Here is a 410,300-nt window from a genome sequence, read left to right on the forward strand (position 1 = left end):
GGACATTCCGTATTTGTGTGTACAGTACTGTGGTCTGTGTACGTAGGGCAGGGGTCTGCAACCATCACTATCCAAAGATCCAGTCATGACCCCTCATTTCAAACTAAATTAATCAGGAGGCACAACAGCTATCTGACTCCTAAAATTGAGACAGCAGAGCATATACGGTTTCATATATAGTTATACTAGATATAAAATAACAAAGTGTATAAGAACAATACCTAACATATGTCCATAATTGTGTTCCTGGGTTGGGATTGCTTGATCACTGTCTCTGTCTGTATGTGAGTGTGTGTGTATGTGTGTGTGTGTGTGTGTGTGTGTGTGTGTGTGTGTGTGTGTGTGTGTGTGTGTGTGTGTGTGTGTGTGTGTGTGTGTGTGTGTGTGTGTGTGTGTGTGTGTGTGTGTGTGTGTGTGTGTGTGTGTGTGTGTTGTGCTGTAGAGTGTCCATTAATCCTCAGATGTACTCGGAGCCACTACATTAGGGTGGAAAAGACACATGTGGCTCCAGAGCCACAGGCTGCAGACCCCTGAGTTAGGATGATTGACGATAGTATGTGTATTGTGCTTACGAACCTTGGGCGCTGTACAGACTGTGGTAGATGCCATTGTTTTCTGTCCCGTTCTATCTGATGTTACATGTTGCTCCAGTGTATATACCCACGATACATCCATGATATCCCCTTGCACTACGGGGTTGGGACTATTGGTATTGAGGTAGGACTCTACTCCCTGTTCTGGACATATGGTAAACATATATGTGTACACATATATCCCCATATCTATGTAAATATATATATACACATATACATATCCACATACATATATGGACATATACATATCCACATACATATATGGAGATTTATATGTACATATATATGTATATATATATATATATATATATATATATATATATATATATATATATATATATATATATATACACATATAAACTCTCAAACATATACATATACACAGCAGTGACTTCAGCAAGTAGCTAAGCATCTGATGTCATTCAAAGGGGATCCAGTATCTGTCTGCCTGGGATGACATGATGTACAAACCACAATGCTTTGCCAGAGATGGTCTACACCTGTTGCTCCTGGGATTCAGGTTACTGGCTACAGCTCTTGGCACCCCCATAGTGCCTTATCTAGGCAAGGTTCAAAGGACAAAACCACCACTGTAACAAATACAAGCATGCAAAACTGACGGCAATGCGACTCAGTGCTAGAAGTCTAAACCTAAAAAGGCACTCTCTTGAGGCACACCTACAAATGGGGAACATCGATATCTGTGCAGTAACTGGGACCTGGTTCAACGCTCCAGAGAGCACACTTGTAATACCTGGCTACAACCCTTATTACACATTTTGGGCAACAAACCAAGACCACAACACTACAGGTGGAGGAGTGTGCATATTCACCAAGGTTATTTGCACCTCCAGCCTAGTTTCCAACACGATGCATCTGAGAATCTCCAATGCAACTATCACTAGGTAAGACTGCTATCCAAATTGTAGCTTGCTACAGATCCCCCTCCATGGCCCAAGATTCTCACTACACCATTATAAACATACTGGACAATATTAAGATACAACCAATCACCATAATACTGGGTGATTCCAACTACTCTGCCATTAACTGGGAAAACAACTCATGTACCAACACCCTTTACCAATGGTTCCTGGAACTCATACATTCCAACCCCCTGGATCAACTAATCCATTGTCCAACCAGGGTCTCCAATATCCTAGATCTGGTCATTACCAACATGGGAGTAAGATGCTCCACACCAGTGGTCAATCCCTCATAGATCAGGTCTGACCATAGGGTAATCACAGTTGACATCCATATCCCACCCCCACCCGCCAGTAAGGAAGCCTCCATAAACACCCTCTCCAAAGCCAATGCCATGCTACTCAAATCAGAAGTGACAAACCTCATGACACCCATGGAGATGGGAGCTGAAAGTGCAACTGATGAATCCTACACTAAAGCACTGTATGGGCACATCCACCCGTGCATGAATTGTGCCATCCCAGATAGAACTGAGACACTGTCCTCCAAAAAAGGAAGCTGATTAACACACATTACATTCCTTTTAAAACCTTTTTGGTGCCATTCTGATCTACATTTAAAGTGCCAATGCATATCTTTAAACTATACATAAATTAAAAACAATGAATACTTGATTATACCTTAAAAATGACTTAATATCCTAATACTGTAATAGATGAAGAAACGGTATTAATAAAAATGCTAAATACATATGACATGAACAATAATATAATTCATAATTCATTTCATATTTGTATATCATAACCTAAGACAATATAAATAAATAACATGATGGTACATTACATCAAGCTAACAAAAGAAAGGGTTTAATAGAAATAAAATCAATTATACCCGGTTCCCTTGTAGAATCAGTCAGCACCTGCCAAATGCTTTCTTTCTTTCTTTTTTGCTTAATAATGCCTTAAAATTATCTCCTCTATTAGAAGTAAAAACTTGATCAATTATGGCAAAACTGAAACTATGTTGTTCTCCTTTCTTCTCTATATGTCTCTATAGAGCATTTTTAGTATCATGCACCCTGATTCTATAAATATGATCATAAATTATTTTCTTAAATGGTCTCTCAGTTTTGCCAATATAATAGGCAGGACATGATGTACAACTAGCTAGATAAATGATATTCTTGCTATTACAATTCCCCCTTCTAAATTATATATAAGTCCTATTTAAATTTTGTAATTTTATTCCTTCTCTCTCATTAATCAAATAGCACTGATTAGGGTGCATGATACTAAAAATCTAAGTCCAATCTCTGCTTCAGACAAGTGACAATAGGAGTACCTCAGGGTCAGTCCTGGGACAGCTCTTGTTTGGCATCTACTTCCCTGAAGTACAGGCCAACACTATGGAACTCTGGCTAACAAAGTTCATAGATGACTACAAACTGGGAGCCATTATTGCATCCCCAAATGATGTGGATATTCTACAACATGGCTTTACAGAAACAAATGCTTGGTGCCAGAGCCATGGGCTCAAGCTTAATGCCAAGTAATGTATGGTTATCCCCTTTGGAAATACCATGTACCCATGAATTACCACATAGGTGGCAGTACACTAAACACAGAAAGTGTGCTGACAGACATAGGGACAGGTGGACAGTGGTCTCATCTTCATTAACCACATTGCCACAACAGTAAGGAAATCCTTCTATGTGGCACACCTCATCATTGAGGGCTTTACATCCAGAAAAAAGAAGGTAATTGTCCCACTGTACTCATCCCTCATTACACCCAGTATAGAGTACAACGGCCCGTTTGGTATGTACCTTGCAAGACAGCTGCGACAGCTGGGAAGGCAGTGGAAATACCTCACTATAAGAATTACAGGCCTAAAGCAGATGGCCTATGCTGACCATCTAGAAATCCTCCAGCTATAATCTGTGGCATATCGTCTACACAGAGGCTAACTCTGTGTAACATACAAGGCTATATCAAACCCTGAGAAATGACATCTGTAATAAGTGTATGTACTGCCATGTACAGTACATGCATTTGTGTGCTGTCATTAGAGTAGCAAAGGGTATTGGGTGTCATGTCTGGGACACACAAGTATATGAGACCTGCACAGCACTGTTATCTGTGTGAATATGTTACATGCAGAGGTAGCAACCTAGGATACATGCTGTCACACTGGCATGTAGTGTGACATGGCATTACTACTGTCGACAGTGCTGTCCCAGGAAAGGGTAGAGTACTAACATTACTACTGACAACAAGCACACCTGCGGGCATAGCTGCACTCTGAGGGCTCACTGTCATGTTCCTGGTGTGTAGGCTGTGTCACCGTATATATCTCCTACTGAATAATAATCAGACATGTGGAATGTAACTGTAGAGTACTGTCTGTACAGCACATGTTAGTGAGGGCTTACAACATGTAGTAATGGCATACATATTGTTGTCAAACATCCATTTGTTTACACATTCATCCTACTGCATAGCTACTCACCAAACTGGTGTCTGTCAGTCCCTCTACAGATGTGCAGATGGCAGGTATCCAGCTGGGATACATACAGACAACCTATGCTTGATTGACACTGACATGTCTGGCCAGCTGTGTACTACCTGTCACATATAGTAGACAACACCCTGTATGGATCACATGCCACGGGTACCTACACTACACTACCACAGTCAACTGAACATACTTGGGTACAGGTCTCCATCACAGACACTAACCATGTGTTGTAATACATGTTGCATACATGTCAATTGGATCAAATCAGGGGCCATGTGCAGAAGGCACCCAGAGGATTGGCTGATGCATGTCACTCTCACCCTGCCAGTCACTAACATGGTGTCTGTCAATAGATTGCCTGCTGGCATATGGCAGGTGGCATGATACCAATGCACAGACACCCCCTACACATCCAATCCCTCCATGGACAATAGCCAGGTACACAGCTATGACCACCTGCAGCAATGCACCACAGTATTGACATGTGTACATGTGCATTACAGAGGATAGCATTGTTTGTGTGTTAGTACACCTGTAGTTTGGAATTCCATGACAGCCTTCACAACCACCTCCACTCCCATTGCCATAGTCAGATGTGGCCGCTGTTGTATTGGACATGACATGTACCCTGTTACACTCCTCTCCCTAACAGGTACATGTGCCTTGCAATACCAGCATAACAGTGTTGTACAAATGGGTCGATAGGCACGGAAAACCCATTGAGGTCTGCCAAGTGTGTGTATGTGTGCATGTCTGCATATCTGTGGGGTATACCATTCCAAGGCCACATACTCCTATTACACTACACATTGCCATACAGTAGTACAGTTAGTATTGTCACTGCCCATAGGTGAGTCATCGCAATGCAGCACCCTACTATGCCTGTGGCATGTGCATTAGATGCATATCCCTGTGGTAATATTGTTGTGATATACAATGGGTTGTATTGCTGTCGTGGGCGATGTGTGATAGTGGGTATGTCAGAGTATCATGATGGGTTCCAGTGTGTACAATATCCATTGGGTGATGTGGGTGCTGTCTACACTGTTATTACACCATGGTACACCCAGTATATGTCCAATGTACCACTTTCTGGTGAACACTGTCACCATCAACCATACAGGTAACTGATAACAGAATACAGCCTGGTAACGCATGTGTTGTGTGCAGCCTACCTGTAACACATTGGACACATGGACTAGTTAGTTAGCAACAATCATCCCAGGTCTCTAAGATGTGTGTCTGCCTGTTATGTGTCTATCAATGTGTATATGATGCTATGACACACTATGTAATCTCCATATACAAACATTAAATCCCCCATTACCATATTGCACGTCTGTGGATTTTCTGCATGTAACATGTCACCTGGTACACACCTCACCCTAAACGAGTTCAGTAGCACTACTTACCTAGGTAGGGCTCTAGTCACAGTGTTGCTAAGTAAGGATGTGTGTATGTGGATGGGTTGACATAAGGGTGCAAATTTTACATGGTCCAGCAGGTCACCTGTCAATATGGCACAGGCAATAACTGTTATACAAACCTGTGACATGTGTGCAAGTGTACACCGGATATGGCCATGGTGTCACCACAGTGCCATAACCCTTGTGTAATATGACTGCAGACCATCCTCCTGCTGACACATGTACACCTGCAACACAAATGGATAACATTATGGAGATCACAATCAATCAGTGTTACTAACAGGTGAAATGCATCATAGCTGCATGGCTACATTGCCTGACATGTATGCATTACACATTACCCCTGACAACATCTTACATTACAGTACATTGCAGCACTCTATTACAGCCACTGTGTGCATCAGAACCATATCAGCCTGTCCCTGCATCGATGTTATGGATGACAGGGATGTGGCACAGGTATCATCATATGCACAGGGTGTGTTGCTGGTTTGCCAGAAGCCGAGGGTGGTCCATACATTTGTCACAATGTTTGTGTGGGTGAGAGGTTTAGTTCTTTGATTGGGGCGTAGTGATGTGGTGTGTGTCGGTATGGGGTTGCCTAGGTGTGGTTACATAGTGTGTGAGTAGGCATGCACACAGTTCGCCATGTGGCTGCCCTTTACAGGTGTTGTTGGACAGCTGCAGACCATATCTGGCAGGGTGTGCAGTTCACCACCTCCGGCCATGGACATGCTCACTGTGCCTGCCAGGGGCATGTGCAGGCACAGACCTTGAGGTGCTACTCTCCCCTGATGATGACAGATGTCTGCTGGAAACATGTCCCACCTGGGACTGGCCAGGGCCACGTGCATGAGGCCTGGTGTGGTGTAGACAGCACCCCCAGTGGTGTGCTATGACTGGTACTGCAACTAAAGGAGCAGCTTGGCATCCTAGCGTGTCCACGTTGACTGCCAGCTGCTGGTGTTTCTGGCCTACATCCATGCGGCCATCACACCACTCCCACCACATGTTCAAGAACAAACATACCACAGTCGAGGAGGCCCACCATCTCACCCCACCATCTATCCATGACCTTGGTCTGTTCACGGAGGGCAGCAGCAAGTTCACAGATGTTGTCACTTACAGATGAGAAAGCAGATCTCTGCAGCCTCAGGCCCTGTCTGGTGTACATTTCCATACGTGTCTGTGCCTCCATGACAGCCTGAAACATGCTCCTGGTGGTACCAGTTGTGGCATCTCTGCCAGGGGCATGATGACCAGTGGCCCTCCCATGAGCACCACTGTACATCTGCTGACGTGGTGCCCTGCCGGACATCTGGCTATGCTGACTGTGACCCGACACAGTTGGCAGGGACACCACACTTTCCTGGTCACCGGCACCAACCGCCAACTGTCCCTCTGCTATGGCCACTTGTGATGGGGTTTGTATGGGCACTGTAACTGTGTGTGGGCTTGGGGTGGCTAGGAGGGTGATGACCAATGATGGTGCAGTGTCGGACTCTGACAACTCCACCTGTGCCTCAACAGTATCATCATCATCATCATCATCGGTGTCTGTACAGACACCAACCTCAGACTGCATGCAGGAGGGACCCTGACCCACCTCGCCACCTGTGAGGGAAACAAGCACACACTAAAAGACCTATACAGCATTGCATAACAGTGCACACATTTACACACACACACACACACACGCACACACACGCACACACACACACTCACACACGTACACCCACACACACTGACAGTCCACCTGACTACCTCCCTGTCCCTGGATTTATAGACATCTCACATTCAGTTACATATATTCCCCATCCTGCATGACAATTGCTAACATACACTCATTAATACTACTCATTAACATATAATTCCTCTCCATGCCAACATGTGTGATCACAACACATGACCTGTTACTCCATCACCTCCCTGACTTGAGTGGAGTAGGCTGTACATGGCCTCACTGCTGTCATCCAGTGTTATCCTGTGTATGTCCAGTCATGGTGTACATGGCCCCTATATGGTTGAGGCTGCTACATTCACTACATATGTCACACACCGGAGTCTCATACTATAGGCTTGCTCAGTCCATGCCACATTTGCTGCACAATCAACCTATGATGTGGACAATAGCAATATCTGGATACACTCACTGGTGTGCTCTGGTAATTCCCCATTGCATTAGTAGTGCTGCATACATGGGTAGCCAGTTATCTATCTGCTGCTGGCAATATGATTTATACATGGCGTGTACTTTCCCTCCCAATGCATGTTCCATGCTACAAACCTTGTTATGCTATCAGCTGTCCTGTGTTCACATATCAGACGGGTCTATATTAGATCATCGAAATGGCAGAATTTCGAATGATCTAATATCGAACCCAATATCGCAAATGCTGAAAACAGCGAAGCTGCACAAAACCAAATTCTTTCCTAGGGAAAGAATTCAATTGGCCATTGATGCGGCTTCACTGTTTTCAGCGATGCTGTGGAAAGTTACGGGCTGGGTTAAGGTAAGTGTGTGATTGTGCGGCCGTTCGGGTTAGGGTGCGGGTAGGGAGAGTTAGGGCTAGGGCATGGGTCAGATAAGTGTGCGATTGTGACAGAATTTGGGGTTAGAGATGGTTTAAGTGAGTTAGGGTTAGTGCATGGGTGAGGTGAGTGTGCAATAGTGAGAATTTGGGGTTAGGGGCGGGTTAAGTGAGTTAGGGTTAGGGCGTGGGTGAGGTGAGTGTGCAATAGTGAGAATTTGGGGTTGGGGCGGGTCAAGTGAGTTAGGGTTAGGGCACGGGTGAGGTGAGTGTCTAATAGTGACGGACCTTAGGGTTAGGGTCTGGGTTAAGGTAAGTGGATAGATAGTAGTGTAGTGTAGGGTTAGATGTAACTTTTAAATGTATGTGTGTGGATTGCTGCTTTTTAGTGTGCTTGTGGTGTATGTGTGTTTCTCGGAACAGAGAAATTTTTCCCTGGGTACAAATTTGCTGTTTTGAGGTTTCGATATTGTTAGGGTTCGGGTTTTGCAGTTTGACGTTACGGCATTGATAATGAGCCGTTTTGATGATCTGATATAGACCCATATCAGACAGGTTGTCCTGATGTGTCATTTGTCACTCTGTGTACATGTACACGACAATCCCAAGGAGAAGTACTGCCATGTGATCAACCCCACAATCACCTGTGCATACATGGACACCCACAGAAACAGACACACATGTACACACACATCTGACATGCATCGACCACACTCCACTCCACCAGATTGCATTTACAGACACAATCAACACCCCCCCCCCCCACACACACATACTTACATTTGAGGTTGCACAACTTTTGTACGCACAGTCCTCCCATTACCCTTCTGTCAGCATGCATTACATATGGTACTCAACAGCATGCATTTCAACTATAGTGACTTCATGCTAATGCCAGCATACATGTGTGTGATGCACGGGCTGTGTTGAAAGGTGATAGCCCTTCCCCTTGATAACAATGCACCCATGTACAAAGTGTTACTGTGGACCTGTTCTGCACCCTGCCTTGTACTGTGCACCATACCTCACATGTGTACAAACCATTGCTGCATGTGTAGTACTGTCAGTTATGTCAGCTCCAATGCTCACAGCTCCTATGTGTTAGAGAACTCATACCTGAGATGATATGTGAACAGATGTCATTTGTGAATGCCTGATGTCTGCTTTACAAATCACAACATCAGTGGTGCATTTATGACCAATACAAGACTATTACACTGACAACCACCAGACCTTACCGTGGCGGTGGGGTATGCCCTACACATGTCCCACAACTATGCATGGTTGCAAGGTCTACTTATGTGCACATCCCTTGGAGTTCACACACGGCTGTCACAATTGTTGTGGAGTCAGGGTTATGTCTGCCATAGTTACCTAACCTAATTGTGTGCAGGTACAGCCATTCTTAGCATACGCAGGAGTCCTGCTGAAGTGCACTGCTGTGTCATGATGACACACCCTCCCCACTTCCAGCCTTTTTGCAGATGCTTGACAACTATGGCCTACACATGTGTCAGTTTGCAGTGTCCCAAGAATGGAACACTACGTGCAACAGCCTACTACCAGCTAATTATGTGGGCCACAGTGCTATGTTATGACATAGTGTCGATCTGTAATGGTTGCTATTGTAATACAGGTATATTTACAGTTGTAGCACCATATGAGGGTGTTGTTTCACACATGTCCCTACTGTAAGCCATGTGTCCTGCCATATTTCTCATCCCTGTGGACACATTTCACAATGAAAGGATGTTAGTTATATAGCATGTGTCTGATGTACCCTTCTGATACCCCATTGTGGTTCCCACTGTGATGCAGTGCATTTCACAGCAACGAAATGTTAGCATGTATAGCATGCAGTATGGGTAGGTGTGTTAAATGTGTGCATGGAATATCCCATAGCTTTTACATGCCCGGTGTATTGTCAAGCATGAACATGAACCATACTCACTGGCTACAGGCTGCTGCCTTGGTGGTATCCTGGAGGGACCTACATAAGACTGTGAGACAGTTGATGTCAGTGACCACAGCTGTGGCATTCATAAAGGGTGAGTGCAGCATTACGGTACATCAACAGTAGAAGTCCACAATACTACAGCTTATGCACAGCTGTTTATTACTACTACACAGCAGCAGACTATGTATATGACATCTCAGATATGCATAATCTACCAATACAGATGTGTATGCATACACAAGAGTAGTCTACTGATGTGTCCTGGGGCCTTACCTGCATGCTCATCAGCCGGTGTGTCGGTGGCACCCACCTCCACAAAGCTCCCTGCCAGCTGTTGGTTCTGCAGGTGGGCAGGTGCCACAAGGCTGCTGAGAACCTCCTCCACAAGGGTGAGGGGTGGATGGACAGCATGCCCCCCCCGTTGTAAGGTTGGCCCCCCATACAGCAACTGCACACTGACATACATGGCGAAGCAGATCAGAGCAATGATGCCGGACCTGCTCATAAGTGCAGCTCTGTAGGCCAACATCATTGACCCTGTGGACTAGATCGTTCCACAGCGTGGTCCTCTCCTGCTGATCACGTGCCGTCCAGCCGAAAAGTAGTGGGTAGTGCTGTATCATGTGTTCCACAATTACATCCGTTTCTGCGGCACTGAATGGTGTCAGTCTGATGTGAGTCATCTTCCCTGGAAGACATAAAGATGGAAACAGGTCTGAGCAACTCATACAGCAGGGTTACCGTAGTTCTTAATACACATCTCTGTCTCACCCCACCATATCAGCTACAACACACCGTTCACACAATGCAATTGGTATGTCAATAGCTTACCTACCATTGGGACATATGTCATATTGTACCATGCTTTGTGCTATGTGTTTGTACCATGCTTTGTCCTATGTGTTTGTAGTCATGTTCCCTGTGGGGACACTCTCTTTGTTGGCCTGTTACAGACTATTTCACCTGCATGCCATTGTCAGTGCCACTATATATATATATATATATATATATATATATATATATATATATGCACATATATGTGTAGATATATATTGTGGGTTGTTTATATACCTATATCTATATGAGTATCTGTATATCTGTAGACATACACGATTTAATTATATATCACACATATATCTATCTATATGTGGGGTACATACAGACATCTGGTCCACATTCTGTAAGTCTCTTTCATTTACAGCTGCATTGTTCTGCCTTGCTGCAACACAGACAGGTGTCACATGCGAACACAGACTAACATTAGGGTGGTATATATGGTGAGAGATTGCTGGTAAGCCAATTATACACCTATGGCATTTGTGCATGCTACATTACACATTAACATGACTGTCCTGCAAGTGGTGTGCTCTGACACCCATGTGTCTATCATGACAGCAGTACTTCCACCACCAGCTATTGCCCAGACTAACATACCAAACACAGATATTATGGCTTACATCTTTGTCATTCATTGCTGATCTGCACAGTTGGCAGGTATGTCCCACTGCATACAGGGACAGACAGTATTGCCCAGAGCAGTTGTTCAGCAGAACATCATTACAGGAACAACTACAGATGGCACATAGAAATCATTCCACATCATATATCCTATAATTTTATACGACATACTACATTCAATTAAATACATATATGTTTTACATACCTGTAAATTTTTTTTCTGACAGCTGTGATAGCTTTCTGTTGTTAAAAGTTTTTTTTTTGTTGCCTGTGTGTGTGCCTCTCTCTCTCTGTCGCTCTCTCTCCACTAGAGTGATTGAGCTAGTTTGAATGGATTGCAGCATGGTTTTTGTAGGTGATGCACATGATCAGGTGATGGGCTCTGCACCAATCAGTGTGCAACAGTTGCTAAATGCATGCAGCCTGCTGTGTAGTACTTCAGATAACCACTGTCTTGGCAACCTAGTACTCTAAAATACTGACTCATGTGGGCGTTGTCCCTTAACCTTTCCAGTATGGAGGACATCCTTCCTGTATGTGGGCAGCAGTGCTACAGACAGCAGGTTGCAATACCTCTTACAGCAGGACTTGCAGACACAGGCCAACTACACATTTGTATAAGGTTCCAGACCTTCAGACAGAGTGAGTAGTGTTGTTATGTGCATTATATATTGCTGGTCTTGCAGTGTTTGTGTGTACATAGTAGTTTAGGATGGAATGCAGTCTGTCTGCATAGCTCTCAACTGTGGGCCTATCCACATAATGGCCAGTGCATTGCCTGTTTGGTTTTGTCTGTGCACCACACAGGTCTTGTCCTAAATATATCAATGGCAGTTTGTCTGTTGAATGCTATCAGTGAATGGCTACATCCATTTGTGTTTCTGATGTCTTATTCCTACATAAGGGTATGCTGCAACAAATCCTGTAACATCAGCAATTTCCAGGGGGTGTAACAGCAATATTGCAAATATGGCCCTGTGTTCCTGCCTCTGTCTTCCACATATATGGCATTCTTTGTCCTGCTGTGATACAGTTAGGGGTTGTTAAGTAAATGCCTATAATTATTTACTGCTAGCATTCCTGCTATCATCCCAGTCATATAGTGGACTCCCGCAAAATATGTTGGTCAGGGTCCATACATGTGACAGATACATTGACATTACCACAACTAATACATTTCCCCCTAGGGCTTGACTACAGGGTGTAATTGGAGGCTGCTGAACTACATCTGTAATTGTTGATTGTTACTTATCTTGAAGGCAAATCCTTTGTCTACTGTTGTACTAATTGCAGGCCTTGGCCTGGACAGCATAGTATGTTATATATCCACATTTCTTGCATCTACTGTTTTGTGTGGGCCTTGCATTCATCACTGATTACATATTTCAGACTTTATGTGCTGTAAGTAATGGCATACATTATTGTATAGTACACAAATAAAGGTTTTCTGTGTATGCATACCTGTGTGTGGTGTCATGTCCTTTGAATTGTGAGTGGGTATATGTTTAATGTAAGCATTCTCATTTGTGGGAATGGTTGCCACACTACAGATTTCACAGGTGTCAGTTACAGGACTTGTGGCTGAGGGATATACTTTGCACCCAGTACTTCCGCACTACTTCTACATATGTATGGCTACTAATACCTTTTGTCTGTGTATATGTGTATGTACCTATATATATCTCATATATATATATATATATATATATATATATATATATACATACCTGAACATATTTGTCAATGTATAGATGTGTGTGCATATCTTCACCATTGTAATGTGTACTCTTTCTACATTGTACATTTCCTATGGTAGAATGACTTTTATGAATGATATGTTACAGATATTGCCCTGACATTTTTCAGGTGAATTGGATTACTGTTAAAGCATTGTAGCTGTGTTGCGGGGGGTCCTGAAGCCAAGAACTGCATGTGCTCGATATTGGATTGCACAGCATATCCATTAGGGTTGTGGAGGGGGGTAACATAGCATTACTTACCAGGTATCCCTCATTTGAGCCCCCACCCCCATTAACAGTGCTTATGGTCTGTTATGTTGTAGTGAGTGGTTCAGGATTTTGTTCCCATGTGGTAATGCTATACACATTTCTATCTGTATATATATATACATATATATATATATATATATATATATATATATATATATACATGATTATATCTGTAAAATCCCTATACATACATATATATATATACATATATATATATATATATATATATATATATATATATATATATGAACATATTTATCTGTCTATATACAATTGATGTTATATGATTATTTGTGAGTTATATATATATATATATATATATATATATATATATATATACACATATAGCTATCTGTCTACATTTACAGATATATATCTGTCCATATGTCCATGCATGTTCGGCTCATAATTTTGGCCTGTACTTCATTCTCTTGGCAATTGACATGGATGATCTCAGGCTTGAAGTCAGTAAGTAGTGTCGACGCTTTTGTGTTTCAGACTTCATCTCCTTCAAAATATGTGTTTTAATACATGTAACTGTTTAACTAGAAACATTTTAAATGTATAAGAGCAGTATTTGACTTATATCCCTATTTGTACCCACATTCTGGCACACTTTGTCCAGAATTCTTGCATTAAGAGGTTGTGTGGTATGATATTACTACATTTCCTGTACTGTTGAATGATTGTACTGGATGATATGTTTGTGAAAACATGAGGGTTATGTATATCTGCCATGGCTTAGTGGTAAATCATTTTGTGTATGGTGTGCAGGGTCCTGGGTTTGAGCCTTGCAGAGGCTGTTTATTTTGTTGCTGGGCAGAACATGGGCCATTGGATACAGAGTGATTAAGGCACTTTAAAGCAGTTGTAAGCGGGTTTGCGTGGGTTTCCATGGAGCGAAGCCCTGCTAACTTCCGGTTACAGTTTCTTATATTCAGTTAGCTTCTAAATTGCTTAACCTGTGTAGGCATTGCCTTCCCCCATGCAAATAGGCTTAAACCCACTTACTGCTGCTTAAAAGTGCTTACTCCCGCTTACCCCCGCGCTAATTTCTTTAAAAGAAAAGCAAAAGGGGTTGATAGGAAAGTGGTGAAAAAGGGGCACAAAGAGGGAAAGACAGTAGGGAAAATAGCCAGGGATGGGCAGGAAGGGTGTAGGGAATGTCCATAGCTGCCTATTTCTTCTACAGCAACAGCTGTGCATATACACTGACTTTGGAGGTAGATGTGGACACTCAGACTCCTGGGATGGGGTGAGGACAACAATAATAAGTTGGGATGCCAATTAGACCGTATTACATGTGTCCAGTGGACATGTGTGCGAAATGGAAAGCTATGTATGGGGCAAGATTTTTTTGTGGGAACAGATTGCCCTTTTTTATTTATTTATTTATTTATTTATTGCAGGTGAGAGTGGGAGGTTGGGGAGGGGTAGTGGGTATATTTGGGGAGGGAGATTGGGTAGGTTAACAGACAAGATGCATACAAAGGCAGTGTATGACACATGTGGGGGCTAAACACCTTGGACAAGGAGGGGGGTTTGGAAGTTGTAAGCCCATGAGCCCCCAAATGGAAACAGTGGGACTGAGGTCCTCACCCATGGGCAGTCACCACTGCATCTTCACAGCCCCAAAGGTGGCTGTGCTAGGGGTTGGGCAGGAGGGGCAGGCTCACTCTCTAATTGCACCACACGGCCCTCATGCTGGCATAGCCAATCTCAAAACACCTTGTCGAGCTTCCTATGCACCACAGCCCGGACCTGACAGCGGGTGACAGGTACCTCTCTGCCCCCACTTCCAGAGAGGGCTGAGCCCCATCCCCTGCAGTGGTTCCACCCAAAGGTGGTGCAGAGCCAACGGAGGAGGAGGTCCTAGGCTGGGCCCCAGATGTGCTGGTGCCCAGTGCCATGGCCAGCTGAGGTGGGACAGATGGGTCTGCTGGGACCGGCCATCTCATATGAGCTATGGTGTTGCAGTTTTAAGAATGATATGGGTTATTAATAGTCAACAGTATTCAGGTTTAGTTATAACAGCATGCATAGGTATTCCTATTAACCCAAGACACCGGACTTACAACAGTTGCAGAGGGAGCAGAGTACATGCATATATGGGACAACAGTGGCCATTACAACAGCATGCAAGTTTCATTGATGGCAACAGGCTACCAGTATGGGGGTATTTTAACATGGCACATGCATAGAACCATATGTGAATATTTGTAAACCAATAGGACATATGTCCCAACACATTGGAGTGTACATGTACCCATTGAGGTGTGTGATTGGGTTATTGTTGCACATATGGTGGGGATGAGAGAGAGAGGTCAATTAAATAATATATCCCTGTTTTCACAACTTTCTTAGTCACTGCAGTGATCTGTCCCTTACATGTATTATTACACTACCCAATGGCCTTACTTTGTACAATGGTATGTTTGTAGATTAGTATATACGTGGACTGTGTCTTACATATGGTCTACACCTCTTACCTGGTATAGCTGTGGAGAAAATCATTGTTAACACTACCTGACAATTTCTATACATACTTCCAGATTCCATGCTTGTAGACAAGTATATACATGAACTGTGATGTACCTACAGTCTACACCTCTTACCTGGTATAGCTGTGGAGAAATTCTTTGTTAACACTACCTGGCAAATTCTACACATACTCCCAGAGTCCATGTTGATGTTATACACATACCTAACAATCTGTTATTGCACACTCTGGTCAAGGCTTGACAGGATGCAGGTGTTAATGTGACATATTTTGGAGATTGCCATCATACACTTTGGGTGAGATGCTATGACAGGTTTGTTTTCATATACATTCTTTGACTATGTACAGGTCTGACTATCAGTTATATGTCAGTAAAAGCTGCATACATTTTTTGAATCATCACACTGATTTGTCAGGGGAACAGGTTACTGGGCAGCAGATTAGGGCCATTTACCTGGACATGCTGGACAGATCATAACAGTTGGGGGGTATGACTATGCATACAGCTTACTACCTGGACATTCTGCCATAGTCAGTACAGCTGATGGTTATGATTATGCTTACAGCTTACTATCTGAACATTCAAGCAAATTCTGTACAGTTGTTGGGTCTACTTATGCATACAGCTTTCTATCTGAGCATTCTCACAAGCTCTGTACAGTTGTGGGGTATGGTTATGCATGCAACTTACTACCACTTCCATGATTCAAACGCCTCCTGTGTGTAGTAAAAATATTACAGTTGACATCACAGTACACTGTACTATCAGGGAATTGTTATGAAGCATTCCAATATTTTCTGTCTAAGTCTCCCTCAGTTGTACAATATGAGTGACTTCTTGGGACTTCCAACATTGTTATACTGAACCTCCTATAGATTTTATCTGCATTCAACATGTGGGTAACACTACATATTACAACAGTACTATTTATAGACTGCAGCACTACAACAACATATGAAAGCAGAATGTACACAAACACTCCAGGGGTTATACTTTTATTCACAAGATATTACACCTTTATTTCCACACAAACTGTATGACAGTCTTCCTGCCATATTGCCTAGTTTATTCAGTACATCCCATACATAATACATTTTTATACTGGTACAACACTTTCTAGAACTGTTATATTTATTTGTTAGATAGTACATGCAAGATTATTACTAACCTGCCTCTCGATGCAGTCTTTGCAGCCTAGCAGCATGGGCTTGGTGGTTCGCAGCCCGCTCATCTGCAGCTGTCAGAGAAATACAGTGATATTTAGCCATTACCTATCCATAGTATATACAAGCTAGGAAATCATTATCTACATTAGTAAAATGAGTACTTAGTGCTGGGGCATCAGCCATCTGCCTTGAATTTTGGATCCAATGCTCCAAGAGATCATCCCTCCACTGCTTCAGGTCAGCATGGTGATGCCTGAACTGCTCACCAGTCGGGGGGATACCAGTGGCACTGGTGAGGTCGTGGGCGAGATTATCCCAGGCCTCCACTTTATACTGGGAACCCTGGTACTGGTCCTGCAGTAGTCTTTCCTCATGGTGTTTTACCAGGAGCCATACCATGAATCTGGACTTCTAGGTGCCCCAGCGCTGTGCTCTAAATCGAGTGCCTTCCCCTACTCCAGCCATTCTGCCTACAGAAGGGAGCTGCAACCAGTTATCGGAAGTATTTGCACCTGTGGAGTTTAAATATGCCCAATTTCCCACACTTTTCCGGGAATGGATGGTTTTGAAAAGGCTAAGCTATGGGCACACCTGCTTACCTAATGCTGGCATTGCTTAAAGGGGTATACCACTGGGGCAGGTTGAGTTAACCAGCCTACACATTGCTTACACCAAGTAAGCTGAGCTGTGCAATACTTAGCATTGCTTCATATTTAGTTTGTATTATATTTTCCTTTCACCATTCATTTATTATTACTTACATGTTATAGATGTGTCTGGTATCCATGATGTATGTGTACATACACTGTATGGGGTCCTGGGGACTTAAACACTTTATTATAATAACACCTCACACCTGTCCTTCCTGCAGTACTCCAGTTCACATATTTATGTTATGTTGCAGGTTATACAACATCAAACTGTACATAGATTCCTTTCACATGTTCAGTTTTATTTTCCTATGGTGAGGATTTGTTTGTTGAAACCTAAGTCTTATGTATTGCTATGATGGCTTAGTGGTTAACTACTGTGACTGTAGTGTACAGGGTCCTGGGTTTGCGGCTTGCAGAGCCTGTTTATTTTGTTGCTGGGCAGAACACGGGCCGTTGGATACAGAGTGATTAAGGTGCTTTAAAGCAGTTGTAAGCAGGTTTGCGTGGGTTTGCGTGGAGGTAAGCACTGCTAACCTCCAATTAATGATGTTTACAGAGAGTTAGCTTCAATATTGCTTAACCCGTGTACACATTGCTTACTCCTGCGCAAATGGGCTTAAACCAGCTGTCAAAGGAAAAAACTTCAAAGACCAATTACGTAAGGTTCAGATAAGGCACATTTAATAACTTGCTGCAAGGAGACAAAAACATGCAAATACAGGATTTTGCCTAACTACTAACAGGAAGTATGCTATTCTTATACTGTTATACAAGACATTGCCTTCTATGGTTGACGTAATCAAACACAACTTTCAGTATTGTTCTACAGCAGATGTTACTCAGATTTTCTGCTGACATGACTGGATTTATGAAAAATATTTTGAGAAAAACAACCTGGCGTTGGTGGGCTCTAACCCGTTACAAGCTTCTATTGTGTAGTTCTAATACATGTGTTACATTTCAAGGTACTTTTCTAGCTTAGGCACAAGCAAATGCTGATTGCAGTTCATATTTTCAAGCAGTCTTTGTTCTGATTATCTATAGCTTCTGCAGCTGTGTATTTTCTCACAGCACAAGCGGAACTCCTTGTCTAAGTCTCATAACCTTAATACAAGTGATACATCTATTCATTATTTTCCTGACACATGCAGAAATTATCTGCTTCCCTGTAAATTTCCAGAGCATAAGCAAAGATTATAGCTGCGCATATTTCATGACAATGCAAGGTTAGAAAGCTTCTGCAATTAGTACAGATTTTATGCACTGTGAAATAGAATAAATGTGTTAACCCTTTTCAAGCCTTAAATGCACTAAGCATATTACTAATACATAGACTAATACATATTTTTCTGACATCCCCCCTTAATACTTTTATTCTACTTTCAAAATAAGCATAAACAGTTTTTTCTTCTCCTAACCTCTTCCCACTTAGGATTTTCAGTTAAGAGAGTCATTCAATTTAAACTTATGAAACCATTTTCAATCTTTTAACAGTTCTTCAAACTCAGTACTTTGATATAAGGTTTCAGAAACTGACATGTCTATAAAGTCTTTAATCAGTCTTTTCATGCAGGGGATGCCACAGCAAACACATACTCCCAGTAGGATCATTCCTACACAAATGGCAATCAGGATGTTTATTAGGATAGTACCCCACCCCCCAAACCATTTCTGGAAAAAGTCCATCAGCGGGTTTGGTCCTGGTTTGGTCAAGGCCGACACTTGCTGAATTACCTCAAGGTGATTGTCTATCTCGTGTTTATGGTCAGGAATATACGAACAGCACTCCTCCTGGATTAAAGTGCAAGTACCGACTCTTGTCGCTAGGGTGAAGTCGAGAGACATGCGGTTTTGAAGCACTACAGTTCTCATGGCATTCAGTTCATCAGTCACCAATTCGAGAGCGGAAAAAGTTGCATTACTCATTACTTCAAGAAGTTTAGACAGTTTTCTCATCTCCCAGATCGATTTCACTGCTCCATATGCTGGTAATATGCCTGCCCACGATATAACACTATCACTCAAGTCCATGTGTGTTAGTCCATTGCCTATAGAATGATGTTTTTTTCCAACGCGCATCGATTTGCCCCACTGGATTTACAGGTTTCTTGACTTCTTGGACATTCCAAATTTTTCCTTGAGGTAAAACTGCAGTGTGTCGTATGGCCGGAACCAGGTAGCCCAAAAAACAACTGCCGGACCAATTCTCAGGTAACCACTTGTATGCCTTTCTGCCACATACAAAATAACAGTCCTCTACTTTAGTAGTAACTTTGCTATGAATATACACTCACCCTGCATGAAACATTTTTCTATCAATTATAGACAGTTGTTTATACAGAACAGAATTATGTTTTACTTCATCAATTGTTTTGTGCATCAATTCAAGAAATTAATCATAGTTTGTATTACAATAAGAACCTGCATTGTTAGATTTAGTGTAACATTTATAAGGAACAGTCACATTGCAATTGCTCCAACCCACCTGAACAGTATCATTTTTATAAAAACACACGGTTTCCTTTTGTGGAATAGACAAGTGCAATGCTATTTTACCTTGTGATGTAATGGTTGAGGTATCATAAATCAAGTTTTCCCAGTTCTCATTGACCCCTAGGGGGACTGCAGTCATTAATAACCCCCCGTATGCTGTCGGCAAAGCTGTGCAAATCCAGGATTTCGAAACATTGAAAGTCTCAGCATACACATATTTAATTGCCTGGTAAGTGTTGAAGTTTGGGTGCCAGTCTATGAGTAACGCTTCACGTTTATTCAGTTCAAGTTTGTGTGGCTGAAAAAGGAATGGCCACAACAAAAAGATTATTGTCACTAGTACAGTTAACAGGATGATTATGCAATACTTCTGAGGAAATGGTTGTTCTGCATTCCTGTTTGTTCTGGATTCTATCATTTTTGCTCTTGACATGTGACAAGATTTTTGTCCAGTTCAAAGTTCTTAACTAGTTTGCAGTGCGTCAGGTGGATCCACGAGGCACGCTCTGTGATCTTGACTGCAGTGGGTGTCGACAGAAGCACTTGATATGGACCTTCCCACTTTGGTGATGTCCAATTCTTCTTTTTTTATTGTCTTCACCTAGATCCAGGTTCCTGGAGCCACTGCCACTTCTGATGGTCTGGTTTGTTCTTTATCTGAAACAGACTTTGACTGCAACATATGTTTAGAATTCAACAAATTTCTCATATACTCTGCTAGTGCACAGTCGGCTTCCTGGTCTGCAGGCATGAGAGGTTTCCACTGAGGTATATAATAAGCCCTTCCAAATTGTTTTTCAAAAGGAGTCAATCCTTTTGCATTCAGAACAGTTCTCATGCTCAACAGTGCCAGGGGCAGATAGTACACCAAATTTCTCTTTGTTTCTGCTATTAACTTTCTTAGCTTACTCTTTAAAATCCCATTATGCCTCTCAACTAACCCTGCAGATTGCGGATGATATGCACAATGATTTTTTAAAGAAATATTAAAATGTTTACTTAACTGCTTTATGGTTTGGTTTACAAAGTGTGTACCGTTGTCACTGTAGATCCTTTCCGGAATGCCAAATCTAGGGATGATTTATTTAATTAGAATTTTTGCAACTGTAGCCGCATCTGGATTTTTGGTCGGAAAGGCTTCCACCCATCTGGAAAACATATCTACAATGACAAGACAATACTTCTTATTTTCACATTTGTTCAATTCTATGAAATCCATACAGATAGTATGAAACAGATACGGTGGTGTAGGGAAACTCCCTTGCTTGGGCTTTAATGCCCCTTGTGCATGATGTTTGTTACAAACGTGGCACATTAAACAAAATTTTTTAGAGTAGTTTACGAATACATATGTCGTGAACACTCGGATCACCAGCTGTACCATCCCCCCTAATGAGACATGGCATTGCCCATGGCTCAACAAAGCTGCATATCTAAATAAGTTAGATGGTAATATCGGTTTCCCTTCTTCAGAGATGTACAGCCCCTTTTCGAGAATTGCTCCTCGTCTTACCCATCTTTGTTTTTAAGCCTGCGTAGTAAGTATCTGCATTGTCTTTAACATTTCTAAGTCTAAAATCTGAGAGGGTTGTAATTCCTCATTCAAAAGAAATACTTCTGAAGCTGCCCGTTTTGCAGCTGTATCAGCTCTCGCATTACCTTTTGAAATCCTATCCTGTTGCTTGGTATGAGCTGTGCAGTTACAAATAGCTACTTTCTGAGGTAACTGAATAGATTCTAAAAGATATAAAATAAACTGTGCATGATTGATTGGTTTTCCAGTAGATGTTATCATTCCTCGATTTTTCCACTGTTGCGCAAAAACATGTACAGTAGAAAAAGCGTACTGGCTGTCAGTAAAAATGTTCACACATTTACCCTTTGCTAAGGTACATGCCCGTGTCAAGGCAATCAATTCTGCTGCCTGTGCAGATAAACTGTGTGGTAAAGGTTTCACTTCTATAATCTCAGTATCAAAAACTACTGCATATCCTACTAGGTTCTGTCCTGCAGGACCCCTTTTGCACGAGCCATCCACGTAGTATGTCACCTCGGCATCATTCAAGGGGACATCCGTGAGATCTTTTCTAGGCAGTGTCTTTTGCTCAATCACCTGCAGGCAGCTGTGTGGTGTGCCATCTGCAGGGGTTGGGAGCAAGGTAGAAGGGTTCAAAGTCGTGCATCATTCAATTGTCATATGAGGTTGGCTCAACAATATAGTCATACAGGAAAGATGCCAAGCAGGGGAAAGATATGCTACCTTTTCTGGCAGTAAAATAATCACAACTGCATGAGGCACTCTCAATGTGAGAGGGTGGAACAAAACTACTGAGGCCGAAGCCTGTATTGCCATTGCAGCTGCAACTACTGCTTGTACACAGTGTGGTAAAGACCGTGCCACTGGGTCTAGTTGTGATGAATAATAAGCAATAGTGCATTGCTTGTCCCCATGCTGCTGTGTTAACACTGATGTCATATAACCTTGCTTACAATCTACAGTTTGGAAAAAAACGTTTATGATAGTTTGGTAATCCTAAAACTAATGAGGACGCTATTAACTGTTTCAGTTTGCGGAAAGCAGATTCTGCCTCTGGTGTCCATTGTAACAAATCCTGTGCTGCCATAGGCTTTTTATATATCAGGTTAGTCAGCCTTGCAGATTCCAAGGCATAGTTTGGAATCCAGCTCCAGCAAAAAATTAGTCGTACCCAGGAAGGACATCATTTCCTTCTTGGTAGTGGGTTTTGGTGCTTGCAAAATCGCTACTTTTCTGTCCTCATCTAATGTCCCACCCTCTTTGGATATTACATATCCTAGGTATTTAACTTGTTTTTTCCAAAGCTGCAGTTTATTTTTGTTTACTTTATGTCCTTCAGTGGCTAAAAATTGTAATAGCGCTATGGTATCTTCTTTGCAATCCTGCTGGGTGGGGGCCGCCAGCAGGATATCATCAACATAAAGTAAAATCTGACTGCCTCTTGGTGGGGTAAATCCTGCCAAGTTGCTTGCCATTTCTTGTGAGAATATTGTCGGACTTTCACAATATCCCTGTGGTAGTCGCGTATATGTATACCTTTTCCCCTGAAATGTGAATGCAAACCAATATTGGCTGTCAGGGTGTATCGGTATCGAAAAGAACGCATTGCTGATATCTACCACAGAAAAATACTTCTGTTGAGGTTTTAAATCATTCAACAGGGTGTGTGGGTCTGGCACTGTAGGTGACCTTGGTATTACTGTGTCATTTACAGCTTGTAAATCTTGGACCATACGCCATTCTCCATTCGCTTTCTTAACAGGAAATAAGGGTGGGTTATATGGTGAATCAGGAGATTCCACCAGTACCCCTTCCTTAAGTAAAGCTGCTATAATAGGTTTGATTCCTACCTCTGCATCTTTTCTTAAGGGATACTGTCTTTTCTGTGGTCTAAATGCTGACTTTGGCATGATAGTAACTGGTCCCGCTGTACGAATAAGTCCTACATCTGACTTTCCTGTTGACCAAAGGGTTTCTGGTATATTCTGTAAGGCATTCTCTTCCTCCTTTAATAGGAGTGCTAATCAGCTGTCCTTGCTAGACTGCAAGTGCACGGCTGGGGGGGGTCTGAGTTATCCAATTCAACTTCTGCATTTGTATTCCCTGTTTTGACAGTTCTAACTCTGTCTGCTTTTCCTATCTCGTGACTTTTTCTCCTAAGTCTACCCATTTTACATTCTTGTCCTTAGTTAAGCTAACATGTGGTAATCGATTAGATTTATAGAGTGCAAAGAACTCCTGGGGCAATGAACAGCTGGCTACACTGTTCCCTTCCATGTCTCAGTACAGATTACGTAATGTCAATCTGTTTGCACGCTTTCTAAACAATTCTTGCTCATATTCCTTATCAGGACCTGGTGTGTTACAATAATACAGTGTACAGTGCAACAAATGTTGTTTATCAATGTCAAGGGAGGGGAACTTGCTGATGGCTACGTTCATCAACTCTTCGGTCACTGCCCCTGGACCAGTCGTAACCAAGTCCTGGCTGTACCAATAGAAAATGTCACCCTCTGATTGCACTGCAAAGGTATCAATTTGTCACTGTGCTTTCATACCCTGCATAGTCGAAACTACTGCTATACCAAATAGCTGCATAAGGTCTCTGCCCAAGAGGTTTACTGGGCATTTTGCGGAAACAACAATTTTGCTTTTCTGGGTCAATCCTGAAACAGGATCAGTTATTGCAATATTATAGGAGAGGGGCTCCCAATACAGCTGTCCATCAGCTGCTTTCACTAGTATGTAATCAGGTGACTCTGAATTCTCTGGCAGTTTGGAGGGATGTATCAGGGTCCGTGATGCCCCTGAGTCACACAAGAATTTGACCTCCCTCCCTTCTACCAGGAGTGTAACTTCTGGTTTTGTGTCTGCTATATAGAGCTCTAAGCTCAATAAAGCTAAATCCAATATTTCATTTTCTTCACTATCCGTAACTTCCTGCACTTCCTCTATTTCTTCTGTCACATCCTCTACTCCTTCTATCACATTCTCATTTGTCCTTTCTCTGCTATCCCTTTCTAGTGATTCTTGACTATCATATAGTCAGTCCTCACCCTCCTTGTCTTCCGTGGTTGCTTTCTTTTTTTTTCTTGCAATCCCTTGCCAAGTGTCCTTTTTTATCACATTTAAAACATTCACTCCTTTTCTTTCGCCCTTCAAAGTCCTCTGATCACCGATCAGATTGCTTGTTTCCCTGGGCATTTCTCTTGCCCTTTTTCCCCGGACTGTACTACATAGACTTCTGCTCCATCTTCTATATAAAATACTTGGGCTTTCTTTTTCTTTTTGCTATTAAAATGCCTTTTGGCATGCCTAGCATATTCAAGTAATGGCTGTAACCTGCTTGTATGATGATCTACCATGTGCTTTGTAATAAAACTGCTTATGGGTGCAATGCTGCCTTTCAAAAATGCATTCTTTAACTGCTGCTCATATGGGGAATCTTGTGTCTGATCTTCAGGAACCTGCATTCCACAATGGTTATTAAAACATTCTAACAGTCTGGCATAATATCTGTCAATAGTTTCACCTTCTTGTTGGATGCATTGATTAATGCATGTCCAGTCTGTCCTAGGCTTCCATTTCTCAGAGATGCGGTCTGTAAGACCTTTTACTCTGTTGTCTAGTTCTGCGCTGCTATGTGGGAGGGGTCTGTGTGCAGCGTCACGGGGATTCCAGTTGCCACTAATCATGTGCCAATCTGGTCCCACAATTTGTCTGACTACTTTTTCTACCTCTTCTCCGTTTAAATTATAACTTAGCCTCATTCCTTGTAAATCTTCTAAGAACTTTCTAAAATTAACTTTTGGATGGGGAATTCCCTCAGTGGCTTTCCGGATGTCTTCCGGAGTCCAGGGTCTATACACTAGAATAGTTGGGTCCTGACCTTTTTGCCCTGCCTGAGGATTAGGTACTTCTATAAGTGGGCATATTTCTTCTTCACTCATAGATCATGAATTCCTAACCATTTGATATAACTCAATGCCTTCATTTGAGTTACCTGCCCGTGTTCGAGACCTGGTCTCGATGGAATCTCTAATAAATGGTTTTGCTTTTGTAGTGTCACTATTTACAGTGTCAGCAGGATATCGCGGGGGTGGACTAACTTGTTCACTTGCTTCATATTCTGGTAAGGGGGGGGCGGAGTGGCCAATGCTATTACTAAGTTATTGTCCTCCTTATCTAAAAACATTGCTTTTGAATTATTGTTCTTTTGTTCCCTGTGGTTTACTTCCTCGATCCATCTGTGTGCCTGAGGAATTCCTAATTGGCGCTGCTTTTTTACCCGACCTTTGGAATTGGTTTTAAGTTGTTTGACAAGTTTGATAAGCGAGGATTTTTCTAATTTACCGTCAAATTCATACTTATTAACCCACTTTGAGTAGTATTTAATATTATCAGCACGCTGTGACTGCATGTATTTTGCGTCTTCGGTTAACAGCGGATTTTGGGGTCTTTTTGTGCAATTATTACCCATTTTGTTCAACCCTTTTTAATCGTTATGTAACTCCTTATTTTTAACGTGGTACCACGGATTTTGTTATAGTCTCTTCAGAGTGACTGCCTACCTACTCTGTTTCCCTGATCTATGACAAGACAGTAATCTTTTGTGTCCCTGACTTGTAAAAATACAGTCCTGACAAAAATAATACAAATCTAGTCTCTGATCTAAAACAGAAAAAAGGTAGATTCACCTTACCTGAGCCTTCGTGATTGATCACCTGGTTCGTGAAAAACCTATCCTTCAGTCGCAGATCAGAAAGTGGCTGGCCTCTTTTGTACGACGATTCAGTCGGAGGGCTTTTCAGATAAGAAGAACCGATGTGGTTTCTTCCTCATACGGTTTCAAGCCACCTGGCCTGTCTGATACAAGGCGAAGTGAGGGTTTCCGGTCCGAAGGTCCAATCTGTCAAAGGAAAAAACTTCAAAGACCAATACACATAAGGTTCAGATAAGGCACATTTAATAACTTGCTGCAAGGAGACAAAAACATGCAAATACAGAATTTTGCCTAACTACTAACAAGAAGTATGCTATTCATATACTGTTCTACAAGACATTGCCTTCTATGGTTGACGTAATCAAACACAACTTTCAGTATTGTTCTACAGCAGATGTTACTCAGATTTTCTGCTGACATGACTGGATTTATGAAAAATATTTTGAGAAAAATAACCTGGCCTTGGTGGGCTCTAACCCGTTACAAGCTTCTATTGTGTAGTTCTAATACATGTCTTACATTTCAAGGTACTTTTCTAGCATAGGCACAAGCAAATGCTGATTGCAGTTCATATTTTCAAGCAGTCTTTGTTCTGATTATTTATAGCTTCTGCAGCTGTGTATTTTCTCACAGCACAAGCAGAACTCCTTGTCTAAGTCTCATAACCTTAATACAAGTGATACATCTATTCATTATTTTCCTGACACAAGCAGAAATTATCTGCTTCCCTGTAAATTTCCAAAGCATAAGCAAAGATTATAGCTGCGCATATTTCATGACAATACAAGGTTAGAAAGCTTCTGCAATTAGTACAGATTTTATGCAGTGTGAAATAGAATAAATGTGTTAACCCTTTTCAAGCCTTAAATGCACTAAGCATATTACTAATACATACACTAATACATACACTAATACATATTTTTCGGACACCGGCTTACTAGTGCTTAAATATGCTTCCTACTGCTTATTGATGCTTAAACTTGCTTACTAGTGCTTTATTCATTATTACACTGACACCTCACATGTGCATTTACTGCAGTATTCCAGTTCATAAAAATATGTTATTTAGTGGGTTATGCAACATAAGTATTAGTCATAATGTGCTTTGCCATGGAAAATGGAATGTACTGCAGTGGGACTCGAACCGGGAATGCCTGCTCGTAAGGCGAATGCTCTGCCCACTACACTATTGCTATGCTGCTTCATTTGCATATATCTTCCTTGTTATCCTCTTCAGCCTTTTAAGCAGCTTTAACCGTAGCTAAGCGATGTGCACAACCGCGCACCTACGGTTAGCTTTAATCAGAGTTTCTTCATTTTATTTATATGTACTGTTGCTGCTGTACACATGGGGGGCTGTTGGTAGGGATATGTGGACACCTATGACCAGTCTCACTCATTCCTTTCTCCTTTCTTCCATTCTACATTGCAGGGGTGTGTTTATTCTGAGAGCTCTGCTCTCAGACACGCCCCCTGCACTCTTACGCACTCCGTGTAAGCCTAGGAGCTTGGGCAGCGCACCTTATTAAGATGCATGGCACACTGCAGTCACCCTTCCATGCAGGACTAAGCTAGTCTTTAGTCCTGCATGGAAGTTTCATAAATCCAGGGGTAAGTGTACACTGTTCTGAGTAAACAGACAACACAGGCATAATGCACACCTTCTTCCTCCTAATTGTATGTTTCCTACTGATATTCTTGCAGCTTTAAATTTTGACAGGAATTCATAAAGGTTACCACAAAGTTTAGAGTACATGTACACTTAATGTAATATTTCTGAGTGACTAGAAAGCACAAAAATATAATAAAAGTTTTATTGAATACATATCGTGTACACTTAGTATAGGCTTTATTGAATCAGGCCCCTTGTGTTGAAGTATTTCCTGATATTTCTGATTCAGCTTTTTTAACTCCATATTTGCAGCTTTGTCATTGGGCTTTAAGTTTAACTTTAATTTGTCTATATTATATTGCACAGCCATTAAATCCTTGTCCCATTCTTTCCTTTTACATATATACCAGTTTTTAACCTTACCAAATAAATAGGCTTTTAGGGTGTCCCATAATATAGCATCTGTCACCTCACCATTGTTATTAAATTCCATAAATTGATTAATTTCTCTCAAAAAACAATCATTATAGCCTTTTATTTTAATTATATATTCAGGTAACCTTTGACAATGAATTAAGATGTTTGAGCTAAATGTTACAGTGAATGTAATGGCATTATGGTCAGACAAATGGCATGAGACTATTAATACATCTTCTGGTTTTGAATAAAGCTCATTTGATACAAAAACTTTATCAATATTGGTTTGTGTTCCATATCTGAAGGAATAGTGTATATACTTTAAAAAGCTTTGTAGTTTTGGGTCTATAATATTCCTTACATTCATTAAACCTGTATAGTGATTTAATGTTTTGCTGTAGAAGATTGTCTGACTCTTTTATCATTAGTGGTATCTTTATTTTATGAAATACAATTACAGTCTCTGGCTGTCACCTCATTTCCTTTTGAATATAATGTCATGATGTCTAAATACTTCTTGGCTATTTTAGATCCTATTCCAGAAATCCAGTAAGTATTTATGCAAGTGTAATGCTTTTATCTATTTCTATTACCACCAATCTCAGCATACCATTCTTATCAGAATAAGTGTCAACTATTTTAGGTAAACCTAGTGTTTTCTTCCAAAGGATAAGAATACCTCTTCTTTTCGAACTAAAATCAGAATTTACTAGAATCAAGTAGTCCTTTATTTGCACCCTGCCTAAATCTTCAGTCAAAAGATGTGTTTCTTGCAAGAAGACAATATCTGCTTTATGTGATGTTAAATGCTTATTTAAACAGTTTCTTTTTAAAGGGTTATTCAACCTATTAACATGTAGTGAAAGACATTTATATCTTGACATCTTTGAGAACAAATGGTTTAACAAAACTAATTCTACAGCTATGTCAAGACTCTCAATGGCGACACTCAGATCTGCTCTGAGCTACAATCCACAATGGCACTATATATACAGAACCAACTGATATTGCCAACATCCTGTCAGATATGTTCACTGCAAATTTCACCCCCTGCACCCCCCAAAGGGCCCATCACTATAACGGAAGAATGCAAAGCCCCTGTAATCACGGCTGCACAAGTAAAGACCACACTCTCCAAAGCCAAGAACACAGCATCCATGAGACCTGACAACATCCCAGGCTGCGTTCTGCATGAACTACAGAATGAACTGGCACCCCACCTAAATAACATGTTCAATCATAGCCTCACTTCAGGCTTTGTGCCTACTGAATGGAGCACAGTGACGGTTATCCCACTCCACAAAGGGGGCACCACCACGGACCCCAGGAACTACCATCCCATTAGCCTGATGAGCCTGGACTGCAAAGCCATGGAACGTATTATCTTGGAGCTTATAAACAAGGACATAGGTAACCTCCAAACTCTGGACCGATCTCAGTTTGGGTTTGTAAAAGGTAGGTCATGTCTCCTAAACCTGATTGACTTCTTTGAAGCAGTCACCAGAGCCGTGGACGAGGGTAAGATGCTGCACACAGCCTATCTTGCCCTCACTAAGGCTTTTGACACCATCCCCCACTCTGTAATTATAGATAAACTCACCAGACTGGGCATAAATCCCTATGTCACAAGATGGGTGACCAACTGGCTCACTGACAGAACCCACACAGTGAAAGTAGCCAACTCCAAATCCAACTTCAGACCAGTGACTAGTAAAGTACCACAGGGCTCAGTCCTGGGTCCTCTCCTGTTTGGCATCTACTTCTCAGAAGTCCAGGCTAATACAGCAGGTCTTTGGCTAATGAAGTTTGCAGATGACTGCAAACTAGGTGCCATAATAGAATTGTCTAATGATGTGAACATTCTACAAAGGGGCCTCACTGAGACTGATGCTTGGTGTCAAAGTCATGGCCTCAAGCTCAATGCCAAGAAGTGGATTGCCATCCCCTTTGGGGAAAAACACTATACCCATGAACTACCACATAGGTGGTAGCCTACTAAACACCGAAAGTGTGATAAGAGACCTTGGGACACAGGCGGACAGTAGTCTCTCCTTTGATAATCACATTGCCCCAGTAGTCAGGAAATCCTTCTACGTGGCACACCTCATCACAAAGGGGTTCACCTCCAGAAAAAAAGAGGTCATTGTTCCTCTCTACTCATCCCTCATCAGACCCATTATAGAGTACAATGCCCCATTTGTCATGTACCTTGCAAGACATCTATAACAACTAGAAAGGCCACAGAAATACCTCACTAAGAGGATTACCAGCCTCAAACAGATGCCATATGCAGACCATCTCAAAAAAACTCCAACTCTACTCAGTCGCTTATCACCTACTCAGAACAAACATACAAAGCCATGTCAAACCCAGATCTGTTGGACATGCTACACTTAAAGAAACCCCAATCCCTCTGAGCCACACGCTCCAGGCACCTAAACCTTACCATCATAATAAACAGAACATGCTGGAGGGATAGATTCCTGTTCCAGAGACTTTCCATGCTCTGGAACAGACTACCCATTTATATCAAGAAAAGCTCCTCATTAGCCCTCTTTAAGAAAAATCTCGACAATTGGACAGGAAACAGGAACTTCACCCCAGGGATAACTTCTGCGGCTCTGCTAGATGGGTGCAGGAAAATAACTTTCTTGGGTAGCGAAAGCCAGGGAACATTTTTGCCTGGGCTTATATAGGCCCCAGGGCCGATAGCCTAGTACCTGCCTATGAACCTATGAACCTATAATGAACAATGGTTTAGTACAATGAGTATAGATCTACCATATGTACAATTTGTTATGGGAAAACATTCTAAAACTAGTATTAACAATCTAAGTTGAAAACATGCTTATCCTCTAACGTGGACTATAAAATTCCTGGTTTGATGAAAATTTCATACAAACCAGACACTAAAAATCCCATAGCTCTACCCAATCACAAATCTTTGCTACTGCTTATGTAGATATAATAAAACAACAAGAATCAAATAAAATAAACTCTAACTATATAATCTGTGCTTCTAACAGACATAACAGAAAACTAAACAATTAGCTTAAGCTTATAAAATTACTTATAATGGTTGTTTTATTTCTTTGTAAGCATGTTAATATTACTTACTTACTAATATGTTATTCATTACTTTTTTAAAGCACAATTCTCATAATTCTAGGACTTTTAAATATCCCATCTACAAAATAACTAATAACTATATACATAGTGTACTATACTGAGTATTATAATTTATTGCTGAACTGTTATTTAGGGTATGTGGGATAACATTTTATTTTAGCAATCATGTATATAGTGTATAAAAGCTAGCTGTTCATGTCAATATTATCAAGCATACCAATATAAAGTATCTAAAATATGTGTCATCTTCATTACTGACAATGTTAGCCGGATATACCAGAATTAGACATTTGGTGAGATAAACTTAATTTAATTACCTGTGCTTACACTTTATCAGTTATAAGCAACTACATGACATATGTATGTTGTCAATAGCTTAAAATGTTATTTATTTTTATGCAAGCTATACTACCAAGGGATTTCAGGTTTATGCGTTCACTTTCCCTTCAGCTCCACACGATTATACAGAACTTTTAGTTATGTACTCACCATAACTTCAGATGTTTGGGATCCATCTCGCCTACATTCTGACTGATGGGTTCGGAGCCGATCCCTCGGCTCCGACTCGGCACGCTTATGCCAAAGAGCGAAGTCTCTTATTGGCTGAGCTTATTATATCCCAGGATGCACCACTACCAGTCCCCCAGATCTAGTTTGTCCGCATACATGCACACATGCATACCCTGCTTATATAACATCGTCAGATGAAACAAGATAAAACAGTAGAACTCAAAACCGTTCAATCTCTTCTGATCTCCAAGGCAGGGGAAGGAGGGTGGGTATTAGGAATGTGGCGAGATGGATCCCAAACATCTGAAGTTATGGTGAGTACATAACTAAAAGATGTTATGTGATCCTATCTCGCCTACATTCTGACTGATGGGACAGCGTCCTAGCACCTGAATCCTGGGTGGCTCACTGGAAAACACTCCTGAGTACCGTGGAACCAAATGATGCTCGTCCTTTAGATGCCACATCCAATTTGTAGTGGGAAATGAAAGTGTGCGGATTGGACCAAGTAGCGCAGCACAGATTTCGATATAGCGAGCTTGGAATGAAAAGCTATAGAAGTAGCCATAGCTCTGGTAGAATGAGCTTTGATAGATGTTGTAAGTTGCTTATTCCAAGAAGAATAAGCCTGAGTTATGCAATCTCTGATCCATTTTGAGATAGTAGCTTTTGTGATGGTTTGGCCCCGTTTATTATCTGAGAAGGACACAAACAACTGGTCTGACTTATGAAGTTGCTGAGTCCTGTCTAAATAGAAGCGTAATTGCCTGTGAACATCCAATTTATGAAGAGTGTATTCTGCTTCATTGGAGAATTTTGGGAAGAAAACTGGTAGCTCTAGAGATTGTTGTAGGCAGAAACTAGAACAGATCTTTGGGACAAAGGATGGATTAGGCCTAAGTGATACTCTATCCTTGTGGAAAATCAAGTGCGGTGGCTTAATAGACAGGGCTTGAAGCTCTGAAACTCTTCTTGCAGAAGTAATTGCAACTAAGAAGGCAGTTTTCCAAGACAGATATTTTAACTCGCATGTAGCAGCCGGTTCGAAGGGGAGATGTTAATGCGCCAAGCACCAAATCAAGATCCCACAGAGGTGCAGGATGAAAAACTGGGGTCTTAATAGGCTCGCACCTTTAATGAAAGTTTTGCATAGTCTGCAGCTCATCAAAGGAGGATCCATGGATTCGTGGAATTTAGAGATAGCCGCTAGTTGGACTTTAATAGTTGAGACAGAAGCTCCTGATTAAACAGGGATGTTAAGAATTTCAAGACCTCTGGGACAGGAGCAGTGATAGGGTCTAAGCCCTTGAGTTGAGCCCAGATAGCAAACCTCTTCCACTTACTAAGGTACAATTTGTTAGTGGTGGGTTTGTGGGCCGAAGATAAAATGTGAACAACTTCCGGGTCTAGTTTGTGCCTTCTAACTAAAGTCGGAAGTGGAGGAGCCAAGCTGTCAAATTCAAAGATTGAAGGGACTGATGCCGATGTCCCGACTGATGGATTAACAAGTCCGAATTAGGTCTAAAGTCCACGGATCGTCCACTGCATGCTTCTTCAGGTAGGGAAACCATACCTGACGAGGCCAGTATGGGGCAATCAGTATCATTGAAGACCCCAGTTGAGAAGCTTTTTGAATAACTCTGGGAAGAAGCGGAATTGGAGGAAAGGCATAAAGTAGCCCTGTTGGCCAAGGTTGTGCTAGAGCATCCATGGCTGGTACTCCCTGATGTGGGATCAAGGAGAAGAACCTTTGGCACTTGGTGTTCAGTGGAGTTGCAAATAGGTCGCAGCACGGCGTCCCCATCTCCTGAAAACCTGAGCTGCTACTGTGTGGTTTAGAGACCACTCGTGAGGAGAGAGAATTGTCCTGCTCAATTTGTCTGCCAATATATTTGACTTTCCCGGGATGTGGGTCGCTACCAAGAAGCGGTTGGTAGCTACAGCCCATTCCCACACTCTCATGGCCTCTCTGCAAAGGGGGTATGATCTGGTCCCTCCTTGTTTGTTCAGATACCAAACCACCGACATGTTGTCTGTGTGGATGGCGATGATGCCCTGAGGAAGAAACTTGTGTAAGGCTTGTAGGGATAGAAGTACAGCCCTCATTTCCAACACGTTGATGTGGAGAAGAGCTTCGTCTGGAAGCCAGGAGCCCTGAACTAGCCTGCCCAGACAATGCCCCCCCCCCCACCCTATCTGGGAGGCATCTGTCGTCAGGGTAACCACTGGAGAGGGGAGAACAAAGGGTTTTCCTTGATCCAAATTGGATGTCTGAAGCCACCAGCGAAGGTCCCTTTTGCATATTTCCGTAATCATGATGTGATGATTGAGGGACAGATCCTGACAGGACCATTGAGTTGACAAGAGCCACTGCCGAATCCTCATGTGTAATCTTGCCAGAGGAACTAAAAGAACCGTGGCAGACATTGAGCCTAAAACTTGAAGAACCATCCTGGCTGGAGCTTTGGATCTCGAGATCAGAGCTTGAACTTGGCCCTGTAAAGTTTGGATCCTTTCGGCAGGAAGAAAGACGCGCATCAATCTTGAGTCTATCTCTGCTCCTATAAACTTTATGCGTTGAGAGGGCAGCAAGACAGACTTTGACCAATTGAATGTAATCCCCAGGGAAATACCCAGGGAGATGGTGGCTTTGAGGTTGTCCATCAGTAGATGCCTGGTGGTGGCAGTCAGGAGCCAGTCGTCGAGATAGGGAAACACTTGGAATCCAAGACTTCTCAGGTGAGCCGTCACTACTGCCAAACACTTGGTGAACACCCTGCGGGCTGTGGTGAGACCAAAGGGCAGAGCGCAAAATTGGTAATGACTGACTCCCAGGCTGAAGCGCAGATACCTCCTGGACGCCTGATGCATCGGTATGTGATAATAGGCGTCCTTGAGGTCTATGGAGCACATCCAAACATCCTTCTCCAACAATGGGAGAATGGATTGTAACGTGACCATTCGGAATTTGGATTTCGTGACGGATTGGTTCAGTCTGCTGAGATCTAATATTGGTCTCAGGTCCCCTGTCTTTTTTGGCACTAAAGAACCTGGAGTAATTTCCTGATCCGATCTGGTCTGTGGGGACCGGTTGGATGACTCCTTTTTCTAGCAGCTTTAAAGCTTCTGCGGCTGCCATTTCCCTTTGACTGGGTGGAGGGTCCGGGATTCTTTTGGACGGTGGGGGAGTATGTGAATGGGATGGTGTAACCTCCGGCAATGATCCGAAGCACCCATCTGTCCTGAGTGATTGACTCCCAGGCTTTTAGGTGCTTGGCAAAACGACACCCAACTGGCTCCGGAGCAGCACAGCCGGGCAATCCCTCATGACGTGTGGGAGGCTGAAGAGCCACGAAAGGACTCGCGGTCTCCAGAATTGCGGGGCCCTCTGCCGCCTCTGGGACGGCGTCTCCCTGAAAAATTTCCCCGTCCTCTGCCTCTGGAAGGGAATCTTCCTGCTGTTGGGAGAAAAACTTGCGAGATTTGGAACCACATTTTCCCACCTCCTTTAGCCTTGGGGTAAGGCCGAAGGGAGTGGAATAACGGGCACCTACGGCAGATAAAGTTTTTCCCTCTTGCTCACAGCGGGTAAGGGTGTCTTTAACCTTGGGTCCAAACAATGAGGACCCATCAAAGGGAGCGTCGGACATGGAAGACTTGAGGGCCTCCGCAACTGACACAAGCGGAGCCAGGCTTGTCTCCGTAGAGCCACGCCTGTGCCTGCCGCTCTACCCGCCCCTTCGGCCGCATAGGAAATGAGCCTCATGGACGAGTTAGAAATTGACGTAAGGATAGCCAACTGAGAGCTAACCGACTGGGCTAGCTGCTCAGGTAGGTTACCCGCGAGGGAATCTGACAACTCCTTGACCAGATCCCTCTGAAGCCTGGTAAAATGTGCCAAATAATTCAGAGACCTTAAAGTAAAGGCCGCTGAAGTCAGGGTGCGCTTCCCGTACCTGTCCATACTCCTAGACTCCTTATTAGGAGGATGGACAGACGTTGAAGCCTCTGCCACGTCCTGTTGTGTAGCAGATGCCACCACCATGGCATCTACAGCCACGCCTTTAGTGAGGAACTCCTTCTCGGGGGGAGCAGACAAGAATTTATTTGGACGAGAAGGGACTGGTTCCACGGTATCTGGATATTCCACGCCCTTGACAAACCAAATCCAGAAGTTCGTCAAAGGGCGGAGACACCCAGGAGGCGGAGGGCTGAGCCCCAAAGGCCTTGAGGAGCACTGACTCGTCAGCAGAGGGGGGTTTGGATATCCAGCCGCCTCGTTGTTTGAGGATCTCTAAGATGTCTGCAAATGAGACATCATCCGAGGACGACTTGGGACCCCTCTGCATCATCCAGATCAGTGTCTGATGTAATAGACTCGGGAGTCCACGTGCTTCCTCTTGCACGATCTCTTCCTTGGGGGTTCCTCCGAAGACAACTCGAAGAACCCTCAGGAGGAGGGAACCCCACTGGGGGTAACCTCAGGCCCCGGGCTCCGCTGACTACGGACAGGGAACTGCCAAAGACCCAGTCTCCATGCCCAGGAAGGTGCCGGTAAAGCCGGAGAGATGGCGAAGAGGACTTGGCCAAGGCACTCCTCATGGCTCTGAAAGCCGGACCCCAGAATCCTGGGAGTGTCCGGTCCCGAGCCGTGATAGCCGACGGAAGTCCCGCAGCCAAGCACCGAGGGGAGGCTCGGAACCGAAGCATAGGTCCCGAAACATCACCCCGGGTCCAGCCGAAGAAGTCCGTACCAAACTCGGACCCGAGGCCGGGTTGGAGTAAGGGTCGGAGCCGACCCTGAGATCTCCACCGGCTCCAACAGCACCTGCTCCGACGGAGCCAAGCAGTCGGAGGAGGAATGGCAATGGGTGGACCAAGGTCATCGGCTCCGAAGCCAACTGGGTCGGAACCGAAACAAATTTTTGGAAGACTGGAGACTGGAACAGTCTTTGGAGCACCCTGTCTATATCAGAATCTGACATCCTCGAAGACCGAGAGGAAACAGAACGGGTTCGAGACGGCCTCTCCAACGGCCCCAAAGGGCTAGGGGACTGGCTCCGAGGCGACTCGATGAGTATCGGCGCCGAGGGAATACACATACCAGATTCCATCGGTGCCGAGGTGGGCTTCGGCGCTGAGGAGGAAGTGTCTGAGCGGGCAACCTTTGTCGGCTCCGAGAGCAGTGGAGCCGACGAAGGTGACCCGCCTCGATGCCCCAGCCATCGGCTCGAAGCCAGAGGAGTCGATACTGGTGGCATCGAGGCAGACCGTTCGACCTCGGCTCCAAGTCCTTGGAGCCGAAGGAGAGGCCTGCCTATGTTTCTTAGCGGTCGGATCCGACGGACTGGTCGGAACCGGCGCCTTTTCTTTGGCCGGAGAAGGAGAGGATGCCAAAGCTTCTTCGAAGAAGGTTTAATTAATCCCTTAAGAATTAATTTATTTTTCCTCTCCTGGAGGACCCTTGAGGAAAAAGCGTGACATACGCTACATGATTCCTGTAAATGTTTTGCCCCTAAGCAATACACACAGAGCGAGTGATCGTCCGTGATGGACATTTTGAAACTACATTTTACACATTTTTTAAAGCCCGAAGGCCTAGGATTCTGAGACATTATGGGGGGAATTTCAGTAATCTGACTGGAAGAAATACAATTACTGCCCCTAAGTATAGGCTTACAGTTATCACTGCAAATGACAGGGGACTTTGAAACCCTGTAAGAACAAACAGCTACCAAAACTTTAAAGCCTTTTACTATATATAAAATATAGAGGTTGAATAACCGGAAGGCCCTAGATGAAAGGGGCCTACCAAACACAACCCAGTCACACAACAAAATTTCACAAGAAATTCAAACCAACCACACAACAATGTAAGAATAGCTGTTAAAACAGCTTTTTTTGAAAGAAAACAGCAAAACTGACAGAAAAGTTAGTCAAAAAATAACTACTCAGCTCAGCCAGCTCGAGACCACGTCTTCGCAGGTTAGCGGCAAACGAGATCTGGGGGACTGGTAGTGGTGCATCCTGGGATATAATAAGCTCAGCCAATAAGAGACTTCGCTCTTTGGCATAAGCGTGCCGAGTCGGAGCCGAGGGATCGGCTCCGAACCCATCAGTCAGAATGTAGGCGAGATAGGATCACATAACATCTGTACATTTCTCTCCACAGAGCTACATGACCACATACATATATGTATGTAAACCTTGCTTTCTCCATATAGTTACAATCAAGTATGAGTATACAAGCATAAACATACACACCCACATCTAGTAGTCATCCTGACATAATATAGGATATGCTTCTGAGGTGTCTGTTATAAAGCTGGAATGTTGTTTACTTTTACTAAAAAAACAAAACCTGTTAAATTTATGTTATTTTTCATTCAAACAGTGTAATAACAGCTTATACTTTGTTTAATATCCTAAAAAAAAGAAGACATGCAGCTGTTTATTTTTAAAAAGTTTTTAAACTCAGAAAAGTTGCTGTTTAAAATGGGGATAGGGAAGCTTTATGTATTCAAATGCTTTAAACTTCTTTCTTTTTTATTCCTTTTTTAAACTAAAGTAAATAAAACTTTATGTAACTTAAAATGAATTCTAACCTTATTAATGAAGCTTTCACATAATCCCTTTAGAGCAACATTATATGGTTTATAAAGGTTGCTTTTGAGTAACCCACCTTCAGTGATCATTTCCTTTGCATATCATGTTTGTTCCCCCATCTTGCAATTCCTATCACGTTTCCTTAGAACAGAAGCTTCTTTTGTTTCACTGAAGTAGTAATATTGAGTATAAAAATTAAAAAGCACAGTTTAACTTGTAAAATCATTTCTAAAAATCATGTTTTAACTGGCAAAATAATTTCTAAACTGGGTGGTGCAGTGGTGCAGCAGTTAACTTTGTCGCCTCACAACAAGAGGGTCTCTGGTTTGATTCTTGGCTGGGTTGCCTTCTGTGCAGAGTCTGTATGTCCTCCCTGCCTTTGCATGGGTTTGCTCTAGGTGCTCCAGTTTCCTACCTCTGCTGAAAATAGGCTCTGTCCTAGTTGGACTTTCCTGGTCAACAGATGTTAAATAAAATAAATAAACTTGATGATTAATGTAAAGAAGTCTTCAAAAGCTTCTAATAATGTCTGTTTTAATGTCCATTCAAAAGTTCCATTAATTTCCTGTTTCTGGAAGGGTTAGAGGTCATGTAGCACTTCCTTTCTCACGAGCTGTTCAAAATGAAGCCAGGCTGCTGTGGAGACTCAAATAAGCTCATGCCAGTAAGAAAAATACTTCTGAAACACTTTTAGACTTTCAGGCAGGAAAATGGGGTAAAAGAAAGATGACAGAAGTTAAAAGGGAGTGCGAGCGCACTGGGGTAGTCCCAATCTTTTGATGAAATCTATTTAGAAATGCTTCAAAAACAAGTTATTATAAAACCATGAATTGTACAATGACATGTAGTATTTTCATTTGTCCCAGAGTTTTTGTTATTTTTTTGTCTTTTACTGTCCATTCATTTCTTGTAGCATGTATTTTCAGAGATGAGGTCCACTCCATTTCTTCAGTGGGATTAAGTAAGTTGTTTTTCTCTACAAAAGAAACAGCATCTTCCAGAGTTTCAAATGTTTTTTTTTTCTTCTGGCAAAAAAAGTCTTAATTTTGCTGGGTAAACTAGATTTTTTTTCAGATTTATTTAGACTTTTCAGAAAGGGAATAAATGTTCTCCTTTTCCAGACAAGTAAATAAAAACGTCATTGTCAAATCTGATAAGGTTATCACCTATTTTGATGGGTGATGCAGACCAGGCAGTTTTAGAACTAAGTCCTTGTCCTGACTGAAAATGAATTTCACTATTATAGATCTTCGATTTGAAGTTTTCACGTTTGAAATTGTTGTTGATAGAGACCTGTGTGCCCTCTCTATACCATATGATAGGCATCAGGGAGGTTTCAAGTTTTTGGAGTCCAAGTACTTAAAAAGTTTACCATATTTTCTCCCTGTTGCTTCTCAGGCACTCCATAAATCTGATATTGTTTCTTCTTGCCCTGTTTTCAAGATAATCTATCTTCTCCAGGAACTTGTTGTTTTGTTTTAAAATGAAATCAGTGTTACCTTCTCCTTCAGTCAGTATACCATCTAAATCAGTGAGTGAGTCGTCCATGGCAGATATCTGAACTTTCTGCTGTTTAACTACTTCATTTATTAATTCTAACTGCTTTCTACAATTTTCTTTGTGTCTGCCTTAGAGTCTAGTTTATGCAATTTTAACAATGAGTCCTAAATTAATAATAGATTGTAGCTCCTTCGTCACAGTGACTTTTTGAAGTGTTGCCTTAGAGTGACTCATTTTCATTTCACATTTTCAAGCTGAAATTTTGACAGAATTTTTTTTTAAAAAGAGCAGATTTTTTTTCACCAAACAGTGCCACATAGTTTCCAGTTCTTTATTTAACCTTTTTAGAAGGTTGTTCTGGTGAAATTAAAAATTAAATCATGTCAAAAATATATAGGAGAAGCAGAGCAGAATTCTAATGCTGTTAGGATGAAGTTTCCATACCTCCTCCAACTCTCAGTGGGATTGTTGGATACCATCACTCTGGAACAGAAGTTTAACAGGTTTAAAAACAGAAGTGAAAAATAATACAAACTATAACCAGAATAATCATGTTGTATCCAGCTTACAATCTGACGACTAACATATAGAAAGTAAACTGGTATAAAAATAAAACAAATACAATATACTTTTATAAAAATTAAATTCAGATTAAGCATTAATGGTTGACTAGCAAAAAAAATGACATGAAACATGGGTGTTATGAATAAAATAGAGAAAGTCGTCATTAGAGTTTTACAAATGAATGCAATATGCAGGCCTTTGCTATAGTTTGCTTTATGTCCATTCATACACTCAAGCAAATATCAGTTATAAATCAGAGTTTCCTTTAAAAAAATGATATGCAAGTAACAAAATCCATGAATAAGAACAGTGTGACCACTAGATAAACTACAGCTTATTACTTTTGCTTCTGCTGGTGTAGGCGCCTAGAGTTGTAATCCTAAATAAAAACTAAACTTACGTAAACACCGTACTTCTGTTGTTGAAACAAAATCAGCCCTGCTGTAACAAATACAATACATAAAAAGATAAAACATGTTAACTCAAAATAATTGGTGTAGCTTCCAGTAATACTAAATAGATAACTAGAGAGGAAACAGTCTTGCTGATGTTGGTGTGTCACACAAATGGATGCTATCATACTGCTTATTAAGGCCCTTTTGGGGAGGAGGTGAACAACAGAAGCAACTAAGTAAGGTAAACAGCTCTGTTTATGGTCCCTGGCAGAGATGCAATAACTAACAAGATCTGATCAAGTTATCCCTTGAAATCAAGCAGATTTGTCTACTGAGCCTTCTTTGATTAACAATGAATTGAGAAACATATAAATGTGAAATTAAAGTATGCAATATTTGGGACACAAAACAGCTGAATGAATTTCAGAGGTACGTACTTGGAAATCAGTCTGCAGACCATTTCAAACCTAGCCAAAATATCCTATTCAAAAGTTCTCTCTAGCCTCAAGGAAAGCAAGACAAGATAGTCAGTATGTCATTAAGGCCCACAGCTATTCTTCACTATTACATTCAGTCTTATCATTCCTCGCAGACAATGGTTTTCATTACTGTAAATCGAGCAGAAATCATAAACTGAAATAAATACAAAATCTGAATGTTTAATAGTTAACGCAGCTTGCCTCTGAAGGCTTTGGGGATCACAAGTGCCTGCAGGGAACATTGAGAAAGAAGAGTACAAAAGTGGGCCTGCCAGAGACCCTCCACATAAGCATATTTAGAAAACTGCATGTGAATCGGTAAGTACTAAAAAGAAAGAAAAGAAAATCAAGCAAGTCAGCAGCTGGCCTCCTAAAATGAATAGTGGGGTCAAGTCCCATCTATGGTGATATGACATGTCTGACAGTCAGTGAAGACTAAAGCTCAGACCTGTTAATGAGCTGCTTCTTGAGCCGGGGGTACAGGTTTTGAATAATTTGACCTTCATTTGCATACTGTGTGGCCTTGAGCAAGTCACATAGTCAGAGAGTGCTCTGGGGCCATTGTGAACATGTGCTATGCTCCTTAATCACCCCCTAGACTGCACACCTAGTAACTACCTAGAATCCTAGGAAGCATGCACAGTACTATAATTCATTTGCAACTATTGAAAAATTAATGCTCAAACTTTGTTTGAGCCAAACAGCACACTATGACCTTGAATTTGTCACATCAGTAATCAGATAAAGAAAGACACAGTTAGAGCGTACAGCCACAGCTTCAAGTGTTCCGGATTATATATGAATGGTTTCCCTAGTTTCAGTTCCTTGACTCATGGTGCATGTGTTTTACTCAGGAAAGTATGCGCAGAATTTAAAAACGTAAGCAACATAACTCTAAAATATTAAATCAAAACCAGGCCTTAGACCAACATAGTACTGTTGGGTGTTGTGGAGTTTTACTTCTGTGTGACTGGGTCTTGTCATTCTGTTAGTCTCATATGTTGGTAAGGTCATGACTTCTTGCACTTTCACTGACAGCACTAACTACATACAAAGCACTTACAGGCAAAAAAGTGTCACTTTCACCTTGGAGCAGAGATCCCAGTGTAGTTACTCAACTTAATATTTATACTGAGGAGCACTCTAATATTTGTAGTGAGGACCCTCCAGTCTATATCACTGTGTATTCCACAATATTTGTATTGAAGCTTTAAGAGCAATAAATGTATCAGTATCCAACCCTTCCTGCAAATCTGGTTTATTTTGCTAAAGTCTCAAAATCAGGATTGCAGGAGTGAGGGAAGGGATGTTGAATGCATATCACCAGCTGAAGAAAAGTTGCTTAAAAAACATACGAAGCTCACTTATAAAAATTATGTTTAAGAATCTCACTGTTCGGATTTGTTTTGCTGCTTTTTAACTTTCTAAAGAAGTCTGAACAGGAAGCAGTGTTGATTTGGTGACTTTGTTGTACAAGCAATATCAGTAATCTAAGACCCCATGCTCTACTATAACCAAATAAAGTGCAATTAATGACCATATTATACTGGGTTCCATTCTGCAGCACTTGATGAGTTCTAACCCCATGCCTCACTGCACAATGACTTGGGTCTGTAGTTATGTCATCATGTCCAGTGTTGGTAGACCTGCAGAAGAGCAGAGGGATGTTGAGAGGCTAGCAAGGATGGACACATGAAACAAACAAATCATTATATAAAGGGACCAGTCAGAATGTCACGGCATCCTAGTTTTTTTGTTATGAAGAAATTCAATATTTACTGGCAAATACTGGAGAGCTGTGAGGTATATTCCTCACCCCTACATCATTGCAGTATTTCTGCATTTAAAGAATATCATCTTGTTTTAACTTGAAATATATATTATATTGCTAAATGTCCCTCATCTACCTGTTTTTGCTGATCTTATTCTTACTACATCCCTTCCAGACAGGTGACACAAATCCTGCATCACACTGATTCCTAGAAGGATACCACACAAACACTCTGCACAAAACTCTTGTTATACACTTACAATATGCTACATACTTACAACAATGGTGGTTGCATTATAAGCCATGTGCACCTTCCTAGGAAATACTTAACTATTTCCAATAAATTTAAATTATTTTCCTTAAATAAGATGATATACATGAAAGCCCTTGCCCAAAGTCATTTTTTACAAACCAGAAACACCTGTCCCTAGGTTAAAAAATATATTTATAGTACAAATAATAAATAAGCATACTGGAAGCCTGGTTTAATCAGCATATTCTCAAAATTTCCCCTATTTCTGAGCCCTGGCTTAAATGAGGATCCTGAATTTCTCTTGTTTTTTTAGCTAATTACATAGCTTTCTCAAACCTCAAACCCGGGAGCAGAAAGAGTCATGGAATATTAACTATAGTTTAAAAAAAGTCAGTAATCCCTTCCCTACTTTATTTGCTAAAAGTGAACTTTTAACCAACTCTGACCTCAGCTGGACAGTCATTCAGTTATTACTGCGGGTATACAAAACTGCATGCATCCACTGTTGGTATACGTCCAGCAGCCAGTGTGCCTATTCCTCAGATTACTCTATAAAAATCTGTTAATTACTAACATCAGCAGTAATTTCACATCAAAATCTACTCTCCAAGGCAAGTTAACTATGTTTCTTACCTCTTTTAATCTATATTAAATAATTAAAATATAATTTTCCCTAGGGTATGTTACCTGGTTATCTCTGTTCCAAAGTGTGTACTCAGTGTGTATAATGTTCTCTCTATGAACTGTAACTTGTGAATTCTTTAACTATTGACAATGCTCTTTCTTCAGTTTGCTATCTCTGTCCAAATATTTGCACTCTGGAAAGTTTGCACCACATAAACTGAAGTTGTGATGTTTTACTTAGTTAAAATGTTGTTCTTCTATATTAGGTTTTGTAATAATTTTGTTATTTAACTGTAACCATATTATATCAGTGTGGAGCTTTTCTCCTCAGGAAAATGGGATATTATAGCAATAACCCACGCCTGGGTGTGGGTAATGCTAAATTTACCCACGGTTGGCGTGGTTTGGTCCCGAGGCGGCCCGAGGACCAAACAAAGCCAACCGTGGTAAATTTAGCATTACCCACACCCAGAAGTGGTTATTGCTATTATATGACATTATTTAAGAAAAGAAACTGTTACTTTTCTTAAATAATGGCATAGTATAATGCCTGTTTACTGCCCTTCCGCAGATGTCTGGCATCGCGGCAGTTCTGATGTACTGGCGCCTGCGCAGTACATCAGAGTTGAGCAAAGCAACGGAGAAAGCAAGATCTCCGTTGCTTTTTAGTCTCGCTATGTTAAATGAGTTTAACATAGCGAGACAGTTTTAAAATAAGCAACGGACATCTCCGTTGCTTATTTTAAACTGTCTCGCTATGTTAAACTCATTTAACATAGCGAGACTAAAAAGCAACGGAGATCTTGCTTTCTCCGTTGCTTTAAACTGCCTCGCTATGTTAAATGGGTTTAACATAGAGACAGTTTAAAATAAGCAACGGAGATATCCGTTGCTTATTTTAAACTGTCTCGCCATGTTAAACCCATTTAACATAGCGAGACAGTGTTTAAAACGAAGTTATACTAATGGAAAAAAGTCCGGGCGACCGGACCTTTTTCCATTAGTATAACTCGATTTACAACGGGCACGCTGGCCAATCAGCGTGCACGTTTTGGGGGGATCATGGTATAATATTCTAGTTGGACTTTCCCGGTAAACAAATGTGAAACACAAATAAATAAAGATTGTACAGGAATAAATCTAGCAAAAAAATATTCTTCAGTAATAGATGCCCTTATCACCAATATACCTAATAAACTTTCATGGCTACACATTTTATCTAATTATCTTAGCAGTTAGTGCCTAGTTATCGCTTACTGGGCACTGATCTGGGCTTTGAAAGCAGTTAAGCAGGCACCTAAACAAAGAGTTACACATTCATTCCCTAATAACATTGAAAATCTATTTTAAAAAGAGTTTCAGATAACTGACTGGTCAGATATCATGTACAGATCCTACCACTGCTTTAGTTTCCTTCCATAACATTCTCTTAAGTATCTAACAGACATTTCTTACTTCTAATAAAAGTCAATAGTTGCCATGTGCTCTGGATTACTTAGGACATTAAGAAGAAATAAGCTAAGTACCACCATAAGCCTATCTGCTGATATGATTAACTCTATCAGAATGAAGATATCTTCACCTCCCACTGAGCCAGGTACTTTCTGCACAATGAATAATATCAACAGTCACAGTCTACCTTTACATACCAGTACTGTTGGCCAACAGGGTGCTGGCAGAAATTGGGCTACTGTTGGCCAAAGGAGGAGAAGAGGCGGAAGGCATGCCCGAAGGCAGGTAAAGGCTAGGACTGTGATAGTGAGGGTCGGAACTTTAAATGTTGGCAGTATGACTGGTATAGGGAGGGAGCTAGCTGATATGATGAACCGAAGGATGGTTGGTATATTGTGTGTGCAAGAGACCAGATGGAAGGGGAGCAAGGCTAGGTGTATCAGAGGCGGTTTCAAATTGTTTTATCATGGTGTGGATGGGAGGAGAAATGGCGTAGGCATTATCCTGAAGGAACAGTATGCTAAGAGTGTTTTGGAGGTGAAAAGAGTGTCGGATAGAGTGATGTTTATGAAGCTGGAAATTGATGGTGTAATGAAGAATGTTGTTAGTGCATATGCTCCACAAGTTGGGTGTGCGATGGATGAGAAAGAAAAATTTTGGAGTGAGTTGGATGATGGTGATGACTGTACCTAAGGGTGAGAGACTGGTGATTGGAGCAGATTTCAATGGGCATGTTGGTGAAGGGAGCAGAGGGGATGAGGAAGTGATGGGTAGGTATGGTGTTAAGCAAAGGAATGCAGAAGGTCAGATGGTAGTGGATTTTGCGAAAAGGATGGACAATGCTGTGATGAATATGTATTTTAACAAGAGGGAGGAGCATAGGGTGACATACAAGAGTGGAGGAAGATGCACACAGGTGGATTATATCTTATGTGGAAGGGCCAATCTGAAGGAGATTGGAGACTGTAAAGTGGTGGCAGGGGAAAGTGTAGTTAGGCAGCATAGGACGGTGGTTTGTAGGATGACATTGGTCATCAAGAAGAGGAGGATGAGTGTGAGGGCAGCACCAAGGATCAAATGGTGGAAATTGAAAAAGGGTAATTGTGAGGTGATGTTCAGGGAAGAGTTAAGACAGGCACTGGGTGGCAGTGAAGAGTTACCGAATAGCTGGGTAACTACAGCAGAGTTAGTAAGAGAGATGGCTAGAAAGGTGCTTAGTTTGACATCTGGAAAGAGGAAGGAGGACAAGGAGACCTGGTGGTGGAATGAGGAAGTACAGAAGAGTATACAGAGAAAGAGGTTGGTGAAGAAGAAATGGGATTGTCAAAGAGATGAAGAAAGTAGACAAGAGTATAAGGAGATGAGGTGCATGGCAAAGAGAGAGGTGGTGAAGGCTAAGGATAAGGTGTATGAAGAGTTGTATAAAAGGTTGGACACTAAGGAGGGAGAAAAGGACCTGTACCGATTGGCAAGACAGAGGGACCGAGCTAGTAAAGATGTGCAGCAGGTAAAGGATAATGAGGGAAATGTACTCACAAGCGAGGAGAGTGTGTTGAGCAGATGGAAAGAGTACTTTGAGGGGTTGATGAATGAAGAGAATGAGAGGGAGAGAAGGTTGGATGATGTGCGGATAGTGAATCATGAAGTGCAGTGGATTAGCAAGGAGAAAGTAAGGATAGCTATGAAGAGGATGAAGAACGGAAAGGCTGTTGGTCCAGATGACATACCTGTGGAAGCATGGAGGTGTTTAGGTGAAATGGCAGTGGAATTTTTAACTAGATTGTTTAATGAAATCTTGGAAAGTGAGAGGATGCCTGAGGAATGGAGAAAAAGTGTTTTGGTACCGATTTTTAAGAATAAGGGTGATGTGCAGAGCTGTAGTAACTACAGAGGGATTAAACTGATCAGTCACAGCATGAAGTTATGGGAAAGAGTAGTGGAAGCTAGGTTAAGAAGGGAGGTGATGATTAGTGATCAGCAGTATGGTTTCATGCCAGGAAAGAGCACTACAGATGCAATGTTTGCTCTGAGAGTGTTGATGGAGAAGTACAGAGAATGTCAGAAGGAGTTGCATTGTGTCCTTGTGGATTTAGAGAAAGCATATGACGGGGTGCCTAGAGATGAGTTTTGGTATTTGTATGAGGAAGTCGGGAGTGTTAGAGAAGTATGTAAGAGTGGTACAGGATATGTACGAGGGTAGTGTGACAGCGGTGAGGTCTGCGGTTGGAGTGACGGATGCATTTAAGGTGGAGGTGGGATTACATCAAGGATCAGCTCTGAGCCCTTTCTTATTTGCAATGGTAATGGACAGGTTGACAGACGAGATCAGACAGGAGTCCCTGTGGACTATGATGTTTGCAGATGACATTGTGATCTGTAGTGAGAGTAGGGAACAGGTGGAGAAGACCCTGGAGAGGAGGAGATATGCTCTAGAGAGAAGAGGAATGAAGGTCAGCAGGACTAAGACAGAATATATGTGTGTGAATGAGAGGGAGGACAGAGGAATGGTGAGGATGCAGAGAGTACAGGTGAGGAAGGTAAATGAGTTTAAGTACTTGGGATCAACAGTTCAGAGTAATGGTGAGTGTGGAAGAGAAGTTGAGTGAAAGGGAAGGTCTACAAGAGGGTAGTGAGACCAGCTATGTTATACGGGTTGGAGACAGTGGCATTGACAAAAAGGCAGGGGTCAGAGCTTGACATGGCAGAGCTGAAGATGTTAAGATTTGCACTGGGTGTGACGAGGATGGACAGGATTAGGAATAAGTATATTCGAGGGTCATCCCAGGTTGGAAGGTTTGGAGACAAAGCCAGAGAGGCAAGATTACGTTGGTTTGGACATGTGCTGAGGAGTGATGCAGAGTATATTGGGAAAAAGATGCTAAGGATGAAGCTGCCAGGTAACAGGAAAAGATGAAGGCCTAAGATAAGGTTTATGGATGTGGTGAGAGAGGACATCCAGGCGGTTGGTGTGACAGAGCAAGGTGCAGAGGACAGGAAGAAATGGAAACAGTTGATCTGCTGTGGCGACCCCTGACGGGAGCAGCCAAAAGAAGAAGAAGAAGAAGTCTACCTTTACATAAATTCCTTGATTACCCTCCCCTTTCATTTTAGAAATCTATAATCCCCCCAACATTTAAAACACAACTTAAATTAGTAGACTACAAATATAACCCTTACTTCCAGTATTTGCATGCTAAAATCCTGAGCATTGCTGCTAGTGCATTCTCTAAAACCCTGGTACACATTTACAATGTATCCCAGAGATCCAGAAACTCCTCCTTCTCAATCATAGCCAAGCCAATACTATTTGCATTACATGCATGATGAGCGTCGGTATTTATTACCTATGCATGCAGCCAGGCCAGTGTGCTCAACAAGGAGCTTCTTGATGTGGTCACAGTACAGACCCATGGCCAGGACATGTTAGAGCACTTAATGGACATGTTAAGGTATGAGCAGCTGAGGTAAACATTGTTCATGCATTGCAATAGTCATCTTGTGTACACAGGCGACAAAACAATATTGATGATGTATTGTTGTAACTTAAACCAATATACAGGCACAGACGTTATATGAAAGGGAGAATATCAAGGGTGGTTAAAGCTGAAGAGCAACAATGCTAGAAGAGCAATAGAAACTACAGAAATGGACAGATGATTGTAAAGGGAGCTGTTGACCACAGCAGGGATGCACACCATAACAATTAGCAGGGTATGACAATAACTGAAAGCAGAGTTATGTAAAACACAGACAGAAGAGGTGGGATACAATAATCTGTGTCTCTGTACCATCCTACACCAATCTAACCACAACAGAGTTTGATCAGTGTACCTGTACTATAATGTGAATGTCACTAAATAAAGGAAAACATGCAGTGGTGAACACTGGCTGTAGGCGATAGTGTTGATGTGACACCCCAACCCCATGCAAAAACATGGGGAAAAGGGGTTGATGCTGATTCATCTCTGAGGCAATTTGACCTATCAACACCTTTGAAAAGGTGAGCCAGAGCAGGAGTCATAGTGAAGGTGTTGGGATTCACAATGGGTTTAATTTGGGGAATCCTATGTTTAAGACTTTGGTAGCATTTTTTAACGAAGCCGGACTGAAGTTCTTGAAACTTTTAAGTGATAATAATAAGCAAAAGATGGACTTATTACGAACTGAAATTAATACAATTGAAAGTAACATAAAAAGCAAGTTAACTGTTGAGAATTTTGAAATGTTATTTAATGCTTTATCACGTGAAGTGAATATACATGCTACAGAAGTGTTTAACAGAAAACATTCTAAATTATCACGCGATATTGAAGTATATAAGAATAATGCTGCTTACAATAATTTTGCACCTAGCGTAAGAGGGAATAACTTCTCTGAGAAGAAAAATGGTAATAACCTAGTCAGAGATGGAATGGTTAGTCAGCGCTCATTTAGTGAAGTTGTTGGTGTTTGTACTAGCAACTCGGGAGATAATGGGAATATGTTAAACATGGAAAATAATAATAATGAAAGACATGTTAACACTACTAATAATGTAACAAAGGTTAACTTTACTAATGGGAATAATGCTAGTAATGATAACAGTGGGGATGTAAGTAAACCACAAAGGACAGGTTTTAATGGGCCTTCACCGGCCAGGGGACAACATGATGTTACAGTGAAGCCAAAAACGGTGAATGAAGCCTTAATGGCTAAGAGAAGTCAAGGCAATAAATCAACGGTTCTCACACGAAGCCGTACTTTTTTGGGGTCGAATTCGTCGGGGGACGAAGCATGATGTATGATATTGATTGTTTCAATGTCATCAATTTAACAGAACATGTATTTTCTAGTGAAGAATTGAATCTATTAAAATATGGTTTTAATTTTGTTCCATATTATAAGGCTAATTATAGTAAAACAGTTATAGATGTTAAAAAATTCGTTAGGAATTTGAATCTGGCATATTTGATGCATGACATACCCCAATCCAAAAAAACATTAATAAAACCATCAAGTTTTGTACCTAGATTACAACACACTATGGAAGTGTTTGAACAAATATGTATTGAGGATATTAGAAAAGTATTGAAAAAGCCTAAGAAAAATAATGACAATTTAAATAAAGAAGAAAGAGTGGCTTTAGAACAGTTAATAGCTTTAAGAAGCACTTTACGGTTCATGAAGAGTGATAAAGGGTCCAATATAGTGATAATGGAACAACAAAAATACCATAATAGTATGGTGGAAATTTTGGATAATCAAGATGAATATGAGAAAGTTAATTTGTTTGACATCTATAAAAGGTTTAGATTTATTGAATCACATATATATGAAGCACTCATGTCTGGATATATTAGCTTGGAATTATATGAATTTTGTTCTGTACAACATCCAAGAATAGGGGTGATTTTTGGAATCCCCAAAATTCATAAAGATTCCAAAAATCCCCCTTTTAGACCTGTGGTATCAAGTCCCCATTCTAGTACGGAAGGGATTTAATTGATTATTGATGCTGTTTTGGGACCCTTATTACAAGATACGTTATCATATGTCAAGGATTCCTGGCATTTTTTAGAGGAAGTAAATAATTTTACTAGAAATAAGGTGTTTGACCCCAAAAAACATATTATTTTCACGTTGGATGTTACATCATTGTACACGTGTATCCCACACTGTAAAGGAATTGAAGCTGTGCGTAGTTATTTAAGTAAGAAAAATTTACTTTCAAATGATATAATTTCTACCATTTGTAGTTTTTTAGAAATTGTATTGGAAAATAATTATTTCAGTTTTGGTAAACAATATTATAGGCAAAGAAAGGGCATTGCCATGGGGTCATCTGCTGCCCCGGCATTTGCCAATATAGTCATGGCATGGTGGGAAATGGATATATTATCTATGATAGAAGAAGAATTTACTATTGTGTTTTATAAAAGATTTATTGATGATTTATTTTTTATAATAGAAGGAGATGAAATGATAGTAAAAAATTTCATGACACAGGTTAATAGGTGTTCAGATTTTTTAAAATTCACTATAGGTGATGTAGGTTTAATAGTGAACTTTCTAGATGTCTGTCTGTGGTGGGATCTTAAGGACAATAGATTCCACAGTAAAATACATAGAAAACGGACGTTCACTAATGGTTACCTGCATTATAAAAGTAATCATCCAAAACACACTATTAAAAATATACCGAGAGGGCAATATATAAGGGCAAGCCGCATGACTAGTAAATATGAAAATTTAATTGAAGAATTTCATTTCATAACCTCTCTATTTGTAGATAGAGGTTATGATATTAATAGTTTAATGAATAGTGGAAATGAAATTTTTGAGAAACGTGAGAGTTTATTTCCAGCAATATTAAATGAACCCATGAACCAAAATTTAATCAAAGTATGTAGAACAAAAAGCTTTGAAAAAGAAGTTATATGTTCGCTTGAAATGAGTGGGGAAATGAATGTAATAGCATCAATTGTTAATAAAAATTGGAGAATTATTCAAGGGAATCAAGATGTTTCAAAGATACTAGGCAGTAAACCACATTTTGTGTTTAGGAATTCCAATAATATTAAAAAAATGTTGGAATTTCATAATGTTGATTATAAGAAGGGTGGTAGAAATAAAACTGGCATGTTTTGTTGCCAGAATTGTAAAATCTGTCGGTTTATATCTATAGGTACCAGTATTTCCTTAGCCAATTATAATAGAATTATTGAAGTTCCAGGTTTTGTAGACTGTAATTCATGTGGTTTAGTTTATATAGGCATGTGCACAGCATGTCCAGCCTTTTATGTGGGTATGACTACACGCAGTTTGAGTACCCGCATAAAAGAACATTTATATAGTATAAAGTGCCAAGATGACAAAAATGCCTTATATAAACATTCTATTAATTGTGAATTTTTTAAAAAATTTGTTTTTTCAGTGCTTGAAGTTTGTGAACCTGACAGTAGGGTTGGTGATTTCAAGAATGTTTTAGAACAAAGGGAAACTCTATGGCAGGTCAGGTTAAACTCAGACAAACATCCAGGGTTAAACGAAGCAATAAATGTGAAGTGTTTTTTAAAATATAGGAAGTTAGGTATAAACAAGGAATATAATATACTTCAATTATTTAATTAAGTATTAATTTAGAGGATTTTTTAAGTAGTTTTTAAACAAAGTTGATTATTAATTAATTGTTTAATTGTTTTATCTAATTATGTGGTGATTGAATGTATATTTAAACAAGTTGAAATGAATGTTTAGTATATTCTGATGAAGTCTGAGATGAAAGCGTGTATTAAAGTGTTTTGTACGCTATTGTTTGGCTGGATCAATAATATTGGTGCTATTTACAGTAATTTTTCTTTATCGTTTTGCCACTCCTGATTGAACTGATTCGTTTTGTGGAGTTCATTTTGCTTTTATAAGTGTTGCACATTTGTGGACTGATAACAAGAAAGGAACATTAGTCCTCATATAAAATGAATCTATGCCTTTGTTAATGAAAAATTCTAGATCTAGTGAATTAGCAAGGGAAGCCACAGAAGCACTCATAGTGAAGATGACAGCAAAAAACATATCAAGGGGATCCAATACATTTGCAGACTGATAGCAAGAAGAGAAAAACAAAAAACAGGCCTCAGGGGATCTGAACCCTTGTCTTTGTTAGTGATATCTTCTAAGCTAGTGAATCAGAAAAGGAAGACACAGAAGCACTCATACTGAAGGTGCCAGTAAAAGCAAATCATGGAAATGTGACACATTTGCAGAGTGATAGCAAGTAAAGAAAGGTAGGCTTCAAAAGATTCAAACCCATATCTTTGTTAGCAGTGTACTCTATGCCAGTGAAGTACCAAGGGGAGTTAGGGCAGAAGTCACACTGAATGTTTCAGGAAAGCACATTTCAGGGGAATGTTATACATTTGCATACTGAAAGATGAAAAGTATAATATAAAACATACAACCATCACGGGATTAGAATCCCCCCCCCCCAGTGCACTAACACTCTTCCCACCACTTCATGAACAAACTAAGTCATGGAAGCAGTTAGACTAAACATATAAGCTGCACCCTATTTTATATTTACCTACTGCCACGCAACAGTGCTCAGCTCATTTGTGTGACTAATGTCAGCCAAGACCAATAGATGCACTATATGACAGTGACTGGACTTAACGGTGTAGTATAATGAGCAGTGCCAGTCATTATTGATTTACATGGACATGGATGGTGCTCTTCATGACCTGTCGTGCACAGTTAGACTACAAAAAGATAACTGATTTATGAGTCTTATACGGGCACGTGTGTGGTCTGTTTATTTCTGAATTAGATCAAAGGTTGGAAAATGGAGTATAGGACAGAGATGAAAAAGGGAAGCAGCAAAGGGTAAAAGAGAGGGTAAGAAATAAGGAATATGCAGGCTAGAGGTGGAGCAGAAGCGGACCTCTCCACATCTTAGCTACAGACTTCTTGCCAACACCGAACATAATGGTGGGACTAAGGCTCAAAATCATGGACACATTTTTACATATTGCTCCCATATATGTGGAAACTGGCTAGAATAACAGGTTTTCCATTATCATGTATTGTCTGAAGGATATGAAGTCTGAAACTCAAATCTCTCATTATTTATTGACTTCAATCCTCACTGAGTTGCTAAAAAAAACACAAATATTGAGTAATGCACCAAGAAGTATGAGCCAGTCATGTAGACATTATTCAAAAATCTTGAAAGTTGAGATGTATGAGTGGGAACCAATGAAACAACAAAGAAACTAAATAAAAAAATAACAAATTGCACCAATTCCTGCCAGATCACGTACTGATTCATAAAATGCCAAAAATTTCAAAAAACATACAAAAGTTTATTAATGACAACCTAAGCGCTTTTGTCCCACTATACAAAAAGGGACTTCATCAGATTTAAAATATCAACCACATCCCATTCTTATATACAATCTATCAAAGTTAATTAACCAATCACACAAAAGACTCTATCTTGAGAAGTACAATACATAACATCTTCCACAAATAATTAATCAATTCATCGTAGACACTTTAAAAACTTAAAATAAACAACTTTGTTATTTTAAATCTTATCGGTCTTGATGTTAAGAATACTTGAGACAGACATACTGTCATTTATTCCCGGCTTCTTACAGGCATTGAGATGTATTTTCCAAATAAATTCTTTCTGTTCAAGTGAGTTGTCCATGTCACCACCACTCTCATTAAAGATGACCTTGTCTATTACAAAGAAGATAAACTTCTTGAATGAGGGACAACCAACTGAATGCCTGTACAAGACATTACTATGCTTGCCTTTTTTAATGTCTACATGTATACATAAATTGGTTCCTTAAGCTTTCTGGTGGTCTTACCAACATAGAAAGTGGAACAAGAGGTGCATGTAGCTAGATACACTACCCTGGTAGAATTACAATTACATCTACATGGACACTTCAGAGTTCTCCCCACACCTTCTACCACAATGCATGGCCCATAGTTATGTATGGGTGGGAGTCATATTCTTTTTTTGAGGGACAAGTGCCCGTTTTTAAGAAAGGAGAGTTGGGGAAGAAAGTCAGGGAAGTAAGAGAGATAGGTAGGAGATGTAGGTTGGATAGCAGGGAAAGACGGATATGATTGACAGGGTGTGGGGTACCATAATTGGATGGGGAACAATGATGAAAGAGATGCTAGACAATCAGAGGGAAGACAATGGTGAGAAGAGGAGTGTACAACAACCAGGGGGTGCATGTACACAAAAGAGAGCAGAAAACAAGGTTGAGGGATAGGACTGGGTATTCATGATGTAGTCTCTGCCAACTTAGATCTGGTGGGAGATTACTTATCACTCTGGGTACTGTCACTACTGGGTCCTGCCTCAGAAGGAAAAGTCAGTGCTGGGCAGGGACGCAAGTCAATGAGTCATGAGGGCATGGTCTCCATGTGGATATTGCAGGTTTCCAACCTCCTGCCTTTTATCTCAACCACAACCTCTGCCATCTCCTGACAGGTAACAAAGGTGTCACTTCTGCTTTCACTGATGCAGGCAGGTACCATAGTACTAGCCTTCAGTGAAGGGCTGCTTGGTGCAGGTAGGGCAGGAGGTGTGGAGGCAAGTGTGGCAGGCTTGAACCCAGATGTGCTGGGTGTTTCTGACAGTCGTAGTACTCCTCTTGTTCCCACCTGTGGGGGGGTGAGAGATCTTGCCAGTGGGATGGGTGCAAGTTTCTGACTACTGCGTAGAATAGCAAAAGAAATGAAAAACATAAAATATGCAAAATAAATGTATATAAAAGAAAGAACAGTGGCAAAGTGGGCAGGGAAGAGAAATACAAGCACAACAAAAATTCCTTTTTTAACTATGTTGACAATGATGCAGTTAAGAAGAAAACAATGTTAATTGTAGCACTTAAAGAGTAATTTCATCAACCTGTTTGTCAGACTGTATGTAAGATATGCTGGGGGGGGGCTAATCAAAAGCCATCCTCACATGCAATGTGACAGATAGAATATTAATGACTAAAGCTCTTTAGCAAGAGCCCAAATGTATATTTGTGATCAGAGATGCAATTTGAATAAACATGATGATTATACAATAGTTCAATCACAGGTGATGGACAAGGGATGGACACTTCTAATGTATATGGCAATATGTCCAGCAAACTACTACGTATGGATCTTATGTAAATGGACACTAAATATGGACCTTGTGGTGTTGCAATGTGTGTGTGTGTGTGTGTGTGTGTGTGTGTGTGTGTGTGTGTGTGTGTGTGTGTGTGTGTGTGTGTTTGGCATGACACACAACTTTGGGGATGGGGATGAATCCACAGGCATGCTCACAATGTCAAAGCACATAGACTTAACATAAAGATCCACATGTCCACCTATACAGGTGTCCTGATGGAGAGATGAAAAGTCAGCAAGCAAAGGAGAGTAGTAGTACTAAAATTGAGTCAGCAAGCAAAGGAGAGTAGTAGTGCTAAAATTGAAGTCATCCTCAGGTCTTGGTGAGTACCTTGGCAAGGTGGACCCTGTTTTCACAAAATCTCACCAAGGCAACACTGATATATAGACTGTATTTATATAGCATATATCATGGATAGAAGTAAATCAAAAATAAAAAAGATAGCTGGGTGCACAAGACCCAGGATAAAAAAGTGCCCAATCCTGGTAGGCACACTAGTGCCAGGACTGGAAAAAAATGACGGTGTGGAATCCTCAAAATACAGAAACATTCCTACAATGGGGCCAGGCCAAGCCCAGGGGGAGGATGGCCCCCCTGTTGTAGAAGGAAATAGCAGTCCACAAAAACGACAAAAACTGATTGGCCATAGAAGAGCCATAAAGATAATAGAGTAGACTATTGAGGATAAGAAAGAAATTATGTATTGTTACTATTATGTACAAAGCCCAGAATTTCCAGACACAAGATATACAAAACAATTAAGAGAGAAATTAAAGGAAAGAAAAATACTTCCGCAGGAAAAACTGTCAGAAGCTTCAAATAAAAAATTGCGTTCCTTAATACAACAGATTTTTGAAAAACAGTATATAGATCAAGAAATTTTGATCTGTTTGGAAAAAGAAGCATCTGAGGAAGTGAGAAAATATAAACAACAAAACCTAGAGATATTTGAAAAATATAAAAAAGAAATATGGGCATGGGAAAGAAAGAGAGATTTGATATGGTGCAATATTTATGCAAAGGAGAAAGCCAAGTTAACAAATATAGAGAAGGCAGTCTCAAAGATATTTGATGAGAAATACAGGCAAAGGCATTCAGATATGGACAATTTCACAATAAAAAGATTAATAGCACAAATATGTAATGTAGAAAAGATGATTAGTAAAGTAGAAGTTAAAGAAATAGAATTTGAAGGTATTGAGTGCCTGCGAAGTGAAGGATTTAATGTAGAAGGTCTAAAACAGACTACATCACAGCATGATGGAGTGAGTCCCCAGAATAAGGAAAAGCAAGAAGATCAGGAGACATGTGAAGAAGAACTATGGACAGGGGAAAGGAAAAGAAATTTAATATGGTGTAATATTTATGCAAAGGAGAAAGCAAAACTAACCAATGCAAAAAGAGCAGTACCAAAGATATTTGAAGAAATATATAGGGAAAGGAATCCGGACATGGAAAACTTTACAATACAAAAAATAAGAAGACTAAGAGGAAAAGTAGAAAAAGAAATTAGTAATGGAGAAGTCAAAGATATAGAAATTGAAGTTATGGAACAGCTGCAAAGAGAAGGATTCAGTGCAGTAAATCGAATACAGAAAGCACCACAACAGGATAGAGCAATGGATATCCAAATTAAGGGGAAACCAGTGGAACAGGAAGCAATTGGTCAGGTACCATATCAAGATATTTTGGAAGATTCAACAGGAAACTAGTATAAACGTTCATTTGATGCTAGACAGCAAGGAAAGGAACAGGAAACTGTGGAAACTCTGATGCAGTCACTGTTGAGGAGTGATAGGTTGGTGAGTTCCCATATGACAGAACAACAGATGACGCAGGATAAAATTGAAGAGAATGTGTCACAAGAAGATGATATAGAACTTTCTACAGAATGCCCACAGGAAACAGAAAACAAGGGATGTGCTCTCAGTATGGAAGAAAATGAGTTAAGAGAAGAGTTGCTTGATTTAATAGACAAAGAGAGATATATCAAGATCAATAAGAGAAATAGACTGCAGAAGGTTAATAAAACCCCAAAAGTCAGAAGCTTGATAAAACCAATGAACACAGTAATTACGACTATCTATAGAGATCCATGTGATATAACAGAAGTAAACAGAATATATTACTGTGCTGCTAAATTAATAACTGATAAAGATCTACCACAGGAATACAGGGTAGCGAGGGAAAAGAGGGGGCGAAAACGAATACCATCATGGAAATATCGAATAGAGAAAACTATAAAGCAGCTAAGACAAGAAGTGTCATTGTTAGAAAATTATAGAAGAGGGAATAGATCAACAAAAATACTAAGAAAGCTAGATGTGATAAAAGCAATGTGCAGTATTAAAACAGAGCAGGATCTATTATGCACTATTGGAGATAAACTAAAAATTTCAAAACAGGTGGAAAGACTTAGAAGATACGAAGATAAATATAAGGGAAAAGCACAAAATAAGCAATTTATTGATGACCCAAAAAAGTCTTATAGAGAATTGGGAAATAAGGTAAAAGGAATTGAAAGACCGCCAAAAAAAGAGGAAGTAGATACATTTTGGAGAAGTATCGATGAAGATCCTGTGGAACATAACAAAGATGCTAAATGGCTAGAAGAAGTAAAATAAAGAATAAGAAGTTTAAAGGTACAGGATATGAAAGGGGATGAAATAACAGCCAGAGAGATTGAAACAAACTTGAGAAAAGTTTCTAACTGAAAAACCCCAGGTCCAGATGCAGTACCTAACTTTTGGCTTAAAGTATTAACATCTTTGCACGAGGATTTAGCCATGAGTAAGAACTATTTATATTCACACCCTGAACACACTGGTTAACAACAGGAAAAACAATGCTCTTACTTAAGAGTGAACCTGCAAGCTACTATAAAATTATAGACCAATAACTTGTCTTCCAGAGACATATAAACTATACACAGGAATTGATGCTGAGAGAGTTTATAGTCATTTAGAAGAAAACTCAATTATGGCAGTAGAACAAAAGGGCAATAAAAGAAAGTCATATAGAACAAAGGATAATTTGTTGTTAAACAAAGTTATAGTGGAGAACTATAAGAAGGGGAAGAATCTAAGAATGGCATGGATTGACTACAAAAAAGCATTTGATAGTATCCCACATTCATGGATAAAAGAGTGCTTAAAAATGTATAAGATACACCCTACACTGATTGACTACATTACAACAACTATGAAACAGTGGCAGACCACTTTGCAATTAAGCCATGATAAAGGACAGATTATTACCCCAGGGATAAAAAATTCAAAGCAGGATATTCCAGGGTGACTCTTTGTCACCATTGCTATTCTGCCTTGCTATAAATCCATTAATCTGTTTACTTAACAGCTTAAGCCATGGCTACAGTTTGGCTCCTAGAAAACAACAAAGTCTAATGGCTTCTCATCTTCTCTTTGTGGATGATTTAAAACTGTATAGCTCATCAGATGAGGAACTGAAAGCACAGCTGCAGGTTGTCAAAATTTTCTTCAGATGATATTGGAATGTCATTTGGCCTTGATAAATGTGCAAAAGCAACCTTTAAAAAAAGGAAAACGGCAGCACCAGGAAAACATCAGTTTGGGACAAGAATGATATATAAAAGAACTTGAGCAAGAGGGAGTGTATAAATGCTTAGGAATTGATGAAGGATCAGCAATAAAACATGAACAAATGTGAATAAAACTCAGTAAGGAGTACTTTAGAAGACTTAATTAATCCTGAAAACAGCATTGACATCTAGGAACAAGATTCAAGCTATAAATCAATTTGCTCTTCCTGTCCTAACTTATAGTTTTGGAGTGATTGACTGGCCCCAAAACATGTTGTATATTCTGGATATTAAAACAAGAAGGATGCCTCATGCTCACCAAATGATTTATAAAAATCAGTGTATACCAAGATTATATATTCCCCGTTTCGAAGGAGGGATGGGCCTCCTTGAAATTGATTACATATATAGATCTGCAATTGTGGGACTCCACACATATCTACTGACCTCACAAGATCCAAATGTAGTGAAAGTTTTGAAAAATGAGGAGAATAAATCTAAAATGACATCTCTGCTTAATTTAGCAGAAGCATATCGACGTCGAGCAATAATGGAAATCAAACCAGAAGTAGATAAAGACCAGGCAGTAACTGAATGTGCTAAAAAACAAAAGAAAGAATATAAGGTGAAGGACCCAATGAGAAGGCAAGAAATGTGGAAAAAACATAAATATAGTTGCAAGTATAGAAAACTTTTGGAAGAGCCTCATGTTGATCAAGAACAAATGCAGGAATGGTTAAGGAGAGGTGAATTCACATCAAGAAATGAAAGGTTAATATTGGTAGCCCAAGATAGTGAGCTACGTAAATGCTGGTTTACAAAGTCCATTGAACATGTGGGAGAGACATATGCAGGTTTTGTAAAACCAAATTGGAAACAGTCACACACCTTGTTGCTGGTTGCGATGCACTAATGGCAGTGTACTGAAAGGCATAATAATGTGGAGAGACTGTTACGCTGGAGACTGTGCAAACATTATGGTATTGAAGTGGCTGAAAAACACTGGAAACATGAGCCACTAAGAATCATAGAAAATGATGAAGTTTATATCACATGCAGTTCAAAAGATACTAGAAAACTGGATATAGCGGTCCAAGAGAAGAAGACAAAAGTAGCATTGATCATTGAAATCGCCACACCCAGTGACTACAGTGTCTTGCATACCGAGAGACACAAAGTCATAAAATACCTGGATTTGCAGGCAGAAATGAGAGCCATGTGGAAGAAAGATACCCAGACAGTTCCAATAGTAAAAGGAGCAACTGGTCTTATAAAAAAGAATTTACAATCGTATTTAGATATGTTACCAATTCATGTAACACCATACGAATTGCAGAAGGAGTCATTAATGGGCACATTGTGGGTGCTGCATAGAGCACTTTTGGCTGACATCAAAGAATGAAACAATACTAATTTCATGCACTTTAATCGTACTTTGACTTAGGAATGGGGGTCCATTCCCATCATCATATTAGAAACCCAAAAGACTTGGAGAAATTAAAAATGGAAGAAGCATGCAGAAACTTCTAATATTTCACAGTCATAGTTCTATCTTTCAGTTATGCCAGTACTGACAGATGCTGTGCTGATGTATAAAAGTTATACATAAAATATTGTTTAATGCCTATTACTATTACAATAAAACAGAGAAATGTTTATAACAGCATGTATATACTCTGGCATTCTCTTAGCCATTAAAATCTGCTCTTTCAATCTCTTCAAGTACTGGAGACATGAAAAGGCTTAATGTAAAATCTGAAGGTGGCACAGAGTGGCAGATTATCTGTGTATCTATAATAATTATTACCTACAGTATGGAGGTGGTGACTACCCCTCAACTTCAGCCTAACTTTGGTGAAGGAGGTCAGGATTACAAAGCCAAATGTCACTGCAGTGGTGATGGCACTGTTCTCCAATGCATAGGATACCAGTAGCATGGGTGATGGCCTTGTTCAGACTATCCCAGGTATCAGCCTTATGCTGTGGCCAGTATAGTTCTGCTGCAGGAGGCTACTGTAAGCTGCTTTTGGAGTATGTCCAGAAAAATCTTGCTCTCCTCACATCATTTTGTGCTCTGAAAGTTGCACTACTCTCACCTTCTCTAGCCACAGTGTCTCACCTTGAAGAATCACAGAGAACTGATGCCCAGAACAGTTCTCATGAGTTCCTTCATTCACACGACAGCCATCAAGTAGCACCTCCTTAATGCAAAAGAAGATGGCAAACTACTAAAATATATTATTATTATTATGATTCCGATGGTAGTTTAAAGTCTGAAACATGGCAATCTTCCATCCCTCTGTATGCTGTTGAGAACACATGCTCTACAATGACACCATCTGAATATGGTTACATATGGAATGAAAATTCCAACACCCCTAAACTAATAATCTGATTGAGCAAGCATCACACATGTGATCAGGCTTGAGCATGGCATCATGTAGAAATTACCACAATGTATATCAGGTTTTCTCATCATGCAAATTGAGTGATTCAGAAACAATAACAAGATGAGCCCTGATTAGCATAATCATTGTGATCAAAGGGCTAACTCTACATGAAGTGAGAAGAGAAGCACAAACCACATCGTGCTTCAGATGAAAACAATAGTGAATGGTGATTGAATCCTGTCACCTACTTTTGCTTAAGCTTTCCTTCTGAGTAAGATATCTGCTTATATAAAGTAAATTGCACTTCTTATGCATTCCTTCAATTAAAGAATGTTATAGTTGACTGCTTCTAAACCCTGACTGTGAGGGATGTCAACTTTTCTGTAATGTTAAGATGTGCTGGTCAAAACTGTCTTAAGGGGTACATTGCAAGAAGTGGGCTACAGAATTTGTTAAGGTGGGTAGGAGATATACCCCAGGCTAATATTTTGAGCAATGTTCATCACTGTTTTCCCATTGTGTGCCTTGCACTTATGTCATTAGCCACAAACTTTGTAACAGTGGTATTATAATGGTCCAGTTGCACTTCTGCAATTGTTTTGTGGGGAATAAGTGCTCAGTACACATATCATTCCTGACATTTACTTAAAGATGTGGGTACACATATCTAACTAGCAGGCACAAACTAAGCATATGTAGCCTAGTCAGATAGGAGTATTGTATGGATTTCTTAGGGCCATGCAAGAACAAGGCTGTTAATTCCCCTGTTTTCCTTAGCAATGTCTAAAAAACAGGGCCCTAAGAAAAAGTGCTGCCTCTGGTGGCCCATCCACATGCAAGCCCAAATTTACAGATGTTGAGAATGAGGTGGTAGGTGCTACACACCCTTCTTCTTCATGGCCGATGGCTCTTAGCTGTCCATGTCACCGATTAGCCGTTCCATGACTGTGCCTTTGCTGAAATGGTCTACAAAGCAAAATGCGTTGGGGTAGTCATGATCACAACTAATATATGGTCTGTCATAGGGCTATGGATATGATCACCAAACAGAAGCTGTGACACAGGAGCAGGGGGAAACTGGTGGTGAGCCATTGACCAAGCCACCACTTACATAGATGAAGGAGTTCCTGGCTTCCATTTACAGCAGTACCTCCTCCACAGAGTCCCACATTGCAGTCCTGCTTGTTAGAACAGACCTAGACAAGCCCCAGAGAGTTTCACCTACAGATGCTCTAGTTATGTATTCCTACTTCCACATTATCAATAGATTCAACTCCACCTTAACATATGGTCAGTGTAATATTCATTAAATCTGTTTTATTTTTGCTATAAAAGTATTTCATAAATGCACTTGTTTAGGTATGGCCAGGGTATTTCCTTTTAACATATATTTGTAGTTACAAAGATATCAGCTGCATGTGCAGATGTGGTGCTTGGTCATACATACACCGGATATGTATATTTTTTTTAGTGCATTCACAGGTGGTTCTTTATCCAGCACCAACATTGTGGAACTGTCCCTATCTGATGTTGGAGGATCTGTAACTTTTGATAATAATGGTGAGGATGAGCTGACACAGTCAGAGGGTACAAAGTGAGAGTTTGAAACAGGGAGTGTGACCACTACATCTCCTACACAAACCATGGGCACAATCTTTCTCCCTGTGGATACCCAGGATACACACACATCTGAGAGAGGACAGGTTGATAGAAGCACAATAGATCAGGGAAATGTGCTGGTCTTCAGTAGAGAAATGTGTGGATCTACCCCTAGCACGTTTGTGGGTTGATAATGGTGCTCATCAGAGAGTTGGCCACTGCCCTTCTCTGAGGTTGGTGTGTCAGCGACCACAAACCAGCATATGTGCTGGGCCATCATGGAGGACTGGCTAGTTCCACCACAGCCATGGCAGAGCTAGTAAGGCTGATCCAGGCTGTTCATGCTGACCTACAGGAGTGCATAACCCATATGTGTGATTCATTGGCTAGCATGAATCATCTGTAGGACTATGCAAATGTCTTCACTGGGTCATCTGGCAAGGATGCGGTCCATCCCCATGGCCAGTCATATGCTACATTGAAAGGTGTTAGCCAACGTGGTCATAGATGTGTGAGATCCTGCTAGCACTTCCACAGCAACATCTATTGTGGAGGTGTCTACACCCAGAAGAGGGCATCCCTGTGGTCACAGCCTTTGCCATGCTGGCATATCTTCCATCAGATGTTGGTCAAGGTCATATAGCTCACCAGCATCTAGCCAAGGCAGAAGTACAGATAGTGCAACTCCTAGCAGGGCCAACTCTCATGGGAGGGGGCATGCACAGGAAGCTGAACCCTCTGCCATGCCTGCCCTGGACTTGTCCATTAGGCCGAGCTACAATGCTGCACCAAGTGCTGAGCATGCGTCCCTGCAGAGAAACACACACACACACCACCACAGCCCTGAGCACATCTTACAAATCTACTGACCCTAGCCCTTCTCCAGTATTAACCCTCCCAGTTCTAGCTGTTACATTACCCATAAAAGCATATTTTCTTTTGCTCCACCAGCACACAAAGTCAGTATTTTGGCACACATGGTGGTGTCACACTGAAGAGCACCATCAGATGTATCCTGTCAAAGAAATCAGCAGCCCAAACACATGCACTGTAATGTTTCTGGTTTGCAATAGTGCATGATTGTATGCCTGATCTGTTTGATTATATGGCTTTCTTTTTTTTTTCAAAAACATTTTTATTTTGTTTTCATTATAAACATATGCAAATGTACATATAACAAATACAATAAAACAATAACAAAGCTATTTACAATATTTACATTCCTCCATGATAATCATTTTATCCATGAGAAGTTATCAGTATTTGTTCAAAAGGTTTTCCAATTTTGCCATGTTATTTTTTATGAGCAATGTTATGAGTTCTGTAACAAATGGCTTGCAGTTCTTTTTTACAGACAACCTTTGCTAAATTAATGAAATCTTTAAACATCGAATCTTGTTTACTTTTCCAGTTCAAAGTAATAACTTTTCTAGCAATTGCAACAACTGACCAGAGTAACTGAATCTGAGATTTAGGTATTACATTAGGTAGAGGAACATTGAATAGGATTAGTGAGTTACAAATATGACAATCAGACCATAAAGCATTTACAAAATATCTGAAGTCTTTCCAGTATTGAACAACATTTCTACATTCAATGAACATGTGAACCCAGTCGGCCTCTAGTAATTCATCACATTTACAACATTTACTTTCACTGTTTTTGAGTATAAGATTTATTTTATGTGGAGTATAGAAACTCCTATTCATAAATTTCCATGTATACAATCTCCAATATAATGAAGAAGAGGTACCCTACGTAGAATTCAATAACAATTTTTTGGATTCATCAGATATTTGTTCTCTGTTAATTGTTACATAGTAATTCCAAAAATCTGACTCAAACTTTAGAGTATCTTCTCCTAGTATCTTATAGATAGGCGAGATGCTTAATTTTTGATTATCTGTCTTTTCAAGACACCTAATAAAAAGTTGAATCAAACTAGGTATAGATTCAGTCTCTAGGTTGATTGATATTCTCATTTTTTCTATAAACTGCCGTAGTGAGTGTATAAACAACCAACTGTGTTGACTATTATCAAAACAACATAAAAGAGAGTTTAGTGGTTTACTACTCTTATTTTCAATAAACTGATGCCAGACTATCACGTTATTTTCCTTTCATTTTTGCATCGCATTGATGTTGAAAAAATCTAGGCAATCAGGGGAGTATGCTATAGGGAATATAAGAAATATAAATTGTTTAATGTTGTAATTACAATCAATTATATTTTTAAAGTTATTAAATTTTTGATTAATGCCATAAGAAAAATGATCAAACTTCTTATTAAATAAACAAAATTCACGTAAAAGCCAATGAACTCTACTTATTCCATATTGTTACTTAAATTGATTTTCTATAGTTCTGACATCAGTTATATGAATCTCATGTATTGCTTTCCAGACAGATATATAGGTACGTGTGATCCAATGTAATATTACATTAATTATAACTGATTTGGAATAAAGATCTAAGCTAGGAAATGCTATCCCATTACTGTTCCAAGCTCTAATGTGCCATTTATATGTAATCCTAGGTTTTAAGGGGAACCATAAAAATTTAAGTAGCATGGAATCTAATTTTTTAAATAAGATTTTGGGGGAGGGTAGTATCAATGACTGTATATAAAACAAAATTTTAGGTAAAATTATCATTTTAATTAAAGAGAGCCTATCCTCCATTGTGAAGAACATTTTATTCCATCTTTTGATTAGTTCACTAATGGTGGTTATTAAATTATTGTAGTTTAGTTTAACAGACTCTTTCCATGTACTCTTTATACTAACAACCAAATATTCTAATACATCATTCTCCCAATTAAACAGGCTATTCTCTCTTAGGTTTTTGTTGATAATTTTGGTAATTAGTAATATTTTGGATTTATTATGATTAAATTTAAGCCCTGAAATTATTTCAAACTTGCTTAAGGTGTTTATAACATCATGCAAAGAACCATCAATATCACACAACGTTAACAACATATCATCAGCAATTAATTGTGTCTTAGGACAATAGTCCTTATTAATTTGAAAGCCTTTTATATTTGGATTGTTTATGATATATGTAGCAACAGGTTCCATTGAAAGAGCAAACAATAATGGTGACAAATGACAACTTTGTCTAGTTCCCTTGAGGATTTCTAGTGTGAGGATAGACATGATCCGATTTTCACATAAGCTTGTGCCCCACTATAAATTTTCAGTAATAAGTTGACAAAATCTGAGGAGAATTCAAAACCAATCAGAATTCTTTGTAGATAAGACCAACTAATAGAATCAAAAGCCTTTTCTATGTCTAGACTGACAATAGTTGTTTATTTGTATTTGCATGCTATGTCTATTAATGATAGCAATTTAATAATGTTATCTTGCACTTTTCTATGAAGAATGAACCCTATCTGATCATTATGTATTAGATTAGGTAATATTTTCTTTATCCTATTAGATAATATTGTCATGAAAATTTTATAATCAGTGTTTAATAACGAAATTGGCCTATATGAATCACAAGATTTGGGGTCATTACCTTGTTTTAATATGGATAGATAATTGAGTATTTCCATGATGGGGGAGTTATACATTTTTGCTTAACCATAGTAAAGACACTCATCATTTTCTTTATTATATATTCAGGAAAAATCTTATATAGTTCAGGAATTATTCCATCCAGTCCTGTAGCTTTATCATCTTTTAAATTTTTTATTTGGTCTTCACTTCTGTTAGCGTTATTTGTTTATTTAATATGTTATTTTGTTGCATTGACACCTTAGTAGTTATATTTTCTTGAATAAAAGTATTTATTAGAGCATCTGTCTCCAAAAGTGGTGTGTTATTATTTATATCTTTATAGTAGTTTTTATTATATGGTTTCTGATGGATGTCATGAGACAGTTTTATAGAGCATATGCAGCATCATCAACAAGTTGCCCCTGTGTGAAGTCATCCTCTCCCGCCATTTATACAGGTCAAATGTGTTCTATATGTGGGAGTCAGAAAAACTGTCTGGGTAGCCTGTACACACATTGTAGGTACCCTTTGCATTACTAACCACCTGGCAGCTGATGGAATGATACTCTTTACAGTTCATGCACCTCCTCCCCAGTTCACAAGACATGGTCTTTATTTTTAATGTGGGTACAGTCTATGGCCCCCAGAATCTCAGGGAAATGGGTTATACTACAGAACTCCTGCATAGTGTTGGGTCTGTTCTCTGTGGTATGTGGAAATCACATATGCTAACCCCTCATGCTGAAGCATGGCATTGAGAAATTGATGGAGTATTCTGGAAGACGAGGCCTGCGATACCCCCACTGTGTCTCCAGTAGATTGCTGAAAGGTTCCTGTACTTAGCATGCATAAAGCCACATGTACCTTAGTGTCCACTGGGACAGGTACTCCACAACTCCCACCAGGCTGCAGATGTGGCCGACTCATGTTCACACGATAATAGGTCAAAAATGTTGTTGTTGTGGAGGTCATGAAATATTAAAAATGGTCAGATGAGCCTGCACCTCTGGGTATGAGGTTGCATACTATTACTATTGGGCAATGTAGATGCAATAAGAACCTCCCACAGATATGCATTTACAATGGCTGTGCCAATTCCACTTATAGTTGAATGATGTACTCCATCTAAATATGGGCACATAGCCGAGTTCATATCTAAAGCAAGTGCAGCACCGCTATCTGACATTTAGACATTTCTAAATTGCTCAACTCTCTTGTTTTGCCTCATTAGCATATACATAGCTTCATTATACAATCATTAGCATATAACCCAGCTAACCACATTGTTTAATTTAGCTGTGTCACATAGTTGGGTTTTCTGAATCACACCCTGTGCATGGCTGCTCATCATGAAAATTTGCTTAGCATGATGTGGTAAAGCTTTAATGAGCATACACTTGATCTCACCAAGTTTTAAACATACTCTGACTATACAGCTACTTAAGATCCTAGTTCCTAAGACCGCTTAAGAATACCATCCAGTTGCAAATCTTTGTCTATTAGCTAAAATTTTCAAAAGCCTTATTTATGAACATCTCCTAGTTTACTTGCAAAAAATGACCTACAGACCTACTGACAGACAGTTTGGCTTCTGTTCTAAATATAGCACAGTGACAACAAACCTTGAACTCACATCTCAAATTTATGTAAATACACTAAAAGGCCCATTAACTGGATCAATTATATTACGGCTGAAAAAAACTTTTGAAATAGTTAATCATAACTTATTATTACAAACTTTAACAGAGCGTGTTTACAAGCCTAGGTAACATCTTGGTTGAGCAGGTACTTATAAAACAGATCACTTACTATTTCTAGAAATAATACCTGTTCTGAAACTGGTGTCATCACAACTGGTGTTCCTCCAGGAACCTTTATAGTCTCTCTACTGCTCTTCCTGTTATTAAACACCCCTCACTATGTATTCTGATGATATTGTACTAACTACATGTCATAAATCACAAAATGGTCTACGTCTACTTACAAGCTTACAAAATGGTTTCTTTTTAAATTAAAATGTAGTTGCTTCTAATAAACTGACTATAAATCCCACAAAATCCATATGTATTGCTTTTGGCATTCCATAAAGGTTAATACAAGTCTCAGCACACAGTATTACTGACTCCACAAATATCTCCTTCACCTTTATAAAAAAAAAACACTGTTTTGGTGTTCTACTTCTTTTTATGATCACAATGAACAAATAAAATCTAAAGCATCACAACAACCAAAGGTAGCCTATAATATTTTCATCTGTTTCAACTAAAAATGCATATTAATTACTACTAATGTTTTAATCCCTAGAATAGATTATGCCTGAGCCATCAAAGCCCCTATGTCAGGTTGCAACATAGCCTTATTACATATAACTGAGAATAAGATTTTAGAGTCACCCACCTTGTTAATTCCACTGAAAGTTATTGTCTTTGAAATACAAAAGGCAAACCGGCTACATCGATAAATCCAATAAACGGATGCTGGAATGAAACAGGGCTGTATAGGATAAACCACATCCAAACTGTAATGTAAAACAGGTTTATTCACAGACAGAGGTTAGTGCTTTCACCCGATAGGGCTTCTTCAGACCATATACATTCACAAACTACAAAAAGTTTAAATACCATCTTTGGCGGAAAAAACACATATCTCTCCATTCTTAAAGTGATAGACCTCCATTACATAAACATATAAGAACTATACTATAAAATATACATATAAATGTATAAAATATATACTGAACTGATTCATATTACTCAATGTATATAGAAAACAGTATGCAAATAATATGGGCATACATGCATGAAATGCATAAACATGTACACTGTATCTATAACATATCACATTCAAGTATTAAAATATACATAAAATATACTTAAAAACCTACTACACTCCTAATTGATCATGAGCCTTCTCGACCTCACAAAAGGTTTAACAGACACTTTGTCATTTAGGCCAGGATATTTATCCGACCTAAATCTCACAATCCATTTAACTTCTTGACCTTCAGTATAGGTCCTAATATCCCCACCCCTATGACTGGGGTGTATCTTCTCTATAATCCTAAATCTAAAGGCATGGGTGGCATCAGTATCTAATATATGTCTCGACAGGGCATTAATAGTTGACGTAATCCTGATCTGATAAAGGTGCTCACGGATTCTATCCCTCAGCTTCCAATTAGTCTTGCCCACATAGAACATCTGACAAATCTCACAGGAGGCAAGATAAACAACATTTTCAAACATACAATCGGCAGATACTTGAAACACATACTTAGATGAATCAGAAGGATGAATAAAAACATTGTTAGAGTCAATAAACTCACAAAAATTACATCGTCCACAAGGAAAAGTCCCATGGACGTCAAACATCTCTGAACCAAACCTGTTATTCAGGTAACATAGAATCCTCTTTAAGTTCAGCTTGTTCTTATATACAAATTGAGGTTACATATTTCAGTCAGAGCCATGTTCTCCTGAACACTCTTACTTTCAAATTATTGAAATATAGCTACTGCTCTCCACTTATCTGTATATAATTCCATTTACTCACTTTGAAACAGTAATAACAGAAAAAATGATTATACAATAATGGATCATTGTTATTCAAAAATGAGCACATTGATTGGACATCTCAACTAGTGTGTCCATTGTAAATCAAGCATATATCTACAGAAAAAAAGTTTGAAGTGCCATTGAGTGGGCAGACTTTCTATCGCTATATGCTGGATAACAGTGGGGGACAGAGAAGCATGAGAAAAATCGGGTACATTTCGCAAAACTAAAGAAACAGAAACATACCTGATTTTCCTGGTATTTTGTTCTGTTCCTCATAAAATGTTTGATTTTTTTTTTTAAATTAAAAAAAAAACAAAGGAGTGCCTCTTTTCTCTGTGCTTCTCTTGCACTGCACTGATTTACTGTGATAAATGATATGTAGTGTAATCATTAATCACATGACAAACAGATGGCATTTCACAGTTGACCTACCATAAGAGTTTGCAAAGACAGCAGTACATTGCATGTAGTATTATACATATACTTCTACACAATAATGTAGATCATTATTTTTTGGAGAAGTGCACAGGATACACTTTGCATGGAAGTGGATTTGTAGAGAAGTGCAGATACATATCTGTACTTAAAGGGAACAATGAAGGGCTTGAGAACTAGAAACAGTTTCAAATAATTTTAATAAAGCAGCTCTTTGGTCCAGCACTGCTCTGTAAAAATACCTGGTGTTTATTGGGTGGTAACATCCTTGCTCAAGCAGTGGAGAGCATATTTTCTCAAGCAGTAGTTGAGCTGTATCCAAAGGTCACAACTATTTATTTATTTATTTATTGACATTTGATTACTTGGAAAATCTGACTGGTTAGTAGCCCATTTTCACTGGAGGCCCTGGGAGAACAGCTCCAAAGTATTAAAAAACATTTTAAGGGCTGTGACACCCCACCACTGGCAACAATAATCAAGGAGAGTTGAGATCTCAGCTGAGTGGCCAAGCCAAGACCTCCAGCACCCTCTCTGACCAACCAGTGTGTTTCGTGCCCCTGCCCAAGTAGCTGACACACATTTTGAAGTTTGTTTTACATACACACACACACACACACACACACACACACACACACACACACACACACACACACACACACGCACACACACACACACACACCTGGGAAAGGCTAGCATAGATTTACTAGCTATGCCCCTTCTGCCCAGACTATAAGGTAGTTTTCACTGCTACCAGTTGACTCTTTATCAGCTACTTTAAACCCTTAACAAAGAGTGTCCAATCTTATTGCGTAATGTTACTGTTAATACCATTGGTAGTTTGACCAAGAGCAAGGCTATTAGGAGTGGCCCACAGTGTCACCAAATAAATATGCAAGTACTCTCAGAACTTAAATATGTCTCACAAATATCAGCCACAATGATAGGTTTAAATATATTTAATAATAAATAATAAAAGAACAAGAAAATACTCAGTATACGATCACAGAAACATCAGAGTTCAGAATCACAGGAAATATTTAAAACAGCATTGGAGGACAGTCTCAAATAAATAAAGAAAACATCTAAACTATACTTCACTATATTCCTGACAGAATCTAAGAGAATTACTATACCCTAGTTAACTTACTTACAGAGCAACAAGTCAGATGTGGTGAATGGGACTTCTTGTCAGGTCAAAGACAAAATACAGAATACTCAGTCTCTCTCAGAGAGTTCTTAAATTAATATCTCAAATATTACTGCTGGGATAGCTTGCAGGATGACATCACTTCTTGTCATCTGACTCTATGCCAGGTAAAACCCCCATGGATGAAACTGGTAGCATTTATCATCTACCTGTGAAAACACATAGACAAGGCTTTTCTTAGATCTAAGGAAGATCCTGGAAGTCATAAAACAATAAAAACACTTCCAAGACAATATAGTGAACCTCTAGTTCTAGACATTGTGTGTGTTACTGCACTGAAACTGAAAGATAACATCATTTTATTACATGGCCATAAAATTATTTAATTTCAGCTATTTTTCTGAAGTTAACCTCTGGTGATCCAGTTTCCATTATTAAAATATATACATCTGAACAGTTACAATAGTGCAGATACCTTTATGTTCTAATCCATAGGGTACACTGTGGTTACAATTTTAAGCTCAGTACTTTACAAACCCTTTTCAACACACAATTCTGTACTAGCAGTTTGATATACACATAACATACAGTTCTAATACATTTGTAACACAAGCATATGCATCATGTTAATATTCACAAATGACATATAATTATTTACAAATTTCCAGAAAGCTGGGTTAACAGTATCTCATTTCATGACAAGGGTAACAATTTTACAATCTTCAAAAATAATACAAAAAACATCTACAGTTTAAATAATTATACTAAATTAGACACAATATAAAAACATTGGTTAAGAATAGTGTCACTCGTCTAGTCAGGATGTAATAGATGAGTCTTTGTGGGTTCTGTTCAAGCAGCTTTATTATACACAAACACATCAGGACTGAGGCTTAATAACTTTAACTTAGGTAAATATATATACAAAACTAGCTATTACACTCATACATACTCACTCTCTGGCTGCACTCTCAAAATGGCACTGAAGCTAGCACATGCCTGCTATTTATGTACACATTCAGTCCTTGAAACACTTCTTAAAGATACAGCACACACGCTCTGATCTACATCCTCCCTCTTTGAGAAATAAATTATGCAATATTGACGATATCAGTTGACATGCAATCAATACAAATAATTCTTTGTCATGCAATTATACAGAACTAGATACACATATATATAATGAAGTCCAGGTTGCTTTGTATTTCACACTAGGTCTGGAAATGTGACCAAAACGAGTGACATAAAATTTAGAATCAGATTTAGCAACTGGGACTGTCTCTGTGAATATTCAAACTTAGGAATATCAGGAAAATAATCAGGAATGGGAGTAGAAGTTAAGACACATTCTGCAACAGCAACATTGTCTGGATTGCTCTGATATCTAAAGTCTGTATCACAGGAACAATGCTGCAATATCGATTCTGGTACAGGAAGAAGATGTCTGAGATTTCTCCTGTACTCTACACCCTCAGATTCTATGAAGTAGGATCTCGGCTTGCTACATATACCTGTTACTTGACCAATCCATTTGAAACTTTTGCCATTTGTATCTTTACTGTCTCTCTTTCTTTCAATGGACGAATAAATCTGTTCCTTTTATCATAGGTGGACTTCTGGAAAGAATGCTTCCTGAATAATTGGGCTCTAATGGTTCTGTTGTTCTTAGCTTTAGGCCTCAACAAATTGGTTATAACAGGCAATGTTGTTCTGGTTTGCCTGGATAGAAGTCTCTGAGTAGGCAAGCCAGGTATATCTTCAAAGGGTATGTTTCTAAGACTTGAATAAATTCAAAAAGGCATGGGTATTGTCATGCTTTGACCTTTCAAGCAATTGTTTTACACTCTGTACTGCATGTTCAGCTAGTACATTTGACTGTGGATATTCTGGATTACTAGTAACATGTACAAAGTCCCAGTCTCTTGCAAATTTCTGAAACAACTGACTTGTAAATTGAGTACCATTGTCAGAAACAACTTTGTGTGGACTACCATGGACTGAGAAATGATGTTTCAACTTAGTGATAACAGCAGTGGACATTAGGTTAGGTAGTAAATCGATCTCAAATCAGTTCAATTAAGAGTCGACCAATACTAAATAATGCTGATTGTTCCACTCAAATATATCAGTGGCTAATTGACCGAGGTAGTTCAGGAACTTGACTTAGCTGAAGTGGTTTTCTTTGCAAATGTGGTTTAGTACTATAGCATACTGAACAAGAAGAAAGTACTTTATCATTTTCTTTTACTAGAGAAGGCCAGAATGCTAATTCTCGCACTCTTCTTTTGGTAGATTTGGAAACTGGGTGACCACAATGCAAAATCTGGATATATTCATACTGTAAGGAAGCAGGAACAATTCTAGGACCTTTGAAAATAATGCCATCTTCCATCAACATCTCATCTCTGTAAGGAAAATAAGTTTACACTTCAGGTGGTACACTAGATTGCTTTGACGGCCATCCAACATTAATGTAGTGGTTGTGCTTTTGCAAAATTGGATCAGTCTTTGTATGATCTCTCAGCTCATCAAGTCTTGTGGTAGAAAAATTATGCAGTTCCATTATGTCAAAGTCAAACTTCTCTGTGTCAAGCTGTCCATTGTATTTCTGGGTGATCTATATTAGGTATCAGCCAGATAAAGAAGTTTGCCTTTTGTTTAGACCATGTTGGAGTTGTCCTTTTGCAGTTTGAACATAATTCTTTGTAATCTTGCTGGAGCTGAATGCATAGGCTTCTTTAGAATAGTAATTAGAGGTTGGTGATTAGTTTCAATCTGAATAGCCCAACCATAAATATAATCATGAAACTTTGAACATACAAATACTATTGCCAAATGTTCTTTCTCAGTCTGAGCATACTACTTTTCAATTTGGGTAAGGGTTCTAGATATATAGGCTACTGGTCTGCCTTCCTGAAAAATAACTGCACCAAGACCAAATTTTGAAGCATCACAGGAAAGAGTTACTGGTTTATTAACATCATAGTATCTTAATGTAGGTGAGGTGGCAATTTTCCGCTTAAGGTCTTCAAGTGCTTTCTGGTGCTGTTCCAACCAAGACCATGTAACATTGCACATCAGCTCTCTCAAAGGTGCTGTCAACTCACTAAAGTCTGGTATAAACTTGCCTAAATAGTTGATCGTGCCAAGAAAACACTGTAGAGCTTGAACATTATCAGGTGCTGGCATCTCAAGAATAGCTGCTTGCTTTGACGGGTCTGGTCTCAAGCTAGTGCTGCTAAATAAATGATGTACATATGTAACTTCTGGTAGTCTGAATTTGCACTTTAGAGGATTGAGCTTTAAGTTCACTTCACTTGCTCTTTCTAGAACTCTCTTTAGGTTTCTGTCATGCTCTGTTTCACCATTGCCCCCAACCAATAAGTCATCTACTATTATGGCACAAGGATAACCTGAAAACATTTGCTCTATTGCACGTTGAAAGACTTCACTTGCAGAATTTATTCCAAATGGGATCCTCAGGAATCTGTATCTGCCAAACGGGGTACTGAAAGTAGTCAGTAATGAGGATTTGCAATCAAGCATCACTTGCCAAAATGAACTTTTTGCATCCGAGACAGAAAAAATTGTGACATTCAGTATTAGGGCTGCAACTTATTTTTGACTGTACGCATTGGATGATGTGGTCTCTTTAATGCTTTATTCAAATCTCTTGGGTCAGTATATATTCTGATTTTGTCTGAGCCTATCTTGTGGACTGCTACCATGGATGACATCCATTCAGTTGGTTTTGTAACAGGACAAATTACACCTTGCTGCAGCATTTTATCCAACTGAGCTTTAACTTTATCCTGCATGCTATCAGAACTTTTCTTGCTGGTCTGACCAGTGGACTGTCCTCTGGGTCTAACTTCATAGAATACACAACTGGAAGTTTTCCCAACTTGTCATCGAAAACATCAGCATACTCTGAGAAAATGGCTTCAGAAAAATTGGAACTAGGATATGTGCTTATTTGATGAACTTCTTTGGTAAAAGAAAGCTGATTCATTCTTAAACTGTCTCTGAGACCCAATAATAACTGCACAGGTCTTCGGATTACATAGAATAACAATCTGTAACAGTTGCTAGCCAAATAATATGAAAGCAGTACTGAGCATTCAGTTTAAATTTCTTCATCTCCATATGCAAAAAGTTTTGCACTACAAGACACATTGAGTTGTTCACCGGCTCTTACTTTAGCAAATATGTCTGCTGACATGACATTACACTTTGAACCAGTATCTACTTTGAGCTTGGTGGATTTACCATTGATCTGGACAGTACAAATTACTTTGTTCTTTGCAAGAAAATTTACTGCATCAACCTTTTCACCAATTACTGATACACCATCTACACAGAAAGTAGAATTGCAGCTCTCTATATGATCAACTTGCTTTTTTGAGTGACCCTTCTTTATAACTGTGTGAGGCTTACTTGATTTGCAAAACTTTTGAAAATGGTTCCATTTTTTAAACTTGTGGCATTGATGATCAAATGCCAAGCATTTCTCTCTTCTAGACTCATGATTGACACCACAGTTGCAACAGTTAACTATAAATCTAGATTTGGGTTTTGCTGATTCACACTTATACTGTACTGAGCATGCTCCTTTCTTAGAACTTGCTGGAAAACTATGTGATTTCCCCCAGAGAACCTGCAGAGGCTGTGGTTGCCATGTGCTTAGGCCTGCTTCTGTTTGCACGTGTTGCATGCTGAATATATTCACTCTGGAGCCTGCTGAAACCATGAGTTTATCACTTGCAAGCATACTTGTGTGCCTTTCCGTAACTTCATGGATTTGACAAATCTCAGTAGCTTTGCTCAACGTTAAATCACTGTCAAGAAGGAAAATCTTTCTCACAGCAGCACTATTAATACCACAAACAAGCCTGTCCTTTATCAACTCATCTTTTAAGTCACCAAACCAACACATTTTAGCTTTGTTCCTTAGGTCAGTAATATAAACTGCAAAAGTTTCCCCAGGTTTCTGATCTCCTGTGTAAAACAAATACCTCTCTATTGTAATATTTGTCTGGGGGTTATACATTTCTCTGAATTTGCACTTTAAACACTCTGGGTCTTCCCTTGATTCAGCCTGTACAACAATATGGTGGTGTTCACTTTCTCTCTCATATACTGCTGGTGCATACAAAAATGAACACTCTCTTTCTATGGCCTCTGACCCAGCTAGGTTTAACAAAATGAATGCCCTGGTGCATAAATAATACCTTATTACTCAGTACTTACTCTCTGAACTGTCCATGCATATTATTGGTGTTAGATTGTATTTACTCTCTGGGTTTGTTAATCATGTGCTCATATTATGTTAATGCATTTTTATAATTTACTGTATCTGAGTTTTGTTTCTACATGCATTGTGTAACTGTGGAGCTTTTCTCTCTGGGCTTCCACTGAAAAGGGCTTTGGCTCAGTTGGATTAACCCAGTCAACAAATGTCAAATAAATAAAATAAATAAATAACATGAAACTTCTGAAACACTGACACATGTTTTCCAAAGTTTATGGATGCATTGCTTGCACTGTATGAGGCGACCAAATCTAAACGCAGGCTATTAGCTGCAATATCTTTAATTCTATCGGCAATTGCTGTACTGGTTTCATCATTATCTTGATAAAAATCCATGAGTCCATTCTTCACTACTTCAGTTCTCAATAAGTAGCAAATTGTCAATGTAAATAACTTCTTAATGCCTTTGTTCATAGCATCTGAGACTATTACAAAATAACAAGCAGACTTACCAGAATTGATGCAAAATTCCAGCGCTTTCGGATGGGATGAATTTCCTGTTCCCCATCCAATTGTCCATGTTATACTTTAATTGGGTTAGGGAGGAACTCTGCTTCACATGGATGGGGAGCCTATTCCAGAGAAGGCATAGTCTCTGGGGTGCATACCTGTATCTCCAGCAGGTCCTGCTTATATCACAGCCAAGGCTTGGGTCTTTAGAACACATAATTCTGGTGCAGTTTGTTTTGCAGAAGTGCAGGAGGTTCATCAGACTTTGGTCTGACAATGCCTTGTATGTCAGGCAAATGTAAAACCCAAACCCTGTACCTTGTGTATGTGAGATAAACCCCTTAACCATTATGTCAACCCCGAAAAGTCCTGCTACATTCCACAGGTCATGTTTAATCTCTTCTAAACCCCTCCTTACTTTTTTATCATTCAATCAAAATCAATGTCTTAGCATCTGCAGCAGACTGCCTCAATGTTCTTCTTGACTCTCATTATTATTATATTTTCTTCCTCACAATCACATTTTCAGCAAAACTCACTTTCTACCATCATTTAACAAATGTCACTATTACACTTCACAGTTTTACTAATTCATCTCAAATAGCCTTGTTTACTCACAAAAATAACTTTGTTTCTAAATTCCTTTTGCCCCATTGCCTGGCAAGCATTACTCTTTGCCAAATGACTTTCCTTTTTCACTACAAGGATTATAGCTATCGGGAGAGGGGGGGTCATCATTTAGGCAGCCATGAGGGTCACTTGTGCCACTACAGACATTTTATTTTCTGAATGCTAGCCATGGAGAGATGCAACTATTGTCCCATCCAGGCAAGTCTGGATTAGCACATAATCCAGGACACTGGGATGGTCAGTCAGAGTTCCTTGACAGAACCTGCATACTCCCACACACCCTAATTAGCAGTTTGCTTCAGGCTACATTGTGGCAATGGAGACATATCAGTTATGGTCCAAATCCCACCCCCTGATGGTTTTATGCTTAGTAAATTCCAAAGCCAAAGCTGCTGGAGAAATGGATAGTTAATTTCAAAACTATCTTTTGCCTGCTGTAATTTTTCTTTTTTTTAAACTACACTTCTCTTAAAAATTACCTTTATTCCCTTGTTGCCTCACAGCAAAAGGTTCTCCCATTTGATTCTCGGCTGGAGTGCGGGGAGTGCCTTCTGTGTGGAGTTTGCATGTCCTCCCCACGGTTGGGTGGGTGTTTGAAAGACATGCATAAATGGGCATGCCTTAGTTGAAGGCTGAACGTCGAGCTAGCACCTCGGCGTTCGTGAAAATCTACTGCCAATCATTAGCAGACCAGAGTTCCGCTGAGGCGACCCCTAACCGGGAAAAGCCAAAAAGACAAACATTCCCTTCCAAAGGTAACCTGAAATATCTCTTACAGGTCCAGTGAAAAGGTTATAGAGTACATGCTCTGAATCTATCTTAACTGATGTCTTTTTTATGTTGGGTTCATCAGTTCACCTCTTGTCAATTTCCAATTAGAGAAGTCAGATACCGAGGCACTATGCCAAGGCATCTCCCTATAAATTTCCTTCAGTCTTCATTTTACTTTCATTATTTAAAAAAAAATGTATTTTAGAGCAATGAAGAAAAGCACTACCCCTGACTAAGTCTATATTCGTTTAGTCTATTCTTGGGACATACATTGTGCATATCAACATTGTTTGAATTTACCCTTCAAATTCCATGTTTTCTGTGTCATGCTACTATGTAACAATATAAGTGATAACCACTTGTTTAATAGATTACTGTCAGTGTAGTCAGATGCCATTTATGAAAACAGTTATTTCTCCATACACATCATGTATTACTGTACTCACGTCTCCACCCCTACATTGAGAAATATACTATCTACTACTATACTGCATTTCACAACGTTAAAACATTTAACACAATATATATACGCAAAAGCCTGTTTTAGTTATATTTATTTCCTTTCCTTTTGAACATATTAAAACAAATAACACATAGTTAATACTTTGAGTTCTTCCACTATTTACCAAGTAAACTTTATTTTTAGTTTTCTGGACCGCCCTCACCCTTTCACTGTACCAGCTTCTGGTTCAAATTCTAGCTTCTCCTGACTGACACAAAACAAAACTCACATTGTTCAGCTTTTTCACTAGTTCAAGCAGCTCACAATGGGACTAATATGTTCCAGTTTTGCCACTATTCAATAAGTTCACTAAACTGTTAGTCTTCTTACCATTCCCCACCAGTTTGCAGTACTGGCACCTGGTTTGAATCCAAGCTTCTCTTACATCTTGGTCTTCTGTTCTGCTCCTGGACTTCACTCTGTCACTCAAGTATTTTGTTACTGGAACAGAGGAATGGTTTCCCTGGCACAAGCTTTCTTGGACCCTGCTTGCTTTGTGTAAGTTCCAGAAACCAAGTCCACTTCACTTCATAGGTTCATAGGTTCATAGGTTCATACTAGGCTATCTGCCCAAGGGCATTTATAAGCCTAGCCCATAGTTATGTGGCTTTCGCCACCCCTTTAGTTTGAATAAAAACTATGCCTATCATTTTGCTGTGCCTCTGTCAAGCAGTGACGCTGAAGTAATCCCTGGGGTATATCTGCAATCTCCCATCCATTGGTCAAGATTCCTCTTGAACAAGACCAGAGAGGTGCTCTGCCTCACATGTACCGGGATTTTGTTCCACAGCATAGGGAGTCTCTGGGTGATGAATCTGTCCCTCCAGCACGTTCTATTTATAACCGTGTCAAGGTTTAAGTCTCCGCCTTGTGGTTCTGAGGGATCTAGATTTTTGAGGTGAAGCATATTCATCAAATCTGGGTTTGACATGGCCTTATATGTCAGGCACAGGTCACCTCTGAGCAAGCGGTATGAGACTGAATAGAGCTGGAGTTCTTTCAGTCGGGCAGCATAAGACATATTTTTGAGACCCTTTATCCTTTTGGTGAGGAACTTTTGGGGCCTTTCAAGCTGCAGCAGGTGTCTGGTCAGATACATTCGAACGGGCATTGTACTCAATCATAGGTCTAATAAGTGATGAGTACAGGGGACGATGACCTCCCTTGATCTAGATGTGAATCCCTTCATGATCAGGTGGGTGATATAGAAGGTTTTCCTAACTACTTTAGCAACATGAGTGTCAAACGAAAGGCTACTGTCAACCTGGGTCCCCAGATCTCTGATGACTTTTCTGTGCTCAGTGGATTGCCACCTATATGGTAGCTAGGGGTAGCCTTGTTTTTCCCAAAGGGTATGACTATGCATTTTTTGGCGTTTAACTTCAGGCCATGGCTCTGGCACCAGTTATCCATTTCTGTGAGGCCCTTCTGGAGGATATCTGTGTCAGATGTGTTTTCGACTATGGCCCAGTTTGCAGTCATCTGCAAACTTTGTCAGCCATAACCCTCCTGTGTTTGCTTGTACTTCAGAAAAGTAGATGCCGAACAAGAGTGGACCCAGGACTGAGCCCTGTGGGACACCACTTGTGACAGGCTTTGAGTCTGACATGGCTCCAGCAACTCTGACCCTGTGGGTTCTGTCGCTTAGCCAGTTTGCAACCCATCTTGTGATGTATGGGTTTACATTCAAGCTGATGAGTTTTTCGATGATACCTGAGTGGGGTATTGTGTCGAAGGCCTTTGCCAGGTCGAGGTAGGCTGTATGGACTGCCTTTCCCTCATCAATGGCCTTGGTATATGTGTTAGAAGATTTACTGAAATCTAAGTACATTAGAGAATGTACACATGGTACAGTGTATTTCAGAGATGATTTATGCAACTATTGTGCTATTGGTATTAAACTGACTGAGCTCTCAAAGATTGTCTGAGGCAAAATGGACATTGATTTATTGGAATGTAGTTGTCATTATGTAAAAGCATTTACAACAATTGTTCAACACATCAAGGATTGGTATGAGGGAAACGGAGCCATCACTGAGGCATCTAAAGATTGTACAGAAAGAAATAAAAGAGAAGTGCTAGGACAAAAACTAGAATCACAACTCCCCAGTGAAGTGACCAAAGGGAAGAGAAGGAAAAAGGATTCTAAGATAAGTACCTCCAAAAAATATTTGCAAAACATCGTTGGTCATGATATAATCATAAGGAGTGATTCTGCCGATGGGCTCTTTGGGGCTAGCCACAACAAAAGTGGGAGTAGTATCTCTTTAACATCAGATAACGAGGCTGATAATTATATTAATGAAACCAGTTTGAACAACAGCAGGAATAAGTACTGATAAAGCAGCCAGTAGCCACAACCACAACCCAGCACTTAAAGAAGCAGGAGGTATGGCTCAGTAAATGAAAAACTTTAATAAACAAAAAAATAAACAACTAGCAAAAACTATTAACTTTATCACCATGTTTTTATCACTTAGACTTCATCAGATATATTTAAGATGAAAGTGCTCAATCTAAGTATTAAAAGTATAATATTTTCCTCACCTTGGTGCCGTTTTTTATTTTTTAAGACTACTTCATACACTCAACATGACAGCAAAATTAAGTTCAGTCAAGTGACAAAGGAAATACAACGTGTATGTACCAGGTCCATGTTCAGCTATCGAAAAAATGGATCCTTGAACAGCTAAATATCATACATAAAACATTTAAATGGAAAATTATCAAACATGTATAACTTCAAAAATAAATTCATTGAATGGCCATAGTTGGCCAACAACCAGGAAGCAACACAATGCATAAGGTCAGTGAAGGAAACCTTTTAAATTTGCCCTATTCCCCACTGTAGTACAATCTCAGAGTTGGTATATATAGTTAGGGGGGTGTGGGGGCACAGCCCCCCACTTTGGGGCTATGTGGGGCAAAGCCCCCCCACCTTGGTTGATTGCGTTCATGATGTTGGCCAACTATGGCCATTTGATGAACGTATTTTTGATGTTATAAATGTCCGGCAATTGTCCACTTAGTTATTTTACGTTCGATATTTAGCCGTTCAAGGATCTATTTTTCTTGATAGCTGAACATAAACCCATATGTACCACATGTTAAATTTAATGATTGAAACTTTACACTACTAAAATATATGGATGAATACTTGTTGGATATTAAGAGGCTTTGGAAACAAAGGGAGTACAGTTTATGTTGAGTGAGATAATTTCTTCACTCTATTTGAATGACTAAGTGCGTACAAAAACTCACATGTGTAATAACTGCCTAAGGGAATTGTCTGCGGTATACAATACTGACTTAATCAAATACTGGAAAGAAAGTTGTTGTGATCAGAGGCTGTTTTCATGGGATAACATTCATCTGAATGAGTATAGATCAAGTTTTATGGCCAGTAAAATTACTTCACAGCAGGAAAATTTTCTGGAAAAAACAAAGTGTGAAGTAAGTACAAGGCAATTTGTGAAAAAATAAAAGGAAACTGTTAACTGTTTCCCTTGTAATGCTAGAAGCCTGGGAAAATTTTTTATCCCAGCTGAATGTAATCTCCCTGTCATCTCTGATGTCCAAGTGAGAACCACCCTAAACAAAGCAAAAAAAAAGCATCAATGGGACCTGACGGTATCCCGGGGTGTGTGTTACGTGAACTCCAAGAGGAGCTAAACCCACACATAAAAATGCTATTTAACCTTAGCCTTACTTCGGGATATGTACCTGAACACTGGCGTACAGCAACAGTGGTCCCACTCCACAAGGGGGGTGCCTCTACAGACCCTGGAAACTACCGCCCCATAAGCTTGACTAGCCTGGTCTGCAAAGCTATGGAAAGAATCATTATGGAACTCATAAACAGAGACATAGGGGACCTACAGACGCTTGACCCCACCCAGTTCGGCTTTGTAAAGGGCAGATCCTGCCTTTTAAACCTGGTTGACTTTTTCGAAACAGTCACTAGAGCCATTGATGAGGGCAAGGCAGTCCATACAGCATACCTGGACTTGGCTAAGGCCTTCGACACAATACCCCACTCAGGCATCATAGTTAAGCTAAACAGCTTAAAGGTAAACCCTTATGTCATTAGATGGGTTGCAAACTGGCTAAAGGACAGAACCCATAAAGTTAAAATCGCTGGAGCAATGTCAGACTCAAAGCCAGTCACAAGTGGTGTCCCACAGGGATCTGTCCTGGGACCCCTCTTGTTCGGCATTTATTTCTCAGATGTTAAAGCAAACATGGGAGGGCTGTGGCTGACAAAGTTCGCAGATGACTGCAAACTAGGCGCCATAGTCGATACACCAGCAGATATACACATCCTACAAAAAGGCCTCACTGAAACGGACAACTGGTGCCGTAGTCACGGCCTTAAACTAAATGCCAAAAAATGTATAGTCATCCCTTTTGGAAAAACAAAGTACCCACAAATTATCACATAGACAGCAACCCACTGAGTACGGAAAAAGTAATCAGAGACCTAGGGACCCAAGTAGACAGCGACCTCTCATTTGACACCCACGTTGCCAAAGTGGTTAGAAAACATTCTACCTTGCACACCTCATCATGAAGGGTTTCACATCCAGATCCAAGGATGTCATTGTACCCCTATATTCCTCCCTCATCAGACCCATGATTGAGTACAATGCCCCATTTGGTATGTACCTCACCCGGCACTTGCAACAGCTGGAGAGACCACAAAAGTACCTCACCAATAGGATCAAGGGTCTCCAACATATGTCTTATTCTGCCAGACTAAAGAAACTTCAGCTCTATTCAGTAGCATACCGCCTGCTCAGAGGTGATCTCTGCCTGACGACAAGGCCATGTCCAATCAGGATCTGATGGACATGCTCCACCTCAAAATTCCAAATCCATCAGGACCACGAGAGCTAAAGACTTAAACCTCGGCACAAGTATGAATAGGACATGCTGGAGGGATAGATTCATAACCCAGAGGCTTCCCATGCTTTGGAACAGGATCCCAGTTCGTATTAGGCAGAGCCCCTCACTGACTCTCTTCAAGAGAAATCTTGATGAGTGGATGGGAGATCGTAAGTTTACCCCAGGGGTCACATCTGTGTCACTGCTAGACAGGGGCACAGTAAACTAATTCTATTATATAAGGGGAACTTCACTGTGTCACTACTAGACAGAGGCACAGTATTCTAGATTTATTCTGTACATTTTTGTACCACTTCATGGGGTGGCAAAAAGCCACATCACTATGGCTAGGCTTACAAATGCCCCAGGGCAGATAGCCTAGTACTATACTATGAAACTATGAACTGTTGGTATTAATTGCTAAGTATCATTACAAAATAATTGCTGTCGCTGAGTCCTGGAATTCTTCATGTTATTTGTTAACGGACTTTGTTAAGTACAAATCCAAAGTGGAAATCTTAGGAGAGGTGATATTGTACTCAGAGTACATAAATCTATAACATCTTGTCTCATTAAGTCTGAGCAGGCATATGAAACTTTAATTGTTTAAATTCTTAATGGTAGTTCTACAAACATTTATATAGCTATTACATACTGCTCCCCAAGTAGGAATATGGACAACTGTCTGAATAAAAATGGTAAAATATTATTTATTGGGGATTTTAACTACCCCAGAATTGATTGGAATATACTAAGTGGTATCTCGTATCTTGACAAGGAATTTACTAATATTTTGCACTTTCATGGGATGATTCAACTAGTTAAGTTTAATACTAGAGGAAATAGCACACTGGATCTTACTTCACTAATGCACCCCAAAAGGTAGCTTCTTTAAAGTTACTTTCTCAGCTGGTTTGAAAGATGAATGCCTTACAAAATTTACTTTTTCAGTTAATAAAAATTGATTGGTCAACCCAGGTACAGAGTTTAGACAGTTGCTACAGATATCAAGTTATTGAAGAATATCTCCAGGCTTGTGTTTATTCTCCAGTGAGAAGACAGAATAACAAGTCATCATTTCCTTATTGGTAGAATAAGTTCTTAATAAAACAATTTAAAAAAGGGAAAATATAGAACATGCTGGAAATTTCCAACTGATATCAATAGGAAGATATTTAACAAAAACAGTAGGATTTAAAAAATAAAATTAAGGATGTCAAGGCTTGTTTTGGAAGTAAGTTCATCTGCAATTGCAACACCAAGAAAGAATTTTATAAATACATAAATAACACAGGGAAGAGAGCCAATTCAATATGTACACTATTAATTGATAATTAAGCCATTAGAGGTGTTAGTAGGATAGCTAATGAATTTAATCTCTTTTATACTAACACTAACTTGACTACCATGGGTGATTGGCAATGCAGTTTAGTGACAGACGCTTGTCCAAATATATCTGAATCAGTCATACTAGCTCTTTTTCAAAGTTAAAAGATATCTGTCCATGGGCCCCGACCTGATTCCAGCCAATCGGATACTTACTATGAAGTGTATACTTACTCTTAGATTAACTTTAATATTTAATAAACTATTGGAAAAGAATAAGGTTCTTAAACCATGGAAACTATCATGTGTATCTCCAGTTTATAAAAAAAGAAAAGAGAGATCAGTTGCAACACTACAGATCAAGTAAACTACACTAATTGGAAAGTGTTTTGAGAGATGCTTTTCACACCTTACAGCTAATTCCGAGAATAGTATTGCTATACTAGATATTAATCAGCATGGTTTTACTAAAGGAAAATCAACACACTATGCGACTTAGTTGATTTTTATGACTATATAACAGAAGCTCTTGATTTGGGTTTTTCTACTGGGGCAATTTTTTTTTTTTTATTTATCCAAGGCTTGTGATAGCCTACCACATCTGGTTATTATGAATTGTTAAAGCGATTACAAAATAAACAGATATACTACAAGGTGGATTGGAAACTGATGCTGGGTAGAAAACAGAACATTAAGATTTAGAGCATTTACTTTAATTATCTAGATGTAAAGGCTGATATTCATCATGGATCTGTGTTAGGCCCTGTCTTGTTCAATCTGGTGTTATCAAAATTTCTTAAGAACAAAAAAATACTGTGTATCAAAGTAAATGAAGAAAAAGACCTCTGGTATTCCACCACAGCAAAAATCCACAATAGAGTCCTGTATCAAACAGCAAGCAAATTTAATGAAAAAAGTAAAAACAGCATTAAAATTCCATAGTGATAAAATGATAAGCGCTTTTGGCTGTTTAGCCTTCTTCAGATCATTATCTTTTGGTAGCAATGCTTAATATTTATACTAAAAACTAACCAATAAGGTTTGAAATCAATTGACTTCTAAACCAATCATGTCAATTAATTCTTAGTCTTTATTAGAATATCCAGTAATCTTTCTTTGCACTACTAAGTAGCCAATAACTATGATTTGAAATTGGCGCCAAAAATATGCTAATATACTATGTTGGCCCATCCTACTTCAGCTATATGCTAATATGCACTTCTCTGCCTAGTTTTTTACTGGCTATAAGTGTCGAATGTATCATTCCAATAGATTTAGTTTTGCATAGCTTCCCTGTTTCCACTTTGCTGCCATCCAGTGGCCAAAGTGTAATACTAGCTTTTTAAAAGTTTTTCAGAAACACTTGTTTCCATTATTGCATGGCTTCCCTGTTTCCACTTTGCTGCCATCCAGTGGCCAAAGTGTAATATTAGCTTTTTAAAAGTTTTTCAAAAGCATTTGTTTTATTTTTCTTTGTTTGTCATGTATAAACTTACTATAATTAACTTCAACTAACAGGTCGCCTTTCTGGCATTTTATATAAAATCTTCTTTAACAGTTATCTATTTCTCCAGATATACGAAACAATTCTTATCTATGACTATCAAACTATTAAAATATTACTGACACAGCCAAAAGCTTGGTCACTATGTCAACTCTGCTTCCGTCAGCACAGAAATGCATAACTGCACATTACAATTTTATATCCTTTTACTACATAAATAGAGAGTCCATTATTCACTAAATAATCTCTAGATATATAAATATATGGAGTAACGTCCCTATTCACTGCCTTGATAGAAAACAATGTCCAAATATACCTGTTGTGGAACTATCACTATTATGAAGCGAGAACATGCACACATCCTTAGTGAAAAGCAATATTCAGATCTAAAATACTTTCCATATCAGAATTAATAAATATTTATGTAATAACTGAATATTATTGTGCTTATTAAACTTGTTAATATGCTTGTAGTTTTGTATTTGATGAACCTAACAAGACTAGAATATATACATTTTTATTATGTCATAATGTCAGCTAAAAGGAAAAAAAATATAAATATTGGTTTGATCTAAATAAACACGAGTAAATTATAAGTCTAGTGATTCTGAGTGGTAATAGTATTCCTTCTAGTTTTTAATATAGGTTTCAATGGAACTATAGTGTTTAGTCCAGGGGGACGATTTGCTCTCATATTAGTTATCCAAGATATTTCACGTAGTTCAGTTCGATTATAGACATCTCCTCCTCTATTGGTCTGGATAACAGTTTCAATTGCTTTAAAAAGGAAGAAATGAGTCGGATGTTGCGTTATATGCACTGCTAGTGCATTGTTTGGTTCCTTTTGTCGTATATCTCTTAAGTGTCATAGTATACGATCTTTAAGCTTTTGATCTGTCTTGCCTATGTAAAAAGCATTGCATTGATGGCAAGTGGCCAAATACACTAGATGTGCTGTGGTGCAATCAGCATATACATTGAAGTGATATTGTTTATTTCCATAAGTGGAGACAAAGACATTTGAACTGTCAATGTAAGGGCAGGCTTTGCATCTACTACATTTAAAAGTGCCCCTTCTGTCTGAAAGTATATTTTGTGTGGTGGTACCATCTCTATTGCATAGGAGTCTTTTCAAATTTTTCTTGTTTTTAATCTGAAATCTCGGTTGTTCTCCTACTATATGTTTAATTTTCTCATCCATTGTTAATACTGACCAATGTTTTCTTATTATATCACATATCTGTTTATTGTCTGAACTATAAGTTAACAGACAATTTAACTGTGGAATATGGTTATCAGAAACAATGGCTTGCTGTGAAGAAGTATTCTTATTGGAGAAATAAGGTTGGCCTCTGCCTTTCCTTATTTCCTGAAAATTTTGTTTGTGTCTTAAATTTTTATCTGAGTAGGACCTTTCCTTAAGGTATCTCCATACTTTGCATTGTTCTTCAATGAATTCCTCATCTTTAGTGCATAATCTAGATGCCAGTAGGACTTGATTTTCATAGATGTTACTACAAAAACCTTATGATATAGATGGAGCTAAATGAATATGTAAACTTAGTTAGCTACTGGGTAAAGGACAAAGGATTATCATTTAGTATAGAAAAGTGCAAAGTTACGTATTTTTCAAATAAAATTATTAAACAACCGGTTTACTTGATGGCTTCTCAACTGGAGGAAGTCAAGGAATATAAAGACTTAGGAATGCTGGTTACTTCAAATTTTACTTTTAAATCTCATTCTGAGCTCATTGCACCCAGAGCTTCTAAACATATAGGCTATTTGTTAAGAAAACTATCAACAAGAGATGAAAATGTATTAATATTAGTATTCAAAATTTATATCACACCTTTCCTGGAATATAATAATTCCTGCTGCGCCCATACAACAGGACAGCTGAGTAGGCTAGAGGGAGTTCAGAGGAAATTTACAAAAAAAAAAAAAACTAAGAAGTTGAAGAACATGGGATGTGGATCACAACATGAGACATTAAATTATTTAGTATCTATTATAGGTATATTTGGGCTAAATTAATCCATCCATCCATCCTCAGACCCTTTTCCCACCTTTTTTCCCATTTTGCACGTTGAGTCGGGATGTCACTTCAACAGTGACAATCATCTCAAGCCAAGGTTTACACTGCTGGGTGGTCAGCCCTGCCACGGTAGTTCATTTGTACTACTCACTCACACACACACTCACACCTACAGCCAGTTTAGAGTGTCCAGTCCACCTACTGCATTTCTTTGAAATGTAGGAGGAAACTGGAGTACCCAGAGGAAACCCACGTGACCGCAGGGAGAACATGCAATCTTAGCCCACAAATTTTTTTATGATCCAGTTTTGCAAATCATGTTCAATTTAGATATTAATACCTACATTAAAATGCATAATCATAACAATATGCAGTTTATAATGAAAATGGGCAATTCTGTAATGAGGTCTCAGTATATTTCTGTTAGAATTACAAAACTATGGAATGACATCCCATTTAATGTTAAACCATATAAAAGCTTGGAAACTTTTAAAGAAAAAAAAATTAGATAACATGGGCTGGTAGAAAGGCCTGCATACCATATTTGGTGGAATCAATATTTTTTGACAGCCGATCAGCCTAAAATTCTTTCTTTGAATTTATGAACTTTGAAGGGTCAATATTAGAGGGCCTAAGAGAAACAGAGAGATGATCTAGGGGCTGCAAAAGCACCTCGATGGAGTCTCCCACTTTCCCATTTAGACCAGCTGAGAGAAGTGGATGTCTGGGTACTATCAAGCACCTCTCTAAAACATTTTCTCTTCCTTTATGACTGAGGGAGAATGTTGGAGAATGAACTGGATGATGCCATGTTGTGCAAGTTAATGTTTGGAGGGGCTTGTTCTCAAGGTAAATCCTAAGGGTATTTACTTAGAATAATCTTAGGGCTGAATGCTTGATAGATTTAACAAAGATGTACACTATGGTCAGCCCACAAGCAGAGTAAATAACTCAAGCAGGTGTCCTTACAAGGAATCTGGCAATCACAGTCACACTTTTTTAACAAACATAAGAAATGTTTCTCACAAAAAAATAGTGAATACAGAAAGGGTCCCAGTGGAGTATTTATCTACCTGGGACTCTGTGATGAAGATGAGAATAACAGAAGACTATACAAAATGGTGACACAGGTCTGCATACATTGACTTGCAGCAAGAAACATCTCAGATGTGTCACGTCCATACATCCCCTTAATAAAAGCATGTCATCTGGTGTTCTTCTGCTAAGGGTGGATGTACAGCACATGAAGATGGAGCCTGAACTTTTGTAGAATAGCTGAGCATAGAAGCCTTCAGTTCTTAGTGGCACAAGCCTTCCTATACTGTTTATTGACATTATTTAAAAAATGCTAGTGGATAAGTCCTACTTGTGAAGAATGCTGCAATGATGACCTTATGAATAACATCCACAGTTAGTTTCACAGAATAGCTATTAGCATTGTAAAATTAAACAAATACAAAAAAATGCATTGATTACCTGATATGAGTGTAGGCAACTGGGGCTTACCTAAGCAATGGTGAGTATATGGGCATTATAGATGCCAAACATTCAGATCCATTTTCCACACTAATAGTCAAGTAAGGCTAGCTCTTTTTATTTAACCAAAAATAAGGAAGCATGGTTAGACTAAAATACCAAAATTCTGCTATATAAAATGTCTGACATATCTGCATTAAAGACTAAAAAATGTATATGGCAAATGATGTGTCACAGCCCTTGAGAAATCACATATTAAAGATTTATTCACTAGTGGAAAACACAATTCCATCCCCTCCATAGGCAGAAGCAAGCCCCATGCAAATAGTAGTATATAAAGACACACCTCCTATTGTTGTGCATACTTTATGAATACTCATCTATGTGATCACTACACAGAAGATATGCAATGAATATTCGTAAAGAAAGCTATTTCAGACAGCATTGTTATATCAATGTATGTATTTATTTATTACATTTTTTTGACTGGGGTAGTCCAAATAGACTGTGGTAGCTCCTTTTCAACAGAGGCCTGGGGAGAAAGGCTCGACTTACAAAACAGGCAGTTGTATACAATAGAAAAATGTAAATCGTAAAATTATAATATGGACATACAATAACTGAAAGGTAGCTATACTAGAGAGAAACTGCAAAAAGTAAAATATATAGTCATTGCATATTAATACACAATTTGGCATGTACACAGTGAGGTTAAAATATGAAATTATAATTTTACAATCATGGGTAGGAAAATAAATGAGCGAAGTTGTGGGAGATATGAGTAGAAAGAAGAGAGTAGTTAATAGGAGTGGAAAGCAGATTAAGAAATGTGAGTAATGTGCAAATTTGTTAGGCAGAGGTGTAGCTGGTTCAACCAGTGCCCTGTACAGTCAGAAAAACTAGCCCCTCATCATCTCTTCAAGTGAACAGCAAAAAACAAGGACTCCTACAAAACTGCAGAAATGCAGATACTACCCAATCCATAAAATTAAAAAGAGAAAAATGTCTATGATCCCGTACCTGGGCTACTGAAGTGCAAGATCCAATGAGGTTCCATCTCTGCACCTCTACACCTTGCCCGTAACCCACCTGCATCACATTTTGTATTTAACATCAAAAAAGCTTCTTCTTCTACTGGTATGCCAACCAGGTGGCCAGATACATGTCCCCCTGCCTCCTGCACCAGCTGTTCAATAGAAGAACAAAAAAAACAGAAAAGTTCCATTCCTTGTACAGCCAGGGTAGCCAGATACATGCCCTCTCCCTCCAACAAAAAAAACACAAAAAAGGTATTTTTGTTGTACTGGCACACCAGCAGGTGGTTAGATAATCACTGCCTCCATCCTGCCCACCTCCTCAATAAAAGAGCCAAAAAAAGTCCACAATCAGGTACCAGGGGCATATCAGGTCCCATTTCTGCTCCCTGCACTGGCACTCCTTTCTTAGTTAAAAAAAATTGTGTTTTTTTTTAAAACTGTAGCAAACTGCTTGCTACAAAATGTAGCAAGCAGTAGCTACAGTTTATACCCGGCACAGAGTGCCTCAATGTTCAAGTTTTCCTTTAAAAAAAAGTGTTTTTTCCCCATTCTTAAATTGCAGCAAACTGCTTGCTGCAATGTAATAAGCAGTTGCTTCAGACAGTTAGACTATACATGGAGAGCTACAAATCTCTGATTTTCCAAAAAAAAAAAAAAAAGAAAGTAAAAATATTTTCTTATTTTTAACTCACTGAAGCCCATAATGCCTTTTGCATACTTTAGTTCACATCCATATTTACTTATGGTGTCCAGAGCTTTTTTTTTGCTTTTTTAACTAACTGATTTACCACATAATAATCGGCAGTATTAGAAAGGGCAAGGAGTTATTAACAAAATGATACTAAGATTGTTAGTCTAGGATGTCCTGCAGTGGAAAAATTAATCTTTGTTTGCCATTTATTCATGTTGTCATATTTATGTTCATATTTTCATAAACCCAGCCACTGGGGATACACAAGCCAGTGCATTTCTTTGTGCCAGTCCCAAGCCTGGATAAATGGGGAGGGTTGCGTCAGGAAGGGCATCCGGCGTAAAATTTTGCCAAATCATACATGCGGACAACAGTACAGATATACATACCGGATCTGTCGAGGCCCAGGTTAACAATGACCACCACTAGTACTGTTGGCCGACAGGGTGCTGGCGGAAATTGGGCTACTGTTGGTCAAAGGAGGAGAAGAGGGGGAAGGCATGCCCAAAGGCAGGTAAAGGCTAGGACTGTGGTAGTGAGGGTCGGAACTTTGAATGTTGGCAGTATGACTGGTATAGGGAGAAAGCTAGCTGATATGATGGACAGAAGGAAGGTTGGTGTATTGTGTGTGCAAGAGACCAGATGGAAGGGGAGCAAGGCTAGGTGTATCGGAGGCGGGTTCAAATTGTTTTATCATAGTGTGGCTGGAAGGAGAAATGGTGTAGGGGTTATCTTGAAGGAACAGTATGCTGTGTTTTGGAGGTGTAAAGAGTGTTGAATAGAGTGATGTTTATGAAGCTGGAAATTGATGGTGTAATGATGAATGTTGTTAGTGCATATGCTCCACAAGTTGGGTGTGCGATGGATGAGAAAGAAAAATTTTGGAGTGAGTTGGATGAAGTGGTGATGACTGTACCCAAGGGTGAGAGAGTGGTGATTGGAGCAGATATCAGTGGGCATGTTGGTGAAGGGAATAGAGGGAATGAGGAAGTGATGGGTAGGTATGGTGTTAAGCAAAGGAATGCAGAAGGTCAGATGGTAGTGGATTTTGTGAAAAGGATGGACATGGCTGTGGTGAATGCATATTTTAACAAGAGGGAGGAGCATAGGGTGATGTACAAGAGTGGAGGAAGATGCACACAGGTGGATTATATCTTATGTAGAAGGGCCAGTCTGAAGGAGATTGGATACTGTAAAGTGGTAGCTGTGGAAAGTGTAGCTAGGCAGCATAGGATGGTGGTTTGTGGGATGACATTGGTGATCAAGAAGAGGAGGAGGAGTGTGAGGACAGCACCAAGGATCAAATGGTGGAAATTGAAAAAGGGTAATTGTGAGGTGGAGTTCAGGGAAGAGTTAAGACAGGCACTGGGTGGCAGTGAAGAGTTACCGAATAGCTGGGTAACTACAACAGAGCTAGTAAGGGAGATGGCTAGAAAGGTGCTTGGTGTGACATCTGGACAGATGAAGGATGACAAGGAGACCTGGTGGTGGAATGAGGAAGTACAAGAGAGTATACAAAGAAAGAAGTTGGCGAAGAAGAAGTGGGATTGTCAGAGAGATGAAGAAAGTAGACAGGAGTATAAGGAGATGAGATGCATGGCAAAGAGAGAGGTGGCGAAGGCTAAGGATAAGGCGTATGAAGAGTTGTATGAAAGGCTGGACACTAAGGAGGGAGAAAAGGACCTGTACCGATTGACTAGACAGAGGGACCGAGCGAGTAAAGATGTGCAGCAGGTAAGGGTGATAAGGGATAATGAGGGAAACGTACTCACAAGTGAGGAGAGTGTGTTGAGCAGATGGAAAGAATACTTTGAAGGGCTGATGAATGAAGAGAATGAGAGAGAGAGAAGGTTGGATGATGTGGTGATAGTGAATCAGGAAGTGCAACGGATTAGCAAGCAGGAAGTAAGGACAGCTATGAAGAGGATGAAGAATGGAAAGGCTGTTGGCCCAGATGACATACCTGTAGAAGCATGGAAGTGTTTAGGTGAAATGGCAGTGGAGTTTTTAACTAGACTGTTTAATGAAATCTTAGAAAGTGAGAGGATGCCTGAGGAATGCAGAACAAGTGTTTTGGTACCGATTTTTAAGAAAAAGGGTGATGTGCAGAGTTGTAGTAACTACAGAGGGATTACATTGATCAGTCACAGCATGAAATTAAGGGAAAGAGTGGTGGAAGCTAGGTTAAGAAAAGAGGTGATGATTAATGATCAGCAGTATGGTTTCATGCCAGGAAAGATCACTACAGATGCGATGTTTGCTCTGTGTTGATGGAGAAGTACAGAGAAGGTCAGAAGGAGCTGCATTGTGTCTTTGTGGACTTAGAGAAAGCATATGACAGGGTGCCTAGAGAGGAGTTGTGGTATTGTATGAGGAAGTCGGGAGTGTCAGAGAAGTATGTAAGAGTAGTACAGGATATGTACGAGGGTAGTGTGACAGCACTGAGGTCTGCGGTGGGAGTGACGGATGTGTTTAAGGTGGAGGTGGGATTACATCAAGGATCAGCTCTGAGCCCTTTCTTATTTGCAATGGTGATGGACAGGTTGACAGACGAGATCAGACAGGAATCCCCGTGGACTATAATATTTGCAAATGACATTGTGATCTGTAGTGAGATTAGGGAACAGGTGGAGGAGACCCTGGAGAGGTGGATAAATGCTCTAGAGAGAAGAGGAATGAAGGTCAGCAGGACTAAGACAGAATATCTGTGTGTGAATGAAAGGGAGGACAGAGGAATGGTGAGGATGTAGGGAGTAGAGGTGGTGAAGGTGGATGAGTTTAAATACTTGGGATCAACAGTTCAGTGTAATGGTGAGTGTGGAAGAGAGGTGAAGAAGAGAGTACAGGCAGGATGGAGTGGGTAGAGAAGAGTGTCAAGAGTGATTTGTGACAGACGTGTACCAGTAAGAGTGAAAGGGATGGTCTACAAGAGGGTAGTGAGACCAGCTATGTTATATGGGTTGGACACAGTGGCATTGACAAAAAGGCAAGAATCAGAGCTGGATGTGGCAGAGTTAAAGATGTTAAGATTTGAACTGGGTGTGATGAGGGTGGACAGGATTAGGAATAAGTATATTAGAGGGTCAGCCCAGGTTGGAAGGTTTGGAGGCAAAGCCAGAGAGGCAGGATTACGTTGGTTTGGACATGTGCTGAGGAGGGATGCAGAGTATATTGGGAAAAAGATGCTAAGGATAAAGCTGCCAGGTAACAGGAAAAGAGGAAGGCCTAAGATAAGGTTTATGGATGTGGTGAGAGAGGACATGCAGGTGATTGGTGTGACAGAGCAAGATGCAGAGAACAGGAAGAAATGGAAACAGATGATCCGCTGTGGCGACCCCTAATGGGAGCAGCCGAAAGAAGAAGATTTTCATAACTGAGAGAACTACATTTTACTGAGGTGCATGGTATAAAACATCACTGTGGAAGACATGATAATTTACTGAAAATGCTGGTTTATATCATACTACAGTGAAAATATTGCTGATTGTTTGTTAGCAATATTGTTGTTTGTTAGTAATATTTCCATATGTACTTAATGCTTCAAAAAATAAGTGGCTTACAAACTGTTACATGACATAAGGTGAAACCTTAGATGTTGAAGAAAACTGTTTTTGATAGTTACACATCTTCAAAGATATCCAATATTATCTGTATTGCTAATTATGCAATTAAGTATATGTTTTTATTATTTCTGTAACTATTTCAATAGACATGCATTTATATAAGAATTTCTTGTTGTCATGTGAAAGCTTATATCCGGTTAACAAACATGTTGTAACAATATATGTCTATGTTATGTAGTTTTCAAGATATGAAAATTTGTTTTTGAAAGTTTAGTAAAAATACAGCGGTTAGCATTGTCGGCTCACAGCAAGAGGTTCTCCCGTTCGATTCTCAGCTGGAGCGCCTTCTGTGTGGAGTCTGCATGTCCTCCCCACGGTCAAATAACGTTAAAGACATGCAGGTAGGTGCGTGCGTGAATGGGTGTGCCTTCTTTGAAGGTTGAGCATCGGGCTGGCAACTCGGCACCATAAAAATCCACTGCCAATCATTAGCGGACTGGAGTTCTGCTGTGGCAACCCCTAACCAGGAAAAGCCGAAAGACTTTAGTAAAAATATTGTTTGGGGTTTATGTGCATTAAAATATATTAAACTATTTGTGGAAAGGACTATGCATGCACTATTATCACCGTGAAGATTAAGTCTTACTGATAACATTGCTGTCTTTCAGTTTTAATATCTTTTATTCACAAAATATTTACATTTGTTTACCTTACAATTTTTAGTTTATTTTTCACAAAATGTTCTGGAATGCAAGATGTGTGTAAGCTGATATGTGACATTTCACACCACACAGGTATTAATGCTACAATGTAGCAAGCAGTTGCTACAATTTAGACCATACACAGATCGCTATAGTGTGAAGGTTTGAAAGCAAATACAATACTGGCTTTTAAAAGCCAGTATGGATCAAAGAGCAATCAGGATCAGCTGACCACATCCCCAAAACACTTTGTGCCTGGGGCATTTGCCCCTCTGGACCCACCCTACATTACTGTTGTTAGGTGATAAAGAGAAAAGACAGTTGTAATGAAGTTGAGGTTGATGCAGACCTTACTTAGTATGAGATGAAATTTTGCTGCAGGGAACCTTGTCAGGGATAAGTTATTATTCTAATTCACTTTAAAAAGTTAGTAGAGCAACAGGTGCACATCAACACATATTTTACGAACAATAAGATTTATAAAAGTCTTAATTATTTATTTATTTATTTATTTATTTATTTCAGTTTGATGACCGGGGAGGTCCACTGGGCTCAGGAGCCCATTTTCAGTGGAGGCCCGGGGAGAAAAGCTCCACATTACAAAATACAAAGATAAAAAGAATAAAAAGAATAAAAACAAAATACAAAATACAAAAGATAAAAATAAACATAAGATTCAAGGTACAGATACATAAGGATGCAACCGTCAGTCTACATGGTATGAATGCTGGTAATTTTTGATACAGAGGTAATAAAAGGAATGGTGTTTACATAACATATTATTTATATCTTGAAATGGATGATTAAAAGATTACAAAGAGTCTGAGTCTAGTAATGGCAGAGTGGTAGAACAAGCATAAGTTTTTAGGGAGGGGAATAAAGGGAGATCAAACTATTTACAGTATTTACATATATACACAGGACAACAGTAGCAATAAGTAGATATGAACAAGGTTGATAGTAGTAAGAAATTGAATAGCATTACTGTTAATATGTACAGTGAGGAGGCTAAGTGGGGAAAGTGCAGTTGCACTTCCACTTAGAAAACAGGTAGGAATGGAGTAGTTTTTTTGAAATTATTAGGATTTTCTATCAATCTTAAAGAAGGAGAGAGAGAGTTCCACTTTTTGGCTAAGGAAAAAGAGAGGAGGTGCTGCCCGGGAGGTCGTTTTGGTTTGTGGACATTGAGTAGGTTTAGGTGGGCTGAACGAAGTGGCCTATTAGGGGTATATGGTTGAAGGATGCTGGATAGTGCAGGACATTTAGAGGGGTTAAATAATAGCCTGTGGGCAGTGGTTAGTTGGGGGTAGTCTAGAAGGTTGGGGAGTTCTAGCCAGTTTAGTGACTGGAGGGCAGAGCAATGATGGGAGGAGTGTTTGGCTTTGGTGGTGAATTTAGAAATTTTGTTATAACAACTTTCCATTTTTGAGGAGGTGGAGGTGGATAAGTTAGTTAATAGAGGGGCACCATACATTAGTGAGGGAAGAAGATAGGTAGTGGCAAGCGTTTGTCAGGTGATAAAGAGAAAAGACAGTTGTAATGAAGTTGAGGTTGATGCAGACCTTACTTAGTATGAGATGAAATTTTGCTGCAGGGAACCTTGTCAGGGATAAGTTATTATTCTAATTCACTTTAAAAAGTTAGTAGAGCAACTTAACTAACTATAATTCTTGGTAATTTACAAAAAATCAAAACAATATGAGTGATAGGGAAAAATCATACCAGTGGTGTTGCTGTCATGCTATACACAAGTTCTCTGCAAAACTGCTGCTGTGCATACTTTTCATCAGTCCCTGATTTTGACTCCTATTTTAGCTCTGCCCCACTTAATCTCTCCTATAACCGGTGACTTTTGGAGAAAAGATGGTGAATTTCACTTAATAAATAATGATAATAGCAATTAGTGTTTAGGTATTAATTTGCATTCTCTTAGTCTAACAATGTCTCAAGTTAATAGTACTAATGTTTTAAAATTGGCCCTGATTCTTTTGTGATTTCTCCCTTATAGGGTTGCCACTTTTTCAAATGCCCAAAGTGGGACATTTTTGGTACAAACGTCAGATTTTGCAGGCCGAAACATACCCCCGGCCACTACGAAGAACAGAACTTCACTTTTTTTGCCTAGATAAAAGCTTATTCGTGTAATGTTTTAGTTGCTTATTCTGTTTCTTATAACATTTAGGTGGTTCGGATACAGAATAACTGTTTTATCCAACTATTACATAAAATATAGGAAATCATTTTGTCCTAAAATCTCAGGACATTTGCCATTTTTACAAATTTTTTTGCAGGATACAACGGCCCAAAGAGGGACTGTCCCTCGCAAAGTGTCACATCATTGTTATTCTGTCAATGTCTCAAGATAAGATTTGTCCCCGATTCTGAGATTTGTCCCTCATTGGTTGAGAGCTATGCCAGAAGTAAAATACGATTCAAATCAGACAGTTGGGAGAAGCTGTGGCTCATAAACTATAAAAAAAGTCTCACTGAACATAACTCTCATTTTTTAATTTATGTTTTCCTAGAAACGGAGTAATTTACGTAACGTTCTTTATGAATATTCATTAGACACCAGTAACGATATATTTATAAATGTGTACGGTGCGGCAATAAGGGGGCGTGCATTATTTACGATGTTAGGGGTATTTTGGAGGGTTTACTACTGAGAGGGTGGAAATACACTAACCATCCCCGGCGTAACGTAACCGTTTCTAGGCCATGTTTTGTAGAGGTGACACAGTCAAGGGCATATACTTCATAAAACTAATATCTTTCGGCTTTTCCCGGTTAGGGGTCGCCTCAGCGGAACTCCGGTCCGCTAATAATTGGCAGGGCATACACTTAATAAACAGTATTACCACTTCAAATGTTGTACTATAACAATGACAATTTGGGGGTAACGTCGCTACGCTTTTACAAAAGTGAATTGGAAACGCTGAATTTACCAAACGTACCAAAAGTAGGATATTAACAGTCTCAAAATCCTAATTACAGACTCGGTCGACAATTTCTGGCAATTACAAATAGCGCTATTTCAGGTCACACCACCCATACTCATGCTAGTAACATACTTTATTCCTGGCAATTACAAATAGCACTATTCCAGGGTCAGCTCACACCACCCACCATAAGCATACTATTAATGTACTTAGTCCTACTTTATACTGCTTCTTATGCGGATGTTGTCAACCGTATTAAAGCCCGACGCCCTCTCACCATTGGTTGGGCAATTAGAGACTCTACAGTTGCGTGTCTTCGTCACCACATGTTGTCATCAATCTACAGGAAGTACCTTTAGAAAATCAACAAGCAGATGAAAAGTTCATTAGGATGGGTGTTCGTTTAGAAGTGTTTCGGGTGAGATGTTGTTTTAGATAACTGGGGTGTTGGTAATAGTAAGCATACCTAAAGTAGGGTGGCTGTGTATATTTTGTTTTCACCTGATGAAAGTAAAGGGTATGAGGTACAGTAGTATTGCCTCAGTCGTAAAGTTTCTCCAGAACCAACATTTAACCTTGATTAACAGGATGCAATTTATTGCAAGTTTTTAAACTCGCAGTCTGTAGCTTGAAAACTGGTCTGAAACTTGAATGATGCATGGCAGGGCACGAAGGTTCTGTTTAGTGTCGTTAGCCTTTGACCCTCGCCTCAGAATAAATAAGAACATTTGTTGTGATCGTACCTACCAGTATGTTAGCGCCAGAGTTGAACAAAGTCCCATATTAAGGGACAGGTTTTAAATGTTGCTATTACCGTTGTAGAAGTTTGTTAGAATAAGCAAGTTTTGCATTAGTTTGCATTTTTCGAAGGCTATGAAGTTTGAAGCTCCAGTATCTGTCATTACTTACTGACTTCAGTCATCAGTGATTTACCAGAAAACTCACATTATTTTTGAGGGGCAGACCAAAAACATGAGGACAAAGTCTTTGCGATCTGCAAAGTTTTGGATAGTTAGCTAACACATAGTTTCATAGTTTAGTACTAGACTATCTGCCCTGGGGCATTTATAAGAATAGCCATAGTGATGTGGCTTTCGCCACCCCATGTAATGGTACAAAAGTGTACAGAATAGATATAGAATACCTGTGGCGCCTAGTTTGCAGTCATCTGCGAACTTTGTCAGCCACAACCCTTCCATGTTTGCTTTCACATCTGAGAAATAAATGCCGAACAAGAGGGGTCCCAGGACAGAACCCTGTGGGACACCACTTGTGACTGGCTTTGAGTCTCACATGGCTCCAGCGATTCTGACTTTATGGGTTCTGTCTTTATGGGTTCTGTCCTTTAGCCAGTTTGCAACCCATCTTGTGATGTATGGATTTACATTTAAGCTGTTGAGCTTGTCTATGATGCCTGAGTGGGGTATTGTGTCGAAGGCTTTAGCCAGGTCCAGGTAGGCAGTATGGACTGCCTTGCCCTTATCAATGGCTCTAGAGACTGTTTCGAAAAAGTTGACCAGGTTCAAAAGGCAGGATCTGCCCTTTACAAAGCCGAACTGGGTGGGATCAAGTGTCTGTAGGTCCCCAATGTCTCTCTTTATGAGTTCCATAATGATTCTTTCCATAGCTGTGCAGACCAGGCTGGTTAAGCTTATGGGGCGGTAGTTACCAGGGTCTGTAGAGGTGCCTTCTTTATGGAGTGGGACCACTGTTGCTGTACGCCAGTGTTCAGGTACATATCCTGTAGTAAGGCTAAGGTTAAATAGCATTTTTACGTGCAGGTTTAGCTCCTCTTGGAGTTCACGTAGCACGCAACCCGGGATACCGTCAGGTCCCATTGATGCTGTGTTTTTAGCTTTGCTGAGGGCGGCTCTCACCTGGACATGTGAGATGACAGGAAGGTTACATTCAGCTGGGATAAGTATTTCTTCTTTTGGGGGTGAGGGAGGTGAGAAGTTTGCACTGAACCTGTCTGCCAGAATGTTGGCAATATCTGTGGGTTCAGTGTATTTTTTGTCGTTGTGAACTAACTGAGCATATCTGAGGGTTTCCGCCCAGGTTTTTAACATAGCTGAAGAAGGCCTTGCGGTTTTCTTTAGTGTCCTTAGCGATTTTTCTCTCAAAGTTGGCCTTGGATGTTTTTATGAGAGAATGTAGCTTTCTACTAGTGCTGATCAGAGATGCCTTCCCTTTATAGGATTTTGCTCTGTCGTGCAGTAGCTTCCTTCTTTTGTTATACAATTTGTTTACGGCTGGGGTCCACCAGACAGGGCGCCTGCCCTTGGTGGAGAGGGTCTTGGTTTTATTTGGGATTGCATGATCCATGCATTCTTGGAGATGTCCGTAAAAAGCATTTGTGAAGGATTCAGCATTGTGGGATGTGGTTTCCACTGGCCCATAAGCTTTCAGTTCTTAGTAGTACTTCCCATATTGCTTACTGACATTTTTAAAAATGCTCAGTCTTGTATGCAGATGTCCAAGTTTCCAATTCGATAGTCATAATTCATTTTTGTAAGTTGTTTAATTGTATATTGTGATTGATCACTGCAGATGTATCCTTTTTATTCAGTAGGCTTTTACGTAACGTGAACCAGTTCAGGCAGTGGAGAATTTCAAACCGTGACTCATCCATGTATAAATACAGGTGTTCTTTTGGAGTTGTCTTCCTGTTTGTTTTAAATTGTATTTCTTGTTTAATACAACAACGTTTGTTACATAAAATATGTAGCTTTGAACATTTTTTGTGGTAAACTGTGAAACAAATGTATGAACCAATAATGGCAGAAGTTGTTGTTGTGTCTTTCGGCTTTTCCCGGTTAGGGGTCGCCACAGCGGAACTCCGGTCCGCTAATGATTGGCAGTAGATTTTTACGTGCTGGCTTGCCGGGCCTAACGCACAACCTTCAATGAAGGAACGCCCGTTCACGCATGTCGCCACACAGAAGACGCTCTAACTGAGAGTCGAATGGGCAACGTTTAACTGTGAGGCGACAACGCTACCGCAGCACCACCACCATACCAGTTTCAAAACATTTCAACCATAAAAGGCCATTCAAACTGCTGTCATTAGAGTCCACTAGTGTCTGTACTCCTCAATTATGGCCACAGTAAAATATTCCACATGCTTTACACAAATGCACACTAGCATACCTCTCAACCTGGAAACATCAAAAATCTGGACAAGGCCCATGAAAAATAGGTACAAATCCGTACACTAATTAACATCTAATTTACATACATAATTATGTAACCCCACCCACTCCAATGGAATTGTGGGACACCAACTTTCAAATGTAACTGAAGAACGGGCAACCAAAATATGGCACCAGAGTCCCCCTGCAGCCATTCCAATGTCCCATTACCTGACTAGTTCACCCCAATTACTAGTGTGTGCATACTGCTTTACTTCTACAACGATTATTTGGATTTTATTTTTACAGCACTGACTGCACAACAATGCACAAACACTACTAGACAGCTGGTAAAAGCAATACTGTCTTACAATGAAAACAGTTGGCATTAAAACTTGTCTGCCCTTGAAACTCACATTCATTGAAACAGCATTGAAACCCACACACACAACATCCAAAGAAAATGCATCCGGCCAGTGCACCAAATGCAAATGCTCGACTGTTAGCATTCTTCAACTAATGACACACAATGCATTTTAACCTGAAAGGCCAGTTAAATTTCAGGTGAGCTTCACATATTGGCCTGCATTACTTTGCACATTATCATAAGACTTCTAATAGCACTATCAGAGGACCTTCCACAACCCTTCTAATACACAAGTACAGCATATAGATCAATGGATGTTCAACTGTAAAATAACTAAAATGTTCTTGTGTAATGAGACCAGTAATATGCATGTCAAATATAAAGAAATGTACTCGATCTATTAAACCTTTAATATGATGTTTGTATAACAACCATGTAGAAGTATTTTCATCACTCAATAGATAAGACCTTTGTTGTAAATAGAAGAACTGTTATCCATCACAACAATACTACCCCTTTATCGGTTGAGCGAATCTCCAAATAAGATGTTTCAAGCAAGTCCCTCAAAGCTTCTTGTTATTTAGAGGTCAAATTTATAAAACAAAGTCCTATGTTTAGCAGGTAGGGCAGTATGGATTTCATATTCACATAAATTAACGGCTGTTTTAAAACTGCTGTGACGACCCCTAACCGGGAAAAGCCGAAAGATACAACAAGAACATATCAGCCGTTACTCACTGGGACATCTTTTAATCATTATCTGTACACACACACACACACACACACACACACATATACATACACTCACTCACTCACTCACTCACTCACTCACTCACTCACTCACTCACTCACTCACTCACTCACTCTCTTCCCTTGTTAAGTGCACTTACTACTTGCTTGATTCCATGAGTGCAACTCACGACCTGAGCTGCTGCTTCCCCAATACAATACTACTTGATATTCAGAAATCCATTCCAAATGCCGTGCTCATAATAAATACAACGATGCAGCTAGAAATCCAAATACTCAGCTGCTGCTTCCCCAATGATAATTCTGCCCCTAAATCCACAACGAGCAAGTAAATAAACTACTTCCCCAACTAAATTGTTTCCCGCTCGCAAATCCAAAAGAGCAAGTAATCCAAATGAGCCGGAAATGATGACGTGAGCTGCAGGAGCTCCATTCTGACTGGCTGACAGGCCTGGCAGAGCTGACGTCATCACGCACGTGATGGCGTCAGCTCCGACAGCACGATATCTGAAAAAGTAAGAAAACCAAAAGAAAAAAATCGGAAATGAAGGGGTGCTACTCTGGAATCGTGGCACCCCTTCATTTGGACCCCAAAACTCGGTAAAAACCGAGTAATTCGGTATGGTTGAGAGGTATGCACACTACTCCTACAAAGACAGATTAATGACTTTTTAACTTGATATCAACTCAGCAGGGTCAGCCATTTTATCCACAGATATCCCCTAAACCCAGAAATTATAGTCTGTGTCAAAAAATAATTACAATAATAATGGCAAAAGTAACATATTTCAAATTGGTTTCACAAAAATACAGAATAGCCCAAACATTCCAACTTAATAAACATACACACACTGTTCCTGCAAAGCATACCTCTTGACTATCTATAGCTTTTCACAGAATGTCTAGACTTTTCCCTTATATTTTTGGTCTGTCCCACATAAATTTTGTGTTTTCTAATAAACCATAGCAGATTGAAGTCATTAAATAATAACAAACCTTTGAGTTTCAGACTTCATATCTGACAAAAAATACATGCTAAAGAAAAACAAATATTCTAACAATTTTCTAAGTTTATAAGAGCAGTAGTTAAAATCTGTCCCTGATTTTGGGATTTTGTCCCACTATTTCAGTTGTTTTTGTACAGATTTCTTGTATTCATAGTTAAAATATTCACAGTAAACTCACAGACTTCATGTTGTTCAGTTTATTCATAGCTAAATAGTAACCACACTGTTAACAGTCAACAAATCAAGGAAAGCAAGGATCACACATCATCAAAGGACGTGGCTCATATGATGATATTCCTGTTTACTATAATCCATTTCTTTCATTTACATTATAACTGCTGGGTTCTTAAGTATTTATTGGCTTGCAGTCCAGAGACCCATTGAGTAGCCTCGCCCAAATTTCCAGTTACCCCAAGATGCTGTCTTGGTGAAATGATTTTAAGGCCAAACGGTAGGCAGATGAGGACTGAGGGAATCAAACCCTATACCACAGCTCACAGCCTTAGCTCTCTGCACCATTTGCCAGACTAAAGTAAGAAGGGAAGGGAAGCATTCAAACACCACATACTTGACAAAGTAAACAGCAGCTTAACCCATTATGCTAATTCGTAAGTTATAAGAAGGTCAGGACCCAAGCACTTGTACAGAGATAAACACAAAAGTGACCATAATTTGCAGCTTGTTCAAAGTAGCATATTAAGCAAATTAAGTTGAAAGGGTTCAAACACTGTACTTTTGACTACAGGAAGCGGTGCACTAATATCGTATGGCCTTAAGTGCCAGAGAACTCCAAATCACCTAAAACGTTAACAGAATGAGTTGTTGTATGGGTTTGCATTTTCTGAGCAATAAAAACTATGAAAATGTAATGACCATCATTAATGACTGACTGTAAGCCTCAGTAATTTACCAGAAAAAGAATCTAACCAGGGACAGGGAATAAATACGATGCAAAATCAGAGATGTTTTTGTAAAATTGGAGACAGATGAGAGCAAATTACTCTCATTCACTTAAAATGTTAACAAAACAGCAAGGTTTTGCATCATCATACATTTTGTGAACCATGAACCACAGTATAAGGACAAAATGATTGACTTCAACAATTGGCTAAGCTTCTGGTGTCATTCAAAGAGGATCCAGTATCTGTCTGCCTGGGAAGACATGATCGACAAACCACGATGCTTTGCCAGAGGTGGTCTATACCTGTCACCTCAGGTTACTGGCTCAAGCTCTTGCCACTCCTATAATGCCTTTTTTTAGGCAAGGGTCAAAGGACAAAAACCACCACTATAACAGATACAAGCATGCAAAATCTGAAGGTAATGCTACTCAATGCTAGAAGTCTAAACCTCAAAGCACTCCTAAAAATGGAGAACATTGATATCTATGCAGTAACTGAGACCTGGTTCAAAGCTCCAGAGAGCACCCCTGCAATACCAGGCTATAACTCTTACCATACTTTTCGGCCACAAAACCAAGACTGAAATACTAAAGGTGGAGGAGTGAACATATTCACCAAGGATATTCACACCTCCAGGCTAGTTGCCCAGCACAATGCATCTGAAATTCTCCAGGTGCAACTAACACTAGGTAAGACTGCAATCAAAATTGTAGCTTGCTACAGATCCCCCCACCATGCCCCAAGATTCTCACTACAACATACTGGAAAATATTAAGATACAACCAAACGCCCTAATACTGGGACTGGGTGATTTCAACTACCCTGCCATTAACTGGGAAAACTACTCTGGTACCAACACCTTTTCCCAACGGTTCTTGGAATTCATAAATTCCAACGCCCTGGATCAACTAATCCATTGTCCCACCAGGGGCTGCAATATCCTAGACCTGGTCATTACCAACATGGGAGATAGATGCTCCACACCAGTGGTCACCTCCTCATTGGTCAGGTCTAACCATAAGCTTTGTTAAGGGCAGATCCTGCCTCTTAAACCTGGTTGATTTCTTTGAAACAGTCACCAAGGCCATTGACGAGGGGAAGGTGGTCCACACAGCCTACCTGGACCTCGCAAAAGCCTTCGATACAATACCCCACTCGGGCATTTATAGATAAGCTCACCAGCTTAAATATAAACCCCTATGTCACTAGATGGGTTGCAAACTGGCTCAAGGACAGAACCCACATGGTTAGAATTGCTGGAGCCATGTCAGACTCCAAACCAGTTACAAGTGGCGTCCCACAAGGCTCAGTCCTGGGACCTCTCTTGTTCGGTATATATTTCTCTGAGGTACAGGCCAACACGAAAGGACTGTGGCTGACTAAGTTCGCAGATAACTGCAAACTGGGCGCCATAATCGACTCTCCAGCCGACACAAGCATCCTCCGAAAGGGCCTCATAGAAACAGACAACTGGTGCCAGAGCCATGGCCTCAAGCTAAACGCCAAAAAGTGTATAGTCATCCCTTTGGCAAAAACAGTGCTCACAAATTACCACATAGGTGGTAATCCATTAAGTACAGAAGAAGTAATTAGGGACCTGGGGACCCAAGTTGATAGCAATCTCTCATTTGACAACCACGTGGCCAAAGTGGTTAGAAAAACATTTTATATAGCCCACCTAATCATGAAGGGATTCACATCTAGATCAGGGGAGGTCATTGTGCCTCTTTACTCATCCCTCATCAGGCCCATAATTGAGTACAATGCTCCTTTCGGGATGTACCTTACCAGACACCTGCAGCAACTGGAAAGACCCCAAAAGTACCTCACCAAGAGGATCATAGGGCTCAAACAGATGCCATATGCTGCCCGGTTAAAGAAACTCCAGCTCTACTCAGTGGCATACCATCTGCTCAGAGGCGATCAGTGCCTGACGTATAAAGCCATGTCCAACCCGGAATTAATGGACATGCTGCACCTCAGAAAATCCAAATCCCATCGAGCTATGCGCTCGAGAGATGTGAACCTCAGCACTGAAATAAATGGGACATGCTGGAGGGACAGATTCATAACCCAGAGGCTCTCTTCACTCTGGAATAAAATCCAGGTCCAGGTTAGGCAGAGTCCCTCATTGACTCTCTTCAAGAGGAATCTTGATGAGTGGATGGGAGATCGTAGGTTTACCCCGGGTATCACTTCTGTGTCGCTGTTAGACAGAGGCACAGTATACTAACCTCGAAAAAGAACATAGCAAAATTAATTTAAAATGGGTGGCGAAAGCCAAACACACTCTGGCTAGGCTTATAAATGCCCTAGGGCAGATAACCTAGTATGAACCTATGAAACAAATCACCCTTGACATTCACATCCCACCCCCTCCCCCCAGAAAGGAAACCTCCTTAAAAAACTTCTCCAAAGCCAACTTCATGCTACTGAAGTCAGAAGTGACAAACTTCATGACACCCATGCAGACTGATCTGAAAGTTCGACTGCTGAATCCTACACTAAGGCACTGTATGAGCACATCCACTCGTGCATGAATCGTGCCATCCCAAATAGAACCAAGATGCTCTCCTCCAAAAAAAGGAAGCCAATCTAGTGGTCCCCTGCTATAAGCAAACTATACAACAGAAGGAAGAAACTGTTGCAGAAAAGCGGATAATCCCAGGATGCAAAAAACTCCCTCACCAGCCTCTGTAAGAAGCTGAGATCCCTCATAAAATCCTCAAAAGCTAGTTATGAAAATAAAATTGCCAAAGATTCCAAAGACGACCAGAAGGCATTCTATAGTTATGTCAAGAATCTAAATGGCAATGCTCAGATCTGCACTGAGCTACAACAGAATGGCATTAAATATACTGATGCTAAGGATATTGCCAATATCCTGGCAGATCGATTTAGTGCCAACTTCACCCCCCTCTCACTCCCTCAACAGCCAATCTCGGTACCAAAAAAATTGCCAAATTCCGGTAATCACGGCCACACAGGTAGAAACCACACTCTCCAAAGCTAAGAATACAGCATCCATGGGACCAGATGACATCTCGGGCTGTGTACTACATGAACTACAAAATGAACTGGCACCTCACCTAAGTGTCATGTTTAATCATAGCCTCACCTCAGGCTTCATGCCCACTGAGTGGAGCACAGCTACAGTTATCCCACTCCACAAGGGGGGATCCACCTTGGATCCTGGGAACTACTGTCCCATCAGTCTAATGAGCCTGATCTGCAAGGGCGTGGGACGCATTATCATGGAACTTGTAAACAAAGACATTGGCAACCTTCAAACACGGGACCCCACCCAGTTTGGGTTCGTGAAGGGACGATCTTGTCTCCTGAACCTGCTTGACTTCTTCGAATCAGTCTCCAGAGCTGTGGACGAGGGTAAGGCAGTCCACACAGCCTATCTGGACCTCACCAAGGCCTTCAAGCACCATCCCCCACTCTGGAATAATAGATAAACTTACTAAGCTGGGCAACATCACTCGATGGGTTACCAACTGGCTTACTGACAGAACCCAGACTGTAAAAGTAGCCAACTCTAAATCCAGCTCCAGACAAGTGGAGTACCTCAGGGTACAGTCCTGGGGCCACTCTTCTTTGGCATCTACTTCTCTGAAGTACAGGCCAACACTAAGGGACTCTAGCTAACAAAGTTCGCAGATGACTGCAAACTGGGAGCCATTATTGAATTCCCAAATGATGTGGATATTCTACAAAAGAGCCGTACAGAAACAGATGCCTGGTGCCAGAGCCATGGGCTCAAGCTTAATGCCAAGAAATGTGTAGTTACCCCCTTTGGAAAAAAACATGTACCCATGAATTACCACATAGGTGGCAGTACACTAAGCATTGAAAGTGTGATGAGAGACTTAGGGACACAGGTGGACAGTGGTCTCGCCTTCGATAACCACATTGCCACAACAGTCAGGAAATCCTTCTATGTGGCACACCTCATCACTAAGGGCTTTTCATTCAGAAAAAAGGAGGTCATTGTCCCACTGTACACATCCCTCATTAGACCCATTATAGAGTATAACACCCCATTTGGTATGTACCTCACAAGATATCTGCAAGAGATGGAAAGGCTGCAGAAATACCTCACTAAAAAAATCACAGGCCTAAAGCAGATGCCATATGTTGACCGTCTAAAAAAAACTCCAGCTATACTCTGTGGCATATCGTCTACTCCAAGGCGATCTCTGCTTAACATACAAGGCCATGTCAAACCCTGAGCTGTTGAACATGCTCCGCTTAAAGAAATCCCAATCCCTCAGAGCCACACGCTCCAGGGATCTAAACCTTGTTGTCACAATGAACAAAACATGCTGGTGGTATAGGCTCCTGACCCAGAGACTCCCCATACTCTGGCCCTCTTCAAAAGGAACCTCCTCCTCCCACAAAACACAAATACATGCGAGAGATGCAACTATACGGCCAAACTGGAGGCTGAGCTCTCTCAACATAGGTCTGGCAAGGCCAGACAGGAGGAGAAGGTAACCACACACACTATAGACCCAGTCTCACATAGTACCATCACAACCTCAAATCATACACATAAACACACAAAGACATACTCGGAGGCTCTGATCAAAAAATCTACCAAAACAGCAGAGGCCACCAAAGCAGACACCCAAACAACTACCACCTCAGAACACAACACCTGCAACACATAGACCACACAGTCAGAGTGTCAAGCAGTCACAGCCCATAAGGCCAAACACAATGCCAGACACACTAGTCATTGGTGACTCCATAGTCAGACACACTGACGTCCCACTCACCAGACTGAGTAAGGAGAAGGTCACAGTAAGCTGCCTGTCGGGTGCTAGAATCCGCCACATAACGCAAGCACTCAGGTCTCTCAACAGCAGGTACAAGTACGACTCAGTCATTGTCCACGCTGGTGTAAACGAGCTGAGACGTACCTCCTTGGACTACATGAAAAGAGACATTGAGGAGCTCTCTGATTATGTAGCCCAAGCAGGTATGACCCTGACCTTGAGCAGTATCCTACCTTCACCAAGAATGATGCCACAATACAGAGATAAGATGATCAGCTTTAACAATTGGCTTAAACTCTGGTGTCATTCAAAGGGGATCCAATGTCTGTCTGCCTGGGATGACATGCTGGACAAGCCACGCTGCTTCGCAAGGGACGGCTTGCACCTGTCACCCCTGGGATTCCGGATTTTGGCAAAGGCTCTTGCCACCCCCATAGTGCCTTTTTTAGGCAAGGCTCAAATTCTAAACCTACCACCCTAGAACACAATAAAGAAAAAAAACTAAGGGTAATGCTGCTCAATGCCAGAAGTCTCAACCTCAAGATGCACGCACTCGAGGCCCTTCTCAGTATGGAGAACATCGATGTCTGTGCTGCGACAGAAACCTGGTTCAAGGCTCCTGAGAGCACCCCAGCACTATCAGGTTTTACCTCGTATCATGCGTTCCGGCCCCAAAATCCGGACAATACCAAGAAAGGAGGGGGGGTATCCATATTCATCAAGGACACCCACACCTCAAGATTGGTGGCAACACACGATGCATCGGAGACCATCCAGGTGCAATTAACCATAGGCAAGACTGCTCTGCAATTTGTAGCATGTTACAGGCCACCCTCGCAAACTCAGGAACCTCGCATGGCTTTCCTGAAAACACTGGAGGGGATAACTGTATCTCCAAACACCATCATACTAGGTGACTTCAACTACCCTAATATAGACTGGGAACACTACTCAAGCCCAAACACTCTAGCCCAAAAGTTCCTGGAATTCATAAACTCAAATGCCATGGAACAACTAGTCACCATCCCCACAAGAGGAGAAAACATACTTGATCTCATCATCACGAACATGGGAGCACAATGTTCAACACCGGAAGTATACCCCTCACTGGTGAGATCAGATCACAAACTAATCTCGCTGGAGGTCCTCATCCCGCCCCCACCTGAAATAAAAAAGACCACAGTAAAGAACTTCTCGAAAGCCGACTTCACACTTCTAAAGACTAGTGTGGTCTCCTCTAAGGCCCCCGAGCCGGCGGTAAACAATACTCAAGCCGCTGAATCACTTACAAATGCCTTCTACCAGCACCTGCAGGGCTGTATGGATCAGGCAATCCCAAGCAAAACAAAGACTCTTTGTACCAAAGGCAAGCGTCCAGTCTGGTGGACCCCAGCCATAAACAAACTCTACAACAAAAGGAGGAAGCTACTACAAGATAGATCAAAATCCTTAAAAGGTAAGACACCGCTGATCACTATAAGTAAAAAGCTAAGAGCTCTCATCAAATCATCCAAAGCTAATTTTGAGAGAAAAATAGCTAAGGACTCAAAAGACAATCATAAGGCATTCTTTAGCTATGTTAGAAACCTGGGAGGAAACTCCCAGATATGCTCAGAATTAGTTCAAAATGATGTGAAGATTACTGATCCTACAGACATTGCCAACATACTGGCTGACAGGTTCAGTGCAAACTCCCAAAAGGAGAGATATCTATACCAAATGATTGTAGCCCCCCAAACATCTCTAATGCCCAGGTGAGAACTGCTCTCTCCAAGGCAAAAAACACAGCATCCATGGGACCTGATGGTGTCCCCGGCTGTGTGCTCCACGAACTCAACGAGGAATTAAACCCGCAGTTAGGACAGCTGTTTAATCTTAGTCTCACCTCCGGATACGTACCCAGGGAGTGGCGCACGGCGACTGCGGTCCCACTTTACAAAGGCGGTGCCTCCACCGACCCTGGAAATTACCGTCCCATTAGCTTGACAAGCCTTATCTGCAAAGCCATGGAAAGGATCATAATGGATCTCATAAATAAAGACATAGGGAATTTGCAGACTTTGGATCCAACCCAGTTTGGCTTTGTCAAAGGCAGATCATGCCTTTTAAACTTGGTTGACTTTTTCGAGACAGTCACCAAGGCCATTGATGAGGGAAAGGCAGTCCATACAGCCTACCTCGACCTGGCGAAGGCTTTCGATACAATACCCCACTCGGGTATCATTGAAAAACTCATCAGCTTAAATGTAAACCCATACATCACAAGATGGGTTGCAAACTGGCTGAGTGACAGAACCCACAGGGTCAGAGTTGCTGGCGCCATGTCAGACTCAAAGCCTGTCACAAGTGGTGTCCCACAGGGCTCAGTCCTGGGCCCACTCTTGTTTGGCATCTACTTTTCTGAAGTACAAGCAAACACAGGAGGGTTATGGCTGACAAAGTTTGCAGATGACTGCAAACTGGGCGAAGTCGAAAACACATCTGACACAGATATCCTTCAGAAGGGTCTCACAGAAACGGATAACTGGTGCCAGAGCCATGGCCTAAAGTTAAATGCCAAGAAATGCATAGTCATATCCTTCGGGAAAAACAAGGTTACCCCTAGCTACCATATAGGTGGCAATCCACTGAGCACAGAAGAAGTTATCAGAGACCTGGGGACCCAGGTTGACAGTAGCCTTTCATTCGACACTCATATTGCTAAAGTAGTTAGGAAGACCTTCTACATTGCCCACCTTATCATGAAGGGATTCGCATCTAGATCATGGGAGGTCATAGTCTCCCTATACTCATCACTCATCAGACCAATGATTGAGTACAATGCCCCATTCGGAATGTATCTGACCCGACACTTGCAGCAGCTGGAGAGGCCACAAAAGTTCCTCACCAAAAGGAATGCTGTCCGACTGAAAGAACTCCAGCTCTATTCAGTTGCCTACCGCTTGCTCAGAGGTGACCTGTGCCTGACATACAAGGCCATGTCAAACCCAGATTTGATGAACATGCTTCACCTCAAAAAATCTAGATCCCTCAGAGCCACAAGGGCGGGAGACTTAAACCTCGACACGGTTATTAATAGGACGTGCTGGAGGGATAGATTCATCACCCAAAGACTCCCTATGCTGTGGAACAAAATCCCGGTATATGTGAGGCAGAGCACCTCGCTGGCCTTGTTCAAGAGGAATCTTGACCAATGGATGGGAGATCGCAGATACACCCCAGGGATTACCTCAGTGTCACTGCTCGACAGAGGCACAGCAAAATAATGGGCATAGTTTCTCCAAACTAAAGGGGTGGCATAAGCCACAAAACTATGGGCTAGGCTTGTAAATGCCCTCGGGCAGATAGCCTAGTATGAACCTATGACTGGATGGGAGATAGGAAATTCGCCCCGGGGATCATGTCAGTTGCCCTGCTAGACAGGGGTCCAGGGAGCTAAATATTGTGGGAAGAAATATCCAGGGAAGTGTTATGGCTAGGTTTGTTTAGGCCCTAGGGCCGATAGCCTAGTACCAATCTATGAACCTATGAACAACTATGAAGCTAATTACTAGCATCACCGACTGACTGCACACCTTGGTGATTTTTAACTATCAGTGATTTATCAGCAGATAAAGAGGTGTGTGAATGTCTGGCAGTTGGTACAGAGGATTAAGGCTGTAAGCTCTTAATATGCTTCCTGTAGTGATGCATGGAGGGTTTGATTCTTTTTCTCCATTTGCCTGCTGTGTGAGTCTGAGAAAGTGACTTAACCAGACAGTACTCCTGGTGTTATAAACCTCATATAGAACTGTTTTATCAGTCTTCAGGCTAGGTAAGTAACAACATGTCTCCTAACTCACTCAGACACACTCTCTCTGTCTCTCTCTCTCTCTCTCACTTGTACAAGAGAGATATTTGCTATTCTCTAGATCGGTGCTCCAGCAAAAGTTTCTATTACTGTATTCTTCTGACCACGTATTACATGTCATCCCAGGTCTCATTCACTATGGCTCCATTTTATCAGCTCTGGTTGGTCTGTCTGTAAAACGTGTACTCTGTGTTCCCATGCTTAGTTTTGTGGTTGGTATGTGAAAAAGGTCTCACTTGAAGTTGTGAATGGAAAATTGTTTTATTAGCTTGGGCCTTTTGAAGCTCTGGGCCATGGGCTGCCAACCTTTTAGCTCCTATTATAATCTGCTACTGAATTCATTGTGCTACTATTTATAATTTTCTAACCGTGTACTGTCAAGGGTGACACTAATATTTAATTGACGTGTTAATGTACATCGTAGCTTGTATTATGTTGTACCAACGGAGCATTTCTCCCCGGGTCTGCGTTGAAAAAGCATTGTACACTCAGTTGGACTTCGCCAGTCAACAAATGAAAATAAATAATTAACCTTTGAAAAGTGCATCTACTTCATCACTTAATCTATCTAGGTGTTCAGGTGAACCTGGTGAAGTTTTCCTTTCCTTAAGAGGATTAAAACCAAAGTCTGGAATCTGGCAAGTATTCTCAATATGATTGAATGTTTATGAAAAGGACCATCACTGTAATAATCCATTAATGGCTGGGATGAAACCAGGCTGAAACATCAATCCTCCAACCAGGTCATCCCATTTGGTGCAGGACTGTAGCTGTGTGCCATGACCATTGGAGGACTCTTGACTGTAATGAGGAAATGCATAGTCATACAGGGTGTAGTAGACTTGCTTTGGATACTCTGGGAAGATCAGAAAGTGTTGGCGTGTTCTGTTCTTTCATCAGGTGCTTGAATTCATATTCCATTACTGCTGTGCAGGGAAGGGGAGTGGTACAGTCCTGAGGTAGTCATTTTGAATGAGATGTTGGAACAGAAGTCACATCTGTCTGAGATGTTAGCTGACTTGGTATGAATACCTCTGAGTTTCCAGTAAAAATGTACCATGTTCATTGGAAGAGTCCAGCTCAGCAGGATTGCCTGTGTTTTTTTTCTGCAGTTTTGAAGTCAATAGGTAATCCACTAACTTTAAGAGGCTTGTGGTAATTTCTCAATTTCATAATTTGAAAGAAATTTGTTCTTTTCTAACATTTCACATCATTTTGGTGACACTTGATTATATAATGTGGCAATTCATCTTCGTTTCCACAGAGTGTTGATGCAGGCTTCAGGTACCCCAAAGGTTATCACCTGAAGTATTTCATAGGTTCATAGGTTCATAGGTTCATACTAGGCTATCTGCCCGAGGGCATTTACAAGCCTAGCCCATAGTTTTGTGGCTTACGCCACCCCTTTAGTATGGGGAACTATACCCATTATTTTGCTGTGCCTTTGTTGAGCAGTGACACTGAGGTAATCCCTGGGGTATATCTGCGATCTCCCATCCATTGGTCAAGATTTCTCTTGAACAAGGCCAGCGAGGTGCTCTGCCTCACATATACCGGGATTTTATTCCACAGCATAGGGAGTCTTTGGGTGATGAATCTATCCCTCCAGCACGTCCTATTAATAGCCGTGTCGAGGTTTAAGTCTCCCGCCCTTGTGGCTCTGATGGATCTAGATTTTTTGAGGTGAAGCATATACATCAAATCTGGGTTTGACATGGCCTTGTATGTTTACTGCAGTTCTTACAGTTGTGCAAATCATGTCAGTTTTAACAAAAGGACTTTAGCTTGGGCAGCAAGGAATTTACAGCTTTTCCTAAGCAGATCAAACTTATAAATGCCCATCATAAAAAAAAAAAAGTGTGGATGGTAGCAGGAGTGAAACTTGAAGGTTTAAAATAATGGAAGTTAATTCAGGTGTCACACAGACTTTGCCATGGTGACTGAGATACCCAATCTGACTTGCTGAATGAGGTAACCTCTTATTCATAAGCCACTAAATAAACTAATTCCACCGCTCTTTTGGAGAATATTTGCTCAATGCCTTCTTGTCCTTCTAGTTTGTGTTTGATCTTATTTTCATTCACTTGTGTTGTGATCATTGTTAAAGTGAAAGCAATCAATTAATACTGGTGTGTGTGTGTGTGTGTGTGTGTGTGTGTGTGTGTGTGTGTGTGTGTGTGTGTGTATGTATGTATGTATGTGTATATATATATATATATATATGTGTGTGTGTATGTGTCTGTGTGCATGCATGTGTTTTTATTGTACACATGCATATGCACATTGATATTGAGTCATCATGGATGCGAAACAGTACTATATGTAGAGTTTTCTCTGTGATTGTACAGTCTCACGTCTATTAAACTGTGCGATGTATGGGGAGTTGTCAACCTCTACATGAAAAGGAACATGAGAGGCTTGCTTCCTGCAGAAATGCTTTACAGATAAGATTTTGTGCAGCTGATTAAGGGAAGATTTCAGTGTGAATGGTGAACTAGATGCCAGATTGAGGGCTGTTTTTCATTGAGTTGGCTTTTTTAAATTGCCTTTGAAGAAATGGGACTAAATGTAACTTTGACTACGTGCTTTAGCATTGTAAGATGAACATCTGTAGTTTTTGTCTTCTTGTTAAAAAATAAATACATGATGTATTATTTTCTAGGTTTAAAATAATCCCTGCAATTTTTGTTGCCCCTACTTATTAGTCTTTCTTCTTTTCTTAAAAGGTGAAAATATTGACTTCTTTAACCCCCCCTCCCCGCCTTGTGACATGTTGAAATGTAGCACAATGTACCTTTACCACCTGCTTGGTAGTTTTGCTGGTGTTGAGGAATAAATAGAATCTCTTGACCTAGATCATCTAGTTTTCTGCTAAATTGCTTTCACCACATGAGAATTGATAGTGATTGCTTTGGGGTATGTTTTCAAGTCTAATGGTTTCTCATGAAGTTGAAAAATTAAAAAAAAAAATTAAATGGTGACATCATTTCAAAAAAGTAAATCGAACTGCAGATTATAGCTTTGAACTATAGACCACTCTGACTCAAAAATTGACAAAACGTTTTCACTTTTGTCACTGTTATTTTATAATGTTCATCAGGATGCTGATAAATAATACAGACAATGTGAATGTGCTACCAGTCTCCATAGCCTCATAGATGATTACTAGGCTAACAACCCAAGGGGGGCCTTTTTAAGCCTAGCCATGTTCCCCATGAGGTTTTTATCATGTGCACTACAGGTAAGGTCTTGTGATGTGCATTACCTAGTAACATTAGCGGTATGTCTTTAAGAGCTACTAACAAAAAAGGCCATCTTTTTTGGGGGGTGGGTGATTGATTAACATAGCTTCTGCTTGCTTCCATAGTATAAGAATATGTAAACTGGGACTTTGCATTTCATGAACCTGGCAGGGAAGTCATTGTAGTCATAGTGTGATGTACAGTAATTATTGTATTCTCTGGGATGTTTTTGAACGCCTACAACTTTCCCCATTTTAGAAGGCAGGCGTAGTTAATACTCAGTGTACTGAGCACAGAGCATGCACTGTTCATTTGTAGTGTTAGGTTCTCTTTGTATGAGCTCCTGTATCTGAGTCTTTCTGCATGTGAAACGTGTTTCTTATCTTTCCCCTGAAAGTGCTCTCATAGTACAATGTGGCTAACTCTCTCCAGTCTGGGTGAGTCATGCTGACTGTTCATTCCCATCCCTCGCCATGCGGCTGTTTCATTTACCAGGCTGCTGCTTAAACCCAGGTCATCTGCAGTCAGGGTTGTAGCCCTCTGTTCCTCAGTGCTGGCATAGCCTCAGGTGGCCTTTCCCTTGTTTCCTTGGCATCTATGTTGAGCTGTCAACCAATGCCTCCTCAAGATAGACAGAAGTTTTGTGTTGGAGTGCTTGTCTCTGGAATTCACTTTTCAGACCTTGACAACTGATGCTTTCTGTTATGGTTGGGAAGCTTATCTACTAGAAATAAAAGTTCAGGAGGTGCCCTTTGAAAGTCTGATGGCAGCAGTTGTGGTCCTTAGAACAACTAATAATAGAGACACTAGATTATGTACTAATTTTGAGACTGTGGTATCTCTGAGTATTCATCTGTCCTGTGAGGTGCACTGCTGTCAGAATAGGTTTGCATAACTAGTGTGTGTGTGTGTGTGTGTGTTTTAAGTTTTGATATAGGAAGGGCTACACAAACAGAGTGCAGCAGTGAGTTTTGTAAATACTGCTTTCATTTTTGAACTATTGGGACTTTCATATTGGGTTGCACATTTCTGATAGAGAGCCAAGTTCAGGGCCTGTGGTGGTCTTCTTAGAGGAAGTGCCATGTTAAGTGTTAGAGATGTTGGTCATTGACCTAGTTTCATGGCTGACTAAACAATATCATTTTTGAACTATTGGGACTTTCATATTGGGTTGCACATTTCTGATAGAGAGCCAAGTTCAGGGCCTGTGGTGGTCTTCTTAGAGGAAGTGCCATGTTAAGTGTTAGAGATGTTGGTCATTGACCTAGTTTCATGGCTGACTAAACAATATTAAAACTAAGGAGTCTATAGGTTAAGATAAACAGTAAAACAGTGTGTTACCTCAATAAACGGGGAAAAACTTGGCCATCATTAAAGGCTTGTTATGATTATTTGGGAACAAGTTTTTTAAATAAATCCTTTTCCAGTAGTTTGTTCCAAGCAAAGAGAATACCTCAGCAGACAGTGTAAACAGACAGGCCTCAGAAAGTCATGAATGACAGCTGAAAAGAGACACTTTCCTCTGTTGACAAAGATGTAAAGTTATTCCAGAGTGGACCTTTTTGCCTCACATTGGCTTCCTGTGTTCTCTTTAGGTTTTCCCATGGGAAAGCAATGGTGACCAATACCTTTTCAGTCACCGAGGATTGTGCCTTAATGTATGCCATTCCTCCCATGCCTCTGATCATAAGATCGCTGTTAAACCTGTAAAGAAAGAGGACAGAATTCTTATAGCTCGGAACTGGCTCAGATAGCTTTGGCTGCTATATCTAGCTGAGATCTCAGGTAATCTGCCTTTGCACAAGAGACTTGTCATAACCTTAAGGTAATCTTGGGTAAATTGCAACTAGCTAGCCATCTGTTTTTTTTTTTTTCTGTGAAAGTTTTTGTGTATGTTTTATTCAAATTTTTATTACATTTTCCATGAAAAGTAAAAGACAACAAATAACAAACCATATTCTCATTCTAAGACAAATTATTAACAAAGTAAAAACTATTTACAATATATACATAGGCCTGAAGCAAAACTGCAGATCACAGTTAAATACACAAGTTCTTTAGTTGTTGTTTTTCTTTCGGCTTTTCCCGGTTAGGGGTCGCCACAGCAGAACTCTGGTCCGCTAATGATTGCAGTCGATTTTTTATGGTGCCGAGGTGCCAGCCCCACGCCCAGCCTTCAACAAAGGCACACCCATTCACGCATGTCTTTCGAATGCCACTCTACTGCGGGGAAGACATGAAGACTTGACACAGAAGGCACTCCAGCCGAGATTTGAACGGGAGAACCTCTTGCTGTGAGTATAAGTATCAATTCAGAAAGAGTTGTAGTCCATTTGTAAAGTCTCAATAGGTGCTAAAACTCTTGTCCAAGGATTATTAACAAATGTCTTTGGATATCTAAGTTCTTTGGTCTTAGTTTCTTTGATTGCCAGGTCTTTCACTGAAGACAAGAAATACCGAACGGTGGGTGGGCAGCTAGTTTTCTATCTTCTGGTAATGCATTTTTTGGCAATAGCAAATACTGACCATAGTAAATACAAATTATTCTTATTCAAAAAGTAACCTTCATTCACATTGAAAATAACTAATAATTTGGACAATAAAAAGGAATCTGTGAATAATGTTTTGAGAAAATGATCTATGCTGTTCCAATAACCATTTATGTCCCCAATCAGCTTTGGTATGTTCTGTGCATCTCTAGCAGGATACCTTGGAGCTATTATTGATTTTTAACTGTCTTATGGTGTCAGAAGTGCACTATGGAGATATTGCCAAGCAAATACTCCAGTAACGAGACCATGAAGTATGCTTCATGGATAACATTTTTTTGTTTTTCGTCGTGAGAAATTAAAAGAACAGCCTTTGAATATAAACTTTGATTTATACCTGTTTTATAAATGAATTACATGTTATATAATTTTGAGATAATGTTATTTGTATTGAGGCTATTATGTAAAATTTCACACATGCGAGTTATCATCTTTGGTCTTTCTTGATAAGATGAATTTTTAAGTATTATGCATAAAGATACTTTGTAGCATTAACCAGTTTTGAGGAAGCAAGTCATGCTCTTTTATAAGAAACTGAGGGTCTAAAACTTGTGTCATTTATGCATTGATACCAACATGTGTATTTTGAAGGAGCTATAAGACAGATTATATTGTCAGTCAAAATCTTGGACCCCGCAGCTTTTTTAGTTTCTCAGCCCTTGTAACTTCTTTATTAGAATATGGGTCTGGTCTGTTTATTTGTTAAAGTATACTTATCCCTCTTATACCCGCTTCAGCAAGCGTAGCCTCTCTGCTCACTTTGCAGTAGTGCTTGAAGGATATCCTTTTGACTCTGGTCTCCACAGTTTTGGAAAGCACCTGCCTGGGACTTAAATCTGTATCTGGGTGTGCTAATTTGTAAGACTTTGATTATCTTGCCTGGAAAGCCATTTTCTTGCTAGCAGTTACATGAGTCAGGAGGATTTCTGAGATGGAAGTGTTGATGTGTAATGAGACATACCCAGTTAACAAACGGATTAAAAAAGTAAGCCCAGTGGAAAAAGTGCCCCTTTTCAGGGGTGACACAGGAGCACTGTCTGGTTAGTGACCTGCTCAAAGTCATGCAGTATGCATATGGTGGTGGAAAGAATCAAATCCTGCACCCTGACTACAGGAAGCGGGTCATTAATGGCTCAAAGCCTTAATCTTGTGCATTAACTGCCAACAAAAGTATTCAATCCCTTTTTTGTTCTTAAGGTAGTTTCTGAGGTCTCTCAGATGTCAGCCTGCTCAGCTGCAAGTCTTTTTTTCCTTTCTCTTAAGCGGGGAAAATGAAGTGTTTTTCTTTTTACATTACATGGAGGTACATAGTTCACTTGTGTGTAACACTAAGAGAGCCAAAACATACTAGGCAGTTGATCAGTTTGCACTCTGGTGCACCAGTATTATTATATTATTTCCTCTGTCTCATAGATCCCTCTCTTCTCCATTGGCCATACATTTTGCATTAATAAAAATTCAATTTGTTTCTTTTCCTTAAGTAGTTTGTTCACTTCATTTAAAATATTTTCTCTTTCTTTTATCTATTTGTCGTGCTTAGTTATTGCTTAATAGTTTGTTATGATGTGCATACTTTGTCTGTTTTGTTCTCAGCACTAGTTTTATTATTGCATTTATGTAAGCAGTTGTTGCCCATTTTCCTTGAGGCAGATTATTTATCCTTATGACCGTTTATGTACTTAAACTCATTCTGTCAGGCGGTTTTCTTTGTTTCTTCACAAACTGACAGGAATGCTGCTTTTAAATTATGTTTCTTCACTGAAAACATTGTTTCAGTCAGGATATGATATTTTATTACTTTCTGCCTTTATTTAATTATAAAACTTTTCCTTTGGAGCCTTTTCACATTGCTTCTACTCCATCACCATATTAGCTGCGTCTCCCCTGCAATCTTTCTGTAAAGATGTAAAAAAAGAAATCAAATGTGTCAAGACTTTGCTATCTTTCAAACATCTTTACAGAATGATTTTTTTCTACCAGAGCTTATATGGAACTAATTAAAAACAAAATGCTTCTTTTACTTGTAGATAACCACACTTGTGCACATAAGCCTTTAACTCCTGTTTCTCATTTTCTGCTTCTTTATTTGAATTGCACTTATCTTATAGACTTCACTCACTCTGTGTATAGCCACAGTCTTTGTTGAGGTCCAGTCTACTTCAGTAGCCTGCTCCTTGTTTGATCATTTCTTATACCACTGAGTTGAGGTCTGGTCTACTTCAGTAGCCTGCTCCTTGTTTGATCATTTCTTATACCACTGAGTGTCTCTTATGAGTCCTTTAATCCACCAGATTCATATTCTTTGGGTTGATTCTTTACTAAGTAAAAATAAATGTATGTAGCAGAAATCTGTGCCCTTGTAAAGAAAATAAGCTTGTTTAAAGGTGTACTTTAAGTCCTTAACTTCTTTGTCTTTCCTCCTTTTCTTGAATGATAAATGTATGAACCATCTTCAGTGCTTAGTCCATGGAAAAGTGGAGAAATGTGACAGATTGTACCTTCTCAAGATTATTGGCTGCTCCCATCTCATTAATTCAACACTTCCATTTAAATTCCTGACTGCATCTGGATGTATTTATTTTCTCTAACTGATGATTATTACTTGTAAACACATATTTCTCACACTGCATAACATGTAGATTGAAATTTTGGCAGTATACTTTGTATATAGTGTCTGTTTACTTTTTTCAAGCCTAGATGATGTCTTTACTTTGACTGCTTCTAGAAAGTAGTGTACCACATGACATGTACTTTCCTAGTCATTAACACATTTAAAGGTATGCACCACATATACTATGAAACTAGACCGCCTGGCAAAACTCTCCCTCAGTCCCTAGAAGGACATGCAGACTCTCCTGATCAAGCACTGTGAGGCAGAAATGTTAACCACTGTACTACCCTTGGCTGAAAATATGTTTTTCATATTCGCATCTGTGCACATTACAGGCTTTTTGTGTTCAAGGCATACTTGGGTAATGCTCGTGTTTGGGTGTGTAGTTATAGGACCACATCTGAAAAGCCTTCTTTCTCAGTATTGTGAGGATTGTCATTTAAAGGGTTCAGCAAAAAGGAACTGTAGTGTGTTAACTCACCAGAAAGTATATTTGTATATGCAAACTTACCATGACAGTAGGTATTTGAATATATCAGTTTTGCAGTAGCTTAAACTCTGTGGGACTTGGCCTGCCAGGATCAGACCAACTAGTCAGGTTACAAAGCTTTTAGTGCGTCTTCCAGGGCACTTAAATTTAAGAGCTTACTTTCTTTAGAAATGGGAGGTTAGAGACCTCCCAAATAGAAACAGTAATGATAAAAAAGCCACACTGACATAAAACAGGAAAACAGAGGGGAATGTCAGGAGGGTGTGACTACTGCAACGCTGATGTTTTTAAACATCTGTTATAGTAAGTTTATGTATGCAATTGTTTTATGTAAGTGGTCTGACAGAGTACTGCGGTATATGTCTGACAGAGTACTACCGTATATTGATCAGAATGTACTATCTTTTTAGTTCTCCACTGTATGGTGCTGTATTGAATTTGTACTATGCTTCACATTTGTAATATTTATGTTTTATTGTTTGTCACATAATATACTATATACGTACTTGTGCTGTGTAATACTTGTACTTTGTGGAGCTTTTCTCCCTGGGTCTCCACTGAAAATGGATTCTCCTTGGCCCAGTGGACTATCCTGGTAAACAAATGTCAATAAATAAATTAAATAATGTTCATGTTCATCATTGGAGCACTGTTGCAGTAGCCCAAGTGATATGGGATGAGTACCAGAGCTTAGAATGAAAAGGAGGAAGAGAAGGATCAGAGTCCAAGACCTCCTGGAGAAAAGTCCTAGCAAACCCTGCTCTGGACCTAGATAAGGAATCCAGTTTGTAATGCTTGGTAAATGTGCACAGTAAACAAAGTTGCTGCTTTTAGTATACATCTAGAGTCTACCCCTTTCCAGATAGCTGTAGAAGTAGCCAGAGCCCTGAGAGAATGAGTCTCGAGTTTGCCCAGAAGTGTCTTAGGGTGAGAATAACACACACTCACATAAATGGCATGAGTCAGACATTTAGAAATTGTCTCTTTTGACACTGTCCGTTTTTCGTACCACCTTAGGGAATAGCTGATCAGAAGTCTTGAAATATTTTGTCCTGTCAGTTTAGCATATCAGTTGACCGTGGACATCCAGAGTGTGTAAAAGTTCTTGTCTCATTTTTAAGTTCTGGAAAGAAGACCGAGAGATGAACGCTGCAGGCAGGGCCTGGAACATACTTCCAGGTGATATTACTTTTGCTCTCCTCCCTAGGACAATTTAAAACTAAACTCAAACAACATATTGCATTTAACTGGCTTTGCCACTGCAACAAGCCCGGGTAACTCTTCACATGAATGTGAATAACCCAACTAACTATTTTTGTTAATTTTCGCCTGACTATAACCAGGTGTGTCTCATGTCTGCCTATGTATTCTTTGGTAATACTACTTATGTACCCTTGTTTTACTTGTATTATTGTATCTGATAACTTGGAGCTGTTCTCCCCGGGCCTCCACTGAAAATGGACATGGCTCCAGTTGGACTATCCCGGTCAACAAATGTAAAATAAAATAAATAAATAAATAAAACTGCCTGGCTCAGTGCAAACTTTGAAACAACCTTAGGGTAACTTTGAGAAGAAAGCCTTCCTTTATGCCTATTTTTTTTGAAAAATTAGATAGGGATGTCTCACCATAGAAACTTGCAACTCAGATATGCTTCTTGCAGAAGTTAGAGCAACGAATAACACTGTTTTCCAAGTTAAGAACTTCAAGTTATCCTCATGAGTAGGTTTAAAAGGAAACAGTGCAAGTTTTTCCAATACAGAATTAAGATTCCAAGTAGGAGGCATCTGTCTTCAAGGTGGACAGATAAGAAAAATCTTCTTCAAAAACTGTTTCACTTGAGATAAGGTAGAATGGGAGGGGGGTTTAAGGGAAGACGAGCAGAGATTGCCGAGAGATTAATTGGTCAAAGGATAATAACACACAAATATTGCAGAACCAAAGGAGTTTGAGCGATGAAAGTGTCCTGGTTCTTGCTTTGGCACCAGCTATAAAATCTTTTCCCCCTTACCCATATATGATCTTCCAGTAGCAGGTTTCTTTGCCTCCTTTAATACCAGCTAAAAGTAGTGTGTAAAAGGTATCAAAACTCTGTTATCCAGGGGTGTATTAAATAACCTCTTTTCTGTGGGAATAAATCCATTTTTTGAGGAAGCTTGTAGTACTTGCCGTTGGACATTTTCAGAAGAAAGGAGACCCACTGTTGCCTGGGCCAAAATGGAGTCATCACAGTTATCTTCTTCTGTATGTTTAGAAGGACCCTGGTTAACAGAGAAAAGGGTAGAAAAGCATATAGGAACATTCCAGTCAATGGGAATGAAAAGGCATCTGTCTTCCCAGGCCTTTGTGCAAGGAGTCATGGAGCAGAATTTCCCTAACTGTTTATTGTAGTTGGAGACAAACAAACAGCTCTATCTTATCTGAGGAGCTCCCCACAGATGAATAAAGTCCTGGAAGATTCCCTGTTGCAGCTTCATTTTTGAGTGTCTGCTTTAATTGTGAGTAGCTTATCTGCAGTAATCGTATTCTCTGGTGGAATGCAAGAAGCCTGGTGGGATGGATTGTGCTGAGATGCTAGATCTCAGTCTACCATAGCTAGTCTGCAAACGGGAGGGAAAAGACCTATTCCCCCTCTATGTGCTGTATCAATGTAGTATTGTCTGGATTACCAATAGAGGGCCTGGAGGCCAAATGTGGTTCAGAGATTTGAGAACATTTTATTAGTCATCATTTCTTTGACATTTGTGTTCTTTAATTTATCTTGTTTCACAAGCCCTGGACGCAGCTTCCCAAGCAAAGTCTGATGCATTTGTTGTTGGAGATTGAGTAGGGTCTGGAAGGGAAAAAGAGAAGAACTGATTCACCCCCCACCCCACAAAGTAGCTCATTTTTTCACAAACTCCAGTACTGGGATCTGAAATGATAGAGGGTGCTGATGTTGGGTCTACACTGATTTGACAAATTACTGAATTTTCCTAATATGTCGTCTGGCCAAAGGAATCCTGAGAATAGTAGAGGCCATGAAATCTAGAATTTTGAGATGTTTCCTGGCAGGTGCATGGGTATGGTTGGAAAATATCATCCCAAACTGTTCCTTTTAGCATTCCACCTTGTCTTGAGGAAGAAAGGGCATCATGAGGAATGTCTTCAGTAGACATCCCAGTAACAATATCCTTTGATACAGAATGAGCAAAGATTTCACTGTTTATCTGAAAACCCATGATGGGGAAAAGGTTTATTACCTATTCTTGACAGCTTGTGAAGTGATCTGTTACAGCAAGTCAGTCCTCTATACATGGAGAAAATGTGAATGCTCTACAACCTGCAGTGGACTGCTGTAGGAGCCAGCCACTATGTAAACAGTTTTGGAGTTGTTGATAACCTAAAGGGCAAGGAAAAAACTGAAAATGTAAACCACACACAGAAACATGTAAAAAGTGTCTGAAATCAGAGAATTTGAATGTGATAAATATCTTTTAAATCCAGAATTACTTGAAATCTGAGAGGTGGAATGAGATAGAACAGAGTCTGTAGAAAGAGTTTTTGAATGTTGAGATTTTTATATGAAAGTTTAGAAAAGAAAGGGTTTGGACAGACCTCCAGGTTCATTCCTTCTTTGGCATCTGAAAGCTTGTTGAGGAGAAACCTCTCCCATTTTGATCTGGGGAACAGGTTCTATAACCCTATGATACAGTATCTCATCTATGATAGGAGGGAACAGGCCATTTTGATTAGATGAATGCAGAGGGATTCCTTGAAAGAGAGGAAAGGAATCCCACTGCCAGTTGCAGTTCTTACAAATTCATAGGTAGGTACTAGGCTATCTGCCCGAAGGCATAAGCCTAGCTGGAATGTGTTGGCTTTCACCGCCCCATTAGATTAGTTCCCTGTGCCTCTGTCCAGCAGAGCCATTGAAATGATCCCTGGGGTAAACTTTGTTTCCCATCCACTCGTCAAGGTTTCTCTTGAAAGAGGGTTAGCGAGGAGCTCTGCCTAATATAGGTTGGAATCTTGTTCCAGAGCATGGGAAGTCTCTGGGACAGGAAGTCTCTGCAACAGGAATCTATCCCTCCAGCACGTCCTATTTATTGTTGTGGATCCCTGGAGCGTGTGGCTCGAGGGGATATGGTTTTCTTTAGGTGGAGCATGTCCATCAAATCTGGGTTGGACATGGACTTGTATGTCAGGCAGAGATCACCCCTGAGTAGGCGGTATGCAACAGAGTGCAGCTGGAGTTTCTTCAGTTGAGCTGTAGAGTATCTGCTTGAGGCCAGTGATCCTCTTGGTGAGGTACTTCTGTGGTCTTTCCAGTTGTCGTTGCAGGTGTCTTGTAAGGTACATCCCAAATGGGGTATTGTACTCTCTGATGGGTCTGATGAGTGATGTGTAGAGGGGCCCAATGACCTCTTTCGATCTGGATGCAAACCCTTTTGTGATTAGGTGGGCCACATAGAAGGATTTTCTAACCACTTTGGCAGTGTGATTATCAAAAGAGAGGTTACTATCTACTTGGGTCCCCAGATCCCTTATTACATCTTCTGTATTTAGGGGGCCACCAATTATGTGGTAGTTTGTGGGTACTTTGCTTTTTCCAAAGGGAATGACTATGCACTTTTTGGCATCTAGCTCAGTGAGACCCTTTTGGAGGATGTCTGGGTCAGCCGGAGAGTCAATTATAGCCCCTAGTTTGCAGTCGTCTGTGAACTTGGTCAGCCATAGTCCTCCTGTGCTTGCCTGTACCTCTGAAAATTATATGGTGAACTGGAAGGGTCCTAGGACTGAGCCCTGGGGAACGCCACTTGTAACCGGTTTAGATTCCGACCTAGCTCCCGCAACGCTTACCATGTGGGTTCTGTCCATGAGCCAGTTGGCAACCCATCTCTTGACGTAGGGGTTTATGTTCAGGCTGGTGAGCTTGTCTAAAATACCTGAGTGGGGAATGGTGTCGAAGGCCTTTGCGAGGTCTAGGTAGGCTGTGCGGACTACCTTTCCCTCGTCTATAGCCATGGTAACTGTCTCAAAGAAGTCCACCAGGTTTAGGAGGCATGATCTGCCCTTAACAAAGCCAAACTGGGTAGGGTCCAGTGTTTGGAGGTTCCCAATGTCTCTGTTAATGAGATCCATGATGATGCACTCCATAGCTTTGCAGACCAAGCTAGTCAGGCTTATAGGGTGATAGTTCCCGGGGTCCGTTGTGGCTCCACCTTTGTGGAGCGGAATAACCGTTGCTGTGCGCCACTATGTGGGCACGTAGCCTGTGGAGAGGCTGAGTTTAAACAGTGTGTTTAGGTGAGGGGTTAGTTCATCTTTGAGCTTGTGTAGGGCACAGCCTGGGACGCTGTTTGGTCCCATTGATGCTGTGTTTTTGGCTTTGGAGAGGGCTGTGAGTGGGTGTGATTTCAGGGGTACTACATTCTTCTGGTTTAGTTATGGGCCCTTTTGGGGGTGAGAGAGAGGTGAAGTTTGCACTGAACCTGTCTGCCAGGATGTTGGCTATATCTGTCAGTTCAGTGTATTTTGTGCCATTCTGCACTAACTCCGAGCAGATCTGAGAATTGCCACTTACATTCTTGACATAGCTAAAGAATGCCTTGTGGTTATCTTTGGAGTCCATGGCAATTTTTCTTTCGAAGCTAGCCTTGGATGATTTTATGAGGGAACGTAGTTTCTTGCTGATACTGATCAGGGATGTCTTCCCTTCTTGGTATTTTACTCTCTTCTGTACTAGTTTCCTCCTATTGTATAGCTTGTTTATGGCAGGGGTCCACCAGACTGGTTTTCTTCAGAATGATTGTCCTTACCCAGGAATTCAGAGATGCCTTACCCTCTGAAGAAGGAAGATCAGCAAATAATTTTCTCATATTGTCAAAATCAGTGGGGAAAAAACTTTGTGTGAGCCTGGCAATTTAGTATTCTGAAGGCCCAGTTGGAGGACCCAGTTGGAGGAAGTATAAACTAAACCTATCAAAGGATTTTCCCAGCTTGTCAGAAGAAATATGGTTAGCTGCTGTACTGGGTTTGGCAGAAACTGATTTTGCAAGAGAATTTACTTCAGGGTCTAACCTGGGTTTAGAAGAAAAGAAAAGTGTGAGATCTGGGGTACTTTTATATAATTTATCTGACCTTCATGGAGCAGGTGGGATCTAGGGTACTTTTATATAATTTATCTGACCTTCATGGAGCAGGTTGGTGTTAGCCAGGCAAACTGCTGGCTGCCAAGAAACTATCCGCTAAGGCTGGCAAGACAGGTGGAAGAGCCATTGCACATTGAGGAAAATCCACCTGTAAAAATGGTAATATCTTTGCTGAGCCTCTTGTATTTCTTTTTGTTCTCACTGAAACATAGCATTCATTCTGACAAGAGTATCAGAAAGACAACCTTTCAGGAAGGGAATCTGGAGAAAAATGTCCCTCATTTTCAGATTCCCCATTCTTTGGAAAGGTCATACCCTTAGCAAATCCAAGGTAGTCCTCCTTGTCAGCTTTAGCAGAAGAAAATATCAAGTTTTGTGCTTCCTTTTCCTGGGAGTTTCCGCAGAAGAAAAACACATCTTGAAGGATGGTCCCTTCCCTGGAAATGAAGCTCTTCAGAGCAGCATTGGGAAGAAGCATCTTCTGGTCCTTTACATACTGTCAGCAAGAGTGGTTCTCCCTTACCCAAAGAGGGAAATTAAGCTCCTTTTCTAGGTGTAAGAACATTTGATCATAAGATGTGAGCCAGGGAGTTTTTATATGCTGCAGGAAACTGCAAGATAAGCACATACCTTGATCCCTTTGTCAGACAGTTGCTAGTCTGTACTTGGAACAAAAAGACACAAATCTTCCTATTGATGAAGGTCTTTGATGGAAAGGAAGAAAAAATCCATTCACCTTTTTCTTTTATTAACATTGAGTATTGTAAAAGTAATCTGGATAAGATCTCCTCATTTCATAAATCCTGAAAATTAGTATACTTCAACAAACTCTTTTAGTTCACCTCTGTAGAAACTATAAAGTTTGTTGGAACATTTTCTTTAACTGGCTTAGAGAATATCATTCATTCCCAATTAAATTATATGAAAACAATGAGGTTCCTAGAGTGAAAACAGACTATTATTTCACTTCATGATAGTTTCCAGGATATCTTGGAGGCTGGTAGCCATGATGCAAAACTAGCAGCACTAAAATGGCTGAAAGAATGTATAAGGCACCTATGGAAAGACATCACTCATAAAATATTCATAAGACAGACCTTGCTGCTCTTCTGTTGACAGCCAATAATGTAAAATCTGTTGTGACATTTGACAGGTTCAGAAATGTTAAGTAAATATGACGTTTTTACCTGTACAGCTTTGAAAATTATTGAGCTCATATGGCTTCTTGTCATAGTTTCATTTTAGATACAGCCTAGAATAATTACAGTTTTTTCAGCAAGTTAATTAGATTAAATACATAAGAGTATATAATTGGGAACTGAAGCAAAGCTGAAGATCCATGTGATAAGGCTTTCATGCCTTACTGTACACTTCATCAGACCAACAATTTAATTAAACAGAAAGTATCAGTAATCATTTCAACTATTCATATGATTTAAAACAACCAATTAAAATCAATTTGTTTTAACAATAGAAAATCCCTCCAGCACCTTTTGTGCTATAAGAGGAATGTAGGATTTGATCGGTACAGCTGGGGAAGACTGGAACCCATCCTTGTTCTGGCTGCAGATATTGCAGTTGTATAGACGCTAGTGATTTGTTTATACATCAGAAATGGGGGATAGATTAGTTTTTAATGTAGAGGCAGATTGCAGCACTAGGGATTTGATATATTTAGCCAAAGTGATTCTATGTCCAGATCTACAGATGAGTGATTTTAGGAGTAGAACAGAAAAACAGGAGTTATGTTGGATCATAAGATTGTAGACAGAGCTAAGGGCCTCATTGGTAGGATATCTATTAAACCAGTTTTAAAAATCCAGGTCTTTGTCTAAATAATGATTTATTAAGTGTATCTTTATGACTGAACCTTTGAAATATACTGATTGTTTTTGCATTATGTGATTTTCTATAGTTTTTTGTGAATGAAATGTTCTGAATGGAAGCAATTGTGATTTTAATTGGTTGTAAACCATGTGAATTGTTGAAAGGATTATTTATACTTGCTGTTTAATTAATTTGTTGGTCTGATGAACCGCCATTATAGTGAGGCATGGAAGCACTTACCACATTTTAAATTAATAAATCCTGGTTTTCAGCTTTGCTTTGGTTCCTGATAATTTACTTTTACATATTTATTTGTTTTTCTGGCACTGTTCATCCCTTTTGGCGAAGTTTGCATATTTTTTATATACCATAATTAGATTAGAAAATCTTTCAGCTACTGTGGTTAAGACAGCTATTCATAAATTGAAGTGCAGTTTTGATGCAGTAGATACTACCACATGATCAGATTTGTCACTGGTAGATATCAAAGGCTTGTATGGCTTGGAATGTTGTGCTGAAGATTTCAGATCTAAGCTTTTAAATGCATCATTTTTTATAAAAGAAGTGTTTAGACAGCCAACGCATAGTATTATTGACGATCAATATGTAGATCACCTTTGCAGTAGCCTAAGCTGTGTCGGTCTTACCCCTGAATTGTCCAGCTCATCAGAGATTTGTGCACCTTCCATGTGGTCCAACTGCCAGAAGCTCATGCAGAGCTCCATGTAAAAGGCAATTAGAGCTACAAAAGCTTCATAGCTTTTTTTGCTGCAGAAGTGAGTGCTGTGAATCTTTCAGTTGACTAGCAGTCCTTTAAGAGTTGAGCAGGCAAGTCCCTGTTAGGGAAAACCTTCCTATTTGATTCTTATTTTATAAGGGAAGCTTTTTTTCCCTCAGAAATTTTAAATGTTGTTATAAAACAAAGAAATTTGGATTGTCTTTGCATATTTGAAGGGAGTTATTATATCAGTGCTTGTGTAAAACTTCAGGTTTTAAACTTTGTTGTGTATTTGAGACAGGCTAACAGATTAACCTTCATAGGTTTTCTTAGTTTAGAACTATTTGCTCTTTTCCATTCACTTTATGGAATCACATAAGCTCCTCTACCCACTTTTCTCACCTCTCCCTCTGCTTACAGATGGGCAGCCTTTGGTCTTCATGGCTGCACCTTTCACTGCATACAAAAATAAGAAACATATTTCAAGCAGTCTTTTTGGGTCAGACCAGCTCCAAATATGGGTCAGCCACTGGTGAGTGACAGTGCTGTTACTGCTTGTTGTTCCCCAGTCTTCTTGGTGGAGCCTAGATAGCCACGTTCTGTAAGACTGAAGGGATGCCCTTGGTGGCAATGGAGAGCCACTTCTGTTGATGTTAGGGGAAGGGGCATTTGGCTGGGATAGGGATGTGGAAGATGTGTAATGGCCCGATTTTAATTTAGGGAGCATGTGCTCATTGAGTAAAACTTTGTGTCCTGTTTCTTTCCGTGGACAGAGCAGATTTACTGGGATTTGCTTCTGTTTCTTTTTCCATGGACAAGGCAGATTTGCTTGGGAACGGTATTCCTTTTCCTTGTCTTCTGAATCTTCAGGTAAGAAAAAAATTGTTCCCTGTCATTCTGACAGGATTTTTCAGTCAGAAGAGCAGACATTTCAGGAGGAAGGCTATACCAAAGGAATATCTTCTTAGACAAGGCATTCTGATTCTGAGGAAAGTATTGTGTCAGATTTACCTGCTGAAGAGATTTCTTTCACTGGCATTTTATCTAACTCGAATGAGGCTTTGTGGAAAGTCCAGAATGAGATTTTTAGTTCCCAAACTAGAAGGATCCTGGAGGCCATTGCTAGATCTTTCTGTTGTAAACCTTTTTGTCAAGATTCTGAAGTTCAGGATGTTATCACTTCAGTATTTTAAGCACCTCTGATCCCTCCTCTAGCTTTCATGCGAAAGCTGAATCTTAAGGGCACCTGGCATAATATTCACTTTGCTAGGCATTTTAGGCATTTCTTAAAATTTGTGTCTGTTCCACATTATCAGTTCTCTGTTTTAGACTTTGGACTCTTCATTGCATCAGGGACATTCAAAAATGTTTACTTCCACATTATCAGTTCTCTGTTTTATTACAGACATTATGGAATTCATGTTTTTTTATTTGGACAATTGTCTTATCTTTGCAGACTCTTTCTTTTTTTCCATCTGTCAAGAATCTCTAGCAGCTGTTCAGGAACTTCTACTCAATATGGGTTTTCAAATCAAAACTTTTGCTGGTATGTTTGCTGGACTCTTCCTTGGGAAGAGCTTTTCTTCTTCTGGACAGAATAGAGGTGTTTCAGATGTTTTTTCCTGAGTGTCTCCAGCCAAACCTGAGCATTTGCAAGGGAGTCTCTCAGAATTCTAGGGTATAGAGCATCCATGGTACTCATGCTGCCCTTTGCCAGACTACACGTGAGAAAAATACAGTGGTACCTCAGATCAGTCTGGACTCAGCATTTGCACCCTTTTACTTTTCAGATTCCAGATGTAGAGTTTGTAAAGAGGGACACTGGATGGTGGGGAGTTAGCTTGCAATCCAGATCTTTAGCTCTCTTACAACCTCCCTTCACTCAGCCACCACAAACATTTCAGAGTTTGCATGGGAATGGTGTGAAAAGTGCAAGTTCTGTGGAACTCATCAGATGTTGGCACTAATTGATGCATTGGAACCCCTGAATCATCTCTGGTCCCCAGGACCTCTGCAAGTGTACACAGACAACAACATAGTGATGTGATGCACAAAGAAGGTGGTACTAGTACCCTGTTTACAGACTGACTTTTCAGGCTTCATACATCCTGTCAGAGGAAAACCATATTAAAGACTATCTAAGCAGGACCAGGACAGACTCCCATGAATGGAAATGCCATCTTGGTGTCTTTCAGGAGTTGATCGATCTGTGGGGGAGTACCTTGAGTAGATGAGTTATCCTCTTTCAGAACAGACAGTTAAATAAATTTTGCTTCAGAATTTGTGATCAGGCTTGGAACATAGATGCATTCTCGTTAACATGGCTGAGAATGTTTGTGTATGCTTTTCTACCATTATCACTGATAACTAGGGTGTTTCTAAGGATTCAGAAGAACTCTACAGAAATTCTGGTGGTGACCCCCCTTTTGGCCAAGGCAACAGTGGCTCTCCCTTCATTTCAGTTTGGCCAAGGGCAATTACCATAAGCTTCCCCACAGACTGGATTTATTCCTGCAGGGTGGGAGTTTGATAAATCCCAGTCTGGAAATTCTTCAGCTAATTGCCTTTATGAAAGACTTTTAAATCATTTTACACACATTTTTTTTTGTTTCCTGAGAATGTCCAGTAAGGGGGTAAGAAACACAAATATGATTTTGTAGTAGCAGGTTAAGTGGAAAAGATTTTCCTAGTTGGTGCCAGTTAAATAACCCAGCTACCTCTGCTTCTTGATTTTTTGTGAGAGTTGCTGTGCAATGGTCTGTTGCACTCTTCTGCCAAGTTACATTTGTCAGCTGTTTCTGCTGGTCCACCTTTGGATTCCCCCCTTTCTAATAGTGCTCGAGTTAAATAGTTTTTAAAGGAGTTTAATATTCTCCTCTGCCTCAACAACATTGGCAGCTCCTTGGGATCTTAATGTTGTGTTTGAAAAGCTTAGTTTTTCTCCAGTGAACCTTCTCATCAAGCTAATTTGAGGTTTTTGACAATGAAAACTGTTCTACTCATTTTTCTGACATCTACTGGGAGAGTATCTTAGTTGCGAGCTCTTATGGTGTGTCAACCCTTCCTCATTTTTTGCACGTACAGGGTTTCTTTGAGAACAAATTCTACTTTTCTGCATAAAGTCATCTCAGAGTTTACTTTAAGCTAAATTAAACTATTAACCTCACAGCCTTCTTTTTCCCGGGCCTCAGAACAAGGGAGAGAGGATTATTCACTCTCTACTAGACAGTTCAGATACTACCTAGAAAAAAACATGGCCTTTCAAGAAACCTAACCAGCTGTTTGCCTCCTGTGAAAGTAAGAGGAAAGGACAATCCATGAAAAAGCTGACTATGTCATGGTTGCCTCTTGCCAGTACTTTTTGCTGTACTTGCAGCAGTAAGCCACTTCCAGCAGAGTAACCCATTTTACAAGGGCATTGGCTTCTTCTGTGGCTTTTTGGAAAAAGGTAAACTGTAGAAGTATTCTAAGAGACAGTAACTTGGTCGTTGTCTGTGCATACCTTTGCAAACTGGATTCCTTTTCTAGGTCCGGGACAGCCTTACAGACTTTGTTAGGTCCATTCTCCAGAGGTTCCTGGAGTTGTTTTTATTGGCATCCTCCGTTTTTCTTTTCCTAACTAAGCTATAGTGTTATAGCCATATAGCGTAGGCTACTGCAGTGGTGATCTATGTATTGAATATGGCAGCGCTGCATAAAGTTTATTTTATTTTGCTTTTATTTATTTAACATCTGTTAACCGGGAAAGTCAGACTTGGAACAAAGCCAATTTTCAGCGGAGGCCTGGGGAGAAAGGCTCTAGATGCATGTCTTGTAACATGGGAGGAAACCAGAGCACCCGGAGGAAACCCACACTAACTCAGGGAGGGCATGCAGACTCCACACAGAAAGCACCCCAGCCGAGAATTGAACCAGAGAACGTCTTGCTGTGAGGTTACAACACTGCACCACTGCTCCATCCATAAATAAACTTTAGAGAACAGTAAATGTTTTTCTAGATCACTTGCACTAGCCATACCTCCCTCCAGCTCCCTTTTACTTACTGACGTTCTTTTTCTTGTTGCCATGGTATGATTGTTTTTCACCTTTTATATACATAGTTTGTTAACTTTGTTTTCTAGCATAAGGTTTCGTACTATTCTCTCCCTCTTAGGCAGAAGTGTTTGGTACTCCATCTACCTCATTTTATGTGTCTGTCCCCTGGATCTAATGTCTGATTCACCGTATGGGTTGTCTGATATAATTGGATCCAACCTCAATGCCTTATGCCATAGTATTGGATGAGAGAGCTCTTTTTCCTCCCCTACTCACAATTCCCCTCTCCTGCCTGCATTGCCTCAGATCTCGTTTGCTGCCTGTCTTATCAGATGTGTTGACTGACATCCTGTTTTTACATTAAGTGAAGATTTTCTTCTTCCCTTTAGATATAATTAGGATTCTTAGTGAAAAGTGATAAGTTTTAGGTTTACTGTTTTATATTTAGCATAGTTCATAGATTGTGCTTTTTCTTAGTATATTTACTCAGTAGTGTGTTTTTACTTTAATTTTAGAACTAGATATTTATGTAGTTGGGTATATAGATATAGCTAGACATAATCCTTTTATATATAAATAGATACAAAGTATTCTTCTGATAGCTGAAAAGTCTACAGGCTTCAAAAAGTGTTCCTCCTTTGGGCATAAAATTTCCCCTCAAGATCCACATTATCGGTGTGTGTGTGTGCTGTATGGGGCCTTTCCAATTGCAGAACACATGCAGTATTTGTGCTGCTTTTGGCACAAGGGCTCTACAAGGAAGGAAAGAGAAACTCATTTTGAAAGGGCTCCTTCCCCTTCTGATGGGGTCCAAATGTCTTTGGATCCAAAGGCACCCTGTATACACCTCTCCCTCCTCTAGTAAGAAAAGGGAAACAAAGAGAAAGGTCAGAGGAAAAAGATGAGTGACAGACCAGAGGACAGTCAAAAAAGAGACAAAAAGAATAACTTCACAAACCTAACAAAAGGTCTTCAGATCCCTCTGTTATTATGGGTCCAGCACCTAAGCTATCGAGGCAGTCTGATCCTACTGCTTCCCGGATCCAAACTCCTTCTCCAAAAACTTCCTTTCATCCAGGGCTGACTAGCCTGAGTCTTCACTGCCTGATTTTTGAAAACATTCTATCGAGGCCTACACTGTATTCTGCATTCTGTAAAATGTTCCAATTTTAAATTTATTTTTTTCTGTTTTAGATGTGGTACATATGGACTTAAGGGGAGGTGATTTTAAGAATGAAGTTGAAAGGAAGTAAGTTGAGTGGCAGATTTGTTTGGCTGCTCACCTTCCTCCTGGTTTTAAATGAAGCTGTAAATATCAAATGTTTTTTAAAGTATAGAAAATCTGTCATTTATTTTGTTTGATGCATTAAGGGTTAACATCAGTGTTTTCCTATTGGTTAACTGTTTAACAAATTTGGTTTAAATATGGCTGCAATATTATGTGGTTGTTGAAGTCTTCGGACGAGTAGCGGATTAATAAATTTGGTTTACGCTAAAAGAATTGTGACAAGCACCTTTTTCCACCAGTGTACTTTTGCTCTCTCACTGTCTTTCTGCATCACTAACTCTTCTGCTATTATTTTCCTAACTGAAACCAACATTTTATTTTTCATTTACTATAACAACCGGTGTCATACATTGTACTACCTACATACTACTTTTGTACACTTTATCTACTCCTAGGCTGTGTATACATTGTTAGAATGATTAAAATTGTCTATAATGATGTGTAGTAGAGAGTCGATTATCCAAATTAATTGGGACCTAGGGTGGTTCAGATACTCAAACATATAACTGAACCGGATTAAAAAGAAAAAACAAAAAAACACTTCTAAAAATGTACTTTAACATAATCCCAGATTTGTGCCTGTCCAGTTATAAAATGCATCTCTCCCCAGTGCTAAGATTTGTAATAGCATTTTCATTTTTTTCTAAACGTAATAGAGAACAGTGAAATGTACATAATGAGATGAGAATTAGAACAACCAGAATGTAAATTACAATAACTGACATTATATCTAATAACCAAGTGTTACCAGAATTGTTTTGAAACATAAATCTTTGGTATACGACAGTGCTGTTGTTCATGCAAGCAGAAAGAATCTTATTTGCACGTGTATTTTGCTTGACTTTTCATTCATTTAAACTTTGAGTTACTTACAGGTGTAAGTTAATGTACACTGGTAACAGCAATTTGTGAGCACAGTTCAGAGGTTGTGAAATGCATACATAATGTTAACAGCCCTCATTACTATTAAAACGTACAATGTAATCAATTGTGCATGACTATTTTCCCAGAAGAGCCTCCAACAAGAATGGCATTTTCATTACATGTCCCTCCATAGCAGAACCTAGGTAATCTCTTGACTTAGTTATTCGATGCCTAATTTTCTCCTTTCCAGACTGCATGGCCCATATTTTCATAACACACTTTGAAATCCATCTCACCTAGCAATATGTAATATAAAAAAGAGACTCTGCAGAATGAGCATCAAAAAGTAACTGCACTTGCAACCCAGCTAACATTTGAATGAACAAATGGTAAATGTTTGGAGTGGGTGGATTTATAAAATCCATAAAATTTGCTTCTGTCAAATTGCTATGATCATATTTCATATGAAAAAAAAAGAACAAAACACTTACACAAAGTGTAGAAAACATGAGGGTATAAAGTTACCCTTTTTGTTTGCCCACCCAAGTAACCAAAACACAAACCCCTCTCATGCTGCTGGCACTTTATCTGCTCAATGTCATCAACAATTCCATGCCCAAGTGTAACCACGAGCCTTCCTGCACGATCCAAGTGCCAGCTGAATGTGTTCAAACTCTGGTGCTTCAGTATGCCAGCTGTCCATTGACTTCCTAAAGACTGCACACTATTATGCCTGCTAACCAAAAAAATAAATAAATAATGTCCAGCCCAAATCCAGAACCTGGCAATTCTCCTCCCTCTTAGGTGCTATAAGTACAGGCACATTAGTTCATTCAGGTGGTAGTAGGTGTTGGAATGTATGTAAAGAACAACTCCTTCTTTTCTTGCAGACTCATGTAATGGAAACACAATGACCATTACATTCCGCACTGTAGGAAAGATGCACATACAAACTCAATGATGCAACTCTTAGGAAGGCTGCGTTTGGATGACTGACATTTGGGTAATCGACGCTCTACTGTAACTCTATGGAACTGTCTAGATGTGTAGTATATCTTATAACCTAGTTATGCTCTATCAACTTATTTTTGTATAGTATTCCATATGTCACTCGAATTGTTTTTGGACTATAATGTATTTGTATTGTAGTGTATGTGGGGCTTTTCTCTCCAGGTCTCCATTGAAAACAGGTTCTGTAGATGCAATATGACCACTCCTGTAAACAAATGTCAAACAAATAAATACAATATGTACATAAATTATATTTATTATGTCATTCTGTTTGTAATGTTATGCATCTGTTGTGTTTTTCCCAGGCTGAAACTGAAATTGGTCCAGTGGGATCAGTACTCTACCCAGGTTAACCAATTCAAATTAAAATAAGCTTCAGTTGAATGCCTGGATGATAGGGTCTTAAATTCCCATTAGTCATTTCTGTACTGGGGATGTGCAGCAGGTCCTAATGGAGGCAGGAAAGCCTGCTACTAGAAAATCATATATTAGTAAACAGAAAAGATTTTCTTGCTGGTGCCAGCAACATAAATATCACCCATTCAAGGCAAGTTGTTCTCTAATTTTATAGTATTTGTGTGAGGTAATATCCAGTGGCTTTTCTTAGTCCTCCATCAAGGTTCGTTTATCAGCCATTTCAGCATGTCTGCCCATAGAGCCTTCTCTTTCAGTGCATTCTTATGTCAGAATGTTTGAATTTGAAAGGAGTTATGCTTAAGAAGACTCCAAGAAAAATGGGTGCCCCTCCTTGGGGTCTTAATTTTGTTTTAGAGATACTAACACTTGCTCCGTCTGAACCAGCTAACCTGGCTAAAAGGAGATTTTTATAATGAAAATAGTTTCACTGATTGCTGTGACCTCCTGCAAGAAGGGTATCCAAGTTGCAAACTCTTAAGGTGAGTCAGCTCTGTTTCATTTTCCTTCTTTTATGCCTAAAGTGGTATCTCAGTTTACTTTAAGCCAACCTATCCATCTCACCGTTTTCTTTTCTGAACCTAAAAATTAGGGAGAAAGGATACTCCATACCTGGGATGTCTGCAGACAATTCTAGTACTGTCTTGAGTGAACTAAATTTTTCAGATCTTTGGCTCAATTATTCATATTTCTTGTGAAGACAAAAATTAGGGAGAAACTTTGTCAAAAAAAGAAGTTATGTCCTTTCCATAATGTTCCATCAGTGTTGTTCATCTTCATTCATTACCAATGGGTATCGGTTCTGTCCTCGGAACCAAGTCAGTCGTTATAACAAGCTCACACCAGCAAAAAACTCTCGATAAGCTTACCCATATTCCCCCCTCTCTCTATCGCCTCAGATCAAGTTTGCCTGTAATAAAAAAGGGAGAAAGTGGGGGCTTTATCTGAGCAAATTCCCTGTGATGAGGTAGGACCAAATCCAAACCTCCAGGAGTCTTTCGGAGGACGTAAGTGGGTGGGATGTAATGAATGAATGAAGATGAACAACATAGATATGTTGTTAATCTTCATTCATTCATTACTGATGGGACAGAGTCCCTAGCTACTTTATGTCCTGGTAGGCCCTATGGAAGGATGTTCCTGAGCACCATTGAACCAAAGGATGCTCTCCCCTTGGAGACCCAAGTCAAATTTGTAATGAGTGATAAAGGTATGAGGAGTAGCCCATGTTGCTGCTGCTCAAATGTCATCCATGGAAGCTCTTGAATGGAAGGCAACAGATGTCGCAATTGATCTGATTGTATGCGCTTTGACCCTAATTGGTAGAAGGATTCTGTTTTGTTGATAGGTAAAGGAAATACAATCTCTTAGCCATTTAGCTAAAGCTACTTTAGAAACAGATTTTCCCAATTTTGGTCCTGAGAAGGATACAAATAATTGGTCAGATTTTTGTAGTGCTTTAGTCCTGTCCAAGTAGAAACACAATTGTTTATGCACATCAAGCAAATGCAGGCAGTATTCTCCTTTATTAGCAAAATTAGGAAAGAAGACTGGCAAGTCAAGTGTTTAATAGTCAAATCCGAAATAACTTTGGGTAAGAAGGAAGGATTAGTCTGGAGTGATACTCTGTCTTTATGGAAAACCATGTAAGGATGTTTTATGCACAAAGCTTGTAGTTCAGATGTTCGCCTTGCTGAGGTAATAGCTACCAAGAATAGAGTTTTCCAGGATAAAAATTTTATATCGCAAGTGGCAGCATGCTCAGAAGGACGACTCAAGGATTGTAGAACTAATGTCAAATTCCAAGGTTCGATTGGCTCTTTGAAGGGTGGTCTGATGTGTGTGACTCCTTTCAAAAAGGTTTTACATAGAAGGTGAGATATCAAGGAAGAGTCCTGGAAGTCATTGTGGAAGTCCGAGATAGCCACCAGCTGTACTCAAATAGTGGAATGTGCCGCTACTGAATGGAGGAGATTTGATAAACAGAACTCACTGAAGCCGAGAAGAGGTCAAGTCCTTTCTCTTGAGACCAAATTATAGTCTTCTCCACTTGCTAAGATAAAGATGTTAAGTTGTCAATCTCGCCTTCATTCTTGCTTGATGGGTTCGGAGCCGATCCCTCGGCTCCGACTCGGCACTTGCTTTAGCTCGAGAACTCCTTTTACCAGCTCGAGGCAGCCCCATATCCCATGATGCAAGGCAGGAAGTACCCAGATCTCGTTTGCCGCTTCGCTTGGGAGGTCTTCTCTTTACCAGCTCCTGGTAAGTAATTCACTTTTGTGACTTTTAAGCCCCTTTTTACTTAAAAACCTTTTTTTTTTTTGATAGTTTAACTTTAAACTTAATTTTTCTGACAGAAATCCCTGTCTCTTTTAAATTTTTAGTCAGTTAATTTCCTTTCCCATCCCCCTGTTAGGGTGTGTGTGTTGGTTTATTTTACTAAATCCCTTTTGGGATTAATTTAATTTAATTGGACTGGTGTGTGTGTTTTGGGCACCATGTCTAAAGAGAGGGTTTCAGGTTTTAAGAAGTGTGACTCGTGCTGTCAGAAGATGTCTCTGACAGACGGTCACACTTCTTGCCTGTACTGTTTGGGCCCTCTTCACCTGCAGGACTCCTGTGCTATTTGTCACTCCTTCAGCCAGAGAGTCCTGCAGGAGAGAAGGAATAAGTTGATTCTGAGGGGTCTTCTTAAGCCGGAGGGCTCTCCGGCTAAGTCGGCCCCACAAAATCAACAAAATCTGCCAAGACCCAGGCTTCTGTTCCTAAGCCTGTGGCCTCGGCTCCGACTCGTATAGAGTCGAGATCGGCTCGGCTGGAGCCGATTCTGGATCTAAGCCTTCGCGCCGATGGCTATCGGTGCCGAATCTGCTGACCACTGTGGGGTCGGTTCCGACCGCTCCGACACCCACGTGCACGGCATCGGTGTCGGCTCCGATCGGCTCCGACACCCATGTGGCACAGGCATCGGTGTCGGCTCCGATCGGCTCCGACACCGTTACTCTGGTGGCTGTATCGGCTCCGGCTGGAGCCGATACATCGAGCGTTCTGCCGGCTCCGAAATCGGTGCCGACAGGATCAATAATATCGGCTCCGATGACCCATTCCAGGAAGAGGTCGAGGTCTCCTTCCTTGGAGCCGATACTTTCGCCCGCCTCCCCTCTTCTATCGGAGCGGAGCCATCGGAGCCGATCTTCAAGGTCATCCAGGTTGTCAGACCATGACCTAGAGAGAGTGGTCAGTAGATTGCTCAAGTCACAGGTACTGGCCCAAATGTTACACAGTCCGTCTCAGCAGACGACTGTTGGTCCACACCCCGTTACAGTTCCTCCTTCAACTCTACCCCAGAGTTTGGAGTTGGAGTCTTCGGGCAGGGTTACTGCTACGGCTGGAGGACGGATACACCTTTTAGTTACTTCATCCCCTACTCTTATCTTCTATTCCTTAGAGGGATTCGGTGGTCGGGCTTCCATGGTCTCCTCCGAGGGGGTGAGTGGCATCAGACCCTTGTCCGAACCCGCTCTTCCCCTTGGAGCCTCGGCCTTGGTGAGCTCGGCTCCGACATCTGCCTTGGAGACTTCCCTTTCGGTGGCCCCTGGAGTTCCTAGCTCTTGAGCGGGTCTCGGACCTGCCTGGGAGGGAGCATTCGAGGTGATGAAGAGTGTACTGGCCACTGGTATCAGTCAGCAGTCTCTTCCCGTAGCTCCTCCCTCTATTGTACCTGTTGACATCTCTGCCACTTCTCTTGCTACAGGACCCAGAGATCCTCCGCCTCAGGTCTCCCCATTGGGAATTTCCCCCTCTTCCGAGGATTCGCCTGATGTTTCGGGAGATCCTCCTAGGAAGAGGACTTGTAAGAGGAAGCATGTAGACTCCCGAGTCTGTCACTTGGATACTGACTTTGATGAGTCAGAGGGATCCCTAGATCCCCTCTGAGGATGTCCCCTTCTCAGACATCCCAGAACTTCTGAAACCGAGGGAAACTGGCCTCCAACAATCCCTCTGAGGATGAGTCAGTATACCTAGAGGCGTTTGGATCTCGGCCCTCCACCTCCTGGGTGTCTCCGCCTTTCGACCCCCTTATGCAGGTTATAGCACGAAAGGCGTGGACAGCTCCTGACTCTGTAGAGCCAGTCCCTAGGAGGCCTTCTAAATTTATAACTGCCCCTAGTGACAAACAATTCCTTACAAAGGGTGTCCCGCTGATGCCATGGTGGTGGCTGCGGCCACCAAAAAGGAACTTGCAGATCCTTCCGTGCCCGTCCATCCTCCTAATAAGGACTCTAGGACCATGGATAGGTATGCAAGCGGATGTTTTCCTCAGCGACCTTTGCTATGCGTTCGCTGAATTATCTTTGTCACTTCACCAGACTCCAGAGAGATATCCTGAAGGAGCTGGGAGAAGTAGTTCAGGATCCTACAGCTGCAGGGGCCCAAGAAAAGATTGCTTCGCAGCTAGGAACCCTCAATTCCATTGCTAACTCCTCCATGCGGCTAATATCTTATGCTGCTGATGGGGCGAGTAGAGCCGCAGGCACAGGTGTGGCTCTTAGACGCCAAGCCTGGATGCGGCTATGTGATTTTGCGGATCCCTTTAAGGCGTCCTTCACAAATTCTCCCTTTGATGGGTCAGCTTTGTTTGGCCCTCAGGTGAAGGAAACCTTGACCAGGTGTGAGCAGGACGGCAAGACTCTTTCTGCTGTTGGAGTCCGTTTTTCCACCCCTTCTAGGCCTTATCCCAAAGGACAGAAGGGTGGGAAGATGTGGTTCCGTAAATCCCAAGGAGTCACGCCGGATTCACGTGGTCAGTTTACCCCTAGAGGCAGAGGGGGTAACAACAACAGACGCTCTAGAGGCAGAGGGGTCCGAAGAACCAGGGCAACAGGGAGTCTCTTCCTGAAAAGCCTTTTCAGCATCCCTGAGGTGTTGCCCGGCTGTCCCTCCTTGGAGGCAGTCGGGGGAAGATTATCACTGTACCCAGAAGCCTGGCATTCCCTCACTCAAGACAGATGGGTACAGTCGATCATATCCAAGGGTTACATAATTCCTTTCGAGGAAAGTCCCTTCCCCTCAAGTTCCCTTCCAGATGTACCACCTGGTCTAAGGGACATTGCAGGGTTAGAGATCGCAAAACTACTGCAAAAAGAGGCATCCAGCCAGTCACAATACACCATTCGGAGCCGGGAATCTACTCAAGGTTCTTTTGGTCCCCAAAAGACGGGAGACTGGAGACCAATATTGGATCTCAGCAGACTCAACAAGTCTGTCAGGAAGACAAGATTCGAATGGTCACTCTTCAGTCAATTCTGCCCTTCTTACAGAAGGACAACTGGATGTGCTCAATAGATCTTCAGGATGCGTGCTATCACATCAAAATTCACAGACGCCCAGGAGATTTCTCCGCTTTCGGCTGGGGTCCAGTCATTTCCAGTTCAGAGCCCTGCCCTTTGGTCTCACTACAGCCCCCAGAGTGTTCACCAAATGCATGGCAGTGGTCACGGCTCACCTGAGACGCCAAGGATTCCAGGTGTTTCCGTATCTCGACGACTGGCTCCTGTCAGCCACCACCAGGCATCAGCTTATACAAGCCAGGGATTACACAATAGACCTTTGTTCTCATTTGGGCATCTCAGTCAACTACGAAAAGTCATCCTTATCGCCTGCCAGTCTATTACCTTCATAGGCGCAAACTTAAACACTGTTCGGATGTCAGCTACCCTTACAGAACAAAGAGTTTCAGACATTCAGACTCATAAGTCAGGATCATTCTGGCCAGCAAAAGGTACAGGCCAGAATGGTTCTAAAGGTATTAGGTCTTATGGCTGCGGCCATCACTCTTCTTCCCTGGCTCGATTCTACATGCGCCTCCTTCAGTGGATGCTGTTCACACAGTGGTCATACCAGCAACTCCCAATGCGTCACCAGATTCTGGTGACACAAACATGCAAAGAACATCTTGCTTGGTGGATCACATCGTCTCAGGTTCACCAAGGCAGGTGCTTTGTACCTCCGTCCCTGATAGCCACTGTCACCACGGATGCCTCCCTGATCGGGTGGGGGGGTCATTATCAGGGCAGGATGGTTCATGGGACGTGGCAACCGTTCGAGTACCATCTGCACATAAATGTCCTGGAGATGAGAGCAGTGCTTTTAACGTTGCAAGCCCTCAACGACTTTCTTCCCGTAGGGACAATTGCAGTCCACACAGACAACATGTCTGTAGTTTGGTATATCAACAAACAGGGCGGAACCAAGTCCTACCCCTTGTGTCGAGAAGCGCTCAGACTATGGCAATGGGCGATCTCCTCTCATCGGTTTCTGGTAGCAACGCATATCCCTGGGAAAACCAACATTATAGCGGACAGATTGAGCAGAGCTATTCTCATGCCTCACGAGTGGTCTCTCAAGCAATCCATAGCGGAAGAGATTTTTCTGGAATGGGGTCGCCCATGTTGCGATCTTTTGCTACTCCCCAAAACAGCAAATGTCCAGACTTCTTCAGCCTCTTCCTCTATCAGGCCATCCCCCCAGAGACGCTCTGACCCAGGATTGGCCCCAGGGACTTCTTTATGCCTTCCCTCCATTTCCTCTGATCCCTCAGGTGATCCAGAAAGCTACCGTTTTGAGAGCCAAATTGATTCTCATTGCCCCTTACTGGCCTCGACAAGTTTGGTTCCCGTTCCTCCATCGTCACCTTTTGGTGCAGCCGTGGCATCTGGACCCAGTACCAGATCTACTGATTCACCAATCCGGTCAGCTGCACCGGTCAATCCCTTCTCTCACCCTCACAGCATGGTTGCTCCACTTCCTTCCTTAGCCAGGCTTCCTTTGATCTCTAACCCAGTTAGAGATATCATAGTAGCTTCACTAAAATCCTCTACCAGGAGGATTTACACAAGCAAATGGAAACGTTTCTCTTATTGGGCTAAGGCCCAAAATGTTGATCCCTTTACTGCCCCTGTTCAGGCAGTTCTGGACTTCTTAGCAGAGATTTTCCATGCAGGCTCCTCTTCTTCCACAGTCAGAGTTCAGTTGGCTGCTATTTCTAATTTTCATGTCGGGATAGCAGATCATAATATTATGTCCCATAGACTCTGCAGGGCCTTTTTGAAAGGGATTTTCCTACTAAAGCCTCCAATCAGGAATCCTCCTCCTCAGTGGGATTTAAATTTAGTGCTGACATCCTTGATTCTTCCCTCCTTTGAGCCAGCTGTTTCTTGTTCCCTGAAATATCTTTCTTGGAAAACTTTATTCCTAGTGGCTATTACATCGGCCAGGAGGGTGTCTGAACTTCATGCTCTTTCGGTTCGACCCCCCTATTTGATTTTTCACAAAGACAGAGTATCTTTGAGAACTAATCCATCCTTTTTACCTAAGGTCGCTTCAAAAACAATCTGAATCAATCTATTGATCTCCTGTATTTTTCCCAACTATTCAGATAGAGCTGAACAAAAGCTACATTATCTTGATGTCCACCGTCAGCTCAGATATTATTTGGACAGAACAAAAAAATTTAGAAAATCTGATCAACTTTTTGTTTCCTATGCGGATAATAAAAAGGCCTTCCTGTTTCTAAAGTGACTTTGTCCAGATGGCTTTCTTCGGTCATCACTGAAATTTATACGATCAGGGGAAAACAGCTGTGCTCAAAACCTAAAGCACATTCAACTAGGAGTTTAGCTACTTCTACAGCTTTTCAAGCTAGACTGCCTTTAGACACTATTTGTGCAGCGCCACTTGGGCCACTCCTCACACTTTTGTTTCCCATTACAAATTGGACTTGGCCTCCAGGGACAGAGCCAGTTTTGGCTCTACAGTCCTCAAGAGTTTGTTCCATTGAGCCACCCAGGATAGAGGTGCTAGGACGCGGTCCCATCAAGCAAGAATGAAGGCGAGATTGACAACTTAACATTAAGAAGTTATGTACCTACCATAACGCTCCATGTTAGTTGTCTTCTCGCCTTCTTTCTTGCGACCCTCCCTCCTTCCCCCTGGCCTGGACAGACCTTGTATAAGAAACTATAATGCTAAAGACCATTTAGACCTGGTCCTTTTTCCATTTGTAAGTTTCTTCTTCCTTTGGGAAGTATTGTTTATGCTTGGTGTTATTGCCCTTTTGTCAACAAACGAGATCTGGGTACTTCCTGCCTTGCATCATGGGATATGGGGCTGCCTCGAGCTGGTAAAAGGAGTTCTCGAGCTAAAGCAAGTGCCGAGTCGGAGCCGAGGGATCGGCTCCGAACCCATCAAGCAAGAAAGAAGGCGAGAGAAGACAACTAACATGGAACGTTATGGTAGGTACATAACTTCTTATTTCCTGCTATAGGTTTGTGGGAAGCAAGAAGAATGTTTCATACAGGAGAGGATATATTATTCTGCCTGGCAATTGCTGGAAGTGGAAGATCCAAGCTGTCAGCTTGAGACTCTGTATGTTCGGATGGATCAACCCTTGCAGGTGTGATAGCAATTCCGGAGTTGGATCCAGCGTCCACTGTCAATGGACTACGTGAGGCCAAAGGAAGGGAAACCAAACTTGTCAGGGCCAATAGGTTGCAATGAGGATTACTCTGCTTCTCAACCAAAGAGCTTTCTTTAGAAATTGCAGGATCAGAGGAACAGGAGGGAAAAGCATAAAGAAGTCCCATGGGCCAATTGTGTATTCGAGCATCCATTGGGGACTGGAATTAGGGCAAAGTAGCTGCTGCATTTGTGGTTTGTGGGGGACGAGAATAGATCGCAGCAAGGCTGGCCCCAGCAACTGAAAATCTTCGTCGCTATAGCAGGGTTGAGGGACCACTCGTGAGGCAGGAGACTGCATCTGCTCAGCTTGTCTGCAATTATGTTAGCAATGCACATTCTATCAGAAAGCGATTGGAAGATATCACCCATTGCCAAATTCTCATGGCTTCTAGACCCAACAGGTAGAATTTGGTTCCCCCTTGTTTGTTGATATACCAGATTACAGACATGTTGTCCGACTGGATAGCAATTGTCCCTGATGGGAGGTCCAATTGGAATGCTTACACATTGATATGCAGGTTGGCCTCCACATGGGACCAAGTGCCTTGGACTGCCTTTCCCTGGAAGTGCCCCACCCAATTAGGGAAGCGTCCATGGTCACTTTGGCTTTGGGCTGAGAGGGGGGAAAAGGGACAACTCCATATGTCTTTTTCTGGATTCATCGACCAAGTTAAGTCTTGTTTGCATTGATTTGTTATGTGGATCTGAAAGGACATAGGATGAGTTAGTGGGGACCACTGTGCTGCCAAAAGTCATTGTAGGAGTCTCGTGTGTAGTCTTGCTAGGGGGGACTATAGTAATTGATGCTGCCATTGATCCTAGTAGCTGAAGGACTGCCTGAGCTGAAACCTTGTCCTGAGAGAGTATCACCCAGAGATGAGACCTTAGTCTTTGTAACATGTGAAGTGGAAGGGCAACTAGGCAAGACTGAGTGTCGAAAGTTGTACCTATGAATTCCATATTTTGAGTAGAGTCAGTTTGGATTTTTCTTCGTTTATTGAGATCCTTAAGAATCTTGCTAGCTTTAGGGTGTAATGTAAGGCTGTAACCAGCAGATGCTTGGTAGGGGTTGTAAGGAGCCAATTGTATAAAACACTCAGAATCCTTGCAGTGAGCTGTTACCACTCCCATGCATTTGGTGAACACTCTGAGGGCCATAGAGTGACCAAAGGGCAGAGGTCGGAACTGGTAGTGATTGGCTCCCAGCCTGAAGGCGGAAGCGGCGGAATCTCCTGGAGTGTTTGTCCATTTTTATGTGGTAATTCCATTTTTATGTGGTAATACTCATCCTGGAGATATGTCAAGCACATCCATCAAGCACATCCAATCATCTTTCTCCAGAAACGGAAGGATAGACTGAACTGTGACCATACGGAATTTTGTCTGTCTGATAAACTTGTTTAGGATGCAGAGGTCCAAAATTGGCCTCCAGTCCCCTGTATTTTTTGGCACTAAAAAGAACCTTGAGTAAAGATGACTCTTTAGAAGCAGTTTTTGTATTTCCTGAGCTGCTGCTTCCCATTGACTGGGTGGGACATCGGGAATTTGCCTTTACGGTTTCGGGAAAGGATCAAAAGGAATGTGATAACCTCTGGTAATTATGGTCTGCACCCAAGAAGTTGTTATGGATTGCCAGGCAAGGTAGTGCAGATAAAACTGTCCCCCAACTGCTTCCAGAGGTAAGCAATTGGGCTGCTCTTCAGAAGCGCTGATAGGGCTGTCCAGAGAATGAGTCTCTGGATCCCTGATTACACAGACCCCCTCTGCCTCTTGGGGGTGGGGGTGTCTTCCTGATGAGCCCCCCCCCCTACCGTGGGGGAAAAATCACCATTTGTGTTGTGGAAAGGACCGTGGGCTTTCTTGTACCACATCTTTCCACTCTTCCGATTCCTAGAAAAGGATCGCTGGAGAGTGGGAAAATGCACGCCCACAGCAGACAGGGTCTTGCCTTCCTTTTCACACCTGGCTAATGTGTCTTTTACCTTCTGGGTCAAAAAGAGAGGAAGCTTTCATGGGAGCGTTGAGAAAGGAAGACTTAACTCATTCACTCCAATGAAGCTCAGAAAGTTTGTATTGCAACTTGCAATGGGCGGAGCCTAAACCTTTTGACAGAATCAAATTGTCCTCACATTTCAAACAAATGTTCCTATCTCCGAAACTATAAGGGTTATGAAAGAAGTATAAATGGCAAACCCTTTAGCACAATCTATTTCTACAGTGGTAGTATTCTTTAGGTTCTAGCTCTTAAACCACATTTTACAAGTCACAGTAAACACAGTAACTTTGTAATATTTTGTAAACAACTTACAGTATCTCCGCAACCACTCAAGTTGCATGCGTACTGTCAGCAGCATTTTATTCACCTAGCTGAGAGCTTTCATACTAGGCTAAAGAGTTTTGTCTGTGTTACTTGGTTGTTGAGATAATTAGAAAAATGTGAAAATTATATCTATATAAATTAATATAAAACAACAGTTAATATTTATTGACCTGCACTAGACAGAGGTGAAATATTAATGCAGCTGAGGTTGCCATTGTGTAAGCTTTAAGATGAACTCTTTTAAAACTTTGTACATAGCATGGTTTTGGAATTATTGATTCAAATATGAACAAGCAATGTTTGATGTCTACAGGCATCAGCAGGAGTTAACCACAGATTCATCTGGAGGCGGCACTCAGATGTAATGAGTTAAAGGGGTCCACAAAATCACATAGACACATCCAGGCATGAGGTCTGATGACAACGCCTGCACCCGCACCCGATGTTGTAGCCACCCCTTCGATAGTATGAGAGATCAACCACATGGACGAATTAGATATGCACTCCAGGATGGCAAGCTGTGAGGCAACTTTGTCATTTACCTCATAAGATACTGCTCCTGCTAGGGTTCCCAAAAATTCCGTGATCCGGTCTCTCTGGAGATGGATAAAATGTGCAAAGTAATTCAAGGACTGAATGGCAAAAGTCAGTGAAGCATATTCCCACTTCCCTAACCTGTCCATCGCCCGAGACTCCTTGTTTGGAGGATGGACGGTAGGACTCTGATAGGTTCAATGGTGTCAGGATTCCGCCAAACGCACTGCACAATGAGCTGAACTAGATCATCTGCAGGTGGGGTCACCCAGGAAGTAGGTGGTCGAGCACGGAAAGCCTGCAAGTATACAGACTTCTCAGAGGAAGGGTTGGTTGGCTTCCAATCTCCCCACTGCTTTAAAATTTCTAGTATGTTTTCAAAGGAGACCTCCTCAGGGGGCGACCGTGGGGACCCTTCCCCTTAATCATAATCTGTGTCTTTGGTAAGGGATTCTTCAGGGAAATCCAAGTGCTTCCTCTTGCACAATCTCTTATGGGGTACCTCCTCAGCGGGGGCATATTAAGAGAATTCTGAAGAGTGGGTGCCCTGTGGAAGGGTTCCTTGAGGTTCCTGTGCTAGATGTCCCAAAGTAATGGAGTGTGTCAGCTGTGGTTCAGGAGATTATATATATATATATATATATATATATATATATATATATATATATATATATCTGTATATATATTGTGTGTATGGCATTCTAGTGCTGTAGGAACCATCTGCGAGCCTGCTGAGGCAAGTGCCCTCTCCATCACCTGGAAGGCAGGCCTGCCCGAAGTGGAATGGGAGCCCAGAACCGAGGACAACCTCAGAATCGGGGTCACACCCCGCTCTGACAAGCCCACCCCCAGGGAAGGAGCCATGAGAGGACTCTGTGCTGCCAAGACAACCGGAACTGTAGTAGATGGCTCAGTAGAAAAAATAGGCACCATACTAGGGGTCACAGTGCTGACAGACCAGTCACGATCCCGAGTATGGGTCGGCTCCGATTAGAGTCGAGGACCATAGGGTAGGTTCCGGAGCCATGGTAAGATCTACCAAAGGAACCAAAGAAGCTGGAACCAGGACAGGGATTGGCGTTGAAGGCTCCGATACCTCCAAGGAGGTCGAAGGAGGAATATGTGTCGGAGTTTGTGGAGAAAATTACTCTGCTCTGGGTGGGAGGGAGGATTTAGGAGTTGGGATTCCTTTGGCCGTCGGGAGCTGATCCACAAGTCTCGCAATGTCGAGTTCCGAAAGGCTCCTGGAGGAGCAGGTCGACATCCCTGATGGAGAATCAGAGTGTTCTAGGAAGGGGCTCAATTGTTGTCCTAAAAAAGGTTCTGCTGATAGGGGGTATCTGGTCTAAGTAAGATTTCACCCTTTAACACCATGGTCAGTGGACCAGTAGGTTGTGTAGGAGGGGGGATAGTGAACTGAATTGGGGAGACTATTTTTGGTGCTGAGAGGGACATCGGTACATAACAGAGGTTGGTACCATAGGAGTTGATGTCTTGAATGGTTCTGTAACCGAGGACATCACCGTAGAAGGGGTTTGAGGCCCCAGTGCCGAGATTGTAAAAGTCAATTTAGGATGCTTTGCCTTTGGTTGCGTGGGGAACTTAACCGATTTAGGCTCACTGGTATGCGGAGAGGCAAGGTACAGATTGACTCCTCTTTTTATGTTCCTTTTTAGGAGGGGACGAGCCCTCTGCCTCAGATAGAGCCTCTGAGAGAGGAGTTTCTAGGAGACTTTTTAGTATCAACTTATTTTTTCTGTCAATCAAAGTGAGGGTGCTAAATCCCTTACATAAGTCACATGGGGGTTGAACTTTCAAGTGCGGTACGCCAAGGCAATAAACACAGGACAAATATCCATCAGAATTCAGCATTTTCCTGCCACACTGGTTGCATTGCTTAAAGCTTGTTGTCCCCTTCTTGTCTGTCATTGTCAACAATTTAAGTAACAAATCAGTAATGAAGGAAAGGCCCTGTCAGAATAATAGTATATGAAGCAGACACACACACAGTTAAGAAATGGAAGGATTGATTTTTTTTTTTTACTACCAACAATGGTTCATAGGTGTGGTTTATAGGTGTGTACTAGGTGTGTACTAGGCTAATGGCCCTAGGGCCTTTACAAGCCTAGCCCATAGGATTACCCTGGCATCATATTGGTTCATAGGTGTGTACTAGGCTAATGGCCGTGAGGTCTTTACAAGTAATAAAGAAATACCCAACGAGTAAAGGGGAATGGGGGGGGGGATACCAGCAATGGTACTAGAGAATACCATAGAAGTTAAGGAGGCTTGTACCAGCAATGGTACTAAGAAATACCAAAATTTGGTAAAGCGACAAAGAAGGCACTCAAATAGATAACAAGGGTAAGCAAACTACAAACGACTACTATTAAGGTAGAAAAATCTCAAAGGTTGAGAAAAATGATTTAAATTGAAATATAAATTCTTATCCACTTTAGCTTGAGAACCTGACACGTCTTGATACTCTACATGACAAATGAGATATGAGGTGATAGAGAGAGGGGAAGTATGGGTAAGCTTAGCTCAATTTTGTCTGGCGTGAGCTTGTTATAACGGCCGACTCTGTTCCGAGGATGGAACCGATACCCATCAGTAATGAATGAATGAAGATTAACAACATCAGATCCAATTATTCCATAAGTACTCTAGAAGTTGCAACTTGGTCAACTGTGCATACTTTTACAATGCACTGTAAGCTTGATTTCCTTCTCTAGGTCTAGATCAGGCTTGGGTAGGACCATTCTCCAAGGGTTCTTGGACCCTGCCCCTTCCACCTCCCAACTGTTGTAAGCTAGGGTAATCTACTCATACAGCTAAGGCTACTGCAGCAGTGATCAGTATAATGAGCATAGTATAGGTGTGTAAGTAAATCTATCATAAGAATAGATGTTCAAATGATCACTGCTGATGTAGCCGCTCCCTCCCTCCACCCCCCACTCATGCTTTTTGGTGTGTTTATGCCAGAGTGTGGTTATTTAATGTTTGTTGCTCCTAGCATTGTCTTATCAGGGCTCAGCCTCCTTTTTGCTGTTGACTTTCAACTTCTGAAGCTGTTTTATTTAAACAGGAAACATCTCATCACTTATGACATAGGCAATCTTACATTTATATAAATGAAAATAAACCATAACGACACAATTTCATTTGCAAACTTTATACATTATAAGCCATGTGTAATACCAGATATATACTGTGGGTGAAGACCAGTTCAACAGGTCAAAACAAATAGTATAGCCAAAACAAAGAACAAGCCACACATGACTTCTGGCAGAACAATTTTAATGAAAGAGGTAAGCGCTTTCAGGTCAATACAGCTCTTCATCAGACCATGAAAAACTTGATCTAAAACAGGGTTTAATTACACAAACCAATTTCACTCGTTCAGTCAGTAAAACAATTAAATATTCAGTGACACAAATTCCTCATCTTCAATAAATGTTTTAAAGGTACCATACCATTTAAACCAAAGTTCTCGTCAGCGTGTAATAAGACTATATTCATCTTAAATCAACTTGTACGGTCTTGTTAGTTAAATGCTCCTCTTGGAGATCTTCTGACACAGCTTGTAGCACCGAAAATTTAAAAAGTGTGTATGCCATCCTGTATTTCAATGTGTTTCACTAATGCTTTAGTGGGATCCTTTCTCTTGATGTTATACTGATGTTGCAAAATGTGCTCTTTGAGCGAGCGATTAGTTTTCCCCACATAAAAGCAGGGACAACAGCAGTACCTAGCCAAGTAAATGACATTTTAGTGGTGCAATTAGCACTAACCTTCAGATCAAACCTTTTCTTGGTGACAGGGTGGATAAAATAGGTAGTAGTATCTATGAAATCACAGGCTTTACTTTTCCCACAGGAAAGGGTGCTCAGTATATCCTGCGGAGCGCCAATATTCATTTGCCGCTTATAACAGAATCGTTTCTTTAAAGATTTCTTATTTCTAAGCAAACTTTGGTTCTGAGCCTACATTTGATTTTAATTGTTCATTTGTAGTTAAAATAGACCAATTTCGTCTCACCAAGTCACAGACTAAATATCACTAGTGTAGGTTAGAGGAAACCTAGTCACTGTCAGTCTTTGTAAAGGTACTGAGTTTGAGGCAACAGTGCCGTCATCTGTAGCAAAAAAGTATGGTCTCGCATTGCCAGATGTAGCTAGCTGCACCTCTTCTCTAACTTTAGAAACATCCTTCCTTGAGTATCTTCTTTGCAAGAACTCTTCACTCGGCTCATTGAACATATTGTGCAGGATCCTTTCATCATTATTTAAACATGAAGCCCATAAAAATTGGCCTTTTGTAATACTTTTGTATACAAACTTGGGGTGCGTACTAGATCTATGCAAAATATTATTTCTCCTGCATTGCTTCCTATATGTTTTAGTGTTGAAGCTGCCATTATCTGATTTAGAGATAGTCACATCAAGAAAGTCAACACTTTTTGTTGTGTCTTTCGGCTTTTCCCGGTTAGGGGTCACCACAGCGGAACTAAACATAAACTTCAGAAAGATAGTGGTACCTTTAAGATAAGTTATAATTTATTGTAAACTGGGTACAGAACCATTCTACAAGAAGAACATGGTGTCACTGAACAGTTTATAGTATTTAACTTACATAAAATACTCATGGGGAAATATTCACAGGGAAAAACATCCACCATTTCCCAAAATGCTAAGACCATATTGGCATAGCTATTAGTGCATACTGTGCCCATCGCTACACCAAGTTTTTGGTGATAAAAACGGTCTTCAAAGAGAAAAAATTTATTCTCAAGTATGAGATCAAGTATAAAGCAAATCAAACTAATTTGTGTGGTCAAATACTCTATATATTTACTTAAGAACAGCCTGACAAAATCAACACATGTCTCATTAGAGATAACAGTAAAGAGGGAGCACACAGCAATTGTGAATAAAAGACCATCTGGGGCACATGTAGAGCCTCTAATGTATTCAGAAAGAGAATTCAGAAAGTCTTTGGTGTCTCTCAGAACTCATGGTACTTTATTCAACACTAGTCTAAGTTTTTTTCTACACATACATTGAGATCAGTTCAGTCAGCCACCTACGGCCTGAAACAGTAGGTCTAATGGGTGGTTGCAACCGATCTTTTTACAGTTTCGGGAGGCCATATAAGACTGGAACCTACTGGTTTGTCAACTAAAAAATACTTGTATAGATAATATTTCAACAGCCCTGTCATTAAAAAAATCATACAGTGTAGAATGAATATGTTCAATAAAACTTTTTCTGTTCTCATATCATATATGCATTCATAAGTGTCTACATCTAATAACAAGTTCATCATATTAAAATAAAAATCAGTGTCTGTAACCACCACTGCTCCTCCTTTATCTGTTGGATGTATCTGAGTAGGTTGATCATCTTGTAGTTGTCTCATTCCTGCAGACTCCGCTTTAGTCAGATTATAGAAATCAGCTGTGTGTGGAGTAGATAAAGTTTTAACTGTATCCACTTCACAAGTCTTACAAAAGGCTTCTATTAGTGGAAGATGAAGTTTCAGAACGGTCAAATTTTGCTGCACATTTGAAAATATAGTTCTCAACATAACATTTCTAGCAAACAATTTTAGTTGTAGAATCTCATCACAGACATTAGCTTGACTAGTGGGTATGTAAAACACACCTTTATTCAGTACGTTCATTTGTTCATCAGTCATTGAAAGGGAAGAAATGTAGATCAGTGTCCCTTTTGATTCTTCAGGTGTAAACATCTGTCAGTGGTTGCACCTGGCTCTGCGACACCTTGCGCCATTTTCTTCATAGATCTGCCTGTTCTTAAAGTTTTTTCCTCTTTCAATGGACCTAGAAGGCTTGGAAAAACAGCCAAAGCTAAAATGTGGCAGCTACATACATCTTCCTTAATACATCACGGACAGCTTCTGAAACAATAGACTTTATATATTTAGGGTTCAGCCTCCTTTTCTGTGTTGTCCCGAAGGGCGTTTTTTTTTTTCTCTTAAACAAGAAACATCTTACCACGTATGACATAGACAATGTTAAATTTATATAAATGAAAATAAACCATACAGACACAATCTCAGTTGCAAACATTATATACTCACAGCAAAAAACTCAGTCTTCAGGATAAAGTGCCTCTGTAGTACAAAATGAAGAATAATGGAGCATAAACACAAAGGCACACCATTGGCTCGAATACTCAACAAAACTCTTTATTGAAAGTAGAACAGTAAGCATTTTCGCGTTGCACAGAACGCTTCTTCAGACTTAATGAAATTTTAAAAGCAAACTGTCATTAAATAGCTCTTCATGCATCACCTGACCCATAATTACCTACAGTTAAAACCTTAAAGTGGTATACATAGTCATATATCCAGGTATATGCATATAAATATAGACTTAAAATGCATAAAAAAATATATAAAATGTATCAAAACACACTATAAATACAATGCTCTTAAATATACATATGAGATATAGAATGTATAAATAATTTGCTAATAAAAACTTTCTATACCTGCATGATAATGCTTGATAATGCTAATATGGGTAAACACAATCATAACTAAACTATTTATCTAACACTATATTAAAGACACCCAACCATTACCACAAGAAAACAAGTATGTATAAGGTAACTAAGAATGCTACTCTCATTGGCAAGCATGACGGCCGGTAAGCTTGAAACCTTTTCTGAAAGATAGACCGGTCAATCGCTGAATCCTTACTTGGATTCACAGTACCATATATTTTTCATTAGGGGAGATTACACCTCAGTCTAGTGCTAGTTATTCCACATATCACCTGTGTCATTATTTATAGGCCACCATGCTTGCCATTGAGAGTAGCGTTCTTAGTTACCTTATGCATACTTTATATTTTCTTGTGGTGATGGTTTGGTGTCTTTAATATAGTGTTAGATAAATAGTTTAGTTGTGATTGTGTGTACCCATATTAGCATTATCAAGCATTATCATGCAGGTATAGAGAGTTTTTATTAGCAAATTATTTATACATTCTATATCTCTTATATGTATATTTTAGAGCATTATGTTTATAGTGTGTTTTGATGCATTTTATATATTTTTTTATGCATTTTGTCTATATTTATATGCATATACCAGCATATACCGGGATATATGACTAAGTATACCACTTTAAGGTTTTAATTGTAGGTAATTATGGGTCAGATGCATGAAGAGCTATTTAATGTCAGTTTGCTTTTAAAATTTAATTGTCTGAAGAAGCGTTCTGTGTAACGCGAAAGCGCTTACTGTTCTACTTTCAATAAAGTATTCGAGCCTGTGGTGTGCCTTTGTGTTTATGCTCCATTATGCAAACATTTTATTAATTTATTTTATTATTTATTTGCTGTTGGTTAACCAGGATAGTCCACTGGGCCAAGTGAACCCTTTTTCAATGGAGTCTTGAGGAGAAAAGCTCCTTCAAAAATTACATGTCACAGAGATTTACATTATATAACATACAAGACATAACAAGATATAGAGGTTACAATGAGTAAAGTTAATAACAAAACACATTTTTTTTTTTTTTTTAAAGAAGGCATTCAGGATGACAGATGATATTAAGAAATTGGTTATGAGCTGAGTAGAGAAGGTGAGGGTAGTAAGAATACAGGAAGTGGAGAATGCTTATATGGGGTGGGAGCAGGAGCATTCCCATGTGGATGTTAGGTAGGAGTGAAGTGATTTTTTAAAGGTTGGAAGACTAGTGATGGTGCAAATGGAGGGAGGGAGAGAGTTCCATAGTCGAGCTAGGGTAAAAGAGAGGAGGTTATGTCCAGGGGGACGAAGGGGTCTGTAGACTTCTATTAGGTTTTGATTAGTGGATCTGAGAAGTCTTTGAGTCAGGTGAATTTTAAAGGTAGTGGATAGGGAGGGACAGAGGGATGGTTGGAAAATGAGTTTGTGTGCATATGTGAGCTGAGTGTAGGAGAGGTAGTTGGGAAGTTCGAGCCAATTTAGTTTATGGAGTGGTGCACAATGATGTGTTGAAGCTTTGTTACTAGTGGCGAATTTGGCTATTTTATTGTAACAAGCAGATAGTTTAGTTTTAAGAGATGATTATAGATTAGTTAAAAGAGGGGCACCATATAGGAGAGAGGGTAAGAGAAATGTGGTAGAGAGAGTGAGTTTGGTAGCTGATGAGAGGAATCGTTTGTGTCTATAGAGCAGGCCAAGTTTTTGGTGTGCTTTTTTAATGTTTATTAGTAGATGGGATTCGAATTTAAGTTTATCATCAATTTGAACTCCTAGAAGTTTGGTTTCAGATACCAGTTCAAGTGGAGTATTATTTTGACTGGTGATGGAAAATAGTTGTCTATCAAATGTGTTGGTTTTAGAGGGGGTAAATATCATTAGTTTTGATTTAGCTGCATTAAGTGCAAGATGGTTATCTTTCATCCACTGTTCTGTGGTGGAGAATGCTTCTTGAGTGAGCTTTAGGAGGGTTGGAATGGAAGAGGCGGCACAGATGATTGTAGAATCATCTGCATATTGGATGATGTTAGCATGGGGACTAGAGTGATAGTAATCGTTTACAAAGATGTTAAAGAGGAGGGGACCTAATATGGAGCCTTGTGGGACACCTGTGGGGGTGTTTAGGAAGGAAGAGGTGGCTTTTTTCCATTTGACAGCTTGTTGCCTGTTCGAGAGATAGCTGGTGAACCAAATGAGAGTTGAAGGTGATAGGTTAAGCTTTGACAGTTTAGTGAGTAGTAGGTTATGGGAGATAGTGTTGAATGCCTTGGAGAGATCAAGTAGGATGGAAGATACAGTGAGACCAGAGTCGTCTCTAGCTTTATTCACAGTTTCAAGGAATGAAAGGAGGGCTGTCATAGTGCTATGATTAGGGCGGAAGCCGTGTTGATTAGAAGTTAGTAGGTTGTTGTCTAATAGATTGGGAAGGAGTTGTAGATGGATACATTTTTCTAGAATTTTTGAGATAGGAGAGAGGATGGTGATGGGCCTGAAGTTGGTAATGCTAGTATTATTTCCTCCTTTATGAAGGGGAATGATAAAGGCCTTTTTCCAGATTTGTGGAACATGACCTTCTTGGATAGAGCGGTTGATTAGGATGCTAATTGAGAGGGCGATGACATCTGCAGATATGCTGAGGAAGTGTGAGGGGATGTTATCGGTGGCATTGGTGCATGGTTTTAGTTTCTGCATTATATATTACAAATATTGTATATTACAAACCATGCTGACACAACTGTTGCTGCAAATGTTGTGCATCATTTATAATATATCTAGTCATTGTCAGTCAAACATTATATAGTTCATTCAAATCCTGCCTTCTTTTAAACCTCGTTCCTCCTCTACATGTATTGATCCCACAATTCCCATTTTTTCCTATGCGATTTGCTCCTACCCTTTTCTAAAGATCCCAGTTCCATTTGTTTTATCTCTGCTGCTTTTATCAGTACTTCTAGTAAAGTTGTTTTAGACTTAGATTTCCATTTTGTAGTAATTGTTTTTTGTTCCTCATTGAAAGGGTCTGTCACACTTTCATTCTTAAGAACTTCTTCACTAATATCCATGGTAAATAATACTGACTTGGATTAATTCAGCAAAAGAATGATTTATAAATATAAAGTAATACATTTCAAGCATGCTATATGATTCTTAATTGAAGTTATTAGTAAGCTGTCAGAATGTGCTCCACATTTTGCCCATATGTTCCACATTATGAGAGGTAGGGTCCTACAATTTGAACAGGGACGGTTGAGCACTATGGTGCATTTGGCTAGGGCTGTTGCAACTTCATTAACATCTGAAGTGCTTCTACACAAGATGATTTAGAATCTGCACATGCCGTTCGATTCTTGGCTGGAGTGCGGGGAGTGCCTTCTGTGTGGAGTCTGCATGTCCTCCCCGCGGTTGGGTGGGCATTCGAAAGACATGCGTAAATGGGCATGCCTTTGGTGAAGGTTGAACGTTGAGCTGGCACCTCTGCGTTTGTGAAAATCTACTGCCAATCATTAGCAGACCGGAGTTCCGCTGTGGCGACCCCTAACGGGGAAAAGCCGAAAGACCAACAACAACAACATGGACTATTGTAAACAGTGTCACAGAATGAAGACATGGTCTAGGGGCAGGGCAGGACTTGGCATGATGCTACTATAGGGAATACTGTAATTTTCCATCCCTCACAACTAATAATGCACTGATGGAAATCTACCTAGGTGTTATGAATTACTTGTCATATGAACACTCCCAAAGAAGATAGTATATTTGTGTAATATAATAGTGGATTTTTGAGGACTTGTCACTATAACAGTAAAGCTACCTACCCCTTTATCCATCTGAAGGATATTTGTGTTTTCTTTGTAACATTTTATTTTTTAAATTTTCCAGCTGTTGTTTATTATGATAGTTTGGTTTTATTGGATGTTGGCATTTATTAGCTACAAATGTATTTCCTTATTAGCTACAAATGTATTTCCTTAATTTTCTTAGTTAAAACGTAATTGGGACCCTTCTAGTCGGGACCCTTCTAGTTGAGTTGTATGTTTGTATTTGTAGATAACCTAAAGGAGGCACTGTATTCGGTGATGGGTCTGATGAGGGAAGAGTGGTAAGATAACTTCTTTGGATCTTGTAATTATTCTCTTGGAAATTAGGTGGGATGGATAGAAGGACTTCCTGACTATGGTGAAAACATGATTAAATGAGAGAGAGAGTTTTCCACACTAGTACCGAGGTCTCTTGCGACTGTGACTGTCTGAATAGGAGTACCACGTATGAGTACTACTTACAGTAAAGAGTCGATTATCTGAACTAATTGGGACCTAGGATAATTCGGATAATCAAACTGTTCAGGTAATCAAACATACATTGAACAGGATAAAAAAAACTTCTAAAATCTTGCTTTTTCTGCACACAGGGAATACACTTTTCAACTATTCAGTGATTCTAGTGGACAATAAATAATATTTTTCATACATGGGCAGCTACAAGCTCAAAAACACACACACAAATGAATATGTATAATGTTTACATATTCAGACTTTTATGATTTTTCTACCTGAAAACTTTGGAAGGCTGCATTCGGATAAGTGAAGTTCGGATAATTGACTCTCTACTGTATAACATATGAGGTGGGAGCAGCTTGTTTGTTGAATGCTTACTATGTTAAAATTTCTTTGCACTGAGCTTGAGTATGTTATGCATGCACCTTGTTGCTGCAGTTTAGAGTCAGTAGACTAGCAGATAGCCCAGCTTGCAGTCATTAGCAAAATTGTGCAACCACACTACTGGGATATTGTCCTGGATGGCTGTAAAATAAACGCCAAACAGGAGAGAAGTTATCCCAGTGGTACGCCATTAGTTACAACTGTAAAAAAGCCTTAGCCTGGTCAACTTAAGCAGAGTGTACATAATGATCACTGAGCACTGCCCATGTAACCTTTTCAAAGAAGTTTACTAGATCCAGGAACTAGGACCCACCCTTCACAAGATCAAACTGAGTGGAATCAACATAAGTTGCCTGCATAAATGAGTTTTGCTTTGATAAAGTCTATAGGTTTGCATTTAAGGCACAAGAGGCTAGTGGGCCACAAATTACCTGGGTCAGTTGATTGGCCACCCTGCTGCAGGGGAGATACATGGACTGTTCTAAGGCATCAGGCACAAACCCTGTTTATTACAGGTTTGGGTACTGCATACCTGACACTGATAAAAATGTAGCCTGGTATGTTATCTGGTCCCATTGGAGTATACTGTTTATTTGTATTGTAATAATGTTCATATTTCTTTAAATACCTCAACATTTAGTAATATAGGCATAATTGCATAGCCTCTTATGAACGCCCACAGCTGTGTGAAGCAAATTCTGCTGGCAATATGTGTCTTGCTTGATGTGTTATTGAGATATCATAAGCTGTTTATACAGCATTATAAAATTAATATTCATCGCCTTTATTTTAGCTTATAAAATCCAGTTTAAAGCATCAAACAGAATGAATGCCACTAAAGTAAAGATTAATTTATCTGAAATAGTTTGCTGTTTGAAGTTTTCTAGTAACACTGTTCCAGAGGTATGAATTTTTGAATTGTAAGGTGATAACTTCATTTTTTTAAAGGCTCAAACCACACCCACTGGGAGGTAAAACTACTCAATCAAAAGAGCTGTACTGGAGGTAGTGAGTTAAGCACTTCTGTTTTTATCAGTAATTTCAGTTGGTACAGTGATTTTGAATGATTTGCAGCCCTGGACTTCAATTTTCTAGATGGTATTTTTATAGAGTACCAAGTATAACAGTAATTCATATTCTACACCTTTTCTAGCAAATTGAGAGGATTTTTCTGTTTTGTCTGGTGTTTTTCTTCTTTCAGGTTTCCCCGTCCAGCATTAATTTTAAGTTTAGGAGTACTGTGTAAGCATTCTTAGAGCTTGTGATCCTGAAATGTCCAGTAGATGGTGCTGGTACCCACTTTGCGTTTATTGTATAACCACATCTGCTCATCTGTTTACATTTTATTCTGTTCCATCATATACATTTATATATTTTATATATATATATATATATATATATATATATATATATATAAATAAGAGAAAACATACCTGGTTCTGGTGTCTCTTCTGAGTGGAAGTAAGAGTTTTACGATGTCAAGTTGCCAGCTCGGTGCCCAGCCTTCCTCAGAAACACACACACCTAGGACCAATTTAGAATGTCCAGGCCACCTGCAGCATGTCTTGGGGATGTGGGAGGAAACCAGAGCACCCAGAGGAAACCCCCATGAACACAGGGAGGACATGCAGACAACGCAGAGAAGGCACCCTAGCTTAGAATCAAACCGGAGAACCTCTTGCTGTTAGGCGACAATGCTAACTGCTGCACCCACTGAAGTGAATTTAGTAGACCGCCTTTAATTAGACTTGTGAAGATTTATTGCGTTAGCTGTACGCCTTACCACAGAAATCAGAGCAGTCTGTTTCTGTAAATCATTTATTCACACAGGTTTTATTTACATGTTTAAAAGTGAGTATACAAACAGATCCTGAAGATACAATAAAAGAAAAAAAAGATGAATATAAGCTAATATAATGTCAGGACAATGAATTAATGTAGTGAATTAACTGCATTGCGAATCTTGAGAAATTCGGGTATTATAAGTGTTTATTTTTTCCTTAGATGATGCTGTATTTGTCGTTTCCTGTAACAGTCTTTTGGATCTCCAATCAAGCAGAATATTTTGAGGAGTATGTCATTAAACGAAAGGTAATGAAGTGTAATATGCACAGCACTTTATTGAGAAGTGTTATAAAAGTTGTGATGAAGTAATGCAGGTTAAATTCTGACCACATTTCTCTTCTCAATACAGTGGATCTGTTTTTTCTCCCTTTCATTCATAATCCTGCTGAACCTTCAGGTGACTGAATTTTATCTACGTTGCTCAAAATTCTGTATTTATAGACTGTTTTTCATAACTAAATTGTATCAACTAGATATTGTGTTGAGTGTTTTGCAGTGAGTTTTAACTAATAGCTTAGAAATTACATCTGTTCTGATGAGGCAGCCTGCCCTTCTACCAAGGTGTCCTGTGTTGGCTGTTGTGATGAAACTCAACCACACTGCTGAGAACCATTTCCCTTTCCCGTTATTTTCCACAGATGCTCCATCTGTTCAGATTGTTCAGATCTTCTTCAGTAAAGGTGGGGATGCCACTTTTGTGATGTTTTGACAGAAATGTTCTGAATTATGAATAAAAGCGTTTGGTGGTGGTTAAATGTAGTTTCCTTTCCTCCAGTCCTATGTTCCATGTTATGGACAAACAATTTTTCCTGTCAGTTTTCGGGAATGGGAACTTTTCCTCTGTTGCATAGTTGTGCTTAATATTCCTCCTTTCAGCAAGTTTCATAGCTGTTTTTGTCTGGACAAGGGGCCACATTGTTTAACGGTGATAATTTGCAAGGATTTCGACAGGTCTGTTCACAAAAGCAAAAAAGAAATCCTTCAAGGCCATCTGGTAGAGAAATACTTATCAGCTCACCCTGATTTAGGTGATCCCAGTTTTCCAAGTTTTCTCTCCTTCCAGATCTTGATCTTTTTCCACCACCTGCTGTAATAAGATTTAAAGGAGAGTTTCTCATTCTGTTTAATGGGACTTCAGACAGCTGCGGTACAACCTTTTACTAAATTACAGTTTAAGCTGTGGAATGTCTCTCTGGAACAGTAAAGTTTCCTGTAGTTGTGGTAGATTTGTAGGTCTTCATGATAGAGAAGTTCCTCCTTGCACACACTGAAGTTTTTACACTACTGTACCTGGCTTCATAACATTCCCCTTGCCAGTCTCTTCCTCGATTGTGACAGGGTAGCAGAGGACATTATGAGGTCTTGACTCAGGTTGTCAGGTGCTGTGTTTTAAGATTCCTTCATTTTCAGGGTATGAAAATCCGTTCTATTTATTTATTTATTTATTTAACATTTGTACCGGGATAGTCCAACTGGGTCAACAGAACCTGTTTTCAGCGGAGGCCCAGGACAAAAAGCTCTATGAACAGGTAATATAATAATAACATTCCTATCTTAGTCTCACTACATAAATTCAAAATAAAAGCAGACAAAATGTAGATGTATGTAAAACAAATTAAAGCATAACACTCATAATTAAGCATTTTGGCCTTTTACCCTCAACTACTTTCTCCTCTTCCATAGTGCCTTTATCATTTTTCTTGCCACCATTGGTCACCAGGTTGGTAGCCTATTCCTTCACTGTGAGCTGATTTCACTGATATTAGGCTTGTCCCATGTGGTGGCCTGAATGCCAGAGCTGCTGATGTCATTGCTCTTGTCATCTATGTCAGGCACCAGATTTTGGATGTCAGCATTTATGGTTTTAGCATCTTTCCTCATTTTCTGGCATTGATTCTGACTTTTGGGGCTTATTTGTATCATTGCTGAGTACCCCATGATGCATTTTGTTGCACCCCCAATGCTGGTACCTGTTCTTCCCTCAGATGCAAATAAAAATGTACGTAACATAACAATAGCTTTTTCAGCGGCTGGTACATCCTCATTGCGTCCTGCTTCTATGACATTGTTGGTGTTGAGCTTCACTTCTTCTCCCCCCCTTGCAAATTGTTTGTCCCTCAGCACTTCTGCTGAAGATCTGGAGAAACAAGGCAAACTTAGTACATGATGGGAAATAGGGAGGGTTCTCAGTAGCCTGGGAAAGTTCCTTTAACCATGTGGTCCTAATACCTGGAGTGTTAGTCTTGCATACTGTTATGGAGGATGGGCCTACCTGTTTCAAATTTATTATTATAGTAAGTACTTATTTACACTGACTTATGGCAAATTACTTCTAGCAAGCACGTTCCGTGGGGCCTCCCCTTTGTTTTGACCATGTGGGTTCCAAGTATTTAAGAAATGTGCCAATCCTTGTACCCGTTTGTTAATTTTGTTACAGTAGTTGGCTGCTTTGATTTGTCCTGCTTCAGGGGGTCTGAAAAGATTTTATTTGTGGTTGCAGCAATTTTAATTTATTAATTTATCGTTGTGCAGTATCTAGCAGTTTTAATGTTGTGCTTATTGGAAAAGGTTTTAAAATGTCCTCTGGAAAAATATTCATCACCATCTTTGGGCTGAGATAATTTACCTTTTTAAGAATTTACATTTTAGCTTTTATTATTCATTTAAAGTTGTTAAATATCATATAGTTTTCCTAAATGAAAACGGGGAGATGAATAACAATTGTCTTCTTTTGAGGATACTTCAGGTGCTCTTTTCTGTAAAAGAGAGAATCAGAGTGAGAGCCTGCTTTGGTCTTGGAATCTGACCATGTTACTGGGTCTATTTTGAAGTTTGTTGTTTAGACACATACTTATTTCACTAAATGTATCGTTATCTGGGGTGGATCTATTTTTTCCAGAGTCTGCAAACCCATTCCCAGGCTTCATCAGTTGAAATACACTCCTGATGTAATTTCCAGGACTAGCATTAAGGCAGGAATTTGGAGTATTAATAAGTTTCTTAGACCATTGGTCATAATCTCTGATCTTGGCCCTTTGCTTTTGGTTGCATGTCTTGTGTGTCACAAGTTGGCTTAATTTTCTGAATAGCTGCCAGTGCAGTCTCACCTCAGCTTTCCAAGACCATGGAGTCATTAGTCTGTCAAAGGGGCAGGCCTTTCACAGGTCAACATACTTGTGTTCCTGTTTTGCACGTTTTACCTAATGACTCTGATTCCCTGCTTAGTACACGAGGAGCTGCCTGAGCGCTTACTTGACAAACCAGTATCTGGATACCTCAGCACTGTTGTGCTTAACAGCTTTTAAGGTCTCCCAAAGTTCTGAGTTCTGCCCACCTAGCCACATAATCTGAGCTGCATGAGAGGCATTCAAGTAAATGTCTTTTATTGTTTCCGAGATAAGGGTGGATACGATTTTCTGTCAGCTATTACACTACAGGTTGGGAATTGATCCTGTTTGCTGCCATCTTATAATTATCCATTTCATTTTATATAAGATAAAAAATAGAAAAATGTCATTTAATATAAATTCAGTTTTGTTAATGTTCTGTTTCTGAACTGGACACGTTTGTATGTTTATTGCATACAGTTTTACCACCATTTGTTTTTGTGTGAGTTTTGTAGTGATACACCCACATATTCAGTTTTATTATTGCAGATCCAAGAAGCTTAATTTAAGTAGTTAAAAAGAGCTGACAGAATTTGTGCAGAGCAATGCTGTGAGACGTACTAGGATGAACTGTTATGAGTAGGGGGGTCATACAAAAACACAATATATGCATTTCAACATATTCTTTGCTTTGGAGGTGTCAAGATGCCTTGATGTTGTATGTTTTCTGGTGCTGCATTTACTCACTGCTCTTGGTTGATTGTATTTGAGCAGTTAGCAAGTGTGACATTATTCAAAGCATGTAGTCTCAGTGATGCTTTACCATGAAGTGGAATTCTTATAGAAAATGCAAGCTAAAGAACGTTAAAATACATGTCAGCAGACATTCCTGTTTGTAAGAAGTAGGTGGGTTTTTGGAAAAGTAAAGTGCTTAAGTGCCATGAGGCAATATTTTGTGTTTCTTTTTTCATTTAATTTCCGGGAATGTTTTGGCTAAAGAGTCTGTGTTTCTGAAGTTTGTGGTTTTGCACTTGGGATGCAGATATAGCCACGGTTTGTTTGTTTTTTAAACTTGATTTCACAAACACCATCTTGCATTCAGTGGTAGAAGTGTCCATGTTTTTTTAAAAAATTAGAGAACCGTATAAGATACCTGATCTTGGGATACAGTGCATCAGGCTGGAAGGGCTGTTTTAGATGGAAGAGTGAGACAAAGTCGGAAAATTTAGAACGAGCTGTAAAAACTGCAAGACAATTGTCTTCCTCTAATTCCTCTACTGACATACCTTCCCAACTTTGTGTGGTTAAAATACATAAAGTTCATTTATAACTGATCAGGCTGCATTAATTACTGGGTGCTGTTTGTTGCTTATCCATTGTGCATTTTCAGGTGCTAGTTTGTTAAATACCTAAAGCACTAAGTGTCTTGAGTTATTTATTTAAAAAAAATCAATAAGAATTTGAAATTTCTTTTTTTTTATATTGTTGTGTACTGTTTAAATATAGGTGTAGAATTTAGAGAACTGTTTGTTTTTCTACAGCAAAAATGTAAGAATAGGTGTACATTCTCACACTAAAGTAATACAGTTGTATAACAGCAGTAAAGGTGAGTATAATGCTCTGATTACCCACAGCTGGCTTTGTGCGGTCATTCAGAGCTCACCCTCATGAACAAGGCATTCCAGCTATGCGTAAAGCAAGCACTACCCACATCCAGCCTTGGGTGTAGTTGAAGCATAGATGAAACCAATACTTTAATTTGGGAGCTGATCGTGGTGACTTATAGGCTCATAGGTGTTTACTAGGCTAACAACCACAAGGGCCTTTTTAATTTGGGAGCTGATCGTGGTGACTTATAGGTTCATAGGTGTTTACTAGGCTAATGACCACAAGGGCCTTTTTAAGCCTAGGCATGCATCCCAAATCTTTGACTTGGTACTGTCTCTTTAACACAAGTATGCATCATATCTTTGCCTGTTGGAACACTTCCATGTCAGAGAACCAAGACGGTTGGACTGTTTTTGAAAAATGTTATATACTTCCATTGTGTGGACTGCCAGAGATATTAATAACCTAGCTCATGTGACTACTTGTCAATGTTCAGTATTAGTGAAGATTTGAGACACCTTGCAAAAATTGACAGACTAAAGGAAACTGTAAGGTACTATAGGTGTATAAAATAGCTTGCAGGTTTGGGGTCTGTAATTTTAAGTGCCCTGTGATTAAGTTGATGCCATGTCAAAGGGTGTTGTAACATGAATTATAGTTAAAAGGCATGCATAGATCTTGCACTATAGTTGGGTGAGGGCCAGGTAATCAGGGTCTAACTGCCTAAAGTGCAGTTGGTCCATATCATCGTTTCTTTGTGCTCATAGGGTAGTGTGTTAGGCACAGTGGGATTGCTGTTTGTATTTTCATTTAAAGATTTCCTAACAGTGGGGCCATCATCAGTAATCTCTAGGAATAAGACTGTAGGCATTAGGACTGCTCATTACTCATAACATTCCCAGTCATATCCGTCCCAACCTGCTCCTTTCTCCAGATCTCCATTGCCTTCTAATGGCCGCAGGCTGCTCATTGAGCTTTTTGTGCCACAGAATGCCCTTTTTGGAATTGTTTTTGCTTTGTTTAGCACTTTTCACATTGTAAATTACCCTTTCTTTTTTTTCTTCATCTTTTTTTTTTTTTTTTACATTGTTTCCCCTTTTGGGTCCCCTCTGGGCCTTGGCTCATTTCATTTTTCTAACTTAAAAATCTATCAGGTCTTAAAAATGTACAAAAATTCTTTGTGGCAAAAAATAGTTTTATATAGTTTCTGTGAATTTCTTCTGTTGAGTGCGGTTGTTAGATGTAGTGTTTTTTTTTTCTCTTTGGTTTGGGTTTGGCTTGACGTTTCACAGTTATAGAGTAAAGGTTTCACATCTATCCCTGCGGGGAGAAAGTCCTGTTGCAAGATAGTTGCATCCATTGTCAGTTTTGCTCAGGAGAAAGTCATTTGGAAAATCATTGTGACATTTGCAAGAATTTTATTCTTGCCACCCACTGACATTACAGAGAAGGGCTTAGTCTGTAATTGTGTATGCAGGCTACCACCAGGACTTTAGTATCAACTGACATTTCATTAATTCCAAGTTCTGGCCCATCTCTCAACCTAAGGGGATTTGGATGCTTTGTCCTTATCCTCACATGTTGTGCCTGATGTTGAGATGTGGCAGAAGTCTTTTTACCTTGATGGATCAAGACACTCTGTCCATATACTTCTTGTGAGCTTGGGTTATGGGAAGCCTGGTAAAGGCTTTCCATGTGCATAGGGGATAGGTATATTGTCTATTCCTATAGGTGCCCCTCCATCAGATCAGGTTCCTATAGTTCCTTTTTATATGCTGGTTGCTTCCTTGTTGGTAGGACCAATAGTGCTGGCTTTGGAGCCTTCTGTTTTGGCACCCATCGTGTTGGTGTTGGCTGACCCCAATGGGGTCAGATAGTTGACAATGGTGTCTTCGTTTTCTTCCTCAGTGTTGATATTTCCTGATTTGGGCAGTGTGATGCCAGGATTTCTGGCCTCATAGTTCAGTTGGTCCATAACACTAATTCTTGGCACATCGGGCTTTTGCTATTTGGACTGTTGTAGAAACCCACCCCTGCTGTTACGTAGGGCATCCCCCTTGGGGTGAACATTATCTGCTGCTTCTCCTATCATCCAACCTTCCAAGAATGGACAGCAGTGCCAAGGTTACTTGGAAGTCCATTTTTTCACTTGTCATTAAAAGATGTTCATTAGATCACTGCTACAGTAGCCTTAAGCAATATGGAATGTCCTGTCAAGCATGGGACTAGCTGGCTAAATTCCAAAGCTTTAGGGATTCTTCCACATTCCCTAGCCACTGTTATGTACAAGGAATGCAGAGTAAAGCCAGAGGATAATGCACCAAATGTCACAACTTTCATGCTGCTGAAGAGTGCACTTCTCTGCAGACTTCAATTGATTGTTAGCTAGTGCTCCAAGCTGGGCAAATTAATTCCCCATTGAAGATTGTTTTCCATGCAGTTACTTTATTAGAAAAGTGTTTTGTTCTTTTGATCAATTTATTTAGGGACATTTCTGCCCTTTTGAAAAGATTTACCTCTGTGCGTAGGTTTTATTGTTTGACTTCTCTGAGGGAATTCCTATGTAAAATTTTATTTTTCTTTGTAAAAATAAAATTTTTACTTCAGAAGTTTTTCTTTGGGGCTTATAATTTTTCCACCAAATGTTTACTTTTTTCTGTCCGAAATTGTAACCGACCTGTATCAGGAACACCGACCTTTTATCAAACACTCTTCTTGGCTGTAAGCTAACCCTGGTTCCCTGCATGGATTCCATAACGTTTTGGTCATTTTTAGTAACTTTTATGACTAACAGTGTACTGCTTATGTATTAGCTTGTTGTGAGGAGCTAGATGCAAGTGTATTTGGTGCTTTTCATTAAAAGATTTTCCTCAGTAACTACATTTTTTGACAGAAGGTACCACCAACTTTTCTTGGTTCCATTATCTGCTTGTGAGACTCCTTTCTAGGCTAGGACATGGTTCAGGGACCAGCTAAGGCTATTGACCCCTGAGCCTGAGTCACAAGAAGAATTGTCCCCGAGGCTCTGGTCTTTAATCTAGCTTCCTTCTTGTCTCAGCTGCTGATGGGGGCTATTTTGTGGCTCATCTTTTTCTCTTTGTCCCTCTGTTGCTCTTCCTTGTAATACCATCATGGATCGAAGGTCAGGCACATCCTATGTGGCTGTACCGTTGTCTTTGCTGGGGACAGGAGAACCATCCTTGGAGGCTTTGGGGAAGCTGCCAGGAGATAACTCCTTCATTGTACTGCACTGAGGAGCCTCTTCCCTGGGTAGGGACCATCTGCTGTGCTACTGCTTTTCTGGGAGATCTCCTTGGAAAAGAAGGCATAAGTCAAGCAGATAACTGGCTGGTTTGGCAAAATGATTGTTGAGAGGATTACAGTCTTTGAGTAAAGAAAGAATTTCTTCCCTGTCCGGTTCTGATTCACAGTCTGATGGATAGGATTTAGACCTGAGGCTCTTTCTCATATTCCCTAACTACATGGTGAAGATTCTGACTCTGAAGAGTGCCTTTCCTCAGATTCCCCTCCTGAAAAATGTGGTTTTCTAATATTGTTGCCAAAATGTGAACCTTTTTAAAGATATTCTAATCTGATAGAAGTATATTTTCTTCAACCTGTACCTGTTCCTTTTGTAGTGTCAGCTTTTGAGGATGCCTTTTAGCAGTCTGGACTTTTCTTGGTCGGCAGACATCTGCTCCTAAAAAAACACCTGATAAATTATAAAACTGCCTAGTCCCAAATTTTCTTCTCTAACCCTAGACCAGATCCTGCTGTAATTTTCTTGTCAAGGTCGGCTTGTGTTGAGCTTCTTTTAGAAGCTAGGCTTACCCCTTCTGACAAAACGGGAAAGGTTTTTGGATATGTTTATGAAAAAAGTTTAATCTTTCACCCTGGCCTTCAGAATTGTGAATTGTCAGGTACACTTAACTTTGCTGGCTTCTTATGATAACTTAAGGAATTTAATTGCTGATCTCCCTCTTGCATATACTAAGGTTTTTTTTATCTAAGTCTCTGGTAATCAAACCTTCTTTTAAATGTGCTTTTGATGCTGCTGATGTTGTTTCCAGAGCTACTGCTGTCTGTGTTAGCCGATTTTCTTGGTAGTCTCAAAATTTACGAGGGAATGTTATAACTAGCATTTTAAATGTTCCCTAGATAATTGTTATTTTGTCCTTCCTCTGCAGAGGCCTTTAAGAGATTTGTTGAAAGGGAAAATTTATTTCTGGGAGTTACCCAGATTTTTCAACTCTCCTTTCCAAAATACAACAGAAACGTTGCTTCCAGTTCAGGTTTCTCTTTCAGAAAGAAAAACAAGCATTCCCAATAAGGCTCAAGCAAACACAATTTCAGAAAAAAACAGTGGCAAGGAAGTTTAAAGAACAAACAAGACCTTCCCAGAGCCAGGGGCAACCTAAAAATTCAGACTGACTGACTGTATGACACCTCAGGATCCCCTCTCTCCCCACACTGGCAATCCCGTAAATATGTCCAAATGTTTAGGTCTTCACTTCTTCTGTGGTATCAGCTAACTTCAGGCAATTGGGTTTTAAAATCATTCTAAACGGTTACAACTGGCAGTGGGAATCCCTTCCTCAGTTTCAGGGGATGCCTCCTCATAACCAAACTGGCCTGTGCCCTGCTGTTCTGAATAGAATGCTGTCCCAAAAGGTGAAGTAACAGGTGCCTCTAGTGGGGGAAAAGGATTTTATTCAAGAATTTTTCTGTTGCTAAAGAGAGAAAAAAGGACTCGGAGACCTGTCTTAGACCTTTCTTTTCTAAACCTTCATATCTTAATTCCAAAATTCAAAATGCTTCCTCTGCAATCTCTGCTGCCACTCATCCCTCCTTTCAGTTTTCTTGTAACATTAGTTTTAAAAGATGCTTGCAATCACATTTCAGTCTACAGCAGTATATATATGTTACATATCCACCCAACCTATAAGACAGTTTACTTTCCCTTGGAATCTTAATTTTGCATTAGAAAAACTTAAACCATCTATTTTTGTACTTAACTTCAAATCAGCCTTGACAGTATCTTGGAAAACAGTATTACTTACTGTTCTTGCAGATGTCAAGGTAATGTCCGAGTTACAAGCTGTTATGGTGAGTCACCCATCTCAGTTTTTGCACAGATTGGGTAACCTTGAGACCAAATCCTTCCTTTATGCCTAAAGTACTTTTGTAGTGTACACTAGGTCAGGTTATCTATATCACTATTTTCTTTGAGGAGCAAAAAAAATAAATAAATAGAAAGAATTCTACTTTGGATGCCCACAGGAAGCTACTACATTGGCAAAACAAAGATCTTCAAGACTTCTGATCAATTTTTTGTCTCCTATGAAGGAAAGAAAAGGGGACAACCTCTCCAAACAGATAATTTCCAACTGGTTGTCCTTTGCTATTGTTTTTGGTTCCTCTCACCATAACAAGACACTTCCAGCCAAAGTCAGGGCCCACTCTACTTGGGCCCTGGCTACTTCTGTAGCTTTTAGGAAAGGGTGGACTCTAGAAATTTCCTAGAGGCAGCAACTTTATCATCTCTGCACATCTTTAGCAAGTACTACAAACTATATTCATTCTCTAGGTCTGTAGCAGGCTTTACTAGGACCGTTCTCCAAGGGGTCCTGGACTCTGTTCCAACTTTCTCCTTCCTTACTCAGTAAGCTATGGCTTTCTTCCCATATTGTGCAAAACTACAGCAGCCGTGATCTAATGAACATGGTACAGTTGTCCAAGTAAACTTGTCATAACAGAAGATCTTCTGACAGATCACTGTTGCAGTAGCTGCTCCTTCCCTTCATTCCCGTTTTTGCCATTCTTTATAATATAAAAAACAAAAAACCCAGATCATGACAGTCTGGCAGGGATGTAGCCTCCCTATTTTCTGAGGCAAAAAAATCTCTGACATTTTTGGTATGTTAGGTTCTGATTTTACTCTACATCCCACATACATACCAGTGACTACTGATCAGCTGGTCCAGTTCTTGGCAGACCATCCCATATTGTTTAAGGTTACTGCAGCAGTCATTACTGTTATAGGTTGGTACTAGGCTATCGGCCCTAGGGCCTGTACAAGCCTAGCCATAACAATTCCCTGGCTATTTCTTCCCACACTATTTACTTCCCTGGACCCCTGTCTAGCAGGGCAACTGACGTGATCTCTGGGGTGAATTTTCTTTCTCTCATCAAATCATCAAGGTTCCTTTTGAAGAGGGCCAAAGAGGTGCTCTGCTTGACATGTATGGGCAGTCTATTCCAGAGTCTGGGGAGTCTCTGGGTCACGAACCTATCATTCCAACACATTTTGTTTATTGTGATGGCAAGGTTTAGATCCCTGGAGCATGTGGCTCTAAGGGATTGGGATTTCTTTGTGTAGCATGTCCAACAGCTGTGGGTTTGACATGGCCTTGTATGTTAAACAGAGATCTCCTCGGAGTAGACTATATGCAACAGAGTATAGCTGGAGTTTTTAAGGTGGTCAGCATAGGGCATCAGCTTTAGGCCTGAGATTCTTTTAGTGATTTCTGCGGCCTTTCCATTTGTTGCAGATGTCTTGAGAGGTACATACCAAATGGGACGTTGTATTCTTTAATGGGTCTAATGAGGGAGGAGTACAGTGGGACAATGACCTCCTTTTTTCTGGATGAAAAGCCGTTGGTGATGAGGTGTGCCACATAGAAGGATTTCCTGACTGTTGTGGCGATGTGGTTATTGAAGGTGAGACCACTATCCACCTGTGTCCCTAAGTCTCTTATCACACTTTCAGTAAGTTTACTTACACAACTGTATTTTCTTAATCTTCCTCATTTGACACCCCTCCCAGATCACTGAGGGAAGGTCAGAGCAAAATGAAGCACCTTGAATCCCTAGATCTGAACTTGTTGGGGCTGCTCCTAACACAGACATTTCAGTCTCAAAGAAACCATTTACGGTTTTGCATCACCACAGGGAGAATGTGTTTGGTCATCGACCCCCCCCCCCCCCCAGCCAGACATGTTATCTTTGCAGCTGTTATTAAAAAGACTTCTGCTCAAGAGTCCTGTGGTTCATCTGCCTGACAAGGAATCTCGGATGAGCAGCAATGTTGGGAAATGCATTTATGTACCTTTGTCCTTTTCTATGAGGCACTTTTATCTGGCCCATGTGTTGTTCTCCCAAAACATTACTAAAGAAATGACCTTCCCCTTAGAGTGGTTGTGTCATGGACTTGCTAAGGAGAAACTCTTGTCTAAGTTGATTGTGCTGTTGACCCTGGCTAACCTTTCATGCAAATGGCCATCAGTATGATAGAATGAGGTTGCCAGCTTTCCCAGTCTATTTGGATGCAGTCCTGATTTCAAACTCTTTGTCCTGCTTTTCCAAACAGCTATGTGTGAGACATTAAATGTCCCAGTTTTCAAGCACTTTCTGTATTATGTGCCAAAGACTGTGGAACTATATGAGCTTGAGTACCTAAAATATTCAGAAACCTCTCCACTCCGTGGCTCTACATCCAGATTTCTCACACTAGCACTGTTGAATTCATTCTTGCTAATATCATTTTATAATTTCATTTGTAACTATCTCAAGCACACAGGCCATTTGGAACATCACACTCTTTTGCTTGAAAAACCCATGCACCCATTTATTCATTCACGCCCACAGTCCATGTATGCATTCAGTCACTCACTAGAAGCCAGGCAACGTGACTAGGGTCAATAAATAAATAAATTGTAAAAAGTAGCTAAAATACCATATTTTTGTTTTTCAGCTTGCTTGTTTTGTAGCAAACTTGTCTTGTATTATCTATTTGATTATCTTTAAGGGATTGCATACATGCTGTGGTGACTTTATGTGGTACAGTAGAAGTAAGTGGATTCATAAGCAAAGACAATAAATAGGGTGGTAAGCAGAAAGAAAGAAAGGAGAATGGCCAGCTGTAGCTGAAAATATCTGTCAAAAGTAGAGGTAGACATTGCAGATATCTTCATTTCAAACAAATCGTTTGCCAGGCGTAAGAGCTGAAATATGGTGTTAAGTGTTACATAGCAAGTGACTTGTTTTGGAAGTGTTTGATGCTATTTTATAATCATTCTCAGGACTTGTTTGGAAAGGCATGATTTTTATAACCATTCTCAGATCCTATGAGTGTCATGTTCTTCCTGTTCATAACAGGAAACAGTAGGGAGATGGAAGCTGAAATTGTTTGTAGTTCTGGAACAGTTGGAAAGCACGTGTGAAATGTAGGAAATATTTACTATGGACTGCTAGCGTGCAAGAATTGTGCAGAAGGGGACAGGAGAACTATGTTAAAATCATCCAACAAATGCACACAATAGCAAACACTCCAACAGCAACCCAGTGGTGTTAAATAAATACTGTAGAGGCAAATAACATCCACCACCACTCTGCGAGGAAACTGATAACTTTGATCAAAGTAATGTTAAAAATATGACAAAGTAAGTGCTTTTGCAACTGCCTTTTGCTTCTTCAGACCATTCAAAAATACATCAAATACACAGTCTTATATAGTTAAAACAGTTATAAAACATTCAATCATTATTAAACAGCAGTTAAAAATCAACTGTGCATAACTAATAATCTCTGTAAACCATTTAACCAGTCATTTAAAACTTCGAAGTCTATCATTTGGAAGTGGTCACATAGAACATATTAACCAATCAACAAACTACAATACAATTGGCTAGATCATCCACTAGTTAGCTCCCATTGGTAAAGCAACTAGCCAGTGAGATACGGCTCTGCCTTATGAAATAGAGATTGTGAAATGAAACAATGCAATTCCAATGACGTTTAATAAAAGTCATTATAAGAATCAAACTAAAACACCTATTATAGCCTACTATACATGCGATCATACACATAACAATCACACCTAACCAAGTAAAAAATAAAAATATGCATAAAAATCATTGGAACGATAGATCGTCCAACAAGCTACAATGATGGATCGTTTCCAAATCATTGCTATTGCTCGTTGTTCCTTCTGTGATTGGAGGTTAACAAAGTGCAGCATTGTGGACAATGCCTGTGAAGGCCGCACTAACACATGCTGCTGTGCAAATGTCTATGCTGCCCTTAGGATTATAATGTGAGGCAGGTTCCTGTACGCCAGAAAATCTTGGTGTTCAAAATAGATGACTACCACAGTTGATCTTTATAATTTTATGCATTTCTGAGGCACTCCACCATATCTGGTTTAGCATTGTTGACAGTCATTTGTATGTCATTGTGTAGTGGCAATGCATACTGCTCTGTTTCTCAAGTTTTGGGTCTCTGAATCACTTCCTCCTTGCACTTTGCCACTATCACACTATTTTGCATAATGATGTGCGTCGTTTGTTTCTGAAGACATGTTCCAGAAAATGAACCAGTGATATACTTCTGCTTCATATTTTATAGATTGCCTGATTTTTTTTTTTTTTTTTTTTTTTTTTTTTTTTTTTTTAGTAAAATCAAGATTGTTAAAAATTGTGATGTAGAATTTGTGTATGTTTTTAGGTATCTTGGCATTGAAGTGTACACAGTGATACTGTTATGTGTAACACTGAGAGAGAAATCAGTGGCTCTACAAACAACTGCACCAGGAGCCTAAATCCACATCAAGAAATAAACAAAACTCACTGGATGGATAGATTTCTCACTCAATGTATTCCCTACCTGTGGAATAAATTACCACTCCAGATGAAAACGAATTACTATGTTGACTACTTTTAAGGCTAGTCTTGATGATTGGAAGGTTGGACACAAATTTATACCAGGTTTATCATATACACAGTCCTCCTGGATTTGGGAGGTGAGCTCTATGAAGGGCTTATAAACAAAGACAAAAACTTTTATAGGTTTGTCTAATTAAAGGTGAGCATGGCTAGACATCTTATGGTCCTTGTGATTAGATTCCTAGTATTGTTTCTATGTTCCTAAACAAGAACATCAAATTTGTTTGTGATTTGTTAGAAATGGTCTTAAGAAGTACTTTTTTTTTTTTTTTAACAGCAAATTTTGTAGTCTGCTATAATCAGTTGATTAGTGTGGCAGGTGTGGCTCTGATGGCCCCAGCATATGTTAATTTAGTTCCTGCTAAGTAGGAGCATGCACAGTTATACTCGTATACTTTGCTTGATAAAATTTAAACATAGAGACCCTTGACTGATTTTTATTTTCTGTTTGGGCAGATACTGAACATGAGTTATGTTTTTTTATCATTAAAACATTGTATTATTCTTGCCATTTCATTAAAAATTAGTACGCAGGGCCAAGAAGAAGCAGGTGCCAAGTTGGAAGCAATCTCCTTTGTCTGAACAAGCAAATAAGGTCACTGGTGAAATCCTCTAAGACTAACTTGGAGTCCAGATTGGCCACATCCACTAAGAACAATCATAAGGCCTTCTTCACATACGTCAGCAGTCTCAAAGAATACACCCAAATTTGCTCTGAACTGGTGGTCAAGAGCATCACATACACAAACCATAGATATAGCAAACCTGCTGGCAGACAGATTCAGTGAAAACTTCATCCCCGTCCCCCCATCAGTAAACATCCCCACCACCTGCCCCCCTCCCCTCATCACTAGGTAGCAGGTCTTTAATGCCCTCTCAAAGGCAAAATATACAGCCTCTATGGGACCTAACAACATCCCTGGTTGCATCCTGCATGAACTCAGGAATGAGCTCTCAGCACCATTAGGCACCCTGTTCAACCAAAGTCTGAGCACCTGCTTTGTCCCAATCGAATGGAGGTCAGCCACTGTCATCCCTGTACACAAAGGTGGAGTGTCCACTGACCCAGGCAATTATAGGCCCATCAGCCTAACTAGTCTGATCTGCCAGGGCATGGAATGCATTATCATGGACCTTATAAACAAGGACATTGGCAACTTCCAAACACTTGACCCTGCACAGTTTGTTTTTTTGTCATAGGGAGATCATGCCTGTTAAACTTGGGCAACTTCTTCAAAACAGTTACCAAAGCCATTGACGAGGAGAAGACAGTGCACACCACCTACCTTGACCTAGCCAAAGCCTTCAACAATATTCCCCATTTGGGCATAATAGATAAACTCTCCCAGCTAGGGATCAATCCGTATGTTACCAGATGTGTAGCCAACTGGCTCACTGATAGAACCCACTCAGTCAAAATAGGGGAAGCCACCTCTAGTAGTAGACCCATAATGATACTTTTCTGAAGTGCAAGCCAAAATCAATGGTCTGTGGCTGACCAAGTTTGCAGAGGACTGCAAGCTGGGCACTGTCTTAAATTCCCCTAGTGATGTGAACATCCTCCAGGAGGGCCTTAACCAAGCTAATGACTGGTGCCAGAAGCATGGCCTCAAACTGAATGCCAAGAAATGCATCATTTTTCCCTTTCTGGAAAATGGAATCCCCACTAATTATCACATTAATAACAACGTACTAAGCACGCAGTCAGTCATGAGGGACTTGGGCTCCCAGGTTGATAGCAACCTGACCTGTGACCACCACATTGCCTCCGTTGTAGGGAAGGATTTCTACATAGCCCATCTCATAAGTAAGGGTATTTCATCCAGGAACTAGAAGGTCGTAACATCCCTGTACTCCTCCCTTATCAGATCCATTATCGAGTAGCCCCTTTCGACATTTACCTTGCCAGGCATGTGCAGCAGCTGGGGAGACCACAGAGGTTCCAGACTGGAAAATCCAGCTATACAGATAGACTAAAAGCCCTGTCCCTCTACTCAGTCTCGTACAGACTACTTGGAGTTGACCTGTGTCTGGCATACAAGGTCATCTCAGACCCAGCCTTGATGGAGTTGCTGCATATCTATAAGACAAACTCCACTCGCACAACCTGCACGCAAGGCCTCAACCTGGTCTCTGACATTAATAGAACTTGGTGGGATAGATTTGTGTCTCAAATAGACTTCCTCTCCATGTCAAGCAGAGTACCTCACTAGCCCTCTTTAAGAGGAACCTGGATGATTGGATGGGAAATGGAAAATACACCCCTGGGATCACATCTGTGTCCCTGCTGGACAGGGGAAACTGGTGCTGACTTTTTGGGAACATGGGCAAAATTCTTGTCTAAGCTTATAAGGGCTCTCCAGGCCAGTAGCCTAGTATCATCTTGTGAACCTATAAATGAGACAGAAATAGTATTGCCTACTGATACGTTCATAAAAGCATGAATAGCAGTACAGATGGATTGAGCTAATGCATTTGTAATAAATGACCGAAAATTAAGTTCATATCTACGTTTTAAAAGTGGGCATCTGTGATAAGAAAAGTAGAATGTTGTGAAAGGTCAAGCAATAAGGTTAACTAAATTAACTTCTGATTACTAATTAATTGGAATACCTTATGCATATATTTTACTGTCCATATTTACAGTTTGTCAGGAAGTAAGATGTTAGAAATACAAGGTTTTTGCATATTGTTCGGACTAATGACAATGTAAATTGTGTAACATAAAGGTACTAATGTTTAGTAGCTTTATATTTGCATATTCCATTGATACTGTGGAAAAGAAAATTACTGATTATTTGAAATTTGTTTTGGGAAATAAATAATTTGTTGATGTTACTGGTGGAAGAACTGTTTTTGCAAATTCTAGATCTTAAAACAAAAATATTTTGTAAAAACAGCAAACTGAGACTTGAATTTTTGGGAAAGTTTGTACTTTGAAATTTATTTTATAAAATGTATAATTATTAATGAAGGTTATTTATTTCTTGTGAGTGAATTTAATATATCCTTTGGCAGTAACGTTCTCTTAGCATGCAGCCTCACTGTGATTCTGTGTCTTGTCCTACACAAGTTTTTTATATGGGTAAAACCACTAGAAGGCTGTTGCAGTATGTGTATGAACACTTTTCTAGGCAGTTAAGAACAAAACCACAAACAGTGCTCTCTCTCTGCATGGTGTTACATGTACTAACTTAAAGAAGTTTACTTTTTGGTTATTGGATTTGATTCCTAATGACTGTAGAAAGGGTGACTTTGAAAGTTTGGTAGACTAAAACTAATTTAGCAGATTAAATGAAACAATTGTGCCAATTATGGACGGACAAAAGTACATGTTTGTTACGATTGAAAACCCTGAAATAAGTAGAGGTTGTTTATCATCACTTTTCATTGTGTTTTTAGTACAGGTTTCATCTACTTCATACAGAATCGTATTACTTTTTTGAAAGTCAAAAAAAAAAGATTAATTGGTGAATTCTGTGTCACATGGTCAGGATTCAGTTTGAATATAAATTGTTTAAATACTTGTTTATACTTGACTTTTAAGAAGATTTATTCACTGGTAGATGAAATCACTTAATTTTGTGAACAGACTACGTTTTGATGAACTTGTGTATCTGAGTATTCCTAACCATGTTGTCATGTTCCTTGCAATTTTTCTTTAAGGAGAATTCCTGTAACGGTATTGATGAAGTACAGTTGTGCAAGTAAACTTACCATGACCGTAGATATTCATATGATCACTGATGCAGTAGCCTTAGCAGCATGGGTTATACCTTGGACAGAATGTGAAATAGCCAGGCAGCTTACAAAGATTCAGAGGCATCTTCAAGACTCCCAAACCATTATTGAGCTCAAGCTGAGCTGAAGGAAGAGAGTGGTTTGGATGCCAAGCCATTCAGACCTTTCATGCCAACTGAGAGAGAGGGAGGCTACAGCCCAGAAAAGGTCAATGCAAGCAAACTAAAGTTAAAGACCCTCATCCTGGCAACAAAAACATACAAAAATAAGGGGCCTAGAGGGAGGGAGAGGCAACTGCAACAATGATCTTAAGAACTTGTACTGTTATGGTAAGTTTACTTACAACGTGGTACTGTGTTCATCATATTGATTACTCCTGCACTAGCCTTAACTAAATGGGTAGACTACAATAGCTTAGACTGACTTTGAGGATGAAATGTGCTCTTGAAGAATAGCCCTAGCAAAGCCTGTTGTAGACCTGGAAAAGGAATCTAGTTTGTAGTGTTTTGTCAAGTTATGCACAGGGAAACCAAGTTGCTGCTTCTAGAGTATGTGTAGAATCCATCCCTTTCCAAAAAGCCACAGATGAAGCCAAGGCACTGATACAATGAGCTTTAACATTGCATTTAATTGCCTTGTTGTGGTGGGCATAACAATAGGTAATAACATGAGAGAATTATTTGATAATAGTTCTGCTTTGACAGTTATTTCTTCCTACTTTCTCAGGAAGTGAAAGTACAGTTGTGTAAAATCATAACAGTAGATGTCCTCCTCTTCAGTGTTGCAGTATTCTTGAAAGAAGCAATGTCCCGTTCTGGGCAGCCTGTCACTTGGCCAATATTGAAAAGCTTGAAAAGGATCTGGTTTGCTTTTTACAGCGTGTTTATGCTTCTCACACACAATGTAGGGCATAAAAGGGATGTACAGATGCAACTACCCCAAACTGAATTGCACCAGGAGAGAACAGTCCTCATAGGACAAAGGAGTCCATGCATATACAGAAGGAAAAAAATACAAAATAAAGAAGAGGGGGAGCAAATACTGCAACTGTGAAGAGAAGGACATCTACCATTATGGTAAAAGTTTACACAACTGTACTATATTGCTCTATATCATCGTTGCAGTATTCGTGAAAGGAGGGATAAAAAAGCTAAAAAAACAGAATGGGATGTGGAAGGTTGAAAAGAGCCTTCTGCAGACCCACATAAAGTGGTTTCAGCAAAACCTTCTCTGGCCCTAGAAACCGTATCAGAAACCATATCCAACTTATAATGCTTAGTAAAGGTATGAACTGAAGACCAAATAACAGCTTCAAGGATGGAATTGGTGTCAAATCCCTTGAAGAAGACACCAGAAGAGGCAACAGCCCTAGTGGAATGAGCTCTAACAGAAGTAGACAGATTTGCCATGAAAAGAATAACAAAAAGAAATTGCGTTAGATATCCAGGAGGAGATGGGTTTGGCTGTTTGTAAGAAAACCAAAGACCTGGGATGAAAGGAAACAAAAAGCTGATCGGAATTACGAATAGTCCTAGTTTTCTCCAAATAGTACCCGAGCTGTCTGTGCAAATCCAAGGTATGTAGGAGCCTCTCAGCAGACTGAGGAAAAGGGAAAAAAGAAGGGAATTGTACTGACTGATTTAAGGACAACTCATTTACCAGCTTGGGCATAAAAGAAGGATTAGTACAAAAGGACATCTGTCCCTGTGAAAAAAACAAAAAAGGAGGAATGGCCATAAGGGCCTGGAGCTCAGAAACCCTCCGAACAGAAGTAAGAGCCAGCAGCAAAACAGTCTTCCAAGTACAATGCTGTAAAAAGCAGAAACTGCAGGCTTAAAAGGAGCCCGACTCAATTTTTCCAAAACAAAATTAAGCTTCCAAGGAGGAAGAATGTTTCCTGGAGGTCTAATATGAAGGATGACTTTAAGAAATTGTTTGACCTCAAAATGAGAAGTCAAAGGAGGAGCAAAGGGCAGGCAAGCAGAAATGGCTGACAAATGGGCCTTCACAGAAGAATAGGCCAAGCCAGACTGGAGAAACCTGCATAAATAAGAGATGACCAGAGGGACCTACACTGAAAAAGGGTCCTGTTACGAGCTTGGCACCAGACCAGAACACTCTTCCATTTGGACATATAAAATTTTCCGGTTGAGGGTTTTCTTGCCTCCTGTAAAATCCTGAGCAAGTCCTTAGAAAAGAGGTGCCAGAAAGTGATCAAAACCCTAGCACCCACAATGTCCGTTGCAGAGTAGATAAGTTGGGATGGATGAGAGACCCTTGTTCTGTGTGAGGAGATCCAACTGGTGGGGTAACTTGTGATGATTGCTCCTGGCCAGATGCATTAAGAGGAAGGAAACAGTGCAGTCACAGCTAATAGAGAGTCACTAGCAAGATGTTTGAGGAGTCCAGCTGAATTTTTTGCAGGACTCATGGAAAAAGAGGAAGAAAAAGGTAAGCATAAAGAAACCTCCCCTTCCATGGAAAAGATAGGGCATCTGTTTTCCAGGCTAGATTGCATAGCACTCTGGAACAGAAGAGCAGAAGCTGCCTCTTCAGACCGGAGGCAAAAATATCTACCTAAGGAATACCCCACTGATGGACAATGTCCAGAAACACATCTTTGTGAAGCTTCAATTCTTGAGCTTGTATTTTGGACCTGCTCAGAGTGTCTGCCACAGGACTGTGCTCTGAAGGAACGTATACTGCCTGAAGAATTGACTGATGACTGAGAGCCACTTCCCAAGCCTGAAATGCCATCCTGCAGAGAAGGTAAGACTTCATGTCCCCTGTTCGTTGACATATCACATCACTGTAGAATCAGAACTCTCATCTCTTTGATGCTGATATAGTCTGATTGCTGATGGGGAGGCCAAAGACCCTGAACTTTCTGATGACCAGGAAATGCCCCCCACCCCATGTCCAAGGTATCAGTGAACAGCTCTTGAGAAGGGACTGAATGCTGAAAGGACCAGCCTGGGGTTCCACCACTCAAATTCCTTTTTGAGACAGGGAAAGATAGGTCAGATAGTGACAATGCTGCAACCAAACTGACTTGAGGTACCATTGAAGCTTTCGCATATGCAGTCTAGCAAGAGGAAGCATCAGAATAGAAGAGGAACAGGTTATTTATGACACCAGTCATAATATTTACATTAATGAAATGGACATATGGAGAAGATATCTTGATGACTGTTGGTTGGTGTGGAGGGCAGATGTAGAATTCCTCATGGAATTTTTGGAATTTCTGAATGGCAATGCATGGGGGGTTTTAATTCAAATTGACTTATTCCAGATCTGAAATAACATTTTTTAATGTCCTAGTTAAAAGAACAGATTTGGACACTCTAGAGAGTGAAATAATTAGGAAATTTCCTCAATTTAACACCTTACTACATGCGACAAGTTTCCACCCCCAACATGTCATCAAGAATATCCCCAAGTCACAATTTCTCCGTGTCAAAAGGATTTGTTCTAGTTCTTCCACATACAACCTATATAGAAAAGATCTAGTATACAGGTTTAAAAGTAGGGGTTATCAAGGAGGTGACATCATTAGGGCCAACCGATTGGTGAACCAGCAGGATAGATCTGAGTTGTTATCATATCGTGTTTGAGATTCTAAACAACCGCAAAGACTCGGATTAGTTACCACATATGGTAGAAAAACGGTTGGGTTTATGAACATCATTGGTAACCACTGGCATTTGTTATGGTCAGATGAGGTCCTGAATAGCTATACAGGTGATCGGTGTTACTATTCATTTCGTAAAGGGCGGTCTTTGGGTTCCTTATTTAGTCATTACAAGAGAGTTTATGACAAGGGTTTGCGGCAAACCACTCAACTTAATCTATTTGTTCAATCTATTTTGGGTTGCTTTCCATGTGGTCATTGTATTTATTGCCCTAGGGTGTTAAAATCCCAGACTTTTTCTTCACATAACTGTCCACAAGTTTATAATATTTATTTTTTTGCTAATTGTAGCACTTCACGGGTTATCTATTTGGCTCAGTGTAATTGTCGAGCATTTTATGTTGGACAAACCTCCCGTCCTTTTAAGTTAAGGATAGGAGAACACTTGAGTGATATAAAAAATAAAAAGGGCTCTAGCTCTTTGTATAAGCATATTTCCAAACATCCCACGGGTAATTTTAGTTTTATGGTTATTGATCATATCAGGTTTCAGTACAAACAATCCCAGTCTTTGCATGAAAAGCTCACCAACAAAGAAAAAATGTGGATCATCAAATTGGAGGCTCTTTTTTCCCCTGGATTGAATGATCAATTTTGAAGTATGTTCATTAAAATGATGTTCATAGGTTCATAGGTTCATACTAGGCTATCTGCCCGAGGGCATTTACAAGCCTAGCCCATCGTTTTGTGGCTTACGCCACCCCTTTAGTATGGGGAACTATACCCATTATTTTGCTGTGCCTCTGTCTAGCAGTGACACTGAGGTAATCCCTGGGGTATATCTGCGATCTCCCATCCATTGGTCAAGATTTCTCTTGAACAAGGCCAGCGAGGTGCTCTGCCTCACATGTACCGGGATTTTGTTCCACAGCATAGGGAGTCTTTGGGTGATGAATCTATCCCTCCAGCATGTCCTATTAATAGCCGTGTCGAGGTTTAAGTCTCCCGCCCTTGTGGCTCTGATGGATCTAGATTTTTTGAGGTGAAGCATATTCATCAAATCTGGTTTGACATGGCCTTGTATGTTAGGCAAAGGTCACCTCTGAGCAAGCGGTGGCGACTGAATAGAGCTGGAGTTCTTTCAGTCGGGCAGCATAGGACAGATTTTTGAGACCCTTTATCCTTTTGGTGAGGAACTTTGTGGCCTCTCCAGCTGCTGCAAGTGTCGGGTCAGATACATTCCGAATGGGGCATTGTACTCAATCATTGGTCTGATGAGTGATGAGTAAAGGGAGACTATGACCTCCCTTGATCTAGATGAGAATCCCTTCATGATAAGGTGGGCAATGTAGAAGGTCTTCCTGACTACTTTAGCTACATGGGTGTCGAACGACAGACTACTATCAACCTGGGTCCCCAGGTCCCTGATAACTTCTTCTGTGGTCAGTGGATTGCCACCTATTTGGTAGCTAGGGGTAACCTTGTTTTTCCCGAAGGGTATGACTATGCATTTTTGGCATTTAACTTTAGGCCGTGGCTCTGGCACCAGTTATCCGTTTCTGTGAGACCCTTCTGAAGGATATCTGTGTCAGATGTGTTTTCTCCTATGGCCCAGTTTGCAGTCATCTGCAAACTTTGTCAGCCATAACCCTCCTGTGTTTGCTTGTACTTGGAAAAGTAGATGCCAAACAAGAGTGGGCCCAGGACTGAGCCCTGTGGGACACCACTTGTGACAGGCTTTGAGTCTGACATGGCGCCAGCAACTCTGACCCTGTGGGTTCTGTCACTCAGCCAGTTTGCAACCCATCTTGTGATGTATGGGTTAACATTTAAGCTGATGAGTTTTTCAATGATACCCGAGTGGGGTATTGTATCGAAGGCCTTAGCCAGATCGAGGTAGGCTGTATGGACTGCCTTTCCCTCATCAATGGCTTTGGTGACTGTTTGAAAAAGTCAACCAAGTTTAAAAGGCATGATCTGCCTTTGACAAAGCCAAACTGGGTTGGATCCAAAGTCTGCAAATTCCCTATGTCTTTATTTATGAGGTCCATTATGATCCTCTCCATGGCTTTGCAGATAAGGCTTGTCAAGCTAATGGGCGGTAATTTCCAGGGTCGGTGGAGGCACCGCCTTTGTGAAGTGGGACCACAGTTGCAGTCGCCACTCCTGGAGTGCGTATCCAGAGGTAAGACTTTGATTAAACAGCTGTCCTAGCTGTGGGTTTAATTCCTCATTGAGTTCGTGGAGCACACAGCCGGGGACACCATCAGGTCCCATGGATGCTGTGTTTTTGCTTTGGAGAGAGCAGTTCTCACTTGGGCTGGAGATGTTTGGGGGCTGCAATCGTTTGGTATAGATATCTCTCCTTTTGGGGGAGGGGAAAGTTTGCACTGAACCTGTCAGCCAGTATGTTGGCAATGTCTGTAGGATCAGTAATCTTCACATCATTTTGAACTAGTTCTGAGCATATCTGGGAGTTTCCTCCTAGGTTTCTAACATAGCTAAAGAAGGCCTTATGATTGTCTTTTGAGTCTTTAGCTATTTTTCTCTCGAAATTTGCTTTGGATGATTTTATGAGAGCTCTTAGTTTTTTACTTATAGTGATCAAGGGTGTCTTACCTTTTAAGGATTTTGCTCTATCTTGTAGTAGCTTCCTCCTTTTGTTGTAGAGTTGGTTTATGGCTGGGGTCCACCAGACTGGGCTTGCCTTTGGTACAAAGAGTCTTTGTTTTGCTTGGGATTGCCTTATCCATGCAGTCCTGCAGGTGCTGGTAGAAGGCATTTGTAAGTGATTCAGTGGCTTGAGTACTGTTTTCCGCGGTTTGGGGCCTTAAAGGAGACCACACTACTCTTTAAAAGTGAGAAGTCGGCTTTTGAGAAGTTCTTTACTGTGGTTTTTTTATTTCAGGTGGGGGTGGGATGAGGACCTCCAGCGAGATTAGTTTGTGATCTGATCTCACCAGTGAGGGGTATACTTCCGGTGTTGTACATTGTGCTCCCATGTTCGTGATGATGAGATCAAGTATGTTATCTCCTCTTGTGGGGATGGTGACTAGTTGTTCCATGGCATTTGAGTTTATGAATTCCAGGAACTTTTGGGCTAGGGTGTTTGGGCTTGAGTAGTGTTCCCAGTCTATATTAGGGTAATTGAAGTCACCTAGTATGATGGTGTTTGGTGATACATTTATCCCCTCTAGTGTTTTCAGGAAGGCCATGTGAGGTTCCTGAGTTTGTGAGGGTGGCCTGTAACATGCTACAATTTGCAGAGCAGTCTTGCCTACGGTTAATTGCACCTGGATGGTCTCCGATGCATCATGCGTTGCCACCAGTCTTGAGGTGTGGGTGTCCTTGATGAATATGGATACCCCCCCTCCTTTCTTGGTATTGTCCGGATTTTGGGGCCGGAACGCATGATATGAGGTAAAACCTGATAGCGCTGGGGTGCTCTCAGGAGCCTTGAACCAGGTTTCTGTCACAGCACAGACATCGATGTTCTCCATACTGAGAAGGGCCTCGAGTGCATGCATTTTGAGATTTAGACTTCTGGCATTGAGCAGCATTACCCTTAGTTTTTTCCTTTTTTGTGTTCTAGGGTGGTAGGTTTAGAATTTGCGCCTTGCCTATAAAAGGCACTATGGGGGTGGCAAGAGCCTTTGCCAATATCCGGAATCCCAGGGGTGACAGGTGCAAGCCGTCCCTTGCGAAGCAGCGTGGCTTGTCCAGCATGTCATCCCAGGCAGACAGATACTGGATCCCCTTTGAATGACACCAGTGATTAAGCCAATTGTTAAAGCTGATCATCTTATCTCTGTATTGTGGCATCATTCTTGGTGAAGGTAGGATACTGCTCAAGGTCAGGGTCATACCTGCCTGGGCTACATAATCAGAGAGCTCCTCAATGTCTCTTTTCATGTAGTCCAAGGAGGTTCGTCTCAGGTCGTTTACACCAGCGTGGACAATGACTGAGTCATATTTGTACCTGCTGTTGAGAGACCTGAGTGCTTGCGTTATGTGGCGGATTCTAGCGCCCGACAGACAGCTTACTGTGACCTTCTCCTTACTCAGTCTGGTGGCGGGACGTCAGTGTGTCTGACTATGGAGTCACCAATGACTAGTGTGTCTGGCATTGTGTTTGGCCTTAAGGGCTGTGACTGTTTGACACTCTGACTGTGAGGTCTATGTGTTGCAGGTGTTGTGTTCTGAGGTGGTGGTTGTTTGGGTGTCTGCTTTGGTGGCCTCTGCTGTTTTGGTAGATTTTTGATCAGAGCCTCCGAGTATGTCTTTGTGTGTTTATGTGTATGATTTGAGGTTGTAATGGTACTATGTGAGACTGGGTCTATAGTGTGTGTGGTAACCTTCTCCTCCTGACTGGTCTTGCCAGTCCTATGTTGAGAGAGCTCAGCCTCCAGTTTGGCCGTATAGTTGCATCTCTCGCATGTATTTGTGTTTTGTGGGAGGAGGAGAGGGTTGTCTGTGTACATGAGGCAATTGTAACATTGCCTCAATATTCCCAGGTTCACCAGCTGAGCAGGAGAGGACACTAGCAACTGATCCCTCGACATGCTAGAAGGATAGACAAAAAACTTTAAAAAGATTCCGGGGGATGTGGGTGACCGAGAAATGGGGGGTTGCCTTTTTGGGGTACTATCTATGACAAGAGTGCCGTATCAAGGTAATAAGTACTGTAGGAGCAAGTGCTAGGTTTAACAGATAGAGAATAGTCTACTTGGAGTCAAGTAGAGATGATCTTTTTAGTTATAGGATACGCTGATTAGATCAGTAGTATAGTTCAAGGACGGTAGTTTTAAGGGAAAATTTGAAGAGTGTAATTTAGGTAGCCCGAATAGTTTAAATCTGCTTAACCGGCGCTGCCCTTGTGTGCAACAGTGGCAGCTCCGCGCAAACTCGCTCTAAATCGCGCTAAATCACGCAAACGCGCGTTTAGCGTTTTTTATATCAGGGGGCTGAAAGAAGCTAGGAACTGGCCCAAAACGACCAATAAACTACAAGTTACTGGCTGAAACCTCACAAAACTGGACCAACAGGCAGCTCAATGCTTCCCACTCCCACTGGTAAGCAAGGGAACCTCCTCTGTTCCAAATTAGGTAAAGATTCAGTAACAGGAACTGCAAACAAAGCCCAGGGATCAGCAAGCTCGGAAACTGGACTATTCTAGCTTAGTAAGGCGGAAAACAAGAGATATTTTTTTGTTTTTTTTTCAGAAAACAAGCAGAAACAGATACAGTAAACACTTATAAATGCTATAAATCGGCTATCACAGCCTACACAAACAATTTGCAACAGTTACAGATTTTAAAAGTAACAAATTGAGAAACAAGTGCAAAAACAGAATAAATGCAGAAAAACAGTAACAATGTATCAGCAAGCAGGCGAAATACAGTTTCTAGATAAATAGAAGTGGAAAGCCACAAAAATTATACTTAAATCAGGTAAAGTCGCTTTTTTAGCTCTCTGAAGCTTGGATTACTCTGCTGGCCACCACGAGGATCTGTGCTGAGTAGGTACAAGCCAAAATACGCGCGTTTAGCGTTTTTTATATCAGGGGGCTGAAAGAAGCTAGGAACTGGCCCAAAACGACCAATAAACTACAAGTTACTGGCTGAAACCTCACAAAACTGGACCAACAGGCAGCTCAATGCTTCCCACTCCCACTGGTAAGCAAGGGAACCTCCTCTGTTCCAAATTAGGTAAAGATTCAGTAACAGGAACTGCAAACAAAGCCCAGGGATCAGCAAGCTCTGAAACTGGACTATTCTAGCTTAGTAAGGCGGGAAAACAAGAGATATTTTTTTTTTTTTTTGTTTTCAGAAAACAAGCAGAAACAGATACAGTAAACACTTATAAATGCTATAAATCGGCTATCACAGCCTACACAAACAATTTGCAACAGTTACAGATTTTAAAAGTAACAAATTGAGAAACAAGTGCTAAAACAGAATAAATGCAGAAAAACAGTAACAATGTATCAGCAAGCAGGCGAAATACAGTTTCTAGATAAATAGAAGTGGAAAGCCACAAAATTATACTTAAATCAAGTAAAGTCGCTTTTAGCTCTCTGAAGCTTGGATTACTCTGCTGGCCACCACGAGGATCTGTGCTGAGTAGGTACAAGCCAAAAAACGCAGGTTTAGCGTTTTTATATCAGGGGCTGAAAGAAGCTAGGAACTGGCCCAAAGCGACCAATAAACTACAAGTTACTGGCTGAAACCTCACAAAACTGGACCAACAGGCAGCTCAATGCTTCCCACTCCCACTGGTAAGCAAGGGAACCTCCTCTGTTCCAAATTAGGTAAAGATTCAGTAACAGGAACTGCAAACAAAGCCCAGGGATCAGCAAGCTCTGAAACTGGACTATTCTAGCTTAGTAAGGCGGGAAAACAAGAGATATTTTTTTTTTTTTTTTCAGAAAACAAGCAGAAACAGATACAGTAAACACTTATAAATGCTATAAATCGGCTATCACAGCCTACACAAACAATTTGCAACAGTTACAGATTTTAAAAGTAACAAATTGAGAAACAAGTGCAAAAACAGAATAAATGCAGAAAAACAGTAACAATGTATCGGCAAGCAGGCGAAATACAGTTTCTAGATAAATAGAAGTGGAAAGCCACAAAAATTATACTTAAATCAGGTAAAGTCGCTTTTTTAGCTCTCTGAAGCTTGGATTACTCTGCTGGCCACCACGAGGACGAGGACGAGGACCATGTATTTTTATCTATTTTTGGATTGTATGTATATAACTGCTTTTGTTATATGTGTATTGTTGGATTTATACACTAGAGGGCACTCCAGGTCTGCAAAAGTTAAATAAAGCAAAACAGCAAGTTAAGTTTTTTTTATTTTTTGCATCATGTTTGGTTGCTGAGGAAGGCTGTTGTCGAAACCAGTACAACCTATTTGGTGTACTGAGTTAGGTTTTTGCTGTCTTGACATGTCATAATGAATAAATAACTTTTATATGCCTCAGGAGTTTTGTGCTGGCTTCTTCTTTTTGGATTTATTTCTGTATTAGCCGTGCACTTGTCGTTTGAGCAGGGGCTTTTGGATTTATGTTAGGACCCAGTCAAGGATGGATTCCTTTTTACATTTTTTATCACATCTAGTTGGAATTTGAACTAGCTGCTGGTAGCCATGGAGATTTATTAGATTACTTGGTGGTTCTGATATGCAGGTGAACCAATCTAGGTTGAAATCCCCCAGAATAAGGGTTTCTTGTGAGTATGTGAAAGAACACCAGGATAAGTCTTCAAGGCTAGCTGGTGTATTACCAGGTGGAATATAGATCACAATTGTGGTGATGACCTTTTTAGGGTGAAATTGAAGTTGTGAGATAAGTATGTCCCAATTACTGAGGGAGGGGTAAGAGTTTGGTAGTTGATGTACAGTTAAGTTGGACTTGTACAGTAAGGCAGTTCCACCCCCTTTACGAAGTGGTCTGTCTTGTCTAATGATATTGTAGCCAGTAGGGAGAACTTCTGAGTTAGCTATTTTTTTATTTAGCCAGGTTTCTGTTCAAGCAACTATGTCTGGGGAGTAGTATGCTATTGTGGCCTGGAGTTCAGGTATTTTATTTTTGATACTTCTAATGTTAATATTTAGCATTAAAAGATGGTTTTGCTGCTGTTGTTGATTTGCCCTGGGATGAAGATAGTGGGGGTGTTATGTTCTGACATTTGTGTTGGACAGGATGGATTTGGGCCTGGGTTGGGGTGGATATCCCCACTTATGGTGAGCCTGGTGTTAAAATGGTGATACAGATGTTGGAGTTTGGTGAGGAGTGTGAGAAAGTATTGTGTTTTTTTTGGAGTAGGAATGAGAGCATATGTGTTTAGTTCTGAATTGGTCCGTTATGTAGTTCTTGAACAATTGTGGCCAGATATTATTATAATGTGTGGTGTCTGTATATGAGAGTGCGTAATGTAGTGTTGTGCTACTAAGTTTAGGGATATTGCTAGAGTGATAACTTGTGGTGTTCTAAAGAATTATGAGAAGACAGACTAGACTTAGTTGCGTGATAGTCATGGTTATAAAGTTTAAGATGGTACTAGGTGGGGGTCTGAATAGGAATTATAGGGTTGCACTATATGTAGATGGGTAAGTAGTGTGGGTGATATAAAAAATGCCTAATGGGAATAAGAGTGATTGGGAGTATTTTTTGTGGAGCAAGTTGGTGTGGTATAATGTGATCTGACTTGAGGAGCTGTGATTGGTGGAGGTGATGTGAGGGTGAACTGTGGATGTGGCTGTGATTACTATAAACATAGAGGTAGTGGGGCGGGAAGGAATAGGGGGCAGGGGAGGGGAGAGAGCGCGAACATTAGCGAGGGTGAACGGATTGGGGCAGAGCCCACCAAGAAAAGAGTAAAAAGTAAGTATTACTGTACAAATCTGAACACTTTAAACAAATTCCTGAGGTCTAATGACTTACCAGCAAGCAGAATGCAATTGCTGAAGAGCACTTGTGTCCTGGTGGGAGACTAGAAATTTAAAGATGGCTCCATGCTCAGCAGGATTCTAATATAGACTTAGTATTGGGGGAGGGAGATAGCACAAGGGGTGTAAACCAGGTGGAATGCAAATAAACCAGAGAGGCAGTCTGTGGAAAACTATCAGTGAAGGCCTCAGAGGGGGTAAGTAATAATTCAAACTACCTATAAAGTGAAGGAGAGAAGAGACAGCAAACTTTATTAAGGTTGGGAGTGTGTCTTCACTTTGACTTGCTGATTAGTAACCAGTTTGTGCACAGATTAGAGTAGGGAGATACATTAGCAATGAAGGGGAATGTATAGCGATGCAAATAAAAAGGTGGGCCTCCAAGTGATACAAACTAAGGCAGAAAGCACTGAAAGGGCTGCTTGATGGTTAATTTAGTCACAGGGATCTGAATTAAATGTATACTGTGTATTGGACAGTTAGGATTACTGCACTAGCTGGGGGGGGGCACAAGGCGACAACAGTCAGTTTTATTAGCACGTTGAGAACTACTAAGAAGTACTGCTAATGTAATAGCTTCACTCTCATAAAAAATACAAGTAGAATACCTGGGTGGACTGACCCTGCTCTTTAGGCTCAAAATGTATATTCTTATACTGTATGAGTGGAGTGGTAGCCGCAGACTGCAGATTTTCTTGAGTGTGCTCAGCAAGCAGAATGCAATTGCTGAAGAGCACTTGTGTCCTGGTGGGAGACTAGAAATTTAAAAGGGTTACTTCATGGAATAGAATAGTTACTTGGAATAGAAATTAAATTGACTGGGAGAAGGTGTCTGAAGCAACAGGTCCTCTAGATAAGGAAAAATCTGAATGCTTTGGAGCCTGTAGAAGACAATCACAGGAGCTAGGCAATTTATGAATACCCTTGGGGCAGTAGAGAGGCAAAGGGCAAAGCAGAGAACTGAAAATGAGAGGAAGGCACAGAAATGTAAAAACGTCCTGTAGAGAGGGTGAATGGGGATATGAAGGCAAGTATCTTTCAGATCCAAGGACACCAGAAATGCCTGGAGTAATAAAAGGAGACGGAGTCTGAAGAGTAAGCATCCGAAAAGAAGGGGTCTCGAGAAAGGTGATGAGCAGAGAGAGAGAGATATAAAATATGTCTGTCGAGAAAGGTGATGAGCAGAGAGAGAGATACAAAATATGTCTCCCAAGTACCTCCTTTTAAGGACCCAGGAACATCCTGGAATAAAAACATCATCCCACTTGGGAGGGGCAGGTTCAACAGGGACCCAAGAACCTCTGGGGAAACGAGGCAGATGCTCTTGAAGAGGTTGAGGAATCCCAAAAAAAGAAGGGAGACATTTCCATACCATGAAGTAACTCTGACAGATGACAGAAAGAACCCAAGATTCTAAAGTGATGAGATGCCAATTTGGAAGACAGAGGGAGAGTCAGAGATAAAGGAACTTGGTCTAAAGGCAGTGGGGCAGATAATCAAAGAGAAGCAGGCTTATCAGACAGGGAGACTTCTGGACCACCAAAATCTGATAAGATTTAGCAGAGGCCTGCCTCCCACCCCTTCTGCCCTTAAATTCCTGGAGGGGTTGCCTGCGAACAAAAGCAGACCTAGAAGGATAATCTCTCTGGAACATAGGTATATGAAAGACAAAAATGTGTTTAAGGTCTTGAAAGGCGTTTCCTTTCTCTTGAGACTTAAACCAGCAGCACCAGCCTCAAAAAGATGGGTATTATCCAAAGTAGCATCCAACAATTTGGCCTTAATGTCCTCCGGAAGAGGCTGGAGATGAAGCCAAGAATAACGCCTCATGACGGACCCAAAAGCCCGATCCCTAGAAGAGGCATCAGCAGCATTATAGCCACACTTAATAGAGTGGCAAGCCACTTAAGAGGCAGAATCTAAAAAAGATAGGGCAGAGAATTTGCCATCAGAATCGGGGGGGGGGCACGGGGGGCGCAGAGATAACCTGATAAGCCTGAACTACCAAGACCAGAGCATACCTGGTCATGTGGGTCTGGTAATTAATAGCCAGAAAGTCCAAAGTAGAAGCAGTGTAAACTTTCTTGCCAGTCCTTTCCATTGCCCTGCTATCCTTGTCAGAAAGCAAAAGTTTGGAAGAGGGCAAATGTTTAGAAGGTTTATCAGAAGAAACTGACACCACAGCAGGATCAGCAGAAGGACATTTAAATAAATAAAAACAGACCGGTTCTAGATGGTTCCTGAGGACTATCAGGTTTCTTAGGAGCAGGCGGCTGAGAATCAGGAGACTTGGAGGCAGCAATGAAAGTATCTAACAAGGCAGCCAACACAAGAGAAAGTGCCAGTTGATTTAGGAGTATCCACCTGAAGCAACTCATAATCTCTTCTGTGAATATCCAACACTTGAGAAGAATCCCACTTAAAGAATTCCATCATCTAGCAATTGTGCCTCCAAAAGACAATTTTTTGAAAGAAGACTTTGGGCCAACAGCCTCCTCTGCATTAGAACCATAAGCCAAAGGTGAAGGCATGTGTGAAGAAAAAGGACAAAGACCCCTCACCAGACAGAGGATCTTCATCGGAGGAGTCTGGTTCCTAAACCATTTAGAAGAGATAGTCCAAGGAGGAGCATGTAGATTTAGGGCCATTAAGGCAGTGAATAAGCCCTGAGTAAACTCTTACCATTCACTTTGAGGAGCCATAGGACAAGGTGAAACCTGTGTCAGTTTTTGTCTTTTCTTAGAAGGAACATCAACCCGAACAAATACCAGAGATTCCGACTGTTGGCAAGACTTGAGAAGAGAACTTGGAGCTTCCTCCCTGACAAGTGTCTGCAGAATTCCTCTAGGGCCCTTCAAGATAATCAACCATGGTTCCCCCTAGACATCTGGAGCGGACGTCTGCAAAGCCACAGAGGATGCGTGAAAAGACTGATCCATGCCGGCCACTGGTGGGGTTGTGGCAGAGGAGTCCAAAGTAAACACTGAACAACCTATAGAGTTGTTACCTGCTTCTAGAAGGGAGTCCGGTGGAGGCTGGACAAACAAAGAATCCAGCTGAGACTTCTTGGCCACCTTACCAAGCGGGAGTACCTCGAGGTTAAAGGATTCTTCCATGGTACCCTGGGCTAATTGTCTAAGCTGTTGGTTTTCAAGATAAATGGCCAGATAAGACGCACTGCTTCAGGGTATCACAAAAATGACACAATGTGACGATTCTTATGGGGAATCTGCCTCCCACACTGATATTTTCCTCTCTTGGATGATATGAACTGTACGTAATGTTAAAAAAAAAATACAAGACTAAGAAGGAACCTTTTAAAAGATAAAAAGGGGAAAAAACCCAATAGGGCACTTATCTGGTGTTTTAAGAGGTCAGAACAGCAACAAAATGTTGAAAACAACTGGAAACAATGGTGTTTGAACTGGCGGCAAAAGAGGTTCTGAGTAGTTGCATCTGTACATCCCTTTTATGCCCTAGGTTTTGTGTGAGGTGCATAAATAGAATGTATGCCGCACACAAGATCATTTTCAAGCTTTTCAGTACTGGCTGAGCGATTGCTGCCTGGGATGGGACAGCAAAAATATTGCAACAGTGATGTAGAAGGACATCAGCTGATCAATGTTCCTCAAGGATTTTGTTCTGTCGAGATAGTACTGGAGCTGTCTGTGGACATCCAAGGTATTAGAGTATCCTTTCTCCTTCATTTTTAGGCTCTGGAAAGGAGAGGAAATAGCTTTGTTCAAAGTAAACTCTTGATACCACTTTACACATAAGTAAAGGATTCGTTATTAAGGAAAACCTGTTTTTGTGGAAAAAGAGATGAGATTGACCTACCACAAGAGCTTGCAGCTCAGATATTCTTCTTGCAGAGGTCAGATCAGTCATTAACACTGTTTACCATGTTAAGAACCTCAAGTCAGACTTGATGAGCTGGTTCAACGGGAGCAAGAGTCACCTATCCATACTACCTCCCTAAACTGTCCACATATCACGCCAAGCCTTTTTAATGATGCCCTTCACCTTTACACCAAATTCAGACTGATTAACTCAAATCAAAATAAAATTTAAATGGAAAAACACTGTCCAAAGTACAAGTCAGTAATACTCCAATATACTGCAATCCTCCTAGGAGGAAACATTCACCCTAATTTGGACCCAACTTCTCACAGCCAACATCAAGACAATTCTCTTCCACACACTCCCCTGCTGTACTGTAATCTGACAATGGTCAACCTCCTCACTTTAGTAATCTAACATTTGCAGCCAAGAGTATTAGAAGCATAAGAAATCAAAAGTAATGAACTACATGCCTCGATTAGCCTCGATTACCCAACACAAGCCTGATATTCTAATTGTAACGAACTTGGCTGAAACATAAAATAGTTACCCCCCCAACTATAATGTCATCCATATCAACCATAGAAAGGGAAGAAGAGGTGATATTGCTTAATATTTCCCAACTACCACCACATTTCCTCCTACAACAAACCAATACAAAAATTCAATTCATCAGAGATTCTTATTACTTTCCTGAAAGTAATTCTGAAGTATTTTTTCACCACCAATGCCAGAACATACAGAATTATCACCACAGGAAAAAATGAAGGCCAGTGTTACCTTTCAGACGTTTTAATAAAATATAGATGCACAGTCTTGTTCAGATTTGGATTGATGTTAGATTTTTTACTCAATAAGACTGTCCATCTGTATTTTATTAAAACGTCTGAAAGGTAACACTGACCTTGATTTTTTTCCTGTGGTGATAATTATGAAGTATTGTCATTTACATCCCTCCTAGTGACAGTACAGCTATACTAGAAGATATCGTACATTGGATATCCAACACAGTTCCCCAAGAAAAAATACTACTAGTTGATATAGTCTATGCCTTACAAATTGATATTCATAACTCCCCTACATCCAGCATAAACTGATATGGTTTACCACAACTAATGTGTCAAGACACCATACTCCTTATTGAACTGGATTTTGGTATTAAAGCCTAGTAAACATACCACCAGAGGTACAGTGTCAGACTATCGGTGACCATCTTCCAGTCTATACAACCAGATATATCATACAGCCACTTAAACAGCACGTTTATAAAACAACACATAACCTGTCCAAAGTTTGACCCAGAAATATTCATTACTACCTTATCATCTATTAACTGGAACATCTAAAAGTCTTCCCCTTAAATGATATGGTAAATGAATTCAGTACACTTTTCCTAAATATCTTAAATAGAATTGTATCTCCTAAAAGGAAGAGACTGAAAACGAGTAATGCAATTTGGCTATGCAAAAAGTGTGGATTGCTAATACAGGATAGAGAAAAAACAAGGAAAGAATGTCAGAAATGCAAAACACCACAGTATCTCAAACTTCAGAATGCTCCGCAACCACACTAAAAAGCAATTAAATGAAAACAAAAACTATACTCTAATAACATTCAGAAGAATAGTAAACACAAACCTAAAACATTATGGTCAGCCATTAAAAAATCTTGCATCTTGGTCAAACATTCAACCATAACCCTTCTCCTAATAATTCACTACTTGAAACTGCAGTAGAATTTAACTCTTATTTCATAGATAGCATAGCAGACCCAAACAAAGAATTTCCCAACATCTAATCAGAACCCTGCCCAACAGCCACGTATCATCAGATCCACTTTTCACCTTCAAACTTGTGCCCACATTCTATATAGAACTAATCTTAAACTCAAACCATGCTCTGCTTCAGCTGATGACCTTCCAACTGAGTACCTTAAAATAGTAGCCAATAGTATTGCCTATCCTGTCTAAATCCTCATAAATAGGTCAATCCAGGAATCCCACCTTGCCTGTCTCTCTCAGGAAAAAGTACATTATCCATCTACACAAAGGAAGGAGAATCAGCAGTTATCACTAACTTTAGCCCTATAGCAGTCTTATCCCCCCTTCCAAAATATTTGAAAATTGCATTCAAAAACAATTGCTAAACTGTCTGCTGTAGGAGGACCTCCTGTTCCCCACATAACATGGCTTCTGTCCCTCCCATAGTCCTAACACAGCACTTCTAACACCTTTTATAGATGCTGTCAATAAAGCTAGAGGTAATGGCAAACTTGTCTGCTTATTTCTAGACTCGTCTAAAGTCTTTGACACAGTTTGTCACAGCAAACTTCTACTTCAAATGTCCTCACTAGTTCTATCTCAGCCCACCCTTCTATGATTTAAGATACTTGTTCAATAGGGATCAGTCAGTAAAATGGCAGTCCACTCTCTCTGTCCCTACCTTCCTATCACCACTGGTATACCACAAGACTGTACCCTAAGTTCCCTACTCTTTAATATTCTCACTAATACCTTCCACACAACAGGCCTCTTTAGTAAAATACACAGCTGACTCCACACTTGAATGCATATCAGCGACTTGGCACAACTCCAAAAATAGTGGAAGCTTTAACAGCCACTGAAGAAGGCTTTAAAACTCGCAACTCATGTTCAACCCCCCCCCCCTCAAGAAACACTATTTTTTCTCACCAAAAATCCTTCTGTCATGAAAAAAGCAAGATTTAAAATGTTCTCTCTTAATAATACAACAATTGAAGTCACTTCTCATAGCAAATTATTAGAGATGATAATGGATAATGATCTTAAATTCAACCTGCATGTACAAAATTGCATTAAAAAAATCACCCAAGGATGCTTTGTAGTGTCAAAAAAATTTTTCTCCCCAATGGATCTAAAACTACACTTGCCACTACTTACCTTCTTGTCTCACTACTTTAGTCTGCTCCCATCCTTACTAACCTCCAGGCTTCACAAAAAGCAAAACTTGAACAGTGCTATAATAAAGTGGCAAAATTTGCAGCAAACACTCCTTTCACAATCCACCACTGTATAGCACTAAAAAGCTTAAATTGATTAGAACTACCATATCAACTAAAATATACACAACTTCTTGCCACCTATAAAATTATCCAGCATCCATCTACTTATCTGGGCTAAATGCCATTCCACACAACTGTGTTCCCACTTCGTCATTACAATCCATTGACCAGAAGCGTTACCCTGTCCACAGACACTATCAAATCTGCTGGGTATGGTCTGTAATCATACCATGTTGCTGAGGACCAATATCCATCAGGTCTGTACCCTTCCTCCAGTCCTATAAAACCATTCTGTACAACCTCCTAGACAAAAGCTGACTTTGTTCTTACTTAACCCCAAGATAGACTGTATCCCTTAATATGAACAAAAACCTCTTCATACCTTACACTTTTTTATTCCTCCTCCTCCTCCTTTATTCGCTTCCTAACTTAATTCAGAAGGCTGTAATTAAATCAAACGGTGCTTCAACAAGTATTAGTTTAAGGGTGTGCACACTTTTGCAACCAGCTTATTGTACTTTTTTTATTTTTATATTTTTCCCCTAACAAATTTGTTTGTTTTTCAATTGAATTGTACAGGTTTTAGGTCACATTAAAAGTGGGAAAAGTTTTGAAATGATTTATTGTGGCCTCATTTTTTATATCACAAAAACCTGATATTTTAACAGGGGTGTGTACACTTTTTATATCCACTGTATATATTAAATGTGTGTGTGTGTGTGTGTGTGTGTGTGTGTGTGTGTGTGTGTGTGTATTTATACACACACACACACACACACACACGTATATTCAGATGATAGTTTTCAGGAACTCGTAATTCATACGAATGAGAACATGTGGGGGGCTGCACTCCTTGCAAATTCTATATATCAACTCAGAGATTGTATTACGCTGAAGAAAAAGGGTACATTTCCTCATCCTCGCTGTACCGCGATCTCCATTCAAAAGCTTTGAGTTTTCAAAAACTTGATCAGATGGTCTCAGCCATATGAATTTCGAGTTTCTGAAAACTTGATCAACTGATAAGGGATTCATATACATATATATTTTGAAGCAGTCAGCCTTGTAATGTGGATAGTACCAATTCTTAAGATATGCACAATACCATTATGTGATAACTCCCCATAGCAGTAAATATATGATTGATGTGGTCATTGCTGCAGTCTAACCACATGAGGTCTGTCAGAAAAGTTAGCAATCCAGTACATAACACAAAAATGTATATTCAGATTTGTAAGTCTGTCAGTAATGCCTTCAAGGGGAATATTGACAGAGGGCTTATATGCTGTTCACATTGTGTAACCACTATTCAGTGCTTCAGTGATTTTTTCAAATAAATTAATGAGGTTAAAGGGGTTGGACCATCCTTTGACAAAGGCAGATTGATGAAGGTCCAAGCCTGAGAATTTCAATGTTCAGCTTAATGATGTCTTGAGATGTTTTCCATAGCTTTACATAGGAAGTTGATGAGACTTGACGGGTTTGTACTTACCATGGTCTTTGGTTGGGCCACCCTTTTGTAAATCAGTTGGTGTTTTTTCTGACTTCAGGAATGTAGCCAGTGGAGAAATTTACATTAAAGAGGTTAAGTAAGGGTTCGCATAGGCCCTGTTTGTACTGATAGTCAAACAGTTTGATACTGAGTATTGATTGAGAGGGCTGATATTGGGAGGGATTAACAGACTTGTTCCATAGTACTTAAAAGAGAAAGCTAAGACTCTGGAATCTGTGGTATAGCTTTTAACTATGTAAAGTATGCACTAAATTTTGTCATCTAGAATATTGGATGTCCTTCCATATCACTGCTGCATTGTTCATTACCTCTGGATCTCCTGCCAAGGATAGCTAAACATCCGGTCAACATACCAAAGACTTTATTACCTAGGGAGTATGTTGTACATCAGCCGTATGCTCCCCACATTAACATAGGGTATAAAGGTGACATATGTATGCTCCCAAGTCAGAACTTCTTTGCCACCATTCTGAACACAGTTGTCATACGTCTTTTGAATTTCTTTCATTGTAGTGGTATGACCAAGTCTATATTTTTCAGATAAGTACCCGGTTGGGATTACTTTTTTCATTCCCTTATATTGTTTACTGGTTTACATGCCATCCAAAAAAGGGAAATGGCAGTGTGAGAGGTAAATTCTCAATAAGGACCGCCACAGTAGGTGCCTGTATTGCTTAGGTGCATCCCACAGCCATACGCAGTGATGTTCATGTGTTTCACTGTTGCAGTCATTACACTTGGGTTATCCTGCTGGCAGGCTACCCGCAGTCGGCCTGAATTCCAAAGTCCTGGTCTGGCGTCAATTGCTGTCGCCTCTTCCCTGATGTCAGTGCGCCAGGGGTATATAAGATGCAGCCGACGCCATTTTCTTCAGTCTTTCTTGCCTCACAGTGCCCGAAGCAAAAGCAGTTCGCAAGTGCTGGTCGGCTGACTCCTGAGATTTTCGAATTTGAATTTCAGATCCAAAGTCTTCAATAAAGCTAAGTACCCCATTGGGGAAACTTTTTCTTGCTCCAGTCCGATGTCAGTAAAAGTTAACAATTGTATTTCTTGTGGGAAGCAAATACCTCATAAGGATTTTCATTCTTACTGTATTCCTTGCCTAGGCCCTGACCACGACTTGTCGGTTTTGTGCTAGATTCAACCAACACACTATTAAGTGTCGGTTCGATTTTGCTTTTCATTATTTTGGCCGAAGGTTTAACTATATAATGCCGTCGGAACAACCGCCCGGAGTTCATAAAAAGCGCAAGGACAAAGAAAAAGACAGGCATCCAAGGTCTAAAACCGACGACGAAGCCTCTTCAAGGCCAGTCATCAGTTATTCGGTTTTCAGTGAGGCGCTTTCACAGCCCCTGACACCCGCTACCTCAGAGCCACAGGCCACCTCCGACTCCCATGTGGAGACAGCTATGCCTCTGGAAATTCAAGGTATTGGGCCTACGGAAACAATTCCCTCAGATGGGTTTGGAGCCGCTGAGGTAACATCGGCTTCTGAGGGTTTTTTCAGATCTACACAGCTTACTATCAAGACCTCTTCAGCAGCCAAGGCAAAGTCTAAAACACATTTAAAGACGAAGAAACAAGTACAGCATTCTCCTGGACAGTCATCCATGCCAAAGAAACAGATGCTCAAAATGACTGAAGACCTAATTACTTTGATCAGGGGCTCCCATCCCCCTCCTGATAAAAGGCCTAGGCAAGACACTGACCAGGTTTCTATTTCTTCTGATTCCTCTTCAGAACAGGGATATTCTCTTCCTCCCTATGAGGACTCTGATGATGAAGAATCTATCCCTTCAGCCTCTCCTCCTGAGGACTACTCTTTTGGGGAAACCCTGCACACCATGAGGGAACGTTTCCATTGGGAGAGCCAGGATTATTCAGAATCCAAGAAAAGGTTCAGAGACTTTTTTTATTGCCTCAGCACAGGCCTCTTGCTATCCCCCCTGTACTAGATATTGTTGATGATGTTTTTTCTGAATCCAGTTTGTCTCCTGACTCTTTACCCCCTGCATCAGTTAAGCCAGATAGGTACTACAGGGTTCCAGATTCTCATAAATTTCTTTATAAAAACCCTGCTGCTGACCCAGAAACTATTTCTCAGGGTCCCAAAGGGGTCAAGGCTTCCACTGCAAAAAACCCTGTTCCCTCTGATAGGGATTCTAGAGCACTGGAGAGATGGGGGAAAACTTTTACACCTCAGCTACTTTAGCTGTAAGGGCTTTAAACTGCCAGTTTCACATGCTTAAATATCAGCAATACCTAATGTCTTTGCTAAAACAGAAAATGTTTACAAGCTCTAAATGTCCTGAGAACAAGGAAATGCAGGATTTATTGCATGCAGCTGAACAAGTGGGAAAGCATACTTTGCAATATGGTTTTGATTCATTAGAGGCATCTTGCAGAGCCACAGTTACAGGTTCTGTCATTCGAAGGCATGCTTGGTTAAAGGAACAGAGTTTACGTGATCATGTTAAAGCAAAATTATTGGATGCTCCATTACAGCATGATACCTTGTTTGGTGTTAAGGCAGAAGAGGTGTTAAAGAAAATGGAGGATAAAGCAAAATCAATGCAGACAGTAAAGGATTTCTTACAGGTTCAGCCACCTAGATTTAGCAGGAACTGGCCTTCTAAAAATTGGTCCTTTCCGGTGTCAGACAGGCCACAAAGAGGCAGATACAGACACCCAAGAGGCAGATCTCTGCCCTAAGGCTCATACAGACCTAAACAGTGGGGTGCTTCAGTCCCCAAAGGTGGAGAAGACAAATCACAACCTTATAGGAAACAGTCCCAATGACTTTCCTCTACAAATGCCAAGCACTTACCTTTTGGCAGCACCCTTAGGGGGAAAACTAGCACTTTTCTCACAAAATTGACACATGATCACCCAGGACAAATGGGTACTGAATATTGTTTCTCGGGGTTTAACAGGTTCCACTTTCACACCCTACCAAGGTCAAAAGGTATGCCAGACCTGCCACAAAATCAATGGGCAGAGGCACAAAAACAAATTTCTGCTCTCATGGACATGAGGGTTATTCAAAAAGTACCACAGCAAGAATGGGGGCAAGTATTTTACTCAAGACTTTTCTTGGTACCCAGAAAGGACAAAGCCTGGAGACCAATACTGGACCTGTCTATTCTAAATACTTTCCTGGATGTTTCAAAATTCAAAATGTTGACACTGCAGCAACTTCTACCCATGCTGGGCAAGAAGGCTTGGCTAGTTACTTTGGACTTCAAAGAGGCATACCTGCATGTCCCAATTAGACAATCTTGCAGAAGATACCTCAGATTCATAGCTGGCTCAATGCATTACCAATTCTCTGCACTGCCCTTTGGCTTATCTACTGCATCCAGGGTCTTCACAAAATGCCTGGCACCAGTAATTGCATTTTGCAGACAAAAAGGAATTCAAATATATCCCTACTTGGACGGCTGCCTTATTCAAGCAGAGAGCAAGGACATTCTACTAAAGCATCTGGCGTTTGTAAAAAGATTATTAATTTGCCTAGGGTACACAGTAAATGAAAAGAAATCAAAACTAGTGCCCTCTCAAGAGATAATATTCCTGGGTGCAAGCTTAAATACAACTGCCCAGATGGCTTATCTCATGCCAGCCAAGCAAAGTCAGCTGACTCATTACTTTCAAATGATGGCAACAAATACCCAGCTACCGGCAAGAAAAATTCTGCAGGCTTTGAGCTTCATGGCATCCTGCTAATTCCATATGCAAGACTGCATATGAGGAAGCTACAGTGGTATCTAAAAAGTGTTTGGACTCAACATTGTCACAGCCTGGAAACAATGATAACTCTTATTCCCTGCCTGCAACAGGAGTTTCGATGGTGGGCACTGGCCTGTCACCACAACAAGGGACAGCATTTCACCTTACCCACAGCCAGGCAGATACTAACAACAGATGCATCGGATTATGCCTGGGGAGCACACATGGCAGGAAAATGTATTCAGGGCACGTGGCCTGTGGACCAAATGCATCTTCATATCAATCAAAAAGAAATGCTAGCTGTACAGAATGCCCTGACAGCCTTCAAGGATCTACTACAGCCAGGACAACTATTACTAAAGACAGACAATACTACAGTTATGTGGTACATAAACAAACAAGGGGGCACACATTCCTACCCCCTCTGCAGGCAAACCATGACTTTGTGGAACACAGCACTGACCTATCAAGTACATCTGCAGGCACAATTCCTGCCAGGAAAGAAAAATACTCTGGCAGACGAACTAAGCAGAAACCTCATGGACCCTCACGAGTGGAAACTAGATCCACAGGTCTTCAGCATGATAACAAGGAAATGGGGATGCCCAGACATAGATCTTTTTGCCTCCCCTCACAACTGCCAACTACAGAGATTCTGCACAAGGACTTATCACTCACAAGCATGGAAGGTGGATGCTCTATCATTCAGCTGGAAAATCCTAACAGTTTATGCCTTTCCACCACTGCCTCTCCTTCCCAAGGTGCTCCTTAAAGTCAGACAAGAGAAGCCAAAAATGATTCTGATTGCCCCAGACTGGCCACACCAGCACTGGTACCCAATCCTAAAGAGCTTGTCTCAAGGCCCAGCCTGGACTTCAAATTCCTCATCTTCTGACTCAACAAAACAATCAGATCCTGCACAGCCAACTCAGAACCTTAAATCTGGCTGCATGGCAAATAATATAGCCACTCAGAACGCACCTCTCTCTAAAGCTGTTATGGATGTCATTTTGGAAGCCAGGAGGCCCAGCACCAGGAAATCTTATGCGGAAAAATGGAAGAGATTATGTGCTTGGAGCCAGGACAAGGAATTGAACCACTTGTCCCAAATATTCCTCAGATTGTACAATACCCAACTGAGAATGCTGGACAAAGGCCTATCCTTTTCATCAATTAAGATCCATGCCTCTGCCATTTCAGCTCATTACAATACGGAACCTCCTATTTTCTCACATCCACTGCTAAGACAGTACCTCAGAGGGGCAAAAAAACATAAAACTCCCAAGGAGAGCACTGATACCTACATGGGACCTCAACATTTTCTTGGAAAAGCTCACACTGCTTCCTTTTGAGCCAGCCAATACAGCTGATATAAAATTCTTATCATGGAAAACTGCTCTGCTCCTAGCAATAACTTCAGCAAGAAGAGTCTCAGAGTTACAGGCATTAATGGCAGTGGAACCTTTTATCATTTTTCATCCGGACAGGGTTTCTCTAAGGACTTGCCCAACATTTATGCCAAAGGTAGTATCCAGTGTGTCTCTTAACCAAACCATTCATTTGCCAACATTTTATCCAAATCCCCAGAATAAAGGGGAGAGACTTCTGCACTCTTTGGACATACACAGACAGCTACACTTCTACTTGGACAAAACAAAAGCTTTCAGAAAAACTGTTTGTAGCTTGTGCTGCAAGATCTCAAGGAAAGGCCATCTCAAAGCAGACTATTTCAAAATGGATAGGACACTGCATTCATTTCTGCTATGCACAGCATGGCAAGTCAGTGCCTAAGAATATTAGGCCACATTCTACCAGGACAGCAGTCACTTCAGCATCCTTTCTCAGGGGAGTACCAACCAAGGAAATTTTGGAGGCTGCAACTTGGAGTTCAGTGCATACTTTTACCAAGCATTATCACTTACCTCTTTACTCTAAATCCAGAGCAGGCTTTGCCACTACAGTTCTGCAGGGCCTCATAGCCACTCCTAATCCTATTTAGACCCAGCCGCCCTACCTCAGCTTTGGGATTCTACCCAAGTGTAATGACTGCAACAGTGAAACACGATGAACATAGTACAGTTGTGTCCCTACCATAAATGTAGATGTTTGAGTGTATTCACTGTTGCAGTCCAGGTTACCCACCCTCCATCCTCCTTTCTTTGCTGGGACTTATCTATACTTCTCTATCATATACAACCTATGTGGTGTATTTGCTTGTAGATGAAGGCATTGTTTTTATTTTAATGTATGTTTTTATAAGCAATATGTATTGCCTACCTTCTTGGGGGCACCTGACATCTGGGGCAAGAAAAACTGAAAAAAATGGCGTCGGCTGCATCTTATAATACCCCTGACGTCAGGGAAGAGGTAACAGCAACCGACGCCGGACCAGGACTTTGGAATTCAGGCCGACTGCGGGTAGCCTGCCAGCAGGATAACCCGAGTGTAATGACTGCAACAGTGAATACCCTCGAACATCTGCATTTATGGTAGGTACACAACTGTACTTTCCACCTCTCAGGCTTTTGTTCCCAAGACCTTACATAGTTGCCTTTCTTCACTTTCCATTTACCTTGAGAACCAGTGTTTCAAACATTTGGCCCAAGGTAGCATTGCAAAATCCACTCACCCCGAGGTACAGTCACCACTAAACAAGGTGGTCAAGGAACCTAGGCCTGTATCTGTTGCTCTCCAGCCTCCACCGGATGTCTGTCTTGAGGCGAGTGAGAACCCAGAGGACAGCCCAGAATTACCTTCAGTTTCCTGTGCCTCAACCTTCTCGGGGGGCCAGCACGGAAACCTTCTTCTCGCACATCCTTGGAGACCTTGTAGACGTCCACTACAGAGGTTGAGATGAAACCACAGCTTATTTCCAAGGGGCCTAGGGGGATTCCTCAGATCCTTGTACGGGAAGCTGGGTTCTTTAATTGAATCCAGGCATGGGTCTGGACCACTGTTTTTTGTCAGTGTGGATGTCCCCGTGAAGAAAAGGCAAGAGACTAAGCATGTGGTGTCTGCTCCTAGGGATCCTCAGAGGGAATGGCAGGATGTCACTCAAGGTTCATTCAATGCCTTGATAGCATTGAAGCCTCCTCAGGAGGTTTCAGTTCCTGCTCCTCCTTGGTCCTCTGCCCCTAAGAGGTCTAGATACCAGAGTTTCTGATGGGAATTGTGATTCTGAGTCTGATTCCTTGGCCTATTCCTCCCAGTTTTGTGATGATGTGCTATTCCAGGCTTCACCTTCAGGCCTTGCCAGATCATATAAATGCAAAACTTTTGGATGTTCCCTTGAATAACCAGAATTTGTTTGGCACTGCTGTGGTGCATTTTTTTCAGGACTTTACAGGGTCACGGTAAGGTCATGAAAGATTTTGTCTCGCCCATTCCCAATTGCTTTCACCTCTAGATTATGGGTCTAAGGAGGAGGAGTCTGTCGGTCATGATTCTCCTTTGGAACAACTTTCCTTTGGTGACACTGTCCTACTCATGGTAGAATATTTTAAATGGGATTGCTTCCAAAATTCAGATATCCAGAAGAGGTATTATGAGTTGTTAACAAATGGACTCGCCTAAATCTTTGTCTGTCCCTCCAATGTTGGCTGCTCTGGTGGATACCTTTTCTACTGCTTCCCTTATACCAGATTCTCAGCTACGATCTCCTAACAAACCTGATAGGTTCTATAAGGTGCCTGATGGTTGCAAATTCCTGTATGAATGGCCTTTCTCGGACCTTACAATGATTTCAGTGTCTACTAATAAGCCTTCTAGGTGGTTGCCTTCTTCCTAGCTCCTTCCCTCTGAAATGGACAGTAGAGCCATGGAGAGGATTGGTAAAAAGGTGTACACTTTGGCTCCCTTAGCCTTCATGGTCATCAGTTAGCAGACGTATATACGTTCATAGGTTAGTACTAGGCTAACTGCCCTTGTGGGCCATTTTAAGCCAAGCTAATTACCCCATGTGAGAATCAAACCCTGCACCTTGTGTCTACAAGGTAAACACCTTAACCATTTTGCCATCCTCCCACTCCAGGTTGGGATGGGAGGATGACTAAGTACATTCTGTCTCTTCTTTCCCAAGAGGGAAAAATTGTCTGTGATATGCCTGATTCTGACAGTAAAACTTTGGCTCTCTCTTTGCTCAGTTTTGCTTCTCAGGTTACCTGTCACTCTATTAAATGCAGTTGCAATACACAGATGCATTTTCTAGTGCAGCTACTGCTGGTTCTATGATGATGTGCTATTCCTGGCTTTGCCTTCAGACCTTGACAGATGATATCAAAGCAAAACTTCTGGATGTTCCCTTGGATAACCAGAATTTGTTCCACGCTGCTTTGATGGATTTTCCAAGACTTTACAGGATCAGGATAAGTCATGAAAGATTTGAAACAGATCTTTGTCTCACCCATTCCCAGGTTTCAGAGGTACTATCCTAGTAAGACTGCTTTTGTCTGTAGGCTTTCTAGACGGTCTTCCAAAGGTAAGAAGGCTGTGTCTGTGTGTGTCTGTGTCTGATATGCCCAGACCCCAGAAAGCAGTCCATTCCTGACAGGTCTGCAGCCTTCTGACTGTCTACCCTCCCTTCCCTTAGGCAGGTTCCCTTTCCCTCAGGGTTTCTGTTTCTCTCCTAGTTTAACAGCTGATCAACACAAACACCTGGCTTGTCTCCATCATCAGGCAAGACTACTTTATGACCTGAAAGCCCTTCACTCCTCTTCTGGAATTCTTCAACCCCCTACAGAACAGCGTCTTCATTTTCCAGGGGTATTGCAAGGTCTGCTGGACCAAGGTACCATTCAACTGGTTCTGTGTACAATGGGGAATTTGGGATTTTATTCCAGGATGCTTCTGGTTCTAGGTCAAGAGTGATCTTGGAGACCTGTCCTAGATCTTTCCTTTCTAAACAACTTTCTCGTAGTGCCTTCCTTCTGAATGCTCTGCTCTCTCTTCAGACTCTGTTTCCTTTGTTGCTTCCCCAAGCCTTTGTTTTCTTGGATCTGAAGTATGCTTACTTGCACATTCCTATCCACCCTCTAGTCACAAAGTTTTGCCAGTCTCTGAGACAATATGTTAGAAAGCTCTTCCTTTGCTGAGGGTTGACCGTCTTCATTTGTCATAGTGTTTTGTGTGCTTGTACCAAGAATGGATTTTTATTCCTGGTTCACAATTCAGTCCTTCTCCTTTGTGTCTTTTTTTTTTTAACCTCTGTCGCACATTTCATGAATGCAAGTTTTATGTCTGTTTTGCTTCACTGTGGCAGTATTAGCACTTGAGATTTCTTACCATAGAACCCCTTGGCCGACCTGAGTACCAGACATTTCTTCTCCTCTCCCTGGCCCAGCAGATGCCTGCCTTTCCATTATAAAGATGTCAGTTGGTAAAGGGTCATCAGTGAGTGCCATTTTTTCAGTTCTTTCTTAGCATCAGAGCACGAGACATCTTTCTCCAGTATTGCAGTCTGTCCAAGGCCAGGGATTGAGCATCTAAAGCTAAGTAATTAATTGTGGAACTTCCTGTTCTTTACTGATCATTTTTGACTTCATTAGATTTCTGTTAAGACTGTTTGTGTAGTGAGTGTGTGGGAAGGTGATTCCTCACTGGAACTTCAAATGCTTTTGCCTGGAGCACAACATGCCCAGTTGTCCACAAGAGCACGCACTTTAATTCTAGGCCTGTAAAACAGGACTGTGTCCCTCAATAAATACATGAATAAGGAAAAGGAATATCAGTTGGTTCTGCAAGCCATGGTGTCTGATGGTCCTGCTGCTGATCTCCCTTGCAAGAGGAAGGAGACCGATCCAGGGGTCATTACATGGCCAGACTGTAGTATTTGTTTATCTGACAGTCTGCCTAGCCTTGTGATTGTAGAAGGAGGAATGGCTTCTTCGAAGCCCCCCTCCAACCATGAGTGTGGCTGAGGCCTCTGGCAAGACACCTTTGGAGGCCATCATGTTGTTGGCCCCATCAATAATCAGTCAATTTGAGGTAGCTAGGACATCAGATGGAGCCAGAGCCACTATGTAGGTACTAGCTTTCAACTCCTGCTCGATACTTTTGGAGGGGAAGGATGGAATCCCATGAAGTAGCAGGGAGGAGATCCCAGGAGGCCATATATTCATACATCTATGGGAGACAGCACAAGAGATTGCACCTTCTGGCTCCATGCCTTCTCAGGGCAGACAACAACCTTGCAGACTACATAAGTAGGTTAGTAACAGTCTCATGAATAGATGTTGAAAAGGTCTGTTGGAAAACTGACAGGCAAGTGGGGTAACCTAGAGTTGGACCTTTTTGCTTTTAAAGGAAAACAGAACAACATATTTTGCACAAGGGCAACAAACCACAGGGCTTGGAAGAGAGATGCCTTCTATTTCCCATACACAAGACTCTCCGTATGCCTTTCCCTTCCATACCCCACATCCTAATACAGAATAAAGGGGGCACTGTATAACCCAGCTTGACAACATTCAAGCTGGCAGCATGGATGACATGATTCTCATCCTCTTTAGACAGCTATTTAGCAAGGACATCTTACAAATTCTCAGAGGCCAGGTGATCCCAGTGCCAGGAGAACCCTACATCTCAAAATGGAAAAGGTTTTCTTACTGGTACCAGTCCAAGGGGCAGTGACTTTACAAGCAAATATCCCATTTTATCTTTCCTGGTGGAACTTTCCTTCAAGGAACTTTCTTACTTTTCTGTTAAATTCCATGTCTTGAGTATCTCTGCCTTTCTACATTTCTGCAGCCTCTTCGATTTTCCAACCTCACAGTGAATCAATTTTGTAAGAGTATAACTCACTTAAGACTTAATTGGACGGGCCCTGTCCCATCCTTGGATGTAATTGTTGTGTTGGAAAAATCTGCCTCATCTCCTTTTGAGCTTACACCTCTTCAAACATGAAATTTACCATCTGGAAAACTGCCTTCTTAGTAGCTCTCACTTCATCCAGAAGGATTCCTGACCTTCAGGCACTCATCTGTAGGGAACACTTTTTCCATTTTCATAAGAATAGCATTTCCCTGAGAAATTACCTCTCATTTATGGTGAAAGTTGTCATGGAAGTTTCTCTAAACCAGACAACAGAGCCACAGAGATAAGGAGAACAAGCCCTTTTCTACCTAGATCACACACAGCTCAGGTTTTATTTGCACATGACAGAGTTTCAGGAAATCTGATCAGCTATTTGTTGTCTTTGCAACTAGCAAGGAAACTATTTATAAATGAATTTCTAATTCTATTGCCTTCTGTAACAAGAACCATGGAAAGAGGGCACCTGTGCACGTCAGGACATATTCCACCAGAGCCACTGCAGCTACCACTGCTTTATCAAGGAAGTGTCTACCCACTCTGTTCTGGAGACAGTCACCTGGTCCTCAAAACACACTTTCTGCAAGCATTGCAGTCTGTTCTTTGCTTCTAGGGCTAGAATTGGCTTTGCTTCAGCAGTCTTGCAAGGACTTGTCTCCTAGGCATAAGATACAATCTACCAGCCCCTTCCTTTATAGCCTTGGCAATCTTCCCAAGTGTTATTACAACCATGTAATATGATGAACATGGTACAGGTGTGTACACTTGCCATAAATGTAGATGTTTGCCTGTCTTTACTAATCCTTTTCCCACTCCTTCCCACCATCCCCCTCTGTAACTTGATATGGGTTGGGTATCATTTTCTTTCCTATTGGGTTCCTTCTCTTACACCCAGCTGAATCCCTGCAAGTCCTTTGGATTATCTCCAAGTTGGGGATAATGTGGGCAGGTCTTGCCCCCTGCCAGGGGCATAGAGAGTGGGGGATCCAGCTGAGGGGGGAAGAAAGGCCTGAAGAAATGGTGCTTCCTGATGACCATTTATCCACTGACATTTTGACATTGGAGAGGAGGGTGTCTGCTGGGATGGGGTTGGGGGAGAAGAAATCTCTGGTATTCAGACTGGCAAATGGCTTCAAGGGCAGGAAATCCCAAGTGTTGTTACTGCAACCATGAAGATACTCTAACATCTATATTTATGATATGTATGCATGGGGGGGGGGTGGACTGCCCCCCCCCCCAACCAGGGATGCTGTTAGTTTGTGCAGTTGTCAGAATAACCTTGTCTAGTCCAATAGTTTAATCCATTTTTAGTTTTAATACTGTAATCCAATGTCTCTTATGTCCGTTCTCAATGAAAGAATACTTTGAATCTGATGCTGGCCACTCTCAAACTTTAGATCCAAGGCACAGGCTTCTCCTCTTACCCACAATCTCCCTTTTGTACTAAGTAACCTCAGATCTTGTTTGCCACTCGATTGCTTCAGACGCAGATCACTGGGCACTGTGTTTTGGGTATCAGATGAGCAAGTTTTTCTCTCTCTCTCTTTCCCTTTTGGGACAGTGCTTTTTTTTTTTTCATAACCTCCCACCAAAAAAAAAAAAAAATCCTGGCTTAGGAGTAGTTACTTCCCTTCCTTGTCTTACTCGCTAGGGTTTTATTCAGAGATAGTGGACTTGTTTCTTATTTCTGCCTTTGTAGTGCAGATTGTTGCTGGTAGTTAGTGCTAGTGTTATTCATTGTTGTTTTTTCCTTAGTCTTTTGTTGCTAGTATTGTGGGATTTTACCCTTGTTTTCAAGATGGTTTTAAAATCCTCCAGTTTTAAAAAATAAATTTCTTGCCAGCACAAAATTCCTTACCAGGATGAACAAACAAATGTGTGTACTGCTTTAGGGACATCACATTTGGACAAGGTCTCTGCTGTTTGTGATGTGTTTGGACCCTGAGTCACTACTGAAACATGCAACAAACTGGTGCTCAAAGCACTTCAGCATGCTACAGAGGGAGAAGTTCCCTTTCGCAGTTTACCTCGCTTTCTTCCCTGGCAACCAAGAAAGTTTCAGATAAGAGCAAAGGGAGAAGAGGATAGAAAAAGGGAAAGGTAAAGACAGGAAACAGCACAAAAAGAAATACAAAGACTTCTCTAGGAAGCAGTTGCTGGAACACTATTTTAATTCCTGTCCAGCACCAAAGATCCATAAGCCATTGGATCTAGCTCCGGCTCCAGAGCCGGTCAAAATTAGGTCTACCACTCCTTCATTCCCAGAATCCAGGTTCTCTCCAGAAACAGTAAGCCTTAGGCTAAGGTCACCCTTCATGCAGGAATGGTCCTTTCATGGGGTATTAGGACCCTCGTCCACAGCATCATCTGTTAGGACAGTGTGGGTCTTCCAATTCTGGATTTGATATAGAATGATGAGGAAGGTCCTGAGGACCCAAATCCAGTTGGATGTGCTCTCAGCTCTGGCCCTTGTAAGAGGCTCGGAGCTTGTCCCTTCTTCCCCTGTGAAGAATTTGGGGTACCTGAATCCGTGCAAGTCCTGGGGTTTCTCCACATCAGGCTTTTCACACTGTGGATTCCCCATGTGCTTTGGAGTCTTCTTCAGAGCATTGCAAAAGAAAGGATTACCAAAAGGACTTGTGCAAAAGGAAGAATGTGCATTCCGCACAGGAGTTCTGTAGAGGAGATACTGATTTTGGCGAGATCCTCAAACTACAACTGTAAAGAAACCCTGCACGTACGGCTACTGCCAGGTCCCAAAAACCATGGAGAGCAAAGAACTAATACTGCTCCCGTTGTTAGTTCTGAGATCCTCAAACTACTTGGGCAGAAAGGGGGAGATGGTCCACAGATGCACCCTCCCAAGAAGAACCAGTGTTCCTTGAGGGTTTTTGGGCTGGTCCAGCTACCTCTTGCAGGGTCCCTCCCACTGATGAACAGATTGACCTGGTTTTAAGGCAGGTATGGAAGGAACTGGATGTGATTGAACCTAATCCCAGAAGTCTAACAACATATTTAGCTTCCCTTAAAGGTCAGCCACTTTGGAGCAAGGGTCCTGCGGTAGATTCTGCGGTTATGATGGCAGTGGCCACAAAGGAGGAGTTCATCAAAGAGAGCTCCACTGTCCATCCCTGTAACAGAAGTCCGGGGCTTTTAGACATGTTTGGAAAGCTGGTTTTTGCATCAGTGACATTTGCTCTAAGGGCACAGAACTATCTGGCACATGTTACACATTTTCAGAGGGATTTGATAAAACAGCTATTCAAATCACTTTCTGGTTCCTTATCTGTGGAAAATTTAAAAAAGCAGTTGACACTCGGTTGGCAGCCCTGTAGTCCCTGTCAAATGTGTTTATGCTTCTTTTACCTAATGTGGACAGTGGCACAGTCAGAAGCAGGCATCTGAGTAGCCATTCCCAGACGGGCCTGGATGTGTCTCTTTGACCTTGGAGAAAAATTTAAAGATGTCCTTTATTAATCCCACCTATGATGGGTTCACTTTGTGTGGGTCTAAAGTAAGAGATTCTGTCTAAAAGCAAGCAAGAGGGCAAGACCTTATCTGCCATTGAAATACATTTCTCTGCCACACCATTGACCTTCTTTAGAAACGAGAAGGATAGGAAGAAACTGTGGTTCCACAAGTCCCAGGGTTTTGCCCAGGATGTTTTTAGTGATAGACACCCCCCCCCTCCCCCGAGGCATAGGGTTAAACAGTCACATTGTATATCATCCCCACTGCAGAAGTGGACCACAGCATCAAGGTTTTCAGTCACTTTTCTGATGGGCCTTTCCAGTGCTTCTGAACGGTTGACTGACTGCCGCTGTTTGGCAGCAGTGAGGAGGCCATTCTCTCTGCACCTTGCGGCCTGGTCGTCCATCATTGAAGATGTATGGATGTAGAGAATCATAACCAGAAGCTGCACAATTCCCTTTCTTTATCATCTCCCTTGTTCAAGAAAACCTCCCGATATGCCACCCACCCACCCAATGGAAGGCAGCAGTGCAAGAAATAAAAGAAAAAGCTGCTAGACAAACAAGTCATCCAAAAGGTCCTAGAAGACCAGCATGGATTCAGGGTATGCTTACAAATCTTTTTCATGCCAAACAAAAACGGGGACCTCAGGCCCATTCTGGACCTAGGTCACTTGAACCAGTTTGTAAAGCAAATAAAATTCCGGACGGTCACGGTTCAGTTCATACTACCCTTTTATGAAGTAGGATGATTGGATGTGCTCAACATACCACCAGGATGCATACTATTATATAAAAATGGACAGCACTCCAGGAGGTTTTTCTGCTCCCAGCTGAGGGACAGCCACTTCCAGTTCAGAGTCTTGCCTTTTGGACTTATCACAGCTTCCTGGGTGTTCAAGTGCATGGTGGTGGTTGCAGCTCATCTCAGACTGCAGGGGTTCTGAGTGTTCCCATACCTGGACGACTGGCTTGTAACTGCTCCCATCAGGAATCTTGTTCAAGTCAGGGACTCCGTGCTCCACCTTTGCTCCCAGTTGGGAATAACAGTCAGTCTGGCCATATCATATTAACTAGTTCTAATGATAAAGTTCATTGGAGCCCATCTGGATACCACTCTGCAGATAGCCAGATTACTGGAATCAGTGATTCTTATCCTTCAGACGATGGTTGTACTATCCCATCTAAAACCTCTAGTAAGATGTATTCTATGCCTTCTCAGTCCAATGTCAGCCTCCATCACTTTATTCCATGATAGTGTTACAGTGGATCCTTGCGGTTCAGTAGTCAGATGCCAACCCATGAACTTTCCCATGTCCCTCACACAGATTTGCAGGAACCATATCCAATGGTGGCTAGACTGATAGTTTCTGAAGGCCAGTCATTTTTTCTCCCTCTCCTCCAGGCCGCCATGACCATGGACACTTCCCAACTGGAGTGGAGGGACATTTCTTGGAAAAGTCTGTCCTGGGCGTGCAGTCTTCCACAGAGGCCAGTCTTCACATTAGTGTGTGGAAGATGAGGGCAGTCCTGCTAACATTGCAGGCCTTTTAGAATTCCCTCCCAGGGGTGTGATTACCATCCAAATGGGCAATATGTCAGTGGTGATGAGGGTTTGGTAATAGGTGATGTCTTCCCACCACTGTCTGATAGCAAAGCACATACCAAGGAAATACAGTGTATTGGAGGAAAAGTTGAACAGATCTATTCTTCTGCCTCACGAGTGTTCCCTCAACTTTTTTTTACATTTTTTTACTCGAGTTGAATTACTGCCCCACTCTGTTTCCATGCAATCTGCTGCTAGAGGTATACATTGCCAGTTGCTAGCTTGCTTGTTTTCTTGAGTACTGTGATACACTGCATGTAACCCAGATCTGCTCTGCTGGTAGAGGTATACATTGTCAGTTGCTATTTTGCTTTTTTCTTGACTGCTGTGATACACTGCATATAATCCAGATATGCTCTACTGTATTACTTATGTGAACCTAATTACTTAATCTTATTATACCTATTCCTCCCCCATAGTCTTCCCTCACTCTGTTATTCCTACAAGCACACACTCGCCCCAGGCTACCCATTTCTACACAAACTAAACTATCCACTGAAGTCTCTCTCTCTCCTGGAGACTGTTATTTCTCTCTATTTCAGTTGTACCAGTAATCTATTATTGTTCCTTTACAGCTTTCTATTACTACGTTTGAACTACCCCAGGCATCCTACACTACTCTACATGGTGCCCTGGCTTCCCATCCTGAAAGACCTAGCTAAAGGGATCCCTTTGTGCTTTCTGAAATTATTCTGCCCCCCCCCCCCCCCCCAAGAACCAAATCACTAAAGAGTGTACGTACTATATTGTGCAACTATCTTTGCCTTTTAGTTATTGTTTCATACCCACAGTACGCTAGCCAGCAGCCCACCATGTAATGTACCTCAGGCTCTCTCTAGCTCCCCAGACTCCTTCCCTTCATACCCCTTCGAATGCTGTGTCAAAACCCTGTATTTACTCAGTTTGGCCACCAGGTGGCAGTATACACCCACTAACTACTTATCCCATCTCATTATTAGGCATAGAAATTTAACCTTCCAGTGTCCCATTTTTACCTCCATACCCCCTGTAAATTTCCCCTGTTTCTCTCTAACTGAATACACAGTGTCCAGTGCCTGTCCCCAAAAAGGATATGTATCCAGTTAGACTAGCCCGGTCAACAAATGTAAAATAAAATAAATAAATAAAATTCTTACCTTTGAGTTCCACTCCTGCCTTCACTGATTGATTGTTTTTGTAGACCAAGTCGTCTTCCCTCTTCTTGACTCTAGAACCCATAAAAAAGGTGGCGGAGTTGCTCTCCTCTATTCTTCCTCCCTCTTAGTTTCCCCATACACTAAGCCCATCCCCCATTTCACCAACGCTAAATTACTACTGGCCTTACTCCAGCTAAACAGGCATAAACCATATGTATAGCCTCCCTCTGTATCTCTCCTGGTGACAATATCCCTATCCTCGAGGATATTCTCTCATGGTTCTCCACCAACATAACCAATGAGACTATAATCCTAGTAGATGTGGATATTAACTGGGCCTCCATTCAATCCACCACTAGCTCCTTAAACATAAACCTCTACAACTTCCATCAGATTATCAACTCCACAACCAGACCATCAAAGGACTACTCCCCTGGAAGCACCCTTGACTGGATTCTGGTATCTCACCCACATCTGATCTCCAGCAGTGGTACCCTCCCCAACTCCCTTAGTGATCACTTTCCCATTTTCACTCACCGTCACTCTTCCTCCCTACAACTGTGTCATACCATCATCTCTATACGCTCCTTAAAAAACTTCAACCCCAACACCTTCTCTGACTTACTGAAAAAATTCAACTGGTGCCCTCCAAAAACTCTTCCCCTAGATGATGCCATTTCCTACTTTAATACAACATTTCTAAACCTTTTAGACACCCTTGCCCCCTTAAAAACTAAAAGAATTAAAAGTAACACCGTCCCCTGGTTAAGTAAAAACATCTTAGCTGTCATGTGCCTCTGTGATAAAGCCTTGAAACACCACCATAAAAATAAAACCCTACTCACCCTAAATGAATACAGAATACTCCACAACAAAGTTAAAAAGCTCATTACTTATTATACCACACTCCAAAACAACCATAAGACTAACCCTAAAAAATCTGGGATAGTATCACTACCCTCTTTAACCCAGTCAGAAAGGATAATCCTTGCCCTGATCATAATGCTTCCAATGTCAATCTAGCCACACAGCTTCTTCATTGACTCCATATCCAAATTAACATCATCCTTCGAAAACAACCCTACTTACCCAGCTGCACCTCCTACTATCTCCTCCTCCTCTAGTATTTCCACCTCCGAGCTTCCTCTCTTCTCTCTGAAACCCATCCCAGTATCAACTATGAAAAAACTCCTCTAGAACTTAAAACCATGCCCCAATGCCCTTGACAATATTCCTTCCTTCTTCCTAAAGATAGCTGCAGAAGCCATTGCCTTCCCCATCTGTATTCTCATAAACCGGTCAATCCAAGCAGGCTACGTACATCAACTCTGGAAAAAAGCATTTATTATTCCCCTCCACAAAGGGGGAAACAATAATAGCATCCCCAATTTCAGACCCATCACCATCTTATCTCCCATCTCCAATCTACTTGAAAAGTATATCCATCTACAACTCTTACCCTACCTCATCGACAACCACCTGCTAACCCCCACACAACATAGATTTAGGCCTGGTCACAGCACTACTACCACACGGCTCTCCTTCCTTGAAACTGTAAACAAAAACCGTGACTCCGGCTGTATTGTATCCACCCTCCTCCTGGACCTTTCTAAGGCCTTCGATACCATTTCCTCCTAACCAAACTTTCTAATCTAAATCTATAACCTTCTTCCATCAGCTGGTTTACCAGTTACCTTTCTAATAGGCAACAAGCAGTCAAATAGAAGAAAGCCTTCTCTCCATTCCTCAACACCCCCACTGGTGTACCCCAGGGTTCCATATTAGTTCCCCTATTATTCAATATATTCATAAACGACTTCCACCGTGCCATCCCTAACGCTAAAATTATCCAGTACGCAGATGATTCAACAATTATCTGTTCTGCTAACTCCACTCCCACCCTCAGAAAATTAACCCAAGATGCCTTCTTATCCATTGAACAATGTATTATAGATAACCATCTGGCACTCAATGCATCAAAAACTAAACTCATGATATTCACTCCTTCCAAAACCACAATTGTTGATAAAAATTAATTCTCCATCATCAGTCAGAATAACACTTCTCTTGAAAAAGTATCTAGTGCTAAACTGTTAGGCGTTCTTATTGAAGATCAGCTTAAATTTGATACACACATACAAACAAATATTAAAAAAGCACACCAGAAACTTGGCATGTTCTATCGCCACAGTCGCTACCTCACTCCATCTACTAGATTCCTTCTCTCCACCACATATGTCATCTCCACCACATATGTCCTCATCCCTTCACTCCTTAATGGTGCCCCACTCCTAACCAACCTACCATCTTCTATCAAAACAAAACTTTCTTCCTGTTGCAACAAAATCACGAAATTTACCACTGGCTACAGATCCTCCACTCATCACTGTATTGCACTCCACAAACTAAACTTGCTAGAGCTGCCCAACTACCTTATCTACACCCAACTAATTTATGCTCAAAAACTCATATTCACTCCCTCCCTCTCTCTGCCCCTCCCTAGCCTCAACCTTTTACAATGCACCTACCCAACAGACTCCTAAGAACAACCCAGAATCTGATTGAACTTCACAAACCAGCCCGTCCAGCAAGCAAACTTCTACTCTTTCTCCTTAGCACGTCTTTGGAACTCCCTCCCACCCCATATTCGCCTCACCGGTTGCCCCTCCACCTTTAAAACTCTGCTCCACTCGCACCTAACATCACTCTGGGAATGCTCATGTTCCCATCCTGCATAACGCCCAAGTAGTTACCTTACTACCTTCCATTTCTCCCTTTCTCCTAAATAAACTATGTACCTCCCCATTTTCCTCTCTGTCTCTTCTTCCCTCGACCCATCCCTCCAGTACCCTCACTTAACCTATATATAACCTATATATTTCCCCCTCACACTAATCTTATTTCCCATGTGGGAACATATTTACTTGTAAATAGCTACTGACAGTTGTAATTGAGTTTTATATACCTACTTATTGTAACAGACTTAACTTCTATTGTGCAATGACAAGAACTATATATATATATATATATATATATATATATATATATATATATATATATAAACTTTTACTAATTGTTATATCATTTCTTTTTATCTTCTAAATTGTATTTTATTTTTATACTTTTCTATCTATGAAGCTTTTTCTCCCCAGGACTCCATTGAAAATGGGCTCTTTCGGCCCAATGGACCATCCTGGCAAACAAACTTCAAATAAATAAAAATAAATAATTGTTAATGGTAGAACAGATCTTTAACCACTGCTGCCGACTTTAATGAGATCTGTTTGCCTCCCCTCTGACACCAAATGTAGTAGTTACTTTGCCCTGATCTTCCAAGAAGGAAATTGAGGGATGCTCTTGTCCACACTTAACCCTCCTGTCTTTATGCTTATCCACCCACTCCTCTCATACCAAAATTTTCACAGAAGACAATGTGGAGTAAGGCTATGGTGATCCTCATTCCCTCTTCAGTTCTTGACTGGTATGATTTCCCTCCTTTTGGTCTCATCTGATTCACCTTCCATGGGTGCTGGAGCCAATTCTCTCCCACCTGTCTGAAATGCCTCACCCAGAAGTCAAGTTAACAGCATGGTTTCTATAGATCCTATGATGGTCAGACAGTCTAGGCTTTCATCTCGAGTAATACACATTTTGACCTCCTCACAAAGACCCTCAACCAGAAAAGCTTACAAGAGCAAATGGAAGAGATTTTTAATTTGGGCTTCTAATAGGAATAGAGATCCCTTTTCAGCTCCCCTCCCAGCTATTTCAGATTTTTCGTTAGCCTTTTTTCATGCTGGAGAGAGTTACTCCAGCTGGCAGCCATCTCTGGTTTTCACACTTGTTTTCTTTCTTCACTTTTCTAATAGAGGAGAGTACGGACTACATGTTTTGGACTGGCAACAACAACTCGGATTCTGTTAACATTGCATTAAGAACATCAGAAAGATTGACCAATAGGTTCATATATGTTTACTAGGCTAATGACCACAAGGGCCTTTTTAATCCTAGCTGTGCATCTCAAAATCTCTGACAAGTTCTAGTACCCTTGATAAGTGTAAGAAGGGGCTTGCTTGGGAGATGATCAGTTTACAGGCTGCCTGTGTTCATTAGAGACATAGCTGCCAAACCAGGGATGAATTTCTTGTTTCCCATCCAGATGTGCAAGTTGCACATGAGTTTGGTTAGGGAGGAACTCTGTTTCACATGCATGGGGAGCCTGTTCCAGAGAAGGGGTAGTCTCAGTCTCTAGGATATATATCGTCTCTCCAGCAGGTCCTATTTATATCACAGGCAATGATTAAGTCTTTAAAACAGTTAATTCTGATGCTATTTCTTTTGGGCATATGCAGGAGGTCCATCAAGGTGGGGTCTAACAATGACGGGCATAGATCACCTCTCAACACTCTGTAGGAGACAGAATACAGAGGTAGGGCTTTGAGGTGGTCTGCACAGAACATGTTATTTATGCTCTGTATTCTTTTAGTGAGGAACCTGTGTGGAGGTTCCAGTTGTTGAATAGGCATGGTTAGGTGCATAGCAAAAGGGGCATTGTATACTCAATGATGGGTCTGATTAATGGCGAATACAGTGGAACAAAGACTTCCTTGACCTAGATGCCATACCTTTGTTTATAAGTTGCACAACATAGTGATTTCTTCACTGTTGTAGACATGTGATGGTCAAAGGCTAAATAGATTGCTTTTTGTGTCTCCCAAAGTCCCTGACTACTGGGTGAGCTCTTGGGGGGGGGGGGGGTGTTGTCAGTTTTATAGTTACCAGGGGTGGATGACTTCCCAAAGGATACTATTATGCATTTCTTGGTGTTTAGTTTTAGTGCATGGCTTTGACACCAGTTATTTGCCTATGTCAGCCCTTTCGGAGAACATTTGTGTCAGCGGGGGATTCTGTGACTGCTCCTGATTTTCAATCATTTGCAGATTTAGTCAGCCAAAGACCATTAACATTGGCCTTGACTTCATAGAAATAAATACCAAAAAGGAGAAGTCCCAGGACCAATCCCTGAGGTACTCTCCACTTTTGACTGGCCTTTTTGTATTGGTGGACTCCCTATTTCTAATTTCCTGGCTCCTGTCTGTGAGCCAGCTGGCTATCCACTGGGTGGCATAAGGGTTTATACCTAACCTCCTGAGTTGGTTAATAATGTCCGAGTGGTGGTATTGTGTCAAATGCCTTGACCAGCTCAAGGTAGGCAGTGTGAATCATTTTGCCTTCAGCCATTGCTGTGGTGGCCTTCTCAAAAAAGTCCACTAGGTTAGGTAAGGCATGACCTGATGTTCTTTGTGTTTCACTGTTGCAGTCATCACATTTGGGTTATCTGCTTGCAGTAACCCTCACTCGGCCTGATTATCAAAGTCTTGGGTCCTGCGTCGGTTGCTGTCTCATCTTCGGTGACGTCAGGCAGTCAGGTATATAAAGCATGCAGCCGACGCCATTGCATCAGTCTTTCTTACCGTGTGGTGCCAGAAGCAGAAGCAGTTCACAAGTGCCGGTTGGCCGACTACTGAAATTTTCGTTTTCGAGTTTCAGAACCGAAGTCTTCAACCTAAAGCTAAGTACCCCATTGGGGAAACTTTTTCTTACTCCTTACCGATGTCAGTAAAAGTTAATAATTGTATTACTTGTGGGAAGCAAATACCTCATAAGGATTTTGATTTGTACTGTATTCCTTGCCTAGGCCCTGACCACAACATGCCTTGCTGTCGGTTTTGTGCTAAGTTTAACCAACGCACTGTTAAGCATCTGTATATTTTTGCTTCTAAATACTTTGGCTCAAGATTTAACTATCTTGAAATGTCATCGGTTAGCAATCCGACTACCGGAATTTACAAAAAAAGCAAAGAAAAAGACAGACACAGACCATCGACAAAGCTTCTCCTAAGCCAGTCGCCGGTTCCAGTGAGGCGCTTTCGCAGCCCCTGATGCCTGCTACATTTGATTCGCAGGCCTCTATAGAGACCCATTCGGAGTCCGGTATGCCGTGAGATTCTTCAGGTATTGAACCCGCAGATGTCTCTCCCTTGGATGGATCCGGAGCCGCTGAGCAGGCACTGACTTCTGAGAGTGTTTTCAGGCCTAAAGATTTGTATATTAAATTGACACCATCATCAAAAACAAGGCCAAAACCAACTTCTATGTCTAAAAAAACGATGCATGAGCCACGTGTTCAGGCCCCTATGCCTAAAAAACAAATGATCAAAATGGCTGAGGATTTAATTACCTTGATCAGGGGTTCCCAACCCCCTACTGCCAAGAGGCCTAGGAAAGACACTGATTATGAATCTTCAGACCAGGTTTCCATTTCTTCTGATTCCTCTTCTGATCAGGAATTTTCTATTCCACCTTATGAGGACTCTGATGCAGAAGAATCCATCCCTTCTGCTTCTCCTCCTGAGGATTTTTCTTTTGGAGAAACTTTACATACCTTAAGGGAACATTTTCATTGGGAGAGTCAGGATTTTTCAGAATCCAAAAAGAGGATTAGGGATTTCCTTCTTCCTCAGCATAGGCCTTTGGCTATACCTCCTGTTTTAGACATTGTTGATGTTTTCTCAGAATCCAGCATGGCTCCTGATTCCCTGCCTCCGGCTCCTAGTAAGCCAGACAGATATTACAGGGTTCCTGACTCCCACAGGTTTCTTTTGAAAAACCCTACTGCTGACCCTGAAACAATATCTTAGGGTCCCAAGGGTGTTAAGCCTTCTACTGCTAAAAATCCTACCCCTTCTGATAGAGGCTCCAGGGCGCTGGATAGATGAGGTAAGAAGGTTTATAAGTCTGCATCCCTGGCAATCAGGGCTTTAAACTGTCAATTTCATATGCTTAAATATCAACAGCATATCATGGGCTTACTTAAACAGAAAATTATGTTGATTTCTGACTGTGTGGAAAATAAAGAATTACAGGATTTATTGCATTCAGCTGAACAAGTTGGAAAGCATACTTTGCAATGCTGTTTTGATTCCTTGGAGGCCTCTTGCAGGACCGCCGTGACTGGATCTGTGATAAGAAGGCATGCTTGGCTCAAGAAGCAAAATCTGCCTGATCATGTTAAAGCTAAATTGCTGGATGCTCCTTTACAACAGGACAGTCTGTTTGGTAATAAGGCAGAAGAAGTTTTGAAAAAGATGGAAGACGAAGCTAAATCTATGCAAACTGTAAAAGATTTCTTGCAAGTGCAGTCACCCAGGTTCAGTAGGCACTGGCCTACTAAGAATTGGTCCTTTCCAGTACCCAACATAGACACTCATGTCAAACCCAGACTCTCCAAAGGCTCAAGGTTTCAGTCACAAGGAACTTACAGGACAAAACAATGGGGTGCCTCCACCTCCAAATCTGGAAGTAGCAAAGCACCCCCTACGGTAAACAGTCTCAATGACTTTCCTCTGCCATTTCCAAGCACTTATCTTTTGGCAGCCCCTTTGGGAGGAAAACTAGCACTTCATGCTCAAAGCTGGCATCTCATTACCCAGGACAAGTGGGTCTTAAATATAGTATCCCAGGGATACAGATTTAATTTCCACACGTTGCCAGTTCCAAACGGATGGCCATATCTGCCTCCAAATCAGTGGGCAGAGGCCCAGAAACAAGTCATGTCCCTCATGGATATGGTGGCTATTCAACCAGTACCAGAAAAGGAAAAAGGACAAGGTTTTTATTCAACACTTTTCCTGGTATCCAGAAAAGGCAAATCATGGCATCCAATTCTGGACTTATCCATTCTAAATACTTTCCTGGACATTCCAAAATTCAAGATGCTGACTCTACAACAGTTACTGCCTATGCTAGGCAAGGATGTCTGGTTGGTAACTCTAGACTTAAGAGGCTTACTTGCATATCCCAATCAGGGAATCCTGCAGAAGATATTATGCTATTTGCATTACCAGTTCTCTGCACTGCCCTTTGGCTTATCTACTGCACCCAGGGTCTTCACAAAGTGCCTGGCACCAGTGATTGAATTTTGCAGACAAAGAAACATTCAAATGTATTCTTATCTGGACGATTGTCTAATTCAGGCAGAAAACAAGGGCACTCTTCTACAACATCTGGCATTTGTGAAAAGGCTCCTAACATGCCTGGGGTACACCATAAATGAAAAGAAATCACAACTGGTACCCTCTCAAATAATTATATTCCTGGGTGCAAGCTTGAATACAACTGCCCAGATGGCTTACCTCACGCCAGACAAACAAATTCAATTGATGACATACTTCAAACAAGTGGCCACAAAAACCCAGCTATCTGCAAGACAAATTCTGCAGACTTTGGAGTTCATTGCTTCCTGTATTCTACTAATTCCGTATGCAGGACTGCATATGAGGAAACTTCAATGGTACCTAAAAAGCTTATGGAGTCAACATTGTCACAGCCTGGAAACAATGATTCCTCTCATTCCTTGCCTGCAACAGGAGTACCTATGGTGGGCAGAGGCCTGTCACCAAAACAAGAGACTGTCATTCATTCTAAACCCTGCCACCCAAACCCTGACTACAGATGCATCAGACTATGCTGTGGGGCCCATCTGACAGGGAGATGCATTCAGGGCGAATGGAACCCAAATTAAATGCACCTACATATCAACCAGAAAGAAATGCTAGCTGTACAGAATGATCTGACAGCCTTCAAGGACTACCTTCATCCAGGGCACCACAGGTATGTGGTACATAAACAAGCGGGGGAGTACCCACTCCTACCCCCCTTGCAGACTAGCCATGGCCTTGTGGAACACAGCCTTGACTTGCCAAATACATCTACAAGCTCAATTCCTGCCAGGAAAGCAAAATATTCTGGCAGACGAACTAAGCAGAAACCTTATGGACCCAGATGAATGGAAACTGGATCCACAAATCTTCAGCATGTTGACACAAAAATGGGGGATCCCAGACATAGTTTTGGGGAGAGGCAAAAAGATCTATCAGTTGAATAAATTCTGCACAAGAATACATCACAAAAAAGCTTGGAAAGTGGTCAGTCTATGCCTTTCCCCCTCTGCCTCTGCTCTCCAAGGTTTTACCAAAAGTTAGACAGGAAAAAACAAAAATGATTCCGATTGCTCCAGACTAGCCTCACCAACACTGGTACCCGCTTCTACGGAATATGTCACACCTCCCTCCGTGGTACCTGCCTCAGACAACTCATCTACTGTCTCAGCAGACCTATCAAATTCTGCATACTCTGCTCCAAACTCTGAATCTTGCAGCATGGCTAATCAGCTAATTTCACCAGTCACATTTCTCGGTAAACCTGTGATGGATGTCATTTTAGAGGCTAGAAGGCCTAGTACTAGAAAATCTTATGCTGATAAATTGAAGAGATTCTGTGACTGGAACCAAGCACAAGGAATAAACACAGCAATGCCCAATATTCCTCAGATTATGCAATATTTAACTGAGATGCTTCACAAGGGCCTATCTTTTTCTTCTATAAAAATCCATGCCTCTGCCATTTCGGCTCATTACAACACAGAGCCTCCTCTCTTTTCTCATCCCCTGCTAAAGCAGTACCTCAGAGGGGCCAAAAATTTGAGACCTCCCAGGAGAGCACCAATTCCTGCATGGGACGTCAATTTTGTGCTGGAAAAACTCACCTTACCTCCTTTTGAACCAGCTGCTACTGCAGTCATAAAATTTTTTTCTTGGAAGACGGCCTTTCTTTTAGCAGTCACATCAGCTAGAAGGATTTCAGAACTACAGTCTCTCATGGCAGTGGAGCCTTTCATTATCTTTTATCCGGACAGGGTGGCCCTCAGGATCAATCCATCCTTTATGCCTAAGGTGGTATCCAGTATGGCTCTTAATCAGACCATTCATCTACCAACTTTTTTCCCAAATCCGCAGAACAAGGGGAGCGGATTCTGCATTCTGCATTCATTGGATGCACAAAGACAACTAAGATTCTACTTAAACAGGACAAAATCTCTAAAAGTCTGAGCAACTACTGGTGGCATTTGCTACAGGGGCAGAGGGAAAGGCTATTTCAAAGCAGAATATTTTCCTATTTCTTTATTTATTTTTCACATTATACAGGTTAAAATACAGAGGTGATAAAAATGGATAAGCCATCGTATTCTTTTCTGCTACATGCAGCATGGTAAACCCTGTCCCCAAGGGGATCAGATCCCATTCCACCAGGGCTGCATCTACTTCTGCAGCTTTTCTCAGAGGGTACCCTACCAGAGACATTCTAGAAGCTGCTACTTGGAGCTCAGTTCATACGTTCACCAAACATTACCATTTACCTCTCTTTTCTAAATCCAGGGCAGGCTTTGCCACTGCTGTCCTGCAGGGCCTTATAGCTGTTCCTAATGCTGTATAATTCCATCCTCCCAACCATAGCTTTGAGATTCCACCCAAATGTAATGACTGCAACAGTGAAACACAAAGAACATAGTACAGTTGTGTACAATTACCATAAATGTAGATGTTCGAGTGTATTCACTGTTGCAGCCCAGGTTACCCACCCGCCAGCCCCCCTTTTCTCTTATTATACCTCTTCTTTCCTTTACTATGCTCAAAAGCCTTTTTGGTGTATTTGCTTTTAGTTGGAGGTATATTTTTTGTGTTCTAATTTACATGTGTGTGTGTGTGTGTGTGTGTGTGTGTGTGTGTGTGTGTGTATATATATATATATATATATATATATATATATTTTTTTTTTTTGCTCCCCATTTGGGGGCACCTGACATCTGGGGCAAGAAAAACTGATGAAAATGGCGCAGGCTGCATGTTTTATACCCCTGACGACCTGACGTCATGGAAGAAGAGAAGGCAACCGACGCAGGACCCAAGACTTTGTTATTCAGGCCGACTGAGGACAACCTGCCAGTAAATTACCCAAATGTAATGACTGCAACAGTGAACACACTCTAACATCTACATTTATGGTAAGTGTACACAACTGTACCTTCACAAGTGCCGGTCGGCCGACTCCTGAAATTTTCATTTTCGAGTTTCAGAACCAAAGTTTTCAACTAAAGCTAAGTACCCCGTTGGGGAAACCTTTTCTTGCTCTAAACCGATGTCAGTAAAAGTCAGTAATTGTATTTCTTGTGGAAAGCAAATACCTCCATAAAGATTTTCATTTGTACTATATTCCTTGCCTACACCATGACCACAACATACCTCACTGTCTGTTTTGTGCCTTATTTAAACCACAAACTTTTCATAGTCTGTATATTTTTGCTTCTAAATATTTTGGTGCTCAGTTCAATTATCCAGATATGTCTTTGGTAAGCCACCCGACTACCGATATTCCAAAAAAAACGCAAATATAAAGAGAGAGACATTCTGCCTAGGTCCAAAGCTGCCGACGACACGTCTCCTAAACTAGTCGTCAGTTTGCCTGTACTTGGTGAGGCGCTTTTGCAGCCCTTGATACCCGCTACTTCAGATTCGCAGGCCTCTACTGAGACCCATTCGGAGTCCAATATGCCGCGAGATGCTTCAGCTGTGGAACCTGTGGATGCCTCTACCTTGGATGGGTCCGGAGCCGCTGTGCAGGCACCGGCTTCTGAGGGTGTATTCAGGCCTACTAACTTGCATATTAAACCAACGCCATCTTCTTCTTCAAGGCCTAAAACTCGAACTATTCCTAGGAAACCGATGCCCAGACCGCATGGCCAGGCCTCTATGCCTAAAAAACAAATGATAATAATGGCTGAAGACCTTATTGCTTTACTCAGGGGAAGCCAACCTTCCCCCTCTAAGAGACCTAGGACTGAATTTGCTTATGATACTTTTGACCAGGATTCTGAAATTTCTGTCGTCTCTGCTGATCAGGATTTACCCTTATCTATCTGAGGATTCTGATGCAGAGGACTCTATTCCCTCTGCTTCTCCCACAGAGGATTTTTCTTTTGGTAAAACCTTGCATACTCTTGGGGGGCATTTTCACTGGGAAAGCCAGGATTACTTTGATTCTAAAAAGAGGCTTAGAGATTTCTTACACAGGCCTTTAGCTATCCCTCCTGTGCTGGACATTGTTGACGATGCCTTTTCAGAATCTAGCTCGACCCCTGACTCTTTACCTCATGCTCCCAGAAAACCTGATAGATATTACAGGGTTCCTGATTCTCACAAGTTCCTTTTTAAAAATCCTACTGCGGATCCTAAGACCATTTCACAGGGACCCAAGGGCATTAAAGCTACTACTGCCAAAAATCCTACCCCCTCTGATAGAGATTCCAGGGCCCTGGATAGATGGGGTAAGAAGGTATACACCTCTGCAACCTTGGCCATCAAGGCCTTAAATTGCCAGTTTCATATGTTAAAGTATCAGCAGCATATTATTGGGTTGTTTAAACGAAAATGATGTTGATTTCTGATTGTGCTGAAAATAAGGATTTACAGGATTTAATGCATTCTGCTGAACAGGTTGAAAACATACTTTGCAATGTGGTTTTGATTCGTTAGAGGCATCTTTCAGGGCTGCTGTCACCGAGTCTGTACTTAGAAGGCATGCTTGGCTTGAGGAGCAGTCTTTGCCAGATGATGTTAAAACTAAATTGCTGGATGCTCCCTTAAACCAGGACCGGCTGATTGGCAACAAAGCAGAAGTAGTTTGGATAGAAATGAACTGTAGGGATGTTCATTTAATAGTGGGAAAGTAATATAAATATGAGTAAAATTTGGTTTTTAACAAGGAACAATGAATGTATTTCATTAATTAATTAATTAATTAATTAATTAATTAATTTTTTTAATTAAATGACATCATTTCCTGTGGAAATAGTATTTAAATAGCAGTTTTTTATTAAAACATATTTCTGAGGAAGTTCACGCTAATAAAAGTGAATGAAAGCGCTTAAATCTGATCTGGAGAGTGAGAATTTTTTCTTTCGGAGTTCATCCTGATTATTGCCTGGTTTCTTTGTGTGGTTAAAGCAGAAGTAGTTCTTACAAAGATGGTGGAAAAAGCTAAATCTATGCAAACTGTTAAAGATTTCTTACAAGTGCAGCCTCCAAGATTTAGTAGGCATTGGCCCTCAAAAAATTGGTCCTTTCCTGCCTCTTCCAGGCCTTCTCAATTAAAACCCAGAACCAGCAGAACTCCCAGGCTTCAGTCCCTGGGTATGCACAGGACTAAGCAGTGTGGGGCTCCCACTTCAAAATCAGGGAGTAGTAAGACTCCCCCCTATGTTAAGCTGTCTCAGTGACTTAACTTTAAAACTTCCAAGCACTTCTCAACTGACTGCTCCTTTAAGGGGAAAGATTGCTCTGCAAGCAAAAAACTGTGAACTCATTACCCAGGACAAATGGATTTTTAAACATAGTTTCCCAAGGATACAGATTTCACTTCCACATGTTACCAACCCCAAACGGTTAGCCAGATCTACCCCCAAATCAGTGGGCAGAGGCTCAAAAGCAAGTACTCTCTCTTCTAAGATTAAAGGCTATTCAGACTGTACCAGAAGAGGAAAAGGGACAAGGTTTCTACTCAAGACTTTTCCTGGTACCCAGAAAAGACAACTCATGGCATCTTATCCTGGACCTGTCTACCCTAAAGACCTTTTTGGTGATTCCAAAATTCAAGATGCTAACTCTTCACCAGTTACTTCCCATGACAGGCAAAGATGCCTGGTTGGCAACGCTGGATTTAAAGGAAGCCTACCTGCACATTCCAATCAGGGAATCTTGCAGAAAATACCTGCGCTTCAAAGCAGGGTTGGCAACGCTGAATTTAAAGGAAGCCTACCTGCACATCCCAATCAGGGAATCTTGCAGAAAATACCTACGCTTCAAAGCAGGATGCATGCACTATCAGTACTCTACACTACCCTTTGGCTTATCTACTGTGCCCAGGGTGTTCGCAGAGTGCCTAGCTCCAGTCATTGCATTTTGCAGGCAAAGAAATATTCAAATATACCCATACCTGGATGATTGTCTAATTCAGGCAGAAAGCCAGGACATACTTCTGAATCATCTGGCATTTGTACAAAAGGTGTTAACTTGTCTGGGTACACCATAAACGAAAATAAATCTCATCTGATACCCTGTCAAAAAATTATATTCCTGGGAGCAAGCTTGAACACAACTTTCCAAATGGCTTTCCTCACGCCAGAGAAACAAATTCATTTGACAACTTACTTCAGACTAGTGGCCACAAAAAACTCTGCTATCTGTAAGGCAAATACTGCAAGCCTTGGGGTTCATGGCCTCGTGCATTCTATTAATTCCATATGCAAGATTGCATATGAGGAAACTACAGTGATATCTAAAAAGCTTATGGTGTCAGCATTCTCAGGATCTAGAAGCAGTGATTCCTATCATACCTTGCCTACGGTTAGAATTCCTTTGGTGGGTAGAGGCCTGCCACCAAAACAAGGGACTACTATTCACTCTACCCACTGCTGCCCAAACCCTAACAGATGCATCCGACTATGCATGGGGGGGAGCTCAACAGGCAGGGAAATGCATTCAGGGAAAATGGAACCCAAGTCAAATAAACCCACATATCAATCAAAAAGAAATGTTAGCTGTACAGAATGTCCAGACAGCCTTCAAGGACCACATTCTTCCAGGACAATTAATGGTAAAGATGGACAACACCACTGTTATGTGGTACATAAACAAGCAGGGGGGGTACCCCTTCTTACCCCCTCTGCAGACTAGCCATGGCTCTGTGGAACACAGCCTTGAGCTACCAAGTGCATCTTCAGGCTCACTTCCCTCCAGGAAAACTAAATACACTGACAGATGAACTAAGCAGGAATCTCTTGGAGAACCAAAGACTTTCAACATGTTGATCAACAAATGGGGGAGCCCAGATGTAGACCAGTTTGCCTCCCCCAGAGCTACCAATTGGACAAATTCTGCACAAGGACTCCCCACAAACAAGCTTGGAAAGTGGATGCTCTGTCCTTCAGCTGGAAAAATCTATCAGTTTATGCCTTTCCTCTCTAAAGTGCTACTAAAGATCAAACAGGACAAACCAGGGATGATACTGATTGCACCAGACTGGCCATGCCAACACTGGTACCCCCCTCTTGCGCAGTGTGTCACAGCTAGCCCCATGGCACCTGCCTCAGACCCCTACCCTGCTGTCACAGCAGGAGAGCCAGATTCTGCACCCCCCAGCTTCAAACCCTGAACCTGGCAGCCTGACTAATTACCTAATCTCTCCATTACCATCCCTCAATAAACAAGTGTTGGATGTCATTTTGGAGCAAGGAGGCCTAGTACTAGAAAATCTTATGTTGAAAAATGGAAAGGATTCTGTGCCTGGAACCAAACTCAAGGGATGGCCACAGCAGCACCCAATTGTACCTCACTTTCTTCAATATGTAATGAGATGCTTCACAAGGGCTTTTCTTTTTCCTCCATCAAAATTCATGCCTCAGCCATTTCAGCTCATTACAACACAGAACCACCTGGTGGTGCAGCGGTAGCGTTGTTGCCTCACAGCAAGAGGTTCTCCTGTTCGATTCTCGGCTGGAGCGCCTTCTGTGTGGAGTCTGCATGTCCTTCACACGGTCGAGTGTCGTTCGAAAGACCTGTGTAGAATTGGGTGCCTTCGTTGAAGGTTGGGCGTTGAGTTGGCACCTTGGCACCCGTAAAAAAAATCTACTGCCAATCATTAGCGGACCGGAGTTTCACTGTGGTGACCCCTAACCGGGAAGAGCCGAAAGAAAAATAACGACAACATAGAACCACTCCTCTATTCTCACCCACTGCTCAGGCAGTTCCTCAGAGGGGCAAAAAACTTAAGACCACCCAGGAGAGCCCCAACTCTAGCCTGAGACCTTAACTTTGTATTGGAAAAAACTCACTTTTCCTCCTTTTGAACCAGCTGCAACTGCAGAGTTAAAATTCCTTTCTTGGAAAACATCTTTCCTTTCAGCAATCACTTCAGCAAGAAGGGTATCTGAATTACAGGCCCTTATGACAGTTGAGCCTTTCATCATCTTTCATGCGGACAGGTTGTCCCTCAGGACCAATTCCTCCTTCATGCCCAAGGTGGTATCCTGTGTGGCTCTTGATCAGTCCATTCATTTGCCAACCTTCTTTTCTAATCCACAGAACAAAGAGGAATGGATACTGCACTCCTTAGATGTGCACAGACAACTTAGATTTTACTTGGACAGGACTAAACCTCAAAGGAAATCTGAACAACTGCTGGTGGCATTTGCTGCAGAGGCAAAGGGGAAGGCTATTTCAAAGCAAATAGTTTCTAAATGGATAGGCCATTGCATTCATTTCTGCTATAAGCACCATGGAAAACCTATCCCACAGGGGATTAAACCCCATTCAACCAGGGCTGCATCTACCTCTGCAGCCTTTCTCAGAGGTGCCCCTACCAGAGACATCCTAGAAGCTGCTACCTGGAGTTCTGTACATACTTTCACCAAGCATTACCATCTTCCAATTTTCTCAAAATCCAGAGCTGGCTGTGCCACTGCAGTCTTGCAGGGCCTTATAGCTGGGCCTAATGCTATCTAAATTCCTCCTCCCATCCTTAGCTTTGGGAATCTACCCAAATGTGATGACTGCAACAGTGAAACACGAAGAACATAGTACAGTTGTGTACACTTACCATAAATGTAGATGGTCGAGTGTATTCACTGTTGCAGTCCTGGTTACCCTCCCTCCAGCCCCCTGGCTTCTTTTGGCTGTACCTCTATTCTCCTTTACTATACTTAAAAGCTTTTCAGTGTAATATATATATATATATATATATATATATATATATATATATATATATATATAAAATGTATAGATATATATCTATATATATATATATCTATCTATATATATATATATCTGTATATATATACATATATATATATCTATATATATATATATATATATATATATATATATAAATCTATAGATATATATCTATATATAGATATATATCTATCTATCTATATAGATATATATATATATATATATATATAGATATATATATATATATATATATATATATATATATATATATAGGTATATATAGGTGTGTATATATATATATATATATATATATATATATATATATATATATATATATATATATATATATATATATATATATATATATATATATATATATATATATATATATATAGGTGTATATATATATATATGTATATATAGGTATATATATTTATGTATATATAGGTATATATATGTGTATATATAGGTATATATATTTATGTATATATAGGTATATATATTTATGTATATATATGTGTGTGTGTATATATATATATATATATATATATATATATATATATATATATATATATATATATATATATATATAGATATATATATATGCTTCCCATTTAGGGGGCACCTGACATCTGGGGCAAGAAAAACTGATGTAATGGCGTCGGCTACATGCTTTATACCCCTGAATGCCTGACGTCATGGAAGATGAGACAGCAACCAACGCAGGACCCAAAACATTGATAATCAGGCCGACTGAGGGCTACTGTAAGCAGATAACCCAAATGTGATGACTGCAACAGTGAATATACTCAAACATCTACATTTATAGTAAGTGTACACAACTGTACTTTGTTGATAAAACCGAATTGGGTTAGGTCCAGTGTCTAGAGGCTTCCTGTATCATTACTAATCATTTCCATAATAATTCTTTCCATGGCTTTGCATATGGAACTAGTGAGAGCTGTAGGTTTGTAGATTGCTCACTTTTGTACAGGGGGATGACTGTTGCTGTTCGATTCATGAGGCACGTAACCTGTTTGGAGGTTGCAGTTGAATAGCAATTCCAGAGGGCCTGATAGGTCATGTTTCATGCTATTTTGAAGGCATCCTGCGATGTTGTTTGGGCACATTGATGCTGTGTTCTCGGGCTTAGAGAGATCATGAGTTTTATTTAACTGTATTTTCTGAGGGAAGACTGAGGTGGGGGGAGGGGTAAAGTTGGAGCTGAATTTGTTGGCCAGTAAGTTTGCTATATCTTTTGGTTTCCCACTTTTTAATTTCCCAAAGTCTTTTGGGTTTTTAATACCACAACGGCAATAGCCCTCACTCCTACATCAAAGTATGAGTTAATGAAATTAATATTGTTTCAATCTCTGAAGTGCTCTTCGCAGCACCTGTAATGTGCCCAGTAATGATGACTCCTGCAATTCATACGGAGTTACAAGCATCTGTAACATATCTAAGTACAATTATACATTTTTTTTTATAAGACCCGTTGCTCCTGCTACTGTTGGAACTATTTGGGTATCCTTTTTCCACATTGCCCTCGTTTCTGCCTGCAAATAATGGTATTTTGATTTTGTCTGTCTGTAAGAACAACATTGTAGGCACTAGGTGTAGCAATTTCAGTGATGAATGCTACATCTGTCTTTTGAACAGTTGGTAGTGGGTGAGCCCACGTGATGTAAACTTCATCCTTTTCTATAATACTTTGTGGCTTATGTTTCCATTGCTTTTCAGTTACTCTGATATTGTAATGTTTACACAATCCCCAATGCAACCGTCTTGCCACATTATTATCTTTCCATGTGCAATTCTTCTGCCATTAGTATGTCATAACCAGCAACAAGATGTACAGCTGTTTCCAATTCTGTTTTACAACACCTACATTTGTCATGTTCAATGGACTTTGTAAACCAACATGCAAGTAGTCCACTATCTCAGGCTGCCGGTATTAACCTTTTGTCTTTTAGTTTTTAAAGTCACCTCTCCTTAACCATTCCTGCATTCAATCCTGGTCAACATGAGGTTGTTCCAAGAGTTTTCTGTACTTGCAACTATATTTATGCATCTTCCACATTTCTTGGCCTTTTCATCTGCTCCTTCACCTTTATATTCCTTCTTTTGTATTTTGGCACATTCTTTTGATGCCTGATTTTTTTATCTACTTCTGGTTTGATTTCCATTCCCACTCTACACCAATATGCTTCTGCTAAACTAAGCAGGGAAGTCATCTTAGACCTATTCTCCTCATGTCTTAAAATTTTCACTACATTTGGGTCTTGTGAGGTTAGCAGATGTGTATGCAGTCTAGTGACTGCGGATCTATACATGTAATGAAGTTTGAGGAGGCCCATACCTCCTCCAGAACGGGAATATATATTCTTAGTATACACTGATTTTTATAAATCATTTGTGCATGAAGCGTCCTCCTTGTTTTCCTGTCCAACCAATCCAACACCTTTTGGGGCCAGTCAGTCATTCCAAAACTGTTAAGGTAGGACAGGAAGAGCAGATTGGTTTATAGCTTGGAGTTTGTTCCTTTGTTTGTCTCAGTATAGGTGGCTCAATCAACAGTGAGATCTGCACACAATTCTGTATTGCCTTCGAAGTTGTGCACATAACTAAAGATTGCCTTGTGGTTGTCCGTGACCTGGGAGACCAAATTTACATCAAATTTGACTTTACTAGACTTTATTTGTCCTCTAAGTTGTTGCTTAGTTTGATGAGAGTGCTTTTATTCTGTTGGCTGCAGTAACTCCTAATTTTTGCCATGATTTTCTTCATTCTATTATACAACCTATTGATGTGATTCCACCAGGTTGGCTTTTTTTTTAATTAGTTCTGTACTTCTTCCTTGTGGGTACAGCTTAGGAAGGTTACATTTAAGTACTTCAGCATATATGGGTATATGTGTCCTGCTTAGAATGGTGTGTGATGGATGCAGTGTGTGTACTAACTTACAACCTCATGGGTACAGCTTAGGAAAGTTATGTTTAAGTACCTCAGGATATGTGGGTCTATGTATCCTGCTTTGAACGATGTGAGATAGGTCCATTGTGTATGCTAACGTGCCATCTGATGTTAGGAGTGCTTTTATGCCAGAGCTTTGGCTCCAGTGACGTTGTATAAATACATCTGTCACATACTATATCAGCTGGATTGAGAATTAACTGGTTGTAAGTGAATATGAAGCAATCTGTACATTGCTTCAGGATGCCTATATCTACCAAGCTGGTAACTGAGATAGTGGGAAAGTTCTTATCCACTACAACAGACCCTTTATTGTTGATTAGATGGTTGGAGTGAGAATATAAAGTAATGTCAGCATATCTGGCTTGCTACTCTGAAGGCAGTGGTTGTCACTGAAAACTGGTTGTCCTGTGTGCAATTAGATATTGGTGAAATGTGTAGGGTGCTTTTACAGGAAAAATGTCAACTCAAGGTGTATGCATCTATGTATGGCACTGCCATACACTTGTGGGGAAATTAATGAGACCCTGATGATTTATGGATGAAGTGTTTAGGGATATATTTTGAAGTTAGGTTAGACAGCAGCAAATCAAGCAGTACTTATTGAAAAGAGAAAATTAGCTTTGTCAAGAATGATGAAGAGTGGATTCGCCTGTATGGCTACTGCCTTACTACTACTAGTGCTGGTCTCACTTCAGCTTCATGCTGCTGGGATAAAGTGCTTCTTTGCATCTTCTCTCACCAAAAGAAAAACAGTAGCACCAATCCCAAGTTGAGAAGCAGGCCACAGGCTTTTAGGTGATCAACAGTGCCAAATGATGCAATGGTCTGTAGGCTTATTGTAGCTTTTTCCTGGTCTGTAGGCTTCTTGTAGCTTTTTCCTGGTAGATGTCTTGAATGGCAACCAGACAAATCAGGAAGGTCAAATAAAGACACTCACTGCTCAGTCAGGAATTAACAGTCTACTACTCCTCTTGTCAGGAGCAAAATATAAGTACAAATTCCAAGCTGGCGCCAACGAAGCTGTTCTTAGGCTTTCTGATTATCAGCAGTCTCCAAGAAATAATGTTCCTGTGCTCCTTCTCTTTCCAGGAGCTAAACAGAAGCGCTAATCACAAGATGACTTCTGAGAGACAGAATGTGAGCTGTCCAATAAACAGTGGGCTCTGACTAAATGTTGTAGATTTTAAAGGTAGATTGAAAAAATGGGTTAATATGCTATGAGTTTCTGTGTGCAATAAGCAGTTGGATATGAAGGGGGGTAATTTGATCTGTAGCAATCTAAGTGGAGACCCACTAATTTTAAAAGAGCAAGATAGATTCGAAGGGGGTGGGCACTTAGTATTCTGGTCCTCTGGAATACAGTGAGATGGCCAATAAATTTTAATAGCTGAAGGGGAATGATTTCACAAAATGACAATTTTTTGCTTACAATAGTCAGTGAAAGAGAGGGAAGGAAATGCATGGTCAAATTAACATAAGGGGCAGGCAACTAGAATGACAGTTGAGTTTAAAAGTACAATAGCACTAGGGTATGAGACAGCACCTTCTCCCTGGCGAAATTGGATAAAGGATTGTCCAGAGTAACTCACTTCGGCTGTCTTAATATGTTTATAAGGAGAAGGGTCTGTCTTTGCCTGGCACTTCTAAGGCTCTGAATATTCAACTAGGTCTGTTGCTACCTCAACTGCATTTTTCTCCAAAGTGAAACTTGATGACATTTGTGCAGCAGCTACCTAGTCTAAAGTTCATACCTTCATATCTCATTACAAACTGGGCTTCCACTCTAGGTTGAGAGCATCTTTTGGTTCAGCTAGTCTCCAGAATATCCTTCTACGAGTCCTCCCTATATATTTATGGTGGCTGATGACTCTGTCCCTTTCATTGATGATGGATGGAAGAGAAAACATTGGATAAGCAAGTTATGTACTTGTCATAACAATAGGTCTGTGTTATCTGCTTCTGTCTTCCTCAGCTTCCCTCCTTCCCCTTCTCTTGTTTCTGGAGTGACTGCACTGACTTTTTAATGCATGCCCTTCACATGTGCTGTATTTTAGGAGCCCCTATTGCTTTTTTTTTTAGAATATATTTCCTTTGGAGGAGGTGTGATGGTTCTTGTTACAGAAAGTGGGAAAACTTGATCTGAGGTAACTTAGTACAAGGAAGGGATCATGAGTAAAGGGAGGAGTCTGAGCCTTGGACCCAAAGTCTCAGAGTAGCCAAAGTCAGATCTTATCAACTCCAAAGTATCAATTTGTTGAGGAGGTCAGAAGCAGGCAGCACAGAGATCTGTCATTATGATAAGTATCTAACATTCAGGTATCATTTAGCTAGAGAGTAATTATTCCTGGTGTGTCTTATTTTGAACTTTTTCCTAGTAACATTCTTCTCACATTTAGGTATAGCAGTTTTCAGGAGAGTCACGTGTAACCTGACAGGTTATTATTCATATTATAATATGCCTTAGTTGCAGTGTCAGGTATCCTGGTAATTTCTGTTGTTATTTGGCTTTTTCCCGGTAAGGGGTCGCCACAGCGGAACTCCGGTCCGCTAATGATTGGCAGTAGATTTTTTACGAAACGCAGAGGTGCCAGCTCGACACCCAACCTTCAACAAAGGCATGCCCATTTACGCACGCATGTCTTTCGAACGCTACCCAACCGCGGGGAGGACATGCAGACACTGCACAGAAGGCACTCCCAAGCCAAGCCGAGAATCGAACGGGAGAACCTCTTGCTGTGAGGTAACAATGCTACCATTGTACCACAGCGGCAATCCTCCTGTTGTGGCTAATTACAGAACTTTTGAAGACATCACTGTTCATGACTGTCCATTCATATTTTATCTTAATGAAATGTTCAGCAGTGTTTAACTCTGTTTACTGGAGCATTTTATTCTCTGTCATGTGCATAGTACATATGTTTAAATATATTCTTTGTTTTTTTGTCTTTAGCTGAAAATAAAGAAATATCCAAAGGGTCATCATCCGCCCCCTTTTTCCCATTTTTCTACAAGGGGTCGGGGTATTGTGTTAACTGTTGCCAACTCTTTCGATTCAGTGCCACACTCCTGCCTTCTTCAATACTCATGCTTGACTGTCCCAGATCTTCTTTCACACAATCCATCCACTTCTTTGCTGGACATCCTCTCTTCCTGCTAAATTCTTCCAGTCTGTCCCAAATCGGTTTCACCAGACTGTCTGCTGCTTTTCTGCACATGTGCCCAAACCACAGTAATCTGTTCTCTGATATTTTCTGCAGTTGGAGCTACTTTGGCTTCTGCTGTTATGTCCTCTTTTCTTCATCTGTCCCACAGTGTGCATCCTACCACCCTTCTTAGGCACTTCATTTCCATCACCTCTAGTTTCTTCAACTGTTCTGCCTTTATTGCCAAGGTTTCTGTACCATACAGTAGTATTGGTCTCACCACTGTAGTGTACACCTTACTTTTCAGCTTCTTTGGCATTCTTCTGTCATAGAATACACCTGATACTCTATGCCAGTTGGCTGCATCCCCTCTGATTCTAACTTTGATCTGTTCAGTCAGACTGCCCTTCTCCTCACCCGCCCCTCCCAGACACTTGAAGCTGTTTACCTTTTCCACTATCTTCCCTTCTGTCTCATCATCTGCACACAGCAGTTTTGTTGATCTGTCCCCTCCAACCTGTTTTCTAATGTAGTCCATCACCAGTATGAACAGCACTGGGCTCAGAGTTGAACCCTGGTGTACACCCACTTCCACTGGGAACCCCTCTGTGAGGCCGAACACTGTTCGTACTTGAGTCATTGGGTCCTTTACATAGGCTGCACTAATTCTACCAATGATGTTCTTCGTCTCACATTGCTGCAGTCATGACCTGTGGGAAGTCCGCTGTCCTTGGTCGGCCCGAATACCAAAGGGCTAGGCTGGCGTCGGTCATTGTCACTTGGAGCTGACGTCAGTACGCAGTAGTACTTAAGCGCATGATCGACGCCATATCCTCAGTCTTTCTTGCCGCGTGGTCCGAAGCAGAAGCAGTGTTTGCGAGTGCCGTTCGGCGTTCTGAAATTTTCATTTACCGAGTTTCAGACCGAAGACCAAGTTGGGCTGAGTACCCCGTTGGGGAAATTTTTGTTTTTTCTTGCCTCAGTTATCTGAATGTCAGAAAAAGTTAATAATTGCATTTCTTGTGGGAAACAGATACCTCATAGGGATTATCATTCTCTCTGTATTCCTTGCTTGGGGCCTGAGCACGACGTAGTCGGGTGTCGCTTTTGTGCTAGATTTAATAAGCGCACCATTAAGCGAAGGTTAGACTGTGCCAGGCTTGTTTTCGGTAAACGGTGTAACTATAACATGCCGTTGGATCCTCCGACGCACGCTACCGCTAAAAAGAGTAAGGATAAATCTTTGAGATCTAAACCGGATGAGTCATCCGTTGCGGACGCCGGTTCTTCGGAGCCTCCGGTTGAATCTGTGGATCCTGCCGAGGGTTCGGCTGAATCCCAGGGGGAACCTTTACTTTTACAGGAGTTGGCCTCTCAGGAGTTAGGACAGGCCGAGGGTGCTTCTCAGGTTTCAGTAGTTCCATCCTTACAAAAGGTTATTAGGCCTTCTACTTCAGTGGCTAAAGGCCATGCTAAGGCCAAACCTGGTCTTGTTGGACCTGGTCATTCTTCTAGCTCTCCAGCCCCTGTTCCTAAAAAACATATGTTGAAAATGGCGGAGGACTTGATTACTTTGATCCGGGGTTCTATGCCCCCCCCCCAGAGAAAAGGCCTAGGGTGGAGGCAGATTTAGAGGGAATGGATCATTCCTCGGACTACTCTGATTCCTCAGCTGAAGAAATTCAGGATTTTCCTTCCTATTCTGATTCGGATGCAGAGGACTCCTGTCCTTCTGCTTCTCCTCCAGAAGATTTTTCCTTTTCTGAAACTTTACATTCCATGAGGGAGCATTTCAAGTGGGAAGGTCAAGATTTTTCAGATTCTCGGAAAAGGCTTAGGGAATTTTTGTTTCTGCCACAACATAGGCCCTTGGCTATTCCTCCTGTCTTAGATGTTGTTCAGGATGTTTTTTCTGAATCTTCCCTTAATTCTGATTCTCTGCCTCCGGCCCCTGTTAAGCCAGACAGGTATTACAGAGTTCCAGAAGCACATAAGTACTTGTATAAGAGTCCTAGGGCTGATCCGGAAACCATTATTCAAGGCCCTAAGGGTGTTAGGGCTTCTGTGGCTAAAAATCCAGTCCCTTTGGATAAAGATTCTAGAGCGTTAGACAGGTGGGGGAAAAAAGTGTACACCTCCTCTACGTTAGCTATGAGGGCTTTGAATTGCCAATTTCATATGCTGAAGTATCAGAACTTTTTATTAGGCCAAATGAAATCTAAGGTGGATGCTTTATCTGAGGGTATAGAGTGTAAGGAGCTCCAGGAGTTGGTTCATGCATCAGATCAAGTTGGCAAGCATTCTTTGCAGTGTGGTTTTGATGCTCTTCAGGCTTCTTCTAGGGTGGCTGCTACAGGTTCAGTTATTCGCAGACATGCCTGGCTTAAGGATCAAAATTTGTCAGAACATGTAAAGGCTCGAATTTTGGATGCTCCTCTTCAATCTGAAGTTCTTTTTGGTCCTCCTGTGGAATCAGTTTTGAAAAGATGGAAGATAAGGCTAAGTCTATGCAGACGGTCAAGGATTTTTGCAGGTGCAGCCCCTAAGTTTAGTAGGAATTGGCCTGCTAGGGATGGTCTTATCCTTCTTCGGATTATCAGCCTAAGGGCAGGTCTAGACGTGGTAGAGGCAGGGCTCACGCTCAGGGTTCCTTCAGACCTAGGACTTGGAGTTCTCCTGCACAGTCTTCTGGTGAGGGCAGGGGTCAGCCCTTTCGTAAGCAGACCCAATGACCTGTATCTTCCGCTGCCAGACCCTCCCTTACTGGCAGCTCCTCTAGGAGGAAAGTTGGGACTTTTCAAAGAAAACTGGAATTTGATCACCCAAGACAAATGGGTGTTGGATATAATAAATCGAGGTTACAAGTTTTATTTTCACACTTTTCCTCCTTTCAAAGGCATGCCGGATGTGCCTCCTCAGCAAAGGCTGGAGGCTCAGAAGCAGATTTCTTTACTTTTGCAGATGGAGGCAATTCAGGTGGTCCCTCCTTCAGAAGTAGGCCTAGGATTTTATTCCCGTCTGTTCCTAGTTCCAAAGAAAGGAAACACCTGGAGGCCAATTCTGGATTTGTCCATTCTCAACACCTACCTAGAAATTCCAAAGTTCAAGATGTTAACATTACAACAACTTCTGCCTATGATAGGCAAAGATCATTGGATGGTAACCCTGGATCTCAAAGAGGCCTATCTTCACATCCCTATCAAGCCCAGCTGCAGGAGATTCCTGAGATTTCGGGCTGGTACTTCACATTATCAATTCTCTGCATTGCCCTTTGGCTTATCTACTGCGCCCAGGGTGTTCACAAAAGTTCTGGCTCCTGTGATTGCTTTCTTCAGACAGGGAGGAATTCAAATTTATCCTTATTTGGACGATTGCCTGATTCTTGCTCAAAACAAAGACAAATTACTACAGCATCTCCAGTATGTAATGACAGTTTTAAGGTGCCTAGGGTATACTGTGAACAAAATAAAGTCCAGTCTAGTGCCCTCTCAGGACATGTGCTTTCTGGGTGTGAGACTGAATACAGCCTCTCAGATGGCATTTCTGACCCCGGACAAACAAAGAACTCTTCCTCTCTACTTCCAGCAGTTATCAATAATGTCCAGGCTGACTGCAAGGACAGTCCTCCAAGCCTTGGGGTTCATGGCATCTTGCATTCTAGTACTTCCCAATGCCAAACTGCATATGAGGAAGCTACAATGGTATCTCAAAAGTGTGTGGGCTCAACACTGCCACAGTTTGGACACTGTCATTCGGATTATACCTTGCATCCAGAAAGAATTACTTTGGTGGGCTCAGGAATGTCACCTAAACAAGGGACTCTCTGTGTCCCGACCAGAGGCGAGTCAGATCCTAACGACGGATGCCTCGGACTTGGCTTGGGGAGCACACTTCAATGGAAAATGGATACAAGACATGTGGCCTCCCAAACTACTACATTTGCATATCAACATGAAGGAGATGTTAGCAGTTCAATTTGCTTTGATGGCATTCAAGGAACTCCTTCAACCAGGACAGGTGTTGATACAAACAGACAACACAACAGTCATGTGGTACATCAACAAGCATGGGGGAACCCATTCCTACCCTCTTTGCAGACAAGCAATGATTTTATGGGAGACTGCTCTGAGTTTGCGAATCAATCTTCAAGCAAGGTTTCTGCCAGGAGCACAGAACTCCCTAGCAGATATTTTGCGCAGACAAATGGTGGATCCCCACGAGTGGAAACTGGATCCTCAGATTTTCAAACAATTGACTGTGGCTTGGGGAACTCCAGACATAGATCTATTCGCTTCCCCACTGAATTTTCAACTTCCAAAATTTTGCACAAAGATGTTCCACCCAGATGCTTGGAAAGTGGATGCTCTATCTTTCAGTTGGAACAACCTTCACATTTATGCTTTTCCTCCTCTGCCTCTTCTCCCCAAGGTACTCTTGAAAGTCAGACGGGACAAGCCTTGCATGATTCTAATAGCACCAGACTGGCCACGTCAACATTGGTATCCTCTGCTGAGGAGTTTAATCCAGGAGCCTCCTTGGCCTCTGCCACAGATTCCTCATTTGTTGTCCCAGTCAAACAATCATTTTCTCAATGTTCAGGTGCAGTCCCTCCATCTGACAGCCTGGCGTATTCTGTGATGGAGCCGGTGGGGTCTCAGCTTCCTCAACAGGTTTTAGATGTCATTTTGGAAGCTAGGCCTAGCACTAGAAAAGTTTATGCTGATAAATGGAAGAGATTTTTTCTTTGGAGCACTGCAAAGGGTTTTGATGTTTCAGTGCCTAATTTCAGTTTTGCACTACAGTACCTTACTGAATTACTGGACAAGGGTTTGTCATTCTCTTCTGTGAAGGTTCATGCTGCAGCCATTTCTGCTCACTATGATTGTGACCCTCCTTTATTTTCTCACCCTTTGTTCAAACAATTTCTTAGAGGGGCAAAGAATATAAGACCCCCACGTAGAGCTCCTACTCCTTCCTGGGATCTCAATTTTGTTTTGGAGAAACTTACTTTACCTCCTTTTGAACCTGCAGCTACGTCTGAACTGAAGTTTTTGTCTTGGAAGACGGCTTTTTTGTTGGCCATTACTTCTGCCAGGAGGGTATCTGAATTGCAGGCTCTCATGGCAGTTGAACCTTTTTTGATATTCCATAAGGATAGAGTTTCTTTGCGGACTAACCCTACTTTTATGCCTAAAGTGATTTCTAGTGTGGCCTTGAATCAGTCTATTCATTTGCCTGCTTTTTATGCTGACCCCCAAAATAAAGGGGAAAAAGTCTTGCATTCTTTGGATATCCACAGGCAGTTACGTTACTACTTGAACAGAACTAAGGAGTTCAGACAGACTCAACAGTTATTTGTTTTTTGCTTTGAGTTCACAGGGGAAAGCTGTTTCTAAGCAGACTATTTCAAAGTGGATTGGTCATTGTATTGCCTTTTGTTATTCTCATCATGGGAAGGATGTCCCTGCTGGGATTAGGCCTCATTCTACTAGGGCTACTGCCACTTCTACTGCTTTTTTGAGGGGTGTAGCTACTAAGGATATTTTGGAAGCAGCTACTTGAAGTTCTGTACACACTTTCACTAAGCATTACCATCTCCCTCTCTATTCCAAGTCCAGGGCTGGGTTTGCCACTGCAGTTTTACAGGGCATGTTAGCAGCCCCTAATTCTTTGTAATTTGCCAGCCTCCCTTTTCCTTTGCTTTGGGATTCTACCCACAGGTCATGACTGCAGCAATGTGAGACGAAGAACATAGTACAGTTTTGTACCTACCATAAATGTAGATGTTCGAGGATCTACATTGCTGCAGTCCAATTTTCCCTCCCTCCTTCCCCTCTATAGGTTGAGGTTGCTGGGTTTCGTTTGGAGATATTCTTTACTTACACACTGGGGGTTGTTGGGCATTTCCTATTTTTGGCTTTGGCCTTTCTTTTTAGGCCTTCTGACATCTGGGGCAAGAAAGACTGAGGATATGGCGTCGGTCATGCGCTTAAGTACTACTGCGTACTGACGTCAGCTCCAAGCGACAATGACCGACGCCAGCCTAGCCCGTTGGTATTCGGGCCGACCGAGGACAGCGGACTACCCACAGGTCATGACTGCAGCAATGTAGATCCTCGAACATCTACATTTATGGTAGGTACAAAACTGTACTTTTCTGGGACTTCAAACCACCGCAGTACTGCCCAGATCAGCTTTCTTCGGACCTTGTCATATGCTTTCTCTAAGTCTAGCAATGCCCAGTTGGACTCTCTCCATCTCCAGCTTCTTCTCAAGTGCCTGTCATAATGCAAACATCGGATCAATTGTGCTGCATCCTGATCTGATTCTGAACTGCTCATCTCCCATCTTACATTCTACTACTCTGCATATCTGGTTATCAGTCACACTCTCCAGAACTTTCATGCAATGTGATAGGAGTTTGATGCCTCTGTACTGCCCACAGTTGTGGATGTCCCCTTTGTTTTTGTACACTGGCATGAGTATGCTTATTCTTCAATCATCTGGGATACTACTTTCTCTCCACACAGCTATTAGTACCCTCAGGAGCCATTTCTCCCCTATCTCACCCAGCATCTTTATCATATCTGTTGTGACTTTATTTGAGGCTGCTGCTTTACCTGACTTCATTTTCCTTAGTGCTGTTCTTACTTCTAGGGTGGGTTCCTCTTCTCCCCCCAGCTTAGGCTGTTTCTGTGGCAGTACAGCTTCTGTGGGGTTTTCTTCATTCAGAAGATGCTTCCATCTGCCTTTGATGTCCTGTGGACTGGTGAGCAGGCTGTTGCTGGCATCCCTTATGAAGGGTGTCTGACTATCTTTTTTATCTTTCTGTCTTTGCCTTGCAACCTGATATAGTTTCTTTGTGCCACTTACTGAGTCACTTTCCAGAAGTTGGTAGAGTGCCTCCGATGCCCTATTCTTTACTATTGCAATTTCTTTCTTAGCTTCTTTGTTAGCCAACTAGTAGTACTTCCTAGCCTGGTCAGTCTTTTCTATCTCCCACTTCTTCCTGCACTACTACTTTCTTTTGATGACTTCCTGGACTTCTGCATTCCACCACCAGCTTTCCTTATGTACCTTATTTCCATACCTGGCTCGGCCACATATCTTTTCTATAGTCCTAACGCATGCTGTTTTTAGGCATTGCCATTCTTCAACTCCACCTATTTCTTCCTCTTCTTGGGGTGCTACAGCCCTGAGTAATTCCTTGAATTGTTGTACTTTCTCTCTAGTCAACTTCCAAGTCTTCAGCCTGGTCTCTGTTGACCTTAGAGCCCCCTCTCACCACTGCTTGTATCTGATTATGGCAACTAGTGGTTTATGCTGTGGGCCGACTGTTTCACTGGGGATGACTTTGCAAACATGTAGACTACCCCAGTGCCTTTTTCTTACTAGGAGGAAGTCTACCCGAGTTGCATGTTGGCTACTCTTGTATGTGATCTTGTGACTGTCCCTCTTTCTAAACCATGTGTTGGCTATTGTCAAGCCATTTGCCAGACAGAAGTCTATAATGGCTTCTCCTTCTTTATTTCTGTTGTCCCACCCATGTAGACCCAGACATTCCTCCTATCCTGTTCTGTATGTCCTGATATATGCATTCAGGTCACCCATTATCAACACCAAACTGCTTTCTGAATGCACTCTTTTTCTCACTATCACAACCCTGCTGTGGGGCATAAGCTGAGATTATGAGTATTGCCCTGTCATTACACTGGAGTCTGATTGCCATGAGTCTGTCATTAATTCTGATGATATCCCTCACTGAAACCTATCTCTCACCACAATTTCTACACCATTTCTAGCCTGTCCCTCACCTGAGTAGTAGAGTCTGGATCCCAAGCCAAGTGGCTTTGCTGCACTGCCCTTCCATCTTGTCTCTTGGATACATAGGATCTCCAGCCTCCTCCATATCATCCACTTCCAAGCTGCATCCTGTCAGTGAACCTACATTAAGCGTAGCAATCCTCAGTTCATGTTTGGCAGGTTGGTTGGTTTTACTTCCAGCTTTCGCTCAACATTGCTATCGCAGGTAAGACAGGCCGGGCAACTAGACACCAGTCTGCCAGTAGCTTATTGACCCAGGGCTGCTGGGCTTTATGGTGGGCACACACTGCCAATAGGGGCACATATACCCCTCCCATCATTAGCAATGGTCCCTAGCATGGGTCAGAGTAGGCTGTGTCCTCAACCTACTTATCACCGGTAACTATCTATGCCCATTTTGGTGACATTAGTCAACATGATTGAATCACCTAGAGCCATATTTTACACCGAGTCACTAGCCCTGCCACGGCGCCCAGTCTGTGAAATGTGTTCTCCTATCTTGAGGATACTATGCACCACAGTAGATGCCCAAAGCGGTTGGTCTGTACAACTCTTCCCCCATAGGGCACTATGTAGAGTCTGTGCTGCTGCCCACAGCTAAATTTATTGGTGAGTTTTGAGATGGAAACACTCGGCATGTTTTTCAGACATGGGAGAAACCCCACGGAGATGCAAGGAGAATGTGTAAACTCCAAACAGGCATTGGTCGGAGTTCAGGATTGAACCTTGTACTTTATGCATGGGAGGCGAAGACCTTAACCATTATGCCAACTGGTCTTGTTACAGAAAATGGGCAACTTGATCTGATGTAACTTAGTACAAGGAAGGGATCATGAGTAAAGGGATGAGCCTGAGCCTTGGATCCAAAGTCTCAGAGTAGCCGAGAGTGAAAAAAGGGGCTTGGGCTCAGCTTTTCCATGTTCTGAGTATTTTTCTGAGTGTAGTATAAACCATACATTTGACGCACTTAATTTTAGTAATCATCTATAATATTGTAAGAGAACTAATAACCCAGGAAATGTAACGTATCTTAATTACTAGCAATACTCAGTATGATGCGTTAACAACTAGCAGTATTACGTCATATGGGCAAAGACCTTTCTTTCTTTTACTTCCATAATGGCTGCCACCATTGCTAGTGCTTATTTAGAAGATGTTATGTGATCCTATCTCGCCTACATTCTGACTGATGGGTTCGGAGCCGATCCCTCGGCTCCGACTCGGCACGCTTATGCCAAAGAGCGAAGTCTCTTATTGGCTGAGCTTACTATATCCCAGGATGCACCACTACCAGTCCCCCAGATCTCGTTTGCCGCTATCCTGCGAAGACGTGGTCTCGAGCTGGCTGGGCTGAGTAGTTATTTAACTAACTTTTTCTGTCAGTTTTTTGCTGTTTTTGCCTCAAAAGCTGTTTTAACGGCTATTCTTCTCATTGCTGTTGTGATTGGTTGGATTTGTTGAAGACTTTTGTTGTGTGATTGGGTTGAGTTTGGTAGGCCCCCTTCATCTAGGGCCTTCCCGGTCAGTCAACCCTCCTATAACTTACATATAGAGCAAAAGGCTTTAAATATTTTTGTAGCTCTGTTTGTTCTTACAGGATTTTCAAAGTTCCCTGTCATTGGTGCTTTTAAGCGGTAACTGTTAGCCTATACTTAAGGGGTACATCAGTAAGTCAGTAAATTGTATTTTTCCTGTCAGATTACTGAAATTCTCTTTCCATAATGTCTCAGAATCCTAGGCCTTCGGGCTTTAAAAAATGTACGAAATGTAGTTTCAAAATGTCCATCACGGACGATCACTCGCTCTGTGTGTATTGTTTAGGTGCAAAACACTTACAGGAGTCATGCAGCGTATGTCACGCTTTTTCCTCAAGGGTCCTCCAGGAGAGGAAAAATAAATTGATTCTTAAGGGGTTAATTAAACCTTCTTTTGAAGAAGCCTTGGCATCCTCTCCTTCCCCGGCTAAAAAGAAAAGGGCGTCGGTTCCGACCAGTCCGTCGGATCCGACCGCTAAGAAACATAGGCAGGCCTCTCCTTCGGCTCCAAGGACTTCGGAGCCGAGGTCGGAACGGTCTGCCTCGATGCCACCAGTATCGACTCCTCTGGCTTCGGAGCCGATGGCTGGGGTATCGAGAGGCGGGTCACCTTCGTCGGCTCCACTGGTCTCGGAGCCGACAAGGGTCGCCTCAGACACTTCCTCCTCGGCGAAGTCCACCTCGGCACCGATGGAATCTGGTGTGTGTATTCCTTCGGTGCCGATACTCATCGAGTCACCTCGGAGCCGGTCCCCTAGCCCTTTGGGGCCGTTGGAGAGGCCGTCTCGAACCCGTTCTGTTTCCTCTCGGTCTTCGAGGATGTCAGATTCTGATATAGACAGGGTGCTCCAAAGACTGTTCCAGTCCCCAGTCTTCCAAAAATTTGTTTCGGTTCCGACCCAGTTGGCTTCGGAGCCGATGACCCTGGCCCACCCCATTCCCATTCCTCCTCCGACTGCTTCGGCTCCGTGGAGCAGGTGCTGTTGGAGCCGGTGGAGATCTCAGGGTCGGCTCCGACCCTTACTCCAACCCGGGCCTTGGTCCGAGTTTGGTACGCTGGACTTCTTCGGCTGGACCCGGGGTGATGTTTGGGACCTATGCTTGGTTCCGAGCCTCCCTCGGTGCTTGGCTGCGGGACTTCCGTCGGCTATCACGGCTCCGGGGACCGGACACTCCCAGGATTCTGGGGTCCGGCTTTCAGAGCCATGAGGAGTGCCTTGGCCAAGTCCTCTTCGGCCATCTCTCCGGCTTTACCAGCACCTTCCTGGGCGTGGAGACTGGGTCTTTGGCAGTTCCCTGTCCGTAGTCAGCGGAGCCCGGGCCTGAGGTTACCCCCATTGGGGTTCCTCCTCCTGAGGGTTCTTCGGAGTTGTCTTCCGAGGAACCCCCAAGGAAGAGATCGTGCAAGAGGAAGCACGTGGACTCCCCCGAGTCTATTACATCAGACACTGATCTTGATGATGCAGAGGGGTCCCCGAAGTCATCCTCGGATGATGTCTCATTTGCAGACATCTTAGAGATCCTCAAACAACGAGGCGGCTGGATATCCAAACCCCCCTCTGCTGACGAGTCAGTGCTCCTCAAGGCCTTTGGAGCTCAGCCCTCCGCCTCCTGGGTGTCTCCGCCCTTCGACGAGCTTCTGGATTTAGTTTGTCGAAGGGCGTGGGAACATACAGATACCGTGGAACCAGTCCCTTCTCGTCCAAATAAATTTTTGTCTGCTCCCCCCGAGAAGGAGTTCCTCACTAAAGGCGTGGCTGTAGATGCCATGGTGGTGGCATCTGCTACACAACAGGACGTGGCAGAGGCTTCAACGTCCGTCCATCCTCCTAATAAGGAGTCTAGGAGTATGGACAGGTACGGGAAGCGCACCCTGACTTCAGCGGCCTTTACTTTAAGGTCTCTGAATTATTTGGCACATTTTACCAGGCTTCAGAGGGATCTGGTCAAGGAGTTGTCAGATTCCCTCTCGGGTAACCTACCTGAGCAGTTAGCCCAGTCGGTTAGCTCTCAGTTGGCTATCCTTACGTCAATTTCTAACTCGTCCATGAGGCTCATTTCCTATGCGGCCGAAGGGGCGGGTAGAGCGGCAGGCACAGGCGTGGCTCTCGTGAGACAAGCCTGGCTCCGCTTGTGTCAGTTCGGAGGCCTTCAAGTCTTCCTTCACGACGCTCCCTTTGATGGGTCCTCATTGTTTGGACCCAAGGTTAAAGACACCCTTACCGCTGTGAGCAAGAGGGAAAAACTTTATCTGCCGTAGGTGCCCGTTATTCCACTCCCTTCGGCCTTACCCCAAGGCTAAAGGAGGGGAAAATGTGGTTCCGCAAATCTCGCAAGTTTTTCTCCCAACAGCAGGAAGATTCCCCTTCCAGAGGCAGAGGACGGGAAATTTTTCAGGGAGACGCCGTCCCAGAGGCGGCAGAGGGCCCGCAATTCTGGAGACCGCGAGTCCTTTCGTGGCTCTTCAGCCTCCCACACGCCATGAGGGATTGCCCGGCTGTGCTGCTCGAGCCAGTCGGGTGTCGTTGCCAAGCACCTAAAACCTGGGAGTCAATCACTCAGGACAGATGTGTGCTTCGCATCATTGCCGGAGGTTACACCATCCCATTCACATACTCAGCCCCACCGTCCAAAAGAATCCCGGACCCACCACCCAGTCAAAGGGAAATGGCAGCCGCAGAAGCTTTAAAGCTGCTAGAAAAAGGAGTCATCCAACCGGTCCCCACAGACCAGATCGGATCAGGAAATTACTCCAAGTTCTTTTTAGTGCCAAAAAAGACAGGGGACCTGAGACCAATATTGGATCTCAGCAGACTGAACCAATCCGTCACGAAATCCAAATCCGAATGGTCACGTTACAATCCATTCTCCCATTGTTGGAGAAGGATGTTTGGATGTGCTCCATAGACCTCAAGGACGCCTATTATCACATACCGATACATCAGGCGTCCAGGAGGTATCTGCGCTTCAGCCTGGGAGTCAGTCATTACCAATTTTGCCCTGCCCTTTGGTCTCACCACAGCCCCCAGGGTGTTCACCAAGTGTTTGGCAGTAGTGACGGCTCACCTGAGAAGTCTTGGATTCCAAGTGTTTCCCTATCTGGACGACTGGCTCCTGACTGCCACCACCAGGCATCTACTAATGGACAACCTCAAAGCCACCATCTCCTGGGTATTACCCTGGGGATTACATTCAATTGGTCAAAGTCTGTCTTGCTGCCCTCTCAACGATAAGGTTCATAGGAGCAGAGATAGACTCAAGATTAATGCGTCTTTCTTCCTGCGAAAGGATCCAAACTTTACAGGGCCAAGTTCAAGCTCTGATCTCGAGATCCAAAGCCCCAGCCAGGATGGTTCTACAAGTTTTAGGCTCAATGTCTGCCACGGTTCTTTTAGTTCCTCTGGCAAGATTGCACATGAGGATTCTTCAGTGGCTATTGTCAACTCAATGGTCCTTTCAGGATCTTCCCTCAATCATCACATCATGATTACGGAAACATGCAAACGGGACCTTCGCTGGTGGCTTCAGACATCCAATCTGAATCAAGGAAGCCCCTTTGTTATTCCCTCTCCACTGGTTACCCTGACGACAGATGCCTCCCAGATAGGGTGGGGGGGGGCATTGTCTGGGCAGGCTAGTTCAGGGCTCCTGGCTTCCAGACGAAGCTCTTCTCCACATCAATGTGTTGGAGATGAGGGCTGTACTTCTTTCCCTACAGGCCTTACACAAGTTTCTTCCTCAGGGCATCATCGCCATCCACACAGACAACATGTCGGTGGTCTGGTATCTGAACAAACAAGGAGGGACCAGATCCTACCCCCTTTGCAGAGAGGCCATGAGAGTGTGGGAATGGGCTGTAGCTACCAACCGCTTTTTGGTAGCGACCCACATTCCGGGAAGATCAAATATTTTGGCAGACAAATTGAGCAGGACAATTCTCTCTCCTCACGAGTGGTCTCTAAACCAAACAGTAGCAGCTCAGGTTTTCAGGAGATGGGGGACGCCGTGCTGCGACCTATTTGCAACTCCACTAAACACCAAGTGCCAAAGGTTCTTCTCCTTGATCCCACATCGGGGGGTACCAGCTATGGATGCTCTAGCACAACCTTGGCCAACAGGGCTACTTTATGCCTTTCCTCCGATTCCACTTCTCCCCAAAGTCATTCAAAAAGCTTCTCAATTGGGGTGCGCAATGATACTGATTGCCCCATACTGGCCTCGTCAGGTATGGTTTCCTTACCTGAAGAAGCATGCGGTGGACGATCCGTGGACTTTAGACCTAATTCCGGACCTGCTAACTCATCAGTCGGGACATCAGCATCAGTCCCTCCGCTCTTTGAAATTGACAGCTTGGCTCCTCCACTTCCGACTTTAGTCAGAAGTCACACTAGACCCGGAAGTTGTTCACATTTTATCTTCTGCCCACAAACCCACCACTAACAAATTGTACCTCAGTAAGTGGAAGAGGTTTGCTATCTGGGCTCAACTCAAGGGCTTAGACCCTATCACTGCTCCTATCCCAGAGGTTTTGAAATTCTTAACATCCCTGTTTAATCAAGGATCTTCTGTCTCTACTATTAAAGTCCAACTAGCGGCTATCTCTAAATTCCATGAATCCACGGATCCTCCATTGATGAGCAGCAGACTATGCAAAACTTTCATTAAAGGTGCGGGCCTGTTAAGACCCCCAATTTTTCATCCTGCGCCTCCGTGGGATCTTGATTTGGTGCTTCGCATTAACATCTTCCCCTTCGAACCGGCTGCTACATGTGAGTTAAAATATCTGTCTTGGAAAACTGCCTTCTTAGTTGCAATTACTTCTGCAAGAAGAGTTTCAGAGCTTCAAGCCCTATCTATTAAGCCACCGTGCTTGATTTTCCACAAGGATAGAGTATCACTTAGGCCTAATCCATCCTTTGTCCCAAAGGTCTGTTCTAGTTTCTGTCTCCAACAATCTCTAGAGCTACCAGTTTTCTTCCCAAAATTCTCCAATGAAGCGGAATACACTCTCCATAAATTGGATGTTCACAGGCAATTACGCTTCTATTTAGACAGGACTCAGCAACTTCGTAAGTCAGACCAGTTGTTTGTGTCCTTCTCAGATAATAAATTGGGTCAAACCATCACAAAAGCTACTATCTCCAAATGGATCAGAGATTGCATAACTCAGGCTTATTCTTCTTCAAATAAGCAACTTACAACATCTATCAAAGCTCATTCTACCAGAGCTATGGCTACTTCTATAGCTTTTCATTCCAAGCTCGCTATATCGGAAATTTGTGCTGCGGCTACTTGGTCCAATCCGCACACTTTCATTTCCCACTACAAATTGGATGTGGCATCTAAAGGACGAGCATCATTTGGTTCCACGGTACTCAGGAGTGTTTTCCAGTGAGCCACCCAGGATTCAGGTGCTAGGGACGCTGTCCCATCAGTCAGAATGTAGGCGAGATAGGATCACATAACATCTTTTAGTTATGTACTCACCATAACTTCAGATGTTTGGGATCCATCTCGCCTACATTCCTAATACCCACCCTCCTTCCCCCTGCCTTGGAGATCAGAAGAGATTGAACGGTTTTTGAGTTGTACTGTTTTTATCTTGTTTCATCTGACGATGTTATATAAGCAGGGCGTGCATGTGTGCATGTATGCGGACAAACTAGATCTGGGGGACTGGTAGTGGTGCATCCTGGGATATAGTAAGCTCAGCCAATAAGAGACTTCGCTCTTTGGCATAAGCGTGCCGAGTCGGAGCCGAGGGATCGGCTCCGAACCCATCAGTCAGAATGTAGGCGAGATGGATCCCAAACATCTGAAGTTATGGTGAGTACATAACTAAAAGTTTTTCCAGGTAGAACATTTTTTGAAAGCTACAACTTGGACAAATTTTACACATACATAAGGACTACAGGCTAGATGCCCATTAAAGAGGGAGGGCAAGCTTTGGTAGTACTTTTGCGTAGTTTGTGTTTAATATTCATCTTGTCCATTGTGAATGCTGCTTTAGGCATTCTTCTCAAAAGTATTCTAAATTCATACTAGGCTTCTGTCCATATTAGTAGCTCTTTCAAGTTAAAATTGTTGAAGCAGTGCTAGTACATACCTTTCCACTAACATAATTTTCTAAGTGTTGATTAGGAGTTGGATTTCTATAAAAAGTAGTGCTTTGACTTAAAAAAATGGTCATTTAAAGGGGTAGTACATTGGTTTGAAGCCAACAGCAGTAAAGCTTTGAGGAAGAGATTACTAAAGCAGTGTTAAGTATCCATTCACTCACCACCATCCTTTCGTAAATGAGAAAAGGAGTTTGATTTTGTAAAGAGTAGTGGTTTGATCGAAGATGAATGATTATCATGTGTATTGCCGACCTTCAGTTCCAGTAGATACTTCTCAGTAGAAAAAGGAAGATGGCAGCTGCCACTGTGAATACAAGTTCAGACACCATATCTTGGGGGTTTGGCTCCAATGCAAGGCTTGTGACAATGGGACTATTTCACTACTTAGATGTTCAGGCTAGATCACAACTATTGTGCAGAGAAGGTGTATCTTAACAGCTACATCTATGGGGATCTCTCCATCGTATGCCTATTGGGTGATATTGTAGTGTACTGACTCACCTTCAGGTTTGCACAGGAGTGGGCATGGCCAGGATAATTGACGAGCGAACCTGAATATGAAATGAGGCATAATTGGCATGCCATGCATATTAGCCACTGACATCAGGCATACAATGAATGTAGATAAGCAGCATTTGCAACAGGGTCATGATGGCAGTGGCTAATATACATAGCATGCCAATTTCAAAATATACCCTTCCTTTTAGGTAAGGTTTAACGGTATTGTTTCAGACACTAGTCTGGTTGGTGATAATGGCAAGCACTGGGTCATGTGTAAGCCGGAGTTGGTATGTCCAAGTGACTGGGAGTGTGGGGAGTGCAGCATCCCCACCAGGGGGTGCAGGGGGGCTTGCCCTCTGCGAAAGCAAAGTGAAAAAGGAATTGCTGTTTCTATTATAAGAAAAGACGTAGGGGTATTTTATAGGCAGCATAGAATCTTATTTTCTAAATTATTGATTACATCTGTATTAGGTGTGACACACTAAACGGACAACCCATCTAGCCTTCAAAGTTTTGGTTACATTGATATTGGGTGTGACTCATGCTTCACTTGCAAGTTAAGTAGCTGTACAGTTAGTTTATTTCACCTAGTTTACAATATGATACCATAATGAATATCCATTGAAAATGCTGCATACCACATGTACAATAAATATTCAGTCTGGTTCGGGGCACATCGTGATGAATAGCCATTATTACCGACTAACAAAAACCGTCTTGGGCGGAGTTTGGGTGGTGCTTGCTACTGCGCATCTGGTGAACCAGTACAGTACAATATCGCTGTCTATTGTTCTGGTGAGTACATTCACATTGCTTTAATTTTATGGTTGTTTCACTCTACCACCCCCCACCCCAAAAAAAAAAAATACTAGTATGATTATATTACCGAAAATGGTTCTTTGGTCAAATGTTTAACAGGCTACTAATTATAATTATGTCTCTGTTTCAGAGGGAGATCTTTCCTCCAGAAGAGAAGCTGCAAGTAAGTATTGCTTCTGACTGTTGTAATTTTTGAATGTGGTACATATTTAATTCCCCAGTTCTGATCGTCCAGTGTTTCTGGGGCTTAAATTAAATGTGGAAAGCATTTGCTATCTGTATTACAGTATGCAGAAAATGTTTCCATGCTCTGCAAAGCCTAAGTGCTAAGCAATATATTCTTTCTTTTTCACTACTACTTCTGAAAATTCAGAACTTTATCTGAGCCATGTCTTTCAGTGGGCATTTTAAAAATTATTATTCTTACAGTCATTCTGTTTTAGTCCTGTTTCTGTATCCATCCAGGCTGGGCTTGAAATTGGCCCCTTTGTGGTCAGTAACTAGCACCAATAAATGATACTCCAATGGTTAATATACAAAGAAGCACATAATCCCAACCGGCTGTAGTGCTTCCAACAAGTTTATTCTTCCAAGATCACTTCAACAGATAAAAAATCAGTATAACGGTACTACCACGTATTAGTGATAAAACTGTAATGAAAACAACAGAAAACCATTCATGTAAAGTGCTTTTCGTCCAGATTCTATCCGGACTTCTTCAGACAAGGAACTAGCGTTACAACAGTGTTTAAATAACCTTTCATCCTAACATCAACCTATCAGGAGACATTATTCTCCCTTTAAAAATATTTAAAGTTGTGTTTACAATCTCTCAAATTGAGCGCAAATTCTAAATAAAATCTTTTAAAATATTTAAGATATATCCATGAAGATGCATAGAATATAATAGCATAATAACCAAAATCCTATTCATATTTTAAATCAGCTTTTCAAAATATACACATCAATACAAACCATTAATAGTAAATAAAATGTTACACTAATATGGTCGGTAACCATAAAACTAATATAACTTTTTTTTCAGTAGTCTCTCAGTATGTATATATGAAATTAATTTATTAAGCAAACATTTTTTAAAAGCATTCCTAAATTAATATAAAATTAATATTGTGCGATCACTAATAAAATATATATACATAATAAACCAAGCATCACAAATTACTGAAACTATTTTTGTAGCAGTCTCCACGGTAATATAAATGAGATCTACGTATTGAACTAAAAGTTTTCATTCATTCATGACTGCTTATAAAGTTAACATTGTACGTACTAATTCTGTAAAATAATAAACCTAAACAAACTATGATCTAAGGTAACCTATTGCTTCGATGTTAACTATTAGTTAATCTACTACTACATTCAAGTACTATTAAATTGTATAGCTCATACCCACAGATTATTCATCTACATTAAATCCATAAAGATATTTAACCTGATTATGATGAACTAATTAATTTAACAACGTATTAGATCTATGAGGCCACTCATACACAATACAAAACAAGGAAAAAATGTGCATAACTAATGTTGGACTTCATTTTAAAGAAACACAGCCCCATTCTCTCATGGCTCTTTTATACTTTTATACTACTCCCACTAATAATGAGCAAGTTCATTATTAGTACCAAATTATATTTGTTAAAATATCTTTATATGCAATTAAACCTCTATATCTCAATTCGTAAGTGAAGCCCTTTTATCTTAATAAGCTTCTAAGCTTACGCACACATGCTATGGAGCACGTTTCATTCAACCCTGGCTCATTACTAGCTTCTAACCGCAATTGCCAGTTTAGTTCACTTCTCTCTAACAGTAATTTAGTAAAACTGTCATCTAAATATTTTTTATTTTTATAATTATTTTCTACATTTTGGCCTATTTTAGAAATAATCTTAAATTTAAAAAAAATGTTCAGCATTATAATTACAATGTCTTGCTAGAACATTATCAATTTTCTTTTTATTGATTGCATATACATTTCTTAGTCGATGGTCGGTTTTACCGACATAAAATGCTGGACATTGTTGACATTGGGCCAAATATACTACTGATTTTGTATTACAATTATAAGTGTCATAAATATGAAATTTCTCATCTCTAATTGTAAAACAATTCCCACTATCTATATACCTACAATATTTACATGCTCCACATTTATGTGTGCCCGCATTATTCTTTTTAGCTTTGTATGGTGTTTCTAGTAGATTTTTGTGATCAGGTCAGTACTCTAGTAAACAAACAAAATGTTAATAGATAATTAAAAACAGTTAAAATACAATGCATTTATCTTCAGGTCACAGATTGTCACTCCGTTATAGGACAGAGACACACATGCACAAGATATGTGTTTCGAGCTCACATGTACTCCTACAGGCAGTATTGGTGATCACTTCATGTAATGGGCATGCCTGTGGGGATGTATGAGGATACCAGAGAGCTAGGGGAATGTACATGAAGATAAAAGGAGGGCATGCAGACTTTGCACAGAAGACGCAGCTCAGCTAGAAACCAAAGCAAGGAACCAAGCTCTCTGAGGCTGCAGTGCTAACCTAGTTACAGCTGTATCACCCATTATTGTTGTTTACAGTTATTTGTAATCAGATGTATTCATGGAAATTTAATAGTAGCCTTCTAGAGTACTCTTTTCCAGATGTACTGTTTGCATAGCTGTTGCTTTTGTAGCTGCCAAGTAACTACAGAGTATAGTTTTAATTTTCTGGAAAACATGGTTTCATCTTATCTTTTGCACAGTTTTGGAATTTTACTTGATGTTCTTCGTGTTTCACTGTTGCAGTCATTACATTTGGGTTATCTACCTGCAGGTAGCCCTCAGCCGGCCTGAATATCAAAGTCTTGGGTCCTACGTCGGATGCTGTCTCTTCTTCCATGATGTCAGGTCATCAGGGGTATAAAGCATGCAGCCCACAATATTACACCAGTCTTTCTTGCCCCGCGATGCCCGAAGCAGAAGCAGTTCGTAAGTGCCGGTCGGCCGACTCCTGAAATTTTTGTTTTCGAGTTTCAGAACCGAAGTCTTCAAAAAAGCTTAGTACCCCGTTGGGGAACCTTCTTCTTGCTCTAAACCGATGTCAGTAAAAGTTAACAATTGTATTACCTGTGGAAAGTAAATACCTCATAAAGATTTTCATTCGTACTGCATTCCTTGCTTAGGCCCAGACCACGACGTCCCTCACTGTCAGTTTTGTGCCTTATTCAATCTTCGAACTATTCATTGTCGGTTCGTTTTTGCATCAAACTATTTCAGTACTCTGTTTAATTATCCAGAAATGGCTTCGGTAAGCCATCCGACTACCAACATTCTGAAAAAATGTAAAGATAAAGACAGAGACAGACCGCATAGGTCCAAAGTTGCCAACGACGCTTTGGTTAAGCTAATCGCCAGTTCGCCGGTACTCAGGCGCTTTTTGCAGCCCCTGATACCCGCTACTTCAAATTCACAGGCCTCTACTAAGACCCATTTGGAGTATGCCGTGAGATGCTTCTTCGACTATGGAACCTGCGGATGTCTTTACCTTGGATGGGTCCAGAGCTGCTGGGCAGGCACCAGCTTCTGAGGGTGTATTCAGGCCTACTGACTTGCATTTCAAACAGATGCTATCTTCTTCTTCAAGGCCTAAAACTCGACCCATGCCTAGAAAACCGAAGTCTAAACCGCATGGTAAGGCCCATGTGCCTTAAAAAAATAAGAATGGCTGAAGACCTTTTTACTTCAATTAGGGGAAGCCAGCCTTCACCCTCTAAGAGACCTAGAACTGATTTTCCTTCTGATTCTTCAGGTCAGGATTTTGAAGTTTTTGTTTCTTCTGATTACCAGGATTTGCCCTTATCCACCTATGAGGATTCTGATGCAGAGGACTCCATACCTTCTGCTTCCCCTCCAGAAGATTTTTCTTTTGGTGAAACCTTGCACACTCTTTGGGAGCATTTCCGCTGGGAAAGCCAGGATTGCTCTGACTCCAAAAAGAGGCTACGGAATTGTTTCTCCTACCTCAATACAGGCCTTTAGCTATCCCTCCTGACCTGGACATTGTAGATGATCCCTTCTTGGAATCTAGCCTGGCCTCAGACACTTTACCTCCAGCTCCCAGGAAACCTGACAGGTATTACAGAGTACTTGACTCTCACAGGTTCCTCTTCAAGAATCCTACTGCGGACCCAGAGACCATCTCACAGGGACCTAAAGGCATTAAGGCAACTACTGGCAAAAACCCTACCCCCTCTGATAGAGATTCCAGGGCCTTGGACACATGGGGTAAGAAGGTATACACTTCTGCTACTTTGGCCATTAGGGCCTTAAACTGCCAGTTTCATATGTTAAAGTATCAGCAGCATATTATTGGACTACTTAAACAGAAAATGATATTGATTCCCGACCGTGCTGAAAATAAAGAATTACAGGATTTAATGCATTCTGCTGAACAAGTTGGTAAACATACTTTGCAATGTGGTTTTGACTGTTTAGAAGCATCTTGCAGGGCTGCTGTCACTGGGTCTTTATTTAGAAGGCATGCTTGGCTTAAGGAGCAAAATTTGCCAGATCATATTAAAGCTAAATTACTGGATGCTCCCTTGAACCAAGACCGCCAGATTGGCAACAAAGCAGAAGAAGTACTCAAAAAGATGGAGGAAGAAGCTAAATCTATGCAAACTGTTAAAGATTTCCTGCAAGTACAGCCTCCCAGATTTAGTAAGCATTGGCCTTCTAAGAATTGGTCCTTTCCTGTCTCTTCCAGGCCTTTTCAGTCCAAACCCAGGAACAGCAGACCACCTAGGCTATAGTCTCAAGGTACTCACAGTCCTAAGCAGTGGGGGGGCTTCCACTTCCAAAGCTGGAAGTAGTAAGACACACCCCCCTATGGAAAACTGTCACAATGACTTAACCTTAAACCTTCCAAGCCCTGTACAACTGCCTGCTCCTTTTGGGGAAAAGATTGCCCTGCATGCAAAAAACTGGGAACCCATTACCCAGGATAAATGGGTTTTAAATATAGTTTCTCAAGGATACAGATTCCACTTCCACACCTTACCAACCCTAAACGGTTGGCCAGACCTACCCTCAAATCAGTGGGCAGAGGCTCAGCAGCAGGTTCTGTCTCTTCCAAGTATCAGGGCTATTCAACCTGTCCCAGCAGAAGAAAGGGGACAAGGATTTTAATCAAGACTTTTCCTGGTGCCCAGAAAAGACAGCTCCAGGCATCCTATCCTGGACCTCTCAGTTCTAAATACCTTTTTGGTAATCCCAAAATTCAAAATGCTAACTTTTCATCAGTTGCTTCCTATGCTAGGCAAAGATGCCTGGTTGGCAACCTTGGACTTAAAGGAAGCTTACCTCCACATTCCAATAAGAGAATCCTGCAGGAAATACCTATGCAAAGCAGGCTAATCAGTTATCTGCACTTCCCTTTGGCTTATCTACTGCGCCCAGGGTATTCACAAAGTGCCTAGCTCCAGTCATTGAATTTTGCAGGCAAAGAAACATTCAAATATACCCATACCTGGACAATTGTCTAATTCAGGCATAAAGCCAGGACATGCTACTAAATCATCTGGAATTTGTAAGGAAACTGCTGACCTCACTGGGGTACACCATAAACGAAAAGAAATCTCATCTAGTACCCTGCCAACAAATTGTATTCCTGGGAGCAAGCTTGAACACAACTTCCCAGATGGCTTACCTCATGCAGAGATACAAGTTTATTTGACAGCCTACTTCAAACTGCTGGCCACAAAGACCCAGCTATCTGCAAGGAAAATACTGCATGCCCTGGGGTCCATGGCCTCATGCATTCTACTAATTCCATATGCAAGACTGCATATGAGGAAACTACAGTGGTATCTAAAAAGCCTATGGTGTCAACATTCTCAGGACCTGGAGTCAATGATTCCTATCATTCCTTGTATAAAGACAGAGTTCCTTTCGGTAGGCAGAGGCTTGCTACCACAACCACGGCTGGCCTTGGGCATAGGCGAACTAGGCGACCGCCTTGGGTACCATACAGGCTGGCCTTGTAAAGGGTGCCTTATGTATTTATTTATTTATTTTAATTAATATAAAGTTTGCACTCTTCTTGGCGCTGGAACCAGAGGGTCGGTGAGGGGAGGGGAAGTGAGCACCCTCCCACTTACAGCTGATGGTTGGCCAGGAGGCTAAAAAAAAACTTAAGTTTGCAGTGCGAGAGTCTTCTCCTTTAAGGAGGAACTTGTGTGCGTCATGATGCCAATGTCATCTAAATGCATTCCGCAGTTCAAGAAACGTGCACGTGGATATGTGTCTTACTTCTGGAAACTGTGTACTGGTACGTAATGGGGGCTCTAGTATGCTAAGCTTCGGCACGGCATTGGCATGCTTGCATTAGACCTTTACTACTGGATTGACTTAGAAAATAGTCCTACACTATCGGGAAGAGATTTCTTGTAACATGTTATGTTAGCGTTGAGTTAAAAAATCATTGTTTTGTGCAGTGATAATTTTTGTATTTGCAGCTGGTGTAATTTCCTTCCTTTGGTGAATGAAGTTTGCTGTTTTTCTGGGACTGAAATGTACCATTTAATATGTATTAATTTTTTTAACCGGCTAGAAGATTGAGCCATTGGACTTTTTTGTGTAGCTTCAGCTCAGGGGTGCAGTGAAACAGAATATCCCCTCCTCTCTCTTTCTCTCTCTCTGTTTCTAATTTATTTAAAAGGGGGTGCACAGCTATGTACAATCAAGTACTAGTTATGCAACTGCACTCTGTATTCACAGTAGTGATAGAAAATAGAGGATAAATAAAAAGGGACGATGAGTGTAGTAGCAGTGACAGGGAGAATGAAAGGATCTACACCAGTATGATTACTTACTTATGCAGTAAGACATTCTTAACTGGGTACGTGGACTAGACCTTCAATCCCTTTTAGCCATGACACCAAAAGTTGTAGCTCAGTTACATCATATACTGTGGAGAAAAGCAATAAAAATCTGAATTCCAAAGTTAGTACATCAGATTGTAACCCTAGCAAGCATGTCAATGTGGATATTTAACAATCTGCAAGAGTCTTCCCATTATAGAGAACACTCACTTTTATATTAACAAAGGTCTGGAGAATAGTATTTAGCACTGATTGCCTGTGGTTGTAAAGAGAAATTGCTTGCAGGAAGATAAAAGTGACTACACATATTCAAAGTGAGTTATACTGCTCAGGCAGAGAGCTTCCTGGAGATGGATGATGTGAGGATTTTGTTCATTGAGGTTGTGTCTCTGGTCAGACAGGCTAATGTAGTAGCTGAAATGGATAATTTTTGAGAAGTCTCTCTTTCTCCTGTGGCAAAACAAAAGGGTGGGTGAAGTGTTTTGTTGCTGCTGTCGTAAGGAGTACTAGGATAGTTTGAGTTAGCATTTACTTGTAAACGAAAGGTGGATGCCATTATGCACTTTTAAATGTGACAGAGAAAAGTATTGCAATGTAGGGGGAATTTTGCCGATCAGTAATGTCATCTAAAACCTCATTTAATTGTCTCCTCGTCAATTTTCCTTAATCTCTTAAAGATGCAGTCACATTCCACACATTTATTATTGTGATGTTGCAGTTATTATACCCCACGTAGGAACTTCCATCAGGGAATTATTTTGGCAAGGCTTGTACAGGCCCTAGGGCCTATAACCTAGTATCAACCTGTGAACCTAAGTGTGTGTGTGTGTGTGTGTGTGTGTGTGTGTGTGTGTGTGTGTCTCTGTGTAATTTAAACTGTTTTTATTTCTGTATGAGAGAGAATGTGTGTGGGTATGTATGTTGTTCATAGGTAGGTACTAGGATATCGGCCCAAGGGCCTATGTAAGCCTAGCCAACAAGGTTCCCTGGCTTGCGCCACCCAAGAAAGTTATTTTCCTGTGTCACTATCGAGCAGAGACACAGAAGTGATCCCTGGGGTGTATGATCCCTGGGGTGTATTTCCTATTTTCCATCCACTCATCAAGATTTTTCTTGAAGAGTGCTAATGAAGAACCTTGCTTGACATAGATGGGTAGTCTGTTCCAGAGTATGGGAAGTTTCTGGGACCAGGACTCTATCCCTCCAGCATGTCCTGTTTATTGTGGTGACAAGGTTTTGGTCCCTAGAGCGTGTAGCTCGGAGGGATTGGGATTTCTTTAGGTGTAGCATGTCCACCAGCTCTGGGTTTGACATTGCTTTATATGTTAGGCGAGATCACCTCGGAGTAGGCGATATGTTACAGAGTAAAGCTGGAGTTTTTTGAGGCGGTCAGAGCAGGGCATTTATTTGAGGCCAGTAATCCTCTTTCTGCGGTACTTCTGTGGCCTTTCCAGCTGCTGCAGGTGTCTTGTGAGGTACATTCCAAAAGGGGTGTTGTACTCTATAATGAGTCTAATGTGTATGGAATTTAAATTTGCTGTTCTGTTTGTATAAGAATTAAAGTGTGTGTATATGGAATTTAAAGTAGCAGTTTGTTCCTTTGAAAGAGAAAGACTTTGTTGCTGTACAAATCTCTTTAATGTAGAAGTATTCGGATGAATTTTACTTTTGAGATTGTGCTTATTGATTAATACTGGTGGATTGTAATGACAGAAGTTTGAGTGGCCTTTTATGGTTAAAATGTTCTGAAATGGGCAGTTTTGTCATTATTGGGTCATGCATTTTGTTTTATTGCTTGCTGGAAAAATATTCAAATTTACAAATTTAAAACCTACTAACAACTGGTGCTGTATTGTACAAGGAATATAATTTATTACAATCAGGAAGGTGAATCAAAGAACACATACGGGTATACATGGCCATAAAAATGTGTTCAAGGAGCCTGTAGTTTGAAAAGAGCCCAAAGGTAAACTTAATTCTCCACTTTCCAGATGCATTTTATTTCAATGTAGGTTTTAATGCTGTTTCAATGGCGGGGAAGTTTACTGCTCATGCTAAGCCTGTTTTCAATGTGCAACACAGAACGGACAACTGGTGCCGGAGTCACGGCCTTAAACTAAATGCCAAAAAATGTATAGTCATCCCCTTTGGGAAAAACAAAGTACCCACAAATTATCACATAGACAGCAACCCACTGAGTACGGAAAAAGTAATCAGAGACCTAGGGACCCAAGTCGACAGCGACCTCTCATTTGACACCCACGTTGCCAAAGTGGTTAGAAAAACATTCTACCTTGCACACCTCATCCTGAAGGGATTCACATCCAGATCCAGGGATGTCATTGTACCCCTATACTCCTCCCTCATCAGACCCATGATTGAGTACAATGCCCCATTTGGTATGTACCTCACCCGGCATTTGCAACAGCTGGAGAGACCACAAAAGTACCTCACCAAGAGGATCAAGGGTCTCCAACATATGTCTTATTCTGCCAGACTAAAGAAACTTCAGCTCTATTCAGTAGCATACCGCCTGCTCAGAGGTGATCTCTGCCTGACGTACAAGGCCATGCTCCACCTCAAAAAATCCAAATCCATCAGGACCACGAGAGCTAAAGACTTAAACCTCGGCACAAGTATGAATAGGACATGCTGGAGGGATAGATTCATAACCCAGAGGCTTCCCATGCTTTGGAACAAGATCCCAGTTCGTATTAGGCAGAGCCCCTCACTGACTCTCTTCAAGAGAAATCTTGATGAGTGGCTGGGAGATCGTAATTTACCCCAGGGGTCACATCTGTGTCACTGCTAGACAAGGGCACAGTAAACTAATTCTATTATATAAGGGGACCTTCATTGTGTCACTACTAGACAGAGGCACAGTATTCTAATTTTATTCTGTACATTTTTGTACCATTTCATGGGGTGGCAAAAGCCACATCACTATGGCTAGGCTTACACATGCCCCAGGGCAGATAGCCTAGTACTATACTACGAAACTGTTTTATCAAATGCCACACTGTTGTAGAATTTGAAAGCAGTGTTAGTAGCTTAATTTCCTTTGGTGCAGAAGGCTGTGGATTCTACTTCCATGCCATATAGATAAAGTGCTGATATCGCAGTACCCATATGATTACAGATTATTTGGTGTATTATCAGGAGGAATAGGGGTTCTACACTTCTTTTGTATGAGATGCCTAGTAACTATGAACTTGTTGGTTTCAGTCATTTCTATTTCAATATTACCAGTTTACCAAATTTTTAATGTAATATAGATTAATTCAAGGGCAACAGGCACTGAATTTGTAGATGAAACATTGAGGTGTAAAGTTGTTTGCCAGTAGCATCCTCTTCATTAGTTACAGATTTCTTTTAATGTGGAATTATTACGATGATTTTACTTCTGTAGAGATTGTGTATCGAGTGAAATTGAATGATTGTAATGACAGAAGTCTGGGTTTCCTTTTATGGTTGAAATTTTCTGAAATGGGTAGTTTTGTCATTGGTTTATACTTTGTTTCATTGCTTATTAAAATAATGTTTAAAACTGCAAATTTAAAACACATTCTAACAAGTGGTGCTGTATTATACAAGGAATATAACTTAGTACAATCAGGAAGGTGAATAAAAGAACAAATTCATGTATGCATTGCCCTAAAATGTATGCAAGGTGTCTAATTACAAAACAGCCCAAAGGTAAACCTGATCCTCCAGTGGCCAGATACATTTTCTATGAATGTGGGGTTTCATGCCGTTTCAATGGCAGAGAAGTTTACTAGTCATGCTAAGTCTGTTTTCATTGTGAAACTGTATCGTTTAGCAAATGGCTCTGTGTTTGTGCTGTTCTAGTTTAAGCTACTGTACACATGGAGGAAGAGAGGTTGCTATTCTACTTTCACTGAGCTGTAAGGCTCGCTCGCCCACCCAAAGTAAATTTAGATTAACTTAAGCATCCCTTTGAAAGAAGGCACATGGGCTTCTATTTTCTGAGGGCATGACTTTTACAGTAAAATGTGTGAAGGAGCAACACATAAAGCAGGTTTATTAAAAAAAAATCCACCTTCCTTCACTTGCAGTTTAACTATATTACAAGGTATCTTTTCTTCCTATGCATTTAAGTAATTGAAGGAAATGACTTGAGTGGCTTTCTTGGGGAGTGACCTACATGTGGGTGTGGCTTATAGGGGTATTTCATGAGTATGGTGTGGGTGGGGCTTAAGGGGTGCCGAAGTACTACTTCGCCTAGGGTGCCATTTCAGCTAAGGCCGGCCCTGACCACAACAAGGGACCATTCACTCTACCCCCTGCCGCCCAAACCCTAACAACCAACGCATCAGACTATGCATGGGGGGCTCATTTGTCAGGGCAGTGCATTCAGGGCAAATGGAAATCGAGTCAAATGCACCTGCATATAAATCGAAAAGAAATGTTAGCTGTACAGAATTCCCTGACAGCCTTCAAGGACCACATTCTTCCAGGACAATTATTGGTAAAGACAGACAACACCACTGTTATGTGGTACATAAACAAGCAGGGGGGAGCCCACTCGTATCCCCTCTGCAGACTAGCCATGTCTCTGTGGAACACAGCCTTGAGCTACCTAGTGCACCTACAAGCTCTAATCCTGCCAGGCAAGCTAAATTCACTGGCAGACGACCTACGCAGAAATCTCATGGACCCACACGAGTGGAAACTGGAACCAAAGATATTCAACATTTTGAGAAAAAAATGGGGGGAGCCCAGAGATATACCTGTTTGCCTCCCCTCAGAACTACCAATTGGACAAACAGGACAAACCAAGGACAATACTGATTGCACCAGACTGGCCACACCAGCACTGGTACCCCCTCTTGTGCAGTATGTCACTGCTGGACCCATGGCACTTGCCTCAGACCCCTTCCCTGCTGTCCCAGCAGGAGGGCCAGATTCTGCACCCCCAGCTCCAAACCCTGAACCTTGCAGCCTGGCTAATTACCTGAGCTGTCCAATAGTATCCCTCAGTAAGCAGGTGCTAGATGTCATTCTGGAGGCAAAGAGGCCTAGTACTAGAAAACCCTAAGCTGAAAAGTGGAAAAGATACTGTTTCTGGAGCCAGACTCGGGGGATGGGCACAACAGTGCCCAGCTTACCTCATATTCTTCAATACTTAACAGAGATGCTCCACAAGGGCCTTTCCTTCTCATCAATTAAAATTCATGCCTCAGCCATTTCAGCACATTATAATACTGAGCCACCCCTCTTCTCTCTCCCACTGCTGAAACAATTCCTTAGAGGGGCCAAAAATTTAAGACCCCAGGAGAGCCCCTACTCCAGCCTGGGACCTTAACTTTGTATTGGAAAAGCTCACTTTACCTCTTTTTGAGCCAGCTGCAACTGTAGAGTTGGAATTCCTTTCTTGGAAAACAGCCTTCCTTCTAGCCATCACGTCAGCAAGAAGAGTGTCTGAATTACAGGCCCTAATGGTAGTGGAACCCTTCATCATTTTCCATGCAGACAGGGTGCCCCTCAGGACAAATCCTTCCTTTATGCCCAAGGTGGTATCCACTGTGGCCCTTAATCAGTCCATTCATTTGCCAACCTTCTTTCCTAATCCACAGAACAAAGGAGAACGAATACTGCACTCTTTGAACGTGCACAGACAACTTGGATTTTATTTAGACAGGACTAAGCCTCTCAGAAAAACTGAACAGCTGCTTGTTGTCTTTGCTGCAGGGGCAGAGGGGGAAGGCCATTTCAAAGCAAACCATTTCTAAGCGGATAGGCCATTGCATTCATTTCTGCTATAAGCACCAAGGAAAACCTACCCCACAGGGGATAAGTTCACATTTCACCAGGGCTGCATCTACTTCTACAGCCTTTCTCAGAGGTGTCCCTACCAGGGTCATCCTAGAAGCTGCTACCTGGAGCTCTGTACATACCTTCACCAAGCATTACAACTTGCCTATTTTTTCTAAATCCAGACCTGGTTTTGCAACTGCAGTCTTGCAGGGCTTAATAGCTGGTCCTAATGCTCTCCAACTGCCTCCTCCCTTCCTTAGCTTTGTGAATCTACCCAAATGTAATGACTGCAACAGTGAAACACGAAGAACATAGTACAGTTGTGTAAACTTACCATAAATGTAGATGTTCGAGTGTATTCACTGTTGCAGTCATGGTTACCCTCCCCCCAGTCCCCTGACTTCTCTTGGCTATACCTTTCTTCTTGTTTAGTGTATTTCAGCTTTCTGGTGTATTTGCTTTTTGTTGGAGGTGTAACCTTATATATAATTGCTTCCATTATGGGGGCACATGACATCTGGGGCAAGAAAATCTGATGTAATGGTGTCGGCTGCATGCTTTATACCCCTGACGACCTGACGTCATGGAAGAAGAGACCGCATCTGACGCAGGACCCAAGACTTTGATATTCAGGCCGGCTGAGAGCTATCTGCAGGTAGATACCCCAAATGTAATGACTGCAACAGTGAATACACTCGAACATCTACATTTATGTTAAGTGTACACAACTGTACTTTCTCTTTCCCTTGTAATGAGTTTCTTAGCTGCTGTTAATATACACCGTGACAAACTGAGACTGTTCACATTGTATTCGTGGAATTGTGGATTAAATTGCTTCCTACAGTTTTCAGTGGTCTTAGCCTTATTGTGACTTTTTTCCTGTGGTGGACCTGTTCACCTCTTTACTTGTTGTGGATTCCTGTTTTTTGGGGTCCTTTGTATTTTTCTTTACTGTTCACATTGTATTGGAATCCAAGAAACAGCATAATGAATGGAACAAGGAAGGTCTTGCTCTCATGCTGATTTTGAAGTGGTCTTTAATAATTTTCTAGCTTCATAATCCTGATAAACAAAGCATCAAGATGTGAGTTGAATTCACTTGCTGCTGTTAAAACTTCTTTACCTTTTTTCCATCAGCATTTTATTCACCTTTAACTGTTGGCTATGGAGTCCGAAAGATTCCAGCACACATTTGCCAGTCAGATATTATTGTGAATGGCACCTTCTTCTTAAGTAGCTGCCTCATTGCCTTTAAGGACTGTGTTCCAAGTTTTTTGCTGCATGCTTTTACTTCTGTATTTATTTTCCCCATGCCTACAGACCACTGAGCCTGATTGCTCCCTAGTACTGTGTATCCCCAGCACAAGGGGAGAGCAGACCAAGGCAGTCAAAATATACCAGCCATGGAGAGTGTGTGCCACCAGATGTTCAGCAATAAGAGCTTTTCTAATGAGGCCCTAACCTTCTCCCTGATGGCTGACTTGGACACCTTGTGCATCCTGCATTATCCTCTTTCATGTGGATGCTTCCACCTACACATTTTGAGAGCTGTGGTCCCTTGCTTAGGATTGTCAAGCCTACATACCTGAACCTGGCCATTTTGGTGCCATGCAAACCACTTCTTGGGTGATGTTGATTGGTCAGTTGGAATCTCCGTTCTATTCTGTCAGGATGAGTGCGCCAGCATCAGCTGCTCTCTCCCACTCTTCCCCACCCATCTGTGTCTTTGCCAAAGCTGCTGTTCAAACTTGGATCATCTGGGTTGTAGGTGGTGCATTGTTCTTCTGTGCCAGGGAGATGGGTTTTTTTGCTGTATATTTGTCACGTTTTCCAGTTTCTTTGCCTTAAACATTTTTGTAGTTTTCTAATTTTCATCTGTGTGAGTGCTGTATTCCAGGCAAACTTTTATTAAACATTGTGCTGGTTTGTGTTGGAGCTTGCATCTAGTTTTCCTAGTACAACAAAATACCATTTAAATTTATTTCTAAAAGTTTAGTATTGCCAGGGCTTTTTCCTTCTGTACTAAAATTATTTGTAGATGAAAGATGTTTCACCTCATCCTGAAATCATCAGTTGTGCCAGTCATTTTTGTTTCCTGTGGTTAAATTGGCTTACCTAACTAATTGAAGTCTTATATATTTTCAAATTTAGAGTGATTATTTTCTTTATAGCCAGACCTAGAGGTAATAATTAAAGATACAAGTCTTGTGTTGATACCAGCTCATATTAAAGCATACACACTGATGACGCTTCAGGGCTTAGAATATTTGCATCATCACTGAATTCTGCACAGGGTAAGTTGCATCAGGATTGTTATGCGATACAAGTGTTTAAGGCTGTACATGGTGGGTGTGTATGAATCTGAGAAGTTGGATTATGTTTTCATAGCTTGTTATTTTACTGGGCGGCCACAGTGGTGCAGCGGTTAGCATTGCAACCTCACAGCAAGAGGTTCTCTGGTTCGATTCTTGGCTGGGGTGCCTTCTGTGCGGAGTCTGCATGTCCTCCCTGTGGTCGCGTGGGTTTCTACCAGGTGCTCCAGTTTCCTGCCACATCCCAAAGACATGCTGTAGGTGGATTGGACACTCTAAATTGGCCCTAGGTGTGAGTGTGTGCATGTGTGTGCCTTCTGTGGAAGGTTGGGCGCCGGGCTGGCAACTCAACACTGTAAAACTCCACTGCCAATCGTGAGCGGACAGGTGATCCGCTGTGATGACCCCTAACCGGAAAAAAGCCAAAAGAAGAAGAAGAAGATTTTCCTTATAGCCAGACCAAATCTTAAGTGTCTTTTTGAGGGATTATAACGTTTTTATATTTTATCTAAAATTGGGGACCCTCCTTGATGGTTTTTCATTGTGTTCGACTTTTCCACTAATTTGTTATCAGTACAGTTCGGGAAGGTCCTGTATCAGGGACATGCACTTGCCTTTTCCATTATACTCCATCATGCCATGCCTCTGCTTAACTGCACTCTTTTTCCAAACCTTTCCACTGGGAGAGCCAAGATTATTCAGAATCTAAGCGAAGGCTCAGAGACTTCCTTTTACTACCACAACACAGGACCCTAGCTATTCCACCTGTGTTAGACATTGTAGATGTATTTTCAGAGTCCAGTCTGACCCCTGACTCCTTCTCTCCAGTTCCTGTTAAGCCAGACAGGTACTACAGGGTTCCTGACTCTCATAAATTCCTTTTCAAAAACCCTGCTGCTGACCCAGAAACTATCTCTCGGGGTCCCAAAGGGATCAAGGCTTCCACTGCAAAAAACCCTACTCCCTCTGACAGGGTTTCTAGGGCATTGGATAGATGGGGAAAATAGATTTACACTTCTGCTACCCTGGCTATAAGGGCTTTAAATAGTCAGTTTCATATGCTCAAATGTCAGCAATATGTCACTGCTTAAACAAAAAATGTTGATAAATTCTGAATGTGCAGAAAACAAAGAAATGCAGGAATTATTACATGCAGCTGAACAAGTTGGAAAGCATACATTGCAATGTGGTTTTGATTCTCTGGAGGCCTCCTGCAGGGCCATAGTTGCGGGTTCTGTCATTAGGAGGCATGCTTGGTTAAAGGAACAAAATCTACCTGATCATGTTGAAGCAAAATTATTAGATGCTCCATTACAGCATGATGTTTTGTTTGGTGTTAAAGCAGAAGAGGTGTTAAAGAAAATGGAGGACAAAGCTAAATCTATGCAAACATTCAAGGATTTCTTACAGGTACAGCCACCAAGATTTAGCAGACACTGACCTACAAAGAATTGGTCCTTTCCAGTGTCAGGCAGGCCACAAAGGGGCAGATACAGACTTTCTAGAGGCAGATCTCAGCCCCAAGGTTCATACAGGTCTAAACAATGGGCTGCTTCTACCTCCAAAACTGGAGAAGACAAATCACAGCCATACAGGAAACCGTCCTAATGACTTCCCCCTGCCTGGGCCAAGCACTTATCTTCTGGCAGCACCTTTAGGGGGAAAACTAGCACTTTTTTCTCAAAATTGGCACATAATAACCCAGGACAAATGGGTCTTAAACATAGTGTCACAAAGCTACAAGTTTCACTTCCATACACTGCCAAGGGCAAACTGTTGGCCAGACCTGACAAAACATCAATGGACAGAGGCACAAAAACAAGTGTCATCCCTCAGGGACATGAGGGCCATTCAACAAGTACCAGAGCAAGAGCAGGGACAAGGATTTTATTCAAGACTGTTCTTGGTACCCAGAAAGGACAAAGCCTGGACCTATCTATTCTAAACACATATCTGGATATTCCAATTCAAAATGTTGACTCTACAGCAGCTTCTGCCCATGTTGGGCAAGAAGGCTTGGCTTGTGACTTTAGATCTAAAAGAGGCATACCTGCATGTCCCAATCAGACAAACATGCAGAAGATACCTCAGATTCAAAGCTGGCTCAATGCACTACCAATTTTCTGCACTGCCCTTTGGCTTATCTACTGCGCCCAGGGTCTTCACAAAGTGCCTGGCACCAGTAATTGCATTCTGCAGACAAAGGAATACAAATATATCCTTACTTGGATGACTACCTCATTCAAGCAGAGAACAAGGACATACTACTACAGCATCTGGCGTTTGTAAAGAGATTACTACTATGCCTAGGGTACACAGTCAACGAACAGAAATCAAAACTAGCACCCTCTCAAGAGATAATATTCCTGGGTGCAAGCTATACAACTGCCCAGATGGCTTATCTCAAGCCAGACAAACAAAGGCAACTGACTACCTATTTCAAACTTTTGGCAACAAAGGACCAATTATCTTTAAGAAAAATTCTGCAGGCTTTGGGCTTCATGGCATCCTGCGTTCTACTAATTCCATATGCAAGACTGCATATGAGGAAACTTCAATGGTACCTAAAAAGCATTTGGAGTCAACATTGCCACAGCCTGGAAACAATAGTTACTCTCATTCCCTGCCTGTGCAACAGGAGTTTCTATGGTGGGCAAAGGCCTGTCACCAGAACAAGGGACAGCCATTCACTCTACCCCCAGCCACACAGACATTAACAACAGATACATTGGATTATGCCTGGGGAGCCTACATGGCAGGATTATGTATTCAAGGCACATGGTCCGCAAACCAAATGCATCTACATATCAATCAAAAAGAGATGCTAGCTGTTCAAAATGCCCTGACCGCCTTTAAGGACCTACTTCATCCGGGACAACTACTGATATAAACAGACAACACCACGGTCATGTGGTATATAAACAAGCAGGGAGGCACTCATTCTTACCCCCTTTGCAGACTAGCCATGACTTTGTGGGACACAGCATTGGCTTACCAAGTACATCTGCAGGCACAATTCCTGCCAGGAAAGACAAATACTCTGGCAGATGAACTAAGCAGAAACCTCATGGATCCCCACGAGTGGAAATTGGATCCACAAGTCTTCAGCATGGTAACAAGGAAATGGGGATGCCCGGACATAGATCTATTTGCCTCACCTCACAACTGCCAACTAAAGAGATTCTGCACAAGGACTTATCACAGACAAGCATGGAAAGTGGATGCCCTGTCTTTCAGCTGGAAAAACTTAACAGTATATGCCTTTCCTCCCCAAGGTACTCCTAAAGGTCAGGCAGGAGAAGCCAAAAATTATACTGATTGCCCCAGACTGGCCACGCCAGTACTGGTTTCCAATCCTAAGGAGCTTGTCTCAGTGCCCAGCCTGGGCCTTACCTCAAGTGCCTCATCTACTGTCCCAGCAGAACAATCAAATCCTGCACAGCCAACTCAAGACCTTAAATCTGGCAGCATGGCGGATAATGTAGTCATACAAAACACACCTCTCACTAAAGCGGTGATGGATGTTATTTTGGAGGCCTAGTACTAGAAAATCCTATGCTGGAAAATTGAAGAGATTCTGTGCTTGGAACCAGGCACAAGGAATTGACACAGCTGTACCAAATATTCCTCAGATTTTGCAATACTTGACTGAGATGCTGGACAAAGGCCTATCCTTTTCATCTATAAAAATTTATGCCTCTGCCATTTCAGCTCATTACAATACAGAGCCACCAGTCTTTTCTCATCCTTTATTAAGGCAGTACCTCAGAGGGGCCAAAAATTTAAGGCCTCCAAGGAGATCACCAATACCTACTTGGGACCTCAATTAGGTCTTGGAAAAACCCACCCTGCCTCCTTTTGAGCCAGCCGCTACAGATGATATAAAGTTTTTTATCTTGGAAAACAGCTCTGCTCCTAGCAGTAACTTCTGCAAGACGAGTCTCAGAGCTAAAAGCACTCATGGCTGTGGAACCTTTTATCATTTTTTATCCAGACAGGGTTTCTCTGAGGACAAACCCGACATTTATGCCTAAGGTAGTGTCCAGTGTGGCCCTTAACCAAACTATTCATCTGCCTACCTTTTATCCAAACCCACATAATAAGGGGGAGAGAATTCTGCATTCTTTGGACATACACAGACAGCTACGCTTCTATTTGAACAGAACCAAAGCTTTCAGAAAAACAGAGCAATTGCTAGTGGCATATGCTGCAGGATCACAAGGAAAGGCTATCTCAAAGCAGACTATTTCAAAGTGGATAGGCCACTGCATTCGTTTCTGCTATTCACAACATGGCAAGCCAGTACCTAAGGGCATTAGGCCACATTCAACCAGAGCAGCAGCCACTTCAGCAGCCTTCCTCAGGGAAGTACCAACCAAAGACGTTTTAAAGGGGGCTACTTGGGAGTTCAGTGCACACCTTCACAAAGCACTATCACTTACCACTCTACTCTAAATCCAGGGTAGGCTTTGCCACTGCAGTTCTGCAGGGCCTAATAGCCTCCCCTAATGCTATTTAGCTCCAGCCTCCCAACCTTAGCTTTAGGATTCAACCCAATTGTAATGACTGCAACAGTGAAACACGAAGAACATAGTACAGTTGTGTACACTTACCTTAAATGTACACTATTCACTGTTGCAGTCCAGGTAACCCACCCGCCATCCCCCATTTCTTTGATGGAACTTATCTGTACTTCTCTATTTTGTACAACCTATGTGGTGTATTTGCTTGTAGATGAAGGCAAAATATATACTTTGGTGCATGCATGTTTTATTGACATATTTTTAGCCTACCCGTTTGGGGGCACCTGACATCTGGGACAAGAAAAACTGAAGAAAATGGCGTCAGCTGCATCTTTTATACCCCCTGGCACACTTGCATCAGGGAAGAGGCGACAGCAACCGACACCAGACCTAGACTTTGGAATTCAGGCCAACTGAGGGCAGCCTGCCAGCAGGATAACCCAATTGTAATGACTGCAACAGTGAATACGCTCGAACATCTACATTTATGGTAAGTGTACACAGCTGTACTTTCATATGCCTTTCCCTTCTTGTAGAGAAGATGATGGCAAATATTAGTGACCTTTCTGAGTCTGAACTTAGTGAAGCTATTATGGAGATATTGTAGCAACCTGTAAGGTCTAAGCTGTTGTGAATTCTGCTGCAACTTTGATGGTGCAGTATCAACCGCTTCTAAAAGTGTAGATGGCCCTAAAGTCTGCTGCATCATTAATTTTTCTGATGCTTTTGCTAGTCTCTTAGGCTCAGATGTATGCCATTGCACAATTTTGCAGAGTATAGATTGTGTTTTTTTAAGGTAAAGCTCAAGGACAGTAGCTTAGTTACCCTCTTGAAATTTGGGGTTGGGGGCGGGGGGGACTCTCTAGTCGGTCTGCTTCAGGACCTGGTTGATGACCTGCTTAAGAAGTGAAGTGACACATCTGTGTAAGACTTCCATGATTCCGCTCCCTTACCTCCTCTTCCTGTCCTAAATTTAGCTAACCCAAAAAGAGGAAAAGAGTTGCATTTGCCAGATAGGCACTTTCTAAGTGAATTACCATCTGTCTTTTTCTGTTAAGTCACTTAACTGCCCACTGTTGAATGCTGCAATCAAAATTTATTCCAGTAAATGAGTAGGTACCTACAGCATAAGTTCTCAAAAATGTATCCATTGTAGGCAGTTGCACCTTGGTCACTTGGTGTTCAGTACCCACCTTTACCAACAGTTATTGTCTCAACTGCACTTCTAGAAGTTTGTCCTGCAAGACTTGATCTTTACACAGTCATCAAGCTTCTTCTACCTTGGTGCTTACTGCTTGGAATTTAACTCTTCCAAGTCACATATTGGACAGTCTTTGATATTACAGTTAACAGGTAAATTCTTTGAATACTGTGTGAACACCCTCCTTGATGGGCAAACCTCTCAATGTCATAGCACCTTAAGTCTGGAAAAAGCCAGAAATAATGTGCGGATAAAGGCCTAAAATCAGGTACAGATTGTAATTGGTGCTGTTATAATCTTGGAAAGTTGTTAGAATGACAAGTTTTGCATTGGCGTGCATTTTCTATAAATATGAAGTCTAAAGGTCAGATATCATTATTTAGTGACTTCATGCCAGAAAACCACACATTTCTATGAGGAACAGACCAAAATGTGATGCAAAAAATCTGGACAGTTGAATGGTATGCTGATGGGGTCGGGTGCAGCCCCCTCCTGCATTTCTCATTATGTATATGCATTTCTTGCATCCAGCCACTGCTTTTGGAGTTCTGCTAAGTCATACATGCGTACACTAGTTAAATACATGGGTGCAGATATTCATTATCTTTAGTTTTGTGGATGGATGCTTGCCAGTGGCTATGGAGTAATCAGTCATGTTTGGGGAACCAGCTAAGTCTTGTATACAGTATTTGATGTCATGGTGCATTTGCATCCCTGAACATGGAATCTTCTGAATTTTGCCTGAAACTGATATATGAATCCAACCAAGTTATCCATAAAATATACTGTTAAAGCAACTAAACTGACAGATGTGTCTGCTGTTTTCTTTGGCTGCATCCCATTAAGGTTTATGTTCAGATATCTCAGGTGTTTAATGATTTTTGTAATATAAATTAATAGTTTAAATCTTATATTTATATGTAACCCATTGTGTGTGATTGTGTATATGCATATTGATGCAGATGTGCACACTCGTGCATACATGGGTGTAGATATAGATAGCTGCATGCACGTTTGTTTATGTGTACAAATAGATTTGTAAAGGAGGATGTCCTTCAAGGATGCATCTGCAGTCCTTACAAATGGGTTGTCCTGTCGTCAGGCAGCCCTTCGGTCGGCCGGATTCCAAAGTCTGGGTCTGGCCTCGGCTGGTGTCGCACTTCACCCGACGTCATAGCTGCAGCTCTTCGGGTATAAAGGCATCAGCCGACGCCATTTTCCTCAGTCTTTCTTGCCGCGTGGCGCCCGAAGCAGAAGCTGTTCGCAAGTGCCGGTCGGTCAGATCCAGAGATTACTACTACCGAATACTACTTCGAAGACTTCTAAAAAGCTAAGTACCCCGTTGGGGACTCTTTCTTGCCTCAGCCGATGTCAGAAAAAGTGAATAACTGTTTAACTTGTGGGAAACAAATACCTCATAAAGATTTCCACTCTTACTGCTTACCTTGTTTAGGCCCAGACCACGACGTAGCAGCTTGTTTAGCCTGTGCTTCTTTCAACCGACGGACGCTTAGACATCGGTCGGAGTTTGCTGAACAGTTTTTCGGCTCAGATTTCGCGTACATAATGCCGTCGGATCCTCCGACTTCACAAGTTGTTAAGAAACGCAAAGAAAAGGACCGACACTCGCGGTCCGCGGTTTCGGCCGAAACCGCGGTTAAGCAAACCGCGAGTGTCTCGGTTTCGGCCAAAACCGAGCAAGCGGTTCTAACTTCAGCCGAATCCATGACCACTACCGAGGCCCCTTCTAACCTGGTTGAATCGGCCTCTGAAATTCAACCTGCTACTGTGGTTTCACAAGAATTATCGGACACCATCCCCTTGGATGTTTCAACCCCTGCACGTGGTGCTGCTAGGCCTCCTGCAGCCATGTCCATAAAGGCCTTTGCCAGGGCTAAAGCAGCCAAAACTTCTAAGTCTGTGCCTGTTAAGCCCCCCTCTCACAGGCCCAGCTCCAGTTTCCAAATGCTTACTCTGGCAGAGGATCTCATCTCTTTAATAAGGGGATCCCAACCTCATCCAGACAGGGCCTCTCAACCTCCTCCAGAAAAGAGACCTAGAGCAGAGCCCCCTGAGCCAGTGTCCTCAGATGATTCTTTTGATGATTCAGACAATACAGACCATCCAGAGGCTCCTTTTTCTCCTTATGAAGACTCCGATGCTGAGGAATCGATTCCTTCTGCCTCTCCACCAGAGGAATTTTCCTTTGGGGAAACCTTACATGCCATGAGGGAGCAATTTCAATGGCAGGGGCAAGATTTCTCAGATTCAAGGAAAAGGCTTAGGACTTTTTTGCATTTACCACAACATAGGCCTTTAGCTATACCTCCAGTTCTTTCTGTTGTAGATGTGTATTTAATGATGCTTGCACTGCTCCTGATACTTTGCCTCCAGCCCCTGCTAAGCCCGATAGGTTCTACAGGGTCCCGGACACACATCACCATTTATACAAGGCTCCTTTTGCAGATCCCGAGACTATCTCCCAGGGGCCTAAGGCAGTAGCTTCGACCTCAGTTAAAAATCCCTCCCTCTGAAAGGGAATCCAGGTCCTTAGAGATGGGGTAAAAGTATACACCTCTGCTACTCTCTCAGCTAGGGCATTGAACTGTCAGTTTCATATGATCCAATACCAGGAGTTTATGCTTGATCAGTTAACTAAGAAACTGTCCTCTGATGACTCTTTAGATAAGAAATATGTTCTAGAAATGGTGCATAACATTCAGCAGGTTAGTAACCATTCTTTAAAATGTGGCTATGATGCACTGGAGGCTTCCTTTAGATCAGCCATGACTGGCACAGTTATCAGAAGGCATGCATGGTTGAAAGAACAGGTCTTGCCGGATCATGTTAAAGCAAAACTATTAGATGCTCCTATGGATAAGGTCAATTTATTTGGTTCTCCTGCTCAGCAGGTACTGAAGAAAATGGAAGAGAAGGCAAAATCTGTACAAACCGTGAAAGATTTCTTACAGGTTCAGCCTCCAAGGTTTAGCAGGAACTGGCCTTCCAAAAATTGGTCCTTTCCAGACTCCTCTAAAACGCAGAGAGGCAGGAATAGGCTTTCAAGAGGCGGAAACCAATCCAGAGGAGGTGCCTACAGGGGACGCCAGTGGCAAGGTAACAACCAGCAAGGCACAGACACAACTACTACCACTGCAACAGGACAATCACAGTGACTTGGCTCTGGCACCGCCTACCAGGGAACAAATAGCAGCACCCTTAGGTGGAAAGTTAGCCTTATTTTCAAAAAACTGGCACTGCATCACAAGAGACAAGTGGATTTTGCAAACTATAGACCAAGGCTACAGGTTTCATTTCCATACTTTACCAGGAAAAAGAGGAATGCCAAACCTACCACCAAATCAAAAGACAGAAGCTCTAAAACAAATAGCTCAATTAGCAAAAATGAGAGCTGTGGAAAGGGTACCATCTATGGAACAAGGAAAGGATTTTACTCCAGACTCTTCCTGGTACCAAGAAAAGAGAAAAATTGGAGGCCTATTCTCGACCTGTCCGCTTTAAACACATTCATCATTGTTCCAAAATTCAAAATGCTGACCCTACAGCAACTTCTTCCCATGCTGGGCAAGGAGTCTTGGCTGGTGACTCTAGATCTCAAGGAGGCATACCTGCACGTCCCCATACGACCAAATTGCAGAAGATACCTCAGATTTCTTGCAGGATCAGAGCATTATCAATTCTCAGCATTGCCCTTTGGCTTATCTACTGCGCCCAGAGTGTTCACGAAATGCCTGGCATCAGTAATCGCTCACTGCAGGCTTCAGGGAATCCAAATATATCCATACCTGGACGACTGCCTGATACAAGCGGACAACAGAAACAAGCTAACAGAAGACTTACAAAGAGTCATTTACTTACTGCAAGCCCTGGGATATACAGTCAATATAAAAAAATCAAGACTGATACCATCCCAAAGAATAACCTTCTTAGGTGCAGAATTGGACACAACAAAACAGATGGCATTCCTAACTGCAGAAAAACAAGAACAACTTCCTCTCTACTTCTTGACATTAACAAAGCAGAACCAACTAACAGCAAGGAAAGTACTGCAGGCCTTGGGCTTCATGGCATCCTGCATAATCCTGGTCCCTCATGCAGACTACATATGAGAAAGCTACAGTGGTACCTGAAGAATTTATGGTCTCAACACAGGCACAGCCTAGAAACCGAAATACCACTAATCCCATGCCTGAAACAAGAGTTCCTATGATGGGCTCAAGCATGTCAGTCAAACCCAGGTTTGCCCTTCCACAGCATTCAACCAAGCCAAACCATCACAACGGACGCCTCAGACCTCGGTTGGGGGGCCCACATGCTGGACAAGTGCATACAAGGCTTATGGACTCAAGATCAGCTGCACCTGCACATAAATCAAAAGGAAATGCTGGCAGTAAAACTGGCAATCCAGAATTTTAGACCATTCCTCCAAGAAGGGCAGTTGATGATAAGGACAGACAACACCACAGTCATGTGGTACATCAACAAACAGGGAGGCACTCATTCATACCCTCTATGCCGGATGGCACTGGACCTATGGAATATGGCTCTGAGCTACAACATTCAGTTACAAGCAATTTTTGTACGGGAAAAGAAAGCATCCTAGCAGACATATTAAGCAGAACTACCTCGGATGCTCACGAATCGATCCTACACCTCGACATCTTCAAGGCCATCACAAGGAAATGGGGACTACCACAAATAGACCTATTCGCATCCCCACTCAATCACCAGCTCAAGAAATTCTGCACAAGGACGTACCACCCACTTGCTTGGAAGGTGGACTCTCTATCCTTCAGTTGGAAAAGCCTGACAGCATATGCATTCCCACCTCTTCCTTTGATGCACAAGGTGCTATTGAAAATCAAAGAGGAACGTCCAAGGATCATTCTGATAGCTCCAGACTGGCCAAGACAACATTAGTACCCATTACTGAGGAGCATGTCTCGGGGACAAATGTGGACACTACCCTGATTCCATTGCTGTTAACTCAGAGCGGCTACAACACCCTGCATCCAAACCTGAAAACTCTGCAGCTGACTGCCTGGAACATTACATAAGAGCAACTAACCCAGATTTATCCCAAAGGGTTAAAGACATTATCCTTGAGGCCCGCAGACCTTCAACAAGAAGGAACTATGCAGGAAAATGGAAAAGATTTCTCATTTGGAGTACTGAAAGGGGAAAAGATGTGTCAAAGGTAGACATAGCCAACATCCTGGAGTATTTGGCAGAGCTTTTCCATACAGGCCTGTCCTATTCCTCCATCAAGATACATGCATCAGCTATTTCTGCAGAATACAGCTTGATCCCCTGTCTTCGCATCCTCTACTCAGGCAGTTTCTGAGAGGAATTAAAATGTAAAACCTCCTAGGAAACCACCATTGCCAGCATGGGACTTGAACTTTGTGCTAGAAAAATTGACACTCCCCCCTTTCGAACCAGCAGCAACAGCAGAACTTCAACACCTATCCTGGAAAACTGCTTTCCTGCTGGCAATTACCTCAGCAAGAAGGGTTTCTGAGCTACAGGCTTTAATGGCAGTACAACCCTTCCTAATCTTCCATCAAGACAGAGTGTCCATGAGAACAAATCCTACATTTATGCCTAAGGTGGTATCCAGAGTGTCTTTAAACCAGGCTATCCACCTACCTACATTCTTCCCCAATCCACAGAACAGAGGGGAAAGACTGCTGCATACTTTGGATGTACATAGACAGTTACGCTACTACCTGGACAGAACCAAGGGCAATAGAAAAACTGACCAGCTTCTGGTAGCATATGCAACAGGAAGGGAAGGAAAAGCAATTTCAAAACAGACAATCTCCAAGTGGATAGGAAATTGCATCAGATTCTGCTACTCCTACCATGGAAAGCAAACTCCACAGAACATAAGGCCTCATTCTACAAGGGCTACAGCCACTACCACAGCTTTCTTACGAGGAGTGGCTACCAAGGACATTATAGAGGCTGCTACTTGGACCTCCGTGCATACATTTGCCAAGCATTATAACTTACCTTTATACTCTAGATCCCGAGCAGGGTTTGCCACTGCTGTTTTGCAAGGGATCCTAACTACACCATAATTTCTTCTTCCTCCTCCCTAGTTTGGTTATGGTATTCTACCCATTTGTAAGGACTGCAGATGCATCCTTGAAGGACATAGTACAGTTTTGTACCTACCATAAATGTAGATGTCCGAATAGGAATGCATCTGCAGTCAGGATTACCCACCCTCCATTCCCTCTGAGGTATGCCTAGGGTATTTGCCCATCTAATAGCTAGCTGGGGGGGATCTCTTATGGTGTATTTGTTTGTATATATGTACATACATGCTTATTTTTTGTGTTTGCCTTCTACTATTTGGAAACATTGGCATTTATCCAAAATTTAGCTATCCAAGAGGGCAACTGGCATCTGGGGCAAGAAACACTGAGGAAAATGGCGTCGGCTGATGCCTTTATACCCGAAGAGCTGCAGCTATGACGTCGGGTGAAGTGCGACACCAGCCGAGGCCAGACCCAGACTTTGGAATCCGGCCGACCGAAGGGCTGCCTGACGACAGGACAACCCATTTGTAAGGACTGCAGATGCATTCCTATTCGGACATCTACATTTATGGTAGGTACAAAACTGTACTTTTCCTCCCGTATGGTCAAGGTACAGACTTTACTGCTGTGTCTTAAGCAAAGGATTGGTTGTGCTGTCTAAAGCTTCAAGATTCCTATCTCCACATAAAAATAGACAAGAGATCCAAAAAATTCATTTGCTTCTAGGTTAAGTGCCAGTCATTACCAATTTTGAACTCTGCCAGTTGGTCTCACCACTGACTCCGCCCTGGTTGTTTAACAAATACATGGCTCCATTTATGGCCCACATCTGACTTTTGGAAGTCCGGTTAGTCCAATACCTGGATGATTGATTCTTGGCAGCACTGTCTGGAAAAGCTTATTATAGTAAGACAGTACTTGCTCCAGATTTGCCTGTCTTTGGGGATAATGGTAAATGTGAGCAAATCCCAACTTCAGCTATCACAAGATATGGTTTTCGCAGGTTGTCGTCTAGACACCCGAAGACAATTGGCACTTTTGCCTCAAGAGTGAGTGGTCTCTATAATTTCAAAAGTCTCACTGCTTCTTCAACAAGACCTACCATCAACGTTGCAGATTTTCAAGATCCTGTGACTCATCACAATGCAGATCCAAATGATTCCATATGCCAGGCTCAGCATGAGAATTTTGCAATGGACACTACAAGTACAATAGAATCAGTTGATTCAGCCAGTATGCCGCATACTCAGGCTGTCGAAGGTTACCAAAGTTTGTATTGGTGGACAAAGCCACAGAATGTATTGACATTCACCTTTCATCATACCAGGGAAGCAGTTGTCCCATGGATAAGCTGTGCTTTTACTACAAGTGTTTAGAACTTTCATTACCCAAATCAGAGCTAAATCAGAACACCAGGTAATGTCAGCAAAACATGTCTTTTAATTGCATCACATATACCCACATCCTCCAACATGATTGTGGACAAATTCAGCAGACAGGTACTGCTACCCCGCAAAAACAATATGGCAGAGGTAGCACACCGCATATTCAAGAAGTGGGGAAGACCTTGTTATGATCTTCTTGCTTTACCACATAGTTCCCCAGAAAGGATGGACACCCAGGGGCGTATTCTTCCACATTGACCTCTGGGTCTCCTGTATGCCTTTCCCCCACTTCCACTAACACCAAGACTGTTACAGAAGGCCAAGAGGTGAAAGACTGGACTCGTTCTCATAGCACCCTTCTGGCCATGTCAGACTTGCTTCCCTCTGTTTTGGCTTCACCTGAAGAGGAATCTCCTTCTCCTCCTCCTCCCTCTCCCCAGTCACCCATCCAGACAGCCTCATCTGGGTTTTCGGTCCCTTCATCTAACCATTTTGATTCTCCCCTTACAGTAATGGCCAAGAATTTTTCATTTCCCTCCCAGTGTTGTCAAACTTGTTACAGCTTCTCAGAAACATTCACCTCAAAGAATTTACAAGGGAAAATAGAAGTTTTCAGTGTGGGCTAAAGACAGAAACATTTCACCAGAGTCAGTGCCTTTAGAATCTGTGATAAGTTTCCCAATGAAGTTGTGTAACAAAGATGCGAGTTACTCCTCAGTAATTTTTCTCTTGGCATGAAGGTTTCCCAAATCATTCCTGAGTGGCACACCGTTCTTGTAAAGCCCTCATCAAGGATATTTTTCACTTCAGACTCACAATGACTAAACCAACCCTGACTTGGGATCTGAAGTTTTTATTGGAAACTCTGATTAGACCACCTTTTGAGGCAGGAAGTTCAGCTGTTATCAAATTTTTGATCTGAAGTAGTTACTTCATTTGCTCTGCAACCTGTGGGTATCGGATCCGACTTCGGATCCGAGCCGGCAGCTTACCAAGCTCCGAGCTCCTAGCTCCTAGCTCCTCCCCCTACCCATAATCCCCTGCTACCAACCACATTACCCCAGATCGTTGTTTGCCACGGCTGAAGAAGCTTTACTTTTGAAGAGCTCCTGGCTGGGTGAGATCGTTTCTATCTTTTTTCACCAAAAACTTTCAAAATCGTGTGTGTGTGGTAGTAAACCCTTCTACCCCCTTGCTAGTGTTAGTTTTTTTAAATTTTACTGGTACAGTAATTAGTTTTCTTGTCACTCCCCCTCCCTCTTTAGCATTTGGGTGTGTGTGTGAGTGCTTCAACATGGTGGAAGGGCCTAAGGCCATTTTTTCCAAATGTACTGAGTGTAGCCACAAGCTTTCCCCAGCTGATGGCCACACTCAGTGCGTTTTGTGCCTGGGGGCAGCCCATCTCTCAGAGGCCTGCCAGATCTGTGCGGCCTTTAACCCCCCGGGCACTTCGGGATAGGAAGAACAAGCTGATCCTGGCAGGAAAGCTCCCCCAGGAGTCAGCTTCTTCTTCCTCTCCTGTTCGGGCTCCGGCTGCCTCAGCGGTTTTGGCGCCCTCTGTTCCCTCAGCTCAAACCGGGACTCAACCTCCCACTTCGGGTTTGAGCTCTGGGGAAACTAGTGCCTCCTCAACTAAGGAGAAGAGGCACAAGGATAAGGAGGGACATAGATCCCATAAAAGGCAGGCCGAGTCTCACCCCTCGGCTCCGCCAGCTAAAATAACTAAATCTCCTTCGGGGGTCTCCGGATCCTTCTCCTCTCGGCTCCATTCGCCTAGCTTCTCGCTGGAGCCGGAGGAGGAAGATCGGTCTCACTCGAGGTCGTCGAGGCGGCCCTCCCGGCCTGCCTCTACTATCTCTTCCAGGTCAACAAAAAGCATCTCCGAAGCGGATATGGATCGGATGATGCGTCTGTTCTTAGAGACCCAAATGCAGATGGGGGTGCTCTTGCCCCCCCCCCTCTGGGGGGGGGGGACTGCGGCCCCCATATTTGCCCCGATCACTCCTTCTCCGACACGTTTTCGAATCTTGGAGTCATCGGATCCGTGCCCATTCTGACCCAGGGAATTGTCGGCGCCGATAGCGCTGGTCTCTTCGACGCCGACTATGCCCCCGAGCTTGTTGGATCCGAGCTATCGGGGCCGAGGGCTGAGCATCGGATCCGAGGGAGTTGTTGTATCTTTGGAGCTGTTGGCTTCGGAGCGCACCTCTCTCTCGGTGCCGACTGCTTCGGCTCCGACCCCGATCCCTTCCTCGGAGACGAGGAGATTGCTTTCAGAGTCTGGCGAGGGTGATTCTCCTTTGGCTTTTGAGGTAGTGAAGAGGGTACTGTCGAGATCTTCCAGATCCCCGGTTCGGGCTGTGGATCCACCCGTACCCCCACTGTATGAGGGTCTGTCTTCCATCATCTGACCATCGGGACAGCCTGCCAAAGCCCTCCAGCTAGTTCCTGTTGAGGAACAACAACCCGTGGACGAGCCCTCTTCGGATAGCCCCACCGAGGAGATTCCTCGGAAACATCAGTGTAAAAGGAGGCACCTGAACTCCCCCGAGTCCGTTACCACTGACACGGACTTAGATGATAGGGAGGCTTCCCCAAGGTCACCCCCTGAAGATGTCTCCTTTGGAGACATCATGGAAATGTTGCGTATTAGAGGGGGGGGGGGTGGTCTGCCCAAAAACCTTCCCTTGATGAATCCGTGTTCCTGGAGGCGTTTGAGGCAGGCCCATCTACTTCTTGGGTGTCCCCTCCGGCCGACCCCCTGGTGGACTTAATTACCACCAGGGCGTGGAAGGAGCCCGACACCGTGGAGCCAATACCTAGGCGTCCCGACAAAATACTGAGCCCCCCCCCCCCACAGATAGGCAATCGTGGGCCAAAGGATCCTCTGTTGATGCCATGTTGGTGGCGGCGGCCATCAAGAAAGAACTCACTCAGGAGAGTTCTCTGGTCCACCTGCCAGATAAAGAATCTCGAGCGTTGGACCGGATTGGGAAGCGGATGTTTGCTTCAGCGACCTTTTCTATAAGGGCAGTGAACTATATGGCACATTCCATACTGATTAAAGAACAAAACCAGAACAAATACAGACCAACAATGAGACTGCAAGGAGGCAAAAAACTTGAAAGAAATAGCCTAACGTGTTGACCTAAGTTTCGTCTTTATTAGACTTCTTCAGAATACAAATGATAAAAGCCACACACTTTTTATATAAAACGCTTGGTGATGACATCATCAAACAATCAATGCAGAAGACCAGCTTTCAAAATAAAAGCACCATCATAAATAAAATTGCAGAAACCTATAACAAAGAACAGCCTAATAAACCCCTGCAAATGGTCAGTAGTGATAATGAAAACATTTACAAAAACATTAAAATAAGTGTGTTCAAACATGAACATGTAAATAGTAAAGAAAAAGAGACCTATAACCAAACCTAACCCAAAATGTTTCTTAATCTCAGAAAAGGCTTGATGCTAATGTAGTCATTAATGCCTGGGAAGACTAAAGCATTCAATTTCAACTGCCATTTCATCTCACAGATGTCTAAATAGACTTCAAGCTGGTTAGCCTGGTTACCAACCCGTACTTGCTGTATCACACTGTATTTGAAGAGGTGACTAGCATTAGACTCAATATGCCTATATAAGGCATTTGTCTTTTTCTTCAATCTAATGTCAGATTGATGCTCCATAATGCGGTCCCTAAACGCCCTACAGGTCTTCCCGATGTAGAAAGCCGGACATTGTTGACATAAAGCCACATAAACCACACACCTGCTGTAACAATAAAAATGGGCGCTGGACCTAATGGTGATCCCAGTCACTTTGTATTCAGAACCAGTAGAATTAATCAAATGACAGATGCTACATCTACCACACTTGAAGGTACCCCTACTCCTGTTGGTAGTACATTGGGGAACATTATCCCTTTCCAATAGTTGCTTAAACGAACGACCTTTCCTAAAGACACATCTAGGTAGAACCCCCAATTTGTCCCTAACAGATTTATCTAAATTCAAAAATTTCCAATTACTTCTAACTATCTCAGATATATAAGGTGCATCAAAGGTATAGGTGGTAATGAAGAAAAGTCCTTCACCCTCATTACCCCGTGTATACCTACCACCAATCTCGGACTCAACTGCAATAATACCTCCACTCACACCTTCCTTAACATTGGCAACCAAGGGCTCAGAATCGGACTTACCATGTAATAATGCCCAATAAATACCATTTAGTCTCTTAGATGTAACCTCCTCAGCAATACACGTGCATAACGCTGATGGATACCCTCGCCTAATAAACATTAATTTGATGAATTCAATTTCTTTAAAAAAATCAGTGTCCAAACTAGTCATTCTTGCAGCCCTGACCATCTGCCCTTTGACAGTTGCCTTCTTTTGATGGTCAGGGTGCCAGCTAGAATAACTCAAATAGGAGTTTGAAAATGTAGCCTTCCTATGAATGGTGGAAATTAAACCAAAATCAACAGGATGGATAGTCAGATGGACATCCAAATAATCGATTTCAATTTTACTCATATTATGGGTAAAATGTAAAAATTCCACAGAATTATTGATATACTCGATGAATCCCTTAACATCATCAAGTCCACCTTCCCAAATTATAAACAAGTCATCCAGGAAGCGGGTGTAAAAACTAACATGGGGCATAAATCGGCTAGTGAATAAAAATTCTTGCTCCCAGTATGCCATAACATAATTGGCGTATACTGGGGCACAGGCCGCCCCCATAGCTACACCAGTTATTTGCTTGTAATAACAACCCTCAAATTGAAGGAAATTGTTATTAAGGACAATTTCCATCAAGCCAGTTAACAAATTAATTCTATCCTGATCATACAACCCTGTTTTGAACAATTGACGTTCCAACCATTCAAGTCCTAATGCAGTAGGAATAACCGAAAATAAGTTAATGACGTCAACTGTAATCATTATAGTGTCTTTACTAATCCTGACAATTTTTAATTTCTCCAAAAATGACCAAGAATCTTTAGAAATATAGTCAAATTTCTTTAAGCCCTTTTGTAGTTCAAAATCCAAAAATTTGCTTATGAAGCAAGTTTTTCTGCGCTTTCCATCAACAATTGGTCTAAAGGCTAAGTTGTTTAAACCTTTATGTATTTTCGGTATTCCGAAAATCCCACTAACTAAGGGATAATTATTACACAAATAACTGTACTCCACTTCATTTATATGCCCCTGCCATAGTAAATCCTCAATAAATAAATTAACTTTACTATAGGCAATATTAACCTGGTTAACGCTTACTTCCTCATAAGTATCTGTAGCTAACAAGGCCATCACATTATTTACATAATCAATCCGGTCCATAATTACTAGACCGTTACCCTTGTCCGGTTTCATAAATCTAATAGTTCCATCATTAACTAATTCTTTAAGTAAGGTGCGCGCTCATCAGTAGTTAAATTGTCCATTTTGTCATAAATTTGCTTATTATTTATGTATCTGGACTGGGAAAAATGTTCCCTAATTTCAAATTCACAAATCTTATCATATGCATTAATCACACCATTGATGGGGGGCATGTACAAACTTGGTTTCTTTAACGTAGAAGTTGCTTTACTACAATTAGTACCATCAAATAACAATTTTAAGTTCATTTTCCTCACTAGCATCTTTAAATCCACCAAAGAATCAGTTAAAGTGCCCCTAGCCAATGGTACAAAAGTTAACCCTTTGGCCAATAATTCAACATGCCCCTCATTAATGACCCTACTAGAGTAATTATAAATTTTAAAATCGTCATAAGCGTTAACAACTATCGAAGGGTTACTAAGCCCGTAACTACGAACAACTTGGGATTCATCAGCAGCTATTTGAATTAATGTCTCAATGTCACAATCATTCACTGGATTTTGAAAGGTATGACTAAAGAATTCTACATTAGGTACATGATCGTCTCCCATCTGCGCCTCACCAACCAAAGCAGACTGTGTTGAAACCTGACTATAAAAAGGCAAAGGATACACACTAAAATCTAAAATAGAGCCCAGTTCAGCGTCCCCATTGACAGATTTGTCAGCTATAGACCCTTTAACACTAAACACAGAGGGAGAATTAACACCAACCTCAAGCGACTGTTTGAAACTAACATCAGATGTAACCATCCTGTTAGTAGTTAACAATGCTTGTGGCTCTACTAATAGATCTGTTTCAACCAAACATACACACTCTTCGCCCTCTACAGGTGAAGCAACAGAATGCAAATGCATATCTAAATGTGAATTATCCATGTTGAGTGCATCAGCTAAACCACACTCAGAATTGGACAATAAATCTGAAATTGAAACACTAGAAGTAATAGGGGACAATAAACCTGAAATTGAAACACTAGAAGTAAAAGGGAACCCCTCGCCATAATTGCCACATGTTGGTGTAAGGTTATTTGGTTCCAATACGCACAAATTACCACACATAGCTGTAAAGTTAATTAATTCTGTGTCATAAATGTCACTAGATGTAGGCTCACGCAAGCCATTGTAAAAAAATGAAGGCGTATTGTCATTATTACTACGCATTTTGCTGTCTCCATCATTTCGCTCAATTAAAAAGTCAACATTATTATCAAAAGATAAATCATAAAATGTTCTTTCAAAATGTGAGGAAATAAAAGATGCATTAAGGTTACATACACTATTTAGTTGAAGAGCATTGCTGCCGTTACACAAAGCACGTGAACTGTCACTCCCTTGCAAGCACAGCTCGTCACTTTCCGAAAGTGTGCCCTTGGCTTTAAAACCCGTGGAAAAGCCGATATTAGTGTTAGTAGTAATTGATAGAGAACCAGGCATTGCACCAGTCTCTTTGCTCAAATTGGGAAAGTTACTCGTACCAAAATTGAAAGCGCAATGCACACTGTCTCTAGTAGGACTAAAGGAGCTACTAGCACTAACCAAGTGAGCCAAAGGCAATCCCTTCAAACGGGGAGACACTGAATGTTCGTTAGGAACAATATCAAAACGTTCCTGATGTAATGTACCACGATGGACTTCAGTAGGAGCAAGAGAAAGCCTAAAATGATGTCGCTCACCTGGGTAGTTGGAGCCATACACAGGCCTCACCTCCTCCACTGGCCTCGATTGCCCCCACTGTTCAGATCGCTGAAGCTTCTTGTCTTTGGCTTTGCGCCTTGCCTGGCAAAGTCGTTGAGTTGGTTGGATTCTGGCCGCTGATTCCGACCCCTTAACCTCTCCGACCTTCTTGGCTTCACGTCTAAAGGGAAATCCTCTCAACCAGGTTCCACATTAGAAACCTCATCCACTGATGTCATTTCCGGTTCTCTATTAAAGGCGCTCTTATTTAAAGGGACCCTGCCATAGCAGTTACCCTCAGACATGGGATAAGCTTGATTACGCCTATACTCAGTAGTGTCCCTTTCAATCTTTTTAGCCTTCCTAGTGTGTATAGGTGCACATTGAGCATTAACATCAGACAGCAAATTGTTATAATTAGTTAGATAATGTTCAAAATTTAAGTCAGTAGTAATTGCCTCATTTTCCACTTCTAACTCAGTCAGTAAAGAAGCAATTTGCTGATCGTTGTATTTAATAATGATGTTAACAAGCTCAAGCCCCATTTTATCATAAAGCTTATGTACTTCTTCAAGCATGTCCCTTTTAGCTCCAATACCATTAGGGTACTTCCAGGCTCGTAACCCCTTGGGTACTATACCACAGTCAATGTTCTTTTGCAAGTACCCATTTTCAATTTGCAGCTTTTTCATCAAGAATAACTTTCTTTCAAAGTCTTTTAAACGCTGTGCCAATGGCTTAAAAGCATTTCTTTCTACATTCACAACACCCCCACTACGTTTTGGAACATACCATCCGGCTACAGTGAGACTTGATCAAGGAATACGCTGCAGCCCCCCCCCCCCCAAGAGTCCATGTCGGTCGGAGACAGGAATGTGTTTATGACACGAACGGCCACTCTGAAATCCATCTCCAATACGTCTATGCGGCTCCTCTCTCATGCTTCGGAGGGAGCCGCTAGAGCCAGTGGAGCAGGGGTCGTCTTACGACGTCACGCCTGGCTCCGTCTTTGCGACTTCGCGGATCCCTTCAAGGCGTCCTTCGCGAACGCCCCCTTTGATGGTTCTGCTCTTTTCGGCAAGACGGTTCGCGATACGCTGGTCCAAAGCGAAAAAGACGGGAAGACGCTGTCTGCTGTCGGAGTCCGCTTCTCTAGCCCCCAAAGATCCTTCTCCAGGAATCCGAGGGGATAAAAGAAGCTGTGGTTCCGCAAGTCTCAGCAATCCCATCCAGCTGCGGACCACTCGTCCTCTAGAGGCAGAGGAGGGCAAGGTGGACGTCGGCCCAGAGGCAGAGGGGGGCCACGTAATTTCGGGTCTAGAGAACATTTCTCGGACAGACCCGTGCAACAGCCCTGAGGGCTTGCCCAACTGTCCCTCTCTGGAGGCAGTCGGGGGGCAGTTGACGGAGCACCTGTCAAACTGGGAGTCCCTTACAATGGATCGATGGGTGCTCCGTATCATTTCCAGAGGTTACTTCATTCCTTTCCTAAATCTTCCCCCCAAAACCAGACACCTCCCCGATGTACCACCCGATCAGAGGGAGGCGGCGGCTTTAGAGATTTTAAAGCTGCTAAGAAAAAGAGCCATCCAGCCCGTCCCCCCAGATCAGTCCGGATTGGGTTATTACTCAAGGTTCTTTTGGGTGCCAAAGAAAACGGGGGACCTCAGACCCATCTTAGACCTTTCCTCTCTGAACCTGTTTATACCCAAGGAAAAGTTCAGGATGGTCATGCTTCAATCTATCCTCCCCCTTCTGCGGGAGAGCGACTGGATGTGCTCCATAGACCTCAAGGATGCGTACTACCACATTTTAATGGACAGATGATCCAGGAGGTTTCTCCGCTTCCGGCTCGGAGCCATTCATTATCAATTCAGGGTTCTTTCATTCGGCCTCACTTCAGCCCCCAGAGTGTTCACCAAAGTCATGGCAGTGGTTGCTGCCCACCTGAGACTTCAGGGCATTCAGGTCTTCCCGTACCTAGGCTGGCTCCTTACTGCGATCAACAGGCATCAGCTCTCAGTAGCGAGAGATTACGCACTGACTCTAGCCCACAACCTAGGCATTTCAGTAAACCTGCAGAAGTCCTGCCTGTGCCCCACTCAAGCCCTGGAATTCATAGGGGCCAGGTTAGATACTCGAATCTCTCGAGCTACCCTAACATCAGTCAGACTGAACAGCTTGTGTTATCAGGTGTTAGCCCTTCTCCGGAATCCTTCTCCTCCAGCGGAGTTAGTCCTGAGGGCACTAGGGTCTATGGCAGCCGCGATCGGTCTTTTCCTCCATGCCCGCCTGCGAATGCGAATATTGCAATGGACCCTTCAAGTCCAATGGTCCCTCTTGCTCCACCCGTTGAACACACCCATACCGCTGAGCTGAGTTTGCAGGGACTCCCTTCTTTGGTGGTTGCATGCGCGGGAACTCAGAGAAGGGAGGCCCTTTGTGATCCCCCCGGTCGAAGCCACGTCGACCACGGACGCTTCTCACCTCGGGTGGGGGGGGCATTGTTCAGGCAGATCCATTCAAGGCACGTGGACTCCTCTGGAGACCGCATTGCATATCAATGTCCTAGAGATGAGGGCGGTGCTTTTGGCGTTGCAAGCCCTCCACGACCTTCTTCCCCTGGGGACTATTGTGATCCAGATAGACAACATGTCTGTAGTCTGGTACATAAACAAACAGGGAGGAACCAGATCTTACCCCCTGTGTCGAGAGGCCATGAGAGTTTGGGAATGGGCGATCTCCACCAACCGCTTTCTGGTAGCAACGCACATCCCGGGACGATCCAACATATTAGTGGACAAGCTAATTTGGGTGCTCCTCACTCCGTACGAGTGGTCTCTGAATCCATCTGTTGCGAAACAGATCTTCCACAAATGGGGTCAGCCTTGCTGCGATCTTTGTGCGTCTCCTTTAAACACAAAATGCAGCAAGTACTTCGCAATAATTCCCCCCAGAGGGGAACCCCCAGAGAGACACTCTGGTCCATGCTTGGCCTCCCAGGCTCCTTTATGCTTATCCTCCCCTTCCTCTCATGATGAAGTTCATTCAGAAAGCCTGTCGGTTGGGGAGCAGAGTTATCCTCATAGCCCCTTTCTGGCCTCGGCAGATCTGGTTCCCCTTTCTGCGGTCTCACAGTGTGGCTCCTCCGTGGATTCTGGACCCCAGTCCAGAACTGATTTCTCATCCCGCGGATTGCCCAACGCCCAACCTGGTCAGCCTCAAGCTTGCGGCTTGGCTGATCCAGTTCCATTAATGGCTAGGACTCCCGGTATCTCATCTCCCGTTAAGGCCATTCTGGTTGCGGCTCATAAGCCATCTACCAGAAAACTTTACAACAGTAAGTGGAAACGTTTTTCCATTTGGGCTGAAGATAAGGGCCTAGACCCATTTACTGTCCCTATCCCGACCATCCTAGACTTCCTCTCATTAATCTTTCATCAGGGAGCAAGCGTTTCTACGGTTAAGGTACAATTGGCGGCCATCTCCCATTTTCATGTGGGTGATGGCATAGGTTCCTTAGCATCTACAAAGTTGTGCAAAACCTTCTTACGAGGCATCTTCCTTTTAAATCCACCGATAAAGTCTGTGGTTCCCCCATGGGACCTCACTCTAGTCTTGCAAGCCTTAACAAGTCCACCTTTCGAACCTGCGGCCTCAATTCCGTTGAAGTTCTTGTCATGGAAAACAGCCTTCTTAGTGGCTATTACTTTGGCCAAAAGGGTTTCAGAATTACAAGCCTTGTGTATGAAGCCTCCTTACCTTGTCTTTCACTAAGATAGTGTCCCTCAGGACTAACCCGTCTTTCTTACCTAAGGTTGCTTCAGAAGCAAATATAAATCAATCAATAAATTTACCAGTGTTTTTTCCCACATTTCAGAACAAGGGAGAATACACATTACTCAAATTGGATCTACACAGACAGCTACATTTCTACTTGCTTAGGACTAGAGAGTTTTGCAAGTCGGACCAGTTATTTGTCTCGTATGCAAAATCAGCTATGGGTAAAGCCATTTCCAAAGTCACTGTGGCAAATTGGATTTGTCAGTGTATTATTCAGGGGTATATATCGTCTGGCAAACCAGCCCCGGTTAATATCCGTGCTCATTCTACAAGATCTGTAGCCACTTCAACAGCCTTCTGGTCTAGGGTTCCAGTGGACGACATATGTTCAGCGGCTACTTGGTCCTCTTCTCATACGTTCATTTCTCATTATAAATTAGATGTGATTTTGAGAAGTAGGGCTTCGTTTGGCTCCGCGGTGCTTTGGAATATCCTTCCGTAAGGACCACCCAGGTTCTTGTAAGTAGCTGGGGACTCTGTCCCACAGGTTGCAGAGCAAATGAAGTAACTACTTCAGATAAAGAAGTTATGTACTCACCTTAACGTTCCATCTGAGTAGGTACTTCATTTGTCTGCAACCGACACCCCCTGCCATCCCCTATACCTTTCGGGATTTTCTGATCACCTTTGCAGTTGATTTTTCATGTTTACAGGTTGGTAAGGCAAAAAAAAAACGATCTGAGGTAATGTGGTTGGTAGCAGGGGATTCTGGGTAGGAGGAGGAGCTAGGAGCTTGGATCTTGGAGCTTGGAGCTTGGTAAGTTGCCGTCTCGGATCCGAAGTCGGATCCGATACCCACAGGTTGCAGACAAATGAAGTACCTACTCAGATGGAACGTTATGGTGAGTACATAACTTCTTATTTTGGAAAGTAGTTGTTTTGGTGGCTGTTATGTAAGCTAGAAGAGATTTGAGCTGCATGCTTGTTTTTCTCAGTAACTCTACATTATTTTCCATCAGGATCGAGTGTGGCTTAGGACAAAACCATCCTTCTTGCTCAAGTTCATTTACCTGTGTTCTTTCCCAAGTGTTCTAGTAAAGGAGAGTATTTGTTGTATTGTTTTGGATGTTCATAGACCACTGATATTGTATTTGGATCGTACGTTCATAGGTAGGTACAAGGCTTTCAGCCCAAGGGCCTAAGTAAGCCTAGCCAACAAGATTCCCTGGCTTACACCACCCAAGAAAGTTATTTTCCTGTGCCCCTGTCGAGCAGAGCCACAGAAGTGATCCCCGTGGTGTATTTCCTATTTCCCATCCACTCATCAAATTTTTTTTGAAGAGTGCTAATGAGGAACTTTGCTTGACATAGATGGGTAGCTTGTTCCAGAGTATAGAAAGTCTCTGGGACAGGAATCTATCCCTCCAGCATGTCCTGTTTATTGTTGTGACAAGGTTTAGGTCCCTAAAGCGTGTAGCTCGGAGGGATTGGGATTTCTTTAGATGTGGCACGTCCAACAGCTCTGGGTTTGACATAGCTTTATATGTTAGGCATAGATGACTTCAGAGTAGGCGATATGCTACAGAGTAAAGCTGGAGTGTTTTGAGACGGTCATTGTAGGGCATCTGTTTGAGGCCATTAATCCTCTTTGTGAGGTACTTCTGTGCCTTTCCAGCTGCTGCACATGTCTTGTGAGGTACATTCCAAAAGGGGCGTTGTACTCTATAATGGGTCTAATGAGTGTCGAGTAGAGGGGAACAATTACCTCTTTTTTTCTGGATGAGAACGCTTTTGTGATGAGGTGTGCCGCATAGAAGGATTTCCTGACTACTGTGGTGATGTGATTATCAAAGGAGAGACTACTGTCCACCTGTGTCCCAAGGTCTCTTATCACGCATTTGGCATTAAGTAGACTGCCACCTATGTGGTAGTTCATGGGTACAGAGTTTTTACCAAAGGGGATGACACTGCACTTTTTGGCATTGAGCTTGAGGCCATGGCTCTGACACCAGCCATCTGTCTCAGTGAGTTCCTTCTGTAGGATGTCCACATCATTTTGAGGACTCGACTATGGCTCCTAGTTCGCAGTCATCTGCGAACTTCATTAGCCAAAAGGCTTCTGTATTAGCCTATACTAAGTATAGAAGTAGATACCAACCAGTAGAGGTCCCAGGACTGAGCATGTGGTACTGCACTTGTCACTGGTTTGAAGTCAGATTTTGAGTCTGCAACTTTTACAGTGTGGTTTCTGTTAGTGAGCCAGTTGGCAACCCATCTTGTGACTTAGCGATTTATACCCAGTTTAGTGAGTTTAGATATAATGTCAGAATGGGGGATGGTGTTGAAAGCCTTAGCGAGGTCAAGATAGGTTGTGTGAACCACCTTATCCTTGTCTACGGCTTTGGTGACTGCCTCAAAGTTGATCAGGTTCAGGAGGCATGATCTGCCTTTCACAAACCCCAACTGAGTGGGGTCCAGAGTTTGGAGGTTACCAATGTATTTGTTTAGGAGTTCCATGATGCTTTCCATGGCCTTATAGACCAGGCTTGTCAGGTTAATAGGGCGATACTTCCCAGGGTCAATGGTGGCTCCCCCTTTGTGGAGTGGGATAACTGTTGCTGTGCGCCATTCAGTGGGCACAAAGCCTGACGTGAGGATATGATTGAACATGGTGCTTAGGTGGGGAGCCAATTCCTTCTGAAGTTTGTGTAAAACGCAGCCTGGGATGTTGTCCGGTCCCATGGATGCTGTGTTTTTGGCTTTAGAGAGTGCAGCTTTTACCTCTTAGTTGTGATTACAGGGATTCTGCATTCTTCCTTTATAGATATGGGCCCTTTAAGGGGTAAGAGGGGGTAAAGTTAGCTGTGAACCTATCTGCCAGGATGTTGGCAATATCAGTTGGTTCTGTAATTTTCATGCCGTTGTGCTGTAACTCAAAGCAGATCTGGGTGTTGCCATTGAGATTCTTGACATAGCTATAGAATGCGTTGTAGTTGTCCCTAGAATCAGTGGAGATTTTGTTTTCATAGCTAGCTTTGGAGGATCTTATAAGGGATCTCCGCTTCTTACTGAGGCTGACCAAGGAGCTCCTCCACTCCTGGGATTTTACTCTCTCTTGCAACAGTTTCTTTCTTCTGTTGTAGAGTTTGTTTATGGCAGGGGACCACCAGATTGGTTTCCTTTTTTGGAGGATAGCATCTTGGTTCTGTTTGGGATAGCACGATCCATGCACTCGGGTAAGTGCTTATAGAGTGCATTTGTGTAGGATTCAGCAGTCGTAACTGTATTGTCCATCTGCATGGGTGTCATGAAGTTTGCCACTTTTTGGCTTTGGAGAAATTTTTTACCATGGTTTCCTTAATGGGGGGGGGGGGTGAGATGTGGATATCTAGGGTGATTAGCTTATGGTCAGATCTGACCAATGAGGAGTTGACTTCAGGTGTGGAACACAAGTCACTCAGGAAAGATGAACAGCTGTTTGTCAGATCCTATTCTTTCAGTCCATCCAGTCAGACTTGTGGATATTCAAGCCGCTTGTTGTATCCGACTGTGCAGCATTAGTGCTTCAGTGTTGAGCTCCTTTAAGATCTTTCTTCCTATAATGCATTGTAGTCTAGTATTACCTCAGATTTCTTTTGCTGCAGTCATGAACAAATGCAAATCACCAGCTCTGCGATAAGCTAAATGCTCCACCATGCATTTTTGCTGTCAGAGATCAATATTATAGTTTAGATTTGTTTAGACTAGTTTAAGAAGTAATTTTTGTCATGGTACAGTGACCTTTTGGTAATTCTAGCTACCTTTAGCCCCTTTTCTTCCATTTCTTCTGAGTTTTTCCCACTATCAGCACACCCAACAAAAAAAGACGGTCTTTTGTCTTCTAAATGTTCCTGGTGCAATTAGAAGTTATCTGTAATCATTGTTAACTGTTTGTTGTCTTAACATTATTTTCTTCTTTTGGTGAGAATTGTATATTTGCATTCAGGTTAGTGATAGTGGATTGCATCTACTGTTCACTGTGGAGAAGGGAAAGATTTTTAAGAAGTGCACCAAGTATGGGCACACGAAACCCCCTAAGACACTTATGATTTGTGAGTACTGTGCTTGAGTGTGAGAACATTTCTGATAAATGGCCATTTGCTCTGCCTTTGGTCAGAAAGGTTTGTTAAACAGAAACCGCAAATCGTTGTTAAGAGGCTTTTGCCCCTTGATCTGCAGACTTCCCAATAAAAAAAAAAAATGTCCTCAGAAAACTTGAATATGAGAGACTCCAGACCAAAGAAAAGACAACTCTATGATTGGGAACCTTCTTCGGCTCTGAAAAGACCTCTAAGAACATTTTCAGGGTCCTGTCTCGGCCTCCTCCTTTGTCATGATTGAGATCCTTCAAGTCCTATAAGAGCAAATTAGAGTAAAACCTGGATTATTTGATTAAGTGCATTTTGAATGTACAGATTGAGATGGGAGTCATATCATCTCCTTCATCTCTGATGGTAGTTTTTGCCAGTCCTGTGTCTCCCTTTTAGCTCTTTCCCCAGTGGGCATCTCAGCCCTGGTGGCTTTGGAGCCAAATCTCAACCAAAGGCCTGTCTCCTCTGTGTCATCCTTAATCCTGGATGTGGAATGTAGCTTTGCATCAAACATGTTTGACTCCAGCTATGTAGATCATGTGAGCCAACAGCTTGATAGTGAGGCTTAACTGCCATCTTTGGAGTTGTTCCAAATGGGTCCTTTGTGATGTCAGAGACTTTACCATTGATTCTTCATTTCTGATCCCCTCCTCAAGGCCATCAACCTTCACCATTTTGGGGATACCATCCTTGGTTCTGATGCCTTCCTACTGGATGGAAAAGATCTGGTTACTGATATGGCATCCTTGGATCTGGCAGAGGTTTGAATGGCTTTCCAGGTTATGAGGAAGATGATTGCCTCACCTGTGAGAGAAGAGACCAGATGTCATTAGGATCGGCTTCATCGTAGAGCTCTCACTCCACCGTGCTTCTTTCCCATCAGGCATCTGTGGGTCAGAGTCGAGCTGTGAGTCTCAAAGCCAGTGCATCACAGCAGGAAATATCCTATGAGGAGTCAGGACATACCCCTACTAGCATTCTGAGAAAGAAGACCTTCTAAAAGTAGACACATATACTAAAAAAAAAAAAATGAAAAAAGGTCCTGGGACACAAAACCAAAACTAGAAATAACAAACTGCACTCCTGGTTTAAAAAAATGGATCCAAGCCGAACTTGAAATTAATCCTTTATTGTGTACAAAAATACAGTTTAGTATATACAGGTGTCACACTGCTTTATCATGCACTTTCGTCCCAAAATCGATTAGTTAATGCTATCTTAAAGACATAGTGCCTTCCACATAAAAAATAACATTAGCAAGTTAATGAGTAAAGTGAATGAAAAGTTATAGGTGACTAAAATATATAAAATATGTAAAAAAAGTTCCCACTGTTTAAAAAAGTTACTGTTTTAGCACTATCAACTAATCAGGTTTCCAAAAACCCACAATAATTGTAAATGCACATAATGTTACTACTGAAAATCCACACAGCAATCATTGTTTTCAAGTAAAAAAAAATGGTGTAGAAAATAACACGTATATTAATACTGAGCATAAAAATATAAAGAATTCTAATATTAAATATAGTTTTCTAATATTAAAAAATTATATAGAATTCTAATATTAAAGATAGTTACTCTAACATGCAGATGATCTAAAATAGTATATAGAAACCTTATTCTGAAAACTACACACTCTCCCTGAGTGTTCAAAGCTTGGCATTTCTTAATTTTAAAACTGACAAGACTGAAATGGTTTCATTGATACCAGGAAAAACTGTTGCATTTAACCTCACCTGCCAGTGAAGCTCCTTGTGTGCCAGCTTAGTCTCCCAAGGATCAGGGGTACTATTTCCAAATTCCCAAAACGGAACCTTTTAAAATTCACACTAAGAATAAAATGTTTATTAAGTACACTATTGGAATTAGTTTTGTTGATGTCATACCAGTGTTCATAAATCTTGTTTTGAAGGAGTTTTTTGATCTTACCAGTGTAAAGTGCTGGACATGAATCACATCTGACTATATACACTAATCCACTAGTGTTGTAGTTCCCATAAAATAGAATGACATGGTATCCTTGCAAGTCATTTAAAAATATTTCATGTTCCTGAATAATAAACTCATTGCCAACATCTACCACAACGTTGGGTTCCTTTGTTGTTAATACCTCCTGCTTGTTTACTGTAGATCACAAATAATTTCTTAACGTTAACTGTTCTATATGCAAAATTTGGGGATTCCTCTAAGATCCTGAATAATTCTTCATTAATTTGAACATCATCTAGTTCCTACTAATAAGCTCTTTCACCTTGTCAGAGCCTATTGTGTAAGATAAAATGAAGGCTCGCTAAAATCGATTAAAATTCTCTTGGTCTTCATGCCCATTAACACTAGTCATGTTCTATATTATCATGTGTCACTGGGCCACGTCCTAATAGGGGTGTATAATTATCTCCCCATCCATTGTCTATTTCCAGTCTTAGAAGTTTAACCATAGGTGGTGGATAACCTCATTCTAAAAACGTATGTTCAAGCTTATTACATTTTTGCTCCACTCTATCCTTGTGGGATGTTATTCTGGCCACCCGAATAAATTGGCCCCTAACTATATTACATTTGAGGTGGTAGGAATGAGAACTGTGAAAAAAACAAATATACATTCGAAAAAGTGTGTGTCCCGAGTATGCTGGATTCAAAGCCTGACTGTCCTTAGTGTCTAAATAGTTTGTACACTCAATATGGTGTGAATAGGTGAATTTCAAAAAGGTGTTGTGTGATTTAAAAATTCTATAAATTGATTTTATTATTCAGTAGTACCTTGCCAGATAATCAAAAGATCATCCAAAATTCTCCAACCCGTCTTGCACACTGGATAGAACTGGGAGGTGAAAACATATTTTGGTTCCCATACCTGACGTCTGTTTGTTATATTAAAATTGTTTTTATACTGGCAGCATTGGTTATTTGAATTTCATCTTCATTTTGGAGCTGACTACAGAGGTATTTGCACTGAGAGAGCACTACATGAGCTGTTTTCTGGTTAAGTTAAAGAAATAGAAACTGAGGATGTTCTTCATGTTTCACTGTTGCAGTCCTCACATATGGGTTATCCGGCTTCCGGTAGCCCTCAGTCGGCCCGAATACCAGAGTCCTTGGTATATGACATTGGTTGCCGCGGATTGTAAAACTGATGTCAGTATGTCCGGTATAAAAGGAGGCAGCCGACGCCATTTCCTCAGTCTTTCTTGCCATGGAGCCCAAAGCAGATGCAATTCGCACTAGTACCGGTCAGCCGTTTACCTTCATTTCACTTTCTGACTACCAAGTTGAAGACGCCTTCAAATAAGTACCCTGTTGGGGACTCTCTTTTCTTGCTTTAACGAATGTCAGATAAAGTTAATAACTGTCTTGCCTGTGGAAAACGGATTCCGCACCGAGATTTCCATTCCTATTGTATAACTTGTTTGGGCCTTGAGCACAACGTCCCTAACTGTGATCTCTGTGCTTCCTTTAACCCACGTACCATACGCCGTAGAGCTAAGATTTTGTATAAGCATTACGGAGTTTGGCCTACGTTCATCGGTATGGCATCTTCTGGTCTCCCGACTTTGGATATGCCTAGGAAACGGAAAGACAAGGACTGCGACAGGCCTAGGGTTAAATCTACTGACAACACACCGGTGAAATTGGTCATCAGCACAGCAGTACTCAGTGAGGCACTTTTGCAGCTCCTGCAGTTTGCAGATTTTCAGCCGCAAGCATCTGCTGAGACCATTACGGAGTCCTCCATGCCACAGGCTATTTCGTCTTCAGACCCTCCGCCTGTCACTGACGAAGATGGGTCCGGAGCCGCTTTGCAGGCACCAGCTTCTGACGCCTCTTCTTTTCGACATGAGACGAGAACCAGACCGACTACCTTATTTCAGACTTCTGCAGTTGCTAGGCCTCCCGAATCCCTCCGGATTGCTAGTAAACCTTCCAGCCGCAAACCTACTCGCAAGCAGGCATCGGTCTCCCCTCCTGTACCTCAGTCCCAGTTGGTAAAGATGGCTGATGATCTTCTTTCCCTGATTAGGGGCTTTCATCCCCCCCTTCAAAGAGGACTAGGGAATTATCTCCTGATGTTTTGGGTTTACTATCAATTTGTCGACTGTAACACAGTCGAATAGTCATGTTGTCGAAACGAAATGTCGGTTTGCATAACATCGACTTACATAAATGTCGAACCAGATGTCCGAAAATGTCGATATCGACATTTTCGAACAAGAAGCAGACTCCCAGACTGTTCCTGTCAAAGTTGCCACACTACATTACATGTTTGCAGGGGGGCAAGTCCCCCTGCACCCCCATGTGGGGGGGCTGTGCCCCTCTGCTTATATATACAAACTCCAAGATCGCACTACAGTGAGGGTAAGGGTACATTTCCCGATCCCCACTATAATGTGATCTGGCTTGGATTGTCGGAATTCACTACAGCGAATGCTGTATTGCATTCACTGATGTAAGTTCCGACATTTTTTGTGTCGATGTTTTGAGTCGACATACGTCTCTTGACATTTTGTAAATCGCACAAGTTGTGATCGACAAATTGATAGTAAACTGATGTTTTGTCTGTCTCAGATTCTGAGACTTCCAGTATGTCTGCTGGTGAAGAAGGAAATTCTCAACTTTTTTTTCTAGCTTTGAGGATTCTGATGCTGAGGACTCCATCCCTTCTGCCTCCCCTCCAGAGGATTTTTCCTTTGGGGATACTTTGAATACTCTTAGGGAGCATTTTAAATGGGAATGTCAAGATTTCCCGTAGTCTAAGAAAAGAATCAGGGAAATTTTAGATTTGCCACAGCATAAGCCTCTGGCTATTCCTCCAGTTTTGGAAGTTGTGGATGATGTTTTCATGGACATTTCTTTAACTCCTAATTCTGTTCCTCCTGCCCCCAGAAAACCAGATGGGTATTACAGGGTCCCTGAATCTCATCAATTCCTTTTTAAAAGCCCTACTGCTGATCTAAAAATTATTTCTCAAGGCCCCAAGGGTGTTAAGGCTGCTATTGCTAAAAACCCTGTGCCTTCTGATAAGAAATCTAGGGCCTGGGACAGGTGGGGTAAAAAAGTCTGTACTTCTGCAACTCTTGCCATTAGATCCGTGAATTGCCTCTTTCACATGCTTAAGTATCAGCAGCATACTTTGGTGACTATTAAGGCTAAACTTGGTGATATTCCTTCCATGACAGAGAACAAAGATTTACAAGACTTACTGAATTCTGACACTTTATTTAATAAGCATTCACTTCATTGTGGTTTTGATACTTTAGAGGCTTCCTGCAGAGCAGCAGCCACTGGTTCTGTAATTAGAAGGCATGCTTGGCTCAGAGAGCAGCCTCTTTCTGAACCAGTTAAATCTAAATTGCTGGATGTTCCTTTGCACAAGGACAATCTTTTTGGTAATATGGCTGAGGAGGTACTTACAAAGTTGGAGGATAAGGCAAAATCTATGCAAGCTGTAAAATATTTCCTTCAGGTTCAGCCTCCTCGGTTTAGTAGGCATTATCCTTCCAAGAATTGGTCTTTCCCTGATCCTGGCAAGCAGGGTCGCTGTAGGCCTAGGGGTTTCAGATCTTCCAGAGGGCAGGCTTCTGCCCCTCGAAGGACTAAACAATGGCATTCTTCTTTTGCAAAATTGGGGAGTTCTAAGCCAGCTTCCCAAAGCAAACATTCTCAATGACTCCGGCCTTCTTCTGCCTACCTCTGCGGACCCTGGGTTTCCTTTGGGGGGGATGGTTAGCCAGGTTCGCAGAGGTTTGGTCTACCATCACAGACGACAAATGGGTGCTCGATATAGTAAACCAAGGTTACAATTTTTACTTTCACACCTTCCCTGTTTTACAAGGATACCCAGACATACCCAGAACTCTCAGGGCAGAGGTAGAAACACAAATTCCTTCTCTACTGACTATGGGGACTATAGAGCCAGTTCCTGCAAATCAGGCAGGCCTAGGTTTTATTCAAGGCTTTTTCTGGTACCCAGGAAAGGGGGAAGCTGGTGCCCTCTTCTAGATCTGTCCATTCTAAGCACTTTTCTGGTGATTCTCAAATTCAAGATGCTCACCCTTCAACAATTACTAGCTGGTAACTTTGGATCTCAAGGAGGGTTATCTGCACATCCCAAACTACTGCTCCCAGAGTTTTTATGAAGTGTCTGGCTCCAGCCATTGCCTTTTGCAGGCAGAGATACATTCAGATTTAACATTCAGATTTATCCTTACCTGGATGACTGTATCATTCAAGCAAACTCTCCAGAGCAACTAGAAAAGGATTTAGATTTTGTGAAAAACATTCTCACCTCTTTGGGTTACACTCTCAATGAAAATAAGTCAAATTTGGTTCCTTCAAGGGAGAGTGTTTTCCTGGGAGCGAGTCTGAATACAGCCATCCAGATGGTATTCCTCCCTCAACAGATGCAAGAAGATCTTTACGCTTACTTCATGAACTTGGCAAGCATGACCCAGCTCTCTGCAAGGCAATTCCTGCAAGCACTGGGGTTCATGGCTTCATGTATTTTGATGATCCCATATGCAAGGCTGCATATGAGAAAACTTCAGTGGTACCTCAAGAATATTTGGTGCCAACAAACACAGGACTTAGACTTGATTCTTCCCCTGATACCCTGTCTGCAAATGGAGTTTCTCTGGTGAGCGACAGCTTGTTCTCAGAACAAGGGTCTGCCTTTCCAACCACCGCCTGCCAGCCAGACTTTCACCACAGACACCTCAGGTGTTGCATGGGAGGCTCATCTGGAGGGCAGGGGCATACAGGGGACTTGGAGCACCCAGCAGATTCATCTGCACATAAACTTAAAAAGATTTGATGGCAGTGCAGCAGGCCTTGCTGGCTTTCAAGGACCTATTCTACCCCGGGACTCTGCTGATCAGCACAGACAATACCACAGTCATGTGGTACATCAACAAGCAATGGGGGACTCACTCTTACCCCTTGTGCAGACAAAGCATGAGACTGTGGTCCCTAGCAGCATCCATGAACTTGCATCTAATAGCCCAGTTTCTTCCAGGGAGGCTAAACTCCTTGGCGGATCAATTGAGCAGACATGTTCTGGATCCTCACGAATGTCAACTGAACAGGGGCATTTTCCATCGCATCACTCCTCATTGGGGCACCCCACAAGTGGATCTTTTCTCCTCTCACACCAGTCATCTCCTTCCCACCTTCTGCACCAAGGAGTTGCACAACAAAGCTTGGAGGGTGGATGTGTTGTCCTTCCCATGGACACATCTCTCAGTTTATGCATTTCCTCCTCTACCTCTTCTTCCCAGAGTGCTACTGAATTTAATGGACGAAAAACCAAAGGCTATTCTGACAGCTCCAGATTGGCCCAGTAAGCATTGGTCTCCCCTCCTTCGCAGCATTTCCCAGGCTCAGCTGTGGCATCTTCCCTTGGTACCAGATCTGTTGTTTCAGGGAGGGCGAAAGTTCCTTCATCTTCATCTTCAAACTCTGCATTTAACTGCCTGGCTAATACTTCAAATCTTTCCCAACAGGTGGTTGAAGTTCTTCATGAGGCCAGGATGCCTAGCACAAGAAAATCCTATGCAGATAAATGGAAGAGAATTTGCTCTTGGATGCTGGCTAAAGGAGAAGACTCTTCTCATCCTTCTCTTTCACTCATTCTTGACTACCTAGCAGGATTGCTTAATGGTGGACTTTCCTTTTCTTTGATCAAAATTCACGTTTCAGCAATTTCAGCTCATTGTTCTTTTGAACGACCCATTTTTTCTCTCCCCTTGATGAAGCAGTTCCTGAAAGGAGCTAGTAATCTTAGACCTCCCAGAAGTGCTCCTACTCCTGCTTGGGATCTTAATTTTGTCCTGGAAAATCTTACTCTGCCTCCCTTTGAGCCAGCTGCCTCTGCAGATTTGAAGTTTCTATCCTGGAAGACTGCTTTCCTTTTAGCTATTACTTCAGCTTGAAGGGTATCTGAGCTGCAAGCCTCAATGGCAGTAGAACCTTTCATTATTTTTCACTCGGATCGGGTTTCTCTGAGATCCAATCCCTCCTTTATGCCTAAGGTGGTTTCCAGTTTAACCCTTAACCAGTCTATTCACCTGCCTACATTTTTCAACAATCTCCAAAATAAAGGGGAAAGGATTATGCACTCTCTTGATGTGCATAGACAGCTGAGATTTTACTTGCACAGAACTAAATCCTTTTGAAAATCTGAACAGGTATTGGTTAGTTTTGCTCGTGGGGCTCAGGGTAAGCCTGTTTCAAAACAAACCATCTCCAAATGGATTGCTCATTTTATTCACTTTTGTTACCTGCAGCATGTGAAGGTTCCCCCTCATGGTATTAGGACCCATTCTACTAGAGCAGCCTCTACCTCTGCAGCCTTTCTGAGAGGTGTACCTACTAAGGACATTCTAGAAGCAGCTACTTGGTCTTCTGATCATACTTTCACAAAGCATTACAATCTACCTTTGTTTTCTAAATCCAGGGCTGGTTTTGCCTTTGCGGTTTTGCAGGGCCTCCTTACCAACCCTTAATCTGTGATCCTTCCTCCCCTTTGTCTTCTTACTGGGCTTTGGGAATCAACCCATATGTGAGGACTGCAACAGTGAAACACGAAGAACATAGTACAGTTGTGTACACTTACCATAAATGTAGATGTTCGAGTGTATTCACCGTTGCAGTCCTGGATGTTCATCGTGTTACCCTGCTGCAGTAATCTCACTTGGGTTATCCTGCCATCAGGCAGTCTTGCAGTCAGCTCGATTTCCAAAGTCTTTGTCCGGCGTCGGTTGCTGTCACTTCTTCCCTGACGTCAATGCGCCAGAGATATATGAGAGGCATCCGATGCCATTTTCTTCAGTCTTTCTTGCCGCGCGGTGCCCAAAGCAGAAGCAGTTCGCAAGTGCCAGTCGGCCGACACCTGAGATTTTCAAATAGAGTTTCAGTCCGATGTCTTCAAAGCTAAGTACCCCGTTGGGGAACCTTTTCTTGCCTCAGTCCGATGTCAGATAAAGTTAACAGTTGCATTTCTTGCGGGAAGCAAATACCTCATAAGGACATTCTTTTTGTATACCTTGCCTAGGCCCAGACCACGACGTCACTGGCTGTCTGTTTTGTGCTAGGTTCAATAAGCGAACTATAAAGTGACGTTTTGATTTTGCATGACACTACTTCGGTAGGAAATTTAATTACACTATGCCGTCGGAGCAACCGACTACCGGCGTGCATAAAAAACGCAAAGATAAAGAAAGGCAGCCTAGATCCAAGCCAGACTCGAGGCCTCGGCTGGGCCAGTCGCCGGTTCTCCGGTTTTCAGTGAGGCGCCTACGCAGCCCCTGGCTACCGCTGAATTGGATCCCCAGACCTCTTCGGATTCTCCAGCAGAGAGTTCTAGGCCGATGCAGCCATTTTCTTTAGGCCCTACTGACAACATTGCAGAAGGAGAAGCCGGTGCTGTAGAAACACCTTTGGTTTCTGAAGGTGTCTTCAGACCGACTGCTCTCACCATAAAATCTTATGCTAAGCTTAAGACTCCTCTAAAACCAAAAAAGACTACACTTCAGTCTCCAGGTCAAGGCCCTATGCCTAAGAAACAGATGCTTAAAATGGCTGAAGATTTGATTTCTTTGATCAGGCCCCCCCCGACAAAAGGCCTAGACAACAGGAGGATTATGCCTCCTCTGATCAAGTGTCTGTTTCCTCAGGCTCCTCTGAGGAACAGGATTACTCCTTTACCCCTTATGAAGATTCTGATGCTGAAGACTCCATTTCCTCAGCTTCTCCCCCTGAAAATTATTCCTTTGGGGAAACCTTACATACCATGAGGGAACATTTCCACTAGGAAGGTCAGGACTACTCCGACTCAAAGAAAAGGCTCCAAGAGTTTCTTTTACTTCCCCAGCACAGACCACTTGCTATCCCCCCAGTTTTAGACATTGTGGATGATGTTTTCTTAGAATCTAGTCTAAATCCAGATTCTCTGCCTCCTGCTCCAGCCAAACCAGATAGATACTATAGAGTGCCTGACTCTCACAAATTCCTATACAAAAGCCCTGTTGCTGATCCAGAGACAATCTCCCAGGGTCCCAAAGGGGCTAAGGCTTCTATGGCTAAAAATCCTGTACCCTCTGAAAGAGACTCCAGAGCACTAGATAGGTGGGGGAAGAAGGTTTACACGTCAGCTACTGTAGCTATGAGAGCACTAAATTGTAAATTTCACATGCTTAAATACCAGCAATTCCTAATGTCTCAAATAAAACAAAAGATGGGCATGCACCCTCAACAGTCTGAATTCAAGGAAATACAGGATCTGTTGCATGCAGCTGAACAGGTGGGCAAACATACTTTACAATGTGGTTTTGATGCCTTGGAAGTTTCCTCTAGAGCAGCTGTTAACTGGGTCTGTTATACATAGGTATGCTTGGTTAAAGGAACAATCTCTGCCTGATCATGTTAAAGCAAAGTTACTACATGCACCCTTACAGCAGGATGTCTTATTTGGGGTTAAAGCAGAGGAGGTTTTAAAGAAAATGGAGGATAAGGCAAAATCTATGCAGATGGTCAAAGATTTCTTACAGGTACAGCCCCCACGCTTCAGCAGAAATTGGCCAACAAAAAATTGGTTCTTTCCAGCTTCTGACAGACCACAGAGGGGTAAATACAGGTGCCCAAGGGGCAGAGGACAAGCACAAATCCCTTACAAACCTCGCCAATGAGGCACTGCAACACAGAAGGGAGGAGAAGACAGGCCCCAAACTACTAGAAGGCAAACACAATGACTTAAACCTCAAACTGCCAAGCAAAACTCTCTTGGCAGCTCCCTTGGGAGGAAAATTAGCACTTTTGCAGACAACTGGTGCATCGTCACAAAGGACAAATGGGTCCTAGACATTATCTCACAAGGATACAGATTCCATTTCCACACCTTGCCAAGGATAAAAGGAATGCCAAACCTGCCACAAAATCAAAGTGCAGTGGCACAAAAACAAATTACAGCTCTCATGGACATGAGAGCCATTCAGCTGGTACACAGGAGCAAGGCCAAGGATTTTACTCGAGGCTCTTTCTAGTCCCCAGAAAGGAGAATGCTTGGAGACCCATTCTGGACCTTTCAATTTTAAACACCTTCTTGCAGGTACCCAAATTCAAAATGCTAACACTACAGCAACTTCTTCCCATGTTGGGCAAGAAAGCTTGGCTAGTAACGTTGGACCTCAAGGAGGCATACCTGCATGTCTCTATCAGACAAAAGTAGCAGAAGATACCTCCGTTTCATTGTAGGTTCAACCCATTACCAATTCTCTGCACTGCCCTTTGGCTTATCTACTGCGCCCAGGGTCTTCACAAAATGCCTGGTACCAGTAATTACATACTGCAGACAAAGAGGAATTCAAATATACCCATACCTGGACGACTGCCTCATCCAAGCAGAAAGCAAGGACATTCTTTTACAACACCTGGCTTTTGTAAAACATCTTCTAAGTTGCCTAGGGTACACAGTAAATGAAAATAAATCAAAACTAGTGCCCTCACAAAATATGACATTCCTGAGTGCCAGCTTGAATACAACGGCCCAGATGGCTTATCTGACACCAGACAAACAACTACAATTAACTCAATACTTCAGAACAATGGCAACAAAGACCCAACTCCCTGCAAGAAAAATTCTGCAGGCCTTGGGCTTCATGGCATCTTGCATACTACTATTACCATTTGCAAAACTGCATATGAGGAAATTACAATGGTACCTAATAAGCATATGGACTCAACACAGCCACAGCTTGGAAACAATGATACCTCTCATTCCCTGCCTTCAACAGGAGTTTCTTTGGTGGTCACAGGCATGTCACCTCAACAAGGGTCAGCCTTTCACCTTACCCCCAGCCAGGCAAACTATGACAACAGATGCATCGGACTGTGCCTGGGGGGCACACATGGCAGGATGGCGCATTCAAGGCATATGGACTGCAGATCAAAGGAATCTGCACATCAATCAAAAAGAAATGCTAGCTGTACAAAATGCTCTGACCGCCTTCAAGGACCTCTTACATCCAGGACAGCTTATCATAAGGACAGACAACACCACAGTAATGTGGTACATAAACAAGCAAAGGGGTACACACTCCTACCCTCTATGCAGGCAAGCAATGACCTTGTGGAACACAGCACTGGCTTGCCAAGTTCAATTACAAGCTCAATTCCTGCCAGGAAAAAAAGAATACATTGGCAGACGACCTAAGCAGAAACATCATGGATCCCCACGAGTGGAAACTGTATCCACAAGTATTTGCAATGATAACTCAAAAATGGGGGCTCCCAGACATAGACCTGTTTGCCAGCCCCCAAAACCATCAACTAACAAAATTTTGCACAAGGACTTTTCACCATCAAGCTTGGAAAGTGGACGCACTCTCATTCAGTTGGAAAATGCTGATGAGTATATGCCTTTCCTCCATTACCCCTTCTCACAAAGGTGCTGCTGAAAGTCAGGATGGAGAGACCCCGAATGATACTCATTGCCCCAGACTGGCCATGCCAGCACTGGTATCCACTATTAAGGAATATGGCCCAGGGCCCACCATGGATTCTACCACAAATTACCCATCTGCTCACACAGCAAGACAATCAGATTCTACACAGCCAGCTCAAAACCTTAAAACTTGGCTGCATGGCAAATCACCTAAGCAACCAGCCAGCTCCTCTCTGTTATGGATGTTATTCTGGAGGCCAGGAGGCCCAGCACCAGGAAAGCTTACTCAGACAAATGGAAAAGGTTTTGCGCCTGGAACCAAGCTAAAGGCCATAATACCCTTCAGCCTGACATACCTCAGATTCTGCAATATTTAACTGAGATGTTACACAAAGGGCTTTCTTTTTCATCTATTAAAATCCACGCCTCAGCTATTTCAGCTCACTACAACACGGATCCTCCCTTATTTTGACATCCACTCCTAAGGCAGTTCTCAGAGGGGCCAAAAACATTAGGCCTCCCAGGAGAGCACCAACACCTACTTGGGACCTCAACTTTGTTCTGGAAAAACTTACGCTACCTCCTTTTGAGCCAGCCTTCTCAGCGGACTTAAAGTTTATATCATGGAAGACTGCCCTACTGCTAGCAATTACTTCAGCGAGAAGAGTTTCAGAGCTTCAGGCACTAATGGCAGTAGAGCCTTTCCTCATTTTTCATCGACAGAGTTTCTCTACAAACTAACCCCTCCTTTATGCCTAAGGTGGTATCCAGTGTGGCTCTAAATCAAACCATCCATTTACCCACCTTCTTTCCAAATCCACAGAACAAAGGAGAAAGACTCGTACATTCCTTGGACATTCACAGGCAGCTACGTTACTACTTAGATAAAACTAAGGTTTTCAGAAAATCTGACCAGCTTTTTGTATCCTATGCTAAAGCATCACAAGGAAAGGCGATCTCAAAACAGACCATTTCCAAATGGATAGGACATTGCATACATTTTTGCTACACCCACCATGGAAAACCAGTTCCTGCTAGCATAAGGCCCCACTCTACCAGGGCAGCAGCTACATCTACAGCCTTCCTCAGGGGGATGCCAACCAAGGATATTCTGGAAGCTGCAACTTGGAGTTCAGTACACACCTTTACCAAACATTACCACTTACCACTTTACTCTAAGACTAGAGCTGGCTTCACCACTGCAGTTTTACAGGGCCTTCTAGCCTCCTCTAACCCTGTTTGACTCCACCTCCCATCCTTAGCTTTGGGATTCTACCCAAGTGTGATGACTGCAGCAGGGTAACACGATGAACATAGTACAGTTTTGTACCTACCATAAATGTAGATGTTCGAGTGTATACCCTGCTGCCAGTCCAGGTTACCCTCCCTCCATCCCCTCTGACCTAACTAAGACCTTTCTATACCTTAAAATCTGTTGCAACCTTTGTGGTGTATTTGCTTGTAGCTGGAGGGATTTTTTGTTTATGCTTCTTTTTTTTTATTATTGGTACTATCTACTGACCACCATTTGGGGGGGCACCACCTGACATCTGGGGCAAGAAAAACTGAAGAAAATGGCGTCGGATGCCTCTCATATACCCCTCGCGCACTGATGTCAGGGAAGAAGCGACAGCAACCGACGCCGGACCAAGACTTTGGAATTCGGGCCGACTGCGGGACCGCCTGACAGCAGGATAACCCAAGTGAGAATGACTGCAGCAGGGTATACACTCGAACATCTACATTTATGGTAGGTACAAAACTGTACTTTTCTCACTCTCCATTCCCCCTTTTTTTCCTAAGGCACAGACTATAGATTTTTATTTTTTGTATGACATGCGTCCAGGGTGCTACCATTCCTGGGTTAGCCTTCTTTTGGGGGCTCCTGACAGTTAAGGTAAGAAAATCTCAGGAAATGTCGTCGGCTGCCTCCCTTTAAACTTGACGTACTGACATCAGTTTTACAACAGGTGGCAGCCGACGTCAAATACCGAGGAATCTGGTATTTGGGCCGACTGAGGGCTACCAGAAGCCAGATAATCCATATGTGAGGACTGCAACAGTGAATACACTCTAACATCTACATTTATGGTAAGTGTACACAACTGTACTTTATGGATTACCTGCGAAGTGAAGAATTTGGTGTAAAAAATCCAACTCTGATAACACCACAGCAGGATAGAACAATGGATCCTCAAATTAAAGAGAAAAAACTGGAGCAGGAAATGTCTGATCAGTTGCCATATGAAGATACTTTGGAGCCTTCTATAGGAAACCAGTGCAAGTCAGTTGCACAGCAAGGAAAAGAACAGGAAACTGTGGCAACTCTCATATGGTCAGTGTTGTGGAGTGATAGGCCAATGAGTTCCCATACGAAAGACTAATGAATGACACAGGAGGGAACTGAAGAGAATGTGGCACAGGATGATGCTCTGGAACGTGCTGTAGAATATCCACAGGAAATTGAGAACAAAGAATGTGCACTCAGCTTGAAAAATTCTCTAAAAGAAGAGTTGCTTGATTTAATAGTAATGGCCAGACATATTAAGATCAATGAAAGAAACCAACTACAGAAAATCGATAAAACCCAAAAAGTTAGAAGTCTGACAAAACAAATGAACACAGTTATTAGGACTGTTTATAGAGATTCATGCAATATAACAGAAGTAAATAGGATATATTACTGTGCAGCCAAGGCAATAATGGATGGTCTTACCACACAAATACAGGGCAGTAAGGGAAAGGAAGGGGAGAAATCAAATACCATTATGGAAGTATTGAATAGAGAAAACTATAAAGCAATTAAGACGAGAGGTGTCACTCAGAGTATAGAAGAGAGAACAGATCAGCAAAAATACTCAAAGATAGACATGATAAAAGTAATGAGCAGTACTAGAACAGATTAGGATCTATCATGCACTATCGCAAATAATAAACTAAAACTATCAGCACAGGCAGAAAAATGTAGAAGATATGCAGATGAATATAAAGGAAAGTACAAAATAAGCAATTTATTGATGATCCAAAAAGAATGGAGAAACAAGGTAAAAGGAATTGAAACACAACCAAAAAAAATATATATATCAATGAAGCTCCTGTGTAATATATCAAAGATGATAAATGGATAGAAGAAGTAAAAGAAAGAATGTTGTTGTTGTCTTTCGGCTTTTCCCGGTTAGGGGTCGCCACAGCGGAACTCGGGGCACTAATGATTGGCAGTAGATTTTTACGTGCCAAGTTGCTAGCTCTGATGCACAACCTTCAACGAAGGTACGCCCATTCACGCACGTCTCCACATAGAAGACTCTTTAGCTGAGAATCGAACAGGACAACATCTTACTGTGAGGCGACAATGCTACTGCAGCACTACCACCGCAGTAAAAGAAAGAATAAGAAGTTCAAATGTACAGGATATGAAATGGGATGACATAACAGCCAGAGAGATTAAAACAAATTTAAGGAAAGCTGCTAACTGGAAAACCCAAGGCCCAGGTGCATTACCTAACTTCTGGCTAAAAGTATTAACATCTTTACATGAAGATTTAGCCATGAGTAAGAACTATTTGTATGCTCACCCAGAGAGCCACCAACCTGGTTAGCAACAGGAAAAACAATGCTCCTACTTAAGAGCGAACCTTCAAGCTGTCCTAAAACTGTAGACCAATAACTTGCCTTCCATCAACTTATAAAATGTACACTGGAACTGATGCCAACAGAGTTTATAGTCATTTAGAAGAAAACTCTATCATGGTAATAGAACAAAAGGGTAATAAAAGAAAGTCTTATGGAACCAAGAATAATTTGTTTTAAATAAAATCATACTGGAGAACTGTAAAAAGGGAAAGAATCTAAGTACGGCATGGATAAACTACAAAAAAGCATTTCACAGCATCCCACATTTATGGATAGGAGAGCTTAAAAATGTGTAAGATACACTCTACACTAATCAATTACATTACAGTGACCATGAAACGGAGGCAAGCTACTTTGCAGTTAAGCCATGATAAAGGACAAATTATTCCAGGGTTAAAAATCCAAAGGGGATATTCCAGGATGACTGTCACTGCTGCTCTTTTATAGGACCAAAGGCGATTACTAGGCTAATGGCTCTGGGGCCCTTACAAGCTTAGCCAGGAGTTTAACCCCAAAAAATAAACCTCAATCAGCACCTGTCACCTCTGTCAGTGTGGGACACAGGTGGAACCCCTGGGACAAATTTGTGGTTGCCCATCCACTCATCAAGGTTGCACTTGAAGAGGTCAGCAACATACTTTGTTTGAAGTGTATGGGGAGTCTATTCCAGAGACGGAGCAGCCTCTGGGAGACAAACCTGTCTCTCCAGCAGGTTTTGTTAATGCCACATGTTAGATTTAGGCCTTTTGATCAGATACTATGCAAGGAGGTAGACTTACAGATATGGAGCATCTCTAGTAGAGCAGGGTCTGAGATTGCCTTGTAGGTGAGACACAGATCACCTCTGAGCAATCTGTATGATAGAGAGTAGAGTGATAGTGATTTGAGCCTGTCCACATATAGGACAGATGTTGGAGTCCATGGATTCTCTTTGTGAGGTATTTCTTTGGACTTTCCAGTTGGTGCTGGTGTTTGGAGAGGTACATACTAAATGGGGCATTGTACAAAATTATTGGCCTAATGAGAGAGGAGTACAGAGAGGCAATAACCTTCTTTTTTCTGGATGCAATCCCTTTACTTATGAGATTAACCAAGTAAAAGTTTTTTTCTGACCACTGCCGCTACATGATGGTCAAATGTGAGATTATCAACTTGTGTACCCAGGTCTCTCACCACAGGTTGTGTAGTTAGCGGGTTGCCGCTACTGTGGTAATCAGTAGGGGCCGTGTTTTTGCCAAATTGTATGATCATACATTTTTTAGCATTTAACTTAAGTCCATGACTTTGGAACCAGTCATTTGTTGCTGTGAGACCCTCATGAAGTATGTCAACATCATTTGGGGAGTCAGAGACTGCACCCAACTTTCAGTCATCTGCAGACTTGGTCAGCCACAGGCCATTTGTCTTTACCTGGACCTCTGAGAAGTAGATGCCAAACAATAGGCATCCCAGGACAGATCCTGGGGGACACCACTAGTGACAGATCTGCTGTCAGAGGTAGTGGCACCTATTTTGACCTTGTGGGTCCTATCAGTGAGCCAGTTGGCCCACCCACCTGATAAGATAGGGATTTACACCAAGTTCTGTTAGCTTTTCGATGATGCCTGAGTGGGGGATTATGTCAAAGGCTTTGGCCAAGTCAAGGTAAGATGTATGTACTGACTTTCCTCCATCCAGCCTTGAGGACAGTCTCAAAAAAGTCAACCAGGTTCAACAGGCAAGATCTGCCCTTGACTAATCCAAACTGTGTGGGGTCAAGTGTTTGGAGGTTGTCTTAGTCCTTGTTTTTATCTTGCCCTTAACCCATTACGCTGTCTGCTTAACAGATTAGGTTATGGCTACAATTTGGCTCCCCCAAAACAAAAAAGAGTAAAGACTTCTCATCTTCTTTTTGTGGACATATTAATAGTTCAGTATATATAGTATAGTATAGTTCATAAGATGATGAACTGAAAGCACAACTGCAAGTGGTCAAAACTTTTTCAGATTATACAAGAATGTCATTTGGTCTTGATAAATGTGTAAAAGCAACTTTAAAGCAAGAAAGCTGTGAGGGACGTGGCTTGGATGGCAAGCTGAAAGTAGCAGAATTCTTAAGATCTGCAGTTCTTAACTTCTGACAGGACTTCTTATCTAATATCACTAATAACTACTTGAAACTGACATAGACTCTGGAAATCATAAGCTACACGTTGGTGTAATTTCTTTAGCAAAAATCTTCATATTTTCCTGTCAAATTCCTCAGAAGAAAGGATACTGAAACAACATCTTAAAGGAAGATGAGCAACTCCAAGTTTTCTTAACAAGATAACTCAATGAAGAAAGAAATACAGGCAATTCTTACCACTGCACAAGACTTGGTGATAAAATTAGAAAAAACTGAACCTAAAAGTTGATAATATAAAGAAAGATACTACCAAAAATAGAAAGACTTACTGAATGATGTTCTCAAACAACAAATTGCCCAGATTGCTGCACTCAAAGACTCTGTATCTGATATCGAGTGCAGGCTAACAGAAAGAGAGAAAAACATTGAATGTTAAGTAGTCCTATCTCACCTTCATTCTTTACATATGGGATCAGAGCTGATCCTCTGCTCCGACTCTGCCTATTTACAAGCTGGAAGACTTTCTGGTTGGCTCGTGGCTAGGTAGGTATCCCATGGTGCACCTGTACAATCCCCAGATCTCGTTTGTCACGTCGACGAATTCTGTTGTGCTTCTCTTTGGCTCTGGCCAAGTGTTGCAAATTTTCAACTTTTTCAAAGTTTTCTTCACTGTTTAGCTTAGATAGATATTTGGTTCTATAGAGTTAAATCGTTACTGTTTGTAGTATTCAATTAGCGTAGTATAAAGTTGTTCTTATATTTGCAACATTTGGTGCTTTTTTGGCCTTTGGCCATTATTTCTTCTTGGTATCCCTTGTACCGGGCTCACTATTTGGATTAAAGTAGGTGAAGTTTGCGCACTAGTATTCTGTGTGTTTAAATAGAATTTGGCGATTTCCGCTTGTTTTTAGAGTTATTAGATTGCTGTTAGCATCATTTTGCTAATATTGTTGACAGAACTTTGTTCTGTTTGTTTTTTGCAGTTGAATTGTGCTATTATTCTTCTCCACTATTCTGTTGAGTGTGCTATTCTCCCTTAAAACTGTTGGGTCTGTTTAAGTTAGAAGACCCTATCACCTCTTGCCCGGGCTAGGCCTGTTTAAGTTAGAAGACCTAGTCCTTGTGGTATCTTCCTTTTCAGCAGGGTTAGGCCCATTTAAGTTAGAGGACCTCGTCCTTCTTTTTCGTCTTCTCTGTGTACATATGTTCTATTGATTTGAGAATGTCTAAAGAGAGTAAGGAGCATATGCCATTCGGCTTCAAGAAATGTGTTTAGTGCTCCCAAAAGATGTCCTTAACGGATGGTCACAGTAATTGCGTTTGCAGGAGACCTGTTTATTCTGTCATGCCTATAGTCCCAGGGTGTTGCAGGAAAGGAAGAATAAGTTAATTCTAAAAGGTCGTCTTAAACCTTCCTTCGAGGAAGACTTGTCTAGTTCCTCATCATCCTCCAAATCTGCTCAAGGAAAGTCTAAATCTGCCTAGATGCCCTCCCCGGCAATGGCTGGTGTCTCGGAGCCACCTCTTAAAGTTGTGAAAACTGTCTCATCGGCACCACAGACCTCTGAGCCGACTGAGAGTGGCATTGTTGTTGCAGGGTCGGTTCCAAGTTTTTCGGAGCCGACCGCTAAGACTCTTGAGACTACTTCTTGGAGCCGGTCTGTGGACCCTCTACTGGTCTCCTTGTTAGTGATCTTGAAGGTACAGGAGACTTTACTATCTCCTACCATGTCATCCAGGTCTTCCAGGAGTTTATCGGAAGAAGATGTGGAGAGGGTAGTGCTGAGACTTTTTTGAAGTCATCTGCTTTGCCTAAATTGTTGTTGGCTCCAACCTAGTCGGCTCCAGATCTACTCAAGCCCATTCAACCCTCTGTGTTCATTCCTCCTCCGAGCCATGCTGGTTTTTCAGAGCCGAAGTGTTTGGTTACCACCAGTGGAACCCTTGGCTTCAACTCCAATTATGGCTGTTTCGAAGCCGAGTTCGGCTCCGACACTTTCGGTGCAGTCTGTAGTGTCCAAGGGTCGAAGCTCTCATGTCGACCCCGACAGGGATGCTTGGAACCGAACTTTTGTTCCAAATCTTCCTCTCAGCCCGTCGGCTAGGGTGAGTTCGGACCCTGCATCTGTCTCGGAACAGATGGCCCTGGCGCCGACGGCATCCTCTCTCTCCTCGGAGCCAGAGAGGTCCTTTTAGCCACAGAAATCGACTTTCAAGATGATGAGGAGTGTGCTGTCCCAACCATCAGCTCCTCCCCGGGGGTACCGGCATTCTTCCACCCATAGCACCTACTTCTGTCTCAGACCCCCCCCCCCAGCCTCAGGTGCCACTGGCCGGTGGCCCCCATTCTTCCGAGACATCCCCGGAATGTCCTTCCGAGGAGCCCCCACAGAAGAAGACTTGTAAGGGGAAGCATGTTGACTCCCAGGATGAGTCTTTGGAATCTGACACTGACCTCGAGGAGTCAGAAGCGTCCCCCAAGTTGTCCTCTGATGATGTCTCCTTCTGTTATCCCTTCCACTGTTATCCCTTCTGATGAGGAGTTGGTGTACCTGAAGGCTTTCGGGTCTCCACCTTCTGCTTCTTGGGTGTCTCCACCTTTCGATGAACTGATGGATTTAATTAGTTGAAAAGTGTGGGATACTCCTGATGCCATGGAGCCGGATCCCAGGAGGCCAAACAAGTTCTTTTCTTCCCCTCCAGGAAAAGACTTTTTATCTAAAGGTGTGCCTGTAGATGCCATGGTGGTGGTGGCGGCCACTAAGGAGGAGTTAGATGAAACTTCTGTTCATCCGCCGAATAAGGAGTCTCGAATGATAGACAGATACGGGAAACATATCTTCTCTTCAGTGGCATTTACCCTTAGAGCGCTGAATTACCTTACTCACTTTACTAGGCTCTAGAGCAGGCATGGGCAAACTACGGCCCGGGGGCCACATGCGGCCCGTTAAACGTTTTGATTCGGCCCGCCAAACTTGAAAAAATTTAATAAATTAACCTTGTTAATGTTTTATTTTCCCTGCAATTCTGATGTTTCCTCACTAGATGGCGCACTCTAGATATATTGGCTTTGTTGAGGTGAAGCGTAGGCCTATTACTCCACGTTTGCACTTTACCCTTTGACCCACCGCCCCTCTATGAAGATGAGCGGACCCAAGAAAAGGAAAGTGGACAGAGAATGTCGAGTGTTCAATAAGGAGTGGACAACTAAATATTTTTTCACTGAACACCGATCATCTGCTGTTTGCCTGATATGCCAAGAAACTGTGGCGGTTTTTAAAGAGCATAATATTAGCCGTCACTTTGCCACAAAGCACGCTAATTATGCTATCAAGCTCTCAACAAAATAACGGGAAGCTGCTGCTGAGAAGGTGGCAGCTAATTTGAAGGCTCAGCAAAGTTTTTTTCACCGTCAAACTGCCATTCAAGAGTCAAGTACCAAGGCCAGTTTTATGCTTTCATTCAAAATAGCAAAGGCCAGCAAACCACTGTCTGAGGGCGAGTTTTTAAAAGAATGTATGGTAGAGACAGCAGGTATTTTGTGCCCGGAGATCAAAGACAAATTTGAGAAAATCAGTTTATCACGGCGGACAGTGACTCGCCGTGTGGAACTAATACAGTGCGCTCAGATCAAATATAACGCTTCACAGACTGACTTGCTGCAACTGTTTCGTCCTTGCACTGGTTGTTGTTGACTTTTGGCACCGGGGAAACAAATTGAATAAAAGGAACAGGACAAGTACATCTGCATCTCCTACCGTTTTTGAAAAAAAAGACAGTCAGGAGGAGAGTGATGGTGATATCCTGAAGGATAACAGAACTTTCAGTGCTTTAAAATAAAATGGTCATTTATTTGATTTTCAGTGTTTAAAGACTCATTTCGAAGTCAGAGATTTTATTGTAATGCTTTTCTTCATTTTCATTGGAAATTAAAGCACACGTTTTCTCCATATCCCAAGATGTGTATTTTTCCCCCAATGAGGTGATGTTTTCAAAGCATGCCATCTATCTGCTCCTGTTCCGGCCCCTTTGTCAAATGTTAGAACTCAATGTGGCCCACGAATCAAAAAGTTTGCCCACCCCTGCTCTAGAGAGATCTCCTTAAAGAGTTAGGAGATTCTATACAAGGTACATGTACTGAGAGAGTCCCTGACAAGGTTTCTGCCCAGTTGTCCACCTTGACCTCTATCATTAACTCCTCCATGCGGCTTATTTCATATGTGACCGATGGTGCGAGCAGGGCAGTGGGTTCAGGAATTTCCTTGAGGCGTCATTCCTAGATGCGTTTGTGTAACTTTGCGGAACCGTTTAAGTCTACCTTTACCAACTCCCCATTCGATGTTTCCTCATTGTTTGGATCCAAGGTAAAGGACACTCTCACCCAGTGTGAGCAAGAAGGAAAAACCCTCTCTGCCATGAGAGTACTTTTTACTGTTTCCTCTAGACCATACCCTAACGGTCAGAGGGGCGGTAAAATGTGGTTTGAGAAGTCCTAGAGGTTTTTCCAGGAGGCACATGGTGACTCCTCCTTCAAAGGCAGAGGAGGAAATGTTGGACGTTGCCCTAGAGGCAGGGGCAGTCTGCAAAACAAGGGAGGTTACTATTCCTTTTGGGGCTGGCGTTACCAGCACTCCTGATGTGGGGCCCGACTGTGCTTCTTTGGGGCCGGTCGGGGGTCGCATTTCTTTGTATCCAGAAACCTGGCTAAGTATCACTCAAGACAAGTGGGTATAAAGAATTATTACCAGAGGTTATGTAATACCCTTTTCTCTTCCACTTTTTGTTCCCAAGAAGATCCCAGATGTTCCACCCAATCGCAGTGATCAGGCAACTGTGGAGGTAAACAAGTTGCTGTCAAAAAGTCATCCAAACTGTCCAGGGGACTGGAGGCCCATTCTGGACCTCAGCAGATTGAACGAATCAGTAAAGAAGGACAAGTTCCAGATGGTAACACTGCAGTCTATACTTCCGTTGTTGGAGAAAGACAGTTGGATGTGCTCAGTAGATCTCCAAGATGATTATTATCACATAAAAATGGACAGGGTTTCAAGGAGTCATCTACGCTTCTGGCTGGGAGCCAGTCACTTCCAGTTCCGTGCTCTGCCCTTTGATCTCACCACAGCCCCCAGGGTGTTCACCAAATGTATGACAGTAGTAACAGCTCACCTGAGACGTCGAGGATTCCAGGTGTTTAGTTATTTGGACGACTGCCTCCTGACCACCCCCACCAGGCATCTACTCCTTCAGAGCAAGGACAATACTATTCAGCTTTTTGACCAACTGGGAATCTCTATAAATTGGGAAAAATCTGCCTTATTGCCCTCTCAATCTGTGAATTTTATAGGCGCAGAGATGGACACAATAAACATGGTGGTTCGTCTTCCGGCCGAAAAGGCACAAAACCTGGTGTTTCAAATTTTCTTTCTTCTTCCCTTGCGAAGGGTCAAAGCCAAGATTGTTCTACAGCTCCTTGGGACCATGGCTTCTACCATACTATTAGTGCCACTAGCCAGGTTCAACATGAGAATTCTTCAGTGGCTCCTGTCGTTCCAATGGTCCTTTCAGCACCTTCCATTATCCCATCACATTCTACTGACAGAATCTTGCAAGAAGGACCACCTTTGGCGGACATTACCCAATCAACTGACCACGGGCCCTTCAATTGTTCCTTTCTATCCCATTGCCACTGTGACCACGGATGCCTCACAGGGTGGGGGGGGCATTGTCTAGGCAGGACTGTCCAAGGTACATGGCAAGACCACGAGGCCCATCTGCATATTGACGTTCTAGAGATGAGGGCGGTGTTCCTGGCTTTGCAAGCACTTCACGACCTTCTTCCTCTAGGGAGTATTGCAATACAGTCAGACAACATGTCGGTAGTATGGTATATCAACAAACAGGGTGGAACCAGATCTTACCCACTCTGTCGAGAGGCCATGCGAGTTTGGGAATGGGTGATATCTTCCCAGCACTTTCTGGTGGTGATGTTCATTGCAGGGACGACCAACGTGATAGCCGACAAGCTCAGCCGGGCAATTCTGATGCCTCACGAGTGGTCTCTGAAACGGGAAACAGCGGAACAGATTTTCCGCAGGTGGGGACAGCCTTGCTGTAACCTCTTTGCCAGTCCAATCAATGCCAAATGCAGCAGCTACTTTTCTTTCATCCCCCTCCGGGGGAGTCACCCAGAGATCCACTTGTTCACGACTGGCCCCTGGGTCTCCTGTATGCTTTTCCTCCCTTTCCTCTCATTCCCAAGGTGATTCAGAAAGTGAAACGGCTAGGAAGCAAGTTGATCCTCATTGCTCCTTACTGGCTTCATCCGGTTTGATTCCCCTTCCTCAGGCCTCTTCTGGACGATCCTTGGATTCTGGACCCAGTTCCAGACCTGTTGACTCCCATGTCAGGTTCTCTTCACGCCTCGTTACACACCCTCAATTTGACAGCGTGGCTGCTCCAGTTCCATCCCTAGTCAGGCTTCACGACTTCTCGCCTTCCGTGACCCATATCCTTACTTCTTCTCATAAACCTTCAACTAGGAGACTTTTTTCCAGTAAATGGAAAAGATTCTCGCTTTGGGTGGAGAAAATGGATGTTGACCCCTTCACTGCCTCCATTCCCGTGGTTTTAGAATTTCTCTGAACTATTTCACCAAGGATCTGCGGCTGCCACTATCAGAGTCCAGTTGGCAGCGATTTCAAATTTCCACTTGGGGTTTCCAGATTCCAACTTGATGTCTCATAAATTGTGCAACCTTCTTCAAAGGTGCCACTTTGCTTAGACCTCCAGTTCAGGAGCCTGTGGCCTCATGCGATTTAAACTTTATGTTATCAAAATTAATATTTCCGCCCTTTGAGCCTTTTCATTCATGCTGTTTGAAGCTGTTTGAAGTTCTTGTCTTGGAAGATGACATTTTTGGTGGCTATCACGTCTTCCAGACGAGTGTCAGAATTGCAAGCTTTGTCTTTTTTAAACCGCCTTATCTGATTTTTCATAAAGACAGGGTGTCCCTTCATACTAACCCTTCCTTTGTCCCCAAGGTTTTCTTTCCAAATCACTCCAATGCAGCTGAGTACAGCTTTCACCAACTGGATGTCCATAAACAATTACGTTTTTATTTGCACCTGACTAAAGACATTAGAATATCGGATCAATTGTTCATTTCCTTCTCAGAATCCAGGTTGGGCTTACCAGTTTCCAAAGTTTCTCTCTCTAACTAGATTTCTAGCTGTATAACTTATGTTTACAGTTCTGAGGACAAACCTTTACCCTTTAAAGTCAAGGCTCATTCTACCAGATCTCAATCTACCTCTGCAGCCTTTCAAGCCAGGGTTCCACTTGACAATATTTGTGCAGCTGTTATGTGGGCTACCCCTCACACTTTTATTACTCATTACAAATTGGATTTAATCTCCAGGGGTAGAGTTTCCTTTGGTTCCACGGTACTCAGGAGTATTTTTCCTTGAGCCACCCAAGGATAAGGTGCTAGGGACGCTGTCTCGTATGTAAAGAATGAAGGTGAGATAGGACTACTTAACATAAAGAAGTTATGTACTTACCATAATGTTCCATGTTAGTAGTCCATCTCACCCTTCATTTTTTCGAACCCGCCCACCTGTCCCCATCCTGGAAGTACCTGGAGACAGAAAAATACTAATTTCATTATTTATGGAGACCTTTTAGTATTGGCTTTTTCTGTGGGTTGTTTATTTTTTCTAGTCAGCAGCAAACAAGATCTGGGGATTGTACTGGTGCACCATGGGATACCTACCTAGCCATGAGCCAACCAGAAGTCTTCCAGCTTGTAAATAGGCCGAGTCGGAGACTAGGATTGGCTCCAATCCCATATGTAAAGAATGAGGTGAGATGGACTACTAACATGGAACGTTATGGTAAGTACATAACTTCTTTTTTTCTTCTTCGGGAAAATATCAAACATAAAGAGAAGATAGATGATTTAGAAAACAGAGCCAGGAGGAATAATGTAAAAATCTATAACAGATGGAGGTGGACAATATGATCAGCTTCCTGACTACATGTATACAAGTCTTTAAACCTACCAGAAGCGTTATCCTTCAGGATTGAGAGAACACACAGATAATTAAGTACAATCCCTTCAGCCAGTAAAGTCATTTATCCTAGATCTGTTGTAAGATTCATCTCCACTCAAAACAAGAACCTTGTTTTAAAAACTGCCTGGTCTCTAGCTCCACTGAAAATAAGAGACCAAATTATCACATTTGATAATGACTTTTCATCCCATGTAATTTCCAAAAACATGTGTCCCATTAATAAAACTGTTGAAAAAGGAGGGGATTAAAGTACAACTGATTTTCCTCCAAGAATAAGACTGTGCCTACCAGAAGAAAAGAAAACTTTTGATACCCTTGATGAAGCTTCCACATTTGTTCAAAAAAAAAAGAATCTCTTAAGTCAACTTGGTCTTGGATTTTTCAGTTAATTTAAAAAGTCAAGCATCAAAAAATGAATGGACAACTAAGGGGGAAAAAAAAGAAATCTAAAGACAAGCATTTTTGATTTTTCTTTTTCCATGAAACACATTATCATCTTAATTATTGTGAAACAACTCACAGAAGGTAATGTAACTTTCTTTTTCCCCGTCAATATGTTGCAATAATGCTAACTTCTCAAGCAATATACTTTATCCAAGCAGTTCTAAATGTGTAAGACTTTGTGAAGCAACATTCCAATATAACTATACTGTATTATTTTCATATCCAAATCATTAGTGAAATAGTATAGAATTACTCGTCTACTACATCTTATGTCTCCATACATTACCTTTCCCTTCATCTTAGTCTCAGAAGTACAGTACTTAAATAATGGATATCAAGGGAATGCTTAAAATGTTATATTATATTTAGATATTCTTAGAGTATTGTAATATATGCACTTCTTTTACTTAGTGAGTCTTTAATGTTTTACTCATTAATATGACTAAATTTACTTATAATAAATATCTTGTACTGTTTCTCATGATTATTTTGTTATACATTTTAATACTTAAAAAAAAACGGCTTTTTACACTGCTCGCGGCTTGTTTATAACATCTGCAAATGTTTTGTGCTTAAGTCTTCACTCCACCATAAAATTCCCACCTACTTAGATTTTTAGTAGTTTTGACAATTTTCATAGCACGCTCAAGTGTCTAACAGTCTCAGTAAGCTCTCATACTCGAGAGGAACAACTTGCAGTCTCTTCCAGGAAGTAGGCATGACCTTTGAACCTATCTCATATCATTTAGATAGTCTCTGCTTTATAGTCAATGTATATTCAGTATTATGAACAGATTCTTCCTTTTGTCATCTTTAAATGCATGTACTGTTTCCCTTCTGCTTGCTGTTATTCTGCAGTGGCTAAGAGTTGTCACTAGATGTCATGAGATAGTTAGTTTGTGGCTTCTGTGAGAAACGTGGCAAGCCTGGATTTAGTTTTTCCATGCAGAAAGTTATTTAACTTTATAGTTTTATTGTTTTTAAATTAAATTATTTTGTATTGTCCATAACAACTTCATTTGTGATATATGTCATAATGAACGTCGGAAAACACTTTTTTATTTTACTTAGGCATTCTCTGTTCAGTGACAGCTTTCAACATTCCATCTTTAAATGTCAATGGGTTAAACATCCCCATGAAAAGGAGTAGTATTAACAAATATGTATGTTTACATAAAGCTGACATAGTGTTGTTACAGGAATCTCACTTATCAGAAGATCTAAACAAACATTTAAGGATTGTACGATTTTGATAAGTCCACATTTTAATCATAAGAGAAGAGATGTTTTAATCTTATGCAAAAAAAATCAGTAAGAATACCAGAAATAGTGGAGTCGTACTCAAGCAGTGATGGTATGCTTTCATTAGTTGTACGAAGCCCAGATAAAAAGATGTATACTTTCATCAATACCTACTGGATATCTGGTATTGATACAAAAACTGTGAAAAAGCATTTAGATACTCTAACACTGCAGTCTAGAGGTGAAATACTTTTAGCAGGAGATTTCAACTGTATCTTGTCTCCCACTGATACTACAGGCTCTAAACCTTTTAAGATATCACCAGTAGCTAAACATCTGAACAATTATATAAAACACAGACATTTAACTGATAATACCTGTATAAAAACACTGTCGTCCTTAAAATATGTTCAGTATTTTTATAGGTTTAGTACTTAGACTGACATAGTTTTAGTAATCGGTTCCTTACTATCAAAAATAGTCAATATATTGTTGGTATCATGCCCTGTATCTGACTATAAAGCTGCCACTTTCTATGTAACCCTTAATACTGATTTATTAAATTTTCACCAAAGAATACCGTCTTCTATAGTAAAAGGCTTTAAAGAATGTTTTTTTAAACAAAATAAAACAATACATAGATCTCAACAACAATGGAGAAGTTCCAGATATGATCCTATGAGACACTCTAAAGGTGGTCTTACATGGCAAAGTCAAGAGTTGGTATATAAACAAAAGAAAAGAATGGGACAAAAAACTAGTAGAAATACAAAATTAAATTGAACTTTTACCAAATGATAAATCTGCAATAGCCAATATAAGTAAATTAAATAAGGATTACCAAGATATCTTACAACACAAAATCTCTGTAAACCTAGAAAAAAATTAGATTGCAATCATACTCAAGATTGCGATTAGGTCTAAACATTTAAATGAAAAAAGCATGTTAAATTATATATATTGAAAATGACCAGACTATTAGAGCCACATACTTGAAAAGCATTTTATTATGTTTCAGTAAGCACTATGAAAATATTAACCATAATAAATCACCCACAAATGACAATAAATATAGATAGCTTCCTAATGGACAATGCTCAAAAGAAATTGTCAAAACATAACAAAAATAATACATCTAAACCCTTTTCCTTCAAGGAATTGAAAGACCAAATAAAGAATCTCAATACAAATAAAGCAGTGGGGACTACATGGTCTAATCCCAGAACAGTATAAACTTTTGCCTGGCAGTATATTGAACGTTTTACTTAGCACATTCCAGGAAGTCAAAACCACAACAAATGTCCCACCCTCATGGAAATATTCTGTTATATCTCCAATTTTAAAACTTAATAAAGAACCCAACCTATGTACATCATATTGACCAATATCCCTATTGAACATAGTCTATTCTAGCAGGTAGATTAAACAACATACTCTCTGCATTAATTCATGAAGACCAAACTGGTTTCATTAAAATCAGAAAGGTTCAAGATAATGTAATTAGACTCCTTTCCTTAATAGACCTAGTGAATAAAAAAAAAAGAATGACCTACCAATTTTAAGCCTTGACATACATAAAGCCACCAGTTCTTTAAGCTGGCCAGATCTATTTAAAGTTTTACAAAAATATAACTTTTCTGTAGACTTTGCTACATTGATCAAAAAACTATATGAAAATTCAACTTCCTTTGTAAAGATAGACTCATATTTATCTGGTCCTTTTGGGATATCAAAGGTGCTCTGTTTAATGTTACTTTTTGCCCTTGCCATGGAACCTCTTTCAAATTATGTCTTTTAATATTGTTATTATTTCTAATGTAGTGTCAGATGATTTATCCCCAAAGATACAGCTGTTTGCTGATGCCGTATTAATAACTTGTAACGACATTGAAAGCTCAATAGATTACTTGTTGAACAATCTAGATTCTTTTGCAAATATCTCCGGATTAAAACTTAATCATAGTAAAACTCCAGCACTACTAATAAACAAAAATATTACTACGAAATTGAAATTTAGCAGAGATATAAAATGGGAAGGTCCATATATTAAATATTTAGGTGTCTTCATTGAATCTAATTAATTATAAAACATCACTCATGGCCAATTATCAACATCTAATAAATTTGGTTATAATTTTAACAGATAATTGGAATAGACTGCTTTTCACAATTGAAGACAGACTAACTTTAAATAAAATGATATTACCCAAAATTTTATTTGTCAGCCAAGCTTTAATACTCCCTCCACCCATAAAAATTAAACAGAAATAAAATAATCTACTCAAAATTTCTCTGATACCCTAAAAAAACTTTTACTTTGGCATACTGCAAGCTGGGAGGAGGGGAATGTGGGATTTCCAAGCATTGATTTTTATTTGAATTCTGCAGTTATCATTGCAGTGTTACTTTTGAATAATAATTCTTATGCATCATATTGGGAAGTTAATCCATGAAAGTTTACTATTGAATAACAATGAAACATTCCTCAAACCATATATTCAAACACATAGAAACATCTTTATATGAATCTTGAAAAAAACTATATATGTGTGTGTGTGTGTGTATATATATATATATATATATATATATATATATGCGTGTGTGTGTGTATTCAAAATGAAAAACAGAAAACTGTTCTTAGACCTCTTATAAATCAGATTCTGTTGTTTTTTTCCAACATCGTTATTCAATTTTCACATATGACAAAGGCAATCTTACATTTATATAAATGGAAAACATACAAAATGATATCAGTTTAATTGCAAACAATTTATATCACAGACACCATTGAAACAACTGTAGATGTTCATCGTGTTACCCTGCTGCAGTCATCACACTTGGGTTATCCTGCCGTCAGGCGGTCCCGCAGTCGGCCCAAATTCCAAAGTCTTGGTCCGGCGTCAGTTGCTTTCGCTTCTTCCCTGATGTCAGTGCGTCAGGGGTATATAAGAGGCATCCGACGCCATTTTATTCAGTCTTTCTTGCCGCGCGGTGCCCGAAGCAGAAGCAGTTGGCAAGTGCCGGTCGGCCGACACCTGAGATTTTCTATTTGAATTTCAGTCCGAAGTCTTCAATAAAGCTAAGTACCCCGTTGGGGAACATTTTCCTGCCTCAGTCCGATGTCAGAAAAAGTTAACAATTGCATTTCTTGTGGGAAGCAAATACCTCATAAGGACTTCCATTCCTGTTGTATTCCTTGCCTAGGCCCAGACCACGACGTCACAGGTTGTCGGTTTTGCGCTAGGTTTAATAAACGCACTATCAAACGCCGTTTTGACTTCGCACAGCATTATTTTGGTAGGAAATTCAATTATATCATGCCGTCGGAGCAGCCAACGACCGCAATTCTTAAAAAACGCAAGGATAAGGACAGGCAGCCTAGGAATAAGCCAGACCCCGAGGCATCAGCTGGGCTTTCGCCGGTTCTCCGGTTTTCAAGTGAGGCGCCTACGCAGCCCCTGACGAATGCAGAGCTGGAACCCCCGACAGCTGCTGACTCCCACGCGGAGTCTTCTAGGCCGATACAGCCATCTACCGACACCGGAGCAGATTTAGACACCGGTGCAGAGAAAACGCCTTCGGTTGCAAAAGGTGTCTTCAGACCGACTACACTCACCATTAAATCTTATGCTAAACTTAAAACTCCTTTAAAACCTAAGAAAACTGTTCATCAGTCAACAGGTCAAGGCCCCATGCCTAAGAAACAGATGCTTAAGATGGCTGAAAATTTAATTACCCTTATCAGGGGTTCCCATCCCCCTCCTGATAAAAGACCAAGACAAGAGGAGGATTATGCATCCTCTGACCAGGTTTCTATCTCCTCAGATTCTTCTGAAGAACAGGATTACACTTTTCCACCTTATGAGTATTCTGATGCTGAAGACTATTCCCGCAGCATCTCCCCCTGAAGACTACTCCTTTGGGGAAACATTACATACCATGAGGGAGCATTTCCACTGGTGGGAAGGCCAGGATTACTCAGATTCTAAGAAAAGACTCCGAGAGTTCCTTCTATTACCCCAGCACAGACCTTTTGCTATTCCTCCTGTTTTAGATATTGTGGATGATGTCTACTTGGAGTCTAGTTTAAATCCAGACTCTCTACCTCCTGCTCCAGCCAAACCAGACAGATACTACAGAGTACCTGACTCACACAAATTCCTTTATAAAAGCCCTGTAGCTGACCCAGAAACCATTTCCCAGGGTCCTAAGGGAGCAAAGGCTTCTATGGCTAAAAATCCTGTGTCCTCTGAAAGAGATTCCAGAGCCCTAGATAGATGGGGAAAGAAAATATACACCTCTGCAACTCTGGCTATGAGAGCATTAAATTGCCAGTTTCACATGTTGAAATATCAACAATTCCTGATGTCTCAGTTAAAACAAAAAATGAGCACACACACAGAACAGCCTGAGTTCAAGGAAATGCAGGATCTGTTGCATGCAGCTGAACAGGTGGGCAAGCATACTTTACAATGCGGATTTGATTCACTGGAAGCTTCCTGTAGAGCAGCTGTTACTGGCTCAGTCATTCATAGACATGCTTGGCTAAAAGAGCAATCCCTCCCTGACCATGTTAAAGCAAAATTATTAGATGCACTTTACAACAGGATGTATTATTTGGTGTCAAAGCAGAAGAGGTTTTAAAGAAAATGGAGGATAAGGCTAAATCTATGCAAACGGTCAAGGATTTCTTAAAGGTACAACCCCCTCGCTTCAGCAGAAATTGGCCAACAAAAAATTGGTCCTTTCCAGCTTCAGACAGATCACAGAGGAGCAAATACAGATGTCCAAGGGGCAGAGGTCAGTCACAGGGCCCTTACAAACCTCGCCAATGGGGTTCTGCTACCCAGAAAGGAGGAGAAGACAGGCCCCAAGCTAACAGAAGGCAGACACAATGACTCTATCCTCAAACTACCAAGCAAATCTCTCCTGGCAACACCCTTGGGAGGAAAACTAGCATTTTTTGCAGACAACTGGCACATCATCACAAAAGACAAATGGGTTCTAAACATTGTCTCTCAAGGATACAGATTCCACTTTCATACCTTACCAAGGATCAAAGAAATGCCAAACCTGCCACCAAATCAATGGGCAGAGGCACAAAAACAAATTACAGCTCTCGTGAACATGAGAGCCATTCAACAGGTACCTACACAGGAGCAGGGACAAGGATTTTACTCAAGACTCTTCCTAGTTCCAAGAAAGGACAAAGCATGGAGACCCATTCTGGATCTTTCAATTCTGAACACCTATCTGCAAGTACCAAAATTCGAGATGCTAACACTTCAGCAGCTTCTTCCCATGCTGGGCAAGAATGCTTGGCTTGTCACTTTGGACCTCAAGGAGGCATACCTGCATGTCCCTATCAGACAAAATTGCAGAGGATACCTCCGCTTCATTGCAGGTTCAACACATTATTAGTTCTCTGCACTGCCCTTTGGCTTATTTACTGCGCCCAGGGTCTTCACAAAATGCCTGGCACCAGTAATTGCATACTGCAGACGAAGAGGAATTCAAATATACCCATACCTGGATGACTGTCTTATTCAAGCAGAAAGCAAGGACATTCTTTTACAGCATCTGGCATTTGTCAAACACCTTCTAAGTTGCCTAGGATACACAGTAAATGAAAAGAAATCAAAACTTGTGCCCTCACAAAACGTAACATTCCTGGGTGCCAGCTTGAATACAACGGCCCAGATGGCTTATCTCACGCCAGACAAACAAAGACAACTGTCTCAATATTTCAAAATAATGGCAACAAAGACCCAACTCCCTGCAAGAAAAATTCTGCAGGCCTTGGGATTCATGGCATCTTGCATTCTACTAATACCATTTGCAAAACTGCATATGCGGAAATTACAATGGTACCTGAAAAGCGTATGGACTCAGCACAGCCACAGCTTGGAAACAATGATTCCACTCATTCCCTGCCTTCAACAGGAGTTCCTGTGGTGGGCACAGGCATGTCACCTCAACAAGGGTCAGCCTTTCACCTTACCCACAGCCAGGCAAACTATGACAACAGATGCATCGGACTATGCCTGGGGAGCACACTTGGCAGGACAGTGCATTCAGGGCAAATGGACTACAGATCAGAGACACCTGCATATCAATCAAAAAGAAATGCTAGCAGTACAGAATGCCCTAACAGCTTTCAAGGACCTTCTATGCCCAGGACAACTACTACTAAGGACAGACAACACCACAGTTATGTGGTACATAAACAAGCAAGGGGGGCACACATTCCCACCCTCTATGCCGCCAAGCAATAACCATGTGGAACACTGCACTGTCTTACCAGGTTCAATTACAAGCACAATTCCTGCCAGGAAAGAAAAACACATTGGCAGATGACCTAAGCAGAAACATCATGGATCCACACGAATGGAAACTAGATCCACAAGTATTTGCAATGATAGCTCAAAAATGGGAACGCCCAGACATAGATCTGTTTGCAAGCCCCCACAACCACCAACTTCAAAAATTTTGCACAAGGACCTTCCATCCACTAGCTTGGAAAGTGGACGCTCTCTCATTCAGTTGGAAAACATTAACAGTCTATGCCTTCCCTCCACTGCCTCTTCTAGCAAAGGTACTGCTGAAAGTCAGATCAGAGAGGCCACAAATGATTCTCGTTGCACCAGATTGGCCACGCCAACATTGGTATCCAATTTTAAGGACCATGGCCCAGGACCCACCATGGATTTTGCCACAAATACCTCACCTGCTCACCCAGCGAGACAATCTGATTCTACACCCAGCTCAAGACTTTAAACCTGGCTGCATGGCAAATTACCTAAACAACCAGCCAACACCTTTATCCAAAGCTGTTATGGATGGCATACTGGAGGCCAGGAGGCCCAGCACCAGGAAAACCTATTCAGACAAATGGAAAAGATTTTGCTCCTGGAACCAGGCTAAAGGCCTAAATCCCCTGGAGCCGAACATTCCTCAGATTCTACAGTATTTAACTGAGAATGTTACACAAAGGACTTTCCTTTTCATCTATTAAGATCCACGCCTCAGCAATTTCAGCACGGATCCTCCTTTATTTTCACATCCACTCCTGAGACAGTACCTCAGAGGGGCTAAGAACTTAAGACCGCCAAGGAGAGCTCCAACACCTACTTGGGATCTCAACTTTGTCATGGAAAAGCTTACACTGCCGCCCTTTGAACCAGCTTTTTCAACTGATTTAAAATTTCTTTCATGGAAAACCACCCTACTTCTAGCAATAACCTTAGCTAGAAGAGTCTCAGAACTACAGGCACTAATGGCAGTGGAACTTTTCCTCATTTTTCATCAAGACAGAGTTTCTCTACAAACTAATCCTTCCTTTATGCCAAAGGTGGTATCCAGTGTGGCCCTAAACCAAACCATTCACTTGCCCACCTTCTTCCCAAATCCACAGAACAAAGGAGAAAGACTCCTGCACTCTTTGGACATTCACATGAAATTACGTTACTACTTGGATAAAACTAAGGCTTTCAGAAAAACTGACCAGCTCTTTGTAGCCTATGCTACAGGATCACAAGGAAAAGCCATCTCAAAACAGACCATTTCTAAATGGATAGGACATTACATACGTTTCTGCTACACACATCATGGGAAACCAGTACCTGCTAACATTAGGTCCCACTCCACCAGGGCTACAGCTACATCAGCAGCCTTTCTCAGGGGAGTGCCAACCAAGGATATTCTGGAAGCTGCTACTTGGAGGAGTTCACTGCACACCTTCACCAAACACTATCACTTACCTCCTTACTCTAAGACTAGAGCTGGTTTTGCCACTGCAGTTTTGCAGGGCCTACTAGCCTCTTCTAACCCTGTTTGACTCCACCTCCCCTCCTTAGCTTTGGGATTCAACCCAAGTGTGATGACTGCAGCAGGGTAACACGATGAACATAGTACAGTTTTGTACCTACCATAAATGTAGATGTTTGAGTGTTCACCCTGCTGCAGTCCACGTTACCCTCCCTCCATCCCCTCTGAACTAGCTGAACTTATCTCTACCACTTTATCCTATACTACCTCTGTGGTGTATTTGCTTGTACCTAAGGGTTTTGTTTTATTTTTATATAGCCATATGTATATATTTTCTGCCTATCTTTTGGGGGCACCTGACATCTGGGGCAAGAAAACCTGAAGAAAATGGCGTTGGATGCCTCTTATATACCCCTGACGCACTGACGTCAGGGAAGAAGCGACAGCAACCGACGCCGGGCCAAGACTTTGGAATTCGGGCTGACTGCGGGACCGCCTGATGGCAGGGTAACCCAAGTGTGATGACTGCAGCAGGGTGAACACTTGAACATCTACATTTATGCTAGGTACAAAACTGTATTTTGTAAACGTTATAAATCACTTATAAACTTTCCAGTCATTGTCAGTTAAGCATTATACAGCTCATTCAAATCCTGCCTCTTAAACCTTGTTCCTGCTCTGCATATACTGTTCCTTCAATTCCCATTTTTTTCTATGTAGTTTGCTCCTTCCCTTGTCTAAAAACTCAAATTCCAGTTGTTTTATCTCTCTTACTATATTCGCTACTTCTAGTAAAGTTGGTCTAGAGTTTGATTTCCATTTTCTAGTAATAGCTTTTTTGGCAGCCACCATAATTAAACTCAGCAAGGCTTTACTATGTCTAGGCAATTCCATTTCTGTAGTATAACTCAAAAAATTCATCTCCCCAGTCAGGCCAATCTGCTCACCCACATCTCTGACAGAGTGGTCTGCAGGGAACCAGATTCTATTGTTGTTCAAAAGGCTTATGTTTTCTAATCAACTGATCAAAAACTTAATAATTATTTTCCCAATTGCTTTCACAAATGAGTGCTTTATATCTGTTGATATTCAGAAAAATGCTAGAGTTTAAGAGGCGGTAATTTATTATATTGGAACCAGTTTATTTCTGTCAGTAATATAAATTCTGCAGACTACCTGATTGCTAGATATAGCTTACAGAATTGTAATTGGCTAGATGTCCAAACCTGTAAGGAATTCGTACATGCCAAGCTTATAACATCACTAGAGGCATATAGTAAGAATACACCAAAAATCTTAGATTTCATCTCAACCGTTATTAATGGTATACTTAAGAACACTTCTTCTTTTGGCTGCTCCTGTTAGGGGTCGCCACAGCGGATCAACTGTTTCCATTTCTTCCTGTCCTCTGCATCTTGCTCTGTCACACCAACTACCTGTATGTCCTCTCTCACCACATCCATAAACCTTATCTTAGGCCTTCCTCTTTTTTTCTGTTACCTGGCAGCTTCATCCTTAGCATCTTTTTCCCAATATGCTCTGCATCCCTCCTCAGCACATGTCCAAACCAACGTAATCTTGCCTCTCTGGCTTTGTCTCCAAACCTACCAACCTGGGCTGACCCTCTAATATACTTATTCCTAATCCTGTCCATCCTTGTCACACCCAGTGCAAATCTTAACATCTTCAACTTTGCCATGTCAAGCTCTGACTCCTGCCTTTTTGTCATTGCCACTGTCTCCAACCCATATAACATAGCTGGTCTCACTACCCTCTTGTAGACCTTCCCTTTCACTCTTACTGGTACTCGTCTGTCACAAATTACTCCTGACACTCTTCTCCACCCACTCCATCCTGCCTGTACTCTCTTCTTCACCTCTCTTCCACACTCACCATTACTCTGAACTGTTGATCCCAAGTATTTAAACTCATCCACCTTTGCCAACTCTACTCCCTGCATCCTCACCATTCTTCTATCCTCCCTCTCATTCACACACACATATTCTGTCTTAGTCCTGCTGACCTTCATTCCTCTTCTCTCTAGAGCATATCTCCACCTCTCCAGGGTCTCCTCCACCTGTTCCCTACTCTCACTACAGATCACAATGTCATCTGCAAACATCATAGTCCATGGGGACTTCTGTCTGATCTCGTCTGTCAACCTGTCTATCACCATTGCAAATAAGAAAGGGCTCAGAGCTGATCCTTGATGTAATCCCACCTCCACCTTAAATGCATCCGTCAGTCCTACCGCAGACCTCACCGCTGTCACACTACCCTTGTGCATATCCTGTACCACTCTTACATACTTCTCTGACACTCCTGACTTCCTCATACAATACCACAACTCCTCTCTAGGCACCCTGTCAAATGCTTTCTCTAAGTCCACAATGACACAGTGCAATTCTTGCATATCTATAATTTTTAAAATCCTCATTAATGATTTTGTCAAGACTGATTTCTTTTTGGAATTATTTTACTAAGTAAACAGGCAAGAATTCTCAACAAAGGATAAAAAAATTCTTTAGAGTCTGTGAAAGGGTCTGCATCTTCCTTTTTCATTTTCCAAGTCTTTTGGGTTTCTAATACCATGACGGGAATGGACCTCATTCCTGATTCAAGGTATGATTAAAGTTTATGAAATTAGTATTGTTTAATCTTTGATGTCAGCCAAAAGTGCTCTTCGGAGCACCCGCAATGTGCCCAGTAATGACTCCTTCTGCAATTCGTACAGAGTTACATGGATTGTTAACATATCTAGATAAGAGTGTAGATTCCTTTTTATAAGACCCATTGCTCCTACTACTGTTGGAACTGTCTTTGTGTCTTTCTTCCACATTGCTCTTATTTCTGCCTGCAGATCCTGATATTTTATGACTTTGTGTCTCTCTGTACACAAGACACTGTAGTCACTGGGTGTGGCAATTTCAATGATCAATGCTACTCTTGACTTCTTTTCTTGAACCACTATATCCAGTTTTCTAGCATCTATCTTTTGAACTGTTGGTAATGGGTGATCCCATGTGATATAAACTTCATCATTTTCTATGATGCTTTTGGCTTATGTTTCCAGCCACATCAATGCCATAATGTTTGCACAATCCCCAGTGCAGCAATCTTGCCACATTATTATGCCTTTCAGTTTGCAACCCTTCTGCCATAAGTATGTCACAACCTGCAACAAGGTGTGCAACTGTTTCCAATTTGGTTTTACAAAACCTACATTTGTCTGTTTCTCCCACATGTTCAGTGGACTTTGTAAACCAATGTGTATGTAGCCCACTGTCTTGAGCTGCCAATATTAACCTTTCATCTCTTGGTTTGAATTCGCCTCTCCTTAACCATTCCTGCATTCGTTCCTGATCAACATGAGGTTCTTCTGGAAGTTTTCTATACTTGCAACTATATTTATGCTTTTTCCACATTTCTTGCCTTCTCATTTGGTCCTTCATTTTATATTCTTTCTTTTGTTTGTTTGGCATATTCAGTTGCTGTCTGATTTTTATCCACTTTTGGTTTGATTTCCATTCCTGCTTGACGCCAATATGCTTCTGCTAAATTAAGCAGAAAAGTTATCTTAGATTTATTCTCCTCATGTTTCAAAGCTTTTGAGTTTTGTGAGGCTAGCAGATATGTGTGGAGACCCATGATTGCAGATCTATACATGTAATCAATTTCAAAGAGGCCAATCCCTCCTTCAGAACAGGGAATATAATAATCTTGGTATGCACTTGTTGTTGTTGTTTGTCTTTCGGCTTTTTCCCGATAAGGGGTCGCCACAGCGGAACTCCGGTCCGCTAATGATTGGCAGTAGATTTTTACGAAACGCCGAGGTGCCAGCTCGATGCCCAACCTTCAACGAAGGCACGCCCATTTACGCACGCATGTCTTTCGAACGCTACCCAACCACGGGGAGGACATGCAGACTCCAAACTGATGATTTTGTGACGTTGCAGTTTTCCTGCTTTAAAGGTTGCTTTTTCACATTTATCAAGACCAAATGACATTCTTGACAACTTGCAGTTGTACTTTCAGTTCCCCATCTGATGAGCTGAACAGTTTTTTAAATCATTGACAAAGAGAAGATGAGAAGTCTTTACACTTTGTTGTTTTCTAGGAGCCAAATTATAGCCATGGCCTAAGCTGTTAAGTAGACAGCTTAATGGGTTACGGGCAAGGCAGACTAGCAGCGATGACATAGTCACCCTAGAATATCCCCTTTTGAATTTTTATCCCTGGGATAATAATTTGTCCTTTATCATGACTTAATTGCAAAGTGGGCTGCCACAGTTTCATGGTCACTGTAATGTAGTTGATTATTGTAGGGTGTATCTTATACATTTTAAGCACTCTTTTATCCATGAATGTGGGATACTTTCAAATTGTAGTCAATCCATGCCAAACTTAGATTCGTCCCCTTTTTACAGTTCTCCGCTATGACTTTATTTAACAACAAATGATCCTTTTTTCCATATGACTTTCTTTTATTGTCCTTTTGTTCTACTGCCATAATTGAGTTTTCTTCTAAATGACTATAAACTCTGTCAGCATCAATTCCCATGCATAGTTTATACTTCGTCGGAAGGCAAGTTATTTGTCTATAATTTTTAGGGAAGCTTGCAGGTTCACTCTTAAAGGGGAGCATTGTTTTCTTGTTGTTAACCAGGTTGGTCTCTGTTCGGGGGTGTGCATATAAATAGTTCTTACTCATGGCTAAATCTTCGTGCAAAGATGTTAATACTTTCAGCCAAAAATTAGATATTGCATCTGGGCCTGGATTTTCCAGTTAGAGGCTTTTTTAACTTTGTTTCATTCTCTCTGGCTGTTACTTCATCCCATTTTATATCATGTACCTTTGAACCTATTATTCATTCTTTAACTTCTTCTATCCATTTAGCATATTTATGTTCCACAGGATCTTCGTAGATACTTCTCCAAAATGTATCTATTTCTTCTTTTTTTGGCGGTCTTTCAAATCCTTTTACCTTATTTCCCAATTCTCTATAAACCTTTTTTGGATCATCAGTAAATTGTTTTTTTTGTACTGTTCCTTTATATTTATTTTCGTATCTTCTAAGTCTTTCCACCTGTGCTGAAATTTTTAGTTTGTTATTTGAAGTAGTGCATCTTCCCTGTGTTGACATAGAAAGCATCTGTGCAAGAATCTCCAACACCTCACAAAATGGCTATAATATGCAAGACTGATGAAGTAAAATGTTAGAGATGTTGACTAGTTGATGCTGACTTGGATGTACATGGTTGTTAGCTGTAATGTAATCTCATCATTTTGGGTAGATTTTCGATATCTTTGTAAAGCTTTATGGAATGACAACTGTATAATTTGTGATTCTTTTATTCTTTTCAATGTTCCTGTTCCAGAATTCATTCCCAAAAGCCATATATTTTGCTGTGGTCAATTCTTTCCATAGCATGGAAAATTGTTATAAAAAATTAGAAATCACAGTCTACTCCTGTATTTAAAATTGAATTTGTTCATGTTGCCAAGTCTGCTTGCAACAATGAGATTGCTACTATAAAAATGAGAACAAATAACACAACCCACCATTTAATTGTTTGGAAGAAATTGTTTAACCTTTTAGAAAAATACGAAATGTATTTCCTATCCATGCTAATTTTTGTTATGGACACTGTATATAGTTTATTTTTTTCTGTTATATTGTTGAATTTTGTTTTATAAAACAAATAAAAACATTTTTGAGGGGGGAAAAAGGAAAGCTGCAGCACCAAGAAAACATCAGTTTGGGACAGGAATGTGATATAAAAGAATTTCAGCAAGTGGGAGTATGTAAATATTTGGGAATTGATGAAGGATCAATAATAAAACATGAACAAATGCAAATGAAACTTAGGAGCATTTTGGAAAACTTTAATACTGAAAACAGCATGGACATCTTGGAACAAAGTCCAGGCTGTAAACCAGTTTGCTCTTCCTGTCCTAGTATACAGTTTTGGAGTGATTGAGTGGCCACAAAAGGTGTTTGATAGGTTGGACAGGAAAACAAGAAGGATGCTTCATGCTCATCAAATGATTTATAAAAATCAGTGCATACCAATGGTGCTGCGGTAGCGTTGTCTCCTCACAGTAAGACGTTGTCCTGTTCGATTCTCAGCTAAAGCGTCTTCTGTGTGGAGACATGCGTGAATGGACGTACCTTCGTTGAAGGTTGTGCGTCAGGGCTGGCAACTGGGTACGTAAAAATCTACTGCCAATCATTAGCGGACTGGAGTTCCACTGTGGCGACCCCTAACTGGGAAAAGCCGAAAGAGTGCATACCAAGACTATGTATTCCCCATTCTGTTGGAGGTATGAGCTTTTCTTTCTCAAACTGTTCATGAAAGTGCCAACATTCAAAATGTTGACCCTGCAGATTCTATTACCTATCATTCCCCTTTTGAATTTTATGGTAACATTAGCTGTAAAGGATACTCGTCACATCCCCATAACTACAAGCTTCAGTAAATTCTCAGATTCTCTGTCCAGGCCACATTATTAGTTCCCAGCATTACACATTAGCCTATCTACAGCTCCAAGGATGTTTACAAAGTGTTAGCTCATTACAATCAGCAAGGCATTTGCTTATTTTCCTTATTCTGACAAATTGCTTTTCTTTTCACGTATTTTGCCAGATATCAGGAGTCCTTAACATGGGTGCCTTCTCTCCTTATACAACCTGTTGATTCCATCAGGAATAGCTTGTTTTTTTTTTCACTTAGTTCTGTACGTGTTCCTAGTTGAGTATAGCTGCCTCTATGCATCTGTTAATATGCTTGTGTAGTATTTCTGCATAAAGTTCCATGTAGGCAGTAGTGTTCACATGGTTTATGGGAGCTTGAAAGTTTGCCAATTTATCACTTAATACTAGAAAGTTAGCCTAGAGTAGTTCCTGAATATTCTAGGGTTAGCTTGGGTTCCAGGTTTTAATTTTACTTCAAAGGAGACCATTTTGTGGTCTGACCTTACCAGTTAAGACATTACACTAGAGGGTGTGCAGCACTTTCCCATATTACTGAGGACCAGATCCAGTATGTTTGCACCCCTGAATCTCTGTGCCGGTATGTTTGTTGTCTTGTATGATTCCCAGTTAATAATGGGGTAATTAAAGTTGCCCATGAATATGGGATTGGGTTGGATGTGAGCATTTCCAGTAAGTTCCCTGGGGCATAAAGGGAGACCTATAGCTTGCAAGGAAGTGGTATGGGATTTTGCCTATGGTGATTTGAATGTGGAGAAGCTCAAGTGTAGTGTCTTGTTTGACTGGCCTTGAGTTATATTTTTTGATGCCAGTCAAGGCACCGCCACCTTTAGTCCCTGCCTGTGTGGTAGCTGGTCTAAATGTGTGGAAGGCATTACAGCCTTGAGGTGCTGGTGTGCTCTCCACAGCTTTAACCTAGGTCTCTTTGACTGCACAGACATCAGGCAGTCTCTGTGGTGAGCTTGTAGAGAGTGGAGTTTTTTGTTTGGACACCTAACATTGAGCAGTTACACCTGTACGTTTTCTTGGTTTTGATGTGCTATGTTGGAAGTACTTTCAGTTTGGCATTGCCTAAAGAAGGCACTATGGGAGAAGACAATGTTTTAGCTAATATTTGAAAACCTAGATGGGAAGGTTGCAGACCATCCCTGGCAAAGCAGCGTGGTCTGTTGACCGTCTCCTTCCATGCTGACAAATATTGCACAAACTTAGAATGACAGCAAAAACTAAGCCACTTACTAAAATCATCTAATGTTCATATTGCGACATTATCCATGGAGAAGTTAAAATGCTCAATGCCAGGGTCAAACCAGCCTGGGACACACATTCCAAGAAATTCTTGCTGTCTCTCTCTATATAGTCTAGGGAAGTATGTCTCAGGTGATCTACACCCACATGGACTATGACTGAGTCATACTGGTACTTCTGGTCCTATGACCTGTGTGTGTACATAATGTGGTGGATCCATGCTCCTGGTAAGCAACTGACCATGACTTTCTCCGTACTCATCCTAATGAAAGGGACATCTTTGTGTCTCACAGTGGAGTCTGCATTGACCAGAATGTTGGATTGTGTAATGGCTTGCCTTATGGGCTTAGAAGTAGAGGGTCTGTGAGATGTGAGTGTTGTTTTGAAAGATTGCATTTGGGGCTGCTAAGGATATTTGTTATGTGTACTTCATCTAGGAGGTTTTTGGGTTTAGGAAGGTTACATTTAATTCCCTTGCATTTGTGGGTCTTTGTGTCTGCTTTGAATTGTGTGTGATGGGTGCAGCATGTGTACTACCGACAAACCTGATTGGCGTTGAGAGTGCTTTTATGTGAGAGCTTTGCATCTAGTGACATTGTGTAAATGCATCTCTCATGTACCATATCAGTTTCTTTGAGAATTTACTGGTTGTCAGTAAAAGTGTCAATTTCTCCATTGCTTCAGGAAGCCCTTTTCCACCAAGCTGGTAATGGAGATAGTGGGAAAGTTCATATCCATGGCAACAGACCCTTGTTAGAAATGTAGTGAGTTTGAGAACTCTTATTTACATACCTAAGTTTTAAAGATCAGAAAGTGTTTTATAGGGTAGGAAGTAATTTTATGTTAATTGCTTGTGCAGTCTTCGTGACAGTTTACCTTCAATTCTTTCTGTCAGTGCACTTCAGAAAAGGGACCTTGAGTATTGATAGAGCTTTCTGTGTACTGCTTCTGTTTTTACTTTTCAGAAGGGACTCTCTGGGAAAGTGTAAGCTTGTCTGCTGCTTGAGAACACTTGACAGTTTACCTTACAAGAATCTCTCCCCAGCACTGCTCATCGTCAGTTCCTCATCTTCAGCATGGATACTTGCTGTGGTCCTGCTGGGTTTTCTCACACAGTACCTAAAAGGAGAAATCAATGCAATAAAGAGCTCTTGTTACCACTGCAGGCTCAAACAGTGCTAAAGCTGTTGGTGGCCAGCCATTGTTCTTCAGACCGATCACTTATTGCTCTAGATTCCTCTGGTGCAGCCTCTTCAGCCATCATAGGCCGGAAATCAGCCACATCCTCTGCAGCATATTCCAATGTATGATTCAGGCATGGGAGGAATATCTTCTTTGGGACTTGAGATACTCAGGGAGGTTGTTCTCAGGGTGACCGAAGAAAGAGACCTCTTGTCAGGGGTGAAGCGCCATTCCCTAGTCTGTCTGCTTCTAGGGAGGTCCCTAAAAAAAAAAAAAGAAGTTGGTTGTTCATAAAGGTGATTTTGTTACCTTAGCCAGGAGATTATCACAGCCTGCTATCCCTGGAACAAAGAAATCCTTACCAGAGTATAATCTCAAATAAAAGAATTCTTTAGGAAAGATTGTCAGAGAATTCAGACATTAACAGAGATAGGGCGACTTCTGGAGATTCCCAGGCTCAGTCCTTTGATTCTGATGAAAGCTGGTTCTCTCCAGCTCACTTTGAGTTTTCCTTTTTTGAAAATACTTCCAGAATGAAAGATGTATTTTTATTGGAAGCAGTGGATTTTTTCCTGTGAATTTAGGATATGATGTGGTATTTTGCAAGGGGATGTACCACATGCTACACCTCTCTCTTCTATTTTGGCAGCATTGGAGGATGTTAAATGCTGCCTTTAATATCCGTTATTCTCAACCTGTAGTCCCCAAAAAGGCAGACATACTTTCTAAAGTACTTCAAGCTAACCAGTTCTTGTTTTCTCTTCTTAGTTTTGATCCTGCAACCATTTTGACCTTTTCGTCAGCTGGAAACAGACTTTTAGTCAATACTAACCTTCTCTAGTGGATAAAGAAGGTAAGGTATTAGACAAATTTGGTAAGAGAATATTCTCTTCTTCCACTTTATCGTTCAGAATTCTTAAGTACCATGCACGTAAGTGTGAGTTTACTCTTGTGTGTAGATAGGTTGAGAGACTACCCTGTCAACTTTTCAGAAGAGTTGCTGTCTGAACTCTATTTCTAATTTGTCACATATCTAAGCATGCTTTAAAGAGTCTGTATGTTTGTTCAGGTACTATATCTAGGGCCACTGTTGCAATTTTGAGTGGTATGCCTGAGTATGTAACCAAAAGTTTGCTGAGGAAATAAAATCTGAAATTTTAATGTGTACTTTAGATAACAGGTTTTGTTTGGCTCTTCTGCTACTCGGGTTCTCAAACAATTTGATGAAAGAGGGGATTAATTCAAGGAGTTTCTAAGATTTTTTTCAAACCTTAAAACCTGTATTCTCTCTAAAAGACAAAGCAAACAATCTCTGACACCACCTGGCAAACAGGGAACCAAAAAGAAATGATAGTGGGGGCACAACAGAAAGCAGAGATACTTACATAAAAAGGGACAATCTTATCCTCCACAGTGACTATGCAGGTATTCTTTCCCTACCCTCATGTCCTGCCACTATCTCTCTGAATCTGTCCAAGAAACTGGCTGTCAGTCTTCCTCTTTGGCTACAGGTTGTGTCAGAATCATGGATGGCAAAAGTGGTTCAGGAGAGTGACAGTTTGCACTGGATGAACATACCTCCTTGCAGGGGAATTCCTCCCCACCCTCTGAACCACTCGGAGTTATTTCCTCAGTTTCTTCAACACTAGCTTAACCATAGGAATCATATAACCAGTGTCTTCAGATCAAACAGGGAAAGGCTTCTACTCCAGAATGTTTCTGGTTCCAAAGAACCTCTCTTTAATATGGGTTACAAGTAAATGTTCTAAAATCGTGTTTGATTCTGTCACACAGGATTGTTTTACTGGGCTGCCTTCTAGATATTTATCTGCAAAAGGTTTTCCCTTACCCAGGAAAAAGTGGATTTTTATCAAACTTTCCTAAGCTTCTCTAATTAGTTTCAGACTTTGGCCGGGGAATGTTTCAGGATCTTATGATTCATGGCTTCCATGATTCTCAAGATTCCTCCTGTCAGGTTATACATGAGAAAAATTCAGTGACATATTAAAAAAAAAAAAACACGTAGACCCAACATTCTCATCATTTGGAATTTCATATTCCAATTTTGGGCTTTGTCAAGAAGGAACTACACTGATTTAGATGACAAATGGCTCAGTATACAGATCCCCTTTTCTCTTTCTGTCCCAAACCAATCTCTAACTACAAATGTCTCAACTTTTGCTTGGGGAGCATTTTCAGTGAGGTAAAGGTGCAAACACTGTGAAACTCTTCAGACAGATCAAAACACAACTTCAAAAGTTTTCAAAGAAATGTTAGCTGTGATCCATGCTATAAAATCTCTTCATCATATGTGGTTCCCAGGAACTCTGCAGGTAATTACAGACAGCACTGCAGTGATATGGTACATAGATGGGGAGGCACTAGATCTTACTGTTTGTCCAGGTTGGCTATGATGACCTGGGAGGATAGCTGTTCATAGGTGTGTACTAGGATAACGGCCCTGGAGCCTTTACAAGCCTAGCTCATAGGATTTACCCTGGCATTGTGCCACCCGACCTTAGTTCCCAGTGCCTCTGTTGAGTAGAGCCACTGGGGTGATCCTTGGGGTAAATTTTCTATTTTCCATCCACTCATCAAAATTTCTCTTGAAGAGGGCCAGTGAGGTGCTCTGTTTGACATGCTGTTCACAGTTGTTTAACCCTCTAAGCAGTTTACATTCTGTCAGAGCAAAATGTAGTGGTACACAAGCTGAGTAGGGCCAGGACAGACCCTCATGAATGGAAATTGAATAAGGGGGGGGGGGGGTCTTGCAGAAATTGATCTAGTTGGTGGGATCACCTCTAATGGATCTGTTCGCCTCCTTTCAAAACAGGTAACTAAACAAATTTTTTTTACCAGTACTCCCTGCAGGTAGGCCTGGAAAACGGATACTTTCTCATTCCCATGGTAGGGGATATTCCTTTATGCATTTCCAACCTTTCTACTGATTTCCAGGGTAATGCTGAAGATTCAGAAGGATTTTCTAAAAGTCATTGTGGTGACTACCTTTTGGCCCAGGCAACATTGGTTTTCCCTTCTTTATGGAACTGGCCAAGGGCAAATACCACAAAATTCCTCACAGACTGGATCTACTCTCTCAAGTTACGGGGAGATTGAAAACTCGAACAACTTTCAGCTGTCTACATAATTCATTCTTGATACCTTTAAGCCTGTTACTAGGAAACCTTATATTGGCAAGTGTAAATTATTTTCTAGTTGGTACCTAGCCAATAACCAGGGCCCTATCAGGGATTATATACCACTGGTTCTTAAGTATTTGTTTAAGTTACCTTCCACTGGCATTTCTTATTCCTCTGTCAGGGTTCATCCAGCAGCCAGTGCCCATGGGATCCACCTTTTCCTTCTGGTTTTGATAAAACAGTTCCTAAAGGGGGTTAACATCTTAGGCCATTTAGAAAACCTGTATTTCATCGGGGGATCTTAACTTTGTGCTGGAAAAGATAATTACGTGTTTCCATTTGAGCCTGCTCATAAGGCTGATTTAAAGTTCATCACGAGTACCTGAGGTGCAAGCTGTCATAGTTGGTGTACAATATTTGGTCCTATGTGAAGATAGGATAATTTTAAAAACAAGTCCCTCTTATTTCAGGGTATTTAATCAAAACCATCAGTCTCCCTGTGGTCTACTTAGCTCCTCAGAACCAGAGAAAAGGGATTCTACATACTCTGGACATGCATAGCCAGCAGAGGGGTTATCTTGACTAAACCAAGTCCTTTATAAAAGTAGATCAGCACTTTATTTCTTATAATGGGACAAAGAAAGGACAATATGTATCAAAACAGACTATTTTGAGGTGCTTGTCCTCAGCTATTGCTTTTTCTTACTCTCACTATGGCAAATCTTTTCCAGGCAGCAAGGCACATTCTACTAGAGCCTTGGCTTCCACAATGATGTATTAGAAAGGGGCGAACTCTACACACATTCTGGAGGCAGCTGCATTGTCCTCTGCACATACTTTTACAAATTGGATTCCTTTTCCCCTGTGCAAGGCTGCCTTTGCTAGAGCTATTATTTTGGGCCTTCTGGACCCTTATCTTTTCTCCTCCCAGGTTGGATAGGCTTTCGTAATTCAACACAAATAGCCAAAGGCTTTTGCAGCAGTGAAAATGATAAACATAGTACAGTTGTGTATGTTGCACTTATTATAACAATAAATGTTTAAATTCCTCAGCAACCACAAGAAAAAAATGTAAATAAAAAAACACCAACTGGCCATGAACTTCTCCAAATAGCAAAATTTAATAACCAAGAATAATAAAAAAAAACTATTGTCAGTACATACATAGAAAAAAAACACATGTATACATCACAAAATAGCAGCACATGATTGATTAAGCAATTAACCAATTAAATAATTGTCAAATAAGATATCTCCAATTACATTCAACATTTAAGCCCAAAGGCATTAAAGTTCCATACTTCAAAATATAAATAAATTCTTTGTGCAAAAGCCTGTGTTTTAATATTACATTTTCTCCATGTTTAGGTACTACTCATTGCCTGTAACCCAGATGGATTGCCTTGATGGTGTGACTGAAAATGTATTGCGATAGACTTTCAGGTTAAATACTCCCTTTAATGAGACCATGTTATTTGGTCTCAAAATTAAAGATACCTTGACTCGGAGGGAGCAAAACAGCAAGATGTTGTTTGCCTTGGGAATGCACTTCTTTACCTCTCAGAGGACCATTTCTAGGAACCAGAGAGGTGGGAGAAATGTTCTTCTGAAAATTGCATCAGCTGGCCCAGGATGCTTGTAGCAAAAATGCCACCCTGAGGTAGAGGGTGTAATTTCAGTGGATGCCACCCGAGATGCAGAGGTGGTTTGAAGTTTCAGGGCTTCAGACCATTCTTTTTGAGTAAGCTGTTTTAGTGCTTCTAAAAAATTGCCCAACTGCTGCGTTCTGGGGCCAATCAGCAGGAGCTTGACTCTGCAGTTCCAAACCTGGTAGACCATCACGTCAGATGCCTGGGTGTTGAGAGACATTTCCAGGTGCTTATACAGTCCTCTTTCAGTCCTCTCCAAATTTGAAACAAAACCACCCTTCCAGATGTTCCACCGCACGTGCAAAAGGAAGCAACAGGTTGAGATCCAGAAATTGCTTACAGATCGAATCATCCAAGAGGTCCCTCCAGACCAGTAAGGATCTGGGGTCCATTCAAGATTCTTTCTGCTGCCAAAGACAAACAGGTACTTCAGGCCCATTTTGGACCTAAGCAAGTTAAATTTCTTTGTGAAGCAGACCAAGTTCTAGATGGTCATGGAGCAGTCCATTCTGTATCTGCTGAGCACATGCAGTCATCCTTACTCAACAGACTTCAAGGGTGCCTACAGTCACATAAAGATAGTGAGGCACTTCAGGAGGTTCATGACCTTCTGGTTGGAAGCCATTACCAGTTTTGAGTGCTGCCCTTTGGGCTCATCACAGCCCCCCCAAGTGTGTTTACCAAGTGCATGGCAATGGTGGCAGCCTGACTCCTAATAGCAGCCACAAAGGCATTTCTAATCCAAGCCATGGACTACTTCCTTCAACTGTGCGTATCTTTGGGCATTAATGTGAGCTATAAGTCCAGTCTGGATACCATCAAGCAAATTACCAAATTGCCTCCTTCCTCCAAGACTATCTTCTCTGCAGATTCAAGCCTCCCAGTTCTAAATTCTCAGAGTCCTCCAACATTCTTAGTTCTTCAGCTCCTTGGCTTGATGGTTGTATCTTTGTCTTGTGCTGCAAGGTTCTACATGAGAGTTCTTAAGTTGGTTAAATGGTCTGTCGCATTCCATCCTATGGATTTTCCCAGCTGTCTTACCAACATATGTTGCCATCACATTGCTTGGTGGCTAAAGTCTCACCAGGTTTCAACAGATTGTCTTTTCCCTCAGCACCAGACCACAGTTGCCGTGAATGTTTCCCTTCAGGATGGGAGTGGGGGGCAGGTTGGCCCAGGTTGTGTGGTCCTAGTCAGAGGCAAGTGTTCCAGCAAATGTTTTGGGGATAAGAGCAATCTTCCTAGCAATGCTGACCGTTCAGGACTTTCTCCCAAGGGGTATGAGAACCATCCAGTCTGACGACACATCAGTGGTGTGGTACATAAGCAAACTGTGGGAAATCAGTCATATCCACTATATCAAGAGGCCATGAGAATGTGGCAGTGGACGATGTCTTTGCAGTTGTTTCTAATAGCAGTGCACATCCCAGGGAAATCCAGAATACTAGAAAACAGCTTGAGCAGGAGCATCCGTACGTATCATGAGTGATCCCTCAATCCAGAGGTAGTGGCGCAAGTCTTCAGCTACTGTTGCCAACCCTGCTGCAACGTCTTTGCATCCTTCTCTTACACCAAGTGCAGCAGCTTTCTTTCCCTGATCCCCTCAGATGGGCAGTCACCGAAGGACACTGCACTCCTTGCTTGGCCCCCAGATCCCCTTGATAAGAAAATTTCTTCCAAAGGCAGCCCATGGCAGAGCTACCATGGTCATCATAGCCCCCTTTTGGCAAAAACAAGTTTGGTTCCCCTTTTTGTGGCCTCATCTTTTGTACCCTCCTTGGGTCCTGGACCCTTTTCAAGAGCAGATTTTTTTTTTTTTGCCCCTCAGGCCAAACTCACTAGAATCTTAAATCCCTTAAATTGACTACTTGGTTCCTCCATTTCCAGTGATGTCCAGAGACAACAATACAGATGTAACATTATGATAAGTGAATAACTTTTGATCTGAAGTTGTCTTCATTTGGTCTTCAACCTGTGAGTTCCCGGATATGGCATCTTGATCCGAGCTCCAAGATCTTCCCCTACCCGCAATGCCTGTGTCTCCTTCCTTCCTTCAGATCTCATTTGCCGCGCTTCATGCTTGCATTGTAATCCATTGCTCTGAGTTTCAGTTTAGGTAAGAACTATTTTATTCCCCTTTTTTTGCTAAATTTATTCTCTTAAAGTTTACCCTTTCTATTTCCCTTCCCTACCCTACCACTCATTACCATCGGGTTTAAAAAAAAAAAAAAGTTGACTCCCTTTCCATTTCTTTGAGCGTGTGTGTGTGTGTGTGTGTGTGTTTGTTGGGTTTCTTTGCCATGTTTGAAGCCCTGAAACCCGGGTTTCGAAAGTGCACGGAGTGTGGCCATAAGCTTTTCCAAGCCAATGGCTACACTCTTTGCGTGGTATGCTTGGGGGCAGCCCACCTAGAAACCTCCTGTTGCATCTGTGCTGGGTTTAATCCCCAAGCACTGATGGACAGGAGGAATAAGTTAATCTTAAAAGGGCTCCTTCCCTATCTTTCCACAGAGGCAGAGGCCTCCTCTGCATCTGTCTCTGCCCAGGCTTCTGGGACTCAACCTCCCGCCAAGAGGCCTCTGGACAGAGACAAACCTTCTAAGCATAGGGATAAGCCCAAAAAGTGATCCCTGGATTGCTCAGATCCGGCAGGCCCTCCTCTTAAAACTAGGTCGGCATCCCACTGGCTCCATTTCCCCCGGTTTTCCCCAGAACCAGAGGAGCTTTGGTCCCGGTCACTGGTGCATGCTTCCCCTCACCGCCACTCCTGGGTGATGTTGGTGGCTTCCTCTTCTCATTCCACCCGGAGCCTTTCAGAAATTGAGATGGACAGGATGATGCAGAAGTTTATCCACACCCAGATCCAGTTGGGAGTCTTGCCCGCCCCTTCTCCCTCCTGACCTGGGGGCATTCAATCCGTGTTCATCCCTATATCTTCTCCGATCCAGCCCCCGGTTTTGGAGCCCTTGGATCCAAGGACATTCTGCGTCGAAGGGTCAGCTTCGTAGGTACCTTGTACCATTATGCCAGCTATGGTCTTGAGCAAGTCGGATCTGACTTGCTCAGATCATTCTGGCTCTCAGAGCCGTAGCCTTGGAGCCAGATCCAAGGTGATGGTGTTGGCTCTGAGCCTTTCGAAGCAGAGCCTTCCCCCTAGGCATCTTGGCCCCTGTAGGCTCGGCTGCGACTACCCCATCGGGTTGGAAGCATACAGCCTCGACCATCGCCCCTTGTCAGGAGGTCCATTCCCCCCTCAGCTTTCGATGTGGTGGAGAGGTTCCTCTCGATTCTGAGGCCCTTGACTGTCTTGTCTTTGGAGTCCGTCTTTGCTCCCTCTGTTTCTGGTGCAGGTCTGACCATCCTGCCATCTTGGGAACAGCTTGCTGCCTCTATGCCTCAGGGTGCCCCCTCTTGGGAGCAGCAAGCTGTTGGTGAGTCATCCTCAGAATCCCCCACTGAAGAGGCTCTTCGCAAATGCACTTGCAAAAAGAGGCACTTAGACTCACCACTGGAGTCACTCACTGAAGACACTGATTTGGAAGAAGGGGAAGGTTCCCCCCGATAACCCCCCCCCCCGAGGAGGTCTCCTTCAGAGACATCATGGAAATCCTGTGCCAGCGTGGAAGGTGGTCTGTCCAGAAACCTAACCCTGATGAATTGGTGTTCCTGTAGGCTTTTGGCACAGGACCCTCTACTTCCTGGGTGTCTTCTCCCGCGGATCCCTTGGTGGATCTGATTACATCTGGGAAGTGGAAGGAGCCAGACATGGTGGAGCCCATTCCCAAGAGCACTGACAAAGTTTTGAGCCCCCCTTTGGACAGGACCCAGTGGCATAAAGGATCCTTGGTTAATGCCATGGTGGTGGCAGCGGCCACTAAGAAGGAGCTCACTCAAGAGAGCTCTATGGTCCATCCTCCAGACCTAGAGTCCAGGACAATGGATCATTTTGTGAAGTAGGTGTATGCTTCAGTGACCTTCTCTGTCCGGGTGCTGAACTACCTGGCACATGTGATTAGTCTGTAGCAAGACCTGGTCAAGGAGCTCACTGAGTCTACCCCAGGGTCCATGTCAGCGGAGGACAAGAAAGCGTGCTCCTCCCGAATGTCTACCCTGACATTTGTTGCTAACACCTCTATGCGACTCCTCTCCTATGCAAAAGAAGGCACTACTAGAGCTTCTGGCACTGGCGTTGCCATCAGGCGTCATGCCTGGCTCCAGTTGTGTGCCTTTTCGGAACCCTTTAAAACATCCTTTACGAATGCCCCGTATGATGGTTCCTCCCTTTTTGGGAAGACCGTACGTGACTCCATAGTCCAGAGTGAGAAGCATGGGAAGACTCTGCCATCGGGATCTGCTCTTTGGCCCCTCAACAATCCTTTTCCAGGAATCAGGGAAGGACCAAGAAGATGTGGCTCCTAAAATCTCAAAGTTTCTCCCAGGACACTCAGGACTCACCTACTCCCAGGGGCAGAGGGGAATTTGACAGACGCCGCCCTAGAGACAGAGAGGATTGAGGAATCAAGAGTCTCAAAAACCTTTCTTGGACAGACCCGCACAGCAGCCCTGAAGGGTTGCCCGACTGCTCATCTCTGGAGGCAGTCGGGGGTCGCCTGTCACTACACCCAATGGCTTGGGAGTCTGTTACAGAAGATCGTTGGGTGTTGCAAACTATATCCAGAGGCTATTCAGTCCCAGTTCTAAAGTCATCTCTACCACCCAGACACCTCCCGGACATTCCATCCGTGCACATGGAGGATGCAGCACTGGAACTTTCATAGCTGCTGCTAGAAAAACAGGTCATCAAACACATCCCCCCAAGACTTGTCTGGTTTAGGCATTTATTCCAAGTTCTTTTTAGTGCAATGAGGATGGGGGACCTAAGACCAGTTCTGGATCTATCCACCTTGAACCTGTCAGTGGCCAAGATGAAATTCCGGATGGTCACCCTTCAGTCCATTCTGCCCTTCCTGCAGGAGAATGACTGGATGTGCTTGATCGACCTCCAGGATGTCTACTACCACAATAAAATGGACAAGTGCTCTCGGAGGTTCCTCCGCTTCCAGCTGGGAGCCAGTCATTATCAGTTTCAAGTGATCCCCTTTGGTTTCACCACAGCCCTCTGGGTGTTCTCCAAAGTGATGGAAGTAGTAGCGGCTCACCTGAGACTCCAAAGCATACAGGTCTTCCCTTACCCGGAAGAATGGCTCCTCGCTGCCCCTTCCAGACATCAGCTCTGTCTAGCAAGGGATTACTTTCTTCGCCTAGCCCAGCAGTTGTGCATCACCATCAATCTCAGCGAGTCTTCTCTGGCCCTGGTTCAGGTATTAGATTTCATAGGGGCTCAGTTGGACACAATTCAAGCCAAGGTCTTTCTTACCTCGGAGAGGATACAGTCACTGAAACTTCACGTCCTGGGCTTACTTCAAGCCCAACCGTCAACGGGTAAAATAATATTAAGGGCATTGGGGTCCATGGTGGCCATGATCCATCTCTTGCCTCTGGTGTGCTTTCATATGTGGGTTCTTCAGTGGACTATTGCAGTCCAATGGTCCATGTTGGACCTTCCTTTGTCTCATCCTGTCCAAGTCTCAGGTGAGCAGTAACTCTCTTTTGTGGTGGTTACATTCTTTGGAGTCGTCCCTTTCTCACCAAATTTCCCTTGAGCACAGTGACCACGGACACCTCCCTGCTGGGGGGGGGGGGGGGGGCACTGCTCCAGAAGGACATTCCAAGGCACGTGGTCCATTTATGAGACCAAAATGCATATCAGCATCCTGGAGATGAGGGCAATGCTTCTTGTGTTGCAGGCTCTCCATGCCTATCTTCCCCCAGGAACGGTTGCTATCCAGACAGACATGTTGGTGGTCTGGTACATCAACAAATAAGGGGAAACCAGATCTTTACCCTCTGTTGCGAGGCCATGAGAGTGTGGGAGTGGGCGATTTCCACCAGCCGTTTTCTGGTGGCAACACACATTTCGGAGGGGTCTGACATTCTAGCGGACAGCAGGTCTATTCTGATGCCTTACGAGTGGTCTCTGAATCCTTCAGTAGTGAAACAGATCTTTTCCAAGTGGGGTCAGCCTTGCTGCAATCTCTTCTTCACTCCTTCCAACATGAAGTGCAGCGAGTTTTTTTGCTCTGAACCCCCCCCCCCAGGAGAAGCCCCCAGAGACACTCTATTTCATGCTTGCCCCCCCCCCCCCCGGTCTTCTGTATGCCTATCCTCCTCTTCCCTTAATTCCAAAATTCCTTCAGAAAGCTCACAGGCTGGGGAGCCTAGTCATCCTCATTGCCCCATTCTGGCCTTGCCAAGTATGGTTTCCCACTCTGTGGTCTCATATGGTGGCTCCACCATGGTTGTTGGATCCAATTCCGGATCTCATTTCTTATCCTTCAAGATTCTCCATCCAGACCTGGGCAGTATGAAGCTTACCACCTGCCTGCTCCAGTTTCCCTGATTGTCTGGACTCCCGGTTTATCTTCTCCTCCTGTCAAAAAGATCCTGGTGGCTGCTCATAAGTCTTCCAGCAGAAAGGTTTACTCCAGCAAATAGAGACGTTTTTCGATCTGGGCCACACGGCACGCCATAGATCCCTTCACTGCTCCAGTCTCCTCTATTTTGGAATTTTTAGCAGAGATCTTCCAACAAGGTGCTAGTTCCTCTACAATCATGGTTCAACTTGCAGAGATTTCTAATTTTCGTGTGGGGCATAATATGGCTTCCTTAGCTTCTTCTTCTGCAAAGCCTTCCTAAAAGGCACCTTTCTTCGTTGGCCACCAATCAAGGACCCTACGCCTCCGTGGGATCTTGCGCTGATTTTATAGCTGTTGGTTTCGCCTCCTTTTGAACGCACAGCTTCTGTGGCTCTGAAAATTTTGTCCTGGAAGCCAGCCTTCTTGATGGCTATTACGTCTGCCAGAAGGGTTTCAGAACTTCAAGTATTGTCAGTCAAAACCACCTTGTATGATTTTTCATAAGAATTAGGGTATCCTTGCATACTAATCCCTCCTTTCTTCCCAAGGTAGCTTCGGAATCCAATATTAATCAGGTTATTAATCACACTGTCTTTTTCCCAAATTTCCAAAACAAGGGAGAAATATAAGTTGCGTTTCTACTTGCGCAGGACTAAAGTTTGCCATAAGTCTAACCAACTTTTTGTATCCTACTCTAAACCCTTCTTAGGGAAATCAGTATCTAAGGTCACCATCGCCATATTGGATTTCCCAGTGTATTTTGTTGGTGTATTCTACTAAGGGATTAACTCTACCAGGTCTATGGCTACTTCATTTGCCTTCTGGTCCGGAATTTCACTAGATGATATTTATTCTGCACTATCTGGGCTTCACATCATACCTTTATCTCGCACTACAAATTGGACATCATATCCAGGAACAGGGCGTCCTTTGGCTCTGCTGTGCTCCGGAATATCCTTCCATGAGGGCCTCCTAGGTGTTAAGTAGCTGGGGACTCTGTCCCACAGGTTGAAGACAAATGAAGACAACAACCAGATAAAGAAGTTATGTACTCACCAAAACTTTCCATCTGAGGAGTTGTTCTTCATTTGTCTTCAGCCGTCCCTCCCTCCTTCTCCCTGCTTTGTATAGATTGTGTGCTGGTCTAACGAGTAGAGGATGTGGTCATCAGCAGGAGGCCAATTACCTCTTGTTTATGGATTCTTTGGCATGGGACAAGGTTTTGGGTCGGGGGTGATGCTAGGTTAGGCAGCAAACTCGATCTGAAGGAAGGAAGGAGACAGAGGCATTGTGGGTAGGGGAGGAACTCGGCTCAAGATGCTAGATATGCGGCCATGGGATCCATGCCAGGTCCGTGAACCCACAGGTTAAAGACAAATGAAGAACAACAACTCAAATGGAACGTTATGGTGAGTACATAACTTCATTTTTGTGGTTGATAAATCATTTTCTTTTGCTAATCGTGTATTCACATATATAATTTTGAGCAGAATGCATGATATTGTAAAGTGTGTTGTACTTTGAAAGATGCCTTGCCTTAAAATGCTTTCCTTTTTAGTAATCAGAATATGATGGTGTGTACGTGGAGGGCGGATCCCTGGAATGCTGGCTTTTAGACTTGTTAGAAATTGGACTGCATCATAGTAAAGAATAGGGTACAGTGATTTACTAGTCTTTGCTCTGAATGCAAAACATTTTGCTATAATTTGTTAGATGAGAAATTTTGTTGATTTTAAAATGTAAATTAATGTATTAAGTGGAAATGTGATGCAGGAAGAGCCTTTTTCATAGGTTCATAGGTTGGTACTAGGTTATCAGCCCTAGGGCTTATACAAGCCTAGCCATAACAATTCCCTGGCTATTTCTTCCCACACTATTTACTTCCCTGGACCCCTGGGCGACTGACATGATCCCCAGGGTGAATTTCCTTTCTCCCATCCAGTCGTCAAGGTTCCCTTTGAAGAGGGCCAAAGAGGCACTCTGCTTGACATGTATGGGCAATCTATTCCAGTCTGGGGAGTCTCTGGGTCAGGAACCTATCCCTCCAGCATGTTTTGTTTATTGTGATGACAAGGTTTAGATCCCTAGAGCGTGTGGCTCTGAGGGATTGGGATTTCTTTAAGTATAGCATGTCCAACAGCTCTGGGTTTGACATGGGCCTTGTATGTTAAGCAGAGATCGCCTCTGAGTAGACGATATGCGACAGAGTATAGCTGGAGTTTTTTAAGGCGGTCAGCATAGGGCATCTGCTTTAGGCCTGTGATTCTTTGTGAGGTATTTCTGCGGCCTTTCCAGTTGTTGCAGATGTCTTGAGAGGTACATACCAAACTGGGCATTGTATTCTATAATGGGTCTAATGAGGGATGAGTACAGTGGAACAATGACCTCCTTTTTTCTGGATGAAAAGCCCTTAGTGATGAGGTGTGCCACATAGAAGGATTTCCTGACTGTTGTGGCGATGTGGTTATCGAAGGTGAGACCACTGTCCACCTGTGTCCCTAAGTCTCTTATCACACTTTCGGTGTTTAGTGTACTGCCACCTATATGGTAATTCAGGATACATGTTTTTTCCCAAAGGGGATAACTATACATTTCTTGGCATTGAGCTTGAGCCTATGGCTCTGGCACCAAGCATCTGTTTCTGTAAGGCCCTTTTGTAGAGTATCCACATCATTTGGGGATTCAATAATGGCTCCCAGTTTGTAGTCATCTGCGAACTTTGTTATCCAGAGTCCCTTAGTGTTGGCTTGTACCTCAGAGAAGTAGATGCCAAACAAGAGCGGTCCCAGGACTGAACCCTGAGGTACTCCACTTGTCTGGAACTGGATTTGGAGTCGGCTACTTTTACAATGTGGGTTCTATCAGTAAGCCAGTTAGCAACCCATTGGGTGACGTAGGGGTTAATGCCCAGCTTAGTAAGTTTGTCTATGATTCCAGAGTGGGGGATGGTGTCAAAGGCCTTGACAAGGTCTAGATAGGCTGTGTGGACCACCTTACCCTTGTCCATGGCTCTGGAGACTGATTTGAAGAAGTCAATCAGGTTCAGGAGACAAGATCAGCCCTTCACGAACCCAAACTGGGTTGGGTCCAGTGTTTGAAGGTTGCCAATGTCTTTGTTTATAAGTTCCATGATCATATGCTCCATGGCCTTGCAGATAAGGCTTGTCAGACTGATGGAACGGTAGTTTCCGGGATCCAAGGTGGATCCCCCCATGTGGAGTGGGATAACTGTAGCTCTGCGCCACTCAATGGGCACGAAACCTGAGGTGAGGCTATGATTAAACATGACACTTAAGTGAGGTGCCAGTTCATATTGTAGTTCATGTAGTACACAGCCCGGGATGTTATCTGGTCCCATGGATGCTGTATTCTTAGCTTTGGAGAGTGCGTTTTTTACCTGTGTGGCTGTTATTACCAGAATTTGGCAATCTTCCGGTATTGAGATGGGCCATTTAGGGGGTGAGAGGGGGGTGAAGTTGGCACTGAATCGATCTGCAAGGATATTGGCAATATCCTTGGAATCAGTATATTTAATGCCATTCTGTTTTAGCTCAGAGCAGATCTGAGCATTGCCATTTAGATTCTTGACATAGTTATAGAATGCCTTGTGGTTGTCTTTGGAATCTTTGGCAATTTTATTTTCGTAACTAGCTTTGGAGGATTTTTTGAGGGATCTCTGTTTCTTACTGAGGCTGGTAAGAGAGTTTTTTGCATCCTGGGATTTTCCTCTTTTCTGCAACAGTTTTTTCCTTTTGTTGTAAAGTTTGTTTATGGCAGGGGACCACCAGATTGGCTTCCTTTTTTTGGATGAGTGCATCTTGGTTCTATTTGGGATGGCACGATTCATGCATGAGTGGATGTGCTCGTACAGTGCTTTAGTGTAGGATTCAGCAGTTGAACTTTCAGTTCCCGTCTGCATGGGTGTCATGAAGTTTGTCACTTCTGACTTGAGTAGCATGAAGTTGGCTTTGGAGAAGTTTTTTATGGAGGTTTCCTTACTGGGGGGGTGGGGATGGGATGTGGATGTTAAGGGTGATTAGCTTATGGTCAGACCTGACTAACGAGGGGGTAACCATAGGTGTGGAGTATCGATTTCCCATGTTGGTAATGACCAGGTCTAGGATATTGGAGCCCCTGGTGGGAGTATGGATTAGTTGATCCAGGGCGTTGGAATTTATGAATTCCAAGAACCGTTGGGCAAAGGTGTTGGTACATGAGTAGTTTTCCCAGTTAATGGCAGAGTAGTTAAAATCACCGAGTATTAGGGTGTTTGGTTCTATCTTAATATTTTCCAGTATGTTTAGAAAGGTGTAATGAGAATCTTGGGGTATGGTGGGGGATCTGTAGCAAGCTACAATTTGGATTGCAGTCTTACCTAGTGTTAGTTGCACCTGGAGAATTTCAGACGCATTGTGTTGGGTAACTAGCCTGGTGGTGTGAATATCCTTGGTGAATATTGACACTCCTCCGCCTTTAGTGTTTCTGTCCTGGTTTAGTGGCCGAAAAGTGTGGTAAGAGTAGTAGCCTGGTATTGCATGGGGTGCTCTCTGGAGCCTTGAACCAGGTCTCAATTACTGCACAGATATCGATATTCTCCATTTTTAGGAGTGCCTCAAGAGAGTGCATTTTGAGGTTTAGACTTCTAGCATTGAGTAGCATTACCTTCAGATTTTGCATGCTTGTACCTGTTATGGTGGAGGTTTTGTCCTTTGAACTTTGCCTAAAAAAGGCACTACAGGGGTGGCAAGAGCCTTAGCCAGTAACCTGAATCCCAGGGGCGACAGGTGCAGACCATCTCTGGCAAAGCATCGTCGTCTGTCAATCATGTCGTCCCAGGCAGACGGATACTGGATCCCCTTTGAATGACACCAGAAGCTTAGCCAATTGTTGATGTCAATCATTTTGTCCTTATATTGTGGTATCATTCTGGGCAAAGGCAGGATGCTACTCAGGGCTAGGGTCATACCTGCCTGGGCCACATGATCCGAGAGCTCTTTCATGTCTCTTTTCATGTAGTCCAGGGAGGTACGTCTCAAGTCATTCACTCCAACATGGACAAAGACAGAGTCATATCTGTGCTTGTTGCGGAGTGACTTGAGTGCATGCATTATGTGGCAGATCCTGGCACCCGACAGGCAGCTGACTGTAATTTTCTCCTTGTTCAACCTGGTGAGAGGGACATCAGTGTGCCGGACTATAGTGTCACCTATGACTAAAGTGTTAGGTACATTGTCTTGCCTTAGGGGCTGTTGCTGGGTGGCACACTGGTGTTGTGAACTATGTGACACTTTGGTTGTGATTGGTGTTTGTTTGCGTTTCAGCTTCAGAGGTCCTTGGTGCTTGGGCAGGTTACGGTTAAGGGCCTCTGCATATGTGGATTTAGTGTTGTTACATGTGGGTGTTAGTGGTGTGGGTTTAGAAGGGCTGTGTGTTGCTTGAGGTGTAGTGTGGGTGTTAACCTTCTCTTCTTGACTGTCTAGCACAATCTTGGGTGGAGGGAGCTTTGCTTTAATTTTGGCTATGTAAGTGCATCTCTCACAGGTTGTAGTGTTGGGTGGTAGAAGGAGAGGGTTGTCTGTGCCCATGAGGCAATTGTTGCATTGCCCCAGTATGCCCAGATTCACCAGGTGGACAGGAGAAATCACCGGAAGCTGACCCTTGGACATGCCTGGTTTGATGCTTTTTTTTTTTTTTGTAAAGTACAGGAGCTGTTTTCCCTTACCTTAGCAAGGTACTTTGCAATTATAGGCTGTTTAGTTCCTACTATTAATTTCTCCTTATTAATAAGATGTGTGGCAGGTTACTCCCTGCTGTCTTTAAATTGTTTTGCCATATAGTTGTTAAACTCATGCTGGTTAACTCTGGCTAAAATTCATAAGCAGCATCCAAATAGCACAGCTAATGCTGCTAAAATAAACTGAGTTGTACTGTTCAGAATTATTGTGATTCAGATGTTGAGTCCTCACTGTTATCTAATTTGCACATTAGAATCACTTTCCTGAATAGCACAGCTGATCAGGTGAGTGCTTCACAAACCTGAGCAAATTGTTGTCTTTCTGTACACGTGTATACACAAACACACACACACACATACAAACTTACCTGTAACAAGTTATACATATTTGTGTGAGTGAGTAGCACACGTATGCATATAGACGCACACACACACACACACACACACACAAACACATATATGTGTATATGTGTATGATTATCATGTGATTCTGTTAATAGTGTTCTAAATGCTGAATAAAAAAACACTGGAAAAATTGTTTTGAACATTCACATTACAAAACCCCAAACACTGAAACTATAAAAGATTGACATAGGAAAACTGTTTTGTTTTGCCGTTTTTACACCAAAACCCTTCCATGACACTAAACCCTAATTTGTCTGAATAGTGGTAGAGTTATGGAAAGGGTTTTTCTAAGATAATTTGTGGGGTTAGAGTTATTAGGAGTTAGTGGGTATTAACTAAGGTGGTTCAGGGAGGCTGGATTTTCTCAAGGTATATTCTGCTTAACCAGCATGCACGAGTCTGTTGATATGGGTTTGTTAGTTATTGATCTCTTTAACACATTTGATTCTATGTCTTATGCTGAGATCACCCTCTCTGTAAAAATGTGTTATTAATCAGCATATTAAGTTGGCTGATAGCTAGTTGACTAAAATAACTGTAAGGGGAGAACTGAGGATATTATGCCCAAGGACATGACTATTATGGTGGGTGTTCCTAAGGGGTCAGACCTTGGATGGACTTTAACACGTTCAAGTCTGGCTTTACACTGAAAATAGTTTATTAATCAGTACATTTGTTGATGACACTAAGGTTTAGTCAAGTACTAATTCAGCCAATGATCATGTTGTGTTAAGTTATTTGTACACAATTGATGAATAAGCACATTGAGTTCAGTGCCAGTAAAACTAAAGAGTTGCACTTTTGTATTAACAATCCATGCTCCCCATATACTGTAGACACGCTTCTCTTAAGCTGTGAAAAAAAGAATAGGGATCACGGTTTGGTAGTGGACAGTAGATTGAAGTATAAAAATAATTTCTCACTAGTTATCAGAAAATGTTATGCTGTAATTAGAGACATTTATGTAGTATCATTAGTTGTAATGAGAAAGTATTGCTCCTTCCTTACAAGGATGTTGTGAGACCACATATATATAGTCTGTTCTATAGCAGTTTGTGTTTATAATTGTACTGTGTTATATAGATTGGAAAGAAGGTTTTACACTTGGCAGGTTGTTGAAGTTCAACATCTATGTTCTAGGAATAGTTTGAAACAGTTGTCGCTGTTTGACATAAATTATAGACTAGTGAGAGGAGATCTTATACTAGTCTCTGAATGCATGAATATTGCCTTGTTATCAGCTACTTTAGGTTAGAATTTATGTGGCATAGTGTAGGCACTAGAAATAATTTTTTGTGAAGATGCCTGTATGCAACACTGTTCAGGAGAAAAGAATATTTTATTGTAGGGCTGAAAAGCTACGGAATTAAAGTCTTTCTAATTCTTAAAGGCAATTCGACTCAAAATGTTTAAATCAAACATAGATAAATGGTTTGGTAACAGGGTATTTGAGGATCAGCAGGTGACAAACTCATGTAAGGTCTCTGAGGCTCGGAGTTTGTGATACGTTGTACATTGAACTGTAATCAGCTGCAGATTTGTTAGATATTTTAATAACTGTCAGAGTAGTTTTCACACTGTGGTATATGACAATAGTTATGATAGCTATCTGACTACAGCTTTGATTGTCTGCTTTACATTTCATCAGTAAAGAGAACAACATAGCACTGCATCACCTGCAGTATTTCACTGACAGAAGCCTTGACTTTGGGGTCCAGGTGGGATTGTGACAGTTTGTACTGCACTGTAGCAGGGGAGGTAATGCACATCTGCTTACAGACATACACGAGCACAGCATTGTTCACTTGGTTGGGCATTCTGAGTGGGACAAAGTGGAACAGATTCATTGTGCTGATAATCTCTCATTAGAAAAACATAGATGTAATGCAGTTAATGGCCCGTAATGCATGTTCACACTGATCTGATGGCTGTTGCATTCTGTAGTCAGACATATTGCATAAAGATCTGTACAGAGCAATGCAGTGAAGCGAGTGTTAGCTCAGTTTGCATAGGTCACCTCCCAGGCTGTCACTTTTACATGCGGGGCCATAATCCTTTACTGCTTTCTAGAGCATTGGAAGTTTATAGATAGCAAGTCATTTGCATGCTATACAAATCTGAACTTCCCCGTACTACACTGTCAACCTCACTAGTTTTGTCTCTCTTCTTTGTATATTACATTGTAGATGTTCATCGTGTGACACTGCTGCAGTCATTACACTTGGGTTATCCTGCCGTCAGGCAGTCCCGCAGTCGGCCTAAGTTCCAAAGTCTTGGTCCGGCGTCGGTTGCTGTCGCCTCTTCCCTGACGTTAGTGCAACAGGGGTATAAAAGATGCAGCCGATGCCATTTTCTTCAGTCTTTCTTGCTGCGCGGTGCCCGAAGCAGTTCGCCAGTGCCAGTCGGCCGACTCCTGAGATTTTCATTCCGAATCCAGAACCGAAGTCTTCTAAAAAGCTAAGTACCCCGTTGGAGAAACTTTTTCTTGCCTCAGACCGATGTCAGTAAAAGTTAATAATTGTATTTCTTGTGGGAAGCAAATACCTCATAAGGATTTCCACTCCTACTGTATCCCATGCCTAGGCTCAGACCACAACGTCACTGGCTGCTGGTTTTGTGCTAGGTTTAACAAGCGCACTATTAAATGTCGGTTTGATTTTGCCCGACTTTATTTTGGCAGAAAATTTAACTACACCATGCCGTCGGAACTTCCGACGACCGGAATCCATAAAAAACGCAAAGACAAGGACAGGCATCCGAGGCCCAAGACTGACGACGAGGCCTCTTCTAGGCTGATCGCCGGTTCTCTGGTTTTCAGCGAGGCGCCTACGCAGCCCCTGACGACCACTTCTACAGAACCACAGACCGCCTCCGACTCCCACGTGGAGCTGGCTGGGCCTTCGGACGCTCTTGCTATTCAGATTACCAAACTTAATCCTACAGAGGGAACCGAAGTAGCTGAACATTCCACAGCTTCAGAGGGTGTTTTCAGACCTTCCCAATTAACTATTAAACCCTCTACTAAATCTAAGCCTCCCTTAAAAGCGAAGAAACAGACACAGCAATCTCCAGGCCAGGTTTCCATGCCAAAGAAACAAATGCTAAAAATGTCCGAAGACCTTATCACTCTGATCAGAGGGTCCCAACCCCCCCCCCCCCCCCCAGATAAAAGGCCCAGACAAGATGCTGACTATGAATCTTCAGACCAGGTATCCATTCCCTCTGACTCCTCCTCAGACCTAGGGTATTCCTTACCCCCTTATGAGGATTCAGATGCTGAGGAATCAATCCCATCAGCCTCTCCACCCAAGGACTACTCCTTTGGGGAGACCTTACATTCCATGAGGGAGCATTTCCACTGGGAAGGCCAGGATTATTCAGAATCCAAGAAAAGGCTTGGGGATTTCCTCTTATTGCCTCAACACAGACCCCTTGCTATTCCACCTGTTAGATATTGTGGATGATGTGTATAGTGAATCCTGCTTAAACCCTGACTCTTTACCACCAGCCCCAGTTAAGCCGGATAGATATTACAGAGTCCCTGACTCACACAAATGTCTATACACAAGCCCTGTTGCAGACCCTGAAACTATTTCTCAGGGACCCAAAGGGATTAAGGCCTCATCTGCTAAAAACCCAGTCCCCTCTGACAGAGATTCCAGGGCATTAGACAGATGGGGCAAGAAAGTTTATACATCTGCAACTTTAGCCATGAGAGCCTTGAATTGCCAGTTTCACATGCTAAAATATAAGCAATTTTTAATGTCTCAGTTGAAACAAAAGATGCTTCCAGATACAGATTCTCCTAATTTGAAAGAAATGCAGGATTTATTGCATGCAGCTGAACAAGTGGGAAAACATACTTTGCAATGTGGTTTTGATTCCTTAGAGGCCTCCTGTAGAGCAGCAGTTACAGGCTCTGTCATAAGAAGGCATGCTTGGTTAAAAGAACATACACTACCAGATCATGTTAAAGCCAAATTACTGGACGCACCTTTGCAACGGGATGTGTTGTTTGGAGTTAAAGCAGAGGAGGTACTAAAAAAGATGGAGGATAAGGCAAAATCTATGCAAACGGTCAAAGATTTTTTACAGGTTCAACCTCCTCGTTTTAGCAGGAATTGGCCAACAAAAATTGGTCCTTTCCAGTCACCGACAGACCTCAAAGGGGCAGATATAGATGTCCAGGAGGTAGAGGTCAGACACAAGGCCCTTACAGACCTAGGCAATTGGGGTACTCTGGGCCAGAAAGAAGGAGAAGACAGGCCTCAACCATATAAAGTCTCAATGACTTCCCACTATGGCTGCCAAACAGCTCTCTCTTGGCAGCTCCCTTGGGAGGAAAACTGGCTCTTTTCTTTCACAATTGGCGTTGTATCACCAAAGACAAATGGGTTCTCAACATCATATCACAAGGGAACAGGTTTCACTTCCACATGCTTCCAAGGCTAAAAAGAATGCCAAATCTGCCACCAAATCAATGTACAGAGGCTCAAAAACAAATTACAGCACTCATGGATATGAGGAGCTATTCAAAAGGTACCAGCACAAGAGCAAGGCCAAGGATTTTACTCAAGACTTTTTCTGGTTCCCAGAAAAGACAAAGCATGAAGACCCAGTCTGGACCTTTCTTCTCTGAACACTTACCTGGATGTTCCGAAATTCAAAATGTTGACACTACAGCAGCTTCTTCCCATGCTGGGCAAGAAAGCTTGGCTCGTGACTTTGGACTCAAAGATGCATACCTGCATGTCCCTATCAGACAAAACTGCAGAAGATACCTCAGATTTCTAGCAGGTTCAATGCACTATCAATTCTCTGCACTGCCCTTTGGCTTATCTACTGCGCCCAGAGTCTTCACAAAGTGCCTGGCACCAGTAATTGCATTTTGCAGGCAAAAAGGAATTCAGATTTAACCATACCTGGACGACTGCCTAATCCAGGCAGAGAGCAAAGACATTCCTCTAAAGCATCTGGCGTAAGTAAAAAAGTTAAGTTGCCTGGGTACACAGTAAACGAAAAGAAATCAAAACTAGTGTCCTCACAACAGATAATATTCCTGGGTGCCAGCTTAAACACAGCGGCTCAGATGGCTTATCTCACGCCAGACAAGCAAGGAAAACTGACTCAATATTTTCATTTAATGGCAACAAAGACCCAACTCCCTGCAAGAAAAAATCTGCAGGCCTTGGGCTACATGGCATCTTGCATACTACTAATTCCATATGCCAGATTGCATATGAGGAAACTACAATGGTACCTAAAGAGTGTATGGTCTCAACACTGTCAAGATCTGGAAACAGTTATACCACTAATTCCTTGCCTACAACAGGAGTTTCAATGGTGGGCTCAAGCTTGTCACCTCAACAAGGGACAGCCTTTTACTCAACCCACAGCCAGGCAGACACTGACAACAGATGCATCGGATTACGCCTGGGGAGCACACATGGCAGGAAAATGTATTCAGGGCGAGTGGCCCGCAGAACAACGACATCTCCACATCAGTCAAAAAGAGATGCTAGCTGTACAAAATGCAATTATAGCTTTCAAGGACCTGCTACATCCGGGACAACTACTAATGAAGACAGACAACACCACAGTTATGTGGTACATAAACAAGCAAGAGGGAACACACTCCTACCCCCTCTGCAGACAAACCATGACCTTGTGGAACACAGCTTTAAACTACCAAGTTCATCTGCAGGCATAATTTCTGCCAGGAGAGAAAAACACACTGGCAGACGACCTAAGCAGAAACATAGTGGATCCTCACAAATGGAAATTAAGTCCAAATATTTTCAGAATGATAGCACAAAAATGGGGGAACCCAGACATAGATCTGTTTGCATCCCCAACGAACTGCCAATTACAGAAATTCTGCACAAGGAGCTACCATCCATAAGCATGGAAAGTGGATGCCCTCTCATTCAGCTGGAAAAACCTACAAGTATATGCTTTCCCTCCTTTACCTCTCCTTCCAAAGGTACTCATAAAAGCCAGGCAGGAAGAGCCAAGGATGATCCTGAATTCACCAGACTGGCCACGCCAGCACTGGTATCCAATCTTAAAGAACTTAGCACAGGAACCACCCTGGATTTTGCCACAAATCCCACAGCTGTTAACACAACGCAGCAATCAGATACTTGACAGCCAGCTAAAGACCTTAAATCTAGCTGCATGGAAAATTCCTTAACCAAGCAAGCATTGCCTCTCTCCAAAGCTGTGATGGATGTCATTATAGAGGCCAGAAGGCCTAGTACCAGGAAAGCCTACTCGGATAAATGGAAGAGATTCTATGCCTAGAACCAAGCACACAACCTTGACCCTCTTGTCCCAAACATTCATCAGATACTACAATACTTAACTGAGATGCTGGACAAGGGCCTCTCCTTCTCATCCATCAAGATTCATGCCTCAGCCATTTCTGCTCACTACAACACGCATCCACCAATTTTTTCACATCCTTTGCTCAAACAGTACCTCAGAGGGGCTAAAAACATGAGACCACCCCGCAGAGCACCTATATCAACTTGGGACCTCAACTTTGTTTTAGAAAAATTAACTTTGCCTCCTTTTGAGCCAGCTAACACAGCAGAATTAAAATACCTCTCTTGGAAGACTGCTCTGCTACTGGCAATAACTTCAGCAAGAAGAGTTTCAGAATTGCAGGCGCTAATTGCAGTGAAACCTTTCCTCATCTTCCACCAGGACAGGGTTTCCTTAAGAACTAACCCTACGTTTATGCCTAAGGTAATATCAAGTGTAGCTCTAAACCAATCAATTCACTTGCCAACCTTTTATCCAAAACCACAGAACAAAGGCAAGCGATTACTACATTCTTGGACATCCACAGACCGTTACGCTTCTACTTGGACAAAACCAAAGCTTTCAGAAAATCTGAGCAATTATTGGTAGCATATGTTGCAGGAGCACAGGGAAAAGCCATTTCAAAGCAGACAGCCCACTGTATACGTTTTTGCTATACACACCATGGAAAACCTGTACCTAGCAGTATTAGATCTCACTCCACCAGGGCAACAGCCACTACAACTGCCTACCTCAGGGGAGTGCCAACCAAGGACATCTTAGAAGCAGCAACATGGAGTTCTGTACATACCTTCACCAAACATTACCATTTACCCTTATATTCCAAATCCAGAGCAGGCTGTCCTGCAGGGCCTTATAACCACTCCTAATGCCTTATAGATCATCCACCCTACCTCAGCTTTGGGATTCCACCCAAGTGTAATGACTGCAGCAATGTCACACGATGAACATAGTACAGTTTTGTACCTACCATAAATGTAGATGTTAGAGTGTAGACACTGCTGCAGTCCAGGTTACCCTCCCTCCTTCAGCTCTTACTTGCTGGTACGTACCTAAGCCTTCTACCCTTTACTGGATAAGGGGAGTATTTGCTGGAAACTGATAGCTTTTTACTATTTTTCATATGTATGTTTTATTAGCAATTTGCATTGCCTTCCTTTTTGGGGGGCACCTGACATCTGGGACAAGAAAAACTGAAGAAAATGGCGTCGGCTGCATCTTTTATACCCCTGTCGCACTGACGTCAGAGAAGAGGCAACAGCAACTGACGCCGGACCAAGACTTTGGAACTCAGGCCGACTGCGGGACCGCCTGATGGCAGGATAACCCAAGTGTAATGACTGCAGCAGTGTCTACACTCGAACATCTACATTTTTGGTAGGTACAAAACTGTACTTAAGTTGTTAACTTACAGTTCATATCTTAAGACCCACACTTAAGGTCTTAAACCAGTTAGACACTGAAACCACTGGATGAATGAACCATGTGTGTCTGTACCAGATGTAACTAGTTTGTGTCATATTTTGAAATTAGTTCTGTTAATGATTCGGCAATTTATTCAAGTCCTGTACTAGTTCAGAAAAAGAAAAGCCTATCCACTGACTGCCCACATTGCAGAACAGCTGTCTCAGGTGCATGCAAGGTGATTACTGAATGAGTATTGTCTGATTTTTCAGAGGCAGTCATTTTTTTCCAGAAATTGTGATACTGCTGTGAATGTGGAGAAATGCCAAGAGTAGTTCAGCACAATTGTATCAAGGGCAGACAGAAGCTAAATGTCCCTGTAGATGATACTGTCTCATTTTAGGTGTTCACTGTATTACCTATTATTTAAACAGCTACATTCATTTAGATCCTGCATTCTAGATGTCTGGATAGGTATTTTGCAGTTAACTATGTTTTGTATGGCAACAAAGTGTTTTCGTTTGTAAGTATTGCAGTTTGATTTTACACATCAGTGTTCAGCAAGACCATTTACCTTAATGGTGCAGTTTTACTCATTGGTCGCTCAACTATGTTTTAATGATTTTGTTTTGCTCTGTTTCCCTGCAGAGGAAAGAACTTGAAGATTTTAAGGAGAGAATGAGGTTAAGAAGAGAGCAACAATTGCTGAAGAAGCTGGATACCCTAAAGGAAGATTAATGTGTTCTTGCGAACATTTCTAGACCCTTGTACTTAAATAAAATTTTCTGGTTCCTTAAATACCATATATGCTGTTTTCATACCTTGACAGTCTGGATATACAAGCAACTGAAAGTGCTGGTCTAGCATTTGAGACTCCAGTCATTTGATGACTTTTTTGGAGGGTTTTAATTTATTGAAGGTATTATTTCACCAACTGTTACAATATAAAGCTGTTTAAAATTATTTATATTCTTTATATCTGAATAAAGAATGTTCCATTAGTTGAGATGTTCATCAGAAAAATGAAAATGTACACAGTTCAGAATATTTTTTTTAAATGCTTCTTTACATGCCCCAGTGTAAGGCCCCAGTGGCCTAATGGATAAGACATTGGCCTCCTAAGCCAGGGATTGTGGGTTCAAGTCCCATCCTGGATGATATAATCTTGAGTATGGGGTCCTGGGTTCAAGACCTGTAAAGGCTATTTATTATAAGTGGATGGGAAATGCACCCCGGGGATCACTTCTGTGGCTCTGCTCGACAGGGGCACAGGAAAATAACTTTCTTGGGTGGCGTAAGCCAGGGAACCTTGCTGGCTAGGCTTACTTAGGCCCTTGAGCCGATAGCCTAGTACCTATGCCAAAATGTTTTGATTGAAGTGTGAGCTGCACATTTCTGCCTCACATCAACTGGTTCTCCAGTTTCTTTCCAACTGACATACATGCCTTCTCTGTACAGTTTGCATATTCTCTGCATCTTTATGGGGGTTTTGCTAAGTGCTGCATCCCAAAAATGTGCTGTAGGTGAGTTTGTGATCCCCCAAATTGTCCATAAGTTTGTGTCCCATCAAGGATTGACTTCTCTGTCTTGCAACAGGTGGATGCCAGGATAAGCTTCTCTCCCGCTAACTTGAGTTGAATAAAGTAGATAATTAGAGAATGAATGGAATTCCTGGGTGTTTATCAGCTGCACGTGTTTTCTTTTTGAGAAGCGACTAGACTCCTCTTTGTTGTTTTGCTAAAGTATCACATTTGTACCAGCACTGTGGTGTTTGAAATGAAGACATCCCTATTATAGCTAAGTAGATTTTTTTTGTACAAGTGCCTGCCACTTTGCACATTCATTGTAGTTCCAATAAATAAACAAGCCTTGCTTAATAAATATTATTTTGTGGCTGACTTGTACAGATTAACTTCTTACACATAAATTAAGTTTGTTTTGTTAAGTTTGCATTTACTTGTTTTGTGAGATATTTTTATTGCAGCATTAACTTTAACATCTTGAAGCAGTATTTGTCTGTATAGCAGTGACTTTGATTTTTGCAGCAGGTGAATCTGGGGGCTGTATACATACATCTTTTTTGGGGTTGTCTGTAGCATATATGTTCAGACAGTCAAAATCCATTTGTAAAGCCAAATGTGTTCTCTAAACTGGATGAAGTAAACTTATTTCAAGGTCTAGCACTTTCGTCTCTTAGTTAAACAAGTCATCATAAGAGCAAACAATGAGGACAAAAATCACCCTTGAAGTTCAGACATCATGATATGTTTAAAATTAACCTGTCCACTTGTTTATTGCAAACACTGTAATATAAAAAAGAACTACTAAATAGTTTAAATTTGTGAATAAAACTTCAACTAAATACTGATATTGCATCTGTAGTGTAGAAAATGCCACAATCCTCATTTACTTCCTTTTGGCCTAAAAGCAAAATACGTTATTACTTTTAGAAGTAAAATAAGATGCACACAATGGTTGGTCAAATTCTTTCAAAGGTGTAGCCTTAAGTCATACTAAGGTGCTCATTCAGAGTGGGGAAGGGGATTCAGCCAAAATTTAAGTTACAATTGAAGTTCTTTAATCTTCTATGTATTATTAAAGTTTCTGGGCAGTCTTTCAGTCTCTGGGCTGAAACAGAAATTGGTCCAGTGGAATCAGTGCTCTATCCTAGTTTACAAATTAGTTAACCCCCTCTCCCCTGAGGTCTGATATAGCCTGTTCAGTCAAAGAAGAAAAAATTATGAAAGTCAGGGCACGTAACAGTACTTAAGTAACTTCCTATGCTTTTGTTTTTAACTGCCTTTTGTTCTTAGACTTGTAAACTTTAGCTACTGCATGTTACTTCCTATGCTTTAGTTATCTGCTTTTTGGTTTTAGACTTGTAAACTTTTGTAAATACTGCGTTTTGAAATTACCATGACAATTCTATGTTCTAAATTGTCTAAATTTGGAGATGTTCATCGTGTTACCCTGCTGCAGTCATCACACTTGGGTTATCCTGTCATCAGGCGGTCCCGCAGTCGGCTGGATTTCCAAAGTCTTGGTCCGACGTCAGTTGTTGTTGCCTCATCCCTGACGTCAGTGCGCCAGGGATACATATACTGCAACCACCACCATTTTCTTCAGTCTTTCTTGCCGCGCGGTGCCCGAAGCAGAAGCAGTTCGCAAGTGCTGGTCGGCCGACTCCTGAGATTATCGAATTCGAATTTCAGACCGAAGTCTTCTATAAAGCTAAGTACCCCGTTGGGGAAACTTTTCTTGCCTCAGACCAATGTCAGAAAAAGTTAACAGTTGTATTTCTTGTGGGAAGCAAATACCTCATAAGGATTTTCATTCTTATTGCATACCTTGCCTAGGCCCTGATCACGACGTCACTTCTTGTCGTTTTTGTGCTAGGTTTAATAAGCGTACTATTAAAAGGCGATTTGATTTCGCACAACACTTTTTTGGTAGAAAATTTAACTATAACATGCCGTCGGAGATACCGACTACCGGCGTGCACAAAAAACGCAGGGACAAGGACTGACAGCCAAGGCCTAAACCCGATTCCGAGGCCTCGGTTGATCCGGTCTCCGGTTCTCCGGTTATCAGTGAGGCTCCGACGCAGCCCCTGACTACCGCAGTCCTGGAACCCGAGACCGCTACGGATATTTTGACGGAATGTTCTATGCCGACGCAGCCTTTTACTTCAGGCCCTTCCGACGATATACCTTCTAAGGATGTCGGTGCCTCGGAAACGCCATCGGTTTCTGAGGGCATTTTCAGACCGACGACTCTCACAGTCAAAACGCTTTCTAAGTCTAAGACTCCTTCTAAAGCTAAAAAGACTACACTTCAGTCTCCTGTTCAAGGCCCTATGCCTAAGAAACAGATGCTCAAAATGGCTGAAGATTTGATTTCTCTTATCAGGGGTTCACAGCCTCCTCCTGACAAAAGGCCTAGACAAGAGGAAGATTCTGCTTCTTCTGAGCAACTGTCTATTTCTTCGTATTCCTCTGAAGACCAAGACTATTCCTACTCTCCTTATGAAGATTCTGATGCTGAGGACTCTATTCCCTCAGCTTCCCCTCCTGAAGACTACTCTTTTGAGGGAACATTTCCACTGGGAAGGTCAGGATTTCTCTGATTCCAAGAAAAGACTCAGAGAGTTTCTTTTACTCCCCCAACACAGACCTCTAACCATCCCACCTATTTTGGACATTGTGGATGATGTCTATTTAGAATCCAGTTTCAACCCAGACTCTCTACGTCCTGCTCCGGCTAAGCCTGACAGATACTACAGAGTACCTGATTCCCACAAATTTCTTTACAAAAGCCCAGTCGCTGACCCAGAGACCATCTCCCAGGGTCCCAAGGGGGCTAAGGCTTCCATGGCTAAAAACCCAGTACCTTCTGAGAAGGACTCAAGAGCACTAGACAGGTGGGGGAAAAAGGTTTACACCTCAGCCACATTAGCTATGAGAGCACTAAATTGTCAATTTCATATGCTCAAGTATCAGCAGTTTCTAATCTCTCAGTTAAAACAAAAGATAACCTCCCTTCCCCAACAATCTGAATTGAAAGAAGTACAGGATTTGTTGCATGCCACCGAGCAGGTGGGCAAACATACCTTACAATGTGGGTTTGATTCTTTGGAGGCCTCCTGCAGAGCAGCTGTCACTGGATCAGTTATACGTAGGCATGTCTGGTTAAAGGAACAAAGTCTACCTGATCATGTCAAAGCAAAACTACTGGATGCACCCTTACAGCAGGATGTTCTTTTTGGCGTTAAAGCAGAAGAAGTGCTAAAGAAAATGGAAGATAAGTCGAAATCAATGCAGACAGTCAAAGATTTCCTACAGGTCCAACCCCCTCACTTCAGCAGAAACTGGCCAACAAAAAATTGGTCCTTTCCAGCCACTGACAGACCTCAGAGGGGTAAATACAGGCACCCAAGGGGCAGAGGACAACCACAAGCCCAGTATAAACCCCGCTAATGGGGCACTCCAACCCAGAAAGGAGGAGAAGACAGGTCTCAACCCACCAGAAGGCAAACTCAATGACTTGCACCTCGACTGGCCAAACAAAGCTCTTTTGTTAGCCCCCTTGGGGGGAATACTAACGCTTTTTGCAGACAACTGGCACATGGTCACAAAGGACAAATGGGTCCTAGACATTATTTTGCGAGGATACAGATTCCACTTTCACACCTTGCCAATGAAAAGAGGAATGCCAAACCTGCCACTAAATCAAAGGGCAGAGGCTCAAAAACAAATTACAGCTCTCATGGCCATGAGAGCCATTCAACGGGTACCGATTCAAGAGCAAGGCCAAGGATTTTACTCAAGGTTCTTTCTAGTACCCAGAAAGGACAATGCTTGGAGACCAGTTCTGGATCTTTCAATTCTAAACACTTACCTACAAGTCCCAAAATTCAAGATGCTAACACTACAGCAGCTGCTTCCCATGTTGGGCAAGGAAGCATGGCTGGTAGCGTTGGACCTCAAGGAGGCATACCTGCATGTCCCTCTCAGACAAAGTTGCAGAAGATACCTCCGTTTCATTGCAGGTTCAACCCATTACCAATTCTCTGCACTGCCCTTTGGCTTATCTACTGCGCCCAGAGTTTTCACAAAATGCCTGGCACCAGTAATTGCATACTGCAGACAAAGAGGAATTCAAATATATCCATACCTGGACGACTGCCTCATCCAAGCAGAAAGAAAAGACATTCTCTTACATCATCTGGCTTTTGTGAAGCATCTACTAAATTGTCTGGGGTACACAGTAAACGAAAAGAAGTCAAAACTAGTACCCTCACAAAAAATGACATTCCTGGGTGCCAGCTTGGACACAACGGCCCCGAAGGCTTATCTTACACCAGACAAGCAACTACAACTGACTCAATATTTCAAGACAATGGCAACAAAGACCCAATTAACTGCAAGAAAAATTCTGCAGGCTTTGGGCTTCATGGCATCTTGCATTCTGATAATACCATTTGCAAAACTGCATATGAGGAAATTACAGTGGTACCTAAAAAGTGTATGGTCTCAACACAGCCACAACTTGGACACTGATATCTCTCATTCCCTGCCTTCAACAGGAATTTCTATGGTGGGCACAGGCATGTCACCTCAACAAGGGTCAGCCTTTCACCTTGCCCCCAACCAGGCAAACTATCACAACAGACGCTTCAGACTATGCCTGGGGGCACACATGGCAGGGCAATGCATTCAAGGCCTATGGACTGCAGAACAAAGAAAACTGCACATAAATCAAAAAGAGATGCTAGCTGTACAGAAAGCTCTGACAGCCTTCAAGGATCTTCTACATCCAGGACAACTTGCAATAAAGACGGAAAACACCACAGTAATGTGGTACATAAACAAACAAGGGGGCACACATTCCTACCCTCTTTGCAGGCAAGCAATAATCTTATGGAACACAGCTCTGGCCTACCAAGTCCAGTTACAAGCTCAATTCCTGCCAGGACAGAAAAACACATTGGCAGGTGACCTAAGCAGAAACATCAAAGATCCCCACGAGTGGAAGCTAGACCCACAAATATTTACAATGATAACTCAAAAATGGGGCCTAACAAATATAGACCTGTGTGCCAGTCCTCAAAACTACAAACTGACAAAATTTTGTACAAGGACATTCCACCATCAAGCTTGGAAAGTGGACGCTCTCTCCTTCAGTTGGAAAAACCTGACAGCATATGCCTTTCCTCCATTACCTCTTCTCACAAAGGTTCTTTTGAAGGTCAAAAAGGAGAAACCTCGACTGATTCTCATAGCCCCAGACTGGCCACCCCAGCACTGGTACCCGCTATTGAAGAATATGACTCGCAGCCCACCATGGATATTGCCTCAAATACCTCATTTGCTCAGCAGCAAAACAAACAGATTCTACACAGCCAGCTAAAAACCTTAAACCTGGCTGCATGGCGAATTTTTTTAAACATCCAACCAGCCCCTCTTTCACACGCAGTTCTGGATGTTATTCTGGAAGCCAGGAGGCCAAGCACCAGGAAGGCTTACTCAGACAAATGGAAAAGGTTTTCTGCCTGGAACCAAGCTAAAGGCCAAGACACAACTCAGCCTCATATGCCTCACATTCTGCAGTATTTAGCAGAGATGTTGCACAAAGGACTTTCCTTCTCCTCAATTAAAATCCATGCTTCAGCTATTTCAGCTCACTACGACACGAATCCACCTTTATTTTCACATCCTCTTCTAAAGCAGTTCCTCAGAGGGGCAAAAACATTAGACCACCTAGAAGAGCTCCTACACCAACATGGGACCTCAACTTTGTTCTGGAAAAACTAACATTACCTCCCTTTGAACCAACTTTCTCTGCAGACCTTCAGTTCCTATCTTGGAAGACTGCCCTGCTCCTGGCAATAACTTCTGCTAGGAGAGTCTCAGAATTACAGGCACTAATGGCAGTGGAACCTTTCCTCATTTTTCATCAAGACAGTGTTTCTCTATGAGCTAATCCTTCCTTCATGCCTAAGGTGGTTTCCAGTGTAGCTTTAAATCAAACCATCCATCTACCCACTTTCTTTCCCAATCCACAGAACAAAGGTGAGAGACTCTTGCATTCCTTGGACATTCACAGGCAGCTTCGTTACTACTTGGACAAAACTAAGGCTTTCAGAAAAACTAACCAGCTCTTTGTATCCTATGCTACAGCTTCTCAAGGGAGGGCTATATCCAAACAAACCATTTCTAAATGGATAGGCCAATGCATATGGTTCTGTTATACCCATCATGGGAAACCAGTTCCTACTACCATTAGATCCCACTCTACCAGGGCAACAGCTACCTCTACAGCCTTTCTCAGAGGGGTCCCTACCAAGGAAATTTTAGAAGCTGCAACTTGGAGTTCAGTACACACCTTCACCAAACACTATCACCTACCTCTTTATTCTAAGTCCAGGGCAGGCTTCGCCACTGCAGTTCTGCAGGGCCTCATTGCCTCCACTAACCCTCTATGATACCTCCACCCTGCCTTAGCTTTGGGACTCAACCCAAGTGTGATGACTGCAGCAGGGTAACACGATGAACATAGTACAGTTTTGTACCTACCATAAATGTAGATGTTCGAGTGTTCACCCTGCTGCAGTCCAGGTTACCCTCCCTCCAACCCCTCTGATCTTTTGGCTAAATCTCTGCTATGCCTTACTGATGTATTTGCTTATAGCTGAAGGGATTTTGTGTTTGTACAGTGTTCACACCATTGGTACTAATTTTGATCACCTTTTTGGGGGCACCTGACATCTGGGGCAAGAAAAACTGAAGAAAATGGCGTCGGTTGCAGTATATGTACCCCTGGCGCACTGACGTCGGGGATGAGGCGACAACAACCGACGTCGGACCAAGACTTTGGAAATCCGGCCGACTGCGGGACCCCCTGACGACAAGATAACCCAAGTGTGATGACTGCAGCAGGGTGAACACTCGAACATCTACATTTATGGTAGGTACAAAACTGTACTTTTTTCTCCTCGGGCCTCCACTGCAAAAGGGCTTTATCTCAGTCGGACACTCCCGGTCAACAAATGTTAAATAAAATAAATATAACATTATTCTTATCATGGTGTTTAATAGAATATCAGTGTTCATAAATCCTTTGCAGTAGTTTTTCTAGTTGTATTTCTGCCATGTAACCTATCATAACTAAGACACCTTACTACATAATATTGCCAACAGAATTACAAGTATAGTGTTCCTTGGCTTCAGATGTTCTTTTTAGTTGCAATAGATTTGTAAGTTGGGCCACTATTTATTAGCTTACAAGCTGAATCCATACCACATGGTTAGGTTTAGTTTTGAATAGTTGTAGCAGGTCTCCCAAAAGGGACTCTTGCCAAAATGGACTTTAAATTGAAGCTACTTTTATTAAAAATTATGGGACAACACCCCAAACAATAGCCAGATCTTTGTTGCCCATTATCATCTTGCAATTATTTAAGCTTATTTTAAAATTAAGACTGGGAACAGAGTTGGTCAAACAAAACAGTTGAGAATAACCAAGTTTGGAATTCCTTCTTGGGATAATAATGTATGGGTTATTCAGTACAGATGGATATTTGTCGTGTCTTTAATAACTTCACTAATCAAGGGCTTAGCTATTTTCCTGATGTTCATCGTATTTCACTGTTGCAGTCATCACTGTAGGGTTCTTCCTACTGGCAGGCAGCCCTCGGTCGGCCAGAATCCCAAAGACTGGGTCCGGCGTTGGCTGTGTATTCATCCTCCCTGACGTCAGTGCGCCAGGGGTACAAAGCTCCCAGCCGACACCATGTTCTCTAGTTTTTCTTGCCCCAGATGTCAGGTGCCCAAAAATAAAGGCTAAAAGTAAAACAAAAATGTAACATACAACAAACCCCATACCTTGTAGCAAATGCACCTCAGAAGAAGGGTGAAGCAGGGAACCACACCAATAAAAGTATAAGAGGGGACAGGAGGGTGGGTAACCCAGACTGCAACAGTGAAGACAATCGAACATCTACATTTATGGTAAGTGTACACAACTGTACTATGTTCATCGTGTTTCACTGTTGCAGTCATCACTGTAGGGTTGAATCCCAAAGCTGAGATAAAGGGTGGTGGTTATAGAGTAGGAGGGGCGGCTAGAAGGCCTTGCAAGACTGCAGAAGCAAAGCCTGCCCTAGATTTAGAATAAAGAGGGAGATTATAGTGCTTAAAGAAAGTATGCACTGAACTCCAAGTTGCAGCTTCCAAAATATCTTTGGTAGGGACTCCCCTGAGAAAGGCAGCGGAAGTAGCAGCAGCTCTGGTAAGAGTGAGTCCTAATTTTTCCAGGGATTTGCTTTCCATGATGAGAGTAACAAAATCTGATTCCATGAGCAATCCATTTAGAAATGGTCTGTTTTGAAATAGCTTTGCCTTGGGAATTTGCTGCATAAGAAACAAACAGTTGTTCTGTTTTCCTGATATCCTTGGTTCTGTCCAGGTAAAAGTGAAGCTGCCTGTGTACGTCCAAAGAATGCAAGATCCTCTCCCCCTTATTTTGTGGATTAGGGAAAAAAGTTGGCAGGTGAATAGTTTGGTTTAAAGCCACTTTAGAAACCACTTTAGGCATGAAAGTAGGGTTAGTCCTCAAAGAAACCCTGTCTTGATGAAAAATAATGTAAGGTTCCACAGCCATGAGCGCTTGTAACTCCGAGACTCTCCTGGCTGAAGTTAAAGCCAGTAGGATAACAGTCTTCCATGATAAATACTTTATATCGGATGTGGCTCAAAAGGTGGCAGAGTAAGCTTTTCCAGTACATAATTGAGGTCCCAAGCAGGAATGGGTGGAGTCCTAGGGGGCCTTAAATTCTTTGCTCCTCCGAGATATTGTTTCAGAAGTGGATGTGAAAAAATTGGAGGATCTGTATTATAATGTGCAGAGATAGCTGAGGCATGTATTTTTATGGAAGAAAAAGATAAACCCTTATGCAACATATCTGTTAGGTAATGTAAAATCAATGGAATATTTGAAATGTGAGGATCCGATTCCTGAGCCTGCATCCAGGTGCAAAATCTCTTCCATTTACCTGCATAAGATTTCCTAGTGCTAGGCCTTCTGGCTTCTAAGATGACATCCATAACCTGTTTGGTAAGGGTAGGATTAATTATAGACCCTGAATACGCCAGGCTGGGAGTTTTGATATGAGAGTGCAGGACCTGGCCCTGATGTTGAGACAAAAGATTTGGAATCTGAGGTAGAATCCAAGGAGGTTCCTGGGATAGATTTATCAGTGTTGAGTACCAAAATTGTCGAGGCCAATTCGGGGCTAGTAAGATCATCTTTGGTTTGTCCTGTTTTATTTTTAATAACACCCTTGGTAGAAGAGGCAGTGGTGGGAAGGCATACCCCGAGAGGTTCCTCCAACAGAATGAGAGCATCCACTTTCCATGCTAGCTTGTGATATGTCCTTGTGCAAAAAGTCTGTAACTGGTAGTTGGGAGATGCAAATATATCTATGTCCGGGCAACCCCAGGCTTCTGTAATCATCTTGAATATTTGGGTGTCTAGCATCCACTCATGTGGGTCTGACAAATTCCTGCTCAGGCTGTCTGCCAGAGTGTTTTGTTTCCCTGGCAGGAATTGAACTTGTAGATCCACTTTGCAAGCTAGTGCTGTGTTAAATAGAGTCATGGCTAGTCTGCAAAGGGGGTAGGAGTGTGAACCCCCTTGCTTGTTTATGTACCACATAACTGTGTTGTCTGTCCGTATCAGTAGCTGCCCTGGCTGTAAAAGATCCCTGAAAGCCAAGAGAGCATTCTGTACAGCTAACATCTCTTTTAAATTGATATGTAGATGCTTCTGATCCTCTGTCCAAAAATCTTGCAGGCCTTTCCCCTGCAAGTGGGCTCCCCATGCATAATCCGAGGTGTCCGTGGTTATCACTTGGTTGGCTGGAGGTAGACTGAAGGCTTTCCCTTTGTTTTGAAGACATGCCGTTGTCCACCAATGAAATTCCTTTTGCAGGCAAGGCAAGACAGCAATCACTGTTTCCAGACTGTGACAATGCTGGGACCATACGCTTTTTAGGTACCATTGTATCTTCCTCATATGCAGTCTTGCATATGGTATGAGTAGGATGCAGGAAGCCATGTAATCCAAAGCCTGCAGGAATTTCCTTGCAGTTAGCTGAGACATTAACGCCAGGCTTTTGAAAGTTGAAGCCAGCTGTAGTTGTTTTTCTGGCGTCAGGAATGCCATCTGGGTTGTAGTGCTTAAAAGAGCACCCAGGAAAGTTATCTGTTGAGTGGGTGCCAAATTTGACTTTTTTACATTCACAGTGAATCCCAGGCACTTGAGTAGATTCTGAACAAATTCCAGGTGCTGGAGTAAGATGTCCTTGCTGTCTGCTTGAATAAGGCAGTCGTCCAGATAAGGGTAAATTTGAATTCCCTTGAGTCTGCAGTAAGCTACTACTGGTGCCAGGCACTTGGTAAAGACCCTGGGCGCAGTAGACAAGCCAAAGGGCAGCGCAGGGAATTGGTAATGTTTCGAGCCTGCCCTGAACCTGAGGTATCTTCTGCACTCCTGTCTGATAGGAATGTGTAGGTAAGCCTCCTTTAAGCCCAATGTCACCATCCATGCATTTTTGCTCAACATTGGCAGGAGCTGCTGCAGAGTAAGCATCTTGAACTTTGGTATCTCCAGGAAAGTATTTAAGACTGACAGATCCAGGATGGGTTTCCAAGTATTTTGCTTTCTGGGAACTAGAAAGAGTCTTGAATAAAAGCCTTGTCCCGTCTCTGAATTTGGAACCAGTTCTATGGCCCTCATAGCCATGAGGGACCTCACCTGTTTTAATGCCTCCGCCCATTGAGTTTTTGGTAGGTCTGACCATCCGTTTGGTTTTGGTAAGGTGTGAAAGTGGAATTTGTAACCTCTTAAAACTACATCCAGAACCCACTTGTCTTGGGTTATGCAAGTCCAATTTCGGTGAAAAAGAGAAAGTTTTCCTCCCAGAGGAGCTTCCAGGAGAGAGGTTCCTGGAGCCATGCAGGGGGAGTCATTGAGCCTGTTTCCTGTAAGGTTGAGACCTATCTTCTCCACCCTTGGGGGTGGAAGCACTCCACTGTCTAGGTCTATACGAGGTCTGTGCTTGGGCCCTCCCTCTGGGGCGCCTATATCTACCCCTCTGAGGCCTGTCCGAGCTGGGAAAGGACCAATTCTTGGCTGGCCAATTTCTGCTAAATCTAGGAGGCCGCACTTGTAAGAAATCCTTAACCGTTTGCATGGATTTTGCCTTATCCTCCATTTTCTTTATAACCTCTTCAGCCTTAGACCCAAACAAAACATTATGTTGAACAGGAGCATCCAGTAATTTTGCTTTTACTTGACCAGGCAAATTTTGTTCCTTTAACCAAGCATGCCTTCTAATGACCGTGCCAGTGGCTGACGCCCTGCAAGAGGCCTCCAAAGCATCAAAACCACAGTGTAAGGTATGTTTCCCCACCTGCTCAGTAGCATGCATCAAATCTTGTAATTCCTTATTGTCTGCACATGCAGAAATGGTACACATTTTTTGTTTCATAACAGACAAAAGGTACTGCTGATATTTCAACATATGAAATTGACAATTCAAAGCCCTAATAGATAAGGTAGCAGAAGTGTACACTTTTTTGCCCCATCTCTCCAAAGCTCTAGAATCCTTATCTGACAGAATAGGGTTCTTAGCAGTGGTGGCCTTAACACCCTGAGAAATGGTTTCTGGATCAGCAGTAGGATTTTTAAATAGAAACTGGTGAGAGTCAGGGACTCTGTAATATCTATCAGGCTTAGCAGGGGCCGGAGGAAAGGAGTCAGGGGTTAAATTAGACTCAGTAAAGACATCATCCACAATATCCAAAATAGGAGGAATAGCCAGGGGTCTGTGTTGGGGAAGAAGAAGAAAATCCCTAAGCCTTCTCTTAGATTCAGAGTACTCCTGTCCTTCCCAGTGAAAATGTTCCCTCATGTCATGTAAAGTTTCCCCAAAAGAGTAATCTTCAGGAGGAGAAGCTGAAGGAATGGATTCCTCAGCATCAGAATCCTCATAAGGAGGGAAAGTATAATCCTGTTCAGAGGAAGACACTGAATAGATAGATACCTGATCAGAGGATTCATAATCTAATTCTTGTCTTGGCCTTTTGTCTGGAGGGGGATGGGAACCCCTAATCATAGTTAGCAAGTCCTCCACCATTTTAAGCATTTGTTTTTGAGATTTAGGTCCCAGATCAGAGGAGGCCTGGGCTTGAGTCTTTGTTTTAGAAGGAGTCTTTGTCTTTGCCTTTACCTGAAGCTGCGTAGGCCTGAAAACCCCCTCGGAAGCCGGTACCTGCACAGCGGCTCCGGACCCATCCGAGGGAGCATTATCCGAAGGTCCTGCACCTGGAATATCCGAAGGCCTAGTTGGCTCCTCGTGGGAGTCCGTATCGGCAAGCAGTTCTGTAATGGCCGACGACAGGGGCTGTGAAAGCACCTCACTGACGGCCGAACCGGCAGCTCGCTCTAATTGTAAACTGTTGTCTGATTTGGACCTCGGAGGCCTATCTTTATCCTTGCACCTTTTATGAACTCCTGTAGTCGGAAGCGTGTCCGACATGTTATAATTAAATCGCCTCCCAAAGTAATGAAAAGCAAAATCGTATCTCCGTTTAATAGTACGTTGATTAAATCTAGCACAAAACTGACAACTAGCTACATTGTGGTCAGGGCCTAGGCAAGGAATACAGTAAGAATGAAAATCCTTATGAGGTATTTGCTTCCCACATGAAATACAATTATTAACTTTTTCTGACATCGGACTGGAGCAAGAAAAAAGTTTCCCCAATGGGGTACTTAACTTTGAAAAGAAGAATGTCTTCGGAATGAAGCACCAAAAATAACAGGAGTCAGCCGATCGGATTTCTGCATCGGATGCTGTCGCCTCTTTCATGACGTCAGGGGTGTAAAACATGCAGCCGATGCCATTACATCAGCTTTTCTTGCCACGTGGGAGCCCGGAGCAGAAGCAGTTCGCAAGTGCCAGTTGGTCGCTACCTGAAATTTTTGTTTCTCGAATTTCAGACCTGAAGTCTTCTAAAGCTAAGTACCCCGTTGGGGATCCTTTTTTCTTGCTCTAACTGATGTCAGAAAAAGTTAACAATTGTCTTGCCTGTGGAAAACATATACCTCACAGAGATTTTCATTCTTACTGCATCATCTGTTTAGGTCCAGACCACGATGTTCCTAGCTGTAGGTTTTGTGCTTTGATTTAATGCCCGAACTATTCGTCATTGGGCTATCTTTGCTGCTGAATTCTTTCGCTCTCATTCTCCGTTTTCCGAAATGGCTTCTATAAGCCATCCGACTGTCAACCTTCCGAAAAAACGTAAGGAAACACTACGCCTAGAAAGATGTTCCTAGCTGTAGGTTTTGTGCTTTGATTTAATGCCCGAACTATTCGTCATTGGGCTATCTTTGCTGCTAAATTCTTTCGCTCTCGTTCTTCGTTTTCCGAAATGGCTTCTATAAGCCATCCGACTGTCGAACTTCCGAAAAAATGTAAGGATAAAGACAGAGACAGATCGCATAGGTCCAAAACTGCCGACGACTCTTCCGTTCAGCTAGTCGCCAGTACTCAGTGAGCCCCTGATACCCGCTTCTACAAATTTGCAGGCCTCTGCTGAGACCGATTCAGAGTCTGGTATGCCACGAGTTGCTTCTTTGTCTATGAAACCAGTGGATGTCTCTACCTTGGATGGGTCCGGAGCCGGCTTCTGAGGGTGTATTCCGACCTTCCAATGTCCGCATTAAACTGACAGCTTCAATTTTGACTAAAAATACAGAGTTTCTCAAGCCCAGAGTTCGCACTACGCCTAGAAAACCGATGACCAAAGCGCATGCTCCAGCTCCCATGCCATAGAAACAAATGCTTAGAATGGCTGAAGACCTTATAACTTTAAATAGAAGAAGCCAGCCTTCCCCCTGTAAAAGACAAAGAATTGATTTTCCTTCTGATTCTACAGACCATGAGGTCAATGACTGTGATCCGTCTGATTACCAGGACATACCCTTATCTACCTATGAGGATTCAGATGCCGAGGATTCCATTCCCTCTACCTCCCCTCCAGAGGACTTTTCTTTTGGTGAAACCTCGCATACTTTAAGAGAGCATTTCCACTGGGAATGCTAGGACTACCCTCAGTCCAAAAAGAGACTCAGAGAATTTTTAGACTTGCCTCAGCACAGGCCTCTAGCTATAACCCCTGTCCTGGACATTGTAGATAATGTCTTCATGGAATCCAGTCTTACTCCTGATATTTTACCACCAGCTCCTAGAAAGACTAACTGGTACTACAGAGTACCTGACTCTCACACATTTCTTTTTAAGAATCCCACTGTGGATCCAGGGACTATTTCCCAGGGACCTAAAGGCATTAAGGCTACTACAGCCAAAAACCCTACCCCTTCGGACAGTGATTATAGAGCTTTAGACAGATGGGATAAGAAGGGTATATACCTCTGCAACTCGTGCCATTAGGGCTTTGAATAGCCAGTTTCACATGTTGAAATACCAGCAGCATATTATGGAACTGTTTAAACAAAAAATGTTGTAGTTGCTTCCAGATTGTACAGAAAATAAAGATTTACAACAGCTAATGAATTCTGCAAACCAAGTTAGTAAACATACATTGCAGTGTGGTTTTGATGCCTTAGAAGCATCTTGCAGGGCTGCTGTCAGTGGGTCTGTACTGAGAAGGCATGCTTGGCTGAAGGAGCAAATCTTGCCAGACCATGTCAAAGCAAAATTTCTAGATGCTCCATTAAACCAGGAAAAATTGTTTGGCACAAAAGCAGAAGTTGTTCTTAAAAAGATGGAGGAGGAAAAAGCTAAATCTATGCAAACCTAGATTCAGTAAGCATTGGCCTTCTAAAAACTGGTCCTTTCCAGTCCCTCAGGCATTCAGTCCAAACCCAGGGGCAACAGGCCACCAAGACTACAGTCTCAGGGTATGCAGAGATCTAAACAATGGAGTGCTCCCTCCTCTAAAACAGGGAGTGGTAAGCCACCCCCTTATGGAAAACGTTCACAATGACTTGACTATCTTCCTTGCAAGCAAAGCCCAAGTACTTGCACCCCTAGGAGGAAAGCACCCTGCATGTACAAAACTGGATGTCCATTACACAGGACTGGTGGGTCCTAAACATTGTATCCCAGAGATACAGATTCTACTTCCACTCTCTGCCAACCCCAAGTGGGTTGACAGGCCTTCCTCTAAACCAGTGGACAGAGGCTCAAAAGCAAGTACTTTCTCTTCTCAGTATCAGGGCTATTCAACCTTTGCCTATAGAGCAAAGGGGCAGGGTTTCTACTCCAGACTTTTCCTGGTGCCCAGAAAGGAGGGCTCTTGGCACCCTATCCTTGATCTGTCAGTTCTCACCATTTTCCTGGTGGTCCCAAAATTCAAAATGTTGACTCTGCAACAGCTTCTTCCTATGCTAGTCAAGGACGCCTGGCTAGTCACCCTAAAGAAGCTTATCTGCACATCCCCATAAGGGAGTCTTGCAGGCAATATCTATATTTCAGGGCAGGCTGTATGCACTATCAGTTCTCTGCACTTCCCTTTGGCTTTTCTACTGCGCCCAGGGTATTTACAAAGTGCCTGGCTCCAGCCATTGCATACTGCAGGCAGAGAAGTATTCAGGTTTACCCATACTTGGACGATTGCCTGATTCAGGCGGGCAGTCAGGAATTGCTACTCCAGCACCTGGCATTTGTAAAGAGACTTTGAACTTTTCTGGGGTACACCATCAATGAAAAGAAATCACAACTGGTTCCCAACCAAAAGATTGTATTCTTGGGAGCAAGCTTGACTACAACTTCCCAGATGGCATTCCTCACTCCAGAAAAACAGGCTTATTAGACAAACTACTTCAAACTAATGGCCACCAAAACCCAGCTATCTGCAAGAAAAATACTGCAAGCCCTAGGGTTAATGGCCTCATGCATTCTACTAATTCCGTATACAAGACTGCATATGAGGAAACTTCAGTGGTACTTAAAAAGTCTCTGGTGTCAACATTCTCAGGACCTGGAAACAGATTCCTATCATTCCTTGTCTAAGGGCAAAGTTCCTGTGGTGGGCAGAGGCATGCAACCACAACAAGGGACTTCCTCTTACTCAACCCCTCGCCGCCCAAACCCTGCCAACAGACACATCAGGCTATGCGTGGGGGGGGGGGGCTCACATGGCAGGCAAATGCATTCAAGGCAAATGGAGCCCAGAACAAATTCCCCTGCATATCAATCAGAAAGAAATGTTAGCTGTACAGAATGCTCTGGCAGCCTTCAAATACCTTATCCTTCCAGGACAACTCCTGATAAAGACAGACAACGCCACAGTTATGTGGTACATAAACAAGCAGGGGGGGGGGACTCATTCCTACCCTCTCTGCAGGTTAGCTATGGCCCTGTGGAACACAGCCCTAAGCAACCAAGTGCACCTAGAAGCTCAATTCCTGCCAGGCAAACAAAATTCACTGGCAGACGACAAGCAGAAATCTATTGGACCCACACGAGTGGAAGCTGGAACCAAACTCATTCAAACTTCTAATCCACAGGTGGGGGACTCCAGAGGTGGACCTCTTTGCCTCCCCCCAAAAACATCAATTGAGCAAATTTTGCACCAGAACTCCCCACAGCCAAGACTGGAAAGTGGATGCCCTATCCTTTACATGGGAAAACCTCTCATTTTATGCCTTTCCCCCTCTCCCCTCCTTTCCCCTCCTTTTAAAATACTACTCAAGATCAAACAGGGCAGGCCAAGGGCGATCCTTATTGCCACAGACTGGCCACGTCAGCACTGGTACCCACTCCAACGCAGTCTGACAGCAGTGCCACCCTGGCACCTACATCAGACCCCCTCCCTGCTGTCCAAGCAGGAGGGACAGATTTTGCATCCACAGCTGCAAACCCTGAACCTTGCAGCCTGGCTTATCCCCTGAATACTCCACCATCAACCCTCAGCAAACATGTGCTGGATGTCATCCAGAAGGCCTAGTACTAGGAAATCCTACTCAGAAAAGTGGAAAAGATATTGTTCTTGGAGCCAGTCTCAAGGAAAGGACACAGCTGTGCCCACCTTACCTCTAATCCTAGATTACCTAGCAGAGCTACTCCACAAAGGCCTATCCTTCTCATCAATTAAAATTCATGCCTCTGCCATCTCAGCTCACTACAATACTGAGCCACCTTTATTTTCTCACCCTCTCATCAAACAGTTCCTGAGAGGAGCTAACAATTTAAGGCTCCTGAGGAGAGCTCCCACCCCTGCCTGGGACCTTAATTTTGTACTAGAGAAGCTCATGCTTCTCCCCTTTTGAGCCTGCTGCTACAGCAGAGTTAAAATTCCTCTCTTGGAAAACAGCCTTACTTCTAGCCATCACTTCAGCAAGAAGAGTGTCTGAGTTACAAGAACTAATGTCTGTGGAACCCTTCATTATTTTCCATACAGACAGGATTTCCCTCAGGACTAACCCATCATTTATGCCCAAGGTGGTATCCAGTGTGTCTTTAAACCAATCCATCCATTTTACCAACCTTTTTCCGTAATCCTCAGAATAAAGAGGAAAGGATTCTGCACTCCTTGGACGTGCACAGACAGCTCAGGTTCTACCTTGACAGAACTAAACCTTTCAGAAAATCTGACCGGCTGCTAGTCAGCTTCGATACAGGGGCAGAGGGCAAGGCCATTTCAAAGCAAACCATTTCCAAATGGATAGCACACTGCATCCATTTCTGCTACAAACACCATGGGAAACCTACCCGACAGGGTATCAGAACTCATTCCACTAGGGCTACCTCAACCTCTACAGCATTCCTCAGAGGAGTCCCCACCAGGGACATCCTGGAAGCTGCAACCTGGAGTTCTGTACACACCTTCACCAAGCATTACCACTTACCTATTTTTTTCTAAATCCAGAGCTGGATTTGCCACAGCAGTCTTACAGGGCCTGCTAGCCAGCCCCAATACTTCTTGACTGCCTCCACCCTTCCTCAGCTTTGGGAATCAACCCAAGTGTGATGACTGCAACAGTGAAACACGACGAACATAGTACAGTTGTGTACACTTACCATAAATGTAGATGTTTGTGTGTATTCACTGTTGCAGTCCAGGTTACCCTCCCTCCAGCCCCCTGACTTTTCTGTTCTTTCCACCTATCCTCTTTTTGGCCATATCTTATGGCAATGGTATTTACTTTTTACTGGAGGTGTTCCACACCATGTAATTGCTTCCTATTTTGGGGGCTCCTGACATCTGGGGCAAGAAAAACTGATGTAATGGCATCTGCTGCATGTTTTATACCCCTGATGACATGACGTCATGGAAGAGGCGACAGAATCCACTGCAGAAATTCAAAGACTCTGGTATTTGAGCCGACTGAGGGCTACCTGCAGGCAGATAACCCAAGTGTGATGACTGCAACAGTGGAATACACTTGAACATCTACATTTATGGTAAGTGTACACAACTGTACTTTCTGCTGTTCCTATGTTGCAGTATTCTTTACATGAGGGAATGACTGCCGTAGGTGGTCCCAACGTCCGGCTAGTATACAAAAGCCTTTTACAAATGTAGGGTGAGTGGGGCATCACATATAGGCCTGCAGACAGCGTAGGCCTTAAAGTGACATCTGCACGTACCATCCTCAGAACTTCTCTGCTGCCAGTCTGAACGCCATCTTGATTGTAGGTCTGCTTGCCCGAGTTGCTTTCTGGTATACAAGCCATACAGATTAGTGCCCTGTTGGGGTTTTCTTTTTTTTTTTTACCTTTGCTACTGCTTTTGAAATGAGGTTACATGTCATCCAAGAAAGGCAAATGCCAGTGTCACAGACAAATCCCACATAAAGATACTCATGATCAGTGCCTTTTCTGCTTAGGGCCTAACCATAAGCCTTGCCCTATCTGTCAGACATTTGTTCTGAAGCCCTCTGGAGCTGCCTTTCCTGTCTTGGCATATACCATGAAAATCAAAGGCTTATAAGGTTAGCACGCGATGTTATGGAGGGTACATCTGGGATTTATGCTGAGCCTTAGGAGAAGGCAAGAAACACAAGCCTGTTACTTTGGCTGCACCTCACATTCCAGCTGTCCTTTGGAGGCCATCAGGGATTCAGCTACCAGCATGTCCTCAGAGGTTTTGCAAATGTCCACTTCAGACAGAGAGGGAAAACCTAGGCTCACTGCTTCAGAAGGACCTTGAGGTATCCTGCAGATTACAGTCTGAGAGGATGTTGTGATGATGGCATCACAGGGCAAATCTACATTGGGCCCCTCCACCTTACACAAAGCTGATGTCCACCTTAGAAAGAAAACTAAACATCTTTCTGCCCTTCAGTATTCGTCAGACTGGCAGGCCTGTACACAAGGCCCGTCCAGTGACTTTGTTACTTTAAGGCCGCCCCCAGGGGTCTCCCTACCTGGACCTCCACGATGTTCTTCGTGTTTCACTGTTGCAATCATTGCATTTGGGTAATCCTGCTGGCAGGTTGCCCTCAGTCGGCCTGAATTCCAAAGTCCTGGGTTCTGCGTCGGCTGCTGTCACCCCTTCCTTAACATCAGGCCGTCAGGGGTATAAAAGATGCGGCCAACACCATTTTCTTTAGTCTTTCTTGCCGCTTGGTGCCCGAAGCAGAAGCAGTTCGCAAGTGCCGGTCGGCCGACTCCTGAGATTTTCAAGTTCAAATTTCAGATCCGAAGTCTTCTATAAAGCTAAGTACCCCATTGGGGAAACTTTTTTCTTGCTCTAGAACCGATATCAGAAGAAGTTAATACTTGCATTTCTTGTGGGAAGCAAATACCTCATAAGGACTTTCTCTCTTACTGTATTCCTTGCCTAGGCCCTGATCATAACTTTCTAGGTTGTCGGTTTTGTGCTAGATTTAACCAACGCACTATTAAGCGTTGGTATGATTTTGCATTAAACTACTTTTGACGCACATTTAATTATCCAGAAATGTCGTCAGAAAGCCATCCGACTACCAGAGTTCACAAAAAAAAAAGAAAGGCAACCAAGGCCCAAAATCGACGATGAAGCTTCTCCTAAGCCAGTCGCCGGTTCTCAGTGAGGCACTTTTGCAGCCCCTGACGCCCGCTACTTTAGAGTCGCATGCCGCTACCGACTCCCACGTGGAGTTGGCTATGCTGCTGGAAACTCAAGGTATTGGAGCCTCGGACGCTATTCCTTCAGATGGGTCCGGAGCCGCTGAGCAGACACCGGCTTATGAGGGTGTATTCAGACCTAAACTTCTATACATTTAAGCCAACTTCAAAGGCAAAGACTAAAGCTCCCTTAAAGGCAAAGAAGCAAATTCAAGAGCCACGTGGACAGGCCTCCATGCCCAAAAAGCAGATGCTCAAAATGGCCGAAGACTTGATTACCTTGATCAGGGACTCCCATCCCCCTCCTGATAAGAGGCCCAGGCAAGAGACTGACTATGAATCTTCAGATCAGGTTTCCATTTCTTCTGATTCCTCTTCTGATCAGGAATGTTCTTTTCCCCCTGTGAGGATTCTGATGCTGAAGAATCTATGCCTTCAGCTTCTCCTCCTGAGGGCTATTCTTTTGGGGAAACTTTACATACCATGAGGGAGCATTTCCACTGGGAGAGCCAAGATTTTTCAGAATCTAAAAAGAGGCTTAGGGATTTCCTGTTACTACCACAGCACAATCCACTAGCCATCCCACCTGTGTTAGACATTGTAGATTGTGTTTTCAGAGTCTAGCCTTACCCCTGACTCATTACCTCCAGCTCCTGTTAAGCCTGACAGATATTACAGGGTTCCTGACTCACATAAATTCCTTTTTAAAAACCCTGTTGCAGACCCAGAAACTATTCTCAGGGTCCCAAAGGAGCTAAGGCTTCCACTGCAAAAAACCCTACCCCCTCTGACAGAGATTCTAGGGCACTGGATAGATGGGGAAAAAAGGTTTCCACATCTGCTACCTTGGCTATAAGGGCCTTAAACTGTCAGTTTCATATGCTCAAATATCAGCAACATGTCATGGCATTGCTTAAACAGAAAATGTTGTTAAACTCTGAATGTGCAGAAAACAAGGAAATGCAGGATATATTGCATGCAGCTGAACAAGTTGGAAAGCATACTTTGCAATGTAGTTTTGATTCTTTAGAGGCCTCCTGCAGGGCCACAGTAACAGGCTCTGTAATTAGGAGGCATGCTTGGTTAAAGGAACAAAAATCTGCCTGTTCATGTTAGATAAATTATTAGATGCATCTTTACAGCATGATACTTTGTTTGGTGTTAAGGCAGAAGAGGTGTTAAAGAAAATGGAGGACAAAGCTAAATCTATGCAAACAGTCAAAGATTTTTTACAAGTACAGCCACCTAGGTTCAGTAGACACTGGCCAACAAAGAATTGGTCCTTTCCTGTGTCAGACAGACCTCAAAGGGGCAGACCCAGATGTCCTAGAGTCAGATCCCAGGTGCAAGGTTCATTCTGCTCAAAGCAATGGGGGGTCTCTACCTCCAAATTTGGAGAAGAGAAATCACAACCATTCAGGAAACGGTCCCAATGATTTCTCCCTGCCTGCACCAAGCACTTATCTCCTGGCAGCCCCCTTAGGGGGAAAATTAGCACTTTTTTCACAAAATTGGCACATTATAACCCAGGACAAGTGGGTCTTAAACATAGTGTCACAGGGCTACAAGTTCCCTTTCCATACCCTGCCAAAAGCAAACAGCTGGCCAGATCAGCCAAAAAATCAATGAGCAGAGGCACAAAAACAAGTCTCATCCCTCATGGACATGGGGGCCATTCAACTAGTACCAGAGCAAGAGCAGGGACAAGGATTTTACTCAAGACTGCCGGCTCAATGCATTACCAATTCTCTGCACTGCCCTTTGGCTTATCTACTGCGCCCAAGGTCTTTACAAAGTTGCCTGGCACCAGTCATCGCATTCTGCAGACAAAGAGGAGTACAAATATTTCCTTACTTGGACGACTGTCTAATTCAAGCAGAGAACAAGGACATTCTTCTATAGCACCTGGCGTTTGTGAAAAGACCTCTAACATGCCTAGGGTACACAGTCAACAAAAAGAAATCAAAACTAGTACCCCCTCAAGAGATAATATTCCTGGGTGCAAGCTTAAATACAACTGCCCAGATGGCTTATCTCATGCCAGACAAACAAAGGCAACTGACTACCTATTTCAAAATGCTGGCAGCAAAGGCCCAGTTATCTGTAAGAAAAATTCTGCAGGCTTTGGGCTTCATGGCATCCTGCATCCTACTAATTCCATATGCAAGATTGCATATGAAGAAATTTCAGTGGTACCTAAAAAGTGTTTGGACTCAACATTGCCACAGCCTGGAAACTATGATTACTCTCATTCCCTGCCTGCAACAGGGGTTTCGATGGTGGGCACAGGCTTGTCACCAAAACAAGGGACAGCCATTCACATTACCCCCAGCCAGGCAAACACTAACAACGGATGCATCAGATTACACCTGGGGGGACCACATGGCAGGAAGATGCATTCAGGGCACATAGACCTCAAACCAAATGCATCTACATATCAATCAAAAAGAGATGCTAGCAGTTCAAAATACCCTGACAGCCTTCAAGGACCTACTGCATCCAGGACAACTTCTGATAAAGACAGACAACACCATGGTAATGTGGTATATAAACAAGCAGGGGGGCACTCATTCTTACCCTCTTTGCAGACTAGCCATGACTTTGTGGTACACAGCATTGACTTACCAAGTGCACCTGCAGGCACAATTCCTTCCAGGAAGGAAAAATACTCTGGCAGACGACCTAAGCAGAAACCTCATGGATCCCCACGAGTGGCACCTGGATCCACAGGTCTTCAGCATGATAACAAGGAAATGGGGATGCCCGGACATAGGTCTATTTGCCTCCCCTCACAACTACCAACTAAAAAGATTCTGTACAAGGATTTATCACAGACAAGCATGGAAAGTGAATGCCCTATCTTTCAGCTGGAGAAACCTTTTGGTATACGCATTTCCTCCTCTGCCTCTCCTCCCCAAGGTACTCCTAAAGGTCAGACAGGAGAAGCCAAGGATGATACTAATTGCCCTAGACTGGCCCCACCAGTACTGGTATCCAATACTAAGGAGCTTGTCTTGATGCCCAGCTTGGACCTTGCCTCAAATACCTCATCTACTGTCCCAGCAAAACAATCAGATCCTGCACAGCCAACTCAGGACTTTAAACCTGGCAGCATGGCAGATAATTTAGTCATTCAAAACACATCTCTTAGTAAAGCTGTTATGGATGTCATTTTGGAGGCCAGAAGGCCTAGTACTAGAAAATCTTATGCTGGAAAATGGAAGAGATTTTGTGTTTGAAACCAGGCACAAGGAACTGATACAGCTGTGCCAAATATTCCTCAGATTTTGCAATACTTAACTGAGATGCTGGACAAAGGTCTATCTTTTTCATCTATTAAAATTCATGCCTCTGCCATATTGGTTCATTACAATACAGAACCACCAATCTTTTCTCATCTCTTACTAAAACAGTACCTCAGAGGAGCCAAAAACGTAAGGCCTCCAAGAAGATCACCAATGCCTGGATGGGACCTCAACTATGTATTGGAAAAACTCACCCTGCTACCTTTTGAGCCAGCTGCAATGGCTGATATAAAGTTTTTATCTTGGAAAACAGCTCTGCTCCTAGCAATAACTTCTACAAGATGAGTTTCAGAGCTTCAGGCACTCATGGCTGTAGAACCTTTTATCATTTTTTATCCAGACTTGGTCTCTCTGAGGACAAACCCAACTTTTATGCCTAAGTTGGTGTCCAGTGTGGCTCTTAACCAGACTATTCATCTGCCAACTTTTTTATCCAAATCCACAGAAAAAGGGGGAGAGAATTCTGCATTCCTTGGACGTTCACAGACAGCTTAGATTCTACTTGAACAGAACCAAAGACTTTCGAAAGACAGAACAATTACTAGTGGCTTATGCTGCAGCATCACAAGGAAAGGCTATCTCAAAGCAGACTATTTCAAAGTGGATAGGCCACTGCATTCGTTTCTGCTACTTACACCATGGCAAGCCAGTGCCTAAGGACATTAGGCCACATTCAACCAGGGCTGCAGCCACTTCAGCAGCCTTTCTCAGGGGAGTACCAACCAAGGACATTTTAGAGGCTGCTACTTGGAGTTCAGTGCACACCTTTACCAAGCACTACCATCTGCCACTCTACTCTAAATCCAGGGCAGGCTTTGCCACTGCAGTTCTGCAGGGCCTCATAGCCACTCCTAATGCCGTTTAGCTCCAGCCTCCCATCCATAGCTTTGGGACTCTACCCAAATGTAATGAATTCAACAGTGAAACACGAAGATCATAGTACAGTTGTGTACACTTACCATAAATGTAGATGTTCGAGTGTATTCACTGTTGCAGTCCAGGTTACCCACCCGCCAACCCCCTTTTTCTTCTGATGGAACCTATCTTTCCTTCTCTGATTTATACAACCTATATGGTGTATTTGCTTGTAGATTAAGGTAATGTTTACATTGGTGCATGTATTTCTATGTATATAAATTTTGGCTACCCTTTTAGGGGGCACCTGACATCTGGGGCAAGAAAAACCTAAAGAAAATGGGGTCGGCTGCATCTTTTATACCCCTGACGGCCTGACGTCAGGGAAGGGGCAACAGCGGCCGATGCAGGACCCAGGACTTTGGAATTCAGGCCGACTGAGGGCAACCTGCCAGCAGGATTACCCAAATGTAATGACTGCAACAGTGAATACACTTGAACATCTACATTTATGGTAAGCGTACACAACTGTACTTTTTTCTTCCCCTCATAAAAAGATTAGGGAACAGTTTTTTTCTGATGAGGTGGATTTCTCAGAGTATGAATCGTTGGCTTATTCTGCCCAAATAACATCTGTCTTGGAGTATGCTTCTCCTGAGGAAGAATCTAATGACACTGAGTCTCCTGGTGAGGATATCACATTCAGGGAGACCATTGCTCGGATGAGGGAGTATTTTAAATGGGACTGCTCTCAGATGTCTGAGGTGCAAAAAAGATGCTATGATTTGCTTCAAATGGATTCTCCCTCACCATCTGCTGTGCCTCCTGTTTTACCAGCTTTTCTTGTTGCCTTCCCTTCAGTATCAAAGGCTGTGGACTCTCAACCTCTTGCCCCTAAAAGGCAAGATAGGTGTTACAAAGTTCCAGAGGATTATAAATTCCTTTACAAATGCCCTTCTGCAGATCCAGTTGTGGTTTCTATGACTGCTGATAAACCATCCAGACTTCCATCCACTTCACTACTCCCTTCTGATAAGTAGAGCAAGATTATGGAAAGGTTGGGGAAAAGGTGTATACCTCAGCTACCCTAGCTTTCTGTATTATCAACTACCAAACCCATATGACTAAGTATGCCTTGACCCTTCTTTCTCAGGCCACTCAGCATCTCTCTGACCATCCAGATTCAAAAGTTAAGTCTCAGCTCTGTTCTATTCTGGAAGATTCTTCTCAAGTGGCCCATCATTCCATTAAATGCAGCTATGATGCAGCTGAAGCATCTTCCAGAGCTGCTGCATCGGGCTCTGTCTTGAGGAGATATTCCTGAGTGAGGCTTCAACTACTCCCTGATGACTTTAAGGATGTTTGTCATGTTTCACTGTTGCAGTCCTTACAAAATGGGTTATCTGGCTCCCGGTAGCCCACAGTCGGCCAGAATACCAAAGTCCTTGGTATATGACATCAGCTGCCTCCAATTTTAAGCCTGACATTGGGTACAAAGGAAGGCAGCCAATGCCATTTCCTCAGTCTTTCTTGCTGCAGAGCCCGAAGCAGAAGCTTGTTGCATGAGTGCTGGTCGGCCGAGTACCTTCTTTTTGTATTCCAACTGCTTAGTTGAAGACATCCTCAGATAAGTACCCCGTTGGAGACCCTCTTTTCTTGCTTTAATGAATGTCAGAGAAAGTTAATAACTGTCTTGCCTGTGGAAAACAGATTCCGCACCGTGATTTTCACTCCTACTGTATCACTTGTTTGGGCCTTGAGCACGACGTCCCTAATTGTGTTCTCTGTGCTTCTTTCAACCCGCGTACCATACGCCATAGAGCTAGGATCTTGTTCAAGCATTTCGGAGTTTGGCCTAAGTTCGTCGTTATGGCGTCTTCTGGTCTCCCGACTTCGGATGTTCCTAAGAAGCGCAAGGATAAAGACTGCGAAAGGCTTAGGGTCAAATTAGCCGACCACATTCCTGTTACGTTGGTTATCGGCCCAGCAGTAGTCACTGAGGTGCTTTCATTGCCCTTGCAGTCCGCAGATGTTCAGCAGCAGGCATCTGCTGAGGCCTTTTCTGAGTCCTCCATACCGCAGGCTTCCACTTCATCTTCTGACCCTCCGCCAGTCGCCGCCTCTGATGGATCCGGAGCCGCTAAGCAGGTGCCAGCTTCTGAGGCCTCTTTTCTCCGCCTGGATACCAGATCCAGACCGACGACCTTAGTTCAGACTACTGTAGCTAGGCCTCCTGAATCCCTCTGGCTTTCTAGCAGGCCTTCCAGCCAAAAATCTTCTCAAAAGCAGGTGCCGGCCTCCCCTCAAATGCCTCAGTCTCAGATGATTAAGATGGCTAGTGATCTCTTGACTCTTATCAGGGGCTCTCAGCCACCTCCTTATCAGAGGGCTAGGGAATTGTCCCCAGAAGTTTTGTCTGCCTCAGACTCTGAGGTTTCCAGTAATTCTGCTGATGAAGGGGGAAACTCTCAACTTTTTTCTGGTTTTGAGGATTCTGATGCAGAAGACTCCATTCCTTCTGCCTCCCCTCCAGAAGATTTTTCTTTTGGAGACACTCTGAGGGAGCATTTCAAATGGGAAAGTCAGGACTACCCTCAGTCTAAGAAATGGATTAGGGAATTCTTGGATTTGCCACAGCATAAGCCTTTGGATATCCCTCCGGTTTTGGAAGTTGTTGATGTTTTCATGGAGAATTCTTTGACTCCTAATTTTGTTCCTCCTGCATCCAGAAAGCCTGACAGGTATTATAGAGTTCCTGATTCTCATCAGTTCCTTTTCAAGAATCCTACTGCTGAACCAGAGATTTTCTCAGGGCCCTAAATGTGTTAAAGCCACGGTTGCTAAAAATCCTGTTCCTTCTGACAGGGAATCTAAGGCCTTGGACAGATGGGGTAAAAAGGTCTATACTTCTTCCACCCTTGCTATTAGGTCTGTTAATTGTCGTTTTCATATGCTTAAGTATCAGCAGCATACTTGGGAGGCCATTAAGGCAAAAATTGCTGGTGTTCCTTCCCTGGTGGAGAGTAAGGACATGTAAGATTTATTGAATTCTGCCACTCTTGTCACTAAACATTCTCTACATTGTGGTTTTGACACTTTGGAGGCTTCATGCAGGGCAGCTGCCACTGGTTGTGTTATTAGAAGACATGTTTGGCTCAGGGAACACTCCCTTTCTGAACCTGTTAAATCTAAATTACTGGATGTGCCTTTGCACAAGGACAATCTTTTTGGAAGCAAAGCAGAAGAGGTGTTGAAAAAGTTGGAGGATAAGGCCAAATCTATGCAAACTGTTAAGGACTTTCTGCAAGTTCAGCCTCCTCATTTCAGTAGACATTACCCTTCTAAGAATTGGACTTTTCCTGACCCTAGTAAACAGGGTCGCACTAGGTCTAAGGGTTACAGGTCTTCTAGGGGACAGACTTCCACCCCTCAAAAGGCCTAAGCACTGGCAGGCTTCCTCTTCAAAATATGGGAGTTCTAAGCAAACTTCCCAAAGCAAGCATTCCCAATGACTCCGTCCTTCCCCTGCCTGCCTCTGTGGGCCCAGGGTTTCCTTTGGGGAGAAGGTTGAACATTTTTGCAGATGTCTGGTCCACCATCGCAGACGACAACTGGGTGCTCAAAATAGTATCCCAAGGCTACAAGTTTTCTTTTCACACCTTCCCTGTCCACCAAGGATACCCAGAAATCCCCCCTCATCAAAGAGCAGAAGAAGAAAAGCAAGTTTCTTCTTTGCTAAAACTGGGAGCAATAGAGCTATTTTCTGCACTTCAGATAGGTCAGGGTTTCTATTCAAGACTTTTCTTGGTTCCCAAAAAGGAGCACCTGGTGCCCTATTCTGGATTTGTCCATTCTAAACTCTTTTCTGGTGATTCCCAAGTTCAAAATGCTTACTCTTCAGTAGTTGCTGCCAATGTTGGCCAAAGATTTCTGGTTGGTGACTTTGGATCTCAAAGAAGCTTATCAGCACATCCCAATAAGGGAAAGCTGCAGGCAGTTCCTTGGCTTCAGGGCGGGGAACAGGCACTTCCAATTCTCTGCACTGCCCTTTGGCTTATGTACTGCTCCCAGAGTTTTTACAAAATGCCAGGCTCCTGTCAATGCTTTTTGCAGGCAAAGAAACATTCAAATTTACCTTTACTTGGAAGATTGTCTTATTCAGGCAAACTCTCCAGAGCAACTTCTAAAGGATTTAGACTTTGTAAAGAACCTTCTCACCTCTTTGGGCTACACCGTCAATGAAAAGAAGTCAAAGTTGATACCCACCAGAGAGATTGTATTCCTGGGAGCAAGTCTGAGCACAGCTGCCCAGATGGTATTCCTCCCTCAAGAGAAACAAATGGATCTTTTGAATTACTTTAAGAATTTGGCAAGCATGACCCACCTCTCTGCAAGGCAATTCCTGCAAGCCTGGGATTCATGGCTTCATGTATTCTGATGATTTCATATGCCAGACTGCATATGAGGAAAATACAATGGTACCTCAAAAACCTTTGGTGTCAACACACTCAGGATTTAGACTTGATACTTCCTCTGATTGCCTGCCTGCAGACAGAGTTTCTTTGGTGGATGACTGCCTGTGCACAGAACAAAGGTCTGCCTTTTTGTCCAGCTCCTGCCAGCCAGACTCTCACTACAGATGTCTCGGACTATGCTTGGGGAGCACATCGAGAGGGCAGATGCATTCAGGGGACTTGGAACTATCAACAGGTTCATTTGCACATAAATCTGAAGGAATTGATGGCAGTCCAGCAGGCCTTGATGGCTTTCAAGCATCTTCTCTCTCCCCTGGTACTCTTCTAGTCAGGACAGACAACACCACAATCATGTGGTACATCAACAAGCAGGGAGGGACTCACTCTTACCCCCTGTTCAGACAAAGCATGATATTATGGTCCATAGCTTCCATGGGCATTCATCTGATAGCTCAGTTTCTTCCAGGAAGGCTCAACACATTGGCAGACCAGTCAAGCAGGCAAGTCCTGGATCCTCACGAGTGGCAACTAAACAAGACCATCTTCTATCGCATCATTCAGTGTTGGGGCATTCCCCAGGTGAATCTCTTCTCATCTCCGACCGACCACCTTCTTCCAACCTTTTGCACCAGGGATCATCACGACAAAGCTTGGGAAGTGGATGCTCTGTCCTTCCCCTGGACACAGCTCTCAATCTATGCATTCCCTCCTCTGCCTCTTCTTCCCAGAATGCTGTTAAAGATAAGGGATGAAAAACCAAGGGCCGTCACCATAGCTCCAAACTGGTCCAGGCAACATTGGTATCCACTACTTTGCAGTCTCTCCCAGTCTCAGCCTTGGCATCTTCCCCTGATACCAAATTTCTTGGTTCAGGAAGGGGGAAAAATTCTGCATCCTCATCTTCAGACTCTGCATTTGGCAGCCTTGCTCATAATGTAAACCTTTCCCAACAGGTGGTTGAGGTTCTTCAGGAGGCCTAGCACTAGGAAATCTTATGCAGATAAGTGGAAAAGATTTTCCATTTGGATGCAGACTAGAGGGGAAGACCCTTCTCAACCTACTCTTCCTCTTATTTTTGACTATCTGGCAGGCTTGCGTAATGGTGGACTTTCTTTTTCTTCCATCAAGATTCATGCTTCAGCTATTTCTGCTCATTGTTCCTTTGAGCAACCCATTTTCCTCTCATCCCTTGATGAAACAGTTCCTTGGGGGAGCTAGCAGTTTAAATGCTCTCAGAAGGGCACCTACTCCTGCTTGGGATCTTAATTTTGTACATGAGAAACTTACTCTGCCTCCTTTTTAACTAGCTGCCTCAGCAGATTTGAAGTTTCTTTCCTGGAAAACTGCCTTTCTCTTGGCTATTACTTTAGCTAGAAGAGTTTCTGAGCTGCAGGCCTTAATTGCAGTAGAGCCTTTTATCATCTTCCATGTGGATCGGGTTTCTCTTCAAACTAATCCCTCCTTTATGCCTAAGGTTTTCTTGCCTGACACTTAACCAATCTATCCACCTGCCTACCTTTTTTCCTAATCCTCAGAATAAAGGGGAAAGGGTACTGCATTCCCTGGATGTGCATAGACAGCTTAGATTTAACCTGGATTGGACTAAACCTTTTCGAAAGTCGGATCAGTTGGTCAGTTTTGCTCCTGGAGCTCAGGGCAAAGCTATTTCTAAACAGACCATTTCAAAATGGATTGCTCATTGTATTCACTTTTGTTATTTACAGCATGGTAAGTTTCCTCCACAGAGTATTAGGATCCATTCTACTAGAGCTGCCTCTACCTCAGCAGCTTTTTTAAGAGGTGTAACTACTAGGGACATCCTGGAAGCAGCCACCTGGACTTGTGTCCACACTTTCACTAAACATTACAACTTACCCTTGTTTTCTAAGTCCAGGGCTGGTTTTGCCACTGCAGTGTTGCAGGGCATCCTTTCCAACCCTTAAACAGAATCAACCCATTTTGTAAGGACTGCAGCAGTGAAACATAATGAACATAGTAGAGTTGTGTACACTTACCATAAATGTAGATGTTTGAGTGTATTCACTGTTGCAGTCCTGGTTCCCCCCCTCTTCCATCCCCCTTTTTTCCTAGGGCACAGACTGGATTTTTCTTTTCCTGGTCTAACCTTTTTGGAGGCTCCTGATAGTTAAGGAAAGAAAAACTGAGGAAATGGTGTCAGCTGCCTTCCTTTGTACCTGACATCAGGCTTAAAACCGGAGGCAGCTGATGTCATATACCAAGGACTTTGGTATTCTGGCCAACTGTGTGCTACCAGGAGCCGGATAACCCATTTTGTAAGGACTGCAACAGTGAATACACTCGAACATCTATATTTATGGTAAGTGTGCACAACTGTACTTTATGATTGTGAATGCCCTTTTAGATAATAATCACTTATTTGGGGACTGCTGTAGCTAATTTAAGTCTCTGCATGAGAAAGAAAGAGAGTTACAGGATTTAAGGCACATTTTTGTGTCTCCAGTTCCTAAATTCCAAAGGAACTATCCTATTAAAGATGTTTTTGTTGGGAAACAGTGTTGCACTCCATCTTCCAGAGATAAGAGGATAGCTAAGAAAGCTCCTGCTTGTAAACCCACTCATTCTGCACCTTCCCAGAAGCAGCCCTTTCCTGACAAACCAGGTAGTCTGTGACTTCCACCCACACCTTTCCCCACCCCCCTTTCCTCAGTTTCTCTTCCTCTCCCTCTCCCTCCCAGCCTGGAAGTACATAACTCATGATTCTTGGGCCCTTTCCATTATCCACAAAGGGTACTTCATGGTCTGGAAATCTGTACCTCCCTTAATGGGAATTCCTCAACCACCACAACAACTACTCCAGTTCTTTCCAGAGGTGCTTCAGGAGTTGTTATCCCAGGGAACTGTCCAAGAAGTTCTACTGTCCCAAAGGGGATGAGGTTCTATTCCAGGATTTTCTGGTACCCAGGAAAAATGGTCTGTGAAGACCCATTCTGGACCTTTCTCACCTCAACACTTTTGTAAAGGCTCCAACCTTTCATATGCTGTCTCTACAAACTTTATTTCCTCTTATCCTTCCACATGCTTTCCTGGCCTCCCTGGGTATCAAGGATGCCTACCTTCATATTCCCATTCATCCCCTATACAGGGAAGTTGTACATTTTTCTGTTGTTTCCTCACATTTTCAGTTCTCTGCTTTGCCATTTGGTCTCTCTACCACACAAAGGGTGTTTACAAAATGCTTGGCTCCTATCACTGCCTTCTGCACAATTCAGGGTATACAGATCTTCCCTCATCTGGATGACCTGCTGCTCCGTGCATCACATCCAGAGACATTGCAACAGAATCTTTTTTGTCATTTCCCTTCTGCGAAAGTTGGGTTTTACAATAATTTTTAAAAAATTCTTCCTCACGCCATCCCAGCATCATGTCTTCCTGGGTTGCAGGATACAGACAGACCTAATGCTGGTTTCTCTACCTCCTCAAAAAGTTCTGTTTTAATCAACTTTCCAAACCCTTCTCCCTTTGCACACCCTGACAGCCAAGGAGTTTCTCAAGCTGCTGGGATTTATGGTATCCAGTGTCCCCATATTGCCTATGGCCAAACTGCGCATGAGGAAATTTCAGTGGTTCCTGAAGTCCATTTGGAGATGGCATCTGCACCCATTGGAGTTTTTCCTTCCTCTTCTTCTTTGCCTAAAGAAGGCACTACATTGGTGGACTCAGCAGTTTCCCTAAACCCACTTCTTCCTTTGCATCCTCCTCTTCCTTCTCAAGTCCTGTTTACAGACTCTTCAGACATAGGCTGCGTGGCTGCCTTTACAGCCTTGAAGGTACAAGGTGTTTGGTCCCCTTCTTGAAAGTGAAAACACACAAACATAAAAGAGGTGAGAGCTCTTCTGCTGGCTGTTCAGGCCTTCCATTTTCTTTTACGTCCAGGACCCCTAAAACTGGCTATAGACAACACAACAGCTTTGGTATGTAAACAAACGGGGGGTGGGCAAAATCATATATTCTGTGTAGGATAACTCATGGAGTGGGAGCTGGCAAATCAGTGCCAGGTCAGTTTTCAGGCAGTGTATATCTCCTCCCATCAGAATGTGGTGGCAGGCAGGCTCAGCAGATTCGTGACTCAATTCCTTGAATGGATACTTCACAGGGATGTGTTTCTGGACATTCTCCACCAGTGGGGTACACCTCAAATCGATCTCTTTGCCTCCCATTTGAACTGACCAACTTCCACAATTGTCCTCTTGACTGGAAGGTGGATGCCCTATCCAGTGTCTTGAAAGAGGATGTTTTTATATGCATTCTCCACTTCCTTCTCATTCAGAAAGTCTTGCTGAAGATTCAGCAGGGCAAACCAAAAATCTTGCTGGTGACTCCCTTGTGGCCAAGGAAGCATTAATTCCCTCTTCTTTTGCATTTAGCTAAGGACATCACAAGTTACCTCACAGGGTGGATCTTGTCACACAAGACAAGGGGGCTCTCATCTACATCTGTCAACCATACTTCTAACATTGCGGGTGATAAATTTGTGATTCCTTTCACACACATTTTTTTCTGAGGACATGTTTAGGATTCTGCAGAAGGCCAGGAAATCCTACTCATCAAAATGGAAGAGGTTTTCCATCTGGTGTCTGTCTTGTAATCTAGACCCAGTATCCGTGGACATTCCTTTGATTCTATCCTACGTGTGTGAACTACTGAAGGCTGGGTTGTCTTACTCTTCTGTTAAAGTTCATTTATCAGCCATTTCTGCCTGTCTGCCTTTGTCTTCTCTGTTGGCCTCTAGATTAGAGGTAAAACTTTTCCTAAAGGTCGTCCTTCACATAAAGCCTCCCAGGAATCCTGTTCCACATCCTTAGGATCTGAATTTTGTTCCAGAAACCTCGCTGTTGCTCCTGCAGCCCAGCTTCCCTCCAATTGTACTTAGAAGATGGTGTTATTAGTCACCATCACCTCTGCCAGAGGGTATCTGAGCTTCAGGTCTTGAAGGCCTTTCCACCCTTCCTAGTCTTTCGGATAGGGCTTTTTTTGCATACCAATTCTTCAATTATGCCCAAGGTTATGAATGAGTTGACACTTAGTAAGTCTATTAATTTGCCCACCTCCCCCCCCCCTCTCTACAGTCCCCCCAGTGAGAGGGTCCTACATACCTTGGATATGCATAGACAACTCAGATTTTATTTGGATAAAACTAAGGCTATCCGGAAACCTGATTAGCTGTTTGTGTCTTTTCATCCCAGAGCTCTGGGAAGGCCTGTTTCCAAACAAACAAATTTTACTTGGATTTCTAAGGCAATTTTGTTTTATGCTTTTCATGGAAAGAGTCTTTCCTCCCTTCTTAAGGCTTAGTCCACTAGAACTATAGCCTCTTCTGGTGTCTTTTTTAAGGATTTGGATAACACTACTGTTTTGAAAGCAGCCACTTGGATTCCTGTTCACACTTTCACTAAACATTACAAGTTGGATGGTATCTCCAAATCCAGCACGGGCTTTGCTAGTGCCATTCTTCATGGCTTTCTAGAGAGTGCCTCTACCTTTCTTCCTCTCTTCATGAGTTATGGTGTTCTTCCTCATGTAAAGAATACTGCAATATAAGAATAGAAGGACATGGAATAGTTGTGTAAAATGTTACCAAAACTATGGATATCCTTCTCTTCTATGTTACTGTATTCTATCCCTTCCACCTTCCCCCCCGGTTCATGTTTTTTCTGTGGATGTATGTTTCCTCCTTTTGTTCCATAGCTAGTGTTCCTATTGGGGCATTCACTTCTGAGGATGGTACGTGCGGATGTCACTTCATACCCTACACTGTCTGCAGGCCTATGTGCGACATCCCACATGCTGTGCAGTGGGAAAGACTTTTGTATACTGGCTGGATGTCAGTACCTCCTACAACAGTCATTCCCTCATGTAAAGAATATTGCAGCATAGAAAAGGACATCTATGATTACAGTAAGATTTTACACAACTTTTCTTTGTCCTTTTCATTCTTCCTCAATATATGGGTTATGGATCTGACCTCCAGTCTGACTCTGATGCATTCCACAGACTTTTGGCTCCAACACACAAGCTCCTCCCTCTACCTATGATGCTGTAGTCCAACAACAATACCTCACATCTCAATTGTCGCCATCTCGCACAGATGTGGAGCCTCTTTCAGAGTAATCTGTTAACGATAGTTCGAGTATTTTGTGAGTGTTTTCTCTCAAAATTTCCTTTTACTGCTTTTGGTTTAGCAGTTCTCAAGAATATCTTTCCATGAAGGCCACCAAAGACTCGTGTAACTCGGGATTATGTCCCATAAATTGAGAAAGAATGAAAAGACAACATCAGGTATTAAAATTGTTTACTCATCTTGACTATGCATCTTGTGTTATTCATTTTCATTCTTCAACTCCCCTCCCACATTCCCCAGTGACCTGATGGACTTTTTGGACCCTGTTGTTCCAGTTTGAGCCATGGTTCTGTTACTATTTTTCCTCTTTTATGTTCCAAGTTATTTTTAGCAGCAAAATTGATTTGGGGTATTTTGGGCAGACTAGAGCATTATGGGTGGAGGGAGGCACTCGAGAGTTGGATCAGAAAGTGTGAAATGCAACCGAGTTGGATCTGAAAGTCTGTGAAATGCAACTGAGTTGGATCCATGGTCAGATATGTAATTTATACATTGAGGAAAAATGAAAATGGCCAACACAGATGCATAGTTATAGTGACTATATAACTTTAATTTAAAAGTACTGTTTATACTGAACGTAACTGTGTGAATAACACTGCCTGGGACTGTCGTCAGAAGCAAAAACACTAAATTCAACTTTTTCTTATATAGACTGTTCTGAAAGGGTGCAAATAAGATTGGCTTTTGCTGTTTATGCAAAGGAAAAATGATTTTAATAAGTCTCCAGATATAAAGTAGATAAATTAGTAGAAGTGTGGTTGAAAACTGGAAGTCTTTTCTGCGTGGGTCGCTGTTATTTAATATGCTTTAGTTTTGTTCTGATAATAAGATGTCTGGAAAGCCCACACTTATTGCCTGAATGAGTGATACACTAATGATTGCACAGGCACTATATTTGTATCTTGCAGAGGACCTTGCTGATGCTTGGCAGCTAGTTGTGAAGATCTCCCACAGCCAGCCTTAGGCATAGGCGAACTAGGCAACCACCTAGGGCGCAGTACAGGCCGGCCTAGTAAAGGGCGCAGTTTGTGTTCATTTATTTATTTCTTATTATGTGCACATATAATAAGAAAAGTACATTAATTACAATGAATAACT

General features: G+C 41.9%; 1 protein-coding gene across 1 annotated transcript; it reads left to right on the plus strand.

The window, feature by feature from the left end:
• Positions 1-100,773: 100,773 nt before the first annotated feature.
• LOC122805765 (protein PET100 homolog, mitochondrial) lies at positions 100,774-374,659 on the plus strand. The gene is made up of 4 exons (XM_044076036.1): positions 100,774-100,908; positions 165,005-165,091; positions 259,987-260,019; positions 373,410-374,659. The coding sequence occupies exons 1-4, from the start codon at positions 100,882-100,884 to the stop codon at positions 373,497-373,499; spliced, it is 237 nt and encodes a 78-aa protein (XP_043931971.1). The 5' UTR covers positions 100,774-100,881; the 3' UTR covers positions 373,500-374,659.
• Positions 374,660-410,300: the final 35,641 nt, after the last annotated feature.

This window comes from Protopterus annectens, chromosome 1.part1, assembly GCF_019279795.1.
Source record: "Protopterus annectens isolate FY-2018-M chromosome 1.part1, PAN1.0, whole genome shotgun sequence".
Taxonomy (NCBI): Eukaryota; Metazoa; Chordata; order Ceratodontiformes; family Protopteridae; genus Protopterus; species Protopterus annectens.

Bases quoted from the DNA above. Each gene is read 5' to 3' on its own strand.
- LOC122805765 (XM_044076036.1), top strand. From the start codon at position 100,882: ATGGGTGTTCGTTTAGAAGTGTTTCGG. The intron at 165,092-259,986 runs GTAATGAAGTGT...TCTCTGTTTCAG, and splicing joins AGTATGTCATTAAACGAAAG to AGGGAGATCTTTCCTCCAGA. The intron at 260,020-373,409 runs GTAAGTATTGCT...GTTTCCCTGCAG, and splicing joins CTCCAGAAGAGAAGCTGCAA to AGGAAAGAACTTGAAGATTT.